The sequence below is a fragment of the Diadema setosum genome, chromosome 12 (genome assembly GCF_964275005.1).
Source record: "Diadema setosum chromosome 12, eeDiaSeto1, whole genome shotgun sequence".
Lineage (NCBI taxonomy): Eukaryota > Metazoa > Echinodermata > Echinoidea > Diadematoida > Diadematidae > Diadema > Diadema setosum.
In genome coordinates this window covers 30782576-31359291 of record NC_092696.1, presented here as the reverse complement: position 1 = coordinate 31359291, position 576716 = coordinate 30782576, and the positions used below count along the sequence as shown (strand labels likewise).

The following is a 576716-nucleotide window of genomic DNA, read 5'->3' as shown; positions in this document are numbered from 1 at the left end:
GAGGTGTATTCCAAGGAGACCCACTCTCCCCTATTATCTTCTTACTCACGTTCAACCCGATACTGAAACACTTGCTAGCGAATGAAGCGAAATTCGGATACGATTTGAACGGAACACGATTCATCTGCGTACCATTCGCTGACGACTTCAATCTTATAACGGGTAATAAAAGAACCCATCAGCGTCTCATGAACGAAATATTCTTGGTTAAGTCTATGAAACTCTCCATCAAGCCATCCAAAATATGTTACACTATTTCGATCTGTGGCGGTAACCCTACTGATGTCACTTTTTTCAATTGACCAACATACTATTGAAACAGTTCGAAATAAGCCGGAAAAATACCTCGGTTCTCTTATAACGTTTAATATGCAATCTGCGGATGCGTATATTTTCATATTTGAGATATTACGTAATATCATTACAAATATCAATAGTTGTTCTGTTCGTGATGAATACAAATTGGCGGTATTCACCAGATACAGCTTACCATCTCTTCGATACTTACTGTCTGTCCATGACCTATACTAACACTCAGCAGGACGGTCTGGACAAGACTGCAATTTCTCAAATTAAGAAATGGATTAAAATTCCGTCTCACGGAGCATCAACCGCTTTTTTATTTAGCCCCGATGGACTCGACTTTAAATTACCCTCTCAAGTTTAAAGAATCTCATGTTCTCGGAATGTTTCTTCGCGTATTCGTGGTGATGATAAGGTCCAAGCTGCGCTGGATGCGAAAGTTTCTCGCGAAGGTCAGTGGTCGAAAAAAATGTCCAATTGCAATGCTAAATCATGTGAAAAGTATTGTTCTGATGTGGCTGTATCTGATTGGGAAAAAGTAAAAAATGTAGTGAAACAAACCCTACATACTGAAGTTATAAAGCATTCTGGATGGAACTTCTAGGTAGCTCCCCTTGTCATGCAAGGTGATTTTTTAAAAGCTTTTGCAATTAGAGAATTCGGATCTGACATGGCGTTCAATTATGTTCTCTTTTCCAAAAAGGGCCCTTAGTTTTATCACGAGAGCGTCTATCAACTGTCTACCTTTAGGTGATAATCTCCGCAGATGGGGAAAGAAATTGAATTCACGTTGTTAATTGTGTGGTAATCATGGAACGCTTTTCCACATATTGAACAATTGTAAAAAAGCGTTGGAACAAGAGCGATATACTTACAGGCATGACAGCATATTGAATTATGTGAAGAATTCTATCAGCAATAACATTACTTGTACTGGAAATTTGGATTTGTATGCAGATTTAGATGGTCATCGCGTGAATGGTGGCACCATACCCCCTGATGTTGTGGTTACAGCAGAACGCCCCGATATTGTGATAGTGAACAAGAGAGATAAGCAAGTTGTAATTGCAGAGTTGACAGTTCCATTTGAGCCCAATATCACAGATGCAAATAAAAGAAAAGAAGAAAAATATGCGCCCCTTCTAGCAGACATTGAATCCCATGGTTACAATTAGTGTGATCTCATTTGCTTCGCAATTGGCTCCCGGGGATTAGTTACGAAAGAAAACAAAAAGAAAATCTGTTCCATACTAAGATTCGCAGACAAACAAGCAAAAACGAAACCCCACATCCAGTCCCTGTCCAAAATATCAATTGTTTCCTTTTATGCCATCTATAATGCACGTAAAGAACCCACCTGGAATGTTAAATCTTTACTTACACTGTGAAGTTGAAAACAAGTATTGGCGGTCGATTTATTATAAGTATAAAACGTGTATGGCGGTTGATGATTTTAGATAGGATGATTGTATATTCATTTATATTATTAGTAAAGTTTTTTTTTTTTGAGTGTTAAGATTTTATGTTTAGGTTTATATATGGAAAAAAAGAATGTAAGACTTGGTTCATTATCAGTATATGATATGTTAGATGTGATGTTATAGGATTTGGTATTGTTAATTGTTGTTATTTTTATTGAGAAAGTTAAAGTAGAGTTTTTGGAGAAGAAGTTACGAAGGTGTAAAGTGAATTAATGGTAATGGAGTAAAAGAAAGGTATAAGAAAAGCAGGGGGAAGGCAGAGAGAGAGAAAGAGAGAGAAGAGAGAGAGATGGAGGGAGAGAGAGAAGGTTTTATGAGAACGATTTATGTAAAACGTAAAGAAATGAAAATAATAGAATGAGATGAAGTTTTACTATTTGGATAATAAGGTACCAGGTTTTGATATGAAATATATGTATTGCATATTTTAATTAGTTTGTGTATAAATCTATCTTTGGTTAATTTAATTGTGAGTACGCAACTGTAACTTAGTGTTTTTTTTTAACAATGTATGATGTATTTGCATGTTTTCTGTATAGTGTATTGTCATTTGTCTTTGCCTTGTGCCTCGTGTTCAATCCAGGAGACAACCTGGGCCTTTCATGTTACATTGTTTATTGATATAATAAAGAATGCTGAACAACAATTTGGGGGCTGTCCACAATTGTGCATTAGATATCTCGATTGAAATAACTTTGGGACAATTTCACATACAAAGCACATGGCTGAAGAGCAAGTCTCAGATTTATTGAAACCTAAAGCAACATGGGTGCCTTGTACCAAATTTTGATGAGATCTGTAGGGAGAGAGAAAAATACAAATGGCATAAGAACGCTTTTATGAACACAAGTACTTCTTTTATATAACTATTGGTAATGGTAGGCAGACCACTTGGAACCTAATCCGCAACGCGGGACTATTCTGACAGTCACTGGATGACGAAGACCACGGTGCACGCGGCAGGAAAATAAGCAACGCTAACGTAGTAGTCAGATACAAAATCCGCCGCTGTACAGTATCTGCCGTAACTTATCGCGGCAGATTTTAGCCCACGTCGGAACGATAATCGCGGATTGAAACGATAACCGCCGGCGGATACTGTTCAAGAGCAAAAAACGCCGCGGAACGCTATCTGCCGCTACACCGGCCGCTTGCGACTTACAGCTACAGTGCTGCAGCAGAGTACTGGTTGACTGGCAGGCAAGCTTTGCTGCAGTGGGAACAATGAAGTCATGCCAATTGTTCTGTTTTGCAGTCATGGAATGGATATTCTCCTGACCAGTTAATGCTACCACAAAGAAAATCAGCGGTAACACCAGTAAGATTTACTTTGTTTTTGTCAGGTCTAAGTTTGATCCAGCCCGACCAGAAGCCGTGCGAAGTACGGCGATTGGGCTGTACAGAGTGGATGACAGTACGCATTGCTAGTAGGGTCCAGTACTTTCGATAATAGTTTTCACTAACATTTAAGAAAACGATGAGTAAAAAACAAAATAAATAAACAAAAAGACAGCAAGCTATGAAAATAAAGAGAAAACTTAGATCTATGAGTATGACAGCCTTTCCTGTCGGTGGGCTTAGCAAAACGTGGCTCATTGATGTGGTTGTGGTTCTACTAATTATAAGGACTACGTAAATGTAGGATACTTGTTCTACTACTAGTGGTCTAGTAGATCAAGTAGTGACTCTTAAAAGAAATTTACCTATGCGCAAAGGAAATGGACCCCAATATACTGTTATTATAATCGACATCATTCGAATTGAGATCTTCTACCTCAAATTCAGTTTTCGTCTAAAAGTCTAAAAAAGTAACAGCTTTATAGTAAACAGTACACTCGACTTCAAGCAAATGACAATAAAGCTTGATACTGATGAATTCCATTTAGTCTTCAGTGGCTACATGAACTGATGGCAGACTATATGTTCTAATAACGACATTAACATCATTACTTTGGCAAGAAAAGTAGGGACAAAATATAATGTTTGGTGTACATCTTTGGTTAAACATAAGTAGTCTTAGATCTTGTTTGTTATTTCTTGAAAGGATGAAGAATGTGATTGAGGTGTTTCCATACATACAGGAATTTACTCACTTAAAATTAGCCTCAAAGATAAAGCAATATCACCTAATGGTACTCTGTACCTGCTAACTATGGAGGCCTGATTTATTTTCTCCTTAATTCTTTGTGCAATTTTAGTCAGCTGTACATATTCTTTAAAACATTATTTTTTTTTTCATTTCGATACAATATAATGCATTGTAGCCATGGTAGATCCTATACATGCTATACGTTCCACCCCTCCCCATAAAAATGTTGAGGGCAAAAGCTCATGGAAATCAAATATTTATTCTTAAGTTAGGGGGTTTTAAATACTATGGAAAGTTCAAATATTCAGACCCAATCGTCTATTTTAGGTGATATTGACATTCGTGTTGAAATACACATTTGCTTGTCTCCCTTTTCAGTGTCCACACCAACCGCCAGCCTAGACCAGCACAGAGAAGGAATGCAGTGTATCAAGTACAATGAAAGGTACACGTTGAATAATCACCTATTAATTCATACAAAAAAAGTATATACGAGAAGGGGGCAGAAATGAATCCCACCTTTGTCATTATCACTAGCGACACAAGCCGACATTTGGAAAAATAAAAAAAAAAAGATAAAAGAAGGCAGAATCCATGATGATGACTCTCTGATAATTTGAGAATACCACATTTCACAGTTCATTCCTTAGCGATAAAAAATAATAATATTAGATGAAAACTGATGAAATAGTAAGCATATTCGCTCTAAAAACAAACACACAGCCTTGTGCATCCTCAAGGGGTATGTGTATGATGTTGAATAATAGATATTGTGAGTGTATTTCATTATTTGACGAGTTTGTTTGCAAAATACGATAAGTCCATATTTGCCAAATGGAGATATTTGCGATTAAGGGTCAAGAAAAATAAAGAGAATAATAAGAAATTGTTTGCTTCTTTTGACCATAACTTCAAAAATGTTCCATTTTATGGACTGACCAGTATGTAATTTAAAAGATATTATTTTGTACTTTATGAGAGAGACTGTACTTCAAAATCTTCAAAAACGGACTTTCAGTTTTGCGAACAAACTCTTTATAAATAATCATTCTCATATTCTTCTCTTTTTTAGGGGGGGGGGTCTGTGAGAGAGGATTTGTTACACACAACCATGTCTAATGAAGAATTTAATCACAAAATATAAATAAAACAGAGTTGAAATTCACTAGCTTTCTTTTATGGAAAATACAGAGTGCCTTATTTTATTTTGTGTTAATTATTCTCTTCCATTTCTTTTTCATTTTCTTGCAGTGGTCTACCGAGCAGTTCGAAAGCAGAGGAAAGAGCAACTATACAAATTTCAGAACAGCTCTGCACGCCCGTCAGAATCTCATGAAAGATGGAATGGATTGTGCACTAGATCAGTCAACTCTAAAAGAAAAATAATAACACTCGGATTGTTTATATAGGATCAAGTAAATCTTTCACAGTTAAATTAAGAACTCGCAAAACTCAACTGTGAAGTGCTAATGACTATTCTTACGTTATTAAGACACAACAAAGATTTCTTTTTTGATATTGATATGAAACTAAAGATTCTGTTTAAAAAAAAATATGATGAGGGCTTATTGCCCTTTGAAATGATGGTTATCAACTTTAGGTAAAACTATCACTTGTTCATATCAAATATTGTTGTAAATGCTTACCCTCAAAATCAATATTATGTCGATTGAAACATGTCAACATATTTCAGAAAACCAGGGAAATAGGCACCTTATTTCCTGCATAATTTTGATTTATTTTGAGCCTAATCCCTCCGGGAGCTCTCAGGCAACGCAGATGTATTGCAGCACAGCAAATCGCTGCTGTGATAAGACGTTTATTGAAATGTGTTTAAAGTGAATACTGTTGCAAATTTTCCCTTCATTTCAGCTGCCTAATAATTGTTCTTTACCCAAGTATTTACTTCTTACTACACTTGATCTTCAACAACAGTAAGGATTAAAAATACATTGTGTGCTATTTGTAATTTGTAGATGTTCTGATCTTCCAAGGTAAAAAATTGATGCGAAGGTCTGATATGGTAATAGTATATCTAATCTCCAGAAAAAAAAAAGAAACAATTATGTTCTTTTCTATTGAAAATGAAAATTTTGTTCCCATGGTTTTGTTCAACAGTGGTACGTAATAATAAAAGCTACTTTACTCGGGAAGTAAATTACTTTTTTTTTCTATTTCTTTTACCATCATGATAATGTTTATAGTCACTGCTGATTTGCTTTCAATGTGATAAAAGCATAATGGCACATCAAACTCTATCTTAACTTGTAAGAAGAAAGCGTAGATACCTATTTCATATTTTCAAGACTTGCAGATAATGGAATGATTTCTGTAATGCTGTTGTCTTTGAGAAACAGATGTACACACATGTTTTCCCTAAAAACATTTAAGAAGATGTAAATCAGTCTCTGCATCTACATTTCTGTCATGTCTATCTCAAAGTTATTCTACTGTGAGAAAGTTTGCACCTCTGACAAGTCTGAGATTTGTGTGTGTGTGTGTTTTGTGGGTTTTTGTACTTGATTGGTTGTGTGTGTGCGTGCGTGTGTGTGTGTGTGTGTGTGTGAGTGGTCAAGTTACACCTAAAAACATTAAAACCTGGATTCATACTTTCCTGATAAATCATTGTTATTATTGTTGTTGTTGTTCAAAGAATTGAGGCATTTTATCATTAGAAGTTTTAACCTTACGGACACAATTCATGCAATCAACCAAACATCAACAACTTATAACGATAAACAAAGTACACAATATTATTCTGTCTGTTCAAATCCTTTCATGTCAATGGAAATCGTCAAATAAATCAAAGAAAAGATAGAAATTAAAATAGGAGTCTCAATATTAACACATGCGTGTATGTGTCTTTGAAACGAAGTGTATGAACAGATGTCTATACAATTCTTTTTTATACCCATTTATTTCAGTTTGGTTTTTTTTGCCAGTTCTCATATAGTCATAATAGTTGCCACTCATCCATTTTCATACTAGAATTATACATAGTTCAAGTTCATCTTAATTGTAGCACATGACATAAGAAGTGTAATGAAAGCCATTTTCAGACTTTACCCAAACTCGTGCTTTAGTTTTCAATATTAATCCAAATCCATGCTTTTGTTAAAACGACATGAATGATAAACTAAATATAATTATGTTCCCAATGAAAAAAAAAAAATTACATGAAGAGATAAAAAACATACACTTAAAGATAATAAAAAAAGAATGGACATCTCAATAAATTATAAACTGTGTATGCAAATGAAGTAAAAGAAAAATACACAGCAATTGGTAGATAACAACTAATTACATTTTAGTACATACTCGGTAAGTTTTCAGAAAAAAAAAATGAAAATGTTCAATTGCATCGATAATTTTGGAAGCTAACGTGTTTTACTATTCCTTATGTATATTTAAAAACACATAACGGGACTTTTATAATCCAGTTATTAAAATTGTCAAAGTAAATAAATTATAGAGATTGTTGCCATTGAGTCGGGATACGTCATTCTGCCTAATTACATTGATGAAAGGGTTGAGGCGCAGATATTTGTAAGTCAAGATACGTTCTTTTGGCATACCGAAGTGGCTTCGCGGGAGAATGCTTACGTGCCGTAAGTCCAGATACGTTCTTTTGCCTAATTGATAATGTTGCCGCGTGACGATTCTCGCACAACGTAAGTAAGGATACGCTCTTTTGGCAAACTAGAATTACTCATCAGCACAGTGCTGTGATTCGGTAAAATGCTGTATCTATTCTAAATATGGCAATTACTCTAAAACGGGAAGTCCTATTTTACTGAAATTTTCCCGAGATATTGTTTAATAATGCCTAAGAAACTACGCTGCTTCAAAAGTGTTTTGTTCCTATGACGGAAAAAAGGGAACCAATTGAATTTTCAAACTCGTTTTTCTCAGAACATGATATTCTGAGTTACGTTGTTTTGCCTTATTACGGCCGCGTTTACATGGTAGCATTATCATTATAAGAACGTGTAATATCAGGAGAAAAGAAATAACAACATATGTCCAGCGGATGAGCGGGAAGAAAATTTTTTTTCTTTATATCTCATGGTAAAATACATGGTCGATGTTCCACACGTTTTTCAATTTTGCAAAAGAATAGCTAGTTACAAGTAAGTAAGTGTCTTTTTGCAAAGGTCGATACAAGTGTGATATCTTGTATTCGTAGTATTTCTAATCTCTTGTTTCGATAGTCATTTGCAGGTCATGTATCTCGCCATCAAGTAGAATGGTATTTTAAGTTGTGATTATAACTACAGTCAAACCTGTCTTAGCGGCAACCTGTCTATGGCGACCACCTGCTTTATAGCGGCCATTGAAAGATCCCCCGCACGAAATTTCTGCATCAGGGCCTTTATATAGCGGTCACCTGCCTAACGCGGCCAGCGGCCACAAAATTTTAGCTGAACCGTTGAATCAGCCATGAATATACGTTGGCTTTCTCGTTCATTGCGTGGATTGTACCGAGTCATATCTCAATTACAACCACACAGACATGATTGACATAATTAATCATGTCTGAAAAGCCGTCTTTTGAATACCACTAATTTGACTAGAACTAGGTTCTAGTAATGTCGCTCTAAATAAAGGCTACAAGGACAAAGACAGCTCCTAATAACATCGTAGAATTTGAACAAGTTTAAAGTATCTTTGAATAAAGGCAATAAGTTACTTGTCTGGGTATTGTTTGTTGCTTACGGCATCAGCTTCGCATTTATAAAATCCCTCACATTCATTCGTGAACCCCTTTCATGTAAACCGGCACGAACCAGTGCGGTTTCTCAGGCCAGAAATGTTGTTTTAGAAATCAAAAGAACAGAAATAGGTTAAAAAAAAAAACAATAGCAACCAGAAAACAATAAAATGAAGGAAATTGTACATACACACACACACACACACACACACACACACATAATCCATATATACTAGCTGCACGTGCAAACTTATTTGCTTGCGGATTTTGTTAGAATAACACGCGGTATATTATGCTATGATACATACAATGCAGGTGTTGACATTCAAAATGGCCACAGACCTGTCTATAGCGGCCACTTTTGTTGTTTCCCTTGGATGGCACCTGTAGACGGATTTGACTGTATCTGTAACTACATATCATACTCAGCAAGATATTTCATCTCGCCATAACGACATATAGTATCTCAACGTGAGGTCGAGTTGACTGTATAATTCATGTACAGACGACATTCACATTTTGTGAAGGGTACTTGTTGAAAGAGTGTAAGTGCCTCTGCTGGTATATATACCTGTGCATGCATTTGGAAACGACTTTTGTATAGCAAGATAAATTTTATGTCGCCATGACAATTATTCTTTTTCAGGAAGCAGACTTGGAAGATGTGTATGTCATCATGACAGCATGAGTTTTCGGAAGTCACTTTTAGCAAGATACGTCAGGCAGCCATATCTATCGACATTATATACTTTTTTAAAGAAGATGACCTGGCATGATGAACTGCTTGAATAACAATGATAGTTTATTAGATTTATATACCAGGAACCCAGATCGGAGCTAACCAGGGAGCAGTGCACTGTTTGACTGCAGTCACAGACAGACAGAAGCAACGGCGTAGCCAGGATTTCATCTTAGGGGGGGGGGGGCGGTTAGTCTGCGAGGGAGCGAAGCGACCGAGCCCGAGCGAGCGGAGCGAGCGAGGGGGGGGGGGGGGTGTGGGAGGGAGGGGGTCCCCCCCTCCCACGGTGAGAACTTTTTGCATTTTGATGTTGCAAATGGGGCAATTTGATGCATGTTTTTGCGCGTTTCATCGACGTGAAACAGTCCCACTTGTTTAAGGTAGCAGTTTATTTTGATGTAGATTATTATTGAACAATTTGCCTTTAAAATGGTATAATTTGAATACACTTCTTGTATTGATTCTTTTCACTGAATATCATGAACTCCACTGAACCCGAGCGAGCGGAGCGAGCGAGGGGAGAGGGGAGGGTGTGGGGGGGGTGTCCCCCCTCCCACGGTAGGAACTTTTTGCATTTTGATGTTGCAAATGGTGCAGTTTGATGCATGTTTTTGCGTGTTTTAACGAGTTGAAACAGTAACACTTGTTTAAGGTATAAGGTAGCAGTATATTTTGATGTAGATTATCATTGAACAATTTGCCTATAAAATGGTACCATTTAAATACATTTCTTGTATTGATTCTTTTCACTGAATATCATGAACGCCACTGAACACGGGGGGGGGGCGGTTAGTCTGCGAGGGAGCGAAGCGACCGAGCCCGAGCGAGCGGAGCGAGCGAGGGGGGGGGGGGGTGTGGGAGGGAGGGGGCCCCCCCCCCCCTCCCACGGTGAGAACTTTTTGCATTTTGATGTTGCAAATGGGGCAATTTGATGCATGTTTTTCCGCGTTTCATCGACGTGAAACAGTCCCACTTGTTTAAGGTAGCAGTTCATTTTGATGTAGATTATTATTGAACAATTTGCCTTTAAAATGGTATAATTTGAATACACTTCTTGTATTGATTCTTTTCACTGAATATCATGAACTCCACTGAACCCGAGCGAGCGGAGCGAGCGAGGGGAGAGGGGAGGGTGTGGGGGGGGGGTGTCCCCCCTCCCACGGTAGGAACTTTTTGCATTTTGATGTTGCAAATGGTGCAATTTGATGAATGTTTTTGCGCGTTTTGTCGACGTGAAACAGTCCCACTTGTTTAAGGTAGCAGTATATTTTAGTGTAGATTATTATTGAACAATCTGCCTACAAAATAGTATAATTTAAATACACTTCTTGTATTAATTCTTTTCACTGAATATCATGAACGCGACTGAACCCGAGCGAGCGGAGCGAGCGAGGGGGGAGGGAGGGTGTGGGAGGGGGTGTCTCCCTCCCACGGTGAGAACTTTTCGCATTTTGATGTTGCAAATGGTGCAGTTTGATGCATGTTTTTGCGTGTTTTAACGAGTTGAAACAGTAACACTTGTTTAAGGTAGCAGTATATTTTGATGTAGATTATCATTGAACAATTTGCCTATAAAATGGTACCATTTAAATACATTTCTTGTATTGATTCTTTTCACTGAATATCATGAACGCCACTGAACCCGGGCGAGCGGAGCGAGCGACGGGAGAGGGGAGGGTGTGGGAGGGGGGTGTCCCCCCTCCCACGGTAAGAACTTTTTGCATTTTGATGTTGCAAATGGTGCAATTTGATGCATGTTTTTGCGCGTTTTATCGACGTGAAACACTAACACTTGTTTAAGGTAGCAGTATATTTTGATGTAGATTATCATTGAACAATTTGCCTATAAAATGGTATTAAATGTGACAGTGCACCTCAAAACAAACAAAAAGTCGCCAGACATGAGTTTTTAGTCAAGTCCATATTCTGAAAAGAGCAGACTTTAAGCTTTAAAATGATGTATAGCTCAAATCAAATGGACTCTGACAACTTTTCTAAATATTGGAAAGAAAGCACAAACTCAGGAAAAGTGTGAACTGAGAAAAGAGGTTCTGAAGTGCAGTGTCTATTCAAGCGCTTAATCTTTACTAAACCGTGCTGGCTGTGCGATGAATGGGACAAAAAATAGGAAGTAAACCACCAGAGTAACAGCAATGAAGGGATTATCAGATTGAAATGAAATTAAGCATGCCTCATTAACACATTCTGTCCATAATCAATGCCAACTTTCAAAGCAGTAGCACTATCCTTTCAAAAGTTACTAGAGTTGAAAGTGAAGAGTGTGGACAAGGTTTTTCAGAAATGAAAAAAGGATTCTAAAGACACACATAACCACACTGTTCTACCAAAAATGTTCGAGATTAACTGCTAAAAAACACACTTTCCTGCCTGTTTTATGATACCAAATTTTAGCATAATGTAAAAGAAGACCCGATCTTTCAGAAAATATGAAAAAATAAAGTTCGGCTAGGTTGACCCATTTCACTTATTTTCAGTCCTCACGCAAAATCAGTGTGTGCGACTTTATGTTCGTTTTGAGGTGCACGGTCACAAATAATCTTCTTGTATTTATTCTTACATTGAATATCATGAACGCTGTCTGTTCAGCAATCAAACAGGAAAAGCATGCACACGAGGGTGTAGATAAGGGGCATATCCCCTCCTACGCGAAGGTGATTTTGCGTTTTCAGGCCTGAAATTCAGCGATCTGGTGCAAATTTTTGGTGCAATACTTTTTCATCGAAGTGTTAAAATCACGGAATTTAGCTCTTATTCCGAATGTGCACCATCTGTGTGTATGTATAAAGTCTCGTGAGGTAGAGCTTAGGGGAAGAGGGATTCCCCCGTTTTTAGAATTGAAATAAAGCGATCTGGGTATAGCCACAGTCTACTTCTATGTATGGCGGAAGGGGGGGGGGAGCAGGGAGAAGGCGTGGGCGAGTGTTATCTCCACCCTTCCCTTCCGATGGAGCTTTTGCCTTTTTAAGGTTGAAATTGAGATATCTCGTATGCGCATATTTGATGGAATCAAAATTTAGGAAATCACACACACACACACACACACACACAAAAAAAAATCGTGAGGGGGACTGAGGGAGGAAAGGGTCGATTAAAAGGGGAAATTCCCCTTATTCATGAGGGAACCTTCAGTTTTCGGAATATAAGTGATAAGTCTTGTGCAATCAAGTGTAGTGTACTAAGTGTAGTGTACTAAGCTAGGGAAAAGAGGCACAGAGGGGGAGGGTTTGGGAGGTGGATACTCCCTCCCAAGCACGAGAGATTTTGCATATTTTGAATTGAAATTCAACAATCTGGTGCACACTTTGAGTGAAATATTCAAAAAAAAAATTATTTGATGAAATGTTGGAAAGGAGACCCGCTTCATGTGCATGCATACAGTATACACGCAATTTTTTTCCGCCTCCCAAATCCCCGGTCCAAATCTTGGGGGGGGGGGGGGGGGGGCGACCGCCCCCATCGCCCCCCCCCCCCCCCCTGGCTACGCCAGTGGACAGAAGTGATCAATGTAAAGCGTGAGGGTGGTATTATGTGAGAGTTACTTTATGTGGAGGCAAACATTGTAGATGTAGTAGAAGGAAGGAAATTAGAAGTGTTGCTTTATTGTTCTCTTCCTTTGATGCACTGGTTATTTGCTCGAAAGTTTTGTTTCTCTTGAAAAACAATTTTGATGTTCTCATTCTATTGTATGCATCGCACCTTTTTTTTTTTCAGTTAAAGTCGGGGAGCCTGGTTAATTCGGTAAAATATGATGCTTCGAATAACGATGTGCAATAAATCAGACAGTACGTTGTATCCTGCTTTCATTTTATAGCTACATTACATTTTCCACTAACAATATATTCCTCTTGATGAGGCAACAATAATGTTTATAACAATTTTCAACAATGTTTTTTACTTTGGAGATTGCCTTCATAAAATATCGCGCGACTTTACTCCTCTTACATGTTTTGTTACTGTTCAAGGAGACTTTGCGACAATTTCGTCCAGTTTTGTCCCGCCTAGCTTTTTTAGTGCACACTGGTCATCTCATCTTTTTAACAATATCACCGATTATTCATTATGTTTTATATCATTTTCACTTCGATTCACTCGGTTTACATGTGGATCGTTATGACTGGCAATACATGCATTGAACCGAACCTGACCAAGAACGGTAGAAAAGTAAGTGATGTTAACTGCCATTAAGTATGAGGAACACGGACTGTAGGGAATGACGAAGCCATCCTTCATCCACTGACTCAACTGGTTGGTTGTATACACTCCTATTATATGAATAAAAGGAGAGTACATTATACTGTATACTTCCAATAACGTCGTTATTAGTGTTATCGCAACATAATCATATCAGTTTGTTGATTAAGTAAAAAATAAATATAGCTTGATCTCATGTCTATAGCTTTAAAATATCCGCACTTTACATCATATGGTAGTCTTCTTTGTACCTCTACAATGGTCTCTTATCTACGTGTTCAATTACATTTTGTATTCCTTCTTCCCATTTTCGAACCATTTCATTAATCTCTCTTTTTTAGTTTCACATTTCGATTCCGTTATTTTCTTCAGATTGAAGATCTGGATTTCACTCTAACCAGCGGTGATGATGATATCCTAAATCAGTCCTCGGTGGGAAAAGACTTCGCCCGATGGGTGTGTGCTTTGCCACGTCTTTCGAAGCTCGTTCTGTGGTGCCCCTACTTGCCCGATAGTTTCCTCTCAAAAGCCGCCACCCTAGCATCATCAAGCAAGGTACAATGTATGTCGTTTTTTACTATAATTGATATGAGTCATGTAGTGTTGGGAGAGGACTTTATTTTTTTTCGAAAAATGAAAAAAAAAAGAAGCCTGTATTGTAGGGTAGTGCAGTGACTCCTTCAGCAAATCATTTCTATTTTACTTGATATTTTCATTTCATCACATTCATTTATTTATACACGGCACATATTTCGGTCCGAAGACTGTTCTTCCGCAGGTCCGTGCGGATAAAAACACAACATAGATATACATTTTGTACAAAAATGAAAAAAGAAACCAAACAAACAAAAAACAAAACTCATACATTAAAACAACAAAAACATATAGACAAAACACAACAACATGGTGATGAAACTGCGGCACACATTTCGACAGAAACAAACATGATCAATCAGAGATAACCATATACAATTATTATACAAGTACATCACCGGAGTTTAAAATGAAAGAGACGAAAACAAAGAAGAGTTCAGGAGAGAGAGAGAAGGAGGGAGACAGAAAGATAAAGAAAGAGAGAGAGAGAGAGGAGATAAAGAGAGAGAAGCCCGTACAATGGGGGAAAAACTGTAAAAGTTATCAATTAACAGTTTCGGTCAAGTGCATTTTTAAAGCTTACAAACGTCGGTTTTTGTTTCAATTCCAATGGTAACTTATTCCAATGCATTGATCCAGAATAATATGTCAAACTTTTATGTTTGAAACTTGTAAGTCTTAATCAAAGGTAACACAAAATTTAACGATGAATTCCTTACGTTATAGCTGAAAGCTTTAAATTGAAACATATCAAGCAAATATTTCGGACAAAGCTTGTGTGCAATTTTATACATAGTTTGTAGAGTATGTTTATTTCGCTTCTTATCCAGTTTATCAATGGGTAGTGCTGTGTATAATAAGTCAGTTGGGAACCTAGCTTGTACTCTCAGTACTGCACGCAGTGATCTATTTTGAAGAATTTGGAGTCTTTTAATATAATATTTCTTTATAAAATCCTCCACACAACATCAAAATAATCTAATTTACTTTGAATAATTGATTTATAAAACAAAAGGGCAATATCATCAGAAATAAAAGACCGAATTCGTTTCAACAAGTACAAATTTTTCACTGTACTTTTACACAAATAATCAATAATTAGCTATGTTCATTCCAGTCAAGTGATAGGTCAACATAAACGCCAAGATATTTGCAACAAGAAACCTGTGTAATGGTTGTGTTGTTACTTACTATATTGATATGTTGCTCTTTAACTCGCTTATGTGAACCAGTCATAGCTTCACATTTATTGGAATTTAGAACTAAGTGATTACACTTCAGCCACTTAGATATGTTCCAGCTCTGTATTAACAAGACATTGGCATTGAGATATATATATATATATATATATATATATATATATATATATATATTGACAGGATATTATTTGTAACTCCAGTCCTCCTCAGCATTATGACATTCAATGTATGAACGAAAGAATAGGTATGAACGTTTGTCATGCAGTGACATAAGTATGGAAATCAAGTGCACTGCGTTTTTTTTTTTTTCGTTATCCGGTTTTGCTTTACAAAATCTTTTCTTTACTAATGATACAATGGGCGTTTTCACATTAGCCCGATGTTTCGAAATAGCGCGCTATTTTCTGACTTGGGAAGTTAAGAAATATCTCGAGCTTGGATTTTTATAGGGCTGATGTGAAAACCGATAGCGAAATAGCACGCTATTTGATAAAGTGAACACAAAATAACGCGATAATTGTATCGCTCTGATCGCGAAAATTGCTGAGTCCAACTCGGAAAATTTCTAAAAAAGCGGGATAGTAGCGCGCTATTTGATGAAAGGCGTTTTCACGTCAGCCCGATGTTTCGAAATAGCGCGCTATTTTTTGACTTGGGAAATTAGCCCAATCACGAAATAACGTGCTATTTGATAATGTGAACACAAATTAGCGCGCTTATTGTATCGCTCTGATCGAGAAAATTTCTCGAGTCCAACTCGAGAAATTTCTGAAATAGCGGGATAGTAGCGCGCTATTTAGGCGTTTTCACATCACCTCGATGTTTCGATATAGCGCGCTATTTTCTGACTTGGGAAATTAACCCGACCACGAAATAGCGCGCTATTTGTTAATGTGAATACAAATTAGCGCGCTAATTGATCGAGAAAATTTCTCGAGTCCAACTCGCGAAATTTCCGAAATAGCAAGATAATTAATGCGAACTAGCGCACTATTTGATAATGTTCGGGCTGATGTGAATAAGAAATGAAATAGCGCGCTAATTTGCGATCGCGAAAAATATCTCGAGCTTCGATTTTTACCGGGCTGATGTGAAAACGCCTAGTGAAAACGACTCGAGAAATTAGCGCGATGCATCCCATAATGCCTAGCGTGTGTAACCCGATTGATCGAGGCAAACTGCACACAAATCACGAGGAATTTTTGAGAGGGCACACACATTACTTATGCTGTTTGCACATAGTCAGCTATCGAATTAGCTAGACAAAAAAAAAAAAAAAAAATTCGGGCTGATTCTTTTCGGGCTGATGTGAATAAGAAATGAAATAGCGCGCTAACTCGCAATCGCGAAAAATTTCTCGAGCTTGGATTTTTATCGGGCTGATGTGAAAACGCCTAATGAAACTTGTCTGAGAGAAACATTAGGCGTTTTCACATCAGCCCTATGTTTCGAAATAGAGCGCTATTTTCTGATTTGGGAAGTTAAGAAATATCTCGAGCTTGGATTTTTATAGGGCTGATGTGAAAACGCCTATTGTGGAATTTTTGCCATGAGACAAACATTGCACAAACAGGGGGAGGGGAGAGAAAGGGAGGGAGGGAGAGGGAGATTGAAAGTGAGGTCAGTGAAGGCTCCCTTAATGCGGTAACGTTGTGCAGGTGGCGCTGTACTATTCCCAGGAAGGTTTTTCTTTTTTTTTTTCCTTTTAATAGGAAGGGAGAAGAAAAATGATTTCATTATTTCATGTTATTATTACAAAAGCGTGCAATAAGAATAGTCTGTGACGTAAGCCCTTTTGAGCACACTGCAACATTATTCAAGAAAATGAAAGTTTTAAAAATTGATCAAATAGTGCAATTACAAGTGGCCATATTTATGTTTTCATATTTTAAAGGCGTTTTACCTGTAACCTTCCATAATTTATTTGTTCAAAATAGTGCAGTCCATAGTTATAACACAAGATGTGTTAATAACATATGTTTACCTTTTTTGCAATATAAATTTTCAAAGACTACAATTAGATATTGGAGCTAAGTCCTGGAATGAGTTACCTGCTATTATCACAGAATGTCCTACATTATCATCTTTTAAACGTAGATATAGAATGTTTTTAATCCAAAGTGCAGCTGAATAATTATTGGGATATTTGCCTTCTTGCTTTGTTTTGTTTTGTCTTTTGTGTGTATTTTGTCTTTTTTGCAATTTTGTGTATAATTTCTAATGGTATAGATTCATTCTAAAAATGTATATCTTTGATTGCAATTTGTAGCCTCATTTGTAAGGGAATCGGCCTTGATAAGTCCTATATGGTCTTTTCTGATTCCCACGCATGCTAATTATAGCTGTTTGCATCATTCCTTTTGTTTTTTATGTAAACCTAATATGCAATATATGTTATGTCCATGTGCATGTACTTGTGTTTTTTGTATACTTTTTAGCATGTGGAATAAAATTGAATTGAATTGAATTTCATTTATAGTAAATGAAAGAACCAATTAAAAGTAATGATTTATGTTAATTTAGGTTTCAAATAAGCAAATGTATTTTCCTATACTCAAATAGAAAAGTAATCGTTTTGTTAAGTATAAAAAGATAAATGACATTATGATTATAATAGATAAATAGGTAGATTTTATTTTAGTGATTTAAATGTTTGCATGCAGTAGACGTACGAGAGTGCACGGACCTCGGTTTCAATGTACCATTCGTTCACAAAATGTGTGTGTGTGTGTGTGTGTGTGTGTGTGCGTGTGTGTGTGTGTGTACGTGTGTATGTGTGTATATATAAGTTCATTGTGCCCGTATGATGCAGATACATAGCTTATGTCAGGAGCTTTGATCTTTACAGCAAATTAGTTTTAAAAACAACCAACGTCGTCACTGGCTGTAGTTATTTCACGTCTTAAAGGAGCGTATAAGGCCTAAACAATCATATAGACCGGTAAAACTCTTTTTATTAAGATGCTCGAGATCATGAGTTTTGTTTCTCGTACAGTACACTGTATATTGAAATCTTAGAATCCCAAACACTGCACGCTACGTGTGCGACTTCACAATGCTAATGCGGCACATGAATCCGACTTTTAGGATAAAGATCATGGAATACAGTAAAGATACTATAGGACATTATGATCTAGAATGATACCGGAGGACTCTGGGTGCGAAAATATGATAGGTATTTATGATTACTTCCTCGTTGGCAAAGACCCAAAAAGCAAGGCAGTGGAGCAGTAATTTGCATTTGTAAGTCACAACTCATTATTTGAATTCAGACGGAAACAATATGCGCGAAGACTACTCATGTGTCTATGACTCTACGAGGACGTCAAGTCATACAGTAACAATGATGCACCTTCCTTTCACCTGTCAAACGGTGTATTCTCTCCAGGCTTTGCATTGTTTTATGCTGCCGTCATTGACGATTAGTCATAGAGACTGTTACCTTTGCTACAAGAATTTCATGCCGTTATAGCATTGCTCGTGGTAACTCAATACTATAAGAGGATGTGATTTTTGTTCGTTCGTTTGTTTGTTTTTCTTGTAAGTGATGAATCTTTCTCATTTACGTTAGAAACTGATTATTATTATTATTAAGATGTGTTTCATCGTCAAGAACGTAACAAATACACAATTTTAATGAATTCTATTTCACTATCTGCTTCCACAGAACATAACTTATAAATTTGTAACATAGTAAAGTGTATGATACGTTACCAATACTCAGAACATTTCGAAAAGAGAGAGAGAGAGTCAGAAACGGACAAAGGAAAATGAGTTGGTAGAGTTTAAAAATGTTTTCACTGATTTGTTTCCCCCCTTCTGTTACAGATCAGAAAATTAGAAATAGGTTGTAATATGCCAGAGGGGCAATTTGTCTCTGAGTCAGCAGCAGCAAACTTGGCTGAATTTCTATGTCGTCTGCCCCATCTTACACGTGCCAATCTCGATAAGTGTAACCTGCCAAGGACATTCTTCAGGACAATTGCCTCCCAGGCTTCACGCCATAGAGTAAGAATCAGTCATTGTCATCTGTTCAACACTGTCGTGTTCAAAATGGGAGGGGGGGGGGACGTCAATTACCTTGAGAGCGATATTTCGATTTATTTCACCATGCAGTTAAGTCTTTTCGTGGGCTTTGATTCACGAAATCCGCCAATCAAATATATGAAATATAATCGCATACTTCAACGATGTCAGTATAAATGGGTTGTAAAGTCAAAAGAAAGAAAGAAAAAGGAAACGTCTCAAGCATTAGCATCTTAATCATGTATAATATCAATCCATACCGACGCTCGACAATCAATGAAAGGTTTACAAAAGAAAATGTATCGAAATGAACACTTTTTTTTTTGGCAACGAAGGTGAATGTTCAAATTATGAAATGATTGTTCTGTCAAGGTGTATTTAAAGATAATAATAAAGTTTTGGTACCTCAAAATTTTCCCTGAATTTCCTTGTCTTAGTTTGTATTTCAGGTTAAAGTACCTTTGATATAACTAACACTGTGAGACTTACTGGCCCCAAAGTGCTCTCATGTCTTAGTAATCATGCAATTAACTGCACCCAGCAGCCCCATACGCAAACATTTCTTCAATTTGAATACTTACCAGAGTATTGAAAACAGGCTTTGGGCAACGTTTGGTTCTGCCAATAGTCCCTTTCTGTTCGAATTGATGACTGAATGTGACTCGGTCGAGAGGACCTTGGGAGAGCTACATACACTGAATACTATGGCCAGCACATGCGCACAAATTTCAAATCCATGAACGGATAAGATGTTTGTGTGCGCATGCGCTGGCCGTAGTATTCGGTGTATGTAGCTCTCCCAATGTCCTCTCGACCGAGTCACATTCAGTCATCAATTCGAACAGAAAGGGACTATTTGGCAGAACCAAACGTTGCCCGAAACCTGTTTTCAATACTTCAACTTAATTGGTAAGTCTTCAAATTGAAGAAATTTTTTGGATTATGCAGTAGGTTGATTTACCCGCGATACTAAATCTGTCATGATCCTGGATGCTACAATGCGAAGCCCCATTACGCTATGCGTATGGGGCTGCTGGTCGCAGTCAGCTATGCATATGGGGCTGCACGCTGCTGGTCGCAGTTCCATGCATGTATCATGCAATAATGGTTTCGTACAATATGTGTACTACCTCGCCGCCGTACGGCGGCGGCTCTGGTACGAAACTAGTATTGCGTGAATACTATTAGACATGAGAGCGCTTTGGGGCGAGTAAGTCTCACAGTGTTAGTTATATGGAAGGTACACTAACCTGAAACACAAACTAAGACAAGGAAATTCAGGGAAACTTTTGCGGTACCCAAACTTTATATTATCTTTAAAGCAACTGATTGACAAATTTCCCTACATCGACGTAATAAACCACTGAATCGACCAGTGATTTATTAGTAGCCATGATAAAAAAAAAAAGCCATGGGCGTACGCACTCGAGCAGGATTCGAACCTACGAATCTCGAATGATTACGTAGTACCAACACTTGCTCTCGGGCGAAAGCTCGGTGGTCTAGTGGAGATGACGCCTGTCCAGAGATCAGGAGGTCGTAGGTTCGAATCCTGCTCGAGTACATACGCCAATGATTTTTTTTTTTTTTTTTAATCGTGGCTACTACTAAAACACTAATCAATTATGTGCTTGTTTGCGTCAATGTAGGGCAATTTGTCAATCACTTGCATTAAAGGTGAATGTATCATTCCATATTGGTAAGAACACATGATTCAAATTGTAAGTATGCTGCCGTTAATTTAGAGAATATCAAAATCTACCTATCTATATGAAGAGCTTGCTTCCATAAGGCGCTGAAAAGTTATGGATTTAGCTCCTTTTAGAAGCAAGCTCTCTCTCTCTACCCCCTCTTCTCTCTCTCTCTCTCTCTCTCTCTCTCTCTCTCTCTATATGTGACCCTGCACCTCAAAACAAACAAAAAGTCGCCAGACATGAATTTTTAGTTAAGACCATATTCTGAAAGAGCAGACTTTAAGCTTTAAAATGATGTATAACTCAAATCAAATGGACTCTCCTAACCTATCTAAATATTGGAAAGAAAGCACAAACTCAGGAAAAGTGTGAACTGAGAAAAGAGGCTCTGAAGTACAGTGTCTATTCAAGCGCTTAATCTTTACCAAACCATGCTGGCTGTGCGATGAATGGGACAAAAAACAGGAAGTAAACCACTAGGGTAACAACAATCAAGGGATTATCAGATTAAACTGAAATTGAGCATGCCTCATTAACACATTCTGTCCATAATTAGTGCCAACTTTTAAAGCAGTAGCACTATCCTTTCAAAAGTTATTAGAGTTGAAAGTGGAGAGTGTGGACAAGGTTTTTCAGAAATGAAAAAGGGATTCTAAAGACACACCTAATCACACTATTCTACCAAAAATGTTCGAGACAAACTGTTAAAAAAAAAAACACACTTTCCTGCCCGTTTTATGATACCAAATTTTAGCATAATGTAAAAGAAGACCCGCTCTTTCAGAAAATATGAAAAAGTCAAGTTTGGCTAGGTTGACCTATTTCACTCATTTTCAGTCCTCACGCAAAATCAGTGTGTGCGACTTTATGTTCGTTTTGAGGTGCACTGTCACATATATATATATATATATATATAAGATATATATTGATATAGGATATGTGCCTTTTTCATATTTATCATCATGCCATAGGTGGAATGCATAACCATCGATGACAAGCCGTTAAGCGAGTTTCTGAGTGACTATCAAGGAGGCATAGAGGTATACATATTGTGTGTTCATCTTATAAATTATTATACATTATTAATGATGTACTAGCATTGCCTAGCTTAACAAACAGAAAAAAAAAATCGAATCAAATGCTCTGTTTTAAAAAAATTGCACACATTTGAAACCATTCTATCTAGCAACCTCTATATGAGACAATTTCGTGCATTTTATTTTTGATGGCCATATTTTTCTCTGTAAAGGCTTTGTGTTGTGTCATGCTGTGATGACGACATCATGTTTGGCACTAGTTTACGTCTTGATAACCCGTCCAATAACTTTATTTATATTGCATTGTTGTCGATCATAAATGCGGTCCGCCCATTTTTATTCACAACTTAATGTTTTACATTGCTTATCTGCCAGATTGCACGAAGACAGTATCACGATTTGGCCCGTGGCTTTTTATGAACCATTGCGATGTTCATGTCAGGGCTCACCTTTAGAGGCAACTGCGAAAATGTTTCAACCTCAATTCACAATGGGTACAAACACGACATTAGGAAATACGGGCGACTTCAAAAGTGAATTATTGCAAATCGCTACCAAAAACGTGCAGGGCCCAGTTTCATAAAGCTGTTCGTAAAGTTACGAACAACTTACGGGCGACTGGTGATCAGTTCTGATGTGCCATACTTATCAGAGTTTCAATAATTCAGCACAAGAACTGATCACCAGTCGTTCGTAAGTCGTTCGTAACTTTACGAACAGCTTTATGGAACACCCCCCTGAAGCGATAATCGGCAAAAGAAGAAAAATGTATATTTTTGATTATAAGTACGTTTCCTAGTCGATTCAGACAGTTTATTCTCAGTAGCTACTTTCCATTTGTTTAGGGTAGTTTAAGAAATCTCATTTCGATTTGCAGTCTTAATCCAGTACAATGAATTATTTCTATTACATATACTGTAATGGTGATCAGTGAAGTGAAACAAGAAAAAGTAAAGAAAAGAAAAAATGCAGAAAAAAAAATGTTAAAATAAATTAACGTTGCATTTTATACTTTAACACTAGATATATCCGTCTCATAAAAAAAAAAAAGAATCTACTATGATACCTAGGCCTACATATTATTTTTTTTTCTAACGACGTAATGTCAGTAAATATAAAAGAAAAACAAAACAGTAAACAAAAGTACATAGTACACATGTGTTCCATTCCAAAATTACCGAGTACTAGTAATACTTAGTATGAATTAGAAGAGATGTATTAAACAATATAGAACGGGATGGGAGGCATAGAAATATTTCAGTCAGTTGTGTATCATGATGGTTTAGAAGTATTCATCTCTAGCAATTTCTAGCTTCGGAAATGACGTGAATTACCCAAAAGCGATGATATCGAGGTCAACTCGTATGTTGTTGCTGAAAACATTCACTTCTCTAGATCTTCGCGACGTGCGCTTCTGCCTGCGCAAAATGTAAATGAATTTAGCCTTCCTATTTTGGTCATTTCAGATTTGGGAAAAGGTAGGTTGCTTATTTCAGTTCCAGATATCGTAGGCAGTGTAAACAATGAGGGATATGTTATTTTGAGCGACGACATGCAACACCGCATATTTGCGTGAAATATGCAGTGCGAAGTTCCATAGACGAAAAATTGGTTGAACTTTACAAATGATATCCAATAAGTTGCGAATGAACAGTAACAATGTTGACGATAAGAGTTCACATAAACGAAATTATACCTTATTTGGATCAGACGAAAATTTACAAGTCATCTATAACTATCTGACAAAACTTGGTCATTGTGTTCAATCTTCTCTCACTCTCCAATAGACACTCAGTGACGGAAAAGGCTCAGAAGGCGAAAGCAGCCGCGAAATTGGCCAGGGTTCTTGGCAAGAAAACTAACTCTCCCCGGATGAATATGAAACAAACAGCTAATGCAGCATGTTACTAATTGCGGAGTTGGTCTCTTGAGAGGACCAGAGAAACGATGGACACATGCAAGAGAAAGAAGAGGACAAACCCTGAGAACAAAGTCATTGCTGGAGACATGTACTAACCACGGCTTAACGTCATAAAGAAGAGTCGCAACATTCGTAGACATTGAAAGACAAGAACCCAAGTGGGGGGGGGGGGACGGGGAGGTGGCAAAGAAGTGAAGAAAGGAAGTAAGGGAAAGAAGAGTATGAGAACAAGGACCAGAAAAAAAAAATGGCGCTGGCAGAGAAACATTGAAACACTATTCGAATCGGAAAAGAAAAGCAAGAAGAGACACGAATCAGCACGAAAGGAGGACAGGACGTATGGCACTATATAGTGAAACATCGGGGGAAAAATCATTCTAGTGAGGAATCCACGTGCTGGATAACGCCAAAACCAAGATTCAGAAAGCCTCAGTGAGCTGAGCTGGATGAATTACAGTCAACCCCATTTATAACGACATCCTCGTGACAGGCAGTTCTCTCTCGTTTTATCGAAATTTCTTTAAAACCGAACAAATAAACAATACAGAAAAAAAAATGAGCGGATAATGTCGGGGCGTGAATTTTGTACCACGTTATAACTGGAGTTTCGTTATTACCGTGTTTGTTGTAATGAGAGTGCATTGTAGTAATTGTGGAGAGCTCTATCGATTTACTAGAGGCATGTGCCTGTAAACTAACGAAAGTTTAAAAAAAAAGGAATATAAAACGGTCAAAAACTGAAATATGACAGGCACAATCTTGAGTCACTGGTCCAACATTGTGACAGTAACTTTCGAAGATGTTCTTTTATGGTTGAAAGATTAACGTTGTTGACCGGTCTTGTAGATATATTTGTGTTTCATCTGTTTCCTTTACTTAGTATTGTTTTCATAAGTTTTCGTATTAAGTAGAGCCTAGAATAATTATTTTGTTTTTAAGGACTATGTACTTCTGTCATGCACAATGATCAATTATTTATCGCTTTTCAAGGAGCAGGAATACGAACAGCAAGCAAGGGCTTGAGCTAGTATTGTAACTCCGTGGGTATAAGAATACCGAAAAAAACAACAACACACACGCATGCACGCACGCACCTACACACACCAGGCAACCTACTTAACAATATTACATTGTGTATATAGAAGAGCAATGTGTTTGAATGATGTTCCCAATGTATTTTTGTTCGCACGTGTCCACCTGTGGATACAAGATCCATAGTAAAACTTCTTGCATTGACATCTCACAAAGTTGTAAGAAAGTCAGTAAAATTTTAATAATTGGCTCATGGATTTGCATTACATGCAGCATTTGATTAAAACTTTTAAGTAATCTTCGAATTACTTCTGATGAGACGAATATTCTATAAAAAAAATAAAAAAAAAACAATGACAACATTCCTGTCTAGATTGTTTTGACATGCTGAGGCATTTTTAATTGAGCTGTCTATAATGCATGTATTATAAAAAATAAAAAAAGGTGTTAATTGTTGTTTGTTGACCACGAAACTTTGTGTACAGATTGTAAGGATAGCCCCTCGTAGTTCTTGGATATTGCATGCCAGGTGTCTTGCAATGGGACTCTCCATTATCATTCTATATAGCTCATAGGATGTTATCACCTTTTGTCTTCTTCCTCGTTATGTATTATTTTAGTGGAGGCTCGTTGCGTTTTGAAATGTCATAGGGATTGCTTCCTTTAGGACGAGCTGTCAGTCCTGCTTCGGGATTAGACTTGTCATTTTGTGACTGGATGAACACTCCTATTATGAGACAGTAAATTTGACTCAAATCGAATGAACCCAATTAAATCAAATGATTCACGGAACTGTTCACTCAGACACGAGAGTAATGTCATGTATCGTGCAGTCTGCATGTGCAATGGAAGTGTGGGTTTACATCCTGATCGAGAAATGATGATGGGTTGGTACCTTTATCGCTTAAAAAAACAGAAAAACAGAAAAAAAAAGGTGTATTTGGGCCTCTCCCGATTAGTGAAATCAGGTTGGCACCGTGCTCGAAAAATGGAGTTGGGTTTAAGCCTTGCTCGACAAGTGAAATTAGATTTAGACACTGCTCGAGCAGTGCATTTTTGATTGCACCTTGCTCGGGAAGTCAGAATTGGTTTGCAATATGCCTGAGAAGGGAACTTGCTTTTATACTCGTTTGAATCAGTGAACCTATATTTCATTTTAATGCGAGTCATATCCGACTCAGATGGCCTACTATTGCTTCATCGAATATCTAGAAAATATTCTTCTCGTCAAAATCAATTTGGTACCCGTTCAATCATTCAGTATAAATACACAATCTTAGCTATATTTCATTATTGCAGTTACGATATGAAAATACTATGATTAATTCTGAGTCATTATGTGTTGTTGAATTACGCTTTTCATAACTTGTTTCTAATGACTGGGACGTCGATGTTTCTGGAAATTAGCATTGCTGTGGATATTGCGTTGTTTGTTAAAAATGTACAGGAAATGAATATTGGTGTATATTCGTGTGTATGTTTGTTAATTTAAATTTCCATGTTATCAAGGTAGCCTGTAAATGACTTTTATAACATTGTGTCCGTTATTTTGTTGCTACGATCATATTCCCGAGTGTATGTTGTCTTCCTTCAATGTATTTCAGAAATTTATTTTCCATTTCTTCTGCACATTCAAAAACACATTGAAAAGCTACAGCTGTATTTCCCGATAAACATTTGCATGTCACTACCCCCATGTATTTACCTCCCTCTCTTTCTCTCTCTCTCTCTCTCTCTGTAGTCTTTGTATGTCACTGTTGTCTCTTATAGTCCTATTTACATATCAATTTGTTCTCTGTATTGGGCTTCCGTTATGACAAGGGCTGTCTGTTCAGTAGGTCCATCCATTTTTCATACAGTACGTATCTGTTCTCCTGTAGGCGATTTATTACACTGTTTTGTTATGTCAATGATGTATCATAATTTTTCGCTATTGTTTTACAAAGTTTCTTTTTAAATTTTCCGCTTATAATATGAATGTATGTGTTCTGTCGAAAAATGTGAATAAATTTCCATTGAATTGAATTGAATCTTAAAGAACTCGTATCATAATTCGTTTTACTGATTATTTGTAGACATGCATATTATGCATGTCTACAAAATTAGTAAAACTAATCTCATAATGTTGTTAAGAAATTAATATCGGCTGCCTCGAGGCAGTATATGGTTAGAATAACGATGGGTATGGTTAAAAATTTGCACATAGGTGATTTCTCAACTTATGCAAAGACTATGGCAATGCTATATAAATATGCCAAGAGTGGTAACACCCCATCTCCGGCGAATCAATGCCAGTCTGGGGAAGCCTGAGCAGAATTCAGTCGGCGGAAGTTGTATTATTCTTACTGAAGGAAGTGGGGAAAACTTGTGACCTCACAATGCCATGACCAATTAGAATGGAGGATTCATCGTATGATGTATTTATTATATCATAAACTTTTTATATAAAAATTAGAGAAACGTCATAACATGTCAATTAACATAATTACTTTCTATATCATGCCCAATGCCCTAAGCTCAGATCTTTGCTCTTGTTGGTCGTATTCAAACCCTTCTAACCAATCATTACGCGCCAAATCAGTAACAAGGTAAGGTGGCTCCGTAGGTAGTCATAGTGTATCTCTCTACACCTTCCTATCGAAGAACTCGTGGAGAGCGTGCTTAACTCCCCTTGAGTCTTTCTGAGTAATGAAGTATGCTATGTCCTTCTTAGTAAGAAGACATCTCTATCCATCTGATTGGATGTTGTGGTCTCGTATTTGAGAGAGTCTCACGCCATGCATGCACGCAAAAGATCCCGCTTTAATGCATTGCAAAGAGCAGGGTGCATACTCCGGTGAAGTTATCCACACCAAGTAGGTCCTACTCAACCAGACTGTATAAAAGAGCATTATTATAATCAAACAATGCAGATGAATGGACTATCCTCCCATCACGTACAGATGGCTTCCAAACAAACAAATACAAAATAAGTAATATGACAAATTAAGCGTTGATCGTTACCTCTCTCTATCCAGTAATTCGTGTTTGACATTCAGACATCAAACACACACACACACACACACACACACACACACACACATATATATATATATATATATATATATATATATATATATATATATATATATATATATCAGACAAACACAGACATGCATACCCAAGAGATATCAAAATAAACACAAATTAAGCCTTTTAAACACATTTACATGAAGCTAACTTTACCACTGTTTGCTTGGATTACGGTACTATACGCATACAGCAACAAGAGATGCATTGAAAACGACGATTTCTATTTTCTATTGTTTGTTTGTTTGTTTTTTATCCCGAAACAAAAAACAAAAACAATAAAGCAAACAAACAACACAAAATTTTGCTTTTTTTTTATTTCAAATTCAAAAGAGTCATGTGTCAATGCACAACAGATGATTCGTTTGCCCTTACGAATGTATGCACCTCTTGGCCGGGTACAGGACTGTATATACTATCAAATGAAAGGCAATGTTGGGTGCATCAATAACCTAATGTGATTGTACCTCTCATACTTTCTTAATATCGTTTTGTAATCATTTTGTGTGTGAGTGCTTGTTTGTTTTGTTTAACTGTTCATTCTCGTCACAAGAGAGAGGGAGACAGAGAGAGAGAAAAAAAAAAGAAAGCCAGGCTTATTTTTAATTGTATAGTGTTGTTAAGAATGGGTACTTTTGTAATGACGAAATTTATTATCATACGAATCGAGAATGCTGCTGTATTGATCATTCAAGTCCGAAAATAATAATGATAACAAACTAATTCGAAGTTATGTAGGAGGTCCGAATCCCCTCCTGTCCTGGCAGAATTAAATGAATGATGAAAATTTGACTGAGCTGCACGTTTACACACACACACACACACACACACACACACACACACTGAAAGACACAAGGATAATATACTATCATACAAAGATTTCGATAATCATATCGGCCACTAATCTGATATGGCATGGCAAGAAATCAAATAGAAGTTAGGATTCTTTCCCTAACATGGCATATTTGCCTGATCACATGATTTCTTTACCGGTCTTACATTTCCTAAGGCAGTTACGACTGACATTAGTGCTTCATGAAAACATGAAAAAAAAAACCTGTGAATTATATATTACGTCTTTCACATCATGTGCCTTTTTAGAGCATCTTCTTTTCTATTGGTTGGACATTATCATTTCATGTAAAAGGTCAAATTTCACATTTTCAAATGTTCAAATTTGACAGAACAAAGTCTATGATGTGTGATTCTATTCAAACACTTAGCCGAGTACAAAGTCAATGTTGCTTATAATAAAAATTATTATACATGATTATACATTATTATCATGTATGTTAACATTATGCTAATTTAATGCAAACGCCAAATCATGAACGTTAGTTTAGTATCAATTCAGACAGTTTCTGCTTGGACACCTCTACACTGTATACCTACACGACACATTTTTATAGATAAAGTCAGAGCGTATTGCCTATCTAGGCAGATTTATCTGCAAACATGTTTTCATCATAATTGTTTGATTCCAGATCAACATTATTTCAGAAGTAAGTTACAGATAGTTCTGGATATATTTTTCTTTTAGCATACCTTTACACACAAATGATAAACATTAATTGAATAATGATCTTCCGGCTGGCGTGAAAACATACAACACGTACACACACACACACACAATCACACACACACACACACACACACACACACACACATAAATCATGAGCGTTCATATGATAATCAATTCTGTATCTTTGCGCATTTTTTCTTTTCCTCATGATTTCAGTAAAAAAAAAAGCAAATGAATCTAAGACAATCAACGTCGTAACACCGTACAGGGATCATGATATTACATTTTATGAGACCTCGAATAATGATATCACTTGAAGGTTTTCAATTACTGTATGTGATGCTTTCATTTTTATCACATAATCGTCAAAATGATTTAAACTAGTTAATTTATTGCAGGCGCACTGTTGAAAGCCCCCTCTTTCACAGACTTTGTGAGAACGCACATTATCTTCTAAACAAAACTTACTCTCGAAAAAAAAATCGATTGAAAATATTCACTCTTAAAAGAGTGAATACAAAAAAAGAATGGATTTAGAGTGAAATTGGAGTGACTTTTGAGTGAAAATGTTCAATTTCACTCATTTTGAAGTGACCTCAAGGATCACTCGAAGATTTTGGAGTGATCCCTGAGGTCACTCTACAACGAGTGAAAATGAACATTTTCACTCAAAATTCACTTCAATTTCACTCTAAATCCACTCTTTTTTGTATTTACTCTTTTAAGAGTGAATATTTTCACTCGATTTTTTTTTAGAGAGTATTAGAACACTTTTTTTTAAATATCGTTGTTATTTGCTGATTAAAATTTCGGTGCCAGTGCTATGTATTAGTATCATAATAAAAAAAAAAAAATCCTGAACTTGAAATCACTCGGTGTTGTGTGTCCAAATATCTTCGTCAGTGGTTCATGTAACCATAGTGTTGGTATCGATTTGAATATCGTCAGCCGAGCGGAATTCTGCTATTCTTTTTTTCGTCTTCTTCTTCTTCTTCTGTCTCTTCTTCTCCTACATCTTTTTTTTTTTTATTTTCTTCTTCTTCTCCTCCTTCTTCTTCCCCTTACACTATTTTCTTTTCACGTACTTTCAGCGATTTACGTACTTTCCAACTCATCTTCACTAAGGCACCACAGAAAAACCTGATAGAGAGATATCTTCGTCGCGACGATGTCGCATTGTGCATGTTCGATGATTTGCATATGAACAGGCGTCACGTGCATATGAATAAGCAACCGTGCATATGAATACACGTACTTTCTATTCATACCTTTGTTTATTCGTCCCGACGATAAGCGACGATAGAGAAAGGATTCCCTTTCACTAATCGTCGCTCTTCGTCCCGACTTACTAGCTATTTTCAAGGTTCGGCTTCTATTGTGCCTTGCGTTTCTTTTTGTTAAAAACGTCGCATATCGTTCCCGACGAATCATTGTTCAACCGTCGGGAAACGCTCTGACTATATGGCTTCGTTTCAATGCCGTTCGTGTTCAAGTTTATGTTTTGTTCAGCTTTACTTGTCACAGCATAAGCCCGTTATCCGTGTGATCTAAAACGTCGCATATCGTCCCGACGAATTACCATTACTGTACCACCGAAATTCCGTCTCTGTTCCATCGTCGAGCAACGTCCAAAACGCGTGGCTACAGCTAATCCGCTGGGTGATATGATTCGCAATGCCGAGTACGATAATGAATGGGAATTCTTGTGTTTTCACGAGAAAAAAAAAAATTATTCTCGCTGCTATAGATAATTGTGAATAACAGGCTGACTTTCCGTCTGTTGTGCAAATGGTAGTTACGGCGATGTGAAAGGAGACTTGACCGCATTCGATAGACATTGAATTTGTATTATCTTGTCTTTACGCGTAGGAAACACGGCGGAGAGATTTTGTCCGGTTTACAAACGAAAACTTGACCATCGTTGCAAAACTTATTTGATGGTCGCCGTTCGTTGTCAAACTCCGACAACTTCTGTCATATCTTTTGCTGTAGAATACATTGATTGTTTTTTATTTGACACAACATTGAATCAAATATTTGTATTTTAACAACGTGTTTACCTATTTATTCTGTTGCGGCATTTACTTCCACTGGTCGTTGGCCTTCGCGTGGTTGTAATCATTGTTAACATTTATGTCGTCTTGTAAAATTTTAGAGCGGGCGGAGAGATTCTGTCCAGTGTTCAAACGGGAATTCGACTGCAGAACTTGTTTCAGCTGTCAATCCCTGCTGACTGTTCTCATTGTTTGTTATGCTAAAAAAGGGATATTGATTTCATGTTGTCAACATACCAAAAAATGTCAGCTGCATTCGCCTTTTAACCTTACTGTAAAGGCGGATTTTTTTTTTTCACCCACTTTGCGCAACCAGAAACTAGCGCAAAAAGAAAATTATGCGAATGTTTTCACTTGCCATTATGTTTCAGGAGATGATGTCTAGGTTTCGGTCAAATACGAAACTCTCTTTCACGGCCGAGTGCGAAGAATTGGTCACTAAGATGGTTGATGGTAGCTACTACGACTTGTAAGGAAACTTGACTGTTATCGAATTAATTGTTAAGCTTCAGGTGGAGAGATTTTGTCCGACTTCCAAACGGGAACTAGACTAACATTCTTATACTTATTTCAGCTGGTTGTCTTTCTTTGTTAAACTCCGTTGACTTCTGTCATTTTTGTAGCTGCATAGAATACATTGATTTCTGTGTTCTTTGACACATCATTGAATCAAATCTGTGTATTTTAATACCAGGTTTACCTATTTACTTTGTTGCGGCATTTACTTCAACTGGTCGTCGGCCTTCGTCATGGTTGCAATATAATTGTTAAAATTTATGTCGTCCTGTAAAATTTTAGAGCGGAAGGAGAGATTCCGTCCAGCTTTCGAACGGGAATTCGACTGAAGAACTTGTTTCAGCTGTCCATCCCGCTTTTGTCGATCCCTGTTAACTGTTCTTATTGTTTGTTATTCTTAGAAAAAGAAACACAACAAAGAAAAAAATTGATTTCATGTTGTCAAAATACCATAGAATGTCATCTGCGTTCGCCTTTTAACTTTACTGTAAAGGCGGATTTTTTTTTTTTTCGCCCACTTTCCGCAATCAGAAACTAGCACCAAAGGAAAATTATGCAAATATTTTCACTTGCCATTATTTTTCGGGAGATGATGTCTTAATTTCGGGAACAAACACACACACATACAAAATAAACCACACCATACACACACACACACAAACACACACACACACACACACACACACACACACACACACACACACACACGGAACTCTTTTTTTTTTTTCACGGCCGAGTGCGAAGAATTGGTCGCTATAAGCCCCTTTTACACTTTCACGGATTGCATCACGGATGACCACGGATCGTCGGTCCGGGATCATCCGTACTATTTCCGGCATGACCGTGTTGACTTCGTGAAGTCATCCGACATTATCCTTGATCATCCGGCATGTCCGCCGAAAAAAAAAAAAAAAAAAAAATGAGCTTGCTTAATTTTTCCTCACGGACATCACGTATGGAAATCAATACAAACTCTTCCTTGTCGGCACCGTCTACTCCGTGTTGCATCCGTATTCCTTCATTGTAGGCACCGGCTACTCCTTGTTGCCTCCGTGAAGACATCGGAAAGTCCGTATTAGCATCGGCTCCATCCGGGATGAGAAAGTCGTGTATATTTTGCCAATACAAGCTCAGAAAGTCAATGAAATTTGCTCACATCTTCACCCATCAGTACAACCAATCGACTCCTCTAGTAGGTTTATATCGCATGAGAATCTTCAGTGACCCACACACATCTTCTTGCTGTTTTTTTTTTTTTTTTTTTTGGGGGGGGGGGTTGATTTGTCTTAGTTTGTTTTGCTTTATTTATGCCTTTATGATGTCGACAAGCAGATGCGTATGTAATCTGCTGTAGATTTTCTGGTTGTTTGTTACATATTACTTAGCTCTGGAAGCATGTCGCCCAAGAATGATAAAGTATCAAAAGAAAAAGCAAATGTAATGTGTCAACTTTTTGGGGATATCCGCGTAAACACCGCGAAGGGACCCAGTTGCATCCGTGCTCTTCCTTGATATCCGTGTTAGCTCCGTATCGTTTCCGCTGTGGTCCGCGTTCATTCCTTGTCTGTCCATGTAGGCACCGTACTTGTCCTTGTAGCTTCCGTACTTGTCCGTGTAGACAACCATTTGGGACCGCATTCACACCGGCATTAAAAGGAAAATCGATATTTTGCATGCCGGACCACGGATGACGATCCGTGGTCATCCGTGAAGCAATCCGTGAAAGTGTAAAAGGGGCTTGTGATGATATTAAAAGATGGTAGCTATACGAGTTGTAAGGAAACTTGACTGTTATTGATATAATATTGTTTGGCATCAGGTGGTGAGATTTTGTCCGACTTCCAAACCATGCAAACGGGAACTAGACTAACATTCTAATACTTATTTCAGCTGGTCGTCGTTCTTTGTCAAACTCCGTTAACTTCTGTCATTTTTGTTGCTGTAGAATACATTGATATTTGTGTTCTTTGACACACCATTAAAATCAAATCTTTGTATTTTAACACCGGGTTTACCTTTTTATTCTGTTGCCGCATTTACTTCAACTGGTCGTCGGCCTTCGTGATGGTTGTAATATAATTGCTAAAATCTATATCGTCCTGTAATACTGTAATACTGTAAGAGCTGGAGGAGAGATTCTGTCCAGCTTTCAAACGGGAATTCGACTGCAGAACTTGTTTCAGCTGTCCTTTTCCGGCTGAGTGCGAAGAAATGGTTGCCAAGAAGGTTGATGGTAGCTACGACGAGTTGTAAAGAAACTTGACTGTTATTGATATAACAATACATTGTTAAGCTTCAGGTGGAGAGATTTCTCCGATTTCCAATGGTTTGTTTCATTTAACATATTAAAGATATTTTCTTGAACAGTTACATGCATTCTTTCAAACGTTGGGGTAAGTTTACAATTATGAATGAGTATCTTATGCTTTGAATTGCACCATGTGCCCATTTCTATGCAAGAGCCAAATTGTCCTTTTCTTGAACTTGTTGGACACATCAGTGTCTATATAGAATAGTTATTTCAGGCTAGAGAGGCGCATCAATTTTGAACTTTGTGTTTGATAGGCTATTGTCATCTTAAAGACGACTTATAATGTCGCTCAAATCCTCTGAATGGAGCAAGCCCTCTTACGATGCATGCTCGGATCTACAAAGACTTTATGGTCTAGTGCTCCGACATACCCAACAAAGAGAAGGGACGAAAAGCATCGGTGTCTGTTTTCTCTGTTCTGTCCTCACCCTTTCCTCTAATTCTTATATCATCCCTCCTCTTCCATGATGTCCTCGCCTATCATAAAGGCTAACACTAGAGGCGCCTACCCCCGGGAAAGGCCGAGACTTCACCGGCGTCGGCGGGCGGGTCCTCTACCTGCTTGCCGACGGGAACGGCGTAACCCTGCATGTCGGTGCAGGAGTATAGGCAGGCGATATCTTTTCTTAAAACGTGTCCCCTTTCTTTCTCTGTAAATATCTCGTTTGTAAATATTGATACATACATACATATATATATATTATATATATATATATGTATATATATTATTATCATTATTATTATTATTACTATTATTATTATTATTATTATTATTATTATTATTATTATTATTATTAGATTGTGTAAATAATTAGAAGTAGTGTAGGTTTTTATAATTGAATTTAAGTGTATATTTAAATTGAATATATTTTTTGGAGTAAATTACCCCCCCCCCCCCTCGCGGCACACCCGGCAGAGAGCTCCACAAAACTAAAAGAACAACAACAACATCGGTGGTACACAGGATGTGGTTGCTTAGGCGACGCTTTCTATTGTCGGGATGGGGATGATGATGTAGGCGACGCTTTCTATTGTCCGGATGGGGATGAAGAAGGTTCTTTTATGAAACGTGAAACGTTCAGCGTAGCAAACTTAATCTCCTGAAAGTAGATAGCGGGAGTCCATTCAAAAAGAAACTGCCGCGTACTGTTGACGTGCTTGTACATTATACGAAAAAGCTATTCTTGCTTGTTGTGATGACTACACGCTGGCACAGCGGTATTCACACTGTTGCTGATCACTTGATGATCTGACAATTAACCTATATGTTGCATAATATTTCAAATGGGCCATTGGAAGTTCGACGGAAATTTGTATACATTGCTAACCATTCTCCTTTCGTCCGTGTATATGAATTCGTCAACATATAGAATGAAATTTGAAGATTTGGCGCCTAATATATTTGAACCGAATTTTGGAATATGCTTCAGGTTCTCTTCCTGCAGATGTTAATCCCACAATGTCGATCAAATTATAAGACAGTTAATCTTTCTGAAGCGGTGGACAGACAAAATTGTCATGTCAGTGATCATCCTAAGAATGATGTGTAAAGAAGACGAAGTTTAACCTTGCCTTTGGTTTTGTATTGTTTTACCGCTTAAGTTGCAACATGCGAACACAAGGTTTTACTGTAAAACGAGGAATAATTGCGTGCATGATAATTTTGCAAATTTCCCGAGAACCAAGAGAGTGGAAGTTCTTGCCTACACTATATGCATTGAATGCCAGCGACAATAAGCATAATTATTTATGCCACGGATACTTAAGATTAAGAATCGCAAATCTTCAGTATTGCAGGGATGAACCATAGAAATCAAGCATAATCATGACTGTTTTATGCCAAATAACGTTGTTTTCTTTTTTCTTTTTTTTTCTTTTGGGGGGGGGGGGGGGGGGGCGGGGGGCGAGGGCGCCGTGGCACGGTGAATATTTAAGCCTCACGACTCCCAGTCGAAGGACCCGAGTTCAATTCCCTCCCCGCAGCGATTACGTCCTATTCCGTCCTATAGCAACTCTATATAGGGCAATAATGTCAGGCGGGCCCTCTGACAGCTAGAGCACTGATAGCATTGAAGAGGCTACTCTAAATAGAGAATACTTTTTTTGCAATTATCATCATTATTATCGTTATTGTTATTGTTATGATTATTGCGTGTTTTTTTTTTTGGGGGGGGGGGTGGTACTATTGCTACAATATCATTAGTCTTGCATGAATGCGGTTAGGATATGTTCTACCTCCTATCTCTTTGTAACATTCATCTATATCATCTTCACAACAAATTTCAAGACATCATTATGTTTCTGTCATGTACTACTGCAAAAGTGGATATTTTCGCGCGACTTATTTTTCGCGTTTGGCCGGGTAAGAAGAGATTTGCGTGTTTTTAATTCCGCGGAATAAAGACATCACGCACAGGAACATACAGCAAGCAAAAAATATTCACGTGCTTTTATTATCACGCTAGTTTCTGGTTGCGCGAAATTCGCGAAAATTTCAACGCAGCGAAAATTTCCACTTTTACAGGTAGTAAATAAACACTAAACAAAAAGTAAGTTCCCCCTAAAACAAACCTGTGTAATTTATGAGTAGGAAAGCTCTGAGGAAATCTGAATACAGGATCATGTAGCTGTATTTCTCGGCTACCTTTCATGTGAAATTCAGTGGATATCACTGGGTCACGCTTGAGTGAGCATGACTTAAAGTCAAAATGGTCACTTTTTGAAGTTCACAAGCCCAATTTTGCAACTTTGATTTGGTGATATCGGAACGAATTTCAATTTTCCAGGATAAAAAGGCATGCAACGTATAATTTATGTGCTTCTTATCGTACTATGTGACTTGTGCACAAAATTTCACGGTTGAGTGAACACGGGGTGAAAATTACCAAAATGGCCGATTTGACATGTTTCTTGTCGTAATTTCTATCAATTGAGATTGAATTCGTGTGTTGAACAGTTTTTACACACAATTCACGTAATTTCACGGTTGAATGAGCACATTAAAAACAAAGAAAAATAACAATTTAAATTGTGCAGTAAGAACTGCGATAATTTTGCGCACTGAAATCAATTGTTTTAATGTTTTTTGTACTGTGTTTAATACCACTGTGCATACAGTGATCACCTGACATTTTAGTCACGCTTCAACGAGCATGTGGGGCTGGAAAACCCTTTTTTACCCTATATGATAAAAAATATTCATTGTTTTTTATGTTTTAGTTGATATGTTGGGAAATTACTCTGATTTCAATGAAAAAAATAACATTTCGATAAAAAATTACATTGTGACATGCTTCAGTGAGCACATAAGATGAGCAAAGTGTGCAGGTCAAAACCATTTTCGTGGCTGAAATTCCCATAGGATTTACATTTGGTTGGTTTTGAAGACGTGTTCAGCACTGTCAGTGGATAGAGCCTAAATAGTGAGTGCAGATGCTCCCCAATCTGTGTTATATTGCCACAACGATCGCATAATAGTCAACCAACATTTTAAGCAACTATCATTACCATCACAATTATCAACTCCACATGAACAACAAAGGCCACTGCATGTTGCTCACCATAATATATGTCTCCAGACTCTCCATGCATATGTGCAGCACGGGAGGATATTGATGTTGAATAAAAGTGAAATTTGGTGCCATGTCAATGATTAATTGCATTTATTTTCCCTTTGAGTTAATGCATGACTTCATGACTTTACAAAGATCAAGAACTTAATGCCAAAATTAGTATTCAGTAGCGAGAACAAAGGCCCGAAGATTTAATTTGCATAATTTCTCATCTCTGCTCCAACAAGGGGATTTCATTAAACTAAAGGCAGACCAATTTCCCCACGAACACTTCAATATTTAATCAAAGGTAGCCATGGATTATAAGGAGGGTTTCCGGCACCATGTACCTTTGACGTGTAAAATTTTGAAGGAATGCCAAGAATCACTGAGACATTTATATCGGTCCCAAACGCAATAATGAAATTTGCTGTTGATTTTAAATGCAGAAGATCAATGTAACACCTGCTGGATGGTTTTAATAAGATAAATCATTGTTTCATAATGTGGTCATTCAACCGTAAAATAAACCACATTGCAGGCAAAAGCCATTGTTAGCTTTCCAAAAGCATGAATTCCTCCTCTTCACATGAACTTACCATGGGGACTATGGCCAAACTGCCAATTTTTCACTGTGTAGGTTAGAAAAAAAGGGGTTCCAGCCTCACGTGCTTATTGAAGCGTGACTGAAATGTCAGGTGGTCACTGATATGCAGTTGGGTATAAGCACAATATAAAAAAGCATCATACAGTTGATTTTAGTGCGCAAAATTATCGCAATTCTGACTGCACAATATTAATTGTTATTTTTGTTTGTTTTTAATGTGCTCATTCAACCGTGAAAATACGTGAATTGTGTGTAAAAACTGTTCAACACATGAATTCAATCTCAATTGATAGAAATTACGACGAGAAACATGTCAAATCGGCCATTTTGGTAATTTTCACCCCGTGTTCACTCAACCGTGAAATTTTGTGCACAAGTCACATGGTACGATAAGAAGCACATAAATTATACGTTGCATGGCTTTTTATCCTGGAAAATTGAAATCTCTTCCAATATCACCAAATCAAAGTTGCAAAATTGGGCTTGTGAACTTCAAAAAGTGACCATTTTGACTTTAAATCATGCTCACTCAAGCGTGACCCAGTGATATCCACTGAATTTCACATGAAAGGTAGCCGAGAACTACAGCTACATGATCCTGTATTCAGATTTCCTCAAAGGTTCATGATTCATAAAATATTGATGTTTGTTTTAGGGGGAACTTACTTTTTGTTTAGTGTTTAGTTAGTAGGGATATTCATTTCACTTTGAAATACTGCGATAGTAATTGACATAATCAGACAATGATTATTTTTTTTTTTAGTATGACAGGAAGGGCTCATCGTGAATCCAAAACCCAAAGAGAAGTGCGATTTGAAATGGCTGAGATATAGGTGCCCGCCTTTTACAAGGATCGCTATGTTTCACTTTGTTTCTGGATATATCTACCATTTCAGAACCGATCTTCACCAAATGAAATTTGATTTCCTGTCAGAATTGTATGCTCTTTAATATTTCTTTCTTTTCAAAGTACGTTGTATCTGTAAAAAGTCTAATAGCTGAATCCTCATCTCAACCAAATATACTATTTCATGCTTAACACCAGTCCTTGAATATACTTCTCTGCCCCTCGAAAAAAAAAAAAAAAATGCGGACAGTTTATCATCATGTAGCACATTGATTTGATGAAACTGCAATACTGAGGCTGTACTTTTTTACATGTTTAGATTAGTTTCTTTTTGATAGCAGCGGAATAGTGTACAATGAAAGCCGACTTATGGATGTTATCATAATACGTTATCGAGTCTTATACGATACACTGTTACCTGTAATCTTTGATTATAGTTTTGCGTCTTTTACGTTAACTTTCAGGATATATTATGTATCAAAATGGACATGCGCCATTTTGGATGTTAAATAGAGTTATTCTTGACTTTAGATATCAAATAGAGTTATTCTTAACAACGGTTTGTTACATTAAACATATTCAAAGTGCTTTTTTTTTTCAGTACCATGCATTCTATCAAATGTCTAGTAAGTTTACAACTAAGAATTAGTATGCTTAGAATTGCACCATTTGCCCATTTTTATGCAAGAGCCAAATTTCCCTCTTTTTTGTACGCGGTGGACACCTCAGTGTCTATATAGAATATGAGAATGATAGTTATTTCAGGCTAGAGGGGCGCATCAATTTTGAACTTTGTGTTTGAAAGGCTATTGTCATCTTAAAGACGACTAATGATGTCACTCAAATCGACTGGAGCAAGCCCTCTTATGATTCATGCTCGGATCTATAAAGACTTTATGGTCTATAGACATTCCCAGTAGTATACGCGAAAGAGACGGGACGAAAAGCATCGGTGGTACACAGGATGTGGTTGCTTAGGCGACGCTTTCTATTGTCGGGATGGGGATGAAGAAGGTTCTTTTATTACGTGAAACGTTAAGCGCGTGGCCATCTTAATCTCCTGAAAGTAGCTATATAGTATTATATAGGAGTCCATTCAAAAAGAAACTGCCGCGTACCATTGAATTGTATATCAGAGAAGCTTACAACCTGTTTCTTTTCTCGGACGAAACGCTACAGCAGTCCTGCTTAGCGACGGCGTTCACGCTCCATCTCACGCACTACCATGAGAAGGAATAGGGATACCACGCATGATACATGAAAACATGTTTAAAAGGCGAGAAAACTAATGAAGTTTAAAGTTGACTTCTCCTTCCTCTTTCAATGAAAACAGAATAATTGAATAGATCTATTGAAGCGGATTGTCACTGCTGCGAACGATCGCCATAGCATCGTTAGTCTTGCGAGCAAATCAAAATCCTAATACTTTTATTTTGCCTGATAATATGAGTAGTAACCCTTTAAAGGACTCGCAAATTCGACGTTTCAAACAGTATAGTAAAACAATAATATGTATTTCAAAAACATTTGGATGCGTTGGGTGTTAACATTTAATAGCATCCATCTGCATTTTATTTTCCGTCCGTATTGCATACAGAAACGCAAGCAAACATTATACTGTGAATACGTTGTAAAGCATCGTATCATTATTAAAAGTGTATTTATTCTTCTTTTATTTTCAGCCTGCTTGAAGTAGTAGTCAAACCATGTGATCAGTCAGGCAGCCTATGTATAAAGATAGTCGTTACTCAATATTCGTTTGATTTGTTACTGTGTGGTTACGATTACGAACGTTGGTTATGAGTCCGAAACACTCGTTCATATTGAACTACATGTATAAAGGTCAAAGCTGTTTCGATAGTATAGCTCGGTACGAGTTCAAAACGCAATCGAAATCATCAGAATGCTATCATAGGCGGAAATTATAGCTGTGGAAAACTTGTATTAAATATAGGTCAATAAAGATTGCCATATCCAATCTCCGTAAAAAAAAAAGTTTTGATTCATGCCATCTTCTGAGCATTTTGAGATATTTTGCTTGTGTTTTGATTATGTTACGATTTAGGTTTGAACTATGAAAATTGAAAGGTGTGGTTACCTCAACGATGTCGCAGTTCCATTAACCATGATGGGTAAAGGGAACTCATGACTTTATAAGACTAATCCTTGCTAAATTGAAGATCAATTCTTTAAACCATCACTTATGCCTTGTAAATAGATACGTCTGTAATCATAACCAAAATGCCTTAGGAGACAAAAATCATCAAACGTTTATAAGCGTCATCCGACAAATTTACAATTGACAATGCGAATGTATGATTGCCCCATTTGCATGTAGCTGTAAGCTATCTTTACGTTGAAGTTAACTTCCCTCCTTGAGAAAAAAAAAAGTCGGGTTTTCGCTAGAGGTACTTATTAGGAAACGGTATAAAAACAATTGTCTACTATACATCAAGAGATAACCTATACAAACATGAAACACACGCATATTCTGTTCGTTATATGCATGGATCTGTTTATTTGTTTGTTTGGTCATTATTTCAATGGCATTGATCTTGTTTTTTTTTTTAATGGCATCGGTCTTGGTCGGGGGAAAGATAACAAAAAAAAACAAAAAAAAAACAACGTATCACTCTGTTATCAGATCAGGATGACTGCGAGAAGGGTGTACATGTATTCCCGCCTTTTTTTATACAGGCAAACAATAAAAGCTTTGTATGCTATTATAAAAGCCTGGAGGCAAAAGGCAGTTTCAACGTTCAACTTATAGTAACCATATTTATAGGACATAAAGTAAGTTAGCGTCTCACTGACTGTGGTTCTTTTGTTTTGGCAAAACATGAACACAAAGGGGGTCTGAAAATTTTTTGTACATAGTACTTGTAGCAGACATTTATGCCGATTCTCCAACAGCATCGCTCCATTACGTCACTTCCTGCTATCAATGGCGAAGAAAGGATGATGGCTGCTTGATTATCCATTCCTTGAGATTGCAAGAAGCTCACCTTTCTTGTGTGTGTGTTTCGTTGTGTGTGGTTCTGTGGTACTCAGTTACACGGCGTGAAGGTCCGAGTCTTTTCATTCTGATTACACATTTCAATACAGGCAACTGATTCGAGTTTCGCAAAGCTGTTGAGGCAAATTCTTTGCACACTTGACCTCTGAACATTTTGTGTAGCGACAAAGCTTTCTGTCATTTTCTCAAATAGGCCCTACTTCTAAAAGTGCTCAGATGAAGAGAATTCACAGAGAGAACACGAGTTAAAAATGGGCATCAGTTATTGTTCCGATTTCTCTCCCTGCCGGCAATAATTTATTCAATAAGTCTTTGGACTGGGAAAAGTACACATGTATTCATTTGGCGAATCAGCGAATGAATTATTACACGAATTGTCTTTGCGAAAAGGAAATTAACCTTGTATATCTCCAAAGATAAACTTTGAACAGCCTGTCACATAGTAGGGAACAGCTGATTATTATCATTATTTGAATGAATTATCTATTGATGAAGCCAATAACCTTTGTAAATGTACACACGGAGAGTTGTCGTAAGTTCGCTATTTTGTGTTTTAGCTGTTATAAAATATCTGACATTATATATATATATATATATATATATATATATATATATATATATATATACATACATATCGTACTTTGTGTCTACACTTTTCAAACGCCATTGTGCGTCATGCCAATCACCACTTCATGAAATGTGGTGCGTGTATATCGCCGATCAGAGTCTTGCTCAGCTCATCAGTATTGCGCAATTCTAAAGCCCTCGCCGCCGCACGCTCTATGCCTTTTGTCTTCAATGGGGTCAAGAGCAATGCTCATTAGCATCTTATGCTCTACAACGGAAGCGGAGCCTCGATCGGGCTAACCTTTTGTCAAGGCCCTCTCGCTGTATGGTGAAGAAAGCCCAAATGTAGCTGAGTGGGGTTGCGCGCTGGCGCGGTCGGCTGGGCTGGCTTCGCTCGCCCATTACAGTGAGAGGGCCTTGACAAAAGGCTACGATCGGGCAAGAACAATAGGTGCAAACTAAGCGCACCGTAAAGTCGATGGTTGGAAAAAAAAAATTGTAACGGAAAAAAAAAATGTCTCAAAGCAACCGTGATTTGGGACACTTTTACTAATTTTTTCACACTGAAATTTTCTGAACAGATAAATAAAACACCAGAGAATCATTATCCGTCATAAAATAACTTCCCTATTTGACCCGAGTAGTGCATCCCCTTCATCTCTGGCTCATTACAGGAAAACTCCACGTGCGACATAGTACTCATTTTGAGAGAGCGCCATGTGCACCGAATAGACGTCACCTAGTAGGTTGCAGCGTGAAAAGCTTAAACTTCTTTAGACGAGTATGGGAACATTTTCTTTCTTTCTGCCTGTCTTTCTTTCTTTCTTTCTTTCTTTCTCTACATATGTAAAATAAAGAGAATATGTGCGGAATCAAACACAAAATCCTTACGTTTTGTTTTCCCGTTACCCGACTATTGCAATAAAATGTCGAAAGATAACTTTACAACGAGAAATGACAGTGTTTGAGACAGAAAAAACAACAACAAAAAACGGGAAATAAAGATTTGTTGGATTTTTTTTTTTTCATCACTGGGTAATACTGTTCCGTAGAATCTTTGGTTAGAGGGATTTAGCATTGCGTGCTGGCCAACGCGGCTCTAGCTGAAAGTCAGGGGATCGCGGTGATCGAACAGCAATTACTCGTTTACCTTCCTGTATATCAAAACATCCTTTGAACTACTGCGTATTGAAAGTAACTTGTAAAGGATGGAGAAAAAGACAGTTTGTTTTGAACAAAACAAGCACAAGTGTGATGATGGCACAATACCAATATACACACTGTCTCGAATACAGAGAATCAGGCGCTAGTGTGGGGCCTATTTTCATACCCATGGGGACTTATCAAATTAAACAATGTACCAACTTGCACCAAAATGGCGAGAACGCTAAATATAGAATTTCCGATCACCTTCGTAAATTTGAACCGAACCCGTTATCGCGAATTACGGCAAATTGCATGGCATCGATCAAAACAACTCGTGACTAGCTGTTCGATCTGAAATTGAAATTAGCCTCCTACACTCTTAAAAAAGAAAAGGGTAAATCAACATTTAAAAGGGCTGAGGAGTGACAGCGTTTTTAAGGTAATGTTGCATTCACCCTATCTATCCAGCTGAATCCAACGTTAGCATGTGCTAGATACAGCTAGAAAAAGGGTGAATACAACATTTTGAAAACGCTGTCGCTCCTCGCCCCTTTTAAAACGCTGTTTTACCCTTTTCTTTTTAAGAGCGTATGCTACGTATTTTGGTTGAGCAACCGCCTCGACAGACCAACGGACATTATGCGCATTATGTAATCATACAGCCAACTTCACTTTCAGATTGTGGACGTGGCGGTCGTCGCAAAGCGAATAACTTTAATACCTTTAAAATCATCCTTATTGTTTACAAGATAAATATTATGGATTAATCCTACCTCCCTTCCGCTCCTCCACTTCAGCCTGTTCTCTCTCTTTTCTCCAATTATCACGTGGTCCCGCACATACCCGCTATGGTGATATAGGACCTTTTCTGTATTTCCCCACCCCTTTGGAATAAACTCCCTCTCTATATTCGTATAGCTGAAAGTGTTGATAAATTATCAGAGACTCCAACCCCAAGCACCTTCTGATCTGGAGATTCTCCCGCCTGAAACCCCAAGCAAACGGGAGACTCCAAGTTAATGTGTGCGAAGCGCACATCACGAGCGCGAAGTTCTTCGCTGCCGGGGTCCATATAAGTTCTATAGGGTTCTAGATGCTCTCTCGCGCTAAGAAGGCTTATTTTTAAACGTACGATGGCAATAAATGAGAAATCCTTTAAAACGGGAGACAAAGAGCCAGGGCGGGAGAAATTAAATCTCAAGCGGGAGAACAGGAGATTTTGCAAAAATGGGCTTTAGGCGGGAGATCTCCCGTCGAAAGCGGGAGAGTTGGAGTCTCTGAATTATGTTCAAATCTTGTTGAAAACTTGTCTGCTTACTCAATCCTAATTTTGTTGTTGTTGTTGTTGTTGCTGTTATGTACATAATGCTGTATCTTAATTATACCTCAATATTTTTAATGTATATATCGGGCATCCTTTCTCTTTTGGTGCTGTTCGTTATTCCCAGGTTCGCTATTCCGAAGGGTCATTAATCTGAAACACACAAATTTCCTATACCGAGGTTCGTTAATCCGAAAATGAAAAAGGGTTCGTTAGTCCGAACATTGTGGCGTTATTCCGACGGTTCGTTATTCCGGAGATTCGTTAATTCGAAAATGAAATTCGGAATAACGAAGCTTCGGAAAAACTAATCTTCGGACTAAAGAGTCTTGTGAATAACGAACCTTCGGAATAACGAGCTGTTACCAAGATTATTGGGCATTGGCAGGTTAATGTGCGATGCGTTGTAATGTGCTGGATTGTAAGCAAGAGTAAATATGTTATTTTTTTCTTAATTGAACTACTTCATGTACATTAAAGTGTAGAGAGTTATATATGCCTACGCATGATCATCTTGATCTCAGTGGCCTCAAAATATAATTTAGAAGACATCCCAGTGCAGCTGTAACAAATCTGTTAATCCAAAAATTACACGAAGGTTCGTCATTCAAAAAGGCGAATTATCTATTTATGCCGAAAAATAAATGTATGGCTCATCCTGCATGATTTAGAAAATGAAATAAAGTCTCATCCACAGTTACAAAATAAGGAGATGTAGTTGAAAATAAAACAAAATGACCGGATTTCACAGCACACTCACCCGAAAGAGGAATACGTATCACACACGAAACCGCTTTCATCAATATTGGAGCATTGTACTATACATGGTGAATGTATGCTTTGCGTGAATCCAGTTTCCGAACACAAAAGCTATACTCTTGATAGCTTAGTCAGGGGAGCACAATTGACTGAAAAAAAAAAAATCATATCAATGACATACTTCAACAGACTAAATAGAGAAATCACGGGCCTGCTTCTTAAAGAGTTAGTATTGATATTATACGCTCGATTTATTTAGTGCTCCACTGTGAAACGAGCGTAAAATATAGTTTTGGTTATTGCTGAAAGCAAAACAGAAGAACACTTCGAATCGCAGCGTTTATGATTATATCATTATGCTTTACTTTAATGTAGCTTGTAGATACATGCATAGTACTTCCCGTGTCCGAGGCACTCGGATAGAGGTCATGAACTTCATGTCCAGTTTTATCATTTTTAGTATGTCAGTGTAGTTCATTCTTTTAATGCTAGATTTCATCAGCCCCCCCCCCCCCATGCTGAGTCTGATATATCAATACCCGCCTTCACATGTGCAAAATAGCGCGTTATTGAACATGCTCCAATACTCGAGGTTTTTTTTTTTCCAACTTCTCAGACAAAAGAGCGTACACGCGAGGATTGTACACTTTTTGGTTCAGACGCTCCAGCCACCCTCGGAAACTTGAGTTTTTTTTTTTTTTTTTTTTTTTTTGCAACCGTTCACACGTACAGAAAATAACCCGCTAATTGCCAATCGATGAAACTATTGTTCTTGTGCCTCACAGTGGTGTGGAGAGCACGCTGTTGTTAACGATGGGAATAAAAGAACTCAATCAAGTTTCTAAACCCGACCGATCAAGTACTGCCGGGGCAAATACTGCGCTCATTCAGAAATATCAGCAAGATTTCTGAGGTTATGCATCGCGCTACTGGTTCGCACTAATTTTCTGTTGTGTGTGTGTGTGTGTGTGTGTGTGTGTGTGTGTGTCCACATGTGCAAAAGACTGGAGTTTGCTAAAGGGTAACAAAAATTGAGTTCTGTAACATGCTAATTTGTGTACGTGTGAACCCCCTATTACAGTTATGTTGTAAGACTTTTGTTGGACTTTCCTACAAAAGGAGGTTTGATTCTAGCCTGCTCGCTTGCTGTGTTCTATCATTTATTTTGCAGTAACGTGTCTGTTTGTATTGCTGGTATGCCATACGGAATATTGTACCATGAATCCACCTTCCTGGGGACCGTTTCATGAAACTTTTTGTCAGTGATTTACACTGACAACTGTTAAAAGCTACTGAAATCCTTGCGTCTGATTGGCTGATAGCAAATTTGTCGGTGAAAACCTCCGACGAACTCGTTGATGAAACGTCCCCCCCCCCCCCGGTTGATCTACTTTGCGATTCGTTTGCTTTGTATACGGCCTTGAATTGGGTGGCGGTTTTTTTCCTCTCTCTCTCTCTCTCTCTCTCTCATGTCATGATGATGAAAGTCGTGTATTGAATGTTATAGGATATGACTAAAACTGATCTGAATAGCAATGGTGATGACAATTACTACTGCTGGCATAAGTGACAGCTAAATGAACAGATGTTTCCTTGTTCTGATTTCACCTCTCCCTCATTTCTCACTCTTGTTTGCCCCCTCCCATGAATGATAAAAACAACAACAACAACAACAACAACAGACTTAACCGCACAACAAGTCAGATAAATGCGTGCTGGCAACCAATAGACCTACGTGACACGTATCTTTTAGGTTGTAACTAACTTAATGGCCACGACAAATCATATCAGAGGAAATAATGGCAGAAGAAAAAAAGCTGACAACCTTTCTAGTGTAAATTTCTGCGAAAACAGGTGGCAAAAAAAAATGCGCGCACTGCAACTATTTCAGGTTATAAGCAGTCTGTAAACCGACCGAACGGCATAATTCTATTAAAATGTCGCCTTACCTTGGCTTCTTTAACAGTAAAAAACCACACGTTGAACAGTATTGGTGTATTACACATTAATGTTAACACTAAAACAAAACAAAGGGGTTATTCATCGCTTCATACTTACAATCGAATCACGTGTCAAAAAAAAAATAATGATAATATAAAAAAGGTCCCGAATGCCGAAGAAAATATCGCTTTCCTAGATGCCGCTGCCACAAGCTGAAGTTTATAGTGTAAGAGCTATACCTACCCAATTACACAACAGTAGGCCTACATAATATCATGGCAACATTTATATTGAAACTTCTTTCGATCTCACACTCATAAAATCTGCGTACCACTGCGTGTGAAAATTAGAATGAACATAACGGACATATCAACTGAGAAGTTCCTCTAGATACTTCTTCCCGACTTGGCGATTGGCATACAGTAAAAGACGTGACTATTAATTTATTTGTATCGAATGTAAACTGTTTACTGTAAACGAAAAACACTATACGGAGTGCCTCCTCCGTTTATTGTCTTTGCCGTAAGCATGGAGCTACTACGAAACCAAACAAGAAGCATGCATGGACGGCGCGTTTCATTGAACTTGATAACCACGTGTTTCGCACTTCGGCACATATTGCACTACGCGAAACGTAGCGATTACCGTACTTGTGGCGGACTTACTGACTTTGGTCAAGGAATGAAAATGGAATACATTAAGAAAAATATTATAATATTGAAATACCGACATCATGAAAATGTTTGGAAACAACGAATGATTATGGAGTATAGAAATGAAAATGCCAAACAAAGATTTTCATTCGCTCATAGGGAAGCTCTCTAGAAGAGATGAAAGCATCTCCCCTCGTATGGCAGTATAAGTTTCCCCAACAAGCTGAGGTTAGTGAGGTATACACCAGGGCTCGACACTAACGGTGGCTCGGTGGACCGGGGCCACCAAAAACGCAAGTCGGGCCACCAAAAAAGTCGGATGTTTGCCTTTACTTTTGGAAATGGACAGCGGTAACAGTCGACTGCGTAGATGCTAAAATAAATGTCAGATGTTGTTTTTATTTTTGGAAATGAATAACGGTAATATTCGACTCCGTACGGTGCTAAAATTAATGTCAGAAATTCGATTTTGCGTTCGGAAATGAATAACAGTAATATTCGACTCCGTACGGTGATTAAATAAATATCGCATGTTTGCTTTGACGTTCGGAAATGACTACTAATGATATACAACTCCGTACGATGATCTAAATGCCGGATATTTGCTTATGCGTTCGAAAGTGAATAGCAATAACATTCAGCTCTGAAAGATGGTAATATAAGTGTCGGAAATTTGCTTTGACGTTCGGAAATGAATAACAATGATATTCAACTCCATACGATGATAAAATAAATGCCGGATGTTTTCTTTCAAGCTCTGGACTTGTGGAAAGATAATAATGTACGTTCATCATTTTTTTTTTCATGATTCATTCAAGAATTTCGGGAGTCTGACAGCCATCGGATCTCGTTACGATGTTTTTGTAATGTTTACAGACAAGTATGGCAAACATAAGAGCAAGGCTTCATAGAAGATGAATTACCCTGGTGGCAATCATTGAACGACAATTTCAATTCAATGGGCAATCGTCGGGACCACTCGCGATGTCAGAAAAAATAAACACCTCAGCATCGAGCAATTTCTATTATTGAATGAGCAATCGTCGGGACGATGTGTGACGTTTCAAACTCATACCAAACGGTGATTTAAGTTCAATGGGCAAGCCTAGGGACGATGCGCGACGCTTTAACAATTACTAAACGCGTCTCTGACCAGTGATTCAAGTTGAATGGACAATCGTCGGGACGATAAGTGCGACGTTTGAACAATTATGGATTAACAAACTCGCCACGGAACGGTGATTTAAATTCAATGGTCAATCGTCGGGACGATGAGCGACGCGAAACCATCACCAAAACCTTTACAAAACGGTTAGTCAAGTTGAATACGCAGTCGTCGGGGACGATGTGCGACGTTTGAACAATCACTGAAACGCTTCGCCGATCGACAAAAGACCTCCTTAATTGATTAGTCGCGACGAAAAGAGACGACTTCGTTCCGACTCGTCGGAACCATCTTTTGTTGATATTTATAATGAGCCAAAAAGAGCGCAGTAATGAGCACATGAGGCCCAAAATTTGGATCGTCGGGGACGATTGGCGACGTTCTTTTGTCTCATATCGTCGCGACGAAGATATCTCCCTAACACAGTTTTTCTGTTGTGCCTAAAGCCTCAGCCCCTGTAAGAGAAATTTTCATAATGGAATTCAAGTGCGGCGTCACATTATAACGTCATGATATATCAAAGACCTATTCCTTTGTATCAATGGATGTGCATGTTGTCCCATCGGCATCAAATGCCTGTATAGCTTGGGCTAATCCAACAGTCAACCGTGGAAATTACAAAATATCCTGCTGACACGACTACATCGGTATGTTCCCAGGAGGAAAGATAAAATCAACGTATTTGTAGTATCTTTATTTTTCTTTTAGCACTTGTGTGATACAGAACATGCATGTCTGCATTTTTTTTCTTTTACATACTTTAATCAAATGCAATCCCCTTCCTCTTTTTTTTTTTTTTGTGCAGTTCCAACGCAGACTTCGCGTTGCTACAATCTTAAAGAAAATATCATTGTCAGAAATCAAAATTGGTATGGCTTGCTTTAGTTTGTCTATTTAGGACAATTTAACATGTGAAATATGAGGAATCTACATAGAAGCATTGCTGGTAGGGTTTAGATTTCCAGGTGCGGATGTGAGATTAATTCTTACTTGATATTTATAATTGAAAGGAATGACAATCTGTGAATGGGGGAAACAAACGTCGAAGAATAAAGAAAAAAGAAAAAGAGAAGGAAAAGAAAACAATGTCCGCGGCATAAGACTTCTTGAGAGTTGTGTGATCACCAGAGCAAGGTACAAGTCAAATACAGTGTACAAAAGCAGAAATACAAAATATGTACAGAAAAGGTCCAGGAGATAATAAGAAATCGCGAGCGAGGCACATGTTACATAATCGATAATGACAGTAATACAAAGTATGGACAGAGAATGTCGAGGTGGATTGAAGAAAAGCTTTGAATATGAATACAGAAAAGAAAAACTAATTTAACTGTATTCTTAAGTGAATTAAAAGACTGAGATTGGATGATTTCTCTATCAAAAATTCCTTCCAAAATTTAGCTCCTGTAGCAATTATTGTTTTTAAAGCAGATACAGTCCGTACAGGAGTTGGCGGCAGATACATTCCGGAGTTGACGGCACAAATTGTCACCCCTGCATAATTTTGTCGTCTGGCGAAGAACTATGCTGCTTGTGCAGTTCCCAATTTTTGACATCGATAGCGACAATTTGTCCAGGCAAAATGAAACGTGGCTGCACAAATTATCGTCGGCCATGCACTATGAATTGTGTGGTTGGGGTGGATGCTCAGGTATGCTCGCGTGGGGTGGGGGCTACATGATATGTGTTGTGTATGATTTGGAGGTGCGTATTATGTGACCTGTGTGTGTGTATGTGTGTGTGTGTGTGTGTGTGTGTGTGTGTGTGTGTGTGTGTTTGGAGTTTGATAATACAGTGTGGAAACACTGTGTGCATGTGTGGTGGTTGTATAGTGGTAGTGGTTTGTTTGTGTGTATACGTGTGCATTTTATCATAATATGCAATAACACATACACACACACACGCACACACACACACACACACACACACACACACACACACACACACACCCGGACACTCAATTATCATGTGCGAGCGCACATGTCATATACACACATCCTTGAAACCTCACCGTGACTTTTTACTCATAGTACATGGCTTGTTTACATGGATGGAGAAATGTCAGTTATGTGTTGGTATTTCGATGACTATGTCAAGAATAATATTACCCCAAAAATTCTAAAATTATGCAAATAATATTATGAAGTATAATTGGAATTCTATTAATAATAACAAAGTACAAGTAGACGAGGGTTAGCATATTCCACGTGCTCAGGCAGTGCATCACACAAAGGAAATTCAAAGTAGTTAAGATTCCAGTGTGTGGAGTGTGAGGTGTTCACGGCTATAAAGGAGTGTGTTTGTAAGGAGTGTTCATCTTTCAAAGATAAGTGTAAATGTACCAGTAGACTGCACGATTACTGACTTATTCTTCCTAGGCAGATATAAGGTACTCCTTAAATTAAAGAAGATGCTCAAGCATGAATATCTTTCTTTAAAGACAGACAAGATGTTTGTGGATTTTGAGATTTGAATATGGCAGTAATCGTGTTGAATATTAAGAGTAAAAGGGCTGTATACAGATTCATTCCTGAACATGCGGATGCATCCACCACAAGCAGTACAATAGGCACAGCACAATCAGTCATTGATACCAGGCACACAAGGCACGTCAACTTCTGTGAAACACGCGGGTGGGTAAAGGAGTTGAAAACGGGTGGGACCCTCGTCTACTTGTACTTCGTTATTATTAATAGAATTCCAATTATACTTCATATTATTATTTGCATAATTTAAGAATTCTATTACATAACACTCGTACAAGTATTCCGATGGTTATCATGTTCGAAGCAATTGACCGAAGTTGATGTGCATGGATAAGACGTAATAACACAGGCGCAAGACACACCAGCTGTCTGATTGGTATACCTGACTTTATTACCGAGATGCAGGACATTTTGTCCCTTGTAGTCTTTTGATTCAACATTATCCCAAACGATAATACAAAGGCAGTTGTCATTCAGATTATCTAGAATACATGCAAAGGAGTACTTTCTCTTTAAAATCATATACTGGTGGTTCTAAAAAAAAAATGACCTTTCGCCGCCAGAAAAACCACGACTGCCATCCTTCTACTACCTTCTCCTCTTAACAGTCGGACCGCTAGAGACGGTCGTCATCACCGAGAATTACGCAGTAGAATTAAGGACAGCCGAATGATAAGAACCGTCAACAATTGGTTTATGATAAAAATCTCTGAATGTAGTCATGCGAGACCAATTAGCGATTGACATTATATCCTTTAGGGTCGCCCCGTGAACATAGGCGGATGAGGCTGATGCACTTCGAAAACTATGCGCTTGAAATACTGAAGTATCTATTCCTGACAATTTTAGGGTATCTTTCATCCAACGTGCCAAAGTACAGGTGGTCACTCGAGTGTGTGGCCTCCTGCTGGAAACAAAAAGCCTAGTCTCATTGTTATGTTCACGGAGAGGGGCGGTACGTTTAATGTACTCATTGAGGGTTCTTATCACACACATTTTATTGTTCGGAGTGTATGACTTAAACTTGACCGATTGACTTTTCAGAGTATTCTTAACCGAAGTAGTTTTTAACAAATCTGTCATGAAAAAGGTAGCGTGATCTTCAGAAATGGAACATGAAGAAATATCGAGATTAGACAAAGTTTGTGACCTCTGGGCGGAAACGAGCGCCATCAAAGACACTAATTTCTTACTCAATTGTAACAGGGACAAATCTTTATCATCTGGTAAACCAGCGATATAGTTCAGAACAATAGAAACGTCCCATGTGCTACAGTATTTCGGTTTGGGTGGATTTTGATTGAAAATGCCTTTCATTAATCGAACGACATCAGGATGTTGGCTGACCATTAATTCGTGGAATCGCAGATGATAAGGCAGATCTGTAAGAATTAATTGTAGAGTAAGACTTGCCTTGGGAATGTTCGAAGGCAAGGAAATTAACAATGTCAGCTAAAGTAGGCGTGAGTGGATTGGTCCTTTGTTTATGACACCAATCAGTCCACTGTTTCCAGGCTGAATCGTATTGCTTACTAGTCCCGCTGCGCCAGGAGAGAGCGAGGAGATGGGAAGCTTCTCTCGAAAAACCTGCTGCATCCCAGCGTCTGCTGAGATAGTCCATGCGGCTAGCCTCATTTTTGGTATCGGATGAACAACGGGGCGTAGGCAGTCCATCGGTAGAAGAAGGGGCGGGGCAACTGTCATGCGAAGAATGGCGGGGAACCAAGGTTGGGTTTTCCATATCGGGGCTATGATGAGTGCTATTCGTGTGTTGTCCGTTTGTAGCTTGTTGAGGACTCTAGAAACGAGGCAAAACGGGGGGAAAATGTACGGAGTTAGACATTTCCATGAGATTGAAAAAGCATCGAACGCTTTCGCATTTGGATCACATTTCCACGACGCATACGATGGCAGTTGCTTATCATTACCCGACGCAAACAAATCGATGTCTGGGTCAAAGGTAGAGGCAACCTGGACGCAAACTTAATTCTTTATTCATGTCCCTTCTGGACAAAACATCCGCTTCTTTGTTTGCTTCACCGGCAACATGAGATGCCGAAATCCAAATTTTTCTTTCTATACACCAAGACCAAATGCGGAATGCGATCTCATTAATTTTCTGTACATTACCGCCCATCTTATTAATGTAGGCCACTGACGTAGTATTGTCTGTTTGAATATGGATGTGTTTATTGCGGAACTCGCTACAGAGGGTAAGCAATGCTTGCTCTATTGCTAGAAGCTCAAGGGCATTAATATGCATGTACCTTAGCTCTGGGCGCCAGACGCCTTGAGAGAAAGAATTGTCATTATGACAGACGGCTCCCCAACCTGTGTTACTAGCATCTGTTGACACTGTGATTGAGACCGGGGGTTCATGAATTGGGGTTGTAAAATTCTCCGGTGCTTGACTAAGCCACCATCCAATTTCCTCACGTAACCTTGTATTAAGAGAAACAGAAGAACTATAGTCGTCATTTGAATCGTAAAGAGCTTTTGTCTTTGCCCATTCGAGGGGTCTGAAGTGCATTTTCCCGCAGGGAAACGCTGAAAAAAGAAGAAATAATTGAACCAATGAAGCTGGCAAGGTCGCGAATTGAAACTCGATCGGATTTTAGTAATTCGTCACCCTTGGATTGAATTTTTTGGACTTTTTCTGTTGGCAACTGAAAAGACATTTTGCGGGTATCGATTTGGAACCGGAGAAAGAGCGCCGAATTCGTCGGCGTCATGACCGACTTTTCACGGTTTACAATAAAACCTAAATTAGACAAAAGATGAAACACATAGTTTGTGTGCTCCATGCTTTCTCGAAGTGAGTGAGCAAGAATCAAAATAGCGTCCAGGTAAATTCTAATTCTAATTCCTCTGTTGCGAATAGCAGCAATCACAGGTTTCATTATTTTGGTAAAAACACGGGGCGCCGAACTGAGACCAAATGGAAGACATTGGAAGGAATAAAATTTTCCTTCCCAGAAAAAGGATAGATATCCCCAGTGCTCAGGATGAATTGGGACCGAAAAATATGCGTCCTTTAAATCGAGAGAAGTTAGGAAATCATTATGCTGAACCAAATCTTTAACAAACGTGATATTTTCCATTTTAAAATGGTCATATTTTACAAAAACGTTCAAGTTTTTGAGATTGATAACTGGTCTCAAATCTCCCGTTTTCTTCCGAATCGTGAAGATAGTGGAAACAAATTTGCAGTCTTCTCTTCGACTTTCTACTATTGCATTTTTTTCCAGAAGTGTATTAATCTCTGCTGAAACGGCTTTCTTTTCGTCCGCACAAAGAGGTATATTATGTGGCCTGGATAATTGACAGGGCGTTCTTACAAAGTCAATTTTGTAACCTGAAATAGCATTTAAAATCCGTGTATCGGATGTTATGTGAGAGCAATTATCCACAAAAAACTTGAGTCTCCCGGCTTGGGGAATTTACTCACTCTTAGTTTTTTTTTTTTTTTTGCGTCAGGCTTGGCTGGGGTGTACGAGGCCCTATAGGGACGGGTGAATGGTCGACCGTAGGCTGGGGCCTGGGGACCAGCTGGTGGCGGCCGGGAAGCGGTCGCTGGAGGCCTGGGTCGTCGAAAAACATCCCTTCGCCACGCGGCTTCACGTTGATAGGGGCCGCCGTCTCTGCGACGGCGTTGACGGTCGCGATAGGAAATCGGCTTGCCGGGCTCTACCTTGCGACCCACGTTGAAAGCTTCCGAGACGTTTTTTAACGTCGTAGGCAGATTGCTCCCAAACAGGGAGTCCGTAATTGGCACAGACTTTGCACACAGGCCCTGGTAACGGGGATTGAGGTGTTGTTTGATGTCCTCCCGACGTTTCATACTCGTCTGGTAGCTGGCATAGCCGGCTAGCGTAAGGCCATCGACGGCCAGCCGCTGCAGTTTCTCGATGTCCACGGTCTTTTTGCCTTTCCCGACTTCTTTGAGATATGCTAACATTTCAACAAATGGAAGCAGAGCTTTCACGATATTGAGTTGTAACTTTTGCGACTGGGCATCTGTGGCCCTTGCCCTTGGGGAAAGGGAGTTCCAGATCTCGTGGTCCACGCGCGGCACACAGGCTGCCGCGGCGTTGGCCGGAGGCTTGTATTTTTCTTGTATCTTCTGTATAGTGTCTTTCTGAGGGGGTAGAGTTACCGCCTTGGTGACTCGGTCCACTAAACCGTCATATACAGGCGGAGAGACCTTGTTGGCCTCCTCATAAAATTTGTATCCACGTCCGCCTCCCAAACATCAACCCCTCCTCCGGGGTTGGAAGCTAAAGTGGCTAGTGGGTCATACATCTGACCCGCGGGCGCCTCCGACTGGGACATAAAATCACTCCCTGCGATGATACTCCAGAGATCGTCGTCAGCCTCGTGGTACGGGCCGGGGGAAGATATTGGATACCGGGTGTTCGGTTCGTGGCCATGCTGCTGGCCCTGGACAGAGCCGGACTCTGCTAGGCGAGAAACTATCTCCGAGAGCCGCCTAATCTCCGCGGCCTGAGATGTTAGTTGGGTCTCTACGCCTTCCTTGCTGGGTTGCTGCACGTCGCTCGACATTCCTGTTACACTGCCGGTCACCCATGAAAAAGATGAACACTCCTTACAAACACACTCCTTTATAGCCGTGAACACCTCACACTCCACACACTGGAATCTTAACTACTTTGAATTTCCTTTGTGTGATGCACTGCCTGAACACGTGGAATATGCTAACCCTCGGAATACTTGTACGAGTGTTATGTAATAGAATTGTGCTTCAAGGGCAAGCGACAATTTGTGCAGTCAGCCCTCAGCACAAAATTGTCACCGGCCCACAATTTGTGATGGGATGGCAATTTTTGCCGTCAGCTCCATGCACTGTATAGTTTGCCGCCTGTTTCAGGGGGTGACAATTTGTGCTGAGGCGACAATTTGTGTCGACATTATCGTTTCATGGCAAAATGAAAAGAAAAAAATCGGAGTTCTACATCTTTCTCACGACATGTTTTCTATCATGTTAGGTTGAGCATTTCATTTCATGTATGCCCTTAGTCAAAGCAGACATGAATTGAAATAGATAACCCTTGGTTCTTTCTTAAACCCTGTGATCACGTGACCACTGACTCGACTCTCGGATCTCCTTACGGAATAGCGGTTATGATGTGCACGCTGTTGAAAACGTGTTGCTTGATTCGATTCAAAATCTGTGCTGTTATTCAAAACTGTGACAACCGCTGGGTACAAAGTCCATGCAGGGTATAATACACCGTTGTATTCTGTATCATCGTGTCATTAAATGCAAAAGGACATTCAAAGATTTTTTTTTTGTTACTTTACTACCATGTCACACATAGGTTACTGCTTGGAATCTTCTACATTGTGTAGATACGGGACACTTCTATATAAAGACAGGGGGTGTTGCTTACCCACTCATGCTCACAATTGATGCAAACAACTTTCCATAATAGTTCTTTTATGTCAATGCCAGCATTAGGAGCAAAATTGAAGTAACCATTGCGTTCCTATCCATTTTGTCGCTTTTGAGATTTCGTTCATTTCCTCACTGATTATCCCCTTCTCGCGTGTGAGGAAAACAACAAAGTTTTCCCCGAAAGACACTATCGCAAAATGTGCGTATATTAATGATAATGACACTGGAAATGTCACGATCGATTAGTTATTTTACCTGTGGAGATTCAGGAGTATTCATATTACTTGTGGACAAAATAACAACAACAACAACAACAACAACAACAACAACAACAGCATTAACTACATTAACAACAACAACAAACCAAATGACATTCAAGTGTACCAGGCTCCTTATTTAATGACATGGTATATTTTTTTCGATTTCGTTAAGGTCTTCTTCGAGGACTAATCCTATAGCACGTGTTGTATATCGTTACATTTTGTGAAGTGTGTTTATAATGCCTGTAGCAATATCATATCAAGTGACAAATTGAAGCCATTTGATTTGTTTCAATAACGTCATGCCGGCTTAAACATTACTTCTACTTCTTTGAAGAGATTAGGTTCATTCGTTTGTATGAATGATGAAGTGTGTGTTAGAGGTACTGTCGTACACGTAACATGTGGATATGATTTGCTATCAGATGAGCCATGATTATGAGTAACTGTGTGTGCATGTTATTTCCGTTGTAAGCCACTGAACCTCTACCACTTTATTCATCATAACTATAATGATATGGATGCTGAAGTGCCCTGCGCTAAACTGAAGACTCCACGCAATCCAATTGTACAGATAACACTTCTGTATAATTATTCAGATTGGAGGGCTGCCTTTGGATTTGGGAAAAGAATGTGTGTATTGTACGATGTCATTCATGCATGATATGAACAAACAGTCATGTCTCCTACAAACTCAGTAGAGCCAAAGGATCAGCTTTAAAGGACATAATAATATTATGCGAGACATATCAAGAATTCACGAACATGTCAGCAAGCAAACGGCTGCGTCGAGGGTAGGAACATTGCACTAACTCCCACGCACTCACTCAAGAAAAGAGCTCGGTCCGTCTCGGATCGGTGCATTATTTGGGTGCGTGTGCAATCGGCGCCATTTTTTATTACTATAAGTGTGATTACTTGACAGTCTGCTGAGACAGTACGATCATAACGTGCATTCAATTAATTCTCGATTGATTATCTCAATCTTTGACTACCTGTAATGGATAGAAGATACTACCTCGTTCTCCTGTTAACATTGACTGCTAATGTGTTCTGTGGCCACTATGGCGAAGGTAAGTGCTTTTACCTGCTATTTTGATACTGCATATTATAGACACTTATCGCTCGTTAAGTATTTTATGCACCATTTCCTGTTTCTGCAGTAGTACAATAAAGTAATTTTCCTACTTTAATCGCGTTATGTCCACCGACGTCCAGTCTTGATAAAAACAACCCTTAATCTGCAGCTACAATTCGTATATTGAGAAATAACCTTTCAGGCAATTTCATTTGCGAAATGCAGGTATTTTACAAAAAAAAAAAAAATACATATAACTACGCAGGCCAAAGATTGTGAGAGCTAATCTATTTTGGTATCATTTTTCGTTCGGTGTTTCAAAAGCCCAGTGGCTTTAAATAAGGCTAAAATGGAAATACATGTACGATATTTTTTGTACAATTACAATAAAAAAACTGCCTGATGTTTTGTTGTTGTTTTTTTTTTACTTCATATGTCATCATAACCTGACACATAATAAACATCCAACTAGACAGTAAGAATCTCCAATAGCATTTGCTAAGAATTGTGCTAGTTCAGCAGACATCTATCTACACAGGTCCAAGTTTCTGCAACTTCCTTTGTATAGACATCAAATATGCACCTTCATTGGATTCGTTTTAAACAAGAACGAAATTGTTTGTTTTGATAAACTGATGCAATGGAAAGAAATATACATTTTGTTTAGTCTCATATCATGCGTTTAGTAATCACAACTTTTATGTTTCTTCCCAGACTGCCTCCGGTTTTATAAGACATCCCATATCACATTCCATCTTCATTTTACTTCCTACTCTATATACCTGCTGTCACAGATAGATACCTTGTAGTCAACTCCGCTGCCAACAGTTCAGTATGCCAACTTTGCAGGTGCTTTATACGATATACTTTCCTGATATGGCTAATCGTCTTGTGGGCCTTGACCATTATTATTCATTGCTTAATCAAGGTTTTTTTGTTTCTTCTTGTTTTGTCGAATCTTTCTTTTTTCTAATTTTTGATACCCTTTCTCCTCGTTTTTCTTTTTATTTGATTTATTGGTTTCTGTATCATCATTGTACATACACATTCATGTACAAACATAAATATAAGTTGTTCGCAGAGTATTTTCTTCTTTATTGCCTTTGTACAATGTACAGCATTTTCTGCGCTCTTTTAGTTTTAAACTTTTTTAGTTGTAAACCCATCATGTACCCCTTATTTCTCCTTCCCTCTCCCAGCACCATCTTGTGAGTGGGTGCCTCCATTTTTATTCCGCAGAATCGAAGTGTGTCTGAAAAAAGTCTCAGAGAACCATTCGTATAAGTTATTACATTCAGAAAATGCATGCAAGCTGTGCAAACGTCTGAATCATTGGTCCAGTATAGTCACCACATGATGTAAACTTTAATGCAATAAAATCAACTTGTGCTTATCGAAAAATTTGGATCACAAATAACTGTCATGTATTTTCTCGTCTCTGTTGTCCTGATACAGTTACTTTTACAAAGTAGATTTGATTTTGATAATGCTACTTCTCTTGTTTTCTCTGTTTCTCTATATATCCGTATCCTTTTCAAGCATCTCATTATTTTTTCGATATGGTTCTGTTGAGGTTCGCTGGCTCTTTCTTGCCTTTCTGTCCGTTGCGTTATCTTCTTGTATTATTCTCATTCTGTCTTGTCTTTTAGTCTTTTTTATAATTGTCGTCGTCCCAGTCTCGATTAACGTTTATTCGCGTGTGTATGTGTGTCTGTTTGTTTGTTATTTAATGATTATCAAGATAATATTTGTGGTGTTTCAACGAAGAATTATAACAGTGTTGACTCTAATTAAGATTTATCTGTTACCATTTCAATTACTTTACGTTTTTTTCCCCGGACAATATTTTCCTTTTTCTTGGGGACACTTTTGGTTGGTCTCAAAACGTGCAAGAGTAGAATGGTCACAAGACTGTGTGCTTATGATGTCATTTGTGCTGTATTATTCTTACATCTTATCTTTGTGATCACCTTAATTAAATGGAGAAAAGAAAGCAATTTGTATATGTGTTCATTACGACAACATCGATTATTTGATTTGAGTTTGGATTACCTATTAATGTTCATTCTTTCGGACAAAAATGTTTTAACTTCACCTTAAAAATAAGACTCAGTTCATCCAATACATTTTATTATTGAAAGGGTAAGAAGGACATTGAGTGAACAACTTTTCGTTAGTTATACCAGACAGACTGGGGTATCAAAATCTTTGTTACACACCCCCCCCCCCATTTTCTTTGGGGGGGGGGGGCAAGAAGACAGGCATCATGCATACAAGAAGCTTAGAGTAGAATGCCATATTATGTATGAAGTTCTATGCACGCATGATACAATCACGCGAACTTTTGATTTCTGCCGTATAGCGTCAGTGGTAGGCACTGCCCCCAACGTTCAAGGATGGAAAGGAGAAGACATGCTGTTGCGATGCGACATCAAGGAGGAGCCTCAATTTGTGTACTGGGAAAAGGAGAGTTTCTTAAATCCCGAACAGAAGACTCGTAAGGCTGGATATTTCGATGGAAATTTTGAGAGCTTGGAGGAACGGTTTGATATTGACAGGAACTTCAGCCTTGCCATCAGCAGCTTGGACGTGGCAGATGAGGGTCGTTACAATTGTCAGGTGTTACTAAAAAATTCCGAAAGTTTGGAAAATTCCACCATCATCACTATTAGCTGTAAGTACTATATGTCTCTATCCACGTCATGATTTGTGGAGAGAGAAAAATATTGTTATGAATTAGGTTACCGGTAAATAGAAATACAAAAAGAAGAAGCTTTAAACACTCAAGCTAATCTGAAAAGAAGAAGACGAAAGAACAACATGTCAGTGACAGTTCGTCAAATATCATAGTGTCACATTGACTCATAAAATAAAGCTTTCAATGAAGCCAATTTTAAAAGTAATTGTGGTGAGGGATACTGAGACTAATTGCAATCAAGCCTTTTGCTTGGAAGAAATACTCTATGACACATAAAGTATTTTAATATTTTTAGTCAGAACATGTTAACATGATGTCCCTTTTTTCACAAGCACACTTACCCTCCGTTTAGTTTGTTTTTGATAAAGCATTACATTATTTATTAGATTTGCTACACTGTTTTAATATCACATATTTCACAGAAAACAGATAAAGCAAGATATCAGAGACAACTTTGTAATAAAGAAAAAACACTGTATAATGTGTCAGAGTAGAAGAAATACATTTCAAAATATTTCTTTTTTTCAAATGGACCTTGTCTTTTCCACATTGTGGTGTCATAACAACTCTCCTATTTGACATTACTGTTTAAGCCTTACAACAAAATAGATTTATACTGCGGGCAATTGGTGTGTGAACTTTCTCTATAAATCAGTCATTAATTATGTTTTGATACACTTTATATTGAGCTCTTTTCCCCTTAAGCAGCAGTTTCTAAAAAGGCGTTAATAAAGCAATCACCAAGTTTAAAACACAGTCAGACTTTCAACAATGACCGAGTTTTCTATGACAAACGAAAATTTTACTTGTAAAAGATATATACTCAGACAGGTTCAGTCATTTATCTCACATTCGCTTTTCGCATAATTTGTAACATGTTTTTTTTTATATAGCTTTATAACTACACTATGAATAATGATGTTTTTTTTTCCGTTTTATTTTGTAACGCCGTTCCTTTTTGCGTTTATAATCATACTTATGAATTTAAGGTATATAAACAGTGATTTTGGCTTTGAATCGTAAAGCTATATACATGTAGTCATCCTAAATTTCGAATCCAAATGTAAACAGGTTAGTTTGATTTATTTTTTGTTATCATCCAATGATCATAATTATGTTACTTTACCTGAGCATTGTTCAGGTTGTAATCTCATTTTGCAAAATAGCAAATAAAAAACAAACAAACAAACAAAACCAAAAGCGAAAACAACTCTTAAAGGCAAAGTATTAGGTGATATAATATCATTTCAGCTATTTGCCGAGTAAAGATTAGGATACGTATAATATTATATACGTCATTTCAAAAATGATTTTCTTATTTTCCTAGCGATGGCATCAAGACATACGATTGCGGAGTGTGCTGATAGAAGTCAGTCTCGTCAAAGCCGGTGTACATATCAATCTCCCTCCAACACCCCTTCCTTTACTCTAACGTGTGTCGTGAGTGGATTCAAACCTAACGTTTCCATGCTATGGACCGAAGAGTCGGGAAAGAGACTCATTTCAGTGGTTTCACAACAGATCACACTTTCTGATGGCACATACGAGAGGTTCGAGACAATCACTGTTTCAACCAATCACGGGACAGGGCAAACCTTCATGTGCGTTGCTGCCGGTGACTCGCTGAATGGAACGTCGACTCGAAAAATCACAGTTCTGCCTTTATCAGGTTCTTGAAATGTTGCCAATTTTACGTTTCTGAACTATAGGTGGCAAGCAATTATTAATATTACTTAAAACAATGTTCTTGTTGAGATTTGTAACGTGGAAGTATAAATCGCTCATTTATATTTTTTAGCAAAGTAGCCTTTCCGCACAAAAGTGTCTATTTTACTGGTCTCCAATTTACTATTAAAAAAAAATGATGCATTAAAGAGAAATGTTAACCAATTTCAAAGAATACAAAGTAGGAGGACAAGAAGAGAACAAAGAAGAAGAAGAAATTTACTTTTTTGTTTTGTTTTGTTTTGTTTTTGTTTTGTTTTTGCGTATGAAGTGTAGGCTTTGTTTGCCTAGTGCCGGTCTCTTGACCTTTTAACCTAATGTTAAGCTGACAGGCTGTATGACAAGTCAGCTATTTGACTCATGCACCTGGACTTTTTATCAGTATCAAGCTCTCTGGCCGTATGACTCAAGGGTGTCGGTCTGATAGGATCATTAAATTATAAGTGTGTCCTTTGAGTAATTTTGTCATCATAGTGACATGTGTTCAGGCAATCAACCACTTTGTTTGCACTATCAAACATATTCTTTCACACACACACACATACACACACACAGACACACACACACACACACACTCAACACACATAATTATACTAAAGTATAAACTTTGTATTGTATATCTAAGTATTCATATGTGTTTATTTTACTGTTTTCTAAATGAAGTAATGAATGAAAACGTGTTTCATTTGTTTCTCTATGAAGTTTCAGGAAAACGTGTTAATTCGAGTCTCATCATTGGTCTCACCATTGGTATGCCTGTTGTCATAGTCATCCTATTTCTCTCTTTTGGGAAATATCTGCAAAGCAAACATCCGGACTACCTACCTCGTAAAGGTATTGGTTTATTTTCTTCAAGGTTAGAAATTTGCATTTATTGCGTTAATGATTATGCGCGTGTGTGTCTGTGTGTCTGTGTGTCATTGTGTACGTATGTGTGTGTGCGTATAAGTGTGGGTATTTCTTTGTTTTTATATATGATTTTCAATAGTTTTGATACATCAATATTAAAAAAAACAAAAAAAAAACTATTACTTAACATGTACTTGTCAACATTACGGGGACCGAAAAATTGTCCCATGTATGTAGAACTTCAAAATATTTGATTAGCGATGATCTCTCTATGTCAAATAAAATACATAATTTTTCATGAAGTAATGGATCATACCACATATCGAAAGCGTATATTCTTGAGATAATCTGGTAGTGAAAAGAGGGGAAACGAGAAAGGTGTTGAAAATAAGTTTGCACCTCATAATATACTGTATATGAAAATGATCATTATAGTGACGCTCTTGTTGCTATTGATGATGATAATATTTCAGGATGTGGCTGGAACCCCTGCTGGCGAAGACCAAACATACCAGAGCGATTTCACGAGGAAGAAGAATTAATGCTGGGTGAGAAATAATATGTAGATAATCACAATCTTATTCGTTGTCTTGAAAAAAAACGCAGTATTCTATTATGCACAGTGACTCTTATATTTTCAAGGTTATAAAACTCATGTCTACATTCTTTGTGCAATGATACAGTTGTATCATGTAACACGGTTATTAGAAAAAACGATATTTCATATTACAGGCCTTCTTTCTCTCTCTCTCTCTCTCTCCCTCTCTTCACCTTCCCCCCTCTCTGTCTCTCTCCCTTTCTGTGCATACATGTTAATATTCCTACGTGTCTGCGGGTATTTACGTACACTCTTATATTTATAATATTGATTTTATGTTTTTTATTTTTTTTCTATCACTTGGTTTCTCTTCTAAGAATCACCATCGCTTACAGAGGAACAGATACAGCAATGCAAGGAAGAGCTGAAGGAGTATTACCGTATGTCACGAAGCAAGGTCATGGTGGATCCACTCAACTTTATGGAATGTGTTGAATTGGATGATATCTATACGAATTTAAGTCTAATCGACCAAAGCAGCAAGCGTAAAACACCGATAACATACGGCAATCTTCTGACAAACAATGAAAATGGAAATCTTTCAAAGCGACTGCTGATTCAGGGTGAGGGAGGTGTCGGTAAAACAACGCTTTGCGCTAAGATTGCATGGGACTGGTGCCAGGGAAGGATTCTCCAAGATCTGGACATGGTGCTCCTAATACCTCTTAGAGATATCAAAAAATCAACAAGCATTGGTGGTTTTGTCAAAACGTACCTCTCGCATTCAAATACGGCAACAAAGAAGATGATAGATGGCTACATTTCAACAAATCTGAGCAGGATTCTCATTATATTTGACGGTTTCGACGAGTTTGACGAAACATTGAGTAAAACGAGCAGCAGTGAGGTCATTCGCATTCTAGTATCAGAGCAATACTATTTATGCAAAGTAATTATCACAACACGCCCTTGGAGGACAAATGAGTTCATGATGGACAAGAGTTTTGCCGAAACTTACACTTTACTAAATGTCGAAGGATTTAACAAGGTGAATTTATCAACTTATATTAGGAGGTACTTTCGGATTAGAGAGAAGGACAATCTTGCAGAAAGCTTAATCAGTTTTATGCAGGAAAATGATGTCATCCGGTCGAACATGGCCCCGTTTCCTATTTACTGTGCCATGATTTGCCTCATGTGGAACGACTTCAGTGAAGAAAGACGGAGAGAACTGCAAAAATTGCACACTTTCTCCCAGATTTTTGGAGAAATGATATCTTTCCTAAAACAACACTACGCATCAAAGATGTGTGTAAATCTACAGAATCAGAACATTGTTCAACATTTAGAGGAAGCTGGAAAGGCAATTCAGGAAATAAGTGAGATAGCGTTAGAGGGTCTATTTCACAAGAATCTCTCCTTTCCTGAAGAACAATTCAGAGAGTGTCATGATGCCATGGTCACATGCTGTAGAGTGGGCGTTTTGACTATAGAAAAAGATGTCATCACAAGGGAACGTCGGCATGATGTCAACATCTCATCTTTGGTTACATCAACTATTTCTTTTCCCCACAAACTGTTTCAAGAATACATTGCAGGGGTATACATTGAGTATTTATTCGACAATGATCGTGCTAAGTACGACGAGGTGAAAAACAAACTTCTTAGTCGACCTAAGGAGTTTCGCTACGTACTCTACTTCACATCAGCTTCAGGGAATGAACTCGGCCTGGATATCATTAAGGGCCTAGTGAAGTCTTACCCTCAAAAGGAGCTCTGCGTTGACGTTGCGTTTGAGTGTCACACTGAGGAGGCAGCAAGGGCAGTGGGAGAACGATGGAATGAATACACACTATTTCCCAATACACCAGAACACACAGTATCAGGAGTGGTGTTCATGGTGCGCTGTAACCAAGTGGTGAGTGACAGAACTTGAATATTGGTTTGAAATATTCTCGAAAATATCATGTCGAACGAAAATAAGATTCCTTGTGTGTGGAAATGTGTGTTTGTGTGTGTGTTTCCCCTGTGTGAATTTGAGTGCATAATCTACAACCCCAACAGCTTTATTAACATTGTTTTTTGTATTCACGTTTTTAAGTATCATTGTTATGTAAAATAGTTGCCCTTCTCGCATGATACATTATGATGACTTAATGTGTAAGTTTAATCTGAATTGCCATGCCACTTATTTCATGTCTTGTTATTAATCAGAACGTTTGGTGGTAAATTGTATGAAACGTTTTTCGTCGTGGCTGTTAGAAAAAAAAATGTTGTGAGGAGTCAAGTAAAAATTATTATAATGTTCTTATTGCAAAATAAATGGACTCCACGGAGTTTCAACGTCTACTGAAATGAGACCCTTTGCGAGAGTTGCAGTTGTCAAACTGCCCTTTGTAGTAATCATCCAACTTTGGCTATAATAAAGACGCCATGTATATTAAAGGGAGATGTCAAACTGAGTATCGTGTATAGTGTTTTGAACATACAGCCACTTAAGGGCGCCTAACACGAGTATTGATGTAATGCAATCATATTCATCGCCCCTCTACCTTTCTCATTCCTTTCCGAGTTGTGATTAGTGAAATGACGATATGAATAGAACCTGTATAGAATGATCTTTTTTTTTTTCTCTGTGAGTTTCAAACCTCCAGTCAACTGCGAGTACTTTATCAACCTTATTCTTCTGAGAATAATTTATTTCCTCTACTGTCAATTCATGTTCGTTCTATCAGCAATCGCTAAATATGGGCCAAATGGAATGCGGAAGAACTGTGTCACGTGACTTAGCGGAGGGCATGTACTCCAGCAGTGTACTCCGTAAGGTATGGCTATCGTGCTCACAATTTCACGTGGAATTCTACAAGATCCTCCGGGCAGAGGCTTCAAACTGTCTGGTAAGAAATTTCATGTATTATCATGATCTACAACACATGTCTTTATGTACAGACTACAGATGAAGTGTTACTAAGATATATTTCAAATACATTAAATGGATGATAATAAGAAATGTAAAGAAAACAATCTTAGGTGCAAACAATGTTTCCTTGCAGAAAAAAAAAATCTTCTCGAACAAATAATCCAAGTTACATCTGAAAACATATACTGATCACGTTATAGTAGGTGTTTCAATATATATATATATATATATATATATATATATATATAATATATATATATAAAAAGATAAGTAACAAAGCTGCAACAAAGTTCATGCTGTATTCACCAACGGTTTATTTCTTCACACAAATTTTCGAGCGTCTAGCCGCCCTTTCTCAAGTGTTGATATATATATATATATATATATATATATATATATATATATATACATATATATATATATATATATATATATATATATATATTGTCACCATCATCACTAATTAAGAGGGAAAATCCTTAACCAGTCACGAAGAACATAATGCGATCTAAATTATAGTATTCAAGTTTGAGTGAAAACAAGGTCAACTTGTATAGAATAAAAACATCGTTAAAAATATATGGAATGTTTCTAGATATGCATTTCACCGCAAAAGTGATGTTGAGGGCATCATAAATCAACACAAATCGACATGCATATAGATTTCAGGGGCCCTTTAAGGTGAAGGATTATCCCCACTTTTGGCTGCAGCTCTTCAACTTTCCCTCCCCCCCCCCTAAAAAAAAAAAGAAAAGAAAAAAAAAAGAAATGCGCTAGAAGCATCGCGGTAAACTATGACTATGTAGTCACTTCCTGTAGATCGACGCAAAAGGCAACACAGAAACAAGGCTGCAATAATATATTATGGTCAATAGAAAGGCGCACTTGGCATCCTTTTCACTACCATCGTCTTTATCGTCAACTAAGCTTGTTATTAGAATTAATTGAGTGATATGTTGTTTTCCCATCTTCTTTGTGACCAACAGCAATAAGCCCTCAACATATTCTTGTCCTCGCTATTCTGCTGAATATCTTTACCAAGACATACACAAAGTGGATACTATAAGATTAAATCTACTTTATTCATTTGCGTAACGAATGACAATCATCCCGCAAAGTCAATGCAAACCAGGTAATTATATGCAGGGTTCTAGAGGAGCCTTTACAGGGATTTTCACTCAGTATAAAGCTGCTACAAAGATGGAGAGAAAGAAAGGCTTCTGTTAGATCCGGCGTCCGGGGACATGTAGGCGAAGGTACCTCTCCATCTAAGAGTGCCACACAAAGTTGACAATTACTTTCGAAACGCCTGACATTCCGCCTTAAAGCATATATACTTCAGGCATAACATTACATAGCGACGAATGAATCCCATGATGATTGTGCACATAATTAGGTGATCCGAGCATCCTCTCGGATCACCTTCTGTTTCTGTACGGATTCTTTCTTCTTCTTCTTTTACTTATTTCTCCCCAAAAGTTGTGCATCGATTAGCTCAGAAAGTCCTCTTCCTATCAATTTCAAACTTATACCATATATGTATCGTCTCCCAAAGACGGTAATCGAACTAAAATCAAAGTGATCAGTCGACCGTGACGTCACTATGACGTCATTGTATGAAAACACATTCTCAATCATATCTCATTAATGGAATGGAATTTTTCAATGAACTTTACGTCACATATATTTCAGGTCAAGCGCATTCTACTCATATTCTCAAAATTCATCTATATCTTAAAACGTGCGCGTACGCGCGCGTTGAAATATTTGTATGCTCAAATCGAGCTCATTTTTTTTTGCACACGTTTCAGACCATTTGGAGCATTTTTTGAAAAATTGAAAAAATTGGACGGACGCATACGTGCGCGCACATATACGCACGCACAGCTCTTATGCAATAGAAATTTCCCGTTTTTTCACTCTTATCGGATGCCTGAAATGTCAAGGAATATTTCTACCACGTTTCAAGTCAATCCGATTCAATATGACGTCATACGGACCCGTCAAAGTTGAAATTCCGCGCGCGCGTCAATGGCGATATACAGTGCAACTATGCCAAAAAACCGCCAATTTTAAATCCGATTTTACTCGTCAGAATGGACGGTGACCCCCCATTTTCGTTACATATTCTGAAAGCTGATGAGTTGTAAATATCATTTCATGGGTTGGCAATGCTGGAAAAGTGATTAAAAGATATCAAATTTCTTTAAAAAATAAAAGAAGTAAATTTTCAAAATTACGTCATCAAATTTCAAGTTCACTCGAGCGTATCTCACTTATCCTTTGCCAATTTTTACCCAAATTTCAGTATGTTGTAGCTTATTAAATGCTCTTTCATTAATATTCGAACAACGTTTTGATTAGATGACAGCATCACCTCGTAAAAATGGATTGAAAGTAATCTTGTCAAATTTGACCAGTTTACGTGTTATCTCTAAGGAAGTGCAGTTTTTCTGGAAATGAAAATTGACATGACTATCTTTTTCGAGCACTAGCTCACCTATGCTTCCGTGAATTTCTCTAAGATTTTAATATGTTGTAGCTGAGACTTTGGGCTATAGTAAGTGTGCCCTTCCTTTTTTTTTTTTTTAATACGTGTAACCCCGGGTTACAAGGTCTGTGATGAAGACGACAGAGTTTGGAGTTTTCAACCTCAGTGTATACACACACAACCCCTTCCTCCCATATGCACGTGCCCTCTTGTGCATTGTCCTCCAGTCCCTGTTTCCGTCCTTATCTTTCTTTTCCCCTCTCTCCTTTTACACGGGGATGCAGACCCCTAATGTACATAAGTCTCTCCTCATCTCGTATTCGTCTTTCCCCTACCAACATCGGTACTGCCAAAATTTTGGGAGATAAAGATAGAGTTCCCATAGTGCCATGTCCTCTTGCCCCCTTGGACGTTGAAGAGAGTGGATGTAATAAGGCGTGGTGCTGGCTCCTTTCAAGGTGAGACCACTATTATGCCAGTTTTACATGTCTTAAACCTTATGGGGATTACTGTAATTTCAGTTTACATGCAAAGTGAAAGTATAATAGACTGATAAACTTATTCTTTGTAAAGGAAAGTTAGGATGTTCAATTGATGGAACATTTCACACAATGACTCAAGCAAGGCTGTCAGTTCGCAACCTCTATATCCATGTATATGTGTGTGAGATGAATTGTGAGGTTTATAGTGTAGTTTGAACAATACCTGTGGTATAACCTCATGTATTTATTTTATTTCTACACCATGCTATAAGAAAATGATGTAGATTTGAACTCTGCCATGCAGACGATTTATCAGTTTAAGCTAAATCATGTGCTTTGTAATGGCTGAAGATAAGCAAAACTTTTAGGGTCTGAATAGTACAGGCTAAAGTTTGGTGGGTTTGTATGCTATACCAATAGGGCGTGAGAGTAAGAGAGAGAAAGAGAGAGAGAGAGAGCCAGCCTCTGTGGAGAGAAAGGACTTGATTGTTTTAGTGCTTGGCTCAGGCTTCACCCAGATTTTAGGACAAAGCTGATAAGAACTGTGTTTGTAGTGTGCTTGGTGGTGAAATACAGTGCAGGCTTGATAGGTATATAATATACCCGTATGTTATACCATCTCCTTGTAATCAATCATTCCCTGCTGAGAGTAGCTATCCACTACCATTCTATTATAAATGTTTTGTTGCATTATTCTTGTGTAGAAACAGTGAAGTAGGAGAACAAGTGTTGGATTTTCCATACACTGTAGTGTGTAGTTTAAGTGTTCTGATGGATACAATAGTAGGTATGTGTGATCATAATGATTAGAATAGAATTGAGAGTGAGTGACATTTGAAGTAAATAGTCATAGCTAGATACTTCTGTTTTAGTAATGTTCTTTAAGAAGAAATGCGATTATATTTTGAGGTTGGCACGACCGACAAATGTAGAAATCATAATACCGTACACTTTTATTTCATAGGATAAAGCTATTTCACAACTGAATGGATAATCAGATTAATGTGGTTATATAAGTGCAAAAAGGGAATATATCCCATAACACCCGTAACAATAATGATTCAGAGTGATGAAATTTGATTTAATGCATGAAAGTGTTAATGCAACTTCACATGCTTATTAGGTTCGGCTTTGATGATACATGTAGTTCAACTTTATGTTTAATAAAGATGAGCTTTATTTCAATATTCAATCCTCATGGTTTATTTGATTGCTTTGAGCTGATAGAATAATATTGTTGTATAGTCAGTATAAACTTATTTGATTGATAAGTGCACGTAACAACTACTTGGTTAAGAAGTTTAGCAAATTATTCATTAACACGCTGTATGTATTAGACCTTTTATTTAGTGCGTTTGTATATGTTGTATATGCACCTCCTTTCAAGGTACTTCCTTTCAAGGGTTTTCTTCATGGATTCATCTCATCGATAGTCCACACCCGAGACATCAGTGACAATAACGCGCAATTTGGACCTTTCTTTGGATGCGACCCCCCCCCCCTGATTTGTTTAATGTTTGGTGAAGGACGCTCTGCTGTTAATCCCAAGTAGCAGATATTTCCCAACGAAACGACACCGTTTATAGTTATCTGAGGATAGCCTTCGGAGGATTTTAGGGAGAATATTTATTGATGCCTTTCTTGTTGAACTTCATGTGAATTATGTGTCAGAGATATTGTTGCTCCTGCCAATGATAATCCCGAATTAAAAGGAGGAACATCCACACGTATAAACGTAACCGTTGAATTGTACATTGTATTTATATTTACATTGTGCTAAGAGAGCGAACCTGGTGTTACAAATGGCGACCCTGCCAGGACTTGCTCTCGATTAGATTTGTGTTATGTGAATTGTCACAATCTGTATACGATTTACACATTGTTTTAATGTTTGTTATTTGATTATTTGTAAAGGAGCCAGCACCAGCGCATGTTAATGATATAGTGTTGTATTGTAAAGAAAGTACATCACATTAAGGAGGTATTGTTATGAATACATGTGCATTGTATTGTCATTTCTGGGCACTTTATTGTTCCGCGGAGGAATATGTAAATAAAGAGTTCGACAAGATGACCGAGATCGACCAAACACCTTGTTTGAGAGTCTGGGTATTTTGGTGGTTATGATGGTTCGCTAGGCCAAGTTAACCTCCGTAACAAATTGGGGGCACGTCACACGAGTTCGGCAGGGTTTCTGCGGACTTAGGTGATTTGGTCGGGTTTGATATGATCCCAGGAGTGTTTTTCGTTCTCGCTTGGCCGAGGAATTTCGGTGAGTAGCGTGGTGTAGCACTCTATGCTATGTCGTGGACATGGGCGATCGCGATACAGTTTACGTCGCGTCGCGCAACTACGTACAGTATTGTATGTAGTTTGCATCGTGATTGTTACAGTTCACTGTATGATCAGGTTTTACAATTTGAGAACGCATGATGTGTTTATGGCGTAGTGTGTGTGTGTGGACGCGGATCGAGTGATATGTTATACATTTTGATGTAAATCGGTCGTCTCTCTGTGTCTGCGTGGGGGAAGCTCACGGTCGTATTTCTTTCGGGATCGAAAGGGTTAATTTGGCACGTACGTAGTGTTGAGGATGGTTTAGTCCGGTTATACGCTGTGCGTGTGTAGTGTTTGCGTGGAAGCGTTGGTCAAACGTTGGTCGTTGGTCCCGTACGTGGTGGTTCGTGTGTGGTTTAGCACACGGGTTATTCCACGGTGGTTCGTGTGTGGTATAGCACACGGGTTATTTCACGGTTGTTCGTGTGTGGTATAGCACACGGGTTATTTCACGGTGGTTCGTGTGTGGTATAGCACACGGGTTATTCCACGGTGGTTTGTGTGCGGTTTAGCACACGGGTTATGCCATTGTTGTTCGTGTGTGGTTGTTTATGAGCACACGGGTTATTTCAAGTCGATTCGTATGTGGTGTAGCATACGGGTTATTCCCAGTCGGGTCGTGTGTGGTATAGCATACGGGTTATTGTTTATAGTGTGACTGGTTTTCTTCAGTTGAAAAGAGTTTTTCAGCTGGCTGGCTGGTGATAGTCAGGTTTTCTTGTAGCACTACTAATTGTACATTACTGGTGCAGAATGGAGAAAGATTAAGAGTTTTCCATTGAGAAGTTTGTGGATTCACCCACAGTTGAGGAGTTGCTAACCTTAAAAAAGGTTGATTTGTTGCGTGTTGCAGAAAACTACAAGGTTCCTGTTGTGAAGAGCACAATGAAAAAGTCAGAGATTACACAGCACACAGTCACATTTCTTGTAGATGAAGAAGTATTTCCCCTCCAGGCATTGCGTAGCATATCAGGTAGTCCCCCTGGTGATGTGCAAGGGAGTGTAGAAGTACGTCTGAAAGAGCTTGAACTTGAGAAAGCGAGAATTGAGTTAGAGAGAGAGAGGGTTTATCTAGAAAGGGCTCGTCAAGTTGGTGAGAGAGAGTATGGTGTAAGCGTCAGTGGTGGGCATTTTGATATCGCCAAAAGTGTCAGAATGGTCCCTGAGTTCGATGAAGGAGATGTGGATAGATATTTCCTGCACTTCGAACAAGTGGCGGATAGCATGGAATGGCCGAAAGAAAAATGGCCTCATCTCTTGCAGACTAAGTTAAAGGGAAAGGCATGTGATGCTTATGCTTCACTGTCGCGCGAAGAGGCTCATCATTACGCAACAGTAAAAAAGGCAATTCTGAACGCGTACGCCTTGGTTCCTGAAGCGTACAGACAAAAATTCAGGAATAGTAGAAAACTAGATTCACAGTCATTCAGAGAATTTGCAAAAGTGAAGGAAATTACCTTCACTCGTTGGCTGCAATCAGTAGGTGTGGCTACTGTTGAAGATTTGCGGGAACTTGTTCTACTAGAGGAGTTTAAGAGTTCGCTACCTCAAGAGGTGCGTTCGCATATTGAGGAACGAAAAGCGAAAACTTTGTTGGTAGCTAGAACAATGGCTGATGAGTATACTTTGTCTCATAGTCATGGAAACAGGTATGTAGGAAGCAAATATGTACTGTTACAAGGAGTAGAAGGAGGTTACGTTGAAGCCCCTCTTCACACAGTCGATTTGCAGTCAGGCCTAGTTTCAGGAAGGGTGAGCCTTGGTGTTAGGAAGTCACTTCCTATGGATGGTGTAGCATTGATATTAGGCAATGATCTTGCAGGAGACAAAGTGACTATTCCAGTGGTCAGTGCAGTCCCTTTGGATAAAGAAGGAAATGAGACGGCTGCATTGGTTCAGGAATTTCCTGAAGTTTTCCCAGCTTGTGTAGTCACACGTTCCATGTGTAGAAAATCAGAGGAGTCTGAAATGAAGGCTAGTCCAGGGGATATCGGTCTAGAAGGGAGTTTCTTCTGTCAGATGGATGATGTAGAAGTAAGTAGAAACGCAGCGTCAAAATCACATCAGATAGGAGATGAGTCTCAGCCTGTAGATGAAACTGATGTTGAGAGAAGTGCAGGTGAGAGTGTGAAGCCATTCATGTGTGTGGTTGGAGAAGAGTTGAATCACACAACAGATGATCAATGTGCTGAACTAGAAAGGAAGTTTTCAAGTGTGAAGCTTAAGAACTCGGATGCACTTTGTGATCTTGACAGGAAATTGGGTCATTTGTCCCATGGTGAGAGAGATGATGTGAAACAGATCATTGCAGATTTTCCGGAGTTGTTTTCAGATGTTCCTGGTCGCACAAGTGTGGTGCAACATGATGTGGATGTTGGGGAGACAGATCCCATCAAGCAGCACCCTTATCGTGCTAACCCAGAGAAGATGCAGTATTTGCAGAGTGAGGTGGAGTACATGTTAGAACATAACATTGTAGAACCAAGCACTAGTGCATGGAGTTCACCATGTGTATTAGTTCCCAAGCCGGATGGCTCATATCGCTTTTGCACGGATTACAGGAAGGTGAATTCATGTACCAAATCGGACTGCTTCCCTATTCCAAGAGTCGATGACTGCATCGATCGTATTGGAAAAGCGAGCTATGTAAGCAAGTTTGACCTACTGAAAGGGTATTGGCAGATACCTTTAACACAGAGAGCAAAGGAGATTTCTGCGTTTGTAACTTCAAAGGGCCTTTTCCAGTATACCGTGATGCCGTTTGGGATGAAAAACGCCCGGCTACCTTCCAACGCATGATGAATGAGTTGATTTGTGGATTGGATGGCTGTGAGGTATACATCGATGATGTGGTGGTTTACAGCGATTCTTGGGATGACCATGTGAGAACGGTGAGGGAGTTGTTCAAGCGGTTGTCGGCTGCCAGTCTCACAGTTAACCTGGTGAAAAGTGAGTTTGGGCATAGTGAAGTGCAGTTTCTTGGTCACGTCGTTGGTCATGGTCGAGTTCGTCCCGCAGCGGCTAAAGTCCAAGCAGTCCAAGATGTCCCTGTTCCCAAGACGAGGAAGGAGCTGATGAGATTCATCGGCATGGCCGGATACTACCGTCGCTTCTGCCATAACTTCTCGGATGTTGTGGCACCCTTGACCAATCTCCTGCGGAAGAATGTGAAGTTCCAGTGGTCAGCAGCATGCCAGTCTGCCTTCGACCAAGTGAAGGCAATCCTGTCAAGTGGTCCTGTATTGGCAGCGCCGGACTTCAAGAAAGGCTTCAGCCTAGCTGTCGATGCCAGCGATGTCGGAGCAGGTGCCGTGTTGATGCAAGCTGATGACGATGGGGTGGACAGACCGGTCTGCTACTTCTCAAAGAAGTTCAACGCGCACCAGCGGAAGTATTCTACCGTTGAGAAGGAGACCCTCGCGTTAATTCTTTCGCTCAGCCATTTTGATGTCTACGTGGGCAGCACAACTCAACCGATTGTTGTGTGGACTGATCACAACCCACTGACATTCGTCAACAGAATGAGAAACAAAAACCAGAGACTGATGCGATGGAGTTTAATCCTACAGGAGTACAACCTTGACATTAAGCACATTCGCGGAAGGGAAAACATTGTCGCAGACGCCCTTTCTCGTGCTTAATTGAGACATCTCAATATTTTGTCTTGTTGCCAGATGCAACAATTGTGCAAATGTATTTTATGTTTGTGACACTTTAAACAGGTGTAATTCTGTTTTGCAAGTACACAGGACAGTGTGTGTACATCATGTATGTACAAGTGGTACATGTATGCATCTTGCATACACTATAATTGTGATGCCAACAGCATGAATGGCATTTTGAATGTGTAAATAACAACATGGAAGTATCTTCAGACATGTTTGTGTTAATAAGGAAACACAGCAAACTATATTTGTGCTTTGAGTCACTTACCAAAAGTAGACATGATGAAGGCTGTTTTAAGTTATGCTAGTCATCAACAGTTGTCAAGAATGTGAGTTGCTGGTAAAATGATTTCAAACAGGTAGTGTCGCTGTTTGGATAGAGAATTTTATGTATCGAGTAATGCAGGTACCGTTCAGGTATTTGAAGTTTCATACTTGTACATGCACAGGTATTGGTAAATTTGTTGTGGCATACACCCTAAGTTTATTGGATGTTGCCTTTTGGATTTAATTAGCATGTATACTTTATCAGGTACAGAAATTATAAAGTTATACATGTACAAAGCTTTTGCTCATTATTATAGCTCAATCATAGCCTTGGCAAAGGTGTTCAGTATTTCACAGTGTATCCAACATACCAACAAGCATGTATTTAAGCTGACTGTGTTATACCAGGATGTATACAGGCAGGTATACACTCACTTATTAAGTTTAGGTGTACACACAGGTTATCATCAAGTATATCTCATTCAGGTTCATTTGATGTTTTGTCAGGCAGGTCATACTCTTTGTGTTTTGTATGTTGACAGGAAAGTTTTCAGAAACATAAGTAGGATATATGACATTTGTTGATGTTTTAACGTTTCAATAGATGCTGACACAACGTATACAGGTATATGTAAGTCACATATCATGGAATATGATGTTTTGGTTGTAGGTAATATGATGTATATGATTACATCAGTTGGATTATATGCAGTTACTTCTTGAAGAGATGGCGTGTTTATGATCTTCGTACACAGGTTAATCATTATGACAGTGTAAAATTGACTTATATGTATGTTCTAATGAGGAAACCATCTGATTTTGGTACAACGTGTATTGTTTGTATGCATGACATGATTGCATAAAGGTTAAGGTGTTGAGAAAGTTAACATTGCAGTATTCAGTGTTGCACAACTACATGCAATTCTAGTATGCTGTAACTCACAAGCAGCAGTAACTCACGAGAGTGTTAGATTGGTACACGTTGAATGGTACTAAAGTCGTGCATGTTTTATCACAGGTTGTGATGATGATATAGCCATAGCATACATTATTTATGTGTTCTTATAATGATGCAACCATGGCAAACGCATGGATTTATAAGGGTGAATTGGAAGAGGAATGTACAATGCTGTTCCAAAATATTGTGCATAGAGTCCATTTGTGTTAAAACGTTAAATGCACTCTTTTAGGGGGGAAGTGTTATGGATACATGTACATTGTATTGTCATTTCTTTATAGTTCCGCGGAGGAATATGTAAATAAAGAGTTCGACAAGATGACCGAGATCGACCAAACACCTTGTTTGAGAGTCTGGGTATTTTGGTGGTTATGATGGTTCGCTAGGCCAAGTTAACCTCCGTAACAGTATTTACATGTATTTTGCATATGTGCGCAATTTATCGAGCAAGTCAAAGCGACCTCCTCTGAAAATAAACAGGTGATATTCTGTAGTTGTACGGAGTATATGTTCTCAGAATTTTGTACTGATTTCTATTACATTGAATTTCATCGTGATAGACTATGGCTGACTTTAAATCAAACCTTCTTGCCCCTGCTAAGGCTTTGTGTAAGAAGGAAGATATAGCCCTTGATATGGCGTTATTACTCATTGGGGAAGAGGTGGATGGTGTGACCACAGATGAGCTAATAGTTGCCTTGTCTGAGGTGGTAGATTGTGTTCGGAGTGGCATGGTTTGAAGCGTCAGTCTCACATCCAGTCTCCCTCTGTAGCACTCCTCGTGGAACTGGAAATCAAGTCCTCCCAAGTGATGATGCGGGACCAAAACATTCACTTGAACATACATGGGGCACCTAGACCGTTTTTCTTGGCGCTACTCACTGATGTGGCCGGACCTTCATCAAGACGAGTGACATTTGCTGAAGCCAAGAGGAACTTGAGGATGGCAGATCCTGCCCCATTGCAGCCTCCCTCATCTTCAAATTACAGATCCGCCTTACCACAATCGAGTCAGGAGCATCAACATGCCTCTCCGTACGAACATCAACCGGCAACTCAATGTTTACCCATGAGTATCCCTGCTACGTACAGGAAACTGCGACCCTTTTCTGGATCTCCGTCAGCCAAGGACGAAGATCCCTTCGACATCTGGGTGGATCAGGCAGAGGGTCAGCTGGAAGAGTGGACGGCTGCCGGCATTGGAAAGGTGGAGAAGAGAAGGAGGATAAGTGAGGCTCTCAGACCACCTGCTTCGACTATAGTGAGGGACCTGAAGCTCTATAACATTCACGCTTCGGCTGGAGACTATGTTTCTGCTCTAGACGCTGCTTTTGGCACCACTGAGAGTGGAGAGGAATTCCTGCTGAAATTTCATGATACCGCGCAACAGGAGCGTGAGAAACCTTCAGATTTCTTAATGAGGGTTAATGTGGTACTCCGCCGCGCCATCCGAAAGGGGGGAGCAGAACCAGAGAGAGCAGACTACCTGAGACTCCAAAAATTCATCAGGGCCGTTCACGATGAGATGCTTCTCATAAGCCTTAGGTTGAGGGACTATCTGCCAAACCCGCCTTTCTTCAAAGATCTACTCAGTCGAGTGAGGAGATATGAGGAGGAGGCCTCCCAAAAGAGGTAGAGGACACCTACCAGGAGTAGGAGCCTGCAGGCCCTCGCCGAGCCATCTACAGGTGTCATGGAAGCTCGCTTTGCAAGATTGGAAGAGCAGATGGCTGCGGTGAAACTGCCGAATATCGCCATGTATAACGCCCACCAAACACCCCAAGCTGCAACCAAACTCCCTGACTTCTGCTACAAGTGTGGTCAAGATGGACACTTCCGCAGAAATTGTCCCAACCCTCCCGACTTAGCAGCAGTGAACCAGAAGTTGTTGAAACATATCAATCAGCTGCAGGGAAACGAGCAAGGGCGCCGGAGTCGGAGCAATCAGGGGCCCGGATCATCTCAAGCTCCCCAGACCTTCTCCCAGCAGCTGCAGTAAACGAACTTCATCCAGATACAGAAAGTAAGAGTCAAGGAGACGTTCCTGATGGTTTGGTGGGGGAGAGAACCACAGCCCTCAAAGTGTCTCTTGGACAGTGGCTCCCAAGTTACCCTACTCTCTGAAGGACTTAGCAAGAAGCTAGGCAAAGAGATTCTGCCATTGGAAGACCTCATCCTATAGCATGGTGGGGGAGGTCATATACCATATATTGGATACACGCATATCGAGCTCGGTTTTGACCCATCATTCTCAGGGACGTCCAAACGTGTTCATGCATTGACACTTGTCATCCCAGACAATCCAAACACAGCTGTCCATCCTGTGGTGGTAGGCACAAATTCTGGAATATTCGAATCGTTGCACCAAGCCTGCCAGATAGAGAAGGAGGGCGAAGTCAGCGCTGTCTGTGCGGCAATCTACCAAAGAATGCCTGCTGAGACTAGGACGGATGTCAAGCAGTTACCGATCCAGTGGGGACCCATCCCACAGGTGGAAAAGGATCGTCTGCTTGACAAACTTCAGGAAAGGTCCCGTGTTTTCTGTCTCTTTGACCAAGACTATGGAGTGACGAGTAGAATAGAGCACCGGATTAGACTAACAGATGAGACCCCCTTTCAAGAGCGTTCGAGAAGGGTAGCTCCCTCCGACTTGGTGGATCTACGGGCCCACCTGCAGGAGCTCTCCCAAGCAGGGATCATAACGGATTCGAAGAGCCCCTATGCCTCCCCAATCGTCCTCGTCAGGAAAAAGAACGGGAGTCTCCATCTTTGTGTGGACTATCGCACATTGAACTCTCGAACTGTTCCTGACCAATATGCTGTCCCCTTGATCCAGGAAGCAATTGATGCCCTCAATGGAAACCAATGGTTTTCTGTGATAGACCTGAAGTCGGGGTATTATCAGATCCCCATGGCAGACTGCGACAAAGAGAAGACGGCGTTCATTTGTCCAGTAGGATTCTTTCAGTTCGAAAGAATGCCTCAAGGAGTGAAGGGAGCCCCCGCTACCTTTCAGCCGTTGATGGAACGATGTATGTCGGGTCTCCATATATGTGTGGCGCTCCGACAAAATGAGTCATAAGTCGCACGGGGAGTTTTCCCGTAATGAGCCGAAAATGAAGGGGAAGCACTACTCGGGTCAAAATTTTTTTATGACGGATTTTGATTCCTTTATGTTTTATCTGTTTGTACAGAAAATTTCAGCGTGTGAAAATGAGTACAAGTGTCCCAAATCACCGTTTTTCTGAGACAATTTTTTTCGGTTACATTTTTTTCGAACGCTCGCCTTTGCGTTGCGTTTCGCACCTATTGTTCTTGCCAGATCGAGACTCCGCCTCCGTTGCTAGGGTGTATGCTAATGAGGCATTGCTCTTGACCCCTTTGAAGACAAAACAAAGCATGGTGCGCGCGGCGGCGTCGGCGGCCAAGCGGCGAGGGCTATAGAATTACGCAATAATAGTGAGCTGACCAAGGCTATTGATTGCATGACCAGCGAGTTTCGTTTGATACATGCACTCCATTTCAATGAGTGGTGATTGACATGACGCACAAATCGCACTGAAAAAAATAATTCCAACGAACGATCACGCAAAATTTATGATACTTTATCTATGAGCTGATACAATGATCACATATCGAACTCGAAACCTTTTTTTATGCGTGTGTGTACTTTTACAACGGTTATTAATTGGCCTCATTAATGAATTTGTTCAAATAATCATAACTTTCGTTCCCTGGTATGTGACTTGCTGTTTAAAGTTCATCTCTGGAGATATAGTAGGGCCTAAGTTGTCAATTATTCTCGTTTTTATAAAGTCGACAATTTGTGTGATAATTCGCCAAATGTATGTAATGCGTACTATTATTTCCCTGGTTAATGAAACTTATTGCCTTATTACTTATAATGGTTTGGGCCGTGACGGCATGGAGAGAAATCGGAAGACAAACATTATTAATGCCCAGATAACTCGTGTTCCCTTTGGAGGATATTCTGACTCTAGTCATCTGTGTATTTTTTTAGAAGTAGGACCTATTTGAGAAAGGGACAGAAAGCTGTGTCGCTACTCAAAAGTGTGCTCCTTCATTTTGTTTTGTTTTTTAATCAGAATGTTTGTAATGATAGCTGTTTGCCGTGTATTGCGTGTAGCTGACATGTGAGAGGTCAAGTCTGCAAAGAATTGGGTTGGCTAACAGCTTTGCCAATAAGCAGCGCTAATTGCCCATTGAATTGCGTATTCTGAGGAATTTCGAATGAAAGAACTCGGACGGCAATGTTCAAGCCTTGTATCCGAGTAAACCCCGCATCAACGAAGCCTTAAACAATGAAAGGTAAACTTCCTGCTATCAAGGGGTGGATAATCACGCAACCAGTATTCTTTCTTCGCCATTGATAGCAGAATCAATGACGGAATTGATTATGGAGCAACAGTGTTGGAGGATCGGCATTATGTCTGCTAATTTGTAAAGGAATTTTTCAGTCTCCTTTTGTGTTCAGAACCACAGTCAGTGACGCTAACTTACTCTATCTCCTACAAGCTATCGTTACCATCTTAAAACGTGAATTTTATGAAAGGCTAAAAGTGATCATGGAATCAGTTCTTCCGCGTGACACATGCAGGCTTTTATAATAGCATACCAAGCTTAAATCGTTTACAGATCTGTATAGAAAGGGCGGGGATACACACTTATCGCAATCATCCGCATTTGAGAGTGATACGCTCTATTACTTTTCTTCATCTTTCCCCCGACAAAGACCATGGTAATTCAAAACAAACAAACAAACAAACAAACAAACAAGCAGTTGATTTATATCAGAACGTAGAGATTTTTTTTTTTTTTTTTGTGTTTCATGTATGTATAGGTCATCTCTTGATGTATAGTAGGCATTTGTTGTCGTTTTTACAGCGTTTCCTAATAAATGCCTATAGCGAAAAACCAACAAAACTTCTATCAAGGAGGGAAGGGAACTTAAATTTAAATATCACATAGTTTACAGAAATCAGACATGTAAATAAGGCAATCATATACATCCGCACGGCCGATTGTAATCTCTTACTTTGATTATCAAACATGATCGCCTGCATTTACGTGCTTTTTTTTCTAATTTCTTGAACTTTGCCTCATTTTCTCTCTTTTTTTTTAAACAATTGCTCGAAACATTTAAAAATCGTAACACAGTCTGCTATCCCACAACATAATATTCCATTTGATTTGTCACTTATTGTTGGTCGGGTGACGCCAAATGTTGGAATCTCGAGCGATGATACACGGCATTTTGTTTGTTGGTTTTCGTCTCATCGCTCAAAAGAATTTTGACTACGATTACAAGACATACAGTTGTAACTGATGGTTTACAGAAGTGATCATCAATTCAGTAAGGATTAGTCAAGTCATGAATTCACTTTACCCATCATGACTGTCTAATCGAACTACGACATTGTTTGGGTAACCGCGCCTTTTTATTCTCATAGTTCAAACTAATTCTTGACATAATCAAAACAAATAATTCTTTTTCAAATTTCTCAAAATACTCAATAGACTGCCTAAGTCAAAACTTTCTACAAAGATTGCCTATACGGCAATCTTTACTAGCCTAAACAAGTTTTCTAGAGTTATCAGTTCCCCCTATGACAATGACTTCGATCGCGTTTTGAACTTGTATCGAACTACTTTCAAAACAGCTATTACCTTTGTAGTTCGATTAATAAACCAGTCTTTTGAATTCATAACCAACATTCGTAATCGTAACAATACAGTAACATAGTACTGCATGTCAATAAAAGTTTGAAAATGTAAATGCTATAATAGTAGCGCCAAAAAAAAATGAGTAACGATTATCTTCATACATTCTAATTCCTAGTGATGTCGCTACGAAAATGACACATGGTTTGGTTCAAGCAAATAAAAGTAAAAAGGAATGGGATATACTTCTAATGATAGTACCACGTCGTACAATGCATTTCACTGTATTTTGTATCATTTGGTTACGTTTCTGTGCGCTTTACGTATACGGAAAATAAAAGGCAGATTGGTGCTATTAACATGCTAACACGCAACGCATTCAAAATGTTTTTTGAAATACACCGTACACAATATAATGTTCTAGTATACGGTTTGAAACTTTGAATTTGCGAGTCCTTTATGAAATTATGAGCAGGGTTATTACATTATCAAGCAAAAATTAAAGTATTTAGGGATTCGGATTTGCGCAGGAGACTAACAGTGCTATATATGGCGATTGTTCGCAACAGAGACAATCTTCTTCAATAGATATACAATGTAATTCTGTTTTCATGAATTGAAAGAGAAACGAAAAGAAGTCAACTTTTTAACTTCATTTAGCTTTCTCACCAATTGAACTTGATTTGATCTGCCATGCATGATATCGCTGTGTGCTCTATTAATTATATTAAATCATTTAGTCGGCGTGCTTGTTTTTTTATGCAGAATATCACAGGTAAGTTTAATTCATTGAAGTTCATAATGTTTGTACATATGGCGTGTTCGTTGTTTTCTATTTTCATTTTTATAATACAAGTATATCACGTGTCCATTATCTGATTCTGACCACGAAAATATGGCGACTGTTTAAATGCGGAGCATGTACTGGAAAACTGTAATGTCTCCTGCCAGTATAGACATACTAATTTCTAGTCTATCCCCGCTTAAAATTGAAATGAAATTGAACAAAAAACAAAAAACAAAGCGAAGTTCGACTTTCAGTAGATTTCAACCGTTTTGTATAGTGCCTGATTCATGTAATGGACACAATTCTTTAGCACATAAGCAATCACACAACTTTCGTGAATAGATGTGTCTTAATGATTGCATCTCATGGAAGAAAACTCGTCTCCTTGCCTGAATTTTATAGCTTCTTCCTGTTCAAGCTCGCGTGAAAGAAATAGTTGAACATCAATCGCAATCATTAAGAGAGGCACATTCTTAGAAATAAGCACAGGAGTACTGAGACACACTACGAAATAAAAACGGGCCTTTTATCGCTATTGACAACGCATGACATTGAAATGCTTTTTTTTTTCCTTGGGGGAGGGGGGTAATACAATTGATTATTCTGAAGGTTCGTTAATCACACAATGAAATATGGTTTGCTATTAGCTTAGGTTTGTTAACAAGAAAATTAAATGCGGTTCCTTTCCGGTAGTTCCTTTACCCGAAAGTAATCAAACAATCATTTTTTTTTTTTTTTCTGATAAGGTTTGTGAATACAAAACGAAGTGAAGAAGGCCTAAGTATTAATTCCGAATATTTTTCAGTATCATTATTTATGATCCACTTCTCAAACGCAGAAAGATTGTAACTGCACATGTGATGTAAAAAAAAAAAATAATTCCGCTTAAGCTACAAGTTAATTGTTTTTTATATGCTATGCTATTAGAAAAGTGACTGAGAATCATTTTAAACCCAACGTGAAGCTGTCAAGCCTACATCAACCTTTGCTTCTGATACGTATAATATGTGCAGCATTGGCAAGCGTGATAAGCGATAATTACTGTGCACGCGACGCCTATAAAGGAAATGTGCCTTTAATATGGCGGGAATTCATAATGTTACGGCTGTATACAGTTGCAGCAGAAAAGACGCGAAAGCAGTTTTTGATGCTCTGCAACATTACGACCATGTGCGTAATTTGAGGGTTTTAAGTACACGCAAAGAACACGATCTCAAAAGACGACTATCGTTAATCAACTTCATTAACTTTTTCTACCGATGCTGTCTTTTGAACCCCCGCCTAGAATAGGTTCTCAGGTTCTATTTAATAGGTATTGGTACTTGCTAAACGCATCCTCTTTAGTTTCCATTGACAACAACATGGGAGGAGAATGGAAGCGATGAACGCCCTCGCTAAAAGACGCTTCTCGTAAGACGCATTGCGTGCCCACCTACAATAGGTTCTCAGGTTTTATTTAGGTATTGGTACTTGCTAAACGCATCCTCTTTAGTTTCCATTGACAACAACATGGGAGGAGAATGGAAGCGATCAACGCCCTCGCTAAAAGACGCTTCTCGTAAGACGCATTGCGTGCCTTCTTTTCTTTCTACTGTTTCCTATTGTTTGTGAGTTAAAAATTGCGGCAAACCACAACGCAGCCGACACACAACGCGTACCGACTCATTCATGCGGCGGCAGCGGCACGGACACAAACGCGCCGAAGTTTACATTCGGGCTGCCGTATTGGTCAGAATCGTTAATGATAGACCTGTCCTGCGATTGGTTGATTATCTTACATACCCAAGCTATCGCCTTATACGGTAGTGCGTGCGATGGAGCGTAAACGCCGTCGCTAAGCAGGACAGTTGTATTGTTTCGTCCCGTGAAAGAAACAGGTTGTGAGCATGAACATAGCCTGAACTTTGAGAGCGATTTTCTCCGTTATTTAGAAAATCAACTGACATAACAAACGTGGTTAATATTCGTTTTTATGATCTATAGGGATGTCGAAATGAGTTGTATTACATATCAGTGTAAAGCTTAGAGGCTGTAGAATTCACTTATAGGCATAACTACGATTTCATTTTTTGCGACTTTTGACTCATTCCGACGGAGCGCCACACATATTCGAAGTTTTGGTTTATATGGATGACATCATTGTCTTCGGGAAAACTCTGGAGGAAATGGAAGAACGCCTTCTCCGTGTTCTCGACCGTCTACAGGAGTATGGTCTCAAGATTTCCTCTGAGACGTGTCGGCTGTGCTGCACCTCTGTGAGGTATCTTGGGCACATAGTTTCTGGCGATGGTGTGAGGACAGACCCAAGCAATACAGAAGTGCTTCGAGACTGGCCTGCTCCCAAAACTGTGAAAGAACTGCGCTCTTTCCTGGGATTCACCGGATACTACCGGAGATTCGTGAAGGGGAATTTGACGATTGCTTGACCTCTTCATGAACTGACTGCAGTCACATCACAAAAGGGACGCACAAAGGAAGCTGGAAGACCCAAACCTTCAGCAAACATTGGTGAGAAGTGGACTCCAGAGTGTTCTAGGGCCTTCAAACACCTGAAGGATGCCCTAACCAATGCACCTGTGTTGGCGTTTGCGGACCTACAAAAGCCGTTTGTCCTCCAACTCGATGCCAGCCGAGATGGGTTAGGTGCAGTTCTGTGCCAGGACCACGACGGACACCTGCGTCCTGTAGCGTATGCTAGTAGGGGCCTCTCCAAGTCAGAGCGAAATTACCTAGCCCACAAGCTGGAGTTCTTGGCGCTGAACTGGGCGGTTGCTGAACGTTTCAAGGACTACTTGTATTTTGCCAAGGACACCGCAGTTTTCACTGACAACAACCCTCTCACCTATGTTCTGAGTAAAGCTAAACTAGATGCAACAGGCCACCGATGGGTGTCAGAACTAGCAAATTATGACATAACCATCCACTACCGTCCCGGCCGAATAAACACCAATGCCGACGTACTCTCCCGACTGCCCAAGGTTAGAGGTGCAGATGACTACACAGACCTCAACTACCTGGAAGCTCGGCTAAGAAATGAGGTGGCAGAACCGGACCAACAGATCGGTCTTGAATCTACAAATGCCGTCTTGATATCTGTGTCTAGCAAGGAGGACACACCTTCTGCACATGTAACTTCTAGTCCATTGATAACCTGCCTTTCCATACGTGCCGAAGCCATTCCCGACGATTATGAGTTCCCACATGTCAGTAATATGTCCAGCCCCACCAACTGGAAGAGTGCTCAGAATGCTGACTTAACCATCAAGAAGGCTACGTCTTGGATTCAGGCTGGTCGAAAGCCAAATGGACGCACCCTGAAGACGCCAGAGGAACGCATCCTGGCACGAGAGTTTCCCAAGCTGAAACTCATTGAGGGCGTACTTCACAGGATGCTAAAGGACCAAGATGGCGAGCCCGTTTACCAGCTAGTGCTTCCGGAATCTCACAGGAAGGATGCACTCCGCAGACTTCATGATGAACATGGACACTTGGGCACTGACAAGACATCCTCCCTCATTCGGGCTAGATTTTCCTGGCCCAAGATGGCCATAGACATTGAGAAATGGATAGGGAACTGTAGAAGATGCCTCGCCCGCAAGACCCTACCGACTAGGAGTGCACCACTCCACAGCATCCAGACAACTCAACCGATGGAGTTGGTCTGTATGGACTTCCTGGGTTTGGAAATGGATGGAAAGGGATTCAAATCCATTCTAGTCGTAACTGACCATTTTACGAGATACGCACAGGCATTTCCCACAAAAGATCAATCCGCTCGCACTGTCACGAAAACTCTGTGGGAGAAGTACTTTGTGCATTATGGCCTACCTCAACGGCTACACTCCGATCAGGGCCGAGAGTTTGAGGGCAAGGTTATAAAGGAGCTTACTCAACTTCTTGGCATCAAGAAATCCCACACTACACCCTACCATCCCCAAGGAGACCCCCAACCTGAACGGTTCAACCGGACCCTTCTCAATATGTTAGGCACCCAAACAGATGAACAAAAGGTAAACTGGAGCCAACACGTAGCGAGCCTGGTCCACGCTTACAATGCTTCGAAGTCAGCGAGCACAGGGTACAGTCCTTACCTGCTCATGTTCGGCCGGGAAGCACGACTCCCAATCGACGTAACGTTCAACACACTTCCAGATGGGACAACTGCCCTCGACCACGTGAAGTATGTCTCAAAGTTGAAAGCTGGTCTTCACCGAGCATACCGAGCAGCGAAGGAGGCTTCGGAGAAAAAAGCCACAAATAAGCGACGCTATGATCTGAAAGTTCGTGGCGGAGAACTTCAGAATGGTGATAAGGTGCTCGTGCGAAATGTAGGAGTGAAAGGTCCACACAAACTGGCGAATCGATGGAAACCTGATTCGTTTGTTGTGGTGGGACGCAAGAATCCATCCCTGCCCGTATATGTGACTCTGCACCTCAAAACAAACAAAAAGTCGCCAGACATGAATTTTAAGTTAAGACCATATTCTGAAAGAGCAGACTTTAAGCTTTAAAATGATGTATAACTCAAATCAAATGGACTCCCCTAACCTATCTAAATATTGGAAAGCAAGCACAAAGTCAGGAAAAGTGTGAACTGAGAAAAGAGGCTCTAAAGTACAATGTCTATTCAAGCGCTTAATCTTTACCAAACCGTGCTGGCTGTGCGATGAATGGGACAAAAACAGGAAGTAAACCACCAGAGTAACAACAATGAAGGGATTATCAAATTAAACTGAAATTAGGCATGCCTCATTCACACATTCTGTCCATAATTAATGCCAACTTTCAAAGCAGTAGCCTTATCCTTTCAAAAATTATTAGAGTTGAAAGTGAAGAGTGTGGACAAGATTTTTCAGAAATGAAAAAGGGATTCTAAAGACACACCTAATCACACTATTCTACCAAAAATGTTCGAGATAAACTGCTAAAAAACACACTTTCCTGCCCGTTTTATGATACCAAATTTTAGCATAATGTAAAAGAAGACCTGCTCTTTCAGAAAATATGAAAAAGTCAAGTTCGGCTAGGTTGACCCATTTCACTTAATTTCAGTCCTCACGCAAAATCAGTGTGTGCGACTTTATGTTCGTTTTGAGGTGCACTGTCACATATGATGTCCAGCCAGAAGCCGGTGGCAAAACTTTGACGCTGCACCGCAACTTGCTTCTCCCCATTGGGTCAACAGATGCGCCCAACGATGAGCACAAACCTGTCCTCTCTCCCCGAACTTCAACCACTAGGCGCCCCAGAGCGAGGGGGCGGCGAGTCAATAGAAGCCCGCAACCAACCACAGCCCCGCCATCGAGTGAATCTGAGAGCGACGGATGGCTCATACCTCCTTTGTCCTCACACCATCTTCGGGACCAGACGATCCCCAATCAGCCATCCCGTGGTCAGCAAAGAACAGGTCAACCCGAGCATGTTCAGGCTCAGGCCACTGGAGACACCCCCGGGAGGGAGACGTCACGGAAAATCGAGTTCCCACCGCAGAAAGGCAACGCCCCGAGGCAAGAACTAAAATGACTTCTGAAGAGATTTCAGAGCAGGATGCTCCCATAGCAAACGACTCTCCAGAAGAAGTCCAGAGTCCTTCTCCTCTCGATGTCCAAAGTCCAACATGCGAGCTGCCTGAAGAAATTGATTCACCAGGCGAGACACCTGCCGTTGGAGATACCAACGTTCCTGAGACTACTGACATTATTGGCACTCCTATCTACCCTGATAGAGCTGATTCCCCAGCTTTAAATGGCGTTCCCGAAAATCCGCACTCCACTACTCCAGACCCAGCTGGTGAAGGCAGAAACATCGCCACTAATGAGGAAACTGCAAACCACAACGAGGTTGCTCAGGGAGTTGGTGGTGAGACTGGCAATCCCTCACCGTTGTCTTCTGGGCATACACATTTGAGAAGGTCGTCCAGACAGAGTGTGGCACCTGAACTACTAAACTATTTTGGACGAGGTCAACCACTGAACTGTTCGGTTACGACCAGCCCAAAACGTGAAGGGTTGTTTACTGCATTAAGACAAAGACTGTTAGGTTATTGATTCGAGCTAGATTGCTAATCATGTTTTGAAGTATCTAAGTAAATTTTGTTTATGCCCCCCTTCTTCCACCGGGACGGTGCGAGATTTGGTGGGAGAGAGTGTAACCCCGGGTTACAAGGTCTGTGATGAAGACCACAGAGTTTGGAGTCTTCAACCTCAGTGTATACACACACAACCCCTTCCTCCCATATGCACGTGCCCTCTTGTGCATTGTCCTCCAGTCCCTGTTTCCGTCCTTATCTTTCTTTTCCCCCTCTCCTTTTACACGGGGATGCAGACCCCTAATGTACATAAGTCTCTCCTCATCTCGTATTCGTCTTTCCCCTACCAACATCGGTACTGCCAAAATTTTGGGAGATAAAGATAGAGTTCCCATAGTGCCACGTCCTCTTGCCCCCTTGGACGTTGGAGAGAGTGGATGTAATAAGGCGTGGTGCTGACTCCTTTCAAGGTGAGACCACTATTATGCCAGTTTTACATGTCATAAACCTTATGGCGATTACTGTAATTTCAGTTTACATGCAAAGTGAAAGTATAATAGACAGATAAACTTATTCTTTGTAAAGGAAAGTTAGGATGTTCAATTGATGGAACATTTCACACAATGACTCAAGCAAGGCTGTCAGTTTGCAGCCTCAATATCCATGTATATGTGTGTGAGATGAATTGTGAGGTTTATAGTGTAGTTTGAACAATACCTGTGGTATAACCTCATGTATTTATGCTATTTCTACACCATGCTATACGAAAATGATGTAGATTTGAACTCTGCCATGCAGACGATTTATCAGTTTAAGCTAAATCATGTGCTTTGTAATGGCTGAAGATAAGCAAAACTTTTAGGGTCTGAATAGTACAGGCTAAAGTTTGGTGGGTTTGTATGCTATACCAATAGGGCGTGAGAGTAAGAGAGAGAGAGAGAGAGAGCCAGCCTCTGTGGAGAGAAAGGACTTGATTGTTTTAGTGCTTGGCTCAGGCTTCATCCCGATTTTAGGACAAAGCTGACAAGAACGGTGTTTGTAGTGTGCTTGGTAGTGAAATACAGTGCAGGCTTGATAGGTATATAATATACTCGTATGTCATACCATCTCCTTGTAATCAATCATTCCCTGCTGAGAGTAGCTATCCACTACCATTCTATTATAATTGTTTTGTTGCATTATTCTTGTGTAGAAACAATAAAGTAGGAGAACAAGTGTTGGATTTTCCATACACTGTAGTGTGTAGTTTAAGTGTTCTGATGGATACAATAGTAGGTATGTGTGATAATAATGATTAGAATAGAATTGAGAGTGAGTGACATTTGAAGTAAATAGTCATAGCTAGATACTTCTGTTTTAGTAATGTTCTTTAAGAAGAAATGCGATTATATTTTGAGGTTGGCACGACTGACAAATGTAGAAATCATAATACCATACACTTTTATTTCATAGGATAATGCCATTTCACAACTGAATGGATAATCAGATTAATGTGGTTATATAAGTGCAAAAAGAGAATATATCCCATAACACCAGTAACAATGATGATTCAGAGTGATGAAATTTGATTTAATGCATGAAAGTGTTAATGCAACTTCACATGCTTATTAGGTTCGGCTTTGATGATACATGTAGTTCAACTTTATGTTTAATAAAGATGAGCTTTATTTCAATATTCAATCCTCATGGTTTATTTGATTGCCTTGAGCTGATAGAATAATATTGTTGTATAGTCAGTATAAACTTATTTGATTGATAAGTGCACGTAACAATTACTTGGTTAAGAAGTTTAGCAAATTATTCATTAACACGCTGTATGTATTAGATCTTTTATTTAGTGCATTTGTATATGTTGTATATGCACCTCCTTTCAAGGTACCTCCTTTCAAGGGTTTTCTTCATGGATTCATCTCATCGATAGTCCACACGCGAGACATCAGTGACAATAACGCGCAATTTGGATCTTTCTTTGGATGCGACCCCCCCCCCCTGATTTGTTTAATGCTTGGTGAAGGACGCTCTGCTGTTAATCCCAAGTAGCAGATATTTCCCAACGAAACGACACCGTTTATAGTTATCTGAGGATAGCCTTCGGAGGATTTTAGGGAGAATATTTATTGATGCCTTTCTCGTTGAACCTCATGTGAATTATGTGTCAGAGATATTGTTGCTCCTGCCAATGATAATCCTACATTAAAAGGAGGAACATCCACACGTATAAACGTAACCGTTGAATTGTACATTGTATTTATTTACATTGTGCTAAGAGAGCGAACCAGGTGTTACATACGGTATCGGGATCACGTCCAAAAACTTGGTTGAAATCAAAGCCTATCTTCGATGTATTTTCATATTTCTTTCTTTTTCCAACTTTCTTTACAATAACTCAAGAAAAACGTACCCTATCACAACCATATTTTGCACATGTTTATTTCATGTCACGTACATTATTTCATAAAATAACAACTACTTTATCAGACGCCATCTTGGGTATGTAAATTATGGTCAAAGGTCATAAATGTTTCATCCTGTATCTTGGTGAATACATGTCTTATCTTTCCCATATTTTGCACACGTAACGACCGTGTTACAAGGATCATTTCACAAAATAACCATTTTTTTGCTCAGATGCCATCTTGTCTGTGCAGATCGGGGTCAAAGGTCATATGTACTTCTTTCTTTATCTTCGTCATGACGTGTTATCTCTATGGGAGGGAATTTTCTAGATGTGAAAATTGACATGATTGTCTTTATTCAACACTAGCTCACTTACCCTTCAGTGAATTTCTCCCAGATTTTTATATGTTGTAGCTGAGACTTTGCGCTATCGTACGTGTTCCCTTTGTTTTTCATACGGTGTCGGGATCACGTCCAAAAACGTGGTTGAAATTAAAGGTTATCTTCGATGTATTTTCACATTTCTTTCTTTTTCCAATTTTCTTTGCAATAACTCAAGAAAAATAGCCCCTATCACCCCCATATTTTGCACATGTTTAATTACTGTTACGTATATTATTTCATAAAATAACAACTACTTCATCAGACACCACCTTGGGTATGTAAATTAGGGTCAAAGGTCATAAATGTTTCATCCTGTATCTTGGTGAATACATGTCGTATCTTTCAAATATTTTGCCCACGCAAAGACCATGTTACATGAATCATTTCACAAAATAACCACTTTTTTGCTGAGATGCCATCTTGGCTGTGCAAAGTGGGCTCAATGCTCAAATATACTTCATTCTGTATCTTCGTTATAGTGTGAACGGAATTTGGTACCATAGATGGTAGACCTGACTCCCTTTTCAAAATCAGTATCCAAACATCACACAGCCAATATCCCTAAACACAGATGAAACCTGTATAGTCATGCCTATATTGGGATCAAAACTCAAATCATTGATTTTCAAAAGATCGGATTACCTAATTTGTCAGTCTTGACAAATTCCGGGTCTAGTTATATAGGCGATTCTTTACTATCATGATTACGACAATGGATGTTCTACTACAATGGGAAGTCATGTCAGAAACCGAATGGATTATGACGTGCAGTAAGTATTTCTTGCGGCAATCATGCATGGGTAAATACCTCTTGTCGAAATGGAAACTAAATCCTAGCCTCGCCACTGTGTCCGTGTAGAAGTGAATGAGTGAAAAATAATTCCCCCACCCCCACTTACCCCAAATGAAAGGCAGAGTTCAAAGCCTGACGTTAATGGCGAACGATAAAGCCAATATTAAACCAATGGGCGTTTATATGGCAATCCAGGGATAAGACAATATGCACAAAGTGTCCGTTTTGGAACTAAGTCATTTGGCAAATAGTAATAAAAATGACTTTTGTATGGGGGACTTTGATCCAAAAAAAAAAATAAAAGCAATCACCTTTTATCATTTGTTTTTGTTTTTGTTTTTTATCCATTTATTTTCTGTATAAAAACAACAACAAAACAACAATCGTATAGTCAACAGAATGATTTTTTAAAATACGGCTCGATTGCCCTACTCAGCTGTGCCTACACGATACAGCTGTTCTACCGAGGGGTCCAGGAACAGAGTAACTTATAAATGGAATAGAAAACATTGAATGTGAAAAAGAAAAACCCCAAATCAAACAACAAACATTAGTATAACTTTACAACAATTTCTAAAAAGAAGGGAGCAAGAATTAGGCCTAAGTACCTCCCCAACCTCCCACCCTATTTTGTAAGCTTGATATTTATCTAAATATGAACATTATGAAAAGGGAATACAAATTACAGGTACATTTTATGTTATGCCACATTTAAATCAAAGGTATTTCGGAATAACATTAATCATTTTATTAAAACTGGTTACACTCAAACAGCCCTTGGGCTCTGAAGGTAATTCATTATAACTGAAAGCACCTCTGTACGAAGACATTCTCCGACAATATTCGGTCCCGAGTTTTGGCAATGAAAGGGTACCATTTGAGCGGAGAGAGTAATTTCGGGACATAAAGTTAAATGATTCTTTAAGATATGGGGCACTGTAAGCATGGAGACATTTGGAAACCATGGAATTTAAATGCTTTTTGCGCCTTACGTTTAAAAGATCCCAGTCTAGAATTCGATGGATTTCATGATTTGATACATGCTTATATGGATTTATCCCAAGAATTATCCTACCCGCCCTATTTTGTAACTTTTCTATTTGCGAAGTATAATTTCAGCGAGGCCAAGTCATAAATTAAATGGGCATAATCAAACAGAGGGAGTATAAGAGAATTATATGAGAGTTTTAAGCATGTATCATTAACAATATGACGAAGTCGGCTAAAATATTTTACAAGTTTACCAGCTTTACCAAGTAATGTATTGATGTGAACATCCCACTTTAATTGCTGGTCAAGTGTAACTCCAAGGTACTTAACTCTTTGTTTGTGTTTGATCGCCTGCCTGCATAACTTTATGCGAAGGGCATTGCGGCGTGATAATAAAGAGCGAGAACCAATAACAAAAACACTCAGTCTTTCGGAGATTTAGACTAAGTTTATTAACGCACATCCAATCATAATATTCTTGTAAGATTGTTGTTTAGAACGTTTTCAATATGGATAGGGTCATTATGTGACAAGTGAATGCAACAATTCTTTACTTGACTGACAATGTCATTAACATAAATCACAAATAGAACTGGCCCGAGGATAGAGCACTGTGGGTCACCATGGAGTATATCTGAAAAAAAAAATTGACATAGAAGAATTTAAAAATGTTCCGAGTTTTCGATTTGTTAAATAGCTTCTAAACCAATCAAGACAAGCGTCAGAAAAACCCCATTCGCTTTAGCTTTTGCAACATAATGAAAGGATCCACCGTATCGAACGCTTTCTTCAAATCAATGAAGATTGACCCTGTGTAAAGACCTCTGTCGATGGCGAGCAAAACGTCATCCGTGACTTTTAGCAAAGCAGTGGTGGTAGAATGTTTCTCTCGAAAGCCTGACTGTGCTGTAGATAGCAGATAGTTTGTTTTTAAATAACTTGTAAGCTGCTTTTGTACTATATTTTCAAGATCTTTTGAAACACAGGGTAAAATCGCAATGGGGCGATAATTTGTAGGACAAGATTTATCACCTGACTTGAATAAAGGGATGAGAATGGTCATTTTCCACTGAATGGGGTTGATTGATTGATTTTATTTCTAAATTTCTTTGTCATATATTAATAAAATACAAAGTCAATTGAACAAACTAATTGAGTAAAGTGTAATTTGAATCTTACAGTTAAAACAAATGACTAATTCAAATATTTTACTTTTTCCCCGGACACAATGCAACATAGAACTAAACAAACTATTGGTGCATACATTTATGCAAACATACGTTACAGTATATTTATTGCTCAAAAACAAATTATAAAATTATTCTTGATGCACAGAATTCAGGAGACCATTATCATAAGCAAACGCTTGACGAGGACAATAGCCTCAGAAATTATTGTCTATGTAGAATACAACATAAAGAATATAACATTTAAATTACAACTTACTGAGTGGCGATAAAGAGAAAGAAAGAGAAGAATGAGGGGACAAATTGCGGTGATGCATTGTGCAAGATGTGAAGTGTTTGAAAAAAAAAACAGTTTATATGCGCTCTTTTCTGATGCTTTAGGAACGATAGCTTGTGCGTTTACATGGTAGCGTTATCGTTATAAGAACATGTAATATCAGGAAAAAAAGAAATAACAACGGATACGTTCAGCGGATTCTCTGACTGCAAAATCAAATTTGGAAAAATTGATGCTCTTGGGATATCAATGTAAAAAACCTCATTTTTAGAGAACAACCAACACTGTCGACAGCAACTCGATACCATAACACAAAAAAAAAAGATGAGAGCGGGGAAAAACATTTTTTTTTTTTTTTTGGTTAAATCTCATCGTAACATACATCGTCGATGCTCCACACGTTTTTCAATTATGCAAAAGAAGAGCAAGTTACAAGTAAGTAAGCGTCTTTATGCAAAGGTCGATACAAGTGTGATAGCTTTTATTCTTAGTATTTCTAATCTCTTGTTTTGATAGTCATTTGCAGGTTAAGTATCTCGCAATCAAGTAAAATGGCATTTTAAGTTGTAATTAACTACAGTCAAACCTGTCTTAGCGGCCACTGAAAAATCCCCCGCACGAAATTTCTTTATCAAAGCCTTTATAACGCGGTCACCTGCCTAACGCGGCCAATGACCAAAAAAATAAAAAATAAAAATAAAAAACAAATGGCTGAGCCGTTGAGTCAGCCATGGATATACGTTGGCTCTCTTTTTCATTGCGTACATTCTACCGAGTCCTATCTCAGTCACAACCACACAGACATGATTGACAAAATTAATGCAGCTCTCTGCCGTGAAAAGCCGTCTTTTGAATACCGCTAATTTGACACGTTTGACTAGAACTAGGCTCTAGTAATGTCGCTCTAAACAAAGGCTACAAGGACAAAGATACAGCTCCTAAAAACATCGTAGAATTTGAACAAGATTAAGATACCTTTGAATAAATAGGTCACTTGTCTGGGTATTGTGTGTTGCTTATGTCAGTTTCGCACATCGTCAATCCCTCACATTCATTCGTGAACCCCATTCATGTAAATCGGCACGATCCAGTGCGGTTTCTCAGGCCCGAAATGTTGTTTTAGAAATCAAAAGAACAGAAATAGGCCAAACCCCCCCCCCCAAAAAAAAAAAAAAAACAAAAACAACAACAACAACAACAACAACAACAACCAGAAAACAATACAATGAAGCAAATTGTACACACACACACACACAGACAATCCATATAATAGCTGCACATGCAAACTAATTTGCTTGTGGTTTTGGTTTTAATAACACGCGGTATCTTATGCTATAATACAATGCAAGTGTTGATATTAAAAATGGCCACAGACCTGTTTATAGCGGCCACTTTTGTTGTTTCCCTTGGATGGCCCCTGTAGACGGATTTGACTGCATCTGTAACTACATATCATATTCAGCAAGATAATTCATCTCGCCATAACGACATATACTATCTCGTGAGGTCGAATTGACTGTATAATTCATGTACAGACGACATTCACATTTTGTGAAGGGTACTTGTTAAACGAGTGTAATCGTCTCTGCAGGTATACACGTTTGCATACATTTAAAAACGACTTTTGTACTGCAAGATACATTTTATGTCACCATGACAATTATTCTTTTTCAGGAAGCAGACTTGGAAGATGATTTGTATGTCATCACGACAGCATGAGTTTTCGGAAGTCACATTTAGCAAGATACGTCAGGCAGCCATATCGACATAACATACTTTTTTTTTTTAAAGAAGTTAACATGGCATGATGAACTGCTTGTATACAATGATATTGATTAGATTTATATACCAGGCACCCAGATCGAAGCTTGCCAGGGAGCAGCGCACTGTACGAGTTTGACTGCAGTCACAGACAGACAGAAGTGATCAATATACAGCGTGAGGGCGCTATCCTGTGGGAGTTACTTCATGTGGAGACAAACATTGTACAAAATGTAGATGTAGTAGAAGGAAGGAAATCAGAAATGTTGCTTTATTGTTCTCTTCCTTTGATGCACTGGTTATTTGCTTGAAAGTTTTGTTTTTTCTTGCAAAACAATTTTGATTTTCTCATTCTATTGTATGCATCACACTTTTTTTTCAGTTAAAGTCGGGGAGCCCGCATGGCTAATACGGTATAATATGATATCTCGAATAACGATATGCAATAAATCAGACAGTATTTTGCATCCTGCTTGCATTTTATAGCTACATTTACAATGTTAAATTGTCCACTAAAAATGAAGCGTTTGTTTGCAAAAACCTATAAGTCTATATTTGTCAAATGGAGATATTTGTGATTGAAGGTCAAGAAAAATAAAGAGAATAATAAGAAAAGTTTTGCTTCTTTTGACCATAACTTCAAAAATATACCTTTATATGTAATGACCAATATATCATTTTAAAAAGTATTATTTTGTACTTTATGACAGAGACCGTACTTCAAAATCTTCAAAAATGGACTTATCCGTTCTTGCAAACCAACTCTTCAAATATATTGCTCTTGATTAGGCAACAATAATGTTCAATAACAATGTTCTTTACTTTGGAGATTGCCTTCATAAAATATGGCGCGACTTTACTCCTCTTACATGTCTTTTATACTGTTCAAGGAGACTTTGCCACTATTTCGTCCAGTTTTGTACCGCCTTTTTTAGTGCACACGGGTCATCTTATCTTTTTAACAATTTCACCCATTATTCATTATGTTTTATGATATCATTTTCACTTTGATTCATTCGGTGTACATATGAATCGTTATGACTGACAATACATGCATTGGTCCGAACCTGACCTAGAACGGTAGAAAAGAAAATGATATTAACTGCTATTAAATATGAGGATCACACACTATAGGGAATGACGAAGCCATCTTTCATCCACTGACTCAATTGGTTCTGTTCACTCCTATTATATGTATAAAAGGAGAGTACTTTATACTGTATACTTCCAATAACGTCGTTATTAGTGTTATCGCAACACAATCATGTCAGTTTGTTGATTAAGTAAAAAAATATAAAGCTTGATCTTAATGTCTATAGCTTTAGAATGTCCGCACTTTACATCATAATTTATTATAGTAGTGTTCTTCCTACCTCTACAATGGTCTCTTTTCTTCGTGTCCATTCATTTCTTCTTCCCATGTTCTCACCATTCCATTAATCTCCCATTTTCCGTTATTTTCTTCAGATTGAAGATCTGTATTTCAGTCTTAGCAGTAGTAGTGATGATGATATCCTAAGTCAGTCCTCGGTGGGAGAAAACTTTGCCCAATGGGTGTGTGCTATGCCACGTCTCTCGAAGCTCACTCTGGTGTACTCCTACTTGCTCGATAGTTTCTTCTCAACAGCCGCCACCTTAGCATCATGCCAGGTATGTCGTTTTTTGCTATAATTGATATGAGTCATGTAGTGTTGGGAGAGGACTTTATATTTTTTTTCAAGAAATGAAAAAAAAAAAAACCTGTATGGTAAGGTAGTGCAATGACTACTTTAGCAAATCAATCCTATTTTACTTGATATTGACAAGACATTATTTGTAACTCCAGTCCTCCACAGCATTATGGCATTCAATGTATGAATGAAAACATTTGTATAGCAAGATAAATTTTATGTCACAATGACAATTATTCTTTTTCAGGAAGCAGACTTGGAAGATGATTTGTATGTCGTCATGACAGCATGAGTTTTCGGAAGTTACGTAGCAAGATGCGTCAGGCAACCATATCGACATATTATACTTTTTTAAAGAAGTTGACCTGGCATAATGAACTGCTTTAATAAGAATGATCGTTTATTAGATTTACCAGGAACCCAGATCGAAGCTTGCTAGGGAGCAGCGCACTGTACGAGTTTTACTGCAGTCACAGACAAACAGAAGTGATCAATATACAGCGTGAGGGCGCTATTATGTGGGAATTACTTCATTTGGAGACAAACATTGTAGATGAATTAGAAGGAAGGAAATTAGAAATGTTGCTTTATTGTTCTCTTCCTTTAATTCACTGGCTATTTGCTCGAAAGTTTTGTGTCTCTTGAAAAACAATTTTGATGTTCTCATTCTATTGTATGCATCACACTTTTTTTTTCAGTTAAAGTCGGGGAGCCTGGTTAATTCGGTATAATATGATGCTTCGAATAATGATATGTAATAAATCAGACAGTACGTTGCATCCTGCTTGCATTTTATAGCTACATTATTATGTTAAATTGTCCGCTAACAATATATTCCTATTGATTAGGCAACAATAATGTTCAATAACAATGTTCAACAAAATGTTCATTGCCTTCATAAAATATGGCGCGACTTTACTCCTGTTACATGTCTTGTTACTGTTCAAGGAGACTTTGCGACTATTTCGTTCAGTTTTGTCCCACCTTTTTTTGTGTGCGCACATCTTACCTTTTTAACAATTTCACCCATTATTCATTATGTTTTATAATATCATTTTTACTTTGATTCACTCGGTGTACATGTGGATCGTTATGACTGGCAATACATGCATTGATCCGAACCTGACCAAGAACGGTAAAGAAAAGCAAATGATGTTAACTGCCATTAAGTATGAGGATCACGGACTGTAGGGAATGACGAAGCCATCTTTCATCCACTGACTCAACTGGTTGGTTCTGTACACTCCTATTTATAAAACACAAACAAAGAAACAAACGGAGGAGTACATTTTGCTGCTTCAAATAACGTCGTTATTAGTGTTATCGTAAAATAATCATATTACTGTGTTGATTAAGTAGAAAAAGATAATATAGCTTGATCTTATGTCATATAGCTTTAAAATGTGCCACGTTACATCATAGCTATGGTAGTCTTCGATCCACGTCTACAATGGTTTCTTTTCTTCGTGTTCAACTATTCCTCTTTCCCATTTTCACACCTTTTCATTAATCTCTGTTTTTAAGTTTCACATTTCAATTTTGTTATTTTCTTCAGATTCAAGATCTGGATTTCAATCTTAGCAGCATTGATGATGATATCCTAAGTCAGTCCTCGGTGGGAAAAGACTTGGCCCAATGGGTGTGTGCTATGCCAGGTCTTTCGAAGCTCGTTCTGTGGTGCCCCTGCTTGCCTGATAGTTTCTTCTCAACAGCCGCCACCTTAGCATCATCATGTCAGGTATGTACATGTAGTATTTGAATAGAATTGATATGAGTGATGCAATGTTGGGAGAGGAATGCTTTTTTTTTTTAGATATAGATGAAAAAGAGTCTGTATTGTAGGGTAGTGTATAAAGTGACACCTTTAGCGAATCAATCCTATTTTACTTGATGTTGACATAATTTTATTTGTAACTCCAGTCCTCCAAGGTCAACATTATAAAATTCAATGTATAAACGAAAGAATAGACCATGACCGCTTTTCATGCTCATTTTCACTCATTTTGGAGTGACGTCAGGGATCACTCGAAGATTTTGGAGTGATCCCTGACGTCACTCCAAAATGAGTGAAAATGAACATTTTCACTCAAAATTCACTCCAATTTCACTCGAAATTCACTCTTTTTTGTATTTACCCTTTTAAGAGTGAATTTTTCACTCGATTTTTTTTTTTAGAGAGTACTATTCCCAGGATTTTTTTTTCTTTTTTTAGGAAGGGAGAAGAAAAATGATATCGTTACCGAAACACAGACACACATACATGTGTCGGGTTAACAAACAAAGACTTAAGCAAATTCAATTCAATTTATTTCATTTCATTCTTAATAAATGAAAGAACTAAAGAAAACTAAAGATTCATGTTAATTTTGGCTTCAAATAGAAAAGTAATCGCTTTCTTAAGTATAAATAAATGACATTATAATTTATATAATAGATAAATAGGTAGATATTTTTTGAGTTATTTAAATGTTTGCATGTAGTGGATGTACGAGAGTGCAAGGACCTCGGTTTCAATGTACCATTCGTTCACAAAATGTGTGTGTGTGTGTGTGTGTGTAAGTTCATTGTGCCCATATCATGCAAATACAATAGATTATGTCAGGAGCTTTGATCTTTACAGCAAATTAGTTTTAAAAACAACCAACGACGTCACTGGCTGTAGCTATTTCACGTCTTAAAGGAGCGTACAAGGCCTAAATAATGATCATAATATATTATAGACCGGTAAAACTCTTTTTAATAATGCTCGGGATCATGAGGGTTTTTTTTTTCTCATATACAGTACACTATATATTGAAATCTTGGAATCTCAAACTACGTGTGCGACTTCGCAATGCTAATGCGGCACAATGAATCCTTCATTTACGATAAAATGGAAGAGAGTAAAGATACTAAAAAACATTCTAACCGAGAATGACACTGGACGAAAATGTGATAGGTGTTTGTGATCACTTCCTTAATGGCAAAGACCGCAAAAGACAAGGCGGTGGAGTAGTAATTTGCATTTGTAAGTCACAACTCATTATTTGAATCTAGACGGAAACAATATACCGTAACGTGAAGACTACTCATGTGTCTATGACTCTACGAGGACGTCGAGTCATACAATAACAATGATACGCCTTCCTATCATCTGTCAAACGGTTTATTCTATCCAGGCTTTACATTGTTTCAAGCTGTTGTCTTTAACAATTAGTCATTGAGAATATTATCTTTACTACAAGAATTCCATGTCGCATAGCATTGCTCAATGTTGTAACTCAATACTAGACGTTGTGATTTGTGTTTGTTTGTGTGTTTGTTTTTCTTTGAAGTTATGAATCCTTCTTATTTACACTAGAAATGGTTATTATCATTTCGATATGTTCCACTGCGAACATCGTATCAAATACGCAACTTAGTGGATTCTATTTCGCTGTCAGCTTCCGAAGAGTATTAGTTCACTAATTTGTAACATATCGTAAAGTGTATAACACCTCTGCAATGGTCTTTTTTTTTTTGCGTGTTTAAATATTTCTTCTTGCCATTTTCACACCATTCATTAATCTCTCTTTTTTATCTCCACATTTCGATTCCGTTATTTTCTTCAGATTGTAGATCTGTACTTACGTCTTGATGATGATGATGATGATGATATCCTAAAGCTCTCCTCGGTGGGAGAAGACTTTGCCCAATGGTTGTGTGCTATGCCACGTCTTTTCAAGTTCGGACTGGAATGTCCGTACTTGCCCGATAGTTTCCTCTCAACAGCCGCCACCTTAGCATCATCATGTCAGGTATGTACATGTAGTATTTGAATATAATTGATATGAGTGATGTAGTGTTGGGAGAGGACTGCATTTTTTTTTTCGATATAGATGAAAATAATAGCGAATGATAGCGAATAAATCATATTTTACTTCATATTGACATAATTTTATTTGTAACTCCAGTCCTCCAAAGTCAGCTTTATGAAATTAAATATATAAACGAAAGAATAGGTATGTACCGTTTTTCATGCAGTGACAAAAGTATGGAAATCAAGACATTAGTGCAATGCGTTGTTTTGTTTTTTTTTTCCCTATCCGGTTGTGCTTTGCACATTCTTTTCTTTACTAATGATACAATGTTTGTCTCAGACAAGTTTCATTGTGGAATTTTTGCCATGAAACAAACATTGCACAAGCAGGGGGGGGGGGGGGGAGAGGGAGGGAGGGAGAGATTGAAAGTGAGGTCAGTGAGGGCTCCCTTAATGGGATAACTTTGTGCAGGTGGCTCTGTACTATACCCAGGAAGTTTTTTTTTTTTTCTTTTAACAGGAAGGGAGAAGAAAAATGATAATATTGTTACTAAAACACAGACACACAGACAAACATACATGTGTCGGGTTAACAAACAAAGACTTTAGCAAATACAATTAAATTTATTTCATTTCATTTAAAATAAATGAAAGAACTAAACAAAACTAAAGATTTATGTTAATGTTGGCTTCAAATAAGCAAATGTGTTTTTCTTTTAGTCAAATAGAAAAGTAATCGTTTTGTTAAGTATAAATAAATGACATTATAATTATAATAAATAAACAGGTAGATATTTTTGAGTGATCTAAATGTTTGCGTGCAGTTGACGTACGAGAGTACACGGACCTCGGTTTTTTCAATGTACCATTCGTTCACAAAATGTGTGAGTGTGTGTGTGTGTGTGTGTGTGTATATATAAGTTCACTGTGCCAATATGATGTAACTACATAGCTTATGTCAGGAGCTTTGAAACGTACAGCAAATTAGTTTTAAAAACAACCATCGACGTCACTGGCTGTACCTATTTCACGTCTTAAAGGAGCGTATAAGGCCTAAATAATAATCACAATATATTATAGACCGGTAAAACTCTTTTTAATAAGGTGCTCGGGATCATGAGTTTTGTTTCTCGTACAGTACACTGTATATTGAAATCTTGGAATCCCAAACACTGCACCCTACGTGTGCGACTTCACAATGCTACAGTTTATAATGCGGCACAATGAATCCTTTATTAACTATAAAATGGAATAGAGTAAGATACTAAAAGATATTCTAACCGAGAATGACACTGGACGAAAATGTGTGCGAAAATGTGATAGGTATTTGTGATTACTTCCTCCCTGACAAAGACCACAAAAAGCAAGGCGGTGGAGCAGTAATTTGGAATTCGTAAGTCACAACTCATTATTTGACTCTAGACGGAAACAATATACCGTAACGCGAAGTCTACTCAGGTGCCAATGACTCTACGAGGACGTCGAGTCATACAATAACAATGATGCACCTTGCAATCATCTGTCAAACGGTTTATTCTATCCAGGCTTTACATTGTTTCATGCTGCTGTCATTGACGAATAGTCATAGAGAATGTTACCTTGCTGCAAGAATTCCATGTCGCATAAAAATTGCTTAATAATGTATCTCAATACTAACATTGCGATTTGTGTTTCTTTGTTTGTTTTTATCGTAAGTTAATGTTATAAACTGATAAACATAATTGCGACGTGTTCCATCGCGAAGATCGTAACAAAGACCCAACTTAGTGGATTCCATTTCGTTGTCTGCTTCCATAGAGCAATAACTAATTAATTTTGTAACACAGTAACGTGTACGATACGTTACGAATGCTCAGAAAATTTCGAAAGAAAGAGAGAGAGAGAATCAGAAACAGACGAAGAAAAATGGATTGGTAGAGTAAACGATTTGTGGCTGATATTTTTTTCCTCTTTCTGATACAGATCAGCAAACTTGACATATTTAGCAAGTCTACCAAGTCAGAGGGGGAATTGGTCTCAGAGTCAGCAGCAGCAAACTTGGCTGAATTTCTGTGTCGTCTGCCTCATCTTACACGTGCCAGTATCAATGGGGTGAACCTGCCAAGGTCATTCTTCACGACAATTGCCTCCCAGGCTTCACGCCATAGAGTAAGAATCAGTCATTCTCATCCAACACTGTCCTGTTCAAAATGGGTGGGGGGGGGGTGGAGAGGGGTGGAGAGGGGTGGGGGTGGTGGGGAGCATCAATTACCGTGAGCGAGATATTTCTCACCATGCAGTTTTGCCATTCCGATGGCATTGATATGCGAAATCCTCCAATCCCATGATAGATGAAACACAATCGCATAATTCCCAAATTCGAATTGAAGATGTTGCAAAGTTTGAAAAAAAAAATAAAGAAAACGTCTCAAACATTAGCATTTTAACCATGAGTATTCCCAATCCGTTCCAACCATCGACAACCAATGAAAGTTTTGTAAAAGAAATTGTACCAAAATGAGCACTTCTTTGCAACGAAGTTGGATGTTCACATTTTGAAATTTTTCCCTCAGGGGTTATTAATGCATTTGATTGAGAAATTGTCCTACATCGTCGTAAATAACCACCGAAATGATCAGAGTTTTAGTAGTAGCCATGAAAAAAAAAAAGAAAATCATGGGCGTTCGTACTCGAGCAGGATTCGAACGTACGTATCTTGAAGAATTACGAAGTACCCGCTGCATGCTGTAAGGAGTAGAACCAACACTTGCTGTCGAGCGAAAACTCGTTGGTCTAGTGGAGATGACTCCTGTCCGGAGATCAGGAGGTAGTGGGTTCGAATCCCGCTCGAGTACATACGCCCATGACTTTTAATCATAGCTACCACTAAAACACTGATCGATACAGTGCTTATTTACGTCGATGTAGGGCAATTTGTCAGTCAGTTGCATTGAAGGTGGATGGGTCATTCCATATATTGGTAAGAGCACGTAATTAAAATATTCAGTATGCTGTCATGAAACGATTTCCTTATAGAGAACATCAAAATCTGGTATATGAAGAGCTTGTTTCCAAAAGGCGCTTAATCCATTGAAAATTATGGATTTAGCTCCTTTTCGAAGCAAGCTCTCCCTCTCTTTCTTCCTCTCTCTCTCTCTCTCTATATATATATATATATATATATATATATATATATGTATATATATACATATATATATATATGAAGAGTTTGTTTGCAAAAACCGATAAGTTCATATTTGCCAAATGGAGATATTTGCGATTAAAGGTCAAAAAATAAAGAGAATAATAAGGAAATCTTTGCTTCTTTTGACCATAACTTCAAAAATATACCTTTATATGTAGTGACCAATATATCATTTAAAAGGTATTATTTTGTACTTTATGACAGAGATCGTACTTCAAAGTCTTCAAAAATGGACTTATCGGTTTTGCAAACAAACCCTTCATATATATATATATATATATATATATATGACCGTGCATCACAAAACGAACTAAAAGTCGCAAGCAGTGATTTTGTGTGAGGACTGAACATAGGTAAAATGGGTCGATCTAAGTAATCTTGAGTTTTTCATATTTCCTGAAAGAGCAAGTCTTCTTCTACATTATGTGAAAGTTTGTGATCATAAAACAGATATGAACTTGTGTTTTCATCAGTTTTTCTTGAACACTTTTTGGTGGAATAGTGTGATTCGGTGTTTCTCATAGAGCCCTCTTTTCATTTCGCAAAAACCCTCTCCATACTCTTCACTTTCAACTCCAATAACTTCGAAAAAAATAATGCTACTGCGTTGAAAGTTGGCATTGCTTATCTACAGAATGTTTTAAGGAAGCATACTCAATTTCAGTTTAATCTGATAATCCCTTCATTGCTGTTGTTCCAATGGCCAACATCCTGTTTTCTGTTCCATTCATCCCACAGCTAGCCCAGCTTGGTAAAGATTAAGCGCTTGAATAGACCATGTACTTCAGAGCCTGTTTTCTCAGTTCACTCTTTCCAGAATCGGTCCTTTCTTTCCAATATTTAGATAGGTTAAGAGAGTCCACTTGACTTGAGTAATACATTATTTTAAAGCTTAGAGTCTGCTTCTTCAGAATCTGCTCTTAAGTAAATATCCATGTCTGGCGACTTTTTGTTGGTTTTATGATGCAGGGTCACATATATATATATATATATATATGATAAAAACCTAAAATGGCAATAGATCTAAAAACGCTTTATCCTGGCGAGGAAAGCGCATGAGATCTATTGCCATTATAGGTTTTTATCATTTTATCATTTTATCATTTATCATTTTAGGTTATATATATATATATATATATATATATATATATATATATATATATATATATATAATATTATATATTTATATATACATTGTATATAGAATATGTGCGTTTTTCATGTTGGTCATCATGCTATAGGTGGAACGCATCAGCATCAATTACGAGCCGTTAAGCGAGTTGATGAGTGACTATCGAGGAGGCAAAGAGGTATTCATATTGTGTTTTCATCTTATACCTTATTAGTAATGATGAGCTAGCATTGCGTAGCTGGACAAACAGAAAAAAAAAAGTCAAATCAAATGCTCTGTTAAAAACTGCACACATTTCAAACTATTTCATCTAGCAACCTCTATATGAGACAGTTTCTTGCATTTTATTTCTGATAGCCATATTTTTCTCAGTATAGACTGTGTGCTGTGTCTTGCTGTGATTTCGACATTATGTTTGTCACTAGTATACGTCTTTAAGATCCCGTCCAATAAATAAATGAATATATGTATATATATATATATATATATATATATATATATACATATATATATATATATATATATATATATGTATATATATATATTGCATTGTTGTCGATCATAAATGCTGTCCGCCCGTTTTTATTCAAAACTTAATTTTTGACATTATTTGTCTGCCAGATTGCACGAAGACAAGTATCTAGATTTGGCCCGTGGCTTTCTATGCCCCATTGAGATTTTCATGTCAGGACACACCTTTAGAGGCAACTTCGAAAATGTTTCAAACTTAAGTCACAATAGGTACGAACATGAAATAGGAAATACGGGCGATTTCAAAAGTGAATTATTGCAAAGCGTTACCAGACACGTGCTGAAGTGGTAGTCGGCCAAATAAAAATAGTTTATATTTAATTGTATACGAGTTGAATACTTTTCCCAGTCGATTCAGACAGTATAATCTTTGTAGTGTACTTTACATGTTTTCCGGATAATTTCAGAAATGTAGATTCATTTCGATTTGCAGTCTTAACCCAGTACAATTAATTATTTCTTTTTATAATTATATCAATACGGTAATTGTGATCAATGAAGGAAGACAAGAAAAAGTAAAGATGAGATAAAAATGGACAAAAATGGTAAAAAAATACATCAACGTTACGTTCTATGCTTTTACATTTGATATATCCGTCACACTGAAAAAAGTATACAATGATGCATAGGCCTACAATATATCTAACGACGTAATGTCAGTAACTCCAGAAGAAAAAAAAAAAATCAGTAAACATAAGGACATAATACATAATTTGTTCCATTCCAACAATACCGAGTACTAGTAAATTCTTAGTATGAATTGGAAGAGATGTGTTAACCAATATAAAAGAACGGGCATAGAACATTTCAATCAGTTGTGTAAGATGATGGTTTGGAAACATTCACATCTAGCAATACCTACTTTTGGAAATGACGTGGGTTACCCAAAAACGATGTATTGACCTCAACTCGCATGTCGTTGCTGAAAAAAAAAAAAAAAAATCTCTTTCCAAGATCTTCGCGACATGCGCTGCTGCCTGCGCAAAATGTAAATAGAATTAGCTTTCTTATTTTGGTGCTTTCAGATTTGCGCAAAAATAGGTTGCTAGCTTCAGTTTAAGATATTATATAGGCAGTGTAAACAGTGAATAGTAAGCTGTTTTGAGCGACGACATGCAATATCGCATATTTGCGTAAAATGTGCAGTGTGAAGTTTCATAGGCAAAGTTAGTGAACTTTACAGATAATATCACGCAGGTTGCGAATCAACACTAGCAAAACCGACAATAAGAGTTCATGTATTCGAGGTACCTTATGTGAATCAGAACAATATTTAAAAGTCATCTATAAATATCTGACAAAACTTCACCATTCTATTCAATCTCCTCTCACGCTTCAATTATAGCTCAATCAGTGACGGAAACCGCTCAGGAGGCGACAGCAGCCACAAAACCGGCCAGGTTTATCATGCTTATTGGCAAGAAATCTCACATTCTTCGGATGAATCTGAAACAAACAGGAACGGAAGCATGTTACTATTCATGGAGTTGTCTTCGTGAGAGGACCAGAAAAAAAAAAAGCCGACGGACACATGCAAGAGAACGAAGATAACAAACCCAGAGGACAAAGTCATTGCTGGAGAGATGTATTAACTAAGATAATCGTCATAGAAAAGGGTCACAAAGTTCGTAGACATTGATAGACAAGCCACCGAAGGAAGGGAGTGGGGCGAAGAAGCGGAGAAAGGTAGTGAGGGAAGGAAGAGGATGAGAACATTGACCAGAACGAAAGGACGCTAGAAGGAAGACATTGAAGCAACATTCCAGTCTGAAAACAACAGCAAGAAGGGGCAATAATCGGTACGAAGGGAGGACGGGACGTATAACACTGTATAGTGAAACATGGGGGGGGGGGGATATCATTCTAGTCACGCTAGTGTGGAATCCACGTGCTGGTCGAAGTCCTTGGGACAGGCAGTTTTCTTTCGTCATATCGAAATTTCTTTGTAACTGAACAATAATAAACAATACCAAAAAATAGAGAGGATAATGTATCAGATTCAATTGATTGACATGTACTCCAATTATGATACATTTCGTGGCTAGACGGTTTTACATTCTTTGCTGAAGAATTTGTAATTGAGCTACCCATAATGCATGTATATGTGACCCTGCACCTCAAAACAGACAAAAAATCGCCAGACATGAATTTTTAGTTAAGACCACATTCTGAAAGAGCAGACTTTAAGCTTTAAAATGATATATAACTCAAATCAAATGGACTCTCCTAACCTATCTAAATATTGGAAAGAAAGCACAAACTCAGGAAAAGTTTGAACTGAGAAAAGAGGCTATGAAGTACAATGTCTATTCAAGCGCTTAATCTTTACCAAACCGTGCTGGCTGTGCGATGAATGGGACAAAAACCAGGAATTAAACCACCAGAGTAACAACAATGAAGGAATTATCAGATTAAACTGAAATTAAGCATGCCTCATTAACACATTCTGTCCATAATTAGTGCCAACTTTCAAAGCAGTAGCACTATCCTTTCAAAAGTTATTAGAGTTGAAAGACGTGGACAAGGTTTTTCAGAAATGAAAAAGGGATTCTAAAGACACACCTAATCACACTATTCTGCAAAAAAATGTTCGAGATAACGTGCTAAAAAAACACACACACTTTCCTGCCCGTTTTATGATACCAAATTTTAGCATAATGTAAAAGAAGACCCGCTCTTTCAGAAAATATAAAAAAGTCAAGTTCGGCTAGGTTGACCCATTTCACTTATTTTCAGTCCTCACGCAACATAAGTGGGTGCGACTTTATGTTCGTTTTGAGGTGCACTGTCACATATAGAACAGGTGTTGTATAATTCAAGAATATTGGGTGTACAGTATATATTAAAGAATGTTCATTGTAAGGATATTCCCTTGTAGTTCTCGAAAAGTGCATACAATGTGTCTTGGAACGGGACTATTCATTATCATTCTACAGCTCATAGGATGTTATCGCCTTTTGTCTTCTTCCTCGTTATGTATTATTTTAATGTAGACTCTTTGCGTTTCGAAATGTCATAGATATTGCTTTCTTTAGGACGAGCTTCTAGTCCTGCTTCTGGATTAGACTATTTTTTTTTGTGACTGGATGAAAATTACTATAATCAGACAGTGAATTTGACTCAACTCGAATGAACCCAATCAAATCTACATGATCCACGGAACTGTACTCTCAGGCAGGAGAGTAATATAGTGCACCGTGCTGTCTGCATGACCAGTGGAATTGGGTTTTCATCCTGATCGAGAAATGATATTGGATTGGTACCTTTCTCACCTAATATAGAGTTTGGGCCTCGCTCGATTAATGAAATCAGGTTGGCACCGTGCTCGAGAAATAGAGTTGGGTTTGAGCCTTGCTCGGCAAGTGAAGTTAGATTTGGACCTCACTCGAGCAGTGCATTTTGGATTCCAGCTTGCTCGAAAAGTCAGATTGGGTTTGCAATGCGCCTGAGAAGTGAACGTACTTTTATACTCATTTTAATCAGTGAACGTATATTTCAATTCAATTCGAGTCATAGCCGACTCTCATCGCCCACTTGCATCATCGAGTATCGTCAAAATTAATTTCGGCGCCCCTTCAATCATGAACAATAGAATACACAATATCAGTGATATCAGTATTGCAGTTACAGTACACCATTCCGATGAAAATACTGTCAGTCTGCGTCATTATGCGTTGTTGGATTAAAGCTTTGGATAATTTGTTTCTAATGACAGGGACGTCGATGTTTCTGGAATTTAGCGCTACTGCAGTGTTAATAATGCGTTCTTTGTTTGATAATGCACAGAAAATGAATACTGGTGTAGATGTTCTATATATGTACATATATATATATGTACATATATATATATATATATATATATATATATATATGAAGAGTTTGTTTGCAAAAACCGATAAGTCCATATTTGCCAAATGGAGATATTTGCGCTTAAAGGTCAAGAAAAATAAAGAGAAAAATAAGAAAATTTTTGCTTCTTTTGACCATAACTTTAAATATATACCTTTATGTGTAGTGACCAATGTATCATTTAAAAGGTATTATTTTGTACATTATGACAGAAATCGTACTTCAAAATCTTCAAAAATGGACTTATCGGTTTTTGCAAACAAACCCTTCATATATATATATATATATATATATATATATGTATGTGTGTATGTATATGTGTGTGTGTGTGTGTGTATATGTACATATATATGTATATATATATATATATATATATATATATATGAAGAGTTTGTTTGCAAAAACCGATAAGTCCATTTTTGAAGATTTTGAAGTACGGCATCTGTCATTAAATACAAAATAATACCTTTTAAATGATATATTGGTCACTACATATAAAGGTACATTTTTGAAGTTATGGTCAAAAGAAGCAAAAATTTTCTTATTATTCTCTTTATTTTTCTTGACCTTTAATCCCAAATATCTCCATTTGACAAATATGGACTTATCGGTTTTTGCAAACAAACTCTTCATATATATATATACATATGCCCTATATGTAGTCGTGTGTATGTTTGTTATTTTATAATCCCATGAAATCGAGATAGCCTGTATAGGACTTTTATCACATAGTGTCCGTTATTTTGTTGCTATGATCGTATTCCCGAGTGTAGTATTGTCTCTTTTTTACGAAATTCCTTCATTTTCCTTCTCTTCTGCACATTCCAAAACACATTGCAAAGGTACAACTGTACTTCCCGATAAACATTTGCAGGTCACTGTCTCAATGGCAAAAGTAATTCCATTATTTAAGAAGGGTGATAAATCTGAAGTCAGTAATTATCGTCCAATTTCATTATTATCATCGTTGTCCAAACTTTTGGAGAAACTCATTTATAAGAGAACTATTGATATTTTTGAAGTTGCATAATATTTTGACTAATTCTCAATTTCGCTTTCGAGAGAAGCATAATATAACTCATGCTCTTTTATATTTTGTTGACAAAGTAGCTCACGCAATTGATAATCATTCTCATTTAATTACTATTTTTTTCGGACTTCTCCAAGGCCTTCGACACAGTTGAGCACGATATTCCACAAGTTATCACATTACGGAATACGTGGGAAGGCCTTGGATTGGTTCAAGAGTTATTTAGGAGATAGAAGACAATTTGTTACAGTTAAAAACAATGTTTCAGTTATAAGAGAAGTGAACTTCGGCGTTCCACAAGGAAGTTTATTAGGGCCACAATTATGTATTGCTTATATTAATGATTTTTGTCAGGCATCCGATGTACTGTCCTTTATCCATTTTGCTGACGATACCAGTGTATTTTTTGCCCACAATGATGTCAATTTTCTTGTTCAAAAAGTCAATACTACATTACAAAAAGTGAATGATTGGGTAAGAGCCAATACATTATCGTTGAATGCCCAAAAACGAAATATATGAATTTTAGTAATACTGTTAAAACTTTAAGTACAGCCATTGTTTTGAATGATTTTCATTTAGAACAAGTTTCACATTTTAAATTCCTTGGAATTATTGTTGACGACGAACTTTCCTGGAAGTTACATATTGATTATAAATTATATCCAACACAATCTCACGTAATATAGGTGTTATAAATAGAATGAAATCGTATATCCCACAAAAATCATTACTTATGTTATATTCGTCTTTGATATTGCCTTATCTTAATTACGGCGTTTTAATTTGGGGCAACAACCACCAGAACCTACTGGACAGAGTGTTCGTTCTGCAAAAGAAAGCTCTCCGTGTCATCAGTTACCCTTTCATACCCTTCCCCTCAAATATGTTATTTACCGCTAATAAGCTGCTAAAAATTAAAGATTTGTATTTACTTAATTTGGGGCAATTTATGTATACGTACAGCAACAACTCACTCCCCTCCATTTTCGATTCTATGTTTCAAAGAAATCAATCATTCCATGACTATCCCACTCGACGTTCCAATAAATTTCACTTACCTCTTTTACGAACAATTCTTGCTAAGAACACACTTAACTATACTGGCCCAACTTATTGGAACTTTCTGAATAATGACATAAAAACGCAGTCTTTTTTTTTTATTGCAATGTTATGTTCCTACATCATTGAATCAGCCTGTTGGCTCATTCTAATTTCTTTTCGAAGAATTTTGAGTACCAATAATATACTGTCACGTATCTTCTCGTCCCTGTTGTCCTAAGTCACTTACAGAGTAAATTCGATTCTACTTGTATTACTTCCGCATCTATTTCTCTCTATTTTTCCATATTTCCGTATCCTTTCCACGCATTCCATCATTTTTTTTCGACACAGACCTGACGATGATCGCTGGATCTGTTTTGCCTTTCTGTCCGTTGTATTGTCTTCCTTTAATGTCAGTCTTATCTCGTTCTATCTTGTATTTAAGTCCCCCTTTATAAGTTTTGTCGTCCCAGTCTCGCTTGATATTCATTCGCCTGTGTATGTGTGTCTGTCTGTTACTCTGTCTTCTTATTGGACTTCCAGACTTTTTTTGTTTTTCTGACTTTATTCCCCATCTTTTCCCCCCTTTTTTGCATCAGTTCATTTTCTATTGACATTCTGTACCTGAGGGGCCTACTTTCTACAAGCATTGCCTTTTTAGTGGGGCCTTCCATTTTTCGAAATTTTGTGTAATGTTATATCGTCTATACCACTTCAGTCAATTTTCATTACAACATATTTGTTACCCCAAGGTTCCACAATTATGTTTTCTCAATCTACTTTTTTTTATCATAACCTCATTCTCTGTTACCAAAGAAAGTGACATGTTTAAGTTTTTTTTTCGAAAAATGAAATAAAGTTTGAATTAAAAAAAAAACATGTATTTACCTCCCTTGCTCCCTCCCCCTCTCTCTCTCTCCCTCTCTCTGTTGTCTTTGTATACCAGTGTTGTCTCTTATAGTCCCATTTACATATCAATATGTTTTCTGTATTGGGCTTCCGAAATCAAAGTATGTTGTATTGACGTTTTTTTTTTGTTTTTTTTTTTTAGAAGGGCCAACATTATGACAAGGGCTGTCTGTTCAGTAGGTACATCCATTTTTCGTACATTACGTATCTGTTCTCCTATGTGATTTACTACAATGTTTTGTTGTGTCAAAAGATGTGTCATTATTGCTCGCTATTGTTTTATAAAGTTTCTTTATCAATATGCCGCTTTTCGTATGATATGTATGTTATGATTTCTAAAATTGAATACATTTCCACTGAATTAAATTGAAATCTTATCATATGCATATGTAAAACTTAGTAAATCTCACCTCGTAATGTTGTAAAGAAATTGATGTCGGCTGCTTCGAGGAAGTATTGTTAAAATAAGAATGAGTAAGTTTAAAAACTTGCATATTGGTGATTTCTCAACTTATGCCAAGACTATGCCTATACCATGTTAAAACTGGTAATACCCCATTTACGGCGAATCAATGCCAGTCTGGTGAAACCTGAGCAGAATTCAGTCAGCGGAAGCTGTATCATTTTTACCTGAAGGAAATGGGGAAAACTAGTGACCACACATGACCAATCAGAATGCAGGATTTGTCGTATGACATATTATATATATATAATATATATATATATATATATATATATATATATATATATATATATATATATATGATCATTTTGCGCTCTCAGAGATAGGGAAATCAGCGAATATTCGGCTTGCCATAGAACCAGTAACGTTCACAATGTGTGGAATGTGACTGGCATTGTCCGTTACCATTGTGAATGAGACGACCTGACGACAATAACACTGTCCGCCCCACATTCCACACATTGCGAACGCTACTGGTTCTACGGTAAGCCGAATTCTCACTGGTTTCTGTATCTCTGAGAGTGCAAAATGATTACATTTTGAAAATTACAAGGGTTGACAAAAATGGGCCTAAAATCGTAGCGCATTAACTAGAATTAAAGAGCTTGGTGTCATTCTATTGGAAAAAGAACGACCTTTCTAATAGTATGCAACATGATGACATATGTGCAACGATATTGCTGAAATTTAAGATCTTAGGCGTTCCGTTCTTTTTGGGCCACCCTGTATATATATGAAGGGTTTGTTTGCAAAAACCGATAAACCCATTTTTGAAGTTTTTGAAGTACGATCTCTGTCATAAAGTACAAAATAATACCTTTTAAGTGATATATTGGTCACTACATATGAAGGTATATTTTTGAAGTTGCGGTCAAAAGAAGCAAAAATGTTCTTATGTTTATTCTCTTTATTTTTCTTGACCTTTAATCGCAAATATCTCCATTTGGCAAATATGGACTTATCGGTTTTTGCAAACAAACTTTTCATATATATATATATATATATATATATATATATATATATACATACATATATTTATGAAGAGTTTGTTCACAAAAACCGATAAGTCCATTTTTGAAGATTTTGAAGTACGGTCTCTGTCATAAAACAAAAAGTATAAAATGATACCTTTCAAATGATGTATTGGGCAATACATATAAAGATACATTTTTGAAGTTATGGTCAAAAGAAGCAATTTTCTTTTATTATTCCCGTTATTTTTCTTAACCTTTAATGGCAAATATCTCCATTTGGCAAATATGGACTTATCGGTTTTTGCGAACAAACTCTTCATATATATCATAAAATTATAATACAAAAGTAGAGAATCAGCACAACATGTCAATTAACATAATTATTATCTATATCAAGCCCAATGCCCTAAGCTCAGAACTTTTGTTCTTGTTGATCGTATTCAAATCCTTCTAAGCAACCATTACGCGACGAATCAGTAACAAGGCAAGGTGGCTCAGTATGTTATTCCAAAGTCATAGCGTATCTCCCTACAGCTTCCCATCGAAGCGCGCACTTAACTCCCCTTGAGTCTTTCTGAGTAATGACGTGTGTTATCATGTCCTTCTTTAATAGTAAGAAGAAATCTCTAATCCCCTCTGACAGGATATAAAATGGAGGTCTCGTATTTGAGAGAGTCTCACGCCATGCATGCACGCAAAAGATCCCGCTTTGATACATTGCAAAGAGCAGAGTGCATACACTTGTGAAGTGATCCACTCCAAGTACTCGACCAGACTGTATGAAAGAACATAACACAATCAAATTATAATGTAATTTGTTTTTGACATTCACACATCAAACACATACACACACATACATCCAACACACACACAGACAGACACACACACTCATAAACATACAAACGAAAGAGTTATCAAATTAAACACGAATTAAGCTTTTTGTCTGATTTATTATCATACATTTGTATTTACTTAAAGCTAGCATTTCCACGGTTTGTTTGGATTACGGTACGTATATAACAACAAGAGATATATTGAAAACAAAGATTATTTTTCTATTCTCCATTGTCTCTATTTTCCATCACGGAACAAACAAATAAACAAGAAAAAAATCTAAAAATTCCAAAGAGTCATAGAGAGAGAGAGAGAGAAAGAGACAGAAAAGAAAGACAGGCTTCTTTTTATTTGTATAGTGTTAAGAATGGTTGGATTTGTAGTGGCGAAATTTATTATACCATACGAATTGAGAAAAAGAGAATGCTGTAATAATGATCATTCAAGTCCAGAAATAATGCTGAAAACAAACCCATTTAAGTTATAGGAGGAATCCCCTCGTCTCTTGGCAGGATGTAGACATAGAATAAAATGAATTAAAATTTTACTGAGCTGGACGTTTACACACACACACACACTCACTCACACAAAATAAAAATGAAAGCACACATATAGTATCATACAAAGGTTTCGATAATCATAACAGCCACTAGTCTACCTAATATGGCATGGCAAGAAATCAAAATAGAAGTGTAGTAAATACACAGATTTTTTTTTCCCTGACTTGGTATCATTTTATGTGCTTGTTCACATAATTTCTTTCCTAAGGCAGTTAGGACTGACATTATTGCTTTATGAAAACATGAAGAAAACTTGGAATTCTATACGTCTTTCTCATTTTGTGTCTTTTATATATCATCCTCTGTTCTATTGGTTGGACATTATTATATCATGTAAAAAGTCGAATTTCACATGAATAGATAGTTAACCCTTTTAGCCCTTTGCGCATGCCTTGTGATCACGTCAATGCTGGCACGACTCTCGCATCTCTTTACAGAACAATGTTTATGATGTGCACACTGTTCGAACGTGTTGCTTGATTCTATTCATAATCTGTGATTCTATTCAAACCCTGAGCCGAGTACAAAGTCCATGCTGCGCGTAATACATACTATTATGTATTTTAACATCATGCTACCAAATGCAAACGCTGAATTTTAAACGTTACTTTTGTATCAATGCACACAGTAACTGTTTCTGCTTGGACACCTCTACACTGTAATTACAAGACATATTTTTATAGATAAAGTCAGAGCGTATTGCCTATCGAGGCATGTTTAGCTGCAAACATGTTTTCATGATATTTGTTTTGATTCTAGGTCAGTTAGTGCTATTTCAAAAGTGAGTTACAGATAGTTCTGGATACATTATATGCAAGCATACGTTTACAGGCCAATGATAAACACTTGTCTGAATTGAATAATGATCTTCCGGTTGACATGAAAACATAGAACACGTACGCACACACACACACACACACACACACACACACACACACACACACGCACGACCGGACGTGCCATATACACACTTTCTTGAAACCTCACCGTGACTTTTTACATGGCTTGTTTGCATGGATGTAGCCATGCTATAGTAATGTGTTGGTATGCCAATGATTATGTCAAGAATAATGTTACCACCACAAATGTGCTTCGAGGGCGGGCTACAATTTGTGCCGTCAGCCCCATGCATAGTTTGTCGCCAATTTCAGGTGGCAACAATTTGTGCCGTGGCGAAAATTTGTCTGATCCATACTGCCACTACCTGGCATGGCATGGCACTTAATCGAAACAGTGTATACTCAAACAGATAATTTATTTTTCTCCTGAAATGGCCCCATCAGATAGATTGTGTGATATTTCATGAATATATTATCCCTTATGGAAAGAACACAATTTTACCACACTATGTAACACAGTGTGCAACACAGTGTGGCACACAGTGTCGAACACAGTGTGGAACACAATGTGTAACACAGTGTCGAACACATGTGTTTAATATGTGATTTTGGGACATGTGGTAACACTGTGTATTTACCACAGTGTGAAACAGAGCGTCACCACACTGTGCAACATAGCGGTACCACATGGTCCAAAACACATATTAAATACACTGTGTATCAAACCACAGTCTCACACACTGTGACAACAGGGTTATAACCACATAGTCCATTACACTGTGGTAGTCACCACATAATCCACCACGCTATGGTGTTCACTACATAGTCCACCACACTATGGTATTCACCACATAGTCTACCACACTGTGGCAGTCACCACATAGTCCACCACACTATGGTATTCACCACATAGTCTACCACACTGTGGCAGTCGCCACATAGTCCACCACAGTACATTGTGGTAGTGACCACATAGTCATCAGATGTATCAATACATATGTTACCACATAGTCATCAGGTCTATCAATATTTGTAATGCATGAAGGCACGGTTACTGACTACATAACACTGTTATTGAATATGAAATTACCTTTTCATAACAAAATTTATGACATTGGATATAACATAACATTATTAGACAATAGTTCAAAGGAAATCCCATCATAAATACTTCGAATTTAGAAGTATTATATGACTTTTCTAAAATTTAGGTTGCTTTTAATGAATATTCATGAGCTATGCAAAAATCTGTACCACAGGAATACCACAGGGATACCACAGTGTTACCACAGGAATATCACAGGAATACCACAGAAATACCACATGAAGTATCACATGCTGTACCTCAGCACTCCCACTTAATAGGTAATACTGTAGGAGTATAGTATAGGTTAAGTACTGCTTAAATCAATTGTCATAATTCACAGCATAACTCACCTATTTATGAGATTCTGGAATATGCGTTTTGTTTTGTTTTTGCATTGTTTTTTATTCCAGTTGGCACTACTGTGTGGTACTGCTGTGTGGTATTGTCCTGTGATAGTCATGTGGCATGGCATGTCAAGAAAAAAAAAAAACCCACAAGAATATCCTGTGTCATTTTTCTGTAATTAAAGTGTACAAGAAAGCAATTGTAAACACAGTTTGTATCCATGCTACTGAATATTCTCGGCACACTACCAGAAGAAATTATTGTGTACAAGTAACAGGCAATGAAGTGGCATTTGTACATGGTTTTGTGGTTTTGGAAGATGATAGTGATGCCTTTGTTCTCATTAAGTATGTAGAGCATGATGGCCCATTTGTAAAGAATAGAGACGGGGAGAACCATGCTGATGCTGGACACATCAGAGTAGTGAAACGTGTGACCAATAGATTGTATGCAATACCTCCTCAGCTGGTGAAATCATAGGAAAGCATGTGATTTATGAGAGAAACAGGGAAGTTATAACATGTCGTTTTTTGTTCTCTTTCCACAAGTACAGATACCCCTAGTATTATATCATTTCTAGTGTTTGATGTTATGCATTCGTAAACAGTATTAAGTGACAACATTAAATGCATGATTTATTCATCTGAAGGTTGGATAAATGACATATATAGGTCATATTCTCACATTAAATGAATCTGTTCTTCCATGCCAGCATTTGAAATTTAAAAGATATCAACTGAAATTAGAAAAATAAATAAGTATTGAACATTTGCAACTACCGTGTACTTAAATTGTGTTGTATATTGCCCAGCTATAAGTTATTGGTTTATTACTTCACTGGATAATAAGACCAGATAAGTTGCTTTACAAACTCGATAAAAATCTCTGGTAATTTGATACATACATGTACATTTATCAATAAACTACAATACTTGAATCCTTTGACCACACTGGTAAAATGCTCCCCCCCCCCCAACAAAACCAGAAATAGCCTGGTTTTATAAGGATTAACATGTCATGTGGTAGTAAAAGATCTGAAATCCCATACTGACAATACTATAGCAAAGTTCAATATACACCACAATGTGGTAAACATGACTCATTGTGTGTCAAAGTACTAGATGTTTAAAAAGATAGTTTACGCTTTTGATTGTGAATAACTGAAAACCTATGAAAATATAACTTTCCACAAATTTACACAGTAGGTAGCTAATATAGGCATACAATTTTTTGTTGCATGCTGTTTCCTGCAATATTTTGAAACAGTACACAACAAAATTGTGCGTTATTCAGCAGCTACCAACTGTGTAAATTTGAGGGAAGTTAATTTCATTATTTTATAGTTATTCAAAAAAATGTAGTGTTTTTCCTAAACATCTAGTATGCGGATATTAATGTGTTAAATCAATGATCTGAAATCCCACTGTGTAACAAGATTATGGACACAGGAGTACATATATTTCTATATATACCACACTGTGTGTTCAGTATGCCAAGTATGTGGAGATGATGTAGGTAAATGATCTGAAACCCACAAAGTGACAACACCGAGCACAGGGTTTACACATAGTTCAATATATACCACACTGTGGTAAGCACAAGTCACAGTGTCCGGTATGCCAAGTCTGTGTGGATTATGTGGTAAATGAATGATCTGAAATCCCACAGTGTGGCAACACTATCAACACAGAGTGTACACATAGTTAAAAATGTACCACACTGTGTCAAACATGATTCGCAGTGTGTTCAGTATGTCATCTATGTGGGGATTATGTGGTAAACCACTTAAACTGAAATACCAGACTGTGGTATCATTATGAACCAGGGTTTACACATAGTTCAATACATACCACACTGTGGTATATGTGTACCACTCTGTGTTCAGTATGCCAATAATGTGGTACACTATGTGATCTCAAATCCCACACCGTAACAACGCTGTGACCACATGGTTATCACATTGTTTACACATAGTTAACTATGTGAACACACTGTCGTAACACTATACACACTGTGGTATATGTGTGCCGCTCTGTGTTCAGTATGCCAGTTATGTGGTACACTATGTGATCTCAAATACCACACTGTGACAACGCTGTGACCACATGGTTAACACATTGTTTACACATAGTCAACTATGTGAACACACTGTGGTAACACTGTGTTTGTTCCATAAGGGATATGAAGAGTTTATTCGCAAAAACCGATAAGTCCATATTTACCAAATGGAGATATTTGCGATTAAAGGTCAAGAAAAATAAAGAGAATAATAAGAAATGTTTTGCTTCTTTTGACCATAACTTAAAAAATGTACCTTTATATGTAGTGACCTACATATCATTTAAAAGGTATTATTTTGTACTTAATGACAGAGACTGTACTTCAAAATCTTAAAAAATGGACTTATCGGTTATTTTCTCTTCATATACATAATACCAACTTTTCTTTTTTTTTCACCTGCTCCAATACTTCAAAACGTTTCTGGGGACGACATTATAGTTTCATGATAAAATAGAAAAAAAAAAACTCTTGGAGTTCTACATCTTTCTCACGATATGCTTTCGATCATGTTTGATTATTAAAGGGGTGGCTAGTAATTGATCAGTGGGAATCAGTGGGAATGCTGGGGATGATTGTTCCAATCCTTGTGGGATTCATTTGTGACCCTGCACCTCAAAACAAACAAAAAGTCGCTAGTGAAGAATTTTTAGTTAAGACCATAATTATTCTGAAAGAGCAGACTTTAAACTTTAAAAAATGTATAACTCAAATCAAATGGACTCTCCTAACCTAATCTAAATATTGGAAAGAAAGCACAAACTCAGGAAAAGTGTGAACTGAGAAAAGAGGCTCTGAAGTACAGTGACTGTTCAAGCGCTTAATCCTTACCAAGCCGAGCTGGCTGTGCGATGAATGGGACAAAAAACAGGACGTAAACCACCAGAGTAACAACAATGAAGGGATTATCAGATTAATTGAAATTAGGCATGCCTCATTAACACATTCTGTCCATAATTAATGCCAACTTTCAAAGCAGCAGCGCTATCTTTTCGAAAGTTATTAGAGTTGAAAGTGAACAGTGTGGACAAGGTTTTTCAGAAATGAAAAAGGGATTCTAAAGACACACATAATCACACTATTCTATCAAAAATGTTTGAGATAAACAGCGAAAAAAAAAACCACACTTTACTGCCCGTTTTATGATACTAAAATTTAGCATAATGTAAAAGAAGACGCGCTCTTTCAGAAAATATGAAAAAGTCAAGTTCGGCTAGGTTGACCCATTTCAGTTATTTTCAGTCCTCACGCAAAATCAGTGTGTGCGACTTTATGTTCGTTTTGAGGTGCACGGTCACATTTTAGAGTATAATATATCTATGTATCTATATTGAAGTAATGTGCAGTTTGATGTTTCCAGAGCAGCATGTCTGTACAGTGATAGGGCAAATATTTTTCACACAACAATAACTATGTAAAGTATTCACAAGAATTGGAACAATCATCCCCCAGCATTCCCACTGATTCCCACTGATCAGTTGCTGGCCATCCCCTTTTACTGTTCTATCGGTTTGGGCATTTTATTTCATGTTGGCCCTTTGTCAAATCTGACATGGATTGAAGTAGATAATCCTTTAGTTCCTTCTTATGCCATGTGATCACGTGACCACTGAGACGACTCTCGGAGCTCCTAACGGATAAGAGGTTATGATGTGCACGCTGTTAGAAACCTGTTGGTTGATTCGGTTCAAAATCTCTGATGTTATTCAAACCTGTGGCAACCGCTGGGTACAAAGTCCATGCAGGGTATAATACATCTTTGTATTCTTTATCATCCTGCCATAATACAAATGTAAATTCAAAGATCTTTTGTTTTTACTTATTATCATGTCACACATACTTTACTACTTGGACTCTTCTACATTGTATAGGTCCTAGATACGGGACACGTATACATAAAGGCATTTGGTGTTGCCTATACCCACGCATGCTCACAATTAATGTAAAAAAATATTTCATAATAATTGTTTATGTCAATGTCAGTACTAGGAGCAAGCTTGAAGTAACCATTGCGTTCCTATCCATTTTCTCGTTTTTAAGATCTCGTCCATTTCCTCACTGATCATCCCCTTCTTGCGTGTGGGGAAAACAAAAAAGGAGACGAGTGAAAGTTTTCCTCGAAAGACGCTATCGAAAAATGTGCATAATGACAATGTCCCTGGAAATGTCACAAGCGATTAGTTATTATACCTGTGGAGATTCAGGAGTATTTATATTACTTGTGGATAAAACAGCAACAAAAACAACAACAACAACAACAACAACGACAACAAACCAAATGGCATACTTGTCTACCAGGCTCCTTATTTCATGACATGGCATATTTTCTTTTTCGATTTCGTTAGGGTTTTATCCGAGGACTAATCCTTTCACACGTGTTATAAGGCAACATTTGTGAAATGTGTTTATAATGTCCCTAGCAATATCATATCTATTGACAAATTGAAGCCATCTGTTGATTTGTTTCAATAACATCATGTCGGCCAAAACATTATTTCTACTTCCGTAAAAAGTTTAGGTTCAATCATTTGTATGAATGATGAAGTGTGTGGTAGAGTTACTGTCGTATTCGTATCATGTGGATATGATTTGCTATCAGATGAGCCATGGCTATGCCAGTGTCCTGTTCGGGCAAATCTGATTCAGACAAAAAAAAAAAAAAAAAAAAAAAAGAGATGAGTAAATGTGTATGCATGGTATTTCCGTTGTAAGCCACTGAACCTCAACCATTTTATTCATCATAACTACTATAGTAATATGGATGCTGAGGTGCCCTGCGCTAAATTGAAGACTCCACGCAATCCAATTGTACAGATAGCACTTCTGTATACTCAGATTGGAGGCCTGCCTTTGGATTTGTGAAAAGAATGTGTATATTGTACGATGTCATTCATGCATGATATGAGCAAACAGTCATGTCTCCTACAAATTCAATTGTGCCAAAAGAATCAGCTGTAAAGAACATAATATTCGAGACATAATAAAGAATTCACAAACGTGTCAGCGAGGAAACGGCTGCTCTATACGCAAACTCCCACCCACTCACTCAACAAAAGAGTTCGGTCTGTCTCGGATCGGTGCATGAATGCGTGTGTGTGTGTGCAATCGGCGCCATCTTTTCAGAGTGTGCGTACTTGACAGTCTGCTGAGACAATACAATCCTAACGTGCATTCAATTAACTCTCGATTAATTATTGCAATCTTTGACTACCTGTGATGGATAGAAGATACTGCCTCGTTCTCCTATTAACATTGACTACTACTCTGTTCTGTAGCCACAATGGCGAAGGTAAGCGCTTGGACCTGATATATAATACACACTGCATAGCATTATAAACACTAATCGCTCGTTAAGTACAGTAATACGTGCACATGTCCTGTTTTTGTAGTAGTTCAATAATATAATTCCTACATTAGTCTCATAATGTCCGCCGATGTCCAGTCTTGATGAAAAGGAGTTGGCTTTTCGAGAACTGTCATTTTATACATTTGCAAAAGATCGTAAATCACCAGCATAAACCATGAACACCTTTTGGGCAGGTACAATTTGTGTATTGAGAAATAACCTTTCAGCCAATTTCATTTGCGAAATGCAGGTTTTTACTAGACAATACATATTATTAAGCAGGTCAAAAATTGTGAGAGGTAATCCATTTTGGTATCATTTTTCGCGTTTTAAAAGCCCCGTGCCTTTATATAAGGCTAAAATGGGGATACGATACCTTTTCTACAATTGTGATAAAAAACTGCCTGATTTCTTTTTTTTTTTTTACTTCTTGTGTCATCATAACCTAACACATCATAAACATCCAACTAGACCGTAAAAAAAAAAAAAAAAAAATCCAATAGCTTTTGCTAAGAATTGTGCTAGTTCAGCAGACTTTATCCATACAGGTCCAATTAAAACAAGATCGAAACTGTTTATTTTGATAAAAATTAATGATGCAATTAAAAAAAACACCATTTTGTTTAGTCTCTTTATGATGTGGTTAGTAATCAAAACATTATTTTTTCTTCCCAGACTGCCTCTGGTTTCATAAAACATCCCATATCACATTCCAACATCATTTTATTTCTTATACCTGCTTTAACAGATAGAAGCATTGTAGTCAACTTCGCTACCAGCAGTTCAGTATGCCATCTTTGCAGCTTCTTTATACGATATACTGTCCTGATATGGCTAATCGTCTTGTGGGCTTTGACCACTCTGATTCATGGATTAATCTAGGCTATTTTGAACTCTGGTTTCTTTCTTCCATACTTTTTTCTTCTTTTTGAATGTCGAAAATCTTTCTCTGTCTAATTGTTACACCCTTTCCCCTCATTTCTCTGCGCTCTTTTTAGTTGTAATCCCGTCACGTACTCCTTATTTCTCCTTCCCTCTCCCAGCACCATCTTTTGAGTGGTTGCTTCTAATTAGTTTTTTATTCCGCAGAATCGGAGTGTGTCTGAAAAAAAAAGTCTAACAGAACCAATTCTATAAGTTGTCACATTCAGACAATGCTTGCAAGCTGTGCAAACGTCTGAATTATTAGTCTAGTAATATCGTCACCACTTATTGTAAACGTCACTGCAATGAAAACAATTTGTGCTTATTCGTGAATATTCGTGGTGCTTCAACGGAGAATTATATCGCTATTGACTCTAATAAGGTTTAATATCTGTAACTGGCATTTCAATAACTTTACGATGTTTTTTTTTTTTCGAACAACATTTTGACTTTTTATTGAGGACACTGTTGGTTAATTTCAAATCGTGCAAGAGTAGAACACGACTATGTGCTGATGATGTCATTTGCGTTTTATCATTCTTCCGTCTCATCTTTGTAATCATCTTAAGCAAATCTAGAGAAGAAAACAAGTGCATATAGGTTCATTAGGACAACTGAGAGTATTGTGATTTACATTAAGTTTTTTTTTTTTTTTTTTTTTTTTTTTTTTTTTTTTTTACTATTGTCCATTCTGTCGGACAACTTCAACTTAAAAAATAAGACTCAACTCATCCAAAGTTGTAAACCTTAAGTTACGTATGGGGAAGAAATTTCTCATCTGTGTATTTTAATGATCGAAAGCGTAAAAAGGACATTGACTAAACAAGTTATTGTAGTTATACCAGACAAACCGGGGTATCAAAATAAAAGTTATATTAATAATACTAATGATAATAACACTAATATTACTAATAATGATAACAATGACAATAATAACAATAATATCAATAATAATATATTACTAGGATCTCTTTGCTGCACCTCCCCAATTATCGGCGGGGGGTATGATGACAGGTATCATGTATACAAGAAATTAAGAGAAGAAAGCCATATGTATGAGGCTCATTGCATGGATACAATCACGCCAACTCAAATTTCTGCTGTCTAGCGTCAGTGGTAGGCACTGCCCCCAACGTTCAAGGATGGAAAGGAGAAGACATACTGTTGCGGTGTGACATCAGTGAGGAGCCTCAAGATGTGTACTGGGAAAAGGAGGACTTTTTGAACCCCGAACAGAAGACGCCTAAGGCTAGATACTTCGAAGGAAATTTTGATAGCTTGGAGGAACGGTTTGATATCGACAAGAACTTCAGTCTCGTCATCAGCAGCTTGGAGGTGGCAGATGAGGGTCGTTACTATTGTCAGGTGCTGCTGAAGACTTCGCAAAGTATTGGAAATTCCACCATCATGACGATTAGTTGTAAGTAACATCTGTCTCTATTTATGTCAGATTTAGTGACAAGGAAAAATATTGTTATTAATCAAGTTACCGGTTAATAGAAAAAAAAAAAAAGAAGCTTACACACGCAGGCTGAATAATAGTTTTGTCACATTGACTTATGAAATATTACTAGAGGCTCAGCCAATTTCAAGAGCAATTGTGGTGACGGATACCTGAGACTAAGGATAACTGCAATCAAACCTTTTGTTTGAAAGAAATACAACATGAGACATAAGGAATATTAGTGTTGTTAGTCACAGCATGTTAATATACACGGCATATTGTTCATTTTCTCACTAGCACATTTAACCTTCCCTTTAGTTTCTTTTTGACAAAGCAATACATTATTTATTTGATTTGCTACGATGACGTATTTGAGAATGTTTTCATATCACAAGTTTCACAGCAAACAAATAAATCAAGATAATAAAGATAACTTTGTAAAGAAAAACTATAATATTATTATATGTATATGTATATATATATATATATATATATATATATATATATATATAATATATATACGTTGAGGAAGATTTACATTTAAAATAGCTTTTAGCAAATGGTCCTTGTATTCTTTTTTCGTTGTTGTTGGGGGGACTTTTTCACATTGTGGTTTCATCACAGCATCTGTCCTATTTGACATTACCTTTCATGCCTTAAAACGAAATAGATGTAGACTCCGGACAGTTAATATGTGAACTTTCTGTATAAATCAGTCATGAATAATGTTTTTATACAAATCATATTAAGGTCTTTTTCCCTAAAAGAGCAGCTTTTACAAAGGCGTTACCATAGCGACCACCCACTTTCAAACAAAGGAAGACTTTTGATGAACGAGTTTTCTATTACAAACTAAACAGTTTGACTTGTAGAATTCATACTCAAACAGGTTCAGTCATTTGTCACATATTTGCATTTTGCATAATTGGATTTCTTTTTACTAGCTTTATAACAACTCTATAAGTTATGATCTTTCTTTCTGTTTCATTTCGTTATGATTGTTCATTTTTGATTTTGTCATATTATAACTTTTTAGCTGTATTAACATTAATAGTGAACTGGTATTAAGTTATAAAGCTATATAGATGCAATCATCCTAAATTTCGAATTCAAATGTGAACAAGAGAATTTTGTTTATTTTGTGTAATCATCCACTTTTTATAATAATGTTTCTTTATCTGACCATTGTTCAGCTTGTAGTCTGATTTGTAAAAAAAAAAAAAAGCAATCCAAAGAAAAAGAAAAAGAAAACAAAACAAAAGCGAAAACAATTTTTCATTACATCTCCGCAGAGTAACGGGTGATATCATGCCATGTCAGTTTTTTGCCGCCTTAAGATTGGGATACGTATGTCATTTCAAAATGATTTTTTTTTCCCCCTAGCGATGGCATCAGGACATACGATTGAGAAGTGTGCTGATAGGAGTCAATCTCGTCAAAGCCGTTGTACATATCAATCTCCCTACAATCTCCCTTACTTTACTCTTACGTGTGTCGTGAGTGGATTCAAACCTAACGTTTCCATGCTATGGACCGAGGAGTCGGGAACGACACTGAATTCCGTGGTTTCACAACAGAATACACTTTCTGACCGCACATACGAGAGGTTCGAGACGATCACTGTTTCAGCTAAACACGGGACAGAGCAAACCTTCATTTGCGTGGCTACCGGTGACTCGCTGAATGGAACGTCGACCCGAGAAATCACAGTTCTGCATTCACCAGGTTTCGTGAAATGTTGCCAATTTTATGTTTCTGAATAATTACTGTCGAGCTCTAAAGCATCTCAATTCCCTCTTTCGATTCCGATGTTTAGCATGTTGGCTTTTCCTTTCATGTTTCCTTTTCTTTCTTTCCTTTCTTTCCATTATTCTTTGGTACTTTATTACTTTCAATGTATACCTTTCTGTCAAGTCATGTAATGTCGTGTGTTTCTCCTGTCTTGTTCTGTCCTGTTTTGTTCTAACCTGTCTTTGTAAACAAATATGTTCACATGAAGAATCCTTTGAGTGGTCCACAATTTACAAGCATACTTTTCAGCGGACCTCTCAATTCTTTCTTCTTCTTTTTTTCTCCAGACATAACTTGTATTTTGCCGGTATGCATGTTTAATTTTGCATTTGTTAACTATTATCTACCATGTAAAGTCGAATTAGATGCCTTTGTTATATCCTCTGATTCATTTCGTGTTATGTTTGCCGAAAAAGAGAGAAAGAATGAAATAAATGAAATGAAATGAAAAAAAGAAATAAACCAATGTCCTTGTTGAGATTTGTAACGGGGAAGTATAATTCGTTCATTCATATTTTGAGCAAAGTAACCTTTCCGCACAAAAAAGTGTCCATTTTACTGTTCTGCAATTTACTACAAAAAGAGAAGAAAAGATGCATTCAAGAGAAACTTTAACCAATTCCATGGAATAAAAAGCAAAAAGTAGGAGTAGAAGAAGAAGAAGAGAACGAAAAAGAAGGAGAGAACGAAGAAGAAGAAGAAGAAGAAGAAGAAGGAATAGAAGAAGAAGAAGAAAAAAAAGAAACTGACAATAGTTGACAGGGTTATGCGTCACAAGTCCGACACCACCGAGCTATATAATACAGCACACGAGTCGCACAGTCCGTGATATCAACACTTCTGTAGGCAAGTATAGGAAGGCATGAGCTTAGGTATTAAAATAGGTGCACAAGTCCGACACTTATTACTATCATAATTATGCAGTGTTGGTCTCGTAAACCGTTTTTTTTTTTTTTTTCTTGTTGGGCTTTTTTGGTCTATGGAGTGTCGGACTCGCAGGCCTTGTTTGCCTCGTGCTGGACTCATGACCTTTTTTACCTGTTGTCAAGCTGTCAGGTTGCATGACACGTGAGCTGTGTAACTCATGGGGTCATGGATCTTTCATCAACGTCGAGCTCGTTGGCCGTAATGAGGCGTTGATGTCGGCCTCATAGGATTACTCAATATTAGAATTGTGTCCTTTGAAAAATATTCATAGGATTACTCAATATTAGAATTGTGTCCTTTGAATAATTTGTTTGTCATTATAGTGATGATGATGTGCCCGTGCATCACAAAACAAACAACACATCGCAACCCTTGATTTAACATGATAACTCAAAAAAGGTGAAACAGGTCAACTACGTCGAGTTTAAGTTTTGTATACGTTCTGCAAGAGCTAGTTGTGTCTTCGTCTTATTCTTAAATTTGGGATCTTAACATGAATGGGAAAGTATTTTCCAGCAGTTTTTCTACAACCATTTCTGGCAGAGTAGTATCATCAGGTACGTCGTACAGGTCCCTTTTCATTTCTTGAAAGGATAACGCTACTTCTTTGAAAGTTGGGATTAATCATGAACATAGCGTGTTGATAGAACATATCCTCATTGTTGTTGCTACGGTGGTTAACATCCTGTTTTTGTCCCATCCGTTGCACAGTTTAGCACCGCTTGATAAAGATTAAGCGCTTGAATAGACCCCGTACTTCAGAGCCTCTTTTCTCATTTCATACTTTCCAGGGTGTGTGCTTTTCTTCCAATATTTATGTAGGTTCGGGAAGTCCATTTGAATTGAGTTATTCATAATTTTGACGGTTAGAGTCTGCTCTTTCACAATCTTGCCTTAACGAAAAATCCATATCTGGCGACTTTTTGCTGGTTTTGTGGTGCAAGGTCAGATATGTATTCAGGCAAACAACCACTTCGTTTTCACCATCGAGCAAAAAAAAAAAAAAAAAGTTGTCTCCCCTCCCTCTCTCTCTCTCTCTATCTATTTATCTATCTATTTCTCTCTCTCTCTCTCTCACACACACACACACACCCACACCCACACACAGACACACACACGCACACACACACGTACATACAAAACACATATACCAAAATATTAACATGTAAATATTGTATTGTATATCTTAGTATTCATATGTGTTTATTCTACAGTTTTCTAAATGGAGTAATGACTGACTAACGTGTTTCATCAATTTGTGTCTCTATCAAGTTTCAGGAAAACGTGTTAATATGGGTCTCATCGTTGGACTCATTATTGGTGTGCCTGTTGCCATAATCATCTTGTTTATCTTTGTTGGGAAATATCTGCAAAGCAAACATCCGGAATACCGACCACGTAAAGGTATTGGTTTATTTTCTTTAAGGTTAGACATTTGCATTTGTTACGTTAATGATTATGCGTGTGTGTGTCTGTGTGTCCGTGTGTATATGTATGTGTGCGTATAAGTGTGCATTTCTTTGTTTTTATATATGCTTTTCCATAGTTTTGATACAAAAAACAAGAACTATTACTTATACATGTACTTGTCAACATTACGGAGACCGAAAAATTGTCCCATGTAAGTAGAACTTCCAAATTTATTGTTAGCAATGATCTCTCTATGTCAAATCAAGTACACATTTTTATCATGAAGTAATGGATCATACCACAAGTCGAAAGCAATACTATTCTTGAGAGAATCTGGTAGTGAAAAGAGGGGAAACGAGAAAGGTGTTGAAAATTAGTTGTGCCCCTGATATACTGTGTATGAAAATTATCATTTATAGTGACGCTCTTGTTCTTATTGATGATGATAATATTTCAGGATGTGACTGGAACCCCTTTTGGCGAAGACCAAACATACCAGAGAGATTTCACGAGGAAGAAGAATTAATGCTGGGTGAGAAAAATATGTAGATAATCACAATCTTATTCGTTGTCTTAAAAAATGCACTATTCCATTATGTACAGTGACTTTTATATTGTCAAGATCATGGAATCTCATCTCTTTGAACTACATTCTTTGTGCAATGATCACTCTGTATTATGTAACACAGTTATTAGAAAGAACGATGTATTATATCACAGGCCTTCTTTCTCTCTCTCTTCACCCTCTATCCCTCTCTCTCTCTCTCTCTCTCTCTCTCTCTGTATACAGGTTATTCCTAAGTGTCTGCGGGTATCTATGTACACTCATATATTTGTAATACTGATTTTATGATTTCGTGTTTTTTTTCTATCATTTTGGTTTCTCTTCTAAGAACCACCATCGCTTACAAAGGAACAAGTACAGCAATGCAAGAAAGAGCTGAAGGAGTACTACCGTGTATCACGAAGCAAGGTCATGGTAGATCCCCTCAACTTTATGGAACGTGTTGAATTGGATGATATTTATACGAATTTAAATATAATAGACCAAAGTAGCAAGCGTAAAACACCAATAACATACGACGATCTTCTGACAAACAATGAAAATGGAAATCTTTCAAAGCGACTTCTGATCCAGGGTGAGGGAGGTGTCGGTAAAACAACGCTTTGCGCTAAGATTGCCTGGGACTGGTGCCAGGGACGGATTCTCCAGGATCTGGACATGGTACTCCTAATACCTCTTCGAGATATGAAGAACGCAACAAGTATTGGTGGTATTGTCAAAACTTACCTCTCTCATTCAAATACGGCAACAAAGAAGAAAATAGATGATTTTATTTCAACGAATCTGGGTAGGATTCTCATTATCTTTGATGGTTTCGACGAGTTTGACGAAAAATTAAGTAAAACGAGCAGCAGTGAGGTCATTCGCATTCTAGGAACAGAGCAATACAATTCATGCAAAGTCATCGTGACAACACGCCCATGGAGGACAGATGAATTCATGATGGACAAGAGTCTTGCCGAAACTTACACTTTTCTTAACGTCGAAGGATTTAACAAGGATAATTTATCAACTTATATTAGGAGGTACTTTCGGATTAGAGGGAAGGACAATCTTGCAGAAAGCTTAATCCGTTTTATGCAGGAAAATGATGTCATCCGGTCGAACATGGCCCCGTTTCCTATTTACTGTGCAATGCTTTGCCTTCTGTGGAACGACTTCAGTGAAGAAAGGCGAAGAGAAATTCAAAAATTGCACACTTTCTCCCAGATTTTTGAAGAAATGATCTCTTTCCTGATAGAACACTACGCATCAAAAAAATGTGAAAATCTACAAAATGAGAACATTGTTGAACATTTAAAGGAAGCTGGTAGGGCAATTCTGGAAATAAGTGAGATAGCGTTCGATGGTTTATTTGACAGGAATCTCTCATTTCCTGAAGAACAATTTAGAGAGTGTCATGACGCCATGGTCACATGTTGCAGAGTGGGTGTTTTAACTATAGAAAAAGATGTCATCACAAGGGAACGTCGGCGCGATGTCAACATTTCATCTTTGGTTACATCAACTGTTTCTTTTCCCCACAAACTGTTTCAAGAATACATTGCAGGGGTATATATTAAGTATTTATTCGACAATGATCGTCCTAAGTACGACGAAGTGAAAAACAAACTTCTTAGTCGACCTGAGGAGTTTCGCTACGTACTGTACTTCACCTCGGCTTCAGGGATTGAATTCGGCCTGGGTATCATTAAGGGCCTGATGAAGTCTTATGATCATTACCGGGAGCTATGCGTTGACATTGCGTTTGAATGTCACACTGAGGAGGCAGCAAGGGCAGTGGGAGAAGGATGGAATGAATACACACTAGAGTCCTATACACCAGAACACACAGTGTCAGGAGTGGTGTTTATGGTGCACTATAACCAAGTGGTGAGTGACACAACTTGAATATTGGTATGGACTATTCTAGAAATATCATGTCGAACGAAAATAAGATTCCTTGTGTGTGCTCGTGTGTGTGTGTGTGTGTGTGTGTGTGTGTGTGTGTGTGTGTTGTGGCTCCCCTGTGTGAGTGCATAATCTACAACCTCAACAGCTGTACTCAAAATTGGTTTTCAGAACTGGAACAGGTCCTATGAATTTGGGAAATTGTTTTGATATATACAATCCTGTACACTTGTGTTATTACCGTTTAGGAATGATATTGTTGTGTTAAATGATTCCATTCCTCGTATAATGCAGTTGTCATATAACTTGCTGTGTGAGTTTAATCTGAATCGCTATGCCACTCATTTCATGTCTTGTTATTATTCAGAACGTTTGGTGATAAATTATATAAAACATTTATGATCGTGGCTTTTAGAAAAAAAAAAAACAAGTTATGAGGAGTCTAAGCCAGCAATATGTTCTTATGACAAAATGATTCGACACCATGGAGTCAGACCCATTCGCGACAGTTCCGTTGTCAAACTTCCCTTTGTAGTAACCATTCAAGTTTGGTTATACTAAAGACGCCGTGTATCTAAGGGAGATGTCAAACTGGTTATCGTGTGTAGAACGTACCTATGTGTTTGGGCATATTTCAATTTAGGGCACATGACACGAGTACTGATGCAATCATATTCATTGCCCCTTTGCCTTTCTCATAATATATCTAATTGAAAATTCATTCTTTCTTTCACAAGTTGTGATTAGCGAATTGACAATATATGAATAGAATGATCTTCTTTGCTCTGTGAAGTTCAAACATCCAATCAACTGCGAGTACTTTATCAACCTTCTTCTTCTGTGTATAATTGCTTTCCTCTATCGTCAATTCATGTTTGTTCAATTAGCAATCGCTAGATATAAACCTGCTGGAGTGCGGAAAAACTGTGTCACGTGACTTGGCGGAGGGCATGTGTTCCAGCAGTGTACTCCATGAAGTACGACTATTGTACTCACAATTTCACGTGGAATTCTACAAGATCCTCCGGGCAGAGGCTTCAAACTGTCAGGTAAGAACTTATATGTATTAAGACGATCTATCACATGTATACCTCTTTTATGTACAGACTATATACATATGAAATGTTAATAAGATATTTCATAGAGGCAATACATTAACTGGATGACAATAAAAAATGTACAGAAAAAAAAAAACCTCTTGGAAACAAATAATGTTTCCTTGCAGAAAAATCTTCTCAAACAAAGAATCCAAGGTACATCTGAATGTATATGTAATAATCATGTTTACTTTCGTAGATTATTTTATGTTAACTGCCATTAAGTACAGGGATCACGGACAGTAGGGAATGACGAATCCATCTTTTATCCCCTGACTGAACTGGTTGGGTCTGTACACTTCTATGTATAAAAGGAGAGTACATTATATTGCTTCCAATAATGTCGTAATTACTGTTATCTCAACGTAATCGTATTAGCGTGTTGATTAAGTATAAAAATAATGTAGCTTGATCTTATGTCCATAGCTTTAGAATGACTGCACATTACATCATTACCATATGGTTTTTGTTTGTTTGTTCGTTTTATTATTGTTTTTTTTTTTATCTGAGAAGATGGCTGAATAGCCCATATTCAGCTACGTTAATCTGGTCTTCCATGGGTTCCAGTTGGTAGTCTACGATCCACCTCTACAATGATCTTTTTTCTTCTTGTTCAATTACTCCTTCTTCCAAAGTTCACACCAATTCATTAATCTCTCTTTTTTTAGTTTCACATTTCGAAGCCGTTATTCTTTTCAGATTGAAGATCTGCATTTCAGTCTTAGCAGCAGTGATGATGATATCCTAAATCAGTCCTCGGTGGGAGAAGACTTCGCCCAATGGGTGTGTGCTATGCCACGTCTTTCGAACTTTACTCTGCGGTGCGCCTGCTCGCCCGATAGTTTCCTCTCAACAGCCGCCACCTTAGCATCATCATGCCAGGTATGTCGTTTTTTGCTATAATTGATATAAGTCATGTAGTTTTGGGAGAGGACTGCATTTTTTTTTTCGAGAAAAAAAAAAAAGAACCTGTATTGTAGGGTGGTAAAGAGACTCCTTTAGCAAATCAATCCTATTTTACTTGATATTGACATGACATTATTTGTAACTTCAATCCTCCTCAGCATTATGACATTCAATGTATGAACGAAAGCATAGGTATGAACACTTTTCATGCATTGACAAATGTACGGAAATCAAGTGCGATGCGTTTCTTCCGTTATCCGGTTGGGCTTTTCTACACAGTCTTTTCTCTACTGACGATACAATGTTTCTCTCCGATAAGTGTGATTGTTGAATTTTTACCATGAAACAAAGATTGCACAAGCAGGCAGAGAGGAGTGTGGGAAGTTGGAGAGAGAGAGACAGAGCCAGAGAAAGATAAAAAGGGAGAGAAAGAGAGGGATATATATGAAGGGTTTGTTTGCAAAAACCGATAGTCCAGCTTTGAAGATTTTGAAGTACGATCTCTGTCATAAAGTACAAGATAATACATTTTAAACGATATATTGGTCACAACATATAAAGGTATATTCTTTGAGTTATGGTCAAAAGAAACAACAATTTTCTTATTATTCTCCTTATTTTTCTTGACCTTTAATCGCAAATAGGCCTATCTCCATTTGGCAAATATGGACTTATCGGTTTTTACAAACAAACTCTTCATATATATTTAGAGAGAGAGAGAGGGGGAGAGAAAGAGAGGGAGAGAGAGAGAGATTGAGAGAGAGAGAGAGGGGGGGGGGGCAGTGATTGAAAGAGAGTTCAGTGGGGGATCCCTAAATGTGGTAACGCTGTGCAGGTGCATGGCGCTGTACTATTCCCAGGATGTTAACATTGTACACATATTTTTTTTTCTTTTGATAGGAAGTGATAGGGCAAAGGATATCGTTACTGAAACACAGACATACATACGTATGTCGGGTTAACAAACAAAGACTTTGGCAAATTCAATTCAATTTAATTCAATTCATTCATAATAAAATTAAGAACTACACAAAACTAATGATGATATGTTAATTTTGGCTTGAAATAAACAAATGTATTTTTTTTTTACTCAAATAAAGACAGATCCTTACAGCAAATTAGCTTTGAAAACAACCAGCGACGTCACTGGCTGTAGCTATCTCACGTCTGAAAGGAGTGCATTAGGCCTATAAAAACAGTTATCATAATTATAGACCGGGAAAAATTGTTTTAATAAGATGCTCGGGATCATGATTTTTTTTTTTTCCTGTCGTATATTGAAATCTTGCAATCCAAAAGACTGCACGCTACGTTTGCGTGTACGCACTGTTTGTGCCTCATAATAAATCCAACTTTTAGGATAAAATGGAATAGAGTAAAGATACTTAAAGACATTTTAACCTAGAATGACACTGGACGACTCTGTGTGCGAAAATGTAATAGGTGTTTGTGATCACTTCCTCGCAATTCGTCAAGTCACAACTCATTATTTGAATCTAAACGGAATCATTAATACCGTAACGCGAAGGCTACTCATGTAGACTCTACGAGGACGTCGAGTCATACAATAGCAATGATACACCTTCCTATCATCTGTCAAACGGTTTATTCTCTCCAGGCTTTGCATTGTTTCATACTGCTGTCATTGACGATTAGTCATAGAGAATGTTACCTTTGGTACCAGAATTCCATGTCGCATAGCATTCCTCAATAATGTAACTCAATACTAGACGTTGTGATTTTTGTTTGTTCGTTTGTTTGTTTTTCTTTGAAGTGATGAATCCGTCTTATTTACGCTAGAAACTGGATATTATTATTTCGATGTGTTCCACTGCGAAGATCGTAACTAATACACAACTTAGTGGATTCTATTTCGTTGTCAGCTTCCAAAGAGTATAAATTCTCTAATTTGTAACATATCTTTCTTTTTTTTTTGTGAAAGCGAAAGATATAGCTACAAACGCCAGTTTCGGGACTGTAGAATGTCAAAATTTTCAAGCCCGCAATGAATGGTTATGCCATTCTCCTAATGTTGCTGCCAGTAATTGCCAGCAGCTGCGCCCGATGCCCCCCCCCCCCCCTTAATTTCCAAAGCGAAAGATAAAGCTACAAACGGCAGTTTTGGGACTGTAAAATGTCAAAATTTTCAAGCTCGCTCGCTCCGCTCACTCGCATTTTATTGTTATGCAATTCTCCTGATGTTGCTGACAGTATATAATTTGTCGTTTCACACCGTCATTCCATAATCCATGTAAGGAAAACTTCCAATGTTGCTCAATGAATGCGTTGTTGAATGTATCACATTCCATAATGTATTGTAGTCCCATTATTGCGCACGCACACACGCACATGCATACACACCGTCAAAATTACTTTTCCACAGGGTGCCCACCCCCAATGTTTCGACCCACCGTACGCCACTATACACACACACACACACACACACACCCACAAATATATGTATATGTATATATATATATATATATATATGAAGAGTTTGTTTGCAAAAACCGATAAGTCCATATTTGCCAAATGGAGATATTTGCGATTAAAGGTCAAGAAAAATAAAGAGAATAATAAGAAAATGTTTGCTTCTTTTGACCATATCTTCAAAAATGTACCTTTATATGTATTGACCAATATATCATTTAAAAGGTATTATTTTGTACTTCATGACGGAGATGGTACTTCAAAGTCTTCAAAAATGGACTTATCGGTTTTTGCAAACAAACTCTTCATATATATATATATATGTGTGTGTGTGTGTATATATAGAGAGAGATGTGTGTGTGTGTGTGTGTGTGTATACATAGAGAGAGATGTGTGTGTGTGTGTGTGTGTGTGTGTGGTCTATCGAGTGCACGGACATCGGTTTCAATGTACCATTCGTTCACAAAGTGTATGTGCGTGTGTGTGTGTGTGTGTGTGTGCGTGTAAGTTCATTGTGCCCATATGTGACTCTGCACCTCAAAACAAACAAAAACTCGCCAGACATGAATTTTTAGTTAAGACCATATTATGAAAGAGCAGACTTTAAGCTTTAAAATGATGTATAACTCAAATCAAATGGACTCTCCTAACCTATCTAAATATTGGAAGGAAAGCACAAACTCGGGAAAAGTGTGAACTGAGAAAAGAGGCTCTGAAGTATAGTGTCTATTCAAGCGCTTAATCTTTACCAAACCGTGCTGGCTGTGCGATGAATGGGACAAAAAACAGGAAGTAAACCACCAGAGTAACAACAATGAAGGGATTATCAGATTAAACTGAATTTAAGCATGCCTCATTAACACATTCTGTCCATAATTAATGCCAACTTTCAAACCGGTAGCACTATCCTTTCAAAAGTTATTAGAGTTGAAAGTGAAGAGTGTGGACAAGGTTTTTCAGAAATGAAAGAGGGATTCTAAGGACACACCTAATCACACTATTCTCCTAAAAATGTTCGAGATAAACTGCTAAAAAAACACACTTTCCTGCCTGTTTTTCGATACCAAATTTTAGCATGATGTAAAAGAAGACCCGCTCTTTCAGAAAATATGAAAAAGTCAAGTTCGGCTAAGTTGACCCATTTCACTTATTTCCAGTCCTCACGCAAAATCAGTGTGTGCGACTTTATGTTCGTTTTGAGGTGCACGGTCACATATTGTAAGATGGAGAAATTGGGACCTTATACTTTAGTGAATCATTCATTTAATCATAAAACAGAACAAACCTTATGTAGAATATAAGTGTTTCTTGATTGACCGGGTTAAAGGGAAGATAAACCCAAAAAACAATGTGGATTGAGTGAAAGCAGCAACATTAGTAGAACACATCAGTGAAAGTTTGAAGAAAATCGGACAATCGATGCAAAAGTTATGAATTTTTAAAGTTTTGATGTTGGAACCGCTAGATGAGGAGACTAGTAGAGGTTATGACGTATGAGTGGACTACAATATCAAGAAAATATAAAGAAAATACGACAAAAATCCATTTTTCATGAAAATTACAAATTCCATCAACTTGATATTGACATATGTTAAGGGTAGCAATTATTCCCCCTGCTTTCTGAAAGCGGTTGGTCCACTGCTCTTTCATAATTCTAGAAAAGTGAATTTTTGTTGAATATCCTTTATATTTTCTTTGTATTGTTGTCCTCTCATACGTCATATCCTCTAGTAGTCTCCTCATCCAGCGGTTCCAACACCAAAACTTTAAAAATTCATAACTTTTGCATCGATTGTCCGATTTTTCTCAAACTTTCACTGATGTGTTCTACTAATGTTGCTGCTTTCACTCAATCCACATTGCTCTTTGGGTTTACCTTCCCTTTAAGAATTTATCCCCATTTCCTGCTCAATCTTTCTGTCTAAATAAAAGATCAGCTCAATCCAAAACTCTGTGTACACTTCCCAGTTTTATAGGCTCACGTCCTTTTATCAACAAGACCATCAAACCTCCGATTAAACTTCCATTCAGAACCCAACCATCTTTGTTATTACTTTGGTTAATCTCTACTCAATAGTTAATCCTTCCCTTTGTCCCCAATCAAGTTTCAGTACATTCAGACTAACTGTGTTCACAATTCCCCCAGCCAGTCCCTTACTCAGTACTGTTCAATGAAACTATAATCCCCACATCAGAGATCCTCTCCTATCCATGCTGATATATATCTTGTGCTCCTGGAGTGTTTTTTTTTTTTTTTTTTTTTATTCACGTTCCATATTCCACATTTCGTACAAGTTTTATATTCCATTTGATTTGAAGCAGAAATGTTTTTCACACAATGGTCAGTTTGAACCAATAATGCACAAGTGTATAAGGACATATAATTAACGTGTAATATGAGGAAACCACTAAAAAGCAAAGCTTGTAGGATGTGGGTTCCAAAAATATAACATAGGGTTTTAGTACAGTATATCGAAGTCAGAAGTGACGTAACATGCAACATTCAAAATATCGAGAATATTACAATGTTTATGGGATGTACAAAGTATAGTATGTAATGTTTTATGATTAACTTATGGTATAAAAAAATGCTTAGAAAAGTAGCAAGTTAATCAAACTGGTGAGGTCATCCGAGCGAGGCATCATCTAAGTATATGCAAAAAAAAAAAAAAAAATAAGCGATTACGGCAAAATAATCACACATAGGATTTTAGAAAATTGGCTTTGAGATGTTTCTTAAAGGAGCTTAAAGAACTTGAGTGCAACCGAACCGAATCTAACTCATTCCAGAAAGAAGGGCCGGTAGATGCAATTGTCTTAAGGGCTAAAACTGTACGAACAGGAGAAAAATGATAGGATTCACTGTGTCTTGTAGGGTAAGTATGAATATCGCTGTTTTTCACAAACATTGGGGAAAATATACTAGGAAGGTCACCAGTATTCAACTTATACATGAAAATTCCAACATTAAATCAGAATTTTTTAACAATTTACTTGAAACAAACAATTCATCAGTATGATCAAAAAATTGTGTTCGATTTATAATCCGCAAGGCCTTTTTCTGAACCAAAAATAACGAATCAAGTTTAGTCTTTCAGCGATTCCCCCAGGCTAATATTCCGTAATTCAAGTAAGGTAATGATAAAGTTGTATAAAGAAAATGCAATATTGGCTTTGGGAAGAGATATTTAAGTTTGTGAATAATTCCAACATTCTTGCACAACAATTTACATAAATAATCAACATGTACCTTCCATGAAAGGTTACTGTCAATATAAATACCTAAAAATTTTGTTGAATCTATTTGAATTTAACTGTAAACCGTTCATTAAAACTAAACCTGGATGAGATTTTATTGTGTTACTGAAAACCATATATTTGGTATTATTTATGTTAAGCGACAATTTATTTGCCTGAATCCACTCAAACACCAACTTAAGTTCATTATTCAGAGAATCGAGCAAAACATAAGGATCTGAGTGAGAATAAAAGAGACTTGTATGATCTGCGAACAGAAGAAAAGACAGCAGAGAGGATGAGTTACGGAAGTCATTGATGTATAAGATGAATAAAAGAGGACCTAAGAGGGAGCCCTGTGGAACACCACAACAAATCGAGTTTATATCAGGTTCATGATTATTTACGGAAACAAATTGAGATCGACCGGTAAGATCTGAACCACTCCAAGGCCTTTCCACGAATCCCGTAATGATTTAGTTTATACAAAAGAATTTCGTGATCTATTGTGTCAAAGGCCTTGGAGTAGTCCAGAAACAGACCGACTGTATGCGACTTTGTGTCTATAGCTCTTACAACTTTCTCAACCAGTAGTAATATAGCATGGGTGGTTGCATGTTTTTTCCGGAACCCGAATTGATTATCAGCTAAAATATCATAATCGTTTACAAATGTGATTAAACGATTATAAATCACCTTCTCAAGTAATTTAGAAAAGGATGGCAGAAGTTGAAGGAAATCTGACTCCGGCCCCGACTCTGTTCGGTCATATGCCAAGAAGGAGTGAACAGCATTCTTTCTATTTAGTACTGACAATCTTCCCTCATCAATATTATTCATCATTCTTGAATTCTGGATCATTGCAATGTTCGGCTTATAATAACTGTTCCTGATCTTTATATTAAAAAAAAACAAAAAAAAAACGATTGTACATCTTGAACGACCATCTTGTCTTCTGACTGGATTAATGTTCGACTGTAGCTTGGCATCGTATAGTTAAGAGTGCACACCACGCTACCGACACATGAAACCAGCACTCTTACAATATGATGCAAATACATAGCTTATGTCAGGAGCTTTGATCTTTACAGCAAATTAGTTTTAAAAACAACCGACGACGTCACTGGCTGTAGCTATTTCACGTCTTAAAGGAGCGTATAAGGCCTAAATACTAAGAATAATTTATATTAGACTGGTAAAACTCTTTTTAATAAGATACTCGGAATCATGAGATTTTTTTTTCTCGTACAGTACACTTTATATTGAAATCCTGGAATCCCCAAAACACTGCACGCTACTTTTGCGACTTCACAATGCTAATGCGGCACAATGAATCCTACTTTAACGATAAAACAGAATAGAGTAAAGATACCAAAAGATATTCTGACGGAGAATTACACTGGACGACTCTGTGTGCGAAAATGTGATAGGTATTTGTGATCACTTCCTCGCTGGCACAGACCCCAAAAAGCAAGGCGGTGGAGCAGTAATTTGCAAATCGTAAGTCACAACTCATTATTTGAATCTAGACGGAAACAGTATACCGTAACGCGAAGGCTACTCAGGTGTCTCTGAATCTACGAGGACGTGGAGTCATACAGTAACAATGATACGCCTTCTATATGTGATCCTGCATCACAAAACAAACAAAAAGTCGCCAGACATGAAATTTGAGTTAAGAGCATATTCTGAAAGAGTAGACTTTAAGCTTGAAAATGATGTATAACTCACATCAAATTAACTTTCCTAGCCTATCTAGATATTTGAAAGCACACACTCAGGAAAGTGTGAAATGAGAAAAGAGGCGATTGCGACACGGATTGTCGCCCCGACGGAGATTGTCGTCTGGCAGCAATCCGTGACGCTTGTGCAGTTCCCAATTTTTGACCTCGATGGCGACAATCTATGATGGCAAAAAACAAGGATTGTCGCCCCGTCAAAGATTGTCGCCCCCGGCTCGGGGTGGTTGCTCCGGTGGTATGCTTTGGTGGGAAGGGTATGACTGGTAAGTTAAGCGTATGTGTGTGTGTGTGGGGGGGGGGATGTATAAGTTCATTGTGCCCATAATATGGCTTTTTACACTTGTGTTTCTTAACCCCGGACTTTCTCTGACCCATGACTATCGTTAGTCCCGTACCAATTTTTTTCAGCTTTTTACACTCGCCAATTAGTCCCGTACTATCTCTTGTCCGGGGCTAAGGAGAAAACTGACCTGTTTACACTCGTATTTCTTAGCCCCGGACTTTCCAAACCACATGAATATTCATAATTACGCTGTGTACTGTACGCGTACACGCACGCACCGGCAGCACTTGATTACCTCGTTTCTGATTGGTCAGTGAGGGTCGGACTTCGTCTCCGTCGCTTTGCCCAGGATTATTTTTTCGTTCTGTTTACACTCACTTGCTTGGCACCGCAACCCCTGCTATTTTGCAGGGCCAGATAGTACCGTACTATCGGTGGGGCTAGCCCACTTTGGCAAAAACGAGTGTAAACAGAAAGTGGGCTAAGGATAGTCCCGTACCAACGGTGGGGCTAAGCCCCCCCCCCCCCCCCCCCACCTTAGCCCCACCGTTGGTCCGGGGCTAAGCAAAAATTTACAAGTGTAAAAAGCCGTAATGATGCAAATAGATTGAAGAATTAATTGTAATCTTTTGGATGTCTGCTGCCATCTACGCTTTCGCCAAAAGAGTCAAAGACATGAATGTCTGTCTTATTCCTGTTCTCACGTCCCTTCATTTCCTTGCTTTTCTCCTTTCAGACGCTACAATATCACTTTTTTTTTCCTCTACAACTATCATCTGTTTCTCTTGACACGCTTCTGTCGAAGATCGCTGTCTCTGTTGTGCATTTTTCGTTTGCTTTTTTGTCTTCTATTTGTTAATCGTTTCCATCCATTTTGTCCCGTACAGCCTTTCCTTCAGTAGTTGTCTTGTTGTCTAGTCTTGTTTCATGTTTGTTCGCGTCTGTAGTCTTGTCCATTCCGTTTTGTCCCGCACATCCTTTTCTCCAGCAGTTGTTTTGTTATCCAGTCTTGTCCTATGTTGTTCACGTCTATTATAGTAAGTGTATTTATCTGTGAATCTCTCAGTGGGCTCCAAACTTCTTCCTCTTTTTTTTCTCCCCTTTTGTATTTATGACGCTTCAATTAATCTTTCCATTGATGTTATTATTCCAGAGGGGCCCACATTCTACAAGCTCTGTCTTTTTAGTGGGTCTCTCCATTTTTCGCACTTTAAGCAAAGTTATACATGTACTTTATTTCGATCACTTCTGTTTTTTTTTTATTATAATATATAATTATACATGATAGAAAATGCGGACGAGGGGGCGGAATTGCTTTTGTTCTTATCACACTCGTTATCGTTTAAAGTAAGACCTGATTTGATATGTAACAGAAATGAATTTGATTGCATGTGTGTTGAAATCAATATATGTAATAGAAGAAAGATAATACTTTGTGTTGTATACAGGCCCCCTCATCCAGACAGTAATTAATTTTTGGAAAATTTGGATGTTTTATTAGAGCTGATCAATCAAGAAAACAAAGATGTTTACTTGGTGGGTCATTTCAATATTGATCTTTTGAATCAAGGAAGTAATGCTAAGAATAAGTTTTGCAACATTCTGCAAGCAAATTTCTGTAATGTCACTATAGATAAGCCCTCGAGAATGACGGTTAACTCATCAACATTGATTGATAATATTGTTACTAATATTGACACAGATCATTCGATATCTGGTCTTTTGTATAGTGATATATCTGATCATTTACCTATATTTTTTATCTGTGACGAGATACAACATTCCCATGTCAAGCAAACAGAAAGTAAGAAGAAGCGCAAATTCACATCAGAAAATATATCATTACTCAACGACGATTTAATCTCGGAGACATGGGATGATGTACTGCTTTGCGCAGACCCAAATATTGCTTATGATACGTTTTGGAATATATTTCTTTCTTATTTTAACAAACATATCCCCGCAATTGAAAGGGAAAGTAATAGAAAAATTAAAAATCCATGGATAACAAAAGGAATTTTCTGATCAATAAAGAAAAGAAATATGTTGTATAAATGCAGTTTACGGTATCCTAATAATGATAATGTTAATCGATATACATTATATAGAAATAAATTGACACAAATTATAAGGCTTTCCCGTAGGATGTTTTATACAGAAGCCTTTCAAAATGCTACTGGAAATATGTCAGCCACTTGGAAAGTTATTAATAATGTTATTGGTAAGCAAAAGAATATGTCAACATTTCAAATTATGCGTGACGGTCAAACTCTCTGTAACCCTAGGGATGTAGCATGTTGTTTCAATGAGTATTTTGTTGCTATAGGTCCAAGTCAAGCTTCAAAAATAGATCCCACACAAACTGATTTTTCGCAGTATTTAGGTGCGTCAAATGATAATTCACTATTTTTTAAACCAACAGATTATGGTGAGATTCTTGACATTGTTCACTCACTAAAATCAAGTTATGCAACTGGTCATGATGAAATGAGTACGTATTTTTTTTTTTTAACAGATTATTGGTAGTATACTGACACCCTAAGTGTACATTTGTAATTTGTCACTCTCAACTGGTATATTTCCGAATGTATGTAAAATTGCTGAAGTTATTCCAATATATAAAAAAGACGACTCTTCTTTTGTATCAAATTACCGTCCTATTTCTATTCTTCCTAGCATATCTAAGGTAATAGAAAGGCTTGTATATAAAAGATTGTATGATTTTTTGACACAATATGATATATTTAACCAAGACCAGTATGGTTTCAGGAAATTTCATTCAACAGATATGGCACTAGTCCAATTATACGATAGAGTGTCGACTGCCTTAGCTGAACAAAAACATGTCATCGGTGTTTTCATGGACCTCAGCAAGGCATTCGACACTCTTGACCACACTATCCTCATACGTAAATTGCAGTGTTATGGTGTTCGTGGCATTCCACTTGAATGGTTTAAAGACTACTTGTTAAATAGAAAGCAATATGTGTACTATGAGTCTGTTAACTCTGAAGTATTACCTATAAACTCTATACAATGTGGAGTCCCACAAGAATCCATATTGGGACCGTTATTATTTCTAGTGTATGTAAATGATATTTCAAACTCATCTAAGTCACTGCAATATACGTTTATTACTATGGGATGCGCTGATGCTCCATACCGCTTGTGTTGCCGATAGTGATACGCGATCTTTCACCATGGAGACGGTACTGTGAGCTGCGTGCATCATTTCGAATCAAACAGGTTAGTGAGAAGAGTCGTCTTGCCGGGATCGGTCATGTTTGCAAAAGCATGCCCGATTCTGAAACGATTCTTTCCTACCCTTTTCACCTTCCGCTCCCCGGCAACTGATGAAGAGAGCGGTGTTTTGGGACTAACCTGTTTTTCAATTTCACTTGTTTTGTTTTGGCTAACTCCTGTCGGGGTGTCGCCGTTTATTTTGGCCAATGTTCCGGTATTTCATATATATATTTGCTGATGACACCAATGTATTTTGTTCCAATTTTGATTTTCATTCACTCCTAAGAACTCTTAACACTGAATTACCGAAATTATCTATGCGGTTTAAGAGTAAAAGATTATCACTTAATCTGAAAAAGACAAATTTTATGTATTTCTATAACAAGAAGCACAACAATGAAATGCAACATTTAAATATTATAGTGGATGGTGTATTATTGGAACAAAAACAGAGTATTAAATTCCTCGGAATATATATAAATGAAAATATGAAATGGAATGTTCATGTACAATATATCTTTGATAAAGTATCTCGTAATGTTGGTATACTTCAAAAGTTAAAGTATTATGTCCCTCAGAATATTTTATTTATGTTATATAATTCACTGATATTATCGCATATACATTTCTTACTGCAACATTGTATGGGCAACATCAAAAAGCCAAATTGATAGTATATTACTTTTGCAAAAGAAAGCAATACGTATATGCACCAGCTCAGGTTATCGAGACCATTCAGATCCTTTATTCGCAGAATTAAGAACACTTAAGGTAATGACATTAACTTTTTGCAAAACTCACTCTTTATGTTTCGCTTACATAATGGTCAGTTGCCATCTTCTTTTTACTCATTATTTCAATTAAATAAGGAAATACATTCTTATCCAACAAGACAATCTGATAAGTTTCACTTGTACAATCCCAAAACAGTGATGGTTCTGAAATCTGTCAGACACACCGGACCCGATGTTTGGAATTCTCTTCCTTCTGAAATTCGAAGTTTAAAGTCCACGTATTCTTTTAGGAAGGCTGTAAAAACGATGTTGTCATCTGAATATCAGTAATTCCATTGTCATTGTTATATACACGAAATTCTTTCGTACAAATATCGACACAATTAATCTATTATGTAATAATGATTATGTAACCGACCATGACCTGTATCAACTGTCCACCTGTACCTCGTTGAAGAAATATTTTGTCATGTCTTGCTAAATCAGTGATACAGGTGATTTTATTTTGTATAAACCTTTAGTGAAAGCAGACAAGCCTCTCCCTTCCTTTTCTCCTTTCAACTATCCTATCTCTATGCAAGTCATCCCTCCCTCCTATTCTCCTTCCGATGTACATTATATACTATGTTATGCTACGGGGGCTGCACGCAAATCAATCTACGCTTATGCTGTAGCCCCTCTGTATTATTCATTGTGGTATGTTTTGTTGTACTTTTGCTGTACATTGTACACAGGCAATGAACAAGAAAATACTTATATATATTATGATATTTATGTTTGTACATGAATGTGTATATGTACAATGATGATACAGAAACCAATAAATCAAATCAAATCAAATCAAATTACTATAAGGTCCTCCTCAATTGTTTTACATTTTTTCGATACATAAGGTTCTGTTTACCTAATTCTCTGTTGCCAAAAGAAGTGTAACTTATATGTTTTGTCGAAAAATGAAATAAACTTTGAGTTGAATTAAATTGAAATACAAAGCTTATGTTAGGAGCTTTGGTCTTTACAGCAAATTAGTTTTGAAAACAACCGACGACGTCACTGGCTGTAGCTATTTCACGTCTTAAAGGAGCGTATAAGGCCTAAATACTCATCATAATATATTATAGACCGGTAAAATTATCTTTAATAAGATGCTCGGGATCACAAGTTTTTTGTTTTTGTTTTTTTTTTTCTCGTACAGTACACTCTATATTGAAATCTTCGAATCCCCAAAACACTGCACGCTACGTGTGCGACTTCACAATGCTAATGCGGCACAATGAATCCTTCATTTAAGATATAATGGAATAGAGTAAAGATACCAAAAGATATTCTGACGGAGAATTACACTGGACGACTCTGTGTGCAAAAATGTGATAGGTATTTGTGATCACTTCCTCGCTGGCAAAGATCTCAAAAAGCAAGGCGGTGGAGCAGTAATCTGCAATTCATAAGTCACAACTCATTATTTGAATCTAGACGGAAACAATATTCCGTAACACGAAGTCTACTCATGTGTCTATGACTCTACGAGGACGTCGAGTCATACAGTATCAATGATACACCTTCCTATCATCTGTCAAACGGTTTATTCTCTCCAGTTCTTAGTTCACTAATTTGTAACAAATAGTAACGTGTATAACACTTCTACAATGGTATTTGTTTGTTTTTTGCTTGTTCTAATATTTCTTCTTGCGATTTTCACGCCATTCAATAATATCTCTTTTTTTATATCCACATTTCGGTTCCGTTATTCTCTTCAGATTGAAGATCTGGACTTACGTTTTGATAATGATGATATCGTAAAGCTCTCCTCGGTGGGAGAAGACTTTGCCCAATGGGTGTGTACTATGCCACGTCTTTCAAAGTTCATACTGGAATGCGCCTACTTGCCCGATAGTTTCCTCTCAACAGCCGCCACCTTATCATCATCATGTCAGGTATGTACATGTAGTATTTGAATATAATTTATATGAGTGATGCAGTGTTGGGAAAGGAATGATTTTTTTTTTTCGATATAGATGAAAAAGAGTCTGTATTGTAGGGTGGTGTAGTGACTCCTTTAGCGAATCAATCCTATTTTACTTGATATTGACATAACTTTATTTATAACTCCAGTCCTCCAAAGTCAGCATTATAAAATTCATGTATAAAAGAAAGAATAGTCCATGAACGCTTTTAATGCAGTGACAAAAGTATGGAAATCAAGTGCAATGCGTTTTTTTTTTTCCGTTATCCTGTTGTGTTTTACACATTCTTTTCTTTACTAATGATACAATGTTTTTATCAGACAAGTTTCATGTGGACTTTTTTGCCATGAAACAAACATTGCACAAGCAGGGGGGGGGGGGGAGAAAGGGAGGGAGAGGGAAATTGAAAGTGAGGTCAGTGAGGGCTCCGTTAATGCGGTATCATTGTGCAGGTGGCGCTGTACTATTCCCAGGAAGTTTTTTTTTTTTTTTTCTTTTAATAGGAAGGGAGAAAAAAATGATATCGTTACTAAAACATAGACACAGAGACGCACATACATGAGTCGGGTTTACATACAAAGACTTTAGCAAATTCAATTCATTTTATTTCATTTCAATTATAATAAATGAAAGAACTAAACAAAACTAATGCTTTATGTTAATTTTGGCTTCAAATAGGCAAAAGTATTTCTTTTTTTTTTTGCTCAAATAGAAAAGTAAACGTTTTGTTAAATATAAATAAATGGCATTATAATCATAATAGATCAAAAGGTAGATATTTTTTTACTGATTTATATCTTTCCATGCAGTGGACGTACGAGACTGCATGGACCTCGGTTTCAATGTACCATTCGTTCACAAAGGGTGTGTGTGTGTGTGTGTCTGTGTGTGTGTGTGTGTGTCATTCCATTGTGCCCATATGATGCAAATACATAGCTTATGTCAGGAGCTTTGATCTTTACAGCAAATTAGTTTTAAAAACAACCAACGACGTCACTGGCTGTAGCTATTTCACGTCATAAAGGAGCGTATAAGGCTTTATATTGAAATCTTGGAATCCCCAAAACACTGCGCGCTATTCGTGTGCGACTTCGCAATGCTAATGCGGCACAATGAATCCTTTTTTTTTTACGATAAAATGGAATAGGGTAAAGCTACTAAAAGATATTCTGACCCAGAATGACACTGGACGACCCTGTGTGCAAAAATGTGAGGTGTTTGTGATCACTTCCTCGATGGCAAATACCTCAAAAAGCAAGGCGGTGGAGCAGTAATTTGCATTCGTAAGTCACAACTCATTGTTTCAATCTAAACGGAAACAATATACCTTAACGCGAAGGTTACTCAGGTGTCTATGACTCTGCGAGGACGTCAAGTCATACAGTAAGAATGATACACCTTCCTATTATCTGTCTATTAGTTTATTCTCTCCAGGTTTTACATTCTTCCATGATTGTGTCATTGACGACTAGTCATAGAGAATGTTACCTTTGCTACAAGAATCCCATAATCACATAGCATTGCTTAATAATGTAACTCAATACTAGACGTTGTGATTTTGTTTGATTGTTTTTCTTGTAAGTGAGGAATCCTTCTCATTTACGCTAGAAACTATTGCGATATGTTTCACCGCGAAGATCGTAACAAATACACAACTTAGTGGATTGTATTTCGTTATCTTCTTCCGCAGAATAATACGTAACTAATTTGTAACATAGTAACGCGTATGATACGTTACCAATGCTCAGAAAATTCAAAGAGCGCGCGCGAGAGAGAGGTACAGAAATAGAGAAAGGAAATTGGTTTGGTAGAGTTTAGAGATTTGTGACTGATTTTTTTTTTCTTTTACAGATAAGCCAATTGAAGATAAGTACACTGTATTACTTGTCAGAGGAAAAATTCATCTCAGAGTCACCAGCAGCAAACTTGGCTGAATTTCTGTGTCGTCTGCCCAATCTTACACGTGCCGATCTCGATGGTCTAGACCTGCCCAGGACATTCTTCAAGACGATTGCCTCCCAGGCTTCACGCCAAAGAGTAAGAATCAGTCATTGTCATCTGTCTAACACTATCGTGTTCAAAATGGGGGGGGGGGGGGCATCAATTATCTTGAGCGCGATATTTCGATTTATTTCACCATGCAGTAATATCATTCCAGTTGCATTAATCAACGAAATCTGCCAATCCCATGAAATATAATCGCATACTTCCCCAATTCCAATTATAAGATGTTGTAAAGGTTGACAAAAAAGAAAACGTCTCAAGCGTGACATTTTAGTCATGTGTAAGCTCAATCCGTACCAACGTTCGACAATCAATGTAAGTCTGTAAAACAAAATGTATCAAAATGAACACGTCTTTGCAACGAAGGCTGATGTTCGAATTCATTAAATTCTTCCGTCGAGGTGTTTTTAATGCAACTGATATGACAAATTGCCCTACATCGACGTAAATAACCACCTCATCAATTCAGTACTTATTTGCGTCGATGTAGGGCACTTTGTCAATCACTTGCGTTGAAGTTGGATGTGTCATCCCATATTCGTAAGAACACGTGATTCAAATATTCAGTATGCTACCATTAAACTGTTTCCTTCAGAGAGTATCAAAATCTATCTATCTTTACAGCTATACGAAGAGCTTGCTTCCAGAAGGCGCTAAATCCATTGAAAAATGACGGATTTAGATCATTTGTGACCGTGCACCTCAAAACGAACATAAAGTCGCACACACTGATTTTGCGTGAGGACTGAAAATAAGTGAAATGGGTCAACCTAGCTGAACTTGACTTTTTCATATTTTCTGAAAGAGCGGGTCTTATTTTACATTATGCTGAAATTTGGAATCATAAAACGGGCAGGAAAGTGTGTTTTCTAGCAGTTTATCTCGAATATTTTTGGTAGAATAGTGTGATTAGGTGTGTCTTTAGAATCCCTTTTTCATTTCTGAAAAACCTTGTCCACACTCTTCACTTTCAACTCTAATAACTTTTGCTTTGAAAGTTGGAATGAATTATTTACAGAATGTGTTAATGAGGCATATTTGATTTCAGTTTAATCTGCTAATCCCTTCATTGTTGTTTCTCTGATGGTTTACTTCCTGTTTTTTGTCACATTCATCGCACAGCCAGCACGGTGTGGTAAAGATTAAGCGCTTGAATAGACACTGTACTTCAGAGCCTCTTTTCTCAGTTCACACTTTTCCTGAGTTTGTGCTTTCTTTCCAATATTTAGATAGGTTAGGAGAGTCCACTTGATTTGAGTTATACATCATTTTAAAGCTTACAGTCTGCTCTTTCAGAATATGGTCTTAACTAAAAAGTCATGTCTGGCGACTTTTTGTTTGTTTTGAGGTGCAGGGTCACATTTGGAAGAAAGCACTCTGTCTCTGTCTCTGTCTCTCTCTTTCTCTCCCTCTCTCTCCCTCTCTCTGTATGTATGTATGGTATATATATATATATATATATATATATATATATATATAAAATATGAGTCTTTTTTCCATTGTGTTCATAATGCTACAGGTGGAATGCATCACCATCAATGGCATGACTATCATGGAGGGACAGAGGTATAAATAATTGTGTTTTTAACTCACTATTATTATACCTTATTAGTGATGAACTAGCATTTTCTACCTGGACAAATAGAAAAATCATATCAAATCAAATGCTCTGTTAAAAAGTGCACACAGTTAAAACCATTTCTATAGCAACCTCTATATGAGACAGTTTCATGCATTTCACTTTTGATAGCCATATTTTCTCTGTAAAAAAAAAAAATTGTGCTGTATCATGCTGTGATGCCGACATCATGTTTGGCACTAGTACACGTCTTGAAGATCCCGTCCAATTAATAATTGATCTATATTGCATTGTTGTCAATTATAAATCTCATTCTTATTCACAACCTATTTTTTGACATTGTTTGTATGCCATTTTTATTTTTTTCATTATAATTTCAGAAATCCCATTTCGATTTACAGTCTTAGCGCTGCACAATTAATTGTTTATATTTCATATGTTATGATTATTAATAGCGTAATGGTAGCAGTGATGTGAAACCAGAGAAAGTAAATGCGAAAAAAATATTGAGTAAAAGGTAGAAATACATTAACGTTGCGTTTTATACTTACACATTAGATATATCCGTCTCATTATAATATTAAAGTCTACTATGATACATAGGCCTATATTTTCGGTTAACGACGTAATGTCAGTAACTTCAGAAGAAAAAAAAACAAAAACATGAGGACATACTACACTTCAGTTAAAGAAATTTGTTCCATTCTAACAATACCGAGTACTTGTAGGCCTAAATTCTTAGTATGAATTGGAAGTGATGTATTAAACAATATATAACGGGGGTGTGTGTGTTGTGGGGGGGGGGTTGAGGGGTGGGTAAAACATTTCAATCAGTGGTGTATCATGATGATTTAGAAACATTTATCTCTAGTAATGTCTAGTTTCGGAAATGACGAGGGTTACCCAAAAGCGAGGTCGTCAACTCGCATGTCGTTGCTGAAAACATTCCCTTTTCGAGATCTTCGCGACGTGCGCTGCTGCTTGCGCAAAATGTAAATGGATTAGCCTTCATATTTTGCTGCTTTAATATTTGCCCAAAGAGTAGGTTGCTAACTTCAGTTTCAGATATTATAGACAGTGTAAACAGTGAAGGGTAAGTTATTTTGAGCAGCGACATGCAACACCGCATATTTGCGTGAAATGTGCAGTGCGATGTTCCACAGGCAAAAAATTGGCTGAAGTTTTAAGGGATGATAAAGTATTGGTGGAGATGAGAATTGGGCTTTTAAATTTTTGGGAGATACCAAGAAAACACTTATGATATGATACAGAGCATACCATTTTAAGAGGAATTCAAAGTTTGTTTGATGAAAATCGGGTTTGAAGTGACTGAAACATCCAAAAACAAAGTAAAACAAACCGATTGTAATAAAGTGTGGGTCCCACGTTTATCAAAATCGCTCTTTTTTTTTTTTTTTGGATATCTCAATCATTTCAAAACCAATTTTCATCAAATAAACGTTGAATTCCTCATTAGAATTACATGCTCTTTCATATTTCATAAGAGGTTTCTCATTATCTCACCAAAAAATGTTAGAAACCTAAAATTACGTCTCAACCAGATCTGTACGATCTCTTTAAAGATAATAGCACGTAAGTTGCGAATTAATACTAGCAATGCTGACGATAAGAGTTCACGTAAACGATGTATGTACGTTATTTGGATCAGACGAAAATTTACAAGTCACCTATAACTATCTGACAAAACTTGATCATTCTTTTCAATCTCCTCTCACTCTCCAATAGATACTAAGTGACGGAAACGGTTCAGAAGGCGACAGCAGCCGCGAAACTGGCCAGGGTTCTTGGCAAGAAAACGAGCACTCTCCGGACGAATCTGAAACAAACATCTAAGGAAGCAGCTTACTAGTCACGGAGTTGATTTCTTGAGAGGACCAGAAACAAAAAAAAAAAAAAAAAAAACAACGAAGAACAAATGCAAGAGGAAGAAAAGAACAAACCAAGAGAGCGAGTTCAACGCTGGAGAGGAAAACTTACTATAATGCTAAACGTCATAACGAAAAGTCACAACGTTCTTAGACAGTGATACCCAAGAGCCGAGGGGGGGGGGGGGAGTGAAGAAAGGAAGTGAAGGAAGGAAGAGGATGAGAACATGGACCTGGATGAAAGGAAGTAACATAAAGCATTGAAGCAACATTCGAATCGTGAAAGAAAGTGAGAAGGGACAAGGATGAGTACGAAGGGAGGACGGGAAGTATAGCACTGTGTAGTGAAACACCGGGAAAAAAATCATTCTAGTGAGGAATCCACGTGCTGGACGACGCCACAACCAAGATTCAGAGAGCTTCAGTGAGCTGAGCTGAAATACAGTCGACCCCTGTTATAACGAAATCCTTGGGACAGGCAGTTTTCTCCCGTCATATCGATATTTCTTTATAACTGGACAAATAAAACAATTGTCACTCTCATAAATGATTGACATGCGAAATATGGTAATTATTATTAGTAATTCATTTACGATATATTTCATGTCTACACGGTTTGACACGCTGATGTCTTTGTAATTGAGCTGCCTATAATGCATGTAGGCCAATAGAGAGAAATGTGTTGTTTAAAGACCACGAATACTGTGTGTACAGTATTTTAAGAATGTTCTTTTAAGGATATTCCCTCATAGTTCTTTGAAATCGCATACAAGATGTCTTGTAATGGGATTCTTCATTATCATTCTATAGCTCATAGGATGTTATCGTCTTTTGCCTTCTTCCTCGTTATGTGTTATTTGATGGAGACTCATTGCGTTTTGAAATGTCATCTATATTGCTTTCTTTAGAACGAGTTTCTTGTCCTGCTTCGGGATTAGAGTTGTTATTTTGTGACTGGATAAACATTCCTATAATGAGACAGTGAATTTGACTCAAATCGAATGAACCCAATCAAATCTACATGATTCAGGGAACTGTACACTCAAGTATAGGAGAGTAATATCAAGTATCGTAATCGAGAAACGATATTAGATTGGTACCTTTCTCGCTCAATGAATAGAGCTTGGCCTTCTCTCGATTAATGAAATTAGATTTTCACCCTGCTCGAGAAATGGAGTTTGGTTTGAGCCTTGCTTGACAAGTGAAATTAGATTTGGATCCTGCGCGAGCAGTGAACTTGGGTTTACATTTCTGCCAGGAAGTAAGATTGGGTTTGCAATGTGGCTGAAAAGTGAACTTGGGTATAATATACCCAAGTTCACTTTTCAGCCACATTGCAAACCCAATATATAGGTTCGCTGATTCGAATCATTATATTATAATGATTCGAATCAGCGAACCTATATGTCATTACAATTCGAGTCATATCCGACTCGGGTCGCCAGCTTGCATCATCGAATATCGAGATAATACTATTCTTCTTGTCAAAAATAATTTTGATACCCATTCAATCATGAAAAATAGAACACACAATCTTGTATTATTTCAGTATTGCGGTTACGATACACCATTCCGATGAAAATGCTGTAATACATCATGAGTCATTATGCGTTGTTGAATTAAGCTTTGAATAACCTGTTTCTAATGACTGGGACGTCGATAGTTCTGGAATTTAGCGTTGCTGTTAATAGTGCGTTGTTTGTAAAAAGTGTACAGGAAATGAATATTCATGTCGATTTTTTTTTTCGTGTTTATGCTTGTCATTACAACTCCGTGTGATCGAGATAGCCTGTATAGGACTTTTATCACAAGCCAAATTTACAGTGTCTGTTATTCATCTATTTATTTATTTATTTTTTTGCTACAATCGCATTCCCTAATGTAGCGTTGTCTCCCTTCAATCTCTTTCCGAAATTCCTTCATTTTCCTTTTCTTCTGCACATTCAAAAACACATTGCAAAGCTACAGCTGTACTTCCCGATACACATTTGCATGTCACTGTCTCTATGTATTTCCCTCCCTCTCTCTCTCTCTCTCTCTGTTGTCTTTGTATGCCAGTGTTGTCTCTTATAGTCCTATTTAAATATCATTTTGTTTTCTCTCTGAATGGAGCTTCCGAAATCAAAATATGTTGTACTGATTTTTTTATTATTATTAGAATGGCCAGCATTATGGCAAGGGCTGTCTATTCAGTTAGGTCGATCCTTTTTTCATACAGTACGTATTTGTTATCTTATGTGATTTATTACAATGTTTTGTCATGTCAATAATGTATCAAAATTTCTCACTATTGTTTTATACAGTTTCTTTATTAATTTGCCGCTTGTAGTATGAAATGTACATTCAATGTTTTGTCCAAAAAAAAAAAAATGTGAATAAATTTCCCACTTAATTCTGCAAGTCTACAAATCAGTAAGACACACAACCTAATCATGCTAATGTTTGTTTGTTTGTTTGTTTGTTTGTTTGTTTGTTCATTTCCATCTGAGAAGATGACTGGATAGCCCATATTCAGCTGCGTTTAACTGGTCTTCTATGGGGTCCAGTTGGATGTGAGTTGGGACCACTTCACCGGGTTAACACCCTGTTCTTTGCGATGAATGAATGAAGCGGGATCTTTTTCTAGCATGAGTTGTTACTCTCTCACACACGTGACCTCCATTTTATATCCTATCCGAGGGAGAGAGTGTGTTTCCTCTTGCTAGAGGAGACAGTATGCTTACACACAACATTGCTCAGTCCAGACCCGGGTTCGAACGCGGGCCGCGTGATCGTGTGACCGAGTCAACTCGCCGCTTTAAGTTTCAAGTTGCAAGTTTCAAGTTTATTTCATATTTCCATTTCTCAGTGATGGGATTACAAAATGATTGACAATAAAACAAAAGTACAAAACATATACAACCATATCTTATGTTTGAAGAAAAAAAAAAAGACAAACAAACATTACACACAAATATAAATGGTCATTTTCATCTGAGGATATCACAAATAAATGTCAGAAATATGATGGGGCCTACATAAAAGCAAAGATGCTTGTAAAAACTGTAGGTTCCCGAGTTTATAGGCGTGAAATTATACGGAGAACGGACATGTTTATCTCGACCAACTGAAATTGTACCAGTGCAAAATCAGTATTAAAAACGAACTATCGAACCACATGAATACTTTAGTATCGCTTAAACGAGACTGTACATATTTCGCCGTGTTTACACACACACACTCACACAAAAAGTGCTATAACGGTATCGTCAAATAACTTGGAGCTGCAGACAAAGACAAAAGACTGGGGGTATTAAAAAAAATGTTGCTAAGAGCCGGGTAGTGTGTATCCACTAAGTAATAGCCGTTTTAGTTTGCGTTTGAAGGTGAATAAGGATAAGAAAGAAGTAATATCTTGAGGGAGGTCATTCCAGTATCTGGGTCCAGTAAACATAATTGTTTTCTTTGCAAAAATAGTGCGAGTACGGGGAAGGTGATAAGCGTCACTCTGACGAGTGGGGTAGCAATGAATAGAGCGATTTCTTTTGAACATGTGAATAAAAACGGATGGTAACTCATTAGTTGTTAGTTTATACATGAAAATTCCAAGATTATAATGAAATAGGTCTGGAATTTTCAGAATTCTGTTTTGATGAAAAAAACAGTTGGTATGAGCAAAATATCCGGCGTGGTTTATAATTCTTATTGCACGCTTTTGAATACGAAGAAGGGAATCTAATAGTAAATTGATTGCATTTCCCCACGCCAAAATTCCATAATTAAAGTGTGGAGATATTAAAGAAGAATATATACTCTGCAAAATATAAACAGGGAACAAATGTTTAAGCTTGTTTAAAATTCCAATATTTCTGGACAAAATTTTACTTACAAAATTAATATGAGTTTTCCAGGATAATTCTCGGTCAATCCAAAGCCCTAAAAACTTTGCGTTATTGACCTGCGTTAAACATATATCATTTATTTTGATCTCATGTGGGACAACATTCAAAGAATTACTGAATACCATATAATAAGTTTTTTCTATATTCAGGGATAATTTGTTGGCATAAATCCAGGATTGCACAGACCTAAGCTCAGTATTCATCATATCAATTAATGTATTAGGGTCTCGATGAGAAAAAAACAAACTTGTGTCATCAGCAAAACAAATAAATGATAAAATTGGCGATGATTTTTGAAGGTCATTTATGTATAAAATAAATAAAAGTGGGCCCAAGAGGGAGCCCTGTGGGACTCCACATGAAATAAGTTTTAACTGCGAATCATAGCCGTTAATGTTAACAAATTGCTTTCTATCAGTTAAGTAACTCTTAAACCATTCGAGAGGTGGCCCGCGAATTCCATAATGATACAGTTTAGAAAATAAAATTTCGTGATCTATCGTATCAAAAGCTTTAGAGAAATCAAGAAAAACTCCAATTGTATGCTCAAAATTATCTATAGCATGAGCTACCTTGTCTATAAAAGTGAGTAAAGCATGGGTTGTATTATAATGTTTTCTGAAACCAAACTGAGAATCTGATAAAATATTATGATTTGTGAGAAATTTCAATAATCGCGTGTAAACTAACCTTTCAAGGATTTTAGAGATCGAAGTCAATAGAGAAATTGGTCGGTAATTATTCACCAAATCTTTCTGTCCCTTCTTAAAGATAGGGACAACTTTTGCAACTTTCATTTTATTGGGGACTTTACCATTAACTAGAGATTGATTAAAAATGTATGTTAAAGGAGAAATGATTTGATTCAAAACATTTTTTAAAAGAAAATTTGTAATTCCATCATATCCTGAACTTTTTTTATCGTTTAGATTCTTGACGATATCAACAATTTCTTCTTCAACAATAGGTTCAAAAAATATTGATTGAGGATTCCTATTACCTAAATATCTATGATATTCAGTTGGGGATTTCGGAATTTTACTGGCAAGATGTAGACCAAGACTTGCGAAACAATTATTAAAAGATTCCGCCATGCTAACCGGATCGTTAATCTGCCGGCCGTCCGCCGAAATATATTTGGGAAGATCAGTATTGGTTTTGTATTTGAGTGTCTCGTTAATCACCTTCCACGTACTCTTCACATCGTGTTTATATTTAACAAACTGTCGCGAAAAATAATTCCGCTTAGCAACACGTATTAAGGATGTCAATATATTCCGATATCGAGTATATCTTGATTTATTTTGAGGGCATGGATCTTTGCGATATTTATGAAAAAGACTATTCTTGCGGTTAATGGACTTGAGTAGAGATTTTGTTACCCATGGTTGTCGAGGTACTTTTTTATAATTTGAATGGTGAGGTCTTTGAAGAGGAACACTAGATTCATAGTTAGTGGTCAAAATATTCATAAAATTTTCAAATGCTAAATCAGTATCGCTTTGAGAGTATACAGTGGACCAATCTTCTGAACTTAATTTCTCCCTAAGTTTATTAAGGTTAGATTCAGACATTACACGAATACCCGGATTGTGGGTGTGAGAAACATTAGCAGTCATAAAATTTGACACAAGGGCATAGATTGGAAAATGATCAGTGACGTCAGAAACTATTATGCCAGATGTGATGTCAGAAAATAAGTCATTTACAAAAATGTTATCAATAAGAGTAGATACATCATCGGTTATTCGAGTCGGTTTTCTTGTAAGGGGAATGAATGATTTCGACAACATAAGGTTCAGAAAATCTGCGCACATAAGATTATCGTTGTAATTAAAACGATTGAGGTTAAAGTCACCCATGACAAAACATGTCTTACTATCAAAATAACTGCTTGAAATAAGGCCGCAAAATGACTCTAAAAATTCAGCAGGGTTTGAGCTGGGTGGTCGATAAATCTCCCCAATTATAATATTACCTTTATTTAAGGTTTTGACCTCAATAAATACACTCTCAAAAACTTCTGACATCACGCTATATTTTTCCAAAAAAACACATTCTAAATTCTGTGACAAATAAAATCCGACTCCTCCTCCTTTCTTCCATGTTCTGTTATTTGTTATGAGTCTAAAGCCGTCTATTGTAAGCAGCGAAGAGGGTGATGTCTCCTTTAACCAAGTTTCACTGAGCCCGATAATATTATATTCGGTTTTCATCGTGCTCACAAGAGAAAGAAATTGATCAAAGTTTTTATTTAAGCTTCTGATATTAAAATGTGAAATAAAAAGTTGAGTTACGTCATTATGAGTGAGTGAAAGAAGTTCATCCTCTGTGTGATAGTGAGTGAATACATTTTGGACTGCGGCATCGTTACAGTCGAAATCTAGTCTCAATTCAGAAGTCTGCATATTTAAGAAAGTGACGATGTCGGAATCTTCGCCCTCTTCGCTGTTTTCTGAAATTACTGGTGTCATATCAGCAGGTGACTGAGGATAAAGCATGCTAAAAGCAGCGGCGTTCGAGTTAACAGTGGTATTTGGATTCATCATTGTGCATGATACAGAATAGGTGAATATAAAGATAGGCTGTTAACAGAAAATAGGTGCTCAAAAATACATCTGCTGTTGGATTTTAAAGGAAAATAGGTGAAAGAACATTTACCCTGATAATAGACGGTTAAGGAATGTTCAGTTTCCGTACGCAAAACAAGACATGTCAAAAATTCAACGGTATCTGCGTGAGCATAATGCGTAGGGAATGTGGTTGTTACTAGTCTATAGGAGGGCACAATTGCACTGAACAGTTCAGAGAGGTAATTGCAAAGGCAAGCAGACAATACATTATTGGGGGTGGTCGAAAACACCGTAGAAACACATTTGTGTAAACACAAGGATAACAGTTTGCTCAGGGTAGGTGGCAACTTACATAGAGGAGTCAGATACACCAGGGTGACACATTTTTGCATAAACATTGATAACAAATTTCTGAGAGGAGTCGGAAGCACCGTGGTAATACATCTTTGCATATACAATAACAAATAGCTGAGAACAGGTAGTGAGTTGGTTTGAGCGGTCAAAGACACTGGAATAACACGTTTTTGCATACACAAGGATGGCAGATTACTGAAAGCTGACAAGTTGGTAGCTGTGGAGAGCACCGGCATAACACATTTTTGCATACGCAATAGGAAGTTCATTAACACGGTTATGTAAATTTTTGTGAATTTCGCTAAGAGAGACAGCACAGTGGGCGTGAAAATAGCAATATAGACAGGTATACTAAGTACTGGTACTTTACATAATGAAAATGACAAACCAGTTCTCTGTTTAGATCTTAACATACATGTGGCTATACGTACAAGTATGTTCATAAGTATGCACTTGGCACAATTGTGAAAAATCAATTTGTTGGTACGCACAGGTGAGATCGATTTTGGTGTAGCGTACAAGGAATGTATGTCAAGGCAAAAAGCAAGCACTACTGAGCACAAAACAACATCAAAGTAGAAACGAAGATCAAACGCTGTGTCGTGTGCGTACTCGAAGCACACAGAAAAATACATAATCAGAAAGAAATTGCTTACATACATGTCTTCTATAAACCGTTTTCTCCAGATATTACCCGCAGCCACCCCCTCCCTCCCCCACCCTTGAAAAAAAAAAAAAAAAAAAAAAAAACCTTTGCAGTCAAAATATGAACGTCATTGCAATCTACGTCTTTTCTCATTACATTTGAAATATGATATTATCATTTTCATAATAAAAAAGACAGAGGTTATGTTTAATTCAGTCTTAACGAAGTACACGAACTGAACTATTTCATGACAGATATAGTAGTCAATGACTACAAAAGAAAGCGTATGACGTTTTGCATTTCTTTTTTTAGGTCGGATATAGAAGTCAATGACTACAAAAGAAGGCATATAACGTTTTGCATTTTTTTTTTTTTTTTTGCAATTGCTGAATATTAGAAAAGATGTGGGAAAAATGAGGAAGACACTTTCTTCCTGTCAGTATAAAAAGCAAATTTGTTGAACAGTATATTAAATCATTGCTATTCAATCACATGAGCGTATTATGAGCGCACTGTTAAATACAACTACAGTGTAGGTTTATACTTCAAAATTCATTTCAACCGAATGACTGTCTGAGCCGTGGCTTCGGCCTTATACACTTAGTATGAGAGTTAAGTGTAATGTTTCTCTAATATAAATGACAAGAAAGGAAGGGAAAAGGAACAAGTCATCAACACTCATGGTACCCATTTGGGCAAGACTTCCTTTTAAAGATTTGGGAGTGATGTTATAAGTCAGACTAAATTTACGTAGTTGGCAGAAGATTTGGAATTGTTATTCAGCATTCATAGCAATGGCTGGATAAGTTAAAAAGGAAGAAACACTAATGTAAGCGATAACAACTTGGGTACTTGCTTACCAATCAAGTCGCAAGAGATTGTCTAACTTAAAGGTGCACATAGGAGCTGAAGATAACACGAGGCTCGCGACTTACAGATTCAGTCACGGTACAGGTTCCAAGTCGCGGAGCCTTTCACTTTCCATTTAAGGAGTACTTCTGTGCCAGCTAGGTATATCTTGGTAGAAGCGTTTTTTTGCTTTCTGAGGTCGTAGGCTGTTTTCGCGAGAAGGCTTCTCCTGGCTTTGAGGGCAGGGGGCAGATCCGTGCGGACCGTGATCCGTTTGGATTCCTGAACGGGGCCGGTGCTGGCTCGCGGCTGACTTGTTTGGCGCTGGTGCTGGTCGAACGATTCAAGAACACGATTCCTGTCGCGGATATAGACAAACTTTGCAATTATGGCTCGCGGAACAGGGTCTCGAGATGGGGCTCCATTGGCCTGGCCGGAAGCAGCGTTGACGTTGTCGCGCCGGGGGAGCCGGTGAACGTTCGCGAGGGCAATATTGGCGGCATCGTCTGCGCTTATCCCGAAGTAGCAAAACGTGTCGCGAAGTGTGCGCTCAACATTTTCGTTTGGCGTTTCCTTCACTCCGTAAAAGAGCAGGTTTGCGCGACGGCAGTAAATCTCCATTGCCGTGAGCTTATTTTGGAGTTTGGTAATTTCGGGTGCCATCTTGCTTTCCATTTCTGGAAGTTTCTTGCTCTCAATCTCGATTATCTTGTCAGAGTTCATGGTTACGGAGTCTTCTAGTTCTGACAGTTTGGCGTTAATTGAAGCGACCTCTTGCGAAAGAGTATCAAGCTTTGCACATACTGTAGATGAAGAACGAGTTATACTTTCTTGTATGTCCGCCAAAGTCAGGTCACTAGATGCGCCATCATCGCTCCTTGAGTGAGACTGGCTTGCGTCGGCACGGCTGGGTTGCGGAGGGTGTTGGGTGGGAACAGACCGGTCTTTGCTGGTAGCTCGAGTAAGGCGGGTCGCCATTTGGACTGATGTTGTGCGTTCACAAATTTCAAACAAATTCCGAGTTTTAATGAATTTCACCGCTAAAGTTCCAAAAGGTTCGTTAGAGCAGGTTAAAAGCAAAGTTGTTCTGGAGCTGGAGCTGAAAATTATGCAGGAAGAGTCAGAAAATAAGCCATGAAGTGGTGGTGAGGGATTGGGGCGGTGGCTGCAGAACCAAGAGGGCTATGGCGACACGTCCGTCTCCATCGAGCGCTAGGTGTATTTTTTAGTTCGTAAAGAAATCAATATCGGCTGCTTCCAGGCAGTATGGTTAGAATAACAATGAGTATGGTTAAAAAAAATAATACACTTTGGTGATTTTTCAACTTTATATGCAAAGACTATTCCAATATTACAATCATGACCGGTAATACCCCATCTACGGCGAATCGATGCGAGTCTCGTGAAGCCTGAGTAGAATTCAGTCGGCGGAAGCTGTATCATTCTTACTGAAGGAAATGGGAAAACGAGTGACCACACATTCCCAATCAGAATGGAGGAATCATCTTATCATAGAGAAAGTAGAAAAAACGACACAATACGTCAATCACTTAACATAACTATTATTTATATCATGCCCAATGCCCCGAGCTCAGAACCTTTGTTCTTGTTGGTCGTATTCAAATCCCTCTAACCAATCATTACGCGACAAATCAGTAACAAGGCAAGGTAGCTCAGATAATAGTCATAGTCTCTACAGCTTCCAATCGAAGAACATGGAGCGCGTGCTGAACTCCCCTTGAGTCTTTCTGAGTAATGACGTGTGTTATCATGTCCTTCTTAGTAAGAATAAATCTCTATCCTTTTGATAAGATATAAAATGGAAGTCTCGTATTTGAGAGATTCACACGTCATGCACGCACGTACAAGATCCAGCTTCAACAAGTTAGATACATTGCAAAGAGCAGGGAGCATACACCAGTGAAGTGATCCACCCTATGTACTCAACCAGACTGGATAAGAGAACATTCATAATCAAATTACAATGCAGGTGAATGGGCTATCCTGCCACCATGTACAGGTGGCAAATGAATCAAACAAACAAATACAAGATACGTAATTTGACTAGAAATGCACAACATTATCCTTAAAAGGGAAAAAGCATTTATCTTTACCTCTCTCTATCCAGTACTTCGTTTTTGACATTTAGACACCAAACACACACACACAAACATACATGTACAAACGCAAGAGTTATCAAATTAAACACAAATTCAGCCTTTTGTCTGATTTATAAACATATTTACATAAAGCTAGCATTACGACGATTTGCTTTGATTACGTACGTATATAGCAAAAAGAAATACATTGAAAACGACGATTTTTCTTTTCTATTGTCTCTATTCTTTTATCACGAAACAAACAAATAAACAGGAACAAACAAAATAAACAACTCATTTTTTTCCCCTCGAACGACTCACGAATTGTGACAATGCATAACAGATAATTAGTTTGCCCTTACGTGCAGAACCTACACCTCTAGGCCAGGCAAGGCATGTTTTTCACAAAGACAATGTTGAGTACATCGAGAACCTAATGTAATTATACCTCCAATATTTTCTTAACATCGTTTTGTAATCATTTTGTGTTTGAGTGTTTGTTTTGTTTGTTTGATCGGTTTTGTTTAACCGTCCCTGTCTCATCACAAGACAGAGAGAGAGAGAGAGAGAGAGAGAGAAGAAGAAGAAGAAGAAGAAGGCCAGGCTTCTTTTCTGACGAAATTTATCATACGAATTGAGAAAACGAGAATGCTGCTGTATTGATCATTAAAGTCTTGTGAATAACGAAGGAAATAATAATGACGGTATGATAACAGTTTGAAGAATGATTAAATCGCCTATTTCAAAGAGATTCTAAGCACGATATAGTACGTTATGACCCATCCAGAAAAAGCCACACGTGATAATAAAATCAAATACATGAACAGAATCTATGCAAACTGGAAGATTCCTTCATATGCTGTAGAAGGACACAAGAGATATATAAAACCGTGGAGAAACTGGAACATAAATTAACAAATATGCACACAAAAGACAATATCAAACGCACAAACAAACATGTATCAATACACTAAAGTACATGTCGATCTTATTGCTATGAAGGAAGAGTAAAAGAGGTGAACCTACACCAGCTCCATAAATCCTGTATTTTCATGCATAGAAGAAGTCAATTTCTTTTCTGGCAGGCCTACACCTGTAAGGATGATATTCTTATCCCCGAGTGTGTATACTATGATTAGTCAAACCTGACTTCACTACTTAGTAACTCGAATAAACGTTCACGTGACCGTCTTCGGGGACAATTCAGCCTTTTTCATTGGAGATTGTAGCTCTTTGTAATGTATGCTTTTGTTTTGTTCCTTTTCCTGATTGATGGAATACATTAATATATTCAAGGTCCATGTACTTCCGTTAGCAATGTTCGTGTCCTACAAATTTTGTTGGGGATCATGTTTTTTTGTTTTTTCTTCAAATCTTGAGTTGTTCATTGCTTCTTTGACAGGCCTACAGCTGTCTATCTGATATGCTTACGGGAATATAACTACCCTCTGACTTTAATTATGAAGTATGTGACCTCTCTAGTCCAATTAACTTTCACATAAGCCTCTCTCCAGGGACATCCCTTATGGAACAGTCATATAGTGTTGCCACATAGTAAAACACACTGTTATTAACAGAGTGAAATACAGTGTGGTGTGTCATACTATGGTTACCTGTGAAATTCAGACATGTGGTAATGCTGTGTTATTACTGTATCTCAAAGTGGAAAATTACATGGATACTGTGTTAACGGGTGTAATTACCACATATCTGAAAATGTCACAGTGTGTCACATTCACATGATCCACAACAGTGGATACTGTGGCTTACCATCGAGTTTGCTGTAAAAAGGTGCATTTATCTTCACTTAAACAGAACACATTCCAGTGGGAAAATTCAGTAATGATATTCTTTACACGTTTTTGGCGTAGCATATTGGTAGTGAGGCCCATTCTTTTAAACATCTTTTAACAGTGGAATAATACGAATGACTTCTATGAAATGCTATTGAATAATGTTACATTCATTTCTATACACCTCCTTAATTGCTTGAAGAGAAAGACGAAGGATGCCGAAATTAAACATTTCAATACAAAGAAGTGCGACAGCTCTTCTAACTTCGACCCGAGTTTAACATATCAGTGGTTTCACAATGATTTAAATAATCTTTTATGGATTAAAGTCTCAAGACCTGTCACTGTCAAATTAACATTGTGTAAGCTGAATCCTATGGCGTACATTTCTATTTTCTTTTTATTTTCATTCAAAAAAAATCCTGTGAAACCCAACAGGTTGTGTACTAATCGACATAATAGCACTTGAAGGGTTTGTTTGCAAAAACCGATAAGTCCATTTTTGAAGATTTTGAAGTACGATCTCTGTCATAAAGTACAAAATAATACCTTCTAAATGATATATTGGTCACTACATATAAAGGTATATTTTTGAAGTTATGGTCAAAAGAAGCAAACATTTTCTTATTATTCTCTTTATTTTTCTTGACCTTTAATGGCAAATATCTCCATTTGGCAAATATGGACTTATCGGTTTTTGCAAACAAACTCTTCACTTATACAACGAATCAATTTCCTTCACTCTTCTCCTCTATTACAGCCTTTATCTTTCACTTTCATGTCAAGAGGTATCTTGTGACTAATATTAGTTCTGCATTAATTGATATGATCATGACAGCACAATGTCATATCTACTTATGTGGTACGGCGATGCCATATGAAAAAAAAAAATCCCTTTTATGTTTTTTTAACAATCCCTCTTGTCACATATAAATCACGTGATGGAAAATGAGCACGAGCTAGTTTGATACATAACAGCTTATGGATTGTAAATGCGATAATGTTGCAAACATGATCAATTTAGGAAGTACAGACATGAAATTTGATATCATTTACAACGTTTTGCATGGTGATTGAAAAGTTCCTTAAGATATGAATACATGAGAGAGAGAGAGAGAGAGAGAGAGAGAGAGGGGGGGGGAGAGACACGGACAATGTGGATCATAATAGATTCACATACACACATGTTCACACATGATTATTCTGAAATATATACCTATGCAATTAATACGTTAGTTATGAATTTTATACACTTTCATTTAATTCACAGAGACAAGGAAATAAAAAAAAAATATTACATTTACTTATTAAGAATTAGAGAGTTTCGCAGAAAAGATCAACACGTTTTTTTTTTTTTTTTTTTTTTTTTGATATGATATGGGCCTAAAGGTGCTTGGATAAAATCTTATCTTGAACATATCTTTTGAGATTAATTATAATGAATCAATCTTAGCATCGCTGATTCAAATGTAATCACCTTGGCGTAGGGAGGGGGGGGGCATTCAAGATGTTTATTCTTTGACTCGAAGAAAACTATTTAAATATCAAGACAGCGAAATGTTCGCAGCAATAATTGTTCATTAACGATGAACGCGTTTGTGGCTTTCAATCTCGACCACAAATATGACAAATAACGGAAAGCTCAGTCATGTCAAAACCGAAACCGAACTTTGAATCAGTATGCTTTTGAATATTTCATAAGTAATTTCTAATTATCTTGCAAAAAGTTAAATTCTGAGTATCCTGCTCAACCAATATTATCCATCCCTTTAACAAGTCTGAAATGTGTTAAATGAAAACAACCTATTCATATCATTATTACTTATTTATATTATCATTATTATTATTATTATTATTAGTAGTAGTAGTAGTAGTAGTAGTAGTATTATTAATATTATTATTATTATCTTTATTATTATTCATAATAATACTATCATTATCATTATTATTAGAGTGAGTAACAAGAGGATATTTCAGCAGAGTGTCATAATTCCGTCGTTTTTGACTTTGGGAGAGAGAGTTGCGAGGGTGAAAGATTTTCATAAAAAAAAAACTACAACCATGCTTTGCTACAACCGAACAATATAGACAACGGTAAATCATTCCGCTGTTCAATATCTACTCTCGCGGGTTACCTTACTTATGGTTATACTTCCTTTCAATGTTACTTTATAGATTAAAGGCATAATTTACCGTTTGCAGATGAAACAAAGACCCAGCATTAGTGCTATAGGAGAGTTCTAAAATATGAGTTAGGGATAGAAACAACCATTGTAAAAATTTGAATCTCAATAATCGATATTAAGTGTTGTGAAACAATAGTTAGAATAAAAATGTGTTCAGACTAAACCGTCTACAGTTATGGTTTATTTTGAAAAACACTGATATCTCCTTGTATTTTAGGTTTTATCGCAAAATTGTTATATGACAGGATGTTATGTGATTCAACACACCTACACATATGCATCAAATGTGTATCTTGAACATTTTTGAAATCACAACTCCCAATGGTAAACTGGACCTTTAATATAATTGTTGGGATTACATTTATGGTTTGTTACATCGCTGAATTCATAAAGGACGTTGACGACCACTTTGTCGTCCTCGGCGAAAAAAGTCGTGGTCGTAAAGGTGAAGAGCGATGTCATCTGGGTTTCTGGCCTCATCCCAAACTGTTGTTCCCGTTGATCGATGTGGGATTGTTTCGTAGACGCCGTGAGGATACTGAAGAGATGAACCCTTCCCTGCGTCATCCCAGAGTGCTGCTCCCGGCAAATGCTCAGGGATCGTTTTGTATAGACGTCACCTTGCTGAAGTGATCCACTCGCCTCCTCTCCATTGCCCACTGGATCCCACTGATTCCTACCACCTTTGACTGGGCACGCGTGTTTCATATTCTCGTGTCTGGTAATCAGGCAAACAAGAAACACTAGGAGGAATATCACGCTGCCATTGATGACTCCAATTAAAGTGCCTGGAAATGGCGAAGTAACCGAGAAGGGCGAAGTACTCAGAAATTGCGAATTAGAGGGAAATGACAAAGTGCCCGGATTTGGGGAAGTAGATGAAAATGGCGATGGTGTTGATGGTAATGAAAGTATATCACACCAGATTGGAGTAACGTTCGAAAAGGGCTCAAGTGTAATTTCTAATGAACGATATGTCGAAAACTCCTGTTTCATTGAATGAAACCATAAATGACCCAGCAGACAAATTCATGTTTACTACCTGATGCAGATTAACTGTCCAGTCATACTCTTCACTTCGTAGCCCAGTAATGCTACAATTTACGGTGTTAACTTTCAGGTGTTGGTGGCCTGATGGGCGTGCATCAAAGAAACAAGTGCATCCAAACAAGCGAACATGAAAAGTTTTAGTCTTTGCATATCCCTCGCTATTCGCTGCTATTAAACACGTGTAATTACTGGAGTCACTGTGAAAGACAGGTGCAGGGAACCAGTTCCGTTCACATCTTCTACATATGTGCTGATGGTGTGGTCATTAATGATTGTACGTTTTGGCACGTTCCTCTGTAATTTGGAGTAGAATGAGAAGTGGATGTAGTTGTTGTCGTTCCTTGAATCTCTAATTGAGTCTCCGTTCTTGGAAAACCAAAAGCTGTCAGTTTCTTCATTGCCATTGCACTCCAGCGTCAGGTTGTCGCCTGCGTCAACAGGTAAATTGACAAATTCCTCTCCTTTGCATATCATGCAGAACTCAGAGAACACCAACGAAAATATAAGTAGACAAATGACCAAATGCAAATTGCAAGTGACATTACGGGACTCCATCCTGACGTTCTACTCATTACGATTAAACCGGATCAACAGTGTTCAGTCAGGTCGCGATGTTTCTGACGTATATTTAAGAGACATTAGCTCAATCTTTTAGGATGAACAATATTCATCACAATGTCACTATTCTGAGTATACGAGAAAGCAATTCAAATCATTTTCTCTCCGTTCCAATGTAAGCACAGGTTCGAAGAAACGTATTAAAAAAAAAATCACCTGGCATGTTCTTTGCGCACTGCTGCAACTTGTGAAATATTTGTCTCCAGAGAAGGAAAGGGAAGCGCCATTCCACGCTTCTGTTGTGCGACGAAGACTGCAAATATTGTATCTTCAAATCTCCATTCTGTACAATTATCTGTCACTTTCAACATGCTCGAAACAAAATACAATTGCAAATGTCAAGCAAAGCCCTAGTTTCATGTCCAATAGAAATATCAGTTATATATTTCATTGGTCGAAAGGAGGCTGAAAAGGAAAGGAAAAAAAACTTCCCCATGTAGAGCATTCATAAACATGAGACCCTACCAGGGTTTACTTAAGCGGAGATGATAGTTGGTTTTGATATACTCCTTCCGTACTGGTCACTGTTCGTACTGTGCATTCTTTTCAGAATTTAATCTCTTGACTCGAACGTGAAAATGGAATACAAGATAATTATTACTATTAGATAGAAATACAATACACAGCAATGTTCTCCCCATCAGAGTTTGTTTCAGTAATTTGTTTCCGGGGTTATTGCATCAATAAGTGCATTTTGTTGTCAATTTAAATAGAATAAATTCCACTGAAAAAAAAAGTCATATGGATTATGATTCTTTCAAAAATAGTACCAGAATATGATGTACCACATTAGTAGTGTGGACAAATTGTCATATGCATGTTTCAATAAGGAAAAACGCTAATTATAGTGTCAATCCAGTGTAATTCTACATGTCACTTTTATTTCTAAAAAACTCTTCTTGACCATTCAGATTGCTCCACTTATGATGTTGGAAGGATGCCAAAGAGATTGGCGGATCCTGAGGGGAAGCACCGGGTGCGCGCCCCTTTATTTTTTGTTAAAACAAAAGAAATAAACATAAAAAATGAAGGGAGAGCATGCGCCCCCTTTACAGAATTCCTGGATCCGCGCCTTGACACTTTTCTTACTTTCCATCCGAGATGACAACGGTTTTAAAAAGGATAATTTGCCCTGGATGCCAGCCTCAAGTAGGCCTACTTTCAGTTTCAAATTAAGTAATTGTATAAACTTTGCCCGAATGTTTTCACTATTAATTATTCATTACTCAAAACACCAAACTTGATACTGTTACAGGAGGTTAACTTGGCCTAGCGAACCATCATAACCACCAAAAATACCCAGACTCTAAAACAAGGTGTTTGGTCGATCTCGGTCATCTTCGAACTCTTTATTTACATATTCCTCGGCGGAACAATCAAGTGCACAGAAATGATAATACAATGCACATGTATCCATAACAATACAGCTTGTTAATTAATCAACACCATGGAACTTATCACGTATTATTTTCCTTCAAACGGCTCGTCTCCTTTTGCAAGTTCCCTCCATATTCCCCTATAGTTCTTACTAGGAGGGTTATCAATTCATAGTCAATTCGTGATGATTAAATTATGTACATCACGTGTAATTCTATGTGCTTGTAGGTGCAGTTGTATAATTTTGCAATAGTATTGTTTACATTCGTATGTTTCATGACATGTTACCTTATTGTACAAATCGTTTATGCAACTTTGTATTCTTGTACACGTGTAGGCCTACCTTCATTTGCTCAGTCACGAGCAATAATTTACACTGTTTTTATGGACAATTATGTCTTTAGAAAACTTTGTCGTTTGACTATAGACTCCTCGCTAACACACAATCGTTTTTGTTTTGTTTTGTTTTGTTTTTTTTTTTTTTTTTTTTTTTTATGAACACGTCTCTTTGCGTGCACCAGTCACGTAGAACGTCTGGTTACATTTCCAGAAGTGACTGGGGAAAAGCAAAATTATGGAGCTGGTGCATGGTCTGATTTTCATTGTAAACTTCTCGTATTGTGAATGTTGTTGCGGAGCAAGGGAGGAGCGCAAGTGTGTTCAACTTCTGTCTGCCTATGCAATTGTGAGTGCAAGCTTCATGTGTAATGTTCGTTTAATGTGGCAAGTCGGTACTGGTACATGTGTTTTCATGTTTCATAACTCCACAAATGATAGGTATTTTTTTTTTCGCAAATTAAGCAGAGAATGCGATTAGCCGAGGAAAATTTGACATTTATGATTTCTTAAAGTGTTGTTTCTGCTATAAAATGTGGGTAGAAATTAGATAAGAAGCAAATTATTTACCCATTTACGCGGAGAGGCTACCCGATTACCAAGTAACTTGAGTGTGCATTGAAACTGATTTTGACATTGATACCCAATTAAACGCGATACCCGATTACGCGGAGAGTACTGAACATCATTGTATTCTTTCTCATCGTGCCATTTAATGCAAACGGAAATTCAAAATTACTGCATTACCATTTTACACAAAGGTTACTGCTTGGACTCTTCTACGTTATAATAGATACGGGACATTTATCCAAAAAGGCAGTTGGTGTTGCCTAGCCACACATGCTCAAAATTGATGCAAACAACGTTTTATAATAATTGTTTTATGTCAATGCCAGTACCAGAAGGAAGTTTGAAGTAACCATTGAGTTTTTATCCATTTTCTCGTTTGTAACATCTCATCCATTTCCTCACTGATCATGCCCTTCTCGAGTGTGTGAGGAAAACAACAAAGGAGACGAGTGAAAGTTTTCCCCGAAAGACGCTATCGCAAAATGTGCGTATAATAATGATAATGACACTGGAAATGGCACGAGCGATTAGTTATTATACATGTGGAGATTCAGGAGTATTCTTTTTACTTGTGGACAAAACAACAACAACAACAACAACAATAACAATAACGACAACATACTAAATGACATACAAGTGTACCAGGCTCCTTATTTCATGACATGGCATACTTTTCGATTTCGTTAAGGTCTTCGAGGACTAATCCTATAGCACGTGTTATATAAGGTTACATTTTGTGAAGTGTGTTTATAATGCCTGTAGCAATATCATATCAAGTGACAAATTGAAGTCATTTGATTTGTTTCAATAACATCATGCCGGCCTAAACATTATTTCTACTTCCTTGAAAAGTTTAGGTTCAATCATTTGTATGAATGATGAAGTGTGTGTTAAACTAACTGTCGTACACGTAGCATGTGAATATATTTCTTATCAGAATGAGCAATGGTTATGCCCGTGTTCTGCTCGGGTATATCTGGTTCAAAAAAGATGAGTAACTGTGTATGCATGCTATTTCTGTTGTTAGCCACTGAACTTCTACCACTTTATTCATCATAACTATAATAATGTGGATTCCGAGGTGCCCTGCGCTAAATTGAAGACTCCACACAATCCAATTGTACAGATACACTTCTGTATATTCAGATTAGAGGCCTGCCTTTGAATTTGGGGGAAAAATGTGTGTGTATTGTACGATGTCATCCATGCATGACATGAGCAACAGTTATTTCCCCTACGAACTGAATTGTGCCAAAAGTATCAGCTGTAAAGGACATGATATGCGAGACATAATAAAGAATTCACGAACATGTCAGCCAGCAACCGGCTGCGTCGAGGGTAGGAGCATGATTGCACTAAACTCCCACGAACTCACTCAACAAAAGAGTTCGGTCCGTCTCGGATCGGTGCATGAATGTGTGTGTGTGTGTGTGTGTGTGTGTGTGTGCAATCGGCGCCATCTTTTTAGAGTGTGCTTACTTGACAGTCTGTTGAGACAGTATGATCATAACGTGCATTCAATTAATTCTCGATTAATTATCTCAATCTTTGACTGCCTGTAATGGATAGAAGATACTACCTCGTTCTCCTGTTAACATTGACTACTACTGTGTTTTGTGGCCACTATGGCGAAGGTAAGCGCTTGGACCTGCTATTATATACTGCACTGCATATCTAAACACTAATCGCTCGTTAAGTAATTCGTGCACCATGTCCTGTTTCTGCAGTAGTACAATGATATAATTTTCCTACTTTTATCTCGCTATGTCCACCGACGTCCAGTCTTGATAAAAACAAGTCTACAGCTACAATTTTTGTAATGTGAAATAATCTTTCAGGCAATTTCATTTGCGAAATGAAGGTGTTTTACAATAGAATACATATAATTAAGGAGGTCAAAGATTGTGAGAGGTAATATATATTTTTTATCCCTTTTCGTTCATTGTTTCAAAAACCCCGTGCCTTTAAGTAAGGCTAAAATGGGGATAAGATACTCTTTGTACAGTTACCATAAAAAAACTGTCTGATGTCTTTTTATTCCATGTGTCATCATAATGTGACAAATCATAAACATCCAACTAGACCGTATAAGAACATAAGTTGCTTTATTGCAGTGACGTAAACATCACGTGGTTATGATACTTGACTAATAATTTCAAACGTTTGCACAGCTTGCGTGTATTTTCTGAATGTGATAACGTATACGAATTGTTCTTTAAGACCTTTTTTTTCAGGCACACTTTCATTTTGCGGAATTAAAATGGAGGCACCCAACAAAAAGAAAATACATATAATTAAGCAGGTCAAAGATTGCGACAAGTAATCTATTTTGTTATCACTTTTCGTTCATTGTTTCAAAAGCGCCGTGCCTTTAGATAAGGCTAAAATGGGGATACGATACTTTTTGTACAGTTATAATCGAAAACTGCCTGATGTCTTTACACTCCATGTGTCATCATAATCTGACAAATCATAAACATCCAACTACACAGTAAGAAACTCCAATAGCATTTGCTAAGAATCGTGCTAGTTCAACAGACATCTATCTACAAAGGTCCAAGTTTCTGCAACGTCCTTTGTATAGACATCAATATGCACCTTCATTGAATTCGTTTTAAACAAGATCGAAACTGTTTGTTTTGATAAAATGATGCAATAGAAAGAAAAACACACTGATTTTGCGTGAGGACTGAAAATAAGTGAAATGGGTCAACCTAGCCGAACTTGACTTTTTCATATTTTCTGAAAGAGCGGGTCTTCTTTTACATTATGCTAAAATTTGGTATCATAAAAAGGGCAGGAAATTGTGTTTTTTTAGCAGTTTATCTCGAACATTTTTGGTAGAATAGTGTGATTAGGTGTGTCTTTAGAATCCCTTTTTCATTTCTGAAAAACCTTGTCCACACTCTTCGCTTTCAACTCTAGTAACTTTTGAAAAGATAGTGCTACTGATTTGAAAGTTGGCATTAATTATGGAAAAATGTATTAATGAGGCATGCTTAATTTCAGTTTAATCTAACAATCCCTTCATTGTTGTTACTCTGGTGGTTTACTTCCTGTTTTTTGTCCCATTCATCGCACAGCCAGCACGGTTTGGTAAAGATTAAGCGCTTGAATAGACACTGTACTTAAGAGCCTCTTTTCTCAGTTCACACTTTTCCTGAGTTTGTGCTTTCTTTCTAATATCTAGATAGGTTAGGAGAGTCCATTTGATTTGAGGTATACATCATTTTAAAGCTTAAAGTCTGCTCTTTCAGAATATGGTCTTAACTAAAAATTCAGGTCTGGCGACATTTTGTTTGTTTTGAGGTGCAGGGTCACAAATAAGCAATATTAGTCGTGTGGTAGAAAATTTATCGGAAATTTACTTAGTTAATGTCTTCTAGGCTCATTCCCTGCATGTGTTTTTGAAGTCACATCACATGTATAGGGCTATACACAGGGGAGAATTGGTTCTAAATTGTACCAGAAACAATTACTTTTGTATTTCTTGCAATATGAACATGATAATGAATTCCTTGGCTACCGTTGGTGTAGGAAGCCCAAAGCATTTGATTGCATAGTTTATGTAAATCCGCTGGAAATAACTACAATGTACATTCCCCTGTAAGTAGAGGCACAAATTAGGTTGTGAAGATTTACGAGGTTTGTTCTCTGGATGTGTTGTATCAAGACTCTACGAGAGCAAAGCGGGAGATTGTCTACAGATACAGATACAGATACAGATACAGATACAGATATTTTTATTAGTCTTTCTTCCAACAAAAAAGATAATCATTTTCCAGGTGAAAAAATACAATACAAATTATACAAAGTACGCTGTATACATAATTCAGACATGAAACAATAACTATAACAATATAACTTAGCAGTCGCACATAATATACAATCCACATAAATTTAAAACACAATTAAAATATCTTCACAATCATAATACAGAGTAACCAGGAAGAGAGACTAATAAGAGATAAAAAGACAGAAAGAGAAGAAATAAGAAAGAGAGTGAGGGAGAAAGAAATAAGAAAGAGAGTGAGGGAGAAAGAAAAAAGGGAGACACCCAGCTAGAAGTGGTAAAAAGAAAGGAAAAGTCTGATATACAGAAAAGAAAAGGGACATCATTTATGCACTGCACTGTGTTTAAATTAAATTACAAGAAAGAAATAAATTCTCTGAGGTCTAGGTTAAAGTCATCCACGCCCAACTTCTGGAAGGCATGGACTGTGTCATTGCACATAGTGCATGATTCAAGGCTCAGAGAATTCTTGATTCATCTGCTCTTTCAGACATCATCAAATTTTCAACATCAGCCTGAGCCATGAAAGGCATGACCAAGCAGACCTTTGTTTTTCGCAACAATTTGCAGAATATAATCTCTCAACAATGCCAATTGTACTTTATCATCTCTTTTTCCAGTGATGGAGCAGACAACATGCGATGCAGTATTAAAAATAAAGCAAAGATCCATTAGGAGAATGAAAATGTCAGTGTCTATACGTAATAATCATCAATATCTCTGAAATTCCCTGTTGCTCTTGAAGTAGCATCTGATACATGCAATGGAATGAGGATATCTGCTTCCTCGTTGTGAAGGGTGACAGCTCCCATGACATCTTTGATGAACTCTTTGTTTTTTTTTCCCCCGTTCTGTGTTAGATGGAATTGACTGATCAGTATTTCAACTTTCAGGCTGATTATTTGGCTCAGTTTTGTGGGTTTCTAAGGCATAGGTATGGAAAATGAACCTTTGTTAATAGTGAGAATGAGGAGAATGCAATAAAATTGTGAGATGAAGAGAGATTGTGGAATTACTTAGAACAATAGAACTTATAACTTCCGATAATTGTATCGTCCAGTAATGACTGGATACTGACAGGTCTATCAGATTGTTGTACCGGTAGAAGTGTTATAAGAAGGTAGTGATCCTCTAAAGCTGAATGACCTTTGATCCAATCTTACACGGCGTATTTCAATTGCAAGAGCTGAATGTCTGGCCTTTCTCATATTATCCTAGACATTTTTTTTTTTATTCTTTAAGATACAAATCCTTTGTACAGAACATGAAAACTCTCCTTTTCATTTCTTTCTAGAATATCCTCCTTCAATGTTTCTGATACCTAATTGCCAAACACCACAGTCATCAGTTTCAATGCAGTGACAATGATTTTTTTTTTTTAGATTACCCTCGTGTGATGGTGTTCTAAATTTTTGAGGAATTCTGATGCATCGAAAGTGCCACAAAACTGAGCTATAATTGCTCCTTTATACATATATACAGTTTCATAATCATTGGCGGTACAGCAGTAGGCATCTTTGAATTCTTGATAATTGATGATGACCCACACTAGGGCAATCAAGAAAAACCTACTCATTGGCATTTCTTATTCATTCTGTGTTATTCAAGAAATACATCCAGCAACTATGAGTTCCCTGATGAGTTGTTTCATTTTGTGGTCAACAAAAAGCTTGTGAATGGGAGATTTGGTAGGGTGCCTATGGCATTTCTTGCCATTGCGAGAATTTTCCTTGTTTGTCTTTATTCTCTCGAGGCAGCATCAAGTTTTTGAAGATCACCTTTAATCGTATATATATATATATATATATATATATATATATACATTATATGTTTGCTTTTGTACAAGTATTTAAGAACTGGGATTAAATGTAACTATTAACGAGGTTCCATGACACCACATAATGTTTTGCCTGAGAGGTAAAAACAAATCACGTGTACGCGAACCGCATACCCGCTTGACTATTATGGGACGTGGGATGTAACGCTTTACACGCTAGCCCAAACGTATGGGACCCCTCCCCTCCCCCCCCCCCCTCCCCATCCAGTTTTTGCCCGTCAGGATGGCTTGATGACGTTTTTGGAACCTCGTTCTTCGAGTATGAAATTATGGCGGCCATTTTGAATTAAGAGATGGCTGTCTTTCTGCGTGTCCTGAAAATGAATTCGGTCTAAATCAGACAATTTTGGAAAATTCATCTATAAAAGGCGCTTACCACAGTATCATATGTTTTTCTATGGCCACCATCTTGAATTTCAAGATGGTGGCGTATCTAATGATCCACAATAGGAAACAGCTCTACCGGAACATTGGACACAACAAGCATGTGCATTACTGAAAATTTGAAGCTCCTACAATAATTACAACAAGAGATATAGGTAAAAACGCTATGGCGCCCGTTTTGAATTTTAAGATGGCAGCCTTTAAATTGTTTCAAAACAATCCACAATATCAGAAATAGATATACCAGAGTGTCTGACATCGCAACCATGCATTTTGCACAAGATGTGAAGCTTCTACAATGCTCACTGTATGAGATATGGTTCAAAATACTGTTTGCTATGGCGGCCATTTTGAAATTCAAGATGGCAACCTACAAATTGTTTCAAAACAATCCACAATATCAGAAAAAGATATACCAGAATGTCTGACATCGCAACCATGCATTTTGCACAAGATTTGAAGCTTCTACAATGCTCACTTAATGAGATGTGGATAAAAATACAGTTTGCTATGGCGGCCATTTTGAAATTCAAAATGGCGGGTGAAAACGTGGTCGGACAAAATGGAACTTAAGTTCTTTTGGATTCAGCACCCCCAAATTGACAAAGTTAGCAAAAAAAAATCAATTTTCGCACAAAAATCTCACGGGATTACATAGTAGCCTCTACTATATTTTCTGTATCTTCTTTATTTTTCGAATCCTTTTTCTTTCTTATTTTTCATAACCTTTTCCTCATTTTCTGCGCTCTTATTAGTTGTAAGCCCACCACGTACCCCTCAATTCTCCTTTTCTCTCCCAGCACCATCTTTTGAGTGGGTTCCTCTATTTTCATTCCGCAGAATCGAAGTGTGTCTGAAAAAAAAAAAGTCTCACAGATCCATTCGTATAAATTCAGAAAATGCATGCAAGCTGTGCAAACGTCTGAATCATTAGTCTAGTAATATAGTCACCACATAATGTAAACTTCACTGCAATAAAAACAACTTGTTCTTATCGAAGAACTTTGGTCACAAATAACTGTCACGTATTTTCTCGTCCCTGTTGTCCTGATACACTTACGCTTACAGAGTAGATTTGATTTTAATTATGCTGCTTCTCTACTTCTCTCTGTTTCTCTATATTTCGGTATTCTTTTCACGCATCCCATTTAGTCTGGGTGTCAGAGGCTGAACCTTTTTTATGGTTTTACCCTATTTCGGGGGTGCTAAATCCGAATCTGGATGATGCAACTCTTGCATCTCTGAGGATTTTGAGATATTCAAGATGGCCGCCAAAATGGCCGCCCGAACTGGAAATTCCCACGTATTTCCTTCTAAATGGTGAGATATTGAAAACAATTCATGGTTTTACCCTATTTCGAGGGTGCTGAATCCCAATCTGGATGATGCAACTCTTGCATCCCTGAGGGTTTTGAGATATTCAAGATGGCCGCCAAAATGGCCGCCAAAACTGAAAATTCCCACGTATTTCCTTCTAAATGGTGTGAAATTGAAAACAATTGATAATTCTATCCTATTTGAAGGTGCTGAATCCGAATATGGATGATGCAACTCGTGCATCCATGAAGTTTTTGAGATATTCAAGATGGCCGCCAAAATGGCCGCCAATTAAAACCGGAAATTCAAATGTATTTCCTTCTAAATGGTGAGAAATTGAAAGCAATTGATGGTTTTACCCTATTTCGAGGGTGCTGAATCCGAAACTGGATGATGCAACTCTTGCATCCATGAAGTTTTTGAGATATTCAAGATGGCCGCCAAAATGGCCGCCAATTAAAACCGGAAATTCCCACGTATTTCCTTCTAAATGGTAAGATATGGAAAACAATTGATGGTTTTGCCCTATTTCGAGGGTGCTGAATCCGAATCTGGATGATGCAACTCTTGCATCCATGAAGTTTTCGAGATATTCAAGATGGCCGCCAAAATGGCCGCCAATCAAAACCGGAATCTCTCACGTATTTCCTTCTAAATGGTGAGATATGGAAAACAATTGATGTTTTAACCTTATTTCGAGGGTGCTGAATCCGAATCTGGATGATGCAACTCTTGCTTCCTTGAGGATATTGAGATATTCAATATGGCCGCCAAATGGCCGCCAAAACCGAAAATTCCCTCGTTTTTCCTTCTAAATGGTGAGAAATTAAAAACAATTGATGGTTTTGCCCTATTTCGAGGTTGCTGAATGAGAATCTGGATGATGCAACTCCTGCATTTTTGAAGATTTTGAGATATTCAATATGGCCGCCAGAATGGCCACCCAAAACGGAAGTTCCCATATATGGAAAGCCATTGGTGGTTTTTATCTTATTTTGAGTGTGCTGAATCCGAAGCTCAGGATACAACTCTTGCATCCTTAAGGGTTTTGAGATGATAAAGATGGTCGCCAAAAATGACCGCCAAAAACGGAAATTTATGTAGACCCCCTATTTCCTTCTGAATGGTGTAAAATATAAAACAATTGGTGGTTTTACACTATTTTGAGTTTGCTGAATTTGAAGCTCCAGGATACAGCTCTTGCTTCCTTGAGGGTTTTGAGATGATAAAGATGGCCGCCAGAATGGCCCCTAAATGGCCGTTAAAAACGAAAATTTCCATGTAAGCCCTTTGTTACCTTCTAAATGGTGTAAAATTGAAAACAATTGGCGGTTTTATACTCTATTTTGAGGGTGCTGAGTCCGAACCTGGTTGATGCAACTTTCGTATTCTTTTTAACGGTTTTTGAGATGTCCAAGATGACCGCCAATATAACTGTCAAAAATTGGAAAATTTTAGACCCTATTCAGCACCCTCGAAACTTGGTTGTTGAAATTCATCCATTCTTTAGGGTTTTTAGACGACCAAGATGACAGCCAAAGTAAGTGGCAGACTTCCAATGTTAATATATTTTTTTTTCTTAATGGTAAAAGTTTTAAAATAAATTGATGGTCTTACCCTATTACGAGGGTGCTGAAGGTCTTTGAAGGTTTTGGGACATCTAAAATGTCCTGTATGAACGGAAACTCCTTAACATTACCTTTTCTTATACTTAAATTATTACCTTCCATGTTGGCGTTTGTTTTTTTACTCATTTTTTCGCGTTACCTGTGATATGACCGTCCCCTCGTGTGTGTTTGTAGTATATTATATATAAGTATACATATTATATATATAATGTTACATCATAATTGAAAAAGATAATTGAATCATAACTATAAAAATTTCCCACTCGTGTCTTCAACAATGTCATCAAGACCATCAATATAAATCAAATAACCAATTTGAGTGTTCATGGATGAAGAGATTAAAACTGTTGAAGGATTAAGACAGGTAATATTGGGTAATTTCAGTACACTTCTCTACATCACTATCACAATATGATATGTTTTCCATATCTCACCATTAAGAAGGAAATACGTGGGAAATTCCGGTTTTATTTGGCAGCCATTTTAGCCGCCATCTTGAATATCTCAAAAACTTTATGGATGCAAGAGTTGCATCATCCAGATTCGGATTCAGCACCCTCGAAATAGGGCAAAACCATCAATTGTTTTCCATATCTCACCATTTAGAAGGAAATACGTGGAAATTCCCGTTTTTAATTGGCGGCCATTTTGGCGGCCATCTTGAATATCTCAAAAACTTCATGGATGCAAGAGTTGCATCATCCAGTTTCGGATTCAGCACCATCGAAATAGGGTAAAACCATCAATTATTTTCAATTTCTCACCATTTAGAAGGAAATACATGGGAATTTCTGGTTTTAATTGGTGCGGCCATTTTGGCGGTCATCTTGAATATCTCAAAAACTTCATGGATGCATGAGTTGCATCATCTATATTCGGATTCAGTACCTTCCAAATAGGATATAATTATCAATTATTTTCAATTTAACACCATTTAGAAGGGAATACGTGGGAATTTTCGGTTTTGGCGGCCATTTTGGCGGCCATCTTGAATATCTCAAAACCCTCAAGGATGCAAGAGTTGCATCATCCAGATTGGGATTCAGCACCCCCGAAATAGGGTAAAACCGTCAATTGTTTTAAATCTATCACCATTTAGAAGGAAATACATGGGAATTTTCGGTTTTGGCGGCCATTTTGGCGGCCATCTTGAATATCTCAAAACCCTCAAGGATGCAAGAGTTGCATCATCCAGATTCGGATTCAGCACCCCCGAAATAGGGTAAAACCATCAAAAAAACATTGGGTGGACGGTAAAACAAGGTTAGGCCCAAAAAGTCGCTTTGGCACCCAGACTAATTATCATTTTTTTTTTTTCGATATAGATCTTTCGAGGTTCGCTTGCTCTGTTTTGCCTTTCTGTCTGTTGTTTTCTCGTCTTGTAATGATCTCATCCTGTCTTGTCTTTTAGCCTTTTTCTATCACTGTCGTCGTCCAAGTCTCGTTTAACATTTATTCGCGTGTGTATGTGTGTCTATTTGTTTGTTATTTAATGGTTTTCAGGTGAATATTCGTGGTGCTTCAACCAACGGAGAATAACACTATTGACTCTAATTAGGATTTATCTGTAACCATCTCAATAACGTCACATTTTTCCCTCCGGACGATGTTTTGAATTCATTTGAGGACACTGTTGGTTGATTTCAAAACGTGCAAGAGTAGAATGGTAACATGACTATGTGCTTATGGTGTCATTTGCGTTTTATTGTTCTTCCATCTTATCTTTATTATCATCTTAAGCAAATCTAGAGAAGAAAACAAGTGTATATAGGTTCATTAGGACAACTGAGATTATTTTGATTTAGGTTTGGAATACCTATTATTCTCCATTCTTTCGGACAACTTCACCTTAGAAATAAGACTCAACTCATCCAAAGTTTTAAACCTTAAATTACGTATGGGGAAGAAATTTCTCATCTGTATAACCTTTATATTTAAATGATCGAATGCGTAAGAATGACATTGACTGAACAAAGTTTCGCTAGTTATACCAGACAAACTGGGGTATCAAAATAAAAGCATTCATAATAATTATAATTACAATTATATTAATAGTAATAATAATAATGATAGTAGTAGTAATAATAGTTATAACAACAACAACAACAACAACAACAACAGCAACAACAATAATAATAATAGTAATAGTAATAATAATAAGAATAAATTACTCTGATCTCTTTGCTGCACCTCCCCCATTTTCGGGGGGGGGGGGGCATGAAGATAGGCATCATGCATACAAGACATTTAGAGTAGAAAGCAATAATCTATGTATGAAGCTCAATGCATAGATACAATCACGCGAACTCTAATTTCTGCCGTTTAGCGTCAGTGGTTAGCACTGCCCCCAACGTCCAAGGGTGGAAAGGAGAAGACATGCTGTTGCGGTGTGACATCAAAGAGGAGCCTCTAGGTGTGTATTGGGAAAAGGAGGAGTTCTTAAATCCCGAACAGAAGACGCCTAAGGCGCAATATTTAGATGGAACGTTTGAGAGCTTGGAGAAACGGTTTGATATTGACAAGAACTTCAGCCTCGTCATTACCAGCTTGGAGGTTGCAGATGAGGGTCGTTACTATTGTCATGTGCTGCTGAAGAATTCCAAAAGTTTGGGAAACTCCACCATCATGACAATTAGCTGTAAGTAACATAGAAATTGAAGAAGCTTTAGACACGCAAGGTAACTGAAAAGGAGACGAAAGGACTGATTTCATATGACAAGTTTCACAGCAAACAGATAAATCAAGATAATAGAAACAACTTTGTTAAATATAATGATTTCGTGTCTAGGCGGAAGATTGATGTTTGAAACTCTCTTAAGCAAATAGACCTTGTCTCCTTTTTGTTTGTTTGTTTGTTTTTGGTGGTTTTTTTTTGGGGGGGGGGGGAGGCACTTTTCCACATTGTGGTGTCATAACAAATCGTCGGTCGCATTACGAACCGGCGAATGTTCGAATTTGCGCGGAAACACGATTACGAGATAATCGCGTTTAAAGAATCGGGACTTCTTTAAACGTATAAAAACGTGTCTTATAACCGCACATTGATGATGATATTAAGAGAGTGATGAAAGCGGAATTTTCTGCTTTGTTTGATACTAAATATTATTTTGTAGCTGCACCTGGGGCTCTGTGGTAGTGATGCAAAGTGCGTTTGCCGGTTCGTAAAACCCCCCATTTCAGCGTTTTACGTACATCGCGTACTAAAGAGAGGGCATTACGAACCGGCAAATGTATACATTTGCCGGTTCGTAAAGCCCATGCTCAATACGTGTGGACGTAGCGAGTGCGCATTACGAACCGGCAAATGTAACATAAAATGGCGCGTATCATCACACATTCCACACGCTTAGGTGGTACGCGCACAGTGTAATGTATACATTCGCCGCTCTAGGTAGTGGGATTGTGATTCATTCATGTTCATTCATGTTCATTCATGTTAGTTGTATCATAATCATGGATATTAGGAAAGTGTAACAAACACCACAGTTATTTTCTCAAACTATACAACCTACCTGTACTTTTACACATTAATTGTTGATGCGGGTAATGTTATCAAACTGTGCAATGGGTTTTTGATTGGATGAGTACTGTTCTATTAAAGTGTGCCTGGTAGTCACTGCAGGGCTGCCAACTCTCACTCATCGAGAGTGAGACTCACTCATTTTGGTCCTTTCTCACTCTAAAACTGTATTTCATTTGCATGCATTTCTATTGATCTCACTCATTTTGCCTCCTAAATCATAGCATTGGCCTATGGCAGTCTCACTCTCAACTAGTTTCAAATGTTGGCAGCCCTGTCACTATCTATAAATATTACAAGTGTTGAGTCATTATCAGTATTGAGAGAATATAATTACACCCATACAAACACAAACATACACAAGCACACATACACGCACATATACCAGTAAACACACTCGAACCCACACACACAACCTACTTTCTGACACATTAATTGTTGATGCCAGTAATGTTATCAAACTGTGCAATGGGTTTTTATTGACTATACTGGATGAGTACTAAAAGTGCGCCTGGTAGTCACTGTCTATAAAAAAGTGTAAATTCATTATTGAGAGAATATAATTACACCCATGCAAACACAAACATACACAAACACACACTATACATGCACATACCAGTACACACACTCAAACAAACACACACACACACATACCCTCTTACAAAGCAGTCATAATCACCTTGTTCTCCCAATTCCAGGTATCTGTGTCTCTCTCACTCCTCTTTTTTTTGTTCTCTTTTTTTTTCTATTCACCAGTCCCCAAGTTTGTGAAGAATTCTGCATTTTATTAATTCAAAATGCACCATTCCACATGTGTGTTCATAATTACATACAGTAACTACAAAACAAAGCATTCTCCTCAAACTTCCAGATATAACCTGTAAATTCAGTGAGTGATTTTTTTTTTTTTTTTGCATTTTCGACAGCTCACAATAATTACATTGCACACTATTATTACAATACATTAAATTACAATTGATACAAAATAAATGTGACATTCTCCATGATACTTCACTATGTAATCTCACTTGGAATGAGAAGTTAGGCATTTGTTGCATTTCAGAATTGTGTTCTGACCACTATAAAAGTGGTGCAATAACATGTACAAAATACAAAATTCTCCCAACACTTCACGAGGTAATCTGACCTGTAAATTGGTGAGAAGTTCTGCATTTCCTTGACTTTAATGTATTACAGTAGTACGCGTGTTAGTCACAAATAGTGCAATAACATGATCAAGTGTACCATTCTCCTCACACTTCACAAGGTAATTTTGCCCGGGGTTAAATTAATGAAAGTGATACCCAATGTGTTTATAAACACGAGTCTACAAACTTTAACAGTCTGCCAACTACTGGACTGCTGGGAGGAGAGTAGTGTACGTCATTTGTCTCTTTTTGCTGTCCTTAGGATGGGAGACAACATGACAACATGTTAATAACATGTCTGGCTAGCCATTCTCTTTCTAGGACCAGAATTTTCAAGGCATGATAATATTGTCTGATAGACATTCTGCCATTTTCACTGAGGCAATCATAGCCAAAAGATTGATATGGTTACGTGTTAAATCACATCTTTGATGGTTAAAATGTGTTCTACCATCTACAAATATTTGACTTTTTGTAGGCTTCCCCACTGTTCAGCTTTTTTTTGTTGACAATTCTGTTTTAGATTCCATGAATTTTTTCATGACAACTGAAGATCTATCAGGAATAGAACTGATGTCAGTACCTACATATTCTTCCACATGAAAATCTTCTGGCTTTGCACTGACATCTATCTTCCACTCCCTCAAAAGCCTCAATGGCAGTAGTTTCCAAATTTGCAATGAAGAGACAATAAACGGAATACATACTGGAACACTACACTTTATTTCTATTGTTTCTTTTATATTTGAATAAGGTCCTCCCGAAGTGATAAAATTGGTCGATTTGTGTGAAACTGTGTTGAAATTATTGAAAGCATGTAACAAATATGTAACACTGAAGATAAAATAATTACCAGAAAGTATTACAAACTTGATCATGCATCAAGTCTATATTTGTACAAGGCACTATGAGCAAGAAATTCACCAATAATTCCCTTTCCTTTCCTTACAAGAAACATGTACAATAGTTTGCCTAAATGGTCTTCATTTTAGGAAAGTTGGTCAACAGTTAGTGCACTACATATAATAATGTAAATACAACCAGATGTATACCAACAAGACTAGATAGAGGGCAGTATAGAATACATACAGCATAATATGAATATGCTGTACTTCCATTACACTTCACAAACAGTTTTCTATTGCTTTCCTGTGTCCGGTTACCATCAAGATCAGTTCTTCAATGTCTGACAGGGACATTGCTTTCTCGAGATTTAACAGTTTTCTATCATCCAGCAAGGTTCAGTATTCTTTGTAATCTGAAATAAGAGTGGAGGACTTAGTCTGCTTTCAAATTGAAATCAGGTACACCTAATGCAAGGAAAACAAATACATAATTTGATGAAACTGCCAAGTCTGGTTGAATAATTGTTACTTCATTTACTTTTTTTTTTAAAACTATTCTTTACAGAAGACAAACTATTTTCTTTAAATTTTACAGGTTGCCTGCCACAAACTTTTTCTTACAAGAGTGAAGGATAAAAGAAAAAAAAAAGATAAAGTATTTATCACATGTTTAAATTATTTTACATTTGTTATTGGAAAATTAAGTTTTGGCTCATAATTGCTTTTTTAGGAATTTGCACCACACAGACAGATAATGCAAGAAATACAAACAACAGTTATACAATGCCCTGAACTTCTCAACTCCAGTTGAATTACCTTCAGTTTCAAAGGTAACATTGCTGCGTTGTTTCTTAGAATGCGGACACCACAGTTGTTTGTAGAGGCTCTGCTTCTGTTGCTGCTGCTGCTTCTAGCAGTGTTGCTAATGTTCCTGGAAGTGCAGATGCTAAAGTTGCAAGTAGAGGCTCTGCTGCTACAGTGGTAAGTAGAGGCTCAGTTGCTACAGTTGTAAGTAGAGGCTCTACCACTGTTGTCGTACTTAGAGGCTCAGCTGCTAGGGCTGTATGTACAGGCTCCGCTGCTGCTGCTGCTGCTGCTTCAAGCGGTGCTGCTGATGTTTCTGGGGATTCAGCTGTCACAAATCGACGTTGAGGCTCTGCTACTGCTGTCGCAAGTAACGATACTGCTGGGGAAGTTGTAAACAATGCATCAATGAAAAAAATTATATGACCATCCTGAGGGTAGAATCAACAAGATTTATACTAGATATACTTGCAAACATCTATCATGGACACTAGAATCTACAGTGTATTACATGCACATAAAGCAAATTATCAGTAATTGATTTTGTTTGGGGACTGAGAAGAGACGTTGACATAATAAATTGTAAGTAATAATCAATATCAGACTTTTAAAGAAAGGAAGTGGAAAGCTAACAGTCTTCAGCATCCTACAGTCATTACAAACTGCAATTATGACATTTGTTTTATTCATTACACAGAATTGAACATTTATATTGAAAATGGTAATGCAATGAAAGTACATTGTACCTACATGATACTATGCATAAAAATCTCTACATCATTTTAAAATGAAAAAAAGACATAATATATCTTGATAAACTTATTGATGTAGAACAAATCAGTAACTATGTATTCAAATTACCTCAGGCAGAAAGAGGAATGCCCTCGTCATCTGACATCCTACGTCCATCCATGGGCATGTTGAAGACTTGAAGCACCCTCCCTTTCCACCAGCCATTTTCACTTCTCATATGTACGCAGGAACCTTGTTTCGGTTTGGTCCGTTGAGCATGATAGAGGTCACTTGAGCTGACAGGATTCATAGAACCATCCCTCTTCCACTTGACAAGAACATCTATGCCTACGGTGGTTCAAAAACACAAAAAATTGTATGGACAATTTCAGTGAGAAATTTGACAGTTGTGTCATACACTATGTGATAAAACATTACAAGTACCTGCAGGTTTGAAAAATGTGAAGAAGAGTATTTCTTAGAGCTAAAGCACAATTTCAGAAGAAAAACAAAGTAACATAAGGAAATTCTTTACAGGCAATCACCTACGACATTTTGTGAGACAAAATGAAAATAGCTACAGCCAGCATACCTATTTGAAATGCAAAAAAAAAAATTGTCATCAAAGTCTGCTGATCTCTGAAGGGCATAGTAATTCAGGTGCTATTGGTGGAGCTTTTACACCTTGCGGTTGGCAAAGGTAAATAATGATAACTGCTACACATTCTTTGATTAGAAATGTGATGTCTTTCACATAAAAACCTAACAATCTTATACACAGAAGTGTTAGTGCTTGCTTTTTTTCTCTTTTAATACATTGAGTAGCAGTCAACATTGATATACATGTATGAAATAATTACAGTAAGGCCATTAGAAACTTCCCCCAAGTATGCTCAAGCAGGTGCCTAGGGAAGAGCTTGTAATATCAACATGAGCCTGTCCTCACCAGGTTACTATCTGCATAAGATACTTGACAGTAGAGTTAGATAAGATCGACATTACAGAAAAGGTATGACTACATTACATTCCAGATATCAAAACAGTGATTTCTGTCAGATGACATGGTATTGTTCAATCATCTATTCCACTGAAAGTAATAAATGACCTATTCCATTCACCGTAAACTGAGAAATGTTTGTGAATACCTGGTTCCCGGTACACTTTATGGTCCACAAGTACCGGTACCATAATCACTTGTTACGAATCAAACTTACCATTATAGGCAGAAGGAAAAACATCCTCATCACCACTACTCTCTGCGGTTGTACGTAGAGGCTCTGCTGCTACAGTCTGAAAGGCTCAGCTGCTACAGTTGAAAGTTAGGATCATGCTGCTACAAAAGAGTTTTACGGTAGCATACGTAGACGCTCTGTTGCAATAGTACTGTCGGTAGGCCTACTGTAGTACATAGAGGCTTCGCGACTACAATTGTATGGAGAAGTTCAGCTGCTACAGTTGCACTTTACAGGCTCTGCTCATGCTGCTCCTGCGCCGAGGGGTGCTGCTGATGTTCCTGGGATGCTAGCTGCTACAGTTGTAATGATAGCGGTGCTGCCTTTGTTTGTGGGGACTCGGCTCCTGCTTGTAGTGGCCTGCTGCTCCTAGAATTATCCCCAAGATATAAATAAGGAAAATCATGTCAGTGTTATCAGGGCACAAATAGGATACCGCGGTAACTTATATAGAATAAAAATCCCTGGATATAGGCTTATACTTGTACCGGTACATGAGTGTTAAAAAAAAAACTGTGAGTACCGGTGCCGGTAATCAACTTCGTTTAATTTTTCTGAAAGTTCATTGATATCTGTCCCGGTAATCAAAATAAGTATCATACCGGTGAATACAACCTCGATCTAGCCTATAAATTTACTGTTTATGCAGGATTTTAGTTAGACAGTAAAGGCCAGAGCAGCTATTCTTGCATGCTTAAGGAAGCTATATGTAACTATAACTGACTTAACACTGACGCTAAACACTCTCCATCATGCAATTTCATTCTTACTTAGGGCCTAAATACTATTTTTTTTAATGCAACAACATGAATCTTTGAAAACGATGATAATCATTTATTACTTTGGGCCTATTTTCAGTTCTACATGGGTATTTGCAATTGCTACACGATATTTTTTTTTTTCAGTTTATAGATTCTACTATGCTTTAGTTTAAAAAAAACAATGCATCCGGGTTGTATGGGAGGATTGCTTTATCTCTGACCAAGAATAATCAAGGACCCCCTTCGACAAAAATGGTGGCTAGGTGTACGACTGTGTAGGATCTACAAGGAAATGAAATACACAGGAAAGCTACTTTTACATGATAATGTCGAGCAATTCTACTTCTCTGATGTAATATTTTATGATTACACATTAACCTGCCCCGATTATCATTACTTTTGTTTTTAAACAGAAGATTAAATAACAAATGAGCAACAAAATGCACCTAGTAGTTACATACCAGCACAATTCCGAGTGCATGGGACTGATGGTGATGACGAGCCCTCGCTCGCGGCCTCGCAAGCTCCTCGATTCGCCCCACATACCTCACGTGTGTTCCGTCTGAACAGGGATTTTACGAACCGGCGAATACGAACATTTGCCGGTTCGTAATGTCACAAATTGCAGCATTTGGACATTTTGAAAATTCGTCACTACCAAAAATACATGTTTTCGTGAATTTTGCGATTTGATATTTTGGGATAGATAGAGTTTGGTATGGACATTCAAAAAATGGAAAAAAGTGAATTTTGAAAAATTGACCCAAATTCGAACATTCGCCGGTTCGTAATGCGACCGACGAAATGTTTTATATGACATTACCGTTTACGCCTTAAAACAAAGTAGATGAAGATTGTGGACGGTTAGTGTGTGAACTTTCTGTACAAATCAGTGATGAAAAGTGGTGTTGAAACAAATTATATTAAAGTTGTTTTCCTAAAACAGCAGTTTCTACAAATGTGTTACCATAGCGACCACCAAGTTTAACACAAAGGGAGACTTTTGTTGAGCGAGTTTTCTATGACAAAAAAAAAAAAAAACCCTCGTGGAACACATACTCAGGCAGGTTCAATCACTTGCCTCACATTCGCCTTTCGCATAATTGGAAACATGTTCATCTTTTACTAGCTTTATAGCTACACTATGAATAATGATTTTCTTTTCTTTTTTTCATTTGTTACGCTGTTCCTTTTTGCGTAAGTCATATTACTTATGGATTTTGAGGTATAATAACATTGATTTTGGTATTTTGGTATTAAGTTATTAATTATCCTAAAATTGGGAATTCAAAAAATGTAAACGGTGAGTTTTGTTTATTTTGTGTTATCATTCAATTGCCATAAGTGTGTTTCTTCGTAAGAGTTTTGTTTAGTTTATAGTCTCGTTTGTAAAAGAACAAATCCAAAGAGATCAAAAATAAAACAAAAGCGAAAACAACTTTTCGTTAAAGTTACGCAAAGTATCAGGTGATATCATGTAATGCCAGTTATTTGCCGAGTAAAGATTAGGATACGTATATAAAATATACGTCATTTCTAAAATAATTTTCTTATTTTCCTAGCAATGGCATCGGGACATATGATTGAGGAGTGCGCTGATGGAAGTCAATCTCCTCAAAGCAGGTGTAAATATCAACCTTCCTCCAACACCCCTTCCTTTAGGCCTACTCTTACGTGTGTCGTGAGTGGATTCAAACCTAACGTATCCATGCTATGGACCGAGGAGTCGGGAAGTAGACTGAATTCCGTGGTTTCACAACAGAGTACACTTTCTGACGGGACAAACGAGAGGCTCGAGACAATCACTGTTTCAGTTAAACATGGGACAGAGCAAACCTTTATGTGCATTGCTACCGGTGATTCGCTAAATGGAACGTCGACTCGAGAAATCACCGTTCTGCCTTCATCAGGTTTCTTGAAATGTTGACAATTCTATGTTTCCAAATAATAACTGGCAAACAATTTATCTTGCTTAAACCAATGTTCTTATTGAGATTTGAGACGGGGAAGTTTAAGTCGCTCATTCATATTTTGATCAAAGTAACCAAAGTAAAGTAACACAAAAGGTGTCCATTTTACTGGTCTCCAAATTACTATAAAATAAAGAAAAGATGCATTAAAGAGACATTTTAACGAATTTCAAAGAATAAAAGTAGGAGAAGAAGAAGAAGAAGAAAAGAAGAAGAACAATTTGCAGGAATACGCGTCAGAAGTCCGACACCAATGGGCTATGATACAGCACACGAGTTGCACAGCCCGTGATATCGACATTTCTAGGCGAGTATGAAGGCCCATGAGCTGAGGTATTAAATAAAAGGTCCACGAGTCCCACTCGTATTACTAACATTTGCCTAGTGCCGGACTCATGACCTTTTTACCTAATGTCAATGTGACAGGCTGTGTGACTCGTGAGCTGTCGTATGACCCATGGACCTGGACTTTTATCAATGTCGAGCACTTTGGCCGTATGACTCGTGGTAGAATGTCTCGTATGATAACTGAATTATAAATGTGTCCTTTGAATCATTTGTTTTGTCGTCATCATGATAATAATTTGACCGTGCATCACAAAACCAACAAAAGGTCCCAATCCTTGATTTTACATGACAGTGACGGATCCAGAGGGGGGCGCAAGAGGCGCACGCCCCCCTTTATTCATCGTTAAAAACAAAAGAAATAAAAAGAAAAAAAAAATGAAATGAAACCCGGAAGTGGTACCAAAAATAATAGTTACGCACCCCCCCCCCCCCCTTTACAGAATTCCTGGATCCGCCCCTGCATGAAAACTGAAAAAGGTGAAACAGGTCAACCAAGTCGATTTTAAGTTTATATACTTTCTGTAACGGCTAGTCTTCGTCTTCGTCTTATCCTTTAGTTTGTGGTGATAACATAAATGGGAAAGTGTTTTCTAGCAGTTTTTCTGCAACCATTTCTTGTCGAGTAGTGTTATCAAGTACGTCTTACAGGTCCCTTTTCATTTCTTGAAAATCCTTCGCACATTCTTCACTTTCAACTCTTATGTTAACTTTTGAAAGGATATTGCTGCTGCTTTGAAAGTTGGCATTAATCATGAACAGAATGTGTTAATAGAACATGTCAATCTCAGCTTAAACTGATAAACCCTTCATTGTTGTTGCTACCGTGGTTTACATCCTGTTATTTGCCCCATTAATTGACAGCTAGAATGGCTTTAAAATGATTAATCGCTTGAATAGACCCCGTACTTCAGAGCCTCTTTTCTCAGTTCACACTTTTCCAGTCTGTGCATGCTTTCTTTACAATATTGAGATAGGTTAGGGGAGTCCATTTGAATTGAGTTATACAACATTTTGAATATTAGAGTCTGATCGTTCCGAATGTGCCCTAAACTAAAAATCCATGTCTGGCGACTATTTGTTGGGTTTGTGGGGCAGAGTCAGAAATGTATTCAGGCGATTAGACTCTTCGTTTTCACTATCAAACATAAACTTTCACACACACACACACACTCAAACACTTATACTAAAATCTTATCATTGTATTGTTCTATCTAAGTATTAATGTGTATGTTTTTTTTTACTGTCTTCTAAATGGAGTAATGAATGAAAGTGTTTCATATCTGTCTCTATCAAGTTTCAGGAAAACGTGTTGATTCGGGTCTCATCATTGGATTTACTATTGGTGTGGCTGTTGCCATAGTTATCCTATTTCTCTCTGTTGGGAAATATCTGCAAAGCAAACATCCGGACTGCCTACCGCGAAAAGGTATTGATTTAATTTCTTCAAGGTTAGATATTTGCATTCGTTTCGTTAATGATTACGCGCGTGTGTGCGTGTGTGTGTGCGTGTATTTCTTTGGTTTTATGTATGAATTTTTCATTATTTTGAAATATTTGTCAACATTAGGGCTACCGCAAAATTGTCCCAAGTAAGCAGATCTTGCAAATCTATTATCAACAATAATTATTCTACGTCAAATAAAATAAACAATTATCAATGAAGTAAATGCATCATACCACATATCGAGAGCGTAATGAGCTAGAAATTATATTGGCATGAGAATCTGGGAGTGAAAAAAAGGAAACAAGAAAGGTGTTGAAAATAAGTTGTGCCTCTGATATACACTATATAAAAATGCTCATTTATAGTGATTCTCTTGTTGTTATTGATGATGATAATTTTTCAGGATGTGGCTGGAATCCCTGCTGGCGAAGACCCAACATACTAGAGAGATTTCATGAGGAAATAGAATGCTTGAGAAGCCCAAACACACCAGAGCAATGTAATGAGGAAAGTGAATGCTTGAGAGGACCAAACATACCAGAGCAATGTCATGAGGAGAGTGAATGCTTGAGAGGAAAAAACACACCAGAGCAATGTCATGAGGAAAGTGAAGGCATAAGAGGACCAAATATACCAGAGAGATTTCATGAGGAAGAAGAATCAATGCTGAGTAAGACAAATAGTATGTAGATAATCACAATCTTATTCGTTGTCAGAAAAAAAAAAATATATATGCACAGTGACTTTTATATGTTCAACATTGTGAAGCCTCATCTCTTTAAACTACATTCTTTGTACAGTGGTACAGCTGTATCATGCAACACAGTTACTAAAAAGAACGATAAACCGTATTCCAGACCCCCCCCCCTCTCTCTCTCTCTCTCTCTCTCTCCATCTCTGAAATGTGTGTACAGGATATTCGTACATGTCTGCGGGTATTTATGTACACTCATATAATATGGATTTTATTATTTTTTTCTATCATTCTGGTTTCTTTTCTAAGAACCACCATCACTTACAAAGGCACAAGTACAGCAATGCAAAGACGATCTGAAGGCATTTTACCGTGTGTCACGACGCAAGGTCACGGTGGATCCACTCAACTTTTTGGAACGTGTTGAACTGGATGAAATTTATACGAATTTAAGTATAATAGACCTAAATAGCAGAAGTAAGACACCGATAACATACGACGATCTTCTGACAAACAATGAAAATGGAAATCTTTCAAAGCGACTTCTGATCCAGGGTGAGGGAGGTGTCGGTAAAACAACGCTTTGCGCTAAGATTGCCTGGGACTGGTGCCAAGGAATAATTCTCCAAGATCTGGACATGGTGCTCCTAATACCTCTTAGAGATATCAAGAAATCAAAAAGTATTGGTGGCATTGTCAAAACGTACCTGTCTCATGCAAATACGGCAACAAAGAAGAAGATAAATGACTATATTTTAACAAATCTGAGCAGGATTCTCATTTTATTTGACGGTTTCGACGAGTTTGACGAAACATTAAGTAAAACGAGCAGCAGTGATGTCATTCGCATTCTAGTATCAGAGCAATACTATTTATGCAAAGTAATTGTGACCACACGCCCTTGGAGGACAAATGAGTTCATGATGGACAAGAGTTTTGCCGAAACTTACACTTTACTAAATGTCGAAGGATTTAACGAGGAGAATTTGTCCATTTATATTAGGAGGTACTTTCGGATTAGAGAGATGGACAATCTTGCAGAAAGCTTAATCAGTTTTATGCAGGAAAATGATGTCATCCGGTCAAACATGGCCCCGTTTCCTATTTACTGTGCAATGCTTTGCCTCATGTGGAACGACTTCAGTGAAGAAAGACGAAGAGAAATGCAAAAATTGCAGACTTTCTCTAAGATTTTTGGAGAAATGATCTCTTTCCTGAAAGAACACTACGCATCAAAAATTTGTGAAAATCTACAAGATCAGAACATTGTTGAACATTTAAAGGAAGCTGGTAGGGCAATTCAAGAAATTAGTGAGATAGCGTTAGAGGGTTTATTTCAAAGGAATCTCTCTTTTCCTGAGGAACAATTCAGAGAATGTCATGATGCCATGGTCACATGCTGCAGAGTGGGAGTTTTGACTCTAGAAAAAAATGTCATCACTAGGGAACGTCGGCACGATGTCAACATTTCATCATTGGTTACATCAACTGTTTCTTTTCCCCACAAACTGTTTCAAGAATACATTGCAGGGGTATATGTTGGGTATTTATTCGACAACGATCGTGATAAGTACGACAAGGTGAAAAACAAACTTCTTAGTCGACCTGAGGAGTTCCGCTACGTACTCTACTTCACCTCAGCTCCAGGGAATGAACTCGGCATTGATATGATCAACGGCTTCATAAACCATGCTCCCGATAACTTGGAGACTTTTCTTTATAGAGATAGTGAAAAACGTGATTTCTGTGTTGACGTTGCGTTTGAATGTCACACTGAGGAGGCAGCAAGGGCAGTGGGAGAACGATGGCACGAATACATACTATCATCCGATTCACCAGAACACACAGTGTCAGGAGTGGTATTCATGGTGCGCTATAACCAAGTGGTGAGTGACACAACTTGAATATTGATATGCAATATTTACGAAAATATTATGTCGAACAAAAATAGGATTCCTTGTGTGTGTGTGTGTGTGTGTGTGTGTGTGTGTGTGTGTGTGTGTGTGTGTGTGTGTGAGTGCGTAATCTACAACCTTAACAGCTGTTCTCAAAGTTAGTTTTCGGACCTGGAACAGATCTTATCTATTAGGGCAATTGTTTTCATATAAAAAATCCTGGACAATTGTATTAACGCTTTACGTATAATATTGTTATGTAAAATAAAATAATTGCCGTCTTCCGCATGATACAGTTGTATGATGACTTGATTTGTGAGTTTAATTTGAATACCCATGTCACTTGTTTCATGTCTTGTTATTAACTCTTTATGTGGCATGGTAGAAACCCCAGTGTGCCACGTTATTCAGAGACACCAACGTAGTCATGCTTTCAGAAAACATTCTGTTTTTCCAAACTATGACACTTCCATCTAGATTGATGTGAAGCTGGACATGTAATATATATATATATATAAAATAGCATACATACTTATGATACAGGCCGGCAGTGCATGACAGAAGTTATAGTGCACGTAAAATATAACGATTGCCAACGATAACCCACTATCGATTTGATATCGGTTTTTGCTCCCTCATTTCAATCATCAAGTACTGAATCCCGCACCTTATCGACGCGATTGCGCAACAATCACGATACCTTTTTTCGATACTATCGTTATTATCGAAGTTTGATCCATCGCCGCCAGCAACTATGTAGTACTGTCAATGGGGGACTCGACTAGTTCGGCGGTAGATTTAAACATGGATGCTGAAAACAACAGGTTTGCTACTCTAACAGAGACTGATCTAAGCGACATCTTGGACAATAAGGACGCAAAGAAAACTAAAGATGTCATAAAATACGCGCTTCGAATTTTGGAATCGTACTGCTCGGAAAAAGGAATCAGCCTGACGGATGTTGAAAGCAAGTCAGCCCAAGACTTGTGCCGCTTTCTGCGTACATTTTACGCGGAGGTGCGTAGGGGAAATGGGGAACTATACGCTAAGCGCTCTCTGATCACACTTCGTTATGGTCTTCAGCGACACTTTCAACAAACGCTTGACGTAAACATTTGTAGCGATGGTGACTTCAAAGGTGCAAATGATATGTTTAAAGCTGTGCTACACAAAGTGAAAGAGGCTGGGAAAGGATCCGTACGGCATAAGGACCCTATCACCGACGAAGATATGTCAAAAATCAAATCTTCACCTGCCGTCTCACCTACGACACCAAGGGGTCTCCAGAATAAGGTTTTCTTAGATCTAATGTTGCATTTCTGCAACAGGGGAAGAGAAAATCTCCGCAACATGAACAAGGGAGATTTTGCTGTCACAACTGACTCTTCGAATCAAAGGTATGTGTATCTGGCTAGAGACATGAAAACCAAGAATCACCGTGGGGAAGGGCTTGATGACGAGCAAAGTCAACAAGGTCGTATGTATGAGACCCATAAGGATGACTGCCCCGTTGAATCTTTCGTGAAATATGTCTCACACCTACATCCACACTGTGATGCATTGTGGCAACGACCAAAAGCAACCACAAGGCCTGGCCATCCATGGTACGACAATTCTCCCGTAGGTGTGAATACTCTTGCGAACAAAATGTCGTCGATTACTGCTGAAGCGCATTGTTCTAAAGTATATACCAACCACTGCCTTCGGGCAACTTCAATTCACAAACTCGATAATGCTGGATTCGAAGCACGCCATATAATGGCAATCTCCGGGCACAAATCTGAGACAAGCATAAAGCATTATTCTCGAGTTGAGGAAGAGCAAAAGCGACGAATGAGTTTGACCATTTCTCGGGTCCAGTCGACGCCTACAATGCCTGCCACAAGCACGTGCTTGAATCCGGTTGCGCCTAGACCTGGTCCTACTCCTACTACTACTAACGTTAGCTCTGTCGCTCGCAGATCTAGGCCTACATCTAGTCCTAACGTTACGGCTGGACTCGCGTCACCCCACACTTCTCCTATCAACATCAGTTCCAACATAAGTAGATCTACTCACCAGCAACTTCATTTTCATGGATGCAAAGTCAAAATTTATTATCAGAAGTAAACGAACAAACTCAATGACGATGTGATGGGCATGGTCTCATGTTATAGGCCTAGAACTATGCCATTATGGAATTTCACGTTTGGATCTTGTGTTCGGTGTTCCAGAGCGTTAATTACGTGTTAACTGTTGACTGTTAAGAGTTTCTACTGTTACTTCCGGATTTTGTCTACACAGCTTGAAAGAAACTGGTATTGGTAAGTGATCTGGACTTCCCTATTTCTACCTATTTTTGTAATTCACCTGGGTATGTATGCTATTTTATATAACACATAGTGCATGAGTTCTTCTTGCACTATAACAATACAAGCACCTCCAAATTCTGAATTTGCCCTCAGGCAGTTATATTCAATTCGGCCTGCGGCCTCATTGAATATAACTGGCCTTCGGGACAAATTCAGAATTTGTCGGTGCTTATATATTGTTATAGTGCATTCAGCCTCATGCACTATATATATAATATATATATATATATATATATATATATATATATATATATATTTATAAGTAATTTCTTATTAAGCGCTATGTCCAGTTACAAACTACTCAAAGCGCTTTGTGCTCTCTTTTAAGAAAATAGAAAAGGTACAAATAAATAGTACATTACAATACAGTGCCATACCATACAAAACAATACAATACAATGACAACGCTGTATGACAAACCGATGATTGCTTTTCAGGGAAATTGATCAGTAGCTACATTAATGTAAAGGCACGGATTTTACACACAATACAGTAACATATCTGAAAGGAAGCACCGCTTGATAGTCAACCATATGTGAAAACTATATGTGAAACGAACGGAAGCGCGAGAAACGCTTCCATTGTGCTGCGGAACTTGGCGATTTATCGATCGGTTTTAGCGGATTTGGGGGGGGGTGTGAGCAGAGTGTATGAGAAGTTAGCACGATTACGATTGCACATTAAGAGTTAATCAGAACGTTTGGAGGTAAATTGTATAAAAATGTTTTTCATCGTGGCTTTCAGAAAAAAAAAGTTACGAGGAGTTGAGCAGTATGTTCTTATGGCAAAATCATTGGACTCCACGGAGAACGTAAGGCAGTTACATTGTCTACTAAAATCATACCCATTTGCGACAGTTGCAGTTGTCAAACTGTGCTACTTGTATAGTAATCATCCAAGTTTCGTTATACTTAAGAGACGCCGTGTATCTCAGGGAGATGTCAAACTGGGTATCGTGTCTTGAACATACCTATGTGTTTTGGGCATACATCTATCTAGGGCACATAACACGAGTATTGATGCAATCACATTCCTCGCCCCTCTGCCTTTCTTATTATATCAAATTGAAAATGCATTCTTTCTTCCCGAGTTGTGATAGTGAAATGGCGACATGAATAGAACGTGTATCAAAATTGATCCTCTTTGCTTTATAGTTTTGAGTACTTTATCACCTTTACGCTTCTGTGAATAATCAATTTCCTCTACTGTCAATTCGTGTTCGTTCTCTCAGCAATCGCTAACAATGAACAAAGTGAAGTGCGAAAGAAACGTTTCACGTGACTTGGCAGGGGGTATGTGTTCCAACAGTGTACTCCGTGAAGTACAGCTATCGTACTCACAAGTTCACGTGGAATTCTACGAGATCCTCCGGGCAGAGGCTTCAAACTGCCAGGTAAGAGCTTATATGTATTACCATTATCTACAGCACGTGTGTTTTTTTATGTACATATTCTACAGATGAAATGCTACTAAAATATTTCATAGAGGCAATACATTAACAGCATGATAATAAAAAAATATGTAAAGAAAAAAATAGGTGTGAACAACGTTTTCTTGAAGAAAAAAAATTCTTAAAGAATCAAAGCTTCATTCAAAAGTAGGCCTATATGTAATGACCATGTTTACTATCATAGGTGTTTTAAAATAAGATATGTGCTTCAGCATGATCTCTCATTTGAAATGCTCATTTCATAATTATACACTATATTTTTTTGGCCAATCATAATTCTTTGGTAAAGAAATTATTATGGAAAAAATAGAAACATTGTTTTGAGCGTGAACATGACGAAAATCACCCGAAAGGATATATGCGGGGACCCAGCCGGACTATAACAGAGGAATACATTTTGAATAGTCATAATGAAACAAGTAGTCCTTTCCGCTTTTTGACAAATAAGCCTTGTGAATTTAAGCGGGACTGCCCACATCCCCTTCTGCATACGCCAGGCAGCTGCGGACAGATCATAGCACCGTGTTTCAACCCAACAAAGAGACATTATAAACCTTTGGAGTTGCAAAGATGTAATTTATGAGACAGTAGTGAGGAAAGATGATTTCCTTGGTAATCTTTAAACCATGAGCCACACTGATTAAGGTCCTGATTTGGAGAAAGAAACTGTGTTCCTCCAAAGCCATTTCATACTTTTCTGCATAATTCCATCTCTGAATTGTTATTTTTGACCCCTCAAAATTGAACAGGAAGTGTTGAATGTAATAAAACGATTTAAAAACATATGGTTTTGTTGTTAGATACCTTACGGAATATTATTAAAAAAATGATGCTATGCAAATAATTCATTCTTTTGTATATATTCTTAATTTGTCAATAGATAATGGCATCCTTCCCTCAAAAATGAAAATAACCAAAATTATACCGATCTTCCGGTTTTTTTTTTTTTTTCGAAATATAGGCTAACATCTTTACTTACATAATTTTCCAAAATGCTTAAAAAAATATTTAAAACAACAGTAGATTTTCTTTAAAAAAAAGGACACAAAATATAGTTCACAATATATAAACATATGTATTGTTGAGGGAAAATGGATGTTGTTGCACTGACTACTGGGGGTGGCAGGATGTTTACCGAGCGGGAAGGATACCCCCAATAGAAAGGTACATTTTCCGCAATGGAAGAGAGTTAATGTAAGATATAAGGTGCATCAGGTACATTCACACAATTCACCATCACGATGAGAGGGCTGCAACACAGTTCAATCGGAAGAGCATATTTCCAGGGTAAAAACTGCTGTTTTATTGGCAGATATACTTGATATATATATCAAAATGAGTTAAAACAGGACTATTACTCTAACTGCATGACACGAAGATTCTCGCTAAAGTCCTTAGATTCAAGAAGTCGCTCCTCTTGAGAAGTGAAGTTTCAGAAGTACTGTGATTCGTCAGAGCGAGCGATATTTATACCTCTATGTTTGATATAATTTCTTAAACTTACAAAAGTATTCGGGCAATTCAATATGTGGAAACTTAGAAATGAGAAACATAAACTGTTTGGGGCGCATACCTTGATATGGGGTAAAACATAGAATTATTCAGAGGACTATACACAACATTGACTTCCAAACGACGTAATTCAACGAATTGACAGAATCTACGGAATGTGCAAGGAATGTGTACTTTATCAGAGATTCATTCTGGAACGGAAATGCCCTTATTTTGGAATGTGCCCTGCTTGGTACTTTGTGAGGTGGAGTTATGTTAAAAATCCTAATGTTTTGGGACAAAGGCCGGAAGAGGAGAAACCCTAAAGGGCTCACACCTGTAAATAAAATGGACTGTCCCAGACCCCTTCACAAATTCGTACCAAAGATACCAAAATAAATGAAGAAAAAAATAATTAAAAATCAATGATGTAGTTGGGCAAAAAACTGAAAAGCTGTAGATATTGAGTATGAATTCCTCTACAAACTGCATTTTGGTTGGCAGATGAAAGCTTTTCTGATGGAATTTGAGGGGACTATATTTCATTGAGTACGTGTACGGAAAATAGGTGATTTTTTGAGTGACAAGAACTCGTAGTCTGGCTTTGCGGACCCGTGGACAGAATTAGAGCAGAGCAACCCACCCTGACAATCTGATGGATGAAAGGTAATATCTCACTTATTCAGGTTAGTGAAGATGAAACACCTCATTTCTCCCATCTATTTTACAGAATTTTTTGAAATTTGGATTTTAACACACGTCTATATGGGGAATTATTTACCCGTGTGAGCCCTTTAGAGAATGCACGCAATACATGCAAGTCTATGGGAAGTTTTCATCCCATACAAGCTCTGCTGGTTTATGTTGATCTTGTATTGTGTCAGATCTCTCTTCGTCCCTCCACCTTCTCCTCCCTACTCCCCCCCCCCCCTCCCTCTACCTCTCTCCTCTACCCCCCCCCCCCCCAACTCTCTCTTGCTCACAATTTCTTTTCTCAATATTATGTTCTTGTGGTACTAGATCTTAGTAAATAGCAGTCATCAGTATCACACAACTTTGAATGACTTCTTATATTGTGTATCTTGTATTGTGTCAGATCTCTTCCTCCCTCCCCCTTCTGCTCCCTACCCCCCACCTCTCTCCTCTACCCCCCTCCCTCCTCAACTCTACCTTGCTACTATTTCTTTTCTTAATATTATGTTCTTGTTACTAGATCTTACTACATAGCAGTCAGTCATCAGTATCACACAACTTTGAGTGACTGTGTTATTTTAATGTATTTCTTTGTTTTGGCTACCACTGAAACAGCTCAAAATATATAAAGTTAGTCTGTTTGACAAAACAAAGTCTTATCAAGTACTTTGTAGGCTATAAGGTGATGATGACACACCCACAATCAAGGATAACTGCCTGGATCTATGTATTCATCTTATGAAGAACTGATCAAAACTGCAAGATTTATTTTAAAAAAACCCTAAAGGGCATGATTTTCTAAAAGTGTCCCTTTGAGAAGCTTTATAATCATTGAAAGTGTAATTTCTCATATGATGTAGGGGCAAATATCATAAAAAACACATTTATGATGTTTAAAAGTCAAATAAGAAATATGACCTCCACTATAGGGCTCACACCTGTAAATAAAATGGACTGTCCCAGACCCCTTCACAAATTCGTACCAAAGATACCAAAATAAATGAAGAAAAAAATTAATTAAAAATCAGTGATGTAGTTTAGCAAAAAAACTGAAAAGCTGTAGATATTGAGTATGAATTCCTCTACAAACTGCATTTTGGTTGGAAGATGAAAGCTTTTCTGATGGAATTTGAGGGGACTATATTTCATTGGGTACGTGTACGGAAAATAGGTGATTTTTTGAGTGACAAGAACTCGTAGTCTGGCTTTGCGGACCCGTGGACAGAATTAGAGCAGAACAACCCATCCTGGCAATCTGATGGATGAAAGGTAATATCTCACTTATTCAGGTTAGTGAAGATGAAACACCTCATTTCTCCCAGCTATTTTACAGAATTTTTTGAAATTTAGATTTTAACACACGTCTCTATGGGGAATTATTTACCCGTGTGAGCCCTATAGAGAATGCACGCAATACATGCAAGTCTATGGGAAGTATTCATCCCATACAAGCTCTGCTGGTTTATGTTGATCTTGTATTGTGTCAGATTTCTCTTCCTCCCTCCACCTTCTCCTCCCTACTCCCCCTCCCTCTACCTCTCTCCTCTACTCCCCCCCCCCCAACTCTATCTTGCTACAATTTCTTTTCTCAATATTATGTTCTTGTGGTACTAGATCTTAGTAAATAGCAGTCATCAGTTTCACACAACTTTGAAAGACTTCTTGTATTGTGTATCTTGTATTGTGTCAGATCTCTTCCTCCCTCCCCCTTCTGCTCCCTACCCCCCTACCTCTCTCCTCTACTCCCCCCCCCACTCTTCCTTGCTAGAATTTCTTTTCTTAATATTATGTTCTTGTGGTACTAGATCTTAGTAGCAGTCATCAGTATCACACAACTTTGAATGACTGTGTTAATCTTGTAAAGTGTATCTTGCATTGTGTCAGATCTCTTCCTCCCTCCCCTTCCCCTCCCTACCCCCTCTCTCTACCTCTCTCCTCTACTCCCCCCTCCTCAACTCTACCTTGCTACTATTTTTTTTTTCTTAATATTATGTTCTTGTCACTAGATCTTAGTACATAGCAGTCAGTCATCAGTATCACACAACTTTGAATGACTGTGTTATTTTAATATATTTCTTTGTTTTGGCTACCACTGAAACAGTTCAAAATATATAAAGTTAGTCTGTTTGACAAAACAAAGTCTTATCAAGTACTTTGTAGGCTATAAGATGATGATGACACACCCACAATCAAGGATAACTGCCTGGATCTATGTATTCATCTTATGAAGAACTGATCAAAACTGCAAGATTTATCTTAAAAAACCCTAAAGGGCATGATTTTCTAAAAGTGTCCCTTTGAGAAGCTTTATAATCCTTGAAAGTGTAATTTCTCTTATGATGTAGGGGCAAATATCATAAAAAACACATTTATGATGTTTAAAAGTCAACTAAGATATATGACCTCCACTAGAGGGCTCACACCTGTAAATAAAATGGACTGTCCCAGACCCCTTCACAAATTCGTACCAAAGATACCAAAAAAAAAATAAATGAAGAAAAAAAATTATTAAAAATCAATGATGTAGTTTGGCAAAAAACTGAAAAGTTGTAGATATTGAGTATGAATTCCTCTACAAACTGCATTTTGGTTGGAAGATGAAAGCTTTTCTGATAGAATTTGAGGGGACTATATTTCATTGGGTACGTGTACGGAAAATAGGTGATTTTTTGAGTGACAAGAACTCGTAGTCTGGCTTTGCGGACCCGTGGACAGAATTAGAGCAGAACAACCCACCCTGGCAATCTGATGGATGAAAGGTAATATCTCACTTATTCAGGTTAGTGAAGATGAAACACCTCATTTCTCCCAGCTATTTTACAGAATTTTTTGAAATTTGAATGTTAACACACGTCTCTATGGGGAATTATTTACCTGTGTGAGCCCTAGAAAGTGTAAACATGGAGGGGTGTGCTTGGCACGTGTGGAATGTAAACATTGACCCAACGAGAATTCGCTGCGGACGGCAAGTATAGTGGTTTTCATCTACAACAAGTCAGTGGTTCTCTGCTTATCCACATTCGTAACACTATCTCCCCTCCTCGGAAGTCGATGCCCCCATCGAGTGTATAGAGGACATGCGAACACGTTTAGATTGTACTCACGTTACATCAATACTAAATGAGCAAACCGGAATGCAATTTTATCATGGCATGCGTGACTAAAAGCTTACAAATACTAAACTATACTAAATAACTGTATGCTACTGCTACAAATACGAATACGAGATAGCAATTATATTAACATACAAGAATGACATAAAAAACAATGTACATGATATACTTGAATGATTAAAAGATGAGAAAACGAAAGCAAGATAATACAAAGGAAAGAATAAGATGATTCGAAGAAAGAAGAAAGGATAGAATTAAGACAGGGGAAAGGCAAAACATCGACGGTATATAATACTTCGAATAATGATATGCAATAAATCAGACAGTACGTTGTACCCTTCGTGCATTTTATAGCTACATTACAATGGTTAATTTTCCACTAATAACATATTCCTCTTGATTAGGCAACAATAAACTCAGTTCTCTACTTTGGAGAATGCCTTCATAAGATATCCCGTGACTTTACTCCTCTTGCATGTCTTGCTTGCGTTCAAGGAGACTTTGCGACTATTTCGTTCAGTTTTGTCCCACATTTTTTAGTCCACAGGGATCATCTTATTCTTTTAACAATTTTACCCATTATTTATTATGTTTTATGATATCATGTTTACTTTGATCCATTCGGTGTACATGTGGATCGTTATGACTGACAATACATGCATTGGTCCAAACCTGACCAAGAACGGTAGAAAAGCGTGATGCTAACTACCATTGAGTATGAGGATCACGGACTGTAAGGAATGACAAAGCCATCTTTCATCAGGTGACTCAGCTGGTTGGTTCTGTACACTCCTAGGTATTATAGGAGAGTACAAGTCATCGCATACTGCTTCCAATAATTGTTCGAACCATTTCATTCATCTTTTTTTTTTTTTTTTTTTTAGTTTCACATTTCGATTCCGTTATTTTCGTCAGATTGAAGATCTGGAATTCTGTCCTAGCAGCCCCGATGATGATATCCTAGATCAGTTCTCGGTGGGAAAAGACTTGGCCCAATGGGTGTGTACTATGCCACGTCTTTCGAAGCTCATTCTGTGGTGCCCCTACTTGACCGATAGTTTCCTCTCAACAGCCGCCACCTTAGCATCATCATGCAAGGTATGTCGTTTTTTGCTATAATTGATATGAGTCATGTAGTGTTGGGAGAAGACTTTATTTTTTTTTCGAGAAATGAAAACGAGAGAGAGAAAAAAAAGCCTGATAGTAGGGTAGTGCAGTGGCTTCTTTAGCAAATCAATCCTATTTTAGTTGATTATTATTGTTAAGACATTATTTGTAACTCTAGTCCTCAGCATTATGGCATTCAATTTATGAACGAAGGCATTTGTAAAGCAAGATTAATTTTATGTCACCATGACATTTATTCTTTTTCAGGAAGCAGACTTGGAAGATGATTTGTATGTCATCATGACAGCATGAGTTTTCGGAAGTCACTTAGCAAGATATGTCAGGCAGCCATATCGATATAATATACTTTTTTTTTTTTAAGAAGTTGACCTGGCATGATGAACTGCTTGAATAACAATGATAGTTTATTAGATTTATATACCAGGAACCCAGATCGAAGCTTGCTAGGGAGCGGCGCACTCTACGAGTTTGACTGCAGTTACAGACAGATAGTTAAGTGATCAATATACAGCGTGAGGGCGCTATTATGTGGGAGTTACTTTATGTGGAGACAAACATTGTAGATGAAGTAGAAGGAAGGAAATTATAAATGTTGCTTTGTTGTTCTCTTCCTTTAATTCACTGGCTATTTGCTCGAAAGTTTTGTTTCTCTTGAAAAACGATTTTGATGTTCTCATTCTATTGTATGCATCACACGGCGTGCCAACTTTGCATACTCCAGTATTCTGCTCAACAAACAAAGCCGCCAAACCGCCGTTTCTCGTGCTTTTGTTTCTCTCATAATACGGCTTGCATTCTATGTTGTGATTGACTATCAAGCGGTGTTCCCCACTAGATTTGCTCGTACATTCTAAGTTTCTGTCACAGTTTTATATGCAAAAGTCATACCTTTTCAGTAATGTAGCAACTGGTCATTCAAAAGAAAAATTGAAAATAGATTCGTCATACAATTTGTATCGAAAGAAAGCTTGGCATTCCTCTTTAACTCATGCCTACTATTATGCCGATCTTAACAGAAATGTGTAGAAGTTATACAAATTGGAACAACGGAATTCTCTCTCAAAGCATGACTACCTTCCTGTCTCAGAATAACGTGGCACACAGGGGGTTTCCACCATGGCACATAAAGAGTTAAATTCGGGGAGCCTGGTTGCACCAGAAAACGAACAAAAAGTCGCAGACAGTGATTTTGTGTGAGGACTGAAAATAGGTGAAATGGGTCAACCTTACCAATCTTGAGTTTTTCATATTTTCTGAAAGAGCAAAAAAAAAAGTCTTTTTTTATATTATATAAAAATTTAGGATCATAAAACGAACAGGAACTTGTGTTTTCAGTAGTTTTCCTCGCACACTTTTCGGTGGAATAGTGTGATTAGTTGTTTCTCAAAGAAGCCTCTTCCCACTTAAAAAAAAAAAAAAAAAAAAAAAACTCTGTCCATACACATCACTTTCAACTCCAATAAGAATGTGCTAATGAAGCATACTCAATTTGATTATCTCTTCATTGTTGTTGCTCCAGTGGTCAACATCCTGTTTTTTGTCCAATCCATTCCACAACTAGCATAGCTCTGTAAAGATTAAGCACTTAAATACACCCTGCAATTCAGAGCCTGTTTTCTCAGTTCACACTTTCCAGAGTGTGTCCTTTCTTTCCAATATTTAGATAGGTTAGGAGAGTCCATTTGAATTGAAATATACATCATTTTAAAGCTTAGAGTCTGCTCTTTCAAAATCTACCCTTAAGTAAAAATCCATGTCTGGCGACTTTTTGTTTGTTTTGTGGTGCAGGGTCACATATGATGCTTCGAATAACGATATGTAATAAATCAGACAGTTATACGTTGTATCCTGCTTGCATTTTATAGCTACATTACAATGTTAAATTGTCCACTAACAATGTATTCCTCTTGATTAGGCAACAATAATGTTCAATAATAATGTTCAACAAATGTTCTTTACTTTGGAGAAGATATAAAAGTAGTGAAGATTTGTATTCTAGATGTATTACAAAAGACAGAATAATTTCATTCAGAAATGCCCTACAGGATGCTTGTTGGGATGATTTTAAAGAAACTGATGACATTAATAGGCCTATAGCTTATAATATGTTTGAATTAAGATTACTTGGTTTATATGATGTATATTTCCCTCTTCAACGTATATCTTTTAAAAAGAGACGACTGAAGCCATGGATGACTGATAGTTTATTGAAATTCGTACGATATAAAAATGAAATTATATAAGATTTTTTACATAAATGTGCACTTGATAGCGAGATTAAGTATAAAAGTGTTCGCAATAAATTGATTTTTTTTTTTATATTGCGAGAGGCTAAGAAGAAGTATTTTGTTAATAAATTCATCCAGTATAAATCTGATATTAAAAATACATGGAATGTTATTAATTCACTGTTACTATTTAAACAGAGCAGAGATGGGGATGTTAAACTGAAAAATAATGGACAGATTATTGACAGCTGTGAAGGTGTAGCTGAGAGTTTCAATTCTTTTTTTTTTCTTTGCTGGCATCGGGCCAAATCTTGAAAGATTAGTACCTGAAAATCATGGGAACTTCCAGCAATATCTTCGCACACCTGTACATGCAATAGTGTTTTTTTATATCCAGTAACTGAAAATGAAATTTGTGATATTGCAAAATCGTTTAAGAACGGTAAATCATCTGGTGTTGATGATTTTAAACCTGGTGTTGTTAAGAATGTCATATCATTTCTAAGTGAACCACTTTGTCACATTTTTAATATGTCTTTGAGTAAAGGTGTTTTCCCTGACAAATTAAAGATTGGGAAAATAACCCCCGTATTTAACTGTGGAGATAAAGCTGAAATAAGTAATCACAGACCTATAACTGTTCTCTCGTGTTTTAATAAAATATTTTTTAAAATATATATTTACACGGACTATGAAATTTATTGATAAAAACAAAATATTAAGTAATAGTCAATATGGTTTCCGACAAAAATTCTCTACATCTTTAGCCTTAATTGATTTAACAAATAAGATTTTTGATGCCTTTGAACATGATATGTACACGTTCGGAGTGTTCATTGACTTGTCAAAGGCTTTCGATACTCTCAACCATGACATTCTGCTTTCTAAGTTACATCATTATGGTTTTCGAGGTACTGCCCACAGCTGGTTTTCTAGCTATCTTAAAGATCGTTAAATGTAACAAATCGTTATATATATCAGTGTACTAAATATAATTCTGTTGTTTCAAAACTCAGTAAAGTTCAATGTAGTGTTCCTCAGGGTTCACTACTCGGCCCACTTCTTTTTATATTATATATATTTTATATATAAATGATATAGATACTATTTCTGATAAGCTTTCTTTTATATTATACGCTGACGATACAAATATTTTTTCATGTGGTAAAAACCTGGATATTCTGTGCAATGAAGTCAATAGCGAACTTCAAAACGTGTGTGATAGGTTTCAAGCTAACAGGTTATCTTTGAATAGTAAAGAATGTAATTATATGTGACCCGCTACAACAAAAAGGTCCTAAAGTCGCGCACGGTCGAAGCCGTGAAAATCGAGTTTGAAGTCAGAGCATCATAATTGGTCAAAACTTGTGATTTTCTGATTTTGACATATTATTGGAGTCTGACATGTCTTCTATTATCTGTCGAAATTTTGAAGCAAAATTATGAAAGGAAAGACCAAAAAATAGCGTTTTTCTGGGCCATGTTTTTGGCGTTTCAACCAAGCAGAAACCGGTTCGAAAATTTGGATTGAGCGCCACAGATGCGCTCCGCCCCTAACAGCGACCGGAGTGATCTCATTGGTCAGTTTGCTGCTTGCCGCTAACCGAAGCGTGAAGCTCGCACACTGTCAAGTCGACTGGTGCGTGCGGGCGGGGTGCGCTATGCCCAGCCACTTCTCCTGGCATCCTGGTCACTGATTGGTCGGTGAGGAGACCGCCGACGCTGTGCTTGAATGAGCATTTCGGGGGTTGCTAGGGTTTACCTTCTATTGTCCGGAGGTGAAAACTGACTTGCGTGTCCCTTGATCGCGATTGCGTTGCAAGGAAAACTTTTAGGGCGCTTTTCTCGAAACAGTGATTTCCCATACGTCTCGGCGTGCTCTCTTTTAAACATCGATATCTCCGCAGCCGATTATTGTCATAAGATGTGTTATATATCAATTTAAAGCAGAAAGATTAGGGAATTTTGTCATGCAATTTTCAAATAATCGACCTCACCCGACTTTAGGATCATTTTGTTGTAGCGGGTCACATATTCTTTTTTAATAATAGGAAAAAAGTTGATGTTAGAAATGTTAATATTTACCTAAATAATGAGGCAATCCCTAAAATTGATAAAACAAAGTTATTGGGTGCATTTATTGACTCCAAGTTTTCCTGGAAATGTCATATTGCAGAAGTTGAACGAAAAATGTCTAAAAATACTGGTATTATTCGTAAATTGCATATTTTTTTGCCTGTTAACATACAACGTATGCTTTATTGCACACTTATCTTACCTTACCTGACGTATTGTAATATTTTCTGGGGAAATACGTTTGAATGAAATCTGAAACGATTACAGGTTTATCAAACTTATATCATTAGATATTTATGTAATGTACGAAATATAGGTCCTGGTGGTGCTCGAACTGATACATTGTTTAATGAGTTAAAGTTACTGCGTTTAAAAGATATCTATACACTCCAATTGGGTTTATTTATGCAAAAGTGTGCAAATAATCTTTTTCCTGATCATCTATGTCGCTTATTTGAAGTAAACTCGGAATATCATAAGTATGAAACCAGATCAGCTTCACTAATTCACATTCCAAAGCATAAAAAAGTCTCATTTCAACACACAGTGCGTTTTTGTGGTCCCAAGTTCTGGAATAATCTCCCAGCTCATTTAAAATCTGTACCTTCTTTTAGTCTATTTAAATGCCACTGTAAATCGTCTTTCTTTCTGGAATGACGGAGTTCTTGCTGTAGCGGTCAAGTCTGTTCTCTCGGGGCCTGCATGGCAGTGCCTGGTGTTGAGTCATTTTAGTAACCCGTGCATTATCATCGGGCGAGTCCACTTTGCAAACACCAGTTGTTATTGTGTTGAACAGGCCTCGTGTGAGCTTTCAGGTTGCTAGGAACAACTTTTGTTCAAATGATATGCACAAGATTTAAGTATATCAGCAAAGCGGTTTATTTATGATTCAGTAGGTACTGTAAGAGTGCATTTCAGTCATTGTCTTGTTACATTTGTGCAGATGTTTCACATTACTTGAAGTTACATTGTAAAAATATTCAATGTTTAACGCTGATATATGTAACCTCTGCTACTGGCCGTAGGTTGTCACATATTTTCATACTTAACTGTCGCCTCTCTGGTAGACGGCAATATCTCTCTTTGAGGAATATCTCATTCCAACAGTGCCATGTCCATGTACGATCTAGTTGGAACCTGTGCATTGTCTTGTTTACATCTGTGCAGAGGTTTCATATTATTGGCAGTTATCAAATATGCAACGGATAATTCAGATACAGTAAACCTGGGATAAGTCGTTGTCGAGTGAGTTGAAAATCACCTAACTCGAAGCTAAATAAAAAGTCCAGATTTTTTCCTTATGTATTTTCTCTAAGAAATATATGCATAAGCTGAAGTGCGAGAGTCGAATTTCGGCTGTGTCGAAGTTAAACAGTCGGTCCCTTTTGTATAAAAAAACACTTTATTTACATTACTAGTACTTGAGTCGAAGAAGATTTGTCTGGCATTCTCATTACATTAGAGGAGTGCCGTACTGCTCTGCATGCATGTCGAACACATATACACACAGTATATTGATCCATACTTTGTCCATTTACACAGCACATCTATACTTTATCCATGTCTGTCAAGCCAGAACTCCTTGTTCAAGCCAATCGCTGTTTCATTATTTTAGTGACAGGCCAAGTGGGTGGAGCTTATTTGAGCGTAACTGTAATGGAGGTGGGATGGGCCTGGGAGAGTGTTTTGTCTTGGGGTTGGCGGAGATGGGGGCACGAGACTGGGAGGGTGTCCGCCAGTGGTGGCTATCTGTGTTGCACCGTGGACATGACACATGTACACACACACACACACACACACACAACACACACAACACACACACACACCTTCACACACACACACACACACACGCACACACACACACACACACAGGTCAAGTGGGCGGAGCTTGCTTGTATGTGCATGACCGGCTGGCTGTATAGTTTGGGTACCGGGTCTGTAGTCCAGCGGATATAGAAAAAAATCATGCACATTATGGTAAAAGCACCATACTTGGTAAACATGTACATGATGCCAATACAAATCATTTCTGATATGGAAGCCACTCTGATTTTCCCTTTGGCGGCCGCCATGTGATATAGCAATGCTGTGTATTTTGTAAACTATAAGTCCGATTGTCGTGATTCTTGTACCAAAGTATAAGTTTTGAGGGTCAAGGATTCCAATAAAATGATTTTGAGAGGATAAAATCATGGCAACCTACCTATTGGCCATTTTGGAAAAATATGGCCACCATGCTAGATATAACATATCCTTTAAACGTATGGATAAAGGGTCATGACTCTGGTACCAACTTATATGTTTTGGGGTTCAAGGATTCCGATAAATTCAAATGTAAGTTAATATGAATTGTTTCATCCTACGTTTTAACGGCCATTTTGATAAATATGGCTGCCATACAACAGATAATGAATACTGTATATTTTCGAAATCAAAAGATATATAATCACGATTCAGGTGTAAAAGTATAGTTTTGGGGTGAAGGTTTTCGATATAATTATGTTTTACCGGAGTGAATAGGTACATCACATCCTTTGTTTTGGCGGCCATTTAATAAATACAGCCCCCGCCAGTTATATAGCGTACGAGTGTTATGAAAGCAGTATGCCCATTGTGGATTGATTCTGGTGTAAACGTTTGTTTTAGGGGTCAACAATTACTTATTCAGTCATTTTTAGTATTCTTATGTGTAACATCTGGGCATAGTTAACTTTATAAGTATTTTGGAAAATATGCCCAACTTCCGTTATAGGATTTCTCTGTGTACAGTGTATGTGAAAAACATGATCTTCACAATTTCATGTCGGAAGTACATATTAATCAATATTATATATTTTCTAGATAGATATATAGACTCTCGCTTTCTCCGGTCCCTGGACCATGGAATGAAAATCATAGTTTCCAACCAATATAGTACATCTATTTTATTTGGAAAATGACACTAAGTGTGAGAAAACTTCTAAAACATCTTGGGTCACTTACATCAAAAAATAACGTAAACACGCTATATGTATGTCTATAAAATCCATGATTGACCAGGCTGTTCTGATACTTACAACAACACTGAATCTTATACATCAAACGATAAAGTAAATATACAGAATAGGTATTATACAATACATCTTTATAGGATTACAACCAATATTGTCATTTGCAGAGTAGTTGGTAAAGAATCGGCCTCATGAAAAGAAATCAGGGGGGCATTTCATGAAGCGTTTTGTCAGATCTTTAGTCTGACAAAATGCTAGTAGCTACTGAAATCCTTGCATAATATGATTGGCTCAGAGCAAATTTGTCCGACAAGTTGTCGGACAAAAATGCTTCATGAAATGCCCCCCCCCCCCCGATCTTTTGCCAACACTTTTTTATCCTATACCAACATCATTTCTCTTAGACAAAGCTGGATATGATAGGGGTTTTTTTTTATGTGTGTGTCATCTTGACATATGATGCACTTGGTCCAATCTGTTTCTTTCCTAGGAGCTGGTTTCTCGGATGAAATTAGCTTTACTTCTGAAGCCATGTTATCCTACAAATAAACCCAATTACCAATTACTTAAAAAAAGATAACATTTTATGTAAATGTGCCTAACAGAGGTAAAGCAAAAAACTTCCGTGTACATTTTTTCTAGAAATGTGACAAACACTTTCTTGAAATGGATTTGTGGTCGCGAATTTTACCTTTTGATGTACAATAATTTGTAAAGAACAAGAACAAGAAAAATCAAATTATCTGTTTCTCTGCGTAAATCTACTCTGAATACATTACTTGTCAAGGCCGTGTCACACCATAACGCGGGCTTGTGGCGAGGAGGTAGTTTCCAGCATGTAGAATATTTTCAGCGGGCGAACAAGAATGTTTGCAATTTTCATTCATGTCTTGTCATACCGTACGGGGGAACTTCTTCGGCTTGACTTGCGGAAAAACAAATTTACTCCAAGGAGCTCTCCGCAGTTGGTCCGCACCTGACAGTATCTAGCGCGTAGTTGCCCGGAGGTGCTCACACAAGTCCGATTTAACCGCAGCCAAGTTTTGAGCATGACCAAAACTTTTTCTGGGTCAGTCGCGGGAATGCCCGTAGAGGTCCACGCAGAACGCCAGTAGGAGACCCTTAGCGGCAGTACTTCCCAGGCAATTCCCACGCAGGTACTTAGCAGTCCCGTATGCAGCCAAGATAATGAAATTCTGTGAGATTTCAGCCATTCCATTAGAGGAATTCCTTCACTAAGTTGTCAGCCCCCACGCGACTGGTACAAAGGTCACACAGTATACTCGCAAGTATAACGCGTCCAGCAAGTAAGACACATGCGCTGACTCGCACAAATCCTTTTCCGCCCTCAGGAATGTCCGGTATGCTAGAAAATCCCTACACGTAACAAGCCCGAGTAGCTTGCCCGGAAAGGTGTGACAGGGCCTAAACACGGTTGCGGGTAAAAAAAAAAAAAAAAAAAAAAAAAAAAAAAAAAAAAAAAAAAAAAAAAAATATGCGTGCGCACCTCCGGGCGACTACTTTTGAGATACATGCTAGGTACTGTCATGTGCGGATGTCTACGGGGACCTCCGGGTAGTCAAAACTGCTCTTTGCAAGTCGCACGCAAGGCTGGTGTGACACGGCCTTTATGGTTAATCTATGCATTAATTTTTATCAATGATTTTTGCCTCTTGAACTGAATTTCACCCTACCCTAACCCTAAAGAAATAATACAAATATATTTTGGATGTATTTGCCACTCTCCTATGGAATAAGGATTAAGGTTTCATAATTCAAAAGCAACTTCTACAGGAAGATAGACAGTTGGCATTTCAACAAAATTTTATAACGTAACAGCGCCCATCCAAAATATAAACTACAAGAAAATTATGCTAATTAATGAATTTAAGGAAAACCTCAAAGAAATACAAAATTTTAGGTTCAGAATTATTGGAAGATAAAACTGCAGAATAAAATATTCAGTAAATAGATCTTACTTACCGTCATCAGTAGAAATACTGAAGACGTTCTCTAAAGCGCACCTGCATCTATTGTAATATGCATTCACGTTCATCACCGCTCATCAATGGATGATCAAGAACAATAATATTCTTTTTGATTGTCAGGGCTCATTCGATTCCTTCATATGATTCCTTCTAATTTTGTCTAACAGTTTTGACAAGGTCATACTATGAAATAATGAACAAGAACTGAAAACAAGCTTTAGAAAATAATCATTAGGTCTTTTATAAGACTGCAATAATCATGTCATTGTGTCTGGAAACTCTGACTGTACACTAATTGTACTCTCCTGTCTATGCATCCAAAATTCGGGGGAAAGTCTTCTATTAAATTCTCACCATTTATTCTACCTTTGATATTCAACATAATTATCTGTAGTATTCCAGGTATGCAACAATTGTACTTATGTGATGTTCAATACCTACTTGAATAGTGAATGTGATAGAGGTATAGTCAATCAACAACAACCAATGAACAATAAAGAACTAAACGCCGCAACAACATAGGAGGTTCAATTACCAATAATAGGTTAACGATTCTTGTCAATTGGACAATACATATGGCAATTGAGGGTGTACATATATCTATATGTATATATATATGAAGGGTTTGTTTGCAAAAACCGATCAGTCCATTTTTGGAGATTTTGAAGTACGATTTCTGTCATAATGTACAAAATAATACCTTTTAAATGATACATTGGTCACTACATATAAAGGTATATTTTTGAAGTTATGGTCAAAAGAAGCAAAAATTTTCTTATTATTCTCTTTATTTTTCTTGACCTTTAATCGCAAATATCTCCATTTGGCAAATATGGACTTATCGGTTTTTGCAAACAAACTCTTCATATATATATATATATATATATATATATATATATATATATACATACATAATAATATATACAGGGCGGCCCCTCAGAAAACGGAAACGAATATTTTTTTCAAAGCCATAACGAAATTGTCCAATTTGGTTGAGTACTTTTCTTTCTAGATATGTTTTTGTTCATCATTAATTTCTTACTTTATTTTATCAAAGCTCATGCGCAGTAACGGAGACTACCCAACAATTGAAGGTCAATTTTCGGCAATAATCCTATTCAAGCATTCCACATTGTGATGTGCGACCTCAATTCTTTGTTAGTCTCCCAAGGCAGTGGCTTTTGTTGGATGCTGAAATTTGTTGAATTGAGCCAAGAAATTTACGCTCGACCCGTCTTTACAAAAACATCTGTAGAATGAAAATTACTCAACCAAATCGGATGATCTTGGTGACATTCTTCTTCTAGATAAATTTTGTATAAGTCTATTTCATTCATTTTGGCATTTAAGTATTGCAAATGTGCAAATATTGGCAAAAACTCGTATTTCCGTTAATGCTAGGCTACACAAATGACTGTATATAATGTGTGTGTGTGTGTGCGTGTGTGCATACTCTATGTAGTGCGGCAGTCATATTCATCAAAATGGACATGAAAACGATATCGTTGTATTCATCAACAAATGCTTGTTTAAGATTATTGACCCCAATTAGTTTCAAAGACGTACAGTATAGTAGGCCCTATATAAAATTGCTGTGGCCATGTTCTAAAATGGCAGCCAAAACATTTATGATGTGATGGTTGTATACACGAAAAGATGTATCCATTTAAATAACTGAACCTCAAAAACATATTTTTGTACCAGAATCATGAAGATGCATCCATTGGTTTTAAAGATATATGAATAGAATGTAGAGCAGCAGCCATGTATTTTTTTTTTCAAAATGGCCGCTAATAAGTAGGTTGCCATGGTTCTATCCTCTCAAAAACTATTTTATTGGAATCATTGACCCTCAAAACCTATACTTTGGTACAAGAATCACGACAATAGGACTTATAGTTTCCAAAATACACAGCATTGCTATATCACATGGCGGCCATTTTGAAAAATGGCCGCCACGGCCGCCACAGGCAGAATCAGAGTGGCTTCCATATCAGAAATGACTTGTATTGGCATCATGTACATGTGTACCAAGTATGGTGCTTTTACCATAATGTGCATGATTCACCCTATATGTGCTCTATATCCGCTGGACTACTGGGAGAATGTTTTGTTTGAAGGTTGGCAGGGATGAAAGCACGCTGCTGAGAGTATGACTGCCAGCAGAGGCTACCTATGTTTCACTATAGACATTATATAGCACATGTATGCACAGTTGCACACACACACACACACACACACACACATGCATGCATGCAAATGTACTATTCATGTACATAACTGTGAGTCCCCCCCCCCCCCAAAAAAAAAAAAAAAAATCGACTCTCGCGAAAGTCGCATTTTCTTTTTTCTTTTTCAGTCCCGAGAGCTTCGGTTCGTGCGAGGTTTGCTGTATATGCAACATTTGCCATAGCCTGTAGCTTGTCACATATTTTCATACTCATTGTTGCCTCTCTGTACAACTCCCTTTGAGGAATATTTCATTTCAATGTTGCCATGGGAACTATTATCATTTTTTCGTTGTTTTTTGTTTGTGTTTGTGATGTAATGTATTTTGTAAGGCAGCTCACCACAACTTTTGCTTTTCTGAGGTTCTGCCTTCCTGTACAATAATTTCATGCGTGTGATTTCCTACATGAAAAAAGATGGACAATAAATGTTATACAAACTTGAAACTTGAAACTTGAGATTGCCTTCATAAAATATGGCGCGACTTTACTCCTCTTCCATGTCTTGCTACTGTTCAAGGAGACTTTGCGACTATTTCGTCCAGTTTTGTCCCACCTATTTTGTGCAAATCTTATCTTTTTAACAATTTCACCCAGTATTCATTATGTTTTGTGATATCATTTTTACTTTGATTCACTTGGTGTACATGTGGATCATTATGACTGGCAATACATGCATTGATCCGAACCTGACCAAGAACGGTAGAAAAGCGAATGATGTTAACTGCCATTATTAAAGTACGAGGATCACAGACTGTAGGGAATGACGAAGCCATCTTTCATCCACTGACTCAACTATTTGGTTGTGTACACTCCTATTATATAAAAAACAAAACCAAGACAAACAAACGGGGGAGTACATTATACTGCTTCAAATAACGTCGTTATTAGTGTTATCGCAAAATAATCATATTACTGTGTTGATTAAGTAGAAAAAAAAATAGCTTGATCTTATGTCTATAGCTTTAAAACGTTACATCATAATTCATCATGGGAGTCTTCGATCCACCTCTACAATGGTTTCTTTTCTTCGTGTTCAACTATTCCTCTTTCCCATTTTCACACCTTTTCATTAATCTCTGTTTTTAAGTTTCACATTTCCATTCTGTTATTTTCTTCAGATTGCAGATCTGAATTTCAGTCTTATGAGCAGTGATGATGATATCCTAAATCACTCCTCGGTGGGAGAAGGCTTAGCCCAATGGGTGTGTGGTATGCCACGTCTTTCGAAGTTCACTCTCGAATGTCCCTACTTGCCCAGTAGTTTCCTCTCAACAGCCGCCACCTTATCATCATCATGCCAGGTATGTAGTATTTGACTATAATTGATATGAGTCATGTAGTGTTGGGAAAAGACTGCATTTTTTTTTTCGAGAAATGAAAAAAACAAACAAAAAAACACCACCCTGTATTGTACGTTCAATTCAATTCAATTCATTTATTTCATTCTCATTTTCTTTCCAACAAAACATAACACGAGGTAAATCAGAAAATCCATCATAAGCATGTATACAGTACAAAGTGCGAAGGATTAACGATATCCAACAAACTAATAGAGATGAATCATGTATACATACGGGAAAATACAAAGTTATATTTTGAGGAGAAAAAAAAAAGAGAACTGAGAGGTCCACTAAAAAGCAGTGCTTGTAGATTGTGGACCACTCAAGAATTTCTTCCAAAAATACACATACAATTACAAATACATTACACATATGCACAACAACATGGCATAACTAAACTAAGGAGATACAATCGAACGGAATGGGACAAAAACAGAATTAGTGGAAGAAAGGGAAAGGAAGAAAGATAGAGAGAGAGATAGAGAAATGAGAGAGAAGGGGGGGGGGGAGAGGGAGGGAGAGGAAAGATAGAGAATGCCTACACGCTGAACAAGAGAAACGGACGAGAGAATTGATGAGGTGCTTCGAACAGCTGGTGACTGCACGCAGCTGTGTAGAAATTATGCAAATAACATGCCGTATTTCATTGCCTAGTAATGCCGTTTTTCACTGCGTAATAATGAATTAAATAACCGATGATGACCCTCATGTTTGCTGTAACCTGTATAGGTAATGAAAATAAATATCTTAGCTAGAATTTAACAAAAAAGATTTCAAATTACGCTTAAAAATGTATAACGATGAAGAATTTTCTATTTCAGGACCTAATGAATTCCAAAATTTAGGGCCGATGTATATAAATGTGTTCTGAGCTAATAAGGTTCTCAAAAGGGGTAAGTGAAACTCATTAGAGCTCCTAGTAGGATAATCATGAAAAGATTGATTTCGTGGAAACATTGAATTAAAAATATTGGGAAGAGCATTTGTGTTATAATTGAACATGAACTGGCCCAGTTGAAAAAGAAACAAATCTTTAATTTTTAAAATCTTATATTCAATGAACAATGAATCTGAATGAGAACGTGGCGAAACCCCACAAATAATACGAAGTACTTTCTTTTGTAATAATAATAATTTATCTAATAAAGTTTGATGGGCGCTACCCCATGCTAAAATTCCGTAATTAAGATAAGGTAATATTAAAGAAAAATACAACGTTAACAAAGACGACGATGGAATGTGAAACTTAAGTCTGTTGATAATACCAATATTTCGTGAAATTATTTTACTTATGTTGATAATATGAGGCCTCCATGAAAGTTTATCATCCACTATAATACCAAGGAATTTTATGTGGGATACACGTTCTAATTGAGTACCATCAAAAATAAGATCTGTGCTTAATATTTCTATGGATTTACTAAAAAGCATATACTTAGTTTTCTGAAGATTAAGTGATAATTTATTAGCTCTTATCCATTGAGTCACTTTTTTCAATTCAGAGTTGACGGTGTCAATTAAAGTAACTGGGTCTTGATGGGAAAAGAAAACATTTGAGTCATCAGCAAAAAGTATAAATGAGAGTGTACCAGATGACCTGCAAAAATCATTGATGTAAACAATAAAAAGTAAAGGACCTAATATACTACCCTGAGGGACGCCACATTTAATAAATTTGAAACTTGAGTTATTCTCGTTCAGAGATACATATTGTTTTCGGTTTTGCAGGTAACTCCTGAACCACTCCAAGGCCTTCCCCCTTATGCCATAATGTGACAATTTATGAAATAAAATGTCATGATTAATTGTATCGAAGGCCTTGGAGAAGTCCAGGAAGATACCATCAAGATGTGAATGATTATCTATTGTATGCGCGGCATTATCAATAAACGTCAATAGAGCGTGAATAGTGCTGTGTTTCCGATGAAACCCAAATTGAGAGTTTACAAAAACATTATGAGAGTTAAGAAAATTAATTGTTCTTTTAAATATTAATTTTTCTAAAATTTTAGATAAGGATGAAAGTAAAGAAATGGGTCTATAATTGCTGACATCAAGATCATCTCCTTTTTTAAATAAAGGGACAACCTTAGCAATTTTCATTTGATCAGGAAAAACGCCATATAACATAGATTTATTGAAAATATGTACAAGTGGGTCCACAATTGAAGATATAATACCCTTTAAAATGAAATTACTTATGTCATCATAACCCGCACTGCGTTTGTTATTCATTCCAGTAACAATATCCATTATTTCATGTTTCGTAGTTGGAACGAAAAAAATAGAACTAGAATTAGATTCACCTAAAAAATGTGAAAAATGTATATTAGACGGTGGTACTTCTTTCGCCAAATTCTCTCCAATCATTGAAAAATAAGAATTAAAAATATTTGCCATATCACCAGAATCTTCAAAAATTCTATCATCGAATCGAATTTTTGTAATACTTGATTTCTTTTTTGATACATTCATGGCCTGTTTCAATACCTTCCATGTATTCTTCATATCATGTTTATATTTTTCTAACTGAATCGCATATTTCCTCTTTTCAAATCGTATAACTTTAATTAAAACATTTTTATACGATGTATATTTCCTTTTTGACTCTTCATTTTTTTTTCATTTGTGACCGTGCACCTCAAAACGAACATAAAGTCGCACACACTGATTTTGCGTGAGGACTGAAAACAAGTGAAATGGGTCAACCTAGCCGAACTTGACTTTTTCATATTTTCTGAAAGAGCAGGTGTTCTTTTACATTATGCTAAAATTTGGTATCATAAAAGGGGCAAGAAAGTGTGTTTTTTTAGCAGTTTATCTCGAACATTTTTGATAGAATAGTGTGATTAGGTGTGTCTTCAGAATCCCCTTTTCAGTTCTGAAAAACTTTGTCCACACTCTTCACTTTCAACTCTAATATCTTTTGCAAGGATAGTGCTACTGCTTTGAAAGTTGGCATTAATTGTGGACAGAATGTGTTAATGAGACATGCCTAATTTCAGTTTAATTTGATAATCCCTTCATTGTTGTTACTCCAGTGGTTTACTTCCTGTTTTTTGTCCCATTCATCGCACAGCCAGCACGGTTTGGTAAAGATTAAGCGCTTGAATAGACACTGTACTTCAGAGCCTCTTTTCTCAGTTCACACTTTTTCTGAGGTTGTGCTTTCTTTCCAATATTTAGATAGGTTAGGAGAGTCCATTTGATTTGAGTTATACATCATTTTAAAGCTTAAAGTCTGCTCTTTCAGAATATGGTCTTAACTAAAAATTCATGTCTGGCGACTTTTTGTTTGTTTTGAGGTGCACTGTCACATTTTATATTTATAATATAACCTATTTTTCCTATTCACAGAACGCAAAAGGGATTTAGAAATCCATCGAAGCTTAGGGGATGTTTTATAATTAACTAACTTATCTTTTATTTTAGGAATATATTCATCTAAATTTCTATTAATTATCTCTAAAAAATTATCACATGATACATTAACATCATCATTATCGCAAACACCAGACCAATCAACTCTTTCTAAGCTAGCACCAAGGCTAGCTAAATTTTCTGGTGTGACTCTTCGTCTAGTTGGAGGAACATGAAACTTATTAACCGCATGCTTAAGATTAAACCAAGCCATAACTGGGAAATGATCAGTCATATCGGATAAAATTATAGAAGAATCTAAAAATTGTAATAAATTACCAAAAATATTATCAAGGAGGGTGGCGGAATGATTTGTAACACGTGTGGGTTTCGAGATTAAAGGCAAAAATGAGGCTGATAAAAGTATTTCAAGAAACTCTTGTGACATGATATCATTTTTTATCAAATCAATATTAAAATCACCCATTACAAAGACGTTTGTATTAACAAAAAGGGGACTCTTTAACACATTTGTAATACAATTCAAAAAAAAATCATTAGGATTAGAACTAGGGGGTCTGTAAACAATACCAATTATAATATTCTTACTTTGTGGAACAGATATTTCCACAAATAAAGATTCTATAATATCATTCATTGAATTTAACTCATCGCAAACGTTGTAATCAAATTCATGAGACAAATAAAACGCTACCCCACCACCCGTCCTATTCAATCTATTATTAACTATTAAATTATAACCATTTATTGCATACGGTAAATTAATATCAGATGATAACCATGTCTCAGTTAAACCTATAACTGAAATTTGTTGTTTATTTTGATTATCTAATAATATCTGTAATTCATCAAAATACTTATTGATACTCCTGACGTTTAAATGTAAATGACGTTTAAATATAAGGTTAGTAAAGAGACTCCTTTAGCAAATCAATCCTATTTTACTTTCATTTCATTTCATTTCATTTTTATTTCATTTAGGGCCAAAACATATAATATGACAATTTCATATAAACAAATTAAGTACAATGTAACTATTACATTTTCAAATGAAATTTAGATGCACGTCATTTGTTAACATGACTCAATAAACATACTAGTTGAAAAAATACATGGGCAAAATGTGACTGAATCATAAGAAAGAAAAGGTCGGAAATGGAGGGGACTGCTAAAAAGCCAAGCTTGTAGAATGCAGTCCCCTCGTGAGTCGTGAAAATTATAGTAATAATGTAACAAGACAATTTGACATAGTCCTACTTGATATTTACATAACATTATTTGTAAGTTCAATCCTCCTCAGCATTATGTCTTTCAATGTACGAACGAAAGCATAGGTATGAACACTTCTCACGTACTGACAAATGTACACAAATCGAGTGCAATGCGTGTCTTCCGTTATCCGGTTGTGCTTTACACAGTCTTTTCTCTACTGACGATACAATGTTTCTCTCCGATAAGTGTGACTAATGGATTTTTGCCATGAAACAAACATTGCACAAGCAGGCAGAGAGGAGTGAGGGAAGTTGGAGAGAGAGGGCGAGAGAGCGAGAGAAAGATAAAAAGGGAGAGAAGGGGAGGGATATATTATATATATATATATATATATATATATATATATATATATATATGAAGGGTTTGTTTGCAAAAACCGATAAGTCCATTTTTGAAGATTTTAAAGTACGATCTCTGTCATAAAGTACAAAATAATACCTTTTAAATGATATATTGGTCACTACATATAAACGTATATTTTTGAAGTTATGGTCAAAAGAATCAAAGAATTTCTTATTATTCTCTTTATTTTTCTTGACCTTTAATCGCAAATATCTCCATTTGGCAAATATGGACTTATCTGTTTTTGCAAACACGATACAATGCTTCTCTCCGATAAGTGTGACTAATGAATTTTTGCCATGAAACAAACATTGCACAAGCAGGCAGAGAGGAGTGAGGGAAGTTGGAGAGAGAGAGGGCGAGAGAGCGAGAGAAAGATAAAAAGGGAGAGAAGGGGAGGGATATATTATATATATCTATATCTATATACATATATATATATTTGTATATATATATATATACATAATATACATATACACTGTATAGTATATATATACATATATATATAATATATAATTGAAGAGTTTGTTTGCAAAAACCGATAAGTCCATATTTGCCAAATGGAGATACATGCGATTAAAGGTCAAGGAATATAAAGAGAATAATAAGAAAATTTTTGCTTATTTTGACCATAACTTCAAAAAATATACCTTTATATGTAGTGACCAATATATCATTTAAAAGGTATTATTTTGCACTTTATGACGGAGATCGTACTTCAAAATCTTCAAAAATGGACTTATCGGTTTTTGCAAACAAACCCTTCAAATATATATATATATATATATATATATATATATAATGTGAGAAATAGTTCCCTGGGTCCCGAACGTACGCGGTGCCGCATTGTTGGATGCATATAGTTGAAAGAAATTGGACTGAGGCGGGACGTTGCTCTCGATCTTAGTCTCCCTTTTATTTGTCAAGCTTTCGGCCCGTCATTGGGCCTTCGTCAGGACCTGCGTGGGACTCGTGTGGTTATCGTGCATCCCAGCACCGTGTGCTCATATTCTGTATGTTGGGCTGAAAACTTGGCCATGACCAGACAGGACAAAATACAGCCCAACATACAGAATATGAGCACACGGTGCTGTGATGCACGATAACCACACGAGTCCCACGCAGGTCCTGACGAAGGCCCAATGACGGGCCGAAAGCTTGACAAATAAAAGGGAGACTAAGATCGAGAGCAACGTCCCGCCTCAGTCCAATTTCTTTCAACTATATATGTGACCCTGCACCTCAAACCAAACAAAAAGTCGCCAGACATAAATTTTTAGTTAAGACCATATTCTGAAAAAGCAGACTTTAAGCTTTAAAATGATGTATAACTCAAATCAAATGGACTATCCTAACCTATCTAAATATTGGAAAGAAAGCACAAACTCAGGAAAAGTGTGAACTGAGAAAAGAGGCTCTGAAGTACAGTGTCTATTTAAGCGCTTAATCTTTACCAAGCCGTGCTGGCTGTGCGATGAATGGGACAAAAAACAGGAAGTAAACCACCAGAGTAACAACAATGAAGGGATTATCAGATTAAACTGAAATTGAGCCTGCCTCAGTAACACATTCTGTCCATAATTAATACCAACTTTCAAAGCAGTAGCACTATTCTTTCAAAAGTTATTAGAGTTGAAAGTGAAGAGTGTGGACAAGGTTTTTCAGAAATGAAAAAGGGATTCTAAAGACAACCTAACCACACTATTCTACCAAAAATGTTCGAGATAAACTGCTAAAAAACACACTTTTCTGCCCGTTTTATGATACCCAATTTTAGCATAATGTAAAAGAAGACCCGCTCTTTCAGAAAATATGAAAAAGTCAAGTTCGGCTAGTTTGACCCATTTCACTTATTTTCAGTCCTCACGCAAAATCAGTGTGTGCGACTTAATGTTCGTTTTGAGGTGCACGGTCACATATATATATATATATATATATATATATATATATATATATAAGAGAGATAGAAAAAGATTGAGAGAGAGAGAGGGAGTGATTGAAAGAAAGTTCAGTGGGGGATCCCTAAATGCAGTAACGTTGTGCAGGACATGGCGCTGTACTATTCCCAGGAAGTAAACATTGTACACAGCATGTTTTTGCCGTAACACGAAGGCTACTCATGTGTCATGACTCTACAAAGACGTCGAGTCATACAATAGCAACGATACACCTTCCTATCATCTGTCAATTCGTTTATTCTCTCCAGGCTTTACATTGTCTGTCATGCTGCTGTCATTGACGATTAGTCATAGAGAATATTACCTTTGTACAAGAATCCCCTGTCGCATAGCATCGCTCAATAATGTAACTCAATACTAGACGTTGTGATTTGTGTTGTTCGTTTGTTTGTTTTTCTTTTAAGTGATGAATCCTTCTTATCTAGAAACTGGTTATTATTATTTCGAAGTGTTCCACTTCGAAGATCGTAACAAATAAACAACTTAGTGGATTCTTTTTCGTTGTCAGTTTCCAAAGAGTATACGTTCACTAATTTGTAACATATAGTAACGTGTCTAACACCTCTACAATGGCATTTTCTTTGCGTGTTCAAATATTTCTTCTTGTGATTTTCATACCATTCATTAATCTCTCTTTTTTATTTCCACATTTCGATTCCGTTATTTTCTTCAGATTGAAGATCTGGAAATATGTCTTAATGATGGTGATATCCTAAAGCTCTCCTCGGTTGGAGAAGACTTTGCCCAATGGGTGTTTGCTATGCCACGTCTTTCCAAGTTCAGACTGGAATGCGCCTACTTGACCGATAGTTTCCTCTCAACAGCCGCCACCTTAGCATCATCATGTCAGGTATGTACATGTAGTATTTGAATATAATTGATATGAGTGACGCAGTGTTGGGAGAGGAATGATTTTTTTTTTCTCGATATAGATGAAAAAAAGTCTGTATTGTAGGGTAGTGTAGTGACTCCTTTAGCGAATCAATCTTTTTCTTTACTTGATTTTGACATAACCTTATTTGTAACTCCAGTCCTCCAAAAGTCAGCATTATGAAATTCAATGTATAAACGAAAGAATAGGTATGAACGCTTTTCATGCACTGACAAAAGTATGGAAATCAAGACATTAGTGCAATGCGTTTTTGTTTTTTTTTTTTTTTTTTTTTTTAGGTGATCCAAGTATCCTCTCGGATCACCTTCTGTATCTGTACTGATTCTTTGTTCTTCTTTTTACTTTCCTTTATTAGGTGATCCGAGTATCCTCTCGGATCACCTATTGTATCTGTACTGAATCTTTCTTCTTTATTTCTTTCTCCTCAAATGTTGTGCAGCGGTTAACTCAAAAAGTCATTCACCTATCACTTTTAAACTTATACCATATATGTATCACGTCATAAGGACGACAGATCTAATGTATCACTGTGATCAGTCAACCATGACGTCACTATGATGTCATTATTTGAAATCACGTTCACATTCGTATCTCATTAATTGAATGGAATTTCTCAATGAAATTTACATATCATATAGTTCAAGTCAAGTTCTGTCGATATATTTCATAAAATTTGATCACGATCCTGGTAAACGAGCGCGTACGAGCGCGTTGAAATTTTAACATGCTCCAATCGAGCTCAAAGTTGTTTTGCACACGTTTCAGGTCATTTGGATTATTTCAGAAAAAATCGACGGACGCGTACGCGCGCGCGCATATACGCACACAAAGCTCATATGCGATAAAAAATATCCCGTTTTTTCACACGGATCGGATGTCATAAATGTCAAGGAATATTTCTACCAAGTTTCAAGTCAATCCGACTCAATATGACGTCATACGGGCCCGTCAAAGTTGAAATTCCGCGCGCGCGTCAATGGCAATATACAGTGCAACTATACCAAAAAACAGCCAATTTTAAATCCGATTTTACTCGTCAGGATGGACGGTCGCCCCCCATTTTCTTTACATATTCTGAAAGCCGATGAAATGTACATGTCATTTCATGGGTTGGCAATACTGGCAAAATGATTAAAAGATATCAAATTTCTTAATAGAATAAAAAAAGTAAATTTTCAAAATGACGTCATCAAATTTCAAGTTCACTCGAGCGTATCTCACTTATCCTTTGCCGATTTTCACCCTGATTTCAGTATGTTGTAGCTTATTTAATGATCTTTCAGTAATGTGGTAACACAGTTTTAATTAGATGACGGCATAACCTCGTAAAAATGGATTGAAGGTAACCTTGTCAAATTTGACCAGTTTACGTGTTATCTCTATGGGAGTGCAGTTTTTCTGGAAATGAAAATTGACATGACTATCTTTCGCGAGCACTAGCTCACTTATGCTTCGGTAAATTTCTCCCAAATTTTAATATGTTGTAGCTGAGACTTTTGGCTATCGAAAATGTGCCCTTTGTTTATTCATATGATGTCGGCATCACGTCAAAAAACTTGGTTGAAATTAGAGCTTATCTTCGATGTATTGGGATATTTCTTTCTTTCTGCAACTTTCTTTGCAGTAACTCAAGGAAAACAGCCCTTATCACCCCCCATATTTTGCACATGTTTAGTTCATGTCACGTACATTATTTTATAAAATAACAACTACTTGATCGGACACCATCTTGGGTATGTAAATTAGGGTCAAAGGTCATAAATGTTTCATCCTGTATCTTGGTGAATACCTGTCCTATCTTTCCCATATTTTGCACACGCAAAGACCATGTTACAAGGATCATTTCACAAAATAACCACTTTTTGCTCAGATGCCATCTTGTCTGCGCAAAGTGGGCTCAAAGGTCATATGTACATATTTCTGTATCTTCGTTATGACGTGTTATCTCTATGGGAGGGAATTTCTCTAGATGTGAAAATTGACGTGATTGTCTTTATCGACCTCTAGCTCACTTAACCTTCGGTGAATTTCTCCCAAATTTTATTATGTTGTAGCTGAGACTTTGGGCTATCGTAACTGTGCCCTTCGTTTATTCATACTATGTCGGCATCACGTCAAAAAACTTGGTTGAAATTAGAGCTTATCTTCGATGTATTGGGATATTTCTTTCTTTCTGCAACTTTCTTTGCAGTAACTCAAGAAAAACAGCACCTATCACCGCCATATTTTGCACATGTTTAGTTCATGTCACGTACATTATTTTATAAAATAACAACTACTTGATCGGCCAACATCTTGGGTATGTAAATTAGGGTCAAAGGTCATAAATGTTTGATCTTGTATCTTGTTGAATACCTGTCCTATCTTTCCCATATTTTTCACACGTATAGACGATGTCGCAAGAATCATTTCACAAAATAACCACTTTTTTGTCAGATGCCATCTTGGGAGTGCAAAGGTGGGTAAAAGGTCATATGTACTTGTTGCTGTTTCTTCGTTATAGTGTATACAGAATTTGGTACCGGTACTAAACATGGCATATCTCACTCCCTTTTCTAAATGAGAATCCAAACTTCACACGAAAAATGTCTCTAAACAAAGATGAAATTTGTATGGTCATGCCTATTGCGATCAGGACTCGAATCATTGATTAAAAAAAAAAAAAAAAAAAAAAAAAAAAAAAAAAAAAAAAAAAACTAGACCCGGAATTTGTCAAGACTGACAAATTAGGTGATCCGATCTTTTGAAAATCAATGATTTGAGTTTGAATCCCAATATAGGCATGACTATACAGGTTTCATCTGTGTTTAGGGATATTGGCTGTGTGATGTTTTGATACTGATTTTGAAAAGGAGTCAGGTCTGCCATCTATGGTACCAAATGCCGTTCACTCTATAACGAAGATACAGAATGAAGTATATTTGAGCATTGAGCCCACTTTGCACAGCCAAGATGGCATCTGAACAAAAAGTGATTACTTTGTGAAATGATCGATGTGACATGGTCTACGCGTGTGCAAAATATGGGAGAGATCGGACATGTATTTACTAAAATACAGGATGAAACATTTATGATCTTTGACCCTTATTTACATATCAAGTCGGTGTCTGATCAAGTAGTTGTTATTTTATGAAATAATGTACGTAACATGAATTAAACATGTGCAAAATATGAGGTGATAGGGGCTATTTTTCTTGAGTTATTGCAAAGAACGTTGGAAAAAGAAAGAAATATGAAAATACATCGAAGATAACCTTTGATTTCAACCACGTTTTGGACGTGATAACGACACCGTATGAAAAACAAAGGGAACACGTACGATAGCGCAAAGTCTCTGCTACAACATATTAAAATCTGGGAGAAATTCACCGAAGGGTAAGTGAGCTAGTGTTCTTTTCGAAAATCAAGTCCTGATCCCAATAGGCATGACCGTAAAGGTTTCATCTGTTGTTATGGACATTGGCCGTGTGATATTTGGATTCTCATTTAGAAAAGAGAGTCAGGTCTGCCATCTTTGGTACCAAATTCGGTATACACTATAACGAAGATACATAATGAAGTATATTTGACCATTGACCCTACTTTGCACAGCCAAGATGGCATCTGAGAAAAAAACTGGTTATTTTGTGAAATGATCTTGGTAACGTGGTCTTTGTGTGTGCGAAATATTGGAAAGATAGGACATGTATTCACCAAGATACAGGATGATACATTTATGACCTTTGACCCTAATTTACCTACCCAAGATGGTGTTCGATCAAGTAGTTGTTACCTTATAAGATAATGTACGTCACATGAACTAAACATGTGCATAATATGGGGTTCATAGGGAATGTCTTTCATGTGTTATTGCAAAGAAATTTGCAAAAAGAAATGTGAAAATACATCGAAGCTAAGCTTTAATTTAAGCGAAGTTTTTCGACGTGATTTCGATGTCGTATGAAAAAAAAAAAAAACGAAGGACACATTACGGTTAGCACAAAGTCTCAGCTAACACATATTAAAATCTGGGAGAAATTCACCGTAGGATAAGTTACATAGTGCTCGATAAAGACAGTCTTGTTGATTTTCATTTCAAGAAAAACTGCACTACTATAGAGATAACTCGCAAATGGATCAAATTTGACGAGGTTACCTTCAATCTATTTTTACGAGGTGAAGACTTTATCCAGCTAAATTGTACATTGATTAAAACTGATAGATTATTAAATAAGCTACAGCATACTGAAATCTGGGTGAAAATTGACTAAGGATAAGTGAGATACGCTCGAGTAAACTTGAAATTTGATGACGTCATTTTGAAAATTTACTTTTTTTGATTTATTAAGAAATTTGATATTTTTTCATCATTTTTTCAGCATTTCCAACTCATGAAATGACATGTTCAACTCATCAGTTTTCAAAATATGTCAAGAAAATGGGGGGTCACCGTCCATCCTGGCGAGTAAACTCGGATTTAAAATTGGCGGGTTTTTTGGCATTGTTGCACTGTATATCGCCATTGACGCGCGCGCGGAATTTCAACTTTGACGGGCCCGTATGACGTCATTTAGAGTCGGATTGACTTGAAACTTGGTAGAAATATTCCTTGACATTTCAGGCATCCGATCTGTGTAAAAAAAGTGGAAATTTCTATTGCATATGAGCTGTACGTGTGTATATGCGCGCGCGCGTACGCGTCCGTCCAATTTTTTTCAATTTTTCAAAAAATGCTCCAAATGGTCTGAAACGTGTGCAAAAAAAAATTGAGCTCGATTTGAGCATACAAATATTTCAACGCGCGCGTACGCGCACGTTTCAAGAGAAAATATGCATTTTGAGAATATGAGTAAAATGCCCATACCTTGAAATATATGTGACGTAAATTTCATTGAGAAACTCCATTCCATTAATGAGATATGATTGAGAATGTGTTTTCATATAATGACGTCATAGTGACGTCACGATTGACCAATCACAATGATATCTTAGATTTGTCGTCTTTGGGACATGATACATACATGGTATGAGTTTGAAATTGATACTCTGAGAACGTTCTGAGTAAGTAGATGCACAAATTTTGTCCAGAAAGAAAGAAGAAGAAGAACAAAGAATCCGTACAGATACAGAAGGTGATCCGAGAGGATACTCGGATCACCTAAAAAATTGGATCACCTTAATTTGTCAGTGATGACAAATTACAATCTCTAGTTTCTAACCAAAATTTGTGCAGCGGTTAGCTCAGAAAGTGCATTGCCTTTCAATGTCAAACTTATACCATATATGTATAATGTCCCAAAGACGGCAGATCATGTAAAATCATACTGATCAGTCGACCGTGACGTCACTATGACGTCATTATATGAAAACACATTTTCATTCATATCTCATTAATTGAATGGAATTTTGCAATGAAATTTACGTCAAATATAATTCAAGTTATGCGCATTCTACTCATGTTCTCAAAATTCATATTTTCTCTTAAAACGTGCGCGTACGCGCGCGTTGAAATATTTGTATGCTCAAATCGAGCTCAAATTCTTTTTGCACACGTTTTAGACCATTTGGAGCATTTTTTGAAAAATTGAAAAAAATGGACGGACGCGTGCGCGCGCGCATATATTCGCACACACAGCTCATATGCAATAGAAATTTCCCGTTTTTTTTTTACATTTATCGGATGCCTGAAATGTCAAGGAATATTTCTACCAATTTTCAAGTCAATCCGACTCAATATGACGTCATACGGGCCCGTCAAAGTTGAAATTCCGTGCGCGCGTCAATGGCGATATACAGTGCAACGATGCCAAAAAAACGCCAATTTTAGATCCGATTTTACTCGTCAGGATGGACGGTGACCCCCCATTTTCTTTACATATTCTGAAAGCTGATGAATTGGATATGTTATTTCATGGGTTGGCGATGCTGGCAAAATGATTAAAAGATATCAAATTTCTTAATAAGGTAAAAAAAGTAAGTTTTCAAAATGACGTCATCAAATTTCAAGTTCACTCGAGCGTATTTCACTTATCCTTTGCCAATTTACACCCAAATTCCAGTATGCTGTAGCTTATTAAATGATCTTTCATTAATATAATTACAACATTTTGATGGGAGGACGGCATCACCTCGTAAAAATGGATTGAAAGTAATATTGTCAAATTTGACCAGTTTACGTGTTATCTCTATGGGAGAGCAGTTTTTCTGGCAGTGAAAATTGACATGACTCTCTTTTTCGAGCACTAGCTCACTTATGCTTCGGTGAATTTCTCCCAGTTTTAGTATGTTGTAGCTGAGACTTTGGGCTATCGTTTATGTGCCCTCCATTTTTTCATACGATGTCGGCATCACGTCGAAAAACTTGGTTGAAAATGGCACGAGGCTTCGATGCAGCGTCATTTTGCTTAATACACAGGGCCTATGGAGAATGAAATAGGTCATTGCGTAGCGCATCCGACTCGTAATCCTAAGGTCCCTGGTTCGAGGCTCACTCCTGCCAATATTTTTTTTTTTAAACACTTTTTTTCTTCTTTATCTTTAGTTAATCTTAATCTCCCTTTCATTACTTTATCTTTTTCTGATTTTTTTATGCTTCTCCTTCAAATTTCTATGAAATAACATTTTTTTTCTTTATTTTTCTTTCTTTCTACTACTTTCTGTGCAATAGATGAACAACAACAATGGCTATCAATCCCATATTTTGCACATGTTTAGTACATGTCACGTACATTATTTCATTAAATAACAACTACTTGATCGGACACCATCGTGGGTATGTAAATTAGGGTCAAAGGTCATAAATGTTTCATCCTGTATCTTGGTGAATACATGTCCTATCTTTCCCATATTTTGCACACGCAAAGACCATGTTACAAGAATCATTTCATAAAATAATAACTTTTTGCTTAGACGCCATTTTGGGTGTGCAAAGTGAGGTCAAAGGTCAAATATACTTCATTCTGTATTTCCGTTAGTGTATACGGAATTCGGTACCAAAGATGGCAGGTCTGACTCCCTTTTCTAAATGAGAATCCAAACATCACACGGCCAATGTCCCGTCAACACAGATGAAACCTGTATGGTCATGAATATTGGGATCAGGACTCAAAACATTGATTTTCGAAGAGATCGGATCACCTTATTTGTCAGTCTTGACAAATTCCGAGTCTAGTTTCCGTTATCCGGTTGTGCTTTACACATTCTTTTCTTTACTAATGGTGCAATGTTTCTATCAGACAAGTTTCACTGTGGAATTTTTGCCATGAAACAAACATTGCACAAGCAGGGGGGGGGGAGAAAGGGAGGTAGGGAGAGGGAGATTGAAAGTGAGGTCAGTGACGGCTCACTAAATGCGGTAACGTTGTGCAAGTGGCGCTGTACTATTCCGAGGAATTTTTTTTTTTTTTTTTTTTTTTTAATAGAGGGGAGAAGAAAAATGATATCGTTACTAAAACACACACACAGACACACATACATGTGTCGGGTTATTAAAAAACAAAGACTTTAGCAAATTCAATTCAATTTATTTCTTTTCATTTATAATGAATGAAAGAACTAAACAAAACTAATGATTTAAGTTAATTTTTGCTTCAAATAAGCAATTATGTGTTTTTGTTTTACTCAAATAGAAAAGTAATGGTTTTGTTTAGTAAATAAATGACATTGTAATTATAATTGATAAACAGCTAGATATTTTTTGAGTGATTTCAATGTTTGCATGCAGTAGACGAACGAGAGTGCTATGCACGGACTTCGGTTTCAATGTACCTTTCGTTCACAAAATGTGTGTGTGTGTGTGTGTGTGTGTGTGTGTGTTTGTGTATAAGTTCATTATGCCCATACAAATACATAGCTTATGCTAGGAGCTTCGATCTTTACAGCAAATTAGTTTTAAAAGCACCCAACGACGTCACTGGCTGTAGCTATTTCACGTCTTAAAGGAGCGTACCAGGCCTAAATAATAATCATAATGTATTATTGACCGGTAAAACTCTTTTTAATAAGATATCGTTACTAAAAAACACACACACAGACACACATACATGTGTCGGATTATTAACAAAGACTTTAGCAAATTCAATTCAATTTATTTCTTTTCATTTATGATAAATGAAAGAACTAAACAAAACTAATGATTTATGTTAATTTTTGCTTCAAATAAGCAATTATGTGTTTTTGTTTTACTCAAATAGAAAAGTAATGGTTTTGTTTAGTAAATAAATGACATTGTAATTATAATTGATAAACAGCTAGATATTTTTTGAGTGATTTCAATGTTTGCATGCAGTAGACGTACGAGAGTGCTATGCACGAACCTCGGTTTCAATGTACCTTTCGTTCACACAATGTGTGAGTGTGTGTGTGTGTGTGTGTGTGTGTGCGTGTGTGTGTGTTTGTGTATAAGTTCATTGTGCCCATATGATACAAATACAGAGCTTATGCTAGGAGCTTCGATCTTTACAGCAAATTAGTTTTAAAAGCAACCAACGACGTCACTGGCTGTAGCTATTTCACGTCTTAAAGGAGCGTACAAGGCCTAAATAATAATCATAATGTATTATTGACCGGTAAAACTCTTTTTAATAAGATGCTCGGGATCATGAGTTTTCTTTCTCGTACAGTACACTGTATATTGAAATCTTGGAATCCAAAACACTGCACGCTTCGTGTGCGACTTCACAATGCTAATGCGGCACAATGAATCCCTTATTTACAATAAAATGGAATAGAGTAAAAATACTAAAAGATATCCTAACCGAGAATGACACTGGACGGCTCTGTGTGCAAAAATGTGAGGTGTTTGTGATCACTTCCTCGCTGGCAAATACCGCAAAAAGCAAGGCGGTGGAGCAGTAATTTGCATTCGTAAGTCACAACTCATTGTTTCAATCTAGACGGAAACAATATACCGTAATGTGAAGACTAGTCATGTGTTTATGGCTCTGCGAGGACGTCAAGTCATACAGTAACAATGATACACCTTCCTATCATCTGTCTATTAGTTTATTCTCTCCAGGTTTTACATTGTTTTATGCTGCTGTCATTAACGATTAGTCATAGAGAATGTTACCTTTGATACAAGAATCCCATGTCGCATAGCATCGCTCAATAATGTAACTCAATAATAGACGTTGTGATTTTGTTTGATTGTTTTTCTTGTAAGTGAGGAATCCTTCTTATTTACGCTAGAAACTGTTAGATATTATTGCGATATGTTTCACCGCGAAGATCGTAACAAATACACAACTTAGTGGATTCTATTTCGTTATCTTCTTCCACAGAATAATACGTAACTAATTTGTAACATGTAGTAACGTGTATGATACGTTACAAATGCAGCTCAGAAAATTCAAAGAGAGCGAGAGAGAGAGAGGTACAGAAATAGACAAAGGAAAATGGTTCGGTAGAGTTTAGGGATTTGTGACTGATTTTGTTTTTCTTTTTCTTTTACAGGTAAACCAATTGAACATACGTGTACTGTTTTACTTGTCAGTGGGAAAATTCATCTCAGAGTCAGCAGTAGCAAATTTGGCTGACTTTCTGTGTCGTCTGCCCCACCTCAAACGTGCCAGTCTCGATGATCTAAACCTGCCAAGGATATTCTTCAGGACAATTGCCTCCCAGGCTTCACACTGTAGAGTAAGAATCAGTCATTGTCATCCAACACTGTCGTGTTCAAAATGGGAGGGGGGGGGCATCAATTACCTTGAGCGCGATATTTCGATTTATTTCACCATGCAGTAATGTCATTCCGGTTGTATTGATTAACGAAATCTGCCAATCACATGAAATATAATTGCATACTTCCCCAATTCCAATATAAGATGTTGTAAAGGTTTACACAAAAGGACACGTCTCAAGCGTGACATTTTAGTCACGTGTAAACTCAATCCGTACCTACGTTCGACAATCAATGAAAGTCTGTAAAAGAAAATGTATCAAAATGAACACGTCTTTGCAACGAAGGCGGATGTTCGAATTCATTAAATTCTTCCGTCGAGGTGTTTTTAATGCAACTGTTTGACAAATTGCCCTACATCGACGTAAATAACCACTGAATTGATTAGTGGTTTTAATAGTAATAATAAAAATCATGGGCGTAGCAGGATTCGTACATACAAATCTTGAATAATTACGCAGTCCCCACTGCATGCTATAAGGATTAGAATCAACACTTGCAGTCGTAGGTTCGAGTCCTGCTCGAGTAACCAGTTACGCCCATGATTTTTTTTATCATCTTTGCTATAAAAACACTGATCAATTCAGTGTTTATTTGCGTCGATGTAGGGCACTGTGTCAATCACTTGCATTGAAGGTGGATGTGTCATCCAATATTCGTAAGAACACGTGATTCAAATATTCAGTATGCTGCCATGAAACTTTTTCCTTCAGAGAGTATCAAAATATATATAGAGCTTGCTTCCAGAAGTTGCTAAATCCATTGAAAAATGACGGATTGAGATCCTTTGGAAGAAAGCTATCCCCCCTCTCTCTCTCTCTCTCTTTCTCTCCCTCTCTCTCCCTCTCTCTCTATTTAACATATATATATATATATATATATATATATATATATATATATATGTATATAAATTATGTATTGATATGAAACATGAGCCTTTTTTCCATTGTGTTCATAATGCTACAGGTGAAATGCATCACCATCGATGGCAAGCCGTTAAGCAAGTTGCTAAATGCATGACTATCATGGAGGCAGAGAGGTATACATATTGTGTTTTTAACTATTATTATACCTTATTAATGATGAACTAGCATTTTCTAGCTGGACAAACAGAAAAATGAAATCAAATCAAATGCTCTGTTAAAAATTGCACACAGTTGAAACCATTTCATTTAGCAACCTAGACTATATGAGACAGTTTCGTGCATTTCACTTTTGATAGCCATATTTTTCTCTGTAAAAAAAAAAAAAAAAAAATTGTGCCGTATCATCCTGTGATGCCGACATCATGTTTGGCACTAGTACACGTCTTGAAGATCCCGTCCAATTAATTGATCTATATTGCATTGTTGTCGATCATAAATCCCATTCTTATTCACAACCTAATTTTTGACATTGTTTGTATGCCAGATTGCACGAAGACAGCATCAAGATTTGGCCCGTGGCTTGTTATGCACGTTTGGGATTATCATGCCGGGGCACAACTTGCATAAACTGAGAGCAAACTTTGAAAATGTTTCATCCTTAAGTAACAATGGGTACGAACATGACATTAGGAAATACGGGCGACTTAAAAGGTGAATTACTGCAAATCGTTACCAAACACGTAATGAAGCGATAGTCGGCCAAAGAAGATAATTATATTCAACTGTATTCTAGTATAATATGTTTCGCAATCGATTCAGACAGTTTATATTCAGGAGCGTACTTTCCATACTACAGTGCACTCCCGTTATAGCGAAATGTTCAAGACCGGCAGTTTTCTTTCGTTATAACGAAATTTCGTTATAACCGAACAAATACAATATACAGTTTATAACGAAATCAAGGAACCACGTATATACATATATATATATATATATATATATATATATCTATATATATATATATATATAGATATATCATATTATGCTTGCTGAATACTCATCATACACTGGAAAGCTATGTGAAATGTGATGGGATAACTGCAAGTACACGTGTATTACAATAATAAACGCAAGTTCCCCTCAGAAACTGTGCGTGACACAAGGAGCAAACATACAGTGGTGTGAAGCGTTCACCCACGCAGAGACGCTATGAATGCCTGTTCCGCTACGTATTTGCGAAAGCAATTCGCATTTCGTTATAACGGAGCACATTTCTTTTGTTTTTCTTTGTCTGTGGCGCTCGGAAAAGACTTCGTTATAACGGAAATGTTGCTGTAACCGTGTTCGTTATAAGCGAATTTTGTACCATAGACTTCAATGGTGCTAATTTTGGGACCAGAAAAATTACTTCGTTATAACGAAATTTCGTTATAACCGTGTTCGTTGTAATGGGAGTGCACTGTAGTATATATTTTTTTTTCAAACATTGTTTTATTTCGATTTCATCATCCATCATTTCTTACACTTCAATATTTAGTTGTGTTGCTTGCTGCGTGACATTTCAAATGTATATCAAAATATTACAAAATAATTCTTAGGACTTTCATTGTGTCAATTTCTGATTGTTCTACTATACAATACGCAGTACCTGCTTCACAAATATAGTCATTCCCGCAATAATTATAAGATCAATTTTTGATGATGCCTAATTGCTCAGCAAAACCAAAATGTATGTACAATACACAATACAAAATATACCCATTGACTGCGTCCGTATACTCGTCACAGCAGTGATTATGAGATACTGAAATCAATATTGTTAAGGGGTCAAACAAAAGGTCTGCATACCTATGTATCAGGGGTCAACAAAAAGCCTACATACCTATGTACACAAATAATTATGTACAGACATACATATACAAAAACTTTACAAATCTACCATGATCAATGTCTGTACATAATTCATACCTATAAACATTACCCCTTCATCGCTCACCCGTATAACCTCATCAACACTTCCCCCTCTAAATAGGCATACTCCAGGTATACCTCACTCCAGCACAGATGCACACACATATTTGCACACACACACACACACACACACACACACACGCCCATAATAGATGTGGAGTAAGTGTCACCGTGTCATCAATTGATTCCATTTCCTGCTGTGCAAGGCCACTATAGTATGTTTCGCAATCGATTCAGAAAGTATAATTATTATTCAGGAGCATACTTTCCATTTGTTCAGGATAATTTCATAAATCCCATTTGGATTTACAGTCTTAGCGCTGAACAATTAATCATTTCTATTTCATATATTATATTAATAGCGTAATGGTAACAGGGAAGTGAAACTAGAGAAAGTAAATTTTAGAAAATATTGAGTAAAAGGTAGAAATACATTAACGTTGCGTTTTATACTTACACATTAGATTGATATCCGTCTCATTAAAATATTAAAGTCTACTATGATACATAGGCCTACATTTTCTTTTAACGACGTAATGTCAGTAACTTCAGTAGAAAAAAAAAGCAGATGACATGAGGACCTAATACACTTCAGTTAAAGAAATTTATTCCATTCTAACAATACCGAGTATACTAGTAGGCCTAAATTCTTGGTATGAGTTGGAAGTGATGTATTAAACAATATGGAACGGGGTGACATGGGGCGGGGGTGGATAAAACATTTCAATCAGTAGTGTGTGAGATACTAAGAAAACACTTATGATATGATACAGAGCATACCATTTTAAGAGGAATTCAAAGTATATTTGATGAAAATCGGGTTTGAAATGACTGAAACATCCAAAAATAAGGTAAAACAAAGCGATCATAATAAAGTGTGGGTCCCATGTTTATTAAAAGCGCTTTTTTGGGGGGGTATCTCAATCATTTTAAACCTGAAACAATAGGTCTCAACCAGATCTGTACGATCTCTTTAAAGATAATATCACGTAAGTTGCGAATTAATACTAGCAATGCTGACGATAAAAGTTCACGTAAACGAGGTATATAACTTATTTGGATCAGACAAAAATTTACAAGTCACCTATAACTATCTGACAAAACTTGGTAATTCTTTCAATCTCCTCTCACTCTCCAATAGACACTCAGTGACGGAAACGGCTCAGAAGGCGACAGCAGCCGCGAAACTGACCAGGGTTCTTGGCAAGAAAACGAGCACTCTCTGGATGAATCTGAAACAAACATCTAAGGAAGAAGCTTACTATTCACGGAGTTGATTTCTTGAGAGGACCAGAAAAGAAAAAAAAAGAAAAAAAAAAAAACAACGAAGAACAAATGCAAGAGGAAGAAAACTGAACAAACCCAGAGAGCGGGTTCAACACTGGAGAGGAAAACTTACTATAATGCTAAACGTCATAAAGAAAAGTCACAACGTTCTTAGACATTGATACCCAAGAGCCGAGGGGGGGGGGGGGAGAGAAGTGAAGAAAGGAAGTGAAGGAAGGAAGAGGATGAGAACATGGACCTGGACGAAAGGAAGTAACATAAAGCATTGAAGCAAGATTCGAATCTTGAAAGAAAGCGAGAAGGAACAAGAATCAGTACCAAGGAGGACGGGGCGTATTGCACCGAATAGTGAAACACTGGGGGAAAATCATTCTAGTGAGGATTCCACGTGTTGGACGACGCCACAACCAAGATTCAGAGAGCCTCAGTGAGCTGAACTGAAATACAGTCGACCCCTGTTATAACGAATTCCTTGGGACAGGCAGTTTTCTCTCGTCATATCGATATTTCTTTATAGCAAATAAAATAATACAAATACAGACAAATAAAACAATTGTCACTCTCATAAATGATTGACACGTGAATTATGGTAACTATTATGAGTAATTCATTTACGATATATTTCATGTCTAGACGGTTTGACACGCTGATGTATTTGTAATTGAGCTGCCTATAATGTATGTAGGCCAGTAGAGACAAAGGTGTTGTTTAAAGACCACGAATACTGTGTGTACAGTATGTATTTAAGAATGTTCTTTTTAAGTATATTCCCTCGTAGTTCTTTGAAATAGATTGCATACAACATGCCTTGCAAGGGGACTCTTCATTATCATTCTATAGCTCATAAGATGTTATCATCTTTTGTCTTCCTCCTCGTTATGTATTATTTCGTTGGAGCCTTATTGCGTTTTGAAATGTCATCACCTATATTGATTTCTTTAGGACGAGTTTCTTGTCCTGCTTCGGGATTAGACTTGTTATTTGTGACTGGATAAATATTCCTATAATGAGACAGTGAATTTGACTCAAATCGAATGAACCCAATCAAATCTACATGATTCAGGGAACTGTACACTCGGGTATAGGAGAGTAATATCAAGTATCGTGCAGTCAGCTTGAGCAGTGGGATAGGGGTTACATCGTAATCGAGAAATGATATTAGATTGGTACCTTTCTCGCTCAATGAATAGAGCTTGGCCTTCTCTCGATTAATGAAATTAGATTTTCACCCTGCTCGAGAAATGGAGTTTGGTTTGAGCCTTGCTTGACAAGTGAAATTAGATTTGGATCCTGCTCGAGCAGTGGACTTGGGTTTGCATTTCTGCCAGCAAGTAAGATTGGGTTTGCAATGTGGCTGAAAAGTGAACTTGGGTATATAATGATTCGAATCAGCGAACCTATATGTCATTACAATTCGAGTCATATCCGACTCGGGTCGCCAACTTGCATTATCGAATATCGGGATAATACTATTCTTCTTGTCAAAAATAATTTTGATACCCATTCAAGCATGAAAAATAGAACACACAATCTTTTATTATTTCAGTATTGCGGTTACGATACACCATTCCAATGAAAATGCTGTAATACATCCTGAGTCATTATGCGTTGTTGAATTAAGCTTTGAATAACCTGTTTCTAATGACTGGGACGTCGATAGTTCTGGAATTTAGCGTTGATATTAATAGTGCGTTGTTTGTAAACAGTGTACAGGAAATGAATATTAATGTAGATTTTTTTCGTGTTTATATTTGTCATATTACAACTCCGTGTAATCGAGATAGCCTGTATAGAACTTTTATCACAAGCCAAATTGACAGTGTCTGTTATTTATTCATGTATTTATTTATTTTTTGCTACAATCGTATTCCCGAGTGTAGTGTTGTCTCTCTTCAATGTATTTCCGAAATTTCTTCATTTTCCTTTTCTTCTGCACACCTAAAAACACACTGTACAGCTGCAGCTGTATTTTCCGATAAACATTTGCAGGTCACTGTCTCTATGTATTTACCTCTCTCTCTCTCTCTCTCTGTTGTCTTTGTATGTCAGTGTTGTCTCTTATAGTCCCATTTAAATATCATTGTTTTCTCTCTGAATGGAGCTTCCGAAATCAAGATATGTTGTACTGACTTTTTTTTATTAGAATGGCCAGCATTATGACAAGGCCTGTCTATTCAGTTAGGTCCACCTTTTTTCATACAGTACGTATTTGTTATTCTATGTGATTTATTACAATGTTTTGTCATGTCAATAATGTATCAAAATATGTCACTATTGTTTTATACAGTTCCTTTATGAATTTGCCGCTTGTAATATGAAATGTATATTTAATGTTTTGTCAAAAGAAAAATGTGAATAAATTTCCCACTTAATTGTGCATGTCTACAAATCAGTAAAGCTCACAACCTAATCATGCTAATTTGTGTTTGTTTGTTTGTTTATTTACATCTGAGAAGACGGTTGGACAGCCCATGTTCAGCTACGTTTAGCTGGTCTTCCATGGGGTCCAGTAGGATGTGAGTTGGGACCACTTCACCGGGTTAACACCCTGCTCTTTGCGATGAATGAATGAAGCGGGATCTTTTACTAGCATGAATTGCTACTCTCTCACACACGTGACCTCCATTTTATATCCTATCCGAGGGACGGAGTGTGTTTCCTCTTGCTAGAGGGGACGGTATGCTTACACACAACATTGCTCAGTCCAGATTAGGGTTCAAACGCGGGCCGCGTGATCGCGTGACCGAGTCAACTCGCCGCTTTTGTTTGTAAAGAAATCAATATTGGCTGCTTCCAGGCAGAATGGTTAAAATAACAATGAGTATTGCAACTGATTGACAAATTGCCCTACATCGACGTAAATAAGCACTGAATTGATCAGTGTTTTAGTAGTAGCCATGATAAAAAATCATGGGCGTACATACTCGAGCAGGATTCGAACCTACGACCTCCTGATCACCGGACAGGCGTCATCTCCACTAGACCACCGAGCTTTCGCCCGACAGCAAGTGTTGGTTCTAATCCTTTAATAGCAGGCAGCGGGTACTGCTTTGTTATTCAAATTCATGAAAATTCTTCCGTCGTGATGTTTTCATTGCAACTGATTGACAAATTGCCCTACATCGACGTAAATAAGCACTGAATTGATCAGTGTTTTTGAATAACAAAGCAGTACCCGCTGCCTGCTATAAGGATTAGAACCAACACTTGCTGTCGGGCGAAAGCTCGGTGGTCTAGTGGAGATGACGCCTGTCCGGTGATCAGGAGGTCGTAGGTTCGAATCCTGCTCGAGTATGTACGCCCATGATTTTTTATCATGGCTACTACTAAAACACTGATCAATTCAGTGCTTATTTACGTCGATGTAGGGCAATTTGTCAATCAGTTGCAATGAAAACATCACGACGGAAGAATTTTCATGAATTTGAATAACAATGAGTATGATTAAAAAAAAAGAATACACTTCGGTGATTTTTCAACTTTATATGCAAAGACCATTCCTATACCATAATCATGCCAAGACTGGTAATACCCCATCTAAGGCGAATCAATGCCAGTGTGGTAAAGCCTGAGCAGAATTCAGTCGGCGGAAGTTGTATTATTCTTACTGAAGGAAATGGGAAAACTAGTGACCACACATGGCCAATCAGAATGGAGGAATCATCTTATCATAGAAAAAGTAGAAAAAAAAAACCCGGCGCAATATGTCAATTACTTAACATAATTAGTATCTATATCATGCCCAATGCCCCGAGCTCAGAACCTTTGTTCTTGTTGGCCGTATTCAAATCCCTCTAACCAATCATTACGCGACGAATCAGTAACAAGGCAAGGTGGCTCAATACTCATAGTCTCTACAGCTTCCAATCGAAGAACATGGAGCGCGTGCTTAACTCTCCTTGAGTCTTTCTGAGTAATGACGTGTGTTATCATGTCCTTCTTCGTAAGAATAAATTTCTATCCTTTTGATAAGATATAAAATGGAAGTCTCGTATCGGAGAGATTCACACGTCATGCGTGTACGTAAAAGATCCAGCTTCAGCATGTTAGGTACATTGCAAAGACCAGGGCCCCGTTGCAAGAAAGTTGCAATCAATTGCAAATAATTGCTAATTTTGAAACAACCATTCTGATTGGCTCAGGGTCTGCCCTATTAAGAAGACATGCATGCAACAATGATTTTGATTGGCCAGTGACAATCAGTTGCAAGTTGCGTTTAAACGCAAAGTTTCTAGCAACGGGGCCCAGGGAGCATACACCAATGAAGTGATCCACCCTATGTACTCAACCAGACTGTATAAGAGAACATAATCAAATTATAATGCAGGTGAATGGGCTATCCTGCCACCATGTACAGGTGGCAAATGAATCAAACAAACAAATAAAAGATACGTAATTTGACTAGAAATGCACAACATTATCCTTAAAAGGGAAAAAGCATTTATCTTCACCTCTCTCTATCCAGTAATTCGTTTTTGGCATTTAGACACCAAACACACACAAACACACACACAAACATACAAACGCAAGAGTTATCAAATTAAACACAAATTCAGCCTTTTGTCTGATTTATAAACATATTTACATAAAGCTAGCATTACGACGATTTGCTTGGATTACGTACGTATATAGCCAATATTTTTACTGATTCTTTCTCTCCCGAGGGGCCCACACTCTACAAGCTTCGTCTTTTCAGTGGGTCCCTACGTTTTTCGCCTTGTGTACGTTGATATTCCACTTTATTTCAATTTACTTCAGGCATTGTAATGTATCTTTACTGCAAGTATACAAGTACTGCTATACTCTATTAAACTCACTCTGTTTGTTTGTTTTTTGACACGATTTTTATCACTGAAGAAAGAGTGATGTATGTTATGTTATTCTTTTATTGTCGGAAACGGAATGAACTTGAATTTGAATAGCAACAAGAAAAACATTGGAAACGACGATTTTTATTTTCTATTGTCGCTATTCTTTTATCACGAAACAAACAAATAAACAGGAAGAAACAAAATAAACAACACAACTTTTTTTTTCCTCGAAAGATTCATGGATTGTGACAATGCATAACATATAATTAGTTTGCCCTTATACGTGCAGGACCTACACCTCTAGGCCAGGCAAGGAATGTACTATCACATGAAGGACAATGTTGAGTACATCGAGAACCTAATGTAATTATACCTCCAATATTTTCTTAATATCGTTTTGTAATCATTTAGTGTTTGAGTGTTTGTTTTTGTTTGTTTGATTGGTTTTGCACAGCCATCCCGGTCTCATCACAAGACAGAGAGAGAGAGAAGAAGAAGAAGAAGAAGAAGAAGGCCAGGCTTCTTTTTATTTGTATAGTGTTGCTAAGAATGGGTAGTTTTGTAATGACGAAATTTATTATCATACGAATTGAGAAAACGAGAATGCTGCTGCATTGATTATGAAAGTCTTGTGAATAACGAAGGAAATAATAATGACGGTATGATAACAGTATGAAGAATTATTAAATCGCCTATTTCAAAGAGATTCTTAGCACGATATACTACATTATGAATCAGTTAGAAAACGCCACACGTGATGATAAAGTCAAATACAAGAACAAAATCTATGCAACCTGGAAGGTACCTTTATATGCTGTAGAAGGACACAAGAGATATATATAAAACCGTGGAGAAACTGGAACATAAATTAACAAACATGCACACAAACGAAAATATCAAACGTACAAACAAACATGTATCAATACACTAAAGTACATTTCGATCTTATTGCTTATGAAGGAAGAGTAAAAGAGGTGAACCTAACGATTATTACACCAACTCCACAAAATCCTGTATTTTCATATAGAAGAAGTCAATTTCTTTTCTGGCAGGCCTACACCCGTTAGGATGATATTCTTATCTCCAAATGGTGTATACTACGACTAGTCAAACTACTTAGTAACTGCAATAAGCATTCAATTGACCGTCTTCGGGGATAGTCAGTACTTTTTATCTGAGATTGTAGCTCTTTGTGATGTATGCTTTTTTTTTTTCCTTTTCCTAATTGATGGAATACATTATTATATTCAAGGTCCATGTACTTAACAATGTTCGTGTCTTACAAGTTTTGTTGGGGATCATGTTTTTTTTTTTAATCTTGAGTTGTTCATTGCTTCTTTGACAGGCCTACTGCTGTCTATCTGATATGCTTATACGGGAATATAAATACCCTCTGACTTTAATTACCAAGTATGTGACCTCGCTAGTCCAATGTAACTTTCACATAAGCCTCTCTCTACGGACATCCCTTATAGTCATAGTGTTGCCACATAGTAAAACACACTGTTATTAACAAAGTGAAATACATTGTGGTGTGTCATACTATGGTTACCTGTGAAATTGGGACATGTGGTAATGCTGTGTTATTATTTCAAAGTGGAAAATCACATAGATACTGTGTTAACGGGTGTAATTACCACATATCGGAAAATGTCACAGTGTGTCACATTCACATAATCCACCACAGTGGATACTGTGACTTATCACCGGGTTTGCTGTAAAAAAAAAAAAAAAAAAAAAAAGGCATTTATCTTCACTTGAATAAACAGAACACATTCCAGTGGGAAAATTCAGTAATGACATTCTTTACACGTTTCAGGTGTAGCATATCGGTAGTGAGGCCCATTCTTTTACACATCTTTCAGCAGTGGAATAATACGAATGACTTCTATTAAATATTTTTAAATAATGTTACATTCATTTCTATACATAACTCCTTGATTGTTTGACGAGAAAGTCGAAGGATGCCGAAATTAAACATTTTAAAACAAAGAAGTGATACATCTTCTCTATTAAATTTCGATCCGAGTTTGACATATCAGTGGTCTCTAGAGGATATAAATAATCTTCTATAGATTCAAGTCTCAAGTGCCATCACTGTCAAATTAACATTTTGTAAGGTGATTCCTCAGGCTTACATTTCTATTCTTTTTAATTCATCACATCTTATGAAACCAAACAGGTTGTGTACCAATCGACATCATTGGCAGTTATACACCGGATTATTTTCCTTCACGTTTCTCCTCTATTACAGTCAAATATCTTTCACTTCCATGTCAAGAGGTATATAGTGACTAATATTAGTTCTGCATTACTTATATGACCATGACACCAAATATATACTAATGTGGTAGAGCGATGTCAAATGTAAAATGTCCCTTTGATATTTTTTTTTTTTTTTACACAATCCCTCTTGTCACATATTATCACGTGATGGAAAATGAGCACACCCTTAATTGATATATAACAGGTTGTGGATTGTAAATGCGATATGTTGCAACAGGATCAGCTAAGAAAGTACAGACATGAAATTTGATATCATTTACAACGTGTTGGATGGTGATTGGAAAGTTCCTTAAGATATGAATACATGAGAGAGAGAGAGAGAGAGAGAGAGACATGGACAATGTGGATCATAATAGATTCGCATACACACGTACATACATACTTATTCTGAAACATATAACTATGCAATTAATAAGTTAGTTGTAAATTTTATACATTTTCATTTAAGTCACGGAGACAAAGAAATCAAAAAAAATATTACATAAACTTATTAAAAATCAGAGAATTCGCAGAAAAGATCGACACATTTTTTTTCTGATATGATATGGGCCTAATGCTGCTTGGATAAAATCTTATCTTGAACATATCTTTTGAGATATTATAATGAATCAATCGTAGCATCGCTCATTCAATGTAATCATCTTGGCGGGGGCGGGGGAGGGGGCATTAAAGATGTTTGTCCTTTGATTCGAAGAAAACTATATCAACATCAAGACAGCGAAATTTTAGCAGCAATAATTGTTCATTGGTACGATGAACGCGTTCATGGCTTTCAATCTCGACTACAAAGATGACAAATTATGGAAAGCTCATTCATTTCAAAACCGAAAACAAACTTTTAATTCCTCATAGAATCGTATGCTTTTAAACATCCCATATGTAATTTCTAATTATCTCGCAAGAAGTTACAATCTGAATCTCCTGCTCAACCAATGATATCCATCCTTTTAACAAGTCTGAAATGTGTTAAATGAAAACAACCCATTCATATCATTGTTATCATTATTACTGCAACTATATTATTATCATTGTTATATTATTGATACTATTATTTTTTTTTCTTATTATTATCACTATCATCATCATCATCATTAGAGTGAAGAACAAGAGGTTATTTCAGCAGAGTGTCACAATTCCGTCGTTTTTTTTTTTGTTTTTTTGTTTTTTTTTTTTTTTTACTTTGGGAGAGAGAGTTGTGAGGGTGAAAGATTTTCATGATACATCTACAACCATGCTTTGCTACAACCGAACTTAGATTACGGAAAATCATTCCGCGGTTCAATATCTATTCTCGTAGGTTACCTTACTTTGTGTTATACTTCCTTTCAATGCTGCTTTATAGATTAATATTCCTTGTTGGGATCACAAGGGCGTAAATCCCGGGGGGGGGGGGATGGGGGGATATATCCCCCCCTCCCCCCTGAAATGGAGGAGGGGGGATGGCCTGTACAATCATCCCCCCCCCCTGAATTTTTAGGGAAAAAAATGGAGGAAGCAGAAATGTGATATGTATCAATTTTGGCATATTGCATGACGTTTGTACGCCGGCCTTCAGACAGGTAACAGAGCTGAACAATATATGCTATCTTGTAGGAAAATGTATACACAATTTTCTCAGGCGATCGCTCGCTTCGCTCGCTCGCGAAGAAAGTAACATCGACATACACTGCGAGGTATTGCTCAGACGTTGACAACGTCAAATAGTATAGGCCTACATCGCCACATCCTATGACGCGAGTAACTGGGGACCATCTGAAAAATATGTACGAAAACAAACAGACAAACAATAACAAAAAATATATCGCCATAATTGAACCCCCTCCATTTCCTGAATCATTATTGAGAAACGACAGTGACTGATGACTCAGTCAGGATACATCTATGGGCATACCCAGGGAAGATCAGGGGCGTCGAATCTATTGGGGGGGGGGGGGCAAAGGGGCATTTGCCCCGCCCCTATACGGATGTGTTTAGGCAGACAAATCATTTATCCCCCAAGCAATTCCAGAGATGAGGACAAATCTCGAACTTTCTTAATGGAAAATATTGTCCAAATATCGCCAGAATTATGCACCAGATCGTTGTATTACAATCATAAACATGCAAATGCTCTGCTATACAGGATCCCTTTCGATAAACTTTGTACACTTTTGATATTGACGTATTTTTTTATTATTTCCCTAATTTATTAAAGAGTGTGGAGCAGATCTTTCACTTAAAGGACAAGTTCACCTTCATAAACAAGGATTGAGAGAATGTAGCAATATTAGCAGAACACATCATTGAAAGTTTGAGGAAAATCGGACAATCCGTTCAAAAGTTATGAATTTTTGAAGTTTTAATGCAGTAACCACTGGATGAGAAGACTACTGCATTGTATGAATAACTTAGATGTCACATGCGTACAACAATATAAGGAAAATACAAAGAGAATTTCACAAAATTTCATCTTTTGAAAAAAGTACACATTCCCTTGACTCGTTACCGACATATGTTAGGGGTAATATCATTCCCCCTGCCTTTAGAAAGAGGCAAGTCAAGTTCTCTTTTATTATGCGAAAAAAGTGAAAATATGTTGAATTTTCTTTACATTTTCTTTATACTGTTGTACACATATGACTCACAAGCTGTAGTTGTCTCCTCATCCAGCGGTTCCAACACAAAAAATTTAAAATCGATTGTCCAACTTTCCTCAAACTTTCACTGATGTGTTCTACTAATATTGCTGCATTCTCTCAATCCTTATATTTATGAAGGTGAACCTGTCCTTTAACAAAAGCACCCTCACATTATGAAGAGGCGTCGATGGGGGGGGGGTGGTTCCCCCATAAAAGTGGGACAAACAAAAGCGAAAAATATAGCTACAAACGGCAGTTTTTGGAGTGTAAAATGTCAAAATTTTAAAGCTCGCTCGCTCCGCTCGTTCGCATTTAACCGCTATGCCATTCTCCTGATGTTGCTGCCAGTGACTGACAGCAGTTGCGCCCGTGCGCCCCCCCCCCCTTAATTGCCAAAGCGAAAAATATAGCTATACAAACGGCAGTTTTTGGACTGTAAAACGTCAAAATTTTGAAGCTCTCTCGCTTCGCTCGCTCGTATTACTAATCATTATTCCATTCTCCTTGTGTTGCTGCCAGTAATTGTCAGCAGTTTTCGCCCGGTGCGCCCCCCCCCCTTAATTTCCAAAGCGAAAAATATAACTACAAGCGGCTGTTTTTGGACTGCAAAATGTCAAAATTTTGAAGTCCATCGCTTCGCTCGCTCGCATTTAACCATTATGCCATCCTCCTGATGCTGCTGCCAGTAATTGCCAGTAGTTTTCGCCCGGTGCGCCCCCTTAATTTCCAAAGCGAAAAAATACAGCCACAAACGACAGTTTTTTAGACTGTAAAATGTCAAAATTTTCAAGCTTACTCTCTTCGCTCCCTCGCATTTAATCATTATGCCATTCTCATGATGTTGCTGCCAGTAATTGCCAGCAGTTTAAGCCCGGTGCGCCCCCTTAATTTCCAAAGCAAAAAAATACAGCCACAAAGGAGAGTTTTTTAGACTGTAAAATATCAAAATTTTCAAGCTCACTCGCTTCGCTCGCTCGCATTTAATCGTTATGCCATTTTCCTGATGTTGCTGCCAGTAATTGCCAGGAGTTGCGCCCGGTGTGCCCCCCCCCCTTAATTTCCAAAGCGAAAAAATACAGCCACAAATGGCCGTCTTTGGGCTGTAAAATGTCAAAAATTTTCAAGCTCGCTCACTCCGCTCGCTCGCATTTAACCACTATGTCATTCTCCTGATGTTCCTGCTAGTGATTGACAGCAGTTGCGCCCGTTGCGGCTCCCCTTAATTTCAAAAGCGAAAAATATAGCTACAAACAGCAGTTTTTAGACTGTAAAATGTCAAAAATTTCAAGCTCGCTCACTCCGCTCGCTCGCATGTAATTGCTATGCCATTCTCCTGATGTTGCTGCCAGTGATTGACAGCAGTTGCGCCCGGTGCGGCCCTCCTTAGTTTCCAAAGCGAAAAATATAGCTACAAACGGCAGTTTTGGGACTGTAAAATGTCTAAATTATTAATGCAAAAAGATTACATCGTGGGAGGGGGAAACCTCCCTACCATACCCCCCCCCCCTCGCTTGCTTCGCTCCCTCCGTGGCACATAACCGCTCCTCCTATTAAAGATGAAATCCTGTCTACGCCGGTGATAGGCCCCATTATTTAGTAGGCCTTCACAGTGATGTCGCACAGGCGGAGCAAGAGCTGAAATACCACGATTTAGTCATTCAACAATATATTGTGCATATTTCATTTTCTTATTGTTTTTTAAAGAAAAGAAAAGAAAATTTCACCAAAACTGTGCACCAGATCGCTGAATTTCAGGTCTGAAAATGCAAAATCTTCATCGTGTGGGAGAGGGATACACACCCTCCCCCCGTTCGGTCGTTCCGCTCCCTCTCACAGATATTTAAAAAAACAAAAAGAAAAATGTTTTCATACTTTTAAGGTCTCATTTTCCGCCGAAAGTCATCTGACAAGCAAAAAAAAAAAAAAAAAAAAGCAACAAGAACAAAACGCCTTCATATTTTTGCTGCCACTTTCCTTCCACTATAACTTATTCCATGCAAAAGAGTGGGACATCCGATCCCTGTGAAGTGTGTGTGTGTGTGTGGGGGGGGGGGTTCACCAAGCTTCCCTTCCCCCCCCCCCCCCCCAAGGCTGCGCCGGTCCGGTTATGGGCTGGTTATAATTGTGGTGATGGTGACCATCCCCCCACTACTCAGTACGGATTTACGCCGTTGGATCACAATTAAGGTTTGTTACATCGCTGAATTCATAGAGGGCGTTGACGACCACTTTATCGTCCTCGACGAAAAAGTCGTGATCGTAAAGGTGAAGATCGATGTCATCTGGTTTTCTGGCCCCATCCCAAACTGCTCTTCCCGTTGATCGATCTGGGATTGTTTCGTAGACGCCGCGGGGATATTGAAGAGATGAACCCTTTCCTGCGTCATCCCAGAGTGCTGCTCGCGGCAAGTGCTCTGGGATCGTTTCGTAGACGTCACCTTTGCTGAAGTGATCCACTCGCCGCGCCTCCATCACCCACTGGATCCCGCTGATTCCAACCACCTCTGACTGGGCACGCGTGTTTCATGTTTTCGTGTCTGGTAATCAGGCAAACAAGAAACACTAGGAGGAATATCACGCTGCCAATGATGACTCCAATTAAAGTAGCGGGAAATGGTGAAGTAACCGAAAAGGGCGAAGTACTCAGAAATTGCGAATTAGAGGGAAATGACAAAGTGCCCGGATTTGGGGAAGTAGATGAAAATGGCGATGGTGTTGATGGTAATGAAAGTATATCACACCAGATTGGAGTAACGTTCGAAAAGGGCTCAAGTGTAATTCCTAATGAACGATATGTCGAAAACTCTTGTTTCATTGAAACCATAAATGACCCAGCAGACAAATTAATGTTTACTACATGATGCAGACGAACTGTTCAGTCATACTCTTCATCTCGTAGCCCAGTAATGTTACAATTTACGGTGTTGACTTCCAGGTGTTGGTGGCCTGATGGGCGTGCATCAAAGAAACAAGTGCATCCAAACACGCGAACATGAAAAATTTTAGTCCTTGCATATCCCTCGCTATTCGCTGCTATTAAACACGTGTAATTACTGCAGTCACTGTAGGAGACATTAGTGAAAGACAGGTGCAGGGAACCAGTTCCGTTCACATTTTCTACATTATGTGCTGATGGTGCGGTCATTAATGATTGTACGTTTTGGCACGTTCCTCTATAATTTGGAGTAAGATGCGAAGTGGATGTAGTTGTTGTCGTTCCTTGAATCTCTAGTTGAGTCTCCATTCTTGGAAAACCAAAAGCTGTCAGTTTCTTCATTGCCATTGCACTCCAGCGTCAGGTTGTCGCCTGCGTTAACAGGTAAATTGACAAATTCCTCTCCTTTGCATATCATGCAGAACTCAGAGAACACCAACGAAAATATAAGTAGACAAATGGCCAAATGCAAATTGCAAGTGACATTACGGGACTCCATCATGACGTTCTGCTCATTACGATTAAACCGGATCAACAATGTTCAGTCAGGTCGAGATGTTCCTGACGTATATTTAGGAGACATCAGCTCAATCTACAACAGCCTCGTCAAATGAATGAAGAGAACTGTAGGATGAACAATAGTCATCACAATGTCACTATTCTGAGTATACGAGAAAGCAATTCAAATCATTTTCTCTCCGTTCCCATGTAAGCACAGGTTCGAAGAAACGTATTAAAAAAAAAAATCACCTGGCATGTTCTTTGCGCACTGCTGCAACTTGTGAAATATTTGTCTCCGGAGAAGGAAAGGGAAGCGCCATTCCACGCGTCTGTTGTGCGACGAAGGCTGCAAGTATTGTATCTTTCAAATCTCCATTCTGTACGATTATCGGTCACTTTCAACATGCTCGAAACAAAAAGCAATTGCAAACGTCAAGCAAAGCCCTAGTTTCATGTCCAATAGAAATAATCAGTTGTATATTTCATTGGTCGAAAGGAGGCTGAAAAGGAAAGGAAAAGAAAAACTTCCCCATGTAGAGCGTTCATAAACATGAGTCCTTACCAGAGTTTACTTAAGCGGAGATGATAGTTGGTTTTGATATGCTCCTTCCGTAGGCTCCTTCCGTACTACATGCCACTTTTATTTCTAAACAACTCTTCTTGACCATTCAGATTGCTCCACATATGATGTTGGAAGGATGCCAAAATTAAACAGTTTTTACCAAAAAACAACAACAACAACAACAAGTGAGACTGGCGGATCCTGAGGGGAAGCACCGGGTGCGCGCCCCTTTATTATTATTATTTTTTTAAACAAAAGAAATGAAGGGAGAGCATGCGCCCCCTTTACAGAATTCCTGGATCCGCGCCTGGACACCTTTTCCACTTTTCATCCGAGATGACAACGGTTTTAAAAAAAGGATAATTTGCCCTGGATGCCAGCCTCAAGTAGACCTACTTTCAGTTTCAAATTAAGTTATTGTATAAACTTTTCCCGAAAGTTTACACTATTGATTATCTATTACTCAAAACACCAAACTAAATAGAGGTAGTGTACTAATCACGCCATGACACTTACCACGTATCATTTTCCTTCAAACGTCTCCTCTCCTTTTGCGAGTTCCCTCCATATTCCCATATAATCCTTACCAGGAGGGCTATATCAACTCATAGTCAATTCATGATGATTAAATTATGTACATCACAATCCCCCATGTAATTCTACGTGCTTTGTAGGTGCACTTGTATAATTCTGCAATAGTATTTTTTTTTCTTTTGCATTCGTATATGTTCCAAGACATTTTACCTTATTGTACAAATCGTTTATGCAACTTTGTAATCTTGTACACGTGTGGGCCTACCTTCATTTGCTCAGTCACGAGCAATAATTCACACTCTTTTTATGGACAAATACGTCTATGGAAAACTGTGTCGTTTTACTATAGACTCCTCGCTTACACACAGGCGTTTTTTGAAATGAACACGTCTCTTTGAGTGCACCAGTCACATAGGACGTCGGGTTACATTTTCATAAGTGACTGGGGAAAAGCAAAATTATGGAGCTGGTGCATGGCCTGATTTTCGTGGTAAACTTCTCGTATTGTGAATGTTGTTGCGGAGCAAGGGAGGAGCGCAAGTGTGTTCATATCCTGTCTGCCTATGCAATCGTGAGTGCAAGCTTCATGTGTAATGTTCGTTTAAATGTGGCAAGTCGGCACTGGTACATGTGTTTTTATGTTTAATCACTCCACCAATGATAAGTCTTCTTTGCAAATTAAGCAGAGAATGCGATTAGCCGAGGAAAATTTGACATTCGTGATTTCTTAAAGTGTTTTATCTGCGATAAAATGTGGGTAGAAATTAGATTAGAAGAAAATTATTTACCCATTTACGCGGAGAGGCTACCCGATTATCTAGTAATTTGAGTGTGCATTGGAACTGATTTTGACATTGATACCCAATTAAACGCCTGAGTACCCGTTTAAGCGATACCCGATTACGCGGAGAGTACTGTACATCGTTGTATTCTCTCTCATCGTGCCATTTAATGCAAACGGAAATTTAAATTTACTGTATTACCATGTTACACAAAGGTTACTGCTTGGACTCTTCTGCATTATATAGATACGGGACATTTATACAAACAGGCAGTTGGTGTTGCCTATACCCACGCATGCTCACAATTAATGCAACTAATTTTTCATAATAATTTGTTTTATGTCAATGCCAGCACTAGGAGCAAACTTGGAGTAACCATTGCGTTCCTATCCATTTTCTCGTTTTTAAGATCTCGTCCATTTCCTCACTAATCATCCCCTCTCGAGTGTGTGAGGAAAACAGATGAAACAAAGTGAAAGTTTTCCCCGGAAGACGCTATCGCAAAATGTGCATATTAATGATAATGACTCTGGAAATGGCACGAGCGATTAGTTATTATACCTGTGGAGATTCAAGAGTATTCATATTACTTGTGGACAAAACAACAACAACACCAACAACAAGAACAGCAACAACAACAACAACGACAACAAACCAAATGGCACACAAGTGTACCAGGCTCCTTATTTTCATGACATGACATATTTTTCGATTTCGTTAAGGTCTTCTCCGAGGACTACTAGTAATCCTAACCCATTGAGGACGAGTCCCGAGTATACTCGGGCAAGCGTCTGTGGGAAATGCGTGTTGTAGCAAAATCAAACCGTCCTCAATGGGCTAATACACGCGTTATGTAAGGTAACATTAAATATTGTGAAGTGTGTTTCTAATGCCCCTAGCAATATCATATCAAGTGACAAATTGAAGCCATTTGATTTGTTTCAATAACATCATGTCGGCCTAAACATTATTTCTACTTCCTTGAAAAGTTTCAATCATTTGTATGAATGATGAAGTGTGTGGTAGAGTTACTGTCGTACACGTAACATGTGAATATGATTTGTTATCAGATGAGCCATGGTTATGCCCGTGTTCTCTTCGGGTATATCTGGTTCAAAAAAAGATGAGTAACTGTGTATGCATGCTATTTCTGTTGTAAGCCACTGAACTTCTACCACTTTGTTCGTCATAACTATAATAATAATGCTGAGGTGCCCTGCGCTAAATTGAAGACTCCATACAATCCAACTGTACAGATAGCACTTCTGTATATTCAGATTGGAGGCCTGCCTTTGGAATTGGGAAAAGAATGTGTGTATTGTGCGATGTCATTCATGCATGATACGAGCAAACAGTCATGTCTCCTATACGAACTCAATTGAGCCAAAAGGATCAGCTGTAAAGGACATAATATGCGAGACATATCAAGAATTCACGAACATGTCAGCGAGCAAACGGCTGCGTCGAGAGTAGGAGCATTGCACTATTAAACTCCCACGCACTCACTCAACAAAAAAGTTCGGTCTGTCTCCGAAGGGTGCATTGATTTGGGTGTGTGCGCAACCATCGCCATTTTTTATTAGTACAAGTGTGATTACTTGACAGTCTGTTGAGACAGTACGATCTTAACTTGCATTCAATCAATTCTCGATTAATTATCTCAATCTTTGACTACCTGTAATGGATAGAAGATACTACCTTGGTCTCCTGTTAACATTGGCTACTAATAGGTTCTGTGGCCACTACGGCGAAGGTAAGCGCTCGGACCTGCTATATAATACCCACTGCATATTAACACTAATCTCTCGTTAAGTAATTCGTGCACATGTCCCGTTTATGCAGTAGTACAAAAATAATTATAATTTTCCTTCTTTAATCTCGTTATGTCCACCGATGTCCACCGATGTCTTGATAAAAACAAGTCGGCTCTTCGAGAACTCTCATTTTGCAGGAGATCATAACTCACAAGCATAAACCATAAAAATCTATTGGGCAGCTACGATTTATGTATCGAGGAAATAAGCTTTCAGACAATTGTATTCGTGAAATGCAGGTATTTCACAAGAGAATACGTTTAATCAAGCAGGTCAAAAATTGTTATAGGTAATATATTTTGTTATCACGTTTCGTTCATTGTTTGAAAAGCACCGCGCCTTTAATTAAGACCATAATGGGGATATGATACTTTATGTACAGTTTTGATCAAACACTGATGGCTGGTGTATTTTTTCCTTTAATCCATGTGTCATCATAAACTGACACATTACAAAAATCCAACTAGACCGTAAGAAAATCCAATAGCATTTGCTAAGAAACGTGGTAGTTCAGCAGACATCTATCCATACAGGTCCATGTTTCTGCATCTTCCTTTTTATGGACATCAAATATACGCTTTCACTGAATTCGTTAAAAACAAGATCGAAACTGAAGAAACTCAAACCTGAAGATCGAAACTGTTTTTTTTTTTTGTAAATGCTACAATAGAAAGAAATACATTTTGTGTAATCTCTTTATCATGTGTTTAGTAAGCACGCCATTTTTGTTTCTATACCCAGACTGCCTCCATTTTTAAAAGACATCCCACATCACTCTCCATCTTCATTTTACTTTCTACTCTATGTATACCTGCTTTCACTCATGGATTAAACTAGGCTATTTTGAACTCTGGTCTATTTCTTCCATAATATTCTGTTTCTTCTTTTCTTTCTTTCTTTCTTTCTTTCTTTTTTTTGGGGGGGGGGGCGAATCCCTTTTCTTTCTAATATTTGATACCCTCTTTCCTCATTTTTTTGTGCGCTCTTTCAATTCAATTCAATTCAATTTTTATTTTCCACTCATGGGGTGGAACACCCTCGTCAGCCAAAGGCTGGTTTTCAGAGGGGTCCACACATTGATTAAAAATACAAACATTATACGTACAGTATGACAAGGATATACATCACATAATATGCAAAGAGCAAGAAACAAGGTATATTCACCATGATAGCTTGTTTCAGACACAAAAGTAGAAAAGGAAAGAAAAACATTATCTACAAGGCCTTAGATTACAACATAAAGAAAAAGAAGAAAAAATAAGGGCATGTAACACTGAATTTCAAATACAAAAGAGAATCGGTATTGCTGAGATATTTTGACTGTGAATTGATGAGTAAAAAAAGGGAATGGTTTAAACTCCATCCGGTTAAGCATCCTATATTTATACTTATTTTATATATTTATGTAATTGTTTTTTGAATGTATCAATAGAAACATCAGAAGAAACATGTCGAACTAAATCATTCCATAAAGAAGCACCTTTATATACAAAACATCTTTTACCATAATCTGTTTTAGGGCGTGTAATATTCAATTGCATGTCGCCCGACCTTGTGGCATAATGTGATTGACGTACTCTGAAAAGTTGATTCAAATACGGTGGGGCAGTATGATGAACACATCGATACATAACTTGAGCTAAATGCTTTGATCTGCGAATGTGCAATCGATCTAATTTCAATGAAGAATACAATAATCTACTTGGGAATAACTGGTTCACCTTCAACACTGCCCTCAAGGATCTGTTTTGGAGAGATTGCAACTTATCTAAATTTGTTTTTTTTTGGTGTTTCCCCACACCACAGAACAATAATCAAAATGAGCTTGTATGACAGATTTGTAAAATAATTCAGCTGTTTTCTGAGTAATGAAATATCGTATTCTTTTTAATAGATACAGATTCTTCACTACTTTTGATCTCAGATATTCAATATGTCTATTCCATGATAAATTCCCATCAATATAAACTCCCAAATATTTACAAACATTCACTTTCATAATAGGTGTGTCATTTATATACACACAAAGATCACCACTTATATTGTTCCATTTCTTCAATCTTTGTTTACTACCAATTAACATATTTTCACACTTTGCAACATTTAAAACCAACTTATTAACGTTCAACCACTTTGAAATAATCTTCAAATCATAATTCATCATTTCATATATTACGTTTGGGTCCTTATTTGAATAAAACAAACACGTGTCATCTGCATATAAAGACAGTTTACACTTTTTTACTTTGATAGGGAGGTCATTTGTATATAATAGAAATAACAGCGGCCCGAGGAGCGAGCCTTGGGGTACACCACAGGTTACATTTCTCACAGAGGATGAAATGCCATTTATACATGTAAATTGTTTTCTTTGACAGCACAAATAATTTTCAAACCACTTTACTTCTTTATCATCAAAACCATACAATTTCAATTTATGCAATAATATTGCGTGATCCACAGTGTCAAACGCCTTTTTCAGGTCTATCATAACAACACCAACTAATTCCCCTTTATCTATCGCTGAGAACCAATTTTCTGTTACATTAAGAAGAGCAGTCTGTGTAGAAAAATTTCGTCTAAAGCCGGACTGGCAGTTGGAAAGTATATTATTCTGTAATAAATAATGTTGTACCTGGTTACAAACAATTTTCTCCATTATTTTTTCCAATTACGGAGATAACCGATATTGGCCGGTAATTACCCAAAATACTTTTGTCACCACCTTTGAATTTGGGGGTCACTCGAGCTATTTTCCATTGATGTGGTTGTAGTTGTAAGCCCGTCACCTATCACTTATTTCTCCTTCCCTCTCCCAGCACCATCGAAGTATGTATATGTATAAGTTATCACAAGCTGTGCGAACGTTTGAATCATTAGTCTAGTAATATAGTCACCACATAGTGTATACTTCACTGCAATAAAAACAACTTGTGCTTAATGAGGAACTTGGGTCACAAAATTCTACTGTCACGTATTTTCTCGTCCCTGTTGTCCTGATACACTTACACTTGCAGAGTAAAGATTTGATTTTACTTATGCTACTTCCCTACTTCTTTCTGTTTCTCTATATTTCCGTATCCTTTTCACGCATCCCATTATTGTTTCGATATAGTTCATCTGTCGAGGTTCGCTGGCTTTTTTTGCCTTTTTGTCCGTTTTTGTCTTCTTGTTATGTTCTCATCCTGTCTTGTCTTTTAGTCTTTTTTTCTATTGTTGTGGTCTTCCCAGTCTCGTTTAACGTTTATTCGCGTATGTATGTGTGTCTGTCCGTTTGTTATCAAATGATTTTCAAGTGAATATTCGCGGTGTTTCAACTGAGAAATATAAAACTATTGACTGTAATTAGGATTTATCTGTTACAATTTCAATAATTTTACGATTTTTTCGGACAATATTTTGAGTTGTTATTGAGGACACTGTTGGTTGATCTCAAAACGTGCAAGAGTAGAATGGTAACAAGACAGTGTGCGTATGATGTCTTACATCTTATCTTTATGATCACCTTTATTAAATGGAGAAAAGAAAACAAGTTTTATATATGTTCATTAGGGAAACGTCGATTATTCTGATTTAAGTTTGGATAACCTATTATTGTCCATTCTTTCCGATACAAATGTTTTAATTTCACCTTAAAATTAAGACTCAACTCATCCAAAGTTTTAAACCTTAAGTTACGTATTGGAAAGAAATTTCTCATCTGTATAGCCTTTATTTTTAAATAATCGAAAGCGTAAGAAGGATAATGACTGAACAGCTTTTCGCTAGTTATACCAGACAAACTGTGGTATCAAAATAAAAGTATCAATAATAATGATAATAGTAATAACAATAATAATAATAATAATGATAACGATAATAATATCAATATTAATGATAATGATAATAATAATAATAATAATAATAATAATAATAATAATAATAATAATAATAATAATAATAAAAAATAATAATATTAATAATAATAATAATAATAATAATAATAACAATAATAATACATTTCATCATCATAATCATAATAATAGATTACTCTGATCTCTTTGCTACATCTCCCCCATTTTCGGGGGGGGGGGAAGAGCATGAATATACAAGACATTTATGCATGTATAGCATGTTAAGCATGTATACAAGACATTTAGAGTAGAAAGCCCTATAGTCCAGGGTAGAAGGCACCCAACCTTATTTTTTGATACAATGTTTTTTGATGGTTTCCTGTCAATTCGAGGGTGCTTATTCCAAATCCGATTGATGCCACTCGCGTAACCTTGAGCATTTTCGGCAAAATGCAAAAATCCAAAATGGCCGCCTGATATGCTAATTCGGCCGCGATAAACACAATAATGTGCATTATATGACCAATCATTTCACCAAACTTTGTACATTTCTGTTCCTTGAGTTACTCCATCTACATTTGTAAGCGAATTTTCATTTCATATAGGTTCATTTAACATTTAAAGCTCATTTTTTAATTCAAAATGGCCGCCATTCCTATGCTTATGCACTATATGAATGGCAAAACATATGCATGGAAATGATATAGAACAAATTTACTGTATTTCCAGTCCCGTACCTACGCGATCATTAAGTGTTGCATGTGCAATATGTTGGTGTCACTTACAATATAAAGGGGGGCTACATGAGCATTTGATATTCATAAACCTTACGAAGTTGAACACAATTATATATTTCATTTTGTCTCCACAAAAGTCTCAACAACATAAGCTCACTAAACAAGGAATCAATATACCATCATATTTTCCATGCAGGTTCAATATAAAAATGCAATACTAACACAATATATTAAGGAGCCTACTTACATGGTATTTATCAAATAATGTTGAAAATGGAGGGGAAGCTAAGAAGCAAAGCTTGTAATAAGCATTCCCCCAAAACCATATTAACAAAGTACAGAAAAATCCTATACAGTAAGTGCAGAGATACATGGTTGCAGACAAAAACACATTGGACATTAATGACACAACTAAAAACCCTTTACATTGTAGATTTTTTTTTTCCAGCGAGGAGTTGGGGGGGGGGGGGGTCGGGAGGGAGCAGTCCTGAGGCGAGTTCGAAATGGATCATAACCTCCATCACTTTGATATAATTTAATTTAGAAGTGCCGCCTTGATATTATCGAGCAAACCTGATTGTCTTAATGCAATACCGTACAAACTATTCATTAAACATCAACCAAGGAGCAATGCGAGTTACCTCTTTCAGTTCTCTCACAGTTCCCAGGTGTTGACAATATACACTTTGACATCATGATCTCATTCAGTCTTGTCTTAAAACTAAAACTGTCATTTTTATTGTCTTTAAAGAATCCATTAATTGTATGTTTAGCAGCAGGCGACATCAGCCCCAAATTTGCAGAATGTTTAGGCTAAAGATGCAAATTAGTCCTGCAATTGTTTTAATTGCAACCACATCTGGTGATGTTCAGCACTTCCTCACGGGTTAGAGGGCGATTATTTGCCATAGAAACAGGACGAAGACATGAAGACTTGCTTGACCACCACCCGTTGAAGCCCTATGGCTTTGTTGCCAGGCCAGAGACAGTGCTGTAGGTAACTTGGGTGGTATCAGAGATGACATCAGACCAGCATCTGCACCAACCTGTTTTGGGGTCAACGCTTTCAAGTTACAGTGGGAAAATCTAGGCTTGTGGGATTTTAGGCGCATTGCAGGTTGGTCAAGGGGGCATTTCTTGAAGTGTTTTGTCAGATCTTTTCTTTTTGACAAACTGTTATAAGCTATTAAATAATTCCTTGCGTCTGGTTGGCTGAGAGCAAATTTGTCAGACAAATTTGTCAGACAAAACGCTTCATGAAATGCCCCCCCCCCATGCTATCGTGTTTGGAAGGTCAGGGTATGCGTTGACGGCACTGGTGACACTTGCCATCCTTTCCTTCCAGTGTGAGGGAGAGTGATCGAGTGCCAGTGAAAGAGGGTGGACTTCCTTAGCCTATGCTTGGAAGACTTGCCACAGAGGGTTACCTTGAACATAGCGTTGGCAAGATGGTTACTAAGATGGAAGGCATGGGTCTGATGATTATCTAATAAAGGTTGGCGCAAAGTCTCCAGAAGATGAAGTACTCCACTATTGTCATTAAGGAGGCCATCATTCAGAGTCATTACACAGCTGGTCTGGTTACCGAGAGCAATCCTGAATCTGCAAATGCTGAAGATTAAAGACAAGCAGTGTGAAGTTGTTATAACACTACTTTTAGAACTAGACTCGGAATTTGTCAAGACTGACAAATTAGGTGATCCGATCTTTTTGGAAATCAATGATTTGAGTCCCGATCCCAAAAGGCATGACCATACAGTTTTCATCTGAGATTAGGGACATTGGTCGTGTTATGTTTGGATTCTCATTTAGAAAAGGGAGTCAGACCTGCCATCTTTGGTACCGAATTCCGTATACACTAACGAAGATACAGAATGAAGTATATTTGACCTTTGACCCCACTTTGGACACCGAAGATGGCATCTGAGCAAAACGTGGTTATTTTGTGAAATGATTCTTGTAACATGGTCTTTGCGTGTGCAAAATATGGGAAAGATAGGACATGTATTCACCAAGATGCAGAATGAAACATTTATGACTTTGACCCTAATTTACATACCCAAGATGGTGTCCGATCAAGTAGTTGTTATATTATGAAATAATGTACGTGACATGAACTAAACATGTGCAAAATATGGGGGTGATAGAGGTTGCTTTTCTTGAGTTATTGCAAAGAAAGTTGCAAAAAGAAAGAAATATCTCAATACATCGAAGATAAGCTTTAATTTCAACCAAGTTTTTTAGCATGATCCCGACATCGTATGAATTAACAAAAGGCAGACTGACGATAGCGCAAAGTCTCAGCTACAACATATTAAAATCTGGGAGAAAATCACCGAAGGGTAAGTGAGCTAGTGCTCAATAAGGACTATCATGTCAACTTTCACATATCTAGAAAAATTCCCTCCCATAGAGATAACACATCACAACGAAGGTACAGAAAAAAGTACATATGACCTTTGACCCCACTTTGCACAGACATGATGGCATCTGAGCAAAAAGTGGTTATTTCGTGAAATGATTCTTGTAACATGGTCTTTACGTGTGCAAAATATGGGAAAGATAGGACATGTATTTACTAAGATACAGGATGAAATATTTATGACCTTTGACCCTAATTTACATACCCAAGATGGTGTCCGATCAAGTAGTTGTAATCTTATGAAATAATGTACGTAACATGGACTAAACATGTGCAAAACATGGAGGTGATAGGGGCTGTCTTTCTTGAGTTATTGCAAAGAAAGTTGCAGAAAGAAAGAAGTATCTCAATACATCGAAAATAAGCTTTAATTTCAACCAAATTTTTTGACATGATGCCGACGTCGTATGAAAAAACAAAGGGCGCATTACGATGCCTAAAGTCTCAGCTACAACATATAAAAATTTGGGAGAAATTCACCGAAGTATGAGTGAGCTAGTGCTCGAGAAAGATAGTCATGTCAATTTTCATTTCCAGAAAAACTGCACTCCCATAGAGATAACACGTAAACTGGTCAAATTTGACAAGATTACTTTCAATCCATTTTTACGAGGTGATACCGTCATCCAATCAAAATGTTGTTATTATATCAATGAAAGAACAGTTAATAAGCTACAACATACTGAAATTTGTGTGAAAATTGGCAAAGGATAAGTGAAATACGCTCGAGTGAACTTGAATTTTGATGACGTCATTTTGAAAATTTACTTTTTTTATTTTATTAAGAAATTTGATATCTTTTAATCATTTTTTCAGCATCGCCAAGCCATAAAATGACATGTACAACTCATCAGCTTTCAGAATATGTAAAGAAAATGGGGGGTCACCGTCCTTCCTGACGAGTAAAATCGGATTTAATATTGGCGGTTTTTTGGCATAGTTGCACTGTATATCGCCATTGACGCGCGCGCAGAATTTCAACTTTGACGGGCCCGTATGACGTCATATTGAGTCGGATTGACTTGAAACTTGGTAGAAATTTTCCTTGACTTTTCAGGCATCCGATCAAAGTGAAAAAACGGGAAATTTCTATTGCATATGAGCTGTGCGTGCGTATATCCGCGCGCGCGTACGCGCCCGTCCAATTTTTTCAATTTTTCAAAAAATGCTGCAAATGGTCTGAAACGTGTGCAAAATAAATTTGAGCTCGATTGGAGCATACAAATATTTCAACGCACGCGTACGCGCGCTTCTTAATAATAAATATGAAATTTGATAATATGAGTAGAATGCACTTGACTTGAAATATATGTGATGTAAATTTCATTGAAAAATTCCTTTCCATTAATGAGATATGAATGAAAATGTGTTTTCATATAATGACGTCATAGTGACGTCACGGTTGACTGATCACTATGATTTTATAAAATGTGTCGACTTTGGGACACGATACATATATGGTATAATTTTGAAATTGATACTATGAGAACTTTCTGAGTTAATAGATGCACAAATTTTGTCCAGAAATAAAGAAGAAGAAGAAGAAGAAGAAGAACAAAGAATCAGTACAGATACAGAAGGTGATCCGAGAGGATACTCGGATCACCTAATGAGGCAGCACTGTACAGATCTCAGAGTCTCACTCGACATCATAGGCCTATACTCAAACACATTCACTCCGAAAAAAAAAAAATCTACCATATATAATTCATCTAGCTAACATTAAACACTTTGGGGCATTGTTTTCATTTCAGAGATTTGACAACAGGAAGTGAGGTGGTCCCTTTTTTTCCACTTTCCCCTGCACCATGTTCTTTCTCGGATGAGGGACTGAAAAGTTTGTATAATATCGCTTTTAGATAATGTAGAACAGGACAGTTAATTGGAACTTTCATTTGTGTCATCATCTAGGATTCATCCTTTTAATTCAGTAAATCAGAATGAATATTTTGATGTTGAACATCTCAAGTCAAGTAAGTATCAAATTTTCATCTCTAATAATTCCTGATAAACGATCTTGATGTTGGCGTCATTTCAAGTTTTGGTGGATTTTTCCAAATACCTAGGGAAAATTCAGATTGATGTAGCAAATTTGGATGTTTGCATCAAAAAATAAAACAGCCTTTGTTAGTAACAACCTTCTGATGTATAATCAGCACAAAAATTGTTAAACAGTGTATCTGAGTGACAGAAAAAAAAAGAAAATTTGTTTATTTTACACGCTCTGCCGTTCATATTATGCAGGGTATATGAGTAGCATCCATTTTGAAGTTTTGTATTAAGAAGAATATTATCTGCCTAAAAACAATAAACTTTCTGTTTGTTTGCTTGTTTGTTTGCTTGTTTTGCTAGTGGCACTCATCAGATTTGCATTGCGCATGCAAAACTTGATAAACGCGTAGGTATGTGACTAAAAATTCGTCTTCTATTTCTATGCATATTTTTTTTTTTTTGCCATTCATAATTATAGTACCTGAGTATAGGAGTGGCGACCATTTTAAAATGAAAATAAGCTTAAAATACTAAATGTACCTCTTCAAATGAAAAATTTCTTGCATGTGCAAGTAGAATTACTCAAGGAACAAACATTTTAAAAACTTTGATGGGATAATTTGTCATAAAATTGACATAACTGGGATTATCATGGCCAAATTAGCATCTGGCGGCGATTTTGGATTTTTGCGTTTTGCCGAAAATGCACAAGGTTACGCGAGTGGCATCAATCGGATTTGGAATCAGCACCCTCGAATTGACAAGAAACCATCAGAAAACATTGTATATATCAAAAAAAAAAAAACAAGGTTAGGTGCAATTTCTATGGAGCCTAGCCTGGACTAATATGTACGAAGCTCATTGCATGAATACAATCACGCGAACTCTAATTTCTGCCGTCTAGCATCAGTGGTAGGCACTGCCCCCAACGTTCAAGGATGGAAAGGAAAAGACATCGTATTGCGGTGTGATGTCAAGGAGGAGCCTGATTCTATGTACTGGGAAAAGGAGAGCTTCTTAAATCCCGAACAGAAGACGCGTAAGGCTGGATATTTCGATGGAAATTTGAAGAGCTTGGAGGAACGGTTTGATATCGACAAGAATTTCAGCCTCATCATCAGCAGCTTGGAGGTGGCAGATGAGGGACGTTACTATTGTCAGGTGCTGCTGAAGAATTCCCAAAGTTTCGAAAATTCCACAATCATGACGATTAGCAGTAAGTAACATTTGTCTCTATTCATGTCACAATTAGTCAGAGGGAAAAAATTGTTATGAATTAGGTTACCGGTAAATAGAAAAAAAAAAGAAGATGAAACTTTAGACTCTCAGGCTACTGAAAAGAAGGAGATGAAAGAACGACATGTCAGTAATAGTCCGGCACAATATTATAGTGCAACATTGACTTAATCTAACTTGGAATACTCATGTCCAGAATATTACAACAGCAATATCTAAAGCAACTGGTGTTTTAAGAAGAATAAACTATTTCATTAATGATCAAACTTTAATTATGTTATACAACACTTTATCTTTACCATATGTAATTTACTGAAATATTGTATAGGGCAACAGTAGCAAAACAAAATTGAACACAATTTTTCTTCTCCAGAAAAAGGCTCTTCGTAATATGCACACATTCAATTTTTTTTTTTTTTTTGGCTCACACTGATCCCATATGTTATCGCCTAAAAACTTTGAAGGCCCATGATATACATTTATACCTAACTGCCATATTTATGTATAAACACACTTAAAATGTATTACCATTTTTTCATAATACCCTAGTAACCAATGACCATATTCATTTATACCCTACCCGTCGTTCCCATGATTTTCATTTAAGTAATCCGAAGCTTTTACTTGCTCAAAAGTCGATTAGACATCAAGGTCCGGATACATGGAACACTCTTCCTGACGAGTTGAAACAGTGTGCCTCCTTGTTTTCATTTAAAGCAAACTTAAAGAACTACATTTTATTACAGTATACTTCAAATACGAACTAAAAACAAATAAATTATACAACTAATGTTGGTCTCCCGATAGCAACAGCGCTTATCGTCCCCTCTTTCAGTAAACCAATTTTACTATTCTAAATTCCAGCCTATCTGCCATTGTGCATCTTCAAGCACCTCCACGCACATTCACCACCACCACCATCACACACCAGAGTTTATTTTCCCCTGCTACCTTCGCAGCAGAATTTTTATTGTTACGAATTTAGTACGCCCTTATCTTTTCTTCGGGCCGGCCATTTTTCAAGCAATGCTTATAATGGCGGCCCTCTGCATAATCGTTTCTTAACTATAAATGTTATTCTTATCACTGCTGCATAGACATGCATACTGTATATTAAATCTCTTTCATATCGTTTATGCAAGTCAAAAGACTGTGTTAAATTTATTTTATATATTTCTACATGTTCATGATTATGTACTTATATGTATCGTGGTTTATGCAAGTCAAACGACTCTGCGTTGAATTTACATTGTATATTTCCTGCATCTTCATGATTATGTAACTTATGTATATTGATTTGCAGAAAATAAAGTATCTATCAAACAAAACTTATAAAATAATTCTAGAAGTTAAGCCAATTTCACGAGTAATCGTGGTGATGAATAACTGAGACTAATTGCAATCAAACATTTTGCTCGAAAGAAAAACAACGTGCCACATAGAGTATACTTATTAAAGTTACTATTCTGGACATGTTTACATGTTGTTCATGTTCTCACAAGCACACTTAACCTTCCGTTTAGTTTCTTTCCAGTTGATAAGCATTACATTATCTATTACACTTGCTACAACGACATATCGGATACAGTTTTTTTTTTCATATCACAATTTTCACAGCAAACAGATAAATCAAGATAGTAGAGACAACTTTGAAACAACAACAACAACAAAAATTATATATAATGATGTTGTGCCAGAGAGGAAGATTTACATTTAAAACATTTTTAGCAAATGGACCTTGTCTCTTTTTTTTTCTTTTTTTTTCTTTTTTTTTGGGGGGGTGGGAGGGGCACTTTTCCACGTTGTGGTATCATAGCAACTGTCCTATTTAACATTACCGTTTATGCCTTAAAACATAAAAAAAAAAATGTAGACAGCAGACAGTTAGCGTGAGAACTTTCTGCAAAAAGCAGTCATGATTATTTTTATTTTTTTTTTTTGGATACAAATTACATTAAAGGGACTGTACAGTACTGGTTGAGGTGAGGGATTCATGTTTTGAACATTCCTAAGTGAGATAATGAGAAACCTCTTATGAAATATGAAAGAGCATATAATTCTAAGAAGGATTCAACATTTATTTGATGAAAATTGGTTTTCAAATGGCTGATATATCCAAAAAAAGTGATAATAGTAAAAGGCGACAGGCCACAACCTTATTAGGATCTCTTTGTTTCACCTTGTTTTTGGATATCTCAGCCATTTCAAAACCGATTTTCATCAAATAAACTTTTGATACCCCTAAGAATTGCATGCTCTTTGACATCTCAAAGAGTGGTTTCTGAATATCTCGCAAAACGTTAAAAGCTAAATCCTCGCCTCGACCAGAACTGTACACACCCTTTAAGGTCTTTTTTCCCTAAAACAGCTGCTTCTACAAAGGCGTTACCATAGCAACCACCCTGTTTGAAAGAAAAAAAAAAACTTTTGATGATAGCGTTTTCTATGACAAACAAAATTTTCACTTGTAGAAGACATACTCAGACAGGTTCAGTCACTTGTTTTACATTTGCATTTCGCATAATGGGAAACAGGTTTATTTTTGTACTAGCTTTATAACTAGACTATGAGTAATGATTTCTCTGTCCGTTTCATTTTGTTACCCTGTTCCTTTTTGCATGTATCATACTACTTATGAATTTTTCATTATATTACCGGTGATTTTGGGATGTAATCATAAAGCTATATAGATGTAGTCATCCTAAATTTCGAATTCAAATGTAAATGTTGGAGTTTTGTTGAGGGAGGACGATTTGCGGTGACACCATGTGTATGTAGTCTTTAACCGGATCGTTGTTTGGTAGAAGAGCATAGAAAGAGGAGAATTGAAGAGGGAAGCGACATATGGGGGTTGTAAGGAGGGCAAAAAGTGAAGAGCGGAGGACAGTAATGGGCTAGAAGTTGAAGTTGCACTTGTGGAGACGGTAGAGAAAAGAACAGAGAGAGTGGTATAAAGGAAGAATATAGAGAGAATCAAGTAAGATGTTCGGACATCGTTAGAAGGAGAAAGATGAGATAGAAGGGAAGAGGAAGAGGGAGGAGTTGAATCTTGGAAATCATGGAAATAGGAGAGAGAAGTGAAGATTCAAGAAACCAAGAGAAGAACGAAGTCGGCGAACAATGTGGACTATGTAATGCGGAATCAATGGAGAAAGGACGTAGATAATCCCGCAAAGGAAAGGTAAGTCGAGGAGAGATGAGACTATGTTGAGAGAAGGGAGAGGGAGAGAGAGAGAGAGAGAGGGGGGGGGGGGGTAAAAAACAAAGAAAAGAAGAAGAAAAAGAACAAAATGAAATTCAAGAAGTAAAGGAGAGGGGGCTTGGGTGGATTTTAGAAATAAATGCTGCAGAGGAGAGAAAACAAAAAATTATGGAGTGGAAAATTGTTGACAGTTAAATCCTGTCGGAGAAATGCAAAATGAGAGATTAGAATAACTTGAAAGTGTAGTCCTGAGGGGAGAAGGCAAGAGAAATAACCTGTGAAGAAAACTGTAAATTAAAACAAGTGGTCCTGAAATGGGCCGTTGGGTTATATGGAGGAAGAAATAAAATGAAAAAGAAGAAGAGAAGAGAACAGAAAAGAAAAGAAAAGATAAGATAAGTAGCGTAGAAACAGACACAAGTGTAGGAGAGAGAGAAAAAAAAAAGAGAAATGAAGAGTAAAAGGTGCTGGTGGAGATAGAGCAAGATGTATAGTTTTAAGAATAACTAGGAGAACCGAGGAACTTGACGTTTCGGGCGGGTTGACTGTCCTTCGTCAGAAGTGAAGCGTGACCTTAGAAGAGGCGGGCTGTGGAGCCGGGAAATGTGCAAACGCCGGGAAATGTGCAAACGCCGGGAATTGTGCAACCGTCTCGCCGGGAAATGTGCAAACGCCGGGAAATGTGCAAACGTCTCGCCTGGAAATGTGCAAATTTCATCAACGGGAAATGTGCAAACATGACGCCGGGAAATGTGCAAAAGTTCAATTTTGCCGGGAAATGTGCAAATCATTTACTCTAGCGATATTGTGTATAAAGATAGTAGATAAACTCCATATCAAAACTGCCCATGAGCTTCCACCATTTAGATTTTCTTAATGAAATCCTTGACACATTTTCAACAAAATTGGCAAGTAGCGCGATTATGGCAATGGGATCTCAATTTGATTATATAGTAGCCACCCCCCCCCCCCGAAAAAGGGGAGGGGGCTCAATTAAGTCCCAGAACTACGGTATTATCGTATTTCTTGTATTATATAACCAAATAAGAATGAGCTAGGATGGTTCTTTAACCCAAAACGGGCCAGGCTTTTTTGCATGGCTATGCTCAGACCGGGGGTGGGGGGGGGGGTGGATTCCGCCCCCCCCCCCATGAGATCTCTGCCATTGGAGGTGCGATCGCGATGAAATTTCGCATGCGCGAGACCCACGTCATAATCTACAAGATTGTGTCATAAATTTTTGTGAAACAATCAATTTCTAATTTTTAATCAATTAATTATGCAAATTAAGCTCAAGATGATATTTTAACCTAATTAAAAGCATTGAGAGTCTAATTTTTGATATGTAAATCTGTTTTTGCATATTCAACAATTGTACATCACAAAAACTTCCAAAACTCATTTCAATTCTTATGTTTTTCATTGTTTTCAGAATTACTTATGTATTTCGATGTTTTTAAACTTTAGTTTTTTCTTTGTTTTTTTCATTGGAAATTGTCACTGACCACCCTTCTACCATAATTAGAACGAAATTGATACATGAAAATGATTAATTGTAAAAAATAATCAGGTTTTTATGACTTTCATGACAGAACATTGTTTTCCATAGGAAATGTACACAAAATCACAAAATTGTGCCCGTTTGGGGGCGACATTCCGTTACAAAAATGGGCGTGGCTTCGCAAAAGTCAAGAAGCCTCGCAACGAGGCCTTCTCGCGTTACAGATTTATAGCGCGAAACGTCGGGGGGGGGGGGGTCGCCCCCCCCCCCCCCCGGCCCTTTTAGGGTTAAAGATATCGACGTTTAATGGCAGATCGAGGGATGCAGGGCACGGGGCCATAAGTGGGGAGGAGTCTTCAAATTGAAGCCTCAGAGACCCTAAACTAGTGATATGAAGACATTAATGACTGAAATTGCGTGTTTGACTATGACGGATCCAGGGGTGTCCGGATCGCGGGGGAGGGGGTGAGGGGAGGAGAGGGATCTTCTGCATTGTCAGTATCTTCTTGAAAAGTCTAGGACAGATTTTCACGAAACTTGTCAGATAGCCTCATTTTGGTGATATCATCTTTATGAATTGAAATTAGCCCCAAATCCCCCCCCCCCCCCATCCCCGGCCGAAAAGAGGGCAGGGGGGTTGAAGCCTCAGAGTCCCTAAACTCTGGATTTAAAAAAAAATCTTTTTCTGTCGAACAAAAAAAAAAAAAAAAAAAAGATGGAGCTAAGTTAGTGCCTTGTGTGACTGAAGTTTCATGTTTGATCATGGCAGATCCAGGGGTGCCCTGATTGGGGTGGTGCATCTTCTTGATAAATCCCTTGAAGGATTTTCAACAAACTTGGCAGATACCATCTTTACGGTGATATGGTCTTATATGGTAAAATGAGCTCCACCTCCTCCCACCGCCAAGGGGGGGGGGGGGAATGGAGGAGGAGTTGAAGTTTTAGGTCCCTAAACTCTGGAATCTGTAATCTTCTTCTGTTGAACCGAAGAATATGGAACTACGTTATATGAAGACACTACAGTTACTAAAGTTTCAGGTTTGATTATGACGGGTCAAGGAGTGCGCTGATAAGGGGTGCACATTTTCTGCATAGTCATGCAAAATATAATGACGGATTTTTACCAAACTTGGCAGATAGTATATTTATGATGATTGGAATCCCCCCCCCCTCCCCCGCCGACGAAGAGGGGGGGGGGTTGAACCCTCAGAGTCCCTATTCTCTTGATTTTTTTTTTTTTTTTTTTTTTTTTACTTCCGTTGAACCGAAAAGGTTAGTGCTGTAAAGACATTAATGACCGAAATCTCATGTTTGATTATGGCGGGTGTAGGCGTGCTCTGATCGGGGGTAGGTGAGGGTGAGGGGGAGGGGGTGCTGTTTGTTCTTCCGAAGGTTTGCTGTTCCGAAGGTACGTTATTCCAAAGGGTCGTTAATCCGAAATACGCAAAGTCCCTATACCTAGAGGTTCGTTAATCCGAAAATGAAAAAGGGTTCGTTAATCCGAAAATTTGTGGCGTTATTCCGAAGGTTCGTTATTCCGAAGACTGGTTAATCCGTGTAAATGAAATTCGGAACAATGAACCTTCGGAATAACGAATGTTAGGAATAAAGAGCCTTCGGAATAACGAACCTTCGGAATAACGAGCTGTAACCAGGGGGAGGAGGGGGATTTTGAAAATTTTTTCCATCTTCTTGAAAAATCTATGACGAATTTTCACCAAACTTGGCCATAGCATCTTTATGGTGATAGTACTGTAAAGTACAGTTAATGCATGATGTAGGCTTAAGTTTACAATGACAGATGAAGGGATGCCCAAAAAAGGTGAGTGGGTAGGAAGGAGGCTTAATTTTCACATTTGTTGTCTTTTTCCTGAAAACTCAAGACGCATCCCTCGGATAATAAAATTATATGTCACAAATGATATACAAAAATGATGGAGCTAATAGAGTGCTGGTGCCTGTTATGGTAAGTTAATTCATGAATATTAATGTTAAGTGCGGCGGAGGCGGATTTGTCGCGTATTCAGCTTTTTCTTGATACCCTTATATAATAGATATTTGCCAAGCTTTAAAACGTAGCGTAGCGTATTTATCTGGTGATATGACCTCAATTTTTCTAAATGAGCACTGCCCCAACCCCTAAAGTGGGAGGAGATGGAGGGACCAACACGAGGGGGTGGGGTCGTTGGGGTGGAATTCAGAATTTTATTGAAAACCCTATACATATGGGGAAAAAAAAAACACCGGAATACATATATATACTTTTTAAAGAAATTTTCTATACAACCAAGAGTAATAGAACACAATCTTATCACATTTTTAGAAGGTAGATCTATACTTTGATGAAATTTCACTTCTGCTTTAATACTAAATGACGTGGGGGCTCCCCATATCCCTAGCTTTGGGGAAGGGGAACAACTTGGACTTGTTGCCCCTTCGAACAAAGTGGGATTCTCTTACCCTAGAGATGGTACCTCCCACGTTCGGTGGAAATCTGTCAATGATTTCTCAAAGAGGATACAGAATATGTGAAAATCCCCTCCTCCCCCTCAACCCCCCCCCCCCCCCGATAAAGACATCCCTCGATCCGCCACAATCAAACGTGAAATAAAATTTCAGCCATTAATGTCTTCATAGCACTAACTAAGCTCTCTTTTCCGGTTTGACAGAAGAAGATGAAAATTGAGTTTAGGGACGCCGAGGCTTCAACTCCCCCCCCCCCGTCCTTAAGCAGTGTGTGTGTGTGTGTGTGTGTGTGTGTTTGTGTATGGGATGGGGGCTCATTTTAACAAATTAAGTGCATATCACCGTAAAGAGGCAATCTGCCAATTTTGGTGAAAATCTGTCTTAGATTTTTCAAGAAGATGCTGAAAATGTGGAAAATTCCTCTCTTTGCCCTTACCCCCTCGATCTGGAGACCCCTTGATCTGCGCCATAACCAAACATGACCTTTCGATCATTAATGCTGTGTCTTCATAGCACTAACTTAGCTCTATCTTTATCGGTTTGACAGAAGAAGATCAAATTCCAGAGTTTAGGGACATTGAAGCTTCAACCCCCGCAGTCCCCCCCCCTCAGCTGTGGGGGAAGGGGGGGGGGGCTCATTTGAACAAATTAAGATCATAATTATTACCATAATCTTGCTATCTGTCAAGTTTGGGGAAAAAATCTCATAGATATTTCAAGAAGATGCTAAAAATGTGGAATATCCCCCGCCACCCATCACCCCCCCCCTCCCCCCGATCTGTGCACCCCTTGATCCGCCATAATCAAACATGAAATTTCATTCATTAATCACGTTAATGTATTCATAGCACTAACTTAGCTGTAACTTTTTCGGTTGACAGAAGAAGATTAAAAAACTAGATATATCGCTACTGCGACTGATATGCCTCCTCCTAATGCATGGTTCTCCTGATAGGTCTATAGTACAATGTCTTGACCAATGTGTGATGACAGTTTCACACAATTTGCAAAATATTAGTATGACAGGTTTGACTCAAATGTGCTGAATGTTCACTTTCCTAGAACTAGGTTCAATTGGATGAATGATTAAAATGTCAGAGTGCAGGTATTTGGGGAAACTGATGATTTTTACTTGACTTTGACCTTTTATAAGTTTATGCATTGAGTAATTTCAAGATATTGAGAAAAAGTATAATTTCAGTATCAAAATAGCATTATCTAAACCTGGGAAAATAGCATTACCTAAACCTGGCCTTTGACCTTTGACCTCACAGTTCCAAATAGAATCACTGTTAGGTTGAACAATAAAAAAAAGGTCATGCATAAATATGTAAGTTTCATGATGATACCTTGATTTACTTTTGAGATATGGAGAAAAGTGCAATTCAGCACTTTCACTTGACCTTTGACCTTTTGGCAAGAAACTTCCCACATAATATATATTGGGTAATACATGTATACATCAAGTTTAAAAAACCTTCAGGCATTGCATAAATATAAGGAAAGTAGCGATATTTTTAGGAGTTGACCTTGACCTTTGACCCCTGACCTTTGAACCATGACCCCCAACTTCCCTAGATAATCACTGCCCATTGGAACAAACATATATACTAAGTTCCATGAAGATACCTTGAACCATTGCGAGATATGGAGAAAAACATGACTTTTCAACCTTTTTTTCGCAAAATAACCGATGACCTTTGACCTTTGATCCCGTGACCCTAAAATCCAAACAAAGTATTATCCCCCTAGGATATACCCTCATACCAAGTTTGATGTAAAACCACAACACGGTTCTTGAGATATCGACAAAAACAAAATGGGACGGACGTACGTACGGACGGACGGACGACCCGAAAACATGATACCTCCGGCCACTTCGTTGGCTTTCGTTGGCGGAGGCATAAAAAATCCAGATTTTGGGATGTTAAAAGTGAAGCTTTAACCCCCCCCCCTTCGGCGATGGGGGGGGGGCGCATTTCAACAAATCAAGATTATATTACCATAAATATGACTTTTCACAAGTTGGGAGAAAATCCGTCCTAGATTTTTCGAGAATGTACTGAAAATGTGGAAAATCCCCCTCCTCCCCCTCACCCCGATCAGGGCACCCCTGGGTCCGTCATAATCAAACATGAAATTTTAGTCATTAATGTCTTCATAGCACTAACTTAGCTCTTTCCTTTTCGGTTCGACAGATGAAGAAAAAAAAATAAAGCGTTATACATGGTATAGGGACTCTGAGGCTTCAAGTCCCACCTCCCCTCCCCCCCCTCCTTAGGACTGGTGTGTGTGTGTGGGGGGGGGGGAATGGACTCATTTTGACAAATTACGATCATATCACCATTAAGATGTTATCTGCCAAATCTGGGTGAAAAATCGTTGTAGGGTTTGCAAGAAAATGCTGAAAATGTAATAAAAAACTAGAAATGTCGCTATGGCGACTGATGCCTCCGCCATAATGCATGATTCTCCCAATAGGTGTATAGTACAATGTCTTCACAATGTGTGATGACAGTTTCACATAACTGGCAAAATATGGAAATGACAGGTTTATCAGAAGTATCTTGAATGCTCACTTTCCTTGAACTGGGTTTGCTGTAATTGTCTGACAGTGCAGGTACACATATTTAGGGAATTGAGAATTTGAACTTTTTATGCATTGAGTAATTTCCAAGGTATGAAAAAAGAATGTAATTTACAGTACAAAACTATTTTTTTTAAATTGGGGGGGGGGACATTGAAACCTGGCCCTTGACCCTTAACCTTTGACCTTTGACCTTCTGGCTGGAAATTTCCCGGAGAATCTCCATTAAGTAATGCACGTATATATTACATTTTAAAACTAATAATGCAGCATTGCATATACCAGTATATGAGGAAACAGTAAAATTTTGAGGAGTTGACCTTGACCTTTGACCCCCTGACTATTGACCCACGACCCCTAATTCCCTAGATAATCCCTGCCAGTCAGTACATGCGTATGCACCAAGTTCCATTAAGATACATTGAACCATTTGCGAGAGAAGTGATATTGCAACATTTTCAACTAACCTAGGACCTTTTGACCTTTGACCTTATGACATGAATTCTCTTTGGAGAATCTTTACGCAGTAGTACATGTCTACACTAAGTTTCAAGAAAATACCTTTTGGGCATTGCATAGATAGATGGGGAAATAGCAACATTTTAGCATTTGACCTTGACTTTTGACCTTTGACCTCTTGCCCATATCACTAAAATTTACTCAACTAATTGTCCCATCATACATCATCCTTGGACCAAGTTTGGTGAAAGCTGCTTCATCCAGTTTTGAGTTATCACGTAAAAATTTGAATTTGAATTTGAATTTGAAAAAGATAAATTTTAGGATTTGACGTTGATCTTTGACCTTTGACTTCTGTCCGATTTCACTAGAAAACTTATCAAGTAATTGCCCCATCATACATCATCCTCCAACGAAGTTTGGTGAAATTTGCTCGATCCAGTCGATCTAGAAATTGTATTCGCGTAAACGCGGATACAATTTCATGATTTGACCTTGACCTTTGACTCTAACCTTAAGCCGATTTCACCCAAAAATCTTCTCAAATAATTTCCCTATCATATGTTATACTTGGACCAAGTTTGGTGAAATTCCAGTCAATATTTCTCAAGTTATCGCGTAAACGAAAGCGGACGGACGTACGTACGGACGGACGGACAACCCGAAAACATAATGCCTCCAGCACCACTTCGTGGCGGAGGCATAAATAGACAGACAGATAGACAGGTGGTAAAGAAGGTAATGGTTCGTGCGCAGCTTTGATAGAGAGTTTCTTTTCCATCTCTACATAATATAGGTGAACTGAATGGTTTGCACATTTCCCGGCGACGTCTTGCACATTTCCCGGCAAAATTGAACATTTGCACATTTCCCGGCGTCACGTTTGCACATTTCCCGTTGATGAAATTTAGAGATTTGCACATTTCCCGGCAAGACGTTTGCACATTTCCCGGCGTTTGCACATTTCCCGGCTCCACACGGGCTATCATGGAGCCTCGTCATTGGTAGACACGCGAATAGTCCTCTCCACTTTTAGATTCCATGTCCTGGATTTAGCCCAATTTCTCGGAATACTTACCTGGATTTATTATCATATCATCATTTGCTAATTCCACCATGAGCAAGGACGGACGCAAAAGGTATCCAAAACGTGGGAAACTGCCGGATTGGAAGATGGCGGCACCTGTAGCGACGACAGTTCGTCTGGGACAGGATTTGGCGCAACTGCTGTCGGGGAAGCTGCCCGTTCTGATGTTGATGAGATCCCGATACGCCTGAGCAGCAGAAAGCACCTGAACTCTCTACACAGTCTATTAACGACTACTTTAAAGCTGCAACCGCCGATTTCGAACGAATGATCAAGAGAGCGGTCGACTCACTCCATTGATCGCATACAGAATGTGAAAAGGCTGTGGAATATCAGAGTGCTAGAGCCAACAAACTGGAAAAGAGAAACAAACACCTGGAGGAAAGAGTAGCAGCAATGGAAAAGGAATTTCATCCATGAAGGATCAGCTCAGCCGCCATGCAGTTGAGGTAACCAAGGCCAAACGCTTCTCCAGGAGGAACAACTTCCGCATCGTCGGCGTCCCTGAAGCCAAGGATAACGCCCGGGAGGATTGCCCTAAGATTGTGGAGAAAATCACGAAGGAGAAGTTTGGCATGGATACAAAAGTTGAGCGAGCTCATCGCGATGGCAGGAGAGCTGATGATCGACCAAGGCACATTCTGGTGAAATGTTGTCGTTCTACGTCATCGATGACCTCACGAAGCCTGACCTGGAGGAGAAGAAAAAGTGGGGGAGAGACGTGAAGGAGTTGTACGCGAAAGGGACCAAATTACGTTTCTTTGCAGGGAAATGGCGCACCTACAACGGTATCCCCTATGACCTTTGACTCATTAGTGCAATGTAGCTTTAAGCCACCTCAATTTCCCAATGCTTTTGTTATTCATTATTGAGTAGAACGTGCCTTCCTTCGTAACATATGTATGCTTGTCTGCCTTCCTTTGCCTGTGTCTTGCATTCACACTGTTACTCTTCTCAGCCCTTTTGCATTCTGTGTACGCTTTACTCTGAATTGCTTCTATTCTGCATAACCAACATGGAGTAGCTACACAGTCCTTGTACTTGTCTTTACGCTCTTTCTGTACAAAGTGGAGGGTAACAATTCATTATATCATACTTTGTAATTACATGTTGACGATACATTCTGTTTCTATTTGTATTGTAGGTCTAGTTCTTGTGCCTTGTGATGCATCCTTCTCCTATCCCTCTTACTTCCTCCTCGTTCGATTCTCTGTAGCAAAGCCATGCTTTCGTTACATCTGTACTTCGATAACTGATAAGTCATTGATATCCCATGTTCACTATGTTTAATGATAAAACAAATGATCAACAATTTGATATAGATGGCAACTGCAGACATTTTCTACCTCACGAATTTTATCATCAAATGTCAGATTATAGTGTATCTTCCGATTTAAGCTTATTACATGTTAATACTCGCAGCATAGTAAAAACTCTGATGATTTTTCTCATTTTCTGTCCTCCATACAGTTACATTTTTCTATCATTGGGGTAACAGAAACGTGGTTGAATGATACATCTCCCGATCTTGTAAACCTTGATGGTTATAAATTTTTTCGTGCTGACAGGAAATGTGGTAGAGGTGGAGGTGTTGGTTTTTATGTTACCCATTCATTGGTCCCCAAAATTAGAAATGATTTGACATTTTTTCTTTATCCAGTGCTGAAATACTCTCTATTCAAGTTGATGTAACACCTGTTAACTCTTTTATCATATGTGTAATTTACAGACCCCCAAATACAAACGTGGAATTTTTTTTTTTGAGGACTTAGAAACCCTGCTTAGGAAAATTAATTCTTCCAATAAGATGTGCTGTTTAATGGGTGATTTTCAATATTGATCCGGCAACTGAAAATTACTTAACTTCAACCTTTCTTAATATTTTATTATCACATTCATTTTCTAATACAATTGATAAACCGACAAGAATACACCTCAGTCAGCTTCTCTGATAGACAACATTTTTATTAATATGCAACGAGATACATTAAATTCAGCATAGGCGGCGGAAGTGGGGGCGGGGGGGGGGGGCAGCCCCCCCCCCCCCCCCCCCCCCAATCCAAAAAGTGCGTTTGCCCCCCCCCAAAAAAAAAACAACAACCAAAAAATAATAAAAATAAATGAATAAACAAAGAAAATAAAATAAATATGTATATAAAAATATGAATAAAAAGGAAAAAATATGGCTACAAACGGCAGCTTTTGAACTGTAAAATGTCAAAATTTTCAAGCTCGCTCGCTTCGCTCGCTCGCATCCAGCATTGAGCCCGGTGCGCTTCCCCTTAATTTCTAAAGCGAAAACATAGCTACGACGGCAGTTGTTGGACTCTAGAATGCCACTCTCCAAATGTTGCTGCCAGTAATTGCCAGCAGTTTGCGCCCGATGCCCCCCCTTAATTTCCAAACCGAAAGGTATAGTTACAAACGGGAGTTTTTGGACTGTAACATGTCAAAATTTCAAGCTCGCTCGCATTGAATCGTTATGCCACTCTCCTAAATTTGCTGCCAGTAATTGCCACCAGTTGCGCCCGATGCCCCCCTTAATTTCCAAAGAGAAATATATAACTATAAACGGGAGTTTTGAACTGTAAAATGTCAAAATTCTCAAGCTCGCTTGCTTTGCTCGCTCGCATTGAATCGTTATGCCATTCTCCTAATGTTGCTGCCAGTAATTGCCAGCAGTTGCGCCCGATGAGCCGCCCCATTAATTTCCAAAGTGAAAGATATAGCTACAAACCCCAGTTTTGGGACTGTATGGGAATGTCAAAATGTTCAATCTTGCTCGCTTCGCTCGCTCGCATTGAATCGTTATGCCATTCTCCTAATGTTGCTGCCAATAATTGCCAGCAGTTGCGCCCGATGCGCCCCCATTTATTTCCAAAGCGAAATATATAGCTACAATTAAAACTCCAGTTTTGGAACTGTAGAATATCAAAATGTTCAAGCTCGCTCGCTTTGTTCGCTCCCATTTTATTGTTATGCCATTCACCTTATATTGCTGACAGTATATAATTTGTCGATCGTTTCACACCGTCATTCCATAATCCACGTAAGGAAAACTTACAATGTTCCTCAATGACTGTGTTGTTGAATGTATCACATTCCGTCATGTATTATAGTCCCATTATTGATCACGCACACACGCACTTGTAAGCATACAGACCGTCTAAAATTACTTTATGGTTCCCCCATGTTTCGACCCACCGTACGCCACTTTACATACATATAATTATGTATATATATATATATATATATATATATATATATAATATATATATATATATATATGAAGAGTTTGTTTGCAAAACCGATAAGTCCATATTTGCCAAATGGAGATATTTGCGATTAAAGGTCAAGAAAAATAAAGAGAATAATAAGAAAATTTTTGCTTCTTTTGACCATAAATTCAAAAATATACCTTTATATGTAGTGACCAATATATCATTTAAAAGGTATTATTTTGTACTTTATGACAGAGATCGTACTTCAAAATCTTCAAAATGGACTTATCGGTTTTTGCAAACAAACCCTTCATATATATATATATATATATATATATATATATATATATATATAATAGATGTGTGTGCGTGTGTGTGTATGTGTGTGTGTGTGTGTGTATGTGTATATTGTGTAACATATGCATGGTCTAATCTTGAGCCCCCTCCAGTGTTTGCCCCCCCCCCCCCCCCAATCCAAAACTGCTTCCGGCGCGCCTGAAAGTCAGGTACATTTTATGCTGATATATCTGATCATCTTCCAATCTTTTTGATTTTTACCAATTTGATTTCAAAAAGATTTTCTCAGTCTGCCAAATATGTTAAACGTAAAATAACTTTTGATTCAATTAATAGATTGCAAAAATGATTTGGCAGTCGAAACTTGGAGAGGCGTTTTTGTATGCGAGGAAGTTAATTCTGCTATGATTGTTTTCTGAATTATGTTTTTTTTTATTATTTTGATAAGAATATACCTTTAAAAGAAATGAATGTTACATAGAAGAAAAAACACCCGTGGATCACGAATGGTATTCTGAGGTCAATTAAGAGACGGAATATGTTATATAAATTGCATATGAATAATAGATTTGATTTAGAATGTTTTGATAGATATAAGAAATATAGAAATAAATTGACAGAAATAATAAGGGCATCTCGCAAATCATATTTTGTTAAAGTTAGAAATAATTGTAATTCTACTTGGAAAGTAATCAAAGAAATTTTGAATAAAGGTCGTGTTAATAAGATTGATATGTTATTTTTGAAGAAGTGTCATATGACACACCATTAACAATCTATTGCAAATGAATTTAATGAGTATTTTACCGGAATTGGCCAAAATCAAGTTAAGAAAATTGATAGGAATGGAATTGATTTTCGAGATTTTTTGAATAGAAGTTTTTACAAAACGTTATTTTTTTTTATCCTGTAAGTGATAGTGAGATATCAAAAATCAATAAATCATTGAAAAATAGTTTTGCAACTGGTCATGATGAAATCAGTTCATATTTATTGAAGAAAATAATACGATATGTTTTGACACCATGCTGGTATATATTTTCAACCTTTCATTATCTACAGGTGTATATCCACAGTCATTTAAAGTAGCTAAGGTGGTACCAATCCATAAAAAGGATGATCCTTCAAATATGTCGAATTACCGCCCCATTTCTATTTTGCCTGCCTTTTCAAAGATTCTTGAAAAAAATTGTGTATAACAGAGTTGATAATTTTATCACACGCAATAATTTGCTTAATCCTGATCAGTATGGTTTCCGTAAAACCCATTCCACCGATGCTGCACTCTTGAAACTATACGACAGAGTATCGAGCGCCTTGGCGGACCATAAGCACGTGATAGGCGTGTTTATGGACCTCAGCAAGGCGTTCGATACTCTAGATCATGGTATCTTACTTTCCAAATTGCAGTATTATGGTGTACGGGGCGTCGCCCTTGATTGGTTTCTTAGTTACTTATCAAATAGATATCAATATACTGTTCACGATTCTCATTCATCTACTTTGCTTCCGTTAACATGTGGTGTCCCCCAAGGATCCATTTTAGGCCCGCTTTTATTCCTGATATATGTAAATGGTTTGGTTAATGTGTCATATTCATTGCAATATATTCTCTTTGCCGATGATACCAATGTATTCTTTTCCCATACTGATTACAATAGTCTTATTTCGAAACTGAATACTGAACTACCGAAATTGTCACGTTGGTTCCGGAGCAACGTGTTATCTCTCAACTTGTCGAAAACGAGTTTTATTCATTTTAAAGGTTAAAGAAGAACAAATCATGATCCAGAAAATAATGTGTTACTCATAGATGATATTGCAATTAAACAAAAATCATGTATAAAATTTTTGGGTGTTGTTATTAATGAATACTTAAATTGGTCTGATCATGTCAGACACATATCAAATCCCATTTCACGCAATATTGGTGTTCTACGTAAATTACGGTATTTTCTTCAGAAACTCTTTTTTGTATTGTATAACTCACTCGTTTTGCCATATTGAAATTATTGCAGCATTGTCTGGGCAACTTCATACAGTAGTACAAATTCAATATTCTTGCTCCAAAAGAAAGCCATGCGTATTTGTGCTGGGACTGATTATAGAGCTCACACAGACCCAATATTTCAAAAGCATAACATTCTGAAAATTGATGACATTAATTTTTTACAGACTGCTACCTTCATGTTTCGCTACAACATTCAGTGTTTACCTTCTTATTTCATGAATATTTTCCAACTCAATAAAAAAATCCACTCCTACCCTACAAGAAATGCCTCCAATATTCATCCTATAAATCCCAGAACTTGTTTAGCTAAAAAATCAATTCGGCACACTGGCCCAGACGTATGGAATTCTTTACCATTTCAGTCCCGTGCAATTCGCACGATTGGTTCCTTTAAAAGATTTGTTAAACATAAAAATTATGCTTGTTGCTAAATATCAGTGACTTAATTAACATATCCAGAACATGAATTTCTTTTGTTACTTGAAGCATCTTCATTCTATGTTGTACTCTGCCTTCTGTTGTTGGCATGCCATGGAATATTTCTCTATTTTTGTATACAGATGTAACTGGCCCGTACGTTGCTACACCCAGCCGTTACCACGTCCTGGCAACAGGGTGTATGCACCTGCAATAGTGTTGTATTTGCACAGTGTGTTATTGTACAGTGAACGAGGAGTCTTTCTATCTCTCTCTCTCTCTCTCTCTCCGTCCTGTTCTTTCTCACCATCTTTCATTATCGCTGTCCCCTTCTTCGTTGTTTTTCTTTCTTAGCATCAACTGCGTACATGTCCGTGTATGTTTTGTTGTGTAAAACTAGTTTGTCTTGTTGTAGTTAAGTAAACCGACAGTTGGTTGAAACTGTTTATTCATTTATCAGTGTATGAGGCCCCAACATCAAGCTCGGCTTACTGGGGATCCTCCTGTATGGTACCTTGACTTTTTGTTTATTATCATTCTGTCTTCGTTCTTTGTCACAAAGATTTGATTACCTGTCATGTGCAAAATCAGCTATGAATTATTATGAATCGTGTGCTTATTTCTGAAAGTGATCAGAGTTGATTATATTGTGCCATACAGAAACAATAAAATGAAATGAATGAAATGGAAGTGGTCGGTTGTGGCCGGCTCGCAGGCGGGCTGAGCGTCGGTTGTTGGCGTGCGAGGTGGAGTGTTGCGGTCGTTGATGCGTTCTTTTGTTCTCGGAGTGTGTTGATGGTGGAGTACTGTGAGGGCTAACTTGGCTGTTAGAAAAAAACAAACAAACAAACAAACAATGTTTTATTGAGATTTGTAACGGGAAAGTTTTGTTCATTTTTTTTTTTTTTTTGTGTGTTATCATCCAATTGTCATAATTATGTTTCTTCATCTGAGCATTTTTCAGGTTGTAGTCTCATTTGTAAAATAGCAAATCCAAAGGAAAAAAAAAGAACATAAAACAAAACAAAAGCGAAAACAGCTCTTCGTTACATCTACGCAAAGTATCAGGTGATATCATGTCGTGTCAGTTAGTTGCCGAGTAAAGATTAGGATACGTATATAACAAATACGTCATTTTAAAATAATTTTCTTATTTTCCTAGCGATGGCATCAAGACATACGATTGAGGAATGTGCTGATAGAAGTCAATCTCGTCAAAGCCGGTGTACATATGAATCTCCCTCCAACACCCCTTCTCTAAATCTTACGTGTGTCGTGAGTGGATTCAAACCTAACGTTTCCTTGCTATGGACCGAGGAGTTGGAAAAGAGACTGAATTCCGTGGTTTCACGCCAGAACACACTTTCTGACGGCACATACGAGAGGTTCGAGACAATCACGGTTTCAACTGAACATGGGACAGAGCAAACCTTCACGTGTGTGGCTACCGGTGACTCGCTGAATGGAACGTCGACCCGAGAAATCACAGTTCTGCCTTCATCAGGTTTCGAGAAATGTTGCCAGTTTTATTTTTCTGAGTAATAATTATCAAACTTAAACCAATGTTTTTATTGAGATTTGTAACGGGAAAGTATAATTTGCTCATTCATATTTTGAACAAAGTAACCTTCCCTCACAAAACGTGTCTATTTTGCTGGTATCAAATTTACTATAAAAAAAAAATAAAGAAAAGTTGCATTCAAGGAATATGTTAACCAATTTTAATGAACAAAAAGTAGAAGAAGAAGGAGAGAACGAAGAAGAAGAAGAAGAAGAAGAAGAAGAAGGAGGAGGAGAAACTTACCACAATTAACAGGGGTTCGTGTCACAAGTCCGACACCAACGAGTTATACAGCACACGAGTCGCACAGTTTGTGATATCGACATTTCTAGGCGAGTATATGAACCCATGAGTTTATGTAATAAAAAAGGTCCACGAGTCCGATACCTATTGCTATCATATGCAGTGATGGTCCCATGAAGCGCTTTTTTGTTTTGTTTTGTTTTTTTGTTTGCTTTTTTCTTCTTCTTTTTTCGTTTATGGAGTGTCGGGCTCTTGACCTTTTCACCTAATGACAAGTTGACAGGCTGTACGACTCGTGAGCTGTCGTATGACTCATGGACCTGGACCTTTTATCAGTATCGAGCACTTCGGCCGTATGACTCGTGGGTGTCGGTCTCGTACGATGACTAAATTAGAAGTTTGTCCTTTGAATAATTTGTTTTGTCGTCATAATGATGATAATGCGACCGTGCACCACAAGCCCAACAAAATGTCGCACCCCTTAATATTACATGAGAACTCCAAAAAGATGGAACCGGTCAACCAAGTCAATTTAAAGTTCTTATACTTTCTGCAAGAGCTAGTCCTCGTCATCGTCGTATTCTTAAGTTTTGGGTCATAACGTGAACGGGTAAGGGTTTACCAGCAGATTTTCAACAACCATTTCTTGTAGAATAGTGTGATCAGGTACGTCTTACAGGTCCCTTTAAATTTCTTTAAAATCCTTTGCACACTCTTGACTTTGAACTCTAATAACTTTTGAAAGGGAAACGCTAGTTTCCCTTTCAGTTGGCATTAATCATGAACAGAATGTGGTAATACAACATCTTGTATCTCAGCTTAATCTGATAATACCTTCATTGCAGGGGCCGCGGAACCGGAGGGCTGCAGCCCCCCCCCCCCCACTCTTTTGGATCGTGAAGAAAAAAGAAAAAAAAAAGAAAGGGGAAAAATCGGGGGGAAATCACACTACCCGAATTTCTCACAAAAAAGTTTGCTTCAAATCGCTTTATCTTCATTTTAAAAGCGCAAAAGCTCCGTCGAGCGGGCGGGGGCATCCCCCTCCCACACCCTCCCCCTCTACCTCATTAGACTTTGTACATACACACAAATGATGCACACGCGGAATAAGAGCTAAATGCCGTGATTTTGCTATTAACACTTTCCTGAAAAAAAGTCCAAATTATTTCCATTAACATTTTTTTGGGGGGGAGGGGGGTGGGGGAGCTAGAAAAAAAAATCCAAGTATTGCACCAAAATTTTGCACCAGATCGCTGAATTTCAGGTCTGAAAATGTAAAATTACCTTCGTGTGGGAAGAGAAATATCCCTTTTGTCCACTCTCGTGTGCATGCCTTTTCTGTTTGATTGCTTAACAGACAACGTTCATGAAATTAGTTGTAATAATGAATTAATGCAAGAAGTTTATTTAAATGCTACCACTTTAGAGGCAAATTGTTCAATAATAATCCACATCAAAACATCCTGCTACCTTAAACAAGTGGGGCCGTTTCAAGTCGATGAAAGACGCAAAAACATGCATCAAATTGCACCATTTACAACATCAAAATGCAAAAAAAAAAAATACCCCCCTCCCACACCCCGTTCGCTCCGTCGGATAGTACCGCCGCCCTCCCAATATCACAAGATCATTATCCAGGCTACGCCGGTGCGTCTAAGCGGGGGGGGGGGGGGGGGGGTTAAAGTCGATAACAGACGCAAAAAGATGCATGAAATTGCACCATTTACAACATCCAAATGCAAAAAGTCCTCCCCGTGGGGGGGGGGGGGATGGGAGGGGGATGTCTCCGTTCCCTCCGCTCGCTCGGGCTCGGTCGCTTGGCTCCCTCGCCTATGGTAACCGCCGCCCTCCCAAGATCACAACATTATTATCCAGGCTACGCCGGTGCGTGTAAGCCCTTGTTGAACCCACAAATGTAAAAACGCCCACAAATGTAAAAATACATCGCCATAAAATTTAAAAGTCGCCCACAAATGTAAAAAACACCGCCCACAAATGTAAAAAATTTCAACCACAAATGTAAAAACGAACAGCGCCCACAAATGTAAAAAACGCCCACTAATGTAGTAAAAAAATCAAACATTAACCACAAATGTAAAAAAAAAAAATACTTTGTGGTTGACGTATTTCTACTAAGTGGGCGTTTATGTAGACCCTTATTTCCTGGGTCTTACCTGCTACTAGACGCGCGCTACTTAATTGCATGTATTCCGTATTTGTGACCTGTCGAAGCCGATCCGTTTTCAGTTACGAGCGACATAGTCTAGTGGGATTTCTGAAAAAGGGCTCTCTAAAAAGGTGTTACGAGGCATTTTTGAGTAAAAGTTGGAAACTGGTCTCTTTTACCTAATTTGAGTATGCTGAATCCGAAAAATCCGGTTCCCAAGCGAAATTAACAGATCTTGACCATCTAATTTGCATAAACAAAATGGCTGCCCTGCAACAGAAATTGTCAGTTTCAGACATGCGTTTTCTAGAAATTCTTTGCAAACGAGCTGGATAAAAGTAATTTGAAATCTTTGTACATAGAATGGAAATAGCAATTTGAGGGATAAACGTTTTTCAGGTGGTAGATAGTATATTCTATTCATAATTATGCAAATTAGTACTGAAATATGCAGGTGAATATATATATATATATATATATATATATATATATATATATATATATATTATACATGTATGTTAACACTGGAAGAGTAATTGTGACCGTGCACCTCAAAACGAACATAAAGTCGCACACACTGATTTTGCGTGAGGACTGAAAATAAGTCAAATGGGTCAACCTAGCCGAAATTGACTTTTTCATATTTTCTGAAAGAGTGGGTCTTCTTTTACATTATGCTAAAATTTGGTATCAGAAAACGGGTAGGAAAGTGTGTTTCTTTAGCAGTGTATCTCGAACTCTTTTGGTAGAATTGTGTGATTAGGCGTGTCTTTAGAATCCCTTTTTCATTTCTGAAAAACCTTGTCCACACTCTTCACTTTCAACTACAATAACTTTTGAAAGGATAGTGCCACTGCTTTGAAAGTTGGGATAAATTATGGGCAGAATGTGTTAATGAGGCATACTTAATTTCACTTTAATCTAGTAATCCCTTCATTGTTGTTACTCTGGTGGTTTATTTCCTGTTTTTTGTCCCATTCATCGCACAGCCAGCACGGTTTGGTAAAGATTAAGCGCTTGAATAGACACTGTACTTCAGAGCCTCTTTTCTCAGTTCACACTTTTCCTGAGTTTGTGCTTTCTTTCCAATATTTAGATAGGTTAGGAGAGTCCATTTGATTTGAGTTATACATCATTTTAAAGCTTAAAGTCTGGTCTTTCAGAATATGGTCTTAACTAAGAATTCATGTCTGGCGACTTTTTGTTTGTTTTGAGGTGCAGTGTCACAATTTTTTTTTTTTTTTTTCTAAGAGGCAAGTTAAACACTAAATATGTAGACCTTAAGGTTTTGAGGGTTAGGAAAAATCCGGTTCCCAAGCGAAATTCTTCGATCTTGACCATCTAATTTGCTTAAACAAAATGGCTGCCCAGCCACAGAAATTGTCAGTTTCAGACACGCATTTTCTATATATATATATATATATATATATATATATATATATATGCAAACGAGCTGGAAAAAAGTGATTTGAAATCTTTGTACATAGAACGCAATTAGCAATTTGAAGGATAAACGTTTCTCAGGTGGTAAATAGTATATCTTATTCATAACTATGCAAATTAGTACTGAACTATGCAGATGAATGTTTACATATATATATATATATATATATATATATATATATATATACACGTATGTTAACACTGGAAGAGTGATTTTCACATTTTTTTTTTCTTGAGAGGGAAGTTAACATTAAATATGTAGACTTTAAGTTTCGAGGGTTAGGAAAAATCCGGTTCCCAAGCGAAATTCACCGATTTTGACCATCTAATTTGCATAACCAAAATGGCAGCCAAGCCACAGAAATTGTCAGTTTCAGACACACATTTTCTATAAATTCTTTCGAAACGAGCTGGGTGATTTGAAATCTTTTTATATAGAATGGAATTAGCAATTTGAGGGATAAACGTTTCTCAGGTGGTAAATAGTATATCTTATTCATAATTATGCAAATTAGTACTGAAATATGCAGATATGAAAATATCTAAAATAGATGTGAAAATATCATATTTGAATTCAACCAATAAGATGGTAAAAAGTGCATGCATTCATGTTTTATTAATGTACAATGTATGGACTTTCCAAACATCCAACAGCGATTATCTCAAAATGACCATTGTGTGGGTTAGCACTATATTGCACCGACCCCTTCAATTGTTATTTACATTAAAAATATTGTCTAGTACATCGCGTAATCGCAAAACGAATTGATGAAAACTCTCTCTACGCGGATCATGACTCAACTTTTTATGGGGGGATGGAAAATGCCATCGGTCAATGCATTTGTTCATATGCAAGATGTTGTTCCAATATGCATATCTGTAGCATCAGCACGGAAATTCTATTTCCCGGTGAACAAGAGCATGGTAATCATGACACATAGTATTCATTAATTGTTATCATCATGTTTCATAACACACACGTGAGTACCACAAGTGTCATGCAAATAACTTTCGGTTTTAGTTATTATTATTATTATTATTATTATTATATATATATATATATATATATATATATATATATATATATATATATATAATACGAGCATAATAAATGGCAGTTTTGCAGCAGGTGTTGTGCCAAATGAATTGAAAACAGCGGTGATATTTCCAACCCTCAAAAGACCTCATTTAGATAAGAACATGTTAAACAATTATCGACTAATTTCAAACCTGCCATTTGTTAGCAAAGTTATGGAACGTGTTTCCTTTTCACGCCTACGAGACTACTTGCAGGAGAATGATTTTCTTGATAGCCACCAATCAGCGTATCGCCCTGATCATAGTGTAGAGACATTACTTACTGACCTAACTGATCAATGTTTGAGACAAATGGATGCTGGGAATATCACTGCTGTTGTTTTACTTAATATGTCGGCAGCTTTTGATACTGTTGACCATTCCATTCTCACCCAGACTCTCAGATCTGTTGGTGTCACAGGACTTGCATTAGAGTGGTTTCAATCTTACCTTGCCAGCCGTTCACAATATGTTAAGATCAATGACAGTAACTCTGATCCGGCTGCACTTACTTGCGGAGTCCCGCAAGGGTCTGTAGATGGACCACTTCTATTCTCACTATATCTTTCAATAGTGGGGGGCGCAAGGGATTTTTGGTTCAAATTTTTCCAAAAGCACCAAAATTTGGCACACATGTAGCCCAAACCATACTATTTCGATTTTTGATGGGCGCCAAGAAGGGCGCCCTCTGGGGCGGCCATATTGGCAAAATCCAATATGGCCGCCATATAGGTTTAAAGGTCACCTGCATTTGAAAACATAAAAGGGTTACAATCATTTAAAAAGTCAGGTTAAGAGGTTTTCTGGGTCAAGGAATTCGAATCTGAAGTTGTTTTTGTGGTTTGAAGTCAATTTTTCCTTATAAGGTCACCTTAAGGTCATATAGGGGTCAAGCCATTGTATTCATAACAGTTTATTGAAAAAAAAATGGCTTGCCCATGGTCAATATTCCAGGAATGCCAGCCTTAGTAATAGAATCGCAGTTGTCAACGGCTGAAAAAAGGCGTATTTCTTGTGAGGGGCGCCCTCCAGGGCCGCATATTTGCAAAATCCAATATGGCTGCCACCTACGTTTAAAAGCCAGTATAACAATTAAAAACCTTTAAAGTGTTACAATGATACGAAAAGTCAGCTGTAGCGGTTTTATGGGTCAAGGAATTCGATTCTGAAATTATTTTTATGGTCTGATGTCAACTTTTCCTTATAGGGTCTCCCTAAAGGTCATTTGGATTTTATGTTCACAATAGGTGATTTAGACTCTTGAAATGGCTTGCCTATAGTCAATATAGGAGGAATGCCAGCCCTGCTAATAGAATTGCAGTTGTTGAGGGCTGTGAGAGAGGGAGAGGTGGGCTTTCTCTCGAGTAACATCAATATGAATTATCTGCTTTCGTGTTAAGATTTCAAACACTAGGTATACACTCATGAATTATAATAAGAACCCCTTTCTGAGAGTAATTAGGTTTAAGGGATCTTACTCAGATCCTTATTTCACAATTAAATTTGAAGACTTGGTAACCCTTCAATTTCATTTTTAATGATTACTTACGGTAATTTTTTTTTTTCTGCATCATTTTAATTATGGCCTGTTGTAATACGGCTACACAAGCTTTGAAGTAAGGTTCTGTACAAAGCTATGGAATATCATAGTTCATGCCACAATCATTTCAATAATTATTTTTACATTACAGGCGCTAAGAAGAAATGTCCTCACCGACTGGTCATATTTGCGGAATTCAATATATTTGCATTTGCTTTAATGACAGCCAAAAGAGCTAGTTAGAATTATGGGTAATGCCCTTTCAAAGAGTTTTCAAGATTTGATTATTGGATTATTATTTTCATCTTCATCTGCAAGGAATGCAATAAAAACATACATATATGAGAAATAGATTCCTATTGCTACCTAATATATTAATAGTTTAGCAATAAGGGGAGGTGGCTACTCTCTGTATTACCAGCGTTCTTGACGTTGCCACTAAAAAGAGAAATGTTTTTATTTCTCTGTTGCAGTTCAGGGATCCTCAATCACAATAGATATTCATAATTCAGATTCAAATTCAGTGGAATAATAATTATGAAGATCACTCCTAATCTGGATGAAAAAAGGAGAAAAATCTGTCGTGTTTAAGGGAGTTTTAGTACATCAGGTAGGCATCAATTTGCTATTTTCGAACTTGTGTAAGAAAGTTCGACTCTAAAGTCCTTACAGGAAATTTTATGTGCCTCCACAGCTAAATATGCCGTTCAGAGAACATGAAGGTCCTGGTGACGCCACGTAGGGAACAAGCATATTTCACAGGTGCCACAGTGACACCATTAACAGGGTACAGATTAGATATGCTGTAGTACAACTTCATGACACCTTCTAGGGTCTATTGAGATTCTATCCAAAGTGCTTGGACGCAAATTGGTATGATATCACAAGACTTTATAAGTTGGTATCTCGTTGGTCTGAAGACTATAGGTTGCAACTCTACGCATCTGGAGACGAGCCCAATCTCCAGGATTTGCCGGAGAATCGAACATTTTCGATTTTTTGCAGAGACTATTTTCGTCTTCCAGCTTGTCTCCGAGACGTCTACGAGACGTCTCTGAGAAATCTCCATCACTGTGGCCATGTCGTGGGGACTAAATTTGTCTGCAACATCTTCGAGATGTCCCCGCATATTGTGGAGGCCGTAATAACGTAATGGCGACGAGATGGAGAAGTCGCTGAGAAAAGACGTCTCTGATAAGTCCCTGCGACTGCAAAAGTCGTGCCAACATCCCCGTGACTTCCAAGCAAATAAGTTGTCCCTTTGTTTGAAGACGTCTTGAACGTCGCCCTGGAAATCGGTTTAGTTGTGATAGCGAAAATAATTTCTTCGAGACGCTGGCATTGCGACAATGTTCCTCCCGTCAGATAGGCCCTCAATTCCCTCCCCCACCCCCACTTTAAGTTTGCAGCAATATCAAACTACTGACCATGGCTCATCTGACAACTGCTCTACATTGTGCATTTTCACATTCATTCATTCATTCGTTCATTCATTCATTCATTTCATTATTTTTTTCCATTTCCATGTTTTCCACCTCCCAATGCATGACTTGAAAAAGCTGTGGTGCAGAAGAATGAAATTTGGTACTGAAGCATTGCGGAGAGTGGCTGATAGTACTAGCAATTGCCATGTACCTGTGCCATCTTTCCTCCAACTCCACTCCCTGAAGTCAGGGATCACATCATGACCCATGCTGTCATGATTCCAGTAGAAACTCACTTGCAGCAGCACTCATCTTCGAAATGTTGATACAGCGCCTCTTGAGCAGATAGGGTGGTTTCTGATGATCTGGTCCCACGTTATGACGAGATGATGCCTACCCTCGTTGACGCTGGCTGCCCCATAAACCTTGTTGCTCATCAGTCCTTGCTGGACATGAGCACGATTACTAAAGTAGTTAATGTGTCAGTGAGCTTTGGTTTGCTGACCCATACTACTTAGGCATTTTGCATTCCACATCAAAGCAAGTCTGAAGTAATGTCGCACCGTGTCAGTGCCTGATGTTGTGCTCTGGAAGAGAGGTATGCTGTACAGGAAAGACCACGACCCACCCGTAACTCCCTCAGATCAAAGGGATTAAAAAAAAGCACACTACCGAAAATGTGATGTTATGCTCATCCGTGCGACTGTATACTGTTTTCAGAAAATGCTTTCAGAAAACATTATGTCATCCTTTGTAAGGATGTCTTTGCATAGATCGCATCTAAGATGTTGGAAAGCTGAAGGGTTGTGAGATCACAATTCCTGTTGGATATTTCCGTCTCGAATCAGGTGCTCAGGATGAGTTGTCCGTCCAATTTATTCTTGAATATCTGTGCGCTGATAAATGAGGGCAGTTCTTTATTTTTCAATCGTAATTTTCAGGAAGACGCTACGCTCTTCCAATCATAACTTGAGATTTGAGTGGTGCCATCACCATCTCTTGTCAGAGGACTGCACAGTGTTGCTGCACAAAAATGTTAAGATTATTTTCTTCAGGATCAGTATCCCATACAACATCAATAGGTGTTCAGTCTCCCTAGTCATTTGCGCTTCCAGTAAAGAAACGGTTCCGTTTGATAAAAAGAGAATTAAAAAAAAGATAAGAAAAAACCTTCAGCTGAATTGTCTTCACCTACTCTGATAAGATACTGCCATTAAAGGACTTTAATGATCGAATTCAGTTAAAGAGGACCTCCGAATGATTTTCAGACTTTCACATTTGAACAACTAAAAATTAGTTCAACTGAGTACAGAGTTTCAGAATTTTTAGTGATTGGTATGAGGAATGAGAATGTTTTCAAAATCTATAACAAATTGCAATGAACAAGGATGATGACATAGCAGCCTCACCATAAGCATGCATGAGTTGGGGCTCAAGGAAGCAGAACAAAAGAAGAAGGCAAGCATAGATTTTTCACAGGTGAACTTGTTGAACAAGCGGTATTGTAATTGAATTACACTGCTACATTTCTGAAATAGATGAGGCTCTGATGTCATCGACACTGTTCAGTGTAATTTGTTTAAGATTTTCAATTTATTGGTTTCTCTGCTCAAGGACCACAATAAATTCAACAAATCTATACATGGAGCTGTCGATTTATGTACTACATGATGTGGAATTATGAAAATCGTCCGGAATGCCCCTTTAACTGCCCCTGTAGAATACTGGTCTGACCTCGATTGAGGAGCTCCATTCCCTGGGAGCTTCGGCCATTGCTTCCTTCACTGAAGAAGCAGACGCTGTCTTGTCAAGGGAGAACAGGCATACACCAATTTCAGCAGGAGGAGAATCATATCGCTTGCCAGCTGGAAAGTTATGTAATTGACCATGAAAGGTGACGAGGTGGCTCAGTCGGTAGCGTATGGCTTGCAGTCTAAAGACTTGTGTTCCGGCGCGGGTTCGAATCCCACTTATCTCAAGTCTAGCTGAGCAATGGTGTGTGTATTAGAGGTACAACACTTTGCACCCCATCACTTGGATATAAAAAGTGGAAGTCCCTTGTGTGTTAAGAATCACAAACCCAGACAGATGGAGATCCCGAATCGGCATTCCGTTATCGGAAAACTCAAGGTGCATAAATCGGTAAAGTGGTCCACCCCAAGTACATACAACTGACCAGCTAGTTGTATACGGGCTATCCAGCTATCTCGTCAGAAGGAAAAAAAGAAGACAAAATAAGATTAGGCGTGTTATTACCCTCTTTGCCATTGCACCCTGATTCGGCACCTTGGAATAGGATGGCGGCCGTATTTAAGCATGTATATATATATATATATATATATATATATATATATATATATAGATAATATATTGAAACAACGAAAGGAAAAACTGACCAGAAACAATAATTGATAAATAGTGAAAACTTTGAGCAAAGAAAATGAGAAAAGAAAACGAAACCAATGGAAGCCCGTTTTCTGTGCTCAAAATATATATATATATATATATATATATATATATATATATATATATATATCTTAAATATAATTTTTTCATTTATTTGTCATAATCATTATTGATATGTAGGGGTATGGAACCGCTCTTGGCCCTAATTGACCATTAAAGGAGTATGGAAGAGGTGACAAATGGGACAAAATAGGGGTACCAGTGAATTGCAATTGAATGCTCACAGACACCATTTCGAAAAATGCCTGATTTGACCCTTATTTGACCTTGAAAGTGACCTTGAGAGGTGAGAGTGACCTTGAATTGCAGAAATGATATTTAAAATCACATTCTCTAACCCCGTAAAATCTTCCACATGGGATTCATAACATTAATCAACCTTTTCAATTTGCAACTGCAGTTGACCTTTAACCCGGATGGCGGCCATATTGGATTTCACCAATATGGCTGCCCCAAGGGTTTTTAGTCTTGGCGCCCATCAAAAATCGAAAGAGTATGGTGCAAGGGACCTATGAGCCAAATTTGGTGCTTTTGGAAGAATCTGAACCAAACCGCCCATTTTGAGCCCTTAGGCCCCCAACTACAAGGATTAGACACATTTTTGAAAGACACGACATTCAGTATCACTGTTATGCAGATGATATACAAATATTTGTATCCTTTTCACCAACCAGGACTGAACTCACTGAAGCTGTAAAACGATTGGAATTATGTATTGATGATGTTAAGGCATGAATGGAAAGAAATGGTCTCAAATTTAATGACAGTAAGTCAGAATTTATTCTGATAGGATCCAAACAGATTTTGTCTAAGGTGAATTCTGATACATGTTTTGTTAGAATCGGCAATAGTAATATCAAGCCTTCGAACAAAGTTCGTAATCTTGGTGTTGTTTATGATGCAAATCTGACATTCAAAGACCACATTTCATATGTATCCCAATCTGTAAGATTTCATTTGCGTAACCTGGGCTCAATTCGGAGATATTTAACTAGATCAGCAGCAGAAAAACTAATGCATGCTCTTATTTCGTCTCGTCTAGATTTCTGCAATTCTCTGTTTTGCAGTCTTCCACAAAAAGAACTCAGTAAACTGCAACGTCTTCAGAATTGTGCCGCTAGATTACTTACTTTCAAGAAGAAAACTGTGCATACTACCCCAATACTTCGGTCCCTACATTGGCTTCCTGTTGAAAAACGTATTAACTTCAAGATTTTTCTTCTTGTTTACCGTACATTGCGCAAATTTGCCCCTGTCTACCTTCAAAATACTCTTCATCTTCACCAACCACCACGTAATCTACGTTCATCAAACTCGCTTAAATTACAGGTACCTTGAATCAAGCATAATTGGGGGGATCGGGCTTTTTCATATATGGGCCCAAAACTATGGAATGGCCTACCAAAATCTCTTAGAGAAGCATCTTCCATTGATAGTTTCAAAAAGAATCTCAAGACGTATATTTTTAATTTGAATTGACAATATTGTATGCCTGTATGTAATGTATGTGTACGTATATATTGTTTGTTGGTTTATTGTCTTATTATTTTCTGTGATACTGTTGTAACGTGACACAATATGTACTCTGTTCTATAGCGCCTTGAGTATCTTTTTTAGGTAGAAATGTGCGCTGTACAAGAGTCTCACTATTATTTTATTATTATATATATATATAATATATCATATATATCGCAAACATTCGTCTATAGGTTGAAAAGTGATAGATGGTTTTATACTATTTTCTCATGAGGTTTTTTTTTCTTGCACGTCGAAGAAAAACACTTTTAATTTCACAACAAACATTACTGTTGTCCCAATAAATAAACAAAATTATGTTGCAAGTCCGTTAGATGAAATAATATATAATTTATATATATATATATATATATATATATATATATATATATACGTTTATATACATATATATATATATATACATATATATATATATATTTTTTTTTTTTTTTTTTTTTTTTTTTAAGACTGGAGAAGGGTCCCTTGGGATGGGAAGTAAAGTTTGTAGAATAGACGCGATCACACACTGGCAAAAGATAAATAAGTTTAAGATCGCGATCTCTAAGATCTCAAAATGTGTGTTCAGATTGGCAAAATGTCGAAAAGTTTAAGATCGCAATCTTTAAAGACCTAATAAAGTGCTTGCAAAATGTTTTAATATGCAAAAGAAATGTAAAATATATGTCATGATTATCAATGTAAATATGTTGTCAGTGTCGTTCCGGTTTTTATCGCTTCTAGAAACTCCCCCAAATATCACATTTTTGGAGGACCCCGTTGCAGCTTTTGCGAAAAAGATAGTCACGTGACCAACACCCCTGAACCGATTGATGACGTATAAGCACGGAGTTGTGCTCAGTTAGCAGACGCCGCACAGCACAAGCACTGAGATTACTAGCTTGGTACACGCGCGTACACGATAGCTAGCCCGGCCAGGCCCGGGCGCAGCCATAGCCCGGGGGCGCCCCGCGGGATGTGCGCTCCCGGTCGACATGTAAGCATTACCACGTACATTATCACTAAGTTAGCTTGCACAGATACCTGATACCTCGAGCATAATGTCTTCCCCTATATGGGTAAACTTCGACATTGATAATGATGACTGCAGCTCTGACGATAGCGGAGAAGAAGAGGAGGCACATGAAGTTGAAGGGGAAGATGGGGAGGGAGAGGCAGCCGATGAACCAGAACGTTATCGTGGGGCTGCACCTTACCGATATGAACCAGCTGCATCTCCCCCGCCGCCAGTGCAAGAGCGTATGAACATGGCACCAAGCCCGAGAATAGACCTCACGGAAACGATCGCCTGGGAAATACAGAGTGGTATGTCTGGTATGCCCCCATATACTGTATTCTACATGATTTACATTGTAAGTTGTAACTGTTTGTCTATAGTAAGTAGATTAGAAGAACAGACCCAGCTCGCTCACAAAGTGAGCGGCTACTCCGGCCGCAGCAAGCAAGCGGGAGCGTCCCGGCCGTGGCCTGGCCAGTCGGCCGGCGCTTAAAAACTATTATATTTTGGATCAAAAATTTGTCTTCCATTGATTGGTTAAAAGAGCTTCACGTGATTATAGGTATTATACAAATATACTTGGCCTTGAGAGTTTCTTGTTAAAACTATGGGCAGAGGTGACTCCAAACTAGTACTATTCACTGAGGGGCGCAGCCCCGAAGTGAATAGTACTAGTTTGGAGTCACCGAGGCCCATAGTTTTAACAAGAAACTCGAAACTAGGCAAAGTATATTTGTTTTATATTTTGGATCAAAAATTTGAATAAAAAGTGAAAATCATTATAGGCTTCGCCTAACCCGGGACGCTCCGTGTACACAGTTACACTGCAACAAGCTGCGTGTTGTTACGTTGGGGCTGGTCGCAGTTCGGCTCAGCCGCACTGCGGCGGCAGCGCAGCGCCTGCAATACGCAACAGTGCGAGAGACCGGAAATTGAAAAACGTAGCAGCCGTGGCACCGCCAGAGTTGCCCGTCGCATGTATCCAAGCGCTCGTATGGCCGCTGCAAACCTGAACACTAGAATTCGGGACCGGACGTGGACGGCCCACGTACACTTGATTGTAAAGGAAGGGTGATTGTGACATCATTTTGCAAATAGTATATACTATTTGCAAAATGTCGTCACAAAAGTGACGTCATTTTGCAAATAGTACTTCATGGAGTGTCAAACACACCAACATTCTAAAATAGTTCGAAATACCTATAATCACGTGAAGCTCTTTTAACCAATCAATGGAAGACAAATTTTTGATCCAAAATATAATTTGAACTATTTTAGAGTGTTGGTGTGTTTGACACTCCATGAAGTATTATTTGCAAAATGACGTCACTTTTATGACGACATTTTGCAAATAGTATATACTATTTGCAAAATGATGTCACAATCACCCTTCTTTACAATCAAGTGTACGTAGTCCGTCCACGTCCGGTCCCGAATTCTAGTGTTCAGGTTTGCAGCGGCCATACGAGCGCTTGCATACATGCAACGGGCAACTCTGGCGGTGCCACGGCTGCTACGTTTTTCAATTTCCGGTCTCTCGCACTGTTGCGTATTGCAGGCGCTGCGCTGCCGCCGCAGTGCGTAAGCCTAACTGCGACCAACCCCAACACACAGTGTTGCAGTGTAACTGTGTACACGGAGCGTCCCAGGGTTAGGCTAAGCCTATAATGATTCTCGCTTTTTATTCAAATTTTTGATCCAAAATATAAAACAAATATACTTTGCCTAGTTTCGAGTTTCTTGTTAAAACTATGGGCCTCGGTGACTCCAAACTAGTACTATTCACTTCGGGGCTGCGCCCCTCAGTGAATAGTACTAGTTTGGAGTCACCTCTGCCCTTAGTTTTAACAAGAAACTCTCAAGGCAAAGTATATTTGAAGGGGTCGGTGCGTTATAGTGCTAACCCACACAATGTTCATTTTGAGATAATCGCTTTTGAAAGTTTGAAAAAATCCATAAATCAGGTTAATGACTCAAGAAGGCAAATTTTTTTCGTATATGAACCTTTACATACTCAAGATTGAATAGTGTCTTGGGGAAATTTACTACACTGATATTTTGGTGGATTCAAGAGGATTTTTCAAGTCACATTTTGAATTTGTGGGTTAGCACTTTATTGCAGCCAATTCCGTCGTGTATACAAATACTCTTTATTGTTTGAAAACTCACAAAATATCAATATCTCTTCGCTAAAAATGGAAATCCTTTTTTCATCAAAACACGTATACTGTGTTGAGAATGTATCTCACTTATAAAATCAGGAGGCATATGGACAAATAATGATTTTCCTTAAAATTAGAATGACTTTTCCAACCCAACCTAATCTTCGAAACTGTTCTTTACGTGTATTACTATAGGCACTTCCGGGTTCAGTCTTCTGGTAGTCGACCTCTTTGCTAATGGCGGCGGGTCGTTCAATTGGCCCCGCTTCTGTATGCGAGCGCGCGCTCTATTACATAATAATATAGAACCTCTTTGGTAGTCGACCTCTTTCGTGCGCGAGCGCCACTGTTCAATTGGCCCCGTTTTCACTGAATGGTGAGCGCTTACTCTATTACATAAGAACCTCTTTGGCCCTACCGCAGTGTGCGTGAACCGTACCCGTGCGTTTATAAATAGCAAGCAAGGGTAGGTCCTCCTAGGGTTTAGGGTTAGGTAGGGTTGTATTTGTGGTTAAATTGGCCATTAAATTAGTCGAGGGCCATATTATGAAGTCATTTTCGCCGCATTTACGAGTATTGACTGTGGAATGCAGCCCCAGCGCCGTGCTTACCTACCGAGATGAACGCCACACGGTGGGGTTGAACCCAGTCGCCGTAGTGTTAGTACAGACACGCAGTGGTGGGGCCTATTTCACGAGTTTGCCGAAAATAATGGATATCCAAGCGTACCACAGTTATAATCTGTATTATTGGCAGTATTAAATCCGATACAGTTCATTAAATATTTTTTTTTTTTTGTCTAAAGGCTTAGCCATTAGTGCAGCGCAGCACCTGCTATGCGCTCGCTAGCTCGCTCCCCCGCCAGCGCTAGCTAGCCAGTGCAGCCGCCGGCCGGCTGTCGCTGCGCTGCGCCAGCATAGCCTTGCCAGCTCGCTGGCTACGGCTAGACTGGTCGTGAAGTGAACGACTCCGTTCTTAGACGTCATCACAATTTAGAAGTGATAGTGCGCCGCATGCGGCGAAAGTATAGAAAGTTTTCCAAAACCGAGGAAATTGCATCCATTATGTTAACAAATATAGAACAAAATTCAGAACAGAAAAAAAAAACCCGCACAACCATAGAATTACTTAGAATTTAATATTTAGTATTATTACATCATTAAGAAAAAAATGCCTAAACCATTTTATTAGGTCTTTAAGATCTTGAAGTTTTACAAGTACGTGTGACTGCAAACTTTCCGCGAAATTTCCAAATACAAAGTTTACTAGGAATATTTCATCCTATGCCATCCCCACCAAACAACAAAACTTGAGACCGCAAAGACTTCGCGATCTTAAACTTTGCGATCTTTTGCCACTCTGATCGCGCCTTATCATCATAAAGTTAAATAACGATGTTAAAATAGCAGTAAGGGAGAAGAAAATAAAAAAAAAGAAAGAAATGTGGCATACATCTACCTAGATTTGATCGTTCTACATCTGTTATAAGAATGTAACTTAGTCAACTTCCAAGAGAGTTTGAACTCTGAAATTGCCTCGGCCAGTGCAATCTACGAAATTAGGGGTTCACACCTTCCTGGTCCTTTTTGTTTTTGTTTTCGATATATGTGGATAACATACCGCCAGTGATAACCACCAGGTATTGATGCATTTTTAATTTATTCTTTACTGGAGGACGCCACGCTTCCTTCTTGTCTGTCTGACTTTTGCTAAATGGGTAAATTATCCGGTCCCATCCTCGAAAAATGATTGTTATGCATCTTAACCAGCGAGAAGTGACATACCTTATAATCCACTTTTATTGATTTATGTCATTTTCTGTTGATCATTATAATTTTAGATATCGAGCTTAAGTCCATGCTCCACGTTAGTCTAGAAGACACATTTATGATAAATCTCACCAGTGTGATTTAGATCATAGAAATGACATTCTTAGCAAAAAGCCTCTCATTATATGCTTTATCAAGTATAGGTTTTGAATATCCATGTTGTCACTTGAATTTCTGCCCAAGAATTAGGATATGGATCTTTTTATGGAAGACCTGGGTTTTCCACCACCTTGCGAACATGAAGTTACTTTTGTTTCCTTGAGAGATAACATCGATCCGATAGCTACCTTAAAGAGGCCTTCTTCCGTATAGATACTGGAGTTGTGCTTTTACTGCCAGACTGATGCTGACAGTAGCACTCTTAGTAAAGCAAGTGATCAAGAACTCTCAATCATCAAGGATGCTGCTTGTACGAGAAGAAAACTAAACGATTTCGGGAACATGGTTGTTATCAGTAGTCTTATCAGTCAGTAAGAATAAACTTATATTCTATTCAAAAGATGCATCACGCTCATTTGGCACAAAATAATCACATTATGTTCCGCCCATTTTACAGACAAAAGTAAACTGAACGCTCGCGGAAACAGTTCAACGACAATACTCCTGTATAAAAAAATAAATAAATAAGAAAAAAAAAAAAAAAACCTGCTCACTGTGCCAGTAGACAATGAGTGGGAACGTTTTGATCTTGCCTACAGCCTGTACTGATTTATCTATCTCCAATCCTGCAAAGTTGCCTTGAGATGATCTCATGTGCATGCGAAAGTAATGCAGAAGGTTTCGATGCAAATGTCACAAATCAGGCCTACGATGTACAGCAGTGTGTGCATGTTAGCAACAATGTGATGATGCAAACCTTGCATGAATGTAGATTAATTCAGCTCGATTGGGAAATAGACTTTTCGACTCAGATTATGTTTCTTCGACAGCCAAAATATAAAGGTGTTAATGACTGAAGAATTACAAAGTCATCTGTCGTTTCTGTTTCCGATATTCCAGGATTTTTCTTACAACTTTTTTTTTTTTTTGTTGAGCATGCAGAGTGGGTAAAGAGATAGATTAAAAAGAAATAAATTATGTTCGCAAACGACATTTATGAAAGATGCCACTTGATTTTACATTCAACTGCAGATTCGAAAATATTTATATCAATTTATCCAATGAAAACGACAAAGTACTGGGAAAGATGAAGTGACCTTGCACTAATCTATCGAGCAATGTATAGTGATGTGATTGCCCAATAACTTATCTTTCTTTCATGACGCCATGATACACTTTGCTAGCAAGACCTTGTTTTGGTGGAAAATATGCATAAAAAAATTGTAAATATTTGCATAATTTATTATGCAAATGAGATGATAAAGGTGTGTTGTTTAGTAGTTGCAGTTAATTTGTGCATCTCACAATCACTACAGGAATCTTAAACAGGTCTTGATGTAATAACTGTTATGAAACATATTCATTATTGCGGTAGTGCGTTCTAGAATCTCGAAAACTGCCTCGTGTCCTCTTGAATACCAATTTGCAAAAATATTTCCGTAAGTGTCATTTAGTCTGTTCTTTTTAATTGATTGATTCCTGAACTTGATTTACCTCGGACTCTGACGACACTATAATGTGCACCTTGTTTGCCCGATAACTTAGCTGTTTTTCAGTACGCCAAGGTACATTTTGATAGCACGACTTGTTTTAGGGAAAATATTCATATAAATGGCCAACTATTTGCATAATTCATGATGCAAATCAGATTATTAAGGTATTTCTAATAGCGTTTTTGCTTGTATCTCTTTATCACAAAAGAATCATCAACTTATAGGTCTTGATATGATAACTATGATTCAGATTCGCGGCAATGTGTTGTAGAATCTCGAAGTCTGTCGTAGTTTAGCCTCTTGCATACCAATTTGCATACGTAATTGCAAATATTATTATTCATTTATTTTTTTTTTTTTTTTTGGTCCGAATTTGTCGATTCCAGTACTTGATTTTCCTCGGACTCTGATGACACAATGACATTTTGTTTGATCGATAGCTTATCTATTTTTCACTACGCCAAGGTACATTTTGACAACCAAACTTTGTTTTAAGGGAAAATACGTTGAGAAAATGCAAAAATATTTTTGCATAATTTATTATGCAAATGAGATGCGTGTTTTATTTCAATACTTGAAGTTGGTTCTTGTATCTCTTTATCACACAAGGAGTCGTGAACCGGTTTTGATACAATGATAACTATCATCAGGATTATGATTCAGATTCATATATTGCGGCAATGCCTTGTAGAATGTAGAAACCTGCCAGTTCTTTATCCTCCTGTATACTAATTTGCATAGATATTTGCATATGTGTTATTCTATTCTTTTGAATGGATTGATTGCAAGACCTAAGTTTGATTGGACTCTAATGACACCATGTACTTTTTGTTTGCCCGATAACTAGTTAAAACGACTAAAAACAGAAGTGAACAAGTACTATACATGTGCATATGCCGTAATGCATTGCTGTATTAGCGGCAACTCCTAATTTGCATATTTTACTTCTTAATTTGCATACATAAGTGAATGATATAAACAATTGATGACCTAGCTATTGTATCTGCACCTTGATTTCTGAAATTATTACTATTTTGGCATTTCTGTGGAGAGTTTATGAAAATTAGATCATCGAAACACCTTAAAAAGCAATGGATTGGCGGCCATTTTGTTTATGAAAATTAGATGCTCTTAGACTCAAAATTCCGCTTGGGAACCGAAATTTTTGGATTCAGTGTACTTGAATTATACAAAATAGACCGGTTCCCAACTTTCACTAAAAAATGCCTCTAACATTCATATTTTCCCCAAATCCCACTAGACTAATACGGGGACTGGAGCTCTAAAACTAAAGGCCTTGTCACATCGTGTCTGGGGAAGCCTGCGGGTTGACTTGCGGGAATTTTTTTTTTTTCCTCGGGAGCTCCCCGCAGTGGTGTTGGCCGGCACTAGTACCCGGAGACGTGCACGCAAGTCCGATTTGCCACTGTCACTGGTCATCTGCGTGCATGTTGAGGGTCAGTTACTGCCTCTCTGCTGGTTAGTTAAATGTATAGACATTCTGTATGACTTTCTGCCATTTCAAATTACATCAGAGGGATTCCTTCGCAGATAAGTCAGTCCTCACCCGCCGCCCAGAAACAGAAACTTGCAGGAAAACATACATACACACACACACACGCACACACACACGCGCGCGCGCGCACACACGCACACACACACACACACACACAAACAGACAGAAGACAAGCATGCCCAAATCACAGTAGTACATGCAACGTGTTACTCCATGGCAGGTCGGCATACAAGCAGCAGGTAAGTGGCACGCGTCTAGCAGGTAAAACGCAAGTACGGAACCCGCAGAAATTGTCACTGCTCATACTCACAACAAGCCAGCGTAACTTGCCCGGAGGCGCAGCTGCCCGCCGCAAAGGTGTGACACGCAGCACACCGTAACACACAGACAGACACACGCACACACATCTCCCCCGCCGAACTCTCCACTACTATACCCACACACACGCACTCGTCTCCGTTCACGTACACATTATTTTACAAGAAGTGCACTGCTATGCTATCCTAGAGATGTGTCTATTTATATCAACGTGCTATAGTACTTGTCGTTTTTACATTTGTGGGCGACGTTTGAAATCATTTCTACATTTATGGGCGATGTTAAATTTTTACATTTGTGATCGGTTTTCTACATTTGTGGGCGATGTATTTTTACGTTTGTGAGCGTTTTTACATTTGTGGGTTTAACAGCCCTCCCCCCACCACACTGAAAAACGTTCCGCGGCCCCTGCATTGTTGTTGCTATATAGTGGCTTACATCCAGTTTTGTAACATTCATCGCACAGCCAGCACGGCTTGATCAAAGTTAAGCGCTTGAATAGACCCCGTACTTTAGATCCTCATTTCTCACTTCACACTTTTCCAGAGTGCGTGCTTTCTTTCCAATATTTAGATATGTTAGGGGATTCCATTTGGATTTAGTTATACAACATTCTAAAGCTTGGAGTCTGATCTTTCAGAATCTGCCCTTTAACTAAACATCAATGTCTAGCGACTTTTTTGTTGGTTTTGTGATGAAGGGTCAGATATGTATTCAGGCAATCAACCACTTCGTTTTCACTATTTAACATATTTTCCCTCTCTCTCTCTCTCTGTCTCTCACTCTCTCTCTCTCTCTCTCTCTCTCACACACACACACACACACATACATACTCAAACACATATACTAAAATCTTTACATTTCATTGTATATATAAGTATTCATTTGTGTTTATATTACTGTCTTCTAAATTGAGTAATGAATGAAACATGGTTTATTTGTGTCTCTATGAAGTTTCAGGAAAACGTGTTAATTCGGGTCTCATCATTGGACTCACTATTGGTGTGCCTGTTGCTATAGTCATCCTATTTCTCTTTGTTGGGAAATATCTGCAAAGCAATCATCCGGACTACCTACCGCGAAAAGGTATTGGTTTACATTATATATTTGCATTCGTTGCGTTAATGATTATGCCCGTGTGTGTCTGTCTGTGTGTACGTGCGTGTGTGTGCGTATAGGTGTGTATTTCTTTGGTTTTATATATGATTTTTTCTTTCATAATTGTTGATACAAAAAAATGAAATTATTACTAATATTTTACAACATAACACAGACCACAAACTGTCTCATGTAAGTAGAACTAGCGAATATATCATCAATAATGATTACTAGGTTCGAATCCTGCTCGAGTACTATGTACGCCGATGATTTTTATCATGGCTACTACTAACACACTGATCAATTCAGTGCTTATTTACGTCGATGTAGGACAATTTGTCAATCAGTTGCAATGGTTACTCTATGTAAAATAAAAGAAAGAATAGCATTCATGACAGGTGAATGGATGAGACCACGCATCGAAAACGTATATGCTTGAAATGATGTTTGCCTGAGAATCTGTTGGTGAAAAGAGAGGAAAATAAGTTGTTCCCCTGATATACTGTTTATGAAAATGTTCATTTATTGTGATGCTGTTGTTGTTTTTGATGATTTTAATATTTCAGGATGTGGCTGGAATCCCTGCTGGCGAAGACCAAACATACCAGCGAGATTTCATGAGGAAGACGAATTAATGCTGAGTAAGAAAAATGTGTTGATAATCACAATCTCCTGTTGTCTTAAAAAAAAGTGCAGTATTCTATTATACAGAGTGACTTTTATATTTTCAACATTAGGAAATCTCATCTCTTTTAACTACTTTTTTTTTTTTGATACAGCTGTATTATGTAACACGGCTATTATAAAGAGCAATATATCATATAACAGGCCTTCTTTCCCTCTCTCTTCACCTCTCTCTCCCTCTCTCTCTCTCTCTCCCCCTCTCTGTATACAGGTTATTACTACTGCAGGTATTTATGTACACTCTTATATTTGTGATATTGATTTTATGTTTTTTTTTCTATCATTTTGGTTTATCTTCTAAGAACCACCATCGCTTACAGAGGAACAGATACAGCAATGCAAGGAAGAGCTGAAGGAGTATTACCGTATGTCACGAAGCAAGGTCATGGTGGATCCACTCAACTTTATGGAACGTGTTGAATTGGATGATATTTATACGAATTTAAGCATAATAGAGCAAAGTAGCAAGCGTAAGACACCAATAACATACGACGATCTTCTGACAAACAATGAAAATGGAAATCTTTCAAAGCGACTTCTGATCCAGGGTGAGGGAGGTGTCGGTAAAACAACACTTTGCGCTAAAATTGTCTGGGACTGGTGCCAGGGACGGATTCTCAAAGACCTGGACATGGTACTCCTAATACCTCTTAGAGATATTAAGAACGCAGCAAGTATCGGTGGTATTGTCAAAACGTACCTCTCTCATTCAAATACTGCATCAAAGAAGACGATAGATGACTATATTTCAACGAATCTGAGTAGGATTCTCATTATCTTTGATGGTTTCGACGAGTTTGATGAAAAATTAAGTAAAACGAGCAGCAGTGAGGTCATTCGCATTCTACGAACAGAGCAATACAATTCATGCAAAGTAATTGTGACAACACGCCCTTGGAGGACAAATGAATTCATGATGGACAGGAGTCTTGTCGAAACTTACACTTTTCTAAACGTCGAAGGATTTAACAAGGATAATTTATCAACTTATGTCAGGAGGTACTTTCGGATTAGAGAGAAGGACAATCTTGCAAAAAGCTTAATCAGTTTTATGCAGGAAAATGATGTCATCCGGTCGAACATGGCCCCGTTTCCTATTTACTGTGCAATGCTTTGCCTCCTGTGGAACGACTTCAGTGAAGAAAGACGAAGAGAAATGCAAAAATTGCGCACTTTCTCCCAGATTTTTGGAGAAATGATCTTTTTCCTGAAAGAACATTACGCATCAAAAATTTGTGAAAATCTACAGAATCAAAATATTGTTAAACATTTAAAGAAAGCTGGTAGTGCAATCCATGAAATAAGTGAGATAGCCTTAGAGGGTTTATTTCACAGAAATCTCTCATTTCCTGAAAAACAATTCAGAAAGTGTAGCGATGCCATGAAAACATGCTGCAGAGTGGGAGTTTTGACTAAAGAAAAAAATGTCATCACAAGGGAGCGTCGGCGCGATGTCAACATTTCATCCTTGGTTACATCGACTGTTTCTTTTCCCCATAAACTGTTTCAAGAATATATTGCAGGGGTATATATAGAATATTTATTCGACAATGACCGTGCTAAGTACGCCAAGGTGAAAAACGAACTTTTTAGTCGACGTAAGGAGTTCCGCTACGTACTCTACTTCACGTCAGCTACAGGGAATGAACTCGGCCTTGATATCATCAAACGCTTGATAAGCTGTCCCTCCTATGAGTTTAGATCTGATCCCTTCCGTGACAAAGAGAATGAGAAACGTGATTTCTGCGTTAACGTTGCGTTTGAGTGTCACACTGAGGAGGCAGCAAGGGCAGTGGGAGAACAATGGCATGAATACAAACTACCGTCCTATGCATCGGAACACACAGTGTCAGGAGTAGTGTTCATGGTGCGCTACAGCCAAGTGGTGAGTGACACAACTTGAATATTGATTTGAAATATCGTCGGTCGCATTACGAACCGGCGAATGTTCGAATTTGCGCGGAAACACGATTTCGAGATAATCGCGTTTAAAGAATCGGGACTTCTTTAAACGTATAAAAACGTGTCTTATAACAGCACATTGATGATGATATTAAGAGAGTGATGAAAGCGGAATTTTCTGCTTTGTCTGATACTAAATATTATTTTGTAGCTGCACCTGGGGCTCTGTGGTAGTGATGCAAAGTGCGTTTGCCGGTTCGTAAAACCCCCCATTTCAGCGTTTTACGTACATCGCGTACTAAAGAGAGGGCATTACGAACCGGCAAATGTATACATTTGCCGGTTCGTAAAGCCCATGCTCAATACGTGTGGACGTAGCGAGTGCGCATTACGAACCGGCAAATGTAACATAAAATGGCGCGTATCATCACACATTCCACACGCTTAGGTGGTACGCGCACAGTGTAATGTATACATTCGCCGCTCTAGGTAGTGGGATTGTGATTCATTCATGTTCATTCATGTTCATTCATGTTAGTTGTATCATAATCATGGATATTAGGAAAGTGTAACAAACACCACAGTTATTTTCTCAAACTATACAACCTACCTGTACTTTTACACATTAATTGTTGATGCGAGTAATGTTATCAAACTGTGCAATGGGTTTTTGAATGGATGAGTACCGTTCTATTAAAGTGTGCCTGGTAGTCACTATCTATAAATATTAGAAGTGTTAAGTCATTATCAGTATTGAGAGAATATAATTACACCCATACAAACACAAACATACACAAACACACATACACGCACATATACCAGTAAACACGCTCGAACCCACACACACAACCTACTTTCTGACACATTAATTGTTGATGCCAGTAATGTTATCAAACTGTGCAATGGGTTTTTATTGACTACTGGATGAGTACTAAAAGTGCGCCTGGTAGTCACTGTCTATAAAAAAGTGTAAATTCATCATTGAGAGTAGAATATAATTACACCCATGCAAACACAAACATACACAAACACACACTTTACATGCACATACCAGTACACACACTCGAACAAACACACACACACACACATACCCTCTTACAAAGCAGTCATAATCACCTTGTTCTCCCAATTCTAGGTACCAGGTATCTGTGTCTCTCTCACTCCTCTTTTTTTTTTTTCTTTTGTTCTTTTTTTTTTGTTTTCTATTCACCAGTCCCCAAGTTTGTGAAGAATTCTGCATTTTATTAATTCAAAATGCACCATTCCACATGTGTGTTCATAATTACATACAGTAACTACAAAACAAAGCATTCTCCTCAAACTTCCAGATATAACCTGTAAATTCAGAGAGTGATTTTTTTTTTTTTGCATTTTCGACAGCTCACAATAATTACATTGCACACTATTATTACAATACATTAAATTACAATTGATACAAAATAAATGTGACATTCTCCATGATACTTCACTATGGAATCTCACTTGGAATGAGAAGTTAGGCATTTGTTGCATTTCAGAATTGTGTTCTGACCACTATAAAAGTGGTGCAATAACATGTACAAAATACAAAATTCTCCCAACACTTCACGAGGTAATCTGACCTGTAAATTGGTGAGAAGTTCTGCATTTCCTTGACTTTAATGTATTACAGTAGTACGCGTGCAATAACATGATCAAGTGTACCATTCTCCTCACACTTCACAAGGTAATTTTGCCCAGGGTTGAATTAATGAAAGTGATGCCCAATGTGTTTATAAACACGAGTCTACAAACTTTAACAGTCTGCCAACTACTGGACTGCTGGGAGGAGAGTAGTGTACGTCATTTGTCTCTTTTTGCTGTCCGTAGGATGGGGGACAACATGACAACATGTTAATAACATGTCTGGCTAGCCATTCTCTTTCTAGGACCAGAATTTTCAAGGCATGATAATATTGTCTGATAGACATTCTGCCATTTTCACTGAGGCAATCATAGCCAAAAGATTGATATGGTTACGTGTTAAATCACATCTTTGATGGTTAAAATGTGTTCTACCATCTACAAATATTTCTGACTTTTTGTAGGCTTCCCCACTGTTCAGCTTTTTTTGGACAATTCTGTTTTAGATTCCATGAATTTTTTCATGACAACTGAAGATCTATCAGGAATAGAACTGATGTCAGTACCTACATATTCTTCCACATGAAAATCTTCTGGCTTATTTGCACTGACATCTATCTTCCACTCCCTCAAAAGCCTCAATGGCAGTAGTTTCCAAATTTGCAATGAAGAGACAATAAATGGAATACATACTGGAACACTACACTTTATTTCTATTGTTTCTTTTATATTTGAATAAGGTCCTCCCGAAGTGATAAAAATTGGTCGATTTGTGTGAAACTGTGTTGAAATTATTGAAAGCATGTAGCAAATATGTAACACTGAAGATAAAATAATTACCAGAAAGTATTACAAACTTGATCATGCATCAAGTCTATATTTGTACAAGGCACTATGAGCAAGAAATTCACCAATAATTCCCTTTCCTTTCCTTACAAGAAACATGTACAATAGTTTGCCTAAATGGTCTTTATTTCAGGAAAGTTGGTCAACAGTTAGTGCACTACATATAATAATGTAAATACAACCAGATGTATACCAACAAGACTAGATAGAGGGCAGTATAGAATACATACAGCATAATATGAATATGCTGTACTTCCATTACACTTCACAAACAGTTTTATATTGCTTTCCTGTGTCCGGTTACCATCAAAATCGGTTCTTCAATGTCTGACAGGGACATTGCTTTCTCGAGATTTAACAGTTTTCCATCATCCAGCAAGGTTCAGTATTCTTTGTGATCTGAAATAAGAGTGGAGGACTTAGTCTGCTTTCAAATTGAAATCAGGTACACCTAATGCAAGGAAAACAAATACATAATTTGATGAAACTGCCAAGTCTGGTTGAATAATTGTTACTTCATTTACTGGTTTTTTTTTAACTATTCTTTGCAGAAGACAAACTATTTTCTTTAAATTTTACAGGTTGCCTGCCACAAACTTTTTCTTACAAGAGTGAAGGATAAAAGAAAAAAAAAAAGATAATCAAAGTATTTATCACATGTTTAAATTATTTTACATTTATTATTGGAAAATTAAGCTTTGGCTCATAATTGCTTTTTTTAGGAATTTGCACCACACAGACAGATAATGCAAGAAATACAAACAACAGTTATACAATGCCCTGAACTTCTCAACTCCAGTTGAATTACCTTCAGTTTCAAAGGTAACATTGCTGCGTTGTTTCTTAGAATGCGGACACCACAGTTGTTTGTAGAGGCTCTGCTTCTGTTGCTGATGCTGCTTCTAGCAGTGTTGCTAATGTTCCTGGAAGTGCAGATGCTAAAGTTGCAAGTAGAGACTCTGCTGCTACAGTGGTAAGTAGAGGCTCAGTTGCTACAGTTGTAAGTAGAGGCTCTACCACTGTTGTCGTACTTAGAGGCTCAGCTGCTAGGGCTGTACGTACAGGCTCCGCTGCTGCTGCTGCTGCTGCTTCAAGTGGTGCTGCTGATGTTTCTGGGGATTCAGCTGTCACAAATCGACGTTGAGGCTCTGCTACTGCTGTCGCAAGTAACGATACTGCTGGGGAAGTTGTAAACAATGCATCAATGAAAAAAATTATGTGACCATCCTGAGGGTAGAATCAACAAGATTTATACTAGATATACTTGCAAACATCTATCATGGACACTAGAATCTACAGTGTATTACATGCACATAAAGCAAATTATCAGTAATTGACATAATAAATTGTAAGTAATAATCAATATCAGACTTTTAAAGAAAGGAAGTGGAAAGCTAACAGTCTTCAGCATCCTACAGTCATTACAAACTGCAATTACGACATTTGTTTTATTCATTACACAGAATTGAACATTTATATTGAAATGGTAATGCAATGAAAGTACATTGTACCTACATGATACTATGCATAAAAATCTCTACATCATTTTAAAATGAAAAAAGACATAATATATCTTGATAAACTTATTGATGTAGAACAAATCAGTAACTATGTATTCAAATTACCTCAGGCAGAAAGAGGAATGCCCTCGTCATCTGACATCCTACGTCCATCCATGGGCATGTTGAAGACTTGAAGCATCCTCCCTTTCCACCAGCCATTTTCACTTCTCATATGTACGCAGGAACCTTGTTTCGGTTTGGTCCGTTGAGCATGATAGAGGTCACTTGAGCTGACAGGATTCATAGAACCATCCCTCTTCCACTTGACAAGAACATCTATGCCTACGGTGGTTCAAAAACACAAAAAATTGTATGGACAATTTCAGTGAGAAATTTGACAGTTGTGTCATACACTATGTGATAAAACATTACAAGTACCTGCAGGTTTGAAAAATGTGAAGAAGAGTATTTCTTAGAGCTAAAGCACAATTTCAGAAGAAAAAACAAAGTAACATAAGGAAATTCTTTACAGGCAATCACCTACCACATTTTGTGAGACAAAATGAAAATAGCTACAGCCAGCATACCTATTTGAAATGCAAAAAAAAAAAAAATTGTCATCAAAGTCTGCTGATCTCTGAAGGGCATAGTAATTCAGGTGCTATTGGTCGAGCTTTTACACCTTGGGGTTGGCAAAGGTAAATAATGATAACTGCTACACATTCTTTGATTAGAAATGTGATGTCTTTCACATAAAAACCTAACAATCTTATACACAGAAGTGTTAGTGCTTGCTTTTTTTCTCTTTTAATACATTGAGTAGCAGTCAACATTGATATACATGTATGAAATAATTACAGTAAGGCCATTAGAAACTTCCCCCAAGTATGCTCAAGCAGGTGCCTAGGGAAGAGCTTGTAATATCAACATGAGCCTGTCCTCACCAGGTTAATATCTGCATAAGATACTTGACAGTAGAGTTAGATAAGATCGACATTACAGAAAAGGTATGACTACATTACAGTCCAGATATCAAAACAGTGATTTCTGTCAAATGACATGGTATTGTTCAATAATCTATTCCACTGAAAGTAATAAATGACCTATTCCATTCACCGTAAACTGAGAAATGTTTGTGAATACCTGGTTCCCGGTACACTTTATGGTCCACAAGTACCGGTAGGCCTACCTATGGTACCATAATCACTTGTTACGAATCAAACTTACCATTATAGGCAGAAGGAAAAACATCCTCATCACCACTACTCTCTGCGGTTGTACGTAGAGGCTCTGCTGCTACAGTCTGAAAGGCTCAGCTGCTACAGTTGAAAGTTAGGATCATGCTGCTACAAATGTAGAGTTTTACGGTAGCATACGTAGACGCTCTGTTGCAATAGTATGTCGGTAGGCCTACTGTAGTACATAGAGGCTTCGCGACTACAATTGTATGGAGAAGTTCAGCTGCTACAGTTGCACTTTACAGGCTCTGCTAATGCTGCTCCTGCGCCGAGAGGTGCTGCTGATGTTCCTGGGATGCTAGCTGCTACAGTTGTAATGATAGCGGTGCTGCCTTTGTTTGTGGGGACTCGGCTCCTGCTTGTAGTGGCCTGCTGCTCCTAGAATTATCCCCAAGATATAAATAAGGAAAATCATGTCAGTGTTATCAGGGCACAAATAGGATACCGCGGTAACTTATATAGAATAAAAATCCCTGGATATAGGCTTATACTTGTACCGGTACATGAGTGTTAAAAAAAACTGTGAGTACCGGTACCGGTAATCAACTTCGTTTAATTTTTCTGAAAGTTCATTGATATCTGTCCCGGTAATCAAAATAAGTAACATACCGGTGAATACAACCTCGATCTAGCCTATAAATTTACTGTTTATGCAGGATTTTAGTTAGACAGTAAAGGCCAGAGCAGCTATTCTTGCATGCTAAAGGAAGCTATATGTAACTATAACTGACTTAACACTGACGCTAAACAGTCTCATCATGCAATTTCATTCTTACTTAGGGCCTAAATACTATTCTTTTTTTTAATGAAACAACATGAATCTTTGAAAACAATGATAATCATTTATTACTTTGGGCCTATTTTCAGTTCTACCTGGGTATTTGCAATTGCTACACGATATTTTTTTTCAGTTTATAGATTCTACTATGCTTTAGTTTAAAAAAAACCCATGCATCCGGGTTGTATGGGAGGATTGCTTTATCTCTGACCAAGAATAATCAAGGACCCCCTTCGACAAAAATGGTGGCTAGGTGTGCGACTGTGTAGGATCTAGAAGGAAATGAAATACACAGGAAAGCTACTTTTACATGATAATGTCGAGCAATTCTACTTCTCTGATGTAATATTTTATGATTACACATTAACCTGCCCCGATTATCATTACTTTTGTTTTTAAACAGAAGATGAAATAACAAATGAGCAACAAAATGCACATAGTAGTTACATACCAGCACAATTCCGAGTGCATGGGACTGATGGTGATGACGAGCCCTCGCTCGCGGCCTCGCAAGCTCCTCGATTCGCCCCACATACCTCACGTGTGTTCCGTCTGAACAGGGATTTTACGAACCGGCGAATACGAACATTTGCCGGTTCGTAATGTCACAAATTGCAGCATTTGGACATTTTGAAAATTCGTCACTACCAAAAATACATGTTTTCGTGAATTTTGCGATTTGATATTTTGGGGATAGATAGAGTTTGGTATGGACATTCAAAAAATGGAAAAAAGTGAATTTTGAAAAATTGACCCAAATTCGAACATTCGCCGGTTCGTAATGCGACCGACGATATGTCAGAAAATGTAATGTCGAACGAAAATAACATTACTTGTGTGTGGGGTGTGAGTTTGTGTTTCCCCTGTGTGAATTTGAGTGCATAATCTACAACCTCAACAGTTTTATGAACATTCTTTTTAGACCTGGAACAGGCCCTATTATTTAGGGAAATCGTTTTTATATAACATTCTGTGCAATTGTATTAACGTTTTAAGTATTATTGTTATGTAAAATAATTGTCCTCCTCGCATGATACATTATGATGACTTTAATGTGTAAGCTTATTCTGAATTGCCATGGCACTTATTTCATGTCTTGTTATCAATTGTGACCGTGCACCTCAAAACGAACATAAAGTCGCACACACTGATTTTGCGTGAAATAAGTGAAATGGGTCAACCTAGCCGAACTTGACTTTTTTATATTTTCTGAAAGAGCAGGTCTTCTTTTACATTATGCTAAAATTTGGTATCATAAAAGGGGCAGGAAAGTGTGTTTTTTTTAGCAGTTTATCTCGAACATTTTGGTAGAATAGAGTGATCAGGTGTGTCTTTAGAATCCCTTTTTCATTTCTGAAAAACCTTGTCCACACTGTTCACTTTCAACTCTAATAACTTTTGAAAGGATAGTGCTACTGCTTTGAAAATTGGCATTAATTATGGACAGAATGTGTTAATGAGACACGCTGAATTTTAGTTTAATTTGATAATCCCTTCATTGTTGTTACTCTGGTGGTTTACTTCCTGTTTTTTTTTTTTTTTTTTGTCTCATTCATCGCACAGCCAGCACGGTTTGGTAAAGATTAAGCCCGTGAATAGACACTGTACTTCAGGGCCTCTTTTCTCAGTTCACACTTTTCCTGAGTTTGTACTTTCTTTCCAATATTTAGATAGGTTAGGAGAGTCCATTTGATTTGAGTTATACATCATTTTAAAGCTTAAAGTCTGCTCTTTCAGAATATGGTCTTAACTAAAAAGTCATGTCTGGCGACGTTTTGTTTGTTTTGAGGTGCAGGGTCACAATTAGAACGTTTAGTGGTAAATTGTTTGAAACATTTTTCGTTGTTGCTTTTAGAAAAAAAAAATATGAGGAGTCAAGCAAAATGTTCTTATTGCAAAATAATTGGACTCCACGGAGTTTCAACGTCTACTGAAATGAGACCCTTTGCGAGAGTTGCAGTTGTCAAACTGCCCTTTGTAGTAATCACCCAACCTTGCCTATAATAAAGACGCCGTGTATATTAAAGGGAGATGTCACACTGAGTGTCGTGTATAGTGTTTTGAATATACAGCTACTTAGGGCACCTAACACGAGTATTGATGTAATGCAATCATATTCATTGCCCCTCTACCTTTATCATCAAACTGAAAATGCATTCTTTCCCTTCCGAGTTGTGATTAGTGAAATGACGATATGAATAGAACCTGTATAGAATGATTTTTTTTTTTCTCTGTGAGTTTCAAACCTCCAGTCAACTGCGGGTACTTTATCAACCTTATTCTTCTGAGAATAATTTATTTCCTCTACTGTCAATTCATGTTCGTTCTATCAGCAATCGCTAGATATTATCGAAAAAAAGTGCGGAAGAACTGTGTCACGTGACTTGGCGGAGGGCATGTGCTCCAGCAATTTACTCCGTAGGGTATGGCTATGTGACTCACAATTTCACCTGGAATTCTACAAGATCCTCCGGGCAGAGGCTTCAAACTGTCTGGTAAGAACATTCATGTATTATCATGATCTACAACACATGTCTTTATGTACAGGCTACAGATGAAGTGTTACTAAGATATATTTCAAATACATTAAATGGATGATAGTAAGAAATGTAAAGAAAACAATCTTAGGTGCAAACAATGTTTCCTTGTAGAAAAAAAAAAACAAATCTTCTCGAACAAAGAATCCAAGTTACATCTGAAAACATTATACTGATCATTATGGAACGCCATTAGGGAAACAATACAAAATTCATTTCACTCCAGCCAATATTCATTTCACTTTCAACAAATACATTTCACTCACCAATATTTATTTCACTTTTTTTCAAAAATACATTTCACTTTTAGATAAAAATTCATTTCACTTTTCACAAAAACACATTTCACTTTTAAATAAAAATATATTTCACTTTTAAATAAAAATTCATTTCACTTTTCACAAAAATGCATTTCACTTTTAAATAAAAATACATTTCACTTTTCACAAAAATACATTTCACTTTTAAATAAAATTTCATTTCACTCTTCACAGAATGTATTTCACTTTTTAACCAAAAGCATTTGACTTTTCACAAACATTCATTTCACTTTTCAAGAAAAAAAAAATAAATCATTTCTTCTTTCCGTAAAAAAAAAAAAAAAAAAAAAAAAAAAAAAAAAAAAAAAAAAAAAATCATTTCATTTTGGCGTACCATATCACTCTGACGAAACCATTTCACTGCACTAAAACCATTTCACTCCGATCAAAAAAAGAATACGTTCCTCTCTTTTCCCGGCCAAAAGGTGGCGCCAGTCTGAGAGGAGTCACAGTGCTATGGCACTTTGTTAGCACCAAAGAGCGTACAACCCTAAGGGCCGTTCACATTGGAGCGGTTTTGCGGCAGCGGCTGCGGAGGCGGTTTGCCGCTAAACTCTGCCACAGCGGCACGCTGTGCACACTGGAGCGGTTTGCCGCGCGTAATAAGCAAATTAGATTGTTGCCCTTGGGGACATGCAGTTTACTAGTAATCAGTTACATAATTATCATGCACATGTATACCGTGAATACATTCCCCATTGATCTGAGAATTTACAAAATCACTTTTCCAAAACGAAACAAACAATAAAGGAAATCAAGGATGCGTCACATGCAAGAAGACTATTGGACAATCAGTACTGGAATCTCAGCTTTTCAACTTTTTGCTTAAAAGAAAGAACACTTTCAACACAGACTGTTCAATGAAACTGCAAAATATTCCTTGTGTTACTGATATTGGTATGCACGCAGAAATTATTGCATCGGACCACTGCCATATATACTGAGAAGGCGGTACATAAAATGTGTACATCCAGCACCTCAATATCTCAAATTGTGATCTGCGAATGTTACATTATCCTTGTTCTTATTTTATTTTTTTGTTTTGTTTTTTTTTCACAAAATTAGTCAGCATCCAAAGCAATGATATGTTATATTGTTTCATGTTAATGAGAAAATGACTGGTATTTTTTTTTTCTGGTGTCGGTAAAGTAGTCAACTGTATGAAAGATGAGCTCTTAAAAAAAAAAAAAGAAGAAAAACCAGCAACATACTTCTTTACTTGTTATTCCAATCTTTTACCTTAGAATAGTATACCGGTATTATGATATATATATATATATATATATATATATATATATATATATATATTATATCATCATGATTGTGTCATATTCATGTGCATGTTTGTGTAATGATTCTTGTACTTCATAACTCACTTTTCCTACTGCGCGTTGTGCACGTTAGTCATGTGGAATTGGGACATTAAATGTGGGAGTTATTATCATTATTACCGATTAACTCTATATGGATAAAATGTTAATGTTTGATTTGATTTCTGTCACAGTTCATGCTCTTTTTGGAAGTGTAGTTACAAAGGTGAGGGGATGTTTTAGAGAATATGCCTACCATTCACTCTCCTACTCAAACCTACTAGATCTACACTGTATGTATGTAGAATATAATGTAATCTACAAACGGCCCATAATAAACTCACCCACATACTGTACTCCCAGCTATGGAAAAACAAGAGTAGCATTTTCACTCTCCACAACATGTGTTTTATATTATGCATGGGGAAGAAATTAATGGCAGTTTTGCATCCTCTTAGAAAAAACAAACAAACAAAGAAACAAAAACAAAAACTACACACACACACACACACACACACACACACACGATGTCAGTTTGGATTTCAAATTCATACATCTGCATTACTCCATCAAATCTACGCTTTTAGAAATCTGGATAGCATTTTAACAGACAGTCGATTTCCAAGTGAACCACATAACTCTTGGGTAAAGTGATTACCAAAAGCCAACTGAGGTCAATTTTATCTTAAGCAAGTTTTGTGGAATTGCACTAAATCTTTTCTTCGAAATTTAACCACCGAATGAAAACATTAGTTAACAGGAATTTTAACCAACTTATGTAGGTAAATGACAAACATCACTCGAAATACACATCAAACAATGTACATACACTAATACAAACCACACATGTCAAATTTAGCACTTGAGACACTAATTCAGGACAATTGTTCCAACATACACTCTCATTAGATGTGATCTAATATGGCAGTCTGTTGCAGAAATAAAGTACAGTGGTATACTGTTAACATTTGCGAAGGGAAGTAATATAGCACATTCACATGTAAAATGAAAATTCACAAAATCTGACACCGTATGAGCAACTTTGTAAATCTGAATGGGTAGACACGAAATGTCAAAACAGTGCAGTAATGGTAGTATGGTACTGAATTTTATGAATGGTTGAAGTACATGTTTGATAATTAACACCAATGTAATTTGTATCTTGGACCAATTTTCTATAAACATATTATTCTCATCTCTTACATCTGAAAAAAGAAGAATTAATTCAGTGCAAATTCCTAGCAGAAATGCATACTTTACAACATAAAACAAATCAGTTGTTTACATTTCACTTTCAAACCTCATAAGGACCAATCTTTCTAAGTAATAAGGAACAAAAAGTACTTGTATTACATGTACATGGGTCTAGGGCAATTACCCCCCTGGGCAATTACCCCGGACCCTTCCCCTGGTTCTAATCCTAATCCTGAACCTAATCCTAACCCTAATCTTTACTCTTACCTTACCACTAACCAGTATTTAGCCGGGGGAGGGCAATTGCTCGGATACGCATGTACATACATGTAGGACAGGAAAAATATAGGAGAGAATAGGATTGAGAGAAAAGAGCAGTACAGAGTTCATCAAATGAAGTGAGCAAGAAAGAGCAGATACATAGGGGTGGATGAGGCTTGAGATTTACAATGATATGGACATGTATTGAAGTTACAAACACAAACACAAGAAAATCAGGATAAGCAAATGAATACAACAATATTTGGGCACCTAGGTGCTTACATCGTTCAATTTAGCTAGTCAGATAACAAAATCGAGTACCAAACAGAATAGCAACATATTACGCATATAATGCAATGACCCGCTGTGAGTTATCTGACATCAAATACTAATTTAATGCAAGGAAAATACAAACTGAGTGTTCGAAGTTGTACATGTAATCAAAAATAATATTCGATGCCATGTCAACTTCATAGATTAGGGTTTCCAAGATAAACTTGAAGCTTTCAAAAATCTGTAGTAACATGCTTCAGGTACACTATAAAGTGCTTGTTCTACTGCTAATTATTTTACTCATTTAGGCCGTAGGGTGAGCTGGTTTTTTCGCTTGTTTCGTTCCGACAACTGCGGCACTAAAATTTCTCCACAGCTACATGTAAACAAATAACCAAAAAGGCTACAGAAAAAAGTTCGACACAAACCCTCCTGCAGTATTTTGGTAATTTAGGGGGAAACAGTGAACTTTTTTTGTCACTGAGGAGCTGAATATGTACACTTTGCCGTGTACGATATTCATTCGCGAACGATCATGTGATGTATGTTATCCAATCCGAATCGAGAATTAGTGTTTACGAGTCAAAATGGCCGCCCCCTGTGAGCCTGTCGACGCGTCTACGTCGTCTGCTCTGCCGAAACTTTTAAGATGCGTTATTATGCATGTAACATCGATGAAGTTTGAAAATTTCACGGCTATGACAAACCTAAGATAGACGAAACCTATTTTGTGTGCCAAAGAGTGGATCAAATTGAGTGGGGGAGACCGTGAAATCGCAGACCAGAAGTTACGAAGTGATTCAGCTGCTCAGCTCAAGGGGGACTGACTGCAACCTACGTAGGATAATTTACACTACAGGTTAGTTTACGTGCGTACATTCGTAGCAGTCGACACCATGCAGTGCAGTCTCTCGCATATATATGCGTAATGTTAATGACCATGATGACTACAAGTACAACGTTAGCTATCTATGTTATGAAAGTTGCTTGTGTATGTTATAATGGGCGCTAATGCAGTAGTTTAGCCGTTAGCGTGTCTGTTACATTTTAGATAAATTATTTTGAATTTCACCTTGGCATGGCATAGCGCCGTTATAATGTAACCTAGATGTAATTTTACATGTTGTTCTATGTACAGCCCAGGTTAGGTTGATGACAGATGTAGCTGATCGGTGATATTATTTTGTAAAAATCTTGACACACAGGACTGGATTGAAAAAGGTTTAAACTGCATGTAAATCTATATTTTCATAATCATGGCCATGGAGTATTAATATTAAAAATCCATCCAAGCTGTTTCTCTCACCCCAAAATTGGCGAATCTCCCCTCAAAACACACATTTAGCATCTCATTAAATTAACTTATTAATATTTGATATAAATAGGTCTAAAAAACCAACAATGACAATAACATAATTTCAACAATTAAACTCCCTAAAACATAATTATGATTACCATTATGTTGTGCCAAACTATAAAGCAGTGGGTGGTGGTGATAGTGAAAGGCCAAGGATTACTAGTATTAATGATGATAAGGCGGTTGTATTCATAATTGTGATCAGGTGCTGAAAGCTGTTGATGTAATTTAAAATCAGTAATTGCACTGCAAGTACAAGTTGAAGTAGTTGATGATGACAATGATCATGAGGTGTTAATGATTACCTGGCATAGTACTAGGGTCTATTGGTAATAGTCTACCGTACATTTAATGATATATTGAGTGTAATGTTCAACCCCTCCCTCTAGCGTTTAGCCTTTTTTCCCCCTAACAAAATCCAACGGCTAATCATTGCTGTTCATTTCTCCATTTTATTAAATAGGATTCCATGAAACGTGCTACAAGAGGTTTATAGATAGCAAACGCCTGAATCTCGCTAGGAAACGAAAGCTGAAGGAGGAGCCTGGTCCGTCAGCAGGAGCATCCGTTTCCTCCCCTAAGACGCTCACAGCAAGATCAAGATTTTTTTTTTTTTCTGGAAGCTGTTCAGGTTCTGTTGTGTTGCCTGTAAAACGCATCATTTGCAACAGAGTCAACCTGCTCATTACTTGCCAAGGGAAATAGGTTAATATGATTGATATTGAAGCATGAAAACATTGTCATTTTACTATAAGTTGTCCTTGATAAAATGGAGCAATATATATACACCACTGAAACATTCACACACATACACAAAGAACTTCAGTGCAAAGTTCAGAAACAACAGAATGTACTGTATATGCACCAATGCTTTGGTCAATGTGATTGATATTCAAGAATTGACATCTTACCAAAGTTGTGCATGATAAAATGTCTTTGTAATACAGATTGCCTCCTGTATTTTGAATACCAATGTTTATGCAACATGTTTTGACTCCTTGCCTCAGTATGTGATTGTTCGCCCTTTAGCAAACATTTCTGCCCACTATTATGATTTGATTAAGGTTGAATTATTCTAAGAACAAAGATGTTTTCCTAAGTGTGTTTTTTTTTTTCATAAAACTGAATGACTACGATAAAAATTTGTTTCTCCCACTCTGGGGGGGGGGGGGGGATGTAACTATTATTAATACTGAAAGAGAATGTTCATGTAGAAAGGTCAGTACAATGTAGGTGTGAGTACAAAATCAGTTTGCTAAAACTAATACCAGCCAGATGAAAATTGTGCATAAGTAGAGTCAGGTTTGCACAGATCCTCTGATATTGGAAGATAATTGCAATGTTATCATAATTTTTAATGCCAAACCTGTTTTATTCTCTCCAAGATTTTCAGGTACACATTGCCTCCAATACAGAATCCAACAGTTTTAACTCATGAATGTGTAAACTATAATTTTGCCTTTATTTTATATATTGGCATTTTTCAAAACTTTTACACCCTTTCAAGGATATTTGGACCACGGAATGTTCCAGGAAATTTATTAAAACTAGAAAATTTGACTGATTATCATTTTGAGCTATCTTACATGAAAGGAGGTAGTGTCCCACCATGTTATAACCTAATGATAGCAATGAAAACTTCAGGAAATTTTAGGAAATTAAATTTTCTAAAGTACTGTACAATATTTCATGAACAACGTGATTGCTATGTGATCTAAGTATATTAAAGCTTCTTAAGAAGAAGAAGAAGAAGAAAAGAAAAACATGTTTACTGATAAACAATATGATCTGTTTAATAGTAATGTCTCATGTGTGTAAATGAGTTTGTATGTGTGCGTGTGAGTGTATATAATATGTCAGCGTTTTTATGCACCTGTGTATGTGTAATGCACTGATCAATACATGTAATTATATCATTGTGTGTGTTCATGTTTATGATAATCTTTTTTATGATGCTGATGTGATAAATGGCAAAGGCATGTAGAATAATATTTTAATACACTTGGGTATATTGAATCTTCATAACTATGTGTGTGCGTATACAAGTGTGTGTGCATGTGTGTGTGTGTGTGTGTGTGTGTGTGTGTGTACAATAAGATTCTCCCACATGCACGCGGACACACACACAAACAAACGCACTGATTTTTTTTTTCTTTTTTTTGCCTTGAATGATTAGTCATTTGATTAATAACATGTCTTTGAACAGAATATAAGGCATTTGCCTTGACCTCTGACGGTCAGTCACTGCTCTCTCTCATATGGTCTCGAACCACTTTGCTCTTGTCCTCTTTGCATAGCCAGCATCAGGAAAAGCTGAAACATGAGATATAATGCAACTATTAAACCAAAACTTCACTTTTTTTTCTAGGTACATTGTATATAGCTAAAAGCAGTGCTTTACAAATGTGCACATGTATTTCAGCGGCTTAGAAACACTATGGGAACTATACTGCGGCTAGCAGCCCCATACGCATAACTGCGGCCAGCAGCCCCATACGCATAGCGTCATGGGGCTGTGAAATGTAGCATACAGGATCATGACGGATGTTTTGTCGCGGACAAATATCAACTTAAAATCGCGAAAAAAATCTTCAATTTGAAGACTTATTAATAAATTTGAAGTATTGATAACAGAGTTCGTGCAAGGTTTGCTTCTGCAAATAGTTTCTTTCTGTTCAAATTGATGACTAAATGTGACTCGGTCGAGAGGAAACTGGGAGAGCTACACTGAATTGACGGCCAGCGCATGCACAAACAGACATCTCATCTATATCCAGTCAATGGATACGAAATTTGTGCGCAGTGATGTGTGCGCCTGCGCTGACCGTCAATTCAGCGTAGGTCTCCCAGATTCCTCTCGACCTAGTCATATTAAGTCATCAATTCGAACAGAAAATGACTATTTGTAGAACCAAACCCTGCACGAACCCTGTTGTCAATACTTCAACCTTATTTGTAAGTCTTCAAATTGAAGAATTTTTGTTCGATTTAAGGTTGACATTTGTCCGCGATACTATTCTGTCATGATCCTAAATGCTACAATCCGCAGCCCCATTACGATATGTGTATTGGGCTGCTGTTCGCAGTTTATAAAATATGGATTTTCGCAAAAACTACAGGATATTTCGAGGAGAACTTTTTACAGTATATTTAGGATGTACAAAACATCACATTTCCGCATCCAGAAAGTAGTGCCAGTGTTGCTGGAACGAAACCCATTTTCTAAGCCTCTTTTTCAGCTTCACCCCATGGCCTAATTGCAGTGCAGCATAATACAATATTGCATCCATACTCCAAAGTCAAATACATACATGTGACAGGTACTATGTAGGTGCATAGTGAAAAGGTGGAATTTCATCACATTTTTAAATTTGTAGTATGTTGACTACTGGCCTACCCGGGAGCAATGCATAGAATTCTTGTGTTGTGGGCCTGTACATGTATATGCTATCACATTTCTCCTGAGTCGAGTTCTAACTGCGAAGTGATACACAATAGCCTGCCTTGTATGATAATCATGAAGAACTTGATCACTTCTTACGAGCATAGATGAAATTGCTTGGGGTACATCTTCACTACTCAAGTGATACATGAAGGATGCCAGTTGAAGACAATTATATCTTGTGTTTTCAAATTACCATTCACATTATAAAGATTGAAAGTAGTGTGATCCGCAATATTTTGGTTAAATTTTCTATAGATTTTTTTTTCATTACCATGGAAACACATTAATTACGTACCACATTTACCTGTAATAGTGGCCACATATGCCAAGTTCTAGGTCAACTCCTAAAAAAGCAAGAGAGTTGTTATAACTTGGGTTGGAACCAGGTGTAAGCATGGCTAGCAACAATAGTGTTGACAGATATTTGGGCCAGGTAAGGTCATTTAGAACTAGTTTCCATGGCGATGTCACAGTTTGGTGCTCTATACAGTCTTGTCAACTTGTACACACTATGTGTGGGCGTGGTGTGTAATAACGGTATTAACAGCTTTTCACATATTCGATACTTGTCTACATTATCATAAGTAAAACTAACTCCTTGAAAAGTGAATACATGTTTCAAAGAAGCATTGACCACTAATAGTATCAATATAGATGTACCTTATCATTCGTACATGGTACAGGTGTATAGTCAAAGTACAACAATATCCATCATATGGCAAATGGCTTGTAAAATAACATGGCCACTGTTATGAGGAGACCACAATTAAAGGTCAGTGCCTATTTCCCTATAACATTGTAAGTACTAGGTGTTTTAAAAAACATTTCCCATTTTTGATCATTAATAGTGCAAAATCTATTCATACGATAAAACTGTCATTAATATGAGTAATAGCTGAATAGTGTACAATTCTGTTGGAGGTGATTTGAATGTGAAAGCATAAATCAGTTTCATTAAATCTAAGATTGATTTTGAAGTAAGGTTTCAGATTTTGGTCAAATTTTAACCCTCTGTACAAAAATTAAACTTTGCACAAGAACCAATGATGTGTATGTGAGTGTGTGCTGACAATGACCATGAACAATGGACATGCCTGAACCACCTGTTGACTCGGAGTCAGTCTCGCGCTCCCTGGCACATGAATGCTTAATCAATAATTAATATGGATTGCCCTGGGCATTGCTAGTCTGAATTCATGCACGATAAAGGGTAAAATGTATGCACATGGAAAAAGTAAGCACATGTTTCCATGTGCTTGCAAACACCACATTTCATTCCAGCTGGCAATCATTTTCAAATTTTGCTTCAAATATCACTAAATTTGGGATATAAATAAGCATAAATGATCTAAAGTTCCTCATTTTAATACAATTGTCTACTAATTAGATAGTTGACAAATTTTTCGCTTTTTTATAAAAAGATATTATTTTTGGTAAAGAGTTCAGCAGCATTTATCATTGGGGCGATTTGTTTCACAGTAGATTTATTTAAGGCTCCATATACACAAGTGTATAGTCCGATTGATTTCTTTGCTTCGTATCACCATGTTTACGATAGAACAGAAGGTATTAATTGTAATTTCGTTTTTCAGAAGTAGGGAGAGCACTGTCGCGACTCAACGACAGTATTGGCAGGCGTTTGACTTTACACAGATACTGCCGGAGGCTGAATAAAGACTAGTTGTGATAGTGGAATTTCTCATGAATAAATAATGAAGCATTCAAAGCCTGGCCATTGTTCAGGACCATTGTCAGGGTGTTAACCACACACTCCCATACACACCCATTGACCCCTGTGCAAAGTGAAATTTTGTACAGAGGGTTGAAAATAGAGCAAAAACTGTGAAATTAATCGTGAATTTCATGAAACTGATTTATGCTTTCATATTGAAACCACCTTCAACCAAATTGTACACTATTCAGCTATCACTCATATCAATGACAGTATTATCTGATAAATAGTTTTTGAATTATTAAGAATCAAAAGTGGGAAATGTTTTTTGAAACACCTAGTACTTCTCAAGCAAATGCTGTTTTATTATGCAGACTTGATACAGGAAGGGTGGAGATGATAAATAAATGGTTGCATTATGGTTAACTCAGCAAATTTAGAAAATAAGGGATGGATGCCAAAGTTTCAAATCCTCCTTGTTTGTACAGGAGTTCCTTTTAAAATGGTCTCACTGCCATACAATGTGGCCAGCAGTTGCGAGTTAGAACGAAGATCAACTTGAAGACAAGATCAGCTGCACCCACAACGCCTTGAGGACTGTGCCCTGTGCTCCACAACTGCAGATACATGTACCCGAAGAGGGTATAATTTGCTTTCTCCAATAAGGAGGATGAAGGGCTGTGACTGTGGACGTTCTGTGTCGACCACGTATGAGCAGTTAAAACAGTCCTTCCTGGAAGAATGAAAAAGGCAAGCATATATGGAAACAGCGTGTAAACATTTTGAAGACATATTGATGTGCACTATTTTCTTATGCCTTCATACACATGATATTTCCAGTAATTTTGTATAATATATTTGAAGAGTTTGTTTGCAAAAACCGATAAGTCCATTTTTGAAGATTTTGAAGTACGGTCTCTGTCAGAAAGTACAAAATAATACCTTTTAAATGATATATTGGTCACTACATATAAAGGTATATTTCTAAAGTTATGGTCAAAAGAAGCAAAAATTTTCTTATTATTCCCTTTATTTTTCTTGACCTTTAATCGCAAATATCTCCATTTGACAAATATGGACTTATCTGTTTTTGCAAACAAACTCTTCATTTACTAGCAACTCCAGCAAACTAGAAGCAAGAGTGACCAAGATCAGAAGGTCATTCTCCAAAGCTGAAGATCTACTATGCACATACAGGAGTGAGTCAAACATGATATCTGGAAACAGGGCAAAATTGTTTCAGAAGGGAATGGGGAGGTAGTACAGGCCTGTAAGAAAGCTACAAATCACAACAGAACAATTCACACAATTCTGGCCTTCATGGTGCTATCTGTTTGTTTGTTTGTTTGTTTTTTTCCCCATGTCTAGCTTAATTACAAACCAGAACTATCTTTGCAAAGAAGTGTAACTTTGTCTAAAGTCAATTTTTTTTACCAACCCCCCCCCCCCGAAAAAAAAATATATAAAAGTGACAGACAATTCTACATTCAAAGTTACATCTGACTTGCATTTTCATGTCCTCCGAAACTGATTAAATTGGTATCAGTACGGGCCAATTACTAGACCTAGGCACCTATGGTACACTATAATACACACTATTAAAATGATTGATTGGTCCACGCTGCATATTGTGATACCTGTCAAATGTATGGGATGTTGCCATATATACATTATAAAGAAAGAGAAGAATCTACATACACGTACATTTCCTCGGAATGAAGGGGCAGGGTAAAGATAATAAGATGTGCCTTCACAGAACTTTCACTCTTAAGTTCACTCTTTAGTTCTAGGTGACATACAAAATATGTACCTGTGTTGTCATTAGAATTATCTGGTACGGTACAATACATGTACCATCACTTCCAAAAAAAAAGTTGTTTTTTTTTTCCTCCCACAGGAGTAAGGTCAAGTTCTGAACAATGATGGTTATGGTATAAATGTACCTAGAATGTCAATCTTTTGAATAATGCACTTTCAGTAAATCCTGAAAGCTGAAACTCACAGCTTTCCAGTCAATGAGTGAGCTTGCATCAAAGCGTGGTCAGGGATGCAGCCTCCTTTGCATGGTCTTTCCGCATTCGCTGAATAGGAGGGAAGCAGATTCAATAACTGTTTACCTGCTATGAGGGTAAATATTCATACAAGTGAGGTGTTATACAAATGATGTGTTATACAATGCATTATTACATTATTTCCTTATATGAATAGGGGGGACTTTTTTAATTTTACTCAGCACAAAGAAAATGTAATACAAACGGGTCTGTTTTAAAAAGCACCTTAGCCCTTCACTTCAGTAACCAACACCACATGCAGGAATTGATTGCCTGAACTTTTGGTATCTGATTTTTGCTCTTAAATTGCTCATTTTGCAGTACAGTGTAAGTGCTACTAAAATGGCAAGTGCTTATATCAATGAAACTATTCATGAAAATATACATTTGGTATTGCTACCAACATGAATTAACGCACTGAATTAGCTGCAGAACACAATACAGAGGTTCATCTTTCCTACCGAGGAACACAACACTGGCACAGCCTCCCAGAAGAAGTAGTGGCTGCTTCAACCCTTGATACAATATGTCAAGGGTCAGCAATTAACCAACCACTGCATCACTGGGCATTTGTGTGATTGAGGGTACCACCTATCGGCACCCTATGAATTTGCAGCTCGTTTATTCCAAAAGTACCTATAAAACAAATTTGCCTAAGTTTTTCCTCAAATAAGCTGTAAATATTGCAGTTTCAAATCTCGTGACTGTTTTGTTGATTCTGAATCTCCGTTGTAAAATTATGCAATTTTTCTTCATGTCGCTGAAAAAGGGTACCTCACGATCTGCACCCCTTCCCTCCATAGGTAATACAAGTGAATTTCATAGTCATGCGCGTTGTTACTGAGTGGATATGTAATTGAAACGTGTTTAGTTTGTTTTGTTGGCTTGATTTTCGTTTCTATGTTACTGTTTTCATAGCTTTAAAATGGCACTTAATCCCAGGCATACCTTTTTGTTCTATACGCAAACAGCCATGATACGCAGAGTGTCGATGTACCCTGCCGATAGCTGGTACCCTTACCACACATTGAAGAAACCGTCCAGGTCTATTGATTGTGGGAAATGTGGGCATCTTTGGAAAGGCAAGACAAGATAATGCACATGCTTACCAGCTACAGTACAGTTACAGTTAAAGTGATTTTAAAACATTACCCTTAATTTGGTCAGACTCAGCCTGAGAGGATTTGATTCACTTTCTAACAAGACAAATCAGTCCTACTTCACTGCCTGTCTGATGATGCGAGACTGAACGTGAGTAAATTCAAGTAGATCGGCTTTGTCATGCCAATGTCAACAATGGACAAAGTTGTGGTTATGTGTATGCATTTATACCAGTGCAGTGACAGTATGGCAGTACACACACACACACACAAAAAAAAACAACAACAACAACTACGTAGTACGTGAACTAGATCTAGGCTAGGCTTGTATAGAGGCAGAGTCAATACCCAGAACATACCTTTTAGGGCCTAACGCGTGTTAGGTCAAGAAACTCTGTTAGACTCGAGTCTAGAACTATGTCTAACGTTAACACTTCAGTCAGAGTATCAGGCCTAGATAGAGGCTAGGTGTTTCTGTTGTTGTTTTTATTTGAATCTATTTGCCGTTTACCATTGATCATTTTCCCTGTATTAATTTACGCCAAAATGTTACTTATGTTATGAATTATTTTAGAAACTGCAAATTCCAAAATTTTCCCTAGGCAGGGCCTGCATTATTTTAATTTTATTACAAATAAATCAAAAATACAAGGCAGTACTCTATGATATTAAATATGTCTAACTTTAGAGTGTCTAGTCTACTAAGAAGCATAAATAGGACAGTTGTATACGTCTAACGCTACGTAACTTTTTTTTTTTCTAATGAGGATGTTGTTCGGCCCTACCGCCTGCCTACCGCTATACAAATTTACAATCGACCATATTGTGGTCCATTTATCATATGAGAAGTCCTCCCCATTTATGGACCCGTACATTACTGGTCTTTAGTAGGTGTGGGACTATGTTTAGTCGGACAGCAGGAGTGCTCCTACTGGACCTAGCAGTTCTAGATCTACTCTGTTAGACTTCAGGCTTTAGCACCACTTTGGCAGAATACTATATCAGACATAGATAGGCGTATATGGGACTGTGATATTGATAGACTGCTTTCTTTCGCTGGCGAGTCTGCGTCTATGGCAAAATACGTGGAAAGCTACAATCTGCAATGTAGCCTCTGCAAGAGAGTGACCGCTGTCAGGGATCAAAACAAATGGCAAAACCTCGAGAAAACCAAACGAGCAACTTACCATTTAGATTTCATCACCAATGGTCTCCAATTCGATATTTTCCCCAGAAGTGTTTTTGTGAACATACAATAATTGAGTTTATTGTACAAAAGTTGTCTTTTCTGAACGTCTTCGTTCCGCACCTTTTGGCCCTGAAAAGAGAGGAACGTATTTTTTTTTTTTTTTTTTTGATCAGAGTGAAATGGTTTTATCAGAGTGAAATGGTTTTGGTGCAGAGTGAAATGGTTTTAGTGCAGTGAAATGGTTTCGTCAGAGTGATAGGGTACGCCGAAGTGAAATTATTATTATTTTTTTTTTTTTACCGAAAGAAGAAATGATTTCTTTTTTTTTCTTGAAAAGTGAAATGAATTTTTTTGAAAAGTCAAATGGTTCTGGTTAAAAAGTAAAATACATTTTGTGAAGAGTGAAATGAATTTTTATTCAAAAGTGAAATGTATTTTTATTTAAAAGTGAAATGCATTTTTGTGAAAAGTGACATGAACTTTTTATTTAAAAGTGAAATGAATTTTTATTTAAAAGTGAAATGAATATTGGTTGGAATGAAATGAATTTTGTATTGTTTCCCTAATGGGGTTCCATAGATCATGTTATAGTATGTAGATGTTTATATATATATATATATATATATATATATATATATATATTAAGAGTTTGTTCGCAAAAATCTATAAGTCCATTTTTGATGATTTTGAAGTACGATCTCTGTCATAATGTACATATTAATACCTTTTAAAATATATATTGGTCACTACATATTTTTGAAGTTATGGTCAAAAGAAGCACAAAAAAAAATCTGATTATTCTCTTTATTTTTCTTGACCTTTAATCGCAAATATATCCATTTGGCAAATGTGGACTTATCGGTTTTTGCAAACAAACTCTTCAATATATATATATATATATATATGATATATATATATATATATATATATATATATATATATATATATACATATACAGGGTGGCCCAAAAAGAACGGAACGCCTAAGATCTTTAATTTCAGCAATATCGTTGTAAATATGTTATCATGTTGCATACTATTACAAAGGCCATTCTTTTTCCAATAGAATGACACCAAGCTCTTTAATTTCAGTCATTGCGTTACGATTTCTGGCCCATTTTGTCAACCCTTGCAATTTTCAAAAAGTGATCATTTTGCACTCTCAGAGATACAGAAACCAGTGAGAATTCGGCTTACCGTAGAACCAGTAGCGTTCGTAATGTGCGGAATGTGGGGCGGACAGCGTTATTGTCGTCAGATCATCTCATTCACAAAGGTAACGGACAATGACAGCCACATTCCACACATTGTGAACGTTACTGCTTCTATGGCAAGCCGAATTCTCGCTGATTTCGGTGTCTCTGAGAGTGCAAAGGATCACATTTTGAAAATTGCAAGGGTTGACAAAAATGGTCCTAAAACAATGATGCATTAACCAAAATTAAAGAACTTGGTGTCATTCTTTTGGAAAAAAGAATTGCCTTCCCAATAGTATACAAAATAATGACATATTAGGAAAAAATATTGCTAAAATTAAAAATCTTAGGCGTTCCGTTCTTTTTGGGCGACCCTGTATATATATATATATATATATATATATATATATATATATATATATACATATATATATTTGTGATCATCATCACTGATTAAGAGGGAAAATCCTTAACCAATCACGAAGAACATAATGCGATCTAAAGTATAGTATGTAAGTTTGAGTGAAATCAAGGTCAACTTGTATAGAATAAAAACATCGTTAAAAAATATATGAAATGTTTCTAGATATGCATTTCACCGCAAAAGTGATGTTGAGGGCATCATAAATCAACACAAATCGACATGCATTTAGATTTCAGGGGCCCTTTAAGGTGAAGGATTATCCCCATTTTGGCTGCAATCTCTTCAACTCCCGCCCCCCCCCCCCCCAAAAAAAAAAAAAAAAATGCGCTCGAAGCATCGCGGTAAACTCTGACTATGGAGTCACTTCCTGTAGACGCAAAAGGCAACACAGAAACAAGTCTGCAATAATATTATTGTCAATAGAAAGGCGCACCTGGCATCATTTCCAATGCCATCGTCTTTATCGTCAACTAAGCTTGTTATTAGAATTAATTGAGTGATACGTTTTTTCCCATCTTCTTTGTGACCAACAGCAATAAGCCCTCAACATATTCTTGTCCTCGCTATTCTGCTGAATATCTTTGCAAAGACATACACGAAGTGGATACTATAAGATTAAATCTACTTTATTCATTTGCGTAACGAATGACAATCATCCCGCAAAGTCAATGCAAACCAGGTAATTATATGCAGGATTCTAGAGGAGCCTTTACAGTGATTTTCACTCAGTATAAAGCTGCTACAAAGATTGGGAGGAAGGAAGGCTTCTAGATCGGCGTCCGGGGACATGTAGGCAAAGGTACCTCCTCATCTAAGAGTGCCACACAAAGTTGACAATTACATTCGAAACGCCTGACACATATTCCGCTTTAAAGCATATATATACTTCAGGCATAACATTACATAGCGACGAATGAACCCCATGATGATTGTGCACATAATTTATAGGCGATTGTTTACTATCATGATTAGGACAATGGATGTTCTACTACAATGGGAAGTTATATCAGAAACCGAATGGATTATGACGTGCAGTGAGTATTTCTTGCGGCAATCATGCATGGGTAAATACCTCTTGTCGAAATGGAAACTAAATCCTAGCCTCGCCACTGTGTCCGTGTAGAAGTGAATGAGTGAAAAATAATTCCCCTCCCCCACCCCCACTTACCCCAAATGAAAGGCAGAGTTTAAAGCCTGACGTTAATGGCGAACGATAAAGTCAATATTAAACCAATGGGCGTTTATAAGGCAATCCAGGGATAAGACAATAATAAGCACAAAGTGTCCGTTTTGGAACTAAGTCATTTGGCAAATGGTAATAAAAATGACTTCCTTATGGGGGACTTTGATAAAAAAAAGGAAATATAAAAGCAATCAAATTTTATCATTTGTTTTTATTTTATTTATTTTCCGTATAAAAACAACAACAAAACAATAATCGTACAGTCAACAGATTTTTTTTTTTTTTTTTTTTTTTTTTTTTTTTTTTTTTTTTTTAAGTACGGCTGGATTGCCCTACTCAGCTGTGCCTACATGATACAGCTGTTCTACCGAGGGGTCCAGGAACAGAGTAAATTATAAATGCAATAGAAAACATTGAATGCGAAAAACAAAAACCCCAAATCAAAAAACAAAAATTAGTATAACTTTACAACAATTTATAAAAAGAAGGGAGCAAGAATTAGGTCTAAGTACCTCCCCAACCTCCCACCCTATTTTGTAAGCTTGATATTTATCTTAATATGAACATTATGCAAAAGGGAATACAACTTATAGGTACAGTTTATTTTATGCCACATTTCAATCAAAGGTATTTCAGAATAACTTTAATCATTTTATTAAAACTGGTTACACTCAAACAGCCCTTGGGCTCTTAAGGTAATTCATTATAACTGAAAGCACCTCTCTCTCTCTCCGACAATATTCGGTCCTGGGTTTTGGCAGTGAAAGGGTACCATTTGAGCGGAGCGAGTAATTTCAGGACATAGAGTTAAATGATTCTTTACGATATAGGGCACTGTAGTCATGGGCTGCGTTTATCAACTTTCCCCTGTTTAAACGGCTTTCGATAGCCCTTTCGATAGCCCTTTCGAAAGCCCTTTCCGTAGCCCTTTCGAGAGCCCTTTCCAAAGCCCTGACTGCCTGTACAATTAATGTGCCGCTTGTTTTCTAAGAAGGGACGGCGAAAAGCAATTATCATAATAAAGACATATCTTCCTTTGAGAGTGACGAGTCATGATGCAATGCCACATGAATCAATTGTCTTCCTATCTGTGAGGCAGCTCCAGTTTAGCACATACTTCAAATATTTCTGAGTGGCGGCATGCGACTTTGGCTGCGTTTATCAACTCTCCCCTGTTTAAACGGCTTTCGATAGCCCTTTCCAAAGCCCTTTAGAAAAGGCTTTCAAAATAGTTGCGTTTATCAACTCTCTTCGCGAACACGATTTTTTTAACTGGCCTGCCACTGCACAGCTGCATTGCGCAATTCGACCAGAGGAGAAGAGGTCATAAGGCGTGCCTGAAGTACAAGACTACAAAGCCGTTTCAAAACAGCTTTGCGTTTATCAACTTCCAAAAGGCTTTTACAAACAGGTTTCTGAAAACCTGTTTAGGAAAGCTGTTTGGATCGCCACAAATTTGGGGCTTTCCAAAAGGCTTTCCTAAAGGGCTTTCAAAAGAGCTTTGCGTTTATCAACTCGTTAAAATTCCTTGAAAGCTGTTTGGATAACCTGTTTCTGCCGAGAAAGGAGAGTTGATAAACGCACCCTTTCGTAAAGGCTTTCCTAAAGGGCTTTCAAAACAGCTTTGCGTTTATCAACTCGTAAAAATTCCTTGAAAGCTGTTTGGATAACCTGTTTCTACCGAGAAAAGGAGTTGATAAACGCACCCATGGAGACATTTGGAAACCATGGAATTTAAATGTTTTTGCGCCTTACGTTAAAAAAATCCCAGATTAGAATTTGATGAATATCATGATATGATACGTGCCTATATGGATTTATCCCAAGAGTTATCCTATACCCGCCCTATGTTGTAACTTTTCTATTTGCTGTTACGGTCAAGTTCACACAAATGACTGCAAGGCGGTCTCAGTGAATTGAAATGGACAAATCTGCCGGGTTTTTATTAGGAAATTATTTAACAATCAGTTTCCAACCGGAATAACAAAATTGTTGTTTAACACATTACAGCGAAATCAACCATAACAATGAAACAAAGACGGGATCGTTTCAACTAAGAAAACATTAGTTCAGATTGTGTAATACCTGGCCACGGTTTCACCTTAAGAGAGTCAACGTCGGGGCCCAACTCATCTGCGACGTGGCGGGGAGGCGACGTCAGACGCTATCACGTGGAGAACGCGTCAATACACGCGACGTCGTCGGATCAGCGGGCGACGCTATCTCAGCACAGTTTGCAGCGCTGTGACTATGCCAGACAGAAGGGTATTGGCCGCTGGGTGCGCGTGGTCCCTCACAGCGTCTCGGCGCCCTGTATCGACCTCGGCGCGGCTCCCACTAGTCACCGTGCAGCAATCACAGGTGGGCGTTGGCTCAAGACCGTCTGGTGGTTCACCTGGAAATCGACGAAAACTTATTGTCGCCGTCGTCGTCGAAAGAAAACGGGCTAGAGGCAAATAGGCATGTCCTGGTTTGTCTCGCCTCGTAGCACTTAAAATTCACTTAGCAGAGCACGTTCCTTGGGGAGAGCAATTCCTCCCAAGATTGTAGACGGGAACGCCGAGAAAGTGATAAAGGTCCTCTCTAACCGGAGTCCGATTGTCGACTGACACGACCAATGCATTTTTTAACATGAACATTATTACATACACGGAAAATTCCGTCAGGCACGCCCAGCTTAATATAATCAAAATATTCATAACATTAAACTCAACCTGGGCGAAGTGTGTAAGGCTGCGGTTCAAAACGAATGACTCAAAAGGAGATTACGTAACTGGTGGTGTTTACAAACATTCGCGATCGTGCAAGTGTGATCGCATACACATGATCATAAAACATGAAGACCACATTGTTAGTGATTACATGGTCAAATTCGTAACACCCCCACCCATAAGAGAGAAAACATTGCTCTGAAGTAATATTTTCATTGCTATAAAATAATATTTTCGTTATATCAAAACACGTTACAAATTTCAACTTCATCGTCTGCATAATTTGTAACAAATAACAAACATCGGCTATTTCTGAACTTCTTAGGGTATCCACTCACTATACCGGGTGTCCCCAAAAAAGCGGAACGGTGGATTTTCAGCACCTTGCGTTCTAAAAGTGATATATATATATATATATATATATATATATATATATATATATATATATATTGTATTATTAGAAAGAACATTTTCCGCAGAAGACCATGATACCAAAATCATTAAATTTGGTTCAGTACTTTTTGTTCTACGCCAATTTCTATAAATGCAGTCATTTTCATTTTTTTTTTGCGACTTATGAGATATTAATTTGGGTGCGACACGCGTTCCATACGATGAATTGTGTAAGCTCGTTGATCCATGTCAACAAAAGATAACGCTTTCATATTGGGAGCGCGCACACACACACACACACACACACACACTGTTTTTTTTTTTCCTGGCCCGTGCCCAATGTGAAAGCTGTATCTTTTGTTGACATGGATCACCGAGCTTACACAATATTCACCGTATGGATCGCGTGTCGCACTCAAATTATTATCTCATAAGTCGCAAAAATCCGGCGAAATATGACAATGACTGCATTTTCAGAAATTAGCGTAGAATAAAAAGTACTTAACCAAGTTTAATGATTTTGGTATCATAGTCTTCTGCGGAAGATGCTCTTTCTAATGATGTCAAAGGATATATAACTTTTAGACCGCAAGGTACTGAAAATCCACCGTTCCGCTTTTTTGGGACGCCCGGTATAGGACAATTACTCACCGTATGGCTTAGATGCACACAAAATACACATTATTTAACCAGTTCAGATTATGATAACACGGGAACATTATACCGGTAACAGTTTGGGGGGTAATTACTCTAAACGTTTCCTGTCAAAAGGAAACACCATACTATTTCAAAAGGCACCATTTTATGCCTCCTTTACAAAATACTCTCGTTGATATCATGTCCTGTCAAAAACAACAACAACAACAACAACAACAACAACAACTTTTGAACATTGTCTTTCTATTCTTTCAGATTTATCTCAACCCCTCCAGCTATAGAGATATAACATAGCCTAATATCTCTTATGATTTCAACTGTCGTATGCAACCTTACAAAAGAGAGACTTAATGGAATGAAGCTAACATCTCGTCTTAAGACGTTATACAAAATCTAGAAAGAACACTCCCTACTTACTTTTCGGGTAAACAATACTACACCCTCGACAGTGCATCTGGGATAATGTTAGCTCTGCCAGAGATGTGGGCTATTTTGAGTGAGAAAGGTTGCAAGAGGAGACTCCACCGAAAAAAACCTGCCATTCTTGCTCTTGAACTTCTCCAGAAAGGAGAGTGGGTTGTGGTCTGTGTACACCTGTATATCGCCACCACCACTCCCTGTGTACACACTAAAGTGTTGTAGGGCTAGTACGAGGCTAAGTGTTTCTTTTTCTACTGTGGAATACTTCTGCTGATGCCCATTTAGCTTCCTAGAAAAGTAACTCACGGGTCTATCCACCTGATTTCCATCACTCTGAAACAAGACGGCCCCTACACCTACGTCACTAGCGTCCACGGCTAACTTGAATGGTTTCCCAAAGTCGGGGGGCAACCAGCACTGGGTCACGTGTCAAAATAGCCTTCAAACTTTCAAACGCAGTTTGGCAGTCAGAGGACCAAACGAACTTCTTTCCTTTCTTTAGCAGGTTCGTCAGAGGGGCAGCTATTGTACTGAAATTGTGTACAAATCTGCGAAAGAACCCGCACATGCTAGAAAGCGCAGTATCTCTCGTTTCGTTCTTGGCGGGGGAAAGGCCAGTATGGCCTCGATTTTTGCTTCCCGCGGGCGATTTTTTTTTTCCGTAACCCTAACGCGTCGAAATTGCCAATTGTGTTACTTGAGCAAAGACTATCGGTGCACAAGTTGGTTTTTGTACGCATGTGCGTGGACTTAAAGTTAGGCGTTGAGTTTGTGCTGTGTATAACACAGTACCATTGGCATGGTCGTCTGCTAACTATACAGAATCAAATGAATTTGTACTGTGTATAACACAGTACCATTGGCATGGTCGTCTGCTAACTATACAGAATCAAATTACAATGTGAGAATGGGACGCCGTCCTTCAAACAGAAACATAACAACGGGTTTATGGGTATATAGGTATGTGATACGTGTGTTTGTGTGTGTGTGTGCCTCGTTTCCACTTCACATTTCATCGGCATCGCGTTCGCCTTTACCTTAGCTTACGTGGTAGTGGTTTTGTTCGCCGTCTGCTGACACTTTTCCTGTGTCTCGCAAGACTTGCGTTTCTAGGATGCATGCAAACTCGACGTTGTCATCAATATCTTGCAAAAAGTAAATATTGGAAATCTAATTGAAGCTTGTAATAAATTATAATCAACATCTTGCAAAAAGTAAATTGGAAATCTAATTGAAGCTTGGAATAAATTATAATCAGAGTATCAAATTTATAGGCCAACAGCTGCAGCGATATGCTATTGTTATTAACATTGATCATGTTTATTTAGCCCCACAAAATCAGATTCGAAGTAGGCATTGGGTCTTGGGTAACATGGATGAACTAATGGGTTAATTTGGGTTTACCCTCCAACTTCACGATGATTCAGAAAGGCGTACTATAGGCTCCTTTTTAGGTGAGGTTCACGTATATCAAGATATATGATTACATTTTCATTAATAATATAACATCAAAGATGAAGATGGGGGAGGGAAGAGAAACTATGGGGGGGGAGCTATAGTAATCATCGATTTTGGTCGATAATCTCTCTATAAATAGTTTAATTTAATCAGCTTTAAAAGGGCATTTTGGATCGGCCAAAAATCAAAAGATGTGCTATTTCCAACAAATTCTATTCATTTTCCCAGTCCATATACTACATGTAAAAAAATTGTTCTAGTATCACGGTTTGAATTGCTCTATCAATAATTTTTTGATTTTCACTTTATCATTGCCAACCTATAGTCCTTCTCATCACGTACCATCGTCATTTCTACCACCACGACCATCATTGAAGGAAACCAAAACCCAAAAAGAAATGTGGATTGAGTGAGAGCAGCAACATTAGTAGAACACATCACTGAAAGTTTAAGGAAAAGCGGGCAATCGATGCAAAAGCTATAAATTTTCAATGTTTTGATGTTTTAACCACTGGCTGCATGACATCATGTGTGGGCAACAACATAAAGAAAATATAAAGAAAACAAACATGTTTTCACTTTTCCTGAGTAATGGAAGAGCATTTGATTAAACACTTTCAGAAAGTAGGGGGAATGATTACTACCCTCAACATAAATTATGTCAGTATCAATTAAGTTGAGGGAATGTGTAATTTTATTGATTTTTTTTTTTGTGGAATTCTCTTCATATTTTCTTTACATTGTTGTCCACTAAAGACGTCATGGTCTCTAGTAGTCTCTTTATTAAGTGATAAAACACCACAATATAAAAACGAATAACTTTTGATTGTCCGATTTTTCCTCAAACTTTCACTGATGTGTACTGCTAATGTTGCTGCGTTCACTCAATCCATATTGTTCTTTGGGTTTTGGTTTCCTTTCCCAGGCTAAAAAACCAGTAGAGACCAGTATGATTTTTAACTGGTCGTTGCTGGTTTTAACTGGTCTTAACTGGTCTTAACTGGTTTCAAGTGGTTCCAGTTGAAACCAGCAAGGCAACTCCTACTTTCCAGTAACAAAATGAGCAATCCTAATTGAAACCAGTTGAAGACGTACTGGTACCAGTTGATACCAGTTTAAACATACTGGTAGGAGTTTATACCAGTTGAAACCAGAAAAAGTCTACTGATGGGCAGTTGTAATACCAGTTCAAGTATCACTGTACCACTTGGTAACAGTTTCTGTCGGTTGAAGTTTTACTGCATGGTACTAGTTGATACCAGTTCAAGTGTCATTTTGTACCAGTTGATACCAAATGAAGGCTATACTGGTCTATTATAAGTTAATACGAGTTGAAGTTCCCAGTTGATACCAATTCAAGTCTCAATGTGTACAACGGTACCACTTGATATATCAACCAATCATCACTACCATCATTGCTTATATTAGATTACCACGCACGACCATAAACATCATTATAACTGGATATCATCTTATCATCATCACCACGATTATCACTCGTATTACCATCGTATACAATATCACCACAAGCAATAAATCTTCCACCACTATCAATTCTCTTTTTTTTCATGTCATCAATCCACCAACAACAACTTCACGAAATCTCTTTCAAAGTTTTCAGCATCTTCATCATTATCCTCTGTCTAAATAAGCATTGCGACTGGCAATATATTCCTATACTCGATCCCTCCCTCCAATGCCCACATGGCCTAGCACCCTTTATTGAATTGATGAAGAGAAACAATTGAATATTACAACACTGATTTTCTTTTTGTTGTTTGTTTGTTTGTAAGAATACTAGCTGATTTATTCAAAAGTCTTAAATGGATGACACGACGTCGGTCGCGTTAAATGCGTCCATAACTTAGCACCTTCGTACCTTCAGGTGCACTTAGTTAAGCCTAGTGATGTACATGAATATCATTCAAGGCTAATAGACAGTGGAAATCTACGTGTGCCAAGATTTCGCTTTGATTGTCACAAGTGCAGCCCAATCATATCCTCTGTATATACTTGAATGGAACAGGCTAGATCATTCAATTAGATCATTCATTTAAGAGATTGTTTAAGCAAAGTTGTTATTTGTAAGTAACACACGAAATTTATTCTGGGCTACAGCTTATCATTCCTGAATAATAGCGATTTAATTGTTATTTCGGCATTCTAGTGAACTCTTCCTGTGGCATGTACTTTTTTATGTTACTTTGCAATGTACAGTATGCTGGTATGTATCTACACTGTATGTGTCATCTTCTGTATATACGTTTTGCTATTTATTGAAGTTTATCAATATCAGCATAACCATATGTCTACTATGTGTGAGAGAGAGAAAAAAATCCAACCCACAGCTCCGATTCTCAATTAAACACATTTGTAGAAGAGATTTGAAACGATCGTTTTGTAATGTGTTATGTGGCACAAAATGATTGCATTCATTTTTGATAATGGCAATCAATAACCAAATGAAAATCAATTTGCCAGATATTAGCCAAATTTACGAGCATCAGTTCAGAGTCACACAGGCTACTTACGAGTTTTTATAAAATGCATTCATAGGAAACTGATAACTACAAGTTTGAACGATGATAGCACCCATTATGATGGTTACAGTTCGTTATTGAGAAGGTGAGTATTCCGAAGGTTCGTTATTCCGAAGATTCGTTATTTTGAAGGTTCGTTATTCCGAAGATTCGTTATTCCGAAGGTTCGTTACGGACCCTATTTCATTGTCGGATCAACGAACCTTCCGAATAACGAGCCCTATATTTTATTTCCGGATTAGCGAACCTTCGGAATAATGAACCCTATTTCAGTTTCGAATAAACAAGCCTTCGGAAAGCGAACCCTATATATTTTTTTTTTCGGATGAACGAACCTTCAGAATAACGAACCTGCGGAATAGCACCACAAATGTTCGGATTAACATAGGCCTACCGTTTTTCATTTTAGGAACCTTCAGAATAACGAATATCCGAAACACACAAATCCCCTATATACCTAGAGGTTTGTTAACCCGAAAATCAAGAAAGGTTGGTTAATGCGGACATTTTGTGACGTTATTCCGAAGGTTGGTTAGTCCGAAAATAAAATGGGGTTTGCTATTCCAAAGGCTCGTTTATTCGAAAATTAAAAAGGGTTCGTTATTCCGAAGGTTCGTTAATCCAAAAATCAAACAGGTTTCTGGAACGGGTCACAAGACTTTTTGAACGTTCTTAAAACGTTTTTAAACGTTCTATAGGGCTTTCAAAAGTTATCTGAATGTCTATAACGTCCAAACGTTTTTCTGTCGTCCTTAAAAATCATGTATAGAAATGTTTTTAATTGTTATTTTAACGTTTATGAAACGTTTTTATAACGTCCAATTGAAACGTTTTGAATACGTCGAAAAACCTTCCAGAAAACTGACATTCTGAAAACGTTTTGACAAAACGTCTGAATAACGAACTTGGAACGTTTCAAGAACGTTTAGAAAACGTCCAAATGTTAGCTAGGAATCAGATTTGTATCATGGTCGTATCTTAAGGTGCTCACATGCACTTTATTAGACCTTAACCGGCCACGATATAAAAATGACGTCAAAATCACGTCCATTTTCCTTGTTTAGTTTTCGTGAAAAAGGCGCCTATCAGACATATTTCTTGTTTTCTTTACCAATATACATCAAAAAGGCATGGATTGACGTGAGATGACGTGCTCATGACGTTATTCTGACGTACATCTTGTCTTTAGAATTGTGTTTTACACGTCATTAAGACGACTCTAATGACCACCAATGACATCTGTGGGACAACTTCCAATTGAGCAAAAAATACGACATATTCACGTCAGTTTGAAAAGTACGACATATTCACGTCAGTTTGAAACGTTTATATGATGCAGCAAGTATCTGCCTGTTATTTTAGTATATAAGACATTTTATTAGTAATTTACACGTCTTTACAACATCTTTGTCTAACCAACCAGGCGTCAGAAAGACGTCACAAATATGACGTCTTTTAAATGTCTTGAAACAACAATACGACTTTTTGGCGTCAGGTTGAGACGTCTAAATAGCGTCTGTTTTCTTTGCTTATTTACGTCAAACAAGCGACAGTTATTACGCCTTTCTGAAGTCTAGATAATGAATTCTCTCTATGTCTTCCGTTTGAGCAAAAAAAAAAAATCTTATTTTTGACAGTTGACTGACGTAAAATTGTCGTCGTTCTGACGACAGTGTAATGTCGCAAACTGATACAACTCTATAAAACTATAATTCGTAGGACTTAATTATATAGAAGTCACAAAGACGTCGCAAAACTGACGTAAATTTAACGTCACGTCATTAATATGACGTGGTAAATAGGTTGCAAAGCAACGTAAATTTTATTTCACTAATACGTCGTAAATATGAAGTGGATGATACGTCACAAAACTGACTTGAATTTTACGTCTTTACCCAGCTAACAAAAGACGTTTTCTAAACGTTCTTGAAACATTCCAAGTTCGTTATTTGGACGTTTTGTCTAAACTTTTTCAGAACGTCTTCTTGTGGAAGGTTTTCGACGCATTTAAAACGTTTCAATTGGACGTTATAAATACTTCTTTTAAACGTTAAAATAACACTAAAAAACCTTTCTAAATTCTTAGGACCGACAAAAAAACGTTTGGACGTTATACACATCCAGATAACTTTTGAAAACCCTCCTCAACGTTTGAAAAAAATTTAACAACGTTCAAAAAGTCTTATGACCCGTTCCAGAACCCTGTTTGATTTTTGGATTAACGAATCTTCGGAATAACGAACCCTATTTCATTTTCGAATAAACGAGCCTTCCGAATAGCGAACCCTATTTTATTTTCGGACTAACGAACCTTCGGAATAACGTCACAAATGTCCGGATTAACGAACCTTTCTTGATTTTCGGGTTAACAAACCTCTAGGTATAGGGGAGTTGTGTGTTTCGGATATTCGTTATTCCGAAGGTTCGTTTATTCGTAAAAACTAGGGTTCACTTTCCGAAGGCTCGTTCATTCGAAAATAAAATACGGTTCGTTATTCCGAAGGATCGCTAATCCGAAAATAAAGCAGGGTTCGTTATTCCGAAGGTTCGTTGATCCGACAATGAAATAGGGTCCGTAACGAACCTTCGGAATAACGAGCTTTGTTTCATTTTCGGATTAACGAACCTTTGAAAAACGATAATTCGGAATAGGGAACCTTCGGAATGAAGAACCTTCGGAATAACGAATCTTCGGAATAACGAACCTTCGGAATAAAGAATCTTCTGGATAACGAACCTTGTAAATAACGAACTGTAATCATGATAATGGGTGCTATAATCATTGTTCAAACTTGTAGTTATCAGCTTCCATGAATGTATTTCATAAAAACTCGAAAGTAGCCCCTGTGACTCTGAACTGATGCTCGTTGCGCCAACTCAATGAAAAGATCTTAAATTTGGCTAGTATCTGGCAAATTGATTTTCATTTGGTTATCGATTACCATTTTTAAAAATCAGGGGAAATTATTTTTGTGCCAAATAACACATTATAAAACGATCGTTTCAAATCTCTTTTACAAATGTGCTTTACTTGAGAATCGAAGCTGGAGGGTTGGATTTTTTTTTCTCTCTCTCACATAGTAGACATATGGTTATGGTGATATTGATAAACTTCATACTAGTAAACTTCTGTCACAGCTCTAATATCTTAACACTCTTTATGTGTACGATACTGCACGACTTTGAGACAATAAATCACGCATGGCTTCCCTTATTGAGTGTCAGTCGACAACAAATGGTTTATACACATTTAAAGTCATGAACCCATCTGGGAATCTGATACCAGTTAAAGTCAGGTGTTTGTTTCTATAATATATCGATCATGAATCCTATAAAAAGTTGCGAGTATAACAAGAACTCGAGTTTTTGGAGCGCGCTCGGTAACCAGTCATTGTGTACGTGTGAATGCGGCTAGTGTTCTTACAAACAAACAAACAAAAAACAAACGAACAAACAAACACACAAACAAACAAAAATCAGTGTTTTAATATTCAATCGTTTCTCTTCATCAATTCAATCAAGGGTGCTAGATCATGTGGGCATTGGAAGAAGGGATCGAGTAGGAATATATTGCCAGTCGCAATGCTTATTTAGACTGAGGATAATGATGATGATGCTGAAAACTATGAAAGAGATTTCGTGAAGTTTTTTTTTTTTGATGTATTGATGACATGAAAAAAAGCATTGATAGTGGTGGAAGATATATTGCTTGTGGTGATATGTATACGATGGTAATACGAGTGATAATCGTGGTGATGATGATAAGATGATATCCAGTTGTGAAATTATAGTAATGATGTTTATGATCGTGCATGGTAATCTAATAAAATTACTGATTGTATAAGTGATGATTGGTTGATATTAAAGGAAACCAAAACCCAAAGAACAATATGGATTGAGTGAAAGCAGCAATATAAGCGTTACACATCAGTAAAAGTTTGAGGAAAAATCGAACAATCGATGCAAAATTTATTCGTTTTTATATTTTTAGTGTTGTAATCACTGAAAAAAGAGATCACTAAGCGATTACTTACACATTCCCTCAACTTAATTGATACTGACATACTTTATGTTAAGGGCAGTAATCATTCCCCCTACTTTCTGAAAGAGGTTAATCAAATGCTCTTCCATTACTCAAGAAAAGTGAAAACATGTTTGTTTTCTTTTATTTTCTTTATGTTGTTGCCCACACATGATATCATGCACGCAGCCAGTGGTTCAAACATCAAAACGTTAAATATTAATTGCTTTTGCATCGATTGCCCGTTTTTCCTTAAACTTTCAGTGATGTGTTCTACTAATGTGGCTGCTTTCGCTCAATCCATATTCCTTTTGGGTTTTGGTTTCCTTCAATGATGGTCGTGGTGGTAGAAATGACGATAGTACGTGATGAGAAGGACTATAGGTTGGCAATGATAAAACGAAAATCAAAAAAAAAAAAAAATATTGATAGAGCAATTCAAACCGTGATACTAGAACAATTTTGTACATGTATGGACTCTGGGAAAATGAATAGAATTTGTTGGAAATAGCACATCTTTTGATTTTTGGCCGATCCAAAATGCCCTTTTAAAGCTGATTAAATTAAACTATTTATAGAGAGATTATCGATCAAAATCGATTATTACTATAGCTCCCCCCCCCCCCACACAGTTCCTCTTCCCTCCCCCATCTTCATCTTGGATGTTATATTATTAATGAAAATGTAATCATATATCTTGATATACATGAACCTAAACTAAAAGGAGCCTACACTACGCCTTTCTGAATCATCGTGAAGTTGGAGGATAAACCCAAATTAACCCAGTAGTTCATCCATGTTACCCAAGACCCAATGCCCACTTCGAATCTGATTTTGTTGGGCTTAATAAACATGATCAATGTTAAAACAATACTATGCTGCAGCTGTTGGCCTAAATATAATACTCTCATTATAATTTATTCCAAGCTTCAATTAGATTTCCAATTTATTTTTTTGCAAGACATTGATTATAATTTATTACAAGCTTCGATTAGATTTCTAATTTACTTTTTGCAAGATATTGATGACAACGTCGAGTTTGCACGCATCCAAGAAACGCAAGTCTTGCGAGACACAGGAAAGTGTCAGCAGACGGCGAACAAAACCACAGAAATACCACGTAAGCTAAGGCCAAGGCGAACACGATGCCGATGAAATGTAAAGTGGAAATCACGCACACACACACACACAAACACACGCATCGCATACCCATATACCCATAAACCCGTTGTTATGTTTCTGTTTGAAGGACGGCGTCCCATTCTCACATTGTAATTTGATTCTGTAGTTGGCAGACGACCATGCCAATGGTACTGTGTTATACAGTACAAACTCAACGCCTAACTCTCGAAGTCCACGCACATGCGTACGAAAAACAACTTGTGCACCGATAGTCTTTGCTCAAGTGACACAATTGGCAATTTCGACGCGTTAGGGTTACGGAAAAAAAAATCGCTTCCCGCGGGGAGACATGACCTTGACCTACTACATGACCCAGATATGTGACCTGAGCCTTCGTGAACTCACTTTTCTGGAGGTTAATGACCAGATTGGCTTCTGACAATTTATCGAAAAGCGCCCTCAGCTGTCTGATGTGGGACTCCCAGGTGTCGCTATAGACTACCACGTCGTCTATGTATACAACACAACAGTCAACATCCCGTGTCACATCATTCATTAACCTTTGAAAGGTGGCTGGGGCGTTTTTAAGCCCAAATGGCATCACCTTACTCTGAAAAAGTCCGTCTGGTGTCACAAATGCCGATATCTCTCGCGCTTCGTCAGACAGGGGCACCTGCCAGTACCCCTTGAGTAGATCAATTTTCGTCACAAATGTTGCGTTCCCTATTTGGTCTATGCAGTCTTCAAGTCGGGGCAGCGGGTACGAGTCAGTTTTGGTCACCTTGTTCACTTTACGGTAATCGATGCAAAATCGGTTACTACCATCAGGCTTGGGTACCATGACTATGGGAGAGCTCCATGCACTGTTACTGGGTTCAATAATGTCATCATCGAGCATTTTTTGACCTCTTCTCGAACCTGATGTCTCTTTTCTGGGCTCAACCTATAAGGGTGTTGTTTAATTGGGTCGGCACCCTCAACGTTAACATGGTGAGTAACTAAAGTCGTCCTACCTGGTTTGTCAGTACAGATCTGTGGGTATTCTCTAAGGAGATCGCTTATCTCACGACTTTGTTCCTCTGTAAGGTGACCTAGTTTCGACTGCAAGTTTTCTAACACCAGTGAATTCGACAACTTTGGGGTCAAGGGTTCAGTGATAGGAGGTGTCATGTCTTCTGGTTCTGAATCTCCTACCCCCGGAGGGCCCTCACGATTGCCTACGAGAGTGGTGACACCCACAACCGGCTCATCAGCACGCTCATGATACATTTTGATCATGTTGATATGACAGACACGTTGTCTCTTACGTCTGTCAGGCGTACTGATGATGTAGTTTACCTCGTTCAACTTTCTTGAGACAACATACGGCCCACTGAACTTTGCCTTCAAGGGCTCCCCAGGAAATGGTAACAACACCAACACCTTGTCACCAGGTTTAAAGCTTCTCTTTTCCGCCTTCTGGTCGGCCCAATTTTTCATCTTTTGCTGAGAGGCCTGCAAGTGTCCTTTGGCGAGATCGCATGCACTCGAGAGCCTCCCCTTGAAGTCAGACACGTAATCAAGGACATTGACCTTCCCAGCATCGTCCTCTACCTCCAAGAACATCTCCTTAATCAACTTCAGAGGGCCGCGGACTTCGTGCCCATACACGAGCTCAAAAGGGCTATACCCCGTAGACACGCCTGGCGAATCCCTCACAGCAAAGAGTAGGAAAGACACACCACGATCCCAATCCTCTGAGTGCTCTTCACAATAAGCCTTGAGCATGGTCTTGAAAGTCTGGTGAAATCTTTCTATGGCGCCTTGGGATTGTGGATGGTACGCCGTGGATTTCAACTGACGAACGCCCAGTTAGTGCATCACTTCTTGGAAGAGACCAGACATGAAATTGGAGCCCTGATCTGATTGTATCTCCTTGGGCAGACCATAGCGTGTGAAGAATTGTAACAGTGAGTCAACCACAGCCTTAGCCGTGACTTTTTTCATTGGGATGGCCTCGGGAAATCTAGTCGAAACATCCATAATGGTCAGCAAGTATTTATTACCCGCTTTGGTTCGAGGCAAGGGACCGACACAATCTATCAGGACTCGACTAAAAGGCTCTCCCACAGCAGGGATAGGAATGAGGGGGGCAGGTTTGATGGAGGGCTGGGGCTTGCCCACAACCTGACAAGTATGACATGTCTTACAAAAGTCTACCACGTCTTTGTGAAGTTTAGGCCAGTAGAAGTGCTTCATTACTCTTGACTGAGTTTTCCTAATGCCGACGTGGCCTCTCATGGGTATCTCATGAGCAACTCTCAGTATCTCCCTACGATAGCTCACTGGCAACAAAATCTGTTGAACCACTGACCAACTTTCACTGGCTGGCCTGTTAGGGGGTCGCCACTTCTTCATCAAAACACCAGATCTCAAGTAGAAGCACTCCGGCGTCTTAGCAGCTTCCTCCTCGGAAACAGCAGTAAGCAGCAGGCGTTGAAGCGTCGAATCTTTCTGCTGCGCTGCAATCAGGGAAGAACGGCAATACTCGCCCTCATTAGACTGAGCAGAAACATCATCTAAGTTAGCAAAAAAAGTTTCTGCCAACCGAACAGAGTCATCCACAGACTCAAAATCATCTGCCTCGTCATGCTTCACCTGACCGGATAGTGACCTTGTCACCACACAAGCAGGGAATATACCCGGCAATTCTTCTTGCAACTTTTCAGTTTCAGGTTCAACAACCGGATCACTTGACACAATTGGTGAGACTGAGACCTTTCCCCCAGCCAAATCGTTCCCCATCAATAATTCAACCCCATCCATGGGCAGACGGGGAACCACACCAACCGTAACCACTCCAGTGACTAAGTCACTCTTCAAGTGTATCCCATACAAAGGTACAAAAATGTAGCTTCCCTCAATACCCTGTATCAGTGCGCTAGCACAAGCTGAACCATCAGCAGGCAATCTACTCACATCGCCTACAAGGAGAGACTGTGCTGCTCCGGTGTCCCGCAGGATTCTCACCGGCTGCACTGCACTGTCACCCGACTGCCAAGAGACCTCACCCTTTGACATGAAGCTGCGGTAACATTCCGACAGGTTATCTACACTTCCAGGGCTATTAGCTCTACGCATGTCTTCAGGACGGCCATGCCCTGCGTGGCCCCTGAAACATCAACACGAGTTCGTTCGCCCGAAGTTGCGAGTACAGGTTTGGCGCCCTGTTTTTTACCATCCCTTTGTAGCTTCCAACATTGTGTTTTAACATGTCCCTTCTTGGAACAATACTGGCATGTTACCTCGCGCTTGCCACCAACGCGATTCGGATTATCATCCGGCCTAAAATCTGACCTATCCAACTTCGTATCCGAGCTACCCGATTGACTCGAACTATCCGGTTTGTTCATTGGCTGGGACTGTATGCCTTTCCCAAAATTTCTATTGGGCTTTGCTGGATACGCACCCCCAACAGCGCGTTTCCACTTTGGAGCAAAGCCACCTTTAGCACATTTCTGTGACCTATGTAGCAAGTCAAATTCGTCAGCTACTATTGCAGCATTACGCAAGTCAAGACCCTTCTGTTCTTCAATGTGAGCACTAACATGACTCGGGAGAGAGTCCTTAAACGACTCGAGTGTCATGACCTCTCTAAGAGCATGATACGTGCGTGGGACTTTAAGAGAAGACATCCACCGATCAAAATTTGCACTCTTTTCGCGCGCCAACTCTACATACGTTTGACCGGGTTTCTTTCTCGCCTCACGGAAGCGCTGGCGATACGCCTCCGGTACCAGCTCATACGCAGAAACGATGACAGCTTTTACTACGTCATAATCCTCCGAGTCAAGTTCTGATAGGGACGAAAACACCTCTTGTGCTTTGCGCGTGAGTGCTGTCTGAACAAGAACAGTACAATACTCAGTGGGCCAATCAAGTCGCTTGGCCATCTTCTCAAACGCACTGAAGAACGAGTCTACTTTGTCTTCATGGAATTTCGGCACAAGTCTAGTATTCTTAGCTACATCAAAATAATATGTCTGACGCTGCCTAGATTCTAGATCAATTTCGGCTTTGCGCAGCTCCAGCTGTTTGGATTGCGTTTCCAGCCTCAGCTTCTCTAACTCAATGCGTGCTAATTCTAGACTAACATCAGCCTTTGAGTGAGTGAGCTTCATCAACCGGAACAAGCTTGAAATGCTTTACTGAAGTATCAATCAACTCATCTTTACGAAATTTTGGGTCTAGTTCAACACCTACATGGGTTGCTACTTCTTTGAATTCGGCCTTTCTCAACTGTTTAATCCTTGGCAGAGAAACATCACCGTCCACAAAATCCTGCACTGAAAATTCCCTAGACATGGTTCAGTCTACTCCACAATTAACACAGCAATGAAAGCTTGACTCTAAACTTTACAACAGTAGAACAACAGAAGCACAAAAACAAGCTTATTTAGACCTAATTGGACAATGTAATATACTGTATAAGGCTTGCGAGAGGTCCCGGGTTCGACTCCCGGACAAGCCCCCACTTTGTTACGGTCAAGTTCACACAAATGACTGCAAGGCGGTCTCAGTGAATTGAAATGAACAAATCTTCCGGGTTTTTATTAGGAAATTATTTAACAATCAGTTTCCAACCGGAATAACAAAATTGCTGTTTAACACATTACAGCGAAATCAACCATAACAATGAAACAAAGACGGGATCGTTTCAACTAAGAAAACATAAGTTCAGATTGTGTAATACCTGGCCACGGTTTCACCCTAAGAGAGTCAACGTCGGGGCCCAACTCATCTGCGACGTGGCGGGGAGGCGACGTCAGACGCTATCACGTGGAGAACGCGTCAATACACGTGACGTCGTCGGATCAGCGGGCGACGCTATCTCAGCACAGTTTGCAGCGCTGTGACTATGCCAGACAGCAGGGCGTTGGCCGCTGGGTGCGCGTAGTCCCTCACAGCGTCTCGGCGCCCTGTATCGACCTCGGCGCGGCTCCCACTAGTCACCGTGCAGCAATCACAGGCCGGCCGTGATGAGGCAAAGGAACATAACTCAAAATTTGGGCATTTTGAGTTATGAGCATATGGCTCCTAAATAAACTGGGCTCTTTTTAATGGTGAATGTCTCAATTCTCAATTGTTTACCATTTCAGAGATAAAAAGCGTATCTCACACACCTTTTTCACAAATTTGCCGTTTCCAGCTAGGCAAAACAACGTAACCTGAGATACGTATAGAAATGACAAAGAAAGCATTTTCGCTGTTACGGCAAATGAACGTATCTTTACATACACTGTTTTTCCATGGTGGTTTCTCAAGAAAAAAGAAAGAAAATGCGACGCCAAAAGAACGTATGTCATCATACAGCACTTTGCAGTATAAAATCAGGGCCATGCGCGCTACAGTCAGCACGGCAAAACAACGTATCAACATCGTGGCCATCACAACACACGCTACGCTGCATAACTTTATGTGTAATACCTATGGCTACGTGCTGCAGGTCCATTTCAGCCGCGGCAGTAAATGCAGTGCCGCCGCTGCTGCCGCGCCGGTTGCGCCAACATCTGGCAGCAGTCGGGTGCAGCAGAGTACTCTCTGGTTGACTGGCAGGCAAGCTTTGCTGCAGTGTGAACCATGAAGTCATGCCCATTGTTCTGTTTTGCAGCCATGCATGGAATGGACATTCTCCTGACCAGTTAATGCCACCACAAAGAAAATCAGCGGTAACACTGGTAAGTTTTATTTATTTTTTGTCAGGTCTAAGTTTGATCTAGCCCGACCAGACGCCGTGCGAAGTACGGCGATTGGGCTGTAGCGTTACAGAGTGGATGACAGTACGCTATGCTAGTGTAGGGTCCAGTACTTTCGATAATAGTTTTCACTAACATTTAAGAAAACGATGATTAAAAAAAATAAACAAAAACACAGCAAGCTATGAAAATAAAGAGCAAACTTAGAGGTATGAGTATGACAGCCTTTCCTTTCGGTGGGCTTGGCAAAACGTGGCTCATTGGTGTGGTTGTGGCTGTGGTTCTACTAATGTAATAAGGACTATATATATATAAATGTAGGATACTCGTACTATAGTGGTCTAGTAGATCAAGTAGATCTAGTGACTCTCAAAAGAAATTTACCTATGCGCAAATAAATTAAGTGGACCCCAATATACTGTTATAATCATCGACATCATTCGACTTGACGTCGTCTACCTCAAATTCAATTTTCGTCTAAAAGTATAAAAAAGTAACAGCTTTATAGTAAACAGTAGACTCGACTTCAAGCTAATGACAATAAAGCTTGATACTGATGAATTCCATTTAGTCTTCAGTGGCAACATGAACTGATGGCAGACGATACGTTCTAATAATGTCATTAACATCATTACTTTGGCAAGAAAAGTAAGGACAAAAAAATAATGTTTGGTGTAAATCATTGGTTAAACACAAGTAGTCTTAGATCTTGTTTGTTATTCCTTGAAAGGATGAAGAATGTGATTGTGGCGTTTTCATACATACAGGAATCTACCCACTAAAAATTAGCCTAAAAAATAAAGTCATATTTAATGGTACTCTGTACCTGCTCACTATGGAGTCCTGATTTATTTTTTTTTTATTCTTTGTGCAACTTTAGTCAGCTGTACATATTGTTTAAAACATTTATTTTTTTTTTCATTTCGATACAATATAATGCATTGTAGCCATGGTAGATCCTATACATGTTATAAGTTCCACCCCTCCCCCATAAAAATGTTGAGGGCAAAAGCTCATGGAATTCAAACATTTATTCTTAAGCTAGGTGGTTTTAAATACTATGGAAATTTCAAATATTAAGACCCAATCGTGTACTTTAGATATTATTAACATTCGTGTTTAAATACACATTTCTTTGTCTCTCTTTTCATTGTCCACACCAACCGCCAGCCTAGACCAGCACAGAAAAGGAATGCAGTGTATCAAGTAGAATAAAAGGTACAAGTTGAATAATTACCTATTAATTCATACAAAGACAAAAAGTAGAAGAAGGGGGAAGAAATGAACCCCACGTTTGTCATTATCACTGCGACACAAGCCGGCATTTGGAAAAAAAAATATTTAAAAAAGAAAAGAAGGAAGAATCCATGACGATGACTTTCTGATAATTTGAGAATACCACATTTCACAGTTCATTCCTTAGCGATAAAAAATAATGATATTAAATGAAAACTGATGAAATAATCACCATTCTCTCTCAAAACAAACACAGCATTGCACATCCTCAAGGGGTTATTTGTATGATGTTGAATAATAGATATTGTGAGTGTGTTTCATAAATACTCATTCTCATTTTCTTTGCTTTTTTTTTTTGGAGGGGGGGGGGTCTGTGAGAGAGGATTTGTTACACACAACCATGTCTAATGAAGAATTTAATCACATAATAATTATAACTAAAACAGAGTTGGAATTCACTAGCTGTCTTTTATGGAAAATGCAGAGTGCCTTATTTTGTGTAAATTATTCTCTTCCGTTTCTTTTACATTTTCCTGCAGTGGTCTACCAAGCAGTTCAAAAGCAGCGAAAAGAGCAACTGGACAAATTTCAGAACAGCTGTGGACGCCCGTCAGAATCTCATGAAAGATGGAGTGGAATGTGCACTAGATCAGTCAACTCTAGAAGAAAAATAATAACACTCGCATTGTTTATATAGGATCAGGTAATTTTTTTTACAGTTAAATTAAGAACTCGCAAAACTCAACTGTGAAGTGTTAATGACTATTCTCATGTTATATTGATTTGAAACTAAAGATTCTATTTCGAAAAAAAAGAAAATATGATGATTGCTCATTGCCCTTTGAAATGATGACTATCAACTTAGGTAAAAACTATCACTTGTTCATATCAACTATTGTTGTAATTGCTTTCCCTCAAAATCAATATCATGTCGATTGAAACATGTCAACATATTTCAGAAAACCAGGGAAATAGAATCCTTATTTCCTGCATAATTGTGATTTATTTTAGGCCTTATCCCTCCATGAGCTCTCAGACAACGCAGATGTATTGCAACACAGCAAATCACTGTTGTGATAAGACGTTTATTGAAATATGTTTAAAGTGAATACTGTCGCAAATTTTCCCTATGTTTCAGCTGTCTAATAATTGTTCTTTACCCAAGTATTTACTTCTTACTACTCTTCAACAACAGTAAGGATTAAAAATGTTATGTGTGCTATTTATAATTTGTAATTTGTAGATGTTTTGATCTTCCAAGGTAAAAATTGATGCGAAGGTCTGATATGGTAATAGTATAGCTAATCTCCAGAAAAAAAAAAACACAATTATATTCTGTTTTATTGAAATAGAAATCTTTTTTTTTTTCCCAGGGTTTTGTTCAACTGTAGTACGTATGTAAGCTACTTTACTCGGGAAGCAAATTACTTTTTTTTTTCTATTTCTTATTTACCATCATGATAATGTTTAGTTACTGCTGATTTGCTTTCAATGTGATGAAAACATAATGGCCTATCAAACTCTCTCTTAAATTGTACAAAGAAAGCGTAGATATCTATTTCATAATTTTGTGACCTGCAAATAATCGAATGATTTATGTAATGCTGTTGTCTTTGAGAAACAGATGTACACACATTTTTTCCTATAAACCTTTCAGAAGATGTATATAAATATTAGTCTCTGCATCTACGTTTCTGTCATGTCTATCTCAAAGTTATTCTACTGAGAGAATGTTTGCACCTCTGACAAGTCTGCGGTGTGTGTGTGTGTGTGTGTGTGTGTGCGTGTGGGCAAGTTGCACCTAACAACATTAAAACCTGGATTCATAATTACCTGATAAATCATTGTTATTATTGTTGTTGTTCAAAGAATTGAGCCATATTATCATTATAAGTTTTAACCTTACGGATACAATTCATGCAAACAACCAAACATTAACAACTTGTAAAGTACACAATATTATTCTTTCTGTTCAAATCCTTTCATTTCAATTGAAATCGTTGAATAAATAAAAGAAAAGATAAAAATTAAAATAGGAGTCTCAATATTAACACATTAAATGCGTGTATGTGTCTTTGAAACGAAGTGTATGTACAGATGTCTCTACAATTCTTTTTTTATACCAATTTTATTTTTTTGCCACTTCTCATACTGTCATAATAGTTGCCACTCATGCATTGTCATGCTAAAAATTATACATATTTCAAGTTCATCTTAATTGTATCACATGGCATAAGAAGTGTAATGAAATCCATTTTACAGACTTAACGCAAACTCGTAATTTAGTTGTGAATATGAATCCAAAATCCATGTTTTTGTTAAATAAACATGAATGATAAACAAAATATAATTATGTTCCCAATGAAAAATCTTAAATCAAGGGATAAAAAACATACACTTAAAGATAATAGATAAGAATGAACATCTCAATAAACGGTAAACCCTATATGTAAATGAAGTAAAACAAACACTTACGGTAATTGGTAGATAAAAACTAATTACATTTTAGTATATATTCGGTAAGTTTCCAGAAAAAACAAATGAAAATGTTCAATTGCATCGATAATTTTGCAAGCTACTGTGTTTTACTATTCTTAATATATATCTACAAACATATAATGGGACTTTTATCATCCAGTTAACAAAATTGTCAAAGTAAATAAATGATAGATATTGTCGCCATTGAGTCGGGATACGTCATTCTGCCTAATAACATCGATGAAAGGGTTGAGGCGCAGATATTTGTAAGTCAAGATACGTTCTTTTGGCATACTGAAGTGGCTTCGCGGGAGAATGCTTACGCGCCGTAAGTCAGGATACGTTATTTTGCCTAATTGATATGTTGCTGCGTGAAGATTCTCGCACAACGTAAGTGAGGATACGCTCTTTTGGCAAACTAGAATTACTCATCAGCACAGTGTTGTGATTCGGTAAAGTGCTGTATCTATTCTAAACATGGCAATTACTCTAAAACGGGAAGTCCTATTTTACTGAAATTTTCCCGAGATATTCTTTATTAATGCCTTAGAAACTTCGCTGCTTTAAAAGTGTTTTACTCGTATGACGGAAAAATGGGAACCAATTGAATTTTCAAAGTCGTTTTTCTCAGAACATGATATTCTGAGTTACGTTGTTTTGCCTTATTACGGCCGAGGTGGGCGTTGGCTCAAGACCGTCTGGTGGTTCACCTGGAAATCGACGAAAACTTATTGTCGCCGTCGTCGTCGAAAGAAAACGGACTAGAGGCAAATAGGCATGTCCTGGTTTGTCTCGCCTCTTAGCACTTAAAATTCACTTAGCAGAGCACGTTCCTTGGGGAAAGCAATTCCTCCCAAGATTGTAGACGGGAACGCCGAGAAAGTGATAACAGTCCTCTCTAACCGGAGTCCGAATGTCGACTGACACGACCAATGCATTTTTAACATGAACATTATTACATACATGGAAAATTCCGTCAGGCATGCCCAGCTTAATATATTCATAACATTAAACTCAACCTGGGCGAAGTGTGTAAGGATGCGGTTCAAAACGAATGACTCAAACGGAGATTACGTAACTGGTGGTGTTTACAAACATTCGCGATCGTGCACGTGTGATCGCATACACATGATCATAAAACATGAAGATCACAATTTTAAGTGATTACATGGTCAAATTCGTAACATTGCGAAGTATAATTTCAGCGACGCAAGTCATAAATTAAATCGCCATAATCAAACAGAGGGAGTATAAGAGAATTATATGATAGTTTAAGGCATGTTTCATTAACAATATGACGAAGTCGACTAAAATACAACTTTACCAGCTTTACCAAGTAATGTATTGATGTGAACATCCCACTTTAATTGCTGGTCAAGTGTAACTCCAAGGTACTTAACTGTTTCTTTGTGTTTGATCGCCTGCCCGCATAACTTTATGCGAAGGGCATTGCGGCGTGATAATAAAGAGCGAGAACCAATAAAAAAACCTCAGTCTTTTGGAGATTTAGACTAAGTTTGTTAACGCACATCCAATCATGATATTCTTTTAAGATCGTTGTTTAGAACGTTTTCAATATGGATAGGGTCATTATGTGACAAGTGAATGCGACAATTCTTTACTTGACTGACAATGTCATTAATATAAATCACAAAGAGAACTGGCCCCAGGATAGAGCACTGTGGGACACCATGGAGTATATCTGAACAATTTGACATAGAAGAATTTAGAAGAAGTGTTCCGACTTTTCGATTTGTTAAATAGCTTCTAAACCAAGCAAGACAAGCGTCAGAAAAAAAAAATTGCTTTAACTTTTGCAACATAATGAAAGGATCCACCGAATCGAACGCTTTCTTTAAATCAATGAAGATTGACCCTGTGTAAAGACCTCTGTCGATGGCGACCAAAATGTCATCCGTGACTTTTAGGAAAGCAGTGGTGGTAGAATGTTTCTCCTGACTGCGCTGTAGATATCAGATCGTTTGTTTTTAAATAACTTGTAAGCTGCTTTTGTACTATATTTTCAAGATCTTTTGAAACATAGGGTAAAATCGCAATGGGGCGATAATTTTAGGACAAGATTAATCACCTGAATTGAATAAAGGAATGGGTTTGGTCACTTTCCACTGAATGGGGTTGATTGATATTTTACTTTTTCACTGACACAACAAAAAATGGAACTAAACAAACTATTTTGTGCATACATTTATCCAAATATTCGTTACAGTATATTTATTGCTCAAAGACAAATTATGCAATTCTTCATGCAGAGAATTCAGGAGACCATTATCTTAAGCAAACACTTGACGAGGACAATAGCCTCAAAAATTATTGTCTATGTAGAATACAACATTTTAAGAATATAACATATAAATTACAACACACTGAGTGGCGATAAAGAGAAAGAAAGAGAAGAATGAGGGGACAAAGTGCAGCGATGCATTGTGCAAGATGTGAAAAAATATACAATTTATATGCGTTCTTCTCTGATGCTTTAGGAACAATAACTTGTGCGTTTACATGGTAGCATTATCATTATAAGAACGTGTAATATCAGGAAAAAAAGAAATAACAACATAACATGTTAAGCGGATTCTCTGACTGCAAAATCAAATGTGGAAAAATTGATGCTCTTGGGATATCAATGTGAAAAACCTCATTTTAGAGAACAACCAACACTGTCGGCAGCAACTCTATACCACAGCACAACAGACAGATGAGAGCGGGGAGAAACATTTTTCTTTTTATCTCATCGTAACATGCATCGTCGATGTTTCACACGTTTTTCAATTATGCAAAAGAAGAGCAAGTTACAAGTATTAAAGTAAGCGTCTTTATGCAAAGGTCGATACAAGTGTGATATCTTTTATTCGTAGTATTTCTAATCTCTTTGTTTGATAGTCATTTGCAGGTTAAGTATCTCGCCATCAAGTAGAATGGTAGTTTAAGTTGTAATTTACTACAGTCAAACCTGTCTTAACGGCCAACTATCTATGACGACCACCTGCTTTATAGCGGCCACTGAAAAATCCCCCGCACGAAGTTTCTTTATCAGAGCCTTTATATAGCGGTCACCTGCCTAACGCGGCCAGTGACAAAAAAAAAAAAAAAAAAAATAGCTGAACCGTTGAATCAGCCATGAATATACCTTGGCTTTATTTTTCATTGCGTATTATACATTCTACCGAGTCCTATCTCAGTCACAACCACACAGACATGATTGACAAAATTCATGCAGCTCTTTGCCGTGAAAAGCCGTCTTTTGAATAACGCTAATTTGACACGTTTGACTAGAACTAGGCTCTAGTAATGTCGCTCTACACAAAGACTACAAGGACAAAGACAGCTCCTAATAACATCGTAGAATTTGAACAAGATTAAAATATCTTTGAATAAATAGGTCACTTGTCTGGGTATTGTGTGTTGCTTATGTCAGTTTCGCACATCATCAATCCCTCACATTCATTCGTGAACCCCTTTCATGTAAACCGGCGCGAACCAGTGCGGTTTCTCAGGCCCGAAATGTTGTTTTAGAAATCAAAAGAACAGAAATAGGCCAAAAACCAATAACAACAACAACAACAACAACCAGAAAACAATACAATGAAGCAAATTGTACACACACACACACACACAATCCATATGATAGCTGCACATGCAAACTAATTTGCTTGTGGTTTTTGTTTGAATAACACGCGGTATTTTATGCTATAATACAATGCAAGTGTTGATATTAAAAATGGCCACAGACCTGTCTATAGCAGCCACTTTTGTTGTTTCCCTTGGATGGCCCCTGTAGACGGATTTGACTGTATCTGTAACTACATATCATATTCAGCAAGATAATTCATCTCGCCATAACGACATATACTATCTAGTGAGGTCGAGTTGACTGTATAATTCATGTACAGACGACATTCACATTTATTGACAATTATTCTTTTTCAGGAAGCAGATTTGGAAACTGATTTGTATGTCATCATGACAGCATGAGTTTTCGGAAGTCATACGTCAGGCAGCCATATCGACATGATATACTTTTTTTAAAGAAGTTGACCTGGCATAATGAACTGCTTTTATAAGAATGATAGTTTATTAGATTTATATACGAGGAACCCAGATCGAAGCTTGCTAGGGAGCAGCGCACTGTACGAGTTTGACTGCAGTCACAGACAAACAGAAGTGATCAATATACAGCGTGAGGGCGCTATTTTGTGGGAGTTACTTCATGTGGAGACAAACATTGTAGATGAAGTAGAAGAAAAAAAAACATTAGAAATGTTGCTTTATTGTTCTCTTCCTTTAATTCACTGGCTATTTGCTCGAAAGTTTTGATTCTCTGGAAAAACAATTTTGATGTTCTCATTCTATTGTATTCATCACACTTTTTTCAGTTAAAGTTGTGGAGCCTGGTTAATTCGGTATGATACGATGACTCGAATAACGATATGTAATAAATCAACCAGTAGGCCTACGTTGTATCCTGCTAGCATTTTATAGCTATATTACAATGTTGAATTGTCCACTAACGATATATTCCTCTTGATTAGGCAACAATAATGTTCAATAACAATGTTCAACAAATATTCTATACTTTGGAGATTGCCTTCATAAAATATGGCGCGACTTTACTCCTCTCACATGTCTTGTTACTGTTCAATGAGACTTTGCGACTATTTCGTCCAGTTTTGTCCCAACTTTTTTTTTTTTGCACATCGTATCTTTTTAACAATTTCACCTAGTCTATCCATTATGTTTTATGTTATCATTTTTACTTTGATTCACTCGGTGTACATGTGGATCGTTATGACTGGCAATACATTGCATTTATCCGAACCTGACCAAGAACGGTAGAAAAGCGAGTGATGTTAAATGCCATTAAGTATGAGGAACATGGACTGTAGGGAATTACGAAGCCATCTTTCATCCACTGACTCGTTGATTGTGTCGATACACTCCTATGTATAAAAAAAAACACACACACACAAATGGGGGAGTACATTATGCTGATTCAAATAACGTCGTTATTAGTGTTATTGCAATTTAATCATATTACTGTGTTGATTAAGTAGAAAAGAATATAGCTTGATGTTATGTCTATAGCTTTAAAATGTGCCACCTTACATCATATTATGGTAGTCTTCGATCAACCTCTACAATGGTTTCTTTTGTTCGTGTTCAACTATTCCTCTTTCCCATTTTCACACCTTTTCATTAATCTCTGTTTTTAAGTTTCACATTTCCATTCTGTTGTTTTGTTTAGATTGAAGATCTGAATATCAGCCTTAGCAGCCGTAATGACGATATCCTAAGTCAGTCCTCGGTGGGAGAAGACTTGGCCAAATGGGTGTGTGCTATGCCACGTCTTTCAAGGTTCACTCTCAAATGTCCCTACTTGCCCAACAGTTTCTTCTCAACAGCCGCCACCTTAGCATCATCATGTAAGGTACATGTATGTAGTATTTGACTGTAATTGATATGAGTCATGTAGTGTTGGGAAAGTACTGCATTTTGTTTTTCGAGAAATAAAAAAAAAACTGTATTGTAGAGTAGTAAAGAGACTCCTTCAGCAAATCAATCCGATTTTACTTGATATTGACATAACATTATTTGTAACTTCAATCCTCCTCAGCATTATGACATTCAATGTACGAACGAAAGCATATAGGTATGAACACTTTTCATGCATTGACAAATGTACTGAAATCGAGTGCAATGCGATTCTTCTGTGATGCGGTTAGGCTTTACACAGTCTTTTCTTTACTGACGATACAATGTTTCTCTCCGATAAGTGTGATTATTGAATTTTCGCCATGAAACAAACATTGCACAAGCAGGCAGAGAGGAGTGAGGGAAGTTGGAGAGAGAGAGGGAGAGAGAGATAAAGAGAGAGAGAGAGAGAGAAAGAGAATGATATATATATATATATATATATACATATATATATATGTATATATATATATATATATATATATATATATATATATAAACATATATATAATATTGTGACGAACTCGCCTTCTCGTCGTGGTTTAAGAGAGTGTGTTTGACTGTTTGTACAAATGTCTCGGCGAGCCGTGTCAGAATGGCCGATCCCTTTAAATAATTAAAACTACTAGTGTGTATGCTACCATGTATCATGTTGTGTCAGAAGCAGCTCACCAACACAAGCGGCACACATACCAAGTTCAGCATCACTTAAAGTATGTCACTCCCAAGCGTCACTTGTAGAGGATGTTAAATTGGTACACTTATTTTTTTACCAACTTTTGCTACCAACTCTTGCTACCAAGTTCTACTACCAAGTGTTGTAACCAACTTTTGTTACCAACTCAGTCACGCTAACGTGGAACACCTTTTACAACCATATTGGTGGCACAGGTATCGTTGATGGCACGGGGTAAAGTGCTGTGTCGCACCGTTACCAACTTCCTCATGCAACGACTGGAACTTGGATTGGGCACAGGGCATATGCGACAAGTCACATTACCACTTATTCCCGAAATCCAACGGCGACGACTGGAACTTGGATTGGGCACGGACTATGCGACAAGTCACATTACCAATATACCCGAAATCCAACGGTGACGACTGGAACTTGGATTGGGCACGGACTTTGCGACAAGTCACATTACCCATTATACCCGAAATCCAATGACTTGCTAGTTGGTCTTCTCAGGAACGGCGCTCCAACTCAGGAACATGTACCACCATTCTCCTAAGCTGTTGTATTGTGATAGAATCCTCAAGAAGATACAGTGAAGACAGCAATTCAGGAACACATGTACAGCTTATTACATATAGAAGTGCATCATACACGAGCTGCTTGTTGCGGACTATATGTGACTGTGCACCTCAAAACGAACATAAAGTCGCACACACTGATTTTGCGTGAGGACTGAAAATAAGTGAAATGGGTCAACCTAGCCGAACTTGACTTTTTCATATTTTCTGAAAGAGCGGGTCTTCTTTTACATTATGCTAAAATTCGGTATCATAAAATGGGCAGGAAAGTGTGTTTTTTAGCAGTTTGTCTCGAACGTTTTTGGTAGAATAGTGTGATTAGGTGTGTCTTTAGAATCCTTTTTTCATTTCTGAAAAACCATGTCCACACTCTTCACTTTCAACTCTAATAACTTTTGAATGGATAGTGCTACTGCTTTGAAAGTTGGCATTAATAATGGACAGAATGTGTTGATGAGGCATGCTTAATTTCACTTTAATCTGATAATCCCTTCATTGTTGTTACTCCTGTGGTTTACTTCCTGTTTTTTTGTCCCATTCATCGCACAGCCAGCACGGTTTGGTAAAGATTAAGCGCTTGAATAGACACTGTACTTCAGAGCCTCTTTTCTCAGTTCACACTTTTCCTGAGTATCTGCTTTCTTTCCAATTTAATATAGGTTAGGAGAGTCCATAATATTTGAGTTATACATCATTTTAAAGCTTAAAGTCTGCTCTTTCAGAATATGGTCTTAACTAAAAATTCATGTCTGGCGACTTTTTGTTTGTTTTGAGGTGCAGGGTCACATATCACACAACGGCCACTTTATATGCCTCTCCTCCTATCGCGGAATGAGGAGGCAATCCCGCACGGCCGTGAACAACGCGGTAAATACTCGCAGTAGTCATTCAAATTATTTACAATGTTGGCGTGGTTACAAAATTCGTACAATGATTATACGTTTAACAGTATCTCTTGTACATGGTTACTATAATTCGACATGTATCATCGGTCTAAACCGGAGTTGGTAGTAAATAACCCAAACTTGCCCATGACAAACAAGTAACCACATATTTAATAATAAAAGTTAAAAGTCATAATAATGCACTACCACATTAAAATGTTTGTCCAACATTCCGATAATGCGCCCATTTCTGTACTACAGGCACAATCGATTATGACAAATTATTATCGAACGGTTAAATCGAATTTCGTTACATGGCTACCCTCCCCATGCAGGCTTCGTCCCTGGAGCCGAACACATGAAGAAAGAAAAAGTGGCAACAACAAAATTCACTACTACTAAACGTATTGTGCACTTATTCTGTCACAAAACTCTTACAGTTCATAACGACGTTATGAGACAACTACAGTCTTTAGCTCAGATCTGTCTAACTTTCATAGACAAACTCATCTTATTAAGAGTTCAACAGTCTCTTCATTTGATTTCCTGTCCTAGCTGCTCCCTTGCAGCAGACAGGTCGACACGAGGGATGTCACATTTCATCCTGGCATGGTGTACCAGAATGAATCCGATGTTTGACGAGAAGAACGGACGTGCCTCAACGGAGAGTGGCTCCTCGATCGGGGTAGATAGTCAGGTGGTCTTCCCGGTGACCGAGAATAGCGTGCAGGTGAGGAAGAGTCGTCACACCGGCGATGTCCACTAGGTAGCTTTCCCGCAACCACTGGTGCTGTCGCGCTGACGCTGACACGTGTCCCTGCTCGGCCTGTAGAGAACACCTCTAAGTCGTCTCTCAGAAGCTGGTGTGCCGATGAATTGCTTTCTGGGGGAGATTCTATCAAACTGCATTGACAGAAGTTATCCAGATGGGGCGGCACACGATTCTGAGTTATACATTCGTCGAGAGGCGTGGTCTCCGTGTCGTCCTCAGCAAGGCTGGTAAGGTTGGCTGGCGCAGCCCCTTTCACCAACATCGGTGCTGTCGTTGCTGCACATATCTGTTTCTCATTGTTTATACATGGGAGAGATACCCATGGAGTACGTAGCTGCATGTTCTGAAAGTCGAGCGCGGTTTGCAGACCAATCAAGAGATCCAGACCAAGGATGCCCTCAGCTCTTATGTCAGCTACTACCAAGTCAACATGGCACAAGCAGGAGCCAAGCTGAAGTTGCATGGTTGCATGTCCCTTTGTTTTCAACCGAGATCCATCTGCTTGAAGAACGATGCTGTCACTGGTTCAAGTGGTGGCTTTCGCTCGGGTCTCATTCGCAGGTACATTCCTTCTGAGACATATGACTGCGATGCACCACTGTCTACCAGAAACATCACCTCCTGCCCTATCGACGCGTCGAGACTCCTGAAGAAGGTGGATGGAAGTCACCGAAAATTTGAGTTGTTCAATAAACTCTATATTGGCGAAATATTGCATTACCGGTTTATTCTTCGTTAAATTGGAGCCAATACGTGAATTCGCAACATATATATATATATATATATATATATATATATATATATATAGAGAGAGAGAGAGAGAGAGAGAGAGAGAGAGACAGAGAGAGAGAGAGACAGAGAGAGAGAGTGATTGAAAGAGAGTTCAGCAGGGGATCCCTAAATGTGCAGGTGTATGGCGCTGTACTATTCCCAGGAAGTAAACAGTGTACACAATATGTTTCTTTTTCTTTTAATAGGAAGGGATAAGGCAAAGCATATCGTTACTGAAACACAGACACACAGACACACATTCATGTGTCGGGTTAACAAACAAAGACTTGGCAAATTCAATTATATTAAATTCAATTCATTTATAATAAAAGAAAGAACTACACAAAACTAATGATTGTATGTTAATTTTGGCTTGAAATAAACAAATGTATTTTTTTTTACTCAAATAAAGAAAGATCTTTACAGCAAATTAGTTTTTAAAACAACCAGCGACGTCACTGGCTGTAGCTATCTCACGTCTAAAAAGGAGTGTATTGGGCCTATTAAAACATTTATCATATAGACCGAGAAAAATCGTTTTGATAAGATGCTCAGGATCATGATATTTTTTTTCTGTCGTATGTTGAAATCTTGCAATCCCAAAGACTGCACGCTACATCTGCGTCTACGCAATGTTTGTGCCTCATAATAAATCCAACTTTTAGGATAAAATGGAATAGTGTAAAATATTTAAAGACACTCTGACCTGTATAGAGTGACACTGGGGGACTCTGTGTGCGAAACTATGATAGTTACTTGTGATCACTTCCTCGCTGGCAAAGACCCACAAAAAGCAAGGCGGAGGAGCAGTAATTTGCATTCGTAAGTCACAACTCATTATTTTAATCTAGACGGAAACTATATACCTTAACGCGAAGGCTACTCAGGTGTCTTTGACTCTACGAGGATTAGATGTCGAGTCATACAATAGCAATGATACACCTTCCTATTATCTGTCAATTAGTTTATTCTCTCCAGGCTTTACATTGTTTTATGCTGCTATCATTTGCGATTAGTGATAGAGAATGTTACCTTTGGTACAAGATTTCCATGTCGCATATAGCATGTGATTGCTCAATAATGTAACTCAATGCTAGACGTTGTTGTTGTTTTTTGTTCGTTTGTTTGTTTTTCTTTGAAGTGATGAATCCTTCTTCTAGAAACTGGTTATTATCATTTCGATGTATTCCACTGCGAAGATCGTAACAAATACACAACTTAGTGGATTCTATTTCGTTGTCAGCTTCCAAAGAGTATAAGTTTACTAACTTGTAACATATCGTAACGTGTATAACACCTCTACAATGGTCTTCTTCTTCTTTTTTTTTTTTTTTTTTTTTGGCGTGTTCAAATATTTCTTCTTGCGATTTTCACACCATTCATTAATCTCTCTTTTTTATTTCCACTTTTCGATTCCGTTATTTTCTTCAGATTGAAGATCTGGACCTATATCTTGATAATGATGATGTCCTAAAGCTCTCCTCGGTGGGAGAAGACTTTGCCCAATGGGTGTGTACTATGCCACGTCTTTCCACGTTCAGACTGGAATGCGCCTACTTGACCGATAGTTTCCTCTTAACAGCCGCCACCTTACCATCATCGTGTCAGGTATGTACATGTAGTATTTGAATATAATTGATATGAGTGACGCAGTGTTGGGACAGGACTGATTTATTTTTTTTTTTTCATATAGATGAAAAAGAGTCTGTATTGTAGGGTAGTGTAGTGACTCCTTTAGCGAATCAATCCTACTTTACTTGATATTGACATAACTTTATTTGTAACTCTAGTCCTCCAAAGCCAGCATTATGAAATTCAATGTGCAAACGAAGGGATATGTATGAACGCTTTCCATGCAGTGACAAAAGTATGGACATCAAGTGCAATGCGTTTTTTTTTTTTCTTCCGTTATCTGGTTGTGCTTTACACATTCTTTTCTTTACTAATGATACAATATTTCTATCAGACAGGTTTCATCGTGGAATTTTTGCCATGAAACAAACATTGCACAAGCAGGGGGGGGGAGGGAGGGAGAGGGAGATTGAAAATGACGTCAGTGAGGGCTCCTTTAATGCGGTGATAATGCTGTACTATTCCCAGGATTATTTTTTCTTTTAATTCTAAGGGAGAGGTAAAATAATATCGTTACTACAACACAGACACACTGACACACCTACATGTGTCGGGTTAACAAACAAAGTCTTTAGCAAATTCAATTCAATTTATTTCATCTCATTTATAATAAATGAAAGAACTAAACAACACTACTGATTTGTACTATATTTTCAAGATCTTTTGAAACACAGAGTAAAATCGCAATGGGGCGATAATTTCTAGGACAAGATTTATCACCTGACTTGAATAAAGGAATGAGTTTGGTCACTTTCCACTGAATGGGGTTGATTGATTGATTTTATTTCTAAATTTCTTTGTCATATATAAATGAAATGCAAAGCCAATTGAAAAAAAAAAAAAAAACTAATTGAGTACAGTGTAATTTGAACCTGACAGTTAAAACAAATAACTAATTCAAATATTTTACTTTTTCCCTGACACAACAAAAAATGGAACTAAACAAACTATTTTGTGCATACATTTATCCAAACATACGTTACAGTATATTTATTGCTCAAAGACAAATTATGCAATTCTTCATGCAGGGAATTCAGGAGACCATTATCTTAAGCAAACACTTGACGAGGACAATAGCCTCAAAAATTATTGTCTATGTAGAATACAACATTTTAAGAATATAACATATAAATTACAACACACTGAGTGGCGATAAAGAGAAAGAAAGAGAAGAATGAGGGGACAAAGTGCAGCGATGCATTGTGCAAGATGTGAAAAATATACAATTTATATGCGTTCTTCTCTGATGCTTTAGGAACAATAACTTGTGCGTTTACATGGTAGCATTATCATTATAAGAACGTGTAATATCAGGAAAAAAAGAAATAACAACATAACATGTTAAGCGGATTCTCTGACTGCAAAATCAAATGTGGAAAAATTGATGCTCTTGGGATATCAATGTGAAAAACCTCATTTTAGAGAACAACCAACACTGTCGGCAGCAACTCTATACCACAGCACAACAGACAGATGAGAGCGGGGAGAAACATTTTTCTTTTTATCTCATCGTAACATGCATCGTTGATGTTCCACACGTTTTTCAATTATGCAAAAGAAGAGCAAGTTACAAGTATTAAAGTAAGCGTCTTTATGCAAAGGTCGATACAAGTGTGATATCTTTTATTCGTAGTATTTCTAATCTCTTATTTTGATAGTCATTTGCAGGTTAAGTATCTCGCCATCAAGTAGAATGGTAGTTTAAGTTGTAATTTACTACAGTCAAACCTGTCTTAACGGCCAACTATCTATGACGACCACCTGCTTTATAGCGGCCACTGAAAAATCCCCCGCACGAAGTTTCTTTATCAGAGCCTTTATATAGCGGTCACCTGCCTAACGCGGCCAGTGACCAAAAAAAAAAAAAAAAAAAAAAAAAATAGGTGAACCGTTGAATCAGCCATGAATATACGTTGGCTTTATTTTTCATTGCGTATTATACATTCTACCGAGTCCTATCTCAGTCACAACCACACAGACATGATTGACAAAATTCATGCAGCTCTTTGCCGTGAAAAGCCGTCTTTTGAATAACGCTAATTTGACACGTTTGACTAGAACTAGGCTCTAGTAATGTCGCTCTACACAAAGACTACAAGGACAAAGACAGCTCCTAATAACATCGTAGAATTTGAACAAGATTAAAATATCTTTGAATAAATAGGTCACTTGTCTGGGTATTGTGTGTTGCTTATGTCAGTTTCGCACATCATCAATCCCTCACATTCATTCGTGAACCCCTTTCATGTAAACCGGCTCGAACCAGTGCGGTTTCTCAGGCCCGAAATGTTGTTTTAGAAATCAAAAGAACAGAAATAGGCCAAAAACCAATAACAACAACAACAACAACCAGAAAACAATACAATGAAGCAAATTGTACACACACACACACACACAATCCATAATGATAGCTGCACATGCAAACTAATTTGCTTGTGGTTTTTGTTTGAATAACACGCGGTATCTGATGCTATAATACAATGCAAGTGTTGACATTAAAAACGGCCACAGACCTGTCTATAGCAGCCACTTTTGTTGTTTCCCTTGGATGGCCCCTGTAGACGGATTTGACTGCATCTGTAACTACATATCATATTCAGTGAGATAATTCATCTCGCCATAACGACATATACTATCTAGTGAGGTCGAGTTGACTGTATAATTCATGTACAGACGACATTCACATTTTGTGAAGGGTACTTGTTGAAAGAGTGTAAGTGCCTCTGCAGGTGTACACGTGCGCATGCATTTGGAAACGACTTTTGTACAGCAAGATAAATTTTATGTCATCATGACAATTATTCTTTTTTAGGAAGCAGATTTGGAAACTGATTTGTATGTCATCATGACAGCATGAGTTTTCGGAAGTCATACGTCAGGCAGCCATATCGACATGATATACTTTTTTTAAAGAAGTTGACCTGGCATAATGAACTGCTTTTATAAGAATGATAGTTTATTAGATTTATATACGAGGAACCCAGATCGAAGCTTGCTAGGGAGCAGCGCACTGTACGATTTTGAATGCAGTCACAGACAAACAGAAGTGATCAATATACAGCGTGAGGGCGCTATTTTGTGGGAGTTACTTCATGTGGAGACAAACATTGTAGATGAAGTAGAAGAAAAAAAAAACATTAGAAATGTTGCTTTATTGTTCTCTTCCTTTAATTCACTGGCTATTTGCTCGAAAGTTTTGATTCTCTGGAAAAACAATTTTGATGTTCTCATTCTATTGTATTCATCACACTTTTTTCAGTTAAAGTTGTGGAGCCTGGTTAATTCGGTATGATACGATGACTCGAATAACGATATGTAATAAATCAACCAGTAGGCCTACGTTGTATCCTGCTAGCATTTTATAGCTATATTACAATGTTGAATTGTCCACTAACGATATATTCCTCTTGATTAGGCAACAATAATGTTCAATAACAATGTTCAACAAACAAATGTTCTATACTTTGGAGATTGCCTTCATAAAATATAGCGCGACTTTACTCCTCTCACATGTCTTGTTACTGTTCAATGAGACTTTGCGACTATTTCGTCCAGTTTTGTCCCAACTTTTTTTTTTTGCACATCGTATCTTTTTAACAATTTCACCTAGTATATCCATTATGTTTTATGTTATCATTTTTACTTTGATTTACTCGGTGTACATGTGGATCGTTATGACTGGCAATACATTGCATTTATCCGAACCTGACCAAGAACGGTAGAAAAGCTAGTGATGTTAAATGCCATTAAGTATGAGGAACATGGACTGTAGGGAATTACGAAGCCATCTTTCATCCACTGACTCGTTGATTGTGTCGATACACTCCTATGTATATAAAAAAAAAAAAAAAAAAAACACAAATGGGGGAGTACATTATGCTGATTCAAATAACGTCGTTATTAGTGTTATTGCAATTTAATCATATTACTGTGTTGATTAAGTAGAAAAGAATATAGCTTGATGTTATGTCTATAGCTTTAAAATGTGCCACCTTACATCATATTATGGTAGTCTTCGATCAACCTCTACAATGGTTTCTTTTGTTCGTGTTCAACTATTCCTCTTTCCCATTTTCACACCTTTTCATTAATCTCTGTTTTTAAGTTCCACATTTCCATTCTGTTGTTTTGTTTAGATTGAAGATCTGAATATCAGCCTTAGCAGCCGTAATGACGATATCCTAAGTCAGTCCTCGGTGGGAGAAGACTTGGCCAAATGGGTGTGTGCTATGCCACGTCTTTCAAGGTTCACTCTCAAATGTCCCTACTTGCCCAACAGTTTCTTCTCAACAGCCGCCACCTTAGCATCATCATGTAAGGTACATGTATGTAGTATTTGACTATAATTGATATGAGTCATGTAGTGTTGGGAAAGTACTGCATTTTGTTTTTCGAGAAATAAAAAAAAAAAACTGTATTGTAGAGTAGTAAAGAGACTCCTTCAGCAAATCAATCCGATTTTACTTGATATTGACATTATTTGTAACTTCAATCCTCCTCAGCATTATGACATTCAATGTACGAACGAAAGCATATAGGTATGAACACTTTTCATGCATTGACAAATGTACTGAAATCGAGTGCAATGCGATTCTTCTGTGATGCGGTTAGGCTTTACACAGTCTTTTCTTTACTGACGATACAATGTTTCTCTCCGATAAGTGTGATTATTGAATTTTCGCCATGAAACAAACATTGCACAAGCAGGCAGAGAGGAGTGAGGGAAGTTGGAGAGAGAGAGGGAGAGAGAGATAAAGAGAGAGAGAGAAAGAGAATGCTATATATATATATATATATATATATATATATATATATGAAGGGTTTGTTTGCAAAAACCGATAAGTCCATATTTGTCAAATGGAGATATTTGCAATTAAAGGTGAAGAAAAATATAGAGAATAATAAGAAATTTTTGGCTTCTTTTGACCATAACTTCAAAAATATACCTTTATATGTAGTGGCCAATATATCGTTTAAAAGGTATTATTTTTTACTTTATGACAGAGACCGTACTTCAAAATCTTCAAAAATGGACTTATCGGTTTTTGCAAACAAACTCTTCATATATATATATATATATATATATATATATATATATATATACATATATATATCCCTAGTTGGCACCTTAGGGAGACATATTGGGGGGAAGTGTCTTCATTAGGGAGACAACTGGTCATTAAGGAGACAATTTGCGTGTCTCCATTGCGTAAACTGCCATTGAACATGTAATAATAAATTTGCATATAAAACAAATGGAAATGTCTTCCAAATGACCCATCTAGGAGTATATATATATATATATATATATATATATATATATATAAACATATGTATAATATTGTGACGAACTCGCCTTCTCGTCGTGGTTTAAGAGAGTGTGTTTGACTGTTTGTACAAATGTCTCGGCGAGCCGTGTCAGGATGGCCGATCCCTTTAAATAATTAAAACTACTAGTGTGTATGCTACCATGTATCATGTTGTGTCAGAAGCAGCTCACCAACACAAGCGGCACACATACCAAGTTCAGCATCACTTAAAGTATGTCACTCCCAAGCGTCACTTGTAGAGGATGTTAAATTGGTACACTTATTTTTTTACCAACTTTTGCTACCAACTCTTGCTACCAAGTTCTACTACCAAGTGTTGTAACCAACTTTTGTTACCAACTCAGTCACGTTAACGTGGAACACCTTTTACAACCATATTGGTGGCACAGGTATCGTTGATGGCACGGGGTAAAGTGCTGTGTCGCACCGTTACCAACTTCCTCATGCAACGACTGGAACTTGGATTGGGCACAGGGCATATGCGACAAGTCACATTACCACTTATTCCCGAAATCCAACGGCGACGACTGGAACTTGGATCGGGCACGGACTATGCGACAAGTCACATTACCAATATACCCGAAATCCAACGGTGACGACTGGAACTTGGATTGGGCACGGACTTTGCGACAAGTCACATTACCCATTATACCCGAAATCCAATGACTTGCTAGTTGGTCTTCTCAGGAACGGCGCTCCAACTCAGGAACATGTACCACCATTCTCCTAAGCTGTTGTATTGTGATAGAATCCTCAAGAAGATACAGTGAAGACAGCAATTCAGGAACACATGTACAGCTTATTACATATAGAAGTGCATCATACACGGGCTGCTTGTTGGGGACTATATCACACTTTATATGCCACTTTATATGCCTCTTTATATGCCACTTTATATGCCTCTTTATATGCCTCTCCTCCTATCGCGGAATGAGGAGGCAATCCCGCACGGTCGTGAACAACGCGGTAAATACCCGCAGTAGTCATTCAAATTATTTACAATGTTGGCGTGGTTACAAAATTCGTACAATGATTATACGTTTAACAGTATCTCTTGTACATGGTTACTATAATTCGACATGTATCATCGGTCTAAACCTGAGTTGGTAGTAAATAACCCAAACTTGCCCATGACAAACAAGTAACCACATATTTAATAATAAATGTTAAAAGTCATAATAATGCACTACCACATTAAAATGTTTGTCCAACATTCCGATAATGCGCCCATTTCTATACTACAGGCACAATCGATTATGACAAATTATTATCGAACGGTTAAATCGAATTTCGTTACATGGCTACCCTCCCCATGCAGGTTTCGTCCCTGGAGCCGAACACATGAAGAAAGAAAAAAGTGGCAACAACAAAATTCACTACTACTAAACGTATTGTGCACTTATTCTGTCACAAAACTCTTACAGTTCATAACGACGTTATGAGACAACTACAGTCTTTAGCTCAGATCTGTCTAACTTTCATAGACAATAATTGTTCGTTGCAAACTCATCTTATTAAGAGTTCAACAGTCTCTTCATTTGATTTCCTGTCCTAGCTGCTCCCTTGCAGCAGACAGGTCGACACGAGGGATGTCACATTTCACCCTGGCATGGTGTACCAGAATGAATCCGATGTTTGACGAGAAGAACGGACGTGCCTCAACGGAGAGTGGCTCCTCGATCGGGGTAGATAGTCAGGTGGTCTTCCCGGTGATCGAGAATAGCGTGCAGGTGAGGAAGAGTCGTCACACCGGCGATGTCCACTAGGTAGCTTTCCCGCAACCACTGGTGCTGTCGCGCTGACGCTGACACGTGTCCCCGCTCGGCCTATAGAGAACACCTCTAAGTCGTCTCTCAGAAGCTGGTGTGCCGATGAATTGCTTTCTGGGGGAGATTCTATCAAACTGCATTGACAGAAGTTATCCAGATGGGGCGGCACACGATTCTGAGTTATACATTCGTCGAGAGGCGTGGTCTCCGTGTCGTCCTCAGCAAGGCTGGTAAGGTTGGCTGGCGCAGCCCCTTTCACCAACATCGGTGCTGTCGTTGCTGCACATATCTGTTTCTCATTGTTTATACATGGGAGAGATACCCATGGAGTACGTAGCTGCATGTTCTGAAAGTCGAGCGCGGTTTGCAGACCAATCAAGAGATCCAGACCAAGGATGCCCTCAGCTCTTATGTCAGCTACTACCAAGTCAACATGGCACAAGCAGGAGCCAAGCTGAAGTTGCATGGTTGCATGTCCCTTTGTTTTCAACCGAGATCCATCTGCTTGAAGAACGATGCTTGTCACTGGTTCAAGTGGTGGCTTTCGCTCGGGTCTAATTCGCAGGTACATTCCTTCTGAGACATATGACTGCGATGCACCACTGTCTACCAGAAACATCACCTCCTGCCCTATCGACGCGTCGAGACTCCTGAAGAAGGTGGATGGAAGTCACCGAAAATTTGAGTTGTTCAATAAACTCTATATTGGCGAAATATTGCATTACCGGTTTATTCTTCGTTAAATTGGAGCCAATACGTGAATTCGCAACATATATATATATATATATATAGAGAGAGAGAGAGAGAGAGAGAGAGAGAGAGAGAGAGACAGAGAGAGAGAGTGATTGAAAGAGAGTTCAGCAGGGGATCCCTAAATGTGCAGGTGTATGGCGCTGTACTATTCCCAGGAAGTAAACAGTGTACACAATATGTTTCTTTTTCTTTTAATAGGAAGGGATAAGGCAAAGCATATCGTTACTGAAACACAGACACACAGACACACATTCATGTGTCGGGTTAACAAACAAAGACTTGGCAAATTCAATTATATTAAATTCAATTCATTTATAATAAAAGAAAGAACTACACAAAACTAATGATTGTATGTTAATTTTGGCTTGAAATAAACCAATGTATTTTTTTTTTACTCAAATAAAGAAAGATCTTTACAGCAAATTAGTTTTTAAAACAACCAGCGACGTCACTGGCTGTAGCTATCTCACGTCTAAAAAGGAGTGTATTGGGCCTATTAAAACAATTATCATATAGACCGAGAAAAATCGTTTTGATAAGATGCTCAGGATCATGATATTTTTTTTTTCTGTCGTATGTTGAAATCTTGCAATCCCAAAGACTGCACGCTACATCTGCGTCTACGCAATGTTTGTGCCTCATAATAAATCCAACTTTTAGGATAAAATGGAATAGTGTAAAATATTTAAAGACACTCTGACCTGTATAGAGTGACACTGGGGGACTCTGTGTGCGAAACTATGATAGGTACTTGTGATCACTTCCTCGCTGGCAAAGACCCACAAAAAGCAAGGCGGAGGAGCAGTAATTTGCATTCGTAAGTCACAACTCATTATTTTAATCTAGACGGAAACTATATACCTTAACGCGAAGGCTACTCAGGTGTCTTTGACTCTACGAGGATTAGATGTCGAGTCATACAATAGCAATGATACACCTTCCTATTATCTGTCAATTAGTTTATTCTCTCCAGGCTTTACATTGTTTTATGCTGCTGTCATTTGCGATTAGTGATAGAGAATGTTACCTTTGGTACAAGATTTCCATGTCGCATATAGCATTGCTCAATAATGTAACTCAATGCTAGACGTTGTTGTTGTTTTTTGTTCGTTTGTTTGTTTTTCTTTGAAGTGATGAATCCTTCTTCTAGAAACTGGTTATTATCATTTCGATGTATTCCACTGCGAAGATCGTAACAAATACACAACTTAGTGGATTCTATTTCGTTGTCAGCTTCCAAAGAGTATAAGTTTACTAACTTGTAACATATCGTAACGTGTATAACACCTCTACAATGGTCTTCTTCTTCTTTTTTTTTTTTTTTTTTTTTGGCGTGTTCAAATATTTCTTCTTGCGATTTTCACACCATTCATTAATCTCTCTTTTTTATTTCCACTTTTCGATTCCGTTATTTTCTTCAGATTGAAGATCTGGACCTATATCTTGATAATGATGATGTCCTAAAGCTCTCCTCGGTGGGAGAAGACTTTGCCCAATGGGTGTGTACTATGCCACGTCTTTCCACGTTCAGACTGGAATGCGCCTACTTGACCGATAGTTTCCTCTTAACAGCCGCCACCTTACCATCATCGTGTCAGGTATGTACATGTAGTATTTGAATATAATTGATATGAGTGACGCAGTGTTGGGACAGGACTGATTTATTTGTTTTTTTCATATAGATGAAAAAGAGTCTGTATTGTAGGGTAGTGTAGTGACTCCTTTAGCGAATCAATCCTACTTTACTTGATATTGACATAACTTTATTTGTAACTCTAGTCCTCCAAAGCCAGCATTATGAAATTCAATGTGCAAACGAAGGGATATGTATGAACGCTTTCCATGCAGTGACAAAAGTATGGACATCAAGTGCAATGCGTTTTTTTTTTTCTTCCGTTATCTGGTTGTGCTTTACACATTCTTTTCTTTACTAATGATACAATATTTCTATCAGACAGGTTTCATCGTGGAATTTTTGCCATGAAACAAACATTGCACAAGCAGGGGGGGGGGGAGGGAGGGAGAGGGAGATTGAAAATGACGTCAGTGAGGGCTCCTTTAATGCGGTGATAATGCTGTACTATTCCCAGGATTATTTTTTCTTTTAATTCTAAGGGAGAGGAAAAATAATATCGTTACTACAACACAGACACACTGACACACCTACATGTGTCGGGTTAACAAACAAAGTCTTTAGCAAATTCAATTCAATTTATTTCATCTCATTTATAATAAATGAAAGAACTAAACAACACTACTGATTTGTACTATATTTTCAAGATCTTTTGAAACACAGGGTAAAATCGCAATGGGGCGATAATTTCTAGGACTAGATTTATCACCTGACTTGAATAAAGGAATGAGTTTGGTCACTTTCCACTGAATGGGGTTGATTGATTGATTTTATTTCTGAATTTCTTTGTCATATATAAATGAAATGCAAAGCCAATTGAAAAAAAAAAAAAAACTAATTGAGTACAGTGTAATTTGAACCTGACAGTTAAAACAAATAACTAATTCAAATATTTTACTTTTTCCCTGACACAATAAAAAATGGAACTAAACAAACTATTTTGTGCATACATTTATCCAAACATACGTTACAGTATATTTATTGCTCAAAGACAAATTATGCAATTCTTCATGCAGGGAATTCAGGAGACCATTATCATAAGCAAACGCTTGACGAGGACAATAGCCTCAAAAATTATTGTCTATGTAGAATACAACATTTTAAGAATATAACATATAAATTACAACACACTGAGTGGCGATAAAGAGAAAGAAAGAGAAGAATGAGGGGACAAAGTGCAGCGATGCATTGTGAACAAAATATACAATTTATATGCGTTCTTCTCTGATGCTTTAGGAACGATCGCTTGTGCGTTTACATGGTAGCATTATCATTATAAGAACGTGTGATATCAGGAAAAAAAGAAATAACAAAATAACATGTTAAGCGGATTCTCTGACTGCAAAATCAAATTTGGAAAAATTGATACTCTTGGGATATCAATGTGAAAAACCTCATTTTTAGAGAACAACAAACACCGTCGGCATCAACTCTATACCATAGCACAACAGAAAGATAAGAGCGGGGAGAAACATTTTTCTTTTTATCTCATCGTAACATGCATCGTCGATGTTCCACACGTTTTTCAATTATGCAAAAGAAGAGCAAGTTACAAGTATTAAAGTAAGCGTCTTTATGCAAAGGTCGTTACAAGTGTGATATCTTGTATTTGTAGTATTTCTAATCTCTTTTTTTGATAGTCATTTGCAGGTTAAGTATCTCGCCGTCAAGTAGAATGGTATTTTAAGTTGTAATTTACTACAGTCAAACCTGTCTTTAAATAGCGGCCAACTATCTATGGCGACCACTTGCTTTATAGCGGCCACTGAAAAATCCCCCTCACGAAGTTCTTTATCAGAGCCTTTATATAGCGGTCACCTGCCTAACGCGGCCAGTGACCAAAAAAAATAAAAAAATAAAAAAATAAATAAAAAAATAGCTGAACCGTTGAATCAGCCATGAATATACGTTGGCTTTATTTTTCATTGCGTATTATACATTCTACCGAGTCCTATCTCAGTCACAACCACACAGACGTGATTGACAAAATTAATGGAGCTCTTTGTCGTGAAAAGCCGTTTTTTGAATAACGCTAATTTGACACATTTGACTAGAACTAGGATCTAGTAATGTCGCTCTACACAAAGACTACAAGGAAAAAGACAGCTCCTAATAACATCGTAGAATTTGAACAAGATTAAAATACCTTTGAATAAATAGGTCACTTGTCTGGGTATTGTGTGTTGCTTATGTCAGTTTCGCACATCATCAATCCCTCACATTCATTCGTGAACCCCTTTCATGTAAACCGGCACGAACCAGTGCGGTTTCTCAGGCCCGAAATGTTGTTTTAGAAATCAAAAGAACAGAAATAGGCCAAAAAAAAAAAGCAACAACAACAACAACAACAACCAGAAAACAATCAAATGAAGCAAATTGTACACAAACACACACACACACACACACACACACACACACACACACACAATCCATATGATAGCTGCACATGCAAACTAATTTGCTTGTGGTTTTTGCTTGAATAACACGCGGTATCTTATGCTATGATACAATGCAAGTGTTGACATTAAAAACGGCCACAGACCTGTCTATAGCAGCCACTTTTGTTGTTTCCATTGGATGGCCCCTGTAGACGGGTTTGACTGCATCTGTAACTACATATCATATTCAGCGAGATAATTCATATCGCCATAACGACATATACTATCTCGTGAGGTCGAGTTGACTGTATAATTCATGTACAGACGACATTCACATTTTGTGAAGGGTACTTGTTGAAAGAGTGTAAGTGCCTCTGCAGGTGTACACGTGTGCATGCATTTGGAAACGACTTTTGTACAGCAAGATAAATTTTATGTCACCTTGACATGTATTCTTTTTCAGGAAGCAGATTTGGAAACTGATTTGTATGTCATCATGACAACATGAGTTTTTGGAAGTCATACTTCAGGCAGCCATATCGACATGATATACTTTTTTTTAAAGAAGTTGACCTAGCATAATGAACTGCCTTAATAAGAATGATAGTTTATTAGATTTATATACGAGGAACCCAGATCGAAGCTTGCTAGGGAGCAGCGCACTGTATGAGTTTGACTGCAGTCACAGACAGACAGAAGTGATCAATGTACAGCGTGAGGGCGCTATTATGTGGGAGTTACTTCATGTGGAGACAAACATTGTAGATGAAGTAGAAGAAAAAAAAAACATTAGAAATGTTGCTTTATTGTTCTCTTCCTTTAATTCACTGGCTATTTGCTCGAAAGTTTTGATTCTCTGGAAAAACAATTTTGATGTTCTCATTCTATTGTATTCATCACACTTTTTTTCAGTTAAAGTTGTGGAGCCTGGTTAATTCGGTATAATATGATGATTCGAATAACGATATGTAATAAATCAACCAGTAGGCCTACGTTGTATCCTGCTAGCATTTTATAGCTATATTACAATGTTGAATTGTCCACTAACGATATATTCCTCTTGATTAGGCAACAATAATGTTCAATAACAATGTTCAACAAATATTCTATACTTTGGAGATTGCCTTCATAAAATATGGCGCGACTTTACTCCTCTCACATGTCTTGTTACTGTTCAATGAGACTTTGCGACTATTTCGTCCAGTTTTGTCCCAACTTTTTTTTTTGTGCACATCTTATCTTTTAAACAATTTCATCTAGTTTATCCATTATGTTTTATGTTATCATTTTTACTTTGATTCACTCGGTGTACATGTGGATCGTTATGACTGGCAATACATTGCATTCATCCGAACCTGACCAAGAACGGTAGAAAAGCGAGTGATGTTAAATGCCATTAAGTATGAGGAACACGGACTGTAGGGAATTACGAAGCCATCTTTCATCCACTGACTCGTTGATTGTGTCGATACACTCCTATGTATAAAAAACAGGCAAACAAACGGGGGAGTACATTATGCTGATTCAAATAACGTCGTTGTTAGTGTTATTGCAATTTAATCATATTACTGTGTTGATTAAGTAGAAAAAAAAATAAAGCTTGATCTTTTGTCTATAGCTTGAAGATGTGCCACCTTACATCATATTATGGTAGTCTTCGATCAACCTCTACAATGGTTTCTTTTGTTCGTGTTCAACTATTCCTCTTTCCCATTTTCACACCTTTTCATTAATCTCTGTTTTTAAGTTTCACATTTCCATTCTGTTGTTTTGTTTAGATTGAAGATCTGAATATCAGCCTTAGCAGCCGTAATGACGATATCCTAAGTCAGTCCTCGGTGGGAGAAGACTTGGCCAAATGGGTGTGTGCTATGCCACGTCTTTCAAGGTTCACTCTCAAATGTCCCTACTTGCCCAACAGTTTCTTCTCAACAGCCGCCACCTTAGCATCATCATGCAAGGTATGTAGTATTGATATGAGTCATGTAGTGTTGGGAAAGTACTGCATTTTGTTTTTCGAGAAAAAAAAATGAGTAGTAATGAGACTCCTTCAGCAAATCAATCCGATTTTACTTGATATTGACATAACATTATTTGTAACTTCAATCCTCCTCAGCATTATGACATTCTTCTTGCGATTTTCACACCATTCATTCATCTCTCTTTTTTATTTCCACTTTTCGATTCCGTTATTTTCTTCAGATTGAAGATCTGGACTTATATCTTGATAATGATAATGTCCTAAAGCTCTCCTCGGTGGGAGAAGACTTTGCCCAATGGGTGTGTACTATGCCACGTCTGTCCAAGTTCAGACTGAAATGCCCCTACTTGACCGATAGTTTCCTCTCAACAGCCGTCACCTTACCATCATCATGTCAGGTATGTACATGTAGTATTTGAATATAATTGATATGAGTGACGCAGTGTTGGAACAGGACTGATTTTTTTTTTTTCATATAGATGAAAAAGAGTCTGTATTGTAGGGTAGTGTAGTGACTCCTTTAGCGAATCAATCCTATTTTACTTGATATTGACATAACTTTATTTGTAACTCGAGTCCTCCAAAGCCAGCATTATGAAATTCAATGTGTAAACGAAAGGATATGTATGAACGCTTTCCATGCAGTGACAAAAGTATGGACATCAAGTGCAATGAGTTTTTTTCTTCCGTTATCCGGTTGTGCTTTACACATTCTTTTCTTTACTAATGATACAATATTTCTATCAGACAGGTTTCATCGTGGAATTTTTGCCATGAAACAAACATTGCACAATCAGGGGGGGGGGGGGGCTAGAGGGAGATTGAAAATGACGTCAGTGAGGGCTCCTTTAATGCGGTGATAATGCTGTACTATTCCCAGGAATTTTTTCTTTTAATTCTAAGGGAGAGGAAAAATGATATCGTTACTACAACACAGACACACTGACACACCTACATGTGTCGGGTTAACAAACAAAGTCTTTAGCAAATTCAATTCAATTTATTTCATCTCATTTATAATAAATGAAAGAACTAAACAACACTAATGATTTATGTTGATTTTGGCTTCAAATAAGCAAATATATTTTTTTATTTTTTTTAATTCTTATAGAAAAGTAAACGTTTAAAAAGTATTTTTGAAAATGACGTTATAATCATAATAGATAAATAGGTAGATATTTTTTTAGTGATTTAAATGTTTGCATGCATTATAGACGTACGAGAGTGCACGGACCTTGGTTTCAATGTACTATTCGTTTACACAGTGTGTGTGTGTGTGTGTGTGTGTGTGTGTGTGTGTGTGTGTGTGTAAGTTCATTGTGCCCATATGGTGCGAATACATAGCTTATGTCAGGAGATTTGATCTTTACAGCAAATTAGTTTTAAAAACAACTGACGACGTCACTGGCTGTAGCTATTTCACGTCTTAAAGGAGCGTGAAAGCCCTACAGTAAATACTAAAAATGATATATTACAGACCGGTAAAACTCTTTTTAAGAACATGCTCGGAATCATGAGTTTGTTTGTTTTTTCTCGTACAGTACATTTTACATTGAAATCTTGGAATCCCCAAAACACTGCACACTACTTGTGCGACTTCACAGTGCTAATGCGGCACAATGAATCCTTCATTTAAGATAAAATGGAATAGAGTAAAGATACTAACAGATATTCTGACGGAGAATGACACTGGACGACTCTATGTGCGATAATGTGATAGGTATTTGTGATCACTTTCTCGCTGGTAAAGACTCGAAAAAGCAATGTTTCTCTCAGACAAGTTTTCGTTGTGATTTTTTTTTTTTTTTTTTTTTTTTGCAATGAGACAAACATTGCACAAGCAGGGGGGGGTAAGAAAGGGAGGGAGGGAGAGGGAGATAGAAAGTAAGGTCAGTGAGAGCTCCCTTAATGCGGTAACGTTGTGCAGGTGGCGTTGTACTATTCCCAGGATTTTTTTTTTCTTTTGATAGGAAGGGAGAAGAAAAGTAATATAGTTACCAAAACACAGACACACAGACACACATACATGAGTGGCATTAACGAACAACGACTTTAGTAAATTCAATTCAGTTCATTTCATTTCATTTATAGTAAATGAAAGAACTACAAAATAATGATTTATGTCAATTTTGGCTTCGAATATTGAAGCAAATGTATTTGGTTTATTCAAATAGAAAAGTAATCGTTTCGTTAAGTATAAATAAATTACCTTATGATTATGATAGATAAATAGGTAGATACTTTTGTAGTGATTTAAATGTTTGCATGCAGCGGACGTCGAACGAAAGTGCACGGACTTCGGTTTCAATGTACCATTCGTTCACAAAATGTGTGAGTGTATGTGTGTGTGTGTATAAGTTCATTGTGCCCATATGATGCAAATATATAGCTTACTGTATGTCAGGAGCTTTGATCTTTACAGCAAATTAGTTTTAAAAACAACCAACGACGTCACTGGCTGTAGCTATTTCACGTCTGAAAGGAGCGTATAAGGCCTAAATACTAGTCATAATATATTATAGACCGATAAAACTCTTATTATTAAGATGCTCGGGATCATGAGTTTTGTTTCTCGTACAGTACACTGTATATCAAATTCTTGGAATCCCAAACACTGCACGCTACGTGTGCGACTTAACAATGCTAATGCGGCACAATGGATCCTTCTTTTGCGATAAAACGGAATAGAGTAAAGATACTAAAAGATATTCTGATCGAGAATGAAACTGGACGACTCTGTGTGCAAAAATGTGATAGGTATTTGTGATCACTTCCTCGATGGCAAAGACCCCAAAAAGCAAGGCGGTAGAACAGTAATTTGCATTCATTAGTCACAACTCATTATTTGAATCTAGACGGGAATAACGCGAAGGCTACTCATGTGTCTATGACTCTACGAGGACGTCGAGTCATACAGTAACAATGATACACCTTCCTATCATCTGTCAAATGGTTTATTCTCTCCAGGGTTTACATTGTGTCATGAAGAATCCCATGTCGCATAGCATTGCTTAATAATGTAACTCAATATTAGACGTTGTGCTTTTTCTTTCTTTTTTGTTTTTCTTTTAAGTGATGAATCCTACTTATTTACACTAGAAACTGGTTATTATTATTTTCATGTGTTACACTGTGAAGGTCGTAACAAATATACAACTTAGTGGATTATATTTCGTTGTCAGCTTCCAAAGATTATAAGTTCACTAATTTGGAGCATATATTTACTTGTAAAACACCTCTCTAATGGTCCTTTTTTTTTGCGTGTTCAAATATTTGAAGAGTTTGTTTGCAAAAACCCGATAAGTCCATTTTTGAAGATTTTGAAGTACGGTCTCTGTCATAAAGTACAAAATAGTACCTTTTAAATGATATATCGGTCACTACATAAAAGGTATATTTTTGAAGTTATGGTCAAAAGAAGCACAAATTTTCTTATTATTCTCTTTATTTTTCCTGACCTTTAATCGCAAATATCTCCATTTGACAAATATGGACTTATCGGTTTTTGCAAACAAACTCTTCATTTCTTCTTGCGATTTTCACACCATTCATTAATCTCTCTTTTTTATTTTCACATTTCGATTCCGTTATTTTCTTCAGATTGAAGATCTGGACTTACGTCTTGATGATGATGATATCGTAAAGCTTTCCTCGATGGGAGAAGACTTTGCCCAATGGGTGTGTACTATGCCACGTCTTTCCAAGTTCAAACTGAAATGCGCCTACTTGACCGATAGTTTCCTCTCAACAGCCGCCACCTTAGCATCATCATGTCAGGTATGTATATGTAGTATTTGAATATAATTGATATGAGTGATGCAGTGTTGGGAGAGGACTGATTTTTTTTTTCTCGATATAGATGAAAAAGAGTCTGTATTGTAGGGTAGTGTAGTGACACCTTTAGCGAATCAATCCTATTTTACTTGATATTGACATAACTTTATTTGTAACTGCAGTCCTCCAAAGTCAGCAATATGAAATTCAATGTATAATAGAAAGAATAGCCCATGAACGCTTTTCATGCAGTGACAAAAGTATGGAAATCAAGTGCAATGCGTTTTTTGCGGTTTTTTCCCCCGTTATCCGGTTGTGCTTTACACATACTTTTCTTTTCTTTACTAATGATACAATGTTTCTCTCAGACAAGTTTCATTGTGGAATTTTTGCCCTGAAACAAGCATTGCACAAGCAGGGGTGGGCTGGGGGGGGGGGGGAGAAAGGGAGGTAGGGAGAGAGAGATTGAAAGTGAGGTCAGTGAGGGCTCCCTTCATGCGGTAACGTTGTGCAGGTGGCGCTGTACTATTCCAAGGAAGCGATAAGTCCATTTTTGAAGATTTTGAAGTACGGTCTCCGTCATAACGTACAAAATAATACCTTTTAAATGATATATTGGTCACTACATAGAAAGGTACATTTTTGAAGTTATGGTCAAAAGTAGCAAACATTTCCTTATTATTTTCTTTATTTTTCTTGACCTTTATTGCTAATATCTCCATTTGACAAATATGGTCTTATCGGTTTTTGCAAACAAACTCTTCGTATAGTTACGTGTATAACACCTATATAATGGTCCCTTTTTTTTGCGTGTTCAAATATTTCTTGCGATTTTCACACCATTCGTTAATCTCTCTTTTTTTATTTCCACATTTCGATTCCGTTATTTTCTTCAGATTGAAGATCTGGACTTACGTCTTGACGATATCATAAAGCTTCCCCCGGTGGGAGAAGACTTTGCCCAATGGGTGTGTACTATGCCTCGTCTGTCCAAGTTCAGACTGGAATGCGCCGACTTGACCAATAGTTTCCTCTCAACAGCCGCCACCTTAGCATCATCATGTCAGGTATGTATATGTAGTATTTGAATATAATTGATATGAGTGATGCAATATTTGGAAAGGAATGATTTTTTTTTTCGATATAGATGAAAAAAGAGTCTGTATTGTAGGGTAATGTAGTGACTCCTTTAGCAAATCAATCCTATTTTACTTGATATTGACATAACTTTATTTGTAACTGCAGTCCTCCAAAGTCAGCAATATGAAATTCAATGTATAATAGAAAGAATAGCCCATGAACGCTTTTCATGCAGTGACAAAAAGATGGAAATCAAGTGCAATGCGTTTTTTTTTTTTTTTTTCTGTTATACGGTTGTGCATTACACATTCTTTTCTTTACTAATGATACAATGTTTCTCTCAGACAAGTTTTTTATTGTGGAATTTTTGCCATGAGACAAAGGTTGCAGAAGCAGGGGGGGGGGGGGAGAAAGGGAGGGAGGGAGAGGAAAATTGAAAGTGAGGTCAGTGAGGGCTCCCTTCCCTTAATGCGGTAACGTTGTGCAGGTGGCGCTGTACTATTCCCAGGAAGCTTTTTTTTTTCTCTCTCTTTTTTAATAGGAAGGGAGAAGAAAAATGATATCGTTACTACAGCACAGACACACAGACGCACATACATGTGTTGGGTTAACAAACAATTTCATTTATTATAAATGTAGGAACTAAACAAAATTAATGATTTATGTTAATTTCGGCTTCAAATAATCAAATATATTTTTGTATTTTGTTTTACTCCAATAGAAAAGCAAACGTTTTGATAAATATGAATAAATGACATTATAATTATAATAGATAAATAGGTAGATATTTTTTAAGGATTTAAATGTTTGCATGCAGTGGACGTACGAGAGTGCACGGAAATCGGTTTCAATGTACGATTCGTTCACAAAGTGTGTGCGCGCGTGTGTGTGTGTGTGTGTGTGTGTGTATAAGTTCATTGTGCCCATTTGATGCAAATACATAGTTTATATCAGGAGCTTTGATCTTTACTGCAAATTAGTTTTAAAAACAACTAACGACGTCACTGGCTGTACTGTAGCTATTTCACGTCTTAAAGGAGCGTACAAGGCCTAAATACTAATCATGATATATCGTAAATCGGTAAAACTCTTTTTGATAAGATGCTCGGAATCATGAGTTGTTGGTTTTTTTTTTCTCGTACAGTACACTTTATATTGAAATCTTGGAATCCCCAAAACACCGCACGCTACTTGTGCGACTTCACAATGCTAATGCGACACAATGAATCCTTCTTTTACGATAAAATGGAATAGAGTAAAGATACTAAATGAGATTCTGACGGAGAATTACTCTAGATGACTCTGTGTGCCAGAATGTGATAGGTATTTGTGATCCCTTCCTCGATGGCAAAGACCCCAAAACATGGAGGTGGAGCAGTAACTTGCAATTCGAAAGTCACAACTCATTATTTGAATCTCGACGGAAACAATATACCGTAACGCTAAGGCTACTCATGTGTCTATGACTCTACGAGGACGTCGAGTCATACAGTAACAATGATAAATCTTCCTATCATCTGTCAATTAGTTTACTTTCTCTAGGCTTTACATTATTAAACTTGTCATGCTGCTGTCATTGACGATTAATCACAGACAATGTTACCTTTGCTACAAGAATCCCCTGTTGCACAGCATTGCTCAATAATGTAAACTCAATACTAGACGTTGTCATTTTTGTTTGTTCTTTTTTTTCTTTTAAGTGATGAATCCTTCTTATTTACGCTAGAAACTGGTTATTATTATTTCGATGTTTTCCACTGCGAAGATCGTAACAAATACACAACTGAGCGGATTCTATTTAGTTGTCAGCTTCCAAAGAGTATAAGTTCACTAATTTGTAACAGAGTGTAACGTGTATAACACCTCTACAATTTTTTTTTTTCATGTTCAAATATTTCTTCTTGCGATTTTCACACCATTCATTAATCCCTCTTTTTTATTTCCACATTTCGATTCCATTATCTTCTTCAGATTGAAAATCTGGACATATGTCTTGATGATGATGATCATATCCCAAACCTCCACTCGGGCGGAGAAGACTTCGTCCAATGGATGTGTACTATGCCACGTCTTTCCAAGTTCAGACTGAAATGCGCCTACTTGCCCGATAGTTTGCTCTCAAAAGCCGCCACCTTAGCACCATCATGTCAGGTATGTACATGTAGTATTTGAATATAATTGATATGAGTGACGCAGTGTTGGGAGAGGAATGATTTTTCTTTTCTCGATATAGATGAAAAAGAGGCTGTATTGTAGGGTATTGTAGTGACTCCTTTAGCAAATCAATCCTATTTTACTTGATATTGACATAACTCTATTCGTAACTCCAATCCTCCAAAGTCAGTATTATGAAATTCAATATATAAACGAAAGAATAGACTATGAACGCTTTTCATGCGGTGACAAAAGTATGGAAATCAAGTGCAATGCGTTTTTTTTTTTTTTGCGTTTTTTTTTCCCCGTTATCCGGTTGTGCTTTACACGTTCTTTTCTTTACTAATGATACAATGTTTCTCTCAGACAAGTTTCATTGTGGAATTTTTGGCATGAAACAAACATTGCACAAGCAGGGCGGGGGGGGGGGAGGGAGGGAGGGAGGAAAATTGAAAGTGAGGTCAGTGAGGGCTCGGTAACGTTGGGCAGGTGGCGCTGTACTATTCCCAGGAAGTTTTTTTTTTTTTTTTTTTTTTTTTTTTTTTGCATAGGAAGGGAAAAGAAAAATGATATCGTTACCAAAACACAGGCACACATACAAGTGTCGGTTTAACAAACAACGACTTTCGCAAATTCAATTCAATTTATTTCATTTCATTTATAATAAATGAAAGAACTATACAAAAGTAATGATTTCTGTTAATTTTTGCTTCAAATAAGCAAATTATAATTTTTTACTCAAATAGAAAAGTAAACGTTTTTTAGAATATAAACAAATGGCATTATAATTATAATAGATAAACGGATATTTTTTTTGGGGGGGGTGTGTGATTTAAATGTGTGCATGTAGTGGACGTACGAGAGTGCATGGACCTCAGTTGCAATGTACAATTCGCAAAGTGCTTCACAAAGTGTGTGTGTGTGTGTGTGTGTGTGTGTGTGCATTCATTGTGCCCATATGATGCAAATACAAAGCTTATGTCAGGAGCTTTGATCTTTACAGCAAATAAGTTTTAAAAACAACCAACGACGTCACTAGTTGTAGCTATTTCACGTCTTAAAGGAGCGTATAAGGCCTAAATACTAATCATAATATATTACAGAACGTTAAAACTATATTTGATAAGATGCTCGGGATCATGAGTTTTTGTTTTTTCTCGTACAGTACAGTTTATATTGAAATCTTGGAATCCCCCAAACACTTCACAATGCTAATGCGGCACAATTAATCCTTCTTTTACGATAAAATGGAATAGAGTAAAGATACTAAAAGATATTCTGACGGGGAATGACACTGGACGACTCTATGTGCGAAAATGTAATAGGTATTTGTGATCACTTCCTCGGTGGCAAAGACCCCAAAATGCAAGGCGGTGGAGCAGTAATTTGCAATTCGTCAAATCACAACTCATTATTTGAATCTAAACGGAATCAATATACCGTAACGCGAAGGCTACTGATGTGTCAATATTTGCTGCGTTTATCAACTCCTTTTCTCGGCAGAAACAGGTTATCCAAACAGCTTTCACGGAATTTTTACGAGTTGACAAACGCAAAGCTGATTTGAAAGCCCTTTAGGAAAGCCTTTTCGAAAGTCCCAAATTTGTGACGATCCAAAACAGGTTTCCTAAACAGGTTATCAGAAACCTGTTTTGTAAAAGCCTTTCGAAGTTGATAAACGCAAAGCTGTTTTGAAAGCCCTTTAGGTCGCCCTACTGCGGTTACGCAACCATGCGTTTCCGGTTTCTGAAAAGACGCGCCACGTAAAGTGCACACGAGTACGTGTACACAGGTGCATACAGCTGTGTGTAATGCACGCATATGCTTGGAACAAGGAGGTGTTTCTTTCACCAACAAGGTTTGGGAAATAGAGTAACAACAGTCTCATTCCCTTTGATCCCATGTCTCAAGCCGCCACTCAGAAATATTTGAAGTATGTGCTAAACTGGAGCTGCCTCACAGATAGGCCAGACAATTGATTCATGTGGCATTGTATCATGACTCGTCACTCTCAAAGGAAGATCATTATGTCTTTATGATGGTAATTGCTTTTCGCCGTCCCTTCTTAGAAAACAAGCGGCACATTAATAGTACAGGCAGTCAGGGCTTTAGGGCTCTCGAAAGGGCTATGGACAGGGCTTTCGAAAGGGCTATCGAAAGGGCTTTCGAAAGTCGTTTAACCCGTTTAGGACGGACTGATTTTGCTACAACACGCATTTCCCATAGACACCTGCCCAAGTATACTCGGTACTCGTCCTCAACGGGTTAAACAGGGGAAGTTGATAAACACAGCCTATGACTCTACGAGGACGTCGAGTCATACAGTAACAGTGAAATACCTTCCTATCATCTGTCAAACGGCTCTAGGCTTTACATTGTTTCATGCTGCTGTCATTGACAATTAGTCATAGAGAATGTTACCTTTGCTATCCCATGTCGTATAGCATTGCTCAATAATGTAAGTCAATACTTAGTCTGGTTTCCAGACCCTTTGCCAACTGGACTCCGCCGCCCCGCGACGAAGTCGCCGCCTTTGCCGAAGGCAAAGGGTCTGGACACATTCGCTTCAAGTGGGAGGAGCCTAAATTTACCCCCAGTGAGCTAGGGCAATCATTCTGTCATTACGCAATAAGGAAGAGGTCATGTTAGTGACCCCTGCATCCTCACCCAGAGGTCCCAAGGACACTCTCCATATACATCACATGCATTCACTGTCCGTGGAGTATTTCCATGCACTGTTTACTGCATGGAAGGGTTTTCTGGTGCGATAATCCTGTTTCCGATAGGGCCTATTTACTCACTATATCCACACTACTAGTATGCACGGAGCTACACCATGCCCAAGACACATGGCATCCAAAGAGCGAAAAATGAAGTTCGAAAAAAAGAAAGTGCAGCGGAGTATTGTGCAACATTTATGTAAAAACTTAGTATGTGGAGATGAGTTGTGGGTGGGCGGCCCATGTGATAATGTTATGTACATCTATTTTTATGTTCGTGTTTGCTGATGATTACGTTCAGTTGAGCAGTGAATAAAAAAAGAAACAGATGATTAGCAACGTGCTCTTCCGATCAGTTCTTGTCTTCATTATCGTGTTCCTCTCGTGGAAACATTGCGGCAACTGACTAAACTTAAGAATATTCTATGATATTGTTTAGTTCTTCATCTCACACATGATAATCACCAAGATAATAACATCGGGATATGTATGAACCCACACAAGAAAAATAAAGTTTTTTTTTTTTAATTCAGCACACTTGCATGTAATGATGTATAGGTGAGCTGGGGTATTGTGGCCCCTCAACATAAGAATAAAGATGTCTTCATATACCATCCTCTATCTCTTGAAATAGCTCGCTTGATCTCTGGCCGTAGTATTTTGGAAGGTCACTTCTTACCACTACTATGCTCCAACATCCATTCATTTAGCAATTAGCATCTATAGGGGGACGAGTTTTGTGACCAGCGCCGCATGTCAAATTCACTTTCAGAACGCGCTCTTCACTTTAAAGATAAGAGCCACATCTATTCATTTCCAACACATTTTTCATAAAGTCATTTGATAACAAAAACCTTGTCTGAAGTGGTTATATGAAACAAATAATAATAATGATAATAAAAAAAAATCATTTCTTTAACAGAAGGCCATTGTTTGAAGCATGATGCGCTTCGGGGCAATTATGCCCCCTAAAAATCCTTGTTTTGCTATGAACATCCATGGGTATATTATGCAAGAAAGAATAATGATTTAGTTTAAGTCGCAATTAACATGGTTCATTACTGGGATATATCAAATGGACCGTACAGTGTAATTATAATGAATTATCGTTGCAGTTTAGTTTTGGATTCAGCTGTAAGACTTCATTTCCCATGGTCATCATGCAAAAAAAAAAAAAAAATTAACGACCAAACGTTACAAACAATAATAGACTCTGACTTACAGTTTTTGTATTCACATAATTAAGATAATGACAAGCTCTAGCATTTGATATAGATTTGTCCATGTAACTCATATATTTTTTCAGCTTATTGCAGATTCATCACTTGTATGTAGGAAAGTATCAGTTTTGTGGAATATTTTGCCTCAATTCAAATTCTCAAACGATGATCATCTCCTTTTTTTTTTCATTGCTTTTCATATGCGGAGAGATCCGTCCATAATAGCTAATTATAGTAAACTTTCTATACAAGGAAACAGGTGCCAAGGTTATGACAAATGATATGTTTAGAGACAATTATCACCCCATCGTAAGACTATTAATTGTTGTTTTTTTTTTATTCCTATATATAAGAAGGAACACAATCTGGCTGCTTTTATTACCTCATTTAATGCAAAACGAAAATGAGTTTAGAAAAGCATGAGAACAGAAATAAGTTTGGTACTATAATGTGGCACACCACAACCAATATTATTAATGTTGGTCTCCATCCTGTAGTTTTTGCTTTTTAATCCCTTGAAGACAAACTTCTCCATTTCACATGCATGTCTTTATTTGATATGCTCCTTGGACCTTAGGATGTAAGCATGTAGGCCATATATATGTGGTATAACCAGGGAGGTGGGGAAACCGAGCATTTTGCTTATTTGTGTGACCTTTTGTAAATATTGATGTTGTTGCATTCCTGATTCCGATAATTGAATGGTGAATGTGGCAAAGAATGGTTCACCCCGATGACGATGTTGGCTAAAGTGTATGGGAAAGGTGGGATACGGAGGAAGAGGAGGAAATATTCGTTTTCTATCAATAATGCAATTGCAAAGTTCCAATTGTTGTTGTCGTTGTTTTATAGAAAGAAAGAAGAGGGAGAAAATTCCAATTGTATTCCAGCGCTCTTCCCTTAAATTTCATTGCGTATTATTACCTATACGAGGTAGTTTTGCGAGGCAATTGCAGTTGATATTTTGCAGGGTTAAAGGTCAGCAGTTGTTATTTTGCAGGGTTAAAGGTCAGCAGGCAATATTCGTTCGCCTCTGCCGGTTTTCGCCACGTCGCTGCGTGTCGGTTACACTTACCGTACAGTACACAAAACAATGTGTGCAAACAGTGCAATCTTCCGGTTTTCGCCATTCACTTTACACAGGGAGGTGGGAAGAGAAAGAGTATTAAATGTAAACATTCCGATCGACCACGAAAAGAAAACAATCCAGGACGTCGCTGGGTGTCGGTTACACGCACCACAGAAGAACGCTGATAAATCAACTCATACAAGGTCGCAGCACTACGCGTCAAACAATGACTAAATCCATTTGTTCTCAATAATTGCAGAGTGACCATCAGTTTTGCAACTCTCCAAATTTAAACAGAAGTTCGCCTGTTACAACTACATAATAGTTGGAGTTGAATGATATACATTGATGAACAATTTTTCAATTATTCAACATGTTGATGATCTACAGGTAGTCAAATGTGGCTTGATCTATATCATAGTGTATAGCCGTATTCACATATTTTCATAATTTACCTAGGGGATAGGTAATAATTATGATATTGACTGGCCTTGAGGGAGATACCAGATAAATATTGCCCGCACTGAAAGAATATTGCCCGAGTCGAAGACGAGGGCAATATTCTTTCAGTTTGGGCAATATTTTCTGGTATCTCCCTCGAGGCCAGTCAATGTTATATAAATATTCTATCTTAAAAATAACAACACCGCATTTCGCTGAAAAATAAAACATATTTTATTTTCGGAATTACGAACCCTATTTCATCACCAGATTGACGCACCTTCGGAATAACGACCCTTCATTCATTTTGGGATAAACGAAACTTTGGAATAAAGAACCCAATTAAGTTTTTCGGAATAAGGAACATTATTCAATATCATCTGATGATATTGAATAATGTTCGTTATTCCTACAAACATTTGTACGATTTGTAAGATTTTATTGACTCTATCGACCCCCTCTCGGGGTATGAGAGTACAAACATATTTACAATATATGAATACAAAAATATAAGAGATAATGTACATGTACGTGCGAAAATAACAGATATAAATAAATATGTTTACAAAACAAGGCGTAAAGGACGTTTAACTACTCTACCACTACGTGTACAAACATTCACATCTACTTTACTTTCTACAAAAATACTGTCTTTCTTCTTTGGTATTGAAGAGAACTGAAACATAATAATTCTGACAAATTTGGCTAGTTTTTTTTTTTTTTTTTTTTTTTTTCAAATGGCAAGCATTAGCTGAATTGAATAATGTGGCCATATGTAATGCACTTGGTCTACTGGCCGTCAAGCTACTTGGTAAATACAATAATCTCTCTTTGTTGAAAAAGGGACAAACAAAAATATAATGAAATTCATCCCCTATATCGTCGGATGAACAAATAGTACAATGCAATTCATCTGTCAGGTTTGCATCAAACCTGCCCTTATTAACGGGTAATCCATTAGATCTACATCTGAATTTACTTAATGTAATATAATCTTTCTTACACAAGACTTGTAAATACTTCTCTAACATCAAATTATCCTTAAACATTCTATAATTTGTACAGATTCTATTTGACCATGTTGCTGCTCTCCACTCTTGAATAAACATATCAAAAAGTCTAACTTTTGAGGTGTGTGAAATCCATGCAGCACTAAATCCACGTCCAGTTTCACCATAAACCATACAATCAGGAGTACATTTGTTCACAAGCAAAATTTTTCTTAAGAATTTCCTATGGAAAATTTCAATTTGGTCTATGCACTCATAACCCCAGACTTCACAACCATAGAGTAAAACAGGTAAAACAAGATGATCAAATAGGTGGCACTGTGTGTCCACAGAGAGCTGTAACTTTTTAGCCTTGACCAACATGCTATAAAGTGCTTTTCCAGCTTGTGTGACTTGTTTAGAAATTGCCTTTTTAAAACTACCATTATAATTGAATTTAACTCCAAGGTACACAAAGTCATCTACAACCTCAAGTGGATCACCAGCATAAACGAATTCAGGAATTCATGATCTGATCAACAAACCTTCTGAAGAATTCCGACTCTGCATTCATTTTGGGATTAATCATAAATTTTTGATGCACGAAACTTATTACATTTTAGCACTGACAAACGTTTGGAATAATGAACCTAATCATTCGCATTAGCGAACTTTGTTCGGAACGTAACGAGTTATAACGATGAGAATTACGTAGAAAGCATTGACAAAAATTTAAAGAATATAATATGTCCAATTCAGATATAGCTTGAATAAAAAAAAAAAAATGTAATATTTTTCCCGTGCAGGTCCTATTGAATCATAGCTTTTCTCCGAATATTAGCCTGCCTTATGCAATAATAATGCTTGTGACCAACATATTTTACAGAGCATGTGGAAGCATTATACTTTTCAGATGCAGATCACCCTCATCACCCAGATCACCCTCATCCTGCATATTAATAGTATACAGCATCCACACCATTGGTACACACACGCCGCAATGCCAACACACAGGGAGTAGGGAGAGTCCTCCCACCACCCGGCTCTGATAACATGCTGAGCAGGATAATTCGAATTTCGCGCTTCAGAACGACGGGAGCGCTGACAGATTTATGGATTCCGCCCAAAATCGGGCGGAATCCATTAATTAAACTCGAAGACGAATGCTTCCAGACCCTCTGCGCGACAAAATCAACTATACTAGTTTTCGACGTTGAGGGCGTCAATATCATGAATATCGAAATAATATGGGCAGAGGGTCTGGAAGCCAGACTAGTCAATACTAGACGTTATGATTTTTGTTTGTTCATTTGTTCGTTTGTTTGTTTGTTGTTGTTGTTTTGAGTGATGAATCCTTTTCATTTACGCGAGAGACTGATTACTACTATTGCGATGTGTTCCATCGTGAAGATCGTAACAAATACACAATTTAGTGGATTTCGTTATCCTGCTTCACAGAACATAACTTAACTAATTTGTAACAAGTAACGTGTATTACTGGATCCGTTACAAATTCTCAGAAAATTCCGAAAGAGAGAGAGAGAGAGAGAGAATCAGAAACGGACGGAGGAAAATTTGTCGGTAGAGTTTAAAAATTTATTACTGACTTTTTCCCTCTTTCTGTTACAGATCAGCGAATTTTCCATATCTAATCCGCATGTCATGACAGCGTTCTTGTCAAAGTCCGCAGCAGCAAAGTTGGCTGAATTTTTGTGTCGTCTGCCTAATCTCACATGTGCCAGTATCACACGGTTCAACCTGCCAGAGACATTCTTCAAGACGATCGCCTCTAAAGCTTCACGCTGTAGAGTAAGAATCAGCCATTGTCATCTGTCCAACACTATCGTATTCAAAATGGGGGGGGGGGGAGCATCAATTATCTTGAGCGCGATATTTCGATTTATTTCACCATGCAATTTTGTCTTTTCGGTGGTACTGATTTGCGAAATCTGCCAATCCCATAGATGATAACAGCTCGCATACTTCCCCATTTCCAATGGACAATATTGTAAAGTTTGAAAAAAAGAAACGTCTCAAGCATTATTATTAATTTTTAGTCATGTGTAATCCCAATCCGTACCAACGATCGACAATCAATGAAACATTTTGTAAAAGAGAATATATCAAAATGATTTTTTTTTTTTTTTTGCAACGATGGTGGATGTACAAAAACATGAATGACAAATTACCCAACATTGTCGTAGACAAGCACTGAATTGATCAGTGTTTGAGTAGCAGCAATGATTAAAAAAAAAAAAAAAATCATACTCGTATACGTACTCGAGCAGGATTCAAACTTACAAATCTTGAATAATAAATACGCAGTACCCGTTGCATTCTATAAGGATTAGAACCAACACTTGCAGTCGGGCGAAAGCTCGGTGGTCTAGTGGAGATGACGCCTGTCCTCCGGAGATCAGGAGGTAGTAGGTTCGAATCCTGCTCGAGTAAATACGCCCATGATTTTTTTTTTTTTTTTTTATCATAGCTACTACCAAAACACTGATTAATTCAGTGCTTCTTTACCTCTACGTACATTGTAGGGCAATTTGTCAATCAGTTGCATTGAAGGTGGATGTGTCATTCCATATTGGTGAGAACATTGTGATTTCAATATTCACTATGGTGCCATGAAACAATTTCCTTTAGAGAATATCAAAAATTATCTTTCTATCTATATGAAGAGCTCACATCCAAAGGCGCTAAATCCATTGAAAAATGATGTACAACTTGTATTTAGCTCCGTTTGGAAGCAAGCTCTCTCTCTCCCTTTCTCTCACTCTATTTTCTCTGTCTCTCTCTCACTCTCTCTCTCTCTCTTTCTCTTTATATATATATATATATGAAGAGTTTGTTTGCAAAAACCGATAAGTCCATATTTGCCAAATGGAGATATTTGCGATTAAAGGTCAAGAAAAATAAAGAGAATAATAAGAAAATTTTAGCTTCTTTTGACCATAACTTAAAAAATGTACCTTTATATGTAGTGACCAATATATCATTTAAAAGGTATTATTTTGTACTTTATGACAGAGATCGTACTTCAAAATCTTCAAAAATGGACATCGGTTTTTGCGAACAAACTCTTCATATATATATATATATATATATATGAAGATTTTGTTTGCAAAAACGGATAAGTCCATATTTGTCAAATGGAGATATTTGCGATTAAAGGTCAAGAAAAATAAAGAGAATAATAAGATTTTTTTTTTGCTTCTTTTGACCATAACTTCAAAAATATACCTTTAAATGTAGTGACCAATGTATCATCCAAAAGGTATTATTTTGTACTTTATGACAGAGACAATACCTCAAAATCTTCAAAAATGGACTTATCGGTTTTTGCAAACAAACTCTTCATATATATATATATATATATATATATATACATATATATATATTATGTATATATCGATATATATATATATAATACAATATAAGTTATATATTGATATAGAATATGTGCCTTTTTCTTATCGGTTATAATGCTTTAGGTGAAGCGCATCAGCATCGATGACAAGCCGTTAATTCTTTATGTTTAAGCAAGTTGCTGAATGCAGGACTATCAAGGAGGCACAGAGGTATACATATTATTGTGATTTTATCTTATCGATTATTATACCTTATTAATGATGAACTACCATTGCCTCGTTTGACAAAAAAAAAATCAAATCAAATGTTATATTAAAAACTGCACATATTAATTGAAATCACTTCATCTTGTCAACTCTATATGAGATAGTTTCGTGCATTTTATCTTTGATATATTTTTGTCAGTTAAGACTTTGTGCTGTGTCATGCTATGATGACAACATCATGTTTGGCACTAATATACGTCCTGAAGATCCCTTCAAATAAATTGATCTATATATTACATTATTGTGGATCATAAATACAAATATAGGTACGAATATGACATTAGGAAATGTGGGCGACTTCAAACGTAAATTATTGCAAATCGCTACGAAACACGTGCAGAAGCGATAGTTGGCCAAAGAAGAATAGTCTATAATTATTTAAATGCAAACTATCTATTGCGTTTTCTAGTCGATTCAGACAGTATATTGTCAGTAGCATGTCTCCATTTGTTCAGTATAATTTCAGATTTTTTTTTTTCGATTTGCAGTCTTAACCCTCTAGTAAAATTAATTGTTTCTGTTATACAGTAAAGTATATCAATACCGTAATGGTGATTAGTAAAGTGAAACGAGGAAAGTGAAGATGAGAAAAATGGAGAAAAGGGGTAAAAATACATCAACGTTGCGTTTATGGTTTTCTATTAGATACATCCGTCTCATTAAAAAATAAGTATGCTATGAAACATAAGCCTACATTTTTTTTTTTTTACGACGTAATGTCAGTAACTTCAGAAGAAAAAAAAAGTAAACATAAGGACATAATACACTCCATTCAAACTAGTTTGTTCCATTCCAAAAATACAGAGTACAAGGAAAACATTCTTAGTGTGAAATGGAACAGATGTATTAAACAATATGAAAGGGGTACCAATAAACATTTCCATGAGTTGTGTATCATGATGGTTTAGAAACATTCATCTCTAGCAATGTCTTGTTCAAAAGCGATGATATCGACGTCAACTCACATGTTGTTGCTGAAAACGTTCACTTTTCGAGATCTTCGCGTCAATGCGCTGCTGTCTGGGCAAAATTTAAGGGAATTATCTTTTTTTATTGTGATGCTTTCAGAATTGCGCCAAAGTCATTTGCTAATAAAATTCAGTTTTAGATGTTATAGGCAGTGTAAACAAGGAAGTGTAAATCATTTTGAGCGGCCACATGCAACACCGCATATTTGCGTAAAATGTGTAGTGGAAAGTTCCATAGGCGAAAAACTGGGTGAACTTTAAAGATTATATCAAATAAGTTGCGAATTAACACTAGCAATGCTCACGATAACAGTTCACGTAAAAGTGGCATATGCCTTCTTTGGATCAGACGAAAATGCACAAGTCATCTATAACTATCTGACAAAACTTGGTCATTCTATTCAATCTCCTCTCACTCTCCAATAGACAATCAGTGACGGAAACGGCTCAGAAGGCGACAACAGCCGCGAAAATGACCAGGTCTGTTATGCTTCTTCAGGAATCTCCGACTCTTCGGATGAATCTGAAACAAACAGCGTGGCACTATTCGAGGAGTCGGTTTCTAGAGAGGACCAGGACAACAAAGGACACATGCAATAGGAAGAAAAGAACACAGAGAACAAATCCAATCGGTTACAGAGGTACTAACCAAGGCTAAACGTCATAAAGAAGAGTCACAGGGCTTGGACATTGATAAACAAGCCACCGAAGGGGGAGGGGTGATGGAGGGGGGGGGGGCAAAGAAGTAAAGGAAGGGGGAGAGGGAAGGAAGAGGATGAGAACATGGACCGGAACGAAAGGGCGCTAGCAGAAAAACATTGAAGAAGCAATCGAATAGGGAAAGAAGGGACAAGAATCAGTACGAAGGGAGGACGGGGCGTGTAGCTCTGTATAATGAAACATTGGGAAAGATCTTTCTATTGAGGAATCCACGTGCTGGACGTCGCCGCAACCATGATTCAGAGAGCCTCAGGGAGCTGAGCTGAAATACAGTCGACGCCCGTTATAACAAAGTCCTTGGGGCAGGCAGTTTTCTCCCGTTATATCGAATTTTCTTTATAACAGAACAAATAAACAGTAAAAAAATAATAATAATAATAATAATGTCGGGTCCTGAATTTTGTATTAAGTTGTAACTGCAGTTTCGTTATTACCGTGTCTGTTATAACGGGAGTGCATTGTAGTAATAATGGAAAGCTCTATTGATTTACTGAAGGCATGTGCTTGTATACTGACGAAAGTTGAAAAGAAAAATAGAAAACGATCACAAACTTAAATATGACAGATACCATCTTGAGTCACTGCTCCAACATTGTGACAGTAACTTGCGAAGATGCTCTTTTTTGGCTGAATGATTTACCCTGTTTACCGGTCTTGTAGATACATTTGTGTTTCATCGGTATCCTTTATACTTAGTGTTGTTTTTATAAGTTTTCGTGTTCTTTTTCAAGGACTTTGTGTCGTGCACAATGATCAATTTATCGGTTTTCGAGGAGCAGGGATACGAACAGTAAGCAAGCGTTTGAGCTAATATTATAGCTTCATGGCTATAAGTACACTGAAAAAAAAACTAACAAGAACAACAACAACACACACACACACACACACACACACACACACGCCCATACACACCATGCAAGGTAATTAACAATTAAATTGTGTAGAAGAGCAATGTGTTTGAATGATGTGAATTCAATGAATTCCACTTGGCATTTTTTAGGACTTTGCAGGCTCAGCACACCTTCATCTCCGATGTACCAAAGTACTGGAACTCACTTCCCAACATAGTATCAGCAGAAACTTTGAATTCTTTCAAGAACAAAATAAAATTGTTTCTATTGAAATCTTATGATTTACAACCGAATTAGGTTCATTTTTGTTGTCTTAATCAAGTCATGTTTTTACAAGCATTTAGCAATCATGCAGAAATCATTTTTTAAAGGAAAATAATCTGTCAACATAAGCTTTCCTCAGATATTACTTTTATTGTACTGTATAACATTATGTCTATTCTCTTTCTCTCCTTTTTTTTTTGTCCGCTCTTCTGTATTCATTTATTCACCGATTTTTTTTTTATATACATTGTCCAAAATTCTTGAAAAAAAATATTTAGAAAAGAATTATGACTTTTTTTTTATTCAATAATATATTTTCAAATTTTTGGTTCGGATTAAGAGAAAAACATAGCACTACACATGCATTCTTAAGTTTTGTGGAAAAAGTGGCACATGCTATTGACAAATCTTCACATCTAGTAGGTTTGTTCCTGGACTTCTCCAAGGCCTTCGACACCATTAATCATACTATTTTACTTGATAAAAAACATCATTACGGGAATTTGATTATAGGTCCGCTTTTTTTCTCGTTTATATAGATAATTTGTATAGGTCATCACACTTCCCTTTATTCTCTTTGCGGATGACTCAAATTTCTTTTTTTCGCACAAAAAATCCTCTTACTCTTGTAAATACAATAAACTCTGAATTAGAAAATGTCGCCCAATTGATAAAGGCAAATAAATTATCTCTTAATCTTCAAATGAGGAGTTTATTTGCAAAAGGGGTTACATCCACTTTTTGTACTTTAGAGAAAAACTGGTTTGTTTGTGAGAATTTGCACAAAAGTGTATGGAAAATCAAAATCTAATTTTGCTGTAATTTCTATTAAAATGTTTGTCTGGATTTGAAATTTTCACTGTAGCTAACTCAAATGGAATTCTGTGCGGTGATGCTAATAACGAAATTTTCGTCAAAAATGGATCTAACCCTTTTGCAAATGAGCTCTTCAAATATATATATATATATATATATATATATATATATATATGAAGAGTTTGTTTGCAAAAACCGATAAGACCATATTTGTCAAATGGAGATATTTGCAATTAAAGGTCAAGAAAAATAAAGAGAATAATAAGAAAATGTTTGCTTCTTTTGACCATAACTTCAAAAATATGCCTTTATATGCAGCGACCAATATATCATTTAAAAGGTATTATTTTGTACTTTATGACAGAGACCGTACTTCAAAATCTTCAAAAATGGACTTATCGGTTTTTGCAAACAAACTCTTCATATATATATATATATATGTATTAGCAACTCTACAGAGACACTACCTGTTGACATTGTTTTTGATGGGATTCCACTGGAAAATGTTTCCCATATTAAATTTCTGGGAATAAAGTTGATAGTATGCTTCCATGGAAATTCCATATTGATAGTATATGCAAAACTATTTCACGAAATATTAGTATAATTAACAAGATTAGATTTTGTCTTCCTTTGTAGTCCATGATTACATTATATTCATCTCTTATATTGCCATACTTAAATTATGGTATTCTTGCATGGGGAAATACACATTAAACACTCTTACATATATTACTTTTATTGCCAAAGAAGTCACTCCGTATCATATGTCATACTGCATTTCTGTGTCATACTGACCCATTATATTTTGAAAACAAAATAGTGAAAATTACGGATTTGTATTTTATAATTTAGGACAATTTATGTATAATTATGATAAAAATGATCTTTCAAATATATTTCAAACAATGTTTCCAAGAAATCAGTCTGTTCACAATTACCCAACAAGGCGTTCGAATGAATATCATTTGCCCTTTTTCAGAACTCTGCTGGCTCAGAACACCTTCACTTACGATGGGCCAAAGTATTGGAACTCACTTCCTAACGATATTGTAACAGCACGAACTTTGAATTCTTTCAAAAATAAGTTGAAATTATTTTTATTGAAATCTTATATCATAGAACCGGATTAGAATTGTTTTATTAACTCAATTAAGTCATCATCCATCTTTCTTTCATATAATAATAATAATAATAGTGTCTACTTGTATAGCGCACAGGTCCACTTTTCAGTGCTCATGGTGCTTCAAAAATGAAAAGAAATCATATATTTACATGCATATACATATTCAAACATTTCAACAAATAAGAAAATGGTAAACAAAAACAAATATATACCAAATAAAGAATACAACATATACCAATTAAAAATACAATATTGATCCAATATTAATGACATACAGCAATTACAGTCCTCAGTATGAAAGGAACAGATAAGTTTTAAGTTTGGATTTGAATGACTCCGTCGATGACAGTTCCCTTAACTGAAGAGGTAACTGATTCCACAATTCGTCGGTGTTTTCACGAACCGACGCTATTTCGATTTTGGTCAAAATTTTCAAAATCGAGATATTGGTACCAAATGAAAGTGCTTTCAAAACTCTACCAAATCCCCAGATTTTAGATCACAAAATTAATTATTCTTAATTTTATCAAAGAAAGAAAAAAACGACGGTACTCGAAATATCGAGAAATTGAGAAAAAGGGGTTTCACGAACCGACGCAGGAAAGATACGCCGGTTCGTGAAATCCGAATTGCTAGGGTGAAGAGCAATGCGGGTTTTACGAACTGTCGCGGTTGCATTATTTTGAGCTTTGTTCAACTTACTGGCCTAGAATTAGGTTTTGGCCCTAATCCAGATCTCAGAGTGAGAACCAAACCTTCTGAAAGATGAATGACGGCCTAAGCCAGCCCACTGTCCACAAGTGAAGTGAATGGTAAGCTATAATCCTATTAAAATCATGCTCAAAATAACAGTTTTAGTTGGACTACCATAACCATTAATTGCGGTAGAGTGTAGTCCCATGTATTCAATCGCGTGATGCTAATGAAGCCTAGTCTGTAAACGCCATCCAATATCAAATTAGATCCCAAATCATATTATTTATAGTTTCTTTTCAACTTATGTCGTTACTTCTGAGACTACTGAGTACTGTAGTCGTAACGTCTGTGTGCAAGACATGCAAGATGTCAAAGTCTCGAAGACACTCATGGCTAAGCCTTGACTTGAGTTGAAAATGAAATCATGAGATTGACAAAGTAGGCCTACTAAACTAAAAAAAAAAGTAAAAAGTCTTAAAGTAAAACTCAAAGGAAGAGTAAAGAATAAAGGTAGACATGTTAGACTTTAACTTTCAAGTCTAACTATTAAGTCTAAGTTAAGACTTTACTTGTAATACCAGTTACTAAAACTAAGATCAGCTGAAGTCTAAGACCAAGTCAAATTAACACAGAGTCTATCATAGTCTAGCTCTAGATCTACATCTAGACTAGCTAGTGGTAATAGTAGGTAGAGTCCACCCATTTTTTCCCCCAATTTTTACTGGTCCATTCCTGAAAAAGTTACTGGTCAGTGTCCAACAGTGATTTTTCCTGGTCAGGGACCGTCGGACCAGTGCCAGTGTGCAGCGTTGGTGTAGATGTCATCTATGACAGTATGTGGTCTAGTGATACTACCTAAACACTACGAGTACTCTACAGGTTAGGTGGCTTTCCTGTACAGTGAAGTGTTATAGTATACTTGTGAATTCAGCCCTAGTACCGTACTGTGTGTAGACATGTGACATTATATCTAACGTTAGTTCGAGTGGAGTACCTTTGAAGCACAGCGGTGGGGCTTTTTTTCCCTAAAACTTGTGAATGCGGCCCAACCAAATGGCGTTTACATATTTACGCGTGATTGATAGTGATACAGTAGCGCTGTAGATTTCCACAGCAGCCATACATAATCTGTTGTCCTTTCTTCTTTCCTTTTTTCCGTTTGTTCTTTCACCCTTTTTATTCTTGGGATCGAAGGACTTCTAAGAAATGTCCCTCGACTGATTTAACCAGGACTCTTGAGTCCTGGTAAACCTAACCTAACCAAGTAACCGTTAACGTTTTTTAGGCCTAACATAACAGTAACACTGACTTAGCCCTGTATTGACTTTGTCTTTGGCCGACTTACTGAGATGGCGAGTCTAACTCTTTAACGTTAGTCTAAACGTAGTCGTTAGATCTGTCAGTGTCAGTGTCACCGGTTATTGTATATGGTGCCATCTCTAATGTACGTTATCAAGTTGATGTTAGTTATCTATGTCAACTTACTAATTCAGTAATAGTGGTAGGCCTACTGTCATTCTGTTTGATATCGCCGCAGTATCATCCGTGACGTGTTAATTTTGTGTCACAAAGACAAAAGTTGCCAAGATCTAATAGTATTAGATGTCTAGATCTAGATGTAGTCTAGATCTAAGTAATATAAATTCTGTGTAACTTAAAAGTGACAGGTCTAGACTTCACTTAGTCTATGATTAGACCAGACATTCATGAGGCAAAGACCTAGTAGATCTATTCAACGTCAATTCCTACTAACTCGCCACGTGTTATTCCTAAGGCCAAGGACTTCCGGGTTAGTGATTTTTTTTTTTCATAAATACCAAACAGCAGACGTGTTTCATTTGCATTCTTGCACAGACTTCATGAAAATATGTGCAGTATCAAAGAAATATGATGCACATGACAATGCCAGTGTTTTATAGGTGAATGGTTAATACCTTTAAAAGCTGAATGATAATGTAGAGTCTAGGTCTAATTAAGATGTTACAGTCTCTGATAAGAAACAGGTTTGATTGTCATAGACTGTTTCCCAAATGCAGGTACATGTAGTAATATTCAGCTATTTCAATGCAATGCCTTGTTTACAAGTACATGTAGATTTATATTCATGTGAATGATAATTCAATTTCTACATGAGACTTACTAAGTGCTAAACATAATATCTTGCATCTGTAAAATGTGTAAATGACGAGACAATTTGAATATGCACCAAAGACGAACAGCAGCATTTTTTGACATTCTTTGATCCTGCATAGGCCTACCATTTTGTTTTATGTTTAATATAAATAGAGCAAAATAATTTCAACTTCAGTTTTGTTGGCTGATTTTTTTTTTCTTCTCAAAATTAAAGTTGTATCTTGTACCATGATGTTTGATTTTAATCAAAAGTTCTTAATTTCTTTCTTTTCTTTCAGATGACTGGTGCCATGTAGTAGCGAAGAACTGGACTGTCTCAGAAAAGAAACGGAAAAGTACAAGGTCGTGTACATCATCAACGGATGTGAATACAACGGTAATGTAGAGTCTAGGTCTAATTAAGATGTTAAAGTCTCTGATAATAACCAAGTTTTGATTGTCGTAGACTGTTTCCCAAATGCAGTTAGTAATATTCAGCTTTTTCAAAGCAGTGCCTTATTTACAAGGACATGAAGATTTATTCATGTGAATAATAATTCAATTTCTACATGAGACTTACTAAGTGCTAGACATAAGATCTTGCATCATTAAAATATGTAAAAGGCGAGACAATTTGAATATGCATCAAAGACGAACAGCAGTATTTTTTTGACATTCTTTGATCCTGTATACCATTTTGTTTTATATTTAATATAAATAGAGCAAAATGATTACAACTACAGTTTAGTTGGCTGATTTCTTTTTCTCAAAATGAAAGTTGTATCTTGTATCATGATGTTTGATTTTAATCGAAAGTTCTTAATTTCTGTCTTTTCTTTCAGATGACTGATGCCATGCAGTAGCGAAGAGCTGGACTGTTTCAGAGAAGAAGAAAAAAGTACAGCATCGTGCTGATCATCAAGGAATGTGAATACAGTGGCTTAGGAAAGAGGACAATCTACAGATAGGATAGAAGGGAGAAATTGGGATGAAGGGCGACAACATAAGGATGGTATATCTACAGTGAAATGTGATTGTAAAGTGGAAACATGAAACTAGAGTCTAAGATTGAAGGTGAAAACAATGCATTCCAATCTGTGATGTCGTAATTACAATTTTGCTACACTTTAATAACACTACAGAGAGACATTTATATCAAGGAAAGCTTCATGTGGATATGGAATGTTAGATTTTTTAAAGTGTTCATTGGTATGTATTTCATGATAATAAATCTTGAAGGTTTTGTGTGGTAATCATAACCTTGTGATAAATCTTGATAGATTTCTAAGTGCACATTGGCAATATTAGATTATGCTGTAATCAGATTAAGTTCTATTCTCCTTTATTCTTTTATTTATTATTTTGTTGTCTTCAACCCACTCTGAATGTGTCACGTATGACTCTTATAAACATGGGAACATGCACTCCATGTAATTGATAGGACTTATAACAAATTGACATAATTATTCAACCATCACCAGACAGTTTTGTTATAAGATGTTCTTTATTTAACTAAAACTGTAAATTATGATACGTGTATGTTCCCATGCAAACTCACAACAAAATACAGAAATATGATTTCTTTTAATAATAAATCATTATATCTCTAAATTTACAATTAAAGAAAGTGATTGCAAAAAGGATGTCAAACATTGTATATTAAAATAATAGATTATTGATTTGTCTCCATCCATAGTAACACACACAACTGCAGTGTGCAGTTTGTAGGCTGCTGTGAAAAAAATCACAGGCAGCCCAAGCGGGATTCGAACCCACAACCTCTGGATTACTAGACCAGCGTCATAACCACTAGACCACCGGAGTGCCCTGGCACTACCTTTACACATGAATAATTAAATATAGAAGGGCTTGGGAGCTTACTGCTCTTATTAAATATGTACATGTCATTTGCAACTCAACTAAAGATGATTAAACACACTGAAATTCTTGCTTTAAATGATATTCATAATCTGTTTTTTTTTTTCTTTAATAGCTTGGGGTGGACACTTTATACACTGTATCGGTCTACATTTCGCCTAGAAAATGGAATTCTTTACTTCGAGACGTTTCTTTTTAAAAAACAAAAAAAAAATTAAGAGTCCTTTAAAGGTGCTGTAAAACAATGGTGTTTGTTTGCTTGTTTGTTTTTTGGTGGGGGGGGGGGGAGTCAAATTAGCCTTGGCCACTCTCCACCGTCCTTTTTTTTTTTTCCTTTAGCTGCATTTTTTTTAGTCATCACATGAAAATTCGTGTGCATCCACCCCGTAGTTTTGCTGATGACCTTTCTTTTTAATTATTTTAGCCACACACATTTTGGCCGAATTTCCCCACCCCTCTTGTGAATTTGCTAGTACATGTACTAAGACACATTCTCAGAATGTGTTCATAGTACTGGTGGATTAAGGATTCACAGGGAGGGGGGGGGGTCTGCCAAAATTTCTCTTTTCTCATATGTAACAAGCCTACGGGGCGAAAGGCTGATATTATGGGCTTTCTACACACATTTTTAGATGCTAATTATTGGTTAACAGGAGCACGATCATTTATGTTGTGATTAATTTGTTTCCTTATACATGTATATGTATGACTTCTATTACAGACTTAATTGGCTTGGCACTCCTTACATCGACCTATTTTAGACACCCATTTCCTTCTCTCTTGCTTTTTCTCTACTGTCCTGTGAATAGTGTAACTACATGTACATGCAGTGCATCTTCTCTGTTGTATGATATACATCAAATTTTTATCTGAGCATATGGGTGTTGCAGTGGGTGTTGCACTCTCAAGCTTTATGCATATGCAGCAACATCTTTGTGTGTTCATATACATAGTTATGCTTGATATGTTAATTTGAGAATGTTATTCTGATATAATAATATACTGATATAATAATGAACTTGAATTACACATATTCTTGAATCTTGATTCCATCTCCATTTGCCATTAGATATTTATTGATTTATGGAACTCTTCCACAATTGTTATCCTTCCCATTGTCATTACTCATCTCTGAATAATTCAAATTTGATATTTTATGGAGGACCTATGTTTCTTCGATTACATAATGTACCTCTTCAATTATTGGTGCAATATAAGGCATAATAAAACATGACCATTATTATATATTTAAAATGAAGCTTGAAATTCTGATAGTGTTGATATTTTTGTATTTCTAGGAGTTTATCAGTTTCGAAGAGTGCATGCAGGATGGGTTTTATGTTTTCATATCAAGTGCAGCTATCATAGAATCTGTTGAGCAGGATAGAGAAAGATGGAAAATGAAGAATTATGAGTGAATTCGCATGCGAGCCAAATGACAATAATGACACCGATAAAAATTGTGACAAAGTAAAAGTCACAAATAACAGAGTGCATGAGTATGAAAGATGAGTAAATGCAAGTAATTATTACTGACTGGCACGTCTTTTTCCCAATTTTTAGCGGTATCCTTCATCTTAGAACAAACATTCATAATTATTATGAAAGAAGTGAACTGAATTTGAATTAAAAATAATGTGAAAAGATAAAAAAGTAAGTTAAAAAAGTAAAAAAAAAACAACAGTAAAAAGTAAAAAATATGAAACACAGTATACCAAGTACATGTATTACCTAATGATAGATGTCCACATGCAAAAGTGTTAAATAATATATCCACAAAAAAAGGGGGCAAAGAAATCTTTGGAACGATCAACGACAGCTCTAATAACAATACTAAATGAAGATGAAAACAATGACAACACGCTTTTTAGAACAATTAAGAGAAACTGGCTTGTATTATCATCTTAATTATCACTAAATGTATTGTAATCATCACAACAATCATTACATGACAATTAATTTCAATTAATAAGGTTATTGTTGATAAGCAGGTATAGCCCTAATAGTATTTGTATGTAAACACATACGAAAATGAAATAGCGACGGTTCGTAAATACACGCGTATTGCACGTTACCTATTGTGCAGGCCCTACAGCGCGGGTCTCACGAACCGGCGTAATACAACTTACGTCGGTTCGTGAGAACCGCGCTTAAGTACATAACCTATGGTGCGCGCAAGAAACGATGGATTTACGAACCGACGCAGTGAGTTTGAAGACAGAAATATCGTAAATTTCTTGGATTCACACTATAATTACACTATGGATAGGAAGAACAACTTCCACTCTCATCACCCTGTCAAAATTTTCACACACAAGACAGGAAAAGTCATTGAAAACGTTGTCTAAAACTTGCGAGATCTTTAAACGCGATTTTCTCAGAATTGCATTTTCGCTCAAAAACGAAATAGCGTCGGTTCGTGAAAACGCCGACGAATTTTGGTCCCATGTCGGAAAAAGCACGATCACCATACCCATGTTTTACTCTGGGTGTTTGGAGTAAGAATGCATCTGATGATGAACGTAGCCTTCGTGTCGGATTGTATTTTTGAACAGAATTACTTATGTATATTGGGGGAAAAGAATGAACTGAATGATGTACTAATAACAGAATCTTGAAAATGATCTTTTTTTTCTTTTTTTTTTCTACAGGTAACCAATGTAAGGAACGGAGAACTGGTGACATGGAATCAAACTTATTAGTAAAAGTTAACAATCGGGAAGCAGAATTTTGCAACAGTTGAAGTATTGTGACATCTTTTTTTGAAAGATTACACAATGAATTCGAAAAATCCAACCGAGAAGAAATCAAAGCATGAATAAGTATCTCAGCTGCAGATGTAGACAAATATTTCCTTATGAAACTTAAATCACGCAACTGATATCGAACATTCCGCTGAATATGAGTTACATGACTTCGAAATGACATTTCCTGATCAAATATGACACCTAAATTACGGGCTGTTTTCGACGGAGTAATGCAAGTGCTACCGATGTTGACATGACATGACTGATAATCAACTTTGTTTAACATATTCTTTGATCCCAATAACAGAAACTCAGATTTATCATCATTTAGTTTAGAAAGGCCATTGGATGTAAGCCAGATTTTCAGGTCTTGCAAACATGCTTCGAGTTTTGCAATGGCGGATGACAATGAAGACACAGTGGGTTTAAAAGACAAATATAGTTGTATATCATCCGCATAACAATGATAACTAATACAATGCTTGCGAAATACTTCACTAATTGGTTGCATATACAGAGAAAAAAGCAGCGGGCCTCCAACAGAACCTTGAGGTAGACCAAACTTTGTCATAGTTTTACAAGAGGTAGAATCACCAATTCTGACATAATGAGATCGATCACATAAGTAGGATATAAACCAATCAAAAACAGTTCCTTTGATGCCCAAATATCTCAGTCGTTGAATCAAAAAGCATGATCGACTGTGTCAAAAGCTGAGCTCATATCAAGCATGATAAGAGCAGTGATGTTACCACTAATTCTCTGAACACAATATCTGATAAATTGACTAACAGTGTTTCTACACTATGACCAGGCTTGTACGCAGATTGAAATGAATCAAGCAATTCATTATTTTGCAGATACATTGTCAGTTGTGAGAAAACAACCTTTTCAAGCAATTTACTTAAATAAGGTAAATTTGAAATTGGGCGGTAATTTTGTAGACACATCTGATCTAAGCCTGCATTTTTTTTTAGTAACAACATAATTGCATTTATTCATTTATATATATATGTATATATATATTTATATATTAATCAATCACATTTCAACTATTTTCTATTTTTAGATATAAGTTACATATTTTTAGATATATGTTATATAATATAAGTTTTACTCAAATGTTACTGATATTGAACAATGTATCATTGTGTCTATTCTTTCCTTTTAACATGTCCGCTCGTCTGTATTTTTTCTGGTACATGTACCCAAGTCTTAATTCGCAATATCATGCAAGGGTGCGTCTTATCACTCTTACATCCTGGTATTCAGTTTGCTTGTGTCCACAATGGCGGCCGTGTGTCGTTGTTTCATTTTCATCTTCTTTCTTTTTTCCTTTTTTCCGTTATTTTTTTTCCTGTTATCATTTCATGTCAGTTGACATTGGTTTCTTTGATTTTGTTTCATACGTGTGTTTGTAGTTTCATGAAGTCATTATTCGTTTTTTATGTATTTTTGAGGGTCCCATATCGTACAAGCTTGGTGTTTTAGTTTTACCCTCCATTCCATTCCCATCCGTACAATATGCACACCTTATAAATGCAATTAGGTTGTTACTCGTTGTTACTCGTTGTTACATGTATTTTGTTAATGTACGTTTTTGAAATGACTATATGTTCTGTTAATGCATTGTGTATAATTTCTCCTGGTTATTTCATGGAAATTAAAATAAAGTTGAATTGAATTGAATTGAATTCATACCGGTATATGTACCCAATCCTTCGCAATATCGATCCAGGGAGTGATTTATCATTTCACTATACATCATGAAGTCCAGTCTGCTTGTGTCCACGATGGCGCGTATTGTAGTCTTAATTTTCTTTTCATTTTTCTTCCTTTTTTCCCCTCCTAAGTAGAGGTCATGTCAGTTGACATTGCTTTCTTTGATTTTGTTCCATACAATGTTTGTAGTTTCATTAAGTCATTATTTGTTTTCTTATGTACTTTCCGAGGGTCCCATACCCTACAAGCTTTGCTTGTTTGTAGGACCCTCAATTTCCATCCCAATCCTTGTATTATGCATACGTATATCTTAGAAAATGAATTCATGTTGTTACTCGTGATCCCGTGTACATTTTCTTTGAAATTGTTACAAATATGTTTTGTTAATGCATTGTATATATAATTTTCCCTGTTTATTAAATGGAAATGAAAATAAAGTTGAAGTTGAAGTTGAAGTTAATGTTACCAACTTCACTATGTTCTCAGGTGTTCACCTCTGGATACAAGATCCACCGTAAAACTTTTTACATTGACATCAAGAAGCAATGTCAACATTCTCACAAAGTTGTAAGAAAGTAAGTGAAATTATGATCATTGACACATGGATTTGCATTCTGCATTTTGTATACAGTATTTTGATTAAAACTTTAAAACGATCTTCGAATTACTTCCGATGAGACGAATATTGTATCGAAAAACAACAACTAAAAAATACAATTAGCCATAGAACCTGGTAAAAGTTGATGTTAGTACCAGTTCAATCATGAAAACATAACATACACAATCTTACAGTATTGCAGTTACGGTACACCATTCCGATGAAAATACTTTAATGTATACATTCTGAGTCATTATGCGTTGTTGAATTGAGCATTGAATAACTTGTTTCTAATGACTGCAGGGTCGTCGATGTTTCTGGAATTTAGCATTGTTGTTAATAGTGCGTTGTTTGTTAAAAAAAAAAAAATGTACATGAAATGAATATTGGTGTCGTTGTTTTTTTATATGCGTGTGTGTCAGTGTTTGTTATTTAATTATTCCATGTAATCGAGATAGCCTGCATAGGACTTTTATCACATGCAAAATTTACTGTATCCCTTATTTTGTTGATACAATCATATTCTCGAGTGGGGTGTTGTCTCTCTTCAATGTATTTCCGAAATTCCTTCATTCTTTCTTTTCTTCTGCACATTTAAAAACACACTGCAAAGCTACAGCTGTACTTCCCGATAAACATTTGCAGGTCACTGTCTCCGTGCATGTACTTACCTCCCTCCCTCTCTCTCTCTCTCTCTCTCTCTGTTGTCTTTGTATACCAGTGTTGTCTCTTATAGTCCTATTTACATATCACTTTGTTCTCTGTTTTGGGCTTCCGAAATCAAAGTATGTTTAATAATGACTTCCTTATTCAAAAGGGCTAACATTATAGCAAGGGCTGTCTGTTCAGTAGGTCCATCCTTTTTTCATACAGTACGTATCGGCTCTCCTGGATGATTTATTACAATGTTTTGTTATGTCAATGATGCATCATAATTTCTCGCTATTGTTTTACAATTTTTCTTTTATTAACCCATTCCGTACTCATGTCTGAAATGCCCGTTAACTTAATTCACAGGCCACCAGGTTTTCATATGAAATGGGTTAATTTGCGCTTATAATATGAAATGTATATGTTATGCCTTAATTTGAATAAATTTCCACTGAATTGAATTGAATCTTAAAGAACTTGTATCAATATACATATGTGTGAATAAATGTATATATATATATATATATATATATATATATATATATGAAGAGTTTGTTTGCAAAAACCGATAAGTCCATTTTTGGAGATTTTGAAGTACGGTCTCTGTCATAAAGTACAAAATAATACCTTTTAAATGATATATCGGTCACTACATATAAAGGTATATTCTTGAAGTTGTGGTCAAAAGAAGCAAAAATTTTCTTATTATTCTCTTTATTTTTATTGACCATTAATCGCAAATATCTCCATTTGACAAGTATGGACTTATCGGTTTTTGCAAACAAACTTCATATATATATATATATATATATATATATATATATATTATACATAGGGATAGATATCAATGTATAGCGTAAAATGGAGAAAAAGATTATGAACTATCATTTCTCATTACAATCTGATTTTTTTTTCATTTCCATAAGATTAATATCAATGTTAATTAATGATTGTTTCGCAACATTATGGAGGACGACACATTCAGCATACATTTAAAACAATTCCCAGATTCTTAAAGTAATCAATCTTTCGTTGATTTATTTTCATTGCAATAGATTAGTACATTTGTCTTTATCGATGTTGGTGAACACCGATTTTTCCGTGTACATCAGTTTATAGTAACAGAGACGCTAAAAGCATGAGGCATACAAATGTCTGTAATGTTATGCCTGGGCCTACCCCTATTTTTATTTCAATTCAATTAAATTCCAAGTTTATTTCATTTCTAGACAAAACATATGTTTCACTGGGAATTAGATTAACAGATAAATACATTTACTATCATTGACAAACATGAAACAAGACTATAGACAACAAAACAACTTCTGAAAAAATGGCTGTACGGGGCAAAACGGAATGGACAAGACTAACAAACAGAAGACAAAAAACAAAAAACAAAAACAAGAAAAAGTAGAAATTACGCAAATTACATATGTCCCCGTCGGAAGTAGCATTTTGTAGCAAAATGTGCAATATAGGTAAAAAATCAAGGTCAAAGGTCAAAGAAGTCAAAGGTCAAAATTCTGTGTAAAAGCTTTGAAGCCCTCACCTAGTGCCATCACATAAAGCAAACGAAATCGAAATCGGGTTAGAAATGGCGAAGGAGTAGCATTTTGTAGCCAATGTACAATACAGGTCAAAAATCAAGGTCAAAGGTCAAAGAAGGCAAAGGTCAAAATTCTGTGTAAAGTTTTGAAGCCCTCACCTTCAATAATGCCATCACATAAAGCAAACGGAATCGAAATCGGGTTAGAAATGGCAAAGGAGTAGCATTTTGTAGCCAATGTACAATACAGGTCAAAAATCAAGGTCAAAGGCGGCAAAGGTCAAAATTCTGTGTAGAAGTTTTGAAGCCCTCACCTAGTGCCATCACATAGCCAACGGAATCGAAATCGGGTTAGAAATGGCGAAGGAGTACTATGAAGAAAAATGTGATATACTTGTACATAAATTGCCCTAAATTGTGTAAAAAAAAATAATTCTAAGAGCTTGATAGAGGAAAACAATGTATTTGTACGAGAACGTACAGGGGAATGACAGAGAGCTTTCTTTTGCAAGAGAGACACTGTTTCAAGTAAATTCTGATGCATGTTACCCCAAGCTGAAACTCCATAATTCGAATGAGGCAATATTAACGACGAATATAACATAAGTAATGATTTTTGTGGAGTATGAAATTTCCATCGGTTTATAACGCCTATATTACGCGATATTATCTTACAAACATTATCAACATGTAATATCCAGGAAAGTTTATCATCTACAATGACCCCCAAGAATTTGATATTAGATACTCTTTGTAGATGGAATCATCTAAAAACATATTTGTGTTTAACCTATCAACATTATTACTAAAAATCATATATTTCGTTTTTTGAGCATGGAGTGATAACTTATTAGCTCTGACCCAGTTTGGCACTTAATTCGATTCAATATTGATTTTGTGAACGATAAAATCAATATCATTATGGGTTAGAAATACATTTGTATCATCTGCAAAATTAATAAAAGAGAGGTCACCAGATACGCGACAAAAATCATTTGTATAAATAATGAACAATAACGGCCCTAAAAGCCACATTTAACTTCTCTGATAACTGACTAATTACTTTTAATTGTAATAATTTTTTTTTCTATCTTCTAATGTAAATAACTCTTGAACCACTCCAAGTCCTTTCCATGTATTCCGTAATGCGAAAACTTATGAAGTAAAATGCTATGACTGACGGTGTCGAAGGCCTTGGAGAAGTTCAAGAAAATATTATCAAAATGCGAGTGATTTTCAGTACTGTTGCATGAACTACTCAAAGAAATGTAAAAGAGCATGCAAAGTACTATGCTTCTCATTTTCATGCCAATGTTTATAAAATGATAGACTTGTGATGGCACTTTAAAAGCATCGGTTTGATACCTAACATTGTCATACTAAAAATCATTGTCTCATCTCCATAACAATAATTAATGTGAGGATAAGCCAAATCTCCTTTAAAGGCTGTCCAGACATTATTCGAACTAGGACATACGTCATCAATATTGAGCACAAATCATTTCTTTAAATAACAACATTCAATGCACTACATTGCAATGTTTCCAGTGAGATTTTTTCATTAAAAACAATGAAAATTGTACTAATGAAATGATTAAGAACAACCAGAACAAGGGATATCTCCACATTTTCTACTGTTATGCGAGTGAGGTTAAACTGAAATTAACTTTAATTGGTAGATGATAACTAAATGCAATTGGTACTTTAAAAAATCATACAAAGTGTCATCAGTACGTCATTTACTTATCAACAAAAATGCTACACATTTTTAAGGCAATAAATATTTCTGCTTACACCTGCACATACTCTAGGATGGAACTCGAACTTACGACCTCCTGGTCGATAGAAAGGCGTCATATTCCATGCGTGGATAGTTTTCATGCGTGTTTTGGCTTAGAAAAAAAAAAAGATGACATAGCCGAGTTGCACCTATTTTGATTACTTTACTTCAATAAAAGGTGCATTTTAAAAGGCTTCATATTCGGTTTGTTTAAACAATAATGAATAAAAGGAAATCAGTAATATGATGTAATTTCAGCAGTGTGTCGTTATTAAAGCGTCATCTGGTAATGGTACAGATGAAGATCGTTGTCATCCGGCTTTTTATTCCCGTTCCCAAATGTTGTTTCCATCTGTGAAACAGAAAGCGTCATCTGTGAAACAGAAATTAAAGAGTTGTGAGGTAAATGTTTTCATGAGAGGCAGACAGTCATGTTTAGCTACAACCTGGCATTATATAACGTGAAAATATATTTAGTCATTTCAATATCTATTCCAGCAGATTCTATTAGTTTGTGATAACTACCAATGACTGGTGTCTATTCGATTAATCTTCCATGTTCGGACTACTTTCGTGGTTTGTTCACATCGCTGAATTCGTAAAGAGCGTTGACGACCACTTAGTCATCCTCGGCAAAGAAGTCGTAATCGTACAGGTGAAGATCGATGTTATCCAAATTTTATCCTCATCTCCAAATGAAGAGTTTGTTCGCAAAAACCGATAAGTCCATACTTGCTAAACGGAGATATTTGCGATTAAAGGTCAAGAAAAATAAAGAGAATAATAAGAAAAAAGTTTGCTTCTTTCTACCATAACTTTGAAAATGTACCTTTATAATTATGTAGTGATCAAGATATCCTTTGAAAGGTATTATTTTGTACTTTATGACAGAGACGGTGCTTCAAAATCTTCAAAAATGGACTTATCGGTTTTTGTGAACAAACTCTTCAAATAATGTTTCCTTTGATTGATCTGGGATTTTTTCGTAGACCTGAGGGTGCTGCAGAGATGTACGATTCTCTTAGCAATCTGGGAGCGCAGCTGCTCCGGATGAATGAGCAGAGATCATTTGGTAGACGTCGTGAGAATACTGAAGAGATGTCCCCTTTCCTGCGTCATCCCGGAGTGCTGCTCCTGGTGAATGACCGGCGACCGTTTCGTAGAAGTGACCTTGCTGAGGAGATCCACTCGTCGCTCCACCACACGTTTCGTTTTGCAAGTGTGTTTAAGGATCATGCGCCTGCTGATTACACAAAGAACGATCACGAGAACGGATATCACGCTGCCGATGATGATGCCAGTTGTTGAAGTAGGGGGTGGGGAGGATGGCATGACATCCGTAAATGAAGAATAAAGTGGGAACGGCGAAATAGACGGAAACGGCTTTGCTGTTGGTGACGGAAGTATACCACACAAGATTGGAGTGACATTCGAAAAGGGTTCAAGTTTAATGTTCAGTGAATGAAATGTCTGAAAGTGTTATTCCAGTTGGTACGTAAATCAGCCACCAGACATTTTCACTTTGACTTTTGGATGCAGGGTAATAGGATTAACTTCCCAACCATACCTGTCACTACGTAGCCTAGTGGTGTTACAGCTTACGTTGTTGTCTTTTAGGTTTTTGTGGCCTGATGGGCGTGCATTAAAACAAGTGCATCTAAACACGGGAACATGAAACGTTGTCGTCTTGTTATAACTATTGTTATGGCCTGCTATTGAACAAATATAGTTGCTGGAGTCGCTGTAGGAGATATCAGTGAAATAAAGCTGCAGGGAACCAGTTCCGTTTACATCTCCTACATAATTATAAGCTGCTGGGATGGTTATTTATGAGTTCCCGTTTCTGCCTATTTTCCTAAAATTTAGAGTAAAAGGCAAAATAGTCGTCGTCACTTTCTTGTCCCTTTTTTGAAAAGCGAAAACTATCCGTTCCTTTATGACCATCACATTCCAACGTCAAATTATCGCATATAGTGACAGGTATATTGACAACGTAGTCTCCATTGCACGACATGCAGACCTCAGACAACACCTCAGAAAATAACACAAGAAGAAAAATATTCCAATTTAATTTACAAATAACACGAAGGGACTTCATCGTGCCGTTTCATCTCTCTTCGACTGACAAGAAGATCAGCATTGTTCAGCCTCTTTGCGACCATACAACATCAATGAGCATGTAATTACGTGGTATTCCAGAGACGTAAGCTCACTCCATATCAGCAGTCTCATCAAATAAATGTTCAGAACATTAAGAAACACATGTCATCGCAATGCTACAATTCTGAGTAAGAGAATATGATACCTCAGTAACTTCAAAGAAACGTAACAGGAAACACATCAACTAAAATGTATTTCGTGCCAGGAAGTCACAAGATACCGCAGCCAGTCTTAACTGCGCTTCAACTCAGAACGTCTTCGCTCCCTGACGTAACTTAGTTTGCAGGCACAAACCCTTGTTGGTCGTATTCGTAGTCTGCATGTGCCAAGACTAATACACGCACCACTGCACTGCAGCCTCTCCCAAAGCTACAACACAGGGCCTATGGGACAGTGCCGAAGTGATGCATTTATAGTAGTCTTGGCGCAGACTCCTTTACGACTAACAAGGGTTTGTGCCTGCAAACTAGATGTAACTTATGAAGGACTTGTTTGCAGACAAGGAAAGAGGAAGCAGCATTCCACGCTGCTCTTGTGCACACACACGCACACACACACAAAACACAAACAAAGAGCAAAGTACTTGTATTCTATTGTCTTCATTGTATACATCTGTCAATCACTTTGCACATTACAAAATAATGTCCTTCCCCTGGATTAATGCCCCATAGCAAACTCGGTTATACTCCTAGGATAAAGAAGCGACTGAAAAGAAACGCATAAAATCTTTGTCAGGTGGAGTATTCATGAACGTGAGTGTTTACTGAAATATGCGTTTAAGGAGATAGCATCTGGTTTTGATATCGATGCTCAATCATTCCTGGTGATTGTATTCAGACTCAGTATTCCTTTTTTAGAAAGTAGACTTTTTAAATCGAACGTTAGATATTTTAAAATGTTCAAGATATCACGATGATGCAAATGTGTAGGTCTGATGTATCACAAATCCTGCCATGTTATTCATGCTCCCTATACGACAAAAGAGAGCATTAAAGTCGTTTGCCAGCTTTACACGGTCAGTGACAATTTTATATTATCTTGAACCTTTTTTTTTTTGTTAGGTAGAAGGTTGTTTAAAACTTTCCAGGACTTATTGGGGTTATTACAGGTTTCAGACAGTCTGCTTAGAAAGTATCTCTTGCGTAACTTCTTATTGAGGTTGTTAGCCTTGTTGCGAGCCACCCGGAATCGTTCCCAGTAGTAGTTTTCTTTTGTTCGATCAAATTTTTGCTTATTGTAACCACGTTCTCTCGCAAGCTGGAGGTAATCATCATTAATCCAGGGCGCTCCCCTAACCTTTTTTCCTGACCGATATAAATGGGGCGTGTTTATCACTTAGTTTTATGAATAATGCATGAAATTTTTGCTACATAGAGTCTACTCCAAGATTTTCTACCAGAACATCTTCCCTCTTGATTGCTGCTAAGTCGGACAAAAAGACATTTTCATTAAAGGATCGAAAAGAACGAAACGTAAATACCTGGGGCTTCGTTTTTTTGTTTTTTTTTTTTTTTTTTTGTGGTAAGGTTTTGTATACCAGAAAGATGAGTGAATGGTCACTCAGCCCAAGAGATTGAACTCCAGATGGGAGCGGCCCCATATCTTTAGGTATGCAAATCAGGTCTATTAAAGTTGAGCTGTGGGGAGATATACGAGTCGGCTTTGTAATTATTTGAGACATGGCCAGTGCATTACACAAATCATTCATTTTACGAGAAAGATGATTAGAAGTCAGCATATTGCAATTAAAGTCACCAATGAGTATTATATCATCAGTAAAGTTGTGAATCTCATCAATACAATCTTCTTAATATTCAAAAAAAGCGTTATCATTTCCGGGTTTACGATATACCACTCCTGATATAAGTGGTCTTTTACATGTCATATGTATTTCAATCCACAAAATTTCAACGTTATCACATTCTAAATCGCTTTTTCTTAAATGAATAATCTCTTCTCTGATATAACATGCAACACCTCCACCTAATTGGCCCCTGTCTTTCCTTTCTATCTTATAACCGTCAATTGATATTATATTAGAGTGGATACCATCATCAAGCCAAGTTTCTGATAACGACATGATATCGTACGGATTTTGTTGTAAGAATTGAAGCAAATCGTCTGTCTAATTTCTTAAACTTCTGATATTAAGATGTGCAATTTTCATACCTTTGTATTTTGGGAAATTAGGAGAATGCATGACACACACACACACACACACACACACACACCCAAAAAACACACACACAAATAGAACACGTAAGATGAACAGAAGAAATCCTATATCCTGGGTACTCTTATAAAATACACGTAAGAGTTCACAAGTTCAAAATGGAATGCTCACTGAACGACTTTGTAGAGATGGCTTTCCCTCGTGATGGTAACTCGTTCGCCGCTCGGTGTTTTGACAAGGATCCTATCATCCTGCGTCCAGAGTTTGTGGGTTCCTTTTTTCAGGCTCCTTTTCAGTTTCCAAAACAGCCGCGATCGCTCTTTCGTGAGGTTTTCGTTGATGTAGATGTTGCTCATTCCTTTCTTTCGCAGATCGAGTCTTGAGCTGTAGACCCTCTCTCTCATGCGATAACTGGTAAATTTCACTATGATGTGCCGATTGCGTTTTGCCCTTTTGTTGTCGTTGCTGCCACTTTTCTCGAGGACGGGACCAGGACGATGACTTCTGTCGATGTCGCTGCTCGTGATGTCGATTCCTAGGCCGCCTTTGCATATGTCGAGGATGACGTCGTCGGTTCACTCGTTGCTGCTCTCCTCTATGCCGGCGAATATCAAGCAATTTCGCCGCGAGTACTGCTCTGCCTCGTCCATGTCAGATGGGAGTTGCTGCTGCCTTGTTTGCCGTTCAACAGTTGAAAAAGTTAGAGCAACGTCGATCCGGCGCTGCTCAGTGGCTGCCGGGCCCACGATCAATTGGGCGAAATGAATTTCCATTCTTGGACAATAAGATTTTTGAGTTTATATCCAAACAATTATTATTAGTTTCACAGATTTTTTTAATGAACTTTACTGTAGTGAATATATATATATATATATATATATATATATATATATATATATATATGAAGAGTTTGTTTGCAAAAACCGATAAGTCCATATTTGCCAAACGGAGATATTTGAGATTAAAGGTCAAGAAAAATAAAGAGAATGATAAGAAATTTTTTGCTTCTTTTGACCATAACTTCAAAAATGTACCTTTATATGTAGTGACCAATATATCATTTAAAAGGTATTATTTTGTACTTTATGACAGAGACCTTACTTCAAAATCTTCAAAAATGGACTTACCGGTTTTTGCAAACAAACTCTTCATATATATATATATATATATATATATATATATATATATTATATAATTTACATATGTGTGTGTGTGTGTGTGTGTGTGTGTGTGACCCTGCACCACAAAACAAACAAAAAGTCGCCAGACATGAATTTTGAGTTAAGAACATATTGTGAAAAAGCAGACTTTAAGCTTTAAAATGATGTAGAACTCAAATCAAATGGACTCCCCTAACCTATCTAAATATTGGAAAGAAAGCACAAACTCAGGAAAATTGTGAACTGAGAAAAGAGGCTCTGAAGTACAGTATCTATTCAAGCGCTTAATCTTTATCAAACCGTGCTGGCTGTGCGATGAATGGGCCAAAAAACAGGAAGTAAAACACCCGAGTAACAACAATGAAGGGATTATCAAATTAAACTAAAATTAAGCCTGCCTCATTAACAAATTCTGTCCATAATTAATTCCAACTTTCACAACAGTAGCCTTATCCTTTCAAAAGTTATTAGAGTTGACAGTGAAGAGTGTGTACAAGGTTTGTCAGAAATGAAAAAGGGACTCTAAAGACACACATAATCATACTATTCTACCAAAAATGTTCGAGATGAACTGCTAAAAAACACACTTTCCCGCTCGTTTTATGATGCCAGATTTTAACATAATGTAAAAGAACACTTGCTCTTTCAGATAATATGAAAAAGTCAAGATCGGCTAGGTTGACCCATTTCACTTATCTTCAGTCCTCACGCAAAATCAGTGTGTGCGACTTTATGTTCATTATCGTTTTCTGATGCACGGTCACACACACACACACACACACACACATATATATATATATATATATATATATATATATATATATATATATATATATATTTATTTATATGAAGAGTTTGTTTGCAAAAACCGATAAGTCCATGTTTGCCAAATGGAGATATTTGCGATTAAAGGTCAAGAAAAATACAGAGAATAATAAGAAAAATTTTGCTTCTTTTGACCATAACTTCAAAAATATACCTTTCTATGTAGTGACCAATATATCATTTGAAAGGTATTATTTTTTTTACTTTATGACAGAGATCGTACTTCAAAATCTTCAAAAATGGACTTATCGGTTTTTGCAAACAAACCCTTCATATATTTATATATAATACTTTATCATATCATAATATAATATTATATCATATAATATTATATTACATTATATTATATTATATTATATTACATTATATTATATTATATTATATTATATTATATTATATTATATTATATTATATTATATCATATTATAATAGTATATTATATTATATTGTATAGTATATATAGTAAGTTCAAGCGAAAATATCACGAAAAATAATATAATTATTATATACCAGTACATGTACATCGTCTTACAACAATGCCAAGTGATCTTCAATATCAAACAGTTAGCATGTTGGTAGTGTTGGAAGGGAGAAAATGCAAATGATTACTGGTGTCATTTCCATACGTTACGTTTCCAAACAACTGTTCCTTGGGTAATTCATTACCTAAATGTCCTTTCGTTGACAACACCGCTTACGTTAGCCACCGACGATAAAAGTCATGGTTATACAAATGTCTGCAAGATTATGCGTTTACCTGTTTTCATCTTTATTTATGCTTAAATCCCCCCCCCAAAAAAAAAAAAATGGAAAAGAAATACGTGATACCTGGTGAGCTTGATGACATTGACATTCAAACAATACTAAAAACAGTACTTCCAGTTTCATCTCATTACCATGACAACAAAAAAAAAATGTAAGGATACTCTCTTTCAACGCTTTCCAAATTTTATTCTAGCTTAGACATTAGTCATCAATATTGATCGCAAGCGAAATTGCTTGTATTTCAACGAACTAGATGTATACATAAATGAAGACAAAATCAAAGAATAGCCAATATAAGGAAATCTGAACATTTTTTTTTATGGTTATGCCAACGAAATAAAACTCAAATTTACTGTAATTAGTAGATGACAACTGATACATGTACATCGAAGTCCTCTCCAGGTACCAAAATTTCTTTGCAAGTCATATCCAGGTACCAAAACTACATCACTCATTTACTTTAAAATGAATTAAATATTTTTAAGGGTACGAACAATTATGCTGTCATCTTTATATACTAGGATGGGATTCGAACCCAGCATCTCCTGATTGCTCGGCCGTCAGATGGTAAAACGGTCTAACTCGAAAATTTGACTTTTTGAGGTAAATTCACTTTCCGGGACATGTGAGGGTGCTCTTTCCAATGGTGCTATCGAGAAAATCCCATCATGTCTTGTTTTAGAGATAATTTCCGCTATCTTGGTACTTTTTTTTTGTATTTTTCCTTCAGATATGATGGTAAAACAGTCTATCTTAGAGTTAGCCCATTGTCGGTAATATCGTTTGGAGGTAAACGAGCTATCTTTTACATAAACCATGTAACCTTCTTAATTGAGATTTTTTAAATCATCGCTGTCAGATGGTAAAATGGTCTATCTTCGAGTTAGAGAATTTTGAAGATGACACTCCTGTGGCCCGATTACAATTAGTGTATTATTTTGACTACTTCATTTCAATAAAGGGCATACTCTGCATACTCTATACATCCTATGTTTCTTCACCAATTAGTACAATTGAGTAACGAGTACTTATCTTAGCAGCATGTCACAGGATTTCTGCGTTGCCAACTTTGGGAGAGAAATTCGCTAGTTGTGTGGTTGAACGCTTTCCCTAAAATCGTACAAGCATGTTGGCCTAAAACCGGCCTTTATATCAGACTATTGAAGGACAATCATTACAGTTTAAATCAATTCTCGCGGATTCCCTTATACCGTGTAGGCCTATATCCGTTGTGACGTTTGTATAATGCTTTTAATGCGATTTATCTTCCTCATTGGCATCATTCCAATGGTATACATCGCTGAATTTATAGAGTTCGTTGACCATCACTTCGTCGTCCTCGGCGAAAAAAAAAAAATCGTAATGGTACGGATAAAGATCGTTGTCATCCGGCTTTTTATTCCCATCCCCAAATGTTGTTCCCATCTATTGATAAGGGATTGTTTCATAGACGTAACGATTCTGCACAGATGTACCTTTCCCTCCGTCATCTTCAACTCTTGTTCCCGCGGTGAATGATCAGAATTCATTTCAAAGACGTTGCCAACCCGAAGGCCACCCCACCACCGACCGAATACCGCTGATTTCCATCACGTTTGATTAGGCAGACGTGTTTCATTTCCTTGCGCCTGCTGATCAAGCAAACGAGAATCACTGTAAAGATGTCGATCACGATCACGATACCGATGATGGCTCCAGTTGAGATTTCTCCACCACTCCTCGGAAATACACAACGGATTGCAGTGGTATTCGAAAATTGGTCAAGTGTAATGTCCAATGAGCGCTTTGTCACCAATTCACGTTTTGAAGAATAGGTAAATGGGCCATCAGACAAATTTACCTTGACTTCCTGATGCAGGCTACGAGATCTAACTGTCCAGTCATACTCTTCGCTATGAAGCCCCGTGATGTTACAGGTTACGATGTTGACTTCCCCGTGTGTGTGGCTTTGAGCTTACATCAAAGGAACAAGTGCATCCAAACACACGAACATGAAACGCTGTCGTCTTTGAATACCCCGTACCAATCCCTGATACTGAACATGCATAGATGCCTGAGTCGCTGTAAGAGATATTAGTGAAATACAGGTGCAGGGAACTAGTTCCGTTCACATCTTCTACATATGTGCTGATGGTGTGGTCATTTAAGATTTCACGTCTTTGGCTGTTTTCATCTAATTTCGTGTAAAAGGCGAAGTAGTAGTAGTCCGTGGTATCATTTACCAGGTAGCTTGCTTTGGAGAAGCAAAAACTGTCAGTGCCTTCATGACCATTGCATTCCAAAGTCAAATTATCACCTTCGTTGATAGGTATATGAGGAAAGTCCTTTCCGTTATTAACACTTAGCGTGCAGACATGCAAGAACACCACAGTAAAGGGGATGAAAAAGCAAATATTCCATTGTAAATTGCAAATGACATAAAGAGTCCTCATCATGCCGCAACTGCTTTCTACGATTTATGCAAGCAAGGTCACTTAAGATGTTAATTCATGTCGCGGTAAAGCTTGATCGTACAATCATTGCTAAAGAGACGCAAGTTTACCCCATTTCAACGGTCTTGTCAAATGATTAAACAGAGCTTTTTTCTTTCATTTCTGTCTGTGGCGAAATTTCGGAGAAACCACAAAATGAAGAATTTGATGTTCGATGAAGCTTGAGATAGGATGACAGCCTTCTTGATCGCGTCTTTTCAGAACTGCTTTGCGCAATGAATGGTTTGTTCGCTGAGAAACATGAGAAAAATAATAAGAAGAAACAGTCTTCTGTCTTGTGCGACGAAGGTGCCGAATACTGTACCGTATAGGACGTGTAGACTCTACTGTTATGTCTATAACAATATCCGTCTGCCAGGGGAATATCAAAGAAACGTTGCAACAAAATCAGTTAACGTGAAGTTTGAGATAAGATGTCGGCGAGTCTTGATCCTGATCACAGAAGTCCTTTCTTTCTCACTGCCGGTACTTAAAAATGATTTGTTCGCAGAAAGAGGAAGCGACATTCTTCTGTGGCGAGTTGACAAATACTGTAAAATCACTCGCCTATGTGTAAGCCTGCGAATCATCGCCCACAATATGCGCGCAAAGAGAGGCGATAAAAGTCGTTAAGCCCTAGTTTCATGTCCTTCACGAATTTTGGTTGTATACTTCTATGATAGAAAGGCGGCTGAAGAAAATATAAAAGGAAATATCTCCAGGTCCAGCCTTCTTGAACATCAGTGTCTTCCATAATGTTGGCGAGGACATATCAGTCGGTTTGGATATTGATGTTGTGTCTTACTTTTCAGTGTACGCCATGATATAAGTGGTGCTTGAAGTGGATGTAAAAAGGGATATTACCTTTGCATTTAGAGGATGCAACAAACGATACGCATATCCCCCTGAAGATTGTTGAAGGAACTTGCTCCCAACTGGGGTGCCGCAATAAGTGCTTCTATCGTCAATCAAAATACAACCATGAAGAAAAAACATACAAAACAGTCGTGTGATGCTTCGATAATAACATATATGTGTAGCATATTAATTGATAGTGTAGACAGATTCCTATAACCAACGGCAAAAATAACGCGAATGATTATGAATGAACTTTGATCTGAGTTTGATATTACAGCGGCCTCAACAAGATGTATATTAAATTTACCTGTCGATGGCACGTACTGCGTACATGTTGATCAGCTTTGCCCGAAACCTGACATAACACTTATTGTTTCTTATTACTCAAAACACCCTTACCAGACAGGTTGTGTACTATTCCCCTTCATATTTCTCATCTATTGCAGCCTACATCTTTCACTGTCATATCGAGGGGTAGTGACATATTAGTTGAATTACCAAGACATTTGATATATTCTAACGTGGTACAGTGATATCAAATGTAATGTTCTTATATTTTCCCTTGTTTTTTTTTTCTTAATAAAGAAAAATTCCTCTTGGTCACTTACACCACATGACGGAAACTAAGCGCTTGCATGCTAGTTTCATACAAGATGTTATGAATTGTTTATGGGATCAGATGTTCAAAACAGGACCAGTTTAGACAGTACAGACAGGAAATTTGATGTTTACGTTTTGGGTTGAGATTCTAAGGTACCAAGAATTAGACGAACATGATAGACAGAAAGAGAGAGAGAGAGAGATACACAAAGTAAACATGGTAGATTTACATACACTCACGTACCACATACGATATTGAAACTCAAACCGATATATCATTTAGTTAATACTTTCATCGAATTCATGGAGACAAATTAATTAAAGCCAATAATTCATACATTGGTTACAAATCAGACATATTCGCAGAATAGACTCATCTCTTTTTTTATGTGATATGGGCCTACAGCCGGTTGGATGATATACATGTTTATCTTACGAGAATTTGACTTTGTACAATCATGGTCTCGCTGATTCAAATTTTAATCATTCGAGCGAAATTGAGTTGTTTGTCGTTCGATTCGAAGAATAGTATTTCTACATCAAGATAGCGAAATTTAGCAGCATTATTGTTCTTTAATACCATGAACGAATACGTGACTTACTAGTCAAGGACGGCTAGGACGTACAAGGATGGCAAATTATGCGGAGTTGGAGTTGGATATCAGAGCAGAGCAGAGTGGTGTCATATTTCCATCGTTACCAACTTTTGGAAAGAAATGTGCGAGATGCAAGGTCCAAAGCTTTGTATAAATGACCTATTATCATGCTTTGCAACAACCGAATATTGTAGACTGCGGATAATAATTTTCTCCGTTTTAACATCTATCTTCGCGGGTTACCCAACTCTGTGTTTTACTTGCAATGAATGCTGCTTCTTTTTGAATCAATATTTCTTGTTCGAATCACATTTTGTGCTTGTTACATCGCTGAATTCGTAGAGGGCGTTGACGACCACTTTGTCATCCTCGGCAAAGAAGTTGAAATTGTACAGGTGAAAATCGAACTTCACCTTCATCCAACTTTCTATCCTCATCTCCAAATGATGTTTCCTTTGATTGATCTGGGATTGCCTCGTAGACTTTAGGATGCTGCAGAGATGCACCCTTATCTGTGAAATCTGGAAGTTCAGCTGCTCGTGGTGAATGAGCAAGGATCATTTGGTAGTCGTCGTGAGGATACTGAAGAGATGTCCCCTTCCCTGCGTCATCCCGGATTGCTGCTCTCGGTGAATGACCGGCGACCGTTTCGTAGAGGTGACCTTGCTGAAGAGTTCCACGCCGCGGCTCCACCACCCACTGATTCCGCTGAATCCCGTTGATTCCTCTCATGTTTCGATTTGCATGTGTGGCTCAGGATCCTGTGGCTGCTTACTAGACAAAGAACGATCACGAGAACGAATATCACGCTACCAATGATGATACCAGTTGCTAACGAAGTAGGAGGAGATGGCATAACATCGGTAAATGTAGAATGAGATGGAAACGGCGAAGTAGATGGAAATGGCTTTGTTAATGATGACGCAAGTATACCACACAAGATTGAAGTCACATTCGAAAAGGATTCAAGTGTAATGTCCATTGTACGAAATATCGAAAAGTGCTGATCCAAATGATTTGTAAATTAGCCACCAGACATTTTCACTTTGACTTCCTGATGGAGGCTACGAAGTTTAACTGTCCAGTCATACTCTTCACTACGTAGCCCAGTGATGTTACATCTTACGGTTGTGACTTCCGCGTTTTTGTGGCCTGATGGGCGTTCATCAAAGAAACAGGTGCATTCAAACACACGTACATGAAATATTGTCGTCATTGTATAATCCGTACCTTCTCCCGATATTGAACATGTACAATTGCTGGAATCGTAAAAAGTGATATTCGTGAGAGAAAGGTGCAAGGAACCGGTTCTATTCACATCTTCATATGTGACCGTGCACCTCAAAACGAACATAAAGTCGCACACACTGATTTTGCGTGAGGACTGAAAATAAGTGAAATGGGTCAACCTAGCCGAACTTGACTTTTTCATATTTTCTGAAAGAGCGGGTCTTCTTTTACATTATGCTAAAATTTGGTATCATAAAACGGGCAGGAATGTGTGTGTGTGTTTTTTTTTTTAGCAGTTTATCTTGAAAATTTTTGGTAGAATAATGTGATTAGGCGTGTCTTTAGAATCCCTTTTTCATTTCTGAAAAACCTTGTCCACACTCTTCACTTTCAACTCTAATAACTTTTGAGAGGATAGTGCTACTGCTTTGAAAGTTGGAATTAATTATGGACAGAATGTGTTAACGAGGCGTGCTTAATTTCAGATTAATCTGATAATCCCTTCATCTTCATTGTTGTTACTCTGGTGGTTTACTTCCTGTTTTTTTGTCCCATTCATCGCACAGCCAGCACGGTTTGGTAAAGATTAAGCGCTTGAATAGACACTGTACTTCAGAGCCTCTTTTCTCAGTTCACACTTTTCCTGAGTTTGTGCTTTCTTTCCAATATTTAGATAGGTTAGGAGAGTCCATTTGATTTGAGTTGTACATCATTTTAAAGCTTAAAGTCTGCTCTTTCAGTGTATGGTCTTGAAATATTCATGTCTGGCGACTTTTTGTTTGTTTTGAGGTGCAGGGTCACATAATAGGCTTATTGTGTGGTCATTTAGGATTTCACGTCGCGGACTGTTTCCTCCTAATTTGGAGTAAAAGGCGAAATAGTCGTCATCCTTTACATCATTAGTATGGTGTCCTTTCTTGGAGAACCGAAAACTGTCAGTTCCTGCATGACCATTGCATTCCAACGTCAAATTACTGCCTGCGTTGACAGGTATATTGACAACTTCTTCTCCATCACACAACATGCAGACTCGCGCGAACATCACAGAAAACAACACAAGAAGAAACATATTCCAACATGTCCAATGCATTTTGCGAATGACATCAAGGGACTTCATCGTGCCGTTTCATTTCTCTCCGACTGATATAACAAGATCAACATTGTGCAGTGATTTTGCGAGCTTAATGGCATATAGTATTCAAGAGACGTAAGTTCACTCCATATCAGCAGTCTCATCAAATAAATGTAGGGCCTACAGAGCATTTAGACAAACACGTCATCGCAAAGCTATACTTCTGAGTAAGAGAATATGATACAAACCGCTTCCTTTTCGTTTCCTTCTGAAGAGCAACTTCGAAGAAACGTAATAGGAAACGCATTAGCTAACGTGAAGTTTGGGCTAGGAAGTCGTAAGATACCGTTGCCAGTCTGTACTACGCTTCAACTCTGAAATTCTTCGCTCCCTGATGTAACTTGTGAATGACTTGGTTGCAGACAAGGAAAGAGGAAACACTATTTCACGCTGCTCTTGTGTGAAGAAAGAACAAATTACTTTTATTCTATTGTCTTCAGTGTATACATCTGTCAATAACTTTGCACATTACGAAATAATGCTGTTCTACCCCTCGATTAATGTTTCATAGCCATGATAGCAAACTCGGTTATACTCCTAGGATAAAGAAGCGACTATAAAGAAAAGCATAAAATGTTTGTCAAGTCGAGTATTTATGAACGTGAGTGCTTACTGAAATATTACGCGTTTAAGGAGATAACAGCTGGTTTTGATATCGATGCTCCGTCATTCCCGGTGATTGTACTCAGTGTTCCTTCAGAAAGTATCATCTTTAAATAGAACGTATAGGTCCTTACCGTTGGGGAAAAAAAGTCATTTGAGAAATGTTAAAAATTTGATGCATAGGTGTAGGTTTGTTGTATCACAAAACATCCTATCATATAAAATTTTCAAAATAAATCCTAAAATATAAGGAGATATCAATATTTTTTCTCGCATTGGAAACCATTATTGTACACGGTTTTGTCTGGAAACATTTTTATTATAACTATTGTTCACATTATGAAACAATACTTAACATTGATTATACGGAATCAATTTCTTACAGTAGTTGTTTCTATTCCTATACTCACATTTTAGAACTATCCTTAACCACTAATGCTGGATTTTGTTTCATCTGCAAATGGTAAACTATGCCTTTAATAAGAACGCACATAATGTCACTTTTGCATAAAGCTCGCTTTTCTCAATTTTAAGATTGCTTATATATGTAATTCGTAAAATACTATATTGAGTAAACGGTCAACGTGTTGTTAAAATATCATGAAAATAATGTTTCCATTTTGTATTGTTTCACGTGTTGATGGATTGAGCACAACAAAGATTGCAGTAGTACGCTATGGTCTAGTTTAATTGTTGCTATGTGTAGGTATACATAATATATATTTACATAGGTATATGCATATTATTATGATGATGAAAATAAAATATGTGCATTTATTTTTTGGACGCCTATCATAAAATTGGAGAAGAAAGCATGGCTTGTTAATCTCTCATTACCATGATTGCAATCTGATTTCTTATTTCTTTATTTATCATCATTTATTTTCGAAAAAAAAAACAATATATGGAGAATGATGCACTTAGCATACACTCAAAGCCATTTGCAAACATTCTGAGCATAATGATTCTTGGGTCGACTTGTTTTGAATTATAGCTGATTTCCTAATTTTCCCTTCGTTGACATGAGTGAACACCGCTTACTTCGTGTACTAATAGCCACCGACGATAAAAGTCATTGTTATAGAAATGTCTGTATAGGCCTATTATGCGTATTCATGCTTTTCATCTTTATTTATGCTTAACTCCCCCCCCCCCCCTAAAAATGGTACCTGATACCTGATGAGCTTGATGACATTGACATTTAAACAATACTAAATATCATACTTCCAGTTTCATCCCATTACCATGACAAAAGAAATGTGACGATTCTCTCTATTTTCAACGCTTTCCAGGCTTTATATAGCTTAGACATTAGTCATCAATATTGATCACCTACACTTTGCTTGCATAATAACAACATTAAATGGACAAGATTTACAAAAAAAAAATAATTAATGAATTAATCAAAGAATAGCCAGATCTGGGGAAATCTGAAAATTTTCTGTGGTTATGCAAATGGAGTTAAACTCAAATTAACTGCAATTGGTAGATGACAACTGATATAGTGATTTTGTACCTAAAATTCATACCGAAGTGCGACTATTCTATCACTCACTAATTTGCTTGAAAATAAACTGAACATTTATTTTAAGGCTTCAAGGGTTTTACATTCAAGGGTACAACGATCAAATTCTGTCATCTGTACATACGGTACTAGGATGGGATACAAACTCAGCTCAGTATCTACATCCTGATCGCTAGAAAGGCCCTATTAGGTCCACCAGATGGTCCATGGCTATCTTTGATGGGTTTGGTGAGTTGATAATTTTGAAAGGATATGCCTGTGGCCCGATTACCCTTAGTATACTATTTTGACTACTTCATTCCAATAAAGGGCATACTCTATAGATTCAATGCTTCTTCACCAATCAGTACATTGAGTAACAGCAGCGTGTCACAGGATTTCTGCGTTGCCAATTGTGGGAGAGAAATTTGCGAGTTGTGAGGTTGAAACAATCGTGTTGTCCTATGACGGGACATAGCAAACTAAGGATAATCATTACATTTCGTCATTTCAAATCTACCCTGTCGGATTCCCTTACTTTGTGCTTTTCTACAAGTATAGACTTCCAATAAATGTGTGTTTTTTTTTATTAATTTTCCTTGTTGGGATCAGTTTGGTGGTTTGTTATATCGCTGCATTTATAGAGTTCGTTGATAACCACCTCGTCGTCTTCGGCGAAAAAGTCGTAATGGTTCAGGACCTGAAGATCGATATCATCAGGCTTTCTGGCCTGCTCCTCAAATGTTGTTCCCGTCGATTGATCAGGGATTGTTTCATAGACGTGACGATTCTGCACAGATCTACCCATTCCTCCGTCATCGTCAATTGTTGTTACCGCCGGTGAAATAACAGAATTCATCATTTCGTAGACGTTGCCTTCCTGAAGAGATCCACTGGTCGCCCCACCACTCACTGAATCTCGCTGATTTCCATTACGTTTGATTGGGCAAGTGCGAATTATATCCTTGCGCCTGCTGATCAAGCAAACAAGAATCACTATAAAGATGCCGATCACGATCACGATCACGATGCCGATGATGGCTCCAGTTGCGATTTCTCCACTGCTCCTAGGAAATACAAAACGGATTGCAGTGGTATTCGAAAACTGGTCAAGTGTAATGTCCAATGAGCGCTCTGTCAAAAAATTGCGTTTTGAAGGATACGTAAATGAGCCACCAGACAAATTTACCTTGGCTTCCTGATGCAGGCTACGAAGTCTAACTGTCCAGTCATGCTCTTCGCTACGAAGGCCTATGATGTTGCAACTTAAGGTGTTGACTTCCCCGTGTGTTTGGCCTGAGCTTGCATCAAAAACACAAATGCATCCGAGCACACGGACACGAAACGTTGTCGTCTTCATATAACCCGTACCATTACCAGATATTGAACATGTATAGTTACCTGAGTCGCTGTAGGAGATATTAGTGAAAGACAGGTGCAGGGAACCAATTCCATTCACATCTTCGACGTATGTGCTGCTGGTATGGTTATTCTTGATTTGATGAGTTGATATCGTTTCATCCAATTTCGAGTAAAAAGCAAAATAGTCGCCGTCCTTCCCATTATCCATTTGGTGGTCTGATTTGGAAAACCGAAAACTGTCAATTCCTTCATAACCGTTGCATTCAAAAGTCAAATTATCGCCTACAGTTGCAGGTTTATTGATAATGTCCTTTCCATTGCACAACATACAGACCTCAAAGAACACTGCAGGAAATAGCGCAAGAAGAAAAATATACCAATGACACTTGCAAATGACATTAAGCAACTTCATCATGCCGTTTTATCTTTCTCCGACTGATGCAAACAAGATCATTATTGTTTATTCTAGTGGCCAGTAGAGTTATTCACCGACGTATACAGTATTCAAGAGAAGTTAAGCTCACGCCATATCAGCAGTCTCATAATGAATGTACAGAGCATTAAGATGAGCATTAGTTCATCACAATGCTAGAATAGTATACAAATTACTTCCTTGTTCGGTTCCATCTGTACCGAATACCAAAGAAACGTAGCAGCAAAAATCCGTTAATATCAAGTTTGTGATAAAATGTCAGCTAGTCTTGATCGTGAGCGACTTTTCAAATGTCCAAATCGCACTGTTGTTATTCTGAGTGATCCGTTCGCAGAGAGAAATGAGGAAGCAACAGTCTAACAGTGTAACGAAGGCGTCAAAGTCGTATACTGTAGGTCTATTGTCTTCATTTGGTAAATCTGCCAGTCGCCTTCCTCGTTTAAAATAAAAATGTTCAACCCCTGGATTACTGGATTAACCCAGCTACTTTTGGATCTTGAGACGACTGAAAAGAAACGTACTGGTACAGACTCTTTCCCAGGTCAAACACTATAATTCATGACCATGAGTACTTAGATTGAAGAAACAACACTTGGTTTTGATATGCTCGTTCATTAATGGTAATTGTACTCAGTTTGGCTTTCAGAAAGTACCCTCTTCAGAACGAGAGTGAAGAGGGATGCTTATCGTACACAATTTGTAGAGAGCACGTCTTCACAGTGAAGATTGCTAAGAGGAGAGTTCCAGATGATTTTTTTTTTTCAGAATTTTGCATAAACGAATAAAAATTGGTTATACTGAATAGATTTCCAGAATTTATCGTGATTGGGATAAGGAATAAAAATATTTTCAACATTTGTAACAAATCAAAATGAGCAAGGATGATGACATGTCAGCCTCACTATGAAAATGCATGAGTAATGGCCCAAGGAAGCAGAACAAAAGACGAAAGCATGCATAAACTATACACATGTGAACTTGTAAAGTATGTGGTATTGTAATGGAATTACACTGCTACATTTCTGAAATATGTGAGGCTCTTATGTCATCATCCTTGTTCAGTGTGATTTGTTTTGGGCTTTTCAGAGTATTAATTCTCTGCTCAAGGGCCAGTTTCAGGAAATTGGAGCCATTTTAAACGCCATCTTGGATTACTGAAAACGCTAAAAGAGGATTTATAATCAGTTTTAGTATATCATTCTAGACACATTTCTGAGGCTACCCAGAAAAAAAAAAAAAATCAGCTTGTTACCAGAAATGTAAAGGTTAATACTAATACCCTTGGCCTATTATATATACATATATATATATATCCTATATATATATATATATATATATATATATATATATATATATATACATATATATATATATATATATATATATATATATATATGTATATGTGTGTGTGTGTGTGTGTGTGTGTATGTATATGGTGAAAACTTTGTGCTATTTTTCTTAATTGTTTCTGGTCAGTTTTCCCTTTCTTTGTTTCAACAATGTTCAATGTGTATATATTATATATTGACCGTGCACCTCAAAACGAACATAACGTCGCACACATAAAGTAAGTGAAATGGGTCAACCTAGCCGAACTTGACTTTTTCATATTTTCTTAAAGACCAGGTCTTCTTTTACATTATGCTAACATTTGGTATCATAAAACAGGCAGGAAAGTGTGTTTTTTTTAGCAGTTTATCTCGAACATTTTTGGTAGAATAGTGTGATTAGGTGTGTCTTTAGAATCCCTTTTTCATTTCTGAAAAACCTTGTCCACACTCTTCACTTTCAACTCTAATAACTTTTGATAGGATAGTGCTACTGCTTTGAAAGTTGGCATTAATTATAGACAGAATGTGTTAATGAGGCATGCTTAATTTCAGTTTAATCTGATAATCCTTTCATTGTTGTTACTCTGGTGGTTTATTTCCTGTTTTTTGTCCCATTCATCGCACAGCCAGCACGGTTTGGTAAAGATTAAGCGCTTGAATAGACACTGTACTTCAGAGCCTCTTTTCTCAGTTCACACTTTTCCTGAGTTTGTGCTTTCTTTCCAATGTTTAGATAGGTTAGGAGAGTCAATTTGATTTGAGTTATACATCATTTTAAAGCTTAAAGTCTGCTCTTTCAGAGTATGGTCTTAACTAAAAATTCATGTCTTGCGATTTTTTGTTTGTTTTTGAGGTGCAGCGTCACATATATATATATATATATATATATATCGTCGGTGAAAAGATGAACCGACGTATCTGAGAATTTTTTTTCAATTTTATCGAAAATTAGATTTTTGCCTTATTCCACTGTTCTCACTTGCACCTATCATCCTAGCAAGTTGGGGACTTCAAATTACAGCCAAAAGCTATGATCTCCGCACACGCCGTACATTATTTTGTCACTGCTGTTGTGGCACTGACTGCATGAAGTGACGCATCCGCATGCGTCTGTTCATGAACTAGCGCGTATTTTGCAAGTGCGTGAATGAACCGACGCATCGCATAGGATCGCACGTTATAACTTCGGGGGAGAAACGCCGGTCCTCTGCTCGTCATCGAATCCTAAGTGAATGGATGAAGTGGCGTATTGTCAGTGATCAAGATGACAAACAGGTAAAGAAGAATACATTTCTGTTAAAATTTACTTATGAGGTGTATATCACAGCCTATTTCACATTCACATTTGTTTTTGGAGGCCTATGTCTTGGAAATATAACCAAGTTTGTAATTTTCATAGTTTTATGTAACCTAGTTGCCGTCTCAATTATTGTAGTCCCATTCATTAGTAACCGTGTAAGAACAATCGGTAAGAGTTTAATTCTTTGTGTTCATTGTAACCTTTATCGAACAGATTCTGTATCTGAACACCTCTCACTAAGAACTTATTTTCGCTTTAGAATTCCCTAAAACTCCAATGTTAATTGCGTTAGAGAAAATTTCCGTTCATGTAGATATCTACAAAAGACACAAAATTATTTTAATTGTACTTTCTATTTGTATCAATGTAGGATATATAGGCGTCTACCCTAGATATCAAAACACTGTCCAGCCTAAGCTAGTTGTAGTGGCAGTAGTTCTACTAGGTTGGTAGGAGCCTAGTACGTGTACTACGCCTATGTTTAACATGGCTATGTTTGGGTTTTTTTTTTTTTTTCTCCAAGTCGAAGCCAAAAAAAAGGAAAAAAAAATCCACTCATATTAGTCAGATTTTAGAACTGAAATGGCTCTTCTTGGGACCTTGCCTCAACAAAATGCTGTCCGCTGTCAGTCACGTGGAAATAAACATGGACTCTGTTGGAGGCATTTGAAAACGTGCAAAGTCTATGGGAGAGTGATTTTTGCGAAGCTGATGTCTGGTGTGTGCAGTACTATACTAACAAGAGAGGGAGAGAGAGAGAGAACAGTGCGTGTAAAAGAAATGTATCTCTAGTCATGGTGAGTGGTTATTGCAAAAAACGACAACTGCTAAGATTGAGAGACATTGTTCAGATTCTAGAGTTATCAAGTTGTATGAAAAGATAGATGGTCTGGTTGGACCTTAAAATCAATCAGGGTATTGTCATTTAACTTGTTTACATTCAAGATCCTACATTTTACAGAGGTCCATTTGAATAAGAAATATGTGGATTACAACTTCAGTGTCATTGTAGTTCATACAGTCAAATAATTTATGTAGGAAGCAAATATCAACGATCAGAATTTGGTTTAGTAATGGGTTTTATCTTAATGATGATGTTAGGTATTTATCTTTAGATATCTTGCGCTGTTCTAGTGTCGGTATACTTACGTAAATGGATATAGATTATTACAAAACTTGTACTTTTAGGCCTGAATTCACAAAGGTGGTTTAAATTTAGACCATGGTTTGTGCAATTCCCTCTGCGTAAATGCATGTGACAGCTTGCATACGCTGGCAGATGCTCAATAACAATCGCACGTTGATCTGCACTTGTCAAAGGTACACCCATTTTATGCTTATTTTGTACCGTGGTCTAAATTTAAACCACCTTAGTGAATTTGGGCCTTAGAGCCGAAAATCAACTTTTCTATCAAAATGAAAGAGCACTTGACTAACCACTTTCAGGAAGCAGGGGGAATAATTGCTACCCATAACATATGTCAGTATCAAGTTGATGGAATGTGTTATTTTCATTTTTTTTTTATGAATTTTTGTAGTAGTCCCTTTATATTTTCTTAATATTGTTATCCACATACATCATAAATTACATGTACACGTATAACATTCAGGCTCTTCTGCATGGGATTATACTATTTGTACAGCTTGTGCAAGCTGAACAGACCAGGGGCAGAGCAGCCAGTCAGAGACAACAGCACCAATCGGCAACTGCCATGGCACTGGTTTTCAAGACCACAGTGCTCCTTCAATACCAACACTTGGTCCCCACCGTGATACTTGTCTGCAAGGGCACAGCACCCCGTCAATGGCAGGAACAGTACCACTTGCTCCCTACCATGGTACTCTTCAAGGGCACAGCACCCCTCCACTGGCAGTGACAATGCCACTTGTTCCCAAGCAAGGTACTAGTCTTCAAGGGCAGAGCACCCCTTCAATGACAGCAACAGCATCATCATGTAATTTCCACTATGGCACTGGTCTACAAGGGCAGAGCACCCCTTCAATTTCAGGAATAGTACCACAAAAGGTATCCACCCAGATTCTATGCCAACAACTGCAGATAAGAAAAAAAAAAATGGTTTAGTGCTTCAAAAGAATTCTTAAATGTCAGTTAGGGATGAAAATCATGAACATTAAAATGTTTATCTGTATTTATTTCATGTTAAGTATTGGGTATTGTAAAATGTACAAAATGTGGACAATAGTTGTATCAAAATTGTTACTAGAATAAACAATCACTGGGACAATATTGCAAACTATTTAAATGCTAGGGTGTTTTGCAATGCAACTGAAGCATACATGTGCATCAAATGTGATGATTTTAGCATATTTTTAATCACTGTGCCCAATGTTAAAAAGTGACTTTATTTGTCCCACTCAAGGTACTGGTCTTCATGTGGAGAGAACCCCTTCAAATGCAGCTACAGCACCACTTGGTCCCCACCACGGCACTGGTCTGCAAGGCAGAGCACCCCTTCAATGGCAGGAACAGTACCACTTGGTATCCACCCAGGTACCGTTTTTTCAAGTGCAGAGCACCTCTTCAATGGCACTTACAGCAACACTTAAAGCACCTTGCTAACATTTGCAGATGAAGAAAACAAACTGTTGTCGTGCTTCAAAGTAGTTTCTAACTATGAGTCAGGGAGAAAAAATCACCAACATGAAAATATTAATCTCTATTCAATCAGTGTTAAGTACAGGGTATTGTAAGATAAACAAAATGTTAACAATAGTTGAATAAAAACCTTTTCTAGAATAAACCGTCACTGTGACAGTTTAATGAGAAAATTAGTACTATCTCCTTATGTTTGTGGTTTTGTTGCAAAATTTTTGTGTGCCAAGGTGTTTCGTGACACAAGTGAACCATACATGTGCGATAATATGAGCATTTCTATTTGATCACTGCTCCCAATGTTAAAAAAAAGTGGCTGTAATTGTTCCTCCAAAGGAACTGCAAGGGTACCACTCTACCCAAGGATACCACATTGTCAGGTGTCATCTGTTCCTGCATTCACTTTTTTTTTCATATTATAGGTCAATTGCAATGATAGTGAGAATGGACAAATATTACATTGTCAAGATATGATGTGTAGCAGATGTGAACAGCAGGGCTTAATTGGCAGATTCACAAGAATGCACTCATCATGAATCCATGTCAATGTTCTTATGATCAATGCAGTGATATTTTTTATTAGCCTTATTCTTCATTCAAATTTGTGTATTTTTTATTCCCCTCACAGCATAAGCATTTTGTTTATCTGCCATAAATCTCTGAAACCAAGAAATAAGTTGAGAATATCAAACCAGCCCTTGAGTTGTCTTTAATCATTCTCATCTTCATCTATTCCATGCCTGTCAATTTACCATTTCAGCATAACACACCTGACTTTTTCTCCCAAATCTCATCCATGCTTTTAATTTCTCATTTGCTGCATAGCTGCCAGCTTTCCATAATTTTCTTTAATTAATAGTGTTGAGCCTGGAAACATAATTCTGGTTCTCCTGTACTCTGAATATCATAATGTTGTTTTAAATAGGAAATGTGCATTGTAATTGAATGTGTACAAGTGGATTTCTACCTAGAATTTGGTAAAGTGTAGTTTTGATTGGTTCATGTTGACAGCTGTGCTATTGTACAAATGTCATTGTTGCTAAGATACAATATAACCCAACATTCTTGCTTTCCTTTGCTTTCCCTACCCTTGCCTTGTTGAACTTCTTGTGGATCGTCATACTTTTTTATTCATTTTTGTGTGTGTGTGAAATTTCCGTATTCCCCACATGCACACAACCAAATACTAGTAAGGCTAAGAACACACATAAAATGCATTGCAGCTCAGTACTGTAAAAATGTCTAAGAAATCCATTTAGGAATTAGAAGCTTTAGTAATTCATTCTTGTGACTCTGTGGCTATCAAGGAATACATTCCACTGGTGGATTTCAGTTGAGTGCATTATGTTCTCCTTAAAGATTTGTGTGTTATCAAATTCATTCTGGAAGGGAAACTAGTGTGTGTTTGCTCCCTGAACATGAATGCACTAATTACCAGAAGTGGTTGTTGTTGTTTTTGTCTTCCCTGCGTAGCAGAAGCAAGACATAGGTGTCACTTTTCAGTCGTTGTTGTCATCGTCGTCAACTCATTAAAGGTCAAAGGTCCATAAACTTATGTTGAAATGTACTCAACTCACAAACTGCAGTATGCAGGTGAGATGTTGCTTGACATTTGCCTTTTTATTTATTTTTTTTTAGTCAAAATAATATGCCATGATACCACATGCTGAAATGGACACTTCTATTTGACTATAGGCTTACTGCATGCTTTTGTTGTGACATGCTGTTGTACTGTGGCTAAGACTTGCTTTTGCAATGCAATGATGCTGCATTTGCTGGATTTCTACTGCTTGACAGACTTATTGCACATTTTTCTTATTTTAAATGCAGTTGTAATTTTCTCCATTTTTCTACTCTGCTTGTCATACTCTTTGCTACTGTATTCGTTTTAGCTACTGTAAAAGTAGATACATGCTGCTCACACTATTGCTAACCCATGTTAATGGTAATGTTTTTAGATTACGAACATAATCACGTTATATCATCACTTTTGTTTGTACAAATTAATTTGTCATGTATTTGTGCTGTAAGCTCATAGTAGTGTCCTCTAACAATATTCTGTTTATACTTCATCTGCCAACTTATATTTTAATTTCAATTGAAGGTCTGTCATGTTTCTGTATTGTATGTTCTGATGATAGTAAGTCCTGAGTAATATTGTTCACGCACAATTTGTACTGTGTATACAACTATGTATTAGTATCTACCGGCTACTGTTAATAAAGGTGTTCATTAAAAAAAAAATGTACAGTGTTTCATGTGTGAAGATGTGTGTGATGGATTAGCGCACAATGGCATACTGTCGTGTGGAGATTTTGTTCTCATTTCGATTCACTAATATCCAGATTGCTAGATAAACAATAAGACAGTTTCAGTATTGCAAACTGGTACAGTAGTAAATCTTGATTTGTCAGAGGCATCATCTTGTTTAGGGATGAGATCAAGTAATACATATCTTGACCACTATAAGTGTTTAATGTGAATTGATTTTGAATGTAAAAAAAAAAAAAAAAATGAGTTTGCTTTTGTGTTGTCTCTATCAATTTTTCCATACTGTTAGCAGTGATAACGTACAAGAGATCACTTTAAAAAAAAATGAAGTAAATGGTGTGGCAACTGAATGCTCACCATAACTTGTAAGCATTATACGTGTTCTTTTTTTTTTCTAATTTTAGAAAATTTTCTAATTTTGAAAAAAAAATGCCACCCCACTTTTATCATTATTATTATTATTTTATTTGGACGATGCATAGGAATAACTAGGGTGTCACAACTTATAATGCCCCTACTTTTTTTTTTCTTTTTCTTTTTTACCACGGTATAGTTGAACTAGAAAAAAAGATGAAACCCAAAGTATGAGCGTGATAGGTCCTTTTTTTTCCCGCTGAAGGCCTTTTGATTATTACTATTATTTTTTTTTTTGCATGTTAGTTGATGGGAACACGGAAGTGGCAACAAAAGAATAAAGTGTCCCCTTTTTATGTTATTATCATTATTATTATTATTTTTTTATTTTTTATTTATTTATTTTTTATTTATTTATTTATTTATTTATTTATTACTTATTTTATTTTTATTTTTTTTTTTTTGGGGGGGGGGGGGGTAGCTTGGCACCGGCCATGTAAAATCCCGAAATTGGCGTAATTTGGCACTATTCTATAAGGTTGATAGCAGCAAGAAATAAGAGATGCATAATTTTCTTTACAATGTAGACAAAATTCCAGTACACACTGGTACAAGTCACCTCACATAAGCACTTGAAAAATAAAGATCAATATTGCATAAAGTAAAAGTATTCGTTTGCTTCATTTAGCGATGTCACTCATTTACATTCGCTTGCCAGAGCAATCTGTCAAATTCTTAGTGTAATTTGTTTGGCACTAAGTGGACTGTTATAAGATATGAAAAGTCATAGGTATATTCACCGTACATTCAAATCACAAACATGTTGAATTTTTCAGTTAGAAAACAGTATATATTGTAATACGCAAAAACCCAACCAACGCGTGCATTCGAGTCTGCAGAAAAGTTCGTTGACCCATATTGAGCGCCTGTGTAAGCATACCCATATGAGACGGTGCTTGCGCTACGCGTTCACCTATTGTGCGCGGATGAAGCGACGTATCTAAGCGTATACGTCTGTTTACAACCGGACGCGCAATACAGTGTAGACTTGATTGCATGAACCGACGCAAACCTCCTCGCGCGCTGTAACGGGCAGAAAATCACTGTCCGAAATTTCAACCTGATTTTCCCCACGTCAATACTCACTGCATGCAGATAATCATGTTATAAATTTACAATGGTTAGAAAGAACAGGTCTTGGGCGTTCTTGTGGTATAACGTTTGTCTAGATTAACAGTCGATAAGTACGTGATTTCATCCGTTGAAAAAGTCCATATTTTCAAACGCGTTTTTCTCCGACTCACATTTGCGCACTTGCGGGTCGGAAACGTCGGTTCATGTTTTCACCGACGATATATATACATAATTTTCTCCTGTCGCTCACATCACTAGACGTACAGACACTAGTTTGATACATAAGTGACTTGTGAATATTAAAAACAATAATAATAATAATAACGTGTAAAATTTGTATAGGTCCTCATACAAAGATAATTATTCTAAGCATGATAGTGGTAGATTGAGAAATAGTCAGAAAACGCCACACGTGATATCTTTATTATCATTATCATACTCCTTAGTCGCTTCATACAGAGCATAATGTTATTATGTACAATAAAACATTTCATAAAAACATGCAGATACACAAGTACAAATAAAATGTTTTCAACAAAAAAGAACACATAAATTAAACGTTCAAAAAAAAAATGAAAATTAAATACATTTACAAAAGGGAAGCAAATTAGAAGGTCCCTTTAAAGAGGGAAGAGATAGATGCAGAAAACCGTGAAGGCTTCGGAACATAGATTCACTTTCAAGCACGTACAAAAAAAAAAGCAAATTTAAACGTACAACAAAACATGTATCGATTACTAAACTACATTTCAATCTCTAATGAAGGAAGAATAAACCAGGCGAACCTGATAACATAAACTTCACACATCTTGTGTGTTTATGCAAGTAAACTCTTTTCTGACATGCCTACACAGCAACGGCGTAAATCCGTACTGAGGAGTGGGGGGATTGTCACCATCACCACGATCACAAGCCCATAACCGGACCGGCGCAGCCTTGGGGGGGGGGGGGGGGAAGCTTTGTGCCCCCCCCCCCCACAAACACGCACACTTTACAGGGATCGGATGTCCCACTCTTTTGCATGAAATATACAGTGAGAGGAGAGTGGCAGCAAAAATATGAAGCCTTTCTGTTCTTGTTGTTGCTTTTTTTTTTTTTGCTTGCCAGATGACTTGCGGCGGAAAATCAGTTTGTTTTTGAAATATCTGTGAGAGCAGGGAGGTGAGACAATTTTCCTCTCACCTCCCTGGTGAGAGGGAGCGGAGCGACCGAACGGGGGGAGAGTGTGTATGGGGGGGGGGGGGGATCCCTCTCCCACACGAGGAAGATTCTGCTTTTTAAGACCTGAAATTCAGCGATCTGGTGCACACTTTTGGTGAAATTTTTGTTTTGTTTTGTTTTTTTTTCTTTAAAAAACCCAATAGAAAATTAAATATGCACAATGTATTATTGAATGACTAAATTGTGGTATTTCAGCTCTTGCTCCGCCTGTGCGACATCACTGCGAAGGCCTACTAAATAGTGGGGCCTATCACCGGCGTAGACAGGATTTGATCTTAGGGGGAGTGGTTATGAGATCGTGAGGGAGCGAAGCAAGCGGGGGGGGGGGGGTATGGTAGGGGGGGGGTTCCCCCTCTTACGGTGAAATCTTTTTTCATTGAAAATTTTGACATTTTACTGTCCAAACACTGCCGTTTGTAGCTATTTTTCTTCGCTTTGGAAACTAAGGGGGGGGGGCACACCGGCGCAACTGCTGTCAATCACTGGCAGCAACGTCAGTAGAATGGTGTAGCGATTAAATGCGAGCGAGCTTGAAAATTTTGGCATTTTACAGTCCAAAAACTGCCGTTTGAGGCTGTAATTTTTTGCTTTGGAAATTAAGGGGGGCGCATCGGGTGCAACTGCTGGCAATTACTGGCAGCAACATCAGGAGAATGGCATAACAATTGAATGCGAGCGATTGAAGCAAGCGAGCTTAAACATTTTGACATTTTTCAGTCCAAAAACTGCCGTTTTTTAGTGTATTTTTTCGCTTTGGAAATTAAGGGGGGCGCACCGGGCGCAACTGCTGGCAGTTACTGGCAGCAACATCAGGGGAATGGCATAACGATTAAATGCGAGCGGGTGAAGCGAGTGAGCTTGAAATTTTGACATTTTACAGTCCCCAAAACTGTCGTTTCTGGCTGTGATTTTTTCGCTTTGGAAATTAAGGAGGCGCACCGGGCGAAAACTATACTGGCAATTACTATCAGCAACATCAGGAGAATGGCATGATTAAATGCGAGCGAGCTTCAAAATTGTGACATTTTACAGTCCAAAAACTGCCGTTTGTAGCTATATTTTTCGCTTGGGAAATTAAGGGGCGCGCATCGGGCGAAAACTGCTGGCAATTACTGGCTGCAACATCAGGAGAATGGTATAATGATTAAATGCGAGCGAGCAAAGCGAGCGAGCTTCAAAATTTTGACATTTTACAGTCCAAAAACTGTCGTTTGTAGCTATATTTTTCGATTTGGAAATTAAGGGGGGCGCACCAGGTGAAAACTGCTGTCAGTCACTGGCAGCAACATCAGGAGAATGGCATAGCGATTAAATGCGAACGAGAGGAGCGAGCGAGCTTTAAAATTTTGACATTTTACACTCCAAAAACTGCCGTTTGTGGCTATATTTTTCGCTTTTGTTTGGCCCACTTTTATGGGGGAACCATCCCCCCCCCCCCCCTGTATAGCGGAGCTTTTGCATGTTTAAGATTGCAATACAACGATCTGGTGCATAGTTCTGGCGATATTTGGACAATTTTCCATTAAGAAGGTTCGAGATTTGTCCTCATCTCGGGAATTGCTTGGGGGATAAATGATTTGTCTGCCTAAACACTTCCGTAGGGGCGGGGCAAATGCCCCTTTGCCCCCCCCCCCCCCCCCGAGATAGATTCGACGCCCCTGATCTTCCCTGGGTATGCCTATAGATGTATCCTGACTGAGTCACCAGTCACCGTCGTTTCTCAGGAATGATTCAGGAAATGGAGGGGGTTCAATTATGGCGATATAGGTTTTGTTATTGTTTGTTTGTTTTCGTACATATTTTGCAGATGGTCCCAAGTTACTCGCGTCATAGCATGTTTACATGTAGGCCTATACTATGTGACGTTGCCAACGTCTGAGCCATACCTTACATTGTACAGTAAAATTCTCGTCGGCCTCATGCCAAAAGGGCACTAATAGTGTACAAAGTCTATGGTGTTAAGGCCCTTTTGGCATAAGACCGACGGTTATGTCGATGTTACTTTCTTCGCGAGCGAGCGCTTGAGAAAATTATGTAGACATTTTCCTACAAGAAAGATAGAATACTGTTCAACTCTCTTACCTGTCTGAGGGGGGGTGGGATTGTACAGGCCATCCCCCCTCCTCCATTTCAGGGGGGGGGGGATATATCCCCCCCATCCCCCCCCCGGATTTACGCCCATGCAACACACCTGTTTGGATGATATGCTTATCTTAGTGTGTAGGTATACTAATGACCAGTCAAACCTAACCTCGCTAATTCCAATAAACCTTCACGTAATCGGATTCGGGGACATTCAGAACTTACATATGGCAGAATGTTGCTCTGTGTGACGTAAGGTTTTGTTTTGTTGTTTTCATGATTGGTGAATCCATTAAAGGTATTTGAGAGACTTCATGTCGTAATACTGCATATGTGACCCTGCGCCTCAAAACAAACAAAAAGTCGCCAGACATGAATTTTCAGTTAAGACCATATTCTGAAAGAGCAGACTTTAAGCTTTAAAATGATGTATAACTCAAATCAAATGGACTCTCCTAACCTATCTAAATATTGGAAAGAAAGCACAAACTCAGGAAAAGTGTGAACTGAGAAAAGAGGCTCTGAAGTACAGTGTCTATTCAAGCGCTTAATCTTTACCAAACCGTGCTGGCTGTGCGATGAATGGGACAAAAAACAGGAAATAAACCACCAGAGTAACAACAATGAAGAGATTATCAAATTAAACTAAAATTAAGCATGCCTCATTAACACATTCTGTCTATAATTAATGTCAACTTTCAAAGCAGTAGCACTATCCTATCAAAAGTTATTAGAGTTGAAAGTGAAGAGTGTGGACAAGGTTTTTCAGAAATGAAAAAGGGATTCTAAAGACACACCTAATCACACTATTCTACCAAAAATGTTCGAGATAAACTGCTAAAAAAAAAAAAATAAAAAAAAATTCCTGCCCGTTTTATGATACCAAATTTTAGCATAATGTAAAAGAACACCCGCTCTTTCAAAAAATATGAAAAAAAAAAAGTTCGGCGAGGTTGATCCATTTCACTTATTTTCAGTCCTCACGCAAAATCAGTGTGTGCGACTTTATGTTCGTTTTGAGGTGCACGGTCACATAGTTATGATGGTGGATAATCATTGTTCTGTTGTTGTTGTTGTTGCTTGTCCATCTTCAATTTATTGTTTCTTGCTTTTCTGATAGGCCTAGAGCTGTCTATCTATATACTTAATAGCATGTACAACAGGTGACTTAAAGTCAAGCTTGACATGGCTGAATCCAATAATTCTGTACGTGAGCCCTGCCTGAGATATTGAGTACTTTAGGAGAACATTAATTTTTTGTGACATAAGCTTTCTCTTAACTTTTCTTTTTACAATTACTGAAGCATTGGAGTTATTCAACGATCCTAATTGAGTCGTATAATAAGACCTGTAAAAGGAAATATAATCTGGTTTTGTACCGTCACCCGTCACTGGTCTTCCAGCTGATTGTCTGTGATTCTAGGGACCTATATAATGATGCTAAAGAGACACCCAAGTTTCTCAAGTCTTTCTGATGTCTGAGTACTTGTACTCTAAAATCATGTAGCTTTTTGCGTGACAGGAGGTTTTGTTTTATTGTTTTGCTAATTGTTTAATTCATTTAAGTTATTTGCCGATCTTCGTGTCATACCAGTGCTGATAGATATTCTCTGGTTTTTTCTGTTGTCGTATAATAGACACTGATCTTCCAGCCGAATGATCTACGATTTCTGGGGTTCTGTTGACCAAAAGACGCTGGGGAGATTCCCCTTCCTCAGCGCCATTCAATGTTTCCATCTCAAGGCTTCCTACTGTCTGATCTTGCATTGGTGTGTCATTCGAAAAGGGTTCAAGTGCAATCTTTAATGAACGATCCGTCGATAAGTCTTCATCCATTGCTTACGTAAACAAGCCACCAGACAATATTTAACTTTGACATCCTCAATAATATGCAGGCTACAAGGTCTAACTGTCCAGTCATACTCTTCCCTTTATACGAAGCCCCGTGACGTAACAGCCCAAGGTGTTGGTCCTAGGTGTTTGTGGCCTGAACATGGGTCAAAGAAACATGTGCATCCAAACACACAGACATGGTACGTGGTAGTCCTTGTATAAATCGTGTCATGACCTGCTACTGAACATGTATAGTTGCTCGAGTCGTTGTAGGAGATATTAGTGAAAGAAAGGTGCAGGGAACCAATGCCGTTCACGGGTCTAGGGCAATTACCCCCCCCCCCCCCGGGCAATTACCCCGGACCCTTATCCTGGCCCTAATCCTAATCTTAAACCTGGACATAATCTTAGTCCTAACCCAAACTTCTGACCCTTAACCTAACCCTAACCCTAATCTTTACTCTAACCTTACCACTAACCAGTATTCAGCCGGGGGTAATTGCCCTCTGGGGGTAATTGCCCGGATACGCCGTTCACATCTTTTACCTAGGTGCTGACGGTGTGGTCATTTATGATTTTACGCCTTGGTAAGTTTTCATCTAATTTTGGAGTAAAAGGCAAAACAGTCGCCGTCCGTTCGATCATCTCTGTGATATAGTCTGACTTGGAACACCAAAAGCTGTCAGTTCCTTCCAAGCCATGGCATTCCAGTGTCAAATTATCTCCTTCATTAACAAGTATAGTGACAAACAAATGACAACATATAGCAACATAAGAAAATCAAGGGTTATGGGACGACCACCGAACTAGGGCTTTCTGTAGCTCAGTCGGTAGAGCACCGGTCTAGCAATCCGGAGGTCTCGGGTTCGAATCCCGTTTCTTTGCTCAAAATTTTCACTATTTATCATGTTTCTGGTCAGTTTACCCTTCTTTGCTTACATGTATGTATGTATATATATATATATATATGAAGAGTTTGTTTGCAAAAACCGATAAGTCCATTTTTGAAGATTTTGAAGTACGGCCTCTGTCATAAAGTATAAAATGATACCTTTTAAATAATATATTGGTCATTACGCATAGAGGTATATTTTTGAAGTTATGGTCAAAAGAAACAAAAATTTTCTTATTATTCTCTTTATTTTTCTTGACCTTTAATCACAAATATCTCCATTTGGCAAATATGGACTTATCGGTTTTTGCAAACAAACTCTTCATATATATATATATATATATATATATATATATATATATACATATATATATATATATATATATATATATATATATATATATATATATAATGGCCCTTCATTACTAGTCACTGTATTTTGTATTCCTTTCAGAACATAACCATTTGATAAACTCTTCGAATGGAATATAAGTATTTGATATACAATTTCATCTAAAGATTAAAACACACAACAGGCATTTCCCACTAAAAAGTGTTAAAGTGACTTCCCAGCGTTTTTGCTGTAATCAGTGTATTTATCGTCAGTTAAACAGAACACATTTCAGTGGGAAAAATCAGTCATGTTATTCTTTAAACGTTTCAGGTGTAGCATATCGGTAGTGAGGCTCATTTTTTGAAACATTTTTCAACAGTGGAATAATACGAATGATTTCTATTAAATGCTATCAAATAATGCTACATTCATTTCTATCCAACTCCTTGATTGCTTCACGAGAAAGTCGAAGGATACCGAAATTAAACATTTTGAAATAAAGAAGTGAGACAGCTCTTCTAACTTCGACCCGAGTTTAACATATCAGTGGTTTCAAAATGATCTAAATAATCTTCTGTGGATTAAAGTCTCAAGACCCGTCACTGTCCAATTAACATTGTGTAACGCTGAATCCTAAGGCGTACATTTCTTCTTTTTTTTTATTCAAAAAATCCTGTGAAACCAAACAGTTTATGTACTAATTGACATCATGGTACTAATTGACATCATGGCACTTATACAACAGATCATTTTCCTTCACCCTTCTCCTCTATTACAGCCAAATATCTTTCACTTTCATGTCAAGAGGTATATAATGACTATTATTAGTTCCGCATTAGTCAATAATGATCATGACATCAAATAGCTACGAATGTGGTACGGCGATGTCAGATGAAAAAATTCCCTTTGATTTTTTTTTTTAAACAATCCCTCTTGTCACATATATCACGTGATGGAAAATGAGCACACGCTAGTTTGATACATTACAGGTTATGGATTGTAAATGCGATAATGTTGCAAACAGGATCAGTTAAGAAAGTACAGACATGAAATTCAATATCATTTACAACGTGTTGCGTGGTGATTGGAAAGTTCCTTAAGATATGAATACGTGAGAGAGAGAGAGAGAGAGAGAGAGAGAGGGAGACGTGGACAATGTGGATCATAATAGATTCACATACACACATGCACGTACATACATAATTATTCCGAAACGTATAACTATACAGTTAATTAGTTGGTTATATACACTTTGATCTAATTCAAGGAGACAAGGAACTAAAAATAATAATACATACAATTATTAACTCTTTATGTGCCACGTTCGCACGTCCGACTCAGTCGACGGCGTGCCAACTTCGCATATCTTGCTCAACAAACAAAGCCGCCAAAACCGATCGATAAATCACTAATCACTGCTAATCCCGCGGCTCAATGAAAGCGTCTCTCGCGCTTTTGTTCCTCTCATATACGGCTTGCATTCTATGTGGCGATTGACTTTCAAGCGGCGTTCCCTACTAGATTTGCACGTACATTCTAAGTTTTTGTCACGGTTTTATGTGCAAAAGTCATGCCTTTACAGTAATGTAGCAACTGGTCATTCAAAAGAAAAATTGAAAATAGATTCGTCATACAATTTATATCGAAACAAAGCTTGGCATTTATCTTTAACTTTGCCTGCTAGTATGCCCGTCTTAACAAAAATTTGTAGAAGTTATATAGATTGGAAAAAACAGAATTCTTTCTCAGAGCATGACTGCCTTCGTGTCTCAGAATAACGTAGCACACAGGGGGTTGCCACCATGGCACATAAAGAGTTAACAATTAGATAGTTTCGCAGAAAAAGATCAACACGTCTTTTTGATGTGATATGGCCTAAAACTGCTGGAATGAAATCTTATCATGAACGTATCTTTTGAGATATTATCATGAATCAATATTAGCATCGCTGATTCAAATGTAATCAACTTGGCGGGAGGGGGGGGGGGCTGGCATTAACGATGTCTGTCCTTTGACTCGACGGAAATTATTTCAACATCAAGATAGCGAAATTTTAGCAGCAATAATTGTTCATTGATAACTCGTACGTGGCTTTCAATCTCGACCACAAAGATGACAAATTATAGAAAGGTAAATCATTTCAAAGCCGAAACGAACTTTGAATTCCTCATAGAATCGCATGCCTTTAAACATTTCATATGTAATTTCTAATCATCTCACAAAAAGTTACAATCTGAATCTCCTGTTCAACCAATGATATCCATCCTTTTAACAAGTCTGAAATGTGTTAAATGAAAACAACCAATTCATATCATGATTATGAGTATTACTGCAAACGTATTATTATATTGTTATTATTGCTATTGTTATTATTATTATTATTATTATTATTATTATTACTACTATTAGTATTGTTATTATCATTAGAGTGAGCAACAAGATGTTATTTCAGCAGAGTGTCATAATTCCGTCGTTTTTGACATAGGGAGAGACAGTTGCGAAGGTGAAAGCTTTTCATGAAAAATGTACAACCACGCTTTGCTACAACCGAACGATATAGACTATGGAAAATCATTCCGCCGTTCAATATCTATTCTCGCGGGTTACCTACTTATGGTTATACTTCCTTTCAATGTTACTTTATAGATTAATATCATTGTCGGGATCGCATTTATGGTTTGTTACATCGCTGAATTCATAGAGAACGTTGACGACCACTTTGTCGTCCTCGGCGAAAAAGTCGTGATCGTAAAGGTGAAGATCGATGTCATCTGGTTTTCTGGCCTCATCCCAAACTGCTGTTCCCGTTGATCGATCTGGGGTTGTTTCGTAGACGCCGTGAGGATACTGAAGAGATAAACCCTTTCCTGCGTCATCGCAGAGTGCTGCTCGCGGCAACTGCTCAGGGATAGTTTCGTAGACGTCACCTTGGTGAAGTGATCCACTCGCCGCGCCTCCATCGCCCACTGGATCCCGCTGATTCCAACCACCTTTGACTGGGCACGCGTGTTTCATGATCTCGTGTCTGGTAATCAGGCAAGCAAGGACCACTGAGAAGAATATCACGCTGCCGATGATGATTCCAATTGAGGTAGCGGGAAATGATGAAGTACCCGGAAATGGCGAAGTACCCAGAAATTGCGAATTAGCGGGAAATGACGAAGTACCCGGATTTGGAAAAGTAGATATAAATGGCGATAGTGGTGATGGTAATGGAAGTAAATCACACCAGATTGAAGTGACGTTCGAGAATTGTTCAAGTGTAATTTCTAATGAATGATATGTCGAAAACTCATGTTTCATTGAAACCGTGAATGATCCACCAGACAAATTCATGTTAACCTCCTGATGCAGTCTAACTGTCCAGTCATATTCTTCACTTCGTAGTCCAGTAATGTAACAATTAACGGTGTTGACTTTCAGGTGTTGGTGGCCTGATGGGCGTGAATCACATACACAACTGCATCCAAACACCCGAACATGAAACGTTTTCGTCTTTGCATATCCCTTGCTATTCGCTGCTATTAAACAAGTGTAGTTGCTGGAGTCACTGTAGGAGATATTAGTGAAAGACAGGTGCAGGGAACCAGTTCCGTTCACATCTTCTACATATGTGCTGATGGTATGGTCATTTATGATTTCACGTTTTGAAACGTTTTTCTGTAATTTGGAGTAAAATGCGAAGAGGTTGTAGTTGTTGTTGTTGTTCTTTGAATCTCTAGTTTGGTCTCCATTCTTGGAAAACCGAAGGTTGTCTGTTTCTTCATTGCCATTGCACTCCAGCGTCAAGTTGTCGCCTGCGTTGACAGATAAATTGACAAAGTCCTCTCCTTTGCAAATCATGCAGAATTTAGAGAACACTAGCGAAAATACAAGTAGACAAATGATCAAATGCAAACTGCAAATGACATTACGGGACTGCATCATGACGTTCTGCTCATTTCAATTAAACCGGATCCAGTCCGGATCAACAGTGTTCAGTCAGGTCGCGATGTTTCTGACGTATATTTAGGAGACGTTAGCTCACTCTATATCAGCCTCGTCAAATGAATGAAGAGAGCTGTAGGATGAACAATATTCATCACAATGTCACTATTCCGAGTATACGAAAAAGCAATTCAAATCATTTTCTCTCCGTTCCAATGTAAGCACAGGTTCGAAGAAACGTATTAAAAAAATCACCTGGCATGTTCTTTGCGCACTGCTGCAACTTGTGAAATATTTGTCTCCAGAGAAGGAAAGGGAAGCGGCATTCCACGCTTCTGTTGTGCGACGAAGGCTGCAAGTATTGCATGTTTTAAATCTCCATTCTATGCGACTATCGGTCACTTTCAGCATGCTCGAAACAAAAAAGTTATTGCAGATGTCAAGCAAAGCCCTAGTTTCATGTCCAATAGAAATATCAGTTGTATATGTCATTGGTCGACAGGAGGCTGAAAAGGAAAGGAAAAGAAAAACTTCCCCATGTGGAGCATTCATAAACATGAGTCCTTACCAGAGTTAACTTTAGCGGAGATGATAGTTGGTTTTGATTATTATGCTCCTTCCGTACTGGTCACTGTTCGTACTATGCATTCTTTTCAGAATTTAACCTCTTCACTCGAACGTGAAAATGAAATACAAGATAATTATTACTATTAGATAGAGATACAATACGCAGCAAGGTTTTCCCCATCAGAGTTTGTTTCACTAATTCGTTTCCGGGGTTATTGCATTAATAAGTATATTTTGTTGTCAATTAAATAGAATAAATTCCACAGAAAAAAAAAAAGTCATATGAATTATGATTCTTCAAAAATAGTACCAGATGATGTAGCACGTTAGTAGTGTGGACAAATTGTCATATCCATGTTTCAATAAGGAAAAACGCTAATGATAACATAGTGTCAATCCAGTCTAATTCTACATGTCACTTTTATTTCTAAACAACTCTTCTTGACCATTCAGATTGCTCCACTTATGATGTTGGAAGGATGCCAAAATTAAACAATTTTTACCACAAAGAAGTGAGACACCAGTGGCGGATCCAGAGGGGAAGCACCGGGTGCGCGCCCCTTTATTTTTTGTTAAAACAAAAGAATAAAAATTAAAAAAAGAGGGATCGGAGAGCATGCGCCCCTGCATTTACACAATCCTGGATCCGCCCCTGGACACCTCTTCTACTTTCCATCCGAGATGACGACGGTTTCAAAAAGGATAATTTGCCCTGGATGCCAGCCTCAAGTAGGCCTACTTTCAATATCAAATTAAAGTCTTATTTACCATTTGCAGATGAAACAAAAACCCAGCAGTCGTGCTTGAACCTAGTTTTAAAATGTGAGTGAGGGATAGAAACAACCACTGTAAAAATTTTAATCCCTATAATCAATGTTAGGTGTTGTTAAATGCACAAAATGTGAATAATATTTATAATGAAAATGTTTCCAGACTAAACCGTCTACAGTTATGGTTTATTGAGAAAAACACTGATATCTCCTCATATTTTAGGCTTTGTTGCGAAAATTTTATACAGTACGATGTTTTGTGATAAAACAGACCTACACACATGCATTAAATGTCATATCTTGACATTTTTAAAATTACTATTCCCAAAGGCAAACAGGAACTTTAAATCATTGTATAAACTTGGCCCGAAAGTTTACACTATTGATTATTTATTACTCACAACACCAAACTAAATAGAGGTAGTGTACTAATCAACTCCGTGGCACTCATCACCTATCATTTTCCTCTCCTCTCCTTTTGCAAGTTCCCCCCACATTCCCCCATATTTCTTAATAGGACGCAGAGGGCGATATCAACTCATAGTGAATGCATGATGATTAAATTATGTACATTACGTGTATCTGTGAGTATGTGCTTGTAGCATTGTGTAGGTGTGTACGATTGCAATAGTATTGTTTGCATTTGTGTATGCTTCATGACGGTTTACCTTATTGTGCAAATCGTTTATACACCTTTGCAATCTGATTCCTTTTATTTAATCACTATAGTATAAATTGAGCATATTCACCGCAATCTTTTAATGATATTCGAAAGCACAGGATTAGAGAAAAGGTGCGCTTAATTCATGTTTATGACACTTTCATAGGCGTGCTTTAATTCACGAAATACTGTTGCTACTTTAAATGCTCACGGGGCCATTTTATGTTGATATGCCTCCAACTTCTTTGCCCTCTATTGGTCGTCTTGGATCTGACCGTCACTTTTAAAAGTAAGTCTTCCACCTAAAGTATAGGACATGTTTTAGATCATTGAAAAGCTAGACCCTGCAAAATCAGACAATCAAAACCATACATATTAATGTATAGCGTAAAAATGGAGAAGATTGTGTCGTACTACTAAGTAACATTTCGCATAATCATCTGATATCTTTTCATTTCCATAAAACAATAATTGTTTCGTAACATTATGGAGGACGACACATCCAGCATGCGTTCAAACAGTTCACAAATTTTCAGAGTAATAAATCTTGCGTTGATTTGTTTTTATTGCAATTGATTGATACCTTTCTCTTTATCGACGTAAGTGAACACCGATTATTCCGTGTTTATCAGTTTATAGTAACAGGGACGCTATAATCATGTGGCATACAAATGTCTGCAATATTATGAGTAAGCCTACCCCTTTTTTGTTTTCATTTTCATGCCAATGCTAGTAAAATGACAGATGTGGGATGGCACTATAAAGGCATCGGTTTGATATCTTACATTGTCATACTAAAAAAAATCATTGTCTCTGGTTTCATCTCATCACCATAACAAAATAAATGTGAGGATATAAGCCAAATGTCCTTCCAAGGCTAACAGACATTATTTGCTTTAATAAAACAACATTCAATGCACAACATATCAAAATGTTCCCAGAGAGATTTTTTCATAAAAATAGTGAAAATTATACAAATCAAATGATTAAGAATAGCCAGAACAAGGGATATCTCCCCGTTTTCTACATTGTATCGTTATGCAAATGAGTTATAGAGAAATTTACTTTAATTGGTTGAAGATAACTATTAAATGCAACTGGTACTTTGACAAGTTATACCATAGTGTTAACATTACATCATTTACTTATCGGCAAAAACACTACACATTTTTAAGGCAATGAATATGTCTGCTTTCATCTGCACATATACCCGGATGGAGCTCTAACCCACGACCTCCTGATCGATAGAAAGGCTTCATAGTCCATGCATGGATAGTTTTGATGCGTGTGTTGGCTTAGAAGGAAGATGATATTGCCAAGTTCCATAATATATGAAGAGTTTGTTTGCAAAAAACCGATAAGTCCATATTTGCCAAATGGAGATATTTGCGATTAAAGGTCAAGAAAAATAAAGAGAATAATAAGAAAAATTTTGCTTCTTTTGACCATAACTTCAAAAATATGCCTTTATATGTAGTGACCAATATATCATTTAAAAGGTATTATTTTGTACTTTATGACAGAGATCGTACTTCAAAATCTTCAAAAATGGACTTATCGGTTTTTGCAAACAAACCCTTCATATTTTGACTACTTTATTTCAATAAAAGGTGCATTTTGTATTAAAAGGCTTCATATTCAGTTTGTTTAATCAGTAATGAATAAAAGGAAATCAGTAATATGATTTAATTTCAGCAGTGTGTCGTCATTCCATCGTTGTCATCTGTGAAACAGAAATTTGAGAGTTTTGAGGTAAAGGTTTTCATGAGAAGCAGACAGTCGTGTTTAGCTACAACAAGGCATTATTTACAGTGAAAATATATCCATTTCAATATCTATTCTAGCGGATTACATTAGTTTGTGCTAAACTACGAATGACCGGTGCTTCTTATTCGATTAATATTCCTTGTTCGAATCACGTTGTGTGTTTATTATATCGCTGAATTCGTAGAGTGCGTTGACCACCACTTTGTCGTCTTCGGCAAAGAAGTCGTCATCGTAAAGGTGAAGATTGATGTCATCCAGCTTTTTATCCTTATCACCGAATGATGTTTGCTTTGATCGATCTGGGATTGTTTCGTAGACCTGAGGGTGCTGCTGAGATGTACCATTTACTGCAACATCTGGGAGTGCAGCTGCTCCAGGTGAATGAGCAGGGATCGTTTGGTAGACGTCGTGAGCATATTGAAGAGATGTCCCCTTCCCTTCGTCATCCCGGAGTGCTGCTTCCACGGAATGACCGGCGACCGTTTCGTAGAGGTGACCTTGCTGAAGAGATCCACCCGTCGCTCCACCGCCCACTGAAAGGAAGTCACAGGATACCGCAGCCAGTCTTAATTGCGCTTCAAGTCAGAACTTCTTCGCTCCCTGATGTAACTTGTAAATAACTTGTTTGCAGACAGGGAGAGAGGAAGCAGCATACCACGTTACTCTTGTGCGAAAAAAAAAGAGCAATGTACTTTTTTTAATCTATTGTCTTCATCGTATATGTTCTGTCAATCAATTTGCACATTATGAAATGATGTCCTTCCCCTGGATTAATGCCCCATTGCCATGGCAGCGAACTAGGTTATACTCCTAGGATAAAGAAGTGACCGAAAAGAAACGCATAAAATATTTGCCAGGTCGAGTATTTATGAACATGAGTGCTTACTTATAAGCATTTGCGGAGACAACAGCTGGTTTTGGTATCGATGCTCCGTCATTCCCGGTGATTGTACTCAGTATTCCTTTCAGAGAGTAGCCTCTTTAAATCGAACATTAAAGGTCCTTACCTTTGGAGAAAAGTGATTTAAAAAATGTTAAAGATATCATAATTCATTAACAAGTATAGTGACAAACAAATGACAACATAGCAACATAAGAGAATCAAGGGTTATTGGACGACCACCGAACTAGGGCTTTCTGTAGCTCAGTCGGTAGAGCACCGATCTAGCAATCTGGAGGTCTCGGGTTCGAATCCCGTTTCTTTGCTCAAAATTGTCACTATTTTTCATTTGTTTCTGGTCAGTTTACGCTTCTTTGCTTATATATATATATATATATATATATATATATATATATATATATTATATATATATAATGGCCCTTCATTACTAGTCACTGCATTTTGTATTCCTTTCAGAACATAATCATTTCATAAGCTCTTTGAATGGAATATAAGTATTTGATATACAATTTCATCTAAAGATTAAAACACACAAAAGGCATTTCCCACTAAAGAGTGTTAAAGTGACTTCCCAGCGTTTTTTGCTGTAATCAGTGTACTTATCGTCAGTTAAACAGAACACATTCCAGTGGGAAAAATCTGTCATGTTATTCTTTAAAAGTTTCAGGTGTAGCATATCGGTAGTGAGGCTCATTCTTTTAAATATTTTTCAACAGTGGAATAATACGAATGACTTCTATCAAATGCTATTAACTAATGTTACATTCATGTCTATGCAACTCCTTGATTGCTTCGGGAGAAAGTCGAAGGACACCGAAATTTAACATTTTTAAAATAAAGTAGTGAGACAGCTGTTCTTACTTCGACCCGAGCTTAACATATCAGTGGTTTCAAAATTATCTAAATAATCTTCTATGGATGAAAGTCGCAGGACCCGTCACTGTCAAATCAACATTGTGTAAGCTGAATCCTAAGGCGTACATTTTTTTTTTTTTTCATTCAAAAATTCCCGTGAAACCAAACAGGTTGTGTACTAATTGACATCATGGCAATCATACAACGGATCATTTTCCTTCACTCTTCTCCTCTATTACAGCCAAATATCTTTCACCTTCATGTCAAGAGGTAATAAATGACTATTATTAGTTCCGCATGAGTTAATATGATCATGACATCAAATATCTACTAATGTGGTACAGCGATGTCAAATGAAAAAAAAAATGCCCTTGGATTTTTTTTTTCAAACAATCCCTCTTGTCAAATATATCACGTGATGGAAAATGAGCACGCGCGAGTTTCATACATAACAGGTTACGGATTGTAAATGCGATATGTTGCAAACAGGATCAGTTAAGAAAATACAGACATGAAATTTGATATCATTTACAACGTGTTGGATGGTGATTGGAAAGTTCCTTAAGATATGAATACATGAGAGAGGGAGAGAGAGAGGGAGAGAGAGAGAGAGAGAGGGAGACGTGGACAACGTGGATCATAATAGATTCACATACACACATGCACGTACATACATAATTATTCTGCAACGTGTAACTATACAATTAATTAGTTGGTTATATACACTTTGATGTAATTCAAGGAGACAAGGAACTAAAAATAATAATACATAAAATTATTAACAATCAGATAGTTTCGCAGAAAAAGATCAACACGTCTTTCTGATGTGATGTGGCCTATTTAGCTGCTTGGATGAAATCTTATCATGAACGTATCTTTTGAGATATCATTATGAATCAATATTAGCATCGCTAATTCCAATGTAATCACCTTAGCGACGGGAGAGGAGTGCATTAAGAAGTTTGTTCTTCGATTCGAAGAAAACTATTTTTACATCAAGACAGCGAAGTTTTAGCAGCAATAATTGTTCATTAATAACTCGTACGTGGCTTTCAATCTCGACCACAAAGATGACAAATTATAGAAAGGTAAATCATTTCACAGCCGAAACCGAACTTTGAATTAATCATAGAATCGCATGCTTTTAAACATTTCATAAGTAATTTCTAATCATCTCACAAAAAGTTACAATCTGAATCTCCTGCTCAACCAACTCTATCTATCCCTTTAACAAGTCTGAAATGTGTTAAATGAAAAAAAAAAACAATTCATATCATTCTTGTCATTATTACAGCTACTACACTACTATTATTGTTATTATTATTATTATTATTATTATCATTGTTATTATTATCAATATTATTATCATCATTATAGTGAGTAATAAGATGCCCTTTCAGCAGAGTGTCATATTCCTTCGTTTCTAACTTTTAGAGTTAAATTTGCAAGATGTCAGGGTGAAAGCTCTCCGTGAAAAATCTACAACCATGCTTTGCTACAACCGAACAATGTTATAGACTACGGAAAATCATTCCTCCGCTCAATATCTATTCTCGCGGGTTGCTTACTTTGTGTTATACTTCCTTTCAATGTTACACTATAGATTAATATTCCTTGTTGGGATCACATTTATGGTTTGTTACACCGCTGAATTCATAGAGGGCGTTGACGACCACTTTGTCGTCCTCGGCGAAAAAGTCGTGATCGTAAAGGTGAAGATCGACGTCATCTGGTTTTCTGGCCTCATCCAAAACTGTCGTTCCAGTTGATCGATCTGGAATTGTTTCGTAGACGTCGTGGGGATACTGAAGAGATGAACCCTTTCCTGCGTCATCCCAGAGTGCTGCTCGCGGCAAATACTCAGGGATCGTTTCGTAGACGCCACTTTGCTGAAGTGATCCACTCGCCGCGCCTCCATCGCCCTCTTGATCCCGCTGATTCCTACCACCTTTGACTGGGCACGCGTATTTCATGTTCTCATGTCTGATCATCACGCAAACACGGACCACTAGGAGGAATATCACGCTGCTAATGATGAAACCTGTTGAGGTAGCGGGAAATGGCGAAGTACCCGGAAAAAGGCGAAGTACCCAGACATTTCGAATTAGCGGGAAATGACGAAGTACCCGGATTTCGGGTAGTAGATGGAAATGGCGATGGTGGTGATGGTAATGAAAGTATATCACACGAGATTGGAGTGACGTTCGAAAAGGGTTCAAGTGTAATTTCTAATGAACGATATATCAAGAACTCTTGTTTCATTGAAACCATAAATGACCCAGCAGATAAATTCATGTTTACTTCCTGATGCAGTCTACCTGTCCAGTCATATTCTTCACTTCGTAGCCCAGTAATGTTACAATTTACGGTGTTGACTTTCGGGTGTTGGTGGCCTGATGGGCGTGAATCCGAACAACTGCACCCAAACACCCGAACATAAAACGTTTTCGTCTGTACATATCCCTTGCTATTCGCTGCTATTAAACACGTGTAGTTACTGGAGTCACCATAGGAGATTTTAGTGAAAGACAGGTGCAGGGAACCAGTTCCGTTCACATCTTCTACATATGCGCTGATGGTGTGGTCATTTATGATTTCACGTTTTGGAACATTTTTCCGTAATGTTGAGTAAAATGCGAAGAAGTTGAAGTTGTTGTTGTTCTTTGAATACCTAGTTTGGTCTCCATTCTTGGAGGAAAACCAAACTTGTCTGTTTCTTCATAGCCATTGCACTCCAGCGTCAAGTTGTCGCCTGCGTTGACAGATAAATTAACAACGTCCTCTCCTTTGCAAATCATGCAGAACTCAGAGAACACCAACGAAAATACAAGTAGACAAATGACCAAATGCAAATTGCAAGTGACATTACGGGACTCCATCATGACGTTCTGCTCATTACGATTAAACCGGATCAACAATGTTCAGTCAGGTCGCGATGTTTCTGACGTATATTTAGGAGACATTAGCCCACTCTACAACAGCCTCGTCAAATGAATGAAGAGAGCTGTAGGATGAACAACATTCATCACAATGTCACTATTCAGAGTACGAGAAAGCAATTCAAAGCATTTTCTCTCCGTTCCAATGTAAGCACAGGTTCGAAGAAACGTATTAAAAAAATCAGCTGGCATGTCCTTTGCGGAATGTTGCAACTTGTGAAATATTTGTCTCCAGAGAAGGAAAGGGAAGCGCCATTCCACGCGTCTGCTGTGCGACGAAGGCTGCAAGTATTGTATCTTTCAAATCTCCATTCTGTACGATTATCGGTCACTTTCAACATGCTCGAAACAAAAAGCAATTGCAAATGTCAAGCAAAGCCCTAGTTTCATGTCCAATAGAAATATCAGTTGTATATTTCATTGGTCGAAAGGAGGCTGAAAAGGAAAGGAAAAGAAAAACTTCCCCATGTGGAGCATTCATAAACATGAGTCCTTACCAGAGTTTACTTAAGCGGAGATGATAGTTGGTTTTGATATGCTCCTTCCGTATGCTCCTTCCGTACTACATGTCACTTTTATTTCTAAACAACTCTTCTTGACCATTCAGATTGCTCCACTTATGATGTTGGAAGGATGCCAAAATTAAACAGTTTTTACGAAAAAAAAAAAAAAAAAACAAGTGAGATTGGCGGATCCTGAGGGGAAGCACCGGGTGCGCGCCCCTTTATTTTTTTGTTAAAACAAAAGAAACAAAAACATAAAAAAATGAAGGGAGAGAATGCGCCCCCTTTACAGAATTCCTGGATCCGCGCCTGGACACTTTTCTACTTTCCATCCGAGATGACAACGGTTTTAAACAGGATAATTTGCCCTGGATGCCAGCCTCAAGTAGGCCTACTTTCAGTTTCAAATTAAGTAATTGTATAAACTTTGCCCGAAAGTTTTCACTATTAATTACTTATTACTCAAAACACCAAACTAGATACAGCTTGTTAATTAATCAACACCATGGCACTTATCACGTATTATTTTCCTTCAAACCTCCTCTCCTTTTGCAAGTTCCCTCCATATTCCATATAATTCTTACTAGGACGGCTATATCAATTCATAGTCAATTCATGATGATTAAATTATGTACATCACGTGTAATTCTGTGTGCTTGTAGGTGCAGTTGTATAATTTTGCAATAGTATTGTTTACATTCGTATGTTTCATGACATGTTACCTTATTGTACAAATCGTTTATGCAACTTTGTATTCTTGTACACGTGTAGGCCTACCTTCATTTGCTCAGTCACGAGCAATAATTTACACTCTTTTTATGGACAAATACGTCTTTAGAAAATTTCGTCGTTTGACTATAGACTCCTCGCTTACACACAGGCGTTTTTTTTTTTTTAAATGAACACGTCTCTTTGAGTGCACCAGTCACATAGGACGTCGGGTTACATTTCCAGAAGTGACTGGGAAAAGCAAAATTATGGAGCTGGTGCATGGCCTGGTTTTCGTTGTAAACTTCTCGTATAGTGAATGTTGTTGCGGAGCAAGGGAGGAGCGCAAGTGTGTTCAACTCCTGTCTGCCTATGCAATCGTGAGTGCAAGTTTCATGTGTAATGATCGTTTAAATGTGGCAAGTCGGCACTGGTACATGTGTTTATGTTTAATCACTCCACCAATGATAAGTCTTCTTTGCAAATTAAGCAGAGAATGCGATTAGCCGAGGCAAATATGACATTCGTGATTTCTTAAAGTGTTTTATCTGCGATAAAATGTGGGTAGAAATTAGATTAGAAGAAAATTATTTACCCATTTACGCGGAGAGGCTACCTGATTATCTAGTAATTTTAGTGTGCACTGGAACTGATTTTGACATTGATACCCAATTAAACACCTGAGTACCCGTTTAAGCGATACCCGATTACGCGGAGAGTACTGTACATCGTTGTATTCTCTCTCATTGTGCCATTTAATGCAAACGGAAATTCAAATTTACTGTATTACCATGTTACACAAAGGTTACTGCTTGGACTCTTCTGCATTATATAGATACGGGACATTTATATACAAACAGGTAGTTGGTGTTGCCTACCCACGCATGCTCAAAATTGATGCAAACAACGTTTTATAATAATTGTCTTATGTCAATGCCAGTACCAGAAGGAAGTTTGAAGTAACCATTGAGTTTTTATCCATTTCCCGTTTTTAAGATCTCGTCCATTTCTTCACTGATCATCCCCCTCTCGAGTGTGTGAGGAAAACAACAAAGGAGACGAGTGAAAGTTTTCCCCGACAGACACTAATCGCAAAATCTGCATATTAATGATAATGATACTGGAAATGGCACGAGCGATGAGTCATTATACCTGTGGAGATTCAGGAGTATTCATATCACTTGTGGACAAAACAACAACAACAGCAACAACAACTACAACAACTACAACAACAACAACAACGACAACAAACCAAATGGCATACAAGTGTACCAGATCCCTTGTTTCATGACATGGCATATTTTTTCGATTTCGTTAAGGTCTTCTCCGAGAACTACTAGTAATCCTAACCCGTTGAGGACGAGTCCCGAATATACTCGGCCAAGCGTCTGTGGGAAACATGCGTGTTGTAGCAAAATCAAACCGTCCTCAATGGGCTAATACACGTGTTATGTAAGGTAACATTAAATATTGTGAAGTGTGTTTCTAATGCCCCTAGCAATATCATATCAAGTGACAAATTGAAGCCATTTGATTTGTTTCAATAACATCATGACGGCCTAAGCATGATTTCTACTTCTTTGAAAAGTTTAGGTTCAATCATTTGTATGAATGATGAAGTGTGTCTTAAAGTTACTGTCGTATACACGTAACATGTAAATATGATTTGCTATCAGATGAGTCATGGTTATGCCAGTGTTTTGTTTGTGTATATCTGGTTCAGAAGAAGATAAGTAGCTGTGTATGTATGATATTTTCGTCGTAAGCCACTGAACCTCTACCACTTTATTCATCATTAATTATGATAATATGGATGCTGAAGTGACCTGCGCTAAATTCAATGCTCAAAGCAATGCAACTGTATAGATAACAACTTCTGTATATTCAGATTGGAGGCCTGCCTTTGGATTTGGGAAAAGAATGTGTATATTGTACGATGTCATTCATGCATGATATGAGCAAACAGTCATGTCTCCTACGAACTCAATTGTGCCAAAAGTATCAGCTGTAAAGGACATAATATGCGAGACATATAAAGAATTCACAAACATGTCAGCTAGCAAACGGCTGCGTCGAGGGAAGGAGCATTGCACTAACTTCCACGCACACTTCAACAAAAGAGTTCTGTCTGTCTCGGAAGGGTGCACTTATTTGGGTGTGTGCAACCATCGCCATTTTATATTAGTATAAGTGTGATTACTCGACAGTCTGCTGAGACAGTACGATCATAACGTGTATTCAATTAATTCTCGATTAATTATCTCATTATTTGACTACCTGTGATGGATAGAAGATTCTACCTCGTTCTCCTGTTAACATTGACTACTAATGTGTTCTGTGGCCACTATGGCGAAGGTAAGCGCTTGGACCTACTATATAATACAGACTGCTACGACTGTGTAATTATAGACACTAATCGCTCGTTTAGCAGTCCTTGCACCATGTCCTATTTCTGTAGTAGTACAATAATATAATTTTCCTACTTTAATGTCGTTGTGCTCACCGACGTTGAATCTTGATAAAAACAAGTCTGCACTACAATTTGTGTATTGAGTTATAACCTATCAGGAAAGTTCATTTGCGAAATGCAGGTATATTACAAGAGAGTACATAATTATCTAATTAAGCAGGTCAAAGATTGTGAGATGTAGTCTATTTTGTTATCACTTTTCGTCCATTGTTTCAAAAGCCCCATGCCTTTAAATAAGGTTAAAATGGGGATATGATATTTTTTTTTGTGTGTATAGTTATGATCTCATACTGCCTGATGCCTTTTTCTTTAAACTCCATGTGTCATCATAACCTGACACATCACAAGCATCCAACTAAGAGACTGAAATATCATTTTGCTAAGAATCGTGCTAGTTTAACAGACATCATTCTATCTACAAAGGTCCAAGTTTCTGAAACGTCCTTTGTATAGACATCATATATGCACCTTCATTGAATTCGTTTTAAACCAGATCGAAATTGTTTGTTTTGATAAAATGATGCAATAGAAAGAAATACATTTTGTTTAGTCTCTTATCATGCGTTTAGTAATCACGCCATGTCTGTTTCTTCCCAGGCTGGCTTCGCTTTTATAATACATCCCATATCGCCTTCCATCTTCATTTCACTTCCTACTCTATATACCTGCTTTCACAGATACAGATACATTGTAGCCAACTCCGCTGCCAGCAGTTCAGTATGCCAACTTTGCAGCTGTTATATACGATATACTGTCCTGATATGGCTATTATAATCGTCTTGTGGGCTTTGACCAATCTAATTCCTGGATTAATCTAGGCTATTTTGAACTTTTGTCTCTTTCTTCCATATTTTCGTTTTCTTCTTTTCTCTTTTGTCGAAATCCTTTTTCTTTCTATTTTTTGATACCCTCTTTCCCCCATTTTCCTGCGCTCTTTTTAGTTGCAAGCCCGTCACGAGCCACTCATTTCTCCTTCCCTCTCCCAGCACCATCTTTTTCAGTGGGTGCCTCCATTTTTATTCCGCAGAATCGAAGTGTGTCTGAAAAAATAAAGTCTCACAGAACCATTCGTATAAGTTATCACAATCAGAAAAATGCATGCAAGCTGTGCAAACGTCTGAATCATTAGTCCAGTAATATAGTCACCACATAATGTAAACTTCACTGCATTAAAAACTTGTGCTTATCAAAGAACTTGGGTGACAAATATCTGTCACGTATTTTTCTCGTCCCTGTTGTCCTCATACACTAAACGCTTGCAGAGTAGATTTGATTTTAATTATGCTACTTCTTTACTACTCTCCGTTTCTCTATAATTATAATTTTCGTATCCTTTTCACGCATCGCATCATTTTTTTTTTCAATAAATTGTAGTTCTGTAGAGGGTCGCTGGCTCTGTTTTGCCTTTCTGTCCATTGTTTTGTCTTCTTGTTATGTTCTCATTCTGTCTTGTCTTTTAGTGTTTTTCTATTATTGTCGTCATCCCAGTGTCATTTAACGTTTATTCGCGTAGGAATGTGTGGCTGTTTGTTTGTTATTTAATGATTTTCAAGTAAATATTCGTGGCGTTTCAACGGAGAATAATAATACTATTGACTCTAATTAGGATTTATCTGTTACCATTTCCATTACTTTACAATCTAACTTTTTTCGGACAATATTTTGACTTTTTTTTTATTCAGGACAGTGTTGGTTGATCTCAAAACGTGCAAGAGCAGAATGGTAACAAGACTGTGTGTATATGATGTCATTTGTGTCGTACTTTTCTTATATCTTATCTTTACGATCAGCTTAATTAAATGGAGAAAAGAAAACAAGTTTTACATATGTTCATTAGGAAAACATCGATTATGCTGATTCAGGTTTGGATAACCTAATATTGACCATTCTTTCCGACAACAATGGTTTAACTTCACCTTAAAATTAAGACTCAACTCATCCAAAGTTTTAAACCTTAAGTTACGTATTGGAAAGAAATTTCTCATCTGTATAGTCTTTATTTTTAAATGATCGAAAGCGTAAGAAGGATATTGACTGAACAATTTTTCGCTAGTTATACCAGACAAACTGGGGTATCAAAATAAAAGTATCAATAATAATAATGATAATGATAATAGTAATGATAATAATAATGATAATGATAATAATATCAATATAAAGGCCGTGTCACACCGTTCCGGGCAAGCTACGCGGGCTTGTGGCGAGGAGGTAGTTTCCAGCTGGATCGTAGAAGATTTTCAGCGGGCGAACAAGAATGTTTGCAATTTTCATTCATGCCTTGTCATCCCGTACAGGGGAACTTCTGCGGCTTGACTTGCGGGGAAACAGATTTACTCCCCGGAGCTCTCTGCAGTTCGTCCGCACCTGACAGTAGCTAGCGCGTGGTTGCCCGGAGGTGCTTACGCAAGTCCTACTTAACCACAGCCAAGTTTTGAGCATGACCAAAACTTTTTTTTTTTTCCGGGTGAGTCGCGGGAATGCCCGTAGAGGTCCACGCAGAACGCTAGTAGGAGACCCTTAGCGGCAGTACTTCCCAGGCAATTCCCACGCAGGTACTTCGCAGTCCCGTATGCAGCCAAGATAATGAAATTCTGTGAGATTTCAGCCATTCCATTAGAGGAATTCCTTCACTAAGTTGTCAGCCCCCACGCGACTGGTACAAAGGTCACACAGTATACTCGCAAGTATAACGCGTCCAGCAAGTAAGTCACATGCGCTGACTCGCACAAATCCTTTTCCGCCCTCAGGAATGTCCGGTATGCTAGAAAATCCCTACACGTAACAAGCCCGAGTAGCTTGCCCGGAAAGGTGTGACAGGGCCTAAACACGGTTGCGGGTAAAAAAAAAAATATGCGTGCGCACCTCCGGGCGACTACTTTTGAGATACATGCTAGGTACTGTCATGTGCGGATCATCTACGGGGACCTCCGGGTAGTCAAAATTATTGTTCTTTGTAAGTCGCACGCAAGGCTAGTGTGACACGGCCTTTAATATTAATAATAATGATAATAATAGTTCTTTATGTGCCACGTTCGCACGTCCGGCTCAGTCGACGGCGTGCCAACTTCGCATATTCTGCTCAACAATTAAACAAAGCCGCCAAAACCGATCGATAAATCGCTAATCACTGCTAATCCCGCGGCACAATGAAAGCGTTTTTCGTGCTTTTGTTCCTCTCATATACGGCTTGCAGTCTATGTGGTAATTGACTATCAAGCGATGTTCCAAACTAGATTTGCTCGTACTTTCTAAGTTTCTGTCACAGTTTTATGTGCAAAACTCATGCCTTTACAGTAATGTAGCAACAGGTCATTCGAAAGAGAAATTGCAAATAGATTCGTCATAAAATCTATATCGAAACAAAGTTTGGCATTCCTCTGTAACTTTGCCTACTATTATGCCCATCTTAACAGAAATTTGTTGAGGTTATACACATTAGAAAAACATAATTCTTTCTCAAAGCATGACTACCTTCGTGTCTCGGAATAATGTGGCACACAGGGAGTTTCCACCATGGCACATAAAGAGCTAGTAATACTACTAATAATAATAGTAATACTACTACTACTACTACTACTAATAATAATAATAATAATCTTCATCATCATAATCATAATAATAGATTACTCTGATCTCTTTGCTACACCTCCCCATTTTCGGGGAGGGGGGAGGAGCATGAATATACAAGACATTTATGCATATATAGCATGTTAAGCATGTATACAAGACATGAGTAGAGAGCCATATGAATGAAGTTCATTGCATGGATACAATCACGCGCACTCAAATTTCTGCCGTCTAGCGTCGGTGGTAGGCACTGTCCCCAACGTTCAAGGATGGAAAGGAGAAGACATGCTGTTGCGGTGTGACATCAAGGAGGAGCCTCTAGATGTGTACTGGGAAAAGGAGGACTTCTTAAATCCCGAACAGAAGACGCGTAAGGCTGAATATTTCGATGGACATTTGAAGAGCTTGGAGGAACGGTTTGATATCGACAAGAATTTCAGCCTCGTCATCAGCAGCTTGGAGGTGGCAGATGAGGGTCGTTACTATTGTCAGGTGCTGCTGAAGAATTCCCAAAGTTTCGAGAATTCCACAATCATGACGATAAGCTGTAAGTAACATCTGTCTCTATTCATGTCATAAATAGTGACAGGGAAAAAGATTGTTATGAATTAGATTACCGGTAAAATATAGAAAAAAAGAAGAAGAAACTTTAGACACTCAAGCTAACTGAAAAGAAGGAGACGAAAAAACGACATGTCAGTAATAGTCCGGCACAACATTTTAAGGCAATATTGACATTTAAAATAATGCTAGAAGTTAAGCCAATTTCAAGAGTAATCGTGGTGATGAATAACTGAGACTAACTGCAATCAAACTTTTTGCTTGAAAGAAATACAACGTACCACAAAGAGTATACTTATTAAAGTTACTATTCTGGGCATGTTTACGTATTGTTCATTTTCCCACAAGCACACTTACCCTTCCGTTTAGTTTCCTTTTGATAAAGCATTACATTATCTATTAGATTTGCTACGATGACATTTTGAAGACTGTTTTCATATCACAAGTTTCACAGCAAACAGAGAAATCAAGATAGTAGAGACAACTTTGTCAGAGAGAAAGATTTACATTTCAAACTATTTTTAGAAAGTGAACCATGTCTTCTTCTTGTTTGTGTGTGTGTGTGTGTTTTTTTTTCTTTTTGAGGAGGGCACTTTTCCACATTTAGATGTTAGAGCAATATTGTCCTATTTGACGTTACCGTTTATGCCTTAAAACAAAATAGATGTTGACTGCGGACAGATAGTTTGTGAACTTTCTGTTTAAATCAGTCATGAATAATGTTTTGATAAAATTTATATAAAGGTCTCCTTTTTTCTTAAACAGCAGTTACTACAAAGACGTTACCAAAGCAATCACCAAGTTTGAAACAAAGTCAGACTTTCGATGACCGAATTTTCTATATAAATGTTCAATTGTGTAGAAGACATACTCAGGTTCAAACAGTTGTCTCACATTTGCATTTCGCATAATTGGAAACATGTTTATCTTTTACTAGCTTTATAACTTCATTTTCTTTCTGTTTCATTTTGTTACGCTGTTCCTTTTTGCGTTTGTCATAATTATTACTTATGAATTTTGAGGTATATTAACAGTGATTTTTGTATCAAGTCATAAAGCTATATAGATGTAGTCATCCTAAATGTAGAATTTCAATGTAAACAGGTGATTTTTGTTTATTTTGTATTATCATCCAGTTGTCATAATTATGTTTCTCCATCTGATCATTGTCAAGGTTGTAGTCTTATTTGTAAAATAGCAAATCCTATTGAAAAATAAACACACAAAACAAAACAAAAGCGAAAACAACTCTTCGCTGCATCTATGGAAAGTATCAGGTGATATCATGTCATGTCGGTTATTTTCGAGTAAAGATTAGGATCCATATATAACATATAAGTCATTTCAAAATGATTTTCTTATCTTCCTAGCAATGGCATCAGGACATACGATTGAGGAATGCGCTGAAAGAAGTCAATCTCGTCAAAGCAGGTGTACATATCAATCTCCCTCCAACACCCCTTCTTTAAATCTTACCTGTGTCGTGAGTGGATTCAAACCAAACATTTCCATGCTATGGACCGAGGAGTCCCGAAATAGACTGTATTCCGTGGTTTCACAACAGAACACACTTTCTGACGGCACAAACGAGAGGTTCGAGACAATCACTGTTTCAGCTGAACATGAAAGAGAGCAAACCTTAGTGTGCGTGGCTACCGGTGACTCGCTGAATGGAACGTCGACCAGAGAAATCACCGTTCTGCCAATATCAGGTTTCGTTAAATGCTTTCAGTGTTGTGATTCTGACTGATTCATAGTGTCTGTAGACAAGCAGTGTTTATCTATAACAAATGCTAGTTAATTCAGATTTGACACGGAGAAGTATAATCTGTATATATTAATTTTACTATGAATTAAGCAGAAACATTCTAGAAACGTGTTTCATCAGTTTTGATGAATAAAACATAAAAAAAGAAGGAGAAGAAAAAAATAATTCTTACGCTATATATTCCTTCTGTCCTCTAAAATGGAGGTTTGGTTATTTTTTGTTCGAAAGTTTCATAGTTCTTTATAATCAAGTGCTGACACTTGGGCACTTTGACTCTTTTCATCGTCACTAACACCAGGTGCAATAAAACACACACACACAACACACACGAGAATGTTGTACATATTGCGAGGTATTTACATTCAATGTTTATGTCTTCAAAATCCAGTAGAAACTAAAGACTTGTTATATCTGTGTCTGTATAAAATTTCAGATAAACATGTTAATTCGGGTCTCATCATCGGACTTACTATTGGTGTGCCTCTCGCCCTTCTCATCCTTGTTGGAAAGTATCTGAGTAGTAAACACCCGGAATACCTACCGCGAAAAGGTGTCGATCTTCTTCTTCTTCTTCTTCTTCTTCTTTTTTTTTTTTGTACATCTAGTCATTTTCTTATACGCGTTTGTTGGTGTGTGTATCACAAGTGGTAGTAAAAATAACCATGACTGTCGATGTGCACGTAATCAGTGCAAGTAATAATTATAGTCGATTTAACATGTCTTTTTAATAGCTTTTGCGACATAAGAGGATTCAGTATATAGATAAAATATGCCAGCAATGGCACCGACGAAGATACGATACTTGCATTCACATAGTGCTAGATGAACACATATCACATAAATTACATCGACAAATTAAACCATATCCAAAAAAAAAAAAAAATCCAAGAACAATATTATTCACATATAACACACACACCCGCACCAACACATGCACACACAAGCACACACACACACATGAAGAGTTTGTTTGCAAAACCCGATAAGTCCATATTTGTCAAATGGAGATATTTGCGATTAAAGGTCAAGAGAAATAAAGAATAATAGTAAATGTTTCGCTTTATTTGACCATAACTTCAAAAATGTACCTTTACATGTAGTGACCAATATATCATTTTAAAGGTATTATTTAGTACTATATGATAGAGACCGTACTTCAAAATCTTATAAAATTTACTTATCGGTTTTGCGAGCAAACTCTTCTTATATATACACACACATATATTTATATATGAAGGGCTCAGTTGTAAAAGGACTACATCCATTTTCCATCAAAATCCACTTTTTGGTCTTGATGTACTCATTTTTAGGAAATCTTTACACCTATACTAACGAAAAGCTGAATTTCCAACCAGAAAGTGTTGAAATATCCATTTAAAAATCAGTTCGGTTGCAAAAGGTACTTCATCCATTTTAGTTGGGTTGCAAAAGGCACTACATCCACTCCAATGACATCATCGGGAAATTGACCAATTAGAGAGCAGCACTGGCTTGGCCCTCTACCATTGCCTACTGACTTTTAATAATCCGTAAACAAAAGCAGTTGGCTGTTGGCTTTTTGGCTTTCTGTTAAAATCACCACGCAAATCTGACCAATATCTTGAAAAACTCATCACATTTCTATCAAGCAATGTAAGAAAATGAAGGAGAACTCATTGACAAAACAAACCATCCCAGGAGAAGTATCGTGGATTAAAAGCAGTCGACAAGAGCAAAGCCAAAGGAGAAACTGGAGAAATTACGCGACTCTCATGTAGTCCCACGTACTGCATCTACTGTTAGTTATCGGTACCGTGCGTTACTGCTAGGGTGTTGAGTTTGACCCAAAAATTGTTCCCAGAATAAAGTACAGACACTTTATAGGTATTGTTTATTTCTTACATAAATAGCTTAACAGTTAATAAGTGTTTGACATCTAGTCTGAAAGCAAAGTTACTTTGCTAGATGTATAAAATGGCATGAAATTCTGACATCCCTACCAACAGTGCTTTACCTGAAGGTATGTTGTGCTATTCTATACGTGCATAATGTCAGGTACCAGGCCCAAAGGCTTGAAAGTATATAGCGGAAAACAGCTTTGAACACTAGATTTATTCATTCTTGTAAATGACACCTTTTACTTATTCAGTGTCACAAAGGTTATACCAAATGTGCGTTTAGTATAGGTGGTCATATTACTCATCGACGGTTTTGATTTCTATCACCTACAAGATTTGTAAGATTTGTAAGATTTTATTGACTCTATCGACCCCCTCTCGTGGTATGAGAATACAAACATATTTACAATATATGAATACACACATATACATGATAATGTACATGTACGTGTGAAAATAACAGATATGAATAAATATGTTGACAAAACAAGGCGTAACTTCTCTACCACTACGTGTACAAATGTTCACATCTACTTTACTTTCTACAAAGCTACTGTCTTTCTTCTTTGGTATTGAAGAGAACTGAAACATAATTCTGACAAATTTGGCTATTTTTTTTTTTTAAATGGCAAGCATAAGTTGAATTGAATAATTTGGCAATATGTAATGCACTTGGTCTACTGGCCGTCAAGCTACTTGGTAAATACAATAATCTCTCTTTGTTGAAAAAGGGACAAACAAAAATATAATGAAATTCATCCCCTATATCGTCGGATGAACAGATAGTACAATGAAATTCATCTGCCAAGCTTGCATCAAACTTGCCCTTATTAACGGGCAATCCATTAGATCTACATCTGAATTTACTTAACGTAATATAATCTTTCTTACACAAGACCTGTAAATACTGCTCTAACATCAAGTTATCCTTAAACATTCTATAATTTGTACAGATTCTATTTGACCATGTTGCTGCTCTCCACTCTTGAATAAACATATCAAAAAATCTAACTTTTGAGGTGTGTGAAATCCGTGCAGCACTAAATCCACCCCCTTGTGCTACCCACACATTCCCTAGCCCTGCAAAATAAGAAAAAAAAAACATATTTGCGATAAATAATAACCATTGTGATTTTGAAGGGGAGTGCATGTCTCCTTGCAAATGCAGCAGAAATTTGAAAATTGTACATGAGTGTTTGGTTTCTTTTCCCTTGACTAATCTCAACCAGAATCCAATCATTCGACATTTAATATGGTTCAAAATTACTCCACGTCCAGTTTCACGATAAACCATACAATCAGGAGTACATTTGTTCACAAGCAAAATTTTTCTTAAGAATTTCCTATGGAAAATTTCAATTTGGTTTATGCACTCATAACCCCAGACTTCACAACAATAGAGTAAACCAGGTAAAACAAGATGATCAAATAGGTGGCACTGTGTGTCCACAGAGAGCTGTAACTTCTTAATAGCCTTGACCAACATGCTATAAAGTGCTTTTCTAGCTTGTGTGACTTGTTTAGAAATTGCCTTTTTAAAACTACCATTATAATTGCATTTAACTCCAAGGTACACAAAGTCATCTACAACCTCAAGTGGATCACCAGCATAAACGAATTCAGGAATTCTTCTAACCTTCCCACGGGAGAAAATAACAATTTTAGTCTTGCTTGCATTTACAGTCAAGCGCCATGTCTGACAATAACCATCTACAGCATCAAGAGCTTTTTGCAACTCCTCCGGAGTTTCTGCTAAAATTATTGTGTCATCTGCATAAAGTAAACAAGACAGATTTAAAGCTTTTTGGCATTATCAGAATTCAGGTGGTAAGAAATCTCACTTTCCAAATATTTAAGTCCACCATATGAATTTCCAATGTATTCTTGAAAATCATTCAGATAAATGGCAATTAAAAGCGGGGAAAGGTTTTCACCCTATCATACACCAGTGTTACAAGTAAAAAAAAACTCTGACATCTCCCCCCTTACCGCCACACATGATTTAGAACTTCCATAAATATTCTTAATGACAGTAAACAGTTTGCCCCTAAGTCCCATCTTCAACATTTTATACCATAAAGATGATCTATTAATTAGATCAAATGCTTTCTTGTAATCAATAAATGCACAGTATAAGCATTTTTTATTTTGCAGATAAACATCAATTACAGTCTTGAAAACAAAAATATTATCAATTGTAGAATAATTAGAACGAAAGCCAGCCTGTTCTTCACCTAACATATTAGCAGTTTCGAAAAACTCTGAGATTCGATAATTCAAAATGGAAGTAAAAAGATTTCCTAGACAACTGAGAAGAGTTATTCCTCTATAATTATCAGGATTGGTGTCTGTACCCTTAAAAATAGGAATGATAATCCCTGTGCACCATTCAGTTTGAACAATACCACTGTCCAGTACCACATTGAAGAACTTTACCAACGCATGAAGCATCTCTACGGGACAATTCTTAAGAAATTCATTTCTTTTGAAATCTTTCCACAAGCTTTTGAATGTTTAAGTTTCTTAATCATTAGTGCCACTTCTTCCAAAGTGACTGGGGCATCCAAGGGACCATCTGCCTCAACAATTTCTGAAGTATCGGTACTATCTTCCAGGGCTGTGGGCTGGTCATCTTGGCTATTACATAAACGACTAAAATGATTAACAAAATCCCCTAATGAAACATTTCCTGCTTTCTTTACTTTGCGTTGATTATTACTGTCGAGTAATTGCCAATATTCTTTCGGATTGGATGCCTGTAATAAACAGAGAGATTCATTCAAATCTCTGTGAAATGTCCTTCTTTTATGTCTTAATAAATTCGTATAAAACTTTCCTATAGACTCATAATGATTCAATAGACAAGTAGCCCCTGACCCGCCCTGAAATTGAAGCTTCCTCTTTAATCGATTTTTAACATTCAAACACTCCTGACGGGCAGCTCTGCATTCTGCATCAAATCAAGGCTGATGGTTGTTTTTATCCGTATTGACAGTCTCATTTGTGTTTACATTATGTCGAGATTGTCTCCACTTACAAATGCCAACATCTTGTGCAACACTGACGAACATATTGCATAATTGTGAGTATCAAAAATCAAAAATATGTTGATTTGTATTCCCATCTAAACATTCCACATTTTCACACATTAGCTCAGCCGAATCCTTGATTTTCTGTTTAAATATTGCAGCGCTGTCACTGTTCCACTGGAATGATAAATAACGTTGACTTTCATAAGGCTGTGAATGTAAATCGGCGTTGTCTACTGCAGCGTTTTGAGAATTGTTAAAAACAGTGTCGACATTCACAGCAGATTTAGAATTTTGCGATTGCAAGGTCACACTGACAGGACAATGAACATCTGACAAAGATTTATCAAATACATCAATACTGTAATATGTAATGCTGGAAAATAACTTGCGAGATACAATAACATAATCAATAGTGCTACAACCACCATTGTTGTTGAAACATGTGTATTTTCCGACAGACTGATCTTCCCCTATTCTTCCATTAACAATCCTTAAAATCAAAACTTTGGCACACATCAATAACAGACTTTCCATTGATATTTACATGGACATCAGTATTATAACGAGTAGTTGGAATATCTAGGCCATCAGTAGTTACATGCATATCAGAGACATCATTACAAAAGCCTAATCCAGTCTGATCTGTCAACACATCCTCTACATCTCAAAAATCATCAAGCAAACCCGTCCTGACATTGAAATCACCCAGCAAACAAAAGGGAGCATCATATCTACTTTTGATATCAATGATATCCTGCATCAAGTTGTCAAAAACTTCATTAGAATGGTGAATTGATCCCTCACATGACAACTACACTACACCAACAATAACCTCAAAACCTAAAATTTTACTATTTACCTTGACCCATAAAATTGATTCAGAAACTGTTGCATGAATTCTTTCCGAACAATTGAAAATATGATTCTTCACCAGAATACACATACCGTGAAAACCACCAAACTTTTGTTTATTGGAATATTTTGGCATACTATAACACTGAAAACCGCAAATATGACATTGAGACAGATCTGGTGTGTCTGTTTTTCTCTCTAAAAGACAGATTACATCATATGCTTGCAAATGTAAGTCCTAAATTCCAATATCTAGTTTACTCTGCAAACCATTAACAATCAAACTTGTTAATGAGATCTGGGTTAAATCTGTAGATGAAAGAGGGCCGGGTAATTCCTAGGTCGAAATGACGAGGAAGAGACCCGACTTTTCAGCTTGTCCTCACTCCATCCTAGACGCTTGAAGAGGTCGTCCGGATCATGAATGATGTATTAGATTATCAGATTTATCTTACCTGATTAAAAAAAAAAAATAAGAATAAAACTCATGTAATGAACTTAATTACACAATTTAGAAAATACAGCACATTCAGATGCTGCTTTTCCATCTTTTCCCTTAGAAGTTACATTGAAAAAAAAAATGAAGAAAAGATAATGAATACAGTATTCTTGAGACACGTGAAGGGAGAATTCACAGAGAGAAAAATAGCCAAAAATTTAATACAAAGAGGAAAAAGATAAGAAATCTTGAGATAAAGCTCGTGAGAGAAAGACAAAAGAAGAAAACGGAAGAGAGAAATCACCTGGTGAGATATTGTGACCCCTCCCCATCTATAACCGTTCACGCATAATGGATCCCCCCATGCTTATGACCAATGACAGTCATTCATTCAAAATGTTAGTCAGCAAGGGAGAAGAAGGGCATTAGCGATGCACATTGGTTTGTTATTCTTGATGCTAAATAGGGCAGGGCATTGTCAATTACCTAGGCCCCCTTGACCTCGTATCCCATCCCCATCAGCACCATTGCTGAAAAAATAAATCCGCGAAACATGTCATAACATCACACTAAATATATCTCTGGCATGTGAAATTTCGGTTTCAAAAGGTACTACATCCACTTTCGGTTGCAAAAGGTACTACACCCCCCCCCCCAAAAAAAAAAAAAAACAAAAAACAAAAAAAAAAAACATAAAAAATTGATAAAAAAAATAAATAAATGGACCTGGATTTTCTTAGAGAGTGGTTTTAGTGTTGTATCATCTAGCAGTATGATAGGGGGAAATATCATTCCTTTCTGAGCTTGCTAAATATGATAAGTAAAAAAATCGCGTTTTTCGCAGAACGTGAAATTATGGTTGTACATGTAGTACCTTTTGAAACCGAACTCTCCATATGAAGAGTTTGTTCGCAAAAACACATAAGTCCATTTTTGCAGATTTTGAAGTATGGTCTCTGTCAAAGTATAAAATAATACCTTTTAAATGATATATTGTTCACATTATATAAAGGTACATTTTTCAGGTTATTGTCAAAAGAAGAAAACATTTTCTTATTATTCTCTTTATTTTTCTCGACCTCTAATCGCAAATATCTCCATTTGGCAAATATGGACTTATCGGTTTTTGCAAACAAACTCTTCATGTATTTATTTATTTATTTGTATTCCAAAAAAAAAAAAAAACCTTTAAAGTACTAATGTTGCGGTTACTTATAATATTTTCAGCATGTGTCTGGAACCCTTGCTGGCGAAGACCAAACATACTAGACACCCTGGAGCTATCTTATGAGGAAGAAGAATTGAGCACGAGTAAGAAAGCCATCTGTTATAATCTGATATGTAGTCTTTCTATTTAAAAGTTCTGGGTTTCAATTATTTACGATTCATTCAAATACGACTATACAATAATGACTATTGTGTAATGAGCTGTTCAAAGCAGATAGTAAATGCAATCGCAGGGGCGGATCCAGGAATTCCATAAAGAGGGGGCGCGTTTACAAAATTAAAGGGGGTGGGGCGCACGCACCCCTCCCCCCATTTTTCTCTTTTTATTTCTTTTTTTTCAACAAAAAAAAAAAAAATAAGGGGGCGTGCGCCGGTTGCGGTCGTCCCTGGATCCGCCCCTGAATCGTACATTGTACGAACTGAACTAAAATTAGATTTAAAGATATTATTAACCATTGGATGCAGTGATTTTAAAAATATACGAGCTATCACATGTAACGCATTACGTGTAGCTCAGCTGTATCAGAAAACATCCTACCATATGAAAAAATCCTGTAAAGCCTAAAATATGAGGAGATATTACTCTTTGTCTCAATAGCCTTAATATATTTTGAATTGTATTATAATTATTGTTCGCATTTTGTATATGTAATAATACATAACATTGATTATACTGATTAACATTTTTACATTGGTTGTTTCTATTCCATACTTGCATTATAGAACTACAGCTGAGTTTTTGTTTGCAAATGATAAATAATGCCTTTAATTTCTTGACAGTACAAGGACAGTCCAGGAAATAGATATTTTTGGAATAAATCAACAACATGTTAACATTATTTCCATGAGTACATGATCTATGACCTTGGAGGCCATCTTTGATTAGCCTTTGCAATTATTATCATTGTGATAAATATATATATATATATATATATATATATATATATATAATTATATATATATGAAGAGTTTGTTTGCAAAAACCGATAAGTCCATATTTGCCAAATGGAGATATTTGCGATTGAAGGTCAAGAAAAATAAAGAGAATAATAAGAATTTTTTGCTTCTTTTTACCATAACTTCATAAATGTACCTTTATGTAGTGCCCAATATCTCATTTAAAAGGTATTATTTTGTACTTTATGACAGAGACCGCACTTCAAAATCTTCAAAAATGTACTCATCGGTTTTTGCGAACAAACTATTCATATATATATATATATATATATATATATATATATATAAGGATATATATTTCTTTACTTTCATCCTGTCCCACCTCTCTTTTTCGCTCTCTCTCTCTCTCTCTTTCTCTGTCCCTCTCGCTCTCACTCCCTATCATGTATTGTAAAATGTATGTAAAGTTAACATAAGTATTAATAACATTCACACAAGTAGGGATTAATTCTCTTTATCTGTTTGGGCTTCTCTTTTAAGGATCGTCGTCGCTTACAAACGAACAAGTGCAGCGATGTAAAGAAGAGCTAAAGGCGTATTACCGTATGACACGACGTAAGGTCAGAGTGGATCCATTCGAATTTATGGAGCTTGTTGAATTGGATGACATTTATACCAATCTAAGTATAATAGAGCGAAAGAGTAGACGCAAGATACCAATGGAATACAACGATCTTTTGACCAAGGTTGAAAATGGAGATCTTTCAAATCGACTTCTGTTCCAGGGTGAGGGAGGTGCTGGGAAAACAACACTTTGCGCAAAGATTGCCTGGGACTGGTGCCAGGGACGGATTTTTAAGGATATAGACATGGTGATCGTAATTCCTCTTCGAGATATCACAACTGAAACAAGTATTGGTGGCATTGTAAAATATTATCTATCTTATTCGAATACATCAGCGAGTCAGATAGATAATTACATTTCAGCAAACCAGAATAAAGTTCTCATTATATTTGATGGGTTCGACGAGTTTAATGAGGAATTAAGTGAAAAAAGCAGCAGTGAAGTCATTCGTATTCTGAGAATACAGGAATATAACTCATGTAAAGTAATTGTGACCACACGACCGTGGAGAACAGATGAATTCACGATGTACAAGAATGTTGCCGAAGCTTACACATTTCTTAGCGTCGAAGGATTTAACGAGGAGAATTTATCAGCTTATATAAGGAGGTACTTTCGAATAAAGGAGAAAGACAGCCTGGCAGAAAACTTGATTCGTTTTATGGAAGAAAATTATATCATTCGGTCAAACATGGCCCCGTTTCCTATCTATTGCGCAATGCTTTGCCTGATGTGGAACGACTTTTGTGAGGAAAGACGGAAGGAAATGCAAAAATTGCACACTTTCTCGAAAATTTTTAGAGAAATGATTTCTTTTTTGAAAGAACACTACGCATCAAAGGTTTGTGTAAACCTACAGAGTCAGGAGACTGTTGCACATTTAAACGAAGCTGGTAGGGCAATTCAAGAAATAAGTGAGATAGCGTTACAGGGTTTATTTGACAGATATCTCTCATTTCCTGAAGAACAATTCAGAGAGTGTCACGATGCCATGGTCACATGCTGCAGAGTGGGTGTTTTGACCGTAGAAAGATATGTCATCACAAGGGAACGTCGGCGCGTTGTGAATGTTTCATCCTTGGTTACATCAACTGTTTCTTTTCCCCACAAACTGTTTCAAGAATACATTGCAGGGGTATATATTCAGTACTTATTCGCCAATGACCGTGCTAAGTACGACAAGGTGAAAAACAAACTTCTTAGTCGACCTGAGGAGTTCCGCTACGTACTCTACTTCACGTCAGCTTCAGGGAATGAACTCGGCCTTGATATCATCAAAGGCTTGATAAACTGTCCCACCCATAAGTTTACATCTAATTCCTTCCGTTACAAAGAGAATGATAAACGTGATTTCTGCGTTGACATTGCGTTTGAATGTCACACTGAGGAGGCAGCAAGGGCAGTGGGAGAAGGATGGGATGAATACAAACTAGACAATTCATCAAAACACACAGTGTCAGGAGTGGTGTTCATGGTGTGCTACAACCAAGTGGTGAGTGACACAACTTGAATATTGATTTGAAATATGTCAGAAAATATAATGTCAAACGAAAATAACATTCTTGTGGGTGGGGTGTGTGTTTGTGTGTGTGTTTCCCCTGTGTGAATTTGAGAGCATAATCTACAGCCTCAACAGCTTTATTAACATTCTTTTCAGACCTGGAACAGGCCCTATTATTTAGGGAAATCGTTTTTATATAATATTTTGTGCAATTGTATAACCGTTTTAAGTATTATTGTTAGGTAAAATAATTGCCCTCCTCGCATGATACATTATGATGACTTAATGTGTAAGTTTATTATGAATTGCCATGGCACTTATTTCATGTCTTGTTATCAATTAGAACGTTTGGTGCTAAATTGTATGAAACGTTTTTCGTCGTGGCTTTTAGAAAAAAAAATGTTGTGAGGAGTCAAGCAAAATGTTCTTATTGCAAAATAGTTGGACTCCACGGAGTTTCAACGTCTACTGAAATGAGACCCTTTGCGAGAGTTGCAGTTGTCAAACTGCCCTTTGTAGTAATCATCCAACCTTGCCTATAATAAAGACGCCGTGTATATTAAAGGGAGATGTCAAACTTAGTATCGTGTATAGTGTTTTGAATATACAACTACTTAGGGCACCTAACACGAGTATTGATGTAGTGCAGTCATATTCATCGCCCCTCTACCTTTATCATCAAACTGAAAATGCGTTCTTTCCTTTCCGAGTTGTGATTATAGTCCGGCCGCAGCCAAAAGCCATTTTTTGGCTGAAGTACTTTTTCTCTGATATAGTTTTTTTCTCTGTTGATTATTCATCTTTGGGGTCTCTTCAATGATATTCAGGTGGGTGTGGAGCTCTCACCCTTGGGCAATCTTAATTATTAAAAATGGCGTCCAACATGGCCGCCACACACCCCTCAAACTAGGAAAATGTATGTAATCCTGTGTTTTAAGTGCTACTATACCAATGTTTGGTTGGAGCATTTGTCCAAAGGTTCATTGAATAAGATATTTTTGACATTTGTTGCAAGACAGTTGCTATGGTAAACATTGAATAATTAGCTTAAAATTCCTAAAATGCACAATATACAGTGTAAATACAAAATGATATGGAATCGGGTTTGCGTGTGTGATGAGGGACATGTTGACCTGAATGTTTGGCAGAAAATCGTAGAAACTATTTTACTTAAAGGACCTGAGTAGATGGTTGCCATGGATACTTGGTCTTTGGCTGGTTGCAGACATGATATTTAACATACTAATGTATAGTCCTGGGATGTCGCATAATGTATATGAGTAACCTGTGTATATAGGAAGCTTATTAATCTGTAAAAGAAACTGACTACATCGTTGCCTTGGGAACTTGCCTTTTTCTTGGTGTTGTACATGTTACCATGAGAGTATCATCTGAAGACAATTGCCTACAATGTCTTCAAACATCATAAAATTCTATACATTAAAGGAAATCCTATGATATCAAGTAGAGGAGATGCAGGAGAGTTGAGCCATTTTTTCTATTTCTCCTAATCAATCCTTGCTCACAACAAGTGTCTGTTACCAAATTAAAGTACAACTGTAAACCTGTATTGTAGCTATGAAAATGTCTTCTAATGTTCTAGGTCACTGCCTAATATATATAAAAAAAAAAAACTTTCTTTAGAAAAATAAATGTCAACACTCTGCAGTGTAAGGAGAGTTGAGCCATGTCTTGAGGAGAGTTGGGCCACCTTTAGAAGACATGTGCTACTTGTTTGAGAGCTAAACCACGATGTCAAACCATAAAGATTAGATTAAAAAATCGGCTCACAAGTAGCCAGAAATAAATCTCAGCAAACAAAATCGGTTTTATCCTAAATTCAAGCATAGAAAGATATGGAAATCTAAGAAGTTCAAACACTCATAATGCACTTTATTCTTAATAATTCCCTAATAAGAACCACTCATATCGGGGCTGGCGCTATGCTTTAAAAGTGAGGCGGCCCAGTTTATATTTCTAGTGCCACTCCTGAGTTTTACTGATAAAAAAAAGGGAAAAAAAAGGAGGTGGGGGGGGGAAGAGGGCTTAACTATTATTTTCTGATGCTACTTCCGGGGTTAATAGGCTGTATCTGCTGACCAGAAAATAAAAAAGGGAGAGGGGTGCCTATCCCACTTTTCTTGTGCCTCTTAAGTATAAAAAAGTGTGGGGATCCTCGTGGTAAGACCCTATATATTCCTATGTATTATGCCTACCCCCCCCCCCCCAAAAAAAAAAAAAAAAAAAAAGTTGAGGCGAGCCCTCACCCCTTGTTTGCGTCGGCTCGGTGTATTGCAGTGAAAAGTAAAGTTTTGCGTAATGACATTTTGCAATGGAACTTCTTCAAGTTTGAGGGAGAAAGATTTGCGGTGACACCATGTGTATGTAGTCCTTAACCGCGTCGTTGCTTGGAGGAAGAGACTAGAAAGAGGAGAAGTGAAGAGGGAAGCGACATATGCACGAGGATAGTAAGGAGGGCAAAAGTGAAGAGCGGGGGATAGTAATGGGTCGGAAGTTGAAGTTGTACTAGTGGAGACGGTAGAGAAGGGAACAGAGAGAGTGGTAAGGAAGAATAGAGTGAGAATCAAGTAAGATATGTAAGATTCTTTAAGTTTGCTCATCCCCTCCCTATAATAATAATATGTCATAGATATTATAATCCCTCGCATAATGAAGCAAAGTAAAAATAAGCTACTCATCAGAACTGGAACATGAAACTTAAAAACTAACATGACCTAATTTAGAAACCTACATGTACTACAGAAATGAAACAAGAAAAGTAAGTCATAATATGTTATTTTTATAACAAAATTATAACAAACAAATAGTTTTTCAGAGTGTTTTTGCCTTCTACACTTGTATAATATCAAGTTCGGCTAAATTGATATGCATGACATATGAATAAAAACTACAGGCAAGTACAGTAAGATAATTAACAAAAATCATGAAACAAACTGGATTATTTCATTCTCAAGGATTGTAGTTTATTACGAACGATGTATGTATCAATGTCAATGTCATGAATGTGAAAGTTATTTCATTATAGCCATCACCTTGTACCACATAGGAAGTCTCATTTTGAAATGTTGTTTTCACATATTTTTAAACCCTTAATGAACGATTTTGAGGACATTATATGCAGGTTGTAATATTGCAATGTATATTCCAATAATTTGACAAAACCATGAAATTATTTCACATTGTATGATTTTATTAATATTACAACTTGGAAACAAATGAAACCATGCACATCCCAGCTAACAGTCGGTTTATCCGCCAATAAGTATTACACAAAGATGTTAGTCTCTTGCCATCTAACTTTAATAGTGTGAAACAATTTTGTTGCAATGTTTATGTAGGCATGTTATGGGACTGTCCTTGAAAGTGACATTGAGCAGTTAACATGCCAACCTGGACATATCAACTTCATATAACAGAGAATGGTACCGGTATGTGTAACCAATATAGGCATATGTGGAATAAAGACCTGAAATATGATAATATGTCACATTTTCACTTCATTGCTTTACTGCAGTTCAATCCTTCGGCACTTATTCACAATTAAATTCAAGTCTAGGTTGCTATGGCAACTAGTAATATAAATAAGGGCTAGACTAATGGTTACTTCATTAAGACTTTCTTTGTAAGGGGTATGCAGGTAATTGATATTTTGTGCACGTCGCACAAATAACAAGCATTTTGTGTATATTTTCTAACTTTTTTAAGAATGTTCCAATTATTTGATGGTTACCATGGCAACAAGATTCTGCTCAACTAAAGACATTATACTAATATTACTGGTCTTTTAGATAAGTGTTCTAATTGAAATACTAGTGTTTTAGTGACATTTTTCTGCTTCATGGCAACCATTTTGGACGCCATTTTGAATAATTAAAATTGCCCAAGGGTGAGAGCTCCACACCCACCTGAATATCATTGTAGAGACCCCAAAGATGAATAATCAACAAAGAAAAAAATCTATATCAGAGAAAAAGTACTTAGCCCCCTCGGCTGCCGGACTATTAGTGAAATGACGATATGAATAGAACCTGTATAGAATGATCCTTTTTTTTTTTTTTCTCTCTGTGAGTTTCAAACCTCCAGTCAACTGCGGGTACTTTATCAACCTTATTCTTCTGAGAATAATTTATTTCCTCTACTGTCAATTCATGTTCGTTCTATCAGCAATCGCTAGAGATGTACGGAATGACGTGCGGAAGAACTGTGTCACGTGACTTGGCGGAGGGCATGTGCTCCAGCAGTTTATTCCGTAAGGTATCGCTATCGTACTCAAAATTTCACGTGGAATTCTACAAGATCCTCCGGGCAGAGGCTTCAAAGTGTCTGGTAAGAAAGTTCAGGTATTATCATGATCTACAACACATGTCTTTATGTACAGACTACAGATGAAGTGTTAAAGATATAAAAGAGGAACTACATTAAATGGATGATAATAGGAAATGTAAAGGAAACAATCTTAGGTGCAAACAATGTTTCCTTGCAGAAAAAAAAAATTCTCAAACAAAGAATCCAAGTTACATCTGAAAATATATAAAGATCATGTTATAGTAAGTGTTAAAAAAAAAAAAAATATATATATATATATGTGACCATCATCACCTTGATTAAGAGGGAAGATCCTTAACCAGTCACGAAGAACATAATGTGATCTAAATTATAATATGCAAGTTTGAGTGAAATCAAGGTCAACTTGTATAGAATAAAAACATCGTTAAAAATATATATGGAATGTTTCTAGATATACATTTCACCGCAAAAGTGATGTTGAGGGTATCATAAGTCAACACAAATCGACATGCATTTGGATTTCAGGGGCCCTTTAAGGTGAAGGATTATCCCCATTTTTGGCTGCAGCTCTTCAACTCTCCCTCCCCCCCCCCTTCAATAAAAAAAAAGAAAAAAGAAAAGACAAATTCGCTCAAAGCATTGCGGTAAACTACTATGTAGTCATTTTCTGTAGACGCAAAAGGCAACACAGAAACAAGGCTTCAATAATAGATTATGATCAATAAAAAGGCGCACCTGGCATCCTTTTCAACGCCATCATCGTTATCGTCAACTAAGCTTGTTATTAGAACTAATTGAATAATATATTTTCCCCATCTTCTTTGTGACCAACAGCAATAAGCCCTCAACATTTTTTGTCCTTGCTAAGTTTGCTGAATACCCTTGCCAAGACATACACGAAATGGACACTAGGATTTGATCTACTCTAATCATTTGTGTAACGAATGACAATCAGTCCGCAGAGTCAATGCAAACCAGGTCATTATATGCAGGGTTCTAGAGGAAGCTTTACAGGGGTTTTCACTCAGTACGGCATAAAGCTGCTTCAAAGATGGGGAGGAAGGAAGGCTTCTATGAGATCGGCGTCCGGGGACATGTAGGCGAAGGTACCTCTCAATCTGAGAGTGCCACACAAAGTTGACAATTACATTCGAAACGCCTGACATATATTCCGCCTCAAAGCATATATACTTCAGGCATAACATCACATAGCGACGAATGAACCCCCATGATGATTATGCACATAGATTATTATATGAATAATTTATGAGTTGTGAGTGCATAGGGCACGAATATCGCACGAGGCGCGAGATAAGCCACTGGTCTATTCAACAAGGCGCGTAGCGCCGCGTTGAATAGACCAGTGGCGAATCTCGCGCCGAGTGCGGTATTACGTGCCCAAATGCACGAACAAAATCATAAATTATTCGTTTTATACAACACCTTGTCCACAATCACAGTACTAAATTAGTGACCCCCAACTCAGGAAGGCCCAAAAATAAATGTAACAATTAGGCCGAGAATTGTAAACCACCCTGTGTACTGCTTTCAAACACTCGTCATGATTCGACCACACAGTCACAGGAATCACAAACTCCGCAGGGTCTATACCCATTCTACGCTAACGTTAGATCGAGTTAGGCCTGACTGTTAGGCCGATCTAAGATGTCGGTAGATCTAGTAGTAGGTCTAGACTTTGTCTATTATTTCCGAAAATGATTTTGCATAAAAACACAGAAAAATAATCAAATTACGGTTTCTCAACTTGAAATGAAGTCTTGATTTTGGGATCACCAGTGGTCCACGTAGCAGATCAGAGTCAAAAGTAAAAACACAGCAGTAAAAGGCCGCAATACATGCAACTAGCTAGGTAAAGTAGCGCTGAGACAACTGCGCGTACATTATACACGTTAACGTGTACTCCGCCGCGCCTGGTCTGTGAGACTTAACCGGCAGCGCAGCGCAGCCGGCCAGCTGCACGTACAATGTAGTTTGCTGGCGCTTTGCTGCTGTGAGCCACAGAACTCTGTGAGCGGCCATGCATTAGTAGCCCCCCGCGAAGCCGTGCTATAGTACCTTCGAGCCGTGCAATAGGCCCATGCCAGGGGCCTATTGTATGGCTGTCACTCTCAATGAGTTTGATAGGTATTTTCTATTGAATGTCATGTGACATGTTCTTGGCCAATCACAATTCGACATCATTCTGAGGTGTTGTATAAAGGCGATTGTTTACTATCATGATTAGGACACTGGATGCTCCTACTACAATGGGAAGTTATATCAGAAACCGAATGGATTATGACGTGCAATGAGTATTTCTTGGGGCAATCATGCATGGGTAAATACCTCTTGTCGAAATGGAAACCAAATCCTAGCCTCCCCACTGTGTCCATGTATTTTTATTTATTTGTGTATTTTTTAAGTCTTCTTTAAAAGCAAGGTAATCCCATTCAGTGCCACAAAGGCCTGCTTTACAAGGAAGCCCTGCGTTGATATACATTACATTCAAGTGACCTTACATGTGCACACAATAAAAAACAAGAACAAAACGAACGTGTAGAAGTGAATGAGTGAAAAATAACCCCCCCCCCCCACTTAACCGACATGAAAGGCAGAGTTCAAAGCCTGACGTTAATGGCGAACGATATAGTCAATATTAAACTGATGGGCGTTAAGAAGGCAATCCAGGGATAAGACATATTATGCACAAAGTGTCCGTTTGGGAATTAAGTCATTTGGCAAAGAGTAATAAAAATGACTTTCTTATGGGGGACTTTGATCACAATTAAAAAAAAAGAAAATATCTGCGAAACCTTCAAAAGTAATCAACTTTTATTATTTGATTGATTAATTGATTGATTGATTTTATCTCTGAATTCCTTTGTCATATATAAATGAAATACAAATTCAATTGAACAAACTAATGGACCACAGTATAATTTGAATCTTACAGTTAAAACAATAAATGACTAATTCAAATATTTTACTTTTTTCCCCTGACACAATGCAAAATGGAATTCAACAAACTATTTTGTGCATACATTTATCCAAATACACGTTATAGTATATGTATTGCTCAAAGACAAATTATGCAATTATCGATGTAAAGAAATTCAGGATACTATTATTATAAGCAAACGCTTGACGAGGACAATAGCATCAGAAATTATTGTCTATGTAGGAAACAACATTTAAAGAATATAACATATAAATTACAAGTCATCCAGTGGCGATAAAGAGAATGAAAGAGAAGATGAGGGGACAAAGTGCAGCGATGCATTGTGTAAGATGTGAAGTGTTTGAAAAAAAATACAATAAATCTATTGTACGTTCTTCTCTAATGCTTTAGGAACGATAGCTTGTGCGCTTCCATGGTAGCATTATCGTCATCATAAGAACGTGTAATATCAGGAAAAAAAACCAACAACGTATATGTTCAACGAATTCTCGGACTGCAAAATCATAATTATTTGGTAAAATTGATGCTTTTGGGATGTCCATGTGAAAAATGTCATTTTTATTCGTAATATTATTTTCTAACCTCGTATTTCGATATAATAAAGTCATTTTCAGGTCAAGTATCTCGCCATCTCGCCATCAAGTAGAATGTTTTTTTTTTTTTAAGTTGTATCTAACTACAGTCAAACCTGTCTTCGCGGCCACCGGTCTATAGCGACCACCTGCTTATAGCGGCCAATGAAAAATCCCTCGCACAAAATTTCTGTGTCAGACCCTTTATATAGCGTTCACCTCTGCATAACGCAGCCAGCGGCCACTCATTTTGTGTCCTGAGGTGAACCTGCATATAACGGCAACAAATATTTAGAACCATTAGTATACGTTAGCTTTCTACTTCATTGCGTGAATTATACCGACTCCTATCTCAGTCACAACCACACAGACATGATTGACAAAATTAATGCAGCTCTTTGCCATGAAAAGCCGTCTTTTCGCTAAACTTGGCTAGATCTATGCTCTAGTGATGTCGCTCTAAATAAAGGTTACAAAGGCACAGACAGCTCCTAAAATGAAATAACGGCGCAGAATTTGACAAAGATTAACTGCCATTGAATAAGAGCAATGGGGTACTTGTCTGGGTATTGTTTGTTGCTTACGTCAACTTCGCACAAACTCATTTGTGAACCCATTCATGTAAACCCGTACGAACCAGTACAGATCCTCAGGCCCGAAATGCTGTTTTAAAGATCAAAAGAACAGAAATAGGGAAAAAAAAAACACAAATAAAATGAGGCAAAAAAAAAACATACAGAAATACCTGCACATGTAAATTTATTTGCTTGTTTATTTGTAGTTGTTTTTTTCTCTTTAGAATAACGTGCGGAATAATGTGCGGTATTTCATGCTGTTATACAATGCAGGTGTTGCAATTCAAAATGGCCACTGACCTGTCTTTGGCGGCCACCTGTCTATGGCGGCCACTTTTGTTGTTTCCCTTGGGTGGCCGATATAGACAGGTTTGGCTGTACTTGTACTCAGCAAGATAATTTATGTCGCCATAACGACATGTAATATCTCGTGAAGTCGAGTTGACTGCTATGATTCATGTTCCTATACGATGACATTCACATGTTGTACTTCTTGAAAATAGTGTAAGTGCATCTGTAGATATACACCTGTGGACGCATTTGGAAACGAAGTTTGAATAGCAAGATAGTGTATGTCACCATGACAATTATTCTTTTTTCAGGAAGCAGACTCTGAAGAGGATTATTTTGTATGTCACAATGACAGCATGAGTTTGGGGAAGTCGACTTTACATAGCAAGATACTTCAAACAGCTATATATCGGTATTATCTTTTGAGAAGTTGACCTGGCATGATGATCCTTTGAACTGCTTGAAAAGCGATTAGAGTTTATTGGATTTATATATCAGGGACTCAGATCTAAGCTTGCCAGGGAGCAGCGCAATGTACAAGTTCGACTGCATTCACAGACAGACAGAAGTGATCAATGTACAGCGTGAGGGCGCTATTATGTGGGAGTTACTTCATGTGGAGTAGAAGGAAGGACATTATAAGTGTTGCTTCGTTGTTGTTGTTGTTGTTTTTTTTTCCTTTACAGCGCTTGTTATTTGTTTGAAAAGATTTTTTTTCTTGAAATTCTATTTTCTATTGCATTTAATAAACCATACGTATTTTCAATTCAGTCGGGGAGCCTGGTTAATTCGGTACATAATACTTCGAATAACGATATGAAATATATCAGATATACGTTGTATACCCTGCTTGCACTTCATAGCTACTTTACAATGTTAAATTCCCCACTTAAAAACATATTACTCTAGATTAGGCAACGATAATCTGTGTTCTTTACTTTGGAGAATGCCTTCATAAAACATCGCGCGACTTTAATCCTCTTGCATGTCCTGTTAGTGTACAAGGAGACTTTGCTACTATTTCGTCCAGTTTTGTCCCGCCTTTTTTTAGTACATAGGGGTCATCTTATTCTTTTAACAATTATTTCATCCATTATTCATTATGTTTTATGACATCATTTCTTACTTTGATTTATTCAGTGTACATGTGGATCGTTATGACTGACAACAAATTCATTGGTCCGCACCTGACCATGAACGGTAAAAAAGCAAGTGGTATTAATTGCCATTAAGTATGAGGATCACGGACTGTAGGGAATGACGAAGCCATCTTTTATCCACTGACTCAGCTTGTTGGGTCTGTACATTCCTATGTATGAAAGGAGAGTCCATTATACTGCTTCCAATAACGTCGTTATTATTGTTGTCGCTACATAATCATATCAGTGTGTCGATTAAGTAAAAAAAAAAAAAAAATGTTGCTTGATCTTACGTCTATAGCTTTAAAATATCCGCACATTACATCATTAGGTATGATTTTTGTTTGTTTGTTTTATTCTTCTTCTTTTTTTTTCCATCTGAGAAGATGGCTGGATAGCCCATATTCAGCTACGTTAATCTGGTCTTCCATGGGGTCCAGTTGGTAGTCTACGATCCTCCTCTACAATGATCTCTCTTCTTTTTGTTCAATTATTCCTGCTTCCAAAGTTCACATCATTTCATTAATCTCTAAATTTCAGTTTCACATGTCTTTCCCGTTATTTTCTTTAGATTGAAGATCTGAATTTATATTTTAGCAGCGGCGATGATTTTCTAAGTCAGTCCTCGGTTGGAGAAGACTTGGCCCAATGGGTGTGTGCTATGCCACGTCTTTCGAAGTTCAGTCTGTGGTGCCCCTACTTGCCCGATAGTTTCATCTCAACAGCCGCCACCTTAGAATCATCGTGCCAGGTATAGCCTATGTTGTCTTTGACTTTTATTGAAATTAGTGATTTATTGTTGGGAGAGGACTGTATTTGTATTTTCGAGAAAAGATAAAGAGCCTGATGTGTATTATAGGTTTATGCAATGACTCCTTTAGCAAATCAATCCTATTCTATTTGATATTGACATAACATTATTTGTAACTTCAATCCTCCTCAGCATTATGACATTCAATAGATGAACGAAAGCATAGGTGTGAACACTTTTCATGCACTGACAAATGTATGGAAATCGAGTGCAATGCGTCTCTTCCGTTATCCGGTTGGGCTTTACACATAAAGTATTTTCTTTACTGACGATACCATGTTTCTCTCCGATAAGTGTGATTATTAAATTTTTGCCATTAAAAAAAAACAAAAAAAAACAACAAAACATTGCACGAGCAGGCAGAGAGGAGTGAGGGAAGTTGGAGAGAGAGAGAGAGAGAGGGAGAGAGAAAGATAAAAAGGGAGAGAAAGAGAGGGATGTAATATATATATATATATATATATATATATATATATATATATATATATATGTATATATACATATATATATATAGAGAGAGAGAAAGAGATAGAGAGAGAGATAAAGAGAGAGAGAGAGAGAGAGAGGGAGAGAGGGAGTGATTGAAAGAGAGTTCAGTGGGGATCCTTAAATGCGGTAACGTTGTGCAGGTGAATGGCGCTGTACTATTCCCAGGAAGTAAACATTGTACACAATATTTTATTTCGTTTTGATAGGAAGGGATAAGGCAAAGGATCGTTACTGAAACACAGACACGCAGACACACATACATGTGTCGGGTTAACAAACAAAGACTTTGGCAAATTCAATTCAATTCAATTCAATTCATCCATAATAAAAGAAAGAACTACACAAAACTAATGATTATATTTGACCCTGCACCTCAAAACAAACAAAAAGTCGCCAGACATGAATTTTTAGTTAAGACAATATTCTGAAAGAGCAGACTTCAAGCTTTAAAATGATGTATAACTCAAATCAAATGGACTCTCCTAACCTATCCAAAATATTGTAAAGAAAGCACAAACTCAGGAAAAGTGTGAACTGAGAAAAGAGGCTCTGAAGTACAGTGTCTATTCAAGCGTTTAATCTTTTCCAAACCGTGCTGGCTGTGCGATGAATGGGACAAAAGCAGGAAGCAAACCACCAGAGTAACAACAATGAAGGGATTATCAGATTAAACTAAAATTAAGCATGCCTCATTAACACATTCTGTCCATAATTAATGCCAACTTTCAAAGCAGTAGCAGTATCATTTCAAAAGTTATTAGAGTTGAAAGTGAAGAGTGTGGACAAGGTTTTTCAGAAATGAAAAAGGGATTTTAAAGACACACCTAATCACACTATTCTACCATAAATGTTCCGAGATAAACTGCCTAAAAACACACTTTCCTGCCCGTTTTATGATACCAAATTTTAGAATAATGTAAAAGAAGACCCGCTCTTTCAGAAAATATGAAAAAGTCAAGTTCGGCTAGGTTGACCCATTTCACTAATTTTCAGTCCTCACGCAAAATCAGTGTGTGCGACTTTATGTTCGTTTTGAGGTGCACGGTCACATATGTTAATTTTAGCTTGAATAAACAAATGTATTTTTTTTTTTTGTTTTGCGATTCGTAAGTCACAACGCATTGTTTGAATCCATAAGGAAACGTATAAGGCCTAAATACTGATCAAGACCGATAAAACTCTTTTTATTAAGATGTTCGGGATCATGAGTTTTGTTTCTTGTACAGTACATTACTAAAGGGGCCCTGAAATCCAAATGCATGTTGATTTGTCTCGGTGTTGATTTATAATACCTTCAACATCACTTTTGCGGTGAAACGAATATCTAGAAACATTCCATATATTTTTAATGATTTTTTTTTCTTTTATTTTTCTTGAGATTACTTGGGAACGCCCACAAAAAAAAATCTTTTCAAACCAACCAATATTCATATTCTTGAGATGACATCATCTGTCAATTATTGCTAAAGTGCTGAAATGTTTAACAAAAGACATTGGAATGCACCTTCCTCTCAACTCAGCATAACTTGCATGTTCCCTATCCATGTCTTTTGTTAGTCACATTAATATGACAGAAACATGCAAGTTATGCTGAGTCGAGGGGAAGGTACATTCCAATGTCTTTTGTTAAACATTTCAGCACTTTAGCAATGATTGACAGATGATGTCATCTCAAGAATATGAATATTGATTGGTTTGGAAGGATTTTTTGTGTGTGTTCCCAAGTAATCTGAAGAAAAATAACAGAAAAAAAATCATTAAAAATATATGGAATGTTTCTAGATATTCATTTCACCGCTAAAGTGATGTTGAAGGTATCATAAATCAACGCAGATCAACATGCATTTGGATTTCAGGGCCCCTTTAAATTCTTGGAATCCCAAACACTGCACGCTACGTGGGCGACTTCACAATGCTGCAGTTTGTAATGCGGCACAATGAATCCTTCATTTACGATAGAATTGAATAGAGTAAAGATACTAAAAGATATTCTAACCGAGAATGACACTGGACGACTCTGTGTGCGAAAATGTGATAGGTATTTGTGATCACTTCCTTGCTGGCAAAGACCGCAAAAAGCAAGGCGGTGGTGCAGTAATTTGCATTCGCAAGTCACAACTCATTATTTGAATGTAGACGGAAACAATTGTAACGTGAAGACTACTCATGTGTCTATGGCTGTGTTTATCAACTCCTTTTCTCGGCTGAAACAGGCTATCCAAACAGCTTTCAAGGAACTTTTACGAGTTGATAAACGCAAAGCTGATTTGAAATCCCTTTAGCAAAGCCTTTTACGAAAGGGTGCGTTTATCAACTCTCCTTTCTCGGCAGAAACAGGTTATCCAAACAGCTTTCAAGGAATTTTCACGAGTTGATAAACGCAAAGCTGTTTTGAAAGCCCTCTAGGAAAGCCTTTTCGAAAGCCCGAAATTTGTGACGATCCAAACAGGTTTCCTAAACAGGTTATCAGAAACCTGTTTGTAAAAGCCTTTCGAAGTTGATAAACGCAAAGCTGTTTTGAAAGCCCTTTACGTCGCCCTACTGCGGTTACGCAACCATGCGTTTCCAGTTTCTGAAAAGACGCGCGCCACGTATAGTGCACACGAGTACGTGTACACAGGTGTATACATACAGCTGTGTGTAATGCACGCATATGCTTCGAACAAGGAGGTGTTTCTTTCACCAACAAGGTTTGAGAAATAGAGTAACAACAGTCTCATTCCCTTTGATCCCTTGTCTCATGCCGCCACTCAGAAATATTTGAAGTATGTGCTAAACGAGAGCTGCCTCACAGATAGGAAGACAATTGATTCATGTGCCATTGTATCATGACTCGTCACTCTCAAAGGAAGATATGTCTTTATGATGGTAATTGATTTTCGCCGTCCCTTCTTAACAAGCGGCACATTAATAGTACAGGCAGTCAGGGCTTTGGAAGGGCTCTCGAAAGGGCTATGGAAAGGGCTATCGAAAGGGCTATCGAAAGTTGATAAACGCAGCCGACGAAAACAAGCGGCACATTAATAGTACAGGGAGTGGACAGGGCTTTCGAAAGGGCTATGGAAAGGGCTTTCAAAAGGGCTATGGAAAGGGCTATCGAAAGGGCTTTCGAAAGTCGTTTAAACTGGGGAAAGTTGATAAACGCAGCCATTGACGAATAGTCATAGGGAATGTTACCTTGCTACAAGAATTTCATGTCGCATAAAAATTGCTTAATAATGTATCTCAGTACTAAACATTGCGATTTTGGTTTGTTTGTTTGTTTTTATCGTAAGTTAATGTTATAAACTGATAAACATTATTGCGACGTGATCCACCGCGAAGATCGTAACAAAGACCCAACTTAGTGGATTGCATTTCATTGTCTGCTTCCAAAGAGCAATAACTAATTAATTTTGTAACCCAGTAACGTGTACGATACGTTACGAATGCTCAGAATATTTCGAAAGAAAGAGAGAGAGAGAGAGAGAGGGGGAGGGAGAATCAGAAACGGACGAAGGAAAATGGGTCGGTAGAGTAAACGATTTGTGGCTGATATTTTTTTTTCCTCTTTCTGATACAGATCATCGAACTTTACATATTTAGCATATCTACCATGTCAGTGGGGGACTTCGCCTCAGAGTCAGCAGCAGCAAACTTGGCTGAATTTCTGTGTCGTCTGCCCCATCTTACACTTGCCGAGCTCTATGATCTAAACCTGCCAAGGACATTCTTCACGACAATTGCCTCCCAGGCTTCACGCTGTAGAGTAAGAGTCAGTCATTAGGCGTTTTCACATCAGCTCTATTTCAAAACATCGGGCTGATGTGAAAACGCCTATTGTCATCTGTTCAACACCGTCAAAATGGGAGGGTGGGGGCGTCAATTACCTTGAGAGCGATATTTCGATTTATTTCACTATGCAGTTATGTCTTTTCGGTGGCATTGATTTATGAAATTCGCCAATCCCATCGATGAAATATAATCGCATACTTTTCTAATTCCAATGGAAGATGTTGTAAAGTTAAAAAAAAAGGAAACTTCCCAAGCAGTGGTATTTTAATCATGTGTAATCTCAATCCGTACCGACGCTCGATAATCAATGAAAGTTTTATACCTATAAAAGAAAAATATGTATCGAAATGAAGACTTCTTTTTGAAAAGAAGAAGGATTTGTCATTCCATATTGGTAAGAACACGTGATTCAATTAATATTCAGTATGCTGCCATGAAACGATTTCCTTTAGAGAATACAGGAGCGGATCCAGGAATTCCGTAAAGAGGGGGCGTGTTTGCAAAATTAAAGGGGGGGGGGGCGTACGCACCCCTCCCCCATTTTTTTTCTTTTTATTTCTTTTGTTTCAACAAAAAATAAAGGGGGGGGGGCGTGCGCCAGTCCTCCCTGGATCCGCCCCTGGAATATCAAAATCTGGTATATGAAGAGCTTGTTTCAAAAAGGTGCTAAATCCATTGAAAAATGACGGATTTAGATCCTTTGGGAAGCAAGCTCTCCCCCTATCTCCCTCCCTCCCCCCTCTCTCTCTCCCTCCCTCTCTCTTTTTTTTTCTCTCTCTCTCTGTATACATGTATATATATATATATATATATATATATATATATATATATATATACTGTATATATATGAAGGGTTTGTTAGCAAAAACCGATAAGTCCATTTTTTAAGATTTTAAAGTACGATCTCTGTCATAAAGTACAAAATAATACCTTTTAAATGATATATTGGTCACTACATATAAAGGTATATTTTTTAAGTTATGGTCAAAAGAAGCAAAAATTGTCTTATTATTCTCTTTTTTTTCTTGACCTTTAATCGCAAATATCTCCATTTGGCAAATATGGACTTATCGGATTTTGCAAACGAACACTTCATATGTAAATATACCGGGTGTCCCCCCAAAAAAAAGCGGAACGATGGATTTTCAGCACCTTGCGTTCTAAAAGTGATATATTTGTTGACATCATTAGAAAGAGCATCTTCCGCAGAATACAATGATAACAAAATCATTAAATTAGGTTCAATACTTTTGATTCTACGCCAAATTCTGTAAATGCAATCATTTTCAATTTTTTTGCGACTTATGAGATAATAATTTGGGTGCGACACGCGTTCCATACGGTGAATTGTGAAAGCTCGTTGATCCATGTCAACAAAAGATAACGCTTTCATATAGGGCGCGCACACACACACACAGACACACACACACACACTGGTTTTTTTTTTTCTTTTTTTTCCAGGCCCGCGCTCAATGTGAAAGCTGTGATCTTTTGTTGACATGAATCAACGAGCTTACACAATATTCACGGTATGGATCGCGTGTCGCACTCAAGTTATTATCTCATTAGTCGCAAAAATCCGGCGAAATTTGAAAATGACTGCATTTTCAGAAATTGGAGTAGAATAAAAAGTACAGAACCAAATTTAATTGGTATTTTGGTATCATTGTCTTCTGCGGAAGGTGCTCTTTCTCATGATGTCAAAAAATATATCAATTTTAGAACGCAAGGTACTGAAATTCCACCGTTCCACTTTTTTGGGGACACCCGGTATTATATGTATGTGACCGTGCACCTCAAAATGAACACAAAGTCTAAAGTCGCACACACATTTTACTTGAGGACTGAAAATAAGTGAAATGGGTCAACCTAGCCAAACTTGACTTTTTCATATTTTCTGAAAGAGCGGGTCTTCTTTTACATTATGCTAAGATTTGGTATCATAAAACGGGCAGGAAAGTGTTTTTTTTTTTCAGTAGTTTATCTCGAACATCTTTGGTAGAATAGTGTGATTAGGTGTGTCTTTAGAATCCCTTTTTCATTTCTGAAAAACTTTGTCCACACTCTTCACTTTCAACTCTAATAACTTTTGAAAGGATTGTGCTAATGCTTTGAAAGTTGGTATTAATTATGGACAGAATGTGTTAATGAGGCATGCCTAATCTTAATTTAATCTGATAATCCCTTCATTGTTGTTACTCTGGTGGTTTAGTTCCTGTTTTTTGTCCCATTCATCGCACAGCCAGAACGGTTTGGTAAAGATTACGCGCTTGAATAGACGCTGTACTTCACAGCCTCTTTTCTCAGTTCGCACTTTTCCTGAGTTTGTGCTTTCTTTCCAATATTTAGATAGGTTAGGGGAGTCCATTTGATTTGAGTTATACATCATTTTAAAGCTTAAAGTCTGCTCTTTCAGAATATGGTCTCAACTGAAAGTTCATGTCTGGCGACTTTTTGTTTGTTTTGAAGTACAGGGTCACACACACACACACACACAAACACACACACACATATATATATATATATATATATATATATATATATATATATATATGTATATATTGTTACGAATGTAAACTGCTGTGCTCTCTTCGCTTTCAGAACTGCTGCCTTAGCGAAATTGCTGCGCTCTCCTCTCTCTTGCAACTCGTCCTTGCCTTGCTTATGTTACGTAACTTTCCTCCTGTCCTTGCTTCTGTCCTCGCTTCATCCTTCACCGACTTACGGCCTTGCTCCGTCCTCGCTCTATTTGCTTCGACCTTGCGTCTCTGTCCTTTCTTCCGGTGGCCTTGCTTTCGACCTTGCGTCTCTATCCTTTCTTCCGCCCTCGCTCCGCCCTTGCATATCTCCTTACATTGCAACGTCTGCACATCTGTCTGTCCTTCCTGTCCTAGCGAGCTCGGAAATGAAACACGTGTTTCGCGGCCTTGAAGTGTTTATTGTGGCTTCACTCTCAGCCTTCTGGCATGGTCTGGCAGCGTGCGACTCAGGGTCGTTGCTGTAATGTGCGACCCTGAGTTACGTAAGACCAGGGCCGAGTGGATTTAGCCGCCGACCTTATCAAGGTCAACCCACCGTTATAAATACCGCTGGTATCACTAAATCGGGATGATTAGAAGAGAGCAGAGCAGACAGACTATGTGTCCGCCAGTCTAGAGTATAAACTGCGATTTGGGATTCACTTCTGTTTTGAATTGTAACATTGCGAGATGAGATTCTGGTTTGTGACACTGCGAGATTGGACTTCGACAATAAACTTGCTGTCATGTCATGCCCGGAAGATATCGTGTCCGTTTTACTTCATACTGCCTGTTTAGCTCTCAACTGAATGTCTACTAAACTGAATGCTGTGTATGTGTGTGCCAAACTTTGCAGTACATGTAGACACTTAACAAATAACGAACGTTCAGGGTTAATTATCTGCATTCACGCCGGCCAGATGCAGAGGAATTATCCCCCGACTTTCGTTACAATATATATATATATATATATATATATATATATATATATATATATATATATATATTTATATATATATATATATATATATATATGTGTGTGTGTATGTATTAAATATAAATTGTATATATGTATATAAGTTATATGTTGGTATAAAATATGAGCCTTTTTTTCATTTTTTCCATCATGCTACAGGTGGAGTGCATTACCATCAATTACAAGCCTTTGAACAAGTTGCTGAATCACTATCAAGGAGGCACAGAGGTATGTGTTTTTATGTCATCAATTATTATTCCTTATTAATGATGAATTAGCATTGCCTAGCTGGACAAACAGAAAAAAAAATATAATCAAATGCTCTGTTAAAAACTGCACATATTAATTGAAACCATTTTTTCATCTATAGCAACGTCTATATGAGACATTTTTTGTGCATCTTATTTTTGATCGCCATTTTTTTTTTCTCTGTAAAAACTTTGTGCTGTGTCATGCTGTGATGATATATCATGTTTGGCACTAGTATACGTCTTGAAGATCAGGTTCAATAAATTGATCTATATTGCATTTTTGTCGACCATATATGCGGTCCGCCAATTTTTATTAAGTACTTGATTTTTTTTTCATTATTTGTCTGCCAGATTGCACGAAGACAGTATCAAAATTTGGCCCGTGGCTTTTTATGCACCTTTGAGATTTTAATGTAAGGGTACATCTTGCTATACTGTAGAGGCAACTTCGAAAATGTTTCAACTTTAAGTCACAGTTGGTACGAACATGACAAGAGGAAATACGGGCGACTTTAAAAGTGAAATTTTGCAAATCGCTACCGAACACGTGCTGAAGAGATGGTCGGCCGAAAAAGAATAGTTAATATTTAATTCCATACTAGTAATATGTTTTACAATCGATTCACACAGGTACTTTCCATTTTTGTCATGATAATTTCAGAAATCCCATTTCGATTTGCAATGCTAACCAAGTACAATTGATTATTTCTTTGATATAAATTATATCAATAACGTAATTGTGATCAGTGAAGTGAAACAAGAGAAAGTAAAGGTGAGAAAAACATGGAGAAAAAGACGTAAAAATACATCAACGTTGCGTTTTATACTTTTACATTATCCGTCTCATTAAAAAGTCTACTATGTTACATAGGCCTACATATTCTTTTAACGACGCAATGTCAGTAGCTTCAGAAGAAGAAGCAAAAGTTAACATAAGGACATAATACACTTTAGTTAAAGAATATTGTTCCATTCCAAAAATACCGAGTACCAGGAAGTAAATTCTTAGCATGAATTGGAAGAGATGTATTAACAATATAGAAGGGGCAGAAATAAAAAAAAATTCAATTAGTTGTGTGTCATGATGGTTTAGAAAAATTCATGTCGAACAATGTCTAATTTCGGAAATTACGTGGATTACCCAAATGCGATGATATCGACGTCAACTCGCATGTCGTTGCAGAAAACATTCACTTTTCGAGATCTTCGCGACGTGCGCTGCTACCTTCGCAAAATGTAAATGGAACTATCTTTCTTATTTTGGTGCTTTCAAATTTGCGCAAAAGTAGGTTGCTAACTTTAGTTTCAGATTTTAAAGGTAGTGTAAATAGTGAAGGGTAAGTTATTTTGAGTGACGACATGCAACACCGCATTTTCTTTTTTCGTAAAATGTGCACTGCCAAGTTCCAAAGGCGAAAAATTGGCTGAACTTCAAAGATGACATCAAATAAGAGTCGCGAATTAACACTAGCAACGCTGACGATAAGAGGTCACGTAAACGAGGTATTTTACTTGGATCAGACAAAAAAAAAATACAAAGTCGTCTGTAACTATCTGACAAAACTTCGTCATTCTATTCAATCTCCTCTCACTCTCCAATAGACACTCAGTGACGGAAACGGCTCAGAAGACGACAGCAGCCGCGAAACTGACCAGGGTTCTTGGCAAGAAGACGTGCACTCTCGGGATGAATCTGAAACAAACAGCTAAGGAAGCATCTTACTATTCGCGGAGTTGGTTTCTTGAGAGGACCAGAAAAACGAAGGACTCATGCAAGAGAAAGAAGAGAACAAACCCAGAGAAACAAGACCAGTCAATCCTAGAGAGATGTACCAAACACGGCTAATAGTTATAACGAAGATTCATAAAGTTCGTAGACCTTGAAAGACAAGAACCGAAAGGGGAGGGATGTGTGGGACAAAGAAGAGAAGAAAGGAAGTGAGGGAAGGAAGAGGATGAGAACATGAACCAGAACGAAAGGACGCTAGCAGAAAGACATTGAAGTAACATTCGAATCGGGAAAGAAAAAGCAAGAAGGGACAAGAATCAGCACGAAGGAAGGACGGGACGTATAGCACAGTGTAGTGAAACATTGGGGGGAAAATCATTCTAGTGAGGAATCCACGTGCAGGACGACGCCACAACCAAGATTCAGAGAGCCTCAGTGAGCTGAGCTGAAATAAAGTCGACCCCCGTTATAACGAAGTCCTTGTTTTTTCTCTGTTATATCGAAAATTCCTTATAACCGGACAAATCAACAATACTAAAAACAAAACAAAAAATAAATAAATGAAAATGAGCGGATAATGTCGGGGCCTGAATTTTGTATTACGTTGTAACTGGAGTTTCTTATAACAGTGTTTGTTTCTAACGGGCGTTCATTGCAGTAACAATGGAGAGCTCTATTGATTTATTAGAGGCATATACCAGTGTAGTGACGAAGTAAAACAACAACAACAAACAAACAAACATTTAGAAAACGCTCACAAACTTACATACCATCTCGAGTCACTGCTCCAGCATTGTGACAGTAACTGGGCAGATGCTCTTTAATGAATGAATGATTTACCTTGTTCACGAGTCTTGTAGATACATTTGTGTTTCATATGTTTTCTTTACTTAGTGTTGTTTTAATAAGTTTTCGTGTTAAGAACAATAATTATTCTGTTTTCAAGAACTTTGTATTTTTGTCATGCACAATGACAATTTATCGGTTTTCGAGGAGTAAGTAAGAGTTTGAGCTAGTAGCTCCATGGCTATAAGTATACTTAAAACACAACAACAACAACATTAAAGACACACACACACACACAAACAAACTCACACACATACACACAAATGATTATACAATTCATTACATTTCACACAGGAGCTTCCGCAAAAGAAAAAAAAAATCGTTTGGCACATAAGAATAGGAATATAAAATCATTATACTACTCCAGTCATATCCCACTCCGGTGGACCATGCAGTTCAGAATAATGTTCGTGTCCAATCAACATTAATGCGTCCTGGTAGATTCCGAAATTTGTTTGTCACAATTGTCAGTCTCATAATCAAATTGATTGACATGTAAATAATGATTAGTAATTCGATTATGATACATTTCGTGTCTAGACGGTTTGACATGCTGATGCATTTGTAATTAAGCTGCCTATAATGCATGTACATGTACAGTGTATATAGAAAAAAAAAGTGTTGTTGTTTATAGAATACGGATACTGTGTGTACAGCATATACTAAAGAATGTTCATTGTAAGGGCATTCGTTCGTAGTTCTTGGAAATTGCATACAAGGTGTCTTGTAGTGGGACTCTTCATTATCATTCTATAGCTCATAGGATGTTATCGCCTTTTGTCTTCTTCCTCGTTATGTATTATTTTCATGGAGACTCATTGCGTTTTGAAATGCCATAGATATTGCTTATTTAGGATGAGCTTCCAGTCCTGCTCCATCGGGATTAGACTCGTTATTTTGTGACTTGATGAACACTCCTATGAGACAGTGAATTTGACTCAAATTGAATGAACCCAATCAAATCTACATGATTCACGGAACTGTACACTCCCATAGTACAGTAATATCATCCATGCATCGTGCAGTCTGCTTGTGCAGTGGGATTAGGTTTGCATTCTGCTCGAGAAGTGAAGTTGGGTTTGAGCCTTGCTCGACAAGTAAAATTTGATTTAGTCTCTGCTTGAGCAGTGCATTTTGGATTGCACCTTGCTCGACGGGAAGTCAGATTAGGTTGGCAATGTGCCTGGGTAGTAGGCTTCCTTTTATACTCATTCTAATCAGTGAACCTATGTTCCATTTCAATTCGAGTCACATCCGACTCGCCCACTTTCTTCATTAAATATGTGGATAATATTCTTCTCGTCATTTTTTTTTTTTCTGGAACCCGTTCAATCATGAAAAATAAAATACGCAATATCAGTGATATTTCAGTATTGCAGTTTCGGTACACAACTCGTATGAAAAAAATGTAATACATGCAGAGTCATTATGCGTTGTTGAATTAAGCTTTGGATAACTTGTGTCAAATGACTGGGAGGTCGATGTCTATGGAATTTAGCGTTGCTGTTAGTAGTGCTTTGATTGGTCAAAAATGTAGAGGGAATGAATATAGGTGTAAATGTTTTCATATGCGTGTGTATGCTTGTTATTTCATAATTTCATGTAATCGAGAGACCCTGTATGGGACTCTTATCACATGCGAAATTTACAGTGTGTGTTATTTTGTTGCTACAATCGCATTCCCGAATGTATCGTTGTCTCTCTTCAATATATGTCCGAAATTCCTTCATTTTCTTTTTTCTTCTGCACATTCAAACACACACTGCAAAGCTACAGCTGTGCTTCCCGATGAACATTTTGCAGGTCACTGTCTCCATGTACAGTAGTTAACTCCCTATCTCTCTCTCTCTCTCTCTCTCTCTCTCTCTGTTGCCTTTGTATGCCAATGTTGTCTCTTATAGTCCTATTTACATTTTTTTTTTTATGTTTACATACATTTTTTTCTCTGAATTGGGCTTCCGAAACCAAAGTATATTTAATATTGACTTACTTATTCAGAAGGGCTAGCATTATGGCAAGGGCTGTCTGTTCAGTAGGTCCATCCATTTTTCAGACAGGTGTACGTATCGGTTCTCCTGGGTGATTTATTACAATGTTTTGTTATGTCAATGATGTATCATTATTTCGCGCCATTGTTTTACAAAGTTTCTTTATTAATTTGCCGCTTATGATATAAATTTTGGTTTTGTCGAAAAATTTGAATAAGTTTCCACTGAATGAAATTGAATCTTACAGAACTCGTATCACATGCATGGATGTTTAAAAATTAGTAAAATTGATGCCGTAATGTTGTAAAGAAATTGATATCGGCAGATTCGAGACAATATGGTTAAAATAACAGTGGGTATGATACAATTTTTTCCACAGAGGTGGTTTTTCAACTATGCCAAGACTATTATGCCAATATGTAAGGCTGGTAATACCCCATCTTCGGCGAATCAATGCCAGCCGTGAGTCTGGTGAAGCCTGAGCAGAATTCAGTCGGGGAAAGCTGTATTATCCTTACTGAAGGAAGTGGGGGAAAATTAGTGACCACACATGAACAATCAGAATAGAGAATGCATCGTATGGCGTATTGATTATATCATAGTATAACTATCATAGGAAAAAGTGGAGAAACGGCACATGTCAATTAACTTAATTTGTATCTATATCAAACCCAATGCCCCAAGAGGCTGCTGAGAACCTTTGTTCTTGTTGGTCGTATTCAAATCCTTCTAACCAATCATTATGCGCCAAATCAGTAATAAGGCAAGGTGGCTCAGTAAGTAGTCATAGTGTATCTCTCTACAGCTTCCAATCAAAGAACTCGTGGAGCTCGCGCTTAACTCCCTTTGAGTCTTTCTGAGTAATGACGTGTGTTTCATGTCCTTCTTAGTAAGAAGAAATCTCCGTCCCTCTGATAGGAAATAAAATGGAGGTCTTGTATTTGAGACAATCACACGTCATGCATGCACGTAAAAGATCCAGCTTCAATACATTGCAAAGAGCAGAGTGCATACACTGGTGAAGTGATCCACCCCAAGTACTCAACCAGACTGTATAAAAGAACATTATCATACTCAAATTATAATGCAGATAAATGGGCTATCCTACCATCATGTACAGATTGCAAATTAATAAAACAAACAAAATGCAAGATAGATGATGTGATAAAAATGCACAACATTGTCCTTAAAAGGGTAAAGCGTTGATCTTTACCTCTCTCTATCCAGTAATTCGTGTTTCGCATTCAGACATCAACACACACACACGCACACACACACACATACACAGACATACATACCCAAGAGATATGAAAATAAACACAAATTAAGTCTTTTGAACATAAAGCTAGCATTAACACTGTTTGCTTGGATTACGGTACGCAAAAAACAAAAAAGAGATACATTGAAAACGATGATTTCTATTTTCTATTGTGTCTTCTTTTTTAATCACGAAAAAAAAAAAACCCAGGAATAAACCAAACAAACAACACAACTTGTGTGCTGTTTTTTTTTTTTTCATTCAAAAGAGTCATGTGTCAATGCACAACAGAAAATTCGTTTGCCCTTACTACTGTATGCACCTCTTGGCCAGGTACAGGACTGTATACTATCCCATGAAAGGCAATGTTGGGTGCATCAATAACTTAATGTAATTATACCTCTCATACTTTCTTAATATCTGTGTGTGAGTGTTTGTTCGTTTCGTTTAACTGTTCATTCTCATCACAAGAGAGAGAGAGAGAGAGAAGAAAGCCAGGCTTCTTTTTAATTGTATAGTGTTGTTAAGAATGGGTAGCTTTGTAATGACGAAATTTATTATCATACGAATCGAGAATGCTGCTGTATTGATCATTCAAGTCCGAAAATAATGATGATAACAAACTAATTCGAAGTTATGTAGGAGGTCCGAATCCCCTCCTGTCCTGGCAGGATGTAGACAAAGAATTAAATGAATAATCAAAATTTGACTGAGCTGCACGTTTACACACACACACACACACACACACACACACACACTGAAAGCACACAAGGATAATATCATACAAATATTTCGATAATCATATCGGCCAGTAACCTGATATGGCATGGCAAGAAATCAAATAGAAGTTAGGATTTTTTCCCCTAACATATTTGCCTGATCACATAATTTCATTATCATCATTATATTTCCTAAGGCAGTTAGGACTGACATTAGTGCTTCATGAAAACAAGAACAAAGCTGTGAATTCTATATTACGTCTTATACATCATTCATGTGTCTTTTTAGAGCATCCTCTGTTCTATTGGGTGGACATTATCATTTTATGTAAAAGGTCAAATTTCACATTTTCAAATGTTCAAATTTGACAGAACAAAGTTTATGATGTGTGATTCTCTTCAAACACTTAGTCGTGTACAAAGTCCATGCTGCTTATGATACATATCATTACACATGATTATACATATTATCATATATGTTAACATTATGCTATATTAATGCAAACGCCAAATCATGAACGTTAGTTTAGTATCAATTCAGACAGTTTCTGCTTGTGGTATGGTATGGTATTTATTTCCGTATAAAAATAAAAACGGGTGGATTGCCCATATTCAGCGTTGCCAACATGGCAACGCTGTTCTTCCATGGGGTCCACATACAATGAGTACAATATTATGAACACGTACAAAACAAATTATACAGACATGCAGGTGGAAACACATACAGTAAAATGGGAGAGAGAAAAAAGAACAACCGATAACAGAAAAATCTTAAAGGGAATTAGATATAACAATGACCAAATCAGAATATGTTTAGATATAAAATGGAGTGTTTGAAAATAAAATCCTCAAACATATCTATGCAGTGAAAGAAAAAAAAATTGTTGTAGAATATTTATTATGATAAATTTAGATAAAAAATACGTAGTAACGAAACAAAAAAAAATAACTTGGGACTTGTGTTAAATACTTAGATGAATCTATGACAATTTAAGAAGAGTAAAATTCGTGGCAAGTGATATGTCAATTACGGAAAACTAAAGGTGAGGTATATAATGATTGTATCAAAATCAAAGAATAATAATTCAATTGATAAAAACAAATACAATTTGTAAAAAGTTTTAAGAAATATTTTGAAATATGGAATAAGTTGAAAAGCTGATTCAAAATTTCATATGTCATGAGTTGTTAGAAAAAAACGAAAATAATAAGATATTATTATCTGATACGGATTGCATACAATGTATATACTTATTCACATGAGGTTAAAATCATATAGGTAAATGACAACATTTCAAAAGCAAATCCAAGAATAGATAAAACAATTGAAAATTAATACTGGGCATGCAATCGCAACATTACGATGAAAAGAAACAAGTTCAGATAATATAACACCAAAACAGATTATATCATATATATATACTTAATGAAAGACAATTGAGTAAGATTTGAATAAAAAGTAAGAAATATATATAACAACAGTAGAACACATCGAAATCTAAAGATAACTTCAAGAAAACAGTTGACTGAAACTTGAATAACAAGTATAACATAAATCTGAAAAAAAAAACGCAATTAGAAAATCAAATGCGAGGGTTGTATTACAATAATTATTAGCTAATAGGAAATATGAAGTGGTTAAGGTGAAGATTTGCACCGTATTTGAATAGTTTGAACATTTTACCTCTTGGGCTGAAAGGATAATAACAAACAAACAAACAAACAAACATATGAACAAATTTAAATTCAACTCTTACAGATTTAATGTTATTTTGGATTTGAAAACATCAATTGTAGTAGAAGATTTTATATTAGAAGGTAAGGCGTTGTACGCCTTCGCACCTCGATATTTGAAAGACTTCTTTAGGGATTCTGTTCTTGGTTTTGGTAAAAGCAGTTTTTCACCTAGTCGGGAAGAGTAGTGTTGGGGAGCAAAGTCGAATTCACTACGTAAATACGAGGGAGTTAGTCCGTGCATAACCTTGTACATGAATATAACAGTATGATGTTGTCTTCTCTTTTCGAGGAATTTCCAGCCCAGTGCATTATGCATTTCGGCAGTAGATACAGATGTTTCAGGCTTTACTCTGAGTATAATACGGGCCGCTCTATTTTGTAATTTTTGAAGTTTGTCAACATATTTATTATAGGCTGAGCCATAAATTATGTCGCCATAGTCAAAATATGGTAAAATAAGGGCTTTATATACTGAGTTCACCAGCGACTCATTCAACGAACGTCTCAATCGTCCAAGAAATCCTACCATTTTACCAGCTTTCTGAAGTAGAGTTTCAATGTGGTGATTCCAGCTCAGAGTTTCATCACAAATCAAACCTAAGTACTTAAATTTCCGTATTTGGTTTAATGGGGATTCATTTAAGGCTACATTTAAAACATTTTGTTTATCTAGCATGTGTTTGCTCCCAATCAGCATGCACTCTGTTTTCTTACAATTGACAGTTAGTTTGTTTCTGTTCATCCAGTTGTTTACATTCTCAAGATCTGAATTAAGAGCAGCCTCAATCTTTTTGGTCGATGAGTGTGAAAAATAAAGTACAGTGTCATCGGCGTACAACTGGACCTGGCATGATTTAACACAGTCTACTAAATCATTTATATAGATGATAAAAAAACAAAGGCCCTAGTAGTGAGCCTTGCGGGACTCCGCACGTAATACTCGATTCGTTAGAAAGTTCAGAGTTGACAAGTGTTCTACAGACTCTACCCGTTAAATAGCTTTCCATCCATAGCAATGCTTTACCGCTAATCCCAATGTTTCTAAACTTTTCAAGAAGAATATCCCAGTCTACGGTATCAAAGGCTTTTTTTAAATCGACAAACACCGCCCCTGTGTATTCTTTCCTATCAATTGCTTGGACACCTCTACACTGTATACTTACACGACATATTTTTTATAGATAAAGTCAGAGCGTATTGCCTATCTAGGCAGATTTAGCTGCAAACATGTTTTCATCATAATTATTTGATTCCAGATCAACATTATTTCAGAAGTGAGTTACATATACTTCTGGATACGTTTTTCTTTTAGCATACCTTTACACACAAATGATAAACACTTAATTGAATAATGATCTTCGGGCTTGCGTGAAAACATACAACACGTACACACACACACACACACACACACACACACATAAATCATGAGCGTTCATATGATAATAAATTCTGTGTCTGCGCATTTTTTCTTTTCCTCGTATGATTTCAGTAAAAAAAAAATAAACCAAATGAATCTAAGACAATCAACGTCGTAACACCGTATTACAGGGATCATGATATTACATTTTATGAGACCTCGAGTAATGATATCACTTGCAGGTTTTCAATTATGTCATGCTTTCATTTTTATAACATAATCGTCAAAATGATTTAAACTAGTTAATTTATTGCAGGCACACTGTTCAAAGTCCCCTCTTTCACAGCCTTTGTGAGAACGCACATTATCTTCTAAACAAAACTTATCAGAACACTTTTTTTTAACATCGTTGTTATTTGCTGATTAAAATTTCGGTGCCAGTGCTATGTATTAGTGTCATAATTATCAACCCTGGCGGCAGCAAAAATCCTGAACTTGAAATCACTCGGTGTTGTGTGTCCAAATATCTTCGTCAGTGGTTCATGATGTAACCATAGTGTTGGTACCGATTTGAATATCGTCAGCCGAGCGGAATTCTGCTATTTTTTTTTTTCGTCTTCTTCTTCTCCTCCTCCTCCTCCATCTTTTTTTTTTCATTTTCTTCTTCTTCTCCTCCTCCTTCTTCTTCCCCCTCCACTATTTTCTTTTCACGTACTTTAAGCAATTTACGTACTTTCCAACTCATCTTCACTAAAGCCTCAGCCCCTGTAAGAGCAATTTTCATAATGGAATTCAAGTGCGGCGTCACATTAGCGTTGCCATGACATATCAAAGACCTATTCCTTTGTATCAATGGATGTGCATGTTGTCCCATTGGCATCAAATGCCTGTATAACCTGGGATAATCCAACAGTCAACCGTGGAAAGTACAAAATATCCTGCTGACACGGCTACATCAGTATGTTCCCAGGAGGAAAGATAAAATCAACGTATTTGTAGTATCTTTATTTTTCTTTTAGTACTTGTGTGATATAGAACATCCATGCCTGCATTTTTTTCTTTTACATACTTTAATCAAATGCAATCCCCTTCCTTTTTTTTTTTTTTTTTTTTTTGGTGCAGTTCCAACGCAGATTTCGCGCTGCTACAATCTTAAAGAAAATATCATTGTCAGAAATCAAAATTGGTATGGCTTGCTTTAGTTTGTCTATTTAGGCCAATTTAACATGTGAAATATGAGGAATCTACATAGAAGCATTGCTGGTAGGGTGTAGATTTCCAGGCGCGGATGTGAGATTAATTCTTACTTGATATTCACAATTGAAAGGAATGACAATCTGTGAATGGGGGGGGGGGGAAATATAAACGTCGAAGAATTAAAAAGAAAAGAAAAGGAAAAGAAAACAATGTCCGCGGCATAAGACTTCTTGAGAGTTGTGTGATCACCAGAGCAAGGTACAAGTCAAATACAGCGTACAAAAGCAGAAATACAAAATATGTACAGAGAAGGTCTTGGAGATAATAAGAACTCGCGAGCGAGGCACATGTTACATAATCGATAATGACAGTAATACAAAGTATGGACAGAGAATGTCGAGGAGAATTGAAGAAACGCTATTAATATGAATGCAGAAAAGAAAAAAATAGTTTAAGTTTATTCTTAAATGAATTAAAAGACTGAGATTGGATGACTTCTCTATCAAAAAATCCTTCCAAAATTTTGGTTCTGTAGCAGTTATTGTTTTTAAAGCAGATACAGTCCGTACAGGAGTTGGCGGCACAAATTGTCACCCCTGCATAATTTTGTCGTCTGGCGAAAAAATATGCTGCTTGTGCAGTTCCCAATTGTTGACATCTATAGCGACAATTCGTGCGGGCAAAATGAAACGTAGCTGCACAAATTATCGTCGGCCATGCACTATGAATTGTGTGGTTGGGGTGGTTGCTCCGGACGGGGGTGTTATGCTCGCGTGGGGTGGGGGCTGCATGATATGTGTTGTGTATGATTTGGAGGTGCGTATTATGTGACTTGCGTGTGTGTATGTGTGTGTGTGTGTGTGTGTGTGGAGTTTGATAATACAATATGTGGAAACACTGTGTGCATGTGTGGTGGTTGTATAGTGGTAGTGGTTTGTTTGTGTGTATAAGTGAGCATTTTATCATAATTATGCAATAACACATACACACACACACCCACGCACACACACACACACACACACACACACACACATACACATACGGACACTCAATTATCATGTGCGAGCGTACATGCCATATACACACTTCCTTGAAACCTCACCGTGACTTTTTACTCATAGTACATGGCTTGTTTACATGGAGGCTTGTCAGTTATGTGTTGGTATTTCGATGAATATGTTAAGAATAATATTACCCCCAAAATTGTGCTTCAAGGGCAAGCGACAATTTGTGCAGTCAGCCCTCAGCACAAATTGTCACCGGCCGACAATTTGTGATGGGACGGCAATTAGTGCCGTCAGCTCCATGCACTGTATAGTTTGTCGCCTGTTTCAGGGGGTAACAGTGGTCTGTTTATTTGTGCTGAGACGACAATTTGTGTCGCAACATCCATACTGCCACTACCTGGTATGGCATGGCAAGGAATCGAAACAGTGTATACTCCAACAGAGAAAACCTTTTTCCCTGAAATGGAGCCATCATATTAATTGCCTGATCTTATACTGATGCGTAAATCCATACTGAGGAGTGGGGGGGATGATCGGCGAGAGTCACCATCACCACGATTACAAGCCCATAACCGAACCGGCGCAGCCTTGAGGGGGACGGGGGGTGAGAGAAGCTTGGTAACCCCCCCCCCCCTCCCCCCCCCCACACACACACACACACACTTTACAGGGATCGGATGTCTCACTCTTTTGCATGAAATATAAAGTGGGAGGAGAGTGATATATTTCTGACAAACTGTTACAAGCGAGCTTGAAAAATTTAACATTTTACAGTCCCAAAACTGCAGTTTGTGACTGTATTTTGTCCGCTTTGGAAATTAAGGGGGGGGGCACCGGGTGAAACTGCCGGCAATTACTGACAGCAACATCAAAAGAATGGCATAACAATTAAATGCGAGCGAGCGAAGCGAGCGAGCTTGAAAATTTTGACATTTTACAGTAAAAAAGCTGCCATTTTGGGCTGTATTTTTTCGCTTTGGAAATTAAGGGGGGCGCACAGAGCGCAACTGCTGGCACGTACTGGCAGCAACATCAGGAGAATGGCATAACGATTAATGCGAGCGAGCGAAGCGAGTGAGCTTGAAAACCTTGACATTTTACAGTCCCAAAACTGTCGTTTGTAGCTTTATTTTTAGCTTTGGAAATTAAGGGGGAGCACCGGGCGAAAACTGGTGGCAATTACTGGCAGCAACATCATGAGAATGGCATAATGATTAAATGCGAGTGTGCGAAGCGAGCGAGCTTGAAAATTTTGACATCTTACAGTCCCCAAAACTGCCATTTGTAGTTATATTTTTCGCTTTGGAAATTAAAGGGGACGCACCGGGCCCAACTGCTGTCAATAACTGGCAGCAACATCAGGAGAATGCCATAGCGATTAAATGCGAGCGAGCGGAGCAAGCGAGCCTTAAAATTTTGACATTTTGCAATCCCAGAAAATGTCGTTTGTAGCTGCATTTTTTCGCTTTGGAAATTAAGGGGAGGCACACCGGGCGAAAACTGCTGGCAATTACTGGCAGCAACATCAGGAGAATGGCATAATGATTGAGCGAGTGAGCGGAGCGAGCGAGCTTCAAAATTTTGACTTATTACAGTCCCAAAACTGCCGTTTGTAGCTTTATTTTTAGCTTTGGAAATTAAGGGGGGCACCGGGTGAAACTGCTGGCAATTACTGACAGCAACATCAAGAGAATGGCATAACAATAAAATGCGAGCGAGCGAAGCGAGCGAGCTTGAAAATTTTGGCTTTTTACAGTAAAAAAAAACTGCCGGTTTTTTTTGCTGTATTTTTTCGCTTTGGAAATTAAGGGGGCGTACAGGGCGCAACTGCTGGCAGTTCGTACTGGCAGCAACATCAGGAGAATGGCATAACGATTAAATGCGAGCGAGCGAAGTGAGTGAGCTTGAAAATGTTGACATTTTACAGTCCCCCAAACTGTCGTTTGTTGCTGCATTTTTTCGCTTTGGAAATTAAGGGGGAGCACCGGGCGAAAACTGCTGGCAATTACTGGCAGCAACATCAGGAGAATGGCATAATGATTAAATGCGAGCGAGCGAAGCGAGCGAGCTTCAAAATTTGGACTTATTACAGTCCCAAAACTGCCGTTTGTAGCTATATTTTTCGCTTTGGAAATTAAGGGGGAGCACCGGGCGAAAACTGCTGGCAATAACTGGCAGCAACTTCAGGAGAATGGCATAATGATTAAATGCGAGCGAGCGAAGCGAGCGAGCTTCAAAACTTTGACTTATTGAAAAATTTGACATTTTACAGTCCCAAAACTGCCGTTTGTAGCTATATTTTTCGCTTTGGAAATTAAGGGGGGGGGGAGCACCGGGCGAAAACTGCTCGCAATAACTGGCAGCAACATCAGGAGAATGGCATAATGATTAAATGCGAGTGAGTGAAGCGAGCTTCAAAATTTTGACATCTTACAGTCCCAAAACTGCCGTTTGTAGCTATGTTTTTCGCTGTGGAGATTAAGGGGTGAGCACCGGGCGAAAACTGCTGGCAATTACTGGCAGCAACATCATGAGAATGGCATAACGATTAAATGCGAGTGTGCGAAGCGAGCGAGCTTGAAAATGTTGACATCTTACAGTCCCCAAAACTGCTATTTGTAGCTATATTTTTCGCTTTGGAAATTAAAGTGGACGCACCGGGCACAACACTGCTGTCAATCACTGGCAGCAACATCAGGAGAATGCCATAGCGATTAAATGCGAGCGAGCGGAGCAAGCGAGCCTTAAAATTTTGACATTTTGCAATCCCAGAAAATGTCGTTTGTAGCTGTACTTTTTCGCTTTGGAAATTAAGGGGAGGCACACCGGGCGAAAACTGCTGGCAATTACTGGCAGCAACATCAGGAGAATGGCATAATGATTAAATCCGAGCGAGCGGAGCGAGCGAGCTTCAAAATTTCGACTTATTACAGTCCCAAAACTGCCGTTTGTAGCTTTATTTTTAGCTTTGGAAATTAAGGGGAAGCACCGGGCGAAAACTGCTGGCATTTATGGCAGCAACATCATGAGAATGGCATAATGATTAAATGCGAGTGTGCGAAGCGAGCGAGCTTGAAAAATTTTGACATCTTACAGTCCCCCAAACTGCAATTTGTAGCTATATTTTTCGCTTTGGAGATTAGGGGGGGGGGGGCGCACCGGGCGCAACTGCTGTCAATCACTGGTAGCAACATCAGGGGAATGGCTTAGCGCTTAAATGCGAGCGAGCGGAGCGAGCGAGCTTTAAACTTTTGACATTTTACACCCCCAAAACTGCCGTTTTTAGCTATATTTTTGCGATTTGGTTTGTCCCACTTTTATGGGGGAACCATCCCCCCCCCCCCCCATCGACGCCTCTGCATATGAGGGAGCTTTTGTTAAGTGAAAGATATGCTGCACACTCTTTGACAAATTAGGGAAATATACGTCAATCTCAACAGTGTACTTATCGAAAGGGATCCAGTATAGCGGAGCTTTTGCATGTTTATGATTGCAATTCAACGATTTGGTGCATAGTTCTGGCGGTATTTCGACAATAATTCCATTAAGAAAGTTCGACATTTGTCCTCATCTCGGAAATTGCTTGGGGGATAAATGATTTGCCTGCCTAAACACTTTTGTAGGGGCGGGGCAAATGCCCTTTGCCCCCCCCCCCCCCCCCGAGATATTTTCGACGCCCCTGATCTTCCCTGTGTATACCCATAGATGTATCTTGACTGAATTATCAGTCACTGTCGTTCCTCATGAATGATTCAGGAAATGGAGGGGGTTCAATTATGGCAATATAGTTTTGTTATTGATTGTTTGTTTGTTTTCGTACATATTTTGCAGATGGTCCCAAGTTACTCTCGTCTTAGCATGTTTACATGTAGGCCTACACTATTTGACGTTGTCAACGTCTGAGCCATACCTTACAGTGTATGTCCATGTCCGCGAGCGAGCGAAGCGAGCGAGCGCTTGAGAAAATTATGCATTCGATTTCCTACAAGATAGAATACTGTTCAGCTCTGTTACCTGTCTGAAGGCCGGCGTACAAACGTCATGCAATATGCCAAAATTGATACAATCACATTTCTGCTTCCTCCATTTTTTTTCTTCAAAATTCAGGGGGGGGGGGATGATTGTACAGGCCATCCCCCCCCCCCTCCTCCATTTCAGGGGGGATATATCCCCCCATCCCCCCCCCCCCCGGGATTTACGCCCACATTATATACATATACTAGCTTCTTCTTTTTTTTTTCTGTTAGAAATATTCAAAACGTTTCTGGGGCTGACATTATTGTTTCAAGGCAAAATGAAAATAATAATTAAAAAAGAAAACTCGGAGTTCTACATCTTTCTCACGATATGTTTTCTATTATGTTAGGTTGAGCATTTCATTTCATGTATGCCCTTAGTCAACGCTGACATGAATTGAAATAGATTACCCTTAGTTCTTTCTTATACCCTGTGATCACGTGACCACCGACTCGACTCTCGGAGCTCCTTACGGAATAGAGGTTATGATGTGCACGCTGTTGAAAACGTGTTGCTTGATTCGATTCAAAATCTGTGATGTTATTCAAAACTGGGACAACCGCTGGGTACAAAGTCCATGAAGTGTATAATACACCGTTGTATTCTTTATCATCGTGTCATTAAATGCAAAAGGACATTCAAAGATTTTTTTTTTGTTACTTTATTACCATGTCACACATAGGTTACTGCTTGGAATCTTCTACATTGTGTAGATACGGGACACTTGTATATAAAGACAGGGGATGTTGCCTACCCACTCATGCTCACAATTGATGCAAACAACTTTTCATAATAGTTCTTTTATGTCAATGCCAGCACTAGGAGCAAGATTAAAGTAACCATTGCGTTCCTATCCATTTTGTCGCTTTTAAGATCTCGTTCATTTCCTCACTGATTATCCCCTTCTCGCGTGTGAGGAAAACAACAAAGTTTTCCCCGAAAGACACTATCGCAAAATGTGCGTATATTAATGATAATGACACTGGAAATGTCACGAGCGATTAGTTATTATACCTGTGGAGATTCAGGAGTATTCATATTATTTGTGGACAAAATAACAACAACAGCAACATTAACTACATTAACAACAACAACAAACCAAATGACATTCAAGTGTACCAGGCTCCTTATTTAATGACATGGCATATTTTTCGATTTCGTTAAGGTCTTCACCGAGGACTAATTTTATAACACGTGTTATATAAGGTAACATTGTGCAATGTGTTTATAATGTCCCTAGGAATGTCATATCAAGTGACAACTTGAAGCCATTTGATTTGTTTCAATAACATCATGCCGGCCTAAACATTGTTTCTACTTCTTTGAAAAGTTTAGGTTCAATCATTTGCATGAATGATGAAGTGTGTGTTAGAGTTACTGTCTTATTCGTATCATGTGGATATGATTTGCTATCAGATGAGACATGGTTATGAGTAACTGTGTATGCATGATATTTCCGTTGTAAGCCACTGACCATCTACCACTTCATTCATCACAACTATGATAATGGACGCTGGAGTGCCCTGCGCTAAAGACTCCACGCTATCCAATTGTACAGATAGCACTTCTGTATATTCAGATTGGAGGCCTGCCTTTGGATTTGGGAAAAGAATGTGTGTATTGTACGATGTCATTCATGCATGATATGAGCAAACAGTCATGTCTCCTACAAACTTGTGCCAAAAGTATCAGCTGTGTGGGACATAATATGCGAGACATATAAGAATTCACGAACATGTCAGCGAGCAAACGGCTGCGTCGAGGGTAGGAACATTGCACTAACTCCCACGCAAGCACTCAACAAAAGAGTTCGGTCTGTGTCGGAAGGGTGCATTGATGTGGGTGTGTGTGCAACCATCGCCATGTTTTTATTACTATGAGTTTGATTACCTGACAGTCTGCTGAGACAGTGCGATCTTAACGTGCATTCAATTAATTCTCGATAGATTATTGAAATCTTTGACTACCTGTGATGGACCGAAGATACTACCTCGTTCCCCTGTTAACATTAACTACTACTGTGTTCTCTGGCCAGTATGGCGAAGGTAAGCGCTTGGACCTGCTTTAATACGCACTGTATATAAACACTAATCGCTCGTTAAGTAATTCGTGCACATTTGTTTCTGCAGTAGTAAAGAATATAATTTTAATACTTATTGCCAGGGACCCCTGGAAAACAGTTCTTGATCACTGATGGGACCATCCTGTATAAATAAAACGAAATAACAATAACAATAGTAATAATAATAAAAATAGCAATAATGATAATAATAACAATAATAATAATAATAATAATAATAACAATAATGATAATAATAATAATAATAATAATAATAATAATAATAACAATAATAATAATAATAATAATGATACTTTAATCTCGTTATGTCCACCAATGTCCAGTCTTGATAAAAACAAGTCGGCTCTTCGAGAGATCTCATTCTCTACATTTACAGAAAATCATAACTCACCAGCATAAACCATGAGAACCCTTTGGGCAGCTACGAATTATGTATCGAGAAATAAGCTTTCTGACAATTTCATTTGCGAAATGCAGGTATTTTGCAAGAGAATGCATATAATTAAGCAGGTCAAAAATTGTGAGAGGTAATCTATTTGGTTTTCACTTTTCGTCCATTGTTTGAAAAGCCCCGTGCCTTTGAATAAGGCTAAAATCGGGATACGATACCTTTTGTACAGTCATGATCAAAAACTACCTGTCTTCTCTTTTTTTTTTTTACTCCATGTGTCACCATAACCTGACACATCATAAACATCCAACTAGACCGTAAGAAACTACAATAGCATTTGCTAAGAATCGTGCTAGTTCATCTTTCTAGTTCATCTATCCATACAGGTCCAAGTTTCTGCAACTTTTTTTATGGACATCAAATAAGCGCCTTCATTGAATCCGTTTAAAACAAGATCAAAACTGTTTCTTTTGATAAAATGATGCAATGGTAAGAAATATATGTTGTTATACATAATAGTCTCTTTAGCATGTGTTTAGTAATCTCGCCATTTTTCGAATTCATGAAATTCTTTTGTCAAATTTACGTCGATGCAGGGCAATTTTTCACGCCATTTTTGTTTCTTCCCAGGCTAGCTCCGCTTTTATAAGACATCCCATAATCGCATTCCATCTTCATTTCACTTCCTACTCTATACCTGCTTTCACAGATAGATACATTGTAGTCAACTCCGCTGCCAGCAGTTCAGTATGCCATCTTTACAAGTGCTTTATACGATTCACTGTCCTGCTATGGTTAATCGTCTTGTGGGCTTTGACGACTTGTTTATGCATCAATCTAGGCTATTTTGAACTCTGGTCTCTTTCTTAAATATTTTCTGTTTCTTCTCTTTTTTTTTTCTTTTTTTTTCTTTTTTTTTTTTTGGGGGGGGGGCGAATCCCTTTTCTTCATAATAATTATTTGATACCCTCTTCCCTCATTTTTCTGCGCTCTTTATAGTTGTAAGCCCGTCACGTATCCCTTATTTCTCCTTCCCTCTCCCAGCACCATCTTTTGAGTCGGTGCCTCCTTTTGTATTCCGCAGAATCGAAGTGTGTCTGGAAAAAAAAGTCTCACAGATCCATTCGTATAAATTATCACATTCAGAAAATGCATGCAAGCTGTGCAAAAGTCTGAATCGTTAGTCTAGTAATATAGTCACCACATAATGTAAACTTTATTGCAATAAAAACAACCTGTGCCTATCGAAGAACTTGGGTTACAAAAATAACTGTCACGTATTTTCTCATCTCTGTTCTCCTGATACACTTATGCTTACAGAGTAGATTTGATCCTAATTATGCTACTTCTCTATTTCTCTCTGTTTCTCTATATCTCCGTATCGTTTTCACGCATCCCATATGTTTTTTATTGCTCGAAATATTTTTGTCGAGGTTCGCTGGATCTGTTTTGCCTTTCTGTCCATTGTTTTTTATTTCTTCTTTTTATGTTCTCATTCTGTCTTGTCTTGTCTTGTCTTCTTCTATTAGTGTCGTCGTCCCGGTCTCGTTTAACGTTTATTCGCGTGTGTATGTGTGGCTGTTTGTTTGTTATTTAATGATTAATATTTTTCAAGTGAATATTCGTGGTGTTTCAACGGAGAATTATAAAACTATTGACTCTAATTAGGATTTATCTGTTACTATCTCAATTAGTTTACGATTCTTTTTTCCAGACAATATTTTGAGTTTTTATTGAGGACACTGTTGGTTGATCTCAAAACGTGCAAGAGCAGAATGGTAACAAGACTTAGTGCTTCTGATGTCATTTGTGTCGTACTATTCTTATATCGAATCTTTACGACCACCTTACTTAAATGGAGAAAAGAAGACAAGTTTTACATATGTTCATTAGGAAAACATCGATTATTCTGATTCAAGTTTTGATAACCTATTATTGTCCATTCTTTCCGACAACAATGTTTTAACTTCACCTTAAAAATAAGACTCAACTCATCCAAAGTTTTAAACCTTAAGTTACGTATGGGGAAGAAGTTTCTCATCTGTATAGCTTTTATATTTAAAGCAGAAATTTATAGAGAATCTAGAAATATGACAAGTTTGATATCTACGGAAAGCTAAGAAGCTAGTGAACAAAACTGGATATCTTTTAGACGATTTAACTTTACCCCCAAACTGTTTTTGAGATTGACAAAAAACAAAAAACCACCCAATTTCCATGACCACGTAGCTCCGTTCGCTACAAGAAACATCGGATCTGAGCGACTGCGTCACCTAATGTGTATGAGCTGATTTGCCGTACGGCTATATGAGACCCGTATGGAACGCCATTAAGGAAACAATACAAAATTCATTTCACTCCAGCCAATATTCATTTCACATTTAACAAATACATTTCACTCACAAACATTGATTTTACTTTTTATAAAAATACATTTCACTTTTCACAATAATACATTTCACTTTTAAATTGAAATTCATTTCACTTTTCACAAAAATACATTTCACTTTTGCATTAAACTTCATCTCACTTTTCACAAAAATACATTTCACTTTGGAATTAAATTTCATTTCACTTTTCACAAAAATACATTTCACTTTTACATAAAGATTCATTTCACTTTTCATAAAAATACATTTCACTATTAGATACAAATTCATTTCACTCTTCACAAAAATACATTTCACTTTGGCGTACCATATCACTCAGACGAAACCATTTCACTGCGCTAAAACCATTTCACTCTGATAAAACCATTTCACTCTGATACAAAAAAATACGTTCCTCTTTTTTCCCGGCCAAAAGGTGGCGCCAGTCTGAGAGGAGTCACAGTGCCATGACACTTTGTTAGCACTGAGCTGAGGTGAGTAGCCGGCCAGCTGACCGACTGGCTATGCATGCAGTACCTAGATTTACTGAGTAGCCAGTCAGTCGACAAGCCCGAAAAAACCCGTCTAGAATATCCAAGTCCTCGCACGCGAGTTGACCCCGCAAGTCATAGAGAGCGCGATTGGAGAATCGTTTTGAAATGCTCATATCTTGGTCACTGAATTACGTTTTCACATGATTTTTCTTTTATTTGATAGGTAAAGGTTAAAACTTGGATGTTATCTTGTTGATTTTTCCAAGAACGACATGAAAGATTATCAACTTCGTGGCTAACTAATTGCAGATGTTCCGGAAATAATAGATACAGATATTCTTCTAAAATTCTCCTAAAAGTCTTCTTTTTCATCGTGGGGCAGCAACAAAAGTTATATCATGTAAAAGGAAATTTATTCAGCTTTAAGATGATACCTAAAAGTGTAATGTGATGATTTGTAGATGGGTCAGCAGCCAGCTGATATCATAGGGATGTCATTCCTTTTTTTCTCGGCACGAAATCGCGAAGTACTGTACTGTCCCACATATAGAAATTGACTCGTGCCCTCGATGCCTTTGTACGTGTGTGTTACTGTATGAGCGACCCCAGCGTAAATACACGTGGTCAGTTTCGAGCGTCTAGCTGTGATATACTGTACTTGTGTCTGTCATTAGACATTACGTACTAATAGTCTACAGCCTCTTGCTGGGCCTCCCTCTCTCTCTCTTTCTCTCTCTCCCTCTCTTTTTTTGACTCTATGTCTTGTTCTTGTTATTCATAATACAATGTATGTTTGTTTTGTTTGCTTTTGTCCACCCTTCTGATTTCGTCAACAGGAAGTGTCTGATTCTCAGTTTCATTCTGCCATCAATCATTCACATCACTCTCTCTCAATTCAAAGCATCCTAAGCATCCACTCAAATACATTATAACCACTACTTATACCGATCACTCCGCTAAAGTGAACACAGTTACATTATATCGAAATTCCGCTTACATTATCCACTTTTTTTTTTACATGCTTGGTTATAACAACATTTTGATATAACAAAAGAAAGCTGTTGATCCCAAGGACTTCACTACATTACTTCACTCTATTACTATAGGCCTACCTAACTAGGCAGAGAAATTTATATACATTATCTCATCAATTAATAAAATACCTTTTTTTTTCATTAATAACAACAGAGAAAGGAGCACAATCCACAAGTTTTTTTTTTCTTTATAAATGTATATACATCTCCATATATATATATATATATATATATATATATTTATTACATGTAAGTGTTGAAAGAACTACATTGCAGTTAAGTTTCAAGGTATCCACCAATCTTCATGACAATGTATCACACACATAACAACAACAAAAAATAATGCCTAAAGTAAGAGCTGCATAAGCAGTCTACAGTTTTATCTACTTTTTAGCAGTATAGTCAAATGCAGTTTTAGATCATTTTATTTTTTTTATTTATAACTCTCATTTATTTATTCATCCATTTATTAATTATTTTCAATTTATTTTTTGGTGGTGGTATTGGACTCAGTCTCCAGCCAAGTGGCATGTAAGAGACCTGCGAAAGGTACAACTGTCATCGGTCTTGTGAGTACATGGAGGAACGCGAGTAGGATCAGTCTGTCTTGACTACGACAGTGATGTACAGTGAACATTTCAAAAAAAAAATTCTTCTGGTGAAGCTTAGTAATAAGACAAGAGCAAATGAATGTACCAGGTAGTTTGAACAATTGCAGAGCTACATTGTATGGAGCAGATCTGTACAAATAAAGTGCCGGCAAATTTTGACACTGGCAATAAACAAACTATACTGATACCGATGTTGCACAAACATGAAACAGTTGTGAATATGGCTTGAATGTTATGTAAGTGAATAAAATCAAGCAAGAATACCACAAATGTTTTGAGGCAATACTCTGTAAATTACATGCCATCTACACTTTTGCCAAGGTTTCACTCAAATGATACATGTACAGAGATAACTTCATTAATAGTTCAAAATGCATGAATGTTTGAGGGTGTACAAATGCCCTTGAGTACTCTGAAGGCAGGTACACATACGTGTATCTACTATAGTATTCACATCGCCAAGGTTTCACACACATGAATAGAGGGTGACAGTAAACTGGCAGCTGCAAGAGCAATTTGAAGGTGTACATCTATACATATGAAGTGTACTTACTGGAAACAAAATGAAACATGTACAAAATATATAAACTTCATCGACAGTCCAAACAGCAGAGAATGTTTTGAAGGTGTACATATGCCCTTAAATACTTTGAAGGCAAGTACAATGTATCTATTGGTCACACTGCCAATGTTTCAAACACATGAACTGGCAGCTGCATCAACAATTCAGAAGTGTACATACTACATATGAAGCAGGGGCGGATCCAGGAATTCCGTAAAGAGGGGACGCGTTTACCCATTTTTTTTTCTTTTAATTTCTTTTGTTTAAACAAAAAATAAAGGGGGCGTGCGCCAGTTGCGGTCCTAACTGGATCCGCCAATGTATGAAGTACACTTACTGGAAACTAAACAGATAAAAAATTTAAAGTAACTTTAAAACATCAATATTACTGGAAATCGAAGCAGACAGATTAGATTTGGCCTTATAGCATCTTGCAAAACATCTATGTGAAGAAATCTTTCATTCCCAACTTTAGCATTGACTGTATATAATCTTATCTGAAATGTCAAAAGGCAAACTAATCATCCCAACATCTCTGTCAACTGAATACGCATGTATCAGTACATGTACACAAGCAGTATCATACACATTTAAAATATCTGTGTGTCACTCTCTTCATGGTTATGACTGAGTGAATGATACAAATGTGTATTCGAACCCCTTACCAGTAACAACACTCGACAACCCTGGGGTAGACTACAGGCCAACATGAAACCCCCAGGTGTTATAAAAATCTGCTCATCTTACCTTTCACAAGGTCCACAATTTTTCTTTATAGGTATGTAATAAGAGCATGCCCGTTCAATGCGAACATGTTCAAAATTTTGGTTGATTTAGGGGAAGTACTAATGTAATGTATCATCTATCTAACTGTTGCGTCAAAATCCTCATCTTCCTTATCCTGACCGTTCAATTCCTTTTGGTGACATACCTTGTGTATCTTCCTGATCGAACAGATTTCTTACATCTTTGAAACCTCTTCTGAAATGGGTCACGACCAAAATATTAGCAATAAAACATGCATACATGTACTAACTAAACCTCTTATAGTGCTTCAGTGATGATGTACAAATTAAATTAATACCTTCAGCAACAAGACATGCCCCTGTCGAGTAATGGCTGTACGTCCAGATACTACTTCATACTGTACAATGTACTTGCTTCCATAACATTTATCAAGAATATCATGAAGGATAATATTTAGTTTAATCAGGGCTCATAATTCTGCCATCTGTACAAACTCCAAAGTAATTTAAATGCACATAATTTAACATATACTATCTTGCATAGTTCCACACACTGATGTATCTGTAATGATCGAACTTCACATTTACTACAACAACCGTGCTTTTCAAAGAATATACATGTACATTCTCTTTACTAAAAATGTTACCGTAAAGATGAATGAAGTTGATATACAGTAACATACTGTAATATGTTACAATTGTATATCAACTTCATTCTTCCTATTGTATCATATCACATATTTAGCACCTTTCTGAGGTAGGTTATCATGATCACATACTGCTCTAGGTTTTTCAATGAAATGAAAAAGTTGGCAGGTGTACTAATCAGTTGTTTCTATTCTTGTGAGGAAGTCACTCAGCGCTTGCAAAACAGCAGTGCTCTCCTTGATAAAAATCTGTCAGAAATTGAATGGTACGTGTGCATCCAAGAAAACAAAATACACTATAGAACTGACAGTGTAGATCTTCTCGTTTATGTTATGCAGATTTTCCTGGAGGCCACAGAGAAGAGAATCACCTTAAATATGCATGTTCCATCGGTGTGATGTCAGGTACTGGGGATACCTACATATACAATGTGACACAAATAGAGAAAATTAATCATAGATGATATTATAAACCATTATTCACAATAACATGTCCGAAAACATTATGTTGGAGTAAACCCCAATTCAAGCAGAGAGAAACTACAGACATGCACTGTGCTATGGTAAACATATGAAGAGTCTGTTCGCAAAAACCGATAAGTCCATTTTTGAAGATTTTCAAGTACGGTCTCTGTCATAAAGTAAAAAAATAACACCTTTTAAATGAGATATTGGTCACCACATATAAAAGGGCATTTTTGAAGTTATGGTCAAAAGAAGCAAAAATTTTCTTAGTATTCTCTTTATTTTTCCTGACCTTTAATCGCAAATATCTCCATTTGGCAAATATGGACTTATCAGTTTTTGCGAACAAACTCTTCATATTATTCTGAGAATAATTGCATTCATTCAGACATCCTCGTAAACTTTATTGTTACAAATTGTAGATGCGGAAGACTAATAATACATCTCTATATTATTTACTGACAACCTGTATACCAACTTGAAAAATTTAAATAGTTTGGTACTCTATTAGTGTTAACATTGCAGCCAGGTCAACTCTTAAACATGTCATGAAAATTATGTTTACATCAAATACTAGAATCGCTCTTGTGCCTTCTTTCTCCATGCGAAAGAAAAAAACTAATAATAATAATAATATTGAATCTATACTGTTCTTGTTTGTAAAGTGATGAGTAGGTGCCTAAATCATATAATAATTAACTACTAGTGGAAAAGTGAGCAAAGAAAATGGGATTCCATCGGGATTCGAACCCGAGACCTCCGGATTGCTAGACCGGTGCTCTACCGACTGAGCTATAGAAAGCCCTAGTACAGTGTTCGTCCCAGAAACCCTTCATTCTCAATGCTAGGGTGGTCAGAAGCTATAGCAGTGTGTTTGTGTGTGACACACACGCACACACTTGAACCTGGCATAAACCCGAAGGATAATTCAACTTGGGGATAAATGCGAGGGATCACCGAAGTGATGCAGCTTTTTGAGTTTGTAACAAATAAAGACAGAATAAACTGACCAGAAGAATAATTAACTACTAAGAGATGAAGACTAAAACCCTGTTTATTATAGACAGCATACAAATTGTACACTGCACAATTTTTGTGAATAAGTTGTAAATTCAAATTTACAAATTGCCATCGCCACATACAATTGTAGGCCTACCGCCACCGGCCTACACTGACTCACTGTACACAACACACGATATCACGAAGTTCCAATTGAGCGAATGAACAACGCTAATTTCAATATATGGGACTGACCCTGCACCTCCGCAGAGATCGTTAACAACGGTGCATTTACGGTCCGAAAAAGTCCCCTTCCGCACTAAATGCGATCACGTGACCTTCCGGAGGACTAGAATACATTATTTGGCCTCTAAAAATGCAATCTTCCGGCCTAATTTTTCACAAGTTATGCTTCTAGGGCACCGTCGATCTTGGTATCTGCGTAAAGCACGAAGTATTGCCGACCTGATGAACAAAAAGTCACATCAATCCCCTTTTTAGATGGGTCAGCAGCCAGCTATAAACACGGGAATGTTTTCAAAGAGGAAAAATACTATGTCAACTTCGAGATACTGTTTAAACGGCAAAAAAATACTCATTTTGAACCGGAAAAAATAGCATGTCGATCACAAGAAGTCAGACATCAAACTTGACCCACAACATCGCTGTTGAAAAGCGTTGTAAAACACACGTTTATTATTCAGCAAGTCAGGCGTAGATTCAATTCTCGATGTAGTATGCATGTAACGGCACGAGCGTGCATATTAGTGAGTGAGGCCGAGGCGAGGACCGTCGACTGCTAGCTCGCCTCGCGTCGCTTCCGCGCCAGCGTAGCGCGCTAAATCTAGGTAATGCATAGCCAGCCGGCCAGCTGGCCGGCCACTCACCAGCTCAGCTAGCTCAGTGCTAAGTGCCATGGCACTGTGACTCCTCTTAGACTGGCGCCACCTTTTGGCCGGGAAAAAAGAGGAACGTATTTTTTTTTTTTTTTCATCGGAGTGAAATGGTTTTATCAGAGTGAAATGGTTTTAGCGCAGTGAAATGGTTTCGTCTGAGTGATATGGTACGCCAAAGTGAAATGTATTTTTGTGAAGAGTGAAATGAATTTGTATTTAAAAGTGAAATGTATTTTTGTGAAAAGTGAAATGAATCTTTATGTAAAAGTGAAATGTATTTTTGTGAAGAGTGAAATGAATTTGTATTTAAAAGTGAAATGTATTATTGTGAAAAGCGAAATGTATTTTTATAAAAAGTAAAATCAATGTTTGTGAGTGAAATGTATTTGTTAAAAGTGAAATGAATATTGGCTGGAGTGAAATGAATTTTGTATTGTTTCCTTAATGGCGTTCCATAGACCCGCTCTGGCAAAACCCGAAACTTCTCGGCAAATGTGATTTCGCGCTACAGCCCGAAAAAGGTCAAAAAATGACTTACCCCAGGGACCAAATTGACATTTTATTATCACGTTATAGAGGAAATTTTCTATTTTCTGATTGATATCAACAACATTTCGAAATACAACCTACAAAATGTGGAATTTTGAAGAGAAAAGTGGGATGTCAATCTCAAATATTGGCTTAAATCTTACGTCTAAAGACCAAATCGCGTTCACTAACGGCGAAAATGATTGTTCTCTCGGCGATCGTGTCTAAGATATTCTGCGTTGAACCCTGACGCATTTGGTACCTACAGAAAGCTCTACCTTTGCTTATTCTATATTTAATATGGTCATGGCATGAGGTCATGCTACTCACTTTCATTCTTAAATTCTTCTGAAACATGCGTAAGTTTATGCAAATCGTCTCTCAGACGCGTAAACAGTCCATACCAAGACAAGTGATCGAAATATGTGTTCACGATTGGTCAACTGCGCCGAGGACCCCATTGTCTACTACAAGCAACCTACGTGTTATATTTTGACGGTTTTTGAAATAAGAATAATGCTGCATACGATTATGTTGTACGTGTACCACTATTCACCTATATTCGCCATGTGTATTCACGAACCCTGTTTGACCCCTTCGATGTGATTGTTAAATGCTGACACCATCATGTTTCGAACTGCTGTGCTGACACCATCATGTTTCTAACTGTTACAGTTTCATCTAATAATGCATCCCTGATCTGATTCTCCATCCATAGAACTATTTCGGCCCGATACCAAATAGCTGGTCCAGTTGCATACTCACTAGATCGGTCCGCCCTGATTCTAAAACTGCCCTTTCTCGCACCAAGCTTGAATGTAGACCAGGCCGACTTGATCTTAGAAAGATATAGGTCATGACCCAGTTTTACATCCACGCGCCTCTGCCTTCTTTGAGAAACTGGATGACCCAGTTACACATTGTTCGCATGGTAACTGGATCGCCCAGCTTTACGGCACGCGACATCCCAGATCGTATATAAACGTCTGTTTTGGCAATTACGAGAAAAAAAAAAAAGAGAAGAGAGGAGAAAAGAATTAGCTTTACGCCCTGCTTTTACGAGACTGGACTAGGAGTTAGTAGTTCGAGACCGCATGATGTGTTAGCCCTTTTAATGTCTCGCTGTTAAATATGTGATGTTGTTTTGACGCTCGTCTTTTCAGTACGTGATGTCTTCTTTTAATAAAATACGAATAAAGTGAACTCGATACTTCTCTTGTAATTAATTGAACTCTCCTCTACGACAAATTGTATGGGATATGCGTGTGCGTGAAATCACAATTTAAACTCTCGCCATCCATGACATGCATCCACAACTCTCATCACGAACGCACCCAGAAAATTCGTCGCAATATTATGGGGATCGCTGCAGCATGCTAGCAGCGGTGCATGCTTGCATGCAACACGTGTATCGTGACTGCTGCTCAGCGCGGAAATGTTGCAGTTTCCCGCTTTGTTTAATAGACTGTTGTGCTGTTTTTTTTTGTTTTGTTTTTTGTTTTGTTTTTTTGTTTGTTTTTTTTTGGGGGGGGGGGGCAAGTTGAGGTAAAAATTAGAATTTAAAAAAACACACAAGAGGAAAAGAAGGTCACATTTATCTAACTAGCCTTCATCATGCCATTTCGATGAAGAATCAAGCTGAAATCACGGCATCAAGGAATACCTCTTCACTGTCGATTCTGCTGGTACTGTTGTGCGTACACGTGATCACGGCAATCGCGAATCTTGAGCTGATTACGGTAGGTTTTGTGCTTTTCAAACGTCGTATTTCCGTACATCTATGGGTGTAAAAATGATTTCCAATCAATTACAGCAGGCTCTTTGACTTAGTTATCATCCTTCATGAGTGTGTAAGATTACCTCAGCTATACACAATTCCCCCACAATGATCGATTTGTTGTGTCAATAATAACAGCAAATTGTGGCTGTACGAAGGAACAGCTGATCACGCAATCGTGAATCTTGACCTGACGATAGGTTTTGTGCTTTTAAAACTTTGTTTTTCCATAAATGTATGGGTGTAAAATATGATTCCAATGAACACAAACAAACAAACAATTTCACGACGTGAATATATAGTTTTGGCGGACGATTTATTCTAGATTGACAACAAATTACACACCAATTTTCTGAAAAGTGCACACAGTTTGCCTATAGATACGTAAATCCCACTTGAATGCATACACACGTGGTGACGTCACAGATTTGGCACTTTTCGTAGCCGCATCGAACTTTTTCCAGTGCTCAAATTTGTTAAGAATAAAGATTCTTATATTCAAGGCAGAGAAAACTTTATTGCATGATTTATGTCAGAAATTAATCAAAATAACATTAAATGATGGAAAAAAAGTCAATATATATGATATTATTTCCTATAAATTTCTTCTTTAAATGATCGAAAGCGTAAGAACGACATTGACTGAACAACTTGTCGCTAGTAACTTTTATACCAGACAAACAGGGATATCAAAATAAAAGTATTAATAATAACAGCACAACACGCACCGATGCACCTCATCGTATACACCCCGTGTATACGATGTGCACTACACTTCCCGTTGCACCATGATATGCTGCGATCACGTAATTTTACTCATTGTAAATGGATTCTGATTTCGGAATAGATGACCAACAGCTAGTCAACCACACAAGTCAGTATTTCACTATTAATGAATTTAACAGTCAATTTTTTGTCAATAAGGCAAATCAGATTTGTGCTAATTTTAGTTTAATTCATCTTAATTCAAGGAGTTTGAATAGAAACTTTGAATTGTTTGAATTATTTCTAAATTCTCTCAATGATTTTCCATTTTCCGTTATAGAAATTACCGAAACATGGTTGCACTCCAATTCCCCGGACCTGTTTGGCATTGACAATTACAATTTTATTCGTAATGACAGAAAGCGTGGAATAGGAGGTGGGGTTGCCATGTATGTTAATAATCAAATTAAGTTCAGAATTCGAACTGATTTGCATATTCAAGAAGCAGAAAGCTTATTTATTGAAATTTTAAATGACAATGAGTAAAATATTATAGTTGGTACCATTTACCGTCCTCCGCAAAATGATATTCAATCTTTTTTTTTTGACAATTTCGATCAGTGTGCTAATGAAATTCTTGGAGAGAGAAAATCATTATTTTTTGATGGGAGATTACAATATAGATTTATTACAACCCACCCATTTTCATGACATATTACTTTCCAAATCACTGCATCCCCACATCAATAAACCCACCAGAATAAACAATAACACCCATAGTAAAATATTGATAGATAATATACTGTCTAATGTCATTACTGAAACCTGCACGAACGGCATTCTTTATTCAGACATATCTGATCATCTACCGATTTTTATGATTAAAGACAAATCTGTAACAACCCCAATACGCCGCCAACCCAAAACAATACTTGAAAATGTATGGAAATGAAACACCACAAAATATTGATTCATTGAATCAAGATTTATTTGAAGAACAATGGGATGACGTCTTTGAACTCCAAGACGTTGATTCTTCTTATGATTTTTTTTTTTTACAAAAAGTATTAGATTATTATGACAAACATATTCCTTTAACTACCAAGAGAAATGGAAGAAAAAGAGCAAGGCAACCCTGGATTACTCAAGGTCTTATACATTCCATTCTTACTCGAAACCGTCTGTATAATGTATCTCTGAGAAAACCCACTCCTAAAAATGTGAAAAGGTATAAAATATATAGAAATAAATTAACTACTTTAATTCGAGTTTCACGTAAATCATATATTTCAAATAAACACAAATCTAACAAGGATGATAAAAGTGCTCTTTGGCGGACTGTTAATGAAATACTCAGAAAGAAACCTTTGAAATGTCCTGATAGTATTACTCATAATGATAATGTTATCACTAATCCTGACCAAATTGCAAATATTTTTAATATTTTTTTTAATGTTAGTCCTTCTTTAGCAGCATCTATTCCTATAAATGATATCAAAAATTATAAAGAATATTTACCTGAAAATAATCAAAATTCTTTGTTTTTTTACTCCAGTTAATGAATCTGAAATTATTGATATTGTTCGATTTTTGAAATGTAGTAAATCCTGTGAGCCCGATAATTTGAGGGTGAATTTGTTGAAAAAGATAATTTACCCCCTAGCAGCCCCTCTCACCCATATATTCAATCTATCCCTCCTTAATGGCAAGTATCCAGATTCTTTTAAAGTCGCCAAAGTTACCCCATCTATGAAAGAGAAAATCCATTAATGGTGAAAAATTATAGACCAATCTCACTGTTGCCTGTTTTATCGAGAATCTTAGAAAAAGTAGTTTACAAGCGTCTTTACTCGTTTATGATTGAAAATGATATATTAAATATGAATCAGTTTAGTTTTAAGAAAGGATTTTCTACCGATTATGCTATAATCAAATCTGTCGATAATATTATTGATGCGCTTACTAAAAAAGAACATATAATTGGAGTGTTTATGGATCTTAGTAAGGCATTTGACACTATTGATCATGACATTTTACTTGGAAAATTACAGAATTATGGCGTGAGAGGGATTACTTTGTCATGGTTCAGAAGTTATATAAGTCATCGCAAACAATATGTTGCATTTAAATCTAGTCACTCATTATACTCTAACGTGTCATGTGGTGTCCCTCAGGGATCTATCCTCGGGCCCCTACTTTTTTTGATTTACATTAATGACATCACCAATAATTGCTCCCCTCGTTTGAACTTCATCTTATTTGCAGACGACACTAACGTTTTTTACTCTCATAAGGATATTGCAACACTGATTGATACACTTAATATGAAATTAGGTAATATTTCGACATGGTTTAGAAGTAACAAGCTTTCACTGAATATTGATAAAACATGTTTTATACATTTCCATACTCTTCAATCCCAACCCACCCTTCCTAAAAGTATTTATATTGATGGTATAAACATTGCTGAGAAACATTCAACCAAGTTTCTAGGAGTGACCCTAGATAGCAATTTAACTTGGAATACTCATGTGCAGAATATTACTATAACAATATCTAAAACAACTGGTGTTTTGAGGAGAATAAAGTATTTGATTAATGATCAAACTTTAATAATGTTATATAACACTTTATTTTTACCATATGTAATGTATTGCAATATTGTATGGGGCAACTGTAGCAAAAGTAAATTAAATACAATTTTTATTCTTCAGAAAAAGGCTCTCCGTATATGCACACACTCAAATTTTTTGACTCACACCGATCCTATATTTCATCGCCTAAAAACTTTAAAAGCCCATGACATACATATGTGACCCGCTACAACAAAATAATCCTAAAGTCGGACGAGGTCGATTATTTGAAAATTGCATGATATAATCCCCTAATCGTTCTGCTTTAAATTGATACATAACACATTTTATAAAAAAATAATCGGCTGCGGAGATATCGATGTTTAAAAGAGAGCATGTCGAGACGTGTGGAAAACCACTGTTTCGAAAAAAAAAAAAAAAAAAAAAAACGCCCTAAAAGTCTTCCTTTCGACGCAATCGCGATCAGGGGACACGCAAGTCAGTTTTCACTTCTGGACAATAGAAGGTAAGCCCTAGCAATCCCCGAAGAGTTCATTCAAGCACATCAGCGTCGGCGGTCTCTTCACCAACCAATCAGTGACGAAGATGTGAGAAGCGGCTGAGCATAGCGCACCCCGCCCGCACGCACCAGTCGACTGGGCAGTGTGCGAGCTTCACGCTTCGGTTAGCAGCAAGCAGCAAACTGACCAATGAGATCACTCTGGTCGTTGTTAGGGGCGGAACTTATATGTGGCGCTCAATCCAAACTTTCGAACCAGTTTCTGCTTCGTTGAAACGCCAAAAAACATGGCTCAGAAAAACGCTATTTTTTAAATCTTTACTTCGATTATTTTGCTTAAGAATTTCGACAGATGATAGAAGACATGTTAGACTCCAATAATATATCAAAATCAGAAAATCGTAAGTTTTGACCAATTTTAATGCTTCAAACTTCAAACTCGATTTTCACGGCTTCGACCGTGTGCGACTTTAGGACCTTTTTGTTATAGCGGGTCACATATATCTGCCCGTTTAACTGCTATATTTATGTATAAACACACTCGAAATTTATTACCATTTTTTCATAATGCCTTAGTAACCAATGACCATATTCACTCATACCCAACCCGTCGTTCCCATGATTTTCATTTAAGTAATCCAAAGCTTTTACTTGCTCAAAAATCGATTAGACATCACGGTCCGGATACATGGAACACTCTTCCTGAGGAGTTGAAACAGTGTGCCTCCTTGTTTTCATTTAAAGCAAACTTAAAGAAGCACATTTTATTACGGTATACTTCAAATACAAATTAAAAACAAATAATTCATATGATTAATGTTGGTCTCCCATATAGCAACATCGCATAGTGTATCGTTCCCTCTTCCAGCAAACCAATTCGATTATTCTACATTCCAGCATATCTGCCCTTCTTCACTTTCTAGCACTTGCACGCTCATCCACCACCATCACGTTTATTTCCCCTGCTATCTTCGCAGCAGAATTTATATTGTATTGTACTGTATTGTTACGAAACTAGTATACGTCCCTACTTTTTCCTCTGGCCGGCCATCTTTTCAAGCTATGCTTACAATGGCGGCCCTCTGCATTATCGCTCCATAACTATAATTGTTGAAATCCCCGCTGCATAGACATGCATACTGTATATTGTATCATTAATTACCTTTTATATCTTTGTTTACGCAAGTCAAACGACTCTGTTTTGAATTTATTTTGTACATTTCCCACATGTTCATGATCATGTGCCTTATGTATATTGATTTGCTGATTGATTTGTTGATTTGCAGAAAATAAAGTATCTATTAAACAAACATTAAATATTAATTATTGTTATAATAATAAAACAATGAAAATAATAGTAGTACTAACAATAATAATAATAATAATAACAACAATAATAAATTACTCGGATCTCTTTGCTGCACCTCTCCAATTTTCGGGGGGGGGGTATGATGACAGGTATCATGTATACAAGACATTTAGAGTAGAAAGCCATATGTATGAAGCTCAATGCATGGATACAATCACTCGAACTCTAATTTCTGCCGTATAGCGTCAGTGGTAGGGACTGCCCCCAACGTTCAAGGATGGAAAGGAAAAGACATCGCATTGTGGTGTGATATCAAGGAGGAGCCTCATTCTATGTACTGGGAAAAGGAGGATTTCTCAAATCCCGAACAGAAGACGCGTAAAGCTGAATATTTCGAGGGAAATTTGAAGAGCTTTGAGGAACGGTTTGATATCGACAAGAATTTCAGCCTCGTCATCAGGAGCTTGGAGGTGGCAGATGAGGGACGTTACTATTGTCAGGTGCTGCTGAAGAACACCCAAAGTTTTGAAAATTCCACCATCATAACGATTAGCTGTAAGTAACATCTGTCTCTATTCATGTCATCATAAGTGAGAGGGTAAATAATTATTGTTATGAATTAGGTTACCGGTAAATAGAAAAAAAAAAGAAGCTTTAGACACTTAAGCTTGAAAGAACGACATGTCAGTGACATTTCGTCACAATATTATAGTATCACATTGACCTTTACAACAATGATAGCAGTTAAGCCAATTTCTAGGGTAATTGTGGTGATGGATAACTGAGACTAAATATTGCAATTAAACCTTCTGCTTGAAAGAAATACAACATGTCATATAGCGTATGTCAATGTTGTTCAGAGCATGCTTACATTTTGTTCATTTTGGCAATTTTCACAAGCACGCTTAACCTTCCGTTTAGTTTCTTTTTGATAAATCAATACATTTTGTATTAGATTTGCTACACTGTTTTCATATCACAATTTTCACAGCAAAAAGATAAATCAAGAAAGTAGGGAAAACTTTGTAAAAAAATGTATGTATATAACATGTGACCGTGCATCACAAAAGAACAAAGAGTCGCACCCCTTGATTTTATGTGAGGACTCAAAAAAGGTGAGACGGGTCAACTAAGTCAGTTTTGAGTTTTTCATATTTTCTGAAAGAACTACCCTTCTTCTACATTATTCTTAAGGTTGGGATCATAAAATGAACGGGAAAGTGTGTATTTAGCAGTTTTGCCGCAACTCTTTTTTGAAGAGTATTGAGATCAGGTATGTCTTAAACGCCTCCTTTCATTTCTTGATAACCCTTTGCACACTCTTCACTTTCAAGTCTGACAACTTTTGAAGGGATATAGCTACTGTGGTTATAGAGCATCCATAATTTCAACTTAATCTAATAATTTCTTCATTGCTATTGCCCCAGTTGTTTACATCCTGTTTTTTGTCCCATTCGTCGCACAGCTAGCACGGTTTGGTAAAAATTTAGCGCCTGAACAGACAATAGATCCTGTACTTTAGAGTCTCTTTTCTCGGTTCACACTTATACAGAGTGTGTGCTTTCTTTCCAATATTCAAATAGGTTATGAGAGTTCTTTTCAATTAAGCTATACATCATTTTAAAGCTTAGAGTCTGCTCTTTTAGGATCTGTGGACAGTTATTGTGTGAACTTTCTGTATAAAACAGTCATGAATAATGTTTATATACAAATTATATTACGTTTTTTTTCCCTAAAAAAATAGTTTCTACAAAGGCGTTACCATAGTAGCCACTAAGTTTAAAACAAAGTTCGACTTTTGATAACTGAGATTTCTATGACAAACAAAATGTTCACTTGTAAAAGACATACTCAGACAGGTTCAGTCACTTGTCTTACATTTGCATTTCGCATAATTTGAAACTTGTTTATTTTTTACTAGCTTTATATCTGCACTATGAATAATGATTTTTTTTTCTTTTCGTTCCATGTTGTTACGCTGTTCCTTTTTATGTTTATCATATTACTTGATAATCTTTAGGTATACTTTAGGTATATAAAGCTATATAAACGTAAAGAGGTGAGTTTTGTCTACTTTTCGTTATCATCCAATTGTCATGCTTGTGGTTCTCATGTGAGCATTTTTCAGGTTGTAGTCTCATTTGTAAAATGGCAAATCCAAAGAAAAAAAAATACAAAAGCGGAAACAACTCTTCGTTACATCTTCGTTACATAGCATGTCAGTTATTTGCCAAGTAAAGATTAGGATACGTATAACATATACGTCCTTTCAAAATGATTTTCTTATTTTCCTAGCGATGGCATCAGGACATACGATTAAGGAGTGTGCTGATAGAAGTCAATCTCGTCAAAGCCGGTGTACATATCAATTTCCCTTCAACACCCCTTTTATAAATTTTACTTGTGCCGTGAGTGGATTCAAACCTAACATTTCCATGCTATGGACTGAGGAGTTGGGAAAGAGACTGAATTCTGTGGTTTCACAACAGAACACACTTTCTGACGGCACATACGAGAGGTTCGAGACAATTGCTGTTTCAGCCAATCACGGGACAGAGCAAACCTTCATGTGCGTTGCTGCCGGTGACTCGCTGAATGGAACGTCGACTCGAGAAATCACAGTTCTGCCTTTATCAGGTTCTTGAATTGTTGCCAATTTTAAGTTTCTGAATGATAGCTGGCAAACAATTATTAATATTACTTAAAACAATGTTCTTGTTAAAACTTGTAACGTGGAAGTATAATTCGCTCATTCATATTTTGAGCAAAGTAACCTTTCCGCACAAAAGTGTCTATTTTACTGGTCTCCAATTTACCATTAAAAAAAAAGATGTATTCAAAAGAAATGTTTACCAATTACCAAGAATACAAAGTAGGAGGACAAGAAGAGAACAAAGAAGAAGAAGAAACCTACTTTTTTGTTTTGTTTTGCTTTGTCTTGTTTTTGTTTTGTTCTTTTGCCTATGAAGTGTAGGCCTTGTTTGCCTAGTGCCGGTCTCTTGACCTTTTTTACCTGATGTTAAGCTGACAGGCTGTATGACAAGTCAGCTATGTGACTCATGGACCTGGACGTTTTATCAGTATCGAGCTCTTTGGCCATATATGACTCACAGGTGTCGGTCTGATAAGATCATTGAATTATAAGTGTGTCCTTTGAGTAATGTTGTCATCATAGTGATGATATGTATTCAGGCAATCAATCACTTTGTTTTCATTATCAAACATATTCTTTCACACACACACACACACACACACACAGACACACACACACACACACTCAAACACTATACTAAAGTATTAAGTTTGTATTGTATATCTAAGTATTCATATGTGCTTATTTTACTGTCTTCTAAATGAAGTAATGAATGAAAACGTGTTTGATTTGTGTCTTTACCAACTTTCAGGAAAACGTGTTAATTCTGGTCTCATCATTGGACTCACTATTGGTGTGCCTTTTGTCATAGTCATCCTATTTCTCTCTTTTGGGAAATATCTGCAAAGCAAACACCCGGACTACCTACAGCGAGAAGGTATTGGTTTAATTTCTTTGAGGTTAGATATTTGAATATCTTGTTGCGTTAATGATTAAGCGCGTTTGTGTCTGTGTGTGATGTGAGTGTACATGTGTTTGTGCGTATAGGTGTGTATTTCTTTGGTTTTATAACATGGATTTTTCATAATTTTGATACAAACAATACAATTATTACTAATGTCTGTCAACATTACGGGGACCGAAAAGAAAATGTCCCATGTAAGCAGAACTTGCAGATCTATTATCAATGATGATTACTCTACGTTAAATAGAAGAAATAATATCATTCATGAAGGGTCAATGCATCAGACCAAACATCGAAGCGTAATTGCTAAAAAAAAAAATGATGATGTTGGCCTGAGAATCTGGTATTGAAAAGAGAGGCAACAAAAAAAGGTTTTGAAAATAAGTTGCGCCCCTGGTATACTGCATATATATATATATATATATATATATATATATATATATATATATATAAAATGCTCATTTATAGTGATGCTCTTGCTGTTATTGATGATGGTAATTTTTCAGGATGTGGCTGGAACCCCTGCTGGCGAAGACCCAACATACCACAGAGATTCCATGAGGAAAGTGAATGCTTGAGAGGACCAAACAGAAGTCCAGAGCAATGTTATGACGAAAGTGACCGCTTGAGGGCATCAAATTCACCAGAGCAATGTCATGAGGAAAGTGACGGCTTGAGGGCATCAACCACACCAGAGCAATGTCATGAGGAAAGTGATGGCTTGAGAGGACCAAACATGCGGGAGAGATTTCACGAGGAAGAAGAGTTAATGCTGAGTAAGAAAAAAATATGAGATAATCACAATCTTGCGTAGTTCTTTTTAAAAAAGTGCACATTTCAATTATCCAAAGTGACTTTGATATTTTCAACATTATGACACCCCATCTCTTTTAACTACATTCTTTGTACAATGATGTAGCTGTACTATGTAATGTAGTTAGTAGAAAGAACGATAAATCGTATTCCAGCCCCCCCCCCCTCTCTCTCTCTCTCTCTCTCTCTCTCGCCATGTCTATGGGTGTTTATGTACACTCATATTGTAACGAAATTTTGGTATGGAGAGGGCGATCGGTATACTGAGGGTACTTACTTTCCGTTCCTCGTTTACTCTCCTCAAAATCCGTTATGTGGTTGGAAAGCGTGCCTACTGGTAGCTAGTGTACTGGAAAATATGTAATATGTAATTAATTGTAAGTTATTGCGGAACAAGACATATTAGAGTCACAAGTCACAAAGACCACAGGAGGCATCATAATATGGAGTTTGTCCAATTTATTTGTGAAGAAAGTTACTTCCACCACGAAAATTACAACGAAAAACTTATTGATCTACATGATGAAACTCCTAAACGAAAAGCTCCTCAACTAGGCACAAACAAGTCTATTTATACTGAGGTCGCTTGTTAGCGGCCGCCAGAGTGGCCTTCCTGTGATAAAGCAATATGACATTACGGCCAGCTGTCGCCGTCCATCACTACGAGGACGAGTAGTCCATGGGCCAAGACCCGAAAAATGGGTTGTTGGTACCATCTGAGGTGGCACAACCTTTTTGGTGTCAGTTTGTTTGTCGGGCATAGATATGCTTATCAAGCTATGATAGCATTTCCAAATGAGTAGCTTAGTCATAATAAATGAATTGTTAACCAATTTGGTCTCGTTTTTATATCCCTATACTTCTGAATCGAAACTAAACCGCTATACAAAGAAGAGCACTGCCTTCTGTATGTCCACAGGTGTTCTGTTGTAAACGCGGTGCGCTTAGTCTTTATTCAAGGCAGCGAAGGAAATATCCAAAGGGTTATGATGTCCACAGCTGTCACGCGGTGCGATTAGTCTTTATCTAGACCAATGTACCGTTATCATATCTAAAGTTCCCCATAAAAGGGATTATCTATACTGCTTTTATACTAAACCTATCAACAAATAGATCGATTTTAAACAAAAATCACTCTATTCATTTACAATATCATTCATTATAATGTATCGTAGTGTACCGGTACATTGTTTTTGCATTATCTTATATTGTTGGAGGGAAATAAAGCGACATTGGCGTGGTATCAGCGTTTTCACCGTAGCGTTTTCGCCGGAAAATGATAAATAATTGAAAGATACGGTAAAATTCAAGAAGAATTGCCTTTGTTGTTGTTGTTGTTTTTAGATAAAAAGGATATACACTGTATCATACGCTTTGGATATTCCCTTCGCCGTCTAGAATAAAGACTAAGCGCTGTGGACATCATAACCTTTGGATATTCCCTATGATCGCTGCCTTGAATAAAGACTAAGCGCACCGCGTTTACAATAGAACACCTGTGAACATACCATAGAGCTGTATTTTACAGCTCTATGGAACATACAGAAGACAGTGCTCTTCATTAGGGCTTTTTACACTTGTGTTTCTTAACCCCGGACTTTCTCTGACCCAGGACTATCGTTAGTCCCGTACCAATTTTTTCAGCTTTTTACACTCGCCAATTAGTCCCGTACTATCTCTTGTCCGGGGCTAAGGAGAAAACTGACCTTTTTACACTCGTCTTTCTTAGCCCCGGACTTTCCAAACCACATGAATATTCATAATTACGCTGTGTACTGTACACGTACACGCACGCACCGGCAGCACTTGATTACCTCGTTTCTGATTGGTCAGTGAGGGTCGCACTTCGTCTCCGTCGCTTAGCCCAGGATTATTTTTTCGTTCTGTTTACACTCACTTGCTTGGCACCGCAATTGCGGTGCTAGCACCGCAATTGCGGTGCTAACCCCTGCTATTTTGCAGGGCCAGATAGTACCGTACTATCGGTGGGGCTAGCCCACTTTGGCAAAAACGAGTGTAAACAGAAAGTGGGCTAAGGATAGTCCCGTACTATCGGTGGGGCTAAGGCCCCCCCCTTAGCCCCACCGATAGTCCGGGGCTAAGCAAAAATTTACAAGTGTAAAAAGCCCTTTTGTGTAGCGGTTAGTTTCGATTCAGAAGTATAGGGATATAACAACGAGACCAAATTGGTTAAACATTCATTTGCTATGACTAAGCTACTCATTTGGAAATGCTATCATAGCTTGATAAGCATATCTATGCCCGACAAACAAAATGACACCAAAAAGGTTTTGCCACCTCAGATGGTACCAATATCTGGCCTGGCCCATGGACTAGAGGGCGTGTCCTTACGCGTCCCTGTCCTCACGCGACCCTGTCCTTAGCTGGGGTCGCATACGGACGCGTCCTCTCGTTACGTAAGAGCGAGGTCGCATGCGGCGTCCTTGCTTTTTACGACACGAGGCCACTACTCGCGGACGCGGAAACTGCAGGGTCAGAGAAATCTCGAGGGAAGGTGAGGTGAAAGTGCAAGCGAGCAGAAATGAAAAGATATCGTGGGGGAGAAATAATAGTCAGCAGAAAACGAGAAGGAGGGCTACAGGCAGTTGAGACAAGTAAAATTCACGAGAGGACATTCTGAGGAGAAAGTAAAGTAGCAAGGATCGCACGATGACAGAGGCCGATCGTCGAGCAAGGACGAAAAGAACAAGGATAGAGCAGGGACGTGTATCACCTCCCTGGATAGAGCGAGGACGAGAAGCAGACATGATATAGAACCTCAGTTTACTTTAAACATTAATATAAATGTAAATCGATACAATACACAAAGATGAATGAATAAAAATGGAATATACAGAACTTATGATGTAAATGCTGTATCATGAATTGTGTCTTAACAGGATTCGTAAGAATATGTTAATAATATCCTCTTTTTAATCATTATGGTTCTCTTCTTAGAACAATCGCTTACCAAGGCACAAGTACAACAATGCACAGACGATCTGAAGGCATATTACCGTGTGTCACGACGCAAGGTCACGGTGGATCCACTCAACTTTATAGAACGTGTTGAACTGGATGATATCTTTACGAATTTAAGTATAATACACCGAAATAGCAAAAGCAAAAAACTGATAACATACGACGATCTTCTGACAGACTCGGAAAATGGCAATCTTTCAAAGCGCCTCCTGATCCAGGGTGAGGGAGGTGTCGGTAAAACAACACTTTGCGCTAAGATTGCCTGGGACTGGTGCCAAGGAAGGATTCTCCAGGATCTGGACATGGTACTCCTAATACCTCTTCGAGATATCAAGAACGCAACAAGTATTGGTGGTTTTGTCAAAACGTACCTCTCCCATTCAAATACGGCAACAAAGCAAAATATAGATGACTATATTTCAACAAATCTGAGTAGGATTTTCATTATATTTAATGGTTTCGACGAGTTTAACGAAAAAATAAGTAAAACAAGCAGCAGTGAGGTCATTCGCATTCTAGGAACAGAGCAATACAATTCATGCCAAGTAATTGTGACAACACGACCTTGGAGGACAAATGAATTCATGATGGACAAAAGTCTTGCCGAAACTTACACTTTTCTAAACGTCGAAGGATTTAACAAGGAAAATTTATCAACTTATATTAGGAGGTACTTTCGGATTAGAGAGAAGGACAATCTTGCAGAAAGTTTAATCAGTTTTATGCAGGAAAATGATGTCATCCGGTCGAACATGGCCCCGTTTCCTATTTACTGTGCAATGCTTTGCCTCCTGTGGAACGACTTCAGTGAAGAAAGGCGAAGAGAAATGCAAAAATTGCGCACTTTCTCTCAGATCTTTGGAGAAATGGTATTTTTCCTGAAAGAACACTACGCATCAAAAATTTGTGAAAATCTAGAGAATCAGAACATTGTTGAACATTTAAAGGAAGCTGGTAGGGCAATTCAAGAAATAAGTGAGATAGCGTTAGAGGGTTTATTTGACAGGAATCTCTCATTTCCTGAAGAACAATTCAGAGAGTGTCATGATGCCATGGTCACATGCTGTAGAGTGGGTGTTTTGACTATAGAAAAAGATGTCATCCCAAGGGAACGTCGACGCGATGTCAACATTTCATCCTTGGTTACATCAACTGTTTCCTTTCCCCACAAACTGTTTCAAGAATATATTGCAGGGGTATATATAGAATATTTATTCGACAATGACCGTGCTAAGTACGACGAGGTGAAAAACGAATTGCTTAGTCGACCTAAGGAGTTTCGCTACGTACTCTACTTCACCTCAGCTTCAGGGAATGAAGTCGGCCTTGATATCATCAAAGGCCTGTTAAACTGTAATATCGATAATCTTTTATCTCTTTCATCCCTTGTCGATGAGTATCAAAAACGTGATTTCTGTGTTGACGCTGCGTTTGAATGTCATACTGAGGAGGCAGCAAGGGCAGTGGGAGAACGATGGCATGAATACAGACTAACGTCCTATTCACCAGAACACTTAGTGTCAGGAGTGGTGTTCATGGTGCGCTATAACCAAGTGGTGAGTGATACAACTTGAATATTGGTATGAAATATTTCAGAAAATATTATGTCGAACGAAAATAACATTCCTTGTGTGTGTTTGTGTGTGTGTTTCCCCTGTGTGAATTTGAGTGCATAATCTACAACCTCAACAGCTTTATTAACATTCTTTTTAGACCTGGAACCGGCCCTATTATATAGGGAAATCGTTTTTATATACAATTTTCTGTGCAATTGTATTAACGTTTTAAGTATTATTGTTATGTAAAATAATTGCCCTCCTCGCATGATACATTATGATGACTTAATGTGTAAGTTTAATCTGGCTTGCCATGGCACTTATTTCATGTCTTGTTATTAATCAGAACGTTTGGTGGTAAATTGTATGAAACGTTTTTCGTCGTAGCTTTTAGAAAAAAATGTTATGAGGAGTCAAGCAAAATATTCTTATTGCAAAATAATTGGACTACACGGAGTTTCAACGTCTACTAAAATGAGACCCCTTTGAGAGAGTTGCAGTTGTCAAACTGCCCTTTATAGTAAACATCCAACTTTGGCTATAACGCCGTGCAGGGAGATGTCAAACTGAGTATCGTGTATAGTGTTTTGAACATACAGCTACGTAGGGCACCTAACACGAGTATTGATGTAATGCAATCATATTCATCGCCCCTCTACCTTTCTCATCAAACTGAAAATGCATTCTTTCCTTCCCGAGTTGTGATTAGTGAAATGACGATATGAGTAGAACCTGTATAGAATGATCCTCTTTTTTTTTTCTCTGTGAGTTTCAAACCTCCAGTCAACTGCGAGTACTTTATCAACCTTATTTTTCTGAGAATAATTTATTTCCTCTAGTGTCAATTCATGTTCGTTCTATCAGCAATCGCTAAATATGGACGAAATGAAGTGCGGAAGAACTGTGTCACGTGACTTGGCGGAGGGCATGTGCTCCAGCAGTGTACTCCGTAAAGTACGACTAATTGACTCACAATTTCACGTGGAATTCTACAAGATCCTCCGAGCAGAGGCTTCAAACTGTCTGGTAAGAAATTTCATGTATTATCATGATCTACAACACATGGCATTATGTACAGACTACAGATGAAGTGTTACTAAGATATTTCAAAGAGGAAATACATTAAATGGATGATAATAAGAAATGTAAAGAAAACAATCTTAGGTGTGAGCAATGTTTCTTTGCAGAAAAAAAAAAATCTTCTCGAACAAAGAATCCAAGTTACATCTGAAAACATATACTGATCATGTTATAGTAGGTGTTTCAAAATATATATCTGAAGAGTTTGTTTGCAAAAACCGATAAGTCCATTTTTGAAGATTTGGAAGGACGGTCTCTGTGATAAAGTATAATAAATAATACCTTTTAAATGATATATTGGTCACTACGGTACATTTTTGAAGTTATGGTCAAAAGAAGCAAAAATTTTCTTATTATTCTCTTTATTTTTCTTGACCTTTAATTGCAAATATCTCCATTTGGCAAATATGGACTTATCGGTTTTTGCGAACAAACCCTTCATATATATATATATATTGTGACCATTAAGAGGGAAAATCCTTAACCACTCACGAAGAACATAATGCGATCTAAATTATAGTATGCAAGTTTGAGTGAAATCAAGGTCAACTTGTATAGAATAGAAACATCGTTAAAAATATATGGAATGTTTCTAGATATGCATTTCACCGCAAAAGTGATGTTGAGGGCATCATAAATCAACACAAATCGACATGCATTTAGATTTCAGGGGCCTTTAAGGTGAAGGATTGTCCCCATTTTTGGCTGCAGCTCTTCAACTCTCCCTCCCCCCCCCCCCCCAAAAAAAAAAAAAAAAAAAAAAAATGCGCTCGAAGTATCCCGGTAAACTATGGCTATATATGTAGTCACTTCCTGTAGACGCAAAAGGCAACACAGAAACAAGGCTGCAATAATATATTATGGTCAATAGAAAGGCGCACCTGGCATCCTTTTCAATGCCATCGTCTTTATCGTCAACTAAGCTTGTTATTAGAATTAATTGAGTAATATGTTGTTTTCCCATCTTCTTTGTGACCAACAGCAATAAGCCCTCAACATATTCTTGTCCTCGCTATTCTGCTGAATATCTTTGCAAAGACATACACGAAGTGGATACTATAAGATTAAATCTACTTTATTCATTTGCGTAACGAATGACAATCATCCAGCAAAGTCAATGCAAACCCGGTAATTGTTATGCAGGGTTCTAGAGGAGCCTTTACAGGGATTTTCACTCAGTATAAAGCTGCTACAAAGATGGGGAGGAAGGAAGGCTTTTGTTAGATCCGGCGTCCGGGGACATGCAGGTGAAGGTACCTCTCCATCTAAGAGTGCACACAAAGTTGACAATTACATTCGAAACGCCTGACATATATTCCGCCTTAAAGCATTACTTCAGGCATATTATTACATAGCGACGAATGAACCCCATCATGATTGTGCACATAATTTATAGGCGATTGTTTACTATCATGATTAGGACAATGGATGTTCTACTACAATGGGAAGTTATATCAGAAACCGAATGGATTATGACGTGCAGTGAGTATTTCTTGCGGCAATCATGCATGGGTAAATACCTCTTGTCGAAATGGAAACTAAATCCTAGCCTCGCCACAGTGTCCGTGTAGAAGTGAATGAGTGAAAAATAATTCCCCCCACCCCCACTTACCCCAAATGAAAGGCAGAGTTCAAAGCCTGACGTTAATGGCGAACGATAAAGTCAATATTAAACCAATGGGCGTTTATAAGGCAATCCAGGGATAAGACAATAATATGCACAAAGTGTCCGTTTTGGAACTAAGTCATTTGGCAAATAGTAATAAAAATGACTTTCGTATGGGGGACTTTGATTTAAAAAAAAAGAAATGTAAACGCAATCACCTTTTATCATTTTTTAGTATTTATTTTCCGTATAAAAACAACAACAAAACAATAATCGTACAGTCAACAGAATGATTTTTTTTTTTTTTTTAAATACGGCTGGATTGCCCTACTCAGCTGTGCCTACACGATACAGCTGTTCTACCGAGGGGTCCAGGAACAGAGTAAATTATAAATGCAGTAGAAAACATTGAATGAGAAAAACAAAAACCCCAAATCAAAAAAAAAAATAAACATTAGTATAACTTTACAACAATTTCTAAAAAAAAAAAAGGGAGCAAGAATTATGCCTAAGTACCTCCCCAACCTCCCACCCTATTTTGTAAGCTTGATATTTATCTTAATATGAACATTAAGAAAAGGGAATACAAATAACAGGTACAGTTTATTTTATGGCCACATTTAAATCAAAGGTATTTCAGAATAACATTAATAATTTTATTAAAACTGGTTACACTCAAACATCCCTTGGGCTCTGAAGGTAATTTATTGTAACTGAAAGCACCTCTGTACGAAGACATTCTCCGACAATATTCGGTCCTGGGTTTTGGCAGTGAGAGGGTACCATTTGAGCGGAGAGAGTGATTTCGAGACATAAAGTTAAATGATTCTTTAAGATATGGGGCACTGTACATGTAGTCATGGAGACATTTGGAAACCATGGAATTTAAATGCTTTTTGCGTCTTACGTTTAAAAAATCCCAGTTTAGAATTTGATGAATTTCATGGTTTGATACGTGCTTATATGGATTTATCCCAAGAATTATCCTACCCGCCCTATTTTGTAACTTTTCTATTTGCGAAGTATAATTTCAGCGAGGCCAAGTCATAAATGAAATCGGCATAATCAAACAGAGGGAGTATAAGAGAATTATAATGATAGTTTTAAGCATATTTCATTAACAATATGACGAAGTCGACTAAAATATTTTACAAGTTTACCAGCTTTACCAAGTAATGATGTGAACATCCCACTTTAATTGCTGGTCAAGTGTAACTCCAAGGTACTTAACTGTTTCTTTGTGTTTGGTCGCCTGCCCGCATAACTTTATGCGAAGGGCATTGCGGCGTGATAAAAAAGAGCGATAACCAGTGAAAAAAAACCCTCAGTCTTTTGGAGATTTAGACTAAGTTTGTTAATGCACGTCCAATCATGATATTCTTTTTAAGATCGTTGTTTAGAACGTTTTCAATATGGATAGGGTCATTATGTGACAAGTGAATGCGACAATTCTTTACTTGACTGATAATGTCATTAATATAAATCACAAAAAGAACTGGCCCTAGGATAGAGCACTGTGGGATACCATGGAGTATATCTGAAAAAAAAAATTGACATAGAAGAATTTAAAAACCAAGCAAGACAAGCGTCAGAAAAACCCCATTCGCTTTAGCTTTTGCAACATAATGAAAGGATCCACCGTATCGAACGCTTTCTTCAAATCAATGAAGATGTGTAAAGACCTCTGTCGATGGCGACCAAAGAGCCATCCGTGACTTTTAGCAAAGCAGTGGTGGTAGAATGTTTCTCTCGAAAGCCTGACTGTGCTGTAGATAGCAGATCGTTTGTTTTTAAATAACTTGTAAGCTGCTTTTGTACTATTATGTTCAAGATCTTTTGAAACACAGGGTAAAATCGCAATGGGGCGATAATTTGTAGGACAAGATTTATCACCTGACTTGAATAAAGGAATGAGTTTGGTCATTTTCCACTGAATGGGGTTGATTGATTTATTTTATTTCTAAATTTCTTTGTCATATATAAATGAAATACAAAGTCAATTGAACAAACTAATTGAATACAGTGTAATTTGAATCTTGCAGTTAAAACAAATGACTACTTCAAATATTTTACTTTTTCCCCTTACACGATGCAAAATAGAACTAAACAAACTATTTGTGCATACATTTATGCAAACATACGTTACAGTATATTTATTGCTCAAAAACAAATTATGCAATTATTCTTGATGCACAGAATTCAGGAGACCATCATCATAAGCAAACGCTGACGAGGACAATAGCCTCAGAAATTATTGTCTATGTAGAATACAACATTAAGAATATAACATATAAATTACAACTTACTGAGTGGCGATAAAGAGAAAGAAAGAGAAGAATGAGGGGACAAATTGCAGTGATGCATTGTGCAAGATGTGAAGTGTTTGAAAAAAAAAAACAATTTATATGCGTTCTTTTCTGATGCTTTAGGAACGATAGCTTGTGCGTTTACGACACGTGGTAGCGTTATCATTATAAGAAGTGTAATATCAGGAAAACAGAAATAACAACATATGTTCAGCGGATTCTCTGACTACAAAATCAAATTTGGAAAAATTGATGCTCTTGGGATACCAATGTGAAAAACTTCATTGTTAGAGAACAACCAACACTGTCAACAGCAACTCGATACCATAACACAACAGAAAGATGAGAGCGGGGAGAAACATTTTTCTTTTTATCTCATCGTAACATATATCGTCGATGTTCCACACGTTTTTCAATTATGCAAAAGAAGAGCAAGTTACAAGTAAGTAAGTGTGATATCTTTTATTCGTAGTATTTCTAATCTCTTGTTTTGATAGTCATTTGCAGGTTAAGTATCTCGCCATCAAGTAGAATGGTATTTTAATTTGTAATTAACTACAGTCAAACCTGTTTTAGCGGCCAACTATCTATGGCGAACACCTGCCTTATAGCGGTCACTGAAAATCCCCCGCACGAAATTTCTTTATGAGAGTCTTTATATAGCGGTCACCTGCCTAACGCGACCAGTGGCAAAAAATATATATATATATATATATATATATATATATATATAGCTGAACCGTTGAATCAGCCGTGAGTATACTTTGGCTTTCTTTTTCATTGCGTACATTCTCCCGAGTCCTATCTCAGTCACAACCACACAGACATGATTGACAAAATTAATGCAGCTCTTTGCCGTGAAAAGCCGTCTTTTGAATACCGCTAATTTGACACGTTTGACTAGAACTAGGCTCTAGTAATGTCGCTCTAAATAAATGCTACAAAGACAAAGACAGCTCGTAATAACATCTTAGAATTTGAACAAGATTAAAATACCTTTGAATAAATAGGTCACTTGTCTGGGTATTGTGTGTTGCTTATGTCAGTTTCGCACATTATCAATCCCCTCACATTCATTCGTGAACCCCTTTCATGTAAACCGGCACGAACCAGTGCGGTTTCTCAGGCCCGAAATGTTGTTTTAGAAATCAAAAGAACAGAAATAGGAAAAAAAAAACAACAACAACAACAACAACCAGAAAACAATAAAATGAAGCAAAGTGTGCACACACACACACACACACACACACACACACACATTCCATATAATAGCTGCACATGCAAACTAATTTGCTTGTGGTTTTTGTTTGAATAGCACGCGGTATTTTATGCTATAATACAATGCAAGTGTCGACATTAAAAATGGCCACAGACCTGTCTATAGCGGCCACTTTTGTTGTTTCCATTGGATGGCCCCTGTAGACGGATTTGACTGCATCTGTAACAACATATCATACTCAGCAAGATAATTTATTTCGCCATAACGACATATACTATCTCGTGAGGTCGAGTTGACTGTCATGTACCAGTACAGACGACATTCACATTTTGTGAAGGGTAGGCCTACTTGTTGAAAGAGTGTAAGTGCCTCTGCAGGTGTACACGTGTGAATGCATTTGGAAACAACTTTTGTACAGCAAGATAAATTTTACGTCACCATGACAATTTTTCTTTTTCAGGAAGCAGACTTGGAAGATGATTTGTATGTCATCACAACAGCATCAGTTTTCGGAAGTCACTTTTAGCAAGATACGTCAGGCAGCCATATCGACATAATATACTTTTTTAAAGAAGATGACCTGGCATGATGAACTGCTTGAATAACAATGATAGTTTATTAGATTTATATACCATGCACCCAGATCGAACCTTGCTAGGGAGCAGCGCACTGTACGAGTTTGACTGCAGTTACAGACAGACAGTTAAGTGATCAATGTACAGCGTGAGGGCGCTATTATGTGGGAGTTACTTCATATGGAGACAAACATTGTAGATGTAGTAGAAGGAAGGAAATTAGAAATGTTGCTTTATTGCTCTCTTCCTTTGATGCACTGGTTATCTGCTCGAAATTTTTTGTTTCTCTTGAAAAACAATTTTGATGTTCTCGTTCTATTGTATGCATCACACTTTTTTCAGTTAAAGTCGGGGATCCCGATTAATTCGGTATAATACGATGCTTCGAATAACGAAATGTAATAAATCAGGCAGTACGTTGTATCCTGTTTGCATTTCATAGCTACATTACAGTGTTAAATTGTCCACTAACAATATATTCCTCTTGATTAGGCAACAATAATGTTCAATAACAATGTTCAACAAATGTTATTTCCTTTGGAGAATGCCTTCATAAGATATGGCGCGACTTTACTTCTCTTACATGTCTTGTTACTGTTCAAGGAGACTATTTCGTCCAGTTTTGTCCCAACTATTTTTTTTTGTGCACATCTTATCTTTTTAACAATTTCACCCAGAATATCCATTATGTTTTATGACATCATTTCTTACTTCGATTTAGTCAGTGTACATGTGGATCGTTATGACTGACAATAAATTTATTGGTCCGCACCTGACCAAGAACGGTAGAAAAGCAAGTGGTATTAACTGCCATTAACTATGAGGATCAGGGACTGTAGGGAATGACGAAGCCATCTTTCATCCACTGACTCGTTGGTTCTGTCGATACACTCCTATGTATAAAAAAAAAACAAACAAACGGGGAAGTATATTATGCTGCTTCAAATAACGTCGTTATTAGTGTTATAGCAAAATAATCATATTACTGTGTTGATTAAGTAGAAAAAAAAATACAGCTTGATCTTATGTCTATACCTTTAAAATGTGCCACAATACATCATAATTTTATTGGTAGTCTTCGATCCACCTCTACAATGGTTTCTTTTCTTCGTGTTCAACTATTCCTCTTTGCCATTTTCACACCTTTTCATAAATCTCTTTTTTTAAATTTCACATTTCCATTCTGTTATTTTCTTCAGATTGAAAATCTGGAATTCAGTTTTACCAGCCGTGATGATGATATCCTAAGTCAGTCCTCGGTGGGAGAAGACTTGGCCAAATGGGTGTGTGGTATGCCACGTCTTTCGAAGTTCACTCTCGAATGTCCCTACTTGCCCAATAGTTTCCTCTCAACAGCCGCCACCTTATTATCATCATGCAAGGTATGCCGTTTTTGCTATAATTGATATTAGTCATGTAGTGTTGGGAGAGGACTTTACTTCTTTTTTTTTTCCAGAAATGAAAAAAAAAATGTATGGTAGAATAGTGCAGTGACTCCTTTCAATAGCAAATCAATCCTATTTTACTTGATATTGTTAAGACATTATTGTAACTCGAGTCCTCCTCAGCATTATGGCATTCAATGTACTATGAACGAAAGCATTTGTATAACAAGATAAATTTTATGTCACCATGACCATTACTTTTTTTTTCAGGAAGCAGACTTGGAAGATTTGTATGTCATCATGACAGCATGAGTTTTCGGAAGTCACGTAGCAAGATACGTCAGGCAGCCATATCGACATAATATACTTTTTTAAAGAAGTTGACCTGGCATAATGAACTGCTTTAATAAGAATGATAGTTTATTAGATTCATATACCAGGTACCCAGATCGAAGCTTGCTATAGGGAGCAGCGCACTGTACGAGTTTGACTGCAGTCACAGACAGACAGAAGTGATCAATGTACAGCGTGAGGGCGCTATTATGTGGGAGTTACTTTATGTGGAGACAAACATTGTAGATGAAGTAGAAGGAAGACAATTAGAAATGTTGCTTTATTGTTCTCTTCCTTTAATTTACTGGCTATTTGCTCGAAAGTTTTGTTTCTCTTGAAAAACACGTTTGATTTTCTCATTCTCTTGTATGCATCACACTTTTTCAGTTAAAGTCGGGGAGCCTGGTTAATTCGGAATAACGATATAAATAAATCAAACAGTACATTGTATCCTGCTTGCATTTCATAGCTACATTACAATGTTAAATTGTCCACTAACAATATATTCCTCTTGATTAGGCAACAATAATGTTCAATAACAATGTTCAACAATGTTCTTTACTTTGGAGATTGCCTTCATAAAATATGACGCGACTTTACTCCTCTTACATGTCTTGTTACTGTTCAACGAGACTTTGCGACTATGTCGTCCAGTTTTGTCCCGCCTTTTTTAGTGCACACGGGTCGTCTTATCTTTTTAACAATTTCACCCATTATTCATTATGTTTTATGATATCATTTTCACTTTGATTCACTCGGTGTACATGTGGATCGTTATGACTGGCAATACATGCACTGATCCGAACCTGACCAAGAACGGTAGAAAAGCGAGTAATGTTAACTGCCTTTTAGTATAAAGATCACGGGCTTTAGGGAATGACGAAGCCATCTTTCATCCACTGACTCAACTGGTTGGTTTTGTACACTCCTATGTATAAAAAACAAAACAAAAAACAAACAAACAAACGGGGGAGTACATTATGCTGCTTCAAATAACGTCGTTATTAATGTTATCGCAAAAAAAAAATCATATTACTGTGTTGATTAAGTAGAAAAATAGAAATATATTGCTAGATCTTATGTCTATAGCTTTGAAATGTGCCACATTACATCATATTATGGTAGTCTTTGATCCACCTCTACAATGGTTTCTTTTCTGCGGGTTCAACCATTCCTCTTTCCCATTTTCACACCTTTTCATTAATCTCTGTTTTTAAGTTTCACATTTCTATTCTGTTATTTTCTTCAGATTGAAGATCTGGAATTCAATCTTAGCAGCAGCAGTGATGATGATATCCTAAGTCAGTCCTCGGTGGGAGGAGACTTGGCCAAATGGGTGTGTGCTATGCCACATATTTCGAAGCTCGTTCTGTGGTGCCCCTACTTGCCCGATAGTTTCTTCTCAACAGCCGCCTCCTTAGCATCATCATGTCAGGTATGTACATGTAGTATTTAAATATAATTGATATGAGTGATGCAGTGTTAGGAGAGGAATGATTTTTTTTTCCGATATAGATGAAAAAGAGTCTGTATTGTAGGGTAGTGTAGTGACACCTTTAGCGAATCAATCCTATCTTATTTGATATTGACATAACTTTATTTGTAACTCCAGTCCTCCAAAGTCAGCGTTATGAAATTCAATGTATAAACGAAAGAATAGGTATGAACGCTTTTCATACAGTGACAAAAGTATGGAAATCAAGACATTAGTGCAATGCGGTTTTTTTTTTTCCGTTATCCGGTTGTGCTTTACACATTCTTTTCTTTACTAATGATACAATATTTCTTTCACACAAGTTTCATTGTGGATTTTTTGCCATGAAACAAACATTGCACAAGCAGGGGGGGGGGGGGTGGAGAGTCAGAGAGAGAGAGAGAGAGAAAGGGAGGGAGGGAGAGGGAGATTGAAAGTGAGGTCAGTGAGGGCTCCCTAAATGCGGTAACGTTGTGCAGGTGGCGCTGTACTATTCCCAGGAATTTTTTTTTTCTTTTAACAGGAAGGGAGAAGAAAAATGATAATATCGTTACTAAAACACAGACACACAGACAAACATACATGTGTCGGGTTAACAAACAAAGACTTTAGCAAATACAATTCAATTTATTTCATTTTATGTATAATAAATAAAAGAACTAAACAAAACTAATCATTTATGTTAATGTTGGCTTCAAATAAGCAAATGTATTTTTTTCTTGTATTCAAATAGAAAAGTAATCGTTTTGTTAAGGTTGAATAAATGACATTATAATTATAATAGATTAACAGGTATAGATATTTTTTGAGTGATTTAAATGTTTGCATGCAGTAGACGTACGAGAGTGCACGGACCTCGGTTTCAATGTACCATTCGTTCACAAAATGTGTGTGTGTGTGTGTGTGTGTGTGTGTGTGTGTATGTGTGTATAAGTTCATTGTGCCCATATGATGCAAATACATAGCTTATGTCCGGAGCTTTGATCTCTACAGCAAATTAGTTTTAAAAACAACCAACGACGTCACTGGCTGTAGCTATTTCACGTCTTAAAGGAGCGTATAAGGCCTAAATAATGATCACAATATATTATAGACCAGTAAAACTCTTTTAAATAAGGTGCTCGGGATCATGAGTTTTGTTTCTCGTACAGTACACTGTATATTGAAATCTTGGAATCCCAAACACTGCACGCTACGTGTGCGACTCCATAATGCTACAGTTTGTAATGCGGCACAATGGATCCTTCATTTACGATAAAATGGAATAGAGTAAAGATACTAAAAGATATTCTGACCGAGAATGACACTGGACGACTCTGTGTGCGAAAATGTGATAGGTATTTGTGATCACTTCCTTGCTGGCAAAGACCGCAAAAAGCAAGCGGTGGTGCAGTAATTTGCATTCGCAAGTCACAACTCATTATTTGAATCTAGACGGAAACAATATATTGTAACGTGAAGACTACTCATGTGTCTATGACTCTACGAGGACGTCGAGTCATACAGTAACAATGATACACCTTCCTATCATTTGTCAAACGGTTTATTTTCTCCAGGCTTTACATTGTTCCATACTGCTGTCATTGACGAATAGTCATAGGGAATGTTACCTTGCTACAAGAATTCCATGTCGCATAAAAAAATTACTTAATAATGTATCTCAATACTAAACATTGCGATTTTTGTTTGTTTGTTTGTTTTTATCGTAAGTTAATGTTATAAACTGATAAACATTATTGCGACGTGTTCCATCGCGAAGATCGTAACAAAGACCCAACTTAGTGGATTCCATTTCGTTGTCTGCTTCCATAGAGCAATAACTAATTAATTTTGTAACACAGTAACGTGTACGATACGTTACGAATGCTCAGAAAATTTCGAAAGAAAGAGAGAGAGAGAGAGAGAGAGAATCAGAAACGGACGAAGGAAAATGGGTCGGTAGAGTAAAAGATTTGTGGCTGATATTTGTTCCTCTTTCTGATACAGATCAGCGAACTTCACATATTTAACACGTCTACCGTGTCAGAGGGGGAATTCGTCTCAGAGTCAGCAGCAGCAAACTTGGCTGAATTTCTGTGTCGTCTGCCCCATCTTACATCTGCCAGTATCAATTGGGTGAACCTGCCAAGGACATTCTTCACGACAATTACCTCCGAGGCTTCAAGCTGTAGAGTAAGAATCAGTCATTGTCATCTGTCAAACTGTTATCTATCATTATAAGGGGGTCCAACTATGCTGCAAAGCCTTTAAACAGTAAAATCCTACGTTGCTTCGCCCAATGAAGTTATCACACACACACACACACACACACACACACACACACACACACGAACCCACTTTTGGTATAAACATAATGACCACTTCTATACGCAGATATACATACTCTCACATACACACTCTTACACAACAAACGAATTCCGCTCACGTCCAGGCTAGTATGTTGTCATTATTTCTTATTTTTTTTGAACTGTTTAGTGTAAAGAAGTGAAGGAGACATAGTCGAAGCAAACCGCTAATTTTTCACCTGTTCTATGTTATTTTCTGACATTCAGGTTTCGTAGGAGCCTATTTATCTCACAAGGCCTGATCGCGACATAATGTAGAAGTAAAAATACAAAACTCAGAAAACAAACTACAGCAGATGTATCGGCAGACATTAAGTAAGCTCTTGCAAACTATTTTATTACATTGTTCAAGTATCACATGGCGCAAAAACAAATATCTCGACGTTTAATAAACACTTTGTGGTCACTTTACAAACTTATGCCTATTGAAACTGATGAAGATGAAGATGAAGATGAATTTTAGCAATAAACTGTTCTAGTGAGAAAAGAAACCGATAGTTTGCCATGGGATTTCTTTCAATCATTATTGAACGAATCCGCAGGCGAAAAAAAAAAAAACGTAAATGTTTGATGCCTTTCAAACTTAGCTGTTGCCCCAAAGCATGGGCGAAAATCCCTGAACAAACCAGAGTCAGGTCAATAGCACCATTAGACCCAGAGATAATCGCAACTGTAGATTTCAAATGGCGACCATTTTGAAATCCAATATGGCGGACACAAAGAGAGAATTCCAAGTGACCCAATATCTGAAAATGTTTGTGCCAAATTTGGTGCTTGTATCACAAAATGCACGATAGGTTTGCTAAGCTGCCCCACTAAGAGTCTTTTGGTGATACCCCTTTATATATAAAACATTTTCGTGTAATTAATGATTTGTTTAACCCCTTATTTTGGGGGAATGGGACATCAAACGGGGAGAAATGAGACAACCTTGAGAGAAATTGCATAACCATCATGACCAAAGTAGGAATTACATGTGCCGCGGGGAGAAATGTAACACTGCCCTTTTAAATTTCTCCTAGTGGTAACAAAGACAGTAAAAGATCCCTGCCAATTTTTCATACCTGCGTGTCTCTTATCAAGCAATTTTATTTTCAGAAGTTTGCACACTTATTAAAATACCTATTAACATAGTATAGGACCTACCAGATCTATAGTAAGTTTGATATTTTACTGACAAGATACCTGTAGAGCTGTACATATAGTGGTTAATATGTCCATTTTCAGGTGTACAGAGGCTCATCTTTTTACTGATATAATTGGATTGTTGACTGCCCAAGCATTTTTCAAGTTACACGATTGTCCCGTATTTCTCCCCATGTCCCGTTTCTCCCCGGTCTTCTCCGTGCTTTATTTTAGAAGGCACGAAAAGGGCGTATTGCGAGAAAGGTGTCAGAAACATGAAGAAAAAACCTGTCACTTTTACCTCGTCCTCTTGCATTTCAACGACTACATTTTTATCAATGGCATTTTTATCTCTAGCATTTTGACCACTGACATTTCGACCACTGACAACTTTACCTTTGACATTTTTACCACTGACATAATTATTTGCCTGTGACATTTTTACCTCTGGCATTTTTTCCTCTGACATTTTTACCACTGACATAATTATTTGCCTGTGACATTTTTACCTCTGACATTTTTTCCTCTGACATTTTTACCTCTGCCATTTTTACCTCTGTCATTTTTACCTCTGCCATTTTTACCCCTGCCATTTTTACCTCTGCCATTTTTACCTCTGCCATTTTTACCCCTGCCATTTTTACCTCTGCCATTTTTACCTCTGCCATTTTTACTTCTGCCATTTTTACCCATGCCATTTTTACCTCTGCCATTTTTACCCCTACCATTTTTACCTCTGCCATTTTTACCTCTGCCATTTTTACCTCTGCCATTTTTACCCCTGCCATTTTTACCTCTGCCATTTTTACACCGAACCGTTCGCAATGGGGGGGGGGGGTCATCGATTACCTTGAGCGCGATATTTCGATTTATTTCACCATGCAGTATACTAATGTCATTCCGGTTGCATTAGTTAACGAAATCTGTCAATCCCATGAAATATAATCGCACACTTCCCCAATTCCAATATAAGATGTTGTAAAGGTTGACAAAAAAGGAAACGTCTCAAGCGTGACATTTTAGTCGTGTGTAAACTCAATCCGTGCCAACGTTCGACAATCAATGAATGTCTGTAAAAGAATAATGTATCAAAATGAATACTTCTTTGCAACGAAGGTGGATGTTCAAATTCGTGATATTCTTCCATTAAGGTCTTTTTAATGCAATTGATTGTTCTTCATCGACGTAAACAAGCAATGAATTGATCATTGTTCTAGTAGTAGCCATAATAATAATAATAAAAAAAACTCATTGGTGTATGTACTCGTGTATTATTCGAACCTGCGAATCTTGAATAATATTACGCAGTACCCGCTTCATGCTATAAGGATAAGAACCAACACTTGGTGTCGGGTGAAAGCTCGGTTGTCTATAGTGGAGATGACGCCTATCCGGAGATCAGGAGGTCGTAGGTTCGAATCACCTGCCCATGACTTGTAATCATGACTACTACTAAAACACTGATCAATTCAGTGCTTATTTAATTGGATGTATGGCAATTATTTTGTCAATCAGTGGCATTGAAGATGGATGTGTCATTCCATATTGGTAAAAACACGAGATTCAAATATTGAGTATGCTGCCAGGAAACGATTTCCTTCAGAGAATATCAAAATCTGTATGAATAGCGTGCTTCCAAAAGGCGCTTAAATTGAAAAATGATGGATTCAGCTCCTTTTGGAAGCAAGCTCTCCCTCTCTTTCTTACTCTCTCTCTCTCTCTCTCTCTCTCTCTCTCTCTATATATATATATATATATATACAGGGTCGCCCAAAAAGAACGGAACACATGAGATCTTTAATTTCAGCAATGTTGTTGCAAATATGTCATCATTTTGCATACTATTGGAAAGGCCATTCTTTTTCTAATACAATGACACCAAGTTCTTAAATTGGTGAATGTGTTATGATTTTAGGACCATTTTTGTCAACCCTTGCAATTTTCAAAATGTGATCATTCAAAAAAGTGATTCACTTCTAGAGATACCGCAACCAGCGACAATCCGGCTTGTCATAGAACCAGTAGCGTTCACAATGCGTGGAATGTGTAGTCGGGTACCTAAGGGGAGGGGGGGGGGGGTCACCGTGCATCCCCCCCCCCCAGGACTCCTCGAAACTTACATTTTCAGGATCCTCATGACATACCAAAACATAATCAAGATGTTAACAGGAGCGAAAAGTGGCTGTTCTAGGTGAAATGTAATGTATTCTATTGTTTTTCATAATTTCTTATGTATTTCTTTGTTTTTCAACTTTTTCAACTTTTGTTTTTTCTTTGTTTTTCTATTGGAAATTGTCACTGACCACTTTTCTACCATAACTAGCACAAAAGTAATCAATGAAAGTGATTAATTGTAAAAATAATCAGGTTTTCATGACTTTCATGACAGAGCACTGTTTTCCATAGGAAATGTACACAAATGCACAAAATTGTGCCCGTTTTGGGACGACATTCAGATACTAAAATGGGCGTGACTTCGCAAAAGTATGCTGGGAAGTTGCAAATATGGTCTCGAAAGTTGCGTGAGACTTCAACAAAACAAAGTCAAGTAAGTTTTGAGGAGTCCTGGGGGTGTACGGTGACCCCCTCCCCCCTTAGGTACCCTACTATGTAGGCCCTACATGTAAGCACATACATACATACAATTGTACATAAGGACGGGGGGATCCCCCCCCCCCCCCTCGAAGTTTCGCGCTACAAATCTGTCGCGAGGCTTCTTGACTTTGTTTGGTCAAGTCTCGCACAACTTTTGTGTTGGTACCCAAGTAGTGGGGCGAACAATGGCAATCACACCGTCCGCCCCACATTCCACACACTGTGAACGCGACAAGCCGAATTGTCGCTGGTTTCGGTATCTCTGAGAGTGCAACATGATCACATTTTGAAATTTGCAAGGGTTAACAAAAATGGTCCTAAATCATAACACATTAACTAAAATTAAAGAACTTGATGTCATTGTATTGGAAGAAGAATGGCCTTTCCAATAGTATGCAAAATAATGACACATTTGCAACAATATTGGTGAAAATAAAGATCTTAGGTGTTCCGTTCTTTCTGGGCCACCCTGTTTATATATATATATATATATATATATATATATATATATATAATATATATATGAAGAGTTTGTTCGCAAAAACCGATAAGTCCATTTTTGAGGATTTTGAAGTACGGTCTCTGTCATAAAGTACAAAATAATACCTTTTAAATGATATATTGGTCACTACATGTAGTGGTACATTTTTCAAGTTTTGGTCAAAAGAAGCTGAAATTTTCTTATTATTCTCTTTATTTTTCTTGACCTTTAATCGCAAATATCTCCATTTGGCAAATATGGACTTATCGGTTTTTGCAAACAAACTCTTCATATATATATATATATATAAATATATATATGAGTTATAAATATGTGTATATATATATATATGAATATATATATATGTATATATATATATATATATATATATATATATATATGTATATATATATCATATAATATATATCATTCATTATTATGTGTTTTTTCATATTGGTCATCATGCTACAGGTGGAGTGCATCACCATCGATGACAAGCCGTTAAGCGAGTTGCTGAGTGACTATCAAGGAGGCACAGAGGTATACATATTTTTTTTTTCATTTCATCAATTAGTGATGAACTAGCATTGCCTAGCTGGAGAAACAGAACAAAAAGATATCAAATCGAAGGCTCTGTTAAATAGTGCACACATTTATTAAAACCATTTCATCTTGCAACCCCTTTATGAGACAGTTTCGTGCATTTTACTTTTGATAGCCATTTTTTTTTTTTCAGTAAAGATTTTATGCTGTGTCATGCTGTGATGACGACATCATGTTGGTACTAGTATACGTCTTGAAGATTCCGTCCAATAAATTGATCTAAATTGCGTTGCTGTCGATCATAAATGTGGTCCGCCCATTTTTATTCACAACTTAATTTTTGACATAATTTGTCCCCCAGATTGCACGAAGACAGTATCAAGATCTGGCCAGTGGCTTTTTATGCACCTTTGAGATTTTCATGCCAGGGCAGACGTTTAGAGGCAACTTCGAAAATGTTTCAACCTTAAGTCAAAATGGGTACGAACATGACATAAGGAAATACGGGCGACTTCAAAAGTGAATTAGTGCAAATTGCTACCAAACACGTGCTGAAGCCATAGTCGGCCAAAGAAGAATAGTTTATATTTAATTGCGTACGAGTGGTATACGTTTCCCAATCAATTTAGACCGTTTATTCTCAGTAGCATACTTTCCATTTGCTACAGGATAATTTAAGAAATCCCATTTCGATTTGCAGTCTCAACCCAGTACAATTAGTTTTTTTTTCTATTATAATTATATATTATATCAATACCGTAATGGTGATCAGTGAAGTGAAACAAGAGGAAGTAAAGGTGAGAAAAAATGGAAAACAAAATGTAAAAATACATCAACGTTGCGTTTTATGGTTTTACATTACATATATCCGTCTCATTAAAAAAAGGTATACTATAATGACGTAATGTCAGTAACTTCAGCAGAAAAAAAAAAGTTAACGTAAGGACACAATACACTTCAGTTCAAGAAATTTGTTCCATTCCAAAAATACCGAGTACTAGGGAATAAATTCTTAGCATGAATTAGAAAAAGATGTATTAAACAATATAGAACGAGGGAGGGCGATAAAACATTTCAATCAGTTGTGTATCGTGGTGATTTCGAAACATTCATCTCTAGCTATGTCTAGTTTAGGAAATGACGTGAGTTACCCTAAAGCGATGACATCGACGTCAACTCGCACGTCACGAAGATCTCGAAAAGTAATTTCAGCAGCGGCATGCGAGTTGGATATCATTTCCTAAACTAGACATTGCTAGAGATGAATGTTTCTAAATCACCACGATACACAACTGATTGAAATATATGCCTGCGCAAAATGTAAATGGAAGTAGCCGTCTTATTATGGTGCTTTCAGATTTGCGCAAAATGTAGGTTGCTAACTTCAGTGTCAGATATAATAGGCCGTGTAATTAGTGAAGGCGAAGTAATTTCAAGCGACGACATGAAACACCGCATATTTGCCTAAAACGTGCAGAGCGAAGTTCCATAGGCGAAAAATTGGCTGAACTTTAAAGATGATATCACACAAGTTGCGAATTAACACTGACGATGCTGACGATAAGAGTTCATGTCAACGAGGTACCTTATTTGGATCAGAGAAACATGTACAAGTCATCTATAACGAACTAACAAAACTCGGTCATTCTATTCAATCTCCTCTCACTCTCCAATAGACACTCAGTGACTGGAATGCCTCAGAAGGCGACAGCAGCCGCGAAAGTGACCAGGGTTCTTGGCAAGAAAATGTGCAATCTTCGGATGAAACAAACAGCTAAGGAAGCATATTCTTATTCACGGAGTTGGTTTCTTGAGAGGACTAGAAAAAAAAAAAAACAACGATTGACATGCAAGAGGAAGAAGAGAACAAGCCCAGATAAAAAAAGTCATTGTTGGAGAGATGTACTAACCAAGGCTAAACGTCATAAAGTAGAATTACAACGCTCTTAGACATTGATAGACATGAATCGAAGGGGGTGGGGCGCAAAGAAGTGAAGAAAGGAACTAAGAGAAGGGAGAGGATGAGAACATGGACCAGAACGAAAGGACGCCAGCAGAAAGACATAGAAGCAATGTTCGAATCAGAAAAGATAAGCAAGAAGGGACAAGAAATGGACAAAGGGAGGACGGGACGTATAGCACTGTATAGTGAAAATATGGAAAAAGAAATCATCCTAGTGAGGAATTCACGGGCTGGACGACGCAACAACCAAGATTCAGAGAACCTCAGTGAGCTGAGCTGAAATACAGTCAACCCCCGTTATAACGAAGTCCTTCGGACCAGCAGTTCTCTCGAAATTTCGAAATTTCTTTATAACCGAACAAATAAACAATACAGAAAAAAAATAGAGCGGATAAGTCGGAGCCTTAATTTTGTACTAAGTCGTAACTGGAATTTCGTTATGACCATGTTTGATGTAACGGGAGTGCATTGTAGTAACAATTGATAGCTCTTATCGATTTACTAGAGGCATGTGCGTGTAAACTGATGAAAGTTGAAAAAATAGAAAACGCTCACGAAATTAGATACGACAGAATTATCATCTTGAGTCATTGCTCCAACATTGTGACAGTAACTTGGGAAGATGCTCTTTTATGGCTGAATGATTTACCTTATTGACCGGTCTTGTACATACATTTGTGTTTCAAGTGTTTCCTTTACTTTGTGTTGTATTTATCAGTTTTCGTGTTAACCACAATAATTATTCTGTTTTCAAGGACTATGTATTTGTGTCATGCACAATGATTAACTTATCGGTTTCCGAGGAGCAGGAAAACGAACTGCAAGCAAGAGTTTGAGCTAGTAGCTCCATGGCTATAAGTAAACTGAAAAAAAAAGAAAAAAACCAACAACAACAACAACAAACACCCACAAGCACACACACACACACACACTCACACGAACACACACATACCCACCAGGCAACATACTAACAATGTCATTGTGTATAAGAAGAGCAATGTGTATTGATGATGTTTCACTATGTTCAATTTCACTATGTTCGCACGTGTCCACCTGTGGATAAAAGATCCATCGTAAAACTTTTTACGTTGACATCAAGAAAAAATGTCAACACTCTCACAAAATTGTAAGAAAGTTAGGAAAGTTATAATAATTGACTCATGAATTTGCATTCTACATTTTATATACATGCAGCATTTTGATTAAAACTTTTAAGCGATCTTAGAATATACTTCTGATGAGACGGATATTGTATCGGAAAACAACAACCAAAAATACAATAAGTTATAGAACCTCGAAGGGGATGAAGAACGAGGGCGTGGCACACACACACACACACACACACACAAATGATTATATTACTTGCACACGGGAGCTTAAGCACAACATTCGTTTGAAAAAAATAGGAATATAAAATCATTATACTACATGTACTACTCCAGTCATATCCCGCTCAGGTGGACCATGCAGTTCAGAATAATATTCGTCTCCAATCAACATTAATGCGTGCTAATATATTTTGAAATTTGATTGTCACAACAATAATTGTTACTCTCATAGTTAATTGATTGACATGTAAATTATGATTAGTAATTCAATTATGAGACATTTCATGTCTAGACGGTATGTCATCAAGTCAGTTTTCTTCCCTATAAGTTGTCTTGTTGATGTCCTAGTCTTGTCTCATGCTCATTATTTTGTTTGTTATTGTTTTGTGTGTAACTGTTTGTCCGTCTGTCTCTTAGTGGGCTGCTAAACTTTTTATGCCAAACTTTTCGTGCTGCTTTGTTGCTATATTTAGTCAAATTTTGCATCGAGTTTTTAATACTAGAGCGGCTCACACTCTACAAGCGTTGTCTTTTTAGTGGGTCCCTCCGTTTTTTTCACACAGTGCATATTGACAATTCTTTCATTTTCGTTACCTCTGTAACAATTACAAAGTATTGATACTGTTAGTTTTTCCCATTATTGTTGTTTTCTTTGTATGAATTTACATGCATTGTTTCTGTCACTCAAGAAAGTGAGATTTATGTTTGTATGACTTTAGTGTGGAAAAACGAATAAATTCGAACTTGAACTTGCACTTGACATGCTGAGGCATTTGTAACTGAGCTGCCTATAGTACATGTATATAGAAAAATGCGTTGTTTATAGACGACAAATACTGTGTGTGCAGTACTTATTAAAGAATGTTCATTGTAAGGATATTCCCTCGTAGTTCTTTGAAATTGCATACAAGGTGTTTTGCAATGGGACTCTTCATTATCATTGTATAGCTCATAGGATGTTATCGCCTTTTGTCTTCTTCCTCGTTATGTGTTTTTTTAATGGAGAGTAATTGCGTTTTGAAATGTCATACGGATTGCTTGCTTTAGGACGAGCTTCCAGTCCTGCTTCGGGATTAGACTCGTTATTTTGTGACTGGATGAATCCTCCTATAATGAGATTGTGAATTTGACTCAGATCGAATGAACCCAATCAAATCTACATGGTTCACGGAACTGTACACTCCCGTATTACAGTAATATCATGCGTGCATCGTGCAGTCTGCTTGTGCAGTGGGATTAAGTTTGCATTCTGCTCGAGAAGTGAAGTTGGGTTTGAGCCTTGCTCGACAAGTAAAATTTGATTTAGTCTCTGCTCGAGCAGTGCATTTTTGGATTGTACCTTGCTCGACGGGAAGTCAGATTAGGTTGGCAATGTGCCTAGGTAGTAAACTTCCTTTTATACTCATTCTAATCAGTGACCCTATATTCCATTTCACTTCGAGTCACATCCGACTCCGGTCGCCCACTTTCTTCATCAAATATCTGGATAATATTCCTCTCGTCAAAATTGTTTCTGGAACCCGTTCAATCATGAAAAATGAATTACACAATCTCAGTGATATTTCAGTATTGCAGTTTCGATACACCATTCCTATGAAAAAATGTAATACATGCTGAGTCATCATGCGTTGTTGAATTAAGCTTTGGATAACTTTTGTCAAATGACTGGGAGGTGGATGTTTATGGAATTTAGCGTTGCTGTTAGTAGTGCTTTCATTGGTCAAAAATGTAGAGGGAATGAATATAGGTGTAAATGTTCTCACATGCGTGTGTATGCTTGATATTTCATAATGTCATTTAATCGAGTGAGCCTGTATGGGACTCTTATCACATGCGAAATTTACAGTGTGTGTTATTTTGTTGCTACAATCGCATTCCCGAATGTAGCGTTGTCTCTCTTCAATATATGTACGAAATTCCTTCATTTTCTTTTTCCTTCTGCACATTCAAACACACACTCAAAGCTACAGCTGTACTTCCCGATGAACATTTTGCAGGTCACTGTCTCCATGTACAGTAGTTAACTCCCTCCCTCTCTCTCTCTCTCTCTCTCTCTGTTGCCTTTGTATGCCAGTGTTGTCTCTTATAGTCCTATTTACATTTTTTTTGATGTTTACATTACATTTTTTCTCTGAATTGGGCTTCCGAAATCAAAGTATATTTAATGTTGACTTACTTATTCAGAAGGGCTAGCATTATGGTAAGGGCTGTCTGTTCAGTAGGTCCATCCATTTTTCATACAGGTATACGTAGCGGTTCTCCTGGGTGATTTTTTTCAGGAGTTACCTACAAAACCGAAAACAATATGTATCTCTGAACGAGTACAGCTCGAGTTTAGAATTCATTAAATGTGGCGTCCCACAGGGTAGTTTATTAGGACCTTTACTTTTTATCATTTATATCTATGACTTTTGTAGATCATCTGACATAATTTAGTTCGTATATTACATGAACCTTTTGTAAAAGTGTAGACAATATCATTTTATGATATGTATACTTTGCATTACGTTTTGATTTTCTTTGATTGGAAATAAACTATGATTGATTGAAAATTGAATTGAAATACTCTCATTTATACTTTTTGCTGACGATTCAAATATTTTCTTTTCTCACCAAAATCCAGATACTCTTGTACGCATAGTTAATTCCGAATTGAAAAAAGTAACTCAGTGGATAAGAGCTAATAAATTATCTCTTAATCTTCAGAAAACTAAGTATATGTTTTTTTAGTAATACTTTAGAAGATTTAGACACAGGTATTGTTCTTGATAACACTTTGTTAGAACGAGTTCCTCATATAAAATTCCTTGGTATCACAGTGGATGATAAACTTTCGTGGAGACCGCATATTACTAACATTAGTACAATATTTTCACGCAATATTGGTATTATTAATAGACTCAAGTTTCATATTCCATTGTCCTCTTTGTTGACGTTGTATTTTTCTCTTATTTTACCTTATCTTAATTACGGACTCCTAGCGTGGGGTAGTGCCCATCAAAACTTACTAGATAAATTACTTTTGTTACAAAAAAAGGTTATTCGTATTATTTATGGCGTCCCGCCACGTTCCCATACAGAGCCATTATTTATTAAACATGAGATTTTGAAAATTAAAGATTTGTATTTTTTTCAACTTGGTCAGTTTATGTTTAATTACAATGTAAATGCACTTCCCAGTATTTTTAATTCAATGTTCCCACGGAACCAGTCTTTTCATGATTATCCCACTAGACAATCTAATGAGTTTCATTTACCCCTCCTGAGAGCTTTATTGGCTCAGAATACATTTATATACACTGGTCCTAGATTTTGGAACTCACTGAGCTGTGAAATAAAAAATTCCCCATCTTTGTATTCTTTTAAGCGCAATTTGAAACTTTTTTTATTAAATCCTCCCTGACATGTTTTTTTTTTCCATTAACAGCTATAGTTTTTGTTAACCTCAGAGTTCATCATCCACCCACCAATCATTCAAACACTGAATTTATTATTACGTAAAGAAGTAGCCATTACAATCCTTGCTCAGCTGCATGCAGCACCAACTCTATGAAGCACATTCTCTACCATCCTCTGTTCCATTTCCCTTATTCAGCGTGTAGGTATTCTCTCATTCTCTCTTTTCTTCTTTCTTTCCTTCCATACTTTTCATCTATTCTGGCAAGTTGTGTCATGTTGTTGCGTTTCTTCTGTTTTGTCCCGTCCTGTCGTATATTATAATCGTCACACGTGTTTGTAAATAAGTAATTTATAGGTTTTATGAGTGGTTCACAATCTACAAGCTTTGCTTTTTAGTGGACCTCTCTATTCTTTCTTCCTTTTTTTTTTCAACTGAAGCATGACTTTGTATTATATATTTTTTTTTTTTGCCAGTATGCGCTCCTATGTTTATTGATACCATTTATTAATTAAGACAAATGTTCTTTGTTTATGATGTAAAACCTGATTTATCTTGTGTTATGTTTTTCTTGAAAAAGGAAAAAGAAGAAGAATGCAAATAAATGAATTGAATTTAATTGAATTGAATTTATTGCAATATTTTGTTATGTCAATGATGTATCATTATTTCGCGCCATTTTTTACAACGTTTCTTTATTAATTTGCCGCTTGTAATATAAATGTTTGTTTTGTCGAAAAATTTAAATAAGTTTCCACTGAATTAAATTGAATCTTGCAGAACTCTTATCACATGGATGTCTGAAAATTAGTAAAATTGATGTCATAATGTTGTAAAGAAATTGATAATAATATTAATAATAAAGGACATTTATATTGCGCAGCTACTATAATAATATACACTACTGCGCATTACAAAATGACATGCATACAGGAAATTCAAAGAGAAAATACATTACTTCAAGAGATATCGGCCGATTTGAGACAATATGGTTGAAATACCAGTGAGTATGATAAAAATTTTCCACAGAGGTGATTTTTTAACTATGCCAAGACTATTATGCCAATATGTAAGGCTGGTAATACCCATCTACGGCGAATCAATGCCAGCCGTGAGTCTGGTGAAGTCCACAGAACTCTTAGAGTTCTGTGGTGAAGCCTGAGCAGAATTCAGTCGGGGAAAGCTGTATTATACTTACTGAAGGAAGTGGGGGAAAATTAGTGACCACATATGACCAATCAGAATAGAGAATGCATCGTATGGCGTATTGATTATATCATAGTATAACTATCATAGGAAAAAGTAGAGAAACGGCACATGTCAATTAACTTAATTTTTATCTATATCAAACCCAATGCCCCAAGAGGCTGCTGAGAACCTTTGTTCTTGTTGGTCGTATTCAAATCCTTCCATCCAATCATTATGCGCCAAATCAGTAACAAGGCAAGTTGGCTCAGTAGGTAGTCATAGTGTATCTCTCTACAGCTTCCAATCAAAGAACTCGTGGTGCTCGCGCTTAACTCCCCTTGAGTCTTTCTGAGTAATGACGTGTGTTTCATGGCCTTCTTAGAAAGAAGAAATCTCTTTCCCTCGGATAGGATGTAAAATGGAGGTCTCGTATTTGAGAGAGTCTCACGCCATTCATGCACGTAAAAGATCCAGCTTCAATACATTGCAAAGAGCAGGGAGCGTACACCGGTGAAGTGATCCATCCTATAAGTACTCAACCAGACTGTATAAAAGAACATTATCATACTCAAATTATAATGCAGGTGAATGGGCTATCCTACCATCATGTACAGATTGCAAATGAATAAAACAAACAAATGCAAGATAAGCGATATGACAAAAATGCACAACATTGTATCTTTACCTGTCTCTATCCAGTAATTCGTGTTTGACATTCAGACATCAACACACACACACACACACACACACACACACATATATATATATATATATATATATATATATATATATATATATATATATGTGTGTGTGTGTGTGTGTATCGGACACACACACACAGACATACATACCCAAGAGATATGAAAATAAACACAAATTAAGCCTTTTAAATATAAAGCTAGCATTAACACTGTTTGGTTGGATTACGGTACGCAAAAAAGCAAAAAGAGATACTTTGAAAACGATGATTTCTATTTTCTATTGTGTCTTCTTTTTTAATCACGAAACAAAAACAAAACAAGAATAAACCAAACAAACAACACAACTTTTGTGCTGTTTTTTTTTTTTTAATTCAAAAGAGTCATGTGTCAATGCACAACAGAAAATTCGTTTGCCCTTACTACTGTATGCACCTCTTGGCCAGGTACAGGACTGTATACTATCCCATGAAAGGCAATGTTAGGTGCATCAATAGCTAATGTAATTATACCTCTCATACTTTCTTAATATCTGTGTGTGAGTGTTTGTTCGTTTCGTTTAACTGTTCATTCTCATCACTAGAGAGAGAGAGAGAGAGAGAAGAAAGCCAGGCTTCTTTTTAATTGTATAGTGTTGTTAAAAATGGGTAGTTTTGTCATGACGAAATTTATTATCATACGAATCGAGAATGCTGCTGTATTGATCATTCAAGTCCGAAAATAATGATGATAACAAACTAATTCGAAGTTATGTAGGAGGTCCGAATCCCCTCCTGTCCTGGCAGGATGTAGACAAAAATGAATAATCAAAATTTGACTGAGCTGCACGTTTACACACACACACACACACACACACACACACTGAAAGCACACAAGGATATTATATTATCATACAAAGATTTCGATAATCATATCGGCCACTAACCTGATATGGCATGGCAAGAAATCAAATAGAAGTTAGGATTTTTTTCCCCTAACATGGCATATTTGCCTGATCACATACTGTAATTTCATTACCGGTCCTATATTTCCTAAGGCAGTTAGGACTGACATTAGTGCTTCATGAAAACATTAACAAAACTGTGAATTCTACATTACGTCTTTCACATCATTCATGTGTCTTTTTAGATCATCCTCTGTTCTATTGGTTGGACATTATCATTTCATGTAAAAGGTCAAATTTCACATTTTCAAATGTTCAAATTTGACAGAACAAAGCTTATGATGTGTGATTCTATTCAAACACTTAGCCGAGTACAAGGTCCATGCTGCTTATGATACATATTATTACACATAATTATACATATGAAGAGTTTGTTTGCAAAAACCGATAAGTCCATTTTTGAAGATT

At 37.4% G+C, this 576716-nt stretch overlaps 11 protein-coding genes, 1 long non-coding RNA gene and 1 other non-coding gene across 14 annotated transcripts; 12 read left to right on the top strand and 1 right to left on the bottom strand.

Annotated features, from left to right (window-relative positions):
- Window positions 1–19183: 19183 nt before the first annotated feature.
- LOC140235709 (uncharacterized) lies at window positions 19184–23947 on the top strand. The gene is made up of 3 exons (XM_072315723.1): window positions 19184–19336; window positions 22020–22088; window positions 23873–23947. The coding sequence occupies exons 1-3, from the start codon at window positions 19184–19186 to the stop codon at window positions 23945–23947; spliced, it is 297 nt and encodes a 98-aa protein (XP_072171824.1).
- On the top strand, window positions 20847–20919 carry Trnas-aga (transfer RNA serine (anticodon AGA)). The gene has a single exon. It is a non-coding gene; the product is annotated as a tRNA-Ser (tRNA).
- A 35362-nt stretch (window positions 23948–59309) lies between the features above and the next one.
- Window positions 59310–103529, top strand: LOC140235879 (uncharacterized). Its single transcript, XM_072315873.1, has 10 exons — window positions 59310–59318; window positions 60523–60535; window positions 61686–61997; window positions 63349–63690; window positions 64449–64580; window positions 65069–65143; window positions 65511–67051; window positions 67869–68030; window positions 101765–101947; window positions 103524–103529. Exons 1-10 carry the CDS (start codon window positions 59310–59312, stop codon window positions 103527–103529), a joined length of 2775 nt encoding a protein of 924 aa, XP_072171974.1.
- LOC140236254 (paraneoplastic antigen Ma1 homolog) lies at window positions 79068–80252 on the top strand. The gene is made up of 2 exons (XM_072316217.1): window positions 79068–79885; window positions 79967–80252. The coding sequence occupies exons 1-2, from the start codon at window positions 79068–79070 to the stop codon at window positions 80250–80252; spliced, it is 1104 nt and encodes a 367-aa protein (XP_072172318.1).
- A 366-nt stretch (window positions 103530–103895) lies between the features above and the next one.
- On the top strand, window positions 103896–156196 carry LOC140235878 (uncharacterized). Its single transcript, XM_072315872.1, has 4 exons — window positions 103896–103985; window positions 105950–106135; window positions 108413–108481; window positions 156089–156196. The coding sequence occupies exons 1-4, from the start codon at window positions 103896–103898 to the stop codon at window positions 156194–156196; spliced, it is 453 nt and encodes a 150-aa protein (XP_072171973.1).
- Window positions 126043–154339, top strand: LOC140236253 (uncharacterized). The gene is given in 10 exon segments (XM_072316216.1): window positions 126043–126115; window positions 128205–128516; window positions 129924–130265; window positions 132531–132662; window positions 133126–133200; window positions 133562–135105; window positions 136011–136172; window positions 136920–137132; window positions 152653–152832; window positions 154283–154339. Coding segments are annotated over 10 exon segments (3090 nt in total).
- A 29606-nt stretch (window positions 156197–185802) lies between the features above and the next one.
- On the top strand, window positions 185803–423247 carry LOC140235877 (uncharacterized). The gene is made up of 17 exons (XM_072315871.1): window positions 185803–186157; window positions 194124–194471; window positions 270356–270661; window positions 289092–289433; window positions 310758–310880; window positions 311460–311525; window positions 311882–313258; window positions 313304–313464; window positions 321781–321942; window positions 366993–367175; window positions 376669–376851; window positions 386174–386356; window positions 389977–390153; window positions 401453–401632; window positions 403321–403349; window positions 404859–404912; window positions 422929–423247. The coding sequence occupies exons 1-17, from the start codon at window positions 185803–185805 to the stop codon at window positions 423245–423247; spliced, it is 4548 nt and encodes a 1515-aa protein (XP_072171972.1).
- Window positions 189641–191894, bottom strand: LOC140235710 (uncharacterized). 2 transcript variants are annotated; one of them, XR_011901715.1, is made up of 3 exons: window positions 191783–191894; window positions 190698–190916; window positions 189641–190218 (listed from the first exon to the last, which is right to left on the bottom strand). It is a non-coding gene; the product is annotated as an uncharacterized lncRNA (long non-coding RNA). The 2 variants fall into 2 exon arrangements; XR_011901714.1 differs by having other exon boundaries at window positions 189641–190215.
- LOC140236252 (uncharacterized) lies at window positions 194927–243580 on the top strand. Its single transcript, XM_072316214.1, has 7 exons — window positions 194927–195026; window positions 197327–198903; window positions 202495–202656; window positions 208926–209108; window positions 221770–221952; window positions 229618–229794; window positions 243473–243580. The coding sequence occupies exons 1-7, from the start codon at window positions 194927–194929 to the stop codon at window positions 243578–243580; spliced, it is 2490 nt and encodes an 829-aa protein (XP_072172315.1).
- On the top strand, window positions 199717–201021 carry LOC140235707 (uncharacterized). The gene has a single exon (XM_072315721.1). It carries the CDS (start codon window positions 199717–199719, stop codon window positions 201019–201021), a length of 1305 nt encoding a protein of 434 aa, XP_072171822.1.
- A 47810-nt stretch (window positions 423248–471057) lies between the features above and the next one.
- Window positions 471058–492739, top strand: LOC140235876 (NLR family CARD domain-containing protein 4-like). Its single transcript, XM_072315870.1, has 7 exons — window positions 471058–471130; window positions 475048–475359; window positions 476744–477085; window positions 477569–477691; window positions 486006–487582; window positions 491777–491938; window positions 492734–492739. Exons 1-7 carry the CDS (start codon window positions 471058–471060, stop codon window positions 492737–492739), a joined length of 2595 nt encoding a protein of 864 aa, XP_072171971.1.
- A 5357-nt stretch (window positions 492740–498096) lies between these two features.
- On the top strand, window positions 498097–507965 carry LOC140235708 (uncharacterized). Its single transcript, XM_072315722.1, has 4 exons — window positions 498097–498186; window positions 502298–502483; window positions 506164–506232; window positions 507858–507965. Exons 1-4 carry the CDS (start codon window positions 498097–498099, stop codon window positions 507963–507965), a joined length of 453 nt encoding a protein of 150 aa, XP_072171823.1.
- A 33051-nt stretch (window positions 507966–541016) lies between these two features.
- Window positions 541017–568569, top strand: LOC140235875 (uncharacterized). Its single transcript, XM_072315869.1, has 10 exons — window positions 541017–541371; window positions 543112–543453; window positions 544221–544346; window positions 544880–544966; window positions 548145–549724; window positions 550589–550750; window positions 557710–557892; window positions 561689–561874; window positions 566720–566788; window positions 568468–568569. Exons 1-10 carry the CDS (start codon window positions 541017–541019, stop codon window positions 568567–568569), a joined length of 3192 nt encoding a protein of 1063 aa, XP_072171970.1.
- Window positions 568570–576716: the final 8147 nt, after the last annotated feature.

Coding starts and splice junctions, on each gene's coding strand:
- LOC140236252 (XM_072316214.1), top strand. CDS start 194,927: ATGACCTTTTTACCTAATGTCAATGTGACAGGCTGTGTGACTCGTGAG. Junction 202,657..208,925: donor CAGAGGCTTCAAACTGCCAG/GTAAGAGCTTAT, acceptor TATTTTCGTCAG/ATTGAAGATCTGGAATTCTG. Junction 229,795..243,472: donor CCTTAGCATCATCATGTCAG/GTATGTACATGT, acceptor ACTCTCCAATAG/ACACTCAGTGACGGAAACGG.
- LOC140235708 (XM_072315722.1), top strand. CDS start 498,097: ATGCCACGTCTTTCGAAGTTCAGTCTGTGGTGCCCCTACTTGCCCGAT. Junction 502,484..506,163: donor CCCAGGCTTCACGCTGTAGA/GTAAGAGTCAGT, acceptor ATCATGCTACAG/GTGGAGTGCATTACCATCAA. Junction 506,233..507,857: donor ACTATCAAGGAGGCACAGAG/GTATGTGTTTTT, acceptor ACTCTCCAATAG/ACACTCAGTGACGGAAACGG.
- LOC140236254 (XM_072316217.1), top strand. CDS start 79,068: ATGCGGGACCAAAACATTCACTTGAACATACATGGGGCACCTAGACCG. Junction 79,886..79,966: donor GAGGAGGCCTCCCAAAAGAG/GTAGAGGACACC, acceptor TCGCTTTGCAAG/ATTGGAAGAGCAGATGGCTG.
- LOC140235879 (XM_072315873.1), top strand. Junction 64,581..65,068: donor GGACTACCTACCTCGTAAAG/GTATTGGTTTAT, acceptor ATAATATTTCAG/GATGTGGCTGGAACCCCTGC. Junction 67,052..67,868: donor TGGTGCGCTGTAACCAAGTG/GTGAGTGACAGA, acceptor TCGTTCTATCAG/CAATCGCTAAATATGGGCCA.
- LOC140235707 (XM_072315721.1), top strand. CDS start 199,717: ATGGATGCTGAAAACAACAGGTTTGCTACTCTAACAGAGACTGATCTA.
- LOC140235709 (XM_072315723.1), top strand. CDS start 19,184: ATGCCAGAGGGGCAATTTGTCTCTGAGTCAGCAGCAGCAAACTTGGCT. Junction 19,337..22,019: donor CCCAGGCTTCACGCCATAGA/GTAAGAATCAGT, acceptor ATCATGCCATAG/GTGGAATGCATAACCATCGA. Junction 22,089..23,872: donor ACTATCAAGGAGGCATAGAG/GTATACATATTG, acceptor ACTCTCCAATAG/ACACTCAGTGACGGAAAAGG.
- LOC140235876 (XM_072315870.1), top strand. CDS start 471,058: ATGGATAGAAGATTCTACCTCGTTCTCCTGTTAACATTGACTACTAAT. Junction 477,086..477,568: donor CACCGTTCTGCCAATATCAG/GTTTCGTTAAAT, acceptor GTCTGTATAAAA/TTTCAGATAAACATGTTAAT. Junction 487,583..491,776: donor TGGTGTGCTACAACCAAGTG/GTGAGTGACACA, acceptor TCGTTCTATCAG/CAATCGCTAGAGATGTACGG.
- LOC140235878 (XM_072315872.1), top strand. CDS start 103,896: ATGCCACGTCTTTTCAAGTTCGGACTGGAATGTCCGTACTTGCCCGAT. Junction 103,986..105,949: donor CCTTAGCATCATCATGTCAG/GTATGTACATGT, acceptor TTTCTGATACAG/ATCAGCAAACTTGACATATT. Junction 108,482..156,088: donor ACTATCGAGGAGGCAAAGAG/GTATTCATATTG, acceptor ACTCTCCAATAG/ATACTAAGTGACGGAAACGG.
- LOC140235875 (XM_072315869.1), top strand. CDS start 541,017: ATGCATGGATACAATCACTCGAACTCTAATTTCTGCCGTATAGCGTCA. Junction 549,725..550,588: donor TGGTGCGCTATAACCAAGTG/GTGAGTGATACA, acceptor TCGTTCTATCAG/CAATCGCTAAATATGGACGA. Junction 557,893..561,688: donor CCTTATTATCATCATGCAAG/GTATGCCGTTTT, acceptor TTTCTGATACAG/ATCAGCGAACTTCACATATT.
- LOC140235877 (XM_072315871.1), top strand. CDS start 185,803: ATGCATAGATACAATCACGCGAACTCTAATTTCTGCCGTTTAGCGTCA. Junction 186,158..194,123: donor CACCATCATGACAATTAGCT/GTAAGTAACATA, acceptor TTATTTTCCTAG/CAATGGCATCGGGACATATG. Junction 313,465..321,780: donor TGGTGCGCTACAGCCAAGTG/GTGAGTGACACA, acceptor TCGTTCTATCAG/CAATCGCTAGATATTATCGA.